The sequence below is a fragment of the Amphiura filiformis genome, chromosome 3, assembly GCF_039555335.1.
Source record: "Amphiura filiformis chromosome 3, Afil_fr2py, whole genome shotgun sequence".
NCBI lineage: Eukaryota > Metazoa > Echinodermata > Ophiuroidea > Amphilepidida > Amphiuridae > Amphiura > Amphiura filiformis.
In genome coordinates this window covers 55,610,134-56,099,580 of record NC_092630.1, presented here as the reverse complement: position 1 = coordinate 56,099,580, position 489,447 = coordinate 55,610,134, and the positions used below count along the sequence as shown (strand labels likewise).

Sequence of the window (489,447 nt, the reverse complement as noted above, 5' to 3'; positions counted from 1 at the left end):
CTGTGGTGGGTGTAATTAGTGGCGTCGATTTGTGGATGAAGAGGAATGGGTTTTTGGCATTGAAGAAAATAAGGGGGGAGTTGGCATTTTTTTTAATAGGGCATTACGTAATTATTTATTGTTACATTATCCAGAGATGGAACCGAACCGAGACTGGGGGCCAGTCTAAATAGAATGGGGTTGTAAATGATGGCAAGAACCTGCCATGTGTCCCCCAAATTTGTTAATCCTGTGGTAGTCCATGCATTAGTCCTCCCAATTTTATGCAAGGGAATGGGAATTCCCGGCTTGTTGGTTGAAAAATGACTCATTTTGGATGATATCAGCCTTTTACGTCACAATTATAGCTGAAAATATTTTTCCCAGAGACTCTGTACAATCCTGTTTCTACTTCAAGCCAGCTTACTTTTACAGGTTGGAAAGCTGACATTCTCAACATGTTGTACACATGAGCAGTGTTTTAAATTTTGGTACATTTTTTAATTCTTCTGAGTGTGTGCTGTGTGTTGAGCAAATAGGAGTGGGAACACAGAAGTGAAAACGATCATACTGATCAACGGTCAGGACAACAAGACGGACGAACCATTGGTCATCAGCACATAGAACTTGGGTGCATCGAGACCTCGCCTCTATGTGATTTCTGTGTGATTGATGATCACCACCGTGTACCCAGACCACAGAAGAATTTAAAAATTTACATTTTAATACTTGCCTCTATCTACCCAGATGTAGATGGGCTGAATTATAAACACCAAGCTTTAATACAGACTGCTGTATCAAAATTATTTTCAGTAATTATAGACGAGACTGCCAGATCCAAATGCAACATAAGATCCAAATTGGGCTATTCCAGTTGAAATCCATACACCCTCAATTAAATACATGACCTTAATCTTCCACACAGGGAGTGGGAATTTCAAATAGGGTTACCTGAATGGGTGACTTTATTTGAAATCTACACCCCCTGTGTGGGAGATCAAGGTAATGTCTTCCATAGGGGTGTATGGATTTCAACTGGAATAGTCCATTTGTAGATTAATGTTATAAAAGGTCATAAAACTACAATTCTGGTCATATGAAGAGGATCCAATTTTGCATTTGGAAGAATCATGCTTTTCAATTAACATCAAAACTGATAGATATTAATAATTTTGAAACGGTCTTTACTAAAGTGCTCTAAAAGGTCATTTAAAACCTACCTTAAAGAGGAAGCCCCACCAGAGCAGTTCTTCTGGGGTGAATCAAGCCTCCAGGGAGTGAAATGTCTTTGATCATGTTAAGAAAATGTTGCCAAACAAATGACCCTGGTATAGTATAAACATACGCATTAGCTAAGGCACTTGTAAATTGTCACTGATTAATTTGATAACCAGGCAGGTTTGGTTTATCCCAGAAAAACTGATCTGACTGGGCTTCCTCTTTAATATCCACAGTTTCCCCATGAGTGATTTAAGAAGATGTACAGTAATTAATTTTAACTTATTCCAACTCAAGTCGATCATCATCATAGATTTTAATCTTTGTGTTGGTGATATATGTTAATGTGAATTAAATCATGTCACTATTTTTTTAATTTCTTTTATAGCACTAAAGTTTTGTGTAGTTTAAAGATGAGGTCACAAAAAGATGTCAATATCAATAATCCATTTCTGACTATAAGCTTGTTGTGTTGACAACCAATTTTTTCAGGAATGCAAAGTTGTGATCAATATGTGACACAATGTGGTTCATGGAGGCCAAAGGCAGCAAATTTGAAATTGAGATATAGGCAAAAATATGGAGTGAAAAAACAAGAAAATGCATAAGAAAATACACATCACAAAACTTTAGAACCAATTATCAGTATAATTATGATAGCCTAATTTTTGTATTTGGTAAAAATTATAGTAACTCAATTTTTTTTAAAATGCCTCCTTTGGCCTCGATGGACCAGATTGTGTCACATTATATAGTATATATTTTAAAATAAAGCTCAAACAATGCAAATTAAATTGGGAGGTGTTCTCTGGCGCCCAGTAATTATTTATGATAGTCAAGATTGTGGTTCAACAGTCAGGCTAGAATTGGACTATTTCAGTTTAAATCCACATACCCCTATGGAAGACATGAAAAATATCCCACAGGGAGTGTGAATTTCAAATAGGGTTACCTGAATGAGCAATTCAATTTGAAATCTACACCCCTGTGTGAGAGAATATGATCATGTTTTCCATAAGGGGTGTATGCATTTCATCAGGAATACCCCATTTCAGTGATAATCGGTCAAAATGATGTTAGCAAATCCACACAACTCTCATCTCTCAGGTACACAGCTCTTGATTCCTGATTTGAAAAATATATTCCCCAAGGCTTCTATATATACCTTGAAAGTCCTAGAATTTCAAAATGCATTTTCCAGGCTTGAAAATTCCTGGAAATTTACAAATGGTCATTGAAAGCCCTTAAAACGTGTTAACACTCTAATATCTTATTTTGGGTAAATTGTAGATTAATGTATTTCATGGTGAACATGAACATAAAAATGATAGGGCCTAAAACCTGATTTACGTAATTAGAATAATTGTCTGGTTGCCCCACACAGGCAAACTGGCATTACTGATGAGGGTGATGAAACTGTTCTGGGGGTAGTAAATTAGATTTGTTTGATCAAGTTGTGACTACAATCTTGATGATTCTATTCCCAAAAGAAATCTGTGAATGCATTCATGCACAGATTCTTATAGTCAGCAGGCCTCAAAATACTTTTTTGATTATGAGGGCTATTTTTCATTCAAAGAAAAATAGTCATCATGTGTGTATTTTGCCATTGACAATTTTTTTTTCCATGGGGACTACTTTTGGAAAATTGGGGGCGGATTGCCCTTAGCCCTGTGTATTTTGAACCCTAGTAGTCAGATTGTTACATATTTATGCAATGTAACTCTTGACTGTTTATTTATTTATGTAATTTTGTTGTTGTTGGGTGTGGAATTTTTGTTTGTTCTTTGTTTTGTTTTTTGATCTGTGAATGAAGAATTACAAACCTGATAAACAGATTCAATGTTTAGGTTTTTTGTAAATAAATATAAGTAAATGCATGTGGTATGATTTCATCTTTCTTATCGTATAAACTAAAGCTATGTCAACAGCATTTCTTGAAATGGGGAAAATGATGTGTTAATCATGTTTTTAGAGAGAAGTTTTGGAAACTTCATTTAATAAGATGTAATCACTGGCTGCTGTGACAATCTATTTTAATCTGAGACCATCAATCCCCGAAAAATGTCCTTGAAACGCTTTAGGCATCTTGAATGAAATCAAAAGTGTATTTTTAATGTGGATAAAAATGTTCAATATTTGGAATTAGAAGAAAGCTGGGCCATCAATTAACACTTTTTCCTTCCCCACCCCCCATCATTCAATGTTGCGACACTTTGGAGACACGCTGAACACATTTGCACGTTTCAACATTGCACGGGGAGTGGGGGACTTAGTTTCCCTAAAGACGCTTTTAATGTTTCAAGACATATTTCGGGATTGTATGAGGCAATCGCTAAAATTAACATCTGATTTTAAACTTTTGGCTGTAACTTTAAAACTACTTGATATAATTACTCCAAATTTTCAATGAATATTAGTTAATGCATCAGCTATGATGTGGATATAAAATAAAACAACTTATTGTATCAATTTTGACTATATCGCCCTGCACTACAAGCAGGTTGCACCCATCACCTGTGTATGTCTACAATCATAGATTGAATACAATAGCGCTCTTTTCAAACATTACTAATCTTACAGATGCGAGTGATCAGCATGATATAGTTCAGTGGATATGTATCGCGTGAACGCTGCAGTGCAGGGCAATATAGTCAAAAACGACCTTTTTCACCTTTTTCAGATCAACGCCCTCCCCCAAAGCCAAAAAAAACAAAACAAAACGAACCAATAAAAAAATCGCATTAGTACGCTCATGAAGTAGGCCTACTCATGCAGAAATATCTTTAAAATTGATCATTTTATTTGCGTGAAATGGTAAAGTGCGATTGTAAATCGTCCCATTGAATCACATAGTGATTTGACGGTTTACCATAGTCTAATACTGAATATTAATACAAGGAGTTTCTTTAATTTAGAAATGGTAAACCGTTGACAAAATTCATAATTTAGGCCGATTTGGTGTCAACTTTTATTTGGAAAGTGTTTTGTTTGAAAACTTGTTCAAACTACATCTAATTTTACTATTTTACGTTTTGTTAGCTCTAACATTATTTACATTTTACTGATTTTAGCAAATGTAAATCGCCTGTCGAGATTTACCATTTTCATAATCACGAGAATGCAATGCGCACCCATATATCACAGAATCCCGTAATTATTTCAACATGACAGCGTGGTGTAACGGACAGTGCTTCAGACGGTGGAACGAAAGGCTAGTGGTTCGAGCCCCAACAGTTTCACTTTTTTTTTCTTTTTTTTTGTGTGTGACTTATTCAAACCAGTAAACTTTTCTTCTATATTCATGACAATTGACATTGTGAAACACGAAAATAATTTTAAAACCCTAATTTATCTATGGCATGATAATTGATTGTTTTTTTTAATTGTAATAAAGACACACATAGATCCGGACATCTTTAAATGTCATGAATATGGGCAATATAGCAATTGTCAGATAATATAGGAGTTCGTGATCACAGTCTTTATTTAACACGCCACGCCGGTAGATGTCGTTGTTAAGCAGTGTTTGAGTTGTTGGTGGTGGTGGGAGAGGGGGTAATAGACAGTCGATAACCGACAATCAATGATCAATTAATTGTCAATATTCAATTAAATTCTAAAACCTAACACGGAAATGATGATCACAGACTGTCATGTTCAATCGCAGTCGCTAAGGATGATTAGGGGGGGTATATTTGTGTGGTTGAGGGTGGTGGAGGAAAATCGATAATCGATTATCGTGTAACCCCCCTCCCCCCACACACCCTCACGTTCAAGTTTCATACGTTTTCATAAGTATTTACTTATAGAGTGCTTGCACATAAGGTCATTAGTTCAAATCATCTCCTCTATAGGCACGCTCCAGAAGATATGCAAATGGATGCAGTACAAAAGAATTATTTGACCACTATCTAAATAAAAGATTAGTTGTTTTATTTTGTGCCCACATCATGGCCTATCTATTAATAAATAGTCATGGAAATTTTTTCACGCGGTACCTATGCATTGAACTATATCATGCTGATCACTCACATCTGTAAGATTAGTATGTATGAAAAGAGCGCTATTGTATTCAATCTATGATTGTAGACATACACAGGTGATGGGTGCAACCTGCTTGTAGTGCAGGGCGATATAGTCAAAATTGATACAATTAGTTGTTTTATTTTATATCCACATCATAGCTTATGCACTAACTAATATTCATTGAAAATTTGGAGTGATTCTTTCAAGTAGTTTTAAAGTTATAGCCAAAAGATTAAAATCAGATGTTAATTTTAGCGATTGCCTCAGACAATCCCCGAAAAATGTCCTTGAAACGCTTTAGGCATCTTGAATGAAATCAAAAGTGTATTTTTAATGTGGATAAAAATGTTCAATATTTGGAATTAGAAGAAAGCTGGGCCATCAATTAACACTTTTCCCTTCCCCACCCCCCATCATTCAATGTTGCGACACTTTGGAGACACGCTGAACACATTTGCACGTTTCAACATTGCACGGGGAGTGGGGGACTTAGTTTCCCCTAAAGACGCTTTAATGTTTCAAGACATATTTCGGGGATTGTATGAGGCAATCGCTAAAATTAACATCTGATTTTAAACTTTTGGCTGTAACTTTAAAACTACTTGATATAATTACTCCAAATTTTCAATGAATATTAGTTAATGCATCAGCTATGATGTGGATATAAAATAAAACAACTTATTGTATCAATTTTGACTATATCGCCCTGCACTACAAGCAGGTTGCACCCATCACCTGTGTATGTCTACAATCATAGATTGAATACAATAGCGCTCTTTTCAAACATTACTAATCTTACAGATGCGAGTGATCAGCATGATATAGTTCAGTGGATATGTATCGCGTGAACGCTGCAGTGCAGGGCAATATAGTCAAAAACGACCTTTTTCACCTTTTTCAGATCAACGCCCTCCCCCAAAGCCAAAAAAACAAAACAAAACGAACCAATAAAAAAATCGCATTAGTACGCTCATGAAGTAGGCCTACTCATGCAGAAATATCTTTAAAATTGATCATTTTATTTGCGTGAAATGGTAAAGTGCGATTGTAAATCGTCCCATTGAATCACATAGTGATTTGACGGTTTACCATAGTCTAATACTGAATATTAATACAAGGAGTTTCTTTAATTTAGAAATGGTAAACCGTTGACAAAATTCATAATTTAGGCCGATTTGGTGTCAACTTTTATTTGGAAAGTGTTTTGTTTGAAAACTTGTTCAAACTACATCTAATTTTACTATTTTACGTTTTGTTAGCTCTAACATTATTTACATTTTACTGATTTTAGCAAATGTAAATCGTCTGTCGAGATTTACCATTTTCATAATCACGAGAATGCAATGCGCACCCATATATCACAGAATCCCGTAATTATTTCAACATGACAGCGTGGTGTAACGGACAGTGCTTCAGACGGTGGAACGAAAGGCTAGTGGTTCGAGCCCCAACAGTTTCACTTTTTTTTTCTTTTTTTTGTGTGTGACTTATTCAAACCAGTAAACTTTTCTTCTATATTCATGACAATTGACATTGTGAAACACGAAAATAATTTTAAAACCCTAATTTATCTATGGCATGATAATTGATTGTTTTTTTTAATTGTAATAAAGACACACATAGATCCGGACATCTTTAAATGTCATGAATATGGGCAATATAGCAATTGTCAGATAATATAGGAGTTCGTGATCACAGTCTTTATTTAACACGCCACGCCGGTAGATGTCGTTGTTAAGCAGTGTTTGAGTTGTTGGTGGTGGTGGGAGAGGGGGGGGCAATAGACGGTCGATAACCGACAATCAATGATCAATTAATTGTCAATATTCAATTAAATTCTAAAACCTAACACGGAAATGATGATCACAGACTGTCATGTTCAATCGCAGTCGCTAAGGATGATTAGGGGGGTATATTTGTGTGGTTGAGGGTGGTGGAGGAAAATCGATAATCGATTATCGTGTAACCCTCCCCCACACACCCTCACGTTCAAGTTTCATACGTTTTCATAAGTATTTACTTATAGAGTGCTTGCACATAAGGTCATTAGTTCAAATCATCTCCTATATAGGCACGCTCAAGAAGATAATGCAAATGGATGAATTACAAAACAATTAGTCGACCACTATCTAAATAAAAGATTAGTTGTTTTATTTTGTGCCCACATCATGGCCTATCTATTAATAAATAGTCATGGAAATTTTTTCACGCTGGTACCTATGCATTGAACTATATCATGCTGATCACTCACATCTGTAAGATTAGTATGTATGAAAAGAGCGCTATTGTATTCAATCTATGATTGTAGACATACACAGGTGATGGGTGCAACCTGCTTGTAGTGCAGGGCGATATAGTCAAAATTGATACAATTAGTTGTTTTATTTTATATCCACATCATAGCTTATGCACTAACTAATATTCATTGAAAATTTGGAGTGATTCTTTCAAGTAGTTTTAAAGTTATAGCCAAAAGATTAAAATCAGATGTTAATTTTAGCGATTGCCTCAGACAATCCCCGAAAAATGTCCTTGAAACGCTTTAGGCATCTTGAATGAAATCAAAAGTGTATTTTTAATGTGGACAAAATGTTCAATATTTGGAATTAGAAGAAAGCTGGGCCATCAATTAACATTTTTCCTTCCCCACCCCCCATCATTCAATGTTGCGACACTTTGGAGACACGCTGAACACATTTGCACGCTTCAACATTGCACGGGGAGTGGGGGACTTAGTTTCCCTAAAGACGCTTTAATGTTTCAAGACATATTTCGGGGATTGATGGTCTCAGACTTTGATATACTTAAAAATATTGCTCAACGTCAATTCTTTTCAAAGTTTTAAAAGATTATACATTTTTGAAATTTAGTTTTACCTCATGATTGTGTTAATGATAGCTATGTTATAAATTATGACAAATTAAAAATACAAGTTAAATTATTTTAAGAGTAATTAAACAATGTACATGTAGATCCTAGAGGAGAGAACATTACGCACACTGGGTGATCATCACTGGGCCATTTAAAATCTACACTCCTCCTGTGGAAGATTTTGGAATTCAGGGGGAATTTCAAATGGAACTAGACTTAGCTGTGGTCTAAGACCACGAACACAGCCGTGTTGTGACCCCTTAATGACCTTTGACCCTAAAGTATATGAAAACCCCATAGATATTGGCTAATGTCAATGTATGTGTGCACGTGGCATCACTTTGCCATGTTATTTGTGGCAGAAGGGCATTTTGAAGGTTTTGTCTCAGACCGAAGTGACACCTTAATGACCTTTTACCCCCAAATAAAAAAATACCACGTATACACTGAGTAACATCAATTCATGTGTGAATGTACCGTTTCTGTGCTATATTTTTCTTGGCTGATAAAGTTTTTTGAAGTTATTTCGTTTTATACCGGAAGTGACCCCTTAATGACCTTGGACCCCAAATCTGTGTACACCCCATTGACACTGGGTAATAACAATGCATGTGTGCAAGTGGCATCACTGTCCTACGTAATTTGTGGGAGAAGATGTATTTTAAATGTATTTCGTTTTATACCGAAATTACCCCTTAATGACCTTTGACCCCAAATAAAAAATACCATATATACATTGGGTAGACATAATTCATGTGTGAACATACCATCACTCTCCTATATTTTTCTTAGCTAATGGAAATTTTTTCAGGTATTTCGTTTTATACCGGAAGTGACCCCTTAATGACCTTTGACCCCAAATATGTGTACACCCCATAGACACTGGGTAATAACAATGCATGTGTGCAAGTGGCGTCTCTGTCCTACATAATTTGTGGAAGAAGATGCATTTTAAAGGTATTTCTTTTTATACCGGAAGTGACCCCTTAATGAGCTTTGACCCCAAATAAAAAAAAATACCACATATACATTGGGTGACTGCAGATCATATGTGAACATACCGTTACTGTCCCATGTTTTACTGAGCTAATAACATTTTTTGAAGGTTTTTCGTTTTATACCGGAAGTGACCCCTTAATGACCTTTGACCCCAAATCTGTGTACACCTTATAGACATTGGGTAATTACAATGCATGTGTGCAAGTGGCGTCTCTGTCCTACGTAATTTGTAGGAGAAGGTGCATTTTGAGCTGAAATCACGTTTTTGACCCTGTGACCCTGCGTGACCTTTGACCCAACAAGTTTCATGTGACATGTAGGGCACGGTCAATGATCATTGTGACCAAGTTAGGTCAAAATCGATGTAAGCATGTGAGTGCTAGAGCAAATGTAATGGTTGACAGAAGAAAGAAAGAAGAAAGAAAGAAAGAAAGAACTAGACTTAGCTGTGGTCTAAGACCACGAACACAGCCGTGTTGTTACCCCTTAATGACCTTTGACCCCAAAATATATGAAAGCCCCATAGACATTGGCTAATGTCAATGCACATTTACACGTGGCATCACTTTGCCATGTTATTTCTGGCAGAAGGAGCATTGTGAAGGTTTTTCGTCTCAGACCGGAAGTGACCCCTTAAAGACCTTTGACCCAAAATTAAAAAAAATACCACATATACACTGGGTAACCACAATTCATATATGAACATACCGTTACTGTCCTTTGTTTTTCTTAGCTAATAAAAATTTTTGAAGGTATTTCGTTTTATACCGGAAGTGACCCCTTAATGACCTTTGACCCCAAATCTGTGTACACCCCATACACACTGGATAACACCAATGCATGTGTGCAAGTGGCGTCACTGTCCTACGTAATTTGTGGAAGAAGATGCATTTTATAAGTATTTCATTTTATACCGGAAGTGACCCCTTAATGACCTTTGACCCCAAATTAAAGAATACCACATATACACTGGGCAACCACATTATGTGTGCATATACCGCTACTGTCCTACGTTTTTCTTAGCTAATAAAATTTTTTGAAGATATTTCGTTTTATACCGGAAGTGACCCTTAATGACCTTTTGACCCCAAATCTGTGTACACCCCATAGACACTGGGTAATAACAATGCATGTGTGCAAGTGGCGTCTCTGTCCCACATAATTTGTGGAAGAAGATGTATTTTAAAGGTATTTCTTTTTATACCGGAAGTGACCCCTTAATGAGCTTTGACCCCAAATAAAAAAAATACCACATATACATTGGGTGACTGCAGATCATATGTGAACATATCGTTACTGTGCTATGTTTTACTTAGCTAATACAATTTTTTGATATTTTTCATCTTATACCGGAAGTGACCCCTTAATGACCTTTGACCACAAATCTGTGTACACCACATAGACACTGGGTAATAACAATGCATGTGTGCAAGTGACGCCGCTGTCCCACGTAAGTTGTAGGAGAAGATGCATTTTTAGTTGAAATCACGTTTTTGACCCCTGTGACCCCTGTGTAACCTGTGGCCTCGCGAGTTTCATGTGACATGTAGGGGCATGGTCAATGATAATTGTGACCAAGTTAGGTTAAAATCGATGTAAGCATGTGAGTGCTAGAGCAAATGTAATGGTTGACAGAAAGAAGAAGAAGAAGAAACTAGACTTAGCTGTGGTCTAAGACCACGAACACAGCCATGTTGTAACCCCCCAATGACCTTTGACCCCAAAATATATGAAAATGCCCATAGACGTTGGCTAATGTCAATGCATGGGTGCACGTGGCATCACTTTGCTATGTTATTTGTGGCAGAAGGGGCATTTTGAAGGTTTTTCGTCTCAGGCCGGAAGTGACCCCTTAATGACCTTTGACCCGAAATAAAAAAAATACCACATATGAATTGGGTAACCACAATTCATGTGTGAACATACCGTTACTCTCCTGTTTTTCTTAGCAAATAAAATTTTTTGAAAGTTTTTCGTTTTATACCGGAATTGACCCCTTAATGACCTTTGACCCCAAATCTGTGTACACCCCATAGACACTGGGTAATAACAATGCATGTGTACAAGTGGCGCCACTGTCCTACAGAATCTGTGGAAGAAGATGCATTTTAAAGGTATTTCGTTTTATACCGGAAGTGACCCCTTAATGGGATTTGACCCCAAAAAAAAAAAAATACCACATATACATTGGGTGACTGCAGATCATGTGTGAACATACCGTTACTGTCACATGTTTTACTTAGCTAATACAATTTTTGAAAGTATTTCGTTTTATACCGAAGTGACACCTTAATGACATTTGACCCCAAATCTGTGTACACCCCATATACACTGGGTAATAACAATGCATGTGTGCAAGTGGCGTCTCTGTCCCACATAATTTGTGGAAGAAGATGCATTTTAAAGGTATTTCTTTTTATACCGGAAGTGACCCCTTAATGAACTTTGACCCCAAATAAAAAAAATACCACATATACATTGTGTGACTGCAGATCATATGTGAACATACCGTTACTGTGCTATGTTTTACTTAGCTAATAAAAAATTTTGAAGCTTTTTTCGTTTTACATCGAAGTGACCCCTTAATGACCTTTTGACCCCAAATCTGTGTACACCACATAGACACTGGGTAATTACAATGCATGTGTGCATGTTGCTTCACTTTCTTACGTAATTTGTAGGAGAAGATGCATTTTGAGTTGAAATCACGTTTTTGACCCCTGTGCCCCTGTGTGACCTTTGACCCCACGAGTTTCATGTGACATGTAGGGGCACGGTCAATGATCATTGTGACCAAGTTAGGTCAAAATCGATGTAAGCATGTGAGTGCTAGAGCAAATGTAATGGTTGACAGAAAGAAGAAAGAAAGAAGAAGAAGAACCTGTAAGAAAGGGAAGACACAGCCGTGACTAACGCCACGGCTGTGTAAAGAACCTGTAAGAAAAAAGACACAGCCGTGACTAACGTCACGGCTGTGTAATGAGCACATTTAGGCAGCTCCATTTGAATTTCATATACCCTCTGAGAAAGATTCAACTTGAGTCTTCAACTGGGGGAGGATGAGTTTCAAATAGAGCTGCCTAAAGGGTGCACACCGGTAAATAGCCCCCATTGACTTTCTGTACAAACAGGGTCCAGGAAAACATCATTTTCTTGACTCCAGAGCGACTCAGTTTTTCAAAACGTACCCTTTCTGCAAGTCGAAGGTCAGATGAAGTCATCTATTGCAGAAATTATATAAGGAGTCCAGCATTTTTTTCCAGAAAAGTGCCGACTAGATCACCCTATAGCCCATACAGCTTACACCACCTCACTTAATAGCTTGGTGTTTCTGAAATGTAACACATTTTGAAAGTTTAGCCAAATCGTTATAAAAAGTCAGACCCTGCTCATTTTTCACCGACAATCTATTTCCCAGGCCTAAATGAGGATTAAATATGAATCAGGGCCTAATAGTTGGGTATTAAGGGGGTACTACACCCATTGATTTTTTTTTTGCATTTTTTTGCATTTTGTGAAAAAAAAAAAAAAAAAAATTGGACAAAGTGGTATGCAAAATGAAGGGGCAAATCTTCTCGCTTTATTGGTGGCATCGGTATCAATGTAGCTTACATGCTTTTACAGATAGAAGCCAAAAGGAGGTACATCACTGATGATTTAAATTCACTTCATTTTGGAAAGCTTACTATCAACGGATTTCGTTAAAATTTTGGATATGTGTTGCTAACACATTAGGGAAATAAAGTTGATATGTAAAATGGGAATAAGTGGTTCCTGATTTCTTTTATGACTTCATGAACTTGGTGCTCCACAACTATCAAAAAAGGAACTGGTTAAAATGCTTCTATTTTCAATGTTGAGCTATATTTTGCATTTTTAACTTGCGACATTATTGCACTGAAACTTAATTAAGCCATAGGTAACAGGTTACAACAACCATACTACAGCAATGATGAAAAAAATTGTATTTCTTGTCACCTATACAACCATATTGGGTAGTTTTCCGTAAGCTTAAGTTTAGTGATTTTGGTAACTATTTTATATTTATTTGTGAAATCCGTCTCAACTAGGCATTCTAAATTGTACTCACCATTTACATCCCAAGGTATATTAGTATATCCACCATGCACTTCTCGATATATATCCAGTTAAAGACAGAATATCAAAATTATGCCTCATATGATATCACAGACTCTCACATGTGTATTCAAAATTGATGCTTAAATTTGACCTGAACCAATTGACCTATAACCTGACATACGGTGACCTAATAGCCTTTTCTTCTCCTAACAACTAATGACTATGCATCCATTGTATAAGTGTTTATTTAATTTATTCAGTGTTATATCATGGTAGGTATTTTGCATGCACCACTATAGATTTTCTATAGAGAGTATAACAAAGGATTTAATGTATTCTATTCATGTACCCTACTTGAACATTTTCAAAAGAATAAATTATGGTTTGTTATGAAACACAGATCTGAGTTACTAGGTTACAGTAAACAAAAAATATATAGGGCTAAAATGACTTACTAAAATTGTTGAAATTCACTTTATATGTAGATATATTTTATAAGTTCAGGACATGAGGTGATAAACATATATATGTACTTAATAAATTTGCAAGAAAAAAAAGAAGAGGGGTACTGATGAAAATCGGGGTATTATATCGCCTTAAGCCTTTTCTAATGTATTAAATTAAGTCGTATTGCATGTTTCCTCGTTTGTAACACTGATTTTTTTCTCCCAGGGTGTAGGAGACTTGTATTTACTGGTGTGCATTCTAAAGTGTTCATTCCATCTGACATCCATTCTCCCCTGTGGAAGATTTACAGGGGTTTGTGGATTTTAAATGGAACAGCCCAGTGCAATCATCACCCACTAGAGGCTGAAAATTGGCAAAGATATCGTCGATCGCAACACATAGTGGCGTAGAGTGATTTTCAAAATTTTCCGTTTCACATAGTGGCGTATAGGTTTAGAGCTAGGTATTATCATATACCGGTAATAGTTATTCCTTGTTAACTATTAGAGATACAGTTTAATAGTATCAACCTTAAACTTCAATTACAAATGGAATTGGGCCACTGAGAGAAAACAGTGGAGGAGTATCGACTCCTTTACTAGTAGTATATTCTTCAAAAACGTTTTGATTGGAAACATATTTTGTCCTTCACGTACGCCATTATGTGTTGCGACCGACGACATGTCCAATTCAGATGTATTATTTTTTTCATCTTAGGTTAAAATGTTAAAAAGTAAAATTTACAAAATGTTGACTTGTTTTAACTTTGCTCGATCAGGTCACAAATACAATGTGATATTATCTTTATTATAAGTGTAAATGTTTTTTGAACATGTTAAATAATGATATTTAATTTCTTATGTTCATAATATGTTGAATTTTCTATGTTCTATCCTGCATTTTCATTTAATGTCTTTGTATCTGTCATTTGACTTACACCTGCTTTGTATGGGTGATTGCCAGTCACATTCTGATTCTGAATCTATTGCTAAACAAGGAGCTACAAGGCTTGCTAGTACCAGTATGATGGGAAAATACCCACCATTTATGGTTTACAGAGTAAACTGAAATTGGTGCTATTGAATAATAATGTAAATCTTAACATCGATTAACAAAAGAGGTCAAATATTGATAACCGTATTTGGTATGATGTATTTCTGGAGCAGCGCTGTAGGCGAGGATAGATATATTTTAGTTATTTGCCCGGGTACACCCCGTCAGTCCGAAACCCCATCAGTCTGAACCACCGCTAGTCCGAATTGTAAGCTTACCTAACCCTAACCCTAAATCTAACCCTAAATCTAACCCTTAACCTAACCCTAAACTGAACCCTAAATCTAATCCTAACCCCAAAAATTTGGACTAGCGGTGGTTCGGACTGACAGTGTTTCAGACTGACGGGAGACCGCATTTACTCAGTTGAAAACAATACAAGCATAATTATTTAAGTTCAAATCTCGAGGAAGAAAAAAAAATAGTGGAACATTTCAATGTGAGATGTGTGATTCATTTTATGTGCAAAACAATATTTAAAAGTTTCTTATAGACAAATCCAACGAGCCGAGTAATGGTCAGAATTCATTCGGCCATTACTGGGTCCCCGGCGCACCAAACTGGTGTTGTGACTGGTGGGAATGTAGTTTAAAATTCCCACCAAGGATGCATCATTTCACATTTCTGGTGGGATAGACTCAGCGGGGGACCCAGCTATGGCTGTTATTGAGGTGTAGGAATGAGTGAAATTGGATTCATCTATATTGGTCATTGTAGATTTAGCATAGGCATTATAGGTCTATTAAATTTTACACATCATTAGATTATTTTGAGATTATTATTATTGTATATATTAGAATAACTCTGTGCATGTTTATCAATGTCAATATTGTTGTTGTAATTAATATCGTTTCCAAAAAACGGATTTGAACAGAAAAAAGGTTTTATCAAGGCCAGTATCATTGCACACATGTTGTTGAGAGTGTTTGTAAATGTTTTTCCAAAAGGGTTAAACATAAATAACTACTTTGACATGTACAATTCAAATTCTGGCGGAGAGTTTTGATGTGACAAATACTTGCGATAGGGTAGAATAATGATAAAAGTTACTGAAATACATCGTCAGCAGAGTGCTACACTATCGTAAGTGCAGTAGAATGTAATAGCTGCCATTTGCAACATTTCAATAAATGTACCTACTTTTAACCAATAGCACTAGAAAAACACCCAACTACATGTAAAGGTGATATTTTGGGTTAGCTTAGTGGCCATCAGGCAAGTAATACAGAACATCAACACTTTACAATGAGGGGATGTGCTGCAAATAATAGGTGTTTCACAAAAGGCAGCTATTACATTCTACTGCACTTACGATAGTGTAGCACTCTGCCGACGATATGCTAAAAACTCGTCAAACATAACACTGCAGTCAGCCACTGGATGTAGTAGCATCTTTTGTGCAGTCTGAATCTTATATTCTAAATGTGTAATAAATGTATTGCTGTTAAATATGTGAGAAATAGGGACAAAGATTTGCAGTGACGTGGGGCATATTCCTCGAATCTTGAGCTATGTTTCCCTAGTCCCACCATCAAAATCAAATTTGTGGGGGATGAATGTAAGTTGAAATGTACTGTACAAATTATGTATCATATTGATAAACAAAGTGTGAGAATTGCAGCACAAGGTTTACGGCATTGTGTCCATTGGCAAGCCCCTGGAAGCTCATGCAAAACTGGTGCTAAAATTCTACCTTGACTGAAATAAATTGTATATCAAAAAAGCGGTGTTTGCACTCTAATATTGAGACAAATAAAGCTGACACACAAGAGCAATGTATTGGTTCTGTAAAGGAGATCCCAAGGCTTGATTTATAAGGGGTGTCATTTCCGCCTTGTGTGCATGATTTTTCTCAAGAGAGGGGAAAAGCCCAAATCTTCTGTTTTGATGTATTTTTGGCCTTAACTCAAGAACCACAAGACCTATGGAAATATAAATGTAATTATTGGTTTTGTTGACTCATTTCCTAGAACTTGTGATATTAAAAGTAAATGCAGCTGTAATAGTGTCTTTTAAATATTAATGTATGTAAAGGCTATAGTAGGGAATGTGATACATTTCAACAAGGTGACCAAATCGTCGGGTGCATTACATAGTGACGGATCTGCACTTTACGGTAAAATCCATAGTGACAGATGTTGAGCTCTCAAAAAAATTGCACAAGACATAGTGACGGATAACGTTGGCAATCTATTACATTATGTGAGATGTACGATTGTACTACATTTTAATGTTTTCAAAATATCTTTCAAGGGTCTACCTTTAATAAACACATTAATTGCTGAACATTAATGGCAAGTTTGTAATCTATGCCCAATAAAATTTACCTCTCAACCTTTCCCGATGCCCAAATTTGGATAAATTTGCGATCAACATCCGTCACTATGTAATACACCCTGGGTTTGACATACGTCAGTATGTATTGCACCCGACGAAATGTGTGGATATTTGCCAAGTGTCAAAATACTTGGAATATGTGTATATTTTGTGAATGGTTTCTTTGGCAATGGTATTTCAAGATGCTGCTAAATCTCGTACACATATTTTTTAATGTGCAAAGAATTTTGTCATTTTGGTCACTGCATGGACAGCCAAAATGCAGTACCGTAAAACGGGGTGAATCGGGACAGTTTGGGCATGGCTTTAATTGTATTTTTTTCTTTGTAGCTTCAATTGCCACAGTCATTGGTGCATTTTATGTCCACACATGAGATCTACATACTGGTAATGTTAGATTGAGTGGATTTCAAGTGCTTTTACCTCTTTTTAAAAAAAGTGATTGTCCCGATTCACCCCGAGTTTGGGGTGAATCGGGACAGCAGAGTAAATAGTATTTGATGAAGGTTTGAATTAGTTTTGTACCCTTTATCCCCACAAATGAGGTGAATTGGGACATTAAACAAGTATTTAAATACTTCTCTAATAATTTAGAACAATTTAACAACAATTGATGTCATGTTTACTGCTTGGATGTTCTTTGGTACCCTCAACTGGACTGTACTTGTTACGGTAAAAAAGTAATAAAACTTTTGACCTTCACATTTCATGTTAAAACTTAAGTTTTCATTGTTCTTTTCTTATCACTACTTACATAAGGTAATACTACAGTGTTTCTTACCAAATAAATACTGCATTTCTCCCTAAACATTAAAAAAAAATACCGATAATCATGTGTCATTTTTAAAGGAAAAAATAACGAGCGAGCTGTGACTTTCAGTCAAAAATGGACAACTCGCACATATTGCAGACAACTGTTAAATGTTCTTGCTACTTGCATGTGATTTTCCATCAATAACAATTATCATGTACATACAGCCTAAAGCAAAACAACCTTTGGCCAAACACATTATGGGCAATTTAGCAATACCATATTGGTACCAACTTGCAACCAGTGCCATTAAAAACAACTCACGAATGATTTCTATCAGTCCAACAAATTGAACATTGGCAAACATTTTCCAACTCTAACAGCAATATTCAAAGCATAATTAACTCAATAATTACTGGAACTTCAGGATAAGACTAACAATATTATAGTTCAAATGGTTGTCCTCCAAAACTTTTTTGGGTTAAGGGTGGGTGGCTTTCAAATTTGCGTTTCTAATTTTCTAATTCTAAGTCAAATTATAGAGCTACCCAATGACCTGTGCCCAATGAAGGTGCAAATAGGTCTGTTTTACCAATACATATCTTAATACAAGTTATACCATTCAAGATACAAACAAATTAATAACAATATTTTAAAAACAAAGTACGTATTTATTTAAAACCTGAAAATCCTTTCAAAAAATTATTTCTGGAATTCTGAAAATTAGGTATGGTAAAATTTTGTACCGGGACAGTAAAAACTCACTTCCTGTTTTTAAAATTAGTGGTGGGTGGTACCAGGTAGAGGACAACTAACTATTACAGGCTTAAGGTGGTGCCACATAGAGAATAATCCAAACTTAATACCATTAATTTAAAGCTACAGTACATTGTGTCCCAATTCACCCCATTCTCAAAAGTTCAAATCTGAAAAGTACAAAAATCAACCAAATTTAAAATTTCTTTGGACTAACCAAATTTTCACTTTTACAGCACATGTATGACACTTTTTGTGAGGTCCCTGTGCATTTCCAGCTCATTTCCTCCCATGGTTCCGCTGGGAGGGATAAAGTTCTGACCACATCATTTTTTTGGAGCAGTTGGAGGAAATTTTCATGTTAGTGTCCTGGGCTCCATATTTCCTGTATCACATGTGCAAAGCCACCATTCTGATACTGACAGTCCATTTTTTAACATGGGAAGAGAAACACACAAAACAATCAATTAGGTTTGAACAATTTGGTGTCAAAAAACTTTTTTGTGTTTTGTCCCGATTCACCCCGGTGTCCCGATTCACCCCGTTTTACGGTAACCCTATCATATCTAAACACATCAAAAGAAATAAGTCCCTCTGAACATGTTGTCATAATATTGTAAGGTTTCGTTTTGTACCAATAAAACTAACTTTGAAATAATTATATGACTGTTTACTAAGTGCTGTGTGAAAATGAGAGATTTTCATGACTTCAGGGCTGAATGAGCCTAAATTGAAGGCAAAAACTGCCCTTTTCAAAAGTCGCAAAGTAGGCCTATGCTTGTCACAAAAGTGGATTCATGGCTTGTTAGTAATGGAAAACCCCATGTGTTTGAGTGCAGTTTAAAATCCTCACCAAGTGAACATTTACTGTAATGTGTATCGATTCTTGATCATTCAGTCATGCAAATCCCCTTGGTGCAGAGTTCAGCACAGTGAGTTGTAAGATGGCCAGTTCCATTCCTTGTCCCAATACGCCTTGCAGTTAACAAGCATAGGCCTACTTTGTGACTTTTGGAAAGGGCAGTTTTTGTCTTCAATTTGGGTTCATTCAGCCATGAAGTCATGGATATCTTTCATTTTCACAAAACACTTAGTAAACAATCACATAATTATTTCTAAGTAAGTTTTATTGGTACAAAGTTTTACTTTACGATGTTATGAAGACATTTTCAGAGGGGGACTTATTTCTTTTGATGTGTTTATACCAATTTAAGGCAAGTGGGTAGGTTGAGGGGATTGACACATTGTTCAAATCTTACATTTGTTGGCTTAAAGGCCTATTCAGTGATCCCAGCAAAGGTGTAAAAAAAATCAAAATTATCAATAAATTGCCTAAAAGTGAAGGATAAGTCATTGAAATTGTCAATAGGTTTTTCCAAAAAAATATTTGACAAATAGCAAGGAAAACAGCTGTATTATCAAAGTTCAAAGTTAAAGCCCCATTCAAATACATGTAGCTAATATCTCTACTTAAGGTACCAAAATCTGAATTTTGGTGATTTTTATGATCCTCCGGATGAGAAAATCACTGAATAGATCTTTAAGTTTATTAATATCTTTATGAAGAAAACAATGTTAACAAGATTCTGGTTTAGTGTATTTGAAATGTCTTAAAATTAAGTTCATAGTGTGCAATGTGTACTAGCTACATCATAAGTAAACGGTTTTTTCATCAAAGGGTTTGTGACTTAAAGTCAAAATTGCAGTTACAATCATAATGTTTAGCGCTCTTAATGCAAGTGGGTGAACAAATATGTAACCCATTTCTGGACCTTTTTAAATATTTTTTTAGATATTTATTGATTCTGGTCACTGACATTGGACTATTCCATTTAAAATCCACACTCCCCCTGTGGAAGATTTTTGAAAATATCTTCCACAAAAGGATTATGAATTTCAAATGGAATGAACACATTAGGCAGCTCCATTTGAATTTCAAACACCCTTTGAGAAAGATTCAACCTGAATCTTCCATAGAGGGAGAGTGAGTTTCAAATGGAGCTGTTCATTCCATTTGAAATTCATACTGCCCCCTGTGGAAAATATTTCCAAAATCTTCCACAGGGGTAGTGTGGATTTTAAATGGAATATCCTATTTTTGGACCTCTTCCAAAGCAAATGACAGCCCCTGAGTATGAACACGCAACCACATTGAAAATGTTGTAAGTCATGTTGCTACCATAACAACTATGTTTTAATTTAAAACATGCAATATAAGCTCTTGTACCATACTATTACTTATTGAAGAGCCAGGGAGTGATGAATCTCTGCAACATATTAATTCTCAGTGTTTTGTTATGATTGATTGATTGATTCGTCTCATGGGTAAACTTGATTGAATGTGAAGTAAAATAAAATAATGTGTGTCTCAACTCCTTTCCTATTGATGCTGTCACTCATCGTTTTATATTATAATTATTTTTTAAAGCCACAATGTACAATATTTTAAAATGAAATGAAATGGTTACAAATATCCTTACTTACAAATGGAAATCAGACAAATGTGTGGTGTTTGCAAGACAATTTGAAAATTGTAATTGTCAAATGTGAAAATTTTCATTATTTTTTTTTTAACTATGATTTTTGCAAAATTTGACAATTGAAAACAGGGCGATTTGAAAATGGCCAGAAACCCTTCCTGACAACTTACTAATAATCATTTTGGTAAAGAATAACAAAATTTTGAGCTCGTGGAAGTGGCATAGCCAGGGTCAGGGGCAGAGTGCCCCAGCCCCACGCTCCCACAAAAAGGTTCAGGGATCAAATGGGGATGGCAAAGAGTAAAATGGGATAAAAATTGACAAATGAGGACAAAAATTTGGCCTTTCCCCCTTAATGGGGAAAAATTGGCTTTGCCCCCTCACACCAAAACCCTGGCTATGCTACTGGCTCATTGGGATTTATTACCATTTTACCACTGGTGCTCAGGTGGTAAACACTGTTGGGCATCAGAAATATGAAAAAATAAGAAATAAAATAGTAAGACACCCACTTGCCAAGCCACTCCTGCTTTTTCTTTTCTTTTTTGAATGACCTTGAGAGTTAACCAGTGGACAGCCATTGGATATATCACAATTTGCATTTACTATGTTTTATACAGTCTTGGATTTTTTTTACCTGGAAGTGCACTTTTGCACTCCATTTGAAAGCTGTGGTGCAATTTAAACGGACACAAATCAATTTGAAGTGCAGTCTCAGACAATCAACACATAAAGTTAGTACAATGTGGTATCTAATGTTAATTCAATGCATTGAAATCGAATTGAATTGAAATGAATTTTGGGCGATTTTCATTTCAATGCATTGGAATTGAATTGGAATCGAAATGAGTGGGCTTGGGCATGAATTGAATTGGATTGGAATTGAAATCATCGTGAGCAATGAAGAATTGAATTGGATTGGAATTGAAATCATGTTGAGTGCTGAAGAATGAAGTGGAATTGAAATGAAATTCAGCTTTGATTTCAATTCAGCATTTCAATTCACAAGCAGATGTCTGTGATTCCAGATTATTCCACCTGTAAAAAGTGCTCTTCCCCCGCTCTGAATTCTGATACACTTCCAGGTCTATTCACACAAGAGACACACATTAAAAATTTAGCATCAATCAGGGGCGGATTTAGGGGGGGGGCACAGCCGGCGCGCGCCCCCTCTATTTTTTGACTAGCAAAGGGCGCCGGTAACTTAAAAATACAAAAATTGTAAGAAATTTAAAAAAGGGAACAAATTCGCCATGAACAGCAAACAATGGGCCAAAACCGTCAAGTTTTCGAGGGGTAACCCCTTTAATACATTTTTTCGTAAATCGACCAAAAGGCGCCCCTTTATCAAAAATTCCTGGATCCGACCCTGTCAATAGATGGTGCCATAAAATGACCATCCCTGTCTAGCACAACATGCAATTTCAGGGAAGATCTCAAGCTTTTGGCACTAATTATAAAGCCCCTATTTTTCTCAAGCTCCTAATTTTTATGCCCAAAAGTCATTGTACATTTGAACAAATTTTGAGAAAACCATTAATGAAAATGCTTATATCTTTGACAGCTTTTTTCACACTTTTTCAAAAGTACAAGGACTTTGGGTGTAAAGTAAAAAAAAAGTAGGGGCTATCTCATATCTATATCAAAACCTTGATTTTTGACATCTTTGAGGACAGTGTGGGGACAGGGTCCCATTATTGAATGTTACCGCACACCTTAAGTTTAGAAAATAATGTGCATGGTGGACAATAAGTTAAGACAAATATTAGGAAATCAGTCACCTAAGAACTACCGGTAAGAAGTTCCAAAGTTTTATAAAATAGGACCCAGAGGTCAAGGATCACTCGCATAATTGTTTGAATGTGAAAAGTGAGTTAACATAACAATAAAGTATCTTCTGTTGAAATGCTTTTGTGACAAGTAGTGTAGGCCTACTTGATTTTGACTTTGTGTTGCTGACTCTGAAGTGTTATAAAATTGGTAGTAAAATTTAAAACATGCAGTGCAAAAAATGTCTAGATATTAAATACCATTCTAGACACCATCTTGTCCTTGATTTGTAAACATGTCTAAATGCTAAACATGTTTTGTAATTTGATGCCTTGTGTTTAGATATTGAACACTTGATGTTTTGAAGTTTGACATTTGTGTTTAGATTTTACATGTGTTTACAAATCGAGGACAAAAAGTGTTCAATCTCTAGACACAGTTTTTGCAGTGTGCCTTTGGTCAATTAACACAAACTGCAACTGTATTGGAATTGGAATTGAATTGGAATTGAAATGAATGCTGAGAATTGAATTGAAATTGATTAGCTGTTAATTTCACTGCATTGGATTGGAATTGAAATGAAATGATTTTGAAATTGAAAAATTGAATTGGAATCGAATTGAATTAATTCTAAAGCAAGGTGGATTGAATTGGAATTGAATAGCAAGACTCCAGGTGTAGAAAGAATTGAATTTGAATAGAATTGAAATAAATTTTCTGGAGTGAAATAACAATAGTGGTATCGCAATTTTGCACCACGCTTTTAAAGTTGTATCGCACAGGCGAATTTTGGGGTGCAAATTGCACTGCGATAGGGCTCATTTCGAATGCTGGTCACTACCCTATATCATTGCTGTAGTGATGTGACCAACTGACCATACAAAATGTCATTAAAATTGATTCAGGGATATTACTTTCAGCAACATGATAAGAATCGTGTCTCAACTTTAATACGCACGTCTAATTTGGATGGCGTTATTACTTTAATATTATGACAGAATAGTGGGAAATTTATTTAATAAAAGTAAGCCTAAACAAATATTTTTTATTATGAAGTAGGAAATTAAGTTGTAATAAAAGTGTATTTTTTATTGTTGCAATATATGACATTCTGCACGACCACATCACAGTAATATATTTTTTAATCTACACAGTAATACTAGTAACATGTAGAGCTAGAGCTACATAATATAATTTGAATTTTTGAAGGAATTTGTACATGGGTACAAATTTAGGAACATATGCCTACTTTTTCTATACGGTCATCTTGATCTCAGGAACCACAAAACATGCAAAGTTCATGAAAGTTCACATGTTCATGAAAGTTCATATGTGTTGGTATAAATCATGATTTTGATTTAAACTTTTGATCCAAACACAAGGAAATAATTCCTACCTCGGAATTTTCAGATGCTGAACGTGTATTTTAATAGCTCTGGTTCTTTCATTTATTTAAGTATTGTGTTCCTTTGGATGCGCAGTAATTACTGTAGCATTACTAACAGCTGTATAATGCTTTTGATGAATGGAGCCTAATGATGTTGTCTTCATGAATTAATAACCAGGTTACTATGGTAATGCGACTATTATAACTACAGAATGTATAGATTTGCTTTTACTTTCTTCATACATTAGTCCGAGTAGGACCTTTTTTCTTAGTTTGTGATGTGCCCCGAGTAACTAAATTTGATTATTTATCTTTGTTTTTATAATTAAAATCTATTTCATAAGACATTTTTGGGAATCCCCTCTCATGCACCAAGTTGAGCAAAAACAAATTGAATCATATCTAATCTAAAACCCCTGGGCTGATATTCATAAAACCACGCTAGGCCTAGTTGACAGCTAAAATTGACTTTAGCAAGCTGCTAAGCCTAGCTGATTGCTAATTCTTATTCATAAAACCCAGTTAGAGTTAGCAACATTCTAAAATTTTGCCAAAACTTAGAGTTGATCTGGGGCAGCGCTAAGTCACTAGTTGACAACTAGTCAGTCTGCATTTGCATAATATTAATATTAATATTTTCTTAAAATAATTATAAATTAATATTAATATTAATAATATTAAGCATTTGCATATTAATGCAAATGCTAACAACTTAATAATTGATATTTTAATATAAACTGCATATTATTAATATTAACATAAATTAATATTAATATTAATTAATAATATTAAATAATATATAATATGCAGTAATAATATTAATATTATTAAATAATATTATTAATATTAATTATATTAATAATTAATATTAAATATTATATTAAAATTTAATATTAAATATTAATAAATAATATATAATAACATTAATATTAATTAATGTTAATGCTAACATTTGCATTATGACAAAGTTTAAATCAGTATCTTTTTCAAGTTTCAAAAAGTGAGCCGATTATAATTGATATTAATTTAATCGGCACATTAAAGATACATAACACTTTAAACTTGCTGCTTGCTTTGCACATGGAAGTAATACACATGGAAGCTGGTCAAATACTACATCAAAGTGAGTATCATACTTGCCGCGATACTGAACAAAAGCAGTACAGTTGAAAGTGGAACAATTGAGTCAACGCATGGTCAACGTGTACCATGTCTAAAATCAAAGTTCCCGCTTAAAAATCAATAGCAGTACCAGGTCGTGTACTAAGTCCTGACAATGGGCTGTGTTATATTACCGCAGTGCATGACTAGTTATATGAACACAAACAGATTTTATAAAAATCCCTACGTAATGGTCAGAATGCTATCAGTTTAATTTATACAATTTTATTAAAAGTATGTAATTATGTGAAAACCTACCGATTAAATGTTTATATATGCTAGACTTTCAGATAGCAGTTTTAAAACAGAAAATGAAATGAAATACAATTTATTTTACGCAAAATGTAAAGATAATACCAGACTCTGGAACATTCTGGTCAACAGCAATTTCGGGCAGCCCCGGGCAAATAAATAGATGAGGGATTCATTTTATAATGTAAAGCATGTGCCAAGTGCGCATATCAATTATTACCGCTAATTAGCGGTTTAGACGTAAATGCATGATTTCCAATATTTTGAAGTTTAAGAAAATCTGTAAGTATAGGGTAGAAATCCGTATTTTGATTGGATTTCTGTAATTATGGATTACAAATCTAACATCCCTGTCACTTTTTTCCGAATAAAAACAACATACTTGAAACATAATCAAGAAAAATACGAATTTTGCTCAAAATAATAAACCTATAAATAAACGAACTGGCAATAAAGGCGGCAAGTCTGATCCACATCAAATACACGCTGACTTCATTGTTATCACAATAGCTTGATACGTACCCTCTATAGAATGTTACGTAAATAATTCAATAGGTGTTGGATCGACCAGCTTCCATGTCTCTTACTTCCATGCTTTGCATCAATTATTGACTTAAATTCTTCATATTTATCGCTAAGAAATAGAGCTTCAACTTCCGAGAAGTTGTTCTTTCTCGGACGCTTATTTGAAGGCTTACTCATGGTGGACATTTTGTCATGATTTGCCGTAACAACCTTGTAAGTTGTAGGCCTATATAGCTTACAAAATACACATGTAATTTTATTAACGAAATCTCAATGAAGACCATCAGCAATGAGTCATTACATTTTGATCATTTTGACTGTGGTTCAGAGCTCAAGTATAATAGACATGTATTATATAAGCCTATTGTATTAGATGTTACACAACTGTTGAAGGCCATAGCACCCAAAACACCCAAATAAGTTATCAGCTAAATATTTCTAGTTGATAGCTAGTTAGCAAAGTGTTTAGCAAGGTTTTATGAATAAGAAATTAGTTGATTGCTACGTAGCTATCAACTAGTGGATTTAGCATCTTGCTAAGCACTAGTTAGTTGCTAATTTAGCAAGGCTTTATGAATATCGGCCCTGTTCTCTAGAATGTTCAGTGTATTGCTCCATTAGGGGAATCCCCGATATTGTAAAGTGAATATTGTTATGGTCACTAAAATGACCAAGGCCAAAATCTCCAGTTCACTCAACAGCAAACACACAAACATACTGTTTATTATATAGAACAATCTAATTATTATTTATTAATTAGTGCAGTATGGCTGTCAATCAAATAACAATACAAAATCATACAAAAATCAATCTTAATATTACTACAATAATTTCTTTTGCTATGTTTACTCAACTAAGCCTGGTGATCTTGATTGGTTGACTTTCTGATGAGATTCCTTTGATGGTCTCAGTTCTTTATCCAAGATCAGGCAATGTCCAAGATCCTGTTTACCCAAGGGAAACCTCTGGTTTACCACAGTCTCAGTCCAAAGTCCTGATGGCTATGTTTTCATTATCCTAGCTGCTATGCTAGGTCTTCTATGTTGACCATAAGCTCCTCTGTCGGAGATCGCTTGAGCAAGCTTTCTGCTCCACTTGACAGATAGATAATACGCTATATTAGTCCAGCAAAATACCACAGTTCGTTGATGGAGATATTTCAGTTCTTTGAGTTGACAATATCAAGAACTCTTGGCTCTACTACCGCCTTTGGCGTATTTTATTCTCTCCAACACACAAGAACCGCGAACCGAAGTTTGAAGACTACAATTATGGTAACTTTTGTACCTCCACAGGCTAACATAAGTTTCAAAGAGTTCCCTCTTATTACTATAAAATACTGCCAAGATCATTTAATCTCCAGGCCTTATATCTAATTTGTCCCCTTCTAGAACAATCTCCACCAATTACAGTACATTACAATTAGAGAATAAACGATAGAATTTTATTTTGCCTATCCTCTACCGTGTGATAGACGACAGGCAGGTCCAATATTTTGAGTAGTGGATGCCGGCGCAGCCGGTATCCACTACGATAAAAATATTGGACCTGCCTGTCGTCTATCATAGGTAGAGGATAGGCAAAATAAAAATTCTAGCGTTTATTCTCATTCTTAGTCAGTTAAATATTATTTTAATAACTGTAAACAATTTTTTAAAGCAAAACTAAGTTACCGTCATAAAAACTCCCTCATTATAAAATGAACGAAACTTGTTTACAACTTCACGTATTCTGTTGCGCGTACTGCTAGCGCGTCGCGTATTCCGCACTAGTCTACGCATTACAGCGCAATACATACGCGCACCTCTACAAGCGTGTAAGGCATTATCAAGACGCATGATGACGTGGGGTCGTCTACGGCCTGATAAACGGCACCCGAAATCTTGCGATTGTCCAATCAAAAATGTGTCTACGAACTAGACCACTCCCACTGACTAAGAATTCTAAATATAACACATTACCTCAACACAAACCAATCAGATTTCATTAGTGTGTATAGGTGGTTACTGTACTAGCGCCACCACTGAATGTTCTAGGAACTTCTGGGGGCAATTATGATCATTCTAGCAATATCCATTATGTTTCCAGAAATTTCTACATGTAACTAGATATGATGAATTTCTTGATCACTTTAATCATTAGCATCCAGAATAGTCCATGTACAAACAAATGGAGATAAATATCATAACTAGTGAAAGCCAATGTCTGATGACAAAATACATAACTTTTAATGAAAATTATGTAATATTTTGGGGCCACATAACAATATGACATCATTTTTGGGAATTCCCCAGGAAGTGAATGTGACAGAATGGTCTATTAATAGATTGTGGGTTTTTTATGAGTATGAAGGGAAAGCAATTTAGTTTGCTCTTTGCAGAATATGAAGAGAGTTTGTAAACTTTCAATGTGTTTGTCGTCGTTGTGCTTCAAAAAGAGGTACATTTGAACCAATAATGTGCTATTTTATCAAATACAGCAATGAAGGAGATTTTGAGTACACGAAGGTGCACCTCCTCTCCAAAGGATTAAAGACCTTCTGTCGAAATGCTAGAGTCTGGTTTATAAAACAACACATCTGTCAATAAAGTGGATCAATGCAGAAAGAAGCCTGTTTTCTGGAGAAAGAGAGTGTTTGGTGAAAGAAGTATCATTTTTGGAGATTGTCAAGGATTTGAGTGTTTGAGGAAAGCAGCACCATTTCTGTGCGAGGATTTTATACGCAAAGGATATATACATAGATTGCAAGTATACAGTGGACTTCGCTGAAGTAATTTTCGCAAGACATGTGAACAAGCATGTATAAACATCAGCTGTTCAGAACATTGCAACAGAACTCTATGATCACCAAGAAGAAGACTGCCGGTTAAGTAGTGATACTTAAGAAGTGTGATTATATCGTATGTGTAGTTATTTTTCATGTTTCAATCATATTTTACTTTTAATTAAAGACCAGATATTGTTAACTTAATCAAACAGTGTATTATTGTTGTGCATTCGTGTGAATTTGGGTAAAACTAAAAGGTGATTTTGGCCATGAGTCATTACGGCTCGTAACAAGTTACCAGACTATGCTCAGCTCGGACTATGATCACTATCTCCAGTAGCGGCGCCACGGGGGGGGGCAGGGCATTTTCCTCCCATTTTGAACCCTTGCCCCTGTTTGCCCCCCCCAAATGAAAAAGTTGAAGTAGGCCTACTTCTGAGAGTTATTAATTAACCTCATATCTGGTCATTTTAACCTTAAAAAACACCAATTTTTGGACACTTCGCGCGCATTTATTCCACTTTTTTACCATATGTCACCAGTTTAGCTTCAATATGCCAAAAATGTTCGCGCGCTTCGCGCGCATTTGTACCATACACTTCTTTTGTCGCCAAAAGGTGCTGGATTCCTGCCCCTCATTTATTATGTTTGCCCCCTTGCCCCCCCAAATGAAAATGTCTAGTTACGCCACTGGCCCTTTGCATGATAGGAGGCTTGGAAATCATTGGGTTAATATAATTTGATACAAATTTCCACCATCTTGCTTTTAGTGGAATCTCAGGGAGATATATTACCATTATGATGTCATTGTAATATTGATTTAAAAGCTTAGGGGCCTACCAGTACAATTCAACGAGTTTCTTGCTGGCGAGTTATTTAAGGGGGTAGGCCTACTACACCCCTGGCCAATTTTGTGCCTATTTTTGCATTTTTCTCAAAAATTATAGCGCATTGGTGGTAATTAAGATATGTATATTATAGGGTCAAGGACTACAACTACTGCACTGAAAATTCAGCAACTCAAGGCAAGTAGTTATTGATTTATTGATCAAATATTGGTTTTCCCTCATTTTTGACTGTAACTCCACAGTAGTGCTAGTCCTTGCCCCTATAATATACATATCTTACTTGTCACCAATGCGCTATAGTTTTTGAGAAAAATGCAAAAATAGGCACAAAATTGGGCAGGGGTGTAGTACCCCCTTAAGCCACTCAGGATATAGGTATCATCATGCCCGGCCTCAAATCACTTATTTATTGTCAAATCAGTGGTGCAGAGTTCTAATAAGGGCCGGCCGATTCTAATTTAATATTCCATATTCGAAGTTTTTTGGTAAAATGCTGATGAAAGTTATTTTTATATTTAACTAATTTTGTTGACAAAAAAGTCTTTGCTATCAAATATTCAGGAAAAATAGTATTCGCTACCAAATCTTCGATGGCAGTATTCGATTCGTCAATAAACATTAATTCGTTTGAAGATACAAATGAAGGAATAGATTAAATAAAAAATACTTGACTTATTGAAAGTATTATACATCGAAAAAGGCCGAATCAGCCTTTCATAACACGCTACCAATAGCAACAGTTAGCAACAGTCGATTTAGGTTCATGCTACATTTTAATTTAAAACTGCATTGATAAAGAACAATAAGCGATGATCAAATCAACACTGCAAAACGTGATGTTATATCTAAACAATGGGTCTGATGATTTAATTAAATTCCGATCTTAATCAACATGTGACAGAAAATACTGGTTTTTCGTTCTTTTATACTGAGGAATCAATTGAAGACTCTTTTTTACAAGATGATTTGCGGAAGCAACAAGTATAAAGTGGAATATTCTGCGAGCTCTATTGGGCGATGGTAAGAATACAGGAGTCATGTATAACTGATGTTCATTGTTCTACGTCATTCGCTAATAAAACGTGGAAAGATGGAACATTGATTATGAAAGCCTCAAGAACTGGTAATGTCATTTGTTCTTATTTATGAAGACTATGGACTAATGAATATTTTCGGTATTTTGTACATCTCATTATTAGATTGGATATAATTGCAATATCGGTTGGATCCAAAAGTGATTGCCCCTTTTGAAAACATGTCGAACATATTCTGGAAGTACAAGTTGGCATTGGTAGTTGTGTCTTTTCTTCATATTATTTCTCATGGTAAGTTGATGCGCATTCAATGGTCGTTTCAGTCAACATTTAGTAACTTCGTTTAAGATAATTTGCACATGAACAAATGCGGTATTAGGGTTATATAATTAAAATCCACTCAGAATATTCATTCTGGCTCATATAAATTAGTATAAAATAAACTGAAAAATAAACGCCCTATAAATCCCTATGCAGAGAGAGGTGGAGTATTCCATTCCTTAAGTTCTGTCTTGCAAATGCGTGTTGCTCGTCGCTAGATATTCATTTTGTTTGCGTTAGCCAATGGAAGCGTTTCCTTCATCTGTTGTGGATTAATCTAATTTTGAAATCGGTCATAATGTATAGTTTTTTTTTGGAGTTAGAGGGTGGTACAATTTTCTATACATCAATCTCATGACAGAATGCATGAAAATGGCGCAATGGGGATTATAAACATCTACCAAAAGGTAATGATCATTATTCCAAAACGGTGTGATCGTATGTCAAGAAAGAATAATTTATATTTCTGTGTATTATGACATCTTATTTGTTGCAATTGTCCAAGTATTGATGTCGTAGCGTAATTTAAATGGACTGAACCCAAGATTTGAAACTTCAGTATCCATTGAAGGAAATCTGTCCAGTTCTCATTGGATTATAATTTTTGTTTCAGGTTTCATACTCCTAGAGGGGATCAAAACATGTGATAATCAATAACATTTGTCATTATTCACATAAGTGATCATTATTCACGTACTGTCGAATGGTAACAGGAAGATTTTTCTGACCAACAAGGTCCTAAATGGCCTACGAATTCCAGCTGTCGGGCCAGTTGTCCTTTCAGTGGTAAAGTTAGATTCAAAATTTTCTGATAGGGAGGTGTTTACCAAATGATGTAACCATTGGTCTTTTACTTCTTGTGACTTTCTTGGTCCCCAAAACATTATCTTGTTTTATTATGGTATGTTTTATTGATTATCACATGTTTTGACAAATTCACGAAACAAGAAGAATAATCCAATGAGAGTTGAAAACATTTCCTTCCAAGCTCCCGGTCCAAGCTCTTCCATGGACACGAATGCAAGGTAGGATTTTGCTGCAACTTTCCAATCTTGGATTACTTTCATTTTAATGTGCGCTGCGACATCAATATTGGAACCATTAAATGAGGTATCATACATGTAAATGCGCAGAAATAAATTCTGCTTCGAATACATATCCCCAATTTGGGCAATCAACCGTTTTGGAATAATGGTCATTCATTAATGGGGGGAGGGGGGATACGGTAATTACCTTTTGGTAGATGTTTACCTTGGTACCTTAGTGGTTATCTACCAGGACGATAGTGATTATTGGTCCTTACCACGCCAAATGTCCAGGTGTAATTCAATCGAGATACCTCGACTACACTTGGTAATTACATGAATTGGAAATTTATGTAAATTAACTTTCGTATTACTTTTGGCCATTTTTGTAACACGAACTACGAAGGTGGGTTGCGCCTCTGTAATTCTCTTATTCTGTGGTCTCCTCTACGTACACACATTCTATGTACAAAAGTATTCAAATATAATGCAAAATTGAATTAGCGATTTTACTGTATAAACCCGTGGTGGGCGCATGGATGGGCCTCACCCCCCGGCCTCACCCCCAAATGGGATCCTCGAAGTGGTGAGTTAATAGACGAGGCCGGTATTGTTAGTCAACGCAGCCAAAAAAAAAAAAAAAAAAAAACAGAGTTATGTACGTTTTACAATAGTGTTGTTCTACACACTCGCTATAAAATCAGAAAATGAAATGATCAATGGAATTTTTGCCAAAGCTCACAACCATTCGCAAGATGCTGTGAACTGCCAAATCGCAACAGTTTAAAATAGTTGCTAACCTTAACATTGTTATTACTAAAATGAGTGTGAAGGGTGGATCTACGATTTAGCTTAAGTCATTTGGGGGTAGACACAATAATGCTTACGGTATGACGGGTGATACTCCTGTAGTATGACGAGGGTTATCGGTGGGGGTGCGATGTTGTGGGTGTGTGGTGGTGCAGTGCACATGATTTATTGATTTTTATTCCTGACGGTATTTGTTTTTCAGGTTTTGTCAACACATGCCCAGCATCATTTCAGCAACTATCAAGTGGATGCTATTACTTCTCCACTGTCACAAACACCTGGTCGCAAGCAGATTATATATGCCGCAATCAATATCAATCACATTTAGCTTTTATAGAAACTGTGACTGAGATGTCCAACTCTCAATCAGGAGACTCTTGGCTTGGATGTAATGACATAGATTACGAGGGTACATGGGTATGCCCTGGATCTCCAACGAACATGAGATGGGATGGACCCACAGGTGGCCCCTCCAGTATTGGTTACTGGAGTAAGTATTATTTGAATTTTATTGTTAATACTTCTGAATGTCTCTGAAATGAAAATCTTGGATGCTGCAACTTTTCTATCGGTGGCGTAGCGTGGCTCATCATATTGGGGGGCATCGACCATGATTGGGGGCACCGGGTCTAATGGGGGGGGGGGGGCACAAGCTGGTTTTTTCGGCAATTTTCCTATAGGATTTTTTACATTTTGCAATCGATTGGGGGACATGTGCCCCCGTGCCCCTATGACGCTACGCCACTGTTTTCTATCCAGAACAACAATAATTGTCGACACCCTCCAAGCCAACGTGTTGAAAAATAACAATAAAGAAAACCACGAAAACAGCAATTTTATTAAATGGGCTTTTTAACCTTTTTTAAATTGAATGTGTATCTTTTGAATAAAAAACAAATACGTTTTCCTTTTATAGTACCATTTATATAAATGATGTCATATTGATGAAAACCGATAAGAGGCTTTCTTTGTTGAACAGAAGGTATTAAATTCTATACAAACAAAACAACCCTCTAACAAACTTTTTTATTTTCCACTTGATTTGTCAAAAAATCTGTTAGTTTGTTACTTGAAAATATGAAAATGGGGTTGACCAGAGTGCCCTTTTTAATTTATTTTATTTTTAATTTTTTAATTTTTTTAAAGTTGAATTTATGAAATCTTCGTATTCATGTTAACGAAATTATTAAAATAATTCCGTTCATATTGACCCAAATTAACTATTTATAAAGACCTCTCACATCGACGAACGATGTTACTTTATAGATTGGATGCAGAACGAGCCCAGCACTAATGCAGGCCAGGACTGCCTGGTCAGAACCAACCAAGGCCAATTGAAAGCTCTCAGTTGCAGTACTAACATGCCATTCATATGCGAGTATGACAACACAGAAGGTGAGTCTATGGGGGGAAATTATTGAACTTAATAAATGTAATAAACGTCATAAACATGTTATAAATACATTTTGGTTTTGGTCAAAATGTTTGAACATTTAAATGTTGGGTCATATAAAGCTCAGAAAAACATTTTGAAACGTTTTATATGAAAAAAACACTACAACAAACTTTTTAAAATGTTGTCGAAATGTTATTATAAAATATTTTTGGCAAACATTTTAGCAAAATATTTTGTCAACTCTTAATGACATCATCATCATCATCTTAATCAACATCATCATCACCGCCATCACCATTATTATTTTCAGAAACAACAATGTTGCCATCGAGCACCCACGGGGTAACCACTGGTGTACATTCAACAGAATCATCGTCAACAAACACCGACTACGAAGGTTCTGGTACAACAATGTTCCTTTACAGCACAAATGAGGTAGCCATGGTTTCACATGCAGCAACAACACATTCAGCAACAACGCCACTACCACAGAATGAAAATAGTCATACTCAATTTCAGCCTACTTCAAATTCAGAAGAGACAACTTCAGTTTTACTTGGATCAGAAACTGCGCATTCAACAGAAGCAATGTCACACACTACCAACTACCCGCAAACATTGAACAGTAAGTACATCACATTGTAGCTCATTGTGATGATTGTTGTTCCTTGGTCCACTAACTTTCTTACTGCTTTTCCTATTGGTATTTTCATTTGAATACTAGTACACCAATCACAAGGAATAGGCAAGAAAACTTATTTCACTTTGAAACATTCAAACCAATGCATCATTTTGTTCCAAATGGTTTGTCATTTTCATTTCTTTTCTATTTATATAGACAGACATTATGTTCCTTTGATACCAATACACCATTTTACATCAACTGAAAATCAGAGCCTGTTATGTTAGTACTTTCCCACAAAATCTTATGGGACAATCACAATTTTGGGCCGTGTAGTCTTAGAGGGAACGCTGCTCTCTTAGAGGAAACGCTGCTCTCTTTTATACTGGTTTCATTTCATTATCAATTAAAGGAAAAGGAGAAAATGTTTCTTATAACTGAACTACTAAAGCCCAGAGGATGATTTAAGCACTTCCCACCACGCCACTGTGTTGACTTGCGGTTAGCACAGCTGTGTGAGTGAACATGACACGACTGCTCGCACACTGCATTGGCGGCCATGGTTAAATTTGAATTTGGACTGGTATATTTACAATAAAAACGCATTCACAATGCTGGTCGATTTCACATTTTATGTTACCTACAGATGGTGTGAATTATCCTTCATGCATACATCACTTTAGATCTGAAATCGACCAACTAATAATGACACACGCACAATTCTTAAACAACGTCTTTTGCACAGAATTCAATGGGATTTGAAAAGTAAAGTGGCAGTTGAAACTCTGGTGATAACACGTTTGCAGTGCATGATGGGGCTTCCTTAAATCATCCTCTGACTAAAGCCTATGCCTGTGGATATTGAAGTGGTAACTTTGAAACCAATTACCAGTTGAGCATGACATTATATTGTTCATTATAGATATTGAGAGTACTAATCGACGAACCTCAACGGTTGTCACGACAGCGCCTTTAGTTGATGACATTGACGCATCTCTACTGACTGCCTTTAAAAGCGAAGTAAGTAATTAAAAGCTGATATTGCATATCGAGGGTTGACAAACAGAAGGCCTTAACTCACAAAGGATTCCTTTGTGAGTTAAGGCCTTCTGTTTGTCAACCCTCGATATGTACTTCAATCGCTTGGGTTGCGCGAATTGGAAATGAATTCGTCAGTTTATTGGTCAAATACTGATCGCTGACCACTAGTGACTAGAGTATGAGTTTAGTCATAAGCCAGTTTTCTGAATTTGGTAGAAGCAAAGCAGAAGTAATTATCATTATTTGAACTGAGAGTTTGTTTCAATAATGTATATCACCCTTAATGTATTATTCACAAAGATCAATCACAGAAGTTTAATAAGCGTTTTAATATTTGCCTTCAGAACTCATATATATAAAACATTTCAAAATACTAGTACTATAAATCAATGTAATGGCAATGAGGTCCATAATGGATGGTGTTAATCTTATGAATGACCTTGAGGTTGGAAAAAATCAACCCCATCTTAGCTTACATTCAAATGCTTCTGCCCTTTTGTACTATCCATAATATATGTACAGTATATTTCTATAATGCCGCTCCATTTTAGTAGCAATAGATAACTATCATTGCATGGGTCTCCTCTATCCAGTGGTACCAAAATAAGTACCAACGTTCCCCGCCTAATGTGACTATGAAATCAAATTTATCCTGATTTGTTTTTAAAATATTTTCAATTCTTCACACTCTAGCCCATTTGATAAACTTTCACATGCTTTCAGTTTGCTAAATATTTAGTTAATCTCTAAAAATGTATTATCCAAAATATTTAAGCAAAACTCCAACAGTCCTTGGCCATTAAAACAGCACTTACTGTGGACGTTTCGGAATCTGTCAGATTCCTTTATCAACACTGATGTTGTTTTGACGACCTTCTGTGTACAACTCGTTGTTGCTTAGCAACTTGGTTGCCAGTTGGTTTCTTCAGGAGATCGTCAAATACGTGAGTTAGGTTGTATTGCCCCTCGTCTCTGTTCATGGTGGTGCCCTGTTGTCTGATTTTCACTGCCTCTTTGATCCATCGTTTGTATCTGTCTGCCTCTTTGCCTAAAATCTTAGCCTCCTCCCAGTCAATGATGTGGTCTTTCTCGAGAACATGATCTGTGATGGCCGATTTATTGGTAGCTGATTGAGATGCTTTTCTGTTTGCTCTCGTGCGAACATTAACACACGCCTTATCTGCCTCTGCCCTATGTTCTTCAAGTCGCTTGCCAAATTTCCTCCCCGTCTCACCGACATAAGTTTCATTGCAATTATTGCAAGGGATGGAATAAACAACCTCTGTGGTGTTGAGCGGGTCCCTTTTATCTTTAGGGTGCACAAGCATGTTTCTTAGGGTGCAATGAGGCTTCATGGCAGCAGAGATATTGTAAGTCTTTAATGTTCTCGTGATACGCTCCGACACGCCCTCTACGTAGGGGATGACGACAAGGCCTTTGGACTTGGTAGTTTCATCCTTCTTAATTGCCTTCTTCTTCTGCTTAGGAGGTGTATCCATCTGTTGTTTGACTTTCTCAAAACTCCAAGAAGGATAGCCGCAGTTACTAAGTGCATTTTTGATAGTGACTTCCTCTTCTTCCTTGTCTTTGTCTTCGGTTATGATCTTATTTTTTCTATCCAGGAGCGTACGAACAACACCCAATTTCTGGTGTAGCGGATGGTGGGAGCTGAAATTAAGGTACTGGTCGGTGTGGGTGGCTTTCCGATATACCAGTAACTTTATTGTGCCATTGTCGCGTCTAACTATCAAAGTGTCTAAGAACGGTATCTTTCCATCTTTTTCCTGCTCATAAGTGAATATGATGTAGTTGGTATCATTTGATTTAAGATGTTCTGTGAGCGGTGGTACTGCGTCCTTGTTAACAACCTCAAGAATGTCGCCGACGTAGCGTTTCCACATCTTGGGTTTACACGCGAGGTGGGCTGTACGTGGCAATAGCAGACTCTTCCAAAAATTCCATATAAATATTGGCCGCTAGCGGAGAGACAGGGCTGCCCATAGCCGCACCAAATCGCTGCCTATAAATCCTGTCTCTAAAGGTAAAATAAGTGGTCGATAATATAAAGTCCAGCACCATGAACAGAAACGAGGGGCAATACAACCTAACTCACGTATTTGACGATCTCCTGAAGAAACCAACTGGCAACCAAGTTGCTAAGCAACAACGAGTTGTACACAGAAGGTCGTCACAACAACATCAGTGTTGATAAAGGAATCTGACAGATTCCGAAACGTCCACAGTAAGTGCTGTTTTATTGGACTAGAACTATGAAATTCGTCTTTATTTTCAATAACAGTCCTGAAAAACATGTTCAGTAAAGTCCTTGGAAATTTTCTCAAATACCAAGCTTGCTCGACACACTCATGATTTCAGCTATTATTAAAAGTATCATTAGTAAATCTCACTGGTGCTGTTAATGTTTGACAAAGGTCATGTACTATACTAATGTATTTCCATTTAATTGTCTGAAGATAATGGATTTGCTTGGATCTGAATTATCATCGATATGGAGTAACGCCCTGGACACAGATGACTTACCAATATCTGATGGCATTACCCGCCTTGAATCCAATGAATATGGTAAGGTATAAGAAGATGATACGTATATTTGCCATTTGAATGTTTCTACACTGAAAAGACTAGTGCAATACAAGAGTTTAAATTCAATCAAATTAAATAATTTGATGACAAAGTTTATCAGAATAACTAAATAATAATGACACATGGGTAACATTATGCATTACATTAGTATTTTAAATGTATGTAGGGATCTTTCTATGATTTTACTGTTTTTATTCATGTACCGTTTCATACGGGAAAGTTCGTTTATAACAGGCTCACTTTGAAGAATTTTTTTTTCGCGGTTGTCAGAATAGTCAGTTTGACTACTTAATTTTGTTGTTGTTGTTGTTGTTGATGATGATGATGATGATGATGATGATGATGATGATGATGATGATGATGATGATGATGATGATAATAATAATAATACATCATGCGTAGATTGTGCTTCATCTATACACTGAAGGAATGGTTATTCTAAACGGCTCTTTTCGGAGCCACTATTTTCCGACCGCACAGTTAAATGCATTATCATTATTTTGTTCTACTTGTGACGAAAGGCTTATAAGTTTTGAATTTCTCCACCGCGAGACCTATGTTGAAATCCTGAGTATGATCAACATGGTTGTACTTTTCCAAACTTTTTGAACGTAACATAAAAAGATCGTTTTTGACATCTGTTTTACTGTGTTTATTTGATAAAGTATTGCTTGCCGCGTCAACCGCCGACATGATTGACGCTTATGAAATAGATTGCGCAGTTGAAGAAGCTACGCACCGAGTGATTTTCCCAGCTGAAACAGTGACTGTATTCAAAGGTATATAGTGTTTGAATTCTTATTTTTAAACTTTATAGTTCTGATTGAGTAAAGCAAATGTGTCACAAAGTCAAAATTAGAAAAGTAAGAAAGAATAAAGATTTTTTTACGTATTTGTGATTTATTTTTGCCATCGTATAAAAATAGAAAATCTATGAATTTCCGAAAGACATGCATTGCGTGTTGGATTAATCGTGGCTTATTGCACATCTTGTCCGTGACATCTTGATTATTCGTAACTTAAGAATTGAAACAATGGCTATTACAACATAATTTCTTGGATGATGTTGTAACATCAATTTTGACCTCTCATGACAAGAGCAATATATTTTCTTTCTCAAAAGACAATGCTAAAACCGAGTTCCGCAAGCTGATATTTAATTAGTATAATAGTCACCGATTTTTGTATTCTTTTTTTTGAGAGTCGGTATCTTTATATATTCAAAAACATGTATCAAGTTGTGTTTCTTGAAGAAGACTAAAGTAAAATATTGCAGTCCTATTGTAGTCTTATGTTAACTCTATAACGAAATCCTTACACTTATGGGCTATTTGTAAGATATAAACTGCTTACCTCAAGTTACCCACTTACTACTTTTAAATCAGTTTCATTCCTTTCTTTCTTCCCATAGCCTCTTGGGTGTCGGTCGGTATTCCAAAGTTTCTTAATGAGACATCATTGAGTAATGTGAAGCCGCCATATAGGCTTGGCAGTAGAATTATGTCAATCACTCTTTTTGACAAAAATGGAAATGTTATTCCATACGAAGGCGAAGAACCCGTACATATTACATTTGAGTTGACTGATACGGTTAGTAAATTTGATCTTCTTCAGTAAATGGAACTTAAGTTTAGCATACTCATTTGGGCAATTAACAATTTTTGTTCTGTATTTGTTCTTTTTGCACATCAAGATTACGTTTTAGTTGACCTTGATCAAAATCAAAGAAAAGATGGCTGTTATAATTCCTATAATTTTGATACATTTATCACTGCAGGACACGGAGCAACAACAGAAACCAATCTGCAAGTATTTCAATAATGTTAAAAGGTAGGATATTGATTTGCACTAATTAAGGGTCAGGTTATAATATAATAGTCGGACGTCTTGCGTGCATTTTACCTGAGACCATAATGGTCTCAGATTTTACCGTGCCGGCAGACGTAGCAGCTAATTTGTCGTAACGTCTGCTGCGGCATCTAAAATTTGCCGTAGCGTCTTCTGCTCCAGAAGACCTCCAAAAGTTAAACAATGCCCCAAACAAAGCTGTTCATTTAAAGGAGGATTTTGTGATCCTAGCATCCTCTTTTTATGACATTTTCAGTACATATCCACGAAAAAAGCCTATTCCCAAAATTTCAGTTGATTCCGATTTTGCGTTTGCGAGTTATGCATGATTATGTGTATTACACTGCTCCATAGACAATGCGTTGTAATTTCGTTCTGGTGCACCAGAACGAAATTCAAATTTCACGATATCTTTGCAAAACGAATTAATCTGCAAGAAATATTTTGTACATAAACATTATGTAGCCAGAGGTTTCCAGTGATATAAAAATCTCAACTTTTTTGAGAAAAGTGGGGGATGAGGCTGTGGATCACGAAATGCCCCTTTAAAGTACCGACGGTCGCAACTAACAACGGAAAGTCGCAGCGGAGAACGGGAAAACGTCACGCCTGGTGCAACTAATAAAAACGCCCGCAAAAAACGTCGGACTGTATTGTGGCCTTGAATGTATACTTCCTCAGCAGCTCATTTGAGCTAAACTGGAAGTCCTCTGGAACTATGAGGAAGTGATTATACAGATATCAGAACCGGCGATCGATGGCCCCCCCTTCTCTAGCGGCTAATTTGCCGTAGCGTCTGCCGCAGCAGCTAAAATTTGCCACAGTGTCTTCTGCTGCAGAAGACCTCCTAAAGTCAAGCAAGCGGATAGAACCGATGGTCACAATGAACAACAAGGAATTGTTGCGGAGAACGGGAAAACGCATCGTCTGGTGCAACTAATAAACCCGGGCTAATAAAACGGCCGCAGACACGTCGGGCTATATTGTGGGGCTATACGGTCATAATATAGCCGGACGTCCTGTGTGCGTTTTACCCTTGCGACAGACAGCGGCTAATTTACCGTATAGCGTCTGCCGCAGCAGCTAAAAGGTCTCCAAATATCAAACAAAACCCCGAACAAAACTGTTCGTTTGAGCGAAAAGAACCGAGGGTCGCAATAAATTCAAACGGAAAAACGCTGTGTCTGATGAACAAAAAACACCACGGCTGACGCAACGGAAAAAGTCCCGCACGCAAAAACGTCGGACATATTTTGACCTAGTGCTGCGATTTCGGTTGTGTAATTTCCTTCTACGATCAGTTTGGATCCGCACCGTAAAAATATTAACAATGAGAACATAATTATAATTCATACAGTTCTAAAAAAACTTTACTGCTGGAAATAATGACGCACATATTACGGTGATATTCAATTTATGTAATGGTTTGTTTGTTTTTTACATCATTGAAATTTAGGATATGGAGTGACAAAGGCTGCGCGTTACACCAGACAAACGAGACGCATGTGACATGCTACTGCTACCATCTTTCGAGTTTTGCCGTGTTGATGGCAATCAATGTGAGTTGAAATGCGCAACAGAACACAGTTACGCAAAATATCTTTATCATGCCAGCTTTCAATATAGCGTCATAAATTCTATTGAGATGAGTGGCTGTGCCATCTCTTCGATATACTATTACTACTGACCGCTTAATACATTAGTTTTATCTTAAGTTGTTGTTCTTTTCTGTAGACAATCTCCTACCTTGAACGAGTCTCTTTTCAGAGCCATCATTTCTTTGATTAGCAAAAGGTGATGACGCCCTCTTTGCATTATGTAGCGACAGCTCTTTTCAGAGCCATCATTAAGCACAGGTACCTGCTCCATCAAGGGCATACCATACAACACATCGTTTTTGTCATTTGCTTGAGTTTTATATACTGCGGACTCATATCAATTGGCAATCTATGATTCTATTCATATTTTCAGTCCGATTTGGAATTTGCAGCTATTCACTATAAAGTGTTCAAATATCTGGGTTATGTTGGGATGTCATTATCCATACTCTGCCTGACTCTCACGTTAATAATCTATGGGATTTGTAGGTAAGTTGTTTGATTTTAGGATACCTTCTATAAATTGGTCGTATTAAGACATCTTTGTCTAAGTTTGACTTATCTTATAATATAAACTTCAGCGTCGCGTCGTCAATATCCGTCAATATAAAAGACTGGATCCGCGCCTAATTGAGACATCAAAATGGTTATATCGGTGATCTTCGTGAACGCACAGCATTTGAAATTTATATAAACATGGTAAATAGCTTCAAAGTGAAGGACAAAGTCTATCATACTTTCAAATTTTCAGTATTTATTTTTATCATTTATGAAAAAAATACAGAAAGGAAGAAAACAACAGTTGATGCATGGCCTGGATGAAGTGGAATCACACCTTCCAGTCACCTTTAACTCCTTCCAGTCACCTTTATACTGTCTGGATTTCTAAAACATGTTTTAATTAATGTATTTTAATGTTACAGGCTTTATAAAAGACCTCGTATCATCATCCACGCAAACCTCGCCGCGAGTTTGCTCATTGCTGACCTTATATTTGTTACAGGAGTAGAAGCCAAATCTGAGGTAAAAATCATTTTTGTTGGACTGTTGTCTGTATAATTGTTCCGACAATCGTTCCGTACAGAAATACACTTTGGTCCTCACGGGCTCATCAGTGGCGTAGCTGGGATTTTTTCCGGGGGCAAGCCTGTATGGACGGGGCCCAAATCCACCAAACAAACAAATTTTCCGGTGGTTTGAAAAAGTGAAGAGCAAAAAAAAAAAAAAAAAAAAATTATACACGCTAGCGCCCTAAAAGCAACACATTTTTTCCTCTCTCTCCCCCCTTTTTTGCTCTTTTTCCTTTGAACGGGGGGGGGGGGCCCAAATAGCACTATGGGCGGGGGCCCAAACAGGCAATTTTGCCAGGGGGCAATTGCCCCCTCCCCCCGACAGCTACGCCACTGGTCCTCATGGTGCTGGTATCATAGGATCCTGTATAGGATCCGACTCAACTTCTTCAAGTATATTGCACGTCAGTTGGCATGTTAATATTTGTCCTTTCTTGCCATAAGAGAACAAAATATATGTCAATCGGACCAAAAAGAGACAAAAAATTTATACTCCAAGCTAATTGATTCGATAATAATTTTGATTACACGATACAAATGTTTGAGAACAATTGTATAATTGTAAATTGATTTTGAAGATAACCACATCTTGCTTTCATTATGATAGGTCTATACATAGATTTTATGGTCTATATCAGTCATGTATAAATACATGGCGTACACAAAATTAAGGAGGGCAGTCTTCAATCTGGGTAGAACCCGGCAAATTCAAAAGACTTTACCCACTACGTGCAGCGCCATCCTATTGTGTCCGCAATATCTCGAAAAGGCTAATATATTTTGAAAATGCTAATTGCCGTGCACGTTTTCCTTTTGCTACGAAGTTGTATATATATCGCCATTTCCTGAAAGAACATGAAGAATGAAATGCTGCAAGAAATGTTACTAAATAACGTACATCTTGCATTTTGACCTTTCTATAGTCGGCTTGTAAAGCAGTTGGCGTGTTGCTTCATTATTTCTTCTTGGTGGCATTCATGTGGATGTTATTTGAAGGCGTACATCTTTATCTTAAAATATCACCCACCGTGAAAATAACCATGAAATTGCATGTTTGTATGGTTATAGCATGGGGTAAGAGATCACAGTTTTTAAAACAATTCTAATTAGTTGAGCTAGCTAAATATAGCCTAAATATCAAAGAGGAAGAGATTGGTTTTAATATGGAAGAGTAAAACATGGGACACCAAAATGATCGATCGTCTGCCATCATCTATTCCCCTATAATCGTCCCTTTGTTGCAATCGAGTGGTGAAATGTACACTGATCATGATCACAGGGGTGCATGGGGTGGGGGTCCGGTTATAAACAATTGGCTACCATCGCATTCCTCCCGGCCCTCCCCTGGACACGGCCCTGAACAACATTGGTTTCAAGATATTTGCATTTTATATTATTAATCATTTCCCTTTGATAAATAACATAACGATTCTTTTGGAAATAATATTTTAATAGGAATGTATTTATTGTTCCATGTAGTAATAGGCTATCTGGTGTTTGAATTGAAAAGGAGACTGGAAAACTAAAAAGGGAATTCCAATTTGCTTAACAAATAATGATTACGTATAATATAATTGTCTTTCAGGAATACCAATGCTTATTGCCGTAATTACTGTAGCAATACGACACGAGCTCTATGCGGCAAACGGAAGGTAAATGAACGATGACGACGACGATGATGATGATGATGATGATGATGACGGTGATAATTGATGGTGATGATGATGATGATGATGATGATGATTGATGATGATTATGAAGATGATGATGATGATGATGATGGTGATGATGATGATGATGATGATGATGATGATGATGACGATGATGATTGATGATGATTATGATGATGATGATGATAATGATGATGATAATTGATGATGATGATTGATGATGATGATGATGATGATAATGATGATGAAAATTAGACATATAAGATTACAATAACTTTTTATGATTTAGTTTCAGATGCTTTTTACCACGCGAAAGGGGAGTACTTTATGCACTTTATGTACCAATTTGCTGTATATTTTTAGTAAGTTTTGTTTGTTTATTTCAGTCGTATATTACACGAATAACTTCCCATTAACAAAGAAACGTTATTTAAAACTGTAGTTAAAAGAGGTTTTCATAAAATAGTTCTATGGATAAAATGATCCAATCCATATGACGACACACACAAAATAATATGGTGACACCCCCCCCCCACCCCAACCGACTTATCAGTGCTAAATCACACACCCCTAGTTGGAGTGTCCCCAACGCATAGAAAGATGATGTATGCGAAAACTGCCTTTGAAATTAGGGTGTTCTTTTCGTTACCATTGCCGATATTGACAGGGAGTATGTGCATACGAATTTCCGTTATCTCTGGCGTTAATCCACTTTCCCCATGGTACCAAAATGCGGTCCAACTCTTAGGCATTCACGAAGAGCTTCCCAACAACATTAAAGACTTCTGTTAAAGAGGTGTTCATATATATGGATAAATAATGATCCAATCTATGGTGACACCTACGAAATATACGGTAACACACACCCAAAAAAAAACCAACCAATGCATGCAAAAACTGCCTTTGAAATTAAGGTACTCTTTCCGTTAGCCGAAATGCCGACGTGCAGTGGCTAGCAGAGAGTCTATCCATTAACCACTGGCGTACCAAACTTTCTAAACCCACTTTCCCAAATGCAATACAACCCCGGAGAGTTCCCAACAACATTTATTGAAGTTGAAGAGGTGTTCATAGATAGTTCTATGATAAAATGGTCCAATCCATGATGAACCCCACACCCCCACACAAAAACCCTCCAAACACACACCCCACACAAAAACCGATGTATGCCAAACCACACACCCTGACGCATAAAAACTGATGTATGCGAAAACTGCCTTTGAAATTAAGGTGCTCTTTCCGTTACCCGAATAGCCGACGTTGACAGCGGCACTATTATAATAGCAGTGAGTTTGTGCATACGAACAAGGTAGACCGAAGGGTACCCATTTTCTTCCTTCCCAATTCAAAACACCGAAACGAAGTACGATCCAAACCTGGGATAGTATGGGGAACTTCCGCAAACGTATATGGGTGATTCTCTGAAAAGAGTAACTTTTAAGTCCCGCGACTTTCGGCGCTCATAAAAGTTTTAAAAGCGGATTTTTTTTTTCTTTTTGGCTTAGTCATGGACTTTTGTATGTATAAAAATAGTTAAGAACATCCAAGTAGGGAAAAATTAATTTCTTGGTGTCAAAAATTCTTCAATATCTGACGACCCCCCTGAAAACCCCATGTCCCGATGTCACGCACCGAATTTTAGTGATTTTGTAGTATTTTTGTGAGCAAGTGTGGGAAGTGAAAATTACCACTGACTGGGGTAAATATCATGTCTAAGAAGGTTTAAATGCTTAAAACCACTTCTAAAGTCAATATTATGGAATAATTCAAAAATTTGTGTCAAAAATTGCTGTCCCTTGGTTTTGCATCATTGCCGTCACATTGGCTTCAAAACGACTGGAGGTGAAGACCAAATATCAGAGGTCAATAATTTGACCCTGTACGCTGCCTTTACAGACGACAAAAACATCAACCCGGAATAGGTGCACATTGGCACTCTTTTCCTGCCAATTTTGAGGGTATCTTCAAGTATACACGTGCGTACCTTTATTCAACATCATCTCCAAACGTTTCTGATCAATTTGATATAAGTCTTATTGTTGAAATTTTCCGGAAAATAATGATGGTTGAATATGTCCACAAGCTGTTGTGGTGATATGTAACACGTGGGTAAGCTTAACCCTGCTATTAATCGTAAGCAATGTCTGAACCATCATCTCCGCTACATCAGTTGGCGTCACAATTTGCCGTGGCGGAGATGATTCTCTATAGGAATTCGTGTAGAAATATCATCTCCGTCACATCACCATCATCTCCATCACATCACCGGATCTTGAGATACAGCGAAGTCCAGTTTAGTTTATATCAGAAAATGCTTACCAATTCTAGACCTTCTCATCTGTATGAATTTAATTTTCAAGTAGTGTGAAAACATTACTGAAATCAAATGTCTGTGACGGAGATGATTCTCTATAGGAATTTGTGTAGAAATATCATCTCCGTCACATCACTATCATCTCCATCACAGCATTGTCATCTCCATCACAATTGTTGTTGACCTTTATTTGACCTTTGACCCAGACAACATGGAATTTACTATTTGGAAATGTAATTGATATTGTATGTGTTTACTATGTCAATAGAAATTTATTTAGTTATTTCAAGCAAAATTATGAATATACTTAAGTTTGTATAAAAAAATACTAACAGACATGACATTTTCCGTACAGCCTGCCTCTCATTGTCCCAACTAAATGACGAAAGTACAAAATCATATTAAAAAAAAAAAAAAAAAGCAAACATGAATCAAGCAACTTACAAGTTATCCATAAAACTCATACTTAAGAGATTTAACACTTTTCTTGTCCTTTTTTCCTTTTTGGCCTAAATGTGACGAAGATGATGCTCACCTGGCACAACCTGCAGATTACGCCCTCTATAATATAGAGGGCGCCCTAAAGATCGCGCCAAATATTGTTTTCATGCACTAGAGACTTACATCCTTACAGATATGTAAAGGAAACATTTTTATAATCATTTTCAAATTCATATTTGCCTATCTTCAAATAGTACACCTTTTCAGAGAAATACCCATATAACTGAACAGCTTTTATTTTGACGGTCCTTGCAGGTGAATTTCTTCATCTTATTCAGCACGGTTCGAATTTTCTTGACTTTGAAAGCAAACAAAGACAAATCTGAGGTAGATCGGATAAGGTAAGATCATGATAAGAAAGGTTATGGTAAACTTATTTCAATCACTCTATCAACCAGTTAAACAACCGTCAAGCTATATTTTTTTATTCGAAGCAACAATTGAGTATGCCAATACTAATTGACCGCGTGTTTAGAAAAAAAAAAAAGGTTATGGGCCGAATGCAAAGCTGTAAAGAAATGTTAAAATGCATGACGAAGCTGGCCAAAATTTAAAACAGCACTTAGTATCAGGAACATGAAGGAAAAAAATATAAGAAACAAAAATGCAAAACATGGCAGGTACTAATAAAACAAAACAATGATGATTCAGTACGCAAAAAATACCTTTTGTCTTTTTTGATAAACCCGCCGCAATTGCTATCTTCAGTAGATAGTCAAAATAATAATCGTAAAAAAAATCATCAAACATAAAGAAAAGAAATATATATACGAAAAAAATATTTCTAACATATTCTGTTGGAGATGTTAATTATTTTCTTCGTAGGCCCTACATGCTATCTTCAGAAGATAACAACCGTCAAGCTATATTTTTTTATTCGAAGCAACAATTGAGTATGCCAATACTAATTGACCGCGCGTTTAGAAAAAAAAAAGGTTATGGACCGAATGCAAAGCTATAAAGAAATTTAAAACAGCATTTATATAGCAGAGAAGATCAGGAACATGAAGGGAAAACATAAGAAACAAAAATGCAAAACATGGCAGGTACTAATAAAACAAAGCAATGATGATTCAGTACGCAAAAAATACCTTTTGTCTTTTTTGATAAACCCGCCGTAATTGCTATCTTCAGTAGATGGTCAAAATAATACTAATAAAAAAACCATCAAACATAAAGAAAAGAAATATATATACGAAAAAATATTTCTAACATATTCTGTTAATTATTTTCTTCGTATGCCCTACATATGCTATCTTCAGAAGATAACAAGCAAAAACATGAAAAATAATGTTTCAAAAAAACATTGCCTAACACGTGATGATGATTCAGTGCGGCGCAAAACGGCAATACTAATTGACCTCGCGCTTAGAAAAAAAAAAATAGCCAATAGGCCGAATGCAAAGCTATAAAGAAATGTTTAAAATGACGAAGCTGACAACAATTTAAAACAACACTTATATAGCAGAGAAGATCAGGAACATGAAGGAAAAAAAGAAATAAAAATGAAAAACATGGCTGGTTCTAATAAAACAAAACAATGATGATTCAGTACGCAAGAAATTACCTTTTGTCTTTTTTGATAAACCCGCCGTTATTGCTATCTTCAGTAGATAGTCAAAATAATAATCATAAAAAAATATCATCAAACATAAAGAAAAGAAATATGTATACGAAAAAATATTTCTAACATATTCTGTTGGAGATATTAATTATTTTCTTTGTAGGCCCTACATGCTATCTTCAGAAGATAGCAAGCCAAAAACATGAAAAATAACAATATTTAAAAAAAAACATTGCCTAACACGTGATGATGATTCAGTACGGCGCAAAACGGCAATACTTGACCGTGCCCTTAGAAAAAAAAAATAGCCAATAGGCCGAATGCAAAGCTATAAAGAAATGTTTAAAATGACGAAGCTGACCAAAATTTAAAACGGCACTTATATAGCAGAGAAGATCAGGAACATGTAGGAAAAAAAGAAATAAAAATGAAAAACATGGCTGGTATTAAAAAACAAAAACAATGATGATTCAATACATAAGAAATTAACTTTTGTCTTACATAAACCCGCCGTAATTGCTATCTTCATAAGATAGTTAAAATAATAATCATTAAAAAATCATTAAACATTAAGAAAAAAATATATATGAAAATGTGTTTTTAACAGATTCCACTGGAGGTGTTAATTATTTGTTCGTAAGCCCTAAATGCCATCTTCAGAAGATACAAGCAAAAAACATACAAAATAATAATGCCTAACAAACGTTGTAGATGATGATTCAGTACGGCGCAAAACGGCCACACTAATTGACCGCGCGCGTAAGAAAAAATAGGTAATAGGTTGAATGCAAAGCTATAAGAAATGTTAAAATGACGAAGCTGACCAAAAGTTAAAACGGCACTTATATAGCAGAGATGATCAGAAACATGAAGGGAAAAAAATAAGAAAAGGGAAAAAATAATGCAAAACATGGCTGGTATTTATAAAAAATGATGATGCACCTTTGTCTTATGTAGGTGATGATTCAGTACGGCGCAAAACGGCAATACTATACCGCGCGCTTAGTAAAACAAGGCGGTTCTCGAACCACGAGTCTCGCCTGCTTTCGCGACCACCTGCTTTTGCGATTACTTTTGGTAGAGGTAAATGAATTTGGCGGTTATCGGCTGGGCACGTAGATGACCCTGGTGACCTCGAAATGACCTTCCAAAAATTTGGCTTTAAATGTTGACTGTACCCACCAAGATTCATGCCCGTACAACAGTTTTTACTAATTTGACCTCAGATGACCCCTGGTGACCTCGAAATGACCTTCCAAAAATTGGGCTTTAAATGTTGACTGTACCCACCAAGTTTCATGCCCGTACAACAGTTTGTACTAAATTTGACCTCAGATGACCCCTGGTGACCTTGAAATGACCTTCCAAAATTTGGCTTTGAAGGTTGACTGTACCCACCAAGTTTCATGCCCGTACAACAGTTTTTACTAAATTTGACCTCAGATGACCCCTGGTGACCTTGAAATGACCTTCCAAAAATTTGGCTTTAAATGTTGACTGTACCCACCAAGTTTCATGCCCGTACAACAGTTTTTACTAATTTGACCTCAGATGACCCCTGGTGACCTCGAAATGACCTTCCAAAAATTTGGCTTTAAATGTTGACTGTACCCACCAAGTTTCATGCCCATACAACAGTTTTTACTAATTTGACCTCAGATGACCCCTGGTGACCTTGAAATGACCTTCCAAAAATTTGGCTTTAAATGTTGACTGTACCAACCAAGTTTCATGCCCGTACAACAGTTTTTACTAATTTGACCTCAGATGACCCCTGGTGACCTCGAAATGACCTTCCAAAAATTTGGCTTTAAATGTTGACTGTACCCACCAAGTTTCATGCCCATACAACAGTTTTACTAATTTGACCTCAGATGACCCCTGGTGACCTTGAAATGACCTTCCAAAAATTTGGCTTTAAATGTTGACTGTACCAACCAAGTTTCATGCCCATACGACAGTTTTACTCATTTGACCTCAGATGACCCCTACATGACCTCAGTGACCTTGACCCACTAACCAATACAAACCGGTTCTGTCTTGGGTCAAGATGCACCCACCCACCAAGTTTGAGGAACGTGCGACTCCTAGTCTGCGAGAAAATAGGCGGAAAGCAAACTTTAACCAAAACTTTAACCAAATTTGTCACATACACACACACATACACCCCCCCACACATACATACGGAAAAGTGATTATATAGTCTCCTGCCTTATCAGGCGAGACAAAAAACCTTGGCAAGGCAATAGGCCGAATGCAAAAATATAAAGAAATGTTAAAATGACGAAGCTTGCGAAAATTTAAAACGGCATTTATATAGCAGAGATTATTAGGAACATGAAGGGAAAGAAACAAAAGTTTAAAACATGGCTGGTATTAAATTTATAAAACAAACAAGCAAAACAAAAACAATACCAATGATGATTCAATACGCAAGAAGTATTGCTATCTTCAGTATAGATAGTCAAAATAATAATCATAAAAAAATCATTAAACATACAGAAAAGAAAGATATATACGAAAAAACTGTTTTTAACAGATTCCGCTGGAGCTGTAAATAATTTTCTTCGTAGGCCCTAAATGCTATCACAGAAGTTTAAAAAAGCAAAAAAATATACAAATTAAAAAAACCATTGCCTAACACGCGTTGATGATTCAGTGCGGCGAAAAACGGCAATACGAATTGACCTTGACCGCGAGCTTAGAAAAAATTAGGCAATAGGCCGAATACAAAGCTGTAAAGAAATGTTAAAACGACGAACATGGCCAAATTTTAAAACGGCACTTACATAGCACTGATTATCAGGAACATGAAGGAAAAAATAAGAAACAAAAATACAAAAATGCAAAACATGCATGACTGGTATTTAAAAAACTGTTGATTTAGTACGCAAGAAATTACCATTTGTCTTATATAAACCCACAGTAATTGCAATCTTCAGTAGATAGTCAAAAAAATAATCCTTAAAAGATCATTAATAAAGAAAAAAATATAGGCCCCTATAGATGTTTTTCACAGATTCCGCTTATTTTCTCCGCATCTTCCAAAAAAACACATAGCCTAATACGCTTTGTAGATTATTCAGTACGGCGCAAAACGGCAATGCTAATTGACCGCGCGCTTAGAAAAAAATAGGCAATAGGCCGAATGCAAAGCTATAAAGAAACGTTGAAATGATGAAGCTGACAAAAATATAAAACGGTACATATATATAGCAGAGATTATCAGGAACATGAATGTAAAAAAATGAGAAACAAAAATGCAAAACATGGCTGGTATAAAAAAAAATGTTGATTTAGTACGCAAGAAATTACCTTTGTCTTACAAGTTACATAAACCCACCGTATAATTGCTATCTTCAGTAGATAGTCAAAATAATAATCCTTAAAAGATCATTAAACATAAAGGAATATATAATAGTCCAGTCAAAGTGGGTTTTGACTCGCCACTAATTGCAACAGAATTTTTTCACTGCTATGAATGTCAGAGATGTCCCCTGCACAGCATACAAAAAGTATACTAAAATATACTTGGTGGAAATGTAGTTTTTGGCAGGAAAAGGTCATACAGGGGTCAAATTTCAAAATCACTTCAATCATTTTAAAAACTAGGCCTATATCAAATTATTCCTCTAGTCATAAGGATTCAGAAAAAATATAGTTTACCATATCTGTGATGTATGGTTTTTGAGTTATAACCGAAAAGGTCAAAGGTCAAATGTTGGGGTCAACAGAGGTCAAAAAACTAAAAATTGTCTGATTTTACCAAAATGGTCTCAAATTGTTCGGCTTGCAAACAATTCATTTAAAGAATATTTGCACTGTTTAGGTTGTATTTACATGGTAACATCGAAAACTAGGTCGGGGTCAATAGAGTTCAATGGTCAATGACCTCATACTTTTTCTGAATCCTTATGACTAGAGGAATATTTTGCTATAGTTTTTAAAAAGATTAAAGCAATTTTGAAATTTGACCCCTGTATGACCTTTTCCCGCCAAAAACTACTTTTCCACCAAGTATATTTTTAGTTTATTTTTGGTATGATGTTCAGGGGACATCTCTAAAATGTATAAAAGTGAAAAAAAAAATCTGTTGCAATTAGTGGTGAGTGACACCAACGCACTGAATGGTCTATTGTTCTATTGTGTCCGATTTGAGCGCTGACATATTGGAAAATGTTGCCAATCAATATTCATGAGAGTGTACATTCAACGTCCAATTTTCGAAATTGGGTGACTTGTGCTTGGCAGGTGTAAAATACATCTGACTGGGCGTTTTAAATACGTAACGCATAAAGGCATTGGCATCATCGAATGGCTGCCTATAGTGCTGTTAGTGTTAGGCCTGTGTGTGTGTGTGTGTGGGCGGGGGGGGGGGCTGTGTTTAGTTTCTATAATAATTATTATATTTATTTGTCATTCATTTCTTTTCCTTTCTCTGTACTTGCTAAAGTATCACTCCCTCTTCTTATCTCCCTTCCCTTCTCCATCCCCTCTTACGTTTTGTCCCCTCTCATTCCTATCATTTTCCTTACCTTTTTATTTATTTACGTCTATTTATTTATTTCTCTTTATTTCTTCCTCTTTCTCTCTTCCTCCAGTCCCCTCTCATTCTTCATATCCCCTCCTTCAACCTCATCCCCTCCCAAGACCTCTCACAGAAGAGCTGCCCCCCCTTCAGTACGCCACTGATAATGACATTCTCCTTCTTAAAATAAAATAAAATAAAATCTCAATTTGTAAAACAACTTTTATATAGGCCTATACCGGTATACTTATTATATGTTACATGTATACGTAGCTCCCGGGACGTAGCTATTTAATACCATTATACACATGGCAGCCATGATGAGTAATCATTCAGCAGGCGCATTCAAGTGCACCTAATGTCAGTGGGGTGACAACGAACTATGCATTAGCGGCTAATGTGTGCCTTTTGTGCTTACGGCTACTCAATCACACCCTTGGGTTTATGTATAACAATAGGTACTTTTCATTCCGTTAAGCGCTTTCACGGGACTTGCATTTGATCACTTATTGACAGTAGCCTCCTAGGTAAAGCGTTAATACACTGTCGGGTCAGCTTACCGATTTAATGGTGGAAGCCCTTTGTCCCAAACAAAAGGTACCTTTCGATGAATAGCTTGTCAGATTTCAAATCGGCACAAGGTTTCAATGCGTTACGTAATCTATTTCCTCTCCATCTTATAATAGCTCCATGAGTGACACCACTATTTTGTTTAGATTGGCTGGACTATAAATAGGCCCTACGTTTTTAACAGATTCCGCTGGAGGTGTTAATTATTTTCTTCGATGCCCTAAATGATATCTTCAGAAGATAGCAAGCAAAAAACATGAAAAATAATAATCTTCCAGAAAAACACATAGCCTAACACGCTTTGAAGATGATTCAGTACGGCACAAAACGGCAATTGTCCCCGCGCAAAAGAAAAAAAAAAAATAGGCAATAGGCCGACCAATGCAAAGCTATAAAGAAATGTTGAAATGATGAAGCTGACAACAATTTAAAACGGCACTTATATAGCAGAGATTATAAGAAACATGAAAGGGGGGAAGAAACAAAAATGCAAAACATGACTGGTATAAAAAACACAAACAAAAAAAACACTCAATATTGATTTACTACGCAAGAAATTACCTTTGTCTTACACAAACCCACCGTTATTGCTATCTTCAGTTGATAGTCAAAATATTAATCCTTAAAAAAAATCACTAAACATAAAGAAAAATATAGACATTTTCACAGATACCGCTGGAGGCGTTAATTATTTTCTTCGTAGGCCCTACATGCTATCTTCAGAAGATAGCAAGCCAAAAACATGAAAAATAATAATGTTTCAAAAAAAAAACATTGCCTAACACGTGATGATGATTCAGTGCTTGCGTATAAAACGACAATACTAATTGACCTCGCTTAGAAAAAAAATAGCCAATAGGCGAATGCAAAGCTATAAAGAAATGTTTAAAATGACGAAGCTGACCAAAATTTAAAACAACACTTATATAGCAGAGAAGATCAGGAACATGAAGGAAAAAAAGGAAACAAAAATGAAAAACATGGCCGGTATTAAAAAACAAAAACAATGATGATTCAATTTAAGAAATTACCTTTTGTCTTACATAAATCCGCCGTAATTGCTATCTTCTTAAGATAGTTAAAATAATAATCATTAAAAAATCATTAAACATAAAGAAAAAATATATAGCCCTACGAAAATATGTTTTTAACAGATTCCGCTGGAGGTGTTAATTATTTTCTTCAGAGATCGTAAATGCTATCTTCAGAAGATAGCAAGCAAAAAAAAACATGAACAAGTCCAAAAACACGCGTTGCAGATGATGATTCAGTACGGCACAAAACGGCAATACTGCGTGCTTTAAAAAAAAAGGTCGAATGCAAAGCTATAAAATGTTAAAATGACGAAGCTGACCAAATTTTTTTTTATATTTCAATGTTTATAATTTTTATTGATTTCAGCAAACAAATTAAGACAATCAACAACAAATCACAAAAAGCAGCAAGAATTACAAATATTAGTAATTAAAACGGCACTTACATAGCAGGAACATGAAGGGAGAAATAAGAAACGAAAATGCAAAACATGGCTGGTATTAAAAAAAAAACACACACAAGAAATTACCCTTTGTCTTATATAAACCGTTCTTAGATAGTCAAAATAATAATCCTTAATAATTAATCATTAAACATAAAGAAAAAAATATAATTTTTATATTAAAAGATGTTTTTAACAGATTGTGCTGGAGGTATTAATCATTTTCTTCGTAGGCCCTAAATGTTATCTTCAGAAGATAGCAAGCAAAAAACATAAAAAAATTATGTTCCAAAAAACACATTGCCTAACACGCTTTGTATACTTTTGCAATCGAGGGAGCAGCCGGGGTAAAATCTGCCACCACTTGGCCAAATTGGGGTCAAAATAACCCGCACAAATGGTCAACTCATTCGGGGAGGGAAACTTTTTGGGAGAAAGAATTTTAATCTGGGGAGGGGGACTTCTTGCACATGCGCATGGTTTATACCACTGATTGAATCCCAGTAAATTTGATCTTATCATGAATGTTTGTTGTAGACGATAAAATAGAACTGAAACAGATTAATGAAGACTTGTTGCATCTTGCATAGAATATCCTACGTTGAATAAAAAGTGTGAATTATGCCTAAATTTGAAGTTTCTTCTTATTGTATTATACAGAGCTGGTTTGCGAGCCGTATTGATTTTGTCACCTGTTCTTGGCCTCACATTCATATTTGGATTTCTCATGAACATACCATCAGTAGGCCTAGCTCTTATTTCTTCAGTACTTATTCCAAATTTTTCATCCCTCGCAGGTAAGAATAATCTTGCATAGTGTTAACTTAGCATGTCCCACTTTGACCCCCACCTACCACCGCCATTTTAGACTTGCCATGAATTTGATGCCATACTTATGCCACTTTCTGGTCACAATTACTGGACCACCTTGGTGTGTGACCAGATCAACACCCTCATTCTTCCTCATAAAAATTACGATTTTGGTATCAGAACATACATTTTTTCTTATTACCCCAACACTCAAAATATATTTGCATTAATTGCATTTGACAGTGCGATCATAAACATGGTAAAAGAGTCAACTGCGACTTGAAGTATAATACTATCCTATGGGGCATTTTTATGTACACTTTTCATTCTCATACCAAAATTAAACTGAATTTCAAATAATTATGTAATTGTACAAGACATTTTTCAATGATATTCAAGCATTAAAACTTGTTATTTCAGGGCGTGTTTATTTTCATCACTCAGTGTCTAATGGATGACGAGGTAAAGTTTATAATTGTATGTTTCTGATATTGCAAAAAAAAAAAAAAAGTTGTTTGTTTGTCCTCCACCGCTCCTCATTTTTTTTTTCAAATTTTTTTTTTTAATAAATAAAAAAATTCATTTTTTTTTCAGATTTGGAGTATCTCTGGACCTAGCTAGAGCTAAATGCTAGGTTGAAAATAAAAATCCCAAAAAACATTTTGTGACATCAATATGCAAAGTTATAATTTGTGTTCATGTCATTGTCTATATGACTTCAAAATACATTGGATTTATATCCATTTTGAAATCATTAAAAGACTATGACATGAACACAAACTATAACTTTGCATATTAAAGAAACAAACTGGTTTTTTTAAGTCGCCATGAATGATTGTAGCTTTTAGTTCTAGCTTGGTCCAGGAATACGCCAAATCCCCAAAAAAAAATACAAAAAATAATAAAATCCTCCTGCCCGCACCTCCTCTTTCAAAGCTGTGGAGGACAAACAAACAAATATTTTTTTTGGCCTAAGAAGCCCACTCAGTAGATTGCTGAACTTAATAAATGCCATTTCAATTTGATGCCATCTCAAAGTTCTCCCTTTTGTCGGGAAATCACCCTGAAGTATTCAATTATCAATTTTAAAAACTCTTTTTGATTTTTGATTTAGGTAAAGAAGTATTTCAAACAAAAGCTTGGACGAGTAGCGAATGAAGACCAGAGCCAATCATCAAAGTCAACAAGTACATCGAATGTGTCTTGAAGATGTTGCTGTGGCAGGTGCCAACACTGTTTGTTATCACTGGGGCACGAGTGTCCTATCAGATTCGCACAACCATACATTTTATTGAAGCCCCCTCTTACATTAACTTTCAGTTTAGTTAGAAATGCTTTTTGTGTATGTACATGTAGTCATGCCAGAAAACAAGAAACCATACAACTTGTGTGTAAGTATTATGATTAAAGGCCCATTCAGTGATTTGCTCATTGGGAGGATCGTAAAATCACCAAAATTCAGGTTTTGGCACATTTGTTACTGTCAAAGGTGGGCTAACGTAACCTGCTAGTGGTTAAGCTGAAAGCCACATATTAAAGACAATAGAAGACATTTTACACGAATCTGTAATTTCTCTACTTAAAGAAATTAGCTACATGTTTTGAATGGGGCTTCTACTTTGTCAATACTGCTGTTTTTGGTTTTTTTTTGCCAAATTTTTCATTTCAAAAATACCAAATGACAATTTGAATGACATATCCTTCACTTTTAGGCAATTTATAAACAATTTTAATTTTTACACTTACGCTGGGATCACTGAATGGGCCTTTAAAACATGTTAGCACCATCAAACATGTTAGCACCACGGTCAGGCTGTTCATTTACACATAAGATGGAAGTTGAATGATCTCAATATATTTAGCTCAACACATAGACCTAGTAGCAGAAGTAGAAGTCTGCTTCCAAATACAACAAAAAACCTCAGAAATGACCAGTTAATGACTAACAGCACATTAATTTACAAATGCTATGAAATGTAAACCACCAGCATATATCATGTATACATGCCATAACCAATACAGTTGCTGTATCAAACCAACTGTATAAAAGGATCACCAGCTGAGAATCTTTGGGCACTTCTATGGTTTGTGATATGCATCCCACAGCACCATTATTAAGTCAATTATTGTGGCCATGCAGTTGCTAAATTGGAGACCAAAACATTAATTTCTTTACTAGTTTCAATAATATTCATACATACACACAAAAGGAATGCACTATCACAATATCCCTCTTATGGCTGAAGCCAGGGAGGATAAAAATGAAAATATATATTTTTTCCCTAGTTTTTGGTAACTATAGTCTTTTGGTTTATTTTGTTTTACATATTTTTTGCTATCTACTGAAGATAGCTTGAATTTTTAGGGTCTTGTTAATGGTGCTATCTACTGAAGATACCCACAAATGTAGCTCAAATCAAAATATGACATAGAAAGTGACTACATGTAGTCTACTGAGGTTTGGCATAATTTTAAAATTATGTCATGTGCACAAAATTTATTATGGGTCAAGTGCCCCCTACATTGTACCTGTGCCAGTTTTTTTACCAAAACCTCAGAAATTCACAACTATAATACTAGAAGGCGGCTTTTTAATTTCCATGTGCCTAAAATCAAAAGTTCAGCTGGCACTACTTTTTATTACATTGCAATATGGGATTGGAACATGCTTCCAAATGACATCAAAAATATCCCCAATCTTAATCATTTCAAGAGTGCAATAAGGAAACTTTTCAGCAATGGCTAATTTCCAGTGGGGTCTGTTGTCCATTGTGTGCTTTCTTTCTTCTTTTGTTTATACTCTTGCCTTTTTTGCCAAAATCTTTCTTTCAAGGACCCCATTGGAAATAAGCCTGAAACATTGGCTTTATGGGTTATCCCGTTTCTTAGTGTATTTTTATCTTCACATAGTACATCTTTTAATTTCTTATTTTGTCAAGTGTTAAATATATGTAATGTATTTTAATCTGTAATGTATTTTAATCCAAATAAAATCAATCAATCAATCTACATACTTGGGTCTTTTGGATTCTCTCTCAGCATGCACTCATCCTTCACATACACATTGTACAGTCACTCATCAGCGAGTCGATTGACTTTCAGTTGAGAGTGTTGCTTTTTACGCACTGAAGCGCTACAAATGTTTTATGAATAGACATCTTCAGGAGCATGTTTGTGACGTTTCTAAAAAGCACCAATCATAAAAAACCATCAAAACATATTCAACCACACAGTGGACACTGCATTCAATACACTGCGTTAGTAGAAGCATGAGTTACATGACATTTGAAAAAAAAAAAGCTGTGGTGCATATATACTGCGCCAATAAAGTATCCTTACACTTGGAAAAATAATCACAATTTCCAGACTGAACAATATTGGGGTAAATTTGTTTTTTAATAGATTCACTATCTAATCCTGCACATTATGACACCACATTGAATCCAATGTGACTTCAAGAAGCAAAGTTACAAGCATATGATTAGGACGACGGTCCAGTTTTAAAAGTGACAAACTGGCCTATTCAAAACTCCACAGACTAGACATCTGGTTTGAGAGTGGTGAATTGCTAATTTATGCGCTTGGCTTTTAATTTAAAACAAAAGGAACAAAAGAAACTGAAACAAAAGAACTGACAAAACAAAGGAAAGTTATGAAAAGTACAGAGAGAAGCAAAAACTGAAATAAAAACTGCTTTAAATAACGCTTCATGGAAGAAACTGTGTTGTCTCTTTGTTTCGCTTGTTGGAATCTTTTTGCGCCTTGTATAGGCCAGTTTGTCACTTTTAAAACTGTACCTTCTTCTATTCAATTGCTTGTAACTTTACTTCTTCAGGTCACATTGGATTCAATGTGGTGTCATAATGGGCAGGATTAGATAGTGCATTTATTAAAAAAACAAATTTACCCCAATATTGTTCAGTTTTGAAATTGTGATTAATTCTCCAAGTGTAAGGATACTTTATTGGCGCAGTATAGTTGAATCTCATGCAACAAATTAAATTATTAAATTATTAAATAATATTAGTAATAACTGCTGGGAAGAGTTTCTGTCCATTTTAAGCTGAAATAACAAGGTAAAGTGAAAGAAACTCCACTAGGTATTTTGGCCATTTAACATGGAGTTCTAAAGAGGACATAAATACATAATTATGACTTTATGTCATAATTGCCCTGTTGACCTACAGACACAACAAATTTGGCAGATTCCATTTAGGTGTAGGAAGATGGGACATGTGTATACATTACAAATATGTGACACGATCAAGGGAAATGAGTGGGATGTCGCTAATATTGATTTTGAGATATTGGCAAAGAAAGTATTGAAATTCTTTTGGTTTTATTTTTTTCAGCAATTGATCAATTGATGTAACTTCATAAAGAAAAATCGTATCAAGACAGGGTTTTCAGTTTCTGAAAGCTCTTAATGTCCTCTTTAGAAAAATATGTAAAACTCATTTTCGACCATGGTCGACATGTGACTCATTCCCCTTGATCATGTCACATATGCCAAAAAAAAACAGCTTTGAAAAAATAAAAAGCAATATTTATTATAATATCGTACCTGCATGTATATTGTGGCTTTAAGGTTGGTCTGAACCCTGGAATTATGAAAACTTTCGGGCCTCATAACTGCTAAATTATTAGTCTAAAGAATATAAAAGTATACATTTTTAGAATGGAAATGACTTGATGAATTCATCTGTGAGGCCCAATTTGGGCCAAAATGCTCATTTTGGAGAAAATCACAAAAAACAGGTTTTCTGGCCCAAATTTTTTCGAGCAACGTAACAAAAAAATTGTTTGGCCAAAAAATTTTTTTATTGATTTTAAAAACTAGATAAAAATATCTAGGGAGCGTTTTTTCATTTTTTTGAATTTTGACCAACTTCACCAAAAATATTTGAAATTTGAACGAAAATCAGGCTTTTTTATGATTTTTTTGAAAATTTTGCATTTTTTGACCATTTTGGTGCAAATTTCTCAAAGTTGGTCAAAATTCAAAAAATAAAAAACGCTCCCTAGATATTTTTATCTAGTTTTTAAAAATTAATAAAAATTTTTTTTTTTTTTAACTTTTTTTTTGTTACGTTGCACTAAAATTTGGGGCCAAAAACCTGCTTTTTGGGATTTTCTCAAAATGAGAATTTTGGCCCAAATTGACCTCACAGATGAATTCAGCAAGTCATTTCAGTCTAAAAATGTATACTTTTATATTCTTTAGACTAATAATTTAGCAGTTATGAAGCCCGAAAGTTTCCATAATTCCAGGGTTAAGACCACCCTTAAGCAGGCTAAAAAGGAGCTTATATGGGCAATGTGGCAGATTTTCTGCCCAATAGATTGAGTTGGCACTCCCCTGACAATATCACATCCATTACATTGATGTACATTTTTTTTAAAAGTATCACAAACTTATTGAAATCACCTAACATGATGGTGATCGGTGATCACAAACTTTATAACAATATACATACAATATAAATGAAAAACTTGGACACAAAAATGATTACAGATATGATTACCTTTATATAAATGTTCTTTCTTTTTTCACATGGTTCTCAAATTCATTATCTTATCTTACACTACAAATAGTTCTACAAAATTTCTTTTTGAATGAGATTTACAAGGAAGTCATTTTTTAGTTGATATCAGTGTGTACAGCTGTAAATTCACAGACCCCCCCGACACAGGCCTACCCAGGGCCGGGACCCAGGGTCTGTGATTTCACATACTTTTTCAATTATTTCAACTTTGGCAACTAATAAGAAATTTTGGAATTCATATGAGTACATTAGATAATTAATAAGCTTTTTGCTTCTTAATTCATCTGTGCAAATTAAAATTTAATACCGGTATGTGCAATTTTTTAATCCCAGTAAATTTTATTTTATCATTTGCACAGTATTTTTTTTGGGACCTGAGCGCGCATCAGACATAATTTGCCATTGCAAATTAAATAAAATCAAAATTATTTGATATCAGTATGACTTTCCTTGTATTCAAAATGAAATTTGATGTCTGATCCGTGAAAATATGTAAAAACGTTGCTATCCGAGCCCTTAAGCAGAACAAAAGCCTTGTTGAATGTTTTTAAAAAGACATCTTATGTTGTTGTAGCAATTAGGAAATGTTTAAACCAATATACATGTAAGCAACTGAATGTAAGCACCTTGATTCTAAACTATGGTCCAGTATGCCTTTCTTGATGCAGTAATTAAGATATTGTTTTTTATTGTATTGTAATGATGATAAGTATACTGCACCAATAAAGTATCCTTACACTTGGAAAAATAATCACAATTTCCAAACTGAACAATATTGGAGTAAATTTGTTTTTTTAATAGATGCACTATCTAATCCTGCACATTATGACACCATATTGAATCCAGACTATGCCATAGTCGAATTTTGAGACATTAGAAATAGGCCTATGTTATTAATCTCGATATTATAATGTAATAAATAGTCTCAATATCGTGTACCACATAGGCATTCTAAGTGATTTGTGTCCTGCCTTACTTTAAACAATAATTTGTGTTTTTAATATTTTTTTTTGAAAGAGGGCTCCTTCATGCCTACCAGTGATCAGGGCCAGTGATTATCCAGCAGTCTGTTTTATTTTGGAGAATTGCTCACGTTACTGACTGCTGTCCCCGAGCCTGAAAAATCCTATCAAGCTAACAGAGGGTGACTAAACAGATCAGGAAAATCTATCAATTGTGCACACAATCGGAGTTTTAAATGCAAAGGTAATAGGGGGTAATACTGAGTATGCACAATGGCAAGTGGACTCACGGAGAAGTCTACATTGAATCCAATGTGACTTCAAGAAGTAAAGTTACAAGCATTTGATTATACGAAGGTCCAGTTTCAAAAGTGACAAACTGGCCTATTCAAAACTCTACAGACCACAAATCTGGTTTGAGAGTGGTGAATGGCTAATTTATGCGCTTGGCTTTAATTTAAAACAAAAGGAACAAAAGAAAACTGAAACAAAAGAACTGACCAATAATGAAAGTTATGAAAAGTACAGAGAAGTAAAAACTGAAATAAAAACTGCTTTATATAACGCTTCATTGAAGAAACTGTGTTGTCTCTTTGTTGCGCTTGTTGGAATCTTTTTGCGCTTGGAAAAGGCTAGTTTGTCACTTTTAAAACTGGACCTTCATCTATTCAATTGCTTGTAACTTTACTTCTTCAGGTCACATTGGATTCAATGTGGTGTCATAATGTGCAGGATTAGATAGTGCATTTATTAAGAAAACAAATTTACCCCAATACTGTTCAGTTTTTAAATTGTGATTATTTTTCTAAGTGTAAGGATACTTTATTGGCGCAGTATATATATAAAATATATAATATATTTTCAGAGAGGAAATGATGCAAGGAAACCAAATGGCATTTACAGATACCTGCAAAAATGAGCAGTTTTTGAGAAAATCACAAAATTTTATTTCACTTTACTGCCGCCATGAAGGCATATAGCTGAATGCAGTGAGAGGATGTATGTGAATTCAGAGAAGTCTGTGACTACATAGCGCCCTCAAACTGATACTTAAAATCAATTAAATTAATCAAGGCAATATACTGAGGGCTTCAAACCAGAGCTGGCTGTGGCCAATATGAATGTTTTGAGTTTCAAAAGTTGGGTTCTTTCTGAACCATTAAAAATCCCAGCAAAATCAGTGATTCTCTAAAATTTTAAACATACAGGAAATATACCCAGTAAACACAAACATTAAACAGAAAACGTTTATATGCCAGGTTATGCAAAGGATATAAAATGTTAAATAACATTCAGAAAACATTTTCGAAAACTTTATCCAAAACATTCTAACATAATGTTATGCCCAAAAATTTTTGCAATAACAATTTGAAAACATTTTGACAATGTTAATGTAGCGTTTTTCATATAACGTTTTAAAAAACGTTTCCATGCTCTTTACATAAATAAACATTTAAATATTATTATTTTATGTTCTAACCATAACCAAGACATGTTTACAACACGTTTATACCATTTTAAAAACGTTTTTGTATTTGGTGGGTACACACCTTAGGCACAGAATCTTAAAATATGTGTGATTTTAACATTTTTGTTTTTACACCAAGTCTATGTTTACATTTAGATGCCTTTAAATCCAAAAATCTATATTTTTGCATGAATGAATAACCAGGGTTTGCAGGTTTACATACACTGTTGAAAAAAAAACCCATGGTTGTAACAACAGTTTTGTCCACTTGGCAAAAACCAAAAAGAGGTTTCATTTTTTTTTCATATCAAACAAATTATTAAGTAATAACTGTCAGGTTAGTTAAAACTGTACTTGGTTTAAAAAAAAAGAATATTGTAAACAAATTATTAAGTAATAAAAATAATATCTCGAGTGTAATAAGGCCAGATTTTGTAATTATCAGTAACATATGTGACCCGCTCTGACAAAACCAGGAACAAGTCGCATTTTTGACATTTCATGATTTGAATACAATTTATGTAAGCACTAGACATTACAATAAGCTTTAAAATGACTAGAGGTAATACCCGTATGCGTAAATGATTATTAAGCTCAATATGCCAATATGCATAACAGCAACATAGCCGGACTCACATGACCTTTGACCTGTTTGATGTCATTTGACCTCAGATGACAATTAATTAATTAATTTATTTATTTATTTAACTGACCATTTCTTTCTTCAGTTAAAGGGTTAATATAATACAATCACCAGCATAAAGTGGTAGGCCTATTATCTATTCCTGGGGACTTTTATTTACCATAGCCTGATTCCTCAGATTTATTTTACCAAGTTTAAGCCCAATCCAGCTGATAGGGTACTGTTTCATCCCGTTGACCCCTTATGACCTTTGACCCTGGATGACCTGCTGTTGGATGACCTTTGACCTCAGATGACATCACTTATTTACCGGTAATTAATTAAATCAATTAATTTATATTTATATTTTTATTGTTTTACTGACTACACTTTCTTTCTTCCTTCATGTAATGGGTTAATATAAAACCCACAGTGGAAGACATTGGCTTTGATAGCAAGAGTTGGTATATTGTGCAAGGCCTATACATGTATCAGCATGATCAGAGCATATCATCAGAGCTATTTATAGATTAACAGAGAGGGCATTCAGGGTGCAATACTATACTGTGGATTTTGGATAAAACAAACAAAAAAATCACATTTTGCCGATTTTGAGCCCAATTCTTTACCGATCTCAACCAAATGTAACCTCCGCATTCCCCTCACATCAAGGATTCCACCCACCGAGTTACAGCCCAATCGGACCAAGTTAAAAATTTGACCTTTGACCTCCGATTTCGACCGAAGGTAGCTTATGACACTCCCCGTATTTTTCTGCATCCCCCGTGCGAATTTGGCGAGGCTGGGATCAAAACTGACGGAGCCTTTTACACACATACACACACGCAACATAAGGCAAATTATAGTAAGATAACAAAATTATATTAATTTTGTAAATAATACTTTGATATTTTTGCCAAATTGCTATTCTTAGTAATGGGCCAATTAATTTCCTGCCTTACACAGGATTGAATAAGGATTATCATACATGTAGTTAAACTGTTAATTATTGATTTAATAAACTTCTTTCAAGGATTTGACAATCCACTTAGTCCCACAGTCAAATACAATGAAATAAAGAATTCCAAAATTTGATATTTTTTTATGGGAATGTCATCTTTCAAGGCCTATAACTCAAAAAACACGTCTGGCAACTTGATCCGGGTTTTGTTGGAGCTGGTTATATATTAAGAAATTGAATTATTGAAAGCATGGGTTTTCATTGCTTACTAGTGCTCTTAACTCAGTGAAATGTGTCATATCAAATTCAAAACGTTTTCATTTTAAGGACTTGATGAGACAAAAAATATGTTGAATGATTCATTAAAAGTCATGTGTTACTGTTTAAGCATTTACTGTTTTACTTTTTACATAGTTGTCAGACTCTATAATGAGTTTTTGCCAGCTCCTGTCATATTTAAACCAGGTAAAAACTGGCAAAAACAGGTTTTGCCATTTTGACGGCAAAACCAGATTTTTGAAAAATTATTTGAACAGTAAAAAAAGTTACAGCATTTAAACTTATACTTATAATTCATGTCTGAGACTTGACAGCCACATTAAAGTTGGCATAACCAGTTCCGGTGTTAAGCCCTCAACATAAAGGCTTTGCAATCTCACTCATGATTTTTAGTATGAGAATATTTCTATCAAATAAGTCGATCTTTACTTCTGAGCGGCCATATTTAAATTTAAACAATGGGAACTGATTCTGAACCACTGAATGAACACCTTTTTGTTTCAAACATTTATCATGTTAATTATATTGAATGTTTCTATTTGTGATTTTATCTGTGGCCTTTTGTAAAAATGTTTTATAATGAACATGCGAGTCTATGGAGATAGTTATTACCATTGTGGGTACTATAACCTCTGTTTCCAACCAGTTTACGTATGTGCTTTACCTCGATGTAAAGAACTTCAAATATTTGGTTCAAATGACAGGTGACAGGTTCCACTGCACCTCACCAATTATCCGTGTTTTTATGCGTGCCCCAGACCACCTGTGTTGGTGTTTCCTCTCTGTAATGCATTCTTTCATGTTTAATCAGTTCCTCTTTAGAAGGCAGGTAATTATACTTGCAATATTTGCATTTATGTTCCAACAAAACATGTTCAAAAACCAGTTTCTGAGATGTGAATTCCAGCTTACAGTGCGGACATGACACCTGATGATAACGCTTCAAGTGTATCTGCAGGAAATGCGGTCGAGTGAACACTAGTTTCCCCGAGCCCTGCTTTTCACAATACGTGCACGTGTGATCATCTCTCACATGCTCGGACAGCTTAGTTTCTGAATCGAAAAACAGCCGACACATTGAGCATTTGTGTTCAAGACTATGAAGATTTTCATGGTTTGACAATTGTTTTTGGTCTGAAAGGATTTGCTACACTCTGTACAATAATACATATTCACAGGCTTCTTTTTGCTTGGTGTAGAACGCGGGCTTGGGACCTTCTGTGTAGCTTCACCCCATACAGCGGGTTCCTCCCGTTGTTTACTCGATCGTTTGCTACACCTATAAGTTGCATGTGTTATCAACTGCTTATATGTTTGGCACACCAAATTACAAAGTTTGCATTTGTAAGTCTTCTTTGTAGAGTTGGAATCGACGAGAAATTTATCAAAACTAGGCTCTGAACAGACATGATGCCGCATCTGTTCGGACGAAGTAAACTTGACCCCACAAAACGAACACTTCTTGCTGAAAGACTTCTTTCCAGCGAATCTTTTGTGTATGGTTTCATGTTTAAGGAACTCGGACACTGTTGCCAAACATGTTTGACATACGGTGCAAAATAGTGGATACTCTGTATTGTGTGCAAGTAGTGTTTCCTTCGATTTATAACCTTTGGTGCAATGTTTACAGCAGAATAAATTGCCATTGTCAATTTGTTCTGAAATATCCATCTTAGACTCCATCATACTACCCGAAGCTTCCTTGGTCAATTTCATCACTGCTTTGGGGGTGCTCTTTGAAACTGATCTTGTTAATCTGTTACTATTTGTAACCGATCTCGTTTTTCCAATTATAGACTTTTTCCTCTTTGACTTGCCAAAACACAAGTGACTCAGATAATTTGTTGTCGTTTGAAAGCATGTGTTGCAGGTGTGACATTGGTATGGATGCAATTGATCATGTTGGCTCAAAGTTTGTGCATTAGGAAACACCTGTCCACAGTACATGCACATATAAAGACACTTCTTAAAGAGAGGCACAAGAGGTTGTTCAGTACAAGTTCCATATTTGGCAGAGTTGTACGACATCCAGTGTGGCGCATAATACATCTCATGCCTTCGGACGTGTCTCCGATACAAGTCGAAGTCATCTAAAGTTTTGTGGCAATATTTACAATCCAAGAAAGCTTTTAAATGACCACAACCAGACTTAGAAGAAGAAACTAACTCATGGGATAACTGAATGATGTTGTAATTATCTGCTTTGTCGAGTTCCTTCAAGAATTCCGCTGAGGGCTGGGAATGGGAGTGATTGGTGAGTAACCACGCCTGACCCGTTTCGTCATTGGTTGCAATTTTAGCGTGACACTTTGATTCATGCTCGTGGTAACAGGAGAGGTGATTGGTTGATTCTGTATCTCTGGTGTAGATATAACCTTGGAGACTGTAGAGTTGTACCTGTTGAATGGTAAAACCAATAGGCCATGGATCAGTATTGGCCATTGCGTTGAGAGTCAGTGTCCTGGCTGCTTTAACTGGTAGTCGACTGGTAAACGGCTCTGTAACAAGAATGGAAAATGTTTACTAAAAGACTAGTGTTTACTTATGTTTTACGGTGTATAAACTACATGTTGATTGCTCTGTGCCAGAAGTGGGCAAGTGCAATTATAGCTGCCATAATTATCATACATGTATGTACTATGTAGCTGCCATGTGTAGATGAGTACAATATAATGTGTGTTAATTACCAAATATTCACAGGGCAGCTATTGCACTTAAGGTGGTATTGGATGCATTTTCTAGAAATTAGGAAATGCTTTGAGCATGTTGTTAACAGATTAATTGAGTAGGGTAAAGTACACTGATCAATATGCCTTTTGTTTGAGCAAATCGGACATATGGTTTCCATAATACATCAATAATATTTTCTTTATATCCTATTGTTGTTGTCAATAATCAATACAGTTAATGAGCTAAAAGGACTGTAAAGGCTCATTAATATGTAATTTTTGCCAATATTTTGCTAAAAATCAATGCATAAATGAGCTAATTTGCATATATGCTAATTAATTATGCAAATTAGGGGCGGGTTCAGATATAATACATTAGAACATATTAGAAACACTTTGACCAAGTTTCAGGGTAAAAGAATGCAAAATAAAAGTACCCTGAACATTTATGCATGGATTTTGAGCAAAATATTGGCAAAAATTATATGTTAATGAGCTTCTCCAGTCATTTTAGCTCATTAACTGTATTGATTATTGATAAAAACAATAAGATACAAAGAAAATATAAATTGATATATTTTGAAAACCGTATGTCTAATTTGCATCAAACAAAAGGCATATTGATAAGTGTGCTTTGCTCTACTCAATTAATCTGTTTGTAAGCATGTTTAGAGCACTTTCATAATGACTCCATTACCACCTTAACCACTTCTGGCACTGAGCAGTTGATATGACTGGTGTTACCAGTACAATGTATCTTCAGTAGATAGCAATGAACACAGACTGCACAATGACACATCAATATGTTACATCCTTACTTACTCTTTCACCTATGACTAGTACCAGTTATCTTCAGTAGATAGCAATGATCACAGACTGCACAATGATACATCAATGCATGATGTCCTTATGTCTTTCACATATGACTGGTGCTACCAGTTATCTTCAGTAGATAGCAATGAACACAGACTGCACAATATATTCACAGGGCAGCTATTGCACTTAACCACTACTGGCACTGAGCAGTTGATATGACTGGTGCTACCAGTACAATGTATCTTCAGTAGATAGCAATGAACACAGACTGCACAATGACACATCAATATGTTACATCCTTACTTACTCTTTCACCTATGACTAGTACCAGTTATCTTCAGTAGATAGCAATGATCACAGACTGCACAATGATACATCAATGCATGATGTCCTTATGTCTTTCACATATGACTGGTGCTACCAGTTATCTTCAGTAGATAGCAATGAACACAGACTGCACAATATATTCACAGGGCAGCTATTGCACTTAACCACTACTGGCACTGAGCAGTTGATATGACTGGTGCTACCAGTACAATGTATCTTCAGTAGATAGCAATGAACACAGACTGCACAATGACACATCAATATGTGATGGCCTTACTTACTCTTTCACCTATGACTGGTGCTACCAGTTACATGTATCTTCAGTAAATAGCAATGAACACAGGCTGCACAATGATACATCAATGTGTGATGTCCTTGTTACACACTGGCATATATCAACGGCAAAGTGCCAGTAGTGGGCAAGTGCAATAGCAAATTTTAATGCTAAAAAATAATACTATAGTTTAAGTTTAGCCAACATGAATCACTTGCAAGTGTTTTTGTGCAACTTACTTTTAAGGGTACAGTTCTTGCACCTGAGTACCAATACATTTTACCTATTCATATAACTACCCCGGGTGTAGAAAAGCTCTTAAAAGAACTAAATGCTCAAAAAGCACCCGGACCTGATGGTTTAACCCTGAAGATTCTTAAGGAATGTGCTAGCAGTGTTGCTCCTATATTAACCATCATTTACCAGAAATCCATTTCAACAGGTGATCTCCCTGAATATTGGCTGAGCGCAAATGTCACCCTTTATTTTAAAAAGGAAATCGCTCTGAACCGGGATTTCCCCTTAACGTCAATTCCATGTAAACTTTTGGAGCATATCATTCATTCAAATGTAGTGCATCATCTGGAAGAAATTGGGTTTCTCAACAACCAGCAGCATGGTTTCCGAAAGGGGCGTTCCTGCGAGATGCAACTTGCTTTGACTGTTGATGACCTTGCAAAAATTCTTAACAACAAAGGCCAAGCTAATGTCATCATCATAAACTTCAGCAAATCATTTGATGCTGTCCCTCATGAGAGACTCCTTGCTAAGCTTAGTCATGCAGGAATACATGGTTCGCTCCATACCTGGATTAGGACATTTCTCACTCAAAGATCCCATGAAGTTATTTTGGAAGGCACAGTTTCAACCTCCATTCATGTAACCTCCGGTCAGTCCGGAGTGCCACAGGGCACTGTCCTAGGCCCGCTGTTATTTTTGATGTACCTGAAAGACATATCAGATGATCTTACGTCAGAAGTCCGTCTGCTAGAAGATGACTGCATCTTGTACGTAGCAAATTGAAAACATCCAAGACAGTTTGACCTTCAAAAAGATATTTATCGCTTGTGTAAATGGGAAAAGTGTTGGCAGAGGAAGTTTAACAAGTCCAAATGCTATGCTATGAACAACACCCATAAGAAAAATTTGATCCAGACAAGTAATAAGATGGGTGATACCATCTTAGAAACAGTGACAAATCACACCTACTTGGGAGTAGAAATAAACAATAAATTGAGCTGGGCAAACCATATTCAAAAAGTCACATCAAAAGGAAACCAAATCCTTGGCTTGCTGCGCAGAAACCTCTACAGCTGTTCAGCTGAAGTGAAATCCGTAGCATACTTTAGTTATGCCGCGGTTAGAGTACTGTGCATCAATCTGTGATCCATATCAGGACTACAAACTCCAGTTAGAAGGGGTTCAACGTCGAGCCGCCAGATTTGTTTTAAACAATAACAAGAGGAAGGAGAGTGTCACTAAAATGCTTTCTCAACTTGAATGGGAGCCTCTGGAACACCGTAGAGCAGCCCAGAGGCTAACACTTCTGTACAAGTCTGTCAACAAGTTAGTTTCCGTAGACACCAGTCATTACCAATCCAAAGTTCAAGGGGTCACCACAAGAAAACAAGCTTTCACTGAATTTGTCAAAATACCTGCGCTTAAGGGAAGGGGTATGAACGTTTGGACAGTATTTATTGTGGGACATTAGAGCACATCAGACATATCGAATTGCATTCTGAATACGAAGAATGTCCTTCTGATATCAAATAATTTTGATTTTTTGAAATTTGCAATGTAATACACATTTTATGGCAAATCATTAAAAATTGATATGTTTGATATTTAAGGGGGTACGACACCCCTCAATAAATTTTTGTCTATTTTTTGAAAAATAAAAAAAAACTAATAACACAGTGGTAACAAAAGTTATGTATATTATAGGGGCAAGGAATCCAATTACTACACTGGAATTTCAGTGACCCAAGACAAGCGGTTCGTTATTTATGATAAGAAATAAGGTACCGCTAGGATGTACCTCATTTCCTATCATATATACTGAACCGCTTGTCTTGCGTCACTGAAATTTCAGTGTGGTAATTGGATTCCTTGCCCCAATAATATACACAACTTTTGTTACCAGTGTGTTATTATTTTTTGAGAAAAATACAAAAATAGTCACAAATTTACCACAGGGGTGTAGTACCCCCTTAACAGTACTCGAAGTTAACTTTATAAATCTGATGATTTCAACCCAAAGTGTATGTAGGTGGGATAAAAAGCCGACGATCAAATTTTGACCTTTCGTATTGAAGATATGGATTTTTTTTCCCAAAACACCAATAAAAATTAGGTCTTTTTGGGAAAAAAATCCATATATCTTCAATATGAAAGGTCAAAATTTTCAATTGATTGTCGGCTTTTCCTCCCAGCTACATACACTTTAAGGCTATATCATTAAATTTATAAAATTTACTTCGAGGACTGTTATATCTCCAAAATGTGAAAAATATCAAATTTTAATAATTTGTCATAAAATTTGTATTATATCGTGAATTTCATAAAATGAAAATTATTTGATATCAGAAAGACATTCTTCGTATTCAGAATGCAATTCGATAGGTCTGATGTGCTCTCATGCAGTGTTCGAAATATGCCTCAAAAAGTTACAGGCCAGCCGGGCTTGACCTTAAAAAGTTACTGGCCAGCCGGGCCGGCAACTAGATGCCAGTCAGAAAAGTTACCGGCCAGGCCAAAAGTTTACAGGCCAATGGCGGCTGACCGCCCTATTTTAACGCTGCTCTCATATCCCACAAAAAATGCTGTCGAAACGCTCATTCCAGTTCCCTTAATAGATTATCACCCGATGTCCGGGAAGCACCATCTTTAAAAACTTTCAAGACAAAACTTCAACCAGGCAGTAAATATTGGGGACGTCATCAAGGAAGGGGGCACATTTCACAAACTAATCGTTGTCTGCTCAGTCGCGCCTGCATTATACATCCCACGATTGAGGAGATTTATATGCAGTATCCACCAGAAGCAGAAGCTAAGTCCCGGGGGACGGGGACTGCAAATGACAGGCGCATAATTAATACGGTCAGTGACGGTAGTCGGCTTTCGCAGCCTTTTCAAAACGTGGCGCATATATCGGTAATCGGGAATTTATGCAAATTTTACAGTACAACCAGTCATACCTAGAAAGGATAAAAATCGAATTGAGAAAAAATTCTAGGAATGAGTTGTACTAATAATTTAATAATAACAATGGATTTGCAATCGGTTTTTTAAATTTTAAGCTTACCACTTTTACAACATCATGTATTTTGATTGTTTTGTCCCTCCATGCATTGCCAATTTGTAAAAATCTGATCGTACATAAGATTTGACACAACAATAATAATTACCTATAAACATATGCAAACTTCATGAAGAACCAGAATAAATAGAAAAAGATATTAATTTTACAGCACTGCACTGCACTCGGAAGATATACTCGACCTTTCGTCCTTGACCCCCTCCTTGGTGACGGGCTGTGTTTAGCTGTATTTACAAACACAAAATTTGATTGTGCTGAACAGTGAAGCTGTTTGATTGAATTAAAATGAGTTTTCTACTACCAAAATTAGGTAGTAAAAAAGAAGTAGATGAAGCAATCAAGACAACGGAGGACTTGGTGCTTGTACTGCGATTTGGAAATGACACAGATTCTACATGTCTTCAGCTAGATGATATTGTAAGCTAATTAAAATCAGTCGGTGTTATAAAAAAATAAAACTTAAAAGTGTACGAATAAACATTAACATGTCATGGATGGTAAATGTCATGACATGAAGTTTAATTTAATAAGATTTCTTTTCTGTTTTGTTATAAATGCTTGCACTACACCTCGCCATTCCGGCGCAAAAAATATTGCGCCCTGTCCTATAGTACAGACTACAAGACACACGACGCCAAAAAGGCTAACAATTTTACTCCATTGTATTGCAGCCAACAAGAAGCAATCATTTTTGAATGAATGTCTATCCTCAATCCAGGCCACAGTGATAACCGACGATGGATATGAGGATAGAACGTGGAGCTATCCCAAAATGCGTCAGAATCACTGACGCATGACACCATGACATGTAAAGCAATCCTGGTACTCTGGTACAGTGTAATATGCTACTATAGTCGCATTTTACTAATCTCCTCTAGTGCGCACACCCAAACCCTTGCTTGTCTGACCCTCAATAGAGGGTGTTGGGCAGTACACAAGAAGAAGAAGGAGACCTATTTGTAAAGACCTTTCACTCTGCCTGATTTGGCATGATGTAAACATGATTGTGATTGGTTGTCTCATACATGTATCCCTGCTAATTGAATCACATCATCACCTCATTCGTCAATAGGTCTGCGTAGCATTGCATGATGCACTGCAGGTGTCACCTAGTTCGTTTTACGCGATTGGTCAGCCAGTGCGGAAGGTCTTTACAAAATAGTATACATCATTTTTTTAATTCTTCAAAATTATGTGCTGTGCATTGGGCAAGAATGCAGAAATAATAAACAAGCACTTGACTTGGCTTATCAACAGTCATGTTCTGTTGACTAATAAACAAGCATGTTGCTTGATAACAATTCTGTTGTTTGGCTGATCAAATAATAACAATTCTGTTGACCCATAATTAGTCACTGGTGAATAAGGGGTGGAGACTTCGCCTCTAAGCAATCAATCGCAAGCGCGCACCCGGAAATTGGAAAGAATTGAAAAAAAAAGAAATTCATTGTATTTACAAGCTTTTTTTTTACACTCATCATCAATTGTTGACTTTATCATGCGTGTGTATACCTTGGTACAGTGTAAACACAGAAGTGGGCTTCTTGATCCTGTTCCTTGTTCCTGGAGTAGGAAAAAACTATCAACCTCAAATTGTGCATGTTATGTATAAATGTTACATGGTCATACCACGACACAAACGCAAGGCTCGTGTACGGTAGATGGAAACACAAACTGGTGGTGGGGCTACCGGTACCCCAACCCATGGCCTCAATCCACCCATGGGTTGTACCCCAACCCATGGCCTCAATCCACCCATGGGTTGTACCCCAACAACCCATGGCCTCAATCCACCCATGGGTTGTACCCCAACCCATGGCCTCAATCCACCCATGGGTTGTACCCCAACCCATGGCCTCAATCCACCCATGGGTTGTACCCCAACCCATGTCCTCAATCCACCCATGGGTTGTACCCCAACCCATGGCCTCAATCCACCCATGGGTTGTACCCCTAACCCATGGCCTCAATCCACCCATGGGTTGTACCCCAACCCATGGCCTCAATCCACCCATGGGTTGTACCCCAACTCATGGCCTCAATCCACCCATGGGTTGTACCCCAACCCATAGCCTCAATCCACCCATGGGTTGTACCCCAACCCATGGCCTCAATCCACCCATGGGTTGTACCCCAACTCATGGCCTCAATCCACCCATGGGTTGCACCCAAACCCATGGCCTCAATCCACCCATGGGTTGTACCCCAACTCAACGCCTCAATCCACCCATGGGTTGTACCCCAACCCATGGCCTCCATCCACCCATGGGTTGTACCCCCAACTCATGGCCTCAATACACCCATGGGTGGTACCCCAACCCATGGCCTCAATCCACCCATGGGTTGTGTATTATTTTGAGTATGGCTACTACAATTATGTTTTGTTTCTTTCTTTCCAGCTTTCCAAAACATCACATGATCTTTCAAAGATGGCACACATTTACCTGGTTGATGTGGGTAATGTGCCCACCTACACACGCTATTTTGATATCTCATTAATTCCAGCAACCATATTTTTCTTCAATGGACAACATATGAAAGTAGACTATGGGTAAGAGAGAATCATCCCTTGAGTGGCCACAATGGTTTTTCATACATGTGTCCTGATCTGATCCACTCAGGCAAAAGTTGGAAATTTTGAAAATTGAGTTACTGCCATTACTAACTTGCTCAGTACCTATACTGAAGTTGAATCCTCAGGTTTCTGGAACACTTGGTTTCAAAGTTATGAACCTTTTATATGTCCATTTTCTATATCTCAAGTTTCACTATTATTACTGACTTTAGCCTGATTGGATCAGATTTGGTCACATAATAGACTGCTCTGCATCCCCTTTTTGATAAACAATTCACACCATTCCATGCATAAAACACAACACAATAAATATCCCCAGTGACTGCCCTGCCCAGTTTCCCATGAATAGCTAGCTGTTGGATCAGAACAGGTCATTGTTGATTTTCCATGATCAGAGGGATTAGAGGGATGATAAATTTAAATGGTCTACTGCAGTAGACTAGTCACATAATGGTACTTGTGGATTTTGAGTTAAGACCAAGTCTGCAATCTGTAAAATATGTTGGGACACTGCAATTCTGCTCCACTTGATCACAGTAGTGCTGTGTTAAACTGTCAATTAATTGCTGGAAGTAGGAAATGGTTGGGCTGTAAAATCTTAAAAAGGAAGCCCTGCCAAAGCAGTTCTTCTGGAGTGAACCAAACCTGCCTGGTTATCAAATTAATCAGTGACAAGGTTAGGTTACCTCTGAATTGGACATGTGCTAATTGATACAAAAACATCCAAACATCAATTAGCACCTGTCAAATTCAGAGATAACATTGTCACTGATTAATTTGAGAACCAGGCAGGTTTGGTTCACCCCAGAAGAACTGCTCTGACAGGGCTTCCTCTTAAACACTAACATTGAAAGAGAAAGTGGCATACAGTGTGCAGGCAAAATTATAAAGTTGTTTGCTTTTGTACATATTTTAGCAGGATATTGAAATCAATGTTAACATGTTCTTTTTTTTAATTTTTTTTTTTTTTTAATTATTATTCCTACAGAACACCAGATCATACCAAATTCATTGGCAGTTTTAAAACCAAACAAGATTTTGTTGATTTAGTGGAAGTGTTGTTTCGTGGAGCAATGAAAGGCAAACTGATGGTACAATGTCCAATTGACCCAAGGAACATTCCAAAATATGAGCTGCTTTATAAAAATATATGAGCCAAGTGCTAGCTAGCCAAGATACATGTTGTAGATGAAACTTGTGGTCCAGCAGCAACTGTGCGGCCTTCAGAATAAAAATGAGGTATTTCTGGAGTAGAAAATTACACCTTAATCTGAAGGAGAGATTCCACAGTCATTGCTGTCATGTGCTGCCCAGGATTATGTTGTATTTATCTCAAGATCCAGTGCATGGGAGCATACTTTAATCACAGACCTCTGGTAAAAGTGGACAGCTACTGATGAAGGATTTCATGTCAATGAAAAGGGTCAATGTATTAAATGCAGGTGCTATCTGTATTATTATTGTGACCACTATTATGTGGTCAGGCGGTAACAAGCACTGGATGATCCTGGATCTGAACGGAAGTTGAGAAAAACACATTCTTCATTGTACAAAAACATTTCCAATAAGTCATTTATTGGTTAGTATATTCCTAGGAGTGCATTTTCACCCATTTTACATTTGTCTGCATATAAGTTCATGCTTTTTCAGTTCAATCTTTCTTAAATCCAGCTTTCTGTGGTACACATCAAAATTTGTGGAGTAAGTACCCTATACTAATATATAAGGAGACTACTCTCAGAAAAGTGCTGCAACTTCTTTTAATTATTCATGCAGGATATATAAAACTATATTAATTGGAGAGGATATTAGTCAAGGAATAAAACACTTTAACTAAGGGACCGTTCACAAACACTTGTTAGGGGGGCCTGATGCAAAAAGGGGGGCCTGAAAATGTTTGACCCTCCTAAGGGGGGGCCTGAAAAAAATGACCACAAATTTTCCTGGGAAAATTGAGTTTATATGCTTTTCTATGGGGTTGACCCATAATTTTCATGTCAAAAAGGGGGGCCCTGAAATTTTCGAGGTCTGTAAAGGGGGGGGGGCGGCCCCCGGAAAATTTTCGCGATGAAATTTTTTTGCATAAGGCCCCCCCCCTTTACAAGTAAATATAAACACATTTTTGAGTAAAAATACCGACTTTGGAAAAAATAACAAAAAACATATTTTTGTCTCAAATTTTTGTAAACACACTATAGGAAAAGGAAAAAAAAAATTGGCCTTTGTAATCTGGACACTACATTGCAGGAATAGTTTTTCCCTTTTGGACATTGGATTTAGCTTTAGAATTATTGACCAAATATGTGACACGATCAAGGGGAATGAGTCGGATGTCGCTAATATTGATTTAGAGATATTGGCAAAGAAAGTGTTAAAATTCTTTTGTTTTATATTGTTTTCAGCGATTGATAAATTGATGTAACTTTGCAAAGAAAAGTCGTATCCACATGGAGCTTTCAGTTTCAGAAAGCTCTAAATGTCCTCTTTAGAAACATATGTAAAACTCATTTTCGACCAGGGCCGACATGTGACTCATTCCCCTTGATCATGTCACATATGGCCAAAATATGACTTTTTAGCTGAAGACATCATTTAATCCAAATTGGCCATGTTTGGTCAATAATTCAAAAAATAATGCCAATATCCAAAAAATTAAAACTGCTCCTAGAATGTAGTGTCTAAATTTTAAAAAAAACCACAAAATATACTGATTCCCATTCCAATAATAGCTAATAATATAGTACATAATACTTTTATTTATCTAGCATGAATAATTAAGAAGTTACAGCACTTGCAATTGATGCCTATAATACAGGGTGTATCAAAATGATGGTTACCCAATCCATCAATATGCACTGAGCATGACCAAGACTGCCACATCAAAATACAGTATAACACCCATCTTATTTGTTGATTTTTGTTATAAATGGTTATAAAACTATAAATTGTAATCATTTCAAGAGGTTTTGTTATTGAATTTGGAAAAAGTAGGTGTTTCAATAGACGGGATTAGACGGCAAAACTGATGGGTACCAATCATTTTGATACAGCCTGTATGCTATATGATAAGTCTAAATCAGGTACAGTACATGTATGACAAATTATTTACCCAATAAATTGGTTAGAATTTCATGCTTCTTACTAGATATGCATGTCTGACCAGGAAAGTTGAGACTGAGAAGATTCCTTCAGAATGGTATCCCAATATTTAGCCTTTGCTCTATAGCTCAACATTGGCCATATACTGACTTTTTTCTGAATGCACCCCAGAACATCTACAGAAGGTAGCATTTAGGGCCTACCAAGAAGATATTTCACACATTTAGCATTTAAAAGAACACTTACAAAAGTCTTTTGATATATTTTAATGTTTTATGCCCCCCCCATCTACTGAAGATAGCATGTAGGGCCTGTACAGAAAATAATCTACATTTTTATCATCCAATTATTATAATCTGCCCCATTTACATCCTTGATCTTCCTTGCCACTCTCTGATCAGTTCTAACTTCTTCCTGGTCACTGAGCAGTACAGAGCAGGTCTGTGTACATTGAAAAAGTTTGTACTTGTAGCAGGTTTTTACATATGACCCGTTACAGCAAACTGTACCTTTATTAAGTTGGTCAAATTTTAAACTGCATAAGTAAGTCATCAGATAGGAAAAGTAATGTCTGAGTGAACATTAAGTACATGTACAATGTAATAGTTTGTCACTATCAGTATCAAGATTAATGGCAGTAAAAATATAACAGTTTTTTTACCCACTTTGAATTTCATATTGAATGAATTGAAAAAGGACTCTGATATAACATAACATTTTTTTTAATGAATGTTTCTATACACAACGATGATTTGTTACCAAATATGTGAAGGTCAAAGTGAAATAAATAAAACTATAAAAAGCAGAATTTCTTTTTGTATTCTTCAGCTTGAGTTCAGTCCATTTTAAAATAGAAAATAATGTTTCTATTGATTTATCGTCCTTCATCACTAAGTTCTTCCTCATCACTGAAGTATGCACTTTGTTTGACCTTTGGCCTCTTCCATGATGCCCTTGTTGATGTTTCTCCATCATAGTTGCCTGTAATGACTCGTTCTCTGTACTCCTCCTCTTCCAGTTTTGCTCTCTGAAATAAGAGCAAGATCATATTATTAGGCATGTCCACTAAAAATTGAAGTACTTTTAAATTGATTCAGACCTAACTTATTGGCTGGGAATTGATGAAAGAAACATTTTGGCATTTTGAGAAAAATGCAAAATTAGTCACAAAATGTATCAGGGGGTGTAGTACCACCTTAAAGCCATGATAAGTGATTTGCTCCAGAGAGATGCCCTCAATTTTTCTAGAATTTCTACTTTTTGCATGATTGTAATGCCTGCCAGGAAAATCTTCATCTTTCCCTGATACGCCACTGTGACCTGACTTGGATGAAATACCAAAAATGCACATTTCCACTAAAGAAGTATAAATATTTACCTCAAAATTGATGGCAGCACTCAAAGTCTCTAAAGCAGGATCCTCTCCCTCATCACTCTCTGACTCCTCTTCCTCCCTAGAAACAAACCACAACATCAAATGGTTAACCTTCTCTCAGGGTGTAAATGCGCTATTCCAGTTGAAATCCATACATCCCATAACCAAGGGTGTAAATGCGCTATTCCAGTTGAAATCCATACATCCCATAACCAAGGGTGTAAATGCGCTATTCCAGTTGAAATCCATACATCCCATAACCAAGGGTGTAAATGCGCTATTCCAGTTGAAATCCATACATCCCATAACCAAGGGTGTAAATGCGCTATTCCAGTTGAAATCCATACATCCCATAACCAAGGGTGTAAATGCGCTATTCCAGTTGAAATCCATACATCCCATAACCAAGGGTGTAAATGCGCTATTCCAGTTGAAATCCATACATCCCATAACCAAGGGTGTAAATGCGCTATTCCAGTTGAAATCCATACATCCCATAACCAAGGGTGTAAATGCGCTATTCCAGTTGAAATCCATACATCCCATAACCAAGGGTGTAAATGTGCTATTCCAGTTGAAATCCATACATCCCATAACCAAGGGTGTAAATGCGCTATTCCAGTTGAAATCCATACATCCCATAACCAAGGGTGTAAATGCGCTATTCCAGTTGAAATCCATACATCCCATAACCAAGGGTGTAAATGCGCTATTCCAGTTGAAATCCATACATCCCATAACCAAGGGTGTAAATGCGCTATTCCAGTTGAAATCCATACATCCCATAACCAAGGGTGTAAATGCGCTATTCCAGTTGAAATCCATACATCCCATAACCAAGGGTGTAAATGCGCTATTCAGTTGAAATCCATACATCCCATAACCAAGGGTGTAAATGCGCTATTCCAGTTGAAATCCATACATCCCATAACCAAGGGTGTAAATGCGCTATTCCAGTTGAAATCCATACATCCCATAACCAAGGGTGTAAATGCGCTATTCAGTTGAAATCCATACATCCCATAACCAAGGGTGTAAATGCGCTATTCCAGTTGAAATCCATACATCCCATAACCAAGGGTGTAAATGCGCTATTCCAGTTGAAATCCATACATCCCATAACCAAGGGTGTAAATGCGCTATGCAAGTTCAAATCCATACATCCCATAACCAAGGGTGTAAATGCGCTATTCCAGTTGAAATCCATACATCCCATAACCAAGGGTGTAAATGCGCTATTCAGTTGAAATCCATACATCCCATAACCAAGGGTGTAAATGCGCTATTCCAGTTGAAATCCATACATCCCATAACCAAGGGTGTAAATGTGCTATTCCAGTTGAAATCCATACATCCCATAACCAAGGGTGTAAATGCGCTATTCCAGTTGAAATCCATACATCCCATAACCAAGGGTGTAAATGCGCTATTCCAGTTGAAATCCATACATCCCATAACTAAGGGTGTAAATGCGCTATTCCAGTTGAAATCCATACATCCCATAACCAAGGGTGTAAATGCGCTATTCCAGTTGAAATCCATACATCCCATAACCAAGGGTGTAAATGTGCTATTCCAGTTGAAATCCATACATCCCATAACCAAGGGTGTAAATGCGCTATTCCAGTTGAAATCCATACATCCCATAACCAAGGGTGTAAATGCGCTATTCCAGTTGAAATCCATACATCCCATAACCAAGGGTGTAAATGTGCTATTCAGTTGAAATCCATACATCCCATAACCAAGGGTGTAAATGCGCTATTCCAGTTGAAATCCATACATCCCATAACCAAGGGTGTAAATGCGCTATTCCAGTTGAAATCCATACATCCCATAACCAAGGGTGTAAATGCGCTATTCCAGTTGAAATCCATACATCCCATAACCAAGGGTGTAAATGCGCTATTCCAGTTGAAATCCATACATCCCATAACCAAGGGTGTAAATGCGCTATTCCGGTTGAAATCCATACATCCCATAACCAAGGGTGTAAATGCGCTATTCCAGTTGAAATCCATACATCCCATAACCAAGGGTGTAAATGCGCTATTCCAGTTGAAATCCATACATCCCATAACCAAGGGTGTAAATGCGCTATTCAGTTGAAATCCATACATCCCATAACCAAGGGTGTAAATGCGCTATTCCAGTTGAAATCCATACATCCCATAACCAAGGGTGTAAATGTGCTATTCCAGTTGAAATCCATACATCCCATAACCAAGGGTGTAAATGCGCTATTCCAGTTGAAATCCATACATCCCATAACCAAGGGTGTAAATGCGCTATTCAGTTGAAATCCATACATCCCATAACTAAGGGTGTAAATGCGCTATTCCAGTTGAAATCCATACATCCCATAACCAAGGGTGTAAATGCGCTATTCCAGTTGAAATCCATACATCCCATAACCAAGGGTGTAAATGCGCTATTCCAGTTGAAATCCATACATCCCATAACCAAGGGTGTAAATGCGCTATTCCAGTTGAAATCCATACATCCCATAACCAAGGGTGTAAATGCGCTATTCCAGTTGAAATCCATACATCCCATAACCAAGGGTGTAAATGCGCTATTCCAGTTGAAATCCATACATCCCATAACCAAGGGTGTAAATGCGCTATTCCAGTTCAAATCCATACATCCCATAACCAAGGGTGTCAATTTCAAATGGAGATACCCATTCAGTTGATCTCATTTGAAATTCTCACCCAAAAACCCAAACGTTAGTTTGTCCCATAGTTCCCTGCATTAAAAATTACTTTGTAATTTGCCAGTTAGGTATTATCCAATTATCATTACAACTGGATCACACTTTTGTGTCCTGAACCATGATCAAAATGAACACTACACAAAGTCTACCACATTTATATCATTTCAAAAGGTGTGTGTTCTAGTTGCCCGAAAGAGAAACTCATGGAATTTGAGAAAAACATCCAAAATCATGGAAAACTTCCCATGAGGGCATTATTTCTATCATTTTGGCATACACTTGTCTTACATACTGTACTTAATGTGATGCAGCACATCAAAATGGATGACTTTGCAGGTGAGGTCAATTTTAAGTTCAGTTTTTCTGTTTTGAAAGCATTTTGCAAGCTTTAAAATGACACCTCATTTGCTAAACTTGATCAAAGCATTCATATTTTGAAAAAGCATCCCAATCTCTTATTATTTTTCTTATATTTTTGTCTAATTTAATCTATATCTTGATTCTTGAAAGCACTTTGCCGCAAACTCCCCCCTTTTGATGTGCTGCATCATAAATGTAATACTATTCAGCTATAAATGGAGTTCATATTTCATACTTTTGGAAAAGAATTCTACCCTCTCCATCTCTAGGTAGTAATTTGAAACAGTCCACACTCTGATTGGTCAAGTGGAAATACTTTTCATGGAATTTTAGAAATTTGATAGGGAAATATCAGGAAAAATGCAGGTAATTTTGTTTTTACTGGGACCCCTGACTAATGAAATCAAATCCATGCAACTTACTCTTCTTCCCAAGGTCTTTTCTTTGGTTTTTGTTTCTCATCTTTCTCCTCAAAATCTTTCTTCTTTTTCTCTTTCTTTTCTGGTTGTTCTCTGTCACCTAGTGAATTCTGTGGACAGTTGTAGCTTAAATGGCCAAATTCCTGAAATAATAATAGAAAATGAATTTGCTGCTATAAATAACATGAAATATAGAGTGCTATAATATGCCATATAAAACATTGATTAGAAATATGGCAAAAAACAAAACGAGTTTGTTTCCAATATGCTGCATGCATTTTTTTAAAGAGCATTTGTACTAGTGCACTGTTAGGCATGATTTTATTCCACCTGATCCTGGCATTTTCCGAATGGTACCAATCCGACCCAACCTGAACGATTTGGACCCATTTACTTTTTGCACACTGGACTGGCCAATCTGAACTTGAGCTAGCCTCATCTTGATCTGTTCTAGCCAGTGGCGTAGCTAGGGAGCAAGGGGTGGGGGAACGTGTCAACGTGCCCTGGCCATCATCTTAAGGGGGTGCCGAATCGTTGCAAGTTAAAAAACGTTTTGGTTAACCAATTTAAAATTTTGTGTGTACTGATGTTATAATATGTTGCCAACATTTGCAATTTGCTTCTTCCCTTTTGTCTGTTTGCATGAAAATTAACCAAAATTTGGTCACATTGAAAGATAAATATTGTGCACATTGCAAATTGTTGACCCCCCCCCCTTTTTAGATTTTCGAAAGCCCTGGGCAAAAAAAAAAATGGAGTCAAAAATTAAAAATGTCAGTCTGCAAAAATATTTTTACAAATTTGGGGCGACATTCTGTATCCACAACCCCTAGCCTTTCCAGATCCAATCCATCAATGTCAACTTGAAGCATATTTTAGGATCAATCATGACCTAAAATATTCATTCCCCATCATGATTTCCATGCCACAAACTTTTTTCTTTACCTAACACCAAGATAATAAATCCAGGGCAAAATGCTAGAATAAGAATATCAAATTGCCCACCCTGTGACATCTTAGTGCCCCCGCCTATCCAAATTGCAACAGTATACTTACTCCACACTCATAACATCTTGTCTTGTCTGGATATGTTTTCTTCTTGATGAATTCTGTTGTTCTACCATTATCAGTCGCAATTGAACATTTCCACTTTCTTCCAAAAAGCTGAAATCATGAAAAAATTAATATCTGCTACATTAGTTCCAAATTGCACTTTATTACAATGTTGAGTATATAACTGTTTTTTAAAAATATTCTCATGGTTTTTTATGTTTGTTTTATTTTGATTTCTCCCTATTTACATAATATTTATTGTTCTCATAGGCTGGATATCATATGATGTTGAACTGAAGGTTTTGATACCAAACACACTCTATCTAGTTTCTATGCATCTCATACTCCTTTTTAATTTTCTATTACATAAAATACAGGTACTTTTGTAATAGTGTAGAGCATTTGAATTGTGAATGATTGAAATTAGTGAATTTGGCAACAACTTCATGCTCTACCGCCTTCAACTTCAAAGTTTGTTGGCTGTTGCGTTTAGGAGGTAGAGTCCAATGATGATTTCTTCCACACACAATGACACATGATCACCAACCATCCATCCGTTTGTGTCTAACTTTGTAGGGCAGAAAAATTAACACCATGTCTCTAGCTTAAGTTATGGAGAATGACGATATATGAAGAATGTGCCTATATTTATATATGAAATGGATTCAGCAAGAACAGATCATGTCATACAGGGTGTATCAAAATCATTGGTACCCATCAACTTTAGTGTCTGATGAAATGCCTGTTTCTTCCAAATTCAACATTAGATCAGCTTGAAACTACTACAATTGGTAGGTTTATAACCTTTTACCATATAAATCTGCAAACGAGGTGGATATTATGCTGTGTTTTGAAGTGTCAGCCTTGGCCATACTCACTGGATATTGATGGGTACCAATAATTTTGATACACCCTGTATACAAAATATGACAAAGCTTTGTTGCCTTCAAACTTTGGAGTGATTACAGAATAGGGTGCAACTCTACTAGTCTTATTATAAGACTGCCCTACCCTAACCCTAACCCCAAACTCCGTAAACGAGGACTGGACTCAAATCTAACACTCACCTCTCTATTGTTCAAACCCCTTACAGACTTGTGTGCATCATCTCTTTTCAAAAACAAAACAAATGCAACGCCTTTGCTTTTCCTGGTCTCCTTGTCCTTTAATACAGTAACCCTGCAACAAAATTTTAAAAAGGAAATGATTTAAACATTGTTGATGGTGCTCATGAGGTAAAGTGATAAAATGATTGGAATGGTAATTGAAATTTAAAACCAATAACATTTTGTATTTAAAATGCAAGAACTTTAAAAATTGAAGCAACTTACTTTGCTACCTGTCCATATTTTTCAAAAATCTGAAAGATATAAAAATGATATAGGTTATCTATCAAATAATTGAAAGAAGAACTGGTGTTATGGTATTAATAATTAAAAACACTTATGTTTTCTATTTATCATCATTGTCATTGATTTCAAAATTTTAAAGACAGATTTCAAAAAAGAAGGTAAAGGGCATTTCGTGATCCACAGCATCATCCCCCCACTTTTCTCCAAAAAAAGTGATGTCACAGGCGTATACGCGATGGTTAACGCTTAAAAGGAACCTTGCAACAGATAGTGCAGTATAAATAGTAATAAGTAAAAGACGAACGGCAGTCCTTTAAATGTCAAATGAGTGACATATGCGGAGCTTTGAAGGGCGCCGACGCACAATCTGCCAATCAGGTTATCGGTCTGTTGCTATGATTGTCAGACGATTGATTCAGCCAATCAGAACCTGTGTTTACGCTCTACATGCTCTCAAAATGTAAACAAGTGCCGTTCTCTGACAAAAACTGTAGCCTAGGCGTCTCACCATTCTCCACAAGGCAATCAACGGTCACCTATCCCTACCAGTTGGAACCCTCCTTCAGCCTACCCAACGATCCTCACGGCACTTCAACTCCAGATAATCATATACACCACTGTCAGCATCAAAGGACTGTTACAAGCATTCCTTCTTTCTCTAACTATAAAAGACTGGAACTCATTAATACCTGAAGCACTTGTCGCAATAACAGACCTCAACCAATTTAAAAACGCAGTTGAACAAAACCAAAGCAAAGCAACCAACCTGAAGAACAACTAAATCACCATCTGCATGCGCAACATTGATCGAGAAATCTATCTACTATCCACGACGACACGATGGTTAATGTGTGGATAGAAGATAGAGATTGCTGGTATACCACGGCCAGTCGGCGTAGCGTCTTCAGTTTTAAAACGCATGAAAACAATTTTTTAGTTTGTCCAATTTGGCTTCAATTTAGCTTGGCTAACATTTATGTATCTTAGCTGAAGTGTATGCTTACTTTTAACCGGAAACACAGGCGCTGAAGTATAAATTCCGACCATATAATGAATCCGTTTAATTCGGCAACCTTGCTTGATCATAGTTGTTTTGACAACTGCCAACTACGTCGGTGATTAAAGATTTGAGAAAATCCAGTGCTGGGCAAATCAATCCATCTCCCGATTTGCAAAGGTTGACTTGTCATTGCAAACTGATGGTGATACCCTTCCGGTTCTTGAACATGTGAGCCCAGCACTACATGTGTCGATCACCTATTTACAATGGGGACTGTGTGATGTCTGGCGATCACTCGAGAAAAATTGACACAAAATGGCGTTTTTTTCGTGAGTATCGTCAAGGTGAATTGATGAAGGAATATAGCACATGTGTCACTAATATTTCAATAACAATATCCTCATATTTTTGAGACAATAATTAACTTGAGGAAGAAGTTTTTATTCATATGCATGATATTGGGCCCTGGATGGCAACCGTGTACATGTGCCAAACAAGGTACGTTACATGAGCACGTATACTTCCACGTTCTAACTTTCGTATCACAAGCTATCGGTTGTTCATACGAAAGTTAGAAATTTTCGAACAAGCGCAACACCCTGACCGCTTGATTCCGCAAAGGGATGTTGGCCAGTATTTGACAAGAAGAAGAAGCCTACATGTACATGTAGGCTTTATTAAAACATGAAAATTAAATATAAACAACAACTTAGTTACACTACGAGAGAATACGTCCAAGGTACGTTACTTAATCTGGTTGAATAGATTAAATTTATTCTCTCATTGTTTGACATGATTCCCAGATGATTGAGAGTATTCACAATTTACACTACCTTGTGCAAATCATTGTTTGTGAGTGAGAATGGTATATTTGAAACATAAACAGTACTCTTGCTTGGTGCCAAACCTCCACTCATGACGATCGCTCCCAACAAGTTCCTATTTTTATCTTATTTTGCCTGTATTTGACTAATTTTCCAATACTTTTTCCATATTTTGTTTTACTTTTTAATTCGATACATGCAGCCCGTAGTACAATGCTGCCACCAACGTTGACCTTCTTAATTGATTGGTTTGTCCGTTGCCTAACTGGAAAACTTTATCCAAATTTAGTCTTTCTGAATAATTACGTAACATCGTTTTGTAACAAATTTACGTAAGTTTCAGTCAATAAAATAAATAATCAAGTTTTATTTTCAGAGCCTCGGATTTTAAAAAAATTAGTCACAACCGCTGTACTATAATACTAGTACATTGACAGATTGACTGCAGAACGTAGTAGCAGCCTTGGAGTATTTGTCTTGGAATTAAAACAAGTACCGGTAAGTAAGTTGGCCTACTTCCTATTAATCCCATTTTGCATGAATAATAAAAGCCCTTAATTGTTATTTTTAATAAAGTATTTTATTTATAATATGCATATTATTTCATGTACCTTGATGATTGATCATTGAACAGGGAATATCGAACTTGATAAACTTTATTATTTATTTACATTTTAGCATTTATGTGTCTATTTATTTATTTATTTAGTTAGTTATCTATTTATTTATTTATTTATTTATCTATTTATTTATATTTATCTATTTTTATCAACTTTATTTTTATCAATTTATTTATTAAATATAAATTTATGTAACAGCCAATTTTCAGGTAGACTAACTTTGCAATTAAGAGTGCTCAAACCATTACAGGAGAGCATACACACATATAATATATATATATTCATTCATGTCAATTTATATAAATTTATATAAATTTGTATATTTATTTTATTTATTTATTTATTTATTTATTTATTTATTTATTTATTTATTTATTTATTTATTTATTTATTTATTTATTTATTTATTTATTTATTTATTTATTTATTTATTTATATATAAATCTGAAGCAACCTGAAAGTTGTAATGGGTGCCTAAAATCAGTTGGTGTTGAGTATCTAAAAGGTTGGTGCAAAAAGTTATTTATTAATCATCAGAAAAAACATGAATAATAAAAAATGTCTCGTTTGCACAGCTCAGTGTTGATGGAAAATATGAATGTACATGTGTGTGTAGCTCAATCTATAGTTCAACCTAATGAAATTGTGAAACATTTGATCTGCAATCAATTTTTCGAAAGAATATCCAATACAGGTCCGGGTTCTTTTTTTATTTTTAATAACCAACTCCTTACGTTTAAAGACGGTAGGCCTATGTAATGTGTAACGATTTGAGCTTATACCATGGGTTGTTTTGAAATTCCAGTGTTGACCTGAAAAGCAAAATTTGGCATACAAATCCCGGTTACAAATGGGGGGTAAATAGCCCGAGGCTGAGACTGAGGGGAAAGCAAATGAGAGGGAGGGCTGGGAGAGAAATCATTTTTGTCAGGCAATTTTTACATTGCGCCCCCCCCCCCTATGGTGGGGGGGGCATGAGATGTTGCGCCAGTGAGCACAAATGCAGACCCTCCCTAAAATTATGTGAAAGGCTTTTTTTTTAATTCTATTATTTTATTTCTTAGAGTGTATGAGCTTCTATGATAACATATGCCTATTACCACAGATACATGTAGGGGCCATATTTATTGTGATATCAGTGCAGAGTAGTTGTAGGCCTAAGGTAATAATAAAAATTGAAAGTTTTTAGGAAAATATAGACTTGTATTGGATAGTTTATAAGCTGTTTATAATTTCATAAGGGGCTGTGCAGTAATTATGAACCGGGGGCAAGAATATAGTTTGGAATTCAGCTTGGAATTATTATTTTGTCTTGATCTTTCAAATAAAAACAGTGCTGAACACTTCCATATTTATAATGATATTAATAATGCCAATGCTGACAGGAAGAGAGGGATTTGAGTACTTCTGAAAAGAGAAAAGTGTTTATGTATTGGATGGCAACCCAATTAGTCATTCATAGGATTGCTGGTTTCTGGTAACTTTTCTTAAATTTTTACAACACAGAAATTTTCTGAAACACATGGAACCTTAACACAAAAGGGGAATCTCCCGAATTTTCTAGGAAAGAGACATTGATCATGTTCGTTGTATTTTGCACGGGTTAATGACACATCCGACTCCCATAATGACCTTTTATACAATGATAATGTTTTCTAGGAACTAGTAATTGACTCGAACACACGGTAAGTTTCGTTTTTTATTCCGTTTCGTTTTTAATTTCGTTTCGTATGCAGGATATGCGAGGAGTAGTACTAGTAGTAGGCCTTCAGTCTTCAGGCTAAAATATTGGCACGGTAAGCTTACTCAAGCATTATCTATGAAGCGTGCAACGGGGCATAGATATTGTATTTGTTCTGTTTAGTCTTCGGATTCTCCTTATCTATGCCCGTGGAACGAGGCAGAGATTTTGTATTCGATTGGCTGTTTCGGGCCCGGATACTGGCATTTGAAATACACACTCCTGTGTCGAATAGTAAGGTCAAGCATAATGCGCACATAGATCGAGTCATCAATAAGGGAGTAATAATTTGAATGGAAGAGCCGATTTATACCTTTCCGTTCTTACATCACTTAGTAGTAGGGCGATTAATACATTTCAGGGCCAGATCGAGAAGAAAGCGCACGTTGTAGTCGGCATTCTGGTCGATTACATCATAAATCTGCTTAGCTACTGAAAATCGCGTCGATTTTGGAAAAGTGAGAATAATTGGAAACATGTTAAGACCAAGGTCTTTGCGATCCTAGCGCTTAAGACCTAAATTAGCCGAGGGGCCCATACTTGGTATAATGATGCCCCGTGAGCCCCTACAAAATCCTAGGGTAGCCTTGACCACAGAGGTCAAAGATCCTGGGCCCCTGGGGCCCAAATGTAAACTGCAAAACAACAAAGGGCCGCTATACATTTCTCAGTATAGAGCAGCTATCACCTTCTACTGGCAACACCTTTACTTTTAGCTGGTTTTCATTCTTCATACCCACGCGACTGATCAAGAACTTGCGGGAACAATTGGTGCATGCTGATCAGCTGTTTTGTCAAAATAATATTTCTGCGTGCGTTCGCTGTAGCGATAGCGGAGATTAGATGCACACAGAAACGTAAGTAATAAACTTGCCATGTTGTATGTATGCCAGGTGAATTCAAATTTACCATCAAACTGCATCATTTTATATATCAAATTAAAGCCATTGCGTAAAGAAAGCCAAAACTGAAAACCTTTTTGTCATAGCACTTTCCGTAGCGAAGTTACATCTTGTCAAAGATTGACTTTCATCAAAAGATTCAACTAACAAAACAGCATATCGGTGGTGTTTGTAGATCTTAGTCTCATGATGATAGCAGCTTTTCTATGTGGAACTGCTATCAAAATCCTCTAAAATTCCATGCGAGTATCTCATCACCATAAAAAATCATATATTTGGGTCAAGTGAAGTATAGACAACATATTTATGTAGGTTTCCTTGACCTACCTGTTCTTTTAAATTTCTATGTAAATATGTGCTGTGTTTTAGGCGAATTTGGCTGAGTAGCAAATGTGTTAATTAAGGTTTGCCTGGCATACCTACAATGAATCTGTTTACCGTGTGTTACCGGCTAGCAAGATGCATTACGGCTGTGTTCATCGCATAGCGTGTATTTTCAGCACAAAAATGTAAGTAATAATCTTGCATGTTATTTGTATGTAGAAAACTATATATAAAAATGTAAAATACGAACAATATTTTAAGAAAGGCTGACAATACCGTGCGGTGGCTGACAGTAAAAATAGGCCTAGAGCTCTAATTTTCCTTGCACTGTATCTTCAAATCTGTAGGCCCTATTTTTCCATATTTGCCAGCATGCTATATCATCATGATTACTACGCTCTTTAGCCTGGCTTGAGCATTTTGTTTAAGCCCGGCATTGCTGGTCAATATCAGGACCCAAGCAAGCATCATGCCCGGCATCATGGAGCGAGCATGCAAATGTCTAGCTCTGCACGGCGCGACCGTTTTACCGGGCCGGCCGTTTACGAGGACCGTTTAAACAAACTTGCAGAATGATCCGAGAAAAATAGAATGGAGCGATGCTCTAAAAATGAATTTAAAAAACAGTTCCAGGTTTAAATTACCTAACCCTAGGTAGCCTACTCACATCGTCACACCTCCGTCACTACGATGACTGATTTCCTATGGTGAGGAACGACAAATGCTAGGCCTAGCTAGCATGCTAGGTCCCCTGTGCCATGATGTTTCGGCTACATGATATTTGTTAAAGTCTTAGTCAAGCCTCGGGGCCCATACTTGGTACAATGATGGCCCCTGACCCCTAGATACATCTTAGGGTACTCCCGACCCCAGAGGTCAAAGGTCATGGGCTACAGGGGGCAATATGTGTAAAATTTCAAACAGCTCTAGCTCAATAACTATAGCGCCCTCAGGGTTCATACTTGGTACAATGATGGCCTGTGACCCTAGAAGTATGCTATGCTAGCCGCAACCCCAGAGGTCAAAGTTCATATGCTTTAAAAAAGCAAAATAGAGTACGACCGGTTAACACAGTATATCGCAATAGGTAGCATTTTGGTAGCTACCTGTATTTGCAATGATGAAGGCTTCAAATATCGTCAAGGCGTACAATGTGGTTAAGAGGTTTTAGGGACACAATGTTTTGGGATTTAAGGGGTATTCTCCAGACTGGTAGTGTTTCAGAGAGAGTGAGGGTCTGATGGAGTATAAGAGAGAGAGATGGCTTGGTGGGGTATTAGAGAGAGTTTGGGCCAGCCTGGTGGTGTTTTAGAGCGAGTGAGTGTCTGGTGGATTATAAGAGAGTGAGGGTCTGGTGAGGTATTAGAGAGTGGCAGCCTGGAGGAGATTTAGAGCTAGTGAGTGTCTGGTGGAGTATAAGAGAGAGTGAGGGTCTGGTGGGGTATTAGAGAGAGTGTGGTCCAGTCTGGTGGTGTTTTAGAGCTAGTGAGTGTCTGGTGGAGTATAAGAGAGAGTGATGGCTGGGTGGGGTTTTAGAGAGAGTTTGGGTCAGCCTGGTGGTGTTTTAGAGCGAGTGAGTGTCTGGTGGAGAATAAGAGAGAGTGAAGGCTTGGTGGGGTATTAGAGAGAGTTTGGGTCAGCGTGTTGGTGTTTTAGAGCGAGTGGGTGTCTGGTGGAGTATAAGAGAGAGTGAGGGTCTGGTGGGGTATTAGAGAGAGTGTGGGTCAATCTGGTGGTGTTTTAGAGCGAGTGGGTGTCTGGTGGAGTATAAGAGAGAGTGAGGGTCTGGTGGGGTATTAGAGAGAGTGTGGGTCAGTCTGGTGGTGTTTTAGAGAGATTGATGGTCTGATGAGGTATAAGAGAGAGTGAAGGCTTGGTGGGGTATTAGAGAGAGTATGGGTCAGCCTGGTGGTGTTTTAGAGAGAGTGAGTGTATAGTGGAGTATAAGAGAGAGTGAAGGCTTCGTGGAGTATTAGAGAGAGTATGGGTCAGCCTGTTGGTGTTTTAGAGCGTGTGAGTGTCTGGTGGTGTATAAGAGAGAGTGAGGGTCTGGTGGGGCATTAGAGAGAGTATGGGTCAGCCTGGTGGTTTTTTAGAGCGAGTGAATGTCTGGTGGAGTATAAGAGAGAGTGAGGGTCTGGTGGGGTATTAGAGAGTGTGGTCCAGTCTGGTGGTGTTTAGAGCGATTGATGGTCTAGTGGGGGATAAGAGAGAGTGAAGGCTTGGGGGGGTATTAGAGAGAGTATGATCCAGTCTGGTGGTGTTTTAGAGAGTGATGGTCTGGTGGAGTATAAGAGAGTATGGGGGTTTCAGTGGGGTATTAGAGAGAGTGTGGTCCAGTCTGATGTTGTTTTAGAGAGAGAGTGATGGTCTGATGAGGTAAAAAAGAGAGTGAAGCAGTGTAGGGTATTAGAGAGAGTGTGGGCCAGTCTGGTGTTATGAGCATTACATGTGTATCAAATGAAAGCTTTAAACAAGGGCTTTCACATGGTGCTCACCAAGTTTTCGTTTGTGAATAGGGGAAGGGAGTTAGGTGTGGTCACGGGCATAGATATTCGTGTTTGGTCAAACACAGTTACTGTGCCATCTAGTTATCTATGCCCGTGTAACGGGGCATAGATATTGTATTTGTTCTGTTTAGTCTTCTCCTTCTTCTCCTTCTCCTTCTCCTTCTTAAGACCACTTCTTTGCACTCCTCTAGCTCAAGAACCAAAGAAGCCTCGGGGTCCATACTTGGTACAATGATGGCCCATGACCCCTAGATACATCCTAGGGTACCCCCGACCCCAAAGGTCAAAGGTCATGGGCTACAGGGGGCAATATGTGTAAAATTTCAAACAGCTCTAGCTCAAAAACTATAGCGCCCTCAGGGTTCATTCTTGGTACAATGATGGCCTATGACCCTAGAAGTATGCTATGCTAGCCACAACCCCAGAGGTCAAAGTTCATATGCTTTAAAAAGCAAAATAGGTGCGACCGGTTAACACAGTGTATCATAATAGGTAGAATTTTGGTAGCTACCTGTGTTTGCAATGATGAAGGCTTCAAATATACGTCACGACGTACAATGGGGTTAAGAGGTTAACTGCTTAAAGGGACAAAATGTTTTGGGATTAAAGGGGTATTCTCCAGTCTGGTGGTTTTTCAGACAGAATGAGGGTCTGATGGAGTATAAGAGAGAGTGATGGCTTGGTGGGGTTTTAGAGAGAGTATGGGGCCAGCCTGGTGGAGTTTTAGAGCGAGTGTCTAGTGGAGTATAAGAGAGAGTTGGGGTCTGCAGGGGTATAAGAGATGTTATAGAGAGAGTGAGTGTATAGTGGGGTATAAGAGAGAGTAAAGGCTTGGTGGGGTATTAGAGAGAGTGTGGGCCAGTCTGGTGGTGTTTTAGAGAGAGTGAGTGTATAGTGAGGTATAAGAGAGAGTGAAGGCTTGGTGGGGTATTAGAGAGAGTATGGGGCCAGCCTGGTGGAGTTTTAGAGCGAGTGTCTAGTGGAGTATAAGAGAGAGTGGGGGTCTGCTGGGGTATAAGAGATGTTTTAGAGAGTGAGTGTATAGTGGGGTATAAGAGAGAGTAAAGGCTTGGTGGGGTATTAGAGAGAATGTGGGCCAGTCTGGTGGTGTTTTAGAGAGAGTGAGTGTATATAGTGGGGTATAAGAGAGAGTGAAGGCTTGGTGGGGTATTAGAGAGAGTAAGGCCAGCCTGGTGGTGTTTTAGAGCGAGTGTCTGGTGGAGTATAAGAGAGAATGAGGGTCTGGTGGGGTAGTAGAGAGAGTATGGTCCAGTCTGGTGGTGTTTTAGAGCGATTGATGATCTGATGGGGTATAAGAGAGAGTGAAGGCATGGTGGGGTATTAGAGAGAGTAGGGCCAGCCTGGTGGTGGTTTAGAGCGAGTGAGTGTCTGGTGGAGTATCAGAGAGTGGTGGTCTGGTGGAGTGTTAGAAAGAGTGTGGGCCACGGGCATAGATATTTGTGTTTGGTCAAACACAACTGTGGTTTCTAGTTCTCCTTCTTCTCCTTCTCCTTCTCAAGATCAGTCCTTTGCCCTCCTCTAGCTCAAGAACTAAAGTAGCCTCGGGGCCCATACTTGGTACAATGATGGCCCATGACCCCTAGATACATCCTAGGGTACCACCGACCCCAAAGGTCAAAGGTCATGGGCTACAGGGGGCAATATGTGTAAAATTTCAAACAGCTCTAGCCCAACTACTATAGCGCCCTCAGGGTTCATACTTGGTACAATGATGGCCTATGACCCTAGAAGTATGCTATGCTAGCCGCAACCCCAGAGGTCAAAGTTCATATGCTTTAAAAAGCAAAATAGGTACGACCGGTTAACACAGTGTATCGCAATAGGTAGCATTTTGGTAGCTGCCTGTATTTGCAATGATGAAGGCTTCAAATATCGTCAAGGCGTACAATGGGGTTAACGCTAAAGGGAAACAATGTTTTGGGATTAAAGGGTATTCTCCAGTCTGGTGGTGTTTCAGAGAGAGTGAGGGTCTGATGGAGTATAAAGAGAGTGATGGCTTGGTGGGGTATTAGAGAGAGTTTGGGCCAGCCTGGTGGTGTTTTAGAGCGAGTGAGTGTCTGGTGGATTATAAGAGAGAGTGAGGGTCTGGTGAGGTATTAGAGAGTGTGCGCCAATCTGGGGGTGTTTTAGAGCTAGTGAGTGTCTGGTGGAGTATAAGAGAGAGTGATGGCTGGGTGGGGTATTAGAGAGAGTTTGGGTCAGCCTGGTGGTGTTTTAGAGCGAGTGAGTGGCTGGTGGAATATAAGAGAGAGAGTGAAGGCTTGGTGGGGTATTAGAGAGAGTATGGGTCAGCCTGTTGGTGTTTTAGAGCGAGTGAGTGTCTGGTGGAGTATAAGAGAGAGTGATGGCTGGATGGGGTACTAGAGAGAGTTTGGGTCAGCCTGGTGGTGTTTTAGAGCGAGTGAGTGTCTGGTGGCGTATAAGGGAGAGTGAGGGTCTGGTGGGGTATTAGAAAGAGTGTGTGCCAGTCTGGTGGTGTTTTAGAGCTAGTGAGTGTCTGGTTGAGTATAAGAGAGAGTGATGACTTGGTGGGGTATTAGAGAGAGTTTGGGTCAGCCTGGTGGTGTTTTAGAGCGAGTGAGTGTCTGGTGGAGTATAAGAGAGAGAGTGAGGGCCTGGTGGGGTATTAGAGAGAATGTGGTCCAGTCTGGTGGTGTTTTAGAGATTGATGGTCTGATGAGGTATAAGAGAGAGTGAAGGCTTGGTAGGATATTAGAGAGAGTATGGGTCAGCCTGGTGGTGTTTTAGAGCGTGTGAGTGTCTGGTGGAGTATAAGAGAGAGTGGGGGTCTGGTGGGGCATTAGAGAGAGTATGTGTCAGCCTGATGGTGTTTTAGAGCGAGTGAGTGTCTGGTGGAGTATAAGAGAGAGGGCGGGTCTGGTGGGGTATTAGAGAGAGTGTGGTCCAGTCTGGTGGTGTTTTAGAGCGAGTGAGTGTCTGGTGGAGTATAAGAGAGTGATGGTCTGGTGGGGTGTTAGAGAGAGTGTGGGCCACGGGCATAGATATTCGTGTTTGGTCAAACACAACTGTGGTTTCTAGTTTGATTTGTCATCATGTTTACACTGACTATATCATATCATCATCATGTAGTACAGTGTGAATATGCTGTTGTGATCGAGAGCATACAGTATGCATTATAATTATTCAAAATGTTAGTGATGGTCTTCAGTCTTCAGACAGTGCCAGTGGGTGGCTTCCTAGTTCACCACGTAAACTTGTATGGCTCAAAATTCGGACCGCTCGCCATTAAGTTTACTACTTTCTGTGTTTTGAAATTTGTTGACGTTTTAATGATCCCCGATTTCGATTCGATTATTTTAGCTGTGTCATGTCACGTGCATGGCGCTAGTGGGTACCAGCCAAACTTCAGAAAAAAATTCACGATCGCCGATAACGATGTGATATGGGACTTACATAGGATTACACAGAGATATTTCTTGCCAAAATTTGACCATTTCTAGGTAGCTTGGCCCTACTTTGTCTGCGTTGTATGAAAAAGGACAGTCTTAAGTAAATGTGCAACGCTTTTGATGTTTTGATGTTTTGGGAGACTGGGAGGGATCAGAACAAAAAAATGATGGAGCCTATTCTTGACTGTGTAATATTCCTTCAACCAGCGACCGTGCGGTAACAGTCTTAAACGATGGACAGATAGTATCAGTTTGTGAATGAGGACATCGTATAAGTTCCTTGTACTAGTGGCTTCCTATAACAGCTCGTTGAGCTAAACTGGAAATGGTACAAGTTAACCTTATCCAATTATTTGTTGCTCGAGATGCCTAGCCAAGAATTTGCTCACCGATACTCGATAGCTTCACATTCTAGGAATCTGACTAGATTTTGAATGCAATTGCTTTCAAAATCTAGTCGGATTCACTGAAGCATGACACCGTGTAAAGCAATTTATGAACACCCTCCTCGGCTGTGTTCATTCAATTGAAGTTCCCAGTATAGTGGTAAGTAGTATTAGTAGCTTTGCTTGAGATGTCTAGCCACTGGCACAAATTTGCTCACCGATAGCTTCACATTCAGGGTGCGCACTCACTGCGTTCTGCGCGATTTTGGGCATTTTTCGCGAAATTTTGCGCATGAAATTTGCCTTTTGATGAAGCAAAGGGGTTTTTGTGCGCGCAACTTTTATCAGGATTATTGTCACTTCGATCGCTAATTTTTTTTTTTCCATTTTTATACATGAGCTGGAGTAAAAATAAACTTTTGAAATAGGCTCCTTCTAATACATATGTACTTGTTATTCAGCATCCCTATTCACTTCCATTTTGTGTGATTTCTTCCGGGTTTCATACAAACTTATTCACAAATGGTCAACCTTCTGTACAAGTTTAAAATTTGGCAAAGCTTGTTTCACTTCCCATAAAACATGAAACATGAATGTTAAATGGTGCCCCATTTAATTAGGTTCCTTTCCTCCGATACTGCAATTCCTGTGCGCTAAAATTCTGCAATCATAACGTAACATGACCTAATGACCTTTTCTATATCATCATTCCTCTACGGCACAGAATGCCAATTACTCATGTCTCACGTGTAGTCATGTACGAAATACAACAATAACATGTGTATAGCTGTGAGTTGCGACTTTAGTTAGTAGGGCTCAACCGATATGGCATTTGTCTCCCGATCCAATATCCGATATCATTTTGATTTTGTATTATCGGTCGATATCTGATCTGATGCGATATCAGTAAAAAAAAATTATTTTTGGAAAAAAAAAAAATTGGCCACGTTTAAATGGAGAACCACTGGACCTATTCTGAAGTGCTAGGATCATTCTCAGTTAATTTGAAAAAAAATACAGATTGTTTATTAAAGCCATATTATAACATTTTCAAACAAAATAGATTAGCATTTCTTTGCCATAAAATGTTAGCTTTTACTGTCAGATATATCCCTTTTATTTTTGAGCGAACAACTACGGCAAAGCAAAAGAAAATTAGAATTTAGGCCTACTACCAGCGCACATGTCGCCAATACGTACCACTCCTTCGGTCATGTTGTGGTACGACCCTTTGTTGTGTATATCAACGTCCCGCACGCCGTGTACGTACTGTGTATTATGAACATTGTGTATGCGTTCGACTAATAATTCCATCGTAATAATAAAGCGCCGGTTCCGGCGTTTTATTCAAAATCTCGGATTTTGACAAAACTACAGCATGTACTGTACCTAGAGTCTTGATTTTTGCAGGGTATATTGGTTTAATAAAGTACAATTTAATCATGTAAAAAAAGGAATTTTAAAAATTCAGTGAGGGCGTCTTCCTCAGCAAATGTTATAATATGGCTTTAATGTGAAAACCATTAACTAATGTGTACCTTTCCATCTATCACATATGTAGATATGCATTGGTTTTCCATGCATTTATAATATGTGATAGATGAAGAGTAGGCCTATGAAGCTAAACACAAAAGTTAATGGCAGGTTTTGCATATATATATATATTAAAAGAGCATTTCGTGATCCACAGCCTCATCCCCCCACTTTTCTCCAAAACAATTAATTTCTGTTTATTTTTTAAAAACATTATGTTTATGTACCAAAAATTTCTTGCAGATTAATTCATTTAGCAAAAATAAATTGTCAAATTCGAATTTTGTTCTGGTATACCAGAACAAAATTCCAACAGTGGCCTATGGAACAGTGTAATACATAAATACATAAAAATCATGCATAACGCGTTACAAACGCAAATCGGAATCAACTGAAATTTTGGGAATAAGCTTTTTTCGTGGATATCTACTGAAAAATGTCACGAAATCCTCCTTTAAGGATAACAAAGTATAATTTTTTCGTAAATTTTTGGACATTTATTTCTATGAAAAAAGAAACATGGTTTCAAATAATCAAAAATGAGGAGCATTTTGTGATGTGGCACTGGGTAAATGCTGTAAATTGAATGCTGAGTGGTATTAATTACCAGGTGAACTTGGCAATCCTTTGAGGCTGAGTGAGCAAAGTTACTTGCATTTGTGCAGGTAACATAGAAAATCTACCTGCACAAAGTGAAAGTAACTTGCACACAGTTTAACCATATAAAATAAGAAGAAGTTTGTGCCATGAAACTAATCATCTTTTTCAGAGATGAAAAGTAAAAATTGGTGTCATTTTGTAAGGGATATTTATATTACCTAACTTTGATTTAGAGGCACATTGTATGTTTATGATTCCAACCAGTATTCACTCTCTCTGGAAATTGGGTGTGCCAAATAAAACAGTTTTCTTCCCAAATTGGCCCAATTTTGGCTCAGTAATTCCCCAAATTGACTTATTGTAATACAGCATTACAAATTTGTGTGCGCCAAAAATAATTTTCACTGGGCCAAAATTGAGACATACGGCCTCTGAGTAAACACTGATTCCAACTGTAATTTACGACTACAATTCTACATGTACTTGTGCAGGTACATTTGAAAAGTTACATGTACACACTCAAAGTCACCTGCCTTTGAGTGTTTCATCAAGATTATTTTTGAGACAGATTTGTTCACATTTTTTTTGTACAGGAGTTACAACCTAAGCAGTAAATCAAATTTTGGTAATAAGCTGCAGTGGCCTTACAATCCAGTGCAATCATGGATCCTGAGGACTTCCAAACAGACAGTGAAGCTGATGAATCCTACTTACCCGAAGGTCTTGGAAGCGATGTTGATCAACATGCAATATCATCTTCAGAAAGTGAAGGTGATGCAGGTGACGATGGCACACCCAAAATGAGTCCTGATCCTGAGTTTGATCCTACACTTTGGGATCTAGAGGCTCTTATAAGCGCAAGGAGGTAATATTGACTCCTCAGAAGCTGGGCCTTCCTTTTTAACATCATCTTTTCTGAGCATGCCGGAAAATCTGAGACAGGAGGATCTTCATGTCAAGAAACCTGCAGGAGTAAAAGAACCTAATGTAAAAGGAAAAGGAAAGAAAAGAACTAAGAGGAAGGCAAAGGGTGATGCTACAGGTGGTGAGAAGGATGAGGAGCCAAAGAAGAAGAAAAAGAAGAAATCCAAGAAGGAAGGCAAGAAAGGAGGACAGAAAAAGGGGAAAGATAAGAAGAAGCAAGATGCAGTTGATAGGAGCAAAAGACGCAATATCAAGTAAGTGACATACTCTGTCGATAAAAGTGTCTGTGTGTATCCATGTGTGTAGTAATGTCCTTCGGGTATTGAGCAGCTGGTTTTTGTACCCGGGTAGCACAATTTTCTAGCGGGACTTGATTTTCCGGGTATTACTAACAGGCTTAGTTTATTGGTACACCACACAGGATGTGTACTGTTCTACTCTATGGGCCCTGCGATGCACATTTTATACAAACTGGAATCCAATCAGCAGGGACATTTTGGGGTTGTTTTGTTTAGGCGGTATGAACTAAAAAAAGTAGTTTATTGGTACACCACACACAAAGTGTACTGTTCTACTTCTATGAGCTTCTGCGATACACATTTTTTACAAACTGGAATGCAAGTTACTGGAGCAAATTGTTCCAGCTCCTTGAATGTGTTGTTGGTTTGTTGCATTACTGATGAAGTCTTCCGATCGGAAGATGAAACGTCTAAAAATGTGAGTAAATTATTGGACTTGAAAAACATAATTCAAGGAGCTGGAGCAATTTATCTCAAACTTGAAATAATGAAGTTTGGCTGATGGACCTCAAAGTGAGGTTTAAAACTTCATGTACATGTATGTTACAATCGAACCACCCACAAGTTTTTAAAGTTGAAAAGCTTCTAGCGAATATTGGAAAATTTATTTCTTCATGTAAATGTATATTTCTTTCTGAACAGAACCTTTTGAGACAGGATGAATTAGAAGCTGAGGCGCTCAGAGCACAGCAAGAAGAGTTAGAGAGGCAGAAACGTTTGGAGGAACAGCGTGCTCTTAATGCTGACTTGGCAACCTTATCAGGTATGTAGTCACTCATAATGTTTGGGAAGGTTCATATTCCAATGGTCAATCTATTTTGGTGTCACCAATGTAACATTGTACATGTAAATGTGTTTGAAGTGATTACAATTATACAATTGTATGGCTTTGCGCAATATACCATTGTCGTATCTGGAGATATGGCAATGTAGAAACCTAGACACAATTTGTCATTCCAGGCAGTGAATGTCTAACATAACCAGACAACCTCTAGAACAGTCATACATTAATTGTACTGTGATCAAATGATGAGCCAAATTGGTCAAAGGCGTGGTCAACATTTATTTATTTTATTTTATATTTTGATTTCATCTCCATTTCAGAGCTTCTCAGTGATGACGTGCCTTCACAGCCTTCCCAATCCTTCCATCCTCCACCTCCGACTTCTTCCTCACAACCCCCACCAAGTGGTCTTTTCCCATCATTACAATCTAGTTCTCAGCCTCCACCATCCCGGTCCCCCAACCTTCCCTTCTCCAGACCCCCTCCCCCGCTATCCTCATTACACCGTATGCCACTGCCAGTGCCCGTACTCACCCATGAATTACAATCCCAGATGATGAAATCATTCCCCTCATCAAGCTTCAGGTCATTCTCTAACTTTCCACCATTTATGCCGGGCCTATCACAGATGCCTAGACCTAGTAAGCCCCCTCCTAGGACTGAGGATGGTTGTATAGTGCTGGATGATAGTAGCGGAGATGATGAAGAGTCAGCTCCGAAGAAAGCATCTGGCAAAGAAGGTAAGGAGTGGCAGTGAAGTAGTACAAATAAATGAATTGAGTCCACCTAACAATTGGGTGTCAATTGTGGAGATATACCTTGTGGAACAGAATGGTTTCTATTACAAAAACTATTGTTTTTGGATTCTATTTTACTATTGTTATAGTATATTGTATATGTGACGTGTCATGTCAAAAGGAGACACTTTTGGGCAGGGTATCAATTTTGAGGTTTTTACATATTTTAAATATAAAGATATTTTGCTCCACAACGCCGTTTCCCCAATGAAATCGGACATTTCTAAGCGAAGATATTGAGTTGCGTAAGTTATGGTATTATAAAATTGGAAATTGAGATATCGGCCTTTAAAAATATTATTGACAATGTTGAGAGTAGGAATAATCTTGAAAAATGTCTCAAAAAATACAAGATGCCAGTTATATTCGGTCTGAAACTATCGGGTAATATTTTTAACATTAATACCATCACAAATTCGCAACAAACCTAAATTGTGGTAAAAATCACCCCGGGCAGATTTTTGGCTATTACTCCATTTACAATCCTGCCCAAAAGTGTCTCCTTTTGACATGACACGACACGTCACATATATTATAGTAGGATGTGGTTTTACTTAGATTGTCTGTTTCACTTGTTTCGTTTCACTTTATTGCTTGTTGTTTTTTATATTTATTTATTATTTTATAAAAAATATAAGAACACAGTTACTAAAACTGATACAACTTGCTTACATAGTCAAGTGGGAAAGGTTTGATCTCAAAATGACCAAGGTCAAGTGGCAAAACTAGGAATACGCAATTTTGGAGGCCAAACAATGCACCTTTGATTTTCCAAAAATCACAAAAATATGTGATTTCCCGCTAAAAAAGCAAAATCTAAAAAAATAGGTGAATTGCGCCACAAATAACACAAAATTGCGTATTCCAAGCAGCTCTAGTTTAGTATGTTATTAGACCCAAACAGTGAAAAGATGAAAGTATATATTTGAGTAGGTTTATGGGAAACATTCATGATAATTTGGCTTGAATTCCAAGATGTTGATACAAACAGCTATTGTAATATCGCATTCATAACCTTGTGAATATACTCTCCCGACGAAATGTCTTTCTGCAGTAACAATTGTTGAATTTTTAGTAAATATTACTAACTTGAAACCTATCTTTACAAGGGGTCAATCTCAAAACAGCTTGGTTGTTCCAATATGGAAAACCTCTTCTGGAAAGAAAACTTTCCTTTACAGATCTTCAGTTGCTTGGAACAAGCTTCCTCCCAATCTTCGTATCAATTTTAATTCAATGAGTTTGGGTGAATTCAAAAATGCAATTGGTCTGTAATAAGTTAAATTGTATAATAATTTGAGCTCAACAATGCTGCATTTTGTTTTGTATCATGTTTGGTTCTTTCATTCTGTATAATATATATTTCTATCTTGTTATTATCATGTTCATGTATATAGAATTATAATCAGGTCTTCCAGGGAGACCAGTACATTTGTATTGATGGAATTTCCTGAATAAATAACGAATAAATGAAAAATGAAAATATTTATTTACTTCAATATCATCTATAATACCTTTAATCAGTTTTAATCAACTTTTCAACATTAAAACATTGCTGGAAAAGAAACGAAACAAACTTTCTTATGATCTCATGAAAACCTGTACAAAATCCCCATAGGAAAAGTGGCGGCGCTGTGCTTAATAAGCTAATTATGGCGTCAGTCCTTGACGCCCACCATAACAACAGATGATGCCCGGGGTATTTGAACTCTTTTTTAAAACATGTGATGCATAACAAATGATCAAGGTTATGAATTATGATACCAGAGGAATAAAGGTATCCCCCGATTACAACGGATTAGCAATTGTTATGCGATTATGTTATTTGCCATGATCCAAAAGAGATAACTTCCATTCAGTTAATATCATGCAGCCTCACTACAGGGATTTCCTATCTGGCAGCGCATTATAGTTTAATTTCCACCTCCAAAATTGTTCAGTTTTAACATCAGATCAGGCTCAAAATGCCAAAAATTACCGATCACCAGAAGGGAATGATAGAAGCATATCATAGTGAAGGAAAATCTAACCATGAAATTGCAAGATTATTGAATATTGACGAGGATCTGTTCGATATAATTTGAGAAAAAAAGGAGATTCATGGCTCAGTGGACAATCGCCCGAAATCTGGACGGAAAAAAAAAAAACACCAAACAAGATAATACTAACAACCGAACCCAAATAGCGTTTGTATCAAACATTGTTGATGATGACCAGCAGTGCAGTCGGGATAACTGCAAGTCGATCATGATAAATTTTTGATAGCAACAGGGTATTGACGTCATAATGAGCCTCATTAAACAGTGCCGCCACTTTTCTCAATGGAATTTTACTGTGTAATTTTTCTCAAAATAAGGATATTTTTTTCTTTCTTTATTTTTGTAATAAATGAGGGTTCCAGGTTCCTGCAATTAAGGCCAGAGTAATGGAAGACACATTCGTCTACGACCGAATTTGAGATTTTTTGATATTTATCAACACTAAGATGTATTCTTTAACTTGAAACTGATAAATTACAACTTGCTAATATTTATTAGTATTTTTGCTTGATTTATTTCACTCTTTTCAACTCTAAAAAGTCACATGGCTCAAGACAGCTTAGTAAATTGGCGGAAATAATGAGTCAGAAATGCGAATCGAAATATTGTGATTACTGGCATGCGATCGGCGTCAAGCGCGATGTGTGCCAGCGCAACTCTGCTGGCGTATGTCCAACATGATCAAAGGCGCATTCGGGTATGTTGTTCACGCCAGCAAATGTGGTGGAAACAAAACAAAAATTTGCAATCAAAATGCCACTTAGATTTTTTAATTATTTTGAATTTTGACGCACTGAAAGCAGACATTATAGATTCATTGGTGCAAAAAGATGCATATTTAGACCATGCACCAGATACAGCTTTTACAAGTGTGAAAGTCTTACCGTTTTAAAATTTAAGGGCGTTTTGTGCAGAATTTTGACATTTTTTTACTAAAGCGTCGATTTCTCAGAGTTCACTTTTGACAATATTGCGTGATTTTTGTGACAAGATAACTCGAAAAATATGCAAGCAAAGGGTAAACCTTTTGCACTATCCTTTAGAGTACATCAAAGTCTAGGGAAGGTTTTTCATTTTTCAAAATATTTGTTTTAAACAAAAATATACACCATTATGTGCAATTTTAGCTTAATAGAGTGACAAAATGGCTTTTTCACATGTTTTTTTCAATATTTGAAAAAGAGACAAATTTCAAAAAAATAAAAAACCTTCCCTAAGTTCATGTCTCTTCTTCATGAAAAGCTAACTGATTTTTTTTTACTCGAGCGGATTTTTTTCTAAGTTGTCACAAAAAATTGGGGTAAAAAGTGAATTTTGTGATTTTCTCAAAAACTTGAGATTTTTGAACAAATCTGACGTCACCATTGGATTCCTTGACTCATTTCCTTTCCAAAAATGTATAGTTTTATATACTTTGGACATACAATTCAGAAATAATGAAGCTCGAAAATGTCCATGTTCTCTCCCATTACTCTGCCCTTAAGACTATTATTGATTAAAGGGTTTATATTTTAGTGACAGTTAGGTTTGATAGGTTTTTCATTTGTGACACGATCTGGTCTATGGGGGCCAAAGGAGGCATTTTCAAAAATTGAGTTATTGTAATTATTACATTATACATACAATAAGCTATCATTTACTGAAAACACCAAAAGTCTAGCATACTTTGTTCTAAAGTTATGAAGATTTTTGATGCCTATTTTCTTATGTATTTGCTTGTTTTTTACTCAAGTTCTTTGCCGGTATCTCAGTTTCAAATTTGCGCCTTTGGCCCCATGGACCAGATCGTGTCACATTTGTAGTATCATTACAATTTAACATTTTCTGTGGTTATAGGGGGTGCGGAAAGACATTTTCTGTGGTTATAGGGGGTGCGGAAAGACATTTTCTGTGGTTATAGGGGGTGCGGAAAGACATTTTCTGTGGTTATAGGGGGTGCGGAAAGACATTTTCTGTGGTTATAGGGGGTGCGGAAAGACATTTTGTCAGGAGAGTACATCCTGCATTAAATCCAATTGTCGTTCATTGATTATAAATACAAGGATACAAATGCAGGTTATTTTTCTTTTAATTACCGTATTGTGTGATGTGGTCTAGAACTACGCACTATGTCGACTTCTGTGTGTGTGTATCATATGGTATGTACACACTACACAATTACTTTATTCGTACATATCCTTATTAAGTGCTGTTGAAATATCATTCGGGGATATGCCCTCAGGATATTCCTAAGTTTCAAAGCAAAATGTTCAGATTTTTAATAATACCCTTAGTCCCTTAAAAAAACTGCGGAGTCATTAACCTCTAAACTAATCACTCCTCATGTAGATGATGTCATCGATATATCAAGTGGTGATGAAGATATCACTGTGGTGAGTGATGGCTCCGGTAAAGAGGATATCCCCATGGAAGATGATTATGATGAGGAGGTAGGCGTCACGGAGAGCAGTGGAGTACACTCTAATGATGCCGTCAATGTACCTGATGCTTATGGACGCGTTCTCGTCAATGTAGCCCATCCGCCAGACGAACCTGATATTTTCTTACCGGATCACTTGAGCGGTGTAGTAAAACGTCATCAGGTATGTACCTGGCTTTTTCATAACCTTTCTAACATCAGCAGGTGGTAAGGTATGGCTTCAAACCAAACCACCGCTCCACACTGTCAGAACTGTCAGTTTAACAGTGTTCTATTGTTCCGAACAATAGAGACCAGGTCCAATGGCTGATTCTGCTGAGGCGCCAGCGGTCAGCCGTTGATTGGGTTCTGAAGCCATCTCTGACTGGTTTACTTGCAAGTGTAGTAATTGATACAAATTGCAAATCCTTGGTCATGACCAGAAGCAAGAGTTGCCTGAAGATTGCTTTATGTAGAGTAGTCTGAATTCAGCTACAACTGACTGAAGGTGATGGCTAAAGGATCCTTGGCTGGCTGCAAATTTGATGATAATCTCCTGAACTCAGTTTGCGAGAATCAAAATGAATTCTCCTTATATCAGTGCCTATTCCGCAAGCAGTAAGTTACTTGATTCTTGCAATATGAGTTTGTGAGAAGTAATTTTGATTCACACAAAGTTCAACAAAATTATACTCCTTAGTTCAATTAATGGATGTTATTTTAAAATTCTTAGCTGCCCTTCTTCAGTGTTATCTTGGTCTGTTCATGAAGTAAGTGATTAAAATAGATAGCATAAATCATATATGTATATTCCCCTCACTCAACCTCACTGAGATTTTTCCATCTATATTTTCAAACTATGCAAGGTACCAAGGCACCTATAATTCCTTTGACCTTGGGTTTGGTAGTGATGTCAGTACCTAAATGTGGTTACGCCGCAAGGATGCCAACATACTGCCCTTGTACGCATATGTATTAGGCTTGGTATCAACTGACCTACTGTTGCCAAAATTGTCGAGATAGAGTTTTTTTGAGATTTTTCCGACAGTCAATAAGAGACTCTCACTGTCGACAAAATAGAAATCAATAATAAATCATGTACGACTAGTAAGAAGCAGTAAAAAAAACCCTAGAGCTTCACAATTCCGACAAAATGACTCTACAAAGGAAAGCCAATTAATATATTTTACACTTGGACGGGTATAGGCCTACCATGTTTTCAGATAACGCATTAGGTGCTAAATTCAGAAGCTTTATAAAGACAATACTTTTCACTTGTTTGTCGACAAAGATTCAACATCGGGTTCTGAGTTTTGGCGACATGTCGCCAAAGAAAAATGAAACGGCAAAAAACACTAATGTGATACATACGATCTGGGTAATTAGGTTATTTTTTTTGGCATGAGCGAAATGAGCACATACGTCGCGTCGCTACCAAAGGTAAAACAAGGTATAGGTACCCAATGATGTTGCAGAAGTTCCTAGTGCCTATAGATATCTACCATATTTCGTCAAATAAACGCCCCCGGGCGTTTACATTTTCCCAAGAGGGGGGGCGTTTATTCAAGGTCAATTTTAAAATGATAATTCCCATTAAAATCATTAGGTAAACTTAAAAATCACCCTAAAATGACGAACTATGAACTAGAAACACTGACTTCTGGTTCACTTCCGGGTTTCTGATCCAGATTTTCACCAATTATTGACGCTATTATCGACGCTATTATTGACCATGTGGGTAACTTGGTAAGCTTACTATACAAGATAGCATGGAAATAATGGCATTTTTGAAACATCTTAGTTGAAAAAAAGTGGTGGGGGGGGCGTTTATTTGAGAGGGGCAACTATTTGACAAAATACGGTATATGTTTCAAATCATACAAATACAAAAAGCAGGTAAATAATTTGTCAAATTCTAAGTAACATTCTGGTAAATTTTTACAAGAAAATTTGACCATTCCATTTCTGAATTAAAAAAATGTTTGATTCTTAAGGTGGTACGAAAGGCAAAATCAAGTTGCTCTGATTGAGATTAAAATAGACTTGTTGCAGAGAGATATGCAAAATAATTTTAATTCTAAAATTTGAGCCAAATCGGACAAACGGTTTTTGAGATATTGCTGTTGAAAGATTCTTTGTATTCTATTGTTTTTGCCAATATATTGATGAAGTTAATGAAGAAAATTGGCAAAATGTGCTCATTAATATTAATTTTTGCCAATAAGTATCTATAGATATAGTAATACCTGTTTATTCTGTGAGCCAGTAAGTTTCTTTTTAATCAAATATTTGATCACCTTTCCTCTTTAGATTGGCGGTATACGCTTCCTGTACGACAACTTAGTTGAATCTGTGAACCGCTTCAAAGCCAGTGCTGGTTTTGGTTGCATCTTAGCGCACAGTATGGGGCTAGGCAAAACCCTTCAACTCATATCATTTACGGACATATTCATGAGATACACCGGGGCAAAGACTGTGCTCTGCATAGTGCCTATCAATACATTACAAAACTGGGTAGCCGAGTTTGACATGTGGCTCCCAGCAAGAACAAAAGAACAAGACTGTGATAGAGATCAATCATCTGAGAAAGATGGTGAAAGCTCACAGAACAGTGATGGCAGTAATGGACATAACAGTGGTAAAGCCCAAGGAGCACAGAAGGCTTTGAGGCAATTTAGGCTGTTTGTAGTTAATGATATGCATAAAACGACAGATGCAAGATTAAATGTAATAGGTAAGTGTTCACTAGGATCTACAACATGCTCATCTATTGGGGACACAGTTCTTTAACCCCAATACATTTGCACATTCATTGAATGACCTTTGAAAATTTGGGTACAAAAACTCATACTCTTGAGGTCAAATTTTGCACTATGATTGTTTAGTTAAGGTTATTGGACTATGCCATAGGGATGAGGCCATTGTGGTCCATAGTGGTTGTAGTGTTTAAGTGGTATAGTGATCTATGGCCTCACAATGGGCTTTTCCAGTTGAAATCCATATACATCTTATAGAAGACATGACCTTAATCTCCCACACAGGGGATGTAGATTTCAAATGGAGTCATCCATTCAGGTAACCCCATTTAAAATTCACACTAAAGGTGTGGTAGATTCAAGTCATGCCTTCCATAGAGGATGTATGGATTTCAACTATAACAGCCCAATAATCTCACATGCTAAAATCACTTTGAAATGAGATTTCAGGACTTACATGAGGAATGAATAAAAAGAGACCAAATACTAAGGATTTTCCTTATAAGTGATGTACAGTCAACCCTCCCAAATCCGGATCCCTTTTATAGGGATCTCTCTGTTAGCCAGCTGTGTAAACAGTGTGATCTTTATAGGAAAGTATGTTTTAATGCTTTTGCAGCCTTATTTTCATGATCTAAAACATTTTGAAGGATATTGATGTTGCATGCAATCTTATCAATGTTTTCAACGTCGTAAAGTAATCTTTTTGTTTGGACATCCAGTGCAGAGTTACACATAATTTGTCAATCCAGATTTTTCATGTATCCTGCCAGTGTTTGGTCCCATCATCTCTGGATAAAGTTGGCACTGTACTTTGTAGTGCTAATCATTGACAATAATCATACCTTCAATCATTGGTCAGATTTGGCCAGTGTTTGGTCCCATCATCTCTGGATAAAGTTGGCACTGTACTTTGTAGTGCTAACCATTGACAATAATCATACCTTCAATCATTGGTCAGATTTGGCCAGTGTTTGGTCCCATCATCTCTGGATAAAGTTGGCACTGTACTTTGTAGTGCCAACCATTGACAATAATCATACCTTCAATCATTGGTCAGATTTGGCCAGTGTTTGGTCCCATCATCTCTGGATAAAGTTGGCACTGTACTTTGTAGTGCTAACCATTGACAATAATCATGCCTTCAATCATTGGTCAGATTTGGCCAGTGTTTGGTCCCATCATCTCTGGATAAAGTTGGCACTGTACTTTGTAGTGCTAACTATTGACAATAATCATGCCTTCAATCATTGGTCAGATTTGGCCAGTGTTTGGTCCCATCATCTCTGGATAAAGTTGGCACTGTACTTTGTAGTGCTAACTATTGACAATAATCATGCCTTCAATCATTGGTCAGATTTGGCCAGTGTTTGGTCCCATCATCTCTGGATAAAGTTGGCACTGTACTTTGTAGTGCTAATCATTGACAATAATCATACCTTCAATCATTGGTCAGATTTGGCCAGTGTTTGGTCCCATCATCTCTGGATAAAGTTGGCACTGTACTTTGTAGTGCTAACCATTGACAATAATCATACCTTCAATCATTGGTCAGATTTGGCCAGTGTTTGGTCCCATCATCTCTGGATAAAGTTGGCACTGTACTTTGTAGTGCTAATCATTGACAATAATCATGCCTTCAATCATTGGTCAGATTTGGCCAGTGTTTGATCCCATCATCTCTGGATAAAGTTGGCACTGTACTTTGTAGTGCTAACCATTGACAATAATCATACCTTCAATCATTGGTCAGATTTGGCCAGTGTTTGGTCCCATCATCTCTGGATAAAGTTGGCACTGTACTTTGTAGTGCTAACTATTGACAATAATCATGCCTTCAATCATTGGTCAGATTTGGCCAGTGTTTGGTCCCATCATCTCTGGATAAAGTTGGCACTGTACTTTGTAGTGCTAACCATTGACAATTCTTAGTCAGTGGGAGTGGTCTATTAGTAGACACATAATCTGATTGGACAATCACATGATTTTGGGTGTCGTCTATCAGGCTGTAGACGACCCCACGTCATCATGAGCGTTGAAAACGCGTAATATGCTCATAGAGGTGCTTGGCGTATGTATCGCGTTGTATGCGTGAACTACGCACGCAGCTAGTACGCGCAACAAAAGATGTGAAGTTGTAAACAAGTTTCGTTCATTTTAGAAAAGGGGGAGTTTTTATTACTGTAACTTAATTTTTGCTTTAAAAAATAGTTTACAGTTATTAAAATAATATTTAGCTGACTAAGCATCAGAATAAATCATAGGAATTTTTATTTTGCCTATCCTCTACCTATGATGAGCGACAGGCAGGTCCAATATTTTTATCGTAGTGGATACCGGCTGCAGCGGCATCCACTACTCAAAATATTGGACCTGCCTGTCGTCTATCTGATAGAGGATAGGCAAAAATAAAAATTCTATCGTTATTCTCTAATAATCATACCTTCAATCATTGGTTAGATTTGGATCAGATCAGTATGGATTTATATTACTGTAAAGCATGAAATGTGTGTGTGCATACAATTATACAAAGTGCACAAACTTCATATGTTTGTGTGCATGACAATTGCACACATTTCATAGGTGCGGTCAATTGGCATTCAAATATTTTTTCATCGTAGGCCTTTCAGAAAATGTACAAATTCACAAAAATTTCATGTCCCAGAAACATGGGTTCTCTGCAAAACGCAACATAACTTTTAATGCCGCGAAATTATCATGCCTTACAATATATTGCAACCAAACGTCACCATGCAGATTTTGATATGAGGTGTACTTCACTCCTGGAAGATTGAAACAAAATTGATTGTGTTTTTGTTGTTTGTAGATGAATGGTACACTGAAGGAGGTGTGTTACTTATGGGTTATGAGATGTACAGACTACTGTGTAGTCGCAAAACAACAAGAGCTAGAAAGAAGCCAGCCACTTCTAAAAGGAAAACACAAGTAATTGATCTAGAAGAGGAAGACAGAAAAGAAGGCATGATAATGGGTAAGTTCATTTAATCCCATGAGAACTACCTGCCGATTGGCCAAAAAGAAGTTTCCATTATCAATTGGCCCAATCAGCAGCATTGTTAGAATAATTTCACCACACAAAAAAAATGGGGTGAATTATTTGCAAAGCTCCATTCTGATTGGTGATTAAAGTGAAGATATCATGTAATTGACCAATCAGAGGCAGTGTTTGATTGGCAGGTAGTGCTCAGGGGGTTAATAGTTTGTTTTCGATGGTGGTAATGAGAGTCAATTCCTTGAAATTTGATCTTTTAGATGTTGAAGATTGATGGAGCTATGCCTTAATTTAGAACATCATTTTCAGAATTATTAGAATGCTATTATAATTTTGTGACTGATCTCAGTTTTGTTTCATGCATAATATCATCATTTGCAATTAGGGCAATTCCCAAGGGTACATGTATTATACAAATATACCATGTTATATAGGGAAGTAGTTAGAACCATAATTTTTCTGTTTTGTAAAGTTCAAATTCCGTTTTCTAAAAACTGCACTTTCTGTACGTTTTAAAAAAAATTTAATGTTCACCTGGGTCTGAACATGTATTTTGTAGTTTATTTTGATAATATGGACTGATTGAAGCATAAAATATAATACTTATAGGCAAAAAAAGGAATTATTTTGATAAATGTGGCTTTACATTTATTTGAAAACTGAAAAGTAATTATATTTCTGTGGTCAATACAAAATGATGGCTCTAGAAGTAGTGGAAAGTACTAATAAGTGGAAAGTGGAAAATAACTGGTCCATTGGTGGCGTTCTGTAGAAAACCATGGATAGTGATACTTCCCCTAGCACTAAGTTTAATATGAAATAAAGATGTTTCTGACATGCTTGATCTGAGGCTATTGACAGACGTGTTGATACTTCGCTTTATTCCGTACAGTATGCCAATTGTTGTAGAGGGCCATACTACAGGCTGTATGCATTGTAATGTACAGAAAGTAGCCTGGGTTCAGAACAGTAACCTCAGATTGTGCATTGTCTATAAGTGTAGAATTCATTAAATTATTATTAACATTAATTATATGTTACTCTTTCTTCTTACAAAGATATAAGGAGAGCTTTGGTGAGACCAGGTCCAGATTTAGTTATCTGTGATGAGGGACATCGTATCAAGAACAGTTTGGCAGGGATATCACAAGCACTGAAGAATATCAAGACAAGGTGAGATTCATTGACTCGCAGAGATGGTAGAAATTTAATTCAAGAGCATGTAGTGACGTTTGGGATATACATGTAACTATGTGTAACTCGCAAACTCAATGTCAAATAAACTGAACATTTTGTCTGGGGATATCTATTAAACTATACCCTAAAAAGAAGATGCTAGAATCACAAAATGCACCTTTAAGATTGACTGAGATCAACACCCACTTGGGTATGGGGAATTCCCGGCGGTGGCGATTCAATTCCCGGTGGTGGCGATTCAATTCCCGGCGGTGGCGATTCAATTCCCGGCGGTGGCGATTTGCTGGGATATTGACTTAGAAAAAAAAAGTCTGAAATTAATTGGCAACTTCTGTAGATTAAATTCAGACTTCCGCTCTCCCCATGGTTCACTTAGAATTGGGCAAATGAATCATGAAAGAACCCGTCCTTCAGAGGGGATGTAAAGCCATTGGTACAGTGTGCAGAGAGCCACACCTGTACATGTAATTCGCAGCCAGTTTCGAAAAGAGTAGGGTGTTAACCCCTGACTGTTCCCAATCCATCCCGGTGTTCAAATGGACCCCAATGGAAATAAGCTTCAATAGAGGCTTTCTTGGGTTATCTAGGGTTGTCAAAACCCGAACAAATCAAATCAAATCAAAAATTGATCATGGGTTCAAATACCTGCAAGTATGTCAACAATTTCCATGTACTGATGCATGTTGTGTTTGAAGTAATCAAACTTGAATTTCCAGTTTGTGATGATGCGTTTCTTTTTCCAATCAGTGCTTCAACTTGCTTCACCTCTATCATGACTTGTCATATTTTTTCATACCAACCAACTGTCCCCATTTGTAAAGGGACTGTCCCTATTTTTGTAGTTTTCCAAAGTTAAAGTAAAGGGACTTTCCTTCTACTTGACAACATTTTGGCACAATGTCCCTTAAATTTTGTGTGTTCCTACTGGTCAGTTGTTGCTTTTTTAGTTTACTTTTTAGCTCATGATTAGATTTTTGTTGATAGGTATTTCATATGAATTATAAATTTACTCGAGTACTAACTGTGAACTGAGGTAGTGGTATAAGATATTGACTGGTAAATCAAATGACCAGGGTTCAATCCTCTCTGAGTCCTGATTTTTTCCTCTCTCAATTTAGTATACCAGTTTAACCAATCTTCATACTGGCATTTAAATCAAAATGTCTTGTGTTTGCATCATTTATTTCTGATCCTTACATATATTAAAAGTGTCTCGCTTTGTATTTTACTCTGCTAAGGTGAAGCATATAGGACTCCTCCCTTTTTCACTATTAAATGCAAATTTATGGATTTTCAAATCATGTATTGTACCTTACAGGAGAAGAGTAGTGCTAACAGGCTACCCATTGCAGAACAACTTACAAGAGTACTGGTGTATGGTGGATTTTGTACGACCAAATTTCCTGGGAACCAAACATGAATTTGCCAATTTGTTTGAGAGGCCTATCTCCAATGGTCAATGTATGGACAGTACACCCAATGTAAGATTGCTTTCTCACTTTGTTTTTTTGTTTATATTTTTGTTTGTCAGTTTGTTTGTTTTGTTAGACCACTAGCTACATACATACATACAACTAGGCTTTTATTATCCGCCATTTCATAAAGACCACAGCGGGTGTGATGATACAGCAAGAAACAGCATCCGTTAGGTGGTTGTTTTTATGCTTGATATTTCTTGAAAACTTCCTACGCACAGGCACAGCCCACATCTGGGGATTTCCTTCCAAGAACCAGCCATGGCATGAAAATGGTATTAAATTCTGCATGATGCAAGTTTTGGGAGCATGATCTTTTGAAATGATCATTTGAAATGATTATGGAGTCATTGTATTTTGTTATATCCAAGAAGGCCACCATTATTCTACATGCAACTGTCAATATTGCCACTTGCATTGGAAGTAGGATTTGGTGCAACTCGCAATGCGCGCATAGGACATTTTAAAGAAATTGAAAAAATAAAAAAAATTGATGCAGCAATTTAAAACATTTGGAATTTACATGATGACATAGTGATTATAAACTATAATCTAGTGGAAATTACTGTGTATGAATACTCCAAAGATTTTTTCAATCATTATTTATTTTGTAAAATGAATCCACTTGCATTTTGGTTTTAGCAAATCAGTTTTATCATTACATTGTAAGTTCAACTTTTTTTTAAATTATTTATTGATAATATACTTGAAAAAGGGAAAACAAACTTAGGGATTGTTTATTATTTTAACATTTCAGTTTGATTCGGTTTCAAGGGAATTGTAAAAGCATTATTTTGTCCTAGTAAACTCAGCAATATTTAGAACTGTCCACTAACCATTGGTGACAAGTCAGTTGTGTTTCCTGCTTATATCAGGTTTTCTCTGTTATTTCCTGTTATTATTTTTATTCCAAGAAATATTCTATAATTAATGTGGTCAATTGTGTGCTGGATATTTACCATCCTTACCGCACAAAATAACCTGCAGTATTAGATAGGCTACCATATGAAAGTTATACTATGTTGGAAATCCAAAGAAGACAGTTTAAAGTATACACACTTTTTGGAAATAATGAACATGCGGAAAGTTATAATATTGTTTAAATGAAAAAAAAGTTTTACAATACTCTTGAAAACAGAAGAATACCTTGGAAAAAGAAGACAAAATATGCAGTATGCAGTATGTTTTATATTAAAATTGGCCTGTTTTACATGTACTTTTCTTTTTTTCCAAAATGAGTTACAATTTTGGTTGCCATGAGTTCAAAGCAACAGCATGAAATTTATTTTTATGTAAATTTATTACCACATGGAAAAAGATGGTGATGTAATCTCATATTTATAATACTCTATGATCTGTATAGGAGTGAAGAAATATGTTATTGACTAAATAATATGCAAACTTCCATCCACAGGATGTACGACTAATGCAACATAGAGCTCATGTGTTGCATAAACTCTTAGAAGGATTTGTTCAAAGACGAGGCTTCAAGGTGCTGAAGACAGCGCTTCCCCCTAAAGATGAGCATGTGTTGATGGTGAGATTAACTACATTCCAGAGAGGACTCTATATACGATTCATGCAGAGGTTTACAGAGGCTGGAGCTGCCGGATGGTGTACTACAAACCCACTCAAAGCATTCTCTGTTGCATGCAAGGTGAGTGTGATATTGGTGATAGGATATATCTTGTGGCATCAAATTGGCTATAATTGTGGTGACAGGCTGTAAATACCGTTGATGCGTGCATTTTCACTTCTTCCTTGATACATCTCCTGCTTTAATACCAATTAAAGTTAATCCAACCAAAAGTGATACCATTCACTTGAATCCTGTATAATAGATTTTGATATTGAAGGAATGTTTATTTTTTTGTTGTGGTATCTGTGGTTCACAGAACATGTATCACATGTTTTTAGTTACCAGTACATAAAACTGATCTCTGAGATGGGCAGAGCCACATGAGTTACACAATTTTGGTCTTTCTCAAATTCAGGGTTGGCATGATTTAAATCATGATTTAAAACATGATTTAAATCAAATGAATTTTTTTAAATCACTGATTTAAATCAACTTTTTCAGTTTTTCCCATTTTTGATAAATTTAAGTTGATTTCTTTCTTAAATTGTCTGTTTTACTTCATTATTAATACTTCTACACCTTTTGGATACAATTAAAATACCCCTATGATGTCGTTTTATCTATTGCTAAAAATTTATCTTCAAGGTGCAGAATTCAGCAGGTTTTTTCCCATGATTTTGCCAAACTTTTTTTTTGAAATTTCCACATGTAAAAATATGTTTTGAATTTGTTGTTATTACCTGATAGGATTGCGCATATGTCTAGCATTCCATTGGTCTCTTTTGACTTAATCATGGGGTATAGCTGTTCTTGGAATCAAAAGAATTGATTGAAATAAAAAAAATTAAAAAATTAAAAAAAAAGATTAAAAAATCACAACCCTTCTCAAATTACACATACATAGGTATACCAAACAATTCTATTTAAGCACGTAACAACAGTCACCTTGTAATGAGCATGTACTTTACAGAGGGATTTAATTTTCTCAACAGATCTGGAACCATCCTGATGTTCTATGTGAAGTTTTACAGACAAGAGAGAGTCTAGATGCAGACAGTGACCTGGATTTACCAGATTTCAACCCTAAGTAAGTTGCAAACTATTTTAATAATTTGTGTTAAAACGCAATGGGCTATTCCAGTTGAAATCCACACTACCCCTGTGGAAGATTTTTGAAATATCGTCCACAGGGGCAGTATGTTTTTCAGATGTAATTGGTCAGGGTTAATCATTTTGAAACCCATACTCCCTCTGTATTGTGGCTTTGCTTATATCTTTCACAACTGGAGTGAGTATTTCCAACTGGCTATTCTAATCAAAACCCATACTCCCTCTGTGGAAGTCTTCAGCTAAATCTTCCACAGGGGTAGTGTGGTTTTCAAATGGAATGGCGCAATTAATCTGTACATTGTTATTATTCTTATTAACCCTAACGTTGCAAAGGTTTTTTGGTTTTGAAGAGAGAAAATGATCAAAGAAGTTCTTTGTTTTTCTCGAGACTCAAACCCCAGACCCCTCTGGTGTATCACTGACCAGGCCAACAAAACTGCGTATATATGACTTAGGGTGATTATGTCATTGCATCACATGGGATGTGTGTATGCGCAGTGGCTTTGGTTTGTAAAATTGTGTAAGATTTATAGGTGATAGGGTTAAAGGGCCATTGTTTATAGTTTGATCAGCTCGTAATAGGCGGGAAATGTTAGGGTTTTACCACTACGCCGAAAAGTAGACCCACATTAAGAGTGCTATTAGTTGACCTGTCTGGTATTATTTTGTGTGTAAAGAAAGTAGACAAAGTATAAGACTTGGAATAATAATTTGTGATGCTTCTGGCGTGATGTCACAAGACAATTTTCAAAATAAAATATTTTGATATTAATCCGCGATGTTATAAGGCCCGCCAGTTACGAGCTGATCAAAGTATAGGGTGAAAGTAGATAGATTTAAAAACCAAAATATATCAGAAAGGTGTGACAACAAAAGACTTGTAAGCGTTAAACAAATCAACAAATTTGAACATTCAGGATTGTATTTCTTGATGGCTTTGCGTATTATTCCAGTGAAACATAAAAAACCCAAATTAAGCTTGTTTTAATCTCTGCCCCACAAAAATAACAAAAAGAGTAATAAACTGTCTAATATAAATGATTACTTTTGCAGGTCAAAAAGTGGCAAAAAGAAGGGTGGCAGTAAAGACAAGGACAGTGCCAATGGTAGCTGTGAGAGTGGTAAATCTAGCCCCAGTATGGATCTATTAGCTGCTGCAGGCGCTGCTAGTAGTAAATCATCTGCTCCTATTGGTATGGAATCCTATCAGGATAAGGTCAATGAAATACTGTCTTTTGAATGGGTAAGTCAGTCAACGCAAAATGGGAAGAAGAAACTGTTTATTTAACTGCTTATTGTGATAGATCAATGTAGAGTGTTACACGCTAGGGCCGTATTGTATACCTGCGTAGATTTCACAATGACCTGTCTTAAATAATAATAATAATAAAGACAGATTTAATATAGCGCCTAATGCAAATGCCTCTAGGCGCTTTACACAACCAGAAACAGATTAAAATATCTTAAGCTACAAACAAAGAAAATTTAAGGGCCTAGCAAATACAATTTTTTTCCTTATAAATAATAAACAAAATTTTATACAGAACAATATAAACAAAATGAAAATGTCATAATCCACGCCGCTTCCCATGAGCCAAAAAAGCAAACGAGGAGGCACAATAAAAGGCACATATGAAGCGACGAGGAGAATGAGTTTAGAACATCATATTTCATAATATCAATAAGCACATAATAAGCAAATATAAATGTAAATATACACAGAGTTTAAAATGGAATTGCACTACAACCCAAAAAAATAGCATTTCGAGCACACCACCGCATAAAAACAATAAAAAAGCTGTGACCGGCACAGTCGAAATCCAATACATGGTAACTCAAATGCAGGTTATGATGGGTTCTGTTTTCACTATAGAGAATGCATGGAAAGTAATAGGGAGTTTTAACAGTGACCCGTAGCATTATTACAATTAATTGGAACCCTTACCACTCCCTCCGCTTGCTCCCCTGCTTTCCCCCCTGTGAGTTAATAATCATTCATACATGCTTCAAAGCCCCCATCCCCTTGGCAGATTTGCCCGTGGCTGGCCCGGCCCGACCCCTGATGATTAATTTAAGCAAAATATTTTCTCTGCACAAAATTTTACAATTTGAAAAGAAACATAAATTTTGCTGCATGTAATTTTCTCAAAATTGATACATTTCCTTAAAGGCCTACAGGAAAAAGATATTTCCAACCAGGAAATTTTTGTGAACTTGTGTCGCTCGCGGAATTTGCAACATTATTATTATGCTCACAAACGTTCCATGCTGAGCCTGATATATCAAGCTCTTTTGGTTGTGTAGATACATGTAGTTACCTAATACCATGACCTTGATGTGCTTTTGTATTCAATGTTTTATTTAGGCACGTGATCTCATGAAGAACTACCAGCAGAACAAGATCTCCAACAGCAGTAAGACGGTCCTTCTCTTCAAGATCCTAGACGACGCCATCAAAGTTGGAGATAAAGTCTTAGTATTCAGCCAGAGTCTCATGACCCTGACTGTCATAGAGAACTTCTTAGCCATGACACCTATACCTCAACCAGATGATCCACCAGCAGATATGCCCAAGCAGTGGGTCAGAAATTCCACTTATTTCCGTAAGTATTATGCTTGTACATCAACAGGCTTTGCATTTGGCATTGCATTTTGTTACTAATTTATTACAAAATGTTTTCTCTGTATTATATTAATTGTGTGTGTTGAGATGAAAATAAAACTGAACTGAACTGAACAGGCTCACAAGCATTATACGCTCTTGTATATTCAGCATCTACAATTGCTCTGTTAATTAAAAGCATTCAGTGATAATATATGTTAACTCCCTCCACATGGGTGTCGACTGCAGATGACAAGTTACATGACCATATTTGGAATCAGCACGTAAAATGCATTAAAATGAGTACAAACAAGCCTAGTATTGGTTCAGTAGTTCTTAAGATAGCTCTTGATATTTTGAGAAAATATCTGAAAACTTGGATCTAGCATGTAGAGCATTAAGCTTGTCATAAGATACCAGTTAGGCTATGGGAAAATTTACTGTAACACCATAGCAGGCACGATACGTAATGCTGATCAAACTTATAGTATTTACAGTATCGCTTATTGCAATATATGTGTGCACATTTGTTAGGTCTTGATGGCAGTACTCCAGTGTCCGAACGAGAGAAGATGATTAATGAATTCAACGCTCCAAATAATCAATTATGGCTTTTCCTGCTGTCTACAAGGTATGTGCTCATGAAATGGGCAAAATCTGAATGTTTGTGACGTCTGACGTCTGAAGATTAAATGGCTCTAAATGTTTCTCTTGAGTTCCTAGTTTCAATTAATTAAATCCATAACAACTTGTAACAAGAAGTATGATCTTGTTTTGATCCAAATATACCAGTCTTGATCAACTATTTTTTACAAAGTTATACAGGTTCTATTCCACAAAACACCATTTTAAAGAATATTTAACTTTCGTAAACAAATGCATCAGTAGATCAAGATCAAGGTTATGTTTGACAAATCCAAAAATTTTACTCACGACTTGAGCTTTCGCCATCCAGGCTGATAGCTTGGTCACAAGTGATCTGGTCCACTACATTTCGGACAATGTTTGGATGCAATCTCACTCCTCGGGATCAAAGTTGTTTTCCGCAGTGGGTCATATATTCTCTCTTAGTCACATATATGACCCACTGCCGAAAACACTGCCAATCCTGAGGAGTGAGAGTGCATCCAAACACCTCGGGAAAAGTATTGGACCAGATCATTGAACTAGTCATCAGCCTGGATGGTGAAAGCTCAAGTCGTGAGTAAAATCTTGGATTTTTCAAACAAAAACAAATAATCTGTGGATATGGAATTTTCTTGTAAACTCATGAACATTTTAAAGTGAGTGTTTTTCCTTTTTGGAATACTGTTTTATCAATCTTTGGGAAGTATTGCAACTTGGTAATTCTTTGCATAATTATACACAAGAAGTGGGAAGCACAGTAGCTTACTGATGTTGAAGTCCCCAAGTCTCTGGCAGACTTGATTGCAAAGTTAAAAACTTCTTATATGTCCATTTTCTTATGTTTTTTATTGCTTTTTGCTCCTTAAATTCTGTCTGTATGTCAGTTTTATTATTGCTAACTTTGGTCCGATTGGATGAGATTTTGTCACATTAAAATGATGTTGCTATAAGTGTATGACATTGCTCTTTCCTTATGATAATGCTTATATTTTCTTCTTTCTTGACTAAACCAGAGCTGGATCTCTAGGAATCAACCTTGTCGGAGCAAATAGAGTAGTGGTTCTAGACGCTTCATGGAACCCATGCCACGATGCCCAGGCGGTGTGTCGAGTCTATCGTTATGGACAGCAGAAAAAATGCCATGTGTACAGGATGGTAACTGATAACACACTGGAGAAAAAGATCTATGATAGACAGATATCCAAGAAAGGCATGTCAGGTAAGGAGTCATTGTAAGGTGTTTTTGTTTTTAAATCGATGGCATTGGCTGCAAAAATATCAATTCAAAAAAGGCCAAAGAGTTAAGTTTTCTCATAGATCATTGTGAAGAAAAGAACATTTTCTATACAAGGAATTTGATTTGATGTGAATGCAAGCTGTTGGGTATTATTATAAACAGACCACTCAATGGACTATTCCATATGAAGTCCATACAACCCTTAAGGAAGACATGCCCTTAATCTTCCACACAGGGAGTATGGATTTCAAATGGGGTTACCCAAATGGATGACTCCATTTGAAATTCACACTCCCTGTGTGGAAGGTTAATGTCATGTCTTCCATTGGGGGTGTATGGATTTCAGCTGGAATAGCCCAGTTACAACGCATTGTAAGTCTTTCAACCATCGTAAGTCTAAACCCATTATATACAACTATTACATAGGATTTCTATGTTAGAGTTATGACGGGTGTGCTTCAAATGTTTGCTTTGTTTGTTACAGACCGTGTTGTTGATGAGCTAAACCCAGAGATGAACCTGACCAAGAAAGAAGTAGAATCATTGTTAGAATTTGACGAGAACGACATGCCATATGAAGACTTTAGTCACCTGGCTGACAAGTACACAGACCCTACACTAAAGGAGATGTGTTTACAATACAGCAACGCACTTTCAAAGGTAAAATAAATAATGTGAAATATGATATCAAAGATATATACATACTAAATGATGGCAATAATTGTAGTAATATCCCTGTAAGTAGATTATCCCACTGCTGATTCAGTGGTAACTTGGATGTCACTGAAGCACTGACAAATATCTGAAACACAAAAGCCGTGAAATTTGAGTAACACATAGCAAGGAAATTTTCTAACAGTTCTTTATCATGAAATGAAAGGAATAACAGAAATTACTCATATTATTGGACTAAATTAAATTTAAAGTAAATGTAAATAGCACCCTCAATTTACACACAAATGTTAGAATAAAGATTATCACAAAAAGGCAGAAAAAGATAAAAATTTGATAAACAAAGGAAAATCTATGTTGGTATTGTCCAGGTCTAGAATTGAACATTATATATTTTGTTAGAAAAAATGAATAAGTGATCACGTCAAACAACAGCTGTAACCATAATGTTCTCCCTTTTCCACCAGGCTCCTTTCAGCACAGAATCTCTCCTGTGCGACCGACGAGACAGACGTCTCACAAGAGCTGAGAAGAGACAAGCGAAACCAATTACGAAGCCGAGAGGAAATTGAACCTTTCCTATTCAAGGCCGTCATATGCAGCATATTATAGCCAGGGAGGAATGCCCAAGCCTAGAGTGAACATCAATGCAAATGCTGCACATGCCAGTGCCCTGCCCAGCTCTTTCATGTAAGTTGATGTCATGATTATGTTGTACTGGTTGTAATACCTCAATTGTGACCCAGGGGTTAAGTGTTTGATAGACTTGAAGATTACGATTCGCTCAAAGAGATTAGACCCAAAGAGTACCTACTCTGCCCTGTTTATGTGTCATTCATGGAGGGCAAAATATTTTGCCATGTACCAGGTAAACTTTGACTTGAAGTTGGTGTTTGTTTGTGTACATGTGATAACTTATGTAATGCTCAAGTTCAATGATAAATTTACTAATTCATCCATACTATGTTCTGAAAAAGTAAATCAACTGTATCTTCCTGAAGTGACATTTCTGTTGTTTTTTCTTCATGGTAATCTGCATTTAGACAATTTTAAAACAAAATTGACAGGATTTTGGTCCAATTAAAATTGCCGTGGAAGTTTGATGCAATCATCATCAGTATAATTACGATGCTTTTTACCAAAATAGGGTGTGGGGTTTTATTTTTAAGTCGGTACAGTAGATGGGATTAATGGATAGCGAAATACGGTGAATATTTTGAAACAAGGACAGAAAGTTTTCTTCAGTGGACAACAGCAAGTTGATCTAACAAACTATGCTTGGTCTCTTCCATTTGTTATCTATCAGGAGTCGTTATACAGCTAACAGACCGGTAGCCAATGTACGACCCATACAATCTACACCTGTACCCAAGACCCCTATGAACAACATGCAGCAACGCTTATTAGAGTTAAGAAGTGCAGGAGTCACTGTGCAGAAGATAACAGCAACAACAGGTAAGCTAGAATACAAAATTACTTGTCTGTCATATAATAATAGATTAAACATTTGATAGGAATGATTCTTTGAACTAAGAATATCCTGCTGATCGTATTTTGGGAAGTAAATCTGAAGTGAAGCATAACCTTAAAGCTAAATTTATATAAAATCACTTGTCTGTGAACCACTATACAATAAACAAATCACAGGTTTATAATAATAGATGAAACATTTTATATGACTGAAACGTACTACGAGTATATGACATGCTGATAGTATTTTGGGAATTAATTCTGAAATGCAACATTTTTTGTGCTGAATTTATACTCGATCACTTTCGAAGAAAAGCGATTCTCACACATGCTCTGTGTTTACTTCCGTTTTTAGCCTGTCAAGCAATACCCATAACTTTAGCGAAAACGATGTTGCTTTTGGAGTTTGAAAAAAATCTCAACTCTCGAGCGATGTTGCTTGTCACATGAATGTATCAACCAATCATTTCCTACCAAATAGATCTATTATTTTGCTAATTAATTTATCTGATCATCAACTTTCAAAGATGAATTCATTCAAAACAATAACTATTGACAGCAGTGGATGTTCTAAAAATTCAATTTTTGGCCTTTTGAATATTTTAATTGTCGTCTGCAATCGCAGTGCAAAATTCGGCAATTGCAATTGCATCGCAATCACTCAGCGATCTAGTATAAATTCCACTTAAGTACTTTGAACATTTCATGAGCAATGCTAATGAAATGTTCAAAGAACTTAAGTTAATAGCATTCATTTCATGTGTATATAATAAGTGAATGTCAAAGCCCTGTGTGGGTGTATGTGTGTGTGGTATTTTTAGAGAATCTTTGCTATAAAAATGATAAATATATTTATTACTTCTTATAATTTGTTTAAAAAGTGTGAACTTTATATATTTGCAATCATTGTGTTTAATGCTGGTGTTAAATGTAAATTCATCATTGATTCGAGACATGGTATGATGAAAGAAGAAACAAATTTCCACTCTCAAAATAAAACGCCCACGTTAATATTGTATACCAGCACTAGCATGTAACACTGAAAATAAGATGCATGCAAACATAATACATGCACCAGTATATGTGTTGGCTCTCAAATGAGGACATCCCCAATGTGTGTGTCCTCATTTACGTAATTACAAATCTATTGTGTCTTCTCTTGACCGAGACATCACACACCCATGCACCTCTCCCCACACCCAATCACCTTCACACACCCCACAAACACACAATGTTTACATGCTTTTGCATCCTCTCTTCAATCGCATCGTAAGATGTATCAGTTACCTCAGTTTTCCGGTCGTCAGGTTCTGTCAAATATGAAAAGGTTCAAAAAAAGAAAAATAGTATATTGTAATTATTCTCTCAATACAAATCAAATCAATACTCCTCTTTGTTTGATCTGTCCAAAATAAAATGATGTAATCTATAGGAAATTGAGTTTGTTAGAAACTGATGAAAACTACACCTTTCTTTTTATACTACAACAATGTAATGTTTCTTCATTTGTCACTTGAGCTATTATTTGCTACAACACTTGACAGACAAGTTGATTATTTCCAGTTGGGTACAATATCAGAATATGCTCTAACGTGCCTTACTACTATGGAAGGAAGTAATTGTAAATGGCAAGCTGTCAGTTGCATAGATGGGAGTGGAAGTTCATTATTTGTAGTTATACATTATTATACTATACTATTGGTAAATTATGTTTTACAAGTCAATAATTTACTCACATTTTAGATGTTGCATCGTAATTGTACTGTGTTATATGACTGTCTCCATTAAAGGGGTTGACAGAAAATTAACATATGTGACATGATCAAGAGGAATGAGTCACATGTCGACCCTGGTCAAAAATGAGTTTTACATATGTTTCTAAAGAGGACACTTAGAGCTTTCAAGAACTGAAAACCCATGTTGATACAACTTTCCTTTGCGAAGTTATATCAATTTATCAATCGCTGAAAAACGAAAACAACACCTAAAAATAAATGTATCAAATATACATAATGTGGAGAAATACTTGTGTCCCCTTTCAGGTGCCATCCTCCAATCACACACAATCAACTTTGCCAATATCTCAAAATCAATATTAGTGATATCCGACTCATTTCCCTTGATCGTGTCACATAATGTATATCCATATCAAAACGATGCACTTGGCGGCTGCTGCACGTGTCTCATTTAACATAATAGCTAGGAATAAATACTTCTCAAGTGGAGGTCACTTCCAATCATCCCCAAGTCACATGGTTAAGGAATGTTCTCTGTATTCCTAAACCATTTGACTTGGGGTGATTTGAAGTGACTTCCACTGGAGATGAGTCTGGTATTTAATATTCCTAGCTTGTGTGTAAAATGAGACACATGTAGCAGCCGACAAGTCCATCCTTTTGATATGGATGTGGCTCATATAATATTTTTCTCAGTTATCAAACACAGAACATTGATTACTGAGGGCATCAGTCTAATTAACACCTACTCCAGCAATAGATTGAAATAGATGCTCTGTTTTTGCTCATAATATGCTGTTTTAATGAAGTTTTGCATGTTTTTATTTATTGTTTCAGATATCACCCTGCCTGGTACTAACACACCGACCAATTCCAACCCTCTCATCAGAGCTGGAGAGCAGGTGACATTCATCAAAACTCAAAAAGGTGTTTACCTGCGCACATCTGATGGTCGCATATTGGCCGTGCGTGGTGCCCAGCAGCAGGCCTCAAACTCATCAGCTTCTTCAACCACATCAGGTGGCCTTCCTCTTGGACCACCGACATTCTCCACATCTCAGTTTCCATCAAGCACTCTAACCACCCAGTCAGGAGATGGCGCATCATTATCATCCAGTGGAGGTGAATCACGTCATCAGCTAGCTGATTTGCTGTCAGAGAAAGTGCCAGTACATGGTTCTTTAGATCAGATTAGCTTGTCATCAGACTCGGATGTTGATAGTGATTTCTTTGATCCCTTCAAGAGCCCCCATAAGAGCCCTAGAAAGCCAGGTCAGGGACAGGGCTTTGGAAGGCCAGGTGGCAGTAGCTCATCAGGGTTTTCTAAACCAGCTACTTGTACTGTTAGTCCTGGCATACAAAGTGTGCCGTTAGCATCAACATTACCATTAGGACCTTTTGGGAGTCAGAGTCGACAATCAAATTCTCCACCCTCCGATGTTAATAATCCAGCTTCTTCTAGCCCAAGTACTACAAACTCAGAGTCATCGGTTGTTCCGGCTCCTGGTTTATCGAACCAAATGAGCCATATGCATCTGCCTGGCGTTACCGAATCCGATTCACAGGATTCAACACTGTCATCAATGTCAATAGCAGCATCTACAGCAACAACGACATCCACCAATCAAGCAGCATCGAATCCACCTACCACAAGTAACCCCGACATGTCAACAACTACAAACACTACAATGCAGCAACCCACCGCCGCATCATCTTACGGAATGCCATACTTTCCAGGAATGGTCCCAATGTCAACAGCAGGAAACTCTCAACAACAACAGCCACCCATAGTGATTAATTACCAGTTGCCAATGCCACCTGGGACAATGATGCAACCAGGTTTTATGCCATTTGGGTTCCCTCCCATGATGTTCAACCCCGGGGGTGCTCCTCCAAGTGGTACTGGTCAACAGATGCAAAATCAAGGGGGTCAGTATCAGGGAGGGATGTACCCAGGAATGGGTGGACAGATGCAGGGACAAGGACAAATGCCACAGGGACAATATCCAATGGGACACGGAGGACAAAATCAGGGTCAAAATGGACAAATGCAGGGCCAAGGACAATATAATCAATCTCAGCCTGCTGTTTCCAGTGCAGAGTTACTGAATCAAAAACAAGCTGAAGCTGATCAGGGCTCACAGGATAGTAGTACAACTAATGCTTGATTTGATGTATTATCATGAAGTAGATAGGGTGACAAAAAATATGCTGTTCTATGGGCGGACGGACAGACTTGCCAAGTAGGGTCAGTCAGTCAGGATTTTTGTAATTTACACAAACAAAAATAATAGAAGAGGCCAAATGACCCCAAACTGTCACCATAAGCTTGAAAAATTGAGGGAAAATCTGATTTGTTTTTACAAACATCTTTTGAAATGTTCTTAATTTTTAAAAAGAAACAAATATGTGGTCAAAATCCTATCCATTTCAGCCAAAAAAAAAGACTTTGTAATAGCTAAAGAAATGCCCAAAATGCAAATTCTGTGTCTGTCAGGCCCAAAGAATAGGGATTTTTTGTTTGTCACCTAATGGTGCATCCAACAAAAAAGGAACAAATAGTACAAAGGATCAAGCAATCATGAAAAAGGATAATGTATAACATAATATAGAAGGTGAAAGATTAAGAATGATGTTCCGATTTGATGAAAAGCATATAGAGAACAAAGAGAAATTGTGAAAACAAATAATCAAGCCGCAAAAAAAGCAAAGAAATCATAGCAAACCAAATGTAGGACAAAATCAGTAAACCAAATAAGTGTTGTCTCCAAAGTGCACAAAACATCTGCAAGTTTGGCTCTGTGCATGCTTATTCTAATGGCTACCATTAGCCATTTTTCTAAATGGCTAAAGAAAAGTGGCTAATACCTAACATTTATTATATTATTTTGTTGCGTGTCCCAGACCAAATTGCAAGTATTGCTCAAAATATAAATTACCTTCACTATGGACCACAATGGCCTCATCCCAATGACATAGTTCAATAACCTCAATTAAACAATCATAGTGCAAAATTTGACCTCAAGTTTCAGAGTATGAGTTTTTGTACCCAAATTTTCAAAGGTCATTCAATGAATGTGCAAATGTATTGGGGTTAAAGAACTGTATAGATGAGTATGTTGTGGATCCTAGTGCTTGTTTAATTTATTTCTAGCTTTACTGATTTTGTTTGTGGATCTGGTTTGCTGTGGATCAGGCTTAAGATATTTTTCATCCATTATTTTGCACACAAAAAGTTTTTGTAAAAGCTTACGTATAAAAAAATCATTATTGAAATCAATATTCAGAGATTATTGCAGCATAGGTTACCTTGCCATGATTCAAGGTAAGATACTCACATTTAACAAGATCAAACTGCAGGGGTTTAATGCAATATTACAATTTGTTTTATTAATTTTAGTCCTGTGCACCGTGGAAATAATATTTTGCTGCCTTCTACTGTTCTATGTAATAATGTACCTCAATGAATGTTAGAATGTGAAGTTGAACATAGTGTGTATGCGTGACCTCCCTGTTTGATTGAATATTTATTGATTTTTTGGTAAGCCTTCAACACAGAGATACAAAAAACACACCATCCATTGAAGAATATTGGTTAGGAGTTCTTAAAGATATTGGAAATATCTGGCAAAGAATGACGCCACAAACATTTGACATACTGTGGCTTGTGTTATGAAATACACAGAATAACACCCATTTAAGGACAGAGTTAAAAGGGATTTCCAGTCAGTTTGCCAGGAAAATAGATTTCTATTTTGACAGGATAACAAACCTTACAGCTTTACACACCAAACGTTTTACACATTCAATTCAAGAAGAAAGGTGATTAATAATATAAAAAAAAGAATTGTCTGTGTATGATGGCATCGCTATACAGAACACATGATGGAATAAATGGTGCATTTGAAGTGCTCTCTGAGTCAAATGCACTAGCATGGTCAAGTTTTTTATTCACAACTTGCATATATTCTTTCAAACATCATGAGTATTATGTATTGTCCATCGTGAAATGTTTAGCAAGTGTTGAGGTGATCACTTGTCCATGTTCCACAAGGTTACAATAAGCTATTCCAGCTACTGAAAACGTGACCTTAATCTCACACACAAGGGGTATAGATTTCAAATGGAATCGCTCATTCAGGTAACCCCATTTGAAATTCACACTCCCTGTGTGGAAAATTAAGGCCATGTCTTCCATTAGCCTTTTCGAGGCATGGCGTACACAATAGGAGGGCAGTATTCAATATGGGTAAAACCCGCCAAATTCAAAAGCATTTACCCATTTCGTGCAGCGCCATCCAATTGTTTCCGCCATACATGGCTAATAGGGGGTATATATGGATTTGAACTGTAATAGCTCAATATATTTCTTTGTTAACAGAGGAGGTTTTTATGACTGGACAAGTTTACACTAAAACCATTCAAACATTACAAAACATGTGGTGAATACAAAGTTATTCAATTTGTTGTGGTAGAAGAAGGTAATGGGTCAATGTAGAAATTATTTTAAAGCCCAGATTATATAGTAATACTAATGTTGAATTAAATATCAAAATACCTTTGGATTTATTTGGTATGTCAGTGAAATATATGAATCGGAATTGTCCGAGTAGATCCTGTTTTTGTCATTTAGATGTGTTTTGAACTGTCCATTAATCTCCTGTCAATTTTGTACTTACCAAAGGCTCGGAAACACAAGACGTATGGTGTAACCATTTCGAGAAAAAGGTGCTTTAAGATTTTGGTATACCATGTAACCACATGACAAAGTAAATATACTGCCTTAAAATGTTGATACTGTTATAGTGGTGAGTGTTGTGTTGCTGGAACGAGAATTTCCATCTGAAAATTTTGATACTAAAATCTTGTTTTCGAAGAAAAAATGGGAGATGGGGCCTTGTGTTTCTGAGCCCTTGTTACGATTCCGACGTTTTGATATTCATCTTGTTATCTATGTTTGTGTTTACAAGTTTAAGAATGAAATATTCCTATCAAGCAATAATCACCACCTTGTTATCTTATTTGGAGATAATATTGAAGAATATCAGATTAATGAAGTAAGAGTAACCATAATATTTAGAATCGAAGGTTGGAATTGACAGGAATAGTTACTGATTGGATTGTCAAAATGTGCGTAAGACAAAGCGCACAGAAATGGCATTGATGTGTCGCCCACACACTCTTGTGTATCGGTATCCAAAAAAAGTTGACAAGTTACTTGATTCATATCTTATTTTAGTTGACATTAATTTTGATAATTCACCATGTAATTCAGAGACAAACTTCTGAGATATAATTTATGAGCTGTTTTTCAGCCAACTGTTTTTAAAAAAAAGAAAGAAGAAACCCTTGTAATTTAAGGGAAGGCTGAAACAGCCGTCCTCTTTATAGTTGCTTGATTGTTATAGTACCTTGCTATACTTTGTTCATTTCATAATCAAGTGAGACTTTTTACATCATTGATTGATATAGAATGGGGTATAGGTAGTTGGGTGCAGATTTTTTTTTATAGATTGAGGCATGCTTTTGATTGACGCATGCTTTTGTGAATCCACAAGAGCACTAGTTGGAACATAAAGGAGGATTTTGTGATTCTAGCATCCTCTTTTTATGATATTTTTCAGTAGTATATCTACAAAAAAAGCTTATTCCCAAAATATCAGTTGATTCCGATTTTGCATTTGCGAGTTATGCATGATTATGTTATTACACTGCTCCATAGGCCACTGTTGTAATTTTGTTCTGGTGTACCAGAACGAAATTCAAATTTGACGATATTTTTACTAAACGAATTAATCTGCAAGAAATGTTTGGTACATAAACATAATGTAGCCAGAGGATTCCAGTGGTATAAAAATCTCAACTTTTTTTGGAAAAAAAGTGGGGGGATGATGCTGTGGATCATGAAATGCCTCTTTTAATTGGTATGCACTGTAACAAAATAGAAAATAAGTTACCACAATTGTGAACTTAACAAAGTATGCTAGTTAGTACCATGTGATATTATACTAAAATGCAGTAAACCTTTGACGAGCGCGTATTGTAAGGATACATCGGCGTATTTACTGCGTTACGCGACTTGTCTCTGATTGGCTGCTAAGGCGATATATTGTTGCTGAGTGGAAATTTATGAATGAACTGCGCCGTACGCGTTGTTAGCGCCGAATTTGCAACATCACGGTAGTCGCGCTCGTCAAAGGTTTGCTGCATTTGACTATAGTGTGTTAGACCTGTTTTCCTAAATGTTATTCAATGGTCAAGAGTTTGCATTGTATAGTGCAATAATGTGTGAGACTTATTTCATAGGAAAGGTTATTATCTGCAAAATTAATAAAAATTAATACCATTTTTTATGTGTGTTATGATTTGTTTCTTAACACTAAGAGTATCCACAGTATAAGTGCACTTGTGAGTGTGAACAATTTGTGACTCCATTATGAATATTATTATGCATGCATAGAATTTGTCAACATTTTATTTTTTCATGACTCTGTCATCCATGTAGTTTTTTATTTTTTATTTTTTGATCAGTCAATGAAACAAATATAAGTTTAACAGGCCATTTGTATTCAAAATCTTTGTAAATGTATAGATAGAAAAAATGTGTTGGTCCATTGGTTGGATCAATCAAGGCAGATAAAGATAGGCAAGAGCTTCTCATTAAGTATGCAATGAGCTTGCCACTTGCCCAATATCATTGGTTTTTGATGTTATACTTGGTATGAACAGAAACTATGAGAGTTATCTGTTAAAGCAGTGTACAGTAAAGCATTGTATATTTGCTACTTACATAACTTATGTTTTGCATTCCTTGATGGGGTGATTGTATATAATGATATTGTTGTTTTAATGTCATAGGATGAATGCTGTAATACATATTATGGCCTAATAAAATATGGACATATCAATAAAAAAAAGGAAAGAAAGAAGTCTTTGTTGTGATAAAGTAATTTTATTTGTAGTAGTGAGGATCAGCATGCATTAAAACAATTAGCATGTATACCAAAATACATGACTGATCACAAGGATTAAAATAATGTATAGTTTGTGCTATCTACGACCTATCGTTATGGAGTTATTGTACAAAAACCTCATTTCTTCAGAGTGATTGGTATCCTCTCTTGCGAATCCAAATTAATGCTCTGATGAAGCGAGTGCGCGCATCACACTCCTTCTGTAATACTTTTGTATCGGGCCAGTTGATTATATGGTTCTATACTCTCTTCATCAGAGAATCAATTTGGATTTGCAAGAGAGGTCATGCCGTCGTGAACAGAGACGAGGGGGCCTACCATTTAAGCCGCGTGTATGACCCTCTCCTCAAGACCACACCCCCTGGGGATGGAGCTGTGTTACCACCAGCAAAGTGGATGATGGGATACCAATCACTCTGAAGAAGTATCATTCAAGACATACAAAACTGTCAGGTTAGTGTTACCTGAGTTGGTGACTCCATAGAAATCTACACCCCGTGTGTGGGAGATTTTTAATGAAATGTCTTCCACAGGGGGTGTATTGACTTGCCAAATAGCTGTAATTCATTAGCGCCATCCACACTCAATTGATCAACTTCACAGAATATTGAAAATATGTAAAATAGCTGTAAATTCTCAACCAGTGAAATATGCACACATACTTTGCTGTGTAATATAAAATGACCTACACTACACAAAACCAACAAAAAACAAACAATGAAAGAGCAGGCAATAACAATCATTCTAATTTATTTTACTTGATGTTATTAAAGCACAGAGAAAGTTAATTGAACAATGCAGGTTGCATAGTATTTACAGCACTGACCTCTTGTTATTTCACTCCCGCATTCACTCGAAAATAATACTTGCAAATCGAAAGTTGGCCTATGCTATATTTTTCACTTTTCGGCTTCTTAAACAACTTTTGATTTCATCATCTCACTTTGCCTGGGTACAGGAATTGAATGACTCGCATATAGTTTGATCAGCTTGTAATTGACGGGCTTTACAACATCACGGATTAATATCAATATATTTCATTTCGAAAATTGTCTTGTGACATCTCGCCAGAAGCACCCCAAATTATTAATTGAAGTCCTATACTTTATCTACTTTCTTTAATACGCACAATGTTGACCAGACAGGTCAACTATATCACTCTTAGCATGGGTCTACTTTTTGGCATAGTGGTAAAAGCCGAACAATTTCCGCCGATTACCTGCTGATCAAAGTATAGGCACTCTGTGTTTTGGACTGTTGCCCTCATGGAATAAAGAGGTACAAAGTCCAAACAGTCAAAGTCCATGCAGCAACCGGAAAATGAGGGCCAATTATTTGACGAAATGCGACAGACAGAACTGCTACGCATGTACGGCGTATTTTTACGTAAACAAAATTCTCAAATTTAAATTTAAATTTATGTAATTATGCATACCTCATAAACACAAAATTGGAATAAACTAAAATTTTGGAAACAAGGTTTTGTCATCAATGCACAAAATGCACCTTGAATTCTATTCCTGATGAAATTAATTTGCTTTTAACTTGCTTTTAAATTGCTCATCACATAAAGAGGATGCAACCCCCATTGGGTTTTCACATTTGTGACACGATCAAGGGAAATGAGTCGGAAGTCGCTAATATTGATTTTGAGATATTGGCAAAGAATATGTTTAAATTCTGTTTTATATTGTTTTCTGCGATTGATAAATTTGCAAAGAAAAGTCGTATCAACATGGGGTTTCAGTTTCTGAAAGCTCTAAAACATATGTAAAACTCATTTTCGATCAGGGTCGACATGCGACTCATTCCCCATGATCATGTCATATGTGACCATCCAGCACAACTGAGCCCTGAAGTCGCCAATCATCATTTTTGAGATATTCAACCAAAATATTCTGCTTGAAATTAGCTTTAAAATGATGTATATCATGTCTATAGTACTTGACATTTAAGTAGTGAAAATCAATAAAACAATCAATAAATCCTTTGTTTCCTATTGTTTATTGCTAAGTTCAATGGAGCATATCTCAATAGTGGCACTGGCAACATCCGGGCTCAGTTGTGGTGGATGGTCACATATGCTCATTTCGAGGCTGCTGACCAGAAGTATTGAAACGATCTTGAAAGTGGGGAGGGGGGGCAGTCGGTAGCGGATGTAGAAAATGTAAGGAATGGCTGCTACGCTGCCATCACGTCACACTTGCACAATGCAGGGGGTGTCTGAGGGGGATGTCCCCCCTTCCTGAGAAGTGAGAAACCTTTGTAAAATGAAGGCCCCATTGAAACCATTTGGTGAACCATTTTGGTACTGTTATTGTGTACAATTGTAGTTTGAAAAATCCGAAAATGGGTTAATAAGGCCCAAATTGAAGCCATTCATGGACACGTTACTGTTATAGCATAAGTTATTGATTTAAACGTATTGTGTTGGGTGTCCATAGCAGAAGCAAAAAAGTGGGATTTGTTTATCCAATAAACAGGGGGGTTGGAAAATAGCATTGTAGGAATTTTAAGCCTTACTCTTAGTGTATACTGGGATTTCCCCATCTTGTGTGAGGGTTCACTCACATTATATGGGGAATGTTTGTACTTATTTGGGGAATCCCTTGATATAGACCCACATTATATGCACTGGTAACAAATGTGATGTGTCATGTCAAAAGCAGACACTTTTGGGCAGGTTATCAATTTTGAGGTTTTTACATATCTTAAATATAGAGATATTTTGCTCCACAACGCTGTTTTCCCCTATGAAATCGGACATTCCTAAGCGAAGATATTGAGTTCATAAGTTATGGTATTATAAGATTGGAAATTGAGATATCGGCCTTTAAAAATATTATTGCCAATGTTGAGAATAGGAATTTCCTTGAAAAATGGCTCAAAAAATACAAGATGGCAGTTATATTCCGGTCTGAAACTATCAGACAATATTTTAAACATTGATAACATCACAAATTCACAACAAACACAAATTGTGAAAAAATTGCCCCTGGGCAGATTTTTGGCTATTTCTCCATTTACGATCCTGCCCAAAAGTGTCTGCTTTTGACATGACACGTCACATATAACAGAAAAGGTAGTTATATATGACAAATTCAGAGAGGAAAGGTTGCAACAATCTCCCTTTGGTGAAGTTTAACTGTGTTATATAAAAAGCCTTGTTATGACAAGGGTTTCAGCTTGTAACATAAATGGCCTCGGTACGATAATCCATGAAAGAGAATGATGATTTTTCCTGTGGGACAGAATATTTAGAATATTTAAACACACATAATAAACAATAACTCAAAGTAGACATCAATTCTGTTGAAGACATTTTATTTACAATGTTACAAAATACATAAAATTTAGAAAATTTTCAAATAAATTTTGGTCCTGATGAGTTAGTGGACGGAATATTATAGCAAATTTACAGCAAATAAAATACAAATGTTCAGTCATCATCACTGCATCAAGTATTTTTTAACACCCTTCAAGTCATATCATAACATCAGTGTGAAAACTTGGTAACACACCAAATGGCCTGTAAGTTAATGCCAGTGATTTTATGCTTTATTCACAGGGATTCAATGCATTATATAATCAAGATCATTGAGGGATTCAAAATGCCAAAGTGACTGCCTTTAATGGATATATAAGCAGATTTCTTGAAGAGCACTACTCCTACATAAAAGCTCAAATGCTGCTTTATATCACTTCGTAATTTCCTTCTATTTCTTTATTTTTCAAAATTGTAACGGGCAAAAAATACCTTTTAATGGATGTACATGCAGATTTGCTGAAGTGCTAACCAACTCATACCTAAAATCTCAAAATCTAGAACTAAGTTGATTTGTTTATTTTTATCCTCTTTTATCTATTTTTGCAAAACAATTCTGCAAGCAAAACAACCTAAAAGGCTGACTTTTTTCTTTCCAAAAAAAAATAAAAATTAATGATTTTCCAATTTGTCATTGATTTTGCCTGTTTTTTCCCTCCGACTCAATGATCACAATACATTTATAGCCCAATCACTAGCACCTTACAGTCACATGTAATTACATACGAGAGGAAACACACTCAATTGCACATAGTGGATGGACGGAATAAAGAAATATTATATTGCATTACTCTATACCAATATTTGTTGTGTCCAAAAAAAGATAATGGCATTACCAGTGACAATACTTATGACAAGTTACAACTTGAAAATTAGAAAAGATTGTACCAGGGCTACTGAACGGCCATGAAATGTACTACTTATTTTTAAATTTCAGATCAAATTAAACAATATTTATTATACATGTTAACTTTGAATTTGATCAAAAAATCAAGAGCATGATTTAACTAAATAAATTTGGCTCCTAATAATCATTGATTGTGTACACAACCATTTTTGAAGAAGTGGGAGTGATCTTCCTCACTTTTTCATGCTGTGATGTTGTCTAACATTCAATTCCTATATGTGATATGATCAAGCAAATCAGTCGGAGGTCGGATATATTGATTTTCAGATAGACCCAAACAAAGACAACGATTTCTTTTCTTGCATATTGTTTTGGAAACACTTCAACTGTTCATATCTTTGGAACTAAATATTCAATTTCAATGGGGTTTTCTGCAAAATGTAGCTTTGCAAATGCTTTATACAATCATGTAAAAAATCGAAAATTTAATATGCTCGACTTTAGACTGATTTTGCTTGATCACACCACATATGACGAGTAGAGCCTCTCACAGATTATGTATGTATGTGCCAGTCAATGCTATTATTTCACATAAATAACATGATTAGACCTATATAGTGGATATTACGATTAAACCATGTCATGACCTTGACAATTTGATGAAATCTAGAATTCAATTAGCGTTCTGTCACTTAAATATGTTACAGTATAGCTGCATGACTCATCACAGTAATGTATGGCAAAAGTGCATTAATGTTATAATTAACATTAGAGTAACTTGCTACATTGGTTGTAGTTGACACATTTCGACTGCTCAGTGCAAGAAGTGGGTAAGTACAATAGCTGCCATGTGTAAATGAGTACAATATACTGTGTGTAAATTGCCAAATGTTCACAGGGCAGCTATTGCACTTACCTACTTCTGACACGGAGCAGTCGATTTTAAGTGACATGATTGAACTAAATGTGTCATTTGTCGCATTGTATCAATCAAAATTCATTTCTTTCATCAAATAAACTTGCCAATCAGCCTATAATTGACTGAAATTTCTACTGAATTAATCAAACCTATTGTTACTGAACTAGGAATATTGTACTGTACTTCTTTCAACCAAATTTCAACAACATACCACTCATCATCCCTAGTCGCATCACAAATAGACCATTATTTACTGACACTAGTACACACATTTTTCCCAATCTATTTTAGTCAACATTTTTTTACCTCAAGTGCAATCAAATTACGTATCTATAAATCTATGAAAATAGGCAGGTGCACAAACCTACAAATTATTGAATACAAATATATTTTATGGACGGAAATGATATTGGTTGGGTGATTTTGGTGCTCAGTAATGTATTTTAATTATTATTATCATTATCATTATTACTTCCTTCACCAACCACACAACATAACTTTCATACAATAAATACATTTCTGAAAATTTCAGGAACATGATATTTTACAGCCCACTTCCATTCCAGGGCTTCCATGTTTACCAAGACAAATAAATGTATTCCCACTCCACCATCTATCAATAGCATCATCTTCTTGCACATGTACTTGACAGGTTTCACATCTCTCTGATGAAACCATGCAATTTTGCTATCTACTAAAGATAGCATGAATGCAATACTCAGATCTAAAATAACACACATATACTGCCAATCTCAAGCCACTTCCGTGAGAACACACTGCTCTTTTAAGTACCTATATGCAACATGACTATTTTCTTGACATTTAACTCTCTTGCAGGGTTGCCAAATTATTTCAGCCCAAATCGTGGGGCAAATAATTGAAAAGGCACCGAATTTTTTATGAGACAGGATATGAGATAGGATACTACCTGAAGTTGTGAGAGCCAATATCGAAAAAGTTGCCCTTTTTTCTGAACCATTGGTTTCTATGGGACAGGAAATTGTCAAAAGGAATATCTTCAAAAGTTGACAAATTGGGCTACCGAATTGAAAGTTTGGCAACTCTGCTCTCTTGTTGCAACACTGGGTTTATATTAAAAGAATGCAAAAGATGGTCAATACAACAAGTATTGTGGAACCTATGTTACATTTCCGAGCATTCTCCCATAACCCATTAAACCTTGTTATGCTAATTCACTTTTACCTTATCACAAATTAAAGTTACAATATTCACATTGTACTCAAATAATTGATTAAAATGATTCATGATTAACAACATTCTGTTAAAAAATCCACCACAAATACCATATAGACCTGAGTAATAGTCTCATGTTTGTATAAAATCCATATTTTATCCCAAAGCTGTGAAAGATCTAATTATGATACCACCACTAAATTTGGGCCCAAACCTTAATATTTCGGTCCCAATTTTGTATTATTATATTTGTACAAGAAGTAATGATCAGTGGATGATGCCACCAAGAAGTGTTATTGTTGACCTTGTTAGGTACAAAAGATAAAAGAATTAATGAAATCAGTAGGTGCAAAGGTGATTTGTTAAAAAAATTCATCATTTAATATTAATTTTGAACACATCTGGCACTAACAGCTTTGCAATGGACTATTCCTGTTGAAATCCATACACCCCCTATGGAAGATATGACCTTAATATTTCACACAGGGGTTGTAGATTGTAAATGGAGTCGTGTATTCAGGTAACCCCATTTGAAATTCACACTTCCTGTGTAGAAGATTAAGGTCATGTCTTCCATAGGGGTGATGGATTTCAACTGGAATGGCCCAATCATCTCCCTAATACAGTTATTGCATGTATGTATATATATATTGTTTGATGTGATGTTGAAATAAAACATTTTAATTCATCACTTATGGGTTTCATGTTTATAAGGACAACCAACCAATCATGATCCCACCCAATCCTGTAACCTGCGGGGCTGGGGGAAGACCCCCAAATCGCTAATCCCAAAAAGTCCCCTCTATTGACCCAAAAAGTCCTATTTGGGAGCGTAGCGAGCAATAGGGGTTTTTTATGCCTTTTTGGTCAAAAAATGTCCAAATTTTGAACCTCAAAATTCCAATCATCTCAAAAACAGGTGACTATTACACATGGATCAGTACAGTACTCCTGTATACTTCCAACATAAATATCAAAACAGGTTACTATAATCATTCATCTTAAATATTCATGAGTACAATAGTAGTAGTGCGGGATTAATCATAAAATAGAAACAATGAGAATTGATTAAGTGCATTAACCCTTCTGCTGATTTATATATTACTATCTTTTGTAGTACTTTTGGTTTCAATTCCAAGATAAGAACTGGATAAATTTGGCTGATAATGTATAAAGAAAATTAAAATTCCTGAGGAATTCCGTATCCTCCACCTTATCTATGCAACTTTTGCATTCCAATCTAGAGTCCTCTATATGCTGATATATTTGTGAGACTTCTATTTTCGTGAATTACACCAGTGTGAAAACAACAACATGCAAAATAAAAATACATTTTTTATATCAGCGGTGTGATTCAAAGCTTTTGAAATATCCGGAAAATAGTTTTAAAAAATCCAGAAACATTGCGTAAATTTTGGCCACAAAACATCTGGAAAATCCAGACAAATCATACCCTTGTTATATAAAGTTATATCATACCTGACATAAAGTCCACAAAATAAGCAACTTAAGGCTCATATTGAAATTCCCTTACACAGGAAGGTGTGCGCCATCCTGCAGCTTTCCTGTGCTAGCCTTCTTTTGTTAAAATCCTGGGCAGGGTGTATCACTGATGCATATAATCCATCCGCTTTATGACCGAGCTTTCCTGAGGCGGTCGCTTAGCGAGGGGAATCCTGCCTTCTTTCTGTGTGAAAACGTGGTAGGGTATTTCAATATGAGCCCTTATACAATTTCCAGAAAAAATCAAAAAATTCTGGATGCAAAAAACCCAATTTGATTTGATTGAACTTCACTATCAAAGCATATTCTTTCCATTAATAGTGATTTTAAATTTATCTTATCACAAAGGTTTTGGTTTTCTTGCTACTAGGATCGCTTTAAGGTATTGAGATGCTAATGGATGCAAAACTAAGGGAGGATTCACAGTAATAAGTTAATTAACTCATATAGGGAAATCCCCTACTCATTGATATTACCATGATTACAGTCAAAGATGTCTAGTACAAAAGAAAACCTTGATGTAGGCAAGATTACTTCCAAATACAGTTTTACAGATTACAAATACAGTTTTTCTCAACACTTGATTTTGAAGAGAAATGTATCATTTAAAAGAAGAATGTTTTAAATTTGAGAAATGGCTGAATTTCCATATTTCCTCAACTACTGTATGAAAATACACTGAACGAAAAGAACACACCATCTTTCTGTACCTCTCAAACATCACTTCAGTAAATAATGGACTTATAATAAACATGATATATTCTTGTCTTCTCATATTGGAAATATAAAAAAAATCCTAACACATAGTGTGCAAAAATGACTACACATTTCTTATCAACAGAAGTACAACCACCATAATATAACAAAGTACAAAATCTTGTTCATACAAAAAAACAAAAAAACACTGCAAAAGACAAGACAACTAGACAAAAATAGACATTGCATAAACATATACAACATTCAATTGACTATTTTGAAAAGGAAGTACGTGTTTAACACAAAAATAGCCTCTTTACTTAAAGTACTTAATTTGATGCACAAAACATCTTTTGACAATAAAGCTAGGCACATAGCTGTAATATTCCCTGTAGTTTTCCCTAATGCAGTACCACTGGGCAATGGGCATGTGTGTACTAATATGAAACAAATGCTCATGTCAATTTCAAATACTGTCAAAAAAATTCAAATCTTGCAAGAATTTTGATGTCAATAGCTACAAAATAGATGCAATATTTCTACCATGAAGTCTGCATTCATTTTCAGTTCTTGCTACAAACAGTACAAACACTGCTATTCCACCCGAAATTTCCATACACACCCTAAGAAAGACACAACCTTAATCTCCCATACAGGGGGTGTAGATTTCAAATGGATTGTCACCCATTCAGGTAACCCCATTTGAAATACACACTCCCTGTGTGGAAGATAAAGGTTGTGTCTTCCACACGAGGTGTATGCATTTCAACTGGACTAGCCCATTCTAATTTGCAAAAGAAAGTAATTCCAAAGTGTTATCAGCATTGTATGGTTTCAAAATGAAATTGAAATTCTGACCTAATTTAACAGTATAACCAATTTTGAGTGTTGTCGGCATGAATTTTAATGAAGGAATTAAGTCTCACTTGGCATTTTCAAGTTAACTCGCTCCTAAATCTTGGGTAATCTGTACGTAATTAAAATCAAAATGAAACCTAATCCACTTCCATAATAAAATATCATCCTAAGTCTCCATCATTTCATTTATACACAAATTGCTGCTTTATAAATCTACACAGTATCAAAAATAGAAACATGTGCAGAAATCATTTGACTCTACTAATGGCAAAACCATCCTAACACATGAATCACCTGAACATTTGAAAATGTCCATGCAGAATGATCCGACACGCAAACTGCTGCTTCATAAATCGTCATAGTACCAAAAAATAAGAAATATTTATGTGCAAAATTCATCTAATGGCAAAACCACCTGAATATGAATCCCCTGAACATTACTATAGCTTGATTTTTATCAAATTACATTATCTTTCTTTACACATACAAAATTACATTAATCAAGTTTAGTTCACTATTAAATTACCAAACTAAATAAATTTCTAGATATTTGACATTTATCTATGAATAGCATGGAGCATACTGAAATGAGTCAAAGTCTTTCAAATGTCCATATTATATTATTCCATTCCACCTGGTATAGAACGCAGCACAGCAACGTTGCGAATACACTGTACGAGGTGTAATTTCAATAGAGTTTTATTTTCTTTAATTTTGCGAAGAGGTTGTCTTGTACGTTTAACACGACACAAATTGGATGTATAATAACATTGTAACGGTATGAATTTAGTGAAAATATGAACATGCACAAACGTGTGATGGCAACTCTAACAATTGTGTATGCGAAAATCATCTTTATCAACCAAAAGAGAAACATACAGGGGTGTGAGTGACCACAGATAAAAAAGTCTGAAACAGTCTGAAAAACACTGAAATTTGGAAATTATACTTTTGTACAGAGGAAGTGCAGAAAAGAGATAAAAATCAAGATTTTGAATTCAGATTTTAATCTAAACTCTCACACCCCTGAACATACAACCCCAAGATCAACTGAAATCAATACCAATCTCAGGCAAGGGAAAACACAATTACAAACAGCAAATACAAAAAACAATGAGAAAATACATCATGTTGGGAAGAAAACAGAGTCTTACAGAGTAGAGAAATGATGCATAAAGATCAAATTTTATGCCTGTACCTTCATCTTCATGTGTGACGATGCAAAGGAAGAACTATTTGACAGACGCACAAAAGACAAGGACAAACACACAAAGGACAAGGACAAATAAACATCACAGCTAACTTTTCTTTAATTAAACCCATAACAAACTCCTATCAACAGGAAATCAATGAATAGATGGAAGGGGCTATTCCGGTTGGAATCCATACACCCCCTATTGAAGACAAGTCTTTAATGCCCACTCAGGGGGTGCAGATTTCAAATGGAGTCACCCATTTCAGTTAACCCCATTTGAAATTCACACTCCTTGTGTGGGAGATTAAGGTTCTGTCTTCCACAGGGTGTAGGGATTTCACCTGGAATACCCCAATGTTTAGCTGAATACATAGTATCCCTATAAGTGTGATTAGATTTTCATGGCCATTGTATCAAAAGATGCTTGAGGAGCTCATATATTATGAAAAATCTTAAACGGCTTTGTGAGATTAAATTTTAATGAAACATGTGTTTCACATACTTCAAGGCGATACAACATTAAAAATAAAACATTGGTTTTGTAGAAATATGTGTCTAGTAGGTCTATAAAAATAAAATGTGGTATATGCATCACTGACAATGATATTGCATGTGTGTGAACCGTCCCTATTTTTAAGGACTAAATTAAAATTCTTAATACGATACTAAATCCTATATTTCCATGGTCGGTTTCATCTTCTTGATATGTTGACATTTCCATACCCAATAGTGACAGAGAGGATAATACTGGTGTCACTTTACATAATATTCAAATAATATGTGGTATTAAAAAAAATATAAAACTATATATTAATAGTGTAGACAGGTAAGATGCACATCATATTGAGCACTCCCATTTCTACCCTGGTTATTATCATCTTACCTAGTAGAAAAATAAATTACATTCTTTATTCAAATTATTCAAGGTGTTAGAGTAGAAGTGTGTTGAAATAATTTGTGATGTTGGTTTGCTACACCTAAAAACAGTTTTTAACCACACATCCTATATATGTTACAATACCCACTAACAGATGACTGCAAAATAAGAATTCAGAAAAATTCATTGCCTTGCCAAAGGGAGCCAATACACAGCCTGGACTTGCAAAAGCACAAGATAGTGTATAATTACACTGTATGGAGAAAATATGGGAACTAGTGGCAGAGCCGGCCCTTTGATTGATGATCAGGGCGTGAGGCCCTCTAGTAACTGATATTATACAGAGTGACAACCCATTAAGAAGGCACAATATTGGTTACAATCATGGAAATTGGACCTAAAACAGCAGGTGAAACTACAAAAATGGATAACTGCCTCTTCCACCCTTGTTGCAATGCCATTCCATGGTCTTGCAAAAATCATGGAGCCGGGTCATGCAACAGGGGCTGCCACTTACACCCTTTTAATAATGTCACTCCTGGGTTTTGCTGTAATTTCACTTATAATTTTTTTCAATGTGGTGGAAAATGTCCAGAGAGTGTGTATATCCTCTGGCATTTATCACTGTTTAGCAGAAGTTGAAGATGTTTTCGCTGCCAAAACCGGTTTCCACATGAATTCTTGGCCATGTGAGAAATCTCCCTCTCCAAACAGCACCGTGGCTGGTTTATAGTCATTCAATGCACCCATACTGAGAGGTTGCCATGGCGCACTCCCTGGTGCTTGCCTCTTATGGGATAATTTACCATCACCACGCCCACCATGTTGGATGGTAGCTGGTGCAGTATGCAATCTTCTCTGAGATGCTTTGGAATCTGTGTGGAAAAAAAATAAGATATTTGATCATAAAAGTATTATCAAATCGTCAATTTTATTTGGTAATACTTACTAAAATATACACATATTCTTGTGTTATGTCAAATTATATCAACGTTCTTTAGCCTAGGTGATCAAAAAAACCTCCCCCCATTCTGCAGGTGAAAAGACCCCAGATCGGTTGGTCAGGATTTTTTATATTTTTTGAAGAGGATAAATGACCTTAAAAATCCCCACAAGCTTGAAAAATTTGATAATCAAAATATGAGTCAATCAAAGTCCATAAAACATTTTTTTTCTTTGGCGTCTTATGGAACTGTTGTTACAAGTTTTTTTTTTCTGTAGCAACTTCCTGTGCCTATTATCTTGGATCTCAATAATAATTGTAACATTTATATGTTTTTGGAATAACTCATTGTTGTTTGACTTGATTAATTCTCACCAGTTTTCAAATTTGCACAACGTAATGACAACAATTCCTTATTATCACATACCAATCTGTATGAGATATGCATTATTGATATGTGTATCTAATTATCATGCAAAACCCACACACAACATTCAGCTCTTATAAAATTCATTTTTTAGAATAATTTGAATGAGATTTTCATTAAATATTTGCATCTTGATATTGTGTTAAACCCACACATATCTAGCGTTCAGCTCTTTACAAAATTCATTTTTTTATGAGCTGAATCTTAATTGATGGATAGGTAAATGTTGTTTAGTAGACATCTAAGTTGATCAAGTGTATGAAATCATTTAATCTCAGCAGTCTTGCATTCTAATCATTAACAATGATTCTTGCACAGATAGTGTAACGATTGCAGATCAACTCCATGATTAAACGGGAATGTTTCTACAGTCCATGATTAAAGGGACAATGAATTTGCAAGTTACGCATAATTACATGTATTACAAGGCTACTGTGTCAACAGCCCGAATATACAATTGGATGATATCTTTGTCAAACGACAGAATCTACAAGCAAGCTCATGCACATAATCATGATGTAGTCCTAGGTTTTTGATAGTATAAAATATCAACTTTTTTTTGGGAGGGGGGGTTGAGGCTGTGGATCACGTAGTGCCCCTCTAAATGGATATTTACTGGACCAGAACAACCTGAAATTCACCAAAATTCAGATTTGGTCAGTTTTGCAACAAGCATACTAATGTGCTCAAAACTGCAAATGATAAATGTGAAAGCAATCTGATGAAGGTATATTCTGTGCGTGAGTAACGAGGAAGTGAATCCAACCATGCCAACGCACTCATGATTGGTTAGTATTGTATTCATTATCCAAGGTTGTGCGTTCATGTTGTAGTTTGAAATAAGTGATATACAATCGCAGTTGGATCGAGCACAGCTGTTGAAAGCTGTGTTCATGCAGTTGAAATTCCTGCTATAGGAACAATGACTTCCGGTTCACTTCCGGATTTATGATCAGACTTTCGCCAACTACAAATGTCATTTCGTGATTGGTGTGCACCTTGGTAAGCTTACCACACAAGATAGCATGGAAATATCAGCATTTTTTAAACATCTTGGTTGAAAAAGAAATGGTTGTGGTAGGCGACTATTCAAGGATATCTAGGTAAGCTATGACGATCAAATTGAAATATGCTTTTTGATCAATTTCATGGAGCAGTTAGAACAAAATATTTTGACCAGGAAATCTCTGCTCATCCCTTTAAAATTAATTAATTTGCAAATTAACAAATAAAACAAAGTGATACCTCGCTTCTGCTTTGAAGAACCCGGCTTCCGCTTCTCATCTATAGGCAAACCAGCTGTTTTCATGACATCCGTCCCAGGCACATATGGTGGAGGCCCCTCTTTCTTCTCAAACTTCTTTCTGAACTGCCCCTCACACGTAGCATCTTCCTCAGTAAGGAAAGTCAGTTTCTTTGTTTTGTCCTTAAGCTTCTCCATAGGAACATCTGGCAGGGGCTCGCAGCTTTCTGAATCACTGCCACCCTCATCATTAATAACATCTGTTGCAGGGGGTGCTTGTAACCTTCGTTGTTTCTTCCATTTTTCTTTAAGTTCTGGAGGAGTTGATGGTAGCTCTTCAGGGGCATGTTGAGGCCACGGTGAGGGGACTTCCTTGAGCCATTTCTTGTATTCCGGTTCTTCTTCTTCTTCCTCATCCTCCTAAAGACACACAAATAAAGGCAAACAAGATGGATCAAATCACCTGTTTTATATTATGTTTTATATTGACTGAGGGCCTGCTTGGAAAGCAGTGCTAGTCACTGAAGTTGTTGCCCTCAACAAAGAAAGAATAAACTAAACTAAACCTGCAGAGTAAATCTATATGAATGTGCTTCTTTTATTCGACAGAATCTGCCTTTGGAATTAACATAAAAACACACAATTTACATCTTGAACTTTGATTTCAGAGTCTTACCAAATTCAGTCACCTATGTTTGATTGATCATAAAGTTCATTTCTGAAATGAAGATTGATGATCCATTGGCTATCTAAGTCTATCTGTGGTGTAGTTTACTTTGTGTTGGATGAAATGATAAGTTTCTAACCAGATGGTCTTATAATATCACCTCATTGTTTTTGTAGATCGTTACAGCAAAGTAAATATTTGAAAAGCACAGATACATGATGATTGGACACATACTTAATTAAAGTCCTACTTTATCAGACATAATTTATTAACGCTCTTATTTAATTCGATATATTACTGGATGAAGTGTTGCAACTAAGAAAAAATGGACCAAAAGTGGCTCAGCATGTTGAGATATTAGACCAGAATAATTGGAGTTACAAACAAATAAAAATATGTCTTTTAAAGTGTACAATTTATTTATTCAAATATGATGTACATCTTTATAATGCAAGAAAATTCATGTTTTATATTTCAATGTATTTTATATTTTATGATTGGATTGGAATATATAAATAAGAAATAGTGACTTCCAATTCTTCTGTGTGTCAATAATTTTCATAAACTAGCAAAATTTGTCCAATTTGACATCCTTGGTCTACATGTAGGCTGTGAGATGATAGATTTGCTGTGTATGGGCCATACAACCTTTTACGTTCCAAAAAGGACATTGACCTTTTGAAGAAGCATGACGTACACAAGAGGGCAGTATTCAACCCGAGTAAAACCTCAGGCTGGTTTAGACGTTGCCCACTTCATGCAACACCATCCTATTGTGTCCGTCCGACATACCGCTAAAAGGCTAATGGGAATTTTCTAAAGATAACAATTTTCTACAGCTACACAATAGAGCCATCAAACCTCCATATCCAAACGAGAGCACGTACAGCATTCTTCTAAATTCCTTTTTTTAAACATGCTGTACATTATTGGGTATAAGAGCACAAGCTATACCTAATTGGAGTATTTCCCCTTAAGGAGACACAATTCAAACATCCAGTCACATCTTAATTCATAGCTTTTTTTTCTGAACCACACTGTAAACACATTCCTGTATACAAGATCATAGTGTTTTTTTCTTTAAGATGAGCTCCAGAAAAACCTGCAGTCAGTATCATGTAACTAAAGTGCCTCTACTACAAATGATTAGTGCTAACACAAGCACCAATTACCCTCATCCAACAGTAACAGGAATAAGTGCTTAACTAGTTGAAAAAGCAATGAGGCCTCCTATGTCTGTGCCAGATCTACACGATAACTTAAGTAAACCACAGTCTATTTGTTTCATTATTATTGTTTGCGTTAACATTTGTGTGTAAACCTCTAGCATTGTATTTGTTATTTCTACATTTTGTAGCCAGTTGACATTGTGGACTAGAATTGAGTAGTTTAATAAATAAAACAAATGCAACACTATTATTTTACAGCATCAAGTAGCTATGAAAATATTATAACCAAACTCTGCCATATTTCTGTTGTAGTAAATTTACGTCTATTTTATTGGCCAAACTCCTAGAAAACTGTTTTCATATTGTTTTAAAAACTCGCTGATTTAAAGGCAGGCAATTTGAGTCATGTTGTTTGATGGCTATCAAGGTTTGAAATAATAAATCACAATTTTGCATAGAAATCCATCTCCATTGACTCCACAAATTTTCAATATTTTCACTTTCTAAAGTGACTTTCGGTCGCTTATAAATGGTTGATAAATCTGGAAAATATCTTAAACCATTTTCTTTTCTGAAAAATATTTTCGAAATATGAAGAAAACGGAAAGGTTAATCCCTGTTTTTGAGCTCACATCCCCTGCTGGATTTGCACCAAAATTCCTTACGCCCAGGCATAAAGATTTGTCTATCGTGACATGAAATGGGCTGTTCCCTTTAAAATCCACATTCTCCCAGTGGAAGATTTTGGAAATATATTCCACAGGGGGGGTATAATTTCAAATGGAAATAGCACATCAACCAATTCTATTTGAAACTCACCCTCCCTCTGTGGAAGAATCTTTCTCAAAGGGTGTATGGAATTAAAATGGAGCTGCCTAATGTGTTCATACTCCCCTGTGGGATATATTTCTAAAATCTTCCACAGGGGTAGTGTGGATTTTAAATGGAACAGCCCAATGCAGTGTCTAACTTATTCATTGTAAGGTTCGTTACTACACGTTTTGGGAATGGTGTAGTTTGGGATTGTTAGATCTATAAATGTCCCTTTAAGAAATGTTTTTACGACTTAAAGATTATAAAAGATTAAACCAGATTACTAATGCCGGCTTTTGTCTTCTTGTGCACGCTTTATTCGGCTGTGAAAACAAATCACACAAATCTCAATAGTACTACAGAAATTTACGATGCTTGTGTTTGACATGCATCTGTTATTTCACCCATACCTAATGTAGAGCTCAATTGTATTACACAGTAGATATGTTGTGTCTTTTAGTTTGCTGATGCATATAACTACTAACAACATTAGGCCATGCAAGTCATATCAATTCTGTGCTTCCCATCACATTTTCTCATAGAAGAATGAAGAAGGAGGCGGCCTATATGCTTCACCCTAGCAGGGGGTAAGACAATGCGAGACACAAATTAATATATGCGAGGATCGGAAATAAACAAAATTATGCTGCTGAGACACAATGAGAGAGTTATCATGGGGACTTGAGATGACATGAGGTAGTGCAGTGGTTAGACTCTGGACCGGTAATCCAGCGATCGGGGCTCAATCCCCGCTGAGTCATGATTTTTTTCTCTCGCATAATTTCATGTCAGTTTGCTTGAGCCCAAACACATTATTTAACTAGAATTACGCGGTTCGTAATTAAGGTGGCTCCCACAACAAAGGTTGGCAAATTTAAAGAATACTATCACAAGACCAAGTTTGATATAATATTGGATGGCTGAGCATGATACCATAACATATCGGATGAGTCATAAAAATATCGGACGAGATATTTGTATGACAAACCGATGTTATGGTATCATGCTAAATAAGCTCATCAATATTATCATTATTAGGTTTTCTTAACTCCTAATAACCCTGAAAACATAATAATGAAGTTGATCGGTGATTGCATTTAAGCTGCAGAGTGGATTAATGACAATGTAGGCCAAATATGCAATATTCCAAATATGAACTCATTAATATTCATAAATATGCAAATAACATGACACAAAAGTATACAGCACATGAGGCCACCATATACTATCACCATACCAAGTTTGAAGTTAATCTGTGATTGCGTTACATATATGTGGGGCCAAAAAATAAGAGGTAACTTTTCAGCCAAAATGCAGAATTAAACATAGTCTTTTATACCCCAAATTGAACAAAAAAAGGGAAATTTGGCTCCAGCAGGTTAAGTATGTGAAGCTAAATCCAAATTGTGTTCAGCGTAAAAAAAGTGCACTAACCCAGGCTTTTTACCACAAAAACAGACTTTTTAATTTTAATTTCAAAAAAATAATGAATGGGTGCGACTTTCAAACACAGGCAGGCAACAAGAAACTCAGAATTAACTTTGCTTGGCTTTAATACTAAACATTGTGTGGTTAATTTTTTTTTTTGATAATGAAAGTTATAAAAAAATAACTTCACATACCTGATCCACTAACCATGATGGCCAGTACCTCTTAGGGCCCTCTATGCCTTCTGAGTCACTGAAGTCTGGAATAGGGTTATTGAACATCAGAATAGCCGTCTTGTCCTCATTCGTCTGAGCTGATCTATACATTAGGGCCATGTGATGGCGCAATTCTTTCATCTTTTCCCGGTAACTTTTGTCTTGAATTCTCTCGTTTTCAGGAATCTGAAAAGGTATCAAGGACAAATTATTAGTTTATTCAGATCAGTTAAAATAAGAAATACAAATAAGAAATACAAATGAGGAATTCAAATGCCACACAGTTTGATCCAATAGACCAAAGCCTGCCATTTTACTGGCCCATCAGGTAAATTTACTATTTTTGAAATTCCCACATACCTATGGTTGGAAGGTTAAGAGCTTTTATAATATCTACTGTATTTACTCTATTAAATGCCCCCATCTAGTTTTTAAAGAAAGAGTGACCACAATGCAGACATTTCAATGCCATATCATGTAAGCATTTTAATGATGCATCGTAAATAAGCTTAAAACTAGCATGTCATGATAAATTGCATGAACGAATCCTATTCTAACTTGCATTTCCATCCAATCCATCGCAACATTATAAGAATGTTCATATGTACATAAATAAAGTGCGTTCTTGCAAAAAATGCAATTACAGATCTAATTTTATAGCATTTTCCGATAATATGTTGCCATATAGGCACCACCAATCCCACCATGTGTTTTTCAAACTGGAAGTCGTATTTCGTGAGGTTTTTCATTGAAAATTCACTTCTAATAAATGGCCCCCTTTTCAAAAATGAATGTGCTTTGCTCCTTTATTTTACCTGTATCTCAATTTTTTATTGACAACTCCAGTCTGATTGGGTAAAATTGTGATATAAAATTGGATCGAATGAGCCCATATTTATTGGTTGAGATATGAGGTTTTTTAAAGGACAAGACATAGTCAAGCCCAATATTTTTAAACTCCTAGCAAGACCAATAAATATTAGGCGTAAAGCATGCGATTTTATCATTATTATATTTTGGATCCAATATTTTCACACACTTGAATTCATCAAAACATAATAATGTCAGCAATGGTGCTAGAAGCCATATCATTTTTATGAGGAGTGTTGCAGGCACTGCCTCTGTTCCTCTTCACTGAGAATGAAGTGACAACATTTATCCCATGAGCCTTTGAATCTGCAACTCTAACCATGCTTGTAAAAAACAAATCACACTAGTTTCAAATATGATTACTAAAATGAGCAATTCTAATGTGCTTTTTAAATTATGAAAAACTAGAGTGAAATATTGCTTGTGTAAAAGTAGGTGAATATTGTGATTATATTCATATCGTTTGAATACTGTTTATCACACAACTTTCAAATATGTACAATTCTAACATTTTTGAAATTATGTAAACTTGTACACTGGGGAGAAATATTGTTTGCGCGTAAGAATATGTGAATATTGTGAGTGTATTCATATTATTTTTCAATGCTGTTTATCTGGAATATTTCATGGTCAATCATTTTTCCCGGGCTTTGCTTGTTTTCACATCAAGTAATTTTATATTAAATTTATCATGTATGGTTTAAAATCACACCATTTAAGCTTAGCACATTTACCCATTGATTCTACATTAGTAATCAAACTTATGGATAAACAAAACTGCATAAATCACACAAACAAATTCCCTTTAAGAATCATCTTGAATTTTGTTCAACTTCTTACAAAAGCTCCCTTGGGACACTCCCACATATTTCATGCATGTTTTATTATCCATTGATCTTTTAAAGGCTAATTTTTTCCTCCACAATACTTTAATCTTTTATGATGCATTAGATTAACTATTTTTTATTTTTTATCTTTAGAATGTAAACATATCTGCTTTTGCTGGAATAGTGGATGACTTACGATATATTTAAGAAGATGAGAAGAGTTCAGATACATTTGTCTTGATTTGAGATATGTGGTGTGATCAAGCCAAATCAGTCTGAAGTCGGACATGAAAAGTCAATTTTCAGTTTCTTATAGGATTGTAAACAGCATTTACAAAGCTACATTTTGCAGAAACCCCCATTGGATGTGGACAACCAGTTCTAAGACATGAGCAGTTAAAGAGTTTCCAAAACAATAGGAAACAAAAGGAAATATTTCCACTGTTCAGCTATATCTCAAAATCAATATTTCTGACTTCCGACTGATTTTGCTTGATCATATCACATATAAGCAAATATAACTCAAATATAAAGAACATCATAGTTTCAAAAATATAAATTGTTTTTTATAAATAGGGTACCAATTTAGCTAGCATTACAGGCCAGATGTTGGTGGTCTTACTGCTAAAAGTTGGTAGGTGACATTTCTTTTGTTCAAGTATCAACATTGTCTAATACAGGATTTACAGCCAGAAGCATTCAAGTTGAAAAATTGAATAAAATTAACAAGAAAAGAAACTAAAAAGTTACTTAGTCTGACTGAGACTAAATAAATGAGCATTCATCTTTTGCATTGATCTACTCATCTTGCTTCCAAAATGTCATGCACAAAAAGTGCATTTTGGTTTTGATGCTTTTCTAGCAATGCACCATAAGACTTTGAAAAGGGTATGTGGTAATTAAAGAATGCGTATGAACAAAGTTTGTTAGCGCACACAATAAACGCTTAGACGTAGAACCTCATTTTGAAATGACTGTGCGAAGGGTCAATAGAAGTAAAAACATACCCCTTCTTCACTGTAGAAGCTTCTTGCAGCCACTGTCTTATTATTGGTCAAACACTCTCTTACGAATGCACCGTATGCGTCCGTTAACTCCTGCGGTATGAGGGAATCTGCACGCTTCAACTTCACACTCGATTTGTCCCGTAAGGTTGACCATATCGTGTCTGCTCCTGCTCGCCCTGCATTGACAAGATATGATAAAAAATATGTAAATTATGAAAAACAATTATGAAAACAAATATATACGATAGGACATTAATGCAAATGTATGAAAAACAAGTTGAAGCAAGAACTCTTGAATGGTAATTTTTTAAGCATACATAAAGCCATATAAACAAACTTTAATTATAGGTTAATAAATGCATGCCCACTGAGATGTTGATGCATCAAATGCATGAGCACTGCAGGGGAGTGCATTGGGTGAATCAACATTCAACACAAGTGCATTATTGTGTCCAATTTGAGCAATTAAAGGAATCTGCATTCATACACAACAAAGAAATTCTGCCATTTCCGCTATTTTAGTAATTTAACCAATATCAATGAACCCACCTTCAAGAAAAATGAATCGTAGTACGCCAAAACTGTGGGGGAGTGCAATTACCAATATGCACTTTGCATATTTTTCTAACAACTTACTGACTGGCTATGTGGTTCTAAGGGCCCATACCTATTTACCAGTGTGAAGCCTTCCCCAGTCAAACTGCAGCTTACTGCAGCCACAATGCTGAAGCTCCCACTGAATGAAGGATTCCCCTAAGAGTATATGAACATTGAATAGTACAAGGTTGCATGCTAAACAATTGAGTGTTTGTGCTAATCAACTGCTGGAGACGTAACATATGAAACCCATGCTATCAGTAATACTCGATCATTTTATTGGAATCAGCAACCAGTCATCACAGATTCGACTTTCATGCTCAGAGTTTCCTTGATACTAAACCTGGTTTAAACAGTAGCCATTATGTAGTAGGCTCTTTTGTGTGTGACGTCGCTTTCAATTTTCGCATCTCAGGGAGTTGATAAGCACAACCTTCCGAACGAATTACTCACCTCCCTGTCTTCTAATAGATGGTGGAATTTTCATCTTTTCCATCTTTTTTGCCTCGATTCTTGGATACAAGAAATAGTCTGCATCTTTCTTGCCAAACATCTGATACAAACGGTCTTTATGCGGTGCTGGACCATCCTCCTCTTGAGGAGGCACAGGTGAATCTTCATCCTCACCATCTTCGTCAATGGTTGCAGAAAGCGCCCTCTGTTGTTCATATTCATCTCCTCGACTTTGAATTACACTAAGAGCCCGAGGGTCGGATATCATCGATGAAGTGGTGGGGGTTTCTTCCATTTCCATGGTGTTTTTAGCAGCAATTTCATCAGCCTGAGCTTCCTCGTTACTTTCCTTTGCAAGATTTTCTTTCTTGTCTCGTACTGTAATAAAAAGTTGAAACAAATTGATAAAAATGATAAATTGTGACTTTTGATATAAGCCAAAAAAAGAACTGAAAGAGTAGTAATAAGCTATTCCAGATGAAATCCATACACCCCTGTCATGGAAGACATGACCTAATCTTTCACACAGGGAGTGTGAATTTCAAATAGGGTTACCTGAACGGATGACTCCATTTGAAATCTACACCCCCTGTATGGGAGATTATTCAGATTAAGGTCAAGTCTTCCACAGGGGAGGATGGATTTCAACAGGAATAGCCAAATATTTCATTACAGCGCAAACATCGCCTTAAATTTTAAAAACTGAGCCATTAAAAATGTGACATACAATTGGTTAATAAAATCTGTGAAAGAATGAAATTCAGTATTGACTTTTTCAAAGCTTGCAGTTTAGTGTTTCACTGTGACAGTTTGAAATATTCAGAAAGGCAAACTTTTAAAGAGCCACAGGAAAAGTGCAAAAGGGGCACTTGCATACCTGCCGGTATACCTGGTACAAAAACAGTTGTTTAATGCATTCACTGTGAATTTCACAGCATTTCATTGCTGTGTACTCCAATTGCAATCACATAAAGGTCTTCTTTTTTTTCACCCTTGAGTACGTGACATCGGTGATAAAATTGTCCCGTAACAAGTTACAACCCTAGCCCAAGTACACATGCATACAAAATTACAACTGTTATCATATTTGATCTAATATTAAGCATGGGGGATGGGATGAAGCAAAAAAAATAAATAAATAAATAAAATTACAGGTTGGTGCATTTTTCAACTTACACCACAATTTTGCGAAACCATTTGCACATTTTGGGAGTTTTTTTAATTTTTGTGCTTTTTGAAGCTCATTTCATTACCATGAATTTAAAAGCCCACAAAAACATTTTGACCCACAGGCTTTAATGTGTTGAAACCCCAAATAAAAGAAACTGTGAACCTTTATAAGAACAGTTAAAAATCACAAAAAATTATTAGCAGGCCCATATGCAGAAATTTTTGGGGGGATGCGGATTTCAATTTGGAAAAAGTGGACATTTTTTCCAGAGAGGGGCCTATTTTGTGAAAAGTGGATCTTGCCAAAATTTGAACCTTTTTGACCAAAAAAGCATTTAAAAAAACTGATTTTATTTGCTAAGTGCTTGCATGCTCGCGAATTGGGATTTTTGAGACTTTTTTGAAACTTAAGGGCAGGGGGGGTGTAGCTGCACTCCCACACTCCTTGCGTACAGCCCTGATTAATTATAGGCCTACCACTATAATATCCGATTCTACAGTATTTTGCACATTTCTATATGAATTGTGAAAATTACATGCAAATGACATATCGCTCATTCTACAAAATCCGGTGCCAATCCACTAAAAAAATTGAAAAAATAAAAGTTGTTCAAAAAGACCTGCTTTTTGTGTTTTTAAAAGTAAATGTATCACTACTTTCAGATGTAAAAATTGCCAACACCACTTGCATATTTTTTCTTTCAGGAAGTCATGATGTTTTTAACACTAAAACTCAATGTAATGTGAGCTACGTTACCGACTATAAAATGGGCTGGTTTTACTCAATCCAAGGTCATAAAAAGCAAATTAAAGATCACTTGAGTGAAATGTAAAACAGATTTCACCATTTCATAGAAGTTTTGAAGATGCTTAAATGAGTGTGTAACGTAGCTCACAGTAACGTAGTTCACTGGCTGTTATTGTTTTTAATGTGATTCGCGAACGTTAGAACGTTATGTCGGTTAATTCTAATATAAATGGGGTTCGACCACTGGTAGCTTTCACATATTATTAGGAAGTACATGTAATACAAGTGCATACTATAGAATCCTGGTAACGTAGCTCACCTATCTTAACATGGTCGGTCGAAATTTCAATGTTTACAACATTTCTATGCCAAAAATGCTACAGCATCACGATTTTTAATGTGATTTTTAAAAACCTATGAGTGTTTCCATTCAAAAACCGCAAATTACATTGATACCTCTGTTTTACTTCTTTCCAATGACGTGTGTTAAAAAGGAGTAACGTAGCTCACAGCGTTTTGGTGGAAAGTGCAATTTATTTTAGAATTACACAAAGACATTTTAATCACTAAAAAATAATGTTGATAAACAATATGATGGTGCGTTATCTAATTAAAAAACAACAAATATGTAAAGAAATCGCATTTATTCAAAGAAAATATTCAGGGTTAGATGTGGCACTTGAGCTATGGAAACGCATTTTTAGCGATTTTTGAGCCTTTGCAAGGGTTAATCAGGCTGAAGAAAGCATTTAAAGTATGGAAAACTATATATGTCCGTGTAGATCTCGTTGAGTTCTACCAGAAAAACAACATATTTGATGCCCTAAATGCTCGACAAAGTTTTTGTGGACCAAAGAATGGAAAAAAGGCTATTGGCACCGGATTTTGTAGAATGAGCGATATCACAATATTCTCCCCAGAACTCGCCGACTTTTAATGTTTTCAAAAAATACCTACGAGAAAACACTTCAAAAGAGTATGCAATATGCCCCAAGAGAAGAACATGAATGCATTTAAACATTGATCTGCAATTAATTATAACAGTTTCTATAATGGTAACAAACAATGATTTTCCCCTTGTGTAAAATTTTAGAGAAACATTACCCAGCTTTCTTTCCATTTGATATGCAACATTTTGACGATTGCTTACATAATTTAAGACTACAACTGCCTAGAGGTATCATAACATATCCACGATTTTACTGCCTTCTTTTTTTTAAATTTGATGTTTTTATTAAAAAACTGTTCCAAAATGATCACCCATGTTCTTGAGAGATGCATACACACTACACACAAAACCCTGGGAATTGCTGGCGCTGATGTTTCAGTTCTCTTTGCTTTCAAAACAACTTTAACAGAAAGTGACATGGCACACTGTTAAAATTTAAGACTAAATTCAAGCTATATTTATTCACGTCGTACATACAAAGCAAACACATAAGAAAAACAAGATAGCATAGACGGAAATGTTTATTCAGAGTGTTGACTGTCGAATCAAACATACAAAAACAATGATAGAATTTGTGTAATTTAAAGTCACTGCATTGAGTTGTATTAGACCACACAATCCTGTACACAACATTGGTACATCATTTAGTCTCCGAGTATGCATATTATCATGAGTCGACAATTTTTCAAATGTACCAAGGGCTACCAAAACATAGGTATATAGATCCAATGTATAACATTTGAGCACTGCACATCCAACCATAGACCCTGGAAGAATGCCATTCAATGTGCACTCACTCAAATTCAGCTATTTTATTTACAATCCAGTCCACACTCCCCCTGTGGAAGATGTTAGAAATATCTTTTGCAGTGGGAGTATGAATTTCAAATGGAATGAACACATTTAGGCAGCTCCATTCGAATTTCATGAACCCTCTGAGAAAGATTCAACCTGAATCTTCCACAGAGGGAGGATGAGTTTCAAATAGAGTTGGTTAATGTACTAATTCCATTTGAAATTCATACTCCCCATTTGGAAGATAATCCCAAAATATTCTACAGAGGGAGTGTGAACTTTATATGGATTAGCACAATCTATTAATTTACATGAAAATCTTCCTTCATGTTGCAATCACTCCATTAATTACCCATAAAAATCAAGCATACGATAAAAGGTTCCCGATAAAATTTTCTGTATACAGTAAATCACAACTTGGCCAAATGATGAAGTAAGTATTTGCAATTAATCATCATTGCATTTCATAATGGCCCGTTTGCCATTTGTATGATTAGTTAATGTCGATTATTGTCAATCATGCATGGGCTATTAATAGTGTTGTGCGTGATTATAACATGAACAATTTAAGCTTGGAAGATGCTCCAAGTGTAATCATATTGCAGGTTGCTATTTTGAAATTAAACACCTCGCATGCAACATAAGCACTATAAAGCATGGCAAGATATGGGCTGAATTTCCGTTCTGAGAAGGTGTACACAGTTTATAATGTGTTGCACACATCTTATAAGTCAAGACGCTCTTCTCTTCTCCTCTCTCCTCCTCTCTTCTCTTCCTCTCCTCTCCCCTCTGCTCCCCCTCCCCTCCTCTCCTCCCCCATCACCTCCCTTCCTCTCCTCTCTTGTCTTCTCTTCTTCTCTTAACATTCATGAACAAGAGTTTTTAGGCTAGTACCGTTCAGATTTATAACTTTTTTACAAAAATCAGTGCAAATGTCAGTTTGCAAGATAATTGACATTGCTACAGGAAGTTCAAAAACAGAAAATCAACCTAAAAACACTCTCGAAAGCATTACCTCCAGAACCTAGCTGCTACGTACGGTACATTAAAAGCCAGGCAAAATACAAGTGATTGGCCTAAAATGATCTCAAATTATTTCTAAATTCCACAGGAGGATTCTCATGGTTTTGTTTGTTACCAATTCTTGTTCCAGTGGTCCTAAACGTGGGCTCTGAAACTGGCCATATAGCTGGACCCTTTTGTCACTGCAAATCTGTGAAAATATAACCCTAACACAGGAGTAACAGGCACCAATTTTTTGACCAATTCACATGTTGTAGCCTTTCATTAACACAAGCTTTGGCCTCACCATGAAGGATGAGTCTAGGGCTGGTCTGAACCAAGCACTCCCTGTGAGGGGAGGCAGCACTTGAATGTCACCCTGTATAGTAAACCTAACACCAGTAAGCTAAAACAAGAAATACCCTGCATTATAATGATAACACTTCTTGCAGGGCTTTCACCAATTTTACCAGGGTTTACTGTTATCCCAGGGTCCAGATATACACAGCAGAAACTTGGTGCCAACTCATCTATCAACCTCTTGAAACATTCTTTCCTTAAGGTCTATTCAGGCATGCAAGTTGCAACTTGATGCCAAATTTTAATATCATTTCTGAAATGTTAGCAAACATTTTTCATACTTTTATTTATAGTGTTGAAATCTAAGAAAATAACATACACATTGAAATGTAAAAATAATAAAATAAATGTCAGTGATGCATTCTGGTATACCAAACTAGAAAAGATTGTCAACACTCAGAAGACAATATACTGTACTGGGGATTGGTTATTCAAACAGTAGCTATAGCTGCACATCCATATGGAAATCTAGCATTCAGAATTGATATCAAACTTAATGTGGATTCAAAACAACACCATTGAGAGACGATATCTTAGTCATCACATAATGCCCTGTGTCAAACATTTTGTATAAAAAGATGTTTATGTTCAAAATTTGTCAACATCAAAACTGTATTTAGATTCTGTGATACTTTGTACCCTCTTCAGGAAAAATTACCAGTGGCGTAGCGTCATAGGGGCACGGGCATGTGCCCCATCCCCCATCAATCGGAAAATTTAGCAAATCCTATCTAGGAAAATTGCCGATAAACGGCTTGTGCCCCCAAATCACCCCCGGTGCGCCCCTATTCATGATTGGTGCCCCCCCCAATATAATGGCTCACGCTACGCCACTGAGGATTACCAACTTGAATATCACCCTATATAGTAAAGTTTGCATAATGATAACATATTTTATTTTGCAGGTCTTTCACCAATTTTACCAGGGTTTACCGTTATCCCAGGGTCCAGATATACACAGCAGAAACTTGGTGCCAACTCATCTATCAACCTCTTGAAACATTCTTTCCTTAAGGTCTGTTCAGGCATGCAAGTTGCAACTTGATGCTAAATTTTAATATCATTTATGAAATGTTAGCAAACAGTTTTTATACTTTTATTTATAGCGTTGAAATCTAAGAAAATAACAAACACATTGAAATGTAAAAGAATATTATGTGGTGCATTCTGGTATGCCAAAGTAAAAAAGATTGTCAACACTCAGAAGACAAGATGCCGTACTGGGGATTGGTTATTCAAACAGCAGATATAGCTTCACATCCATATGGAAATCTAGCATTCTAGCATTCAAACTCCTGCATGATTTGGGACGACAACACTGCCCCATATGTGACAGACGTACATAGATGGATAGTATCTGAAAAGCGGTATAAGTAATATGCCAAGGGTAAACACTTTAAAGGAAAATGCGCTTCACTTGTTCAGCGTATTTGATTGTTCATTGTCTGTCTGCATTATCAAACCATCATGCAATGCAGCCTCTAGAGGTCTCAAGGAACTCCCATTCATTTACCTGTGTGGATACAATACACACACTATGCCCATCCATGTGGATTCAAAGCAATAAGAAGACCGGTGAGCGGAGATATCTTAGTCATCAAATAATGCCCTGTGCCAAATATTTTAACAGGACTGTCAAGTTTCAGAAATGCATTAAGTTTAAGTACCATAACTTCATTATTGTTCATGCACAACATGCAAAAGCAAACATTTTTGGAAAGGAAAAGCAAAGGAATCTAAATACAAATTTGGTGTAAAACATACATTTTGAAGAAAACCACACACAAAAAAACTTGCTTTTTGGCCTTATGTTTTTGAGACAGTATAAAAAGATGTTCATGTTTAAAGTATTATTTGTCTTTGTGTGATTTTTAATATAAGACTCAATTATAGGGACAGTTTTTCTTCTTTATTTGTTTGATATCAGCCTTATTTTTTAATTTTTTTTAGTCCAAATAAAGCAAGGAATGACTTTTTTAAAATTTCCCTAAATTAAACAAACCTACAAAAACCACACTTTGGACATGCATTTTTTTTTTCAAAACTATGTCCCAAACAAGTTTCTCCAAAATGGTTGCTTCTAACGTGTTTATATTCAAATTACTTGACTTCCTTCCTTTTCACAAATGTATACTATTGTTGTGTGTGTGAGAATAATGAAATTAATGACACTCTTATATATTGTATTTCTGAGAATTGCCAGCTCCCTTATCAAACTGTAAGAAATGACTCGAGTGATTTTGGGAAAACACAATTGCTTGCCTTTGTTCTCCAATTAGGTTTTCAGAGAATGATATAATTCCATGTGAAACACAGTTCACTTACAGGAAAGGAAAGGGAATCATTCATTCATTGAAAAAATGCAAATGGTGCGTCAAAATTTGCAAATGACCAAAGCTGACCTACTTTGTTTGCTTCTAAAGTATAAAACGGTTGAAAAGAGATCAACATCGAGATATAAGAATGCAGCCACATTGTGCAGTTACAAAAGTTATGAATATGTTAATGTATGTTCTCTTGTGTAAACCATCTCATGCACTGTATTGGAAGATGAACTTGCTACATCAGCATCCAACCCTTTACTTCACTTGGAACCTTATTCGCTGTAGAAGTGATGATGTAAGAGGATTAACTACCATAGCAATAGATGAATACAATTTTGAATATATCGCCATGCGCTACAATGTTCATGCAGTACATGCATTGAACATAGATAATTCTATAAAATACTCATATCCTGCTGTTCACTCGCACCTATAAGATAAGTATCTATTAAAAGAGCGGTATTGTACATTCAATCTATGATTGCAGACATACACAGGTGATGAGTGCAACCTGCTGGTAGTGCAGGGCGATATATTCAAAAATATTCATCTATTGCTGTGGTAGTTAATTCTGTTACATCATTCTACAGCGAATAACTGATACATTTGGGGTTTTAGGCAGGATTAAAAAACCCATCCACAGACCCGATGGCTATTATGACCTGGAATTTAAACTGCCAGGGAGAGCGCCACCACACAGCAAATTACGACCAACAAATTTTCGCAATAAACACAAGGGTGACTGTTCATCATGACGCAACCATGATAAAGCTGATAATGCATCTGAAATTGCCTTCTTATAAACATTTAGGTTCTATGTGGTTGATTTTACAACCAAACTTTTTAAAGAAAAGTCTACTATAAATTTATCTCATCAGAATTTTTATCAGACAGGTTTAGGCATTTTTCAGACTCGCCAAGTTAGCGATTACCCATTCAAAATACATGTGGATGGGTCAATGGCTAATATAAGCCCTTGGATACATTGTACATACCTAACTCCTCTTTACAATGTTGCACTAATGCTGCTTCTCTCTCCAGCTTAGCTGCTTTCTGCTGTTCTCTTGCCTGCATGGACAAAATAAAGCAATAGAAAGGCAAGTTATTAGATGTTACTATGAATAGTAAAGCAATCTTTATAGTCAAAGTCATGATATTGACAACTTAGTGAGTTAACTTTAGGTCATAATGTTCAAGGTGGTGAAAATGAACAGTTTATTAAAGTTGCACTGACTGTCTAGCTTAAGAGCTATTATAGCTCTTGAGCTAGACAGTGCTATAATAGCTTCATACATTTAAACATCTGGAGATGGTGTCTAATGGCTTTAAGTCCTGTTATAATTTTTTGAACATCATTCCTGATCATCATTACTACATAAGTAAATTCTTTCATTTTCCGCTAGTGTTAATACAAGGATAAGTGGTTCGAGCTCAAGGGTCTTTTAATTTTAAGGATATGCAATGAGCTCAGCTAGTGAAACGTGTATAGTGATGTAAAACTGTCAAGTTGCAAATAATTTTTCAATTTTTAGATATTGTGATTTATTAATTCATTATCAATGAATGTTGAAGTATGTCACTGATATAAAACAATCATTCAAAACAGAGATAGCACAATCATAACAAGCGATAGTGCCCGATGTATGAAATTCAAGCCATTTTTATTACCTCTGCGATGCACTTAACTTATTAACTTGTTCTGACTTAACTTAATAAAAAAATTCAAATGTGTTCAACTTGGATGTGATACAGCATTGCTGTATGCTTCTGATTGGCTAATCAAGATCATGTGATTTTGAGATTGAGATTGATGAGAGCACAATTAAATTACCCTGTGCAATACTGTGAAGGAATAAAGCATCAAGGAACCTAAGATGCATAACAAAGCAATAGCGGAATTCAGAAATTCACTGGTACAAAATTATCCGATATCCATTTTTCAATATTGGATTAGTATAGTAATTTGAAAACACTCAAGCATATAAATCCAATGAATTGTTCTATCATTACTAAAAACCACAGCAAATGTGAGCTTGTCTCTTTTAAGAAAAGCCACCTAATTTCTGTAAGGGGATGAAAAAAAACTGACTTTTGTATTTTGAGGATTTTATTTTTAGCTGTATGAAATCAAACAAACCATTTTTTGGCTGAAGTAATTAATTTTGCTTGCTATTGTTTAAATAATTTTAAGGATCATTTGTGATGCGGTCGGAACTCGACAATCCTAATTTTGAGATATGAGCCAAATAATGTGTGTAGGGGTGGGAAAATCAAAGTTTTTTGCAAAAATAGAAGAGAAAAACATTCTTCTTTCACATGAAATTATTTTTTGATGAAATTCCAAAAGGAAAATATTAAAAAAGTGACCTTAACCTCAATAATTGTCAAAAATTATGAAATTATTCCAAAAGAAGCTTGGATTTAATGTTTTGTTATGCCATATCTTAAACCATATATAAGATATCGTTGCCAAGTTGACTATGTATTTGAGGTTTGCTAAAAATGACTCAATAAACTTTAAGATTGATCTTCTGTTTCTTTCTTTTTAAAAAACCAGTGTTCAAATTGTTGTAACTTTGTCAGCAAAGGTCGTATTGACATGGGGCATTCACTAATGTTGAGCTTTGAATATGCTGAAAATAAAAATGTAAGAATCCCAAAATTGACCTAGGCCTACTTCAGACTGATTTTCAGATGTGATCGCATCACCATTTAGCCTCTTCCAGAAAAAAATAAATTACAAATCCCAACAAGTCGCAAGTCTGTCCACCCATACATAGAACAGGGTGGTTTTTGTTGTTGCTTAAAATAATTTTTATTATAATTGGAAGAATATTTTTTGTAGTTGCTTAAAATAATTTGTATTATAATTGGAGGAATATAAAAGCATAACCTCCACAGTTAGGCAAAGTTGTGTTTTGTTACTCTGAATTCGATGCACAATATCTCTGATCATATCGCATTAAAAGCTAGCATACCATCTTATTAATATTTGATTCAAAATGGATTGTCGATCTACAAATCACGTCTCTTTAATGTTTTAGGCCTTTGCCCCGACACAGCGAGCTTACATATTAATGTACAGTTACAAAGCATGCACTCCGACATGAAAAAGTAATTACCCCTGTAAGATAAGCCTCACCAGAATTATCAACAAACATTTATGGTTAAATTTCTGTTCAAAGTTTAATTTCACCTTGCCAAAATGCATGTAAACTGATAGCATGAATGATGAACTGTGTATTGTGTGTTAGCTGCAATATGAAAAACTAATCAGCCTGCGGCATAGAACTATACCTTAATATTTGTGTTAGCTGCCAGGAGGTTATACGGTACAATTTCTTTCTAGTTTATTAATGTAATTCTACAGAATATATGTATACATATCACATCAGAAGGAACCCCTGTGTATGCTGTGTTTGGCTTAAAGTAAGGGGAAACTCAATTGCATAAATGCAAATGTTTTGATTGCATATCTTATTCCTTTAAAAAATGCATGCAATTTTAGGTTACACCTTACTATTTTCATTATTCAACAACATTTTGATAGCATCTTAAACATCTCAAAGTGCTGCTGTTTCCGATCCCTTAACCTCTCAACAAATGCAACCTTGGTGTAAAGCATGTCATACCTACAATATATACTCGTGAATATCTATACAGGAATATTAAAAACAGAGTGTCAGAGGTTATTACCATTGATGACATTTTGTAACATGTCTTACAAAAAGTTTGCAACCCCCATATTTGTATTTTCTTCACTAAACATCCTAATTAAATAACCCTTTATGTCAGCTGAACGCAGGACCTTCTCCTATGTTGCGCCTCGCACCTGGAATATACTGCTAATTGGTATCATGGAATCACAATCAGTGGGTGCTTTCAAGAAGGTCCTGAAGTTACATTTGCATTTAGGTGGAGGCGCCATATTTAAAGTAGCCTTGATCAAGGCTTCCTCCTTACTTTTTCTCTATTCATGCTCTTCATACATGTAGGACCCATGGTCAAAGTATCATATATACTGGACTCCCTCAAGATTTTTAGTCAGGTCAGAATTTTTGGCTACATGAGCTAGGGAGGAAGTATGATAAGAAAGTCCACTATCTAGCAATTCAAATGTATAAAGTTATAATGGTAAATAATTATTTTGAAAAAATAACTTTTGGAAAGAAATAGAAATTTTTGGAAGATGTGGCAAAGCTTCCATGAATTTTACCTTCACTAACTATGGATGCCAAAGGACTTGAAGCAAGTCTAAATTTAAAGTTAGCTTTGGACATTGAATTATTTAATGTATATAAATCAAAACTTTTGCATCATGATCATTCTTTTCTTCTATGCTATAAGAATCATGTGATAAACATGGGGTGCATATACAAACCGGGCATTACAGCCTATGATCGTTACAAAACCCCAGATCAAAACACCACCACTATATGGACTGCTCAGTGCCAGAAGTGAGAAAGTACAATAGCTGCCATATGTACAATATATTCTGTAAATTGCCTAATGTTCACAGGGCAGCTATTGAAATTACCCACTTCTGGCACTGAGTAGTCGATATCAGACATGATTCTTACAGGTGATTCAATCATCAATCTGACATGTAGCTAATACCTCCAACATGGCTGCCATTTGAAGTGTTACAACCGGTTGGTTTATTACATGGGATCTATACTCGGATTTGCAACATGCATGGAAGACTAATTAACAAAATCAATATCAATACCTCTTCGATAAGTACACCTCCAATTCCATGTTCACAACTGTGTGATGAACATCAATCTATAAAACCTTGACCATGGCAGAACATTGGGCTATTCCATCTAAAATCCAAACTCCCCCTGTGGAAGATTTTGAAAATGAATTTCAAATGGAATAATTAGCAGCTGCATTTGAAACTCACCCTCCCTCTGTGGAAGATTCAGGTTGAATCTTTCTTAGAGGGTGTATGAAATTCAAATTTAATGGAGCTGCATAATATGTTCATTCCATTAGAAATTCATACTCCCCTTGTGGAAGATATTTCCAAAATCTATCTTCAACAGGGGTAGTGTGGATTTTAAAAGGAATAGCCCTTAGCTCAAGCAGTCCTGCTGCATGTAGGATTATGAGTTTTCTTACATGTTAGGATCAATATCCGAGAGGCACAGGCGCCTCAGAAGTAGAACCTTGAGACGATTAACTATCCAATTTTGCACAATTGATTTTTCAAAGTACAAAAACGCTAAAAAAATATTTTCATGTAATTTTACCTCGCATCCCTGATTTTACTAATTTCACATTTTCTGGCCAAGTCTAGACACTGCATTGACTACTGTCTCACACACTACATCTTTATAATTCTTTGAAAAATAAAACGTGGAAAGGGCTCCGACTCCAACTCAATATCTTACTGCAGCCAGAAAATGGGGTCCATTTTTTGCTATTTTTCCAATAAAAAGATCCAAAAGTGGGAGAAAATTTGACTATTTGACCAAAGGTCCATTTTTCTCCACTTTTTACAAAAAAAGTCTCTTCAAATGCAATTTTCATTTGAAAAAGTCCACTTTTTGAATGTCTACTTTCCTTGTGAAATCGATTTGTATAATTTCATATCTATTTTAGTTATTAATAGGCTAGCATTTAAATCAGAACATGCCAACCTCATAAAGAACATGGTCCTTACGGATTTTTTTATGGGGGGTGGGGGGGAACATAGAAACAACATTGTTCTGTTCTTCTCTCAATATAGAGGCCCTGCATGCTTTTATCGATTGGCTGCAAACAGAGGATTTGAACCGGTGTCCTTCACCGTAATCATGGCGCAGTGTAGTCCATTCAATCAAATGTTGTCATCAACCTATTTGATCGTAGTGCATTTGTCATGTGTCTGAGATGAACTGTTGCGGTAGATTGCAATCATGCTTTGTTGAATGCATTTGAGAAGTCCGCAATATTTATGGGATGATACGTCATAATATGCACAACCACTATTTATTTGCGCCGGCGTATCCTTTTGAGCAGGCAGAAGTATTGGGTGGATTCCGTTCGATATGGGCTTGGTTTTGAATATACAAGCCAACACCATTTTGTTTTTCACTATGCCCGTTTGTTGTGTAAATGTGTGATGTTTTCTCCAGTTCTTTTTTCACAATGCTCGCTTGTTGTGTAAATGTGTAAATGTTTACTCCAGTGGTGTTTTAAATTATTTTTTGCGATTTTCTCCATTTTATTTACTTCTTTGTAAGTGAACAAAAATTTAATCCGCAAAATAAGTCGTTAAAAACAAAATGCGCGCTTATTTTTGTTTTGTTTTTTTGCCTAAATGGAACCAGTTTTAATGCTAGTTTTGGTGTTGAAATAGCAGCGTCGCTTTTGAACATTTTTTAATAACAAACTGAATCTATAAAGTTAACAAAAATTGGAAGCTTAAATGAAAATTCAGTCCTTTATTAATACAGGGATGATTGTCAAGCAGGGTAGAAAGCGCCGTGTAAAAATGTTTGATTTTTACGTGCTTTTCAATGTTAGAAGTTATTTTGTGGTCTACGCCCTGAAATCAAACTCATCTTCCACATCCAACCTTGAAAATTTACAAACATGCTTCAGAGAAAAATGCCAAGAGCTCATCTTTATTTGACAAACCTTGGTAATTCAAATATTTGGACATAGATCATAGGGGAATAAAGCAATACATGGTTGCAATGCTTCCTATAAATAAATATTCTCCCCAAGGATTAGCCTTGAGAAGATAGCTTCACTTCCCACAATGCATTTCTTCCACTTCAATTTTCTGTATTAATTTGCCGTAGTTGCTATCTAGTGCAACATTACATGGATCGAAAGTGACAAAAAGGGCTGCAATTCGCCTATTGCACGGTTCCGCCATGTGCAGGGAGCGCCTTGAACTGGCAATAGACATGAAAGGAAGTATTACGTAACTTTACTTTACATGACTGGTTCAATTCCCATCCATGCATGTTGCCAGATTGAGGCTCTCAACACATATGGCGGAATCGTGCAACGGTGAAATAACAGAGCACATCCAGATCTTACAAAATATGTTTATTTCTTGATTATCAACCCATGTTTAGCCAGATTTTTCTCAATATGAAAATAAAGGGAACCTGTACACAATAATAGTGATGTCATTTGATGAAGTAAGGTGATGCGCCATTTTGCTAAGGATTCTGGGAAGGGTAAGATACCTTCTCTGGGATAAGCTAATTCTACCACATATACTTCACTGAGAATTTTGTTCCATGACTGCTCTGATATTCTCAAAATCTGTGTAGCATATAAAATAAGCTTATGGGTTAATGTAAATTGTATACTCAAAAAGCAATATCAGAAATGGATTTATTTTTATATCATCAATAGTTTTATTTTTTATTTAATGGCTCGACCATAAACCATCAAGCCATAAAAATTATTTTTCATATGCATAAACATCAATTTTGATCAAATGTTTAGTTAATGGCAATTCGTTAGGCTATTCAAATTTTCTTTAGCTATAAATCAATGGGTTTTGTTAAAAAATTGAAAAGCATAAAAGCATATATATTAATTTTGGTGAAAGATTTTATTTAGGTGATTTTAAAGCAATTGAAATTTTCTTCAGGTGTGAGTTTGTAACAAAACATTTTAAAGGTTCTAAACCCGATCAACAGCCTCATCCCCCCTTTTTTCTTCATCAAAATTGAGATTTTAGTATCAAAAGAAATCCGATATGTTTCATTTATCGCACTGAAATTCAACACCTGGGATATTTTTCGTTTAAATTGTGTGAAAAAAAAAGAGTGATTTGTGGTAACAACACCAAAAGTGTATCACTGTATGTACTATCCTATGGGGCATTGCTATACACAGTGGAGGGGGGGCAAAAGGGGGGCAGAGCCTCCGACTGGGGAGGCATTTGCGAGAAAACAAGCTATGATAAAAATTCCAAGTGTCCCTAGGGGTCAACTTTATACAAGAGGGTTGAAATTTCAAAATTACTCAGATTTTGTCAAAAAGGATCACTCTTAAGATATCGCAAAATCCCCTATATTTCATGGGGAAAATTTGGGGACACACTTAGGGATTGGAATCCTTGAAACAAGCTCACATGGTTTTTGCTCGAGAACCACACTGCTTATGCAAAAATCCCTAGCTCAGTGTGGATGTGCCCACTGAAATATTACCCTTTAATTACACACAGATTGTATTCAGAGTTATTAACATCATATAATTATTTCATCCATAACATCATCCTCCCACCATTACTTCATCAATGAGTGACTGACAGTTAAATAGTCGCTAGGGATTTGTGACATTCATGCTGCATGTATATCATCTATTTAGGGAGCTTTTAAAGTCAGCCTCTAACAACATCCATCTTTGTCAATGTCTGATGTGCATACATGCATGGTGGTGGTGGGGTGTGTGTAAAGTGTGTAAACTCACAGATTGGCCGATTCAGACCACTACTAACTTCTCCTCTGCAATCAATTGAATGCTGTTATGATCATCTTTAATATGAAAGGAAACTTTAATGTGACTAATGAGTTTAGCTCAACGTGGGTCAAATTTACTTTATTTCATTTTTTAAATGTTATTTTACAAATTAATTTTTTATCATTTCTTACACTCAGTATTCAGTAGACAGCTTCTTCAATACTGATATCAGCAGTAGATAGCTTCTTCATCAGTACTCATGTCAGCAGTAGATAGCTTCATCAATACTGATATCAGCCATATGTAGCTTCTTCATCAGTACTGATATCAGCAGTAGATAGCTTCTTCATCAGTACTGATATCAATATATAGATTCTTCATCAGTACTCATGTCAGCAGTAGATAGCTTCATCAATACTGATATCAGCAGTAGATAGCTTCTTCATCAGTACTCATGTCAGCAGTAGATAGCTTCATCAATACTAATATCAGCCATATGTAGCTTCTTCATCAGTACTGATATCAGCAGTAGATAGCTTCTTCATCAATACTGATATACCGATATCAGCAGTAGATAGCTTCTTCATCAATACTGATATCAGTAAGAGATAAGCTTCTTCATCAATACTGATATCAGCAGTAGATAGCTTCTTCATCAATACTGATAACAGCAGTAGATAGCTTCTTCATCAGTACTGATATCAGCAAGTAGATAGCTTCTTCATCAGTACTGATATCAGTGTAGATAGCTTCTTCATCAGTACAGATATCAGCAGTAGATAGCTTCTTCATCAGTACTGATATCAGCAGCAGATAACTTCTTCATCAATACTGATATCAGCAGCAGATAGCTTCTTCATCAATACTGATATCAGCAGCAGACAGCTTCATCAATACTGATATCAGCAATAGATAGCTTCTTCATCGACACTAATATCAGCAGTAGATAGCTTCTTCATCAGTATTGATTCTTCATCGACACTAATATCAGCAGTAGATAGCTTCTTCATCAATACTGGTATCAGCAGTAGATAGCTTCTTCATCAGTACTGATATCAGCAGTAGATAGCTTCTTCATCAGTTCTAATATCAGCAGTAGATAGCTTCTTCATCAGTACTAATATCAGCAGTAGATAGCTTCTTTATCAGTACTGATATCAGCAGTAGATAGCTTCTTCATCAGTACTGATATCAGCAGTAGATAGATTCTTCATCAGTACTGATATTAGCAGTAGATAACTTCTTCATCAATACAGATATCAGCAATAGATAGCTTCTTCATCAGTACTGATATCAGCAGTAGATAAGTTTCGAATACTGATATCAGCAATAGATAGCTTCTTCATCAGTACTGATATCAGCAGTAGATAGATTCTTCATCAGTACTGATATTAGCAGTAGATAACTTCTTCATCAGTACTCATGTCAGAAGTAGTTAGCTTCTTCATCAGTACTGATATCAGCAGTAGATAGCTTCTTCATCAGTACTGATATCAGCAGTAGATAGCTTCTTCATCAGTACTGATATCAGCAGTAGATATCTACTGCTGATATCAGTACTGATGAAGAAGCTAAGTTTCGAATACTGATATCAGCAATAGATAGCTTCTTCATCAGTACTGATATCAGCAGCAGATAGCTTCATCAATACTGATATCAGCAGCAGATAGCTTCTTCATCAATACTGATATCAGCAGCAGATAGCTTCTTAGGGGAGAGCGTGGCGCAATGGTTAGAGTACTTGCCTTTAGTGCATGAGGTCCCGGGTTCAATTCCCGGCGGTGGCAATTTGCTGGGAAATTGACTTGGAAAAAAAAAGTCTGAAATTAATTGGCAACCTCTGTAGATTAAATTCAGACTTCCGCTCTAACCATGGTTCATTTAGAATTGGGTAAATGAATCATGAAAGTACTCCGTCCTTCGGAAGGGACGTTAAGCCGTCGGTCCCGTGTGCAGAGAGTCATACCTGTACATGTATCTCGCAGCCAGTTTCGAAAAGAGTAGGGTGTTAACCCCTGACTGTTCCCAACCCGTCCCGGTGTTCAAATGGACCCCAATGGAAATAAGCTTCAATAGAGGCTTTCTTGGGTTATCCAGGGTTGTCAAAACCCGAACAAATCAAATAAAAAATCAAATCAAATTCTTCATCAGTACTGATATCAACAGTAGATAGCTTCTTCATCAGTACTGATATCAGCAGTAGATAGTTTCATCAATACAGATATCAGCAATAGATAGCTTCTTCATCAGTACTGATATCAGCAGCAGATAGCTTCTTCATCAGTACTGATATCACCAATAGATAGCTTCTTCATCAGTACTGATATCACCAATAGATAGCTTCTTCATCAGTACTGATATCACCAATAGATAGCTTCTTCATCAGTACTGATATCACCAATAGATAGCTTCTTCATCAGTACTGATATCAGCAGTAGATAGCTTCTTCATCAGTTCTGATATCAGCAGTAGATGGCTTCTTCTTCAGTACTGATATCAGCAGTAGATAGCTTCTTCATCAGTACTGATATCAGCAGTAGATAGCTTCTTCATCAATACAGATATCAGCAATAGATAGCTTCTTCATCAGTATTGATATCAGCAGCAGATAGCTTCTTCATCAATACTGATATCAGCAGCAGATAGCTTCTTCATCAATACTGATGCAAACATATATTGAAAGGTTTCTGACGGTATAAAAACTGTTTGCAATGAGGCTGTCGATCATGAAGTGCCCCTTTAAGTTCTACAATATCCTAGATAATGCACTTGATAGTTCAAGAAACAGATAAAATCATAGCATTAGATAGTGTTATGTGTTAGTTATTAAGTGTGAAGGTGGAATAGACACCTGCTATCTACATGTAATAGACACACATTTATTTCTATGATCCTAAAGTGAGTTCACTCTGATGGATGTTACCGATACACTGAAGATCATAAATAAATAAATAAATAAATTTTGGATTTATCAAGTCACATAATCATGACACTGCTAATGCTCAAATCCATACAATGGCTCATACCTAGTCTTGATTGCCACAACATCTGTGCAAATGTTTAATTAAATGTTTTGGATCTTATCACAAATCTACAAAATAATGTTTCTGCTTTTTAAAGCGGTATTGTGAAATTTCACCCAAATTGCGCCCTCAATTTTCCAAAAATTGGGCCTTCAATTTTCGTCGAAGTCCACTTTTTAACATGTAAATAATGTTCGTCCATATACTAATCAAAATCTGAAATAGTTAAGATTAATTTAGCGTCTTTCGTATAAAAAAATCATGATTTTGTAATAAAGTTACAGATTCAGAATTTGATAATACACACCAACAGTTCAACAGCCGATATAAGCTTAACACAGCGCTCACAAAATTTTTTCATTTTCAATATCACTGATTTTTGTCTCTGAATAACTGCTCGGTAGATTCTTGAAGTATTCAATCCATCAAAATAAGCCAATTTTTTCACATTTGATTTTTTGGCAAATTCTTTCAGAGCCCTTTAACTAAAAAAGCCAATTTTGATAGCTGATAAAAATAACTTGTATGGATCAGCTCTAAATATGTACATCAATCACAACAAATCTGCTATTCTTTTAACTGTCATTAATTCAACATTTCCAATTAGTGTGCTATTATTAACACATCAAAGTCTACTCTAGAAATAGTGCACACATTCAATTACATTACTTCAAAACCACACATACAACACATTCAATTAATTCTTAATTTTGCAAAGTGTAATTTTTTTCTTTTGTGAATATTAAATTAATACAACAATTATGATGTGTGCAAGTGAATTATTACACTATGTAAGTAATGTTATGAATCAATCATTGAATCCCTGATTGAGTTATGTATCAATCAGCGAATGAGATCTATCAATCATACAATCATAAACTTACATCTTCAGTGTTTTCCTCTTCCATAGCTTTAAGCATAGCATGCAGGTAAAATGAAATAAATTTTTGTGATACATGTAGCACACAAGTTGCAAACTACAATAACATGCATAGCCTTGTTGCCTTTCTTTCGATCATTGAGGGAAGCATGGGTGTAGTACCGTAGCTGTTCCATTAACAGCGATTAAGCGCCCATGACCCAGTAAGCGTCCACCTAGAGGGTATTTACTGTTTTATTTGAAAAAATTCAGTATTATTAAGCGAGTTCACTACTGTGGGAACTGTGCCTTTCAATACAATCTTTAGTTTACAGAGGATGACTTGGTGTAATAATTTGTGTTAACTAATTATACATGTAAATGAGACATTGGTTACTATACAGGGTGTATCAAAATAAAGTAAACAGTTTGAAAAATGCCAGTAGAATAAAAAGTACGAGGTATTTGGTCAAAATAGTTGATAGCGGAATCAACATTGCCCTCCCACAACTGGAAAATCAGTGGCGTGTGACCAGACCATTAATAAGGACTTGGTGGCTATTTCTGTGAGCCAAATAAAAATGCAGTTGTGCAAAGTCAATTAAAATCAAAGCAACATGAAAATCACATGTTTCACCACTTTCTTTACATTAATTGACAGTCTTAGACTTCCACATGGCCACCCAGGCATGGTCACCATTCCTCCGTATGCAGATTTCAGCTCTCCTCAACATGGCATTCACACCACCATGTCTTATGCGAGGTCTGTCCTGCCCGAGGATATCAACTGTCTCAAGGTCTGCAGGAGGACTTGTGAAAACCTTTGATTTTAAATAGCCCCACAAGAAGAAATCCAGAGGTGTAAGATCAGGAAATCTTAGGGGTCATTCTACTTGGTGATTCAAAGCAATCACACGATTGCCAAACAATTCTGATAGGCGTTCTGTTAATTACTGTAAAGAAATTTGTTTGTTTGAATCCTCCCTATTTTCTGGATGTAAATGTTGCCTCTCTGGATTAACTACTCATGCATATACAAATTTTGCAAACATGTTCACTTCAAGGTTACTTTGGTGAATTTAATGAAATTTTAAAATAGATATTTTGAAAAGATTGAACACATAGTATCCATATATTTCGTAAGACTATTTTTAATGCACTGTATCATATGTTCTTTAGTATTTCACCTTACTCTCCCTCTCCTCTGTCAGCTCTAATGAATTCCATGTGTAAATTGACAGAAGTGACTGAATCACTAAGAGTGAGGATGAAAAGGTATATTGGAAAGACAAGCATTTCTAGATACAGTTAGGGCCTTTTCCATGTTTTTCCTGGTTTCTGACAAAACTATTGTAACAGATGTCTCCACTTACGTTCCTGCATGAGTTGGTTCTATTATATTTTTAGACCAATTTGAATGAAGTTTGCACATAGAATCTCAATATAGTTTAGTTTAGATCAGGGGTTCTCAAGTATCGTAGGAAACAGAGGGACAAACTCATTTCAAAGATCTGTGCTGGGGGGCCAAATAACCTTGTTTTGCTATGTTCTCTGCTGAAGGGCCAACTGCAATTGGTCAGCGGGCCGCATGTGGCCTGCGGGGCGCCCATTTTGAATCCCTGGGTTAGATCTTCCTGCTTGTTCCCTGGATTTAATTTGTAAATCTCATTTTCAAAAAGTAACGTCTTTCCATATGATACACCAGAAATTAAACAAGCAAATACAAACCATGATTACGTATGTTATTGTTATCCCATTATTCATGACAAGGCGCAATATAAATCTTAGTATGCATGTATAGGATTTGAAACTACTTGGTTTCTAGGTCGGTAAACATGAGTAGGATTTATCTTTCCCAAGAGAAGTCCATATACTAGGATCCAAAACATGCTCATCTATCAGCGCACAGTACTAACCCAAATACATTTGCACATTCATTGAATGACCTTTAAACATTTGGGTACAAAAACTCATACTCTGAAACTTGGTCAAATTTTGCACTATGATTATTTAATTGAGGTTATTGAACTATGCCATTGGGATGAGGCCATTGTGGTCCATAGTGATATCTATTCTGAACACACAAACCATGTTGGATAATACTAAAAAGAAAGAGTATAGTAGCAAATTCTGTATAATACAAACATACTAAAAACTAAGTGAATGAAGCTAGTGTGTATTAAACAGTGTATCTGTGACCCAATTTCACAATAACCTACACTCTGATACATTATCCAGTACCTGAAAAGCCATTTCATTGATGAATTAATACCCTAATGCAGTCCCATCTCATGTTCTAGACATTGTTTTTCCGTTGTTGACGGTGAGGATGATGTTGATGTGATGATATCACCTTGTCTTAAATACTGCTTTCTCATGGTGCTAGATAGGTATATACACTCAAGCACCAAAAGAAAACAGTGCCTAAGAAAGGTATCTCTGCTTCCTGAAGATGAGTTGTTCTGGTTTGCAAGTCGATGAGAAGACATCTCGGTGGTGATGGGTACAGTTGTCCTCTACACAACTACGCAGCTATCCCGATTACTTCCTAAGTGGATAATTTCAACAATTTATGTAATTAAGTGCAATTTAAACAATATTAGTAGTGGAAAGCTTCTTCATCAATACTGATAATGACCATTGATACCTACTTCATCAACACAGTATCAGATGTAGATAACTTGCTCATTACTACTTATATCAGCTGTAGATATCAACTTCATCTATACCAGTATGATCAGCAGTATATAACTACTTCATCTATACTGGTATTAGCAGTAGACAGCTACTTCATCAATACTGATATCATCAGTAGATAGGTACTTCAACCATTGAAGACATCAGCCATTTACTTCTGATATCAGTATTGATAAATTAGCTATCTACTGCTGATACCAATATAAATAAAGTAGCTATCTACTGCTGATAGCAGAATTGATACTTATCTACTGCTGATACCAATATAGATGAAGTAGCTATCTACTGCTGATAGCAGAATTGATGAAAAAATTATCTACTGCTGATACATGAAGTACTTATCTCCCGCTGATATCAGTATTGGCGAAGTAGCTATCTACTGCTGATACAAATATAGACAGAAGTAGCTGTCTACTGCTTCTTCATCAATACTGGTATCAGCAGTAGATAGTTATTAACCAATGCTAGCAGATAGCTTTTTCATAATATTGATATCAGCGGTAGATAGCTTTGTAACTAATACTGATATCAACAGTAGATGGGTACATTAAAGCCATAATGTACGATCATATAAAATGAAATTGATTTTTTTTAACCTGTTATTTGGCATAACTGTAATTATGTTTTATATCCCAACTGAACCCTAAATGCAATCAGCAAAATTTGCATTGTTTGTGGGTTAGAATAATTGTGTTGATATATATAATGTCATAATTAAATCCCCCATAAAAGTCCATGTTAAATGGCCAAAATAACCAGTGAAGCTTATTCCATTTTACCTCGTAAATTTCAGCTCAAAGTTGACAGAAACTCGTGACAATTAAATATCATACAAATAATATTTCATTTTTGGTAAAGAATAACGAAATAAGAATTTGATGGAAATCATACATTTATGACTATAATACATCTGTAGTACACAGTTTCTATATTATACAGTTGAAAAGCTGACCTTGGGCCATAAATTAATACATCTACATAGATAATCTAGCATTAAACACTGAAATGCTTACTAAAGTGCATAAAATTACTCATGCAAATCTGTTTGTTACAATTAATGGTACAGGGTGGTCAAGTTAAACAGGTGGTCAAAGATATTTTATTACAAATGAGTCAGTCAAATTTCGTTAGATCCAAAGTAAGCAAATAGTTGCTGGGGTGTGTGTGGGTGTTTGTTGGGGTGGATGTGTGTGTGATAAGGGTGGGTGGGGGTGTGTTTTGGGGCAAGGTGAAGAACGATCATTGAATCCCTTATTCTGTACAATGTGTTCCTTTAATATCTTACAACATTAAAATTTTACCAAAAGTTAAATTTTCACCAGGCAACAGTAACTGTGCTCAGATCAGCATATTTTGCTTAAAACATGTCACAAATTTCACCTAATAATTCACTACATAGCATGAGCCCCACAAGACATCACAGCTTGCATATATGCAGGAGAGGTTAATGCCCTCCCCTGTATCTTGTGCATTAATGGTTCAAATGTCTTCCAAGGTGGCTCATGATATATATGTGTATGCGTTAGGCAAATTAAGCTATTGATCAAAGTAAATGGGTGTCTCTTTCAAGCAAAAATAATATCTCCTTTCCTATATGTATGAATTACAGCCTTGCAAGGTTTCAATCATTTGTAATAAAAATATTAACTATGGATCCATGGGGAATATACAGTGAATGGGACGCTTTAAAAGCAGGACCACGTTTTGAAGGATATTATAAGCTTGTCATGAGTGTTTTTTTCAACTGAAGATAATGTGAATTTCTTTTCAGCAGACTGTGCAATGCTAGAAAAGGTAAAAAGAACACTGCCATGTAAATTTACACTTGCAACAAATGTACAGATATTTTCAATTGAGATTCATTGACATAACTGAATTGCTGTGTATTTTGAGACTAATGATAACTTGACAATACATAAGTACCAATAAGAGTTACAAACATAACAATTGCAACAAGTTATTACATTGGTTCTTTTTCTATAATACTCCATATTCTTAACTACTACATGTACAAAGTCTTAAGCTTTCCAACATACAAATTATTTTTACAGTAACCAAAATGATACGCTGCAAACCTCAATCTAAATTTTGAAAGAGAAAGTCCAATCACTCCAAGGATCACTTGTACGAGTCATATTTCTAACGCATTATACACCACACGGTAAAGGCAAGCACAGGAAATACCATGCTTCCCCAGCCTCCTGTTAACTTCTTTCTTACCTCACATCTTCACTGCAATTCAAACAAGATATGCATTCCATCGCCTGTATTCGCATGATGAGCCTTGAGCCACTTCTTAGAAACGACGATTTGAAGGAGAAGGGCCAGCCGGCCAATTCAATAAATGATATGAAGATTACCATAAACTGCCTTTTACGCGGTAGTGATATTTTACTCAACACGTAACTCTGGTATTTTGAAATTGACCTCTTATCAGTATCAGCATTAACGCACGGCACGAAAAACCGACGTCGCTGACAATCAACTTCAAAATCCAGTTTCAGGTATTGATAATATTTCTGCCAGTGTTGCACATCATAGAGCAATAATTCCATACCACTTCGAAGTGTCGGATATTCTGATCGTCAACTAATAAAAAGCTCACTTTTTATCTTGCTCGCTTGGAGTTCATTCTATATACTTCTCCTCTGTACAATTACAGAGATAGATTTATACCTGTATATCGATACTAGCACAAGGCCTCTTATGTCTCACACTGTGGCTCACTTCCTTGCATATAAATATTGAAGCTCTCGATGCAACTCGACCTTATATTTCAATAGCATAGCTATACTTGATTTGCATGAATTTAAATAAAGATCGCTATCTAACACCTTTTACTTCCTTTGAGTGCATGAAAAATTCATAACACTTTTTTAGTTTCTATTAGGCGAGTTATCTCTTCAAAAAAATGTTATTCAAATACAATATAAATCTAAATTTTGCTGAATTTAATCAAATATGCATACAATATAAACATACTACATTATTTAGAGAGCCCTTTAGTGACAACCGTAACATCGCTTCAAGTGACACTAGTCGCAAGAACTTTCCTCTTCTTTTCGATTCAAATTTTGTGAGGTACAAGCCATAGGGGTTTATGGTTAAAGTCTATGTCATTGAAGCTTGGAAATTAAGCAACTTGATTCCTTTTGAGGACACTTTGACATAGAAATGAAACTAAAACCTATTACAAAGAGGTTTTCTGGGCTATTACAATTTTCTTAATCTATTACAACAAGGTTTACTGATCTTTTATCAAGCCTATTAACAATTATTTCACAATTACTTTTTCATTATACCTATGTGTACAACTGGTAACCTTTCTTTCAAGGAGAAACTACAAACCTACAATGCACTCAACAAGAAAATACACAAAATGTATCAATGCATCTCCTTTATTCAAGAACCTACATACAATGACCCCCTTTCACCTCATTTTCTCTCTTGTTCATGTACGAAAGAAAAACTTGCTCAATTTGAATAAAACCTGCCCAATATCGCTCTGACCAATCATCAAATTAGCATACCATATGAAGCAGATCCCCAATTGCTGATGCCATCTTTCTCATCTGCATAAGGTCTGTTGATTTAACACTATCACATATGTGCACTTTGCAATTCCCTTGTACTGCTTCATTCAAGACAAAATTATTCAAATATTTGCCAATCTTGTGTTTTCCTCCTCCTCATACTCCTTTCCTCTAATGCCACATGTGGACAAGTGAAAATCAAGAGAGACAGAATGTCCAGGGAAAAAGATCTGCCTGATTTGACCAGATGAGGACAGGCCTTGCATATCGTATACTTATTTGCATCAAAGTCGCCTGCGGCAGGGGAACATCAAATTTGCATCCCAGTAAGTCTTGAAAGTTAAGATTTGTATACAGGGAGTAAGTGCAATCCCATTTTATATCTGAGTTGTGTGTTGCATACACTGGCACTGGGGCAAATGCATAACATTGACCCAAATGGGTAGGTGTTTAGGTACAGTATCCCAGTACTAATTTATTCTTTTCGGTCTTTCCTTTTTCTGTCCAATTTCAAATATATTTTACTCGATACTTGGTTAATTTGCCTGAACATATCAACTGACAAGTTTGTCATAGCAACCTTCTTCCAATAAGGGACCGTTCACAAACACAACGGGGGCTGATGCAAAAAGGGGACCTGGAATTTTTTATGCCTCTGAAGGAGGAGCCGTTATAAATAACAACCTAATTTTTCTCATAGAACATGAGTTAACTATTTTCTATTGGGTTGACGTTCATTTTTCATGGCCAAAAGGGGGCCTTGAAAATAATTTTTTTTTTTTTTTTGGAGGGGCCTGAAAAAATACATGAATTTTTCTTTTTTTTTTCAGGCCCCCCATTACAAGTGTTTGTGAATGGTCCCTAAGAGAGTAAAAGAGGAGGGGAGTATTGTAGTATTTTTACTCTCATTGAGTCGATAACATCAACACTTTGAGGCATCTTTTAATGTGTGCACGTGTATGCCTGCGCTTTGAGATAATGCTCCCTGATTTGGGTTGACTATTTATTAATATTAAAACATAAAACACTTGCAACTTGTTAAAAAACTTTTGTTGAAACATCTCAAGAAATATGTGTTATCATTTTACCTATGAATTATTGAACCAAGAGCATCAAATTACATTGCAGGTGTTTTTTAATACCATTGAATACAAAAGGCATTATGCAGTTGAAGATTAATAATTCAATTGTATGATTTCAATTGACACATCTTTGGTGATAAGATAGCAAAATCTAATTTAACAATGAGAAAATTGTGCATTCTTTTGACCTTGAATTTGATTTGATAAATCCAAGGAAATTAAAATATTTGTGCAATGAAAAGTTTGTTAAATAGCAATCTATGCCCTGCCTTTATTCTCAACTCAGATGATATGGTTCAACAGCATTTACATAACAGGTTGGTTGCATTCATTTGGGATATATCAATGGGCTATTCCATTTAAATTCAACACTCCCCCTGTGGAAGACTTTGGAAGTATCTTCCCCAGGGGGTGTATGAATTTTAAATGGAATGAGCCAATGAAGCAGCTCCATTTCAATTTCATGCACCCTCTGAGAAAGATTCAACCTAAATATTCAACAGAGGGAGGATGAGTTTCAAATGGAACGGCCTAAAGTGTTCATTCCATCTGAAATTCATTCTCCCCCAGAGGAAGATATTTCCAAAATCTTCCACAGGGGTAGTGTGGATTTTAAATGGAATATCTCAAAATTGTCAATGAGCAGATTGAAACTATCTCAATGAACAAACAAGTGCAGAGATTTACAAATTAAGAGTTTCCACAGCGTACATTGTTATGAAATGTTACTTAACAAATAATTTGAAAATGGTTTCAAATTATACTATACCTAGCATGCAAGTTCCTCTCATAATACCCCTGCTCCACTCACTTCTCTAATGCATATCTACACAGCAAATAATGTTATATATTCCTTAACACTAAAAACGGTTCCCCCTGATCTTTCTGTCTGTCACTGCTACGCAATTAATCATGGCATACTGTCCTGGCTTCGTTAAAATCACGCCAAACCATAAAGCCGCCTCCCGAATCTTCGCTGCAAACATCCACGCGCACATCTTTTATACATAATTCTTGTGTAAGCCTTGAACATCTGGGGCTAAACGAAAAATTCTCTCGAGATAGTTTGAGATGTGTCCTTGCTAATCCATAGCTGTGATCAATGCTTGGGATTTTGTATTAATATTGCAACACTATGTGGAAGTGATGAACGCACTTAGGGTAAGGTTTGAAAAAAAGACACCTGCATGCTCTGTTGCCTGCGGCAGATGCCACGATTCCTTTCAGTTGATGTGGGCACCGCTTAGAAAGCAAAGGTCCTATATCCCTTGCAATGTTCTTGTAACTTCTTGTATCAGACATGAGTATTCTTTTAACCAAAATTACACTCAAAATTGAAAGCAAATCGCACTCAAGTAATGGTGCAAATAGTTTCAAATTCATGCGACTCTAAACAAATGACTGCCTTTTTTTCCAAAAAAAATAACCCAATCATGGAATAATTGACCTTGGGCATTGTTAGTAGATGCATGCCATAATCAATTACCTGGCGTTCACACATCAGTGAATCGTACACATTTTATCCATTGCATTAAACGTTGTACAAGAGGCCTCAATCAACTTGATTTACAGAATACAAATTCGCTATGTTTCCCAAAAGAATTTACAGGTTAATACCACTCTATATACCATTTTTTACCGATGTAGCGGTGACATCAATTCGCATTTCATAAGGCGCAGCTTCAAGTAGCTAGCAGACGATCAATGCGTTGGCGTATGCACATACGCACTTAAAGATGCCACATAGATGTGCGCACGAAACAGCCTCAATGTGTTGACGTCACTGCCACATCAAGGTAAAAAATATTAGTATTTTTACTCAAGGCAAGTCAGTGACGTAAACGCGTTGAGGTATCCGTCCGTTTCGCATGCGTATCTATGCGGTGTCTTTTACGTCTGAATATGTACACCGCTACTTTGATCGAAATGCTCACAATTTGAAGCTGCGACCAATGAAATACGCACTGATGTCTACAAATCGCAGAAAGTACAAATAATCTCTTACTATCTTTGGCACACATAAGTATTGATATTGAATTATGCATTACATGACTCAGGGGAAGTACAACTCAATTTACAACAATTTCACAATTCAATTTACTTCCAATGAAAAGATGTATTGCACAATTTCTTTTGTGTGATAGATATTTATACATGTACAGCAATAATAATCTCCACAAAATGTATTCAGAAATTAATATCTGATTTATCGAGTTAAGAGCAATAAAAAGGTACAAAGGCAATACATTTAAACCAAATTATTTAAACAATGCTTTAAACAATAGCATCCATTGTCATTTCCTATGATTTTACTATTTACTTCTTTATAAAGACATGTAAAATTGATTACAAATTCTACCAATAGGCTACTTACGGTATATGCTAGTAGCTACATTTTTCTTAACCTAAAATTGTGTGAAACCCACCTTGTAACTTGATCATACTCCAATGCTATCACACCACTTGCTGTATTGTGTACGTTGTATCCAAAAAAAATTCCCAATGCTGTTGTGTCCTCCAGACTCCCATTCAATTGGCTTTTTTCACACGGACGAACTGTAACCTTTCAAGGGCTCTGATTTCAACTGGTGCTTAGATCTATGTAATAACACTATCCACCAGTTGGAACCAGGCCCTGAAAAGGTAGGTATTGAAATGACGACGATGTTCCTTTTCACAAACCGGTCAGCTTCTGCAACAACTCGCATCAAACTAAAAAGTACATCACCAGATGAGGTCCATGCAATCACTGATCAAATATAACACACTGGTGCTTGAATTCATCCAATTTAAGACACTATATATATTCCATTAAGAATCCATGGTTTGAGATGTCGATATAAAGAATGAGCTGCTGCTTCTTCGCATCACAAGTCGCATACAACCCTAATCACCCCATCCCTCTCACAATCTACCCCAGACTTCAAAGAACATCCACATCTGATATGCTTACTATTCCTATTCCAGTATTGTTCTTTCTCAGTCTCACAATCCACGTGTGTATGTTCCATGTTATTCCAGTTCACTTCACTAACCCACATCCGGCCCGTCACACCAGTACAGGTAGCAATATACGACTGACAATAGCCCGTGACCTTCATTTAGGTAATGACCGACCTCTTACTAACTGTCTATTCAGTGTCGATGCACTTCCATTCACCCACCCCATTACCCCAGAGGGGCCTCTGTTTTTGTTGGTGCTATTCTTAGTGCTGTGCCAAAAGACTACCTTCGCTTTGCTACAACTAAGCATACCAGGCAATACACATAATGAATTACGCATACCATTTCCCTTACACGCACAATTGATACAGCCTACTAAATACATGCCATACTGCATTATTCACTCTTTCCATTTTATCGTCTTTACTGCACAAACAGTGAAAAAGGGTTTTCCTGCTTCCCTGAACCGAATGAAACGAGCCAAAATATGCCAGTTTCTTTTCTGAAAGAATATTAATATTGTTTGCTCATTTGATTTTCATGGATGCATGCACACCTTTAACCAAACACTTACGAATGCACTGATGTATGTGACACTAAATAGTTTTACAGGTAACCGAGTCGCTGTAGCCTTTTAGCTACAGCATAAAGAATAGACCCACCTGCTAATCAGAAACAAGTCCAACAAACTTGATACCCATGTCAAATAAGGACCCATTAGTATTACCGTGTCACGATGACAAATCAATTTGCTTGCCTTTTCTATTGTCACAAATTTTCATGGAAAAGAATTGGTAGTTTTCTTTGTAATTATAAAATTGTACAATGTGGTCTTTTGGTGAAACCTACTTAAAAATTCTAATCTTGTCTGATGTTAAATTAATCAAAAATCTAAATACTGTTCTGTAGAGGGCACATGTACTATATAAATTTCTAGAGATAGGGGCTTTATAATCAATTTGTTAAGGGATCTGGAATGAGCGTTTTGACAGTATTTTTTGTGGGACATGAGAGCACATCAGACATATCGAATTGCATTCTGAATACTGAAGAATGTCTTTCTGATATCAAATAATTTTCATTTTTGAAATTCACGATATAATACAAATTTTATGACAAATTATTAAAATTTGATATTTTTCACATTTTTGATATAACAGTCCTCGAAGTAAACTTTATAAATCTAATGATATATTCTTAAAGTGTATGTAGCTGGGAGGAAAAGCCGACGGTCAATTGAAAATTTTGACCTTTCATATAGAAGATATGGATTTTTTCCCCAAAAAGACCTAATTTTTTGTTGGTGTTTTTGGAAACAAAATCCATATCTTCAATACGAAAGGTCAAAATTTTCAATTGATCGTCAGCTTTTCATCCCACCTACATACACTTTAAGTATAAATCAGATTTATAAAGTTTACTTAAAGTACTGTTAAATATCAAAAATATCAATTTTTAATCATTTGCCATAAAATGTGTATTACATTGCGAATTTCAAAAAATCAATTATTTGATATCAGAAGGACATTCTTCGTATTCAGAATGCAATTCGATATGTCTGATGTGCTCTAATGTCCCACAATAAATACTGTCCAAACGTTCATACCCCACCCCTTAACTGATCAAGTGATCCATCTATGGATTGATAAATAATCTAGTCGACTTAAAAAGACTTGGCAAATTTTACTTCAAAAATGCATTCTCCGATTTCACACAATGCCCAGTCAATTGAAACTGGCACATAACTTCTATCTCTACACGAACAACATTTATCCACTTCAAATAACATGACCGGAAAACTGTCCATCTCTCTCGAAAATCTAAGTTGCATGTAGCGAGTCTGCAAGTCTGAAACTCACTCTGCCAGCTACATCATCTGATATTTGTCTAATTGATCAGTCCCTTGTGCAGCACAATAATGTTCCTACCTCAAGCACTATTTAGTATGACATACAATATCACGCCAAAAGTTTTGACAACCCTGCCGTGACCCCTCTCGTCCGCCCGCTGTCTATCTACAGAGATTCCAAAAGCAAACCTCTCTTGCTAGCTACGGAGATGCTTGTATTATATTCTCATCAAAGCTTACTTTAGTGTTGGGTGTTTGGGTACAGTGTGTTCAAACTGATATGAACTCAACCCCATTCCCATAATATGCTATCAGCTGTCACTACAAGTAACTGAAACAGGCTAATTCACATGAAGGTCAATGAACTGAGTAAAATAGTATGAGGCTGTAATCATTTTGTTTCTTTATCAAAGATAACTTCATAGCTAGTAGTAAAAAAAACTGTTGAAATTATGTGTTTTGGTAAAACCAATGTACATGTACATCATCTTAGGGGACAACCAAAAAGATAATGACATCCTATAGACGTAACTACCGTGACGCGAGTATAGTCCCACCAACAAGTAAAGCCTCACATATTGAAGGCACTTTTTTAAACCAAGAATGATCCTAGCATTTAGCTCTAGGTCCAGGGACACTCTCATCCAAAAAAATAAATAAAATAAAATAAAATAAAATAAGTTTGAGCATAGTCCCATCTCCCAATTTTGGTAATTTTTTCACTTAAAGGTGAAATCAGAAGTGGGTCAAAATAATTTGTAATGACAAGTTTTTAACCCCCCTCTCTCTCGAAACTAGTTTCGTTAATAAGACATCACCTATCTTATGGGTCATTTTATTAGATTCAGAAAATTGATTCTTCCTAATAATCAAGCTAAAATCATTCCAACGTTTTTAACAGTACACCATACATATCAGCATTGTCAAGTTTGACATTACTCAATACCTGCTGCTTCACAACGAGTAACAACAACAACAACACGCTATTAAAAGGCATACCTTCACGGACACAAAACGGTACTAATTATAACATCAGACACCCACCTCTAACAACCTTTGCTCTTGTTGCAGTATCAACTGTAGATGTCTCTCATCTCTAGCTTTGATCAGCTCATGTTGTAGCGCCAGTTTCTTCCTCAGCTGGGCATGTCTCTCATCCTTTTGGTGTTCTTTGAAATTCTGCCACTTCTGATAGCTTGCTTCACGTTTCTGTACAGAAAAATAAAACAGAAATATGACATTATTAGTTTAAATTCTTACAAGTTAAGCAGTCCTGCAATAGAAGAATTTATTACGAATTGGCATGTCAAGTTATTATCATAGGTATGAGTGTGACTTTGCTTGAAAAAAGCTGAAGTAGAACAAAAAAAAGCTGAAAAACAGTGTGAAATTGGCAAAAAAAAGACCCAAAATTGGGTTGAAAATGCATAAATTTGAATAGTCAAAAAAGCTGAATTCAGCTGATCAGCTGAAAAATTATTGTTAGATTTCTAAGCCCAACCTTTGAAAATGTTCTTTTGTTCTCTAACCACACCACCACATACCCACTTCCAAACAAACCACAGTGATAAATGGAAGGAAGGGGCAAATGTATCTGGTCTTGTGAATGTAATCAGTAGGGTCATCTGAAGGTTACATACACAATAACTCTACACAAGATTGCAGGGCTCTCCAGTACACCTGTGTGATTCTCTTGAGGTAAATGCCTTACTCCATAGAATTTGAAGAGCACCACAGAAATTATACAGCCATTTCTTGATTTCCCATAATGAGTACCCTACTTATGTGTCATTTCTGCTTAACATTAGTGCGTAGAATGTAACTCATTAACTTCTCTCATTGTATTCATATGCTCATCTTTAATCTATAATCTTCCTCTCTACTTCAGAATTACAACAGTAAGCAATCTACACACTTTCCTTTAAAGTCTATCTTCATCTTCACAGCTGCATTTAGATTGCCACCACTGATACTACTCACAACAATAGGTTGAGTGACAACTCCCTGCTTTTCACTTACCCGATGCGAAAACTTTTCACAGAACTAGAAATATTAACTCACTTACGAATGTGCATCCAAAATCCCCTGTGCCCTTTTTGTCCTTTTTTGATTTGCGAAAAAGGGTGTTTAGAGTCAGCAAGCAAAAACATTGGTGTTCCATTATCCATTCCCATGAAATGTTTGTAATTATTTCAAACATAACTGAAAACCAAATTGTATGTTAGGGGAAATTCCCCTTCAAATCTAAGACTGTACTCCACATGCAACATCTATGCAGAGAGCAAAGCATATTACTGTAGCATTCATATGACAGAAACATAGTACCTGACCAACATGCTGCATGCCCGTAATCCTTCAATTACCATCCAAGAAAGCTAATCAAATTTGATCGTATCAAGAATTCACTTTAAATATATGTAATCCAATGTAAATGATATTGTGTTTAACCTCCCTTACTTTCAATCTTGTTCTGGTATATAAACTACCAGGCTTACCCTCAATCAAAAAAGACATAACGTAGAACTGCGATCAATTCAGGGAATACAAAGTTATCCTCGTCATCGATTGACAAACTCGCGCAAATTGAGGTCATTAACCACCACAGTGTGCAACAAACATTTCATGATAAAATAACACGTTCTTCATGTGAGGCATCCCTAAGCATTGATGAAGAACCATAGGGACGACTCCATATAATTGTTGTACTTCCTGTACATGCATGACTTGTTATAGTCATGTTCATTTACCTTGGCCGCTAATAAATAATCTTCCACAATAAAATGGTGGCTGACTGCAACAATGGTATCGTACAAACAGTGGTTCGAAATATTGGTAGAAGCAGCAGGCGTGATTCCAGAGTTCATGTGTGTATATGCACGCACCTTTAGCCATGTGTGTGCGTAGTAGCGTATGTCGGAATGCTAAATGGGCAAGAAAAAAAAAGCAGCAGCAGTCGCATCAAGCCAAAATGATTTGGCGTGTGCAGTGAAGTGCGCTCTCTTTCTCTTTCTGAGCCCCCGAGGGCAGAGTCCTCCATTTTGGATAGGGAATTATTAAAGGCCAAGGTTTCCGCATACAGTATTGTAAAGTCACTAGGGTTGGTAGTAACTATTATTATGATTGCAAATACATGGCCATTGATTCTTATTAAGTGTTGATATCATAATCACATATCCTATGTGATGTTGTCTTTTTTTTTGTGACTATTTTGTTAAATCACGAGAATTTATGAAATTGTGATTAATTAGAATCTAATAATAATTCACAGCTGCCTCATCAATTATTTCACTTTCAGAAACTAACCCAATTCATCAGCACAATACATGTGTCAAATCAAATTGTAAATATGACTGCATAATATTGTTATACATTTCATAATCATTATTGATAGAAATGGAGAGAAGAGGTGACAAATTGCGCAATTTACTAATAAAACATATTACACTTTTCTGAATAAAATACTTTAGCAAATTATACAATTTTCTTTTGTATACATTGCTCCAAACATATTTTAAAGTCTAGTTGGTCTACTGAAACAGACTGATGTACATTATCTAAGAATCTGATATTTTGATATTTTACGAGGTCCAAAATTTTTTTGTTTTGAAAAGTTTCGCAAGAAAGCAGTCCATCTTTCAATCCTTAACCACTTGAGTACTACCTGCTGATTGGTTACAGGAAGACTATTATGATATATTGAGCCAATCAGCAACATAGTAAGAATGAATGCCATAAAGATTCGCTCAGCCAACATGGGCTCCTTTGTCTTAGGGTAAATTTCACGTACAAATACATGTAGAGAGCTTCCTCTGAAAATCCCAACAAGAATTAAGGGTCCGTGCCCTTATTTGCTGGTGAGATTTTCACAGGAGGCCACTTTTAGTTTGTGCCTAAAATTCCAGTTATATCAAGAGAGCTCATATGCACAATTATGTGAATCTTTACGTTAGTAGCGGCGCCAGGATTTTTTCGGAGGGGGGGTAATGAATTTCAGGGGGGAAAAAATCAACAAATTTTGCACGATATTGCCGCAAAAAAGGGAAAATTTTCGTAATTTTGGGTTTCTTCTAGTGAGGCAACAGGGGGGGCCAGAGTTCTGACTGGTGGGCATTTGTCTCCCCCCCCCCCCATGCCGCCACTGCTTTACGGTTTATCGCATAACTAACCAATCAGAAATGATCTACAAGCCAAGTAGTGCTCATGTGGTTAAAAAGCTCTTGGCAAACCTGACTGACATTAAATGTTGTTTGTTCCAATGGCACAAATATTCTTGTCTACAACGTGTATGTATATAGCCCAAAAAAGCTAGCCATTTCGCAGACCCGTATAAAAGTCCAATGCAGTACTATAAAAATTTTCTCTTGTTTATTAAATCAATTTTCTGAGTCAGAGAAGAGAAAAGAATCCATTCCCCAGGGTCCGTTATCTGCTAGCATTAAATCACCGCATCCAACCACCGCACGCAAGCAAGCAGGCAGAGAAATGGAGAAAATGTATTAACGTTGAGCAATCCAAAACTGTCACTTAGCTTGTCAGAATTTGTAGTATTTAAATTGCACAAACTTCAAATTCAGCATGAAATTGCATCCTCCTTGCTAAACCACCGATGATACCAGGCCTTAATCTTGCCCATCCTCCTCGCTAAACCACCGATGATACCAGGCCTTAATCTTGCCCATCCTCCTCGCTAAACCACCGATGATACCAGGCCTTAATCTTGCCCATCCTCCTCGCTAAACCACCGATGATACCAGGCCTTAATCTTGCCCATCCTCCTCGCTAAACCACCGATGATACCAGGCCTTAATCTTGCCCATCCTCCTCGCTAAACCACCGATGATACCAGGCCTTAATCTTGCCCATCCTCCTCGCTAAACCACCGATGATACCAGGCCTTAATCTTGCCCATCCTCCTCGCTAAACCACCGATGATACCAGGCCTTAATCTTGCCCATCCTCCTCGCTAAACCACCGATGATACCAGGCCTTAATCTTGCCGTTCCAAAAAAGCATGATGCATGTGGGTGGATCAATCTTGAATCAAAATTATATGCTTTACAAAATAACTGCATCAAACAAGCAATTAATGATGTGTGGTTCTGCAGTTTAAGGTGAGTATATAATCCTGTAAAAACACGTCTCAACCTAAGATGACATTGAAGAATGTAAGTATAAATAGCTGAGGTGACATTGAATTGCTGTGTTTCCTGTGGTCACCTAATCTGCAAAATGAGCAAAATGCATACCATATCTGAAGGTAAAGAATCTTTACAACTAACTGTTAGGCAGTTCCTGGGCAAGCATTTAAAAACAATATCTACTGCATATACAATTCAATCTTATAGCCTACGATCAAGGTGCCATCCGTTTAACTTTCTGTACATGCTGCAAGCCAGCGTATAAAGTAGAGAAAAGCCCTTAGGGTAATACATTGGACTTCCCTGGAATGCTTCGAGTATAGCTTTCCAAAAATTATCACCTTAGCTTGATGATTTTTCTAATAAAAATGTAATACAGAATTTCAACTTGCAATTTGCATGCTACGTAAGGTCAAGTTTTATCAATCATACATCCACCCAAAGTGATCCACCTGATAAAAGGTTAATATATATTATATAAAAACATTGTGATGGTATTTTTCAGCTGTGTACTCAGTGACAATGACACCAACCTTGTAATGAATTGAAGCATAAAAGGAAGAAAAAAAATCAATTCAATATGAAATTGTGCAGTAACGAACAAAATCAAGAGCAATACAAAAGACTGAACTCCCAAGAAATTGATGATGAAAATGTTCATTGATTTGTTCCGGCAATTGATGAAGAAAGTGAACATTTGTGTGTGGGAATGGGCGAATATTATTGCTGTGTACGTGGTAATTTTAATCAGGGTTTTATTTTCGCGAATGGAGTCCAAACCACGAAATTACCACCTTTTGGCGAAAAATATGTTTTAACGTATCCATGTGAAATATAGTGCAGTATTGGACAATCACAAAAATGCCAAATCCATCGATGCTCTCTCACTCCTAATAGCGAAAATAACTGTACACGAAAAATTATCACTTAATACAGTAGCATGAGCCATGGATATTGGATGTATGTTGCGTTGGTAAAATATTGTGAGATTGATCATTATGTGAGAAATAGTAATGAGTAAAGCAGCACATTATTACATGCATCATGCTCTAAAATTGAACATTTTCATTTAAACATATCATCATTTTTCGTGGAATGATTCCACATTCTACAATAAAGGATAAAACCAGGACTAAAAAATACAAATGCTACTTTTATCAGATTTTACAGAAGTGGCCCTCATGTTCTTTTTGTCACAGACAAATATTTTCACTGGGGGTATTTTGTAAAATTGGGGGAGGGGGTGAATTGCTTTGGTCTCGGGTATTTTCAGTCCTTCAGACATTTTTAGCAACACCCCAGCCCCACCTCTCTCCTAAGACTAGTCTCATCTTCAATATAGTCATTATATTACAAAAAAGCATTTGTCGTTCATTTTCAAGGTCTTCGTTGCTGCCTCAGAACATCTGCATACCGCTCACACGTTTTACAGACTAGTAATAAGACACATAGTGGCTATTTACTTCATTCCTAATAGCAAAAATCAATACGGGCTGGCGAATGCAAGCAAGCCATGCAGCATAGCTAGGTAGCGAACATCAAATAGCCAGGAAATCAAAATGGCTTTCATCATATTTTGGTGTGGTTGTGTTGCTATAGAAACAAGGCCAGACTCAGACTAATTCTTTTTCACTACAAAAAGCTGAGAAACTCTTTACTTGTATTTTTCATTATTTTCTTCGTCCTAAAAGTTATCTATCAAAATAGCACTCTTTGACAGTCCCTACTCAAGGTCCAGTTTAGTAATGGATGTTTGCCATCGACAGAGAAGATATCTTACACTTCCCACAATGCATTTCTTCCATTTCAATTTGCTGTACTGAGTTGCTATCCGGCACAGTTGGGTCGATAGTGGCAAAAAGTACCAAAATAAACAGAGCACATCCAAATCTTGCAAAATATGTTTATTTCTTGACTATCGACCCATATTTAGCCAGTCTATTCTCAAAATGAAAGCTGTATAGAGTAATGGCAAGTGTCATTTGATGAAATGAGGTGGTGCATCAGTTTGCAAAGGATTTTGGAAAGTGTAAAATATCTTCTCTGGTTTGCCATTATACGTTTTAACACCTTCATCATCTTCTTACAAGACAATTTTCCCATTACCCACTGACCATAGCTATTCAACATGTACCTTTGTTTTTCATTTCATGATATCCCCCACCATAGTATCCACTTGGGAAGATGACATTAGATACCTTGTTTTTTAATATGCATTGATAGGTTCAAATAATTATTCTCATGTCATCACCACATGAAACCGTGCAATTATAATATACACGGCTTGAATACTTGAATCAATAGTGAGAAAACTGATCCACTACTTTTAGTGAGCTATTTTTGGTGTCAAAAAAACAAAGTGCTTGAATGACACTACTGGTGAAAGTAATATCTTAAAACATTTGTTGTAAACAAAAACAAAAATGCTATTGGGTAAATAAATGTATGAATGAGGAAAAATCTTTTCTTCCAAAAGAGAAAGCATCTTAATTTTCATACACAGCTTAAAATCAGGGAAATGAGTAACTCCAATTGAGAAAAACTGATTAACAAATTTATACGTATCCATTTCTGTACAGCATGTTCAGAAACCAACAAAATTTCCACCACCATCAAATTTGCTACAGCTATTGATATACATGTAGCTCGGTCACACTTACTAATTAAATTGTCATTAGTGAAGGAGACAAACAATGTGTATAACACACCATGGCACGTATTGTACACACTACCAATGTCAAACATCATTTACATCTTCTGTAATATAAATATCTGACGATGTACTCAAATACACATGGAGGAAGTAAGGTAACTAAAATTGATCAATATAACACAAATTATTGATCACTCAGAGTTAATTAACCCACTGCCGTGTATGCAAATTTTATTGATGCCTTGTGCTTGCCCGCTTGATTGATATTATGCTTTATTCAATTTTCCATGGTACTACCTTGCATATAAAATTAACCAAACTTGACCATGACCTACCTCAACCTATTATTGATTGGGAAATTAATTTACAACGTAAATTTGGATGCCTATCTATCTATGAGTACATCGCTATTTTGTAAAATTGCAGACTGCACTAGATTCAAGCTGTAAATAGAAATTGGAAGTTAATTACAGCACGTAGTACTGCATCTTTATCTTTAGCGGAAGGATATGTACCCTTTTTTTGCTTAAAATGATAATATGAAGCAATTTGCCACAGGCTTATATAATTTGAAAAAATGTTAAATATTGATCAGTCAATAATGCTGCCCTGTTTTCAACATTAGAAGATTGAATACTGTTCACTTTACACCATATTTTTAAGTGTCAGTATATCAAATTAATGCCAAAATGACCAAGCATGAGTCTACAAAATATCTAAGAAAAAAACCAGCACATTGCACATTATTACATGAATATCACAAAAGAAAAAGTAACTTGAACTAACAATTCCAATCTGTGTTTTGTTGCTTTAATGGTTCATTATATTCATCAATATATTTTTAAGTTTAGATTATTATACAAAGTGCAAATTTTGAGTTAAGTGTGGATGGTGTTCAATAACACTACAAACCTAGCATGCGATTTTAGCTGGCTGAGGGCAGGTGCAAATTGTCAGCACAATTCATAGTTGAAGAGCCTTCACATTTGAAATCACAAATGAGTATTTGATGGACAGTGAAAAAGAAATTAAGTGAGATGAATGCTGCAAGACTTGATCAATTCGGTATGCATTATCTGAGGCACAAACTTTCGCAGGATGGGGTACGGTAACAAAAACTGGTGAACTTTGAATTTGAAAAGGAACTGAATTGTAAAGCTATTTTTAGCTAAGCATATCATGCCGTAATCTGACAGACCATTTCCAGCTTTAAAAATGTATTAAGCGCTCTTATCTATCGTAAGATTTATATGATGACCATACCAATCAACATCCAGGGACACAGTAATTGAGATTGTGTGATGAATGTAAACTGGATAATGATGCGATAATCTCTGCCGAGTATTCTGTTCACGCACAAAATTGCTGCCACTTGACTAGTGTAGCAAACAGTGTGCCAGTATAGATAGTACCTAGCCACAAGCTAAGCGGTCATCTCAGCCAAGCTGCAGATGGACCCTGCCTGGACAGCAAAATCTTCAGACTAGGTCATTGTTTCTGCTTGAGGAGTAATGTGTTTAATGGGAGAGAAATAAGTTGATCTTCTTGACATATCAACACTAACCTCAAAACTTGCACATTATCAGTATTGATTTTCTTACTATCACAGGGGCTGTCCGGAATAAAAAATAAAATGGTTAAGTACTTGAACAAGTGGTCATTTGAAAAGGGTTTTATCCAACTATGTCAGATTCTGGCAAATCTTAGCAAGACAAAATTGGATGGAGAATATAGCATGAAGGGAGCCAGGTGCAATAGTGATCACAAGAATTAAAGTGTCCATCAGGAGCTGATGAACAGTTAAGAGATGTTTGCCTGAAGACAACATTGCTTAATGGCCAGTATAATAGCTTTGATGTTTTTTGGGGGATTTTTCCGCTGCAACTGTTCTCCGAAACATTTTTTAGTTCTTGGATGCAATTTCCGGTGATTAACATTGTTTGGGTTTGTTTTCTTAAAATTTTGTCACTGGTGTGGAAAATTTGCTGCTGCAACTGTCGCAATGCATAACGCGTCTATAAGACGTCCAATTATATCTTGCCCTGAACTCTAAATCAACATTCTTTTAAGCATGTAACAGCACTAGAACAGCTTCTGTATCTCCCGATAATGTACCTAAGGTGAAACAAGGAGTCATCCCAGCTTTCTAGTTAACCGCATCTCATACCGTACTTCAGGCACAAACTTCCAAGTCAAGACTTACAGTCTGTAGGGAAAATTTTTAACACCTGATTCAATAATATTACCTGCAGCAAAAAACGAAAAGAGATTCTTAATTTGAAGAAGTAGTTATTTATTTGTGACATTGGAGAATACACTGACCCTGTTTAATAAGTGGGTTTGTTACCTTACTTATTTCCCAACAGAATTTCTCTGCTGCTTCGAGTCATACGTAATTGTACTTACGGTTGGACGTGAATGATGATGAATTCTGGTAACGTTAGATTCAGCTAAACAGAAAATTAATTTTGGAATAAATAATTGTTTGATCATGCTGTTAATCAATCTGAAATTCTAAGGCAAAAACCAAATCAAATATCAGAACATTTGGATCTCAAACATGCCAATCTGTCAGTACAGTTATTTAACCCCCATAGACTTCTACAATAACCTAGAAGTGTTGTGTACAAAAACTCATACTCCACAACTTGAGGTTATCTTCTGAGCTCTGCTTGTTGACTTGAAGTCATTGAACTTCACCATCGGAGAGGAGATTATTTGGCTTATGGTGGAATCTTTCAAACCATGCATGACTTTTCACTTGTTCACCTAAAAGACACCTTGCTATGGATGATGAAGCTGTGTATGCACACGCATACATTCATATGGGTGGTCAGAGACCACACGGCACACTTGCTTACCTTAGTAAATACCAATAGCCATGAGTCGCTAGTGACAAACCGATAACGTGGGCCTGCAAGCAACTTACAACAGTTCATCTCAATTACTAGTACAGAACACCTATCTTGGGAGATTTTGTTGTGTTTTCTAACGTGACAGCAAAGCATTAGGCCTAAAGAAACAACCATACATAGTGTGGAAAAGGAGAGTCTGCTTAATTGCAGTTATTGAGCGCCACACAGATGAATTTGGCAAATTTTGACAATATGACAGAAATTCTTTATTAAGCGCGATGCACTCGATGTAATATACACCCTACATTCTAGCAAAAATATGGGTTGCATTGCATCCGTGCAGATGAGCACGTCAAAAGAATTTCCACATCGTGATATTTCTTGGATTATGGATTCATTTCACACCATTGTAAATGGCAACACTTAACAGAAACATAAATTGGGGTACCGATATGGGGAGAGTGGTTTGTGCATTTAGACTCAAATTTGTGACAATATTGAATATTGACAGAAAGAGTATATTTTATTTGCAGCTGATTTAGAGGATGAACAAGAGTTCATGTAGGGCGATTTGTTAGAATGCATCCACTGCCTGGTCATATATTGCAGTCAGTATCAAGAAGAGTAGGGTATTAACATTAACCGTCTCAATACACATACTGTTTGGGCCTTCACAATTCAAGTACCTAGAGGCGGACCTAGTAGTCTTTGAGAAAAGACAAAAAATTATACTTGTTGTAAACAGTAGTAGAGCACTATAGTATAAATTGTAGAAATAAATAATACCCACATAGTTGCCTGACTTCATCCCATCATAGTTACAAAACAAAGCCAAACAAACACAAAATGCAGTTATAAAAAATATAAATCTGTGTAATTTGAAAGAAAAGCAATTTAAAAACGAGACGAGTCCTCAAAAAGGACACAGTTCCGCTGATTGCCTACTGGTATTGATAATAAATAAACCTACTCTTTCTTGACTCAGATTGTGCAATTTCCAAAAACTATTTTGTTTCATGCCAGCCAAAATGCGTCCACTGGCTCACTTATATTATTACTATCATACTTGTGCGGTAGAGAGAAGAAGTATTATATTACTCAATGTAGGTTTTATTAAACAAAAATTCTTTTTAAACAATCCATACCTCCATTTTCAATGAACGATAAATTCACATTTCTTCCATTTCCATCTTTTCTTACAACTCAAATTTCGGTACCCTAAGGCATAAAAAATCTGTATTGCTGTAAAATTATAATGCATCCATAATGCCCTTCTTCCTATAAACAATTAGCACAACATATGTTACAAATCATATCTTATTCAGAATAAAACCAGGATTCATTCTATGCAGTTTAGGGTATTTAGCGCAATTTTGAACACCAAATGCTAAGAAGTGAATATTGGCTACAACATAAATTTCATATTCTAATCAGGATTCAATATTTCACCCTCAACGCAGCAGCTTGCAAGTTCACTGACCAACATGGGCCAATGTCCAGCCATGCTCATCACCAAGCAGAATATTTTGATACATTTTCATTTTTAGTGCTACTCCCACACTTCTAAAATTGCACAATATTTTATAACCACTGAAGCTGCTACTTTCTAATGTACCACCCTTGTGAAAACAGAATCATAGACCTAAGTAAATACAAACAAACAAGAAGTATAGCTTTAAATCTTTTAATCATGAAAATAGGTAGCACAAAATTTGATGCTTTCCAGTAATTTCATAGGGCTTATGGAGATGGATGCATCTGATTTGCCCCCATGAGGTGTTAAGAAGCATTATCAATACGGACACTTCTAAGATGAAGTCATGATTATTTGGCCATGTGTAAAATAAATGCCCCTTGATGCATAGTGCTTTATCAAGATGCCACTAAACCTATTAAATCACTCCACTGGACGATCTCTGATTTTATACAAAAATTACTTTCAGTAGAACTCAACCTGAGGTCCAGGACCTTCCAACTTCATGTCTGATGCTCTTAAACCCATGATAGTGATACTCTGATCAAACAAATGAAAACAGGCAAGTTGATATCACTTTTTTCTTGAAATATCATATCTCCCTCATCCTGCCCACAACTCTCCACAACGGTGCAAGATCAAAAGGTTAAGAAAAGGCAACATAAAGTGAAACAAAAGTCAGTATTGATGATCATAAACCACACAAGTTATCCATCTCAATTCGATGCGCAACCAAGGGTTCACACAAGACAAGATCACTTAATGTTCCCCTCCAATTTATACTACTAATTCCATATTCCACTCAGCAGCATCTCCTGTGCAACTTTATGCACAAGGTGTATCACTTTACAGAGTGCATTGACCGAATGTTCTCCCTATGCGCATGACACTATGAACCACAATCGCCTCATCCTAATGGCATAGTTCAATAACCTCAATAAACAATCATAGTGCAAAATTTGACATAAAGTTGCTGAGTATGTGTTTTTGTACCTAAATTATCACAAGTCCATTCAATCAATGTGTAAATGTATTGAGGTTGAAGAACTGTGCCTGATAGATGAGCATGTTGTGGATCCTAGCGTGACTCCTAAATTACCATGGAGATGCACATTCAAGATTACTAACTGCTGCAATTTAATCCAATCATTTATTAACATTATACTGAATACGTCATAGCAGCTAATTGCATCTACCCGTTCATTTACCGAGATGTATTTTGCAGTCCTGTGTTTGAGGCCTGATTTGGTGGAGGCTTGCGGTGATATGTGAAGGAATGTAAATTAACAGAGAAATTGGATTTTTGTTCAAGTTTACATTGAAGATGTCATATTTGTTGGTAGATATTCAAATTTGATCATATTATGATTTCCACAGCTCTTATCCAACCTTCCTCTTTTTGCTAATATTTTGATCATCAAAACAAGAAACCTTCCTTTTTCGGATGGTGCTCCTGTAAAAAGGAGGGATTTACGTTCATACTACTACCAATAGAAGGACACTGAAAACTTGGAAGAAACTGCACTCTACAATGAAATAATTGATACATTAATTAATCATTATTCTTCCAAGAAACTCAATTGCAAATTACACCATTGTTCATTTTAAAAATCCAATTAAAAGAGTCTACCATCCCTGCATCTCTCAAGTTTAAACCATTACCTATCCCTCATCTTAGCATGTCTAGGAGCTGCAACACTATACTTTGTACAGGATGCATTCCATTACAGCCATGCCAGTCACAGGTATTGGTAGCAGGATACCAGTAGCATCATCATCATCATCCCTATACGTTCATTCATTCAGCATGGGTATAGGAGACAGCAAGGCATGTCACACCATAAAATAACAACCAGCTGTGTTTAGGAAGTGTTATGACAGGGACAATTACACCAACCCAAATAAACCATAAGCCTGCATGATCAGGTGTGTCCTCATTCTCAGGTCATGGACACACACACTCTCACTCACTGTCTGTGCATCCACTGCTCAGTGCCATCCATAAGCGCTGAAGTGCAATAGCTGCCATGTGTAGATGCCGTGTGTAGGTGAGTACAATATCCGGATTGTAATTGCCAAATGTTCACAGGGCAGCTATTGCACATACCCACTTCTGGCACTGAGCAGTCAACATATTCATGTTCACTGCTCATTCATTTTAGCTATCTGTTGACAGTAGTCCAACCAATGATGTTCTAACGAAACAAAGAGCTACAAAGCAAGTGGACATGTGTATTGTGCATATTTTCTCAATGTACGCATTTTCAAATCTTTTCCCCTTTTCATGAGTGAAATAAGCTTCAATTTAAATGTTGGGGGATCTGGATGCTCAAATGGGAAATTCTTAAGACCAAATGTTCAAATGTACATGAGCCTCATGAGTATTTGGGTTGTATGATGTGTTTACAAAATGTCTATGTGCCCCTAACTTGGCTAAATTGCCAACAGCAGAATTTTCCCCCTCACCATGACCCTAATCTCAATGTTTTGGCTAGGTTCAAGACTTGTTGTAATGGGCATGCACAAGGGTCAAAAACTAAAAAAATCAGCCTAATTTTGTAAGTTGTGAACCATCGCACTGGCTCTTTCACACGAGTATGAGGACACCGTATACACATTTTAATAAACAAATCATACAAGTTTGATTTTCTATTATGCCAGTAAGTGTTTTGTTTATCAGTAAAATAATCATTTGCCCCAATAAACTGGTATGTTCTGATCATTTCATACATACCAATGCATCATAAATTGAATGTCACCTCAAAAATCCATGTAGCCATCAACATGGGCCAATCAATAAACCTACTTCTTTACATGAACATTAAAATCTAGACTAATTTAATTGCATGTTTGGAATACTACCAAGTGCAAGTCACGGTATCTTCACATTCACAGTGTACGCCTATGTGTGTAAATTTTTAAAAAAATCCTGTAATAATAAAGTTTAATAGGCCTATTTGAATAAACAATAACAAGTGCAACTTATTTTTTTACACTTTTACATACATTGTATGTCAGTACACATACTATGATAGTCAGTAGCGATATCAACTTGCCTTTAAAGGTCACAAAATCTTAGACCGAAGATTATCATAAAGACAGGTTTATAGATTCTGTGTCACCGAGTACCAACCCAAACAGCCGATCGCTATACCTGACTATCTGTCCAGCCATAACCATGATAACATGCCTTATTCTATCTGATGGCATCGATCAGCGCATTATTTGCCAACCGCCTGGATTAGACTCTCGAGTTTCTTCGCTGGCTCGATTGGGAATCTTTTTTTCCCAGGCTAGCAGATATTGATCGCTGCACGTGGTTGGATGTCATGGAGCATATTTACAGCTCTGTTTGACTTTGATTCTGTGGTTTACATGTTTCTACACACATTGTGTGCATACGCAGGCTTCGCTGGAAGAATTCTGTGTATACATGGGCTATTGATGAAAGTAGTTTAGAGGGTGACCTTTGTGATATATCGTATGAAAAGCCAATATGACATGTATACATGTGTATAGATATAGTCAGTAATATTTGTCACTCATCTCCAAAAAAGCAACACATGTTCAGTTGATACAGCCTAAGTAACTCATCCATCAATCATACACCACACAACTATCATGTAAGTATACACACAAACAAAATGCACATAATGCATGGTTTAGTAGTTCAATGAATCATGGATTGGACAGCTCTCCACAATGTCAGTGAACTTTTTAGACTACATGAACATGATAAGTATATTTTTTCATCTTCCTAAATTCCTGCGCACTTTTAATTGATGACAGCCTTGATGAAGGAGTAATGTAGCTTCAATTATTAAATCATTGATAAAGATAACAGTATATCCATTGACTCTATCCACACACATGCAAAATGGTTAATTATGCATCACTATAATACTAGTACAGAATCACCAATTAGTTCTCTCAGATCTACAACTCTCAAAATGCCATTAAAAATGCAACTGCTGAAATGATATTTCAACAAAGTATTCTACACAGCAACCAAATCAATTTGCAATCGCTACAATGTATGCATATTTATCAAATACTCACATGAGACGGTAGCCATAGTGGTCGCATTACATGTAACTTGGAACAGCAGCTGGGCACTAATGCTGCTACAAGTCCTAACATCCAAACTATAGCCAATGCTTCCTCATTTGAATATTACAAAACAATCCATACATTGCAGGGGATATTAATCAATAGACTATAGATTGCCAATGTATAGGTGATGCTAGACACATCATGCAATAGCCTCATCTACCAGAGTCATAGTTCAATATTTCATTGATACGGTATATGCAGGTTTGTTTCTGGACATCGTTAGACAGTCCCTAATTATTGATATGTAAAACAACAGAGCAAGTTAATATTGTTCTTACGGTTATCAGGTACGCGGAATAGTTCACACCTTTACTATAGCCAAACAGAAGGTGTGCACATATGCTGCACATCAATTTGAGCTAGTTTTCAATTGAAACCACTATAACAATGTTACAAAACTAACACTATAGACTTGATAATATAATTATAACATCCACTGACAAAATGATTGCAACAATAGAACCTTTCTATACTATGATACTTTTTCTGCAATCAAATTAAGTGTGAGAAAGCTGAAGGCTCTTTTATTAGATTTCTTGCTTATTTCAATCATAATCTAATCACTTCATTAGCGCATTCATTGGAAGTATCCAAGTGTCCATAGTTCAAAGGTAAAGTCTAAAGTACACCGGGATTTATCAATCATTTATCTATCTTTCATACACCACACCTACTTGAAGAAGAAATGCTACATGAAGTAACTACTTACTTAAGACAGCAAGACAGAATTTCATTTTATACCAGACAATCATTCTCTATTTCACCATTTGTTCATTCAATGGGAGAGGAGACGGCATTAATTATTCAATGCGTAGAAAGAGTGATCAATAGCCAATTATAATCAATTATTAGCTACTCACGGTACCTACCTGGTACAACCCTATGAATCGGTCAGCCTGCAATGTCCCTTGTCACATGAGAGAATATTGTATTGTATAATTACAATGTACAAGGGAAAAGATAACCAGTCAATGTCCGACCTACCTAGGCCCTGATCAAGCAAGCAGGTCAGTGTTGCCAACATTTTTTACCCAAACAAGGGCAATTTTTCCATTTTTTACAATTCTTAACCAAAAGTACCAATTTCTGACAAATCTAGCCAAAACAAGGCTGATTTTTGAATATTCAAAAAAGTTACAAGCCATCCAAAAGTCACAATTGTGTAGCGCTATATTGGGAGTCACAGAGGGGAGGTTCAAATAACCCAAATTGGGCTCCAAAATGGCGCACTTGGTAAAACTGATGATGGTTCACAAATTATCATTGCCTTCAAATGTACAATGTATCATCAGCTGGGACTGAGATGAATTCATGCAATTAAGGGTTAGTATGGGAACCCAAGGGAACCCAACGACCGCCACGTTGTCCACTTCTGCTCAATAAGCCAGAAATATTCTAAATTGAAGACGATCTTGTCTCTTTAATAGGTTCCAAGTGGAAGCCATTACTGCTAAATGACCATAATATGCTGAGTGCTGGCATCGGGCTAAATAAGGCAATTTAGTCAGATACCTATAACAAAAAAAAGATAAAACGGTTCACTGTGAAAATGCACATCTCTGCCTCTTATTCCATTGTACTCGTATTTTAACGACTTTCCTACCAGAACTAATTTTTTTGTTTCATTTCTCCTTTTAACTACGATGAGGTTTGTTCTTCAGTAGCAAGTGTTGTTTAATTCCACTCCAGTGTAAAAAACAAGCTCAATTTGACTACAACTGTGTTCACAATTAACAGCACAAGTGCATTTAGGCTAAAACGAAATTCAATTTTCTAAAAGCATTGGTAAATATGATTAAACCTTTTGTAGATGTTACCCTGCGGGTGTGTGTTGTAAGACATGCATACTACTGGAGCACATTACACTTGGTTCTGTGAGAAAGTGGCACAAATCACTTGTACATCATGTAACAGGCTGCATTTCGTACATTTTATTTATGCCTAAGTGGAGCCTCAAATGATAGAATCCAGTGGCGTGTCCGGGGGGAGCACTTTGTTTAAAATCATATAAAATCAGCCGTTTTTTTGGTGATTTTAGCCATTAAGCCCCCGCATAACTCTGAAAGCCCCTCTGAGCCCCCCGCAGGAATAGATCCTGGACACGCCCGTGGAATCAGTTACCATAATAATTTCCTCAGTCCATCGACGTATGCACAGATAATGTTATGTAACCAAATTTTAAGATTTTCCAGCATAAGTTTAAAATATTGAATACATACATGTATTTATATTAAAAAGGGTGTTGGTCATAAGCAGATACCACAAAGTGACCCTTTCGAATTGGCAGACAAAAAAATTAGGCGGTAATAGGACATGTAGTATGGGCAATGCAAAGGCAATGGTCAGTGCCTGTGCAGGTCACATAACCATCCCTGGTAATCGCGTTCTAGATAGATACCCTGACCACCAGCATCACAACATGATTAGGAACGTCTAAAATAACAAGCAAGCAATCATCGTATTAATCTTCTTACATGTAGCATCCTCGGCAGTCAAGATTCGCTTGAGTGATGGAGACCTTGTTAATGATCTATCTCTATACTAAGAAACTAATTCTTAGTCAATTGCATACCACTATGTACAACTGAACACTAATCCTGCTACCAGTCTTGAATACATTGTATTATCTTGTCCTTAAACACTCGGGTAATTGAATTGGAATTGCAAATTTTTGACTAAGCAATGTGATGGAGGACACGATGCACGAACATCACATAATATTGATGATAGGTACTAGCAAATTTCTAATGGGGAATTTTAAGTAAGCAGTAGATAGGTGTACTTATAGCGACTATTAAACTTGTTCAGGAATGCAGTTCCTGCATGTATCATCTGGTTTAACAAAATTGAGATGAAACTTGATAAACCTCGTTAACTTAAGAATTGAGAGCTAATTAATTAATTAAAAGAAACAGATAATGAAAACATCCTAAAATGGCGTCAAATTGGGCTATTCCAGTTGAAATACACACTACCCCGTGGAAGATTTTGGAAATATCTTCCACAGGGGGAGCATGTTTTTCAAATGTAATTGGTCAGAGTTGATCATTTTGAAACTCTCTCTCCCCTTGTATTATGCCTTCACCTATCTATAGTATATCTTCACAACTGGATGAGTATTTCAAATGGAAGTTACCCAATTATCTATTCTATTCAAAACTCACAATCCCTCTGTAAAAGTTGTTAGCTAAATCTTCCACAGGGGTAGTGTGGATTTTAAATTGAATAGGCCAATTCACTGATGGTTTTAAAAGTACCTCTGGGGTAAAACTCACAAAAATTTAGCTTCATCTTGCATGCACCCTATTTTCTTGACAGTGCATGAACAGTATTATTAAAGTGTACACCATTTGAAAACAGCATCAATATATATTTTTTTCAAACTCCATTCACAATGAATATTAGCAAGCTGTCACCAACTGGTGACGGTGTCCATCACATCAGCAATGCAATATGCCATTGTTAGAAATAATAATAATGATGACCATTTCAAGACCACTCACAGCAAGTTATCCAAATTAAAAAACGCCAAAGTATTGATGTACCTATGTAATGCAATGATATAATCAAATACAGTGATGACAAGGTGCCACTGTTTAGCACAAGTATTACTAGATGGTGATGGTATATTGCTGCATGCCATAAACCACTAATGATGTTCGATTTCACTAGCTGTATAGTTGAGTCGTGACAAATGAGCCTCGAGTTATTTTTATACGTCCATGTGACCCACTGGTGCAAATTCACACTCTTAACAAAGTCGCCATCATTTCTTAAAATAGTGACATTATATATTGAAGTGCCAACAACATTAATATTACCTTTGCTAGTAATGAACCTCCATCAGCCATTGTTGCAGTCAAGCAGCTCTTTCATTTTCCCTCGTCGATAAAAGAAAAGAAATATATGGCTAACTGGCAGGTGGTATTATGTTCATTGTAGTGCTGAATTAGTCTTTTTTTTCACTGCTGCATGAGAGAATTTTTGTACTTCCTGTTAAAAGACGATATATTTTCAGTTGTAATTTAGACACGGGTGACTAGTGAAGAATGACCACTTATTTGAATAATATACAATACCCATGTTGGTGTCGGCTGGTGGCAGGCAAATAGGTAGTTAGTTAGCATAGTGCATTAATGGGGTGTGTGTGTGTTTTCCTGTCCTTCCCTATGGTAACAGACCTCACAAGAGTGATCGTCCGTCCGCCGTCGCACTAGTTCATATCATGCTCATCAATGCAGCACTGCATATCCACATATACACTTGAAACACTTCTCAGCTTCAGGGTGAGTTTACTACCATGTACATCAACAAGGAAGCAAGGAGTGTTTTTAAAACGGAACCACAAGGAAAGAGAAATCATCAAATGCAGGCTAGCATGTGACCTGTAATGTAGTTAGAGCCGAGATGCCAAGCTAAGCAAACAGAAATCAGATTTAGTTTGGTCAGCCTTAAAAAGCTATGTCCACCACTTTACTGCCTAGCCTTTGCATAGCTGGATCTTTATAAGTACAGTACAGAGGGTGGTGATCCACTGTACAATTTGCCTTTGCCCTTCCTTACTGTTTGCATAACAGTTATATGCAAATGTTGCCTTGATACCAATGTTTACTTTGTAATTGTGAGAATTACTACATGTACCTGGTTTCTTTTTCCCTGCTACTGATCATACCTGTGGTAGCTTGTGTGCATGTACTTCAGCATTAAACCCCAGATTTCCTAATGCAGGCGTCACTCTGCAGCCTGGACCCACCCTCCTCAGGTCATCACCTTTCTTCACCTGAGCCAATTATTTGTAAGGTCAGGATTTCACCATCCCTTCACATACTTTACAAAAAGCAAAGGCAAAGCATCACTCTTATCAGCAAATGTGTTAGTCCAGGCTTCACCCTTTGAAATATTTCCATAGGTGAGGCTTCACTTTTGTGAACCAACTATCATTGGGGATTTATAGGAAGCATGGCGACAGGTAATGGATACGATGTCACATCACCAGAAAACACAAATTACTAGTCAAAGCTTCACACCTTTCATGATTTGTAATAGGTAAAGCTTCACCCAATGAAGAACAAAGAACGTCAGGACTTCACTACAACAACAAATAGGTCAGGGTCAGGCTTAGGCGTCTAATAGACGTCTATATTTGGTGACCTCTGAGGAGGGTGGGTCCAGGATGCAGAGTGATGCTTGCATAAATTGTATGTACTATACTAAATACACACAAGCACATACACAGTATAGACATATCAGCTAGTCATTTAACTATCATTACATAGTGAGCTTACCTGACGTCAGTCAATGCCTGATGGCAGGGACCGTGAGAATATATCACAGACAGAGCAGGATTCCCATACACGTACAGCCATCCTCCACCAATCCCACATAGCGCACTTTTCCGCTCTGCTTAATTGCCTGCTACTCAATGTACACCATTTCGTCTCCGATGACCCCATATTACAAAACGGAGTATTGTTTTTGTCATTACCTAACAGCATTTTGATAATTCTTTTCCCGTAGCTGTCTCCTGAACCACGACAAAGTAAATGAGTAGTGAGCAATAGATATGTACATTCCCTCACACAGCAGTGCGTATGTGTGTGCTGCTGTTGTAAAACTGCCGTGTGCGTAATACACAGCCACTCCTGCACACCACCTATATCATAATGACCAAAGTCGACTGCACACATGTTCGGCGGTTGCAGCAAGAGCTAGCACCTTGCTGGTGCAAAGAGACAATGGGTTAGTTCATTTGGAAAATTGGGTTTGTAAAGAAAACCTTGAACATAACAACCATCATCAGCTTGCAAATATTATTCTGCTATAGCACATCACAATTTCTGTAGCTACCAATGTATGCTTTGCAGTAAGAAAATAGATTGCTGCTACACGTGTGTTTCTGAATCATCTACTGGAGTACATCCCTGGGTAGCCCCAAAAGTTGCAATGAATTGAAAGAGTGGTATTGTAAAGAACTGTTCAACTGGGATACTTCAATTCAAAAGAGACCAGTTATTCTAATGCAAATTACACCTCAAAAGCTGCTGAAGAATGTACATGCATGTCTGCTACCTGGAAGGTGCATACATACACACAGACAAAAGAGTAAGGGCGGTGCATTACCTTGGTGTGGTGAATGGACAGGGCATTCCTATGCTATAGACTTATATAGAATCCAATAAAAGAATCAATGGAGTCTTAATAATCAAAGGATAGAACCCTTGTGAAAAGAATCAATGACAGTAACCTATGGGCAATGGTACAGCAGTTTCACATGATAGTATAATACCTCTTCCAAATTTGAAATTGATCCCAAATAGTGGTCTTTCTTACACCACTTTCTTTTTACTTTATACTGAACATATTTTTATGAGGGCCAATTGATGGACCTTTTGTTACATATATACCTCTTGTCATGTGACACTATTGGAAGGCCTGGAAAATATGTGTTTTTCCTGGTAAGAGATAAATTTCCCTCCAACTTAGCAGGATTTCCCACCATATCTTATGTATTTCTTTATCCAGAAAAGCAAAATTTCCTTCAAATTACCAAAAATTCCCGTCAAGGAGATTGCCAAATTGCCTATTTTTCCCAGGCCTGATTATTGGGGAAAAACACACTCTTTTCCAATTCTATATTTTTAATCAGTTTCATTTGAAAATAGATAAATAAAATCAGGATGAATTAAAACAAGATACTGCGACTAATTGAACCAGCCAGAAGAAGCATATTATGTGAAAATGTGAATCTGAACGTGCCAATCAATCTAAGAAGAAGCAATCACACACATGTCAAGACATTAATTTTCATGGGCTAATTACAGCTAATTTTCAAAGGGTTCTATAATTAAAGCACTCCATACTGAGCAAGTAGAACAATCATTGGACGACTGATGCGCAAACTTCATTAGATACTCGGTAGTGAATGAGAGAACCATCTTTATTGATCGGTTCGAGCCAGTGGCTTTTATTTAGCGGGTTTGTTACGAGAATGTAATGAGATGTCATAAGGAAATAGACCCAACGTGGCATTTTATAAAGTGAGACAGTAATCATGGTAATTGACTGACAATTCATGACAAGGATAAAATTACCCAACAATGTCATCAACCCAAAGTTGAATGTGAAATAATTGTATTGGAAATAATACACATTTTTTTTATTAAAATGTGTCATTTCTGGGGTTCATTTGATGATTAATCATATTTATTAAGGCAACATGACCGAATGAGACAGATGTTGGTAAATGAAAATTTGTGGAAAAAAAGTGCAGTGATATACGCTATGCAAATGCATAAACCCACAATGATGGGTGGGTTTTCAGTGGCGACCAAATGGGGGAACATTTGGCCAAAAGTGCCTTAAAAGCACCAAATTTGGGTGCTTATTGGGGAAATTGGTACACTGATGGGTTGCAAAAACAGCAAAAAGTAGGTATAGAGAAAGTCAGCATCTGAAAGTTTGCATGGAACATCCCTGAACAAAATTTTTCAAAGACCCCCCCTCCCCGGGTGTTTGTGCATGCTGCCACTCTTTCTACACAGGAAACCAATTTGGCAGAACACTATTTTCTCAGTCTCCCTCATTTATCTGATTTTGTATCCACTCAAAACCAACATATCATCTTCTGCAGCAATTCTGTATTGCTAATTTTTGCATCATGAAAACGTACACCTAATACTCCCCCACTGCGCCAAATTAAACTCATGCACAAAATTACATGGCTCTTTCACTAGTTCACCATCAGTTTGCTGCATGCTATACTTATTAGGAAGGCTCCTCACTTAAACAGTTGAGTACACACTTGCCTCACAACCTGCGTGAGAGAGAGAGAGAGATGGAGAGAGGTAGAGCGATTCATTACACCAAGGTTAACCTTGACTTGTACTTGAATTGCTAATGATGAATATCTAGCTTACGGTAATCAATATCGGTCGGTTGAGAGACTTGGTGGTAACATGATGGCACTGTGGTTTTCACATCATCTTGTTCATTGTGGAACGCATTTTGCCGTGTCCAATTTCTTGTCAAAATAGGATCTATTCGCTCAAGTCTACTTTTGAGTTGCGAGATGATGTCAAAAGCCTCGTTCCCCTCTCTTTAATGCATTCTAATACTTCACATTGCAAACTATTATTAGTACATGAGTAGTGAAGCCCACGTGTAGTACATGTATGCATGTAGTGGCCAGGCCACAAAGGGTACCTCCGTCTTAATGACCAACTTGTATATTTACGAAATATCACGTACCTTCAATTGTATTGGTACTGATATTGCAAGCTAGGTTTTGTATATTGACAGTACTTGACATGGGTTATGCTGACAGTAGACATAACTATTAGGCCAAATAAAAAAATAAACATGTTTCACGTCCCCTCCCGCTTCCTTTTTTGAGGTTTCCTCAAATATATTTTTATTTTTGAAATTCAGTTATAACTTTTCAAAAATATGTCTAGGAAGTTGGGATGTATTCTATAGCCTTGTTAAGATACAAGAAACACTTTAGGAAGGTTTTGTGATCATTAGAGGGGGTGTAACTCTCAGAACAACAAATATAAAAGGGCCTCCTCCTTTTTCCAGGCATTATTGTATACGCTAAAACAGCTCTAATTATGGGTATTTACACCAATTTTGCGATAAAAAATAGAAAATAATAAGCCCCCTCTTCCTCCTTTTTTTGAAAACCTGGACGTGAAACATGTTTTATTTTTTACTTGGCCTTATGATTATCGGACAAGGTTCAATAATGCTCTAGAGCATTTAAACTTGACACATTAACACATAATGCAACCTATACTTATTATACTTAAAGAAGCAATATTATTTAACTTGGAGCTGCTTCAGAACTGTTAGTTCATTTTCATTTTGTCCATTTGCCTCCCGGATTTGACTATCAGCTAGCAGTAGCAATACCTCGCTACACCCAATCCCATCCCAAATTTTACTTGGTCAAATTTTTTGTAGATGTAAATTCTAGCTCAAGGGAGGTTGATTGCAGCAAAAAAAATCACATCCACAAATATGTATCATGATTAGAGAGTTGTTCATTTTGCCCATCACAACTGCAGCAGCTAACCTAGCGATGCCTCCATCCAAATTTAACTTAAGTTCTTATTTGTAGATGTAAATTCAAGCTCAAGGTCGCTTGCAACAAAATTTCACATCCACAAATCTAAACGATCGTCTGAGTTGTTCATTTCGCCCATTTAGAACCACAGCTAACCCAGCAATGCCTCACTACATACTCCCTCAGTAATTCAATTTGTACTCAACGATGTACATGTATTAAGTTTGAAAGAGAAAAACAGCATGAAAATGAATGATGTACCGATGAACAAAAACCTGTCATGCCGCAGCATTTCCCCGAAAGAAACTTGTTGACCGAAGCATCCTCTTATAAACCAGATGCCTTTCCTGTCTGCAGGCACTGACAATGAAGATTGGTAAGACTGGGTTTACAGCACAGTACATCTTTTCAATCAGAGCTATACCTCGCAGGAGGCATAGAGCAATGCCAGAGGTAGTGCATTATGTGTGAACATACCCTGGGAATATATGCACACCTTGGAAGATAACTTGTAATTTCCTTGTCCTTAAGGGTATACTACCATCATCAGGGATAATAGTACACCATGCACTTGACCTCCATATAATCGGAGATAGTACATAATATTTAACATTTTCAATAATATTTTGTAGGTTTCCGTACAATGTAGACCCTCTTCGGTGTCATGTCAGTCATATGACTTGTAAGTCATAAAAAATTTCAGTCATATCAAGTATGCATGTTGTTCTCATGTCAAAGCTTATTTCATGTCTAGGTATCTAAAACCTATATGCAATATGCTCTTCATATGCAAATACTCAAATGAAGATTAGGAGTTTACATCACAGCACAGGCCTGAGGGGGTGTCACATCATCAATTTTTGGTGGGTATTTTTCCCCGCAATTCATCCGTGTTGGGTTTTTGGCAGCTAACACCAAACCGGTACAGGGGGTCTTTCGACCTGCAAGCGGTCAAAATCATAAGTCTTTGTTGGCTTTCTGGTTGACAATTGCCTGGAAAAAAATCAGAAATGTGAAGAATGAGCAAATTATAGGCCTTTTAGAGCTGCAATTATCAAAATCAAGGGTGCGGCGCCGTTTTGACAAAATTCAGGGCTTTCAGGCACACTTCATGAAGATTTCCAAGAAGTCTATGTCTGTACTATGAAATCACTTTTTGTATGAAGTTGTTGTTGCTACTGGTTGTTTTCGAGGAAAAACATATTGACATCAATACCTGTTAGTACCCTGTGTCTATTCTTGTCATCCACTTTAGAGTTTAAACTGAAATACAAATTATATAATGCTTTCGCTCAGGAAGGACATTTATGCATGGTTGTAACCTAATGTGCCTCATAGACATACATCAACAAACTAGCTCACATCCAGGTACGGATTTGAATGTCAACGATGTGACAGTAATTTGGTAGGCAGCGTTAAATGTTTGCATTACAATAAATGAGAAGTCTTCATAAAACAAATTGATTAATAAATAAACAATATACATCACAATATATATTAAGCTTTATGATTTCATCTGACACTTTGCTTAGAACTCTCTTACTGGATTCAATTTGCCCTGCCGTGTTTGAAACCCCTGATAACTACTGCTTTTCTTACAGCATTTCTGATTGGTTAAACTATGCGATATATTCATCAGAGTGGCCAATCAAAATACAGTTTCTAGAACTCAATCCTATATAGCCGCCTACCACCTTTCATACGATGCTGCTGATTGGCTTAATAAATCATAATTGTCTTCTTGCAACCAATCAGCAGGTAGTATTCACAGGGCTAATTATGCAGACTGAATAATTTAGATCCCATGAAACAAATTGGAGTCGTTTATAGTTGGCAATTGTCAAGTTTCTTTTCTTTTGCAGGATATTGCCCTTAAAAGGTGAAGTCTAATGAAACCTACATCAATTCAAATTGAAACATTGTGTTGTTTTCTACAGAAACCTCAACATCATCCCCAAGGAAGGCAGGTAAGGAGTGAAGTTGTTAGTCACATTAGTGGACACTTTTGACATCAAAAAGATCACCCACGACTAACTGTGTACAAGCTGCTTGTATATCCACTGCTCAGTGCCAGAAGTGGTTAAGTACAACAGCTGCCCTGTGAACATTTGGCAATTTACACACAGTATATTGTAGTCATCTACACATGGCAGCTATTGCACTTACCCACTTTTGGCTCTGAGCAGCCGAGTATAATACAACATTCAAAAAGTCACTATCAAATTAGGTGGAAAGATTTTACAGTCCATTTGCATTACACAAATTGGCAGACACTTTAAATTATTTTTTGTGAAGAAAATCACTATCTTTTAATTAAATTTCATCACTGATATTATCTTCATCAAACAAACCCGTGCCCCTCCCCAATGACATTGATCTGAAGAAATTAAGAGACTATAAGAATAGAAAGTTATCATCCCAGTCCCATCACTCTATGAACTATCGGATACACATGCATTTGGTAAAAAAACACCCCTTTATATCATAAAATTAAAACCTTTTTCGAGCCTATTACCTTTTTTGTGAGATCAATGATTTTTAATGTTCCTCTTTTTAAACAGAACAAACAGATGAAATCTGAAGTTTAGACATTGACTTGCCCTGCTTATACTCACAAAACCAATGATTCACAACAATTTCTCATGAACTGACCAGGACAAAAATACTTCTTTTTAGGATTTCAAAAAGACTATTTTAATGGAACAAAATACTCTTTTTCTGGAGTCAACATGGGAAAAAAATCACAAAATGAAGTTTTCCACCACCATGTGTACCCAATAGTTCGGAAAGTGACCAGGTCAGTGGCTATTTTCAATGCCATTCTCAAACAGTGTGATCTGCATGTAACATGCATTTAAATGAAACCACTAGCAAAGCTATAATAAACCACTTTGGTCTAACAAGTCTTCAAACAAGCCATGGAACATATTGGTTGTGACAGGTGATTTGTTCTCTCAAATTGGACAAGAATGAAGCTATCATGGTAGTAGTTCCACTGGTATAGGAGCTACCTGCTATACTAGTGCCCAAGGGGAATGGCCCAAGTGGACCGTAATTTAAACAGGAAAATGGTGAACAGATCCGTAATTGTTGAGTTGAGCCTAAGAAATGAAGGTGTCTATCAGGTTAAAAATAGACAATTGATGCTCTTCAAAACAAACATTTGGAAATGTGACTTTTCTTTTGTTTTACCTCCTTTGTTTAACTCAAAATTAAAAGGGTACATAATTGATAGAGACAACTAACATTTTGTGGGGTAAAATTTAAAAAAAAGCTTTTTTATATAAAATGTTACAATATTGTTTTGAATAAGTGCTGGTAATCATAAGCTATCATACATTCAATTTTTATATAGAGCTCTGTAAGTGACTAATTTATCAAAAGGCCAGTAACTATCTAAAAAAATTAAACAAATATTGTAATAATTCAAATGGTTGGGAAGTGTTGAAAATGCCATCTTCTTGCAGCGACATACTTCCATGCTTATTTTAAAAAATTCACACATTTCACAACATCATTTGTTTTCACATGGCTACTTTACATGGTTTCTTGTACGCACTACATCCTTCGCTCACATTCTTTGTTTTAACCGCTGTTGCACCCAAATATTTACCAAACCCTTGCTTGTTCGCACTCGCAACAACCACCTTATAACACCCCGGCCTAGCAGTACATGACATCACTATATAACTTTCCCATTTATCCAATCACTGAGGGAATAACGATCCAGGTGCGATTCCATTAGCCAATCAGAGGGGAATTTATTTCCAGTGCTATGAGGCTCCCGAGACATGAGTGATACCTGGTTTAACTTCTGAATTCAATGTGCTTACTGCTAGCACAATTTGGGTCAAACTGCAACAAAATTACTATTCAATGCTCTTATGTGAACATTAGGCTATTCCAGTTGAAATCCACACCCCCTGTGGAAGATATGACCTTACTCCCAGGACCTTACTCTTCTACATGCACAGGGGATGTAGATTTCACAATGGGGTTACCTAAATGGGTAACTCCATTTGAAATCTACACCCCCTGTTTGGGAGATTGAGGTCATGTCTTCAAAAGGGGGTGTATGGATTTCAACTAGAATAGCCCATCGGGTTTTTTAATTACGATAATGGTAGTTTCTGCTTTACTATCCTGTTTCTGAGAAGATACTTTATTTTCCTGTGAATTCTGTACAGAAGCCAAAGTCATGACCTTTAATAAAATCTTGGATTTGCTCAAAAGGTGCATTTCGAATAAACCTGAAACATATACATCTATGTGTTTCTCTATTCTTATTTCTCGCAACATAATACATTTGATTGCTTTTTTTCTTGCAACATTTGAAGCTTTCATCCAGTTTACTCCAATACAATATATGATACACATTGACACCAGAATTTTGAAAAAAAAATACTATAGTTTGATCAGCTCGTAATCGACGGGCCTTATAACATCGCAGATTGATATCAATCAATTTTATTTTGAGAATCGTCTTGTGACATCTCGGCAGAAGCATTACGAATTATGAAGTGGAGTTTTATACTTTGTCTACTTCCTTTAACATGCAAAATGTAGACCATAAAGTCAACTATATCACTTTTAACGTCGGTCTACTTTTCGGAGTAGTGGTAAAAGCCTAACAATTAGTGCGATTACGAGCTGATCAAACTATACGCCATTTCATCTTCAAGCTTAAAATATTACATGTGTTTGTTTGGGTAATTGATCGTTTATAAATGTTTGTTAATATTTTACAAAACATTCTAAACTAAGGCTTAATGCAAATGCATTTACACATAGATGTGGATTACCAAATCCAATATTAGTGACATTTGCACTACCTATTATCAGTTTGCTCTGGTCTTCATTTCAAACAAGTATATTGTTATATTGTCAAATGTTCACATACAATATTATACATACCTTTGTAGCAATGAAGTTAATGAGTCTTTGAATGTCAATACCACATGTCCATTCATTTAATACTCCACATTACAAGTTTAAGTACACAACACACCACCCACGTTTCCACGCCGATTTCTCCCCAAAAGTGGGTGATCTTTTTTGCAAAACAATATTTAACACAAATCGAAAGTACCACCACACCCAGTCTTTGTCAATGGCTACTGCAATACATATTAAAATTGGATCACAAAATAAATTTATCTTCCTACCTGTAATTACTAGTGATGGAGCAGTTAAAACATTAAATGTCATCAAGTTCAAGTTCAATGCCATTTTGCTTTCAGGATTTCACATGGTACAATAGCAATGGCTATAAAGATCATGTCATTCTCATAGACACATGGTATTATTCTGAAACCCCAAGGGAAATTACTCAGGCAGTCAATGTATGATTAAGAGGATTGCACAGACAAGATTTGATTGAGTCAATTTTGCTCATTTCAAATTGTCTTACAGTGCATTGAATGTAATACTTGCATATTAATAGTGCAGTGTATTGAATAAATTCTTCGAACAATATTAACCCTAAAGGCCTATAATATGCATCCCATGTGATGTCAGGACACAAAGTTACATGCACAGAATCGCTGGCCATGCCCCAGCGAAACCCTGTGGCTAAAGATTGGTGATTTTGGGCTTGGCACATGAAGGGTCTAAGGTTCGATTCCTGGGGATACCAAGTGACTTCTTTGTTCATCTACCCTCATCCACCCGGCCACCCCCGGCTTATGGCAAAAAAAATGGGGAAAATCAGCCTATTTGGCGCACATTTGAACCACTTAGTCGCCAATAACTACAAAACAAAATACTTATATTAAATAGAAACTCACTGCAAAATATATGAAATTATGAACGTCACATTAACTACCGCAAACTATAAAATCATTACTAAACCATCCAACCTCCTAGTTCAGTTTTTACTATGCTTACTCAAGCTTACAACATCCCTATGTACAACATCTGTATTCCTAAAACAAAAGTAAACACAAAAGATTAGCCACAACACTGGTGAGAAAATATCAATTCCATTTCTACATAGGTGTAAGAAATTATTGTTTTTCATTTGCAACATATGCACCTACCTAGCTATTGCTGTGTCTTGTCACCTAGCACAATACAAACTTCACACCTTCACTCTGTATGTGTGTATTCACTTGCATACCCTTGATCAGTACACTGGCATGGCCAGCAGCTGGTTGCTGGCATTGCTAGTCTATTCCACATGCCTCACTACAAGTAATAAATACGGACGTGCAGTCGGACAGACTGCGTAAGAGACCGATTCAATGAGCTGCAGATTCAGTTGCGAGAGTCACCTGTAATTGTTAGACTGTGCGTTGAACGATAATGATGGGAGCTAATGAAATGGTGGCCGTAGACAAGGGATTTACGGTCTAGTATTCAGATGAATATTTCCAAGTCCAAGGTTAGTCACCTGATCAGAGGTCCAGTCCTGTAACTTAAAATCTTGTAGGGATGATGCTAATAATAATACACAGGTTGGTAACCATAGAGCACCAGATGCAATTTCTAGTGATGTAGTAGGGAACCACATATCAAACCAGAGCATGGGCGTCAATCCCGGGGTGACAGGGGGACGTGTCCCTATCACCTTTTGACAAAATGATCCATTTTTTGTTCTTTTCAGCCACTTTTTAACAATTTTGGCCAGGTGTCCCTCCACATTTCAAGCCGCATTGCTGCTAATGAACCAGAGCCAATAAGAAAGTCACAATTCAACATTGGGAAAAAAACGGGGATCCGCTCAGAAATGACGTCGTACACATGAGTGACGACATTTTTTCCAAACGCCCCAAGATTCCCTCTGTAAGCAAAATGACCCATTCAAGCAAATTTTTTGTGTGTTTTTTCCCAAAATATTTGCCTCAACAAGTGTTTGCCTAAATTTTGTCCCCCTAATACATCAACCAATCTTTTTGGCTAACATTGGACACTTATCAATCCCTACAAATGGACAACTGTCAAAAACGAGAAACTATAATGTAGGAATTTAGAACCAAACATCAATTTGCTAAATAAGCAGACCAAAAAGGTACCCTACCATTTTTCATGAAAAGCAGCCTTTTTTGACCCATTAATACATCCTACGTAACCTGCCACCACTAAAAAACAACCCTTTTCAAATGTTTTTTTTAGTCATGCATGTCAATTGTCATGTGTCCATCATTAACTTGTGATGCCCCAAATCTACAACAAAAGTAGGGAAAAGGCACATTTAATACCACAGAGGCTTCAATAATGTGCAATTGTGCATATTTATAAGCTATGAAGATTAAAAGGTTTTGGAATGCACCAGACCTAATAATTTTGAGATGATCTGTATCAAGCAAAAAGCCAACTTCCTGTATCTTCACTGCTTATTCTTACAATCATGTGAGCTTACCTTTACCTTCTATGGTCCCTCTTTGATTGTGTTACCACATATCAGTACTGTTTTTAACAATCTATTGCTGCCAGCGCAGGATGGTATCTGACTGAACATGGATACTCGATGCTCATACTAAAGACCTTCATACATTGCCAATGCTTTCACAATAATATTTTGAACGCATCTAGCTTGTCTCCTCACCAAGCAGGTATAATACATCTTCAGTCTGAAACCTTATAATCAATGTAAACTGATCATGTTGTTAGGGGATCATCCTCATTAATATTCATGAGCAATATATTTGAAAGGACAGAAAGGGCAGAGGCACTCCAAACTGAGAGGTTCAAATTTCTCTTGATCTTTCCCATTATGTATTGTACTATGAAATATACATGTATATTGACTAAACATTTCATAGATTTTATTATCACCAAATATTGTAAATATTGACATGGTTTTATTACTAATTTAGGGCTTAGGCTTAAATATTAGTGCTAGTCACAAAAATATCAATGTGAACTTTCTTATAAATAATGCTTTCTTTATTAAACTTCCTGTGTTATTTAGTGATTGCCAATGATCTAAGTTACCATACAAAGCTTTGATGAAAAGAAATATCTTCTGTTATGTTATGTACCATTTTAGCGGCATTTTATTGCATCTTCGCCTTTTCTCAAAACCCTCTGCCTTTCAAAGTTAGGCCTAAAATAAGGAAGTTTGTATTGCTTTTAAAAGCCCAAAAAAGTTAGGGTCGGTCGGTCAGCATAATTTTAAATATATATTTTGCCACAAAATAATATGGTAAACAATGATTTGAAAGGTTTGTAAAGCTTGTTTCTTTAAGATATCAAAGTTGCATGGTTACAAACAGGCAAAACATTTTGCTAATTTTTTATGCCAAATACATGAAAATTCAAATATGGAAAAAAAGTGACCCTATTTTTTCAGATTTTATAGTCCGTCGGAATTGCTTCAATTAGCTATTGGTTAATTTTTTGAAATGTCATAATTCATTTTGATACATATCACATTCTGGAGTAAAATTCCATTCTGCAGTTCATGTACTGGAAGTATACATTTTATATTTGTTTAGTTTGTGCAATTGTTTGTCCATTTTTAATGTCTTAACTTTTTTCCCAAAGTGGGTGGAAACTATTAATTGGCACTGTCATATTTGTGTGGTGTGTATTTTGAGTTCAATAACATGCACCAAACATTGACAAGTCATTTTTTTAAATACAAACAATTTTGAAGTGATACATGTGACATGGTAAAATGCATACTGTAAGTGGTAATTTGTGTGTAATTTTTCGCACATTGCCAAATTTAAACAACTTGACTTGTTTTTGAAATCGCAAGATTTTAAGCTTTCTTAGATGGACCTTAGGTAAAAGCTGGCACTTAGAAAGCAAAAAGTGCAAAAAATAAATAAAGCATAAAAATTTCAACTTTTACATAGGTAAGTTTTTGGGGAAGAAAGCTACATCTAATGACAGGTAAGGCCAAAAAAAATAAAAGGTTCGTCTCAAAGCTTGCGCGCGCGTTTGTAAAATCCCACGATTTGACAAAAAGCAAATGCGGAAAATTTTTTATTTCTTAAAAAATCTTTTTTTATAGTTTTTCCAGAAAAATCGAGTGAAAATCAGACTTTTTCTCAAAATACCATGAAAAAAGTCAGGAATAAATTTTTTTTTTTTTAAATCGCATTTCGCATTTGTTTTTAAATTTCTCGTGAGCTTTGAGACAAACCTTTTTTTTTTTTTGGCCTAATAGAAACAAAAACTGCCATATAGTCCTCTGTTACAAAGACTTTGGACTTTAACATTTGCTTATTTGAATGGTTGGGAGAACTTTTATAGCACATAAGCACAAGTATTTTTAACAGTTATAATATTACAGTCTAAACATGTAAAGGTCAGAGACACCTTCCTAATTCCTATGGTTATTAAGAAGAGGAACAAATCTCAATATTTTCTTCTATTATAATACTGATAATTTACTTTAGAAGCTGTACATGTATGACAATATGCATTAAAAGGCCATTTTAAGTTTTTAACATTACTAAAGAATCTTTAGACAATGCCAAGTACTGCAATTGAATTCATAATTATTATTTACATGCTCAGGAAAAATTCGCATGACGTTGAATTTGATTCAGTATGACAGAGGATTTCCATCAATTAATTTTGAGTCAGTGGGCATTGTTTAATTAAATTGGACTGACTTTCTGCTGCAGAAAGTCGCACTTTGAATCTTCAATAGTGACAAAGTTGAATCCAATTTGATTTGATTATACTTCAAAGCATCATTTGATGGTGATTTTTGTACTTGAAGTGCAACTGTGCCCTTGTCACACTCGGTACTCGACTTGGCACTGAATTTGATAGCGAATAAAACAAAATTGAATCACGTTTTTTCTCGGGGTGTAAACAGGTTAAAGATTTGGGGATATATTCACTCTTATTCATTCCAAAAGAGTGAAAATGTCCGCTCTTTAAGGTATGATAAGGGACAACTCTTTGGAGTGGTCTTTTATATGACTCCTTAAAGAGTGAAAATTTCACTTTCAATTTTTAGTCTTTTGGAGTGCCGATTTTCACTCTTTATGGAGTGCATATATACTCAATCTTTTGGTTCACTCATTTACATTAACAGACTTCATGTTATTAAATATAACTTCAAGTTCTAAATCATCAGTCCATATGTAATTAAATCAAGCTATAGGCCTATGTACATGTGGTTTTTTTTCTTCAAATTCCTGCACATTTATTAAACAAAGCTCTATTGAATCAAAAGATTTATATTTTTCATGTCCGTACCATGAAATGTAACGAAAGTTTAAACCTCTCTTCATAACATCTCAAATTCATATTTTAGTGAGAAACACAACTCATAATCACTCTATTGCCTTACATGGCTTGTTGAGTTGTTCACACATCAGCTTCATGCTCTAGCAGTGGCAAATAACAGATATCATGAAAATAATGTGAACATCATCTCAACATGTTTCTAGGCCTATCCCATTCACATCTAATCATATCCTTACCTCCCGTCAATCCTGCTTCCATCCTCTTATCCGCACATTTTCTTCCTTATTTCCTCCTTGTTACTTCCTCCATGCTGTACAGAATCTATTCTTACTTCCATGATTCTACTCAACCCAATAATCGATAATCATCATACAAAAATTAGCCTTGCCATGGACAAACTGGACTGATTTGGTTAATCCACCACCTTGCAAATAATACAATTCACAAATATGTAAATTATGCATGTACAGTCCACATCTATATTTGCATCTATGATGAACACACAAAAGTTACATAAGATGAGATAATCAGAATAAGAACAGCTCATTTCATTTTACGCCAGCTTAAAAATTCACACAACTTTTTTCCTTGTTGAGCTCAATTTGATTTTATCTTTTAAAATCAAATAAAATATTGCAAAGTAGTAGAATTTATGTTAAATTTTCCTTGATTTAATACAATTATACAATCATCAGTTTAAGTTCCTACCTGCACATTCATCTTTGCATTTCTGATCAGAATTTGTGAATAATTTAATAATGAAATTGTTTGCCATTTATGTCGGTAGTTCCCGCCATGGCACAGGCATTTACCACCCTTTAGTCAATACCTTGAAGCCATTTACAATGTTTGTTTATAGAACTGGAAATAAAAGAAATCTTGCAAGTGTTACTATTTCTGAACATGATGGCGAAACATGAGCAGACCTTTCCAAGGTAATGCTCAACACTTTCAACATATATTTTCAACATATATAATTAAAAAGACAGAAATGTTAGAATTCCACATTTATAATTTTAATTTTTATAGAAAAGGTGATTGTATTGATTTGAAATGAATTGGTAAGCTTTGTTTTTACTTATTCACTGCATTGTAAAAACAAATATCTGCATTTGATTCATTTTAATTATTTGAAAATATAATCCTTCCTTTTTGCCTTAAAACACTGTTCACCGTGAAAAAAGGCAGTGACATCAGTGCGAATATCAATGGAGCAGCTTCAAATCATGAGTTTTAGCTCAAACCGCTGGTATACATACGAACATGTTTTAAGACATCACATGGATGCATACACAAAATAGCTGCCTCATTGCATTGTCATCACTGCCTCACCAAGATGAAAAATATAATTTAGAAGAGACTTCGAGTTACCTTTGATTAATATTTGGGAAAAAATATAATTTTCCCCAAATACAAATCAAAGACAACTAAAGTCTATTCTAAAAATCAAACTGCTATCTTGTTGGTTCAATTACTCCAACTATAAATAGCTGCTAAGGGCCATATTTTTATATGTGTACACTGTATAGAATGCAGAACTTGTCAAATTCAATAAGGCAGCTATTTAGGGCTTGATTTGCTGGTCAAATTCTGCTCAGATTTTCAGATCCGGTGGCATTAGTGTAACATTTCAATAATAATTATGCCTTCATTAAGTGTGCATTGATTAATTGGACATCACAAGCGTATTACTAAATAGGGGGACAAAAAGCAGAAGAAAAGACGTAAAAATTGACAACAAATTAAGAAAAATCTGATAACAATGGCATTGGCAAGATGGCCATGGCATCCTATTATTAGTGTGACCTTGGTGATGTTCATGGACATGCCGCCACATCACAGCTTGCTTGCGTTGCAACGGATGCCGCTTTTCCCATCGCTACTGGGAGGTGTGAAAACAGGACCCAATATTGGATTTTATTTGATAATATATATATTTTTTAATTTACATGCTTTTTTACACATAATATGAGCTTCAAACATTTGCTTGTAGAACGCACCAGTGGAATTTTAATGTTTGATCACTACCAGCAATAAACATAATTCAATGTCAATGAACGTGTAATGCTTTATTAAATAATTATTTCCTTTTAAGAGACTAATTTGCAACTAATTATGCATAATGTTGAATAATATCTACACTAATATTTTAGTGATATTTATAATTCCAAATTGGAAAACTGGCATGATCTTGGAGAGTCTATGGTATATTATTGAATAACGTTGTAACACAGCAAAAAAAGATGTTGCCTTTTGCTACACAAATAGATTTCAAATTAGTACAATTGTTTCCTATATACTTGAATGATAATTGATTAATTATGTGACATGTTCCAGCAAAATATACCTTAACTCAGCCGGGGACAGGTAAAACTATGTTGGAAAATATAAAGAAAAACATATATTTATTAGCAAAACTTTCAATTTTCAAAAGTAAGGTATAATAGGTATCAGTAAAAAGCTATTTTTTTGCCCCTTTCTCCAAATGACTAAATTTCACTTTAAAAAAAACCCTTTTAAAATGGTCTATTTTGCTGGTACAGGTAAATTGCATATTTTCAAAGTGTTGTTTCAACCATTTTATACTTATAGATGGACATACATAATCCACAGAAGGCTCATTGATCAGTATTGGGCATCACAAATGCCAGCCACAATTTTATTGCAAATATTGATTTTTATCAAAAGAGTAAAAAAATGGAAAAACTACAAGGACAATACAATCACAATGAGAAGAAAAATGCATTTTTATTTTTATATAAAGCCACCGAGCGCAAATTTGTTCATTTCATTGTATTGAGGCTACATCTAACACAAACTGCATTATAAATGAAATAATAAGTGACCATGAAATATGATGGACATTTATCAAATACATTAAAAGAGCAAATTCAATAGTTAGACAACTCAGGGTGGAGGGAAAATATTGAGTTAGTGTGTAGGTGTGAATGAACTGCGAACATTTACTGAAGAGGAAGATGGGGCAGCCATGATTGGTAGCCACATAGTCTCACCAGAGTATATAATATCAAGACATATTTCTGACAAATTTAGATTTTCTAATTTTTTAACAAAATGATAAAACAAGGTTATTTTTTTAATTTTGACCCAAACCAGTGACACAAAATGGAAGATAATAGCAGTTTCTTGCCAACACCTAGATCGTGATATATCAGTGAATCGGATTGACTAATTTTAACTTGTGATCTTAAAATTTAAAAATTTTAAGATCACAAGTTTTAAAAAATGCAGATTTTGTTAAAAATACAGAATCTTAAACCAAAAAAAAAAGAAGGTTCGTCTCAAAGCTTATGCGCGCGTTTGTAAAATCGAACGATTTGATAAAAAGAAATGCGGAAATTTTTTATTTCAAAAAAAAATTTTTTTGTTTTTTCCAGAAAAAAATCGTGAAAGTCAGACTTTTATCTCAAAATACCATGAAAAAAGTTGGGAATAAATTTTTTTTTTTAAATCGCATTTCGCATTTGTTTTTACATTTCTCGTGAGCTTTGAGACAAACCTTTTTTTGGCCTTATAGGCTTTGCTTTTGGCACTACCAGTTCAAAGGAAATGCAAACATAGATTTGTCAAATGTATAATTGCCCTTTCTGCATTAAACAAAATTTATCGGATAGCAACTCATCAGGCAAAACAGGATTTGATAGGAAATTCAAGATATAGCATTGTCAGAATAGATGGGAAATAAACCAAATGAATGATAAAGTCCAGGGGGTACTCAGTACAAATGACTATACGGGAACGTGTCGAAACCAAGAGTATCATTTTCGGCGTTTTGGTATATCAATAACCCCTTTAGCCAATTTTGGTATGTGGATGGGTCCTTTTTTCAAAATTGTCTCAATGTTTTTCGGAAAATAGCCCAATTTAGCCTCAAACTATAGCCAACATTTTTGAAATTTGGCCGAGAACTTTGACAATTTGAATTCAATTTGGCCGAAAATTTTGACTTTTGGTATTGATGGGTTGAAATTCTTAACAAATTGGTAGGCCTATTGATTTTTCCACTTTCAAATTCTCAGCGGCACACCCCTACCAAAACCCAACTTGAGTCCCTCGAAGGGAGGGAGATGGTTAAAAGGGAGATGGTTAAAAATGCTGATCACCTTTCTCCTACATGTCCTGTTTATAAAACATTGATGTTATGAACTTATTTCGACCCACTTCTGGTTTTGTTACAGACCCATAATTTGTCCATTTTGCATTCATAAAATTATGAATTGTGTGTTGATGCATGTGCTTAGAAAACTCCTGTTACTATGACAAATTATAAATTATTTTTAAACCTAGAAATGCAATCTATGATAATTTAATAGAGTACTTCGGTGCAAATAGCAAGGCAGCTTGTCTATTTGTGACTTTGATCGCTGTTATTTGCTTAAAGATAATCAACAATTGTGTTGTTTTAATTGCACTGAATGCATATTGATAAGGTTGCTGTGCTCACTGTAAAGCTGGAACCCATACCCGGGACCTTTACACAAAGTTCATTTCAACAGTATATAATACTTTTTGTTTTCAATATCTCAACCCGTGATAATTTCCGATGATAGCGAACATCAAAAATAGCATCCCGGTACAAAGGTTAGGTTAGGTGTTCAGCTAGCTACACAGAATTCAATACTTCCAAGTTCACAGTGTCCAACAAAATACAAAAGGGTCATTCTTGCAGAGATAATTTCATATTCGTAACTGCACCATGAAAGCATAATAACGAGGCGACAAGAGAAAATACTTCCCATTGGTCTGATGGGGCCTATCAATTGACTCCCTCTATGCATCGATCAAAAGAAAACCAGTCGATAGGTAATTAATTAAAATGCACAGTAATGAAATACAAATTAATCATTTAGCATTTCCAGTGCAAGGTGGATGGACCTTTTTGTGCTGGGTTGCATTGCCAACGGCAACCCAGCACTTATTGCTTGGGTTCTGTTTTCTGTTGTTTCTATAAGTAATTCATGAAGAAAACGGAAACTTGTAAAAATGTTGCAAAAAATTGATCAAAATGGTTATAAATGACAAACAGAAATACTAAAATTGGCCTGTGCAGATATCAGAAATATTGTGTTGATTTTGCATGTTAAGGTAAAATAGGTATATTTTTTAGGTAAATAATTTTTCTGAATCTTGACTAGGAAGTTTTGCTGGTTCTCTTCACTAGAACACGTACATGTATCTTGGCAAGCTATGGGATCATGTGGGCAGACACACCGGGTACCAATTACATGCTTTGTAGGAGTTCAGTATCTCAGTGTGTTGTATGGTATGTGATCCAATATCTCTGGTGAGAGCTACCTGCTGAGTTATGATGACATATATTTAATTTACACATCTTACTCTATTCATGTTCCTAGTGGTCTGTCTGTGGTGGTCTGTTATCTTAATATGTCTTGGATAATTTTTAACTACATGTAACATGTTTGACCATGCAACATGCAGTAAACATGGTAAAAGTTGAATCCCTCACATCGAAGGCCTGTGTTAATAAATAAGCAAGATCACTGAATATTGGAAATATGTACATTTCCTGGTAACACGATGATGACCAAAAGCTATTGATGCACACATCACCTTCAAATATTTGGGTCTATTTTTATGATGACAAATATGTCACAACTAGAATGAAGCTTTAGGGCATAGGTCCTAAGTAATGATTGAATTTTGTTACTAAGAATATTATCAGTAAACACTCAATTCTTGGCTTTAGATGTGCTATTTCGGGGTTCAGTATGTGTAGGCCTGTAATATGTACTGGTACCTTTCGAAAAATGATATTTCTCGAAATTTTGCTTGTTACTTTGTATGCTTTAAAAATTCTCAAAAAACAAAAAGAGCTATGAATGAATTAATCTATACTATAAGGTGCGAACGCCGGTGTGTTTTTTAGGCCACAAGACCATTTAGCAATCCATGAATGTGGGGTATATGTGTAGGGGTGTTTGTACCCTAACAGTGTCTGCTTCCTACTCATGCCATCCGAACCTGGTGATAATAATATTTGAGTAGGAGGACAATACGTGAGTGGAGATATTTGAGGTCAAAGGTCATCTAGGTGTCAAACGAGGTCATTGTTGATTTAGATTAAGCGATGGGGGACTTGCTCTCCTTTGTAAAAGTAAATTTCAATGTCAAACATTACCTAGTGATAATAATCTCTGCATAAGGGAGCATTAGGTGAGTGAAAATGTTTTGAGGTCATAGGTCATATAGGGGTCAAATTTTGGAATTGTTCGTATTGGGCTTTAAGTTGGCGAACGTAAACCTGAAGAGGAGTAACAACGTAAAAAGCATATGAATTGAAGTATAAGAATTGGAATGGAACTGATGTAATGAATCCAACTGAGTCATCAGTATCTGGGAAAAAGTGCCTGATTTTGGGGTTTGAACCAACCGAATCTTGCCACTTCAAATTATTTTGACTATTTTTACAAAAAGAAATATGAAGTTACTCATTGTGAACAACCATGTCCCAGCACATCCCTTTTTAAAGGGATTTTTATTAAGTATCATTAGGTTTGTTTTAAAAATTATTCCACTCAATGCTGGAAATTAGCATAATCAAAATTATGACAATAATGGTTGAAATTTATAATTATTAATTTTTAGTTTCAATTTCAGAATGTAAGATAATATTAATAATAATCTTCACATAATCTGCCAATTGACCTCTGGTTGCTCTGGAGATATATATTTTAATTTTAGTATCATGCATGGTTTCATTAGTTCTACAAATTAACATGAACATTCCACTTTCCATATAGAGAGAAATCATTCAATATTTCTTTTCAGCTTTATCAACCACAGAACTACCTTTAAAGGAAATAATTATTGACATTTTCATTCATGTTACAGGGAAGATCAATGGATGTTGTTTACAATATTGTACCTTTACACATTAAGTGTATGAGCACCCAAGCCCTTAGCCATGTTTTATTAATTGATTGGCTTTAGTCCTCTGCATTCAACTCACACAGAACCCATGGACCTGTTCCCGCCAAAACGCCTGTTACATCATCGCTGTTAGTACAAAGGTCAATATAATCAGTATGCTAACCAGGACTGTGGGATCTGGCTCGATGAAGCGTGGCCAGTGGTCCATCCAGTCCCATGAGAAACATAATGAACAAAGTTGAGGGGGTAGTTTGAGATTAAACAGGTTGAATTCATAGTTGCAAATTATTTTCGCCCCATTTCATGGATGCAACATTTGAAAAGCCACACAAATTGATCAAAATCCGCCTAAAATTTATCTTGCAAAATATCAATAATTTTTAAACCAGTTAATTTGAGTCCTCTCTTCCCTACGCTTTTACATCATGATTTCCGAAAATGTGAGCTTCAAAATTTGCGATTTTTTTCAAATTTTGAAGATACAAGTTTCCTTTCCAAAAATGTATACTTTCATTATTTTGTTTGTTACTTTGGTACCCAAAATATGTCTAGCGTGGCCTATGCATATTCTGTCTTTCTTGTTTATTTCAAATATATCAATCAGCATAACAATAAGCAAACTAAATTAATTGGATAAATAAAGGCAAACTTAGTCAAAACGTACTGAACATCAACAGAAATACATAATATTGTTCAATTTTACTAACTCTACTGAGTGACTGACCATCATGGACTGCATATTCTACAAACACTAAGTAATTTCCTCCTTTACTAGAGTCAAGGTCAAATTTAGTTAATTATGAAGGAAATTCATTAAAAATCTTTTGTTTTGCCAGAGCAGGTGACATCATACAAATTTCTTTCCTAATAATATCTCATAACCACTTTACCATTTCAGGATTTTTCCTCTCTTTTTTGTACCTTTAGAGATCTACATTATAAATCACTAATTCAAATTTCCAACAGCAGTTTTATCACAGCAGATCGGATCCCATAGGAAAGCCATTTACTCTTGAATGAAATGACCTGTGAATAAACCAGATAAACCAGTCTACAGTGACTAGATAGAAAGAATCAAACCATGGCAAAACCATAACCATGCAGGTGAACAAAAATATAAAATAAATAAATAAAAAATGCTTGCTAATACTACAAATGTTGTTGAGGTATTGGACAAAAACATCGGACATTCCTTGTGCTCAGTGAAACCATAATTTTACCAGGAAAAGCAATAGAGGTTATCCGTGTTCTATAAGCTGCATATCCTATCAGCGACTGCTATACCTTGTTCAGGACTTTCAAAAGAAGTACCTGCATGTGCAACCATGACTGTTTCAAAATAGCCCGCCAAAGTCATGCAGGTAACTCCGAGGTCGTGCATTGAATTAGTTTGAATGAGGAATACTACGGGAACCAGCGCCTTTTGTTAGAAGTCACACATGAGTAAAGTGGATAACCTCTATACTGTAAAATTGACATAATTCACAATAACCCAAGAGCAGTATTTCCACAGGCCTTCATTTTGCAAAATCAAAAAATTGCGATGTTACCTATAAACTGTTTAAAACAGGGGAGGGGGGATGATAAATTTATTTTCAGGTATTTTAATTTGCCAAAATGTGGATCCTGCAAAATCATGAAAAATATCTCGCTCATTGATGACATTTTCAGTAGCCAAGCAAACACAAAATTACTGGTGTATGTAAACGTATTATAAAAACTTGCTTTGGTTTTTTGTCGAAAGGTTTTTAAAACGTTTTATGTAAAAAAAACCTCTACAATAAATATAAGTTATTTTTGAATGTAATCAAAACGTTTTATACCCATTATATATACCTTTTATTCAAACCCAACATAACATTTTCTGTAAAATATTTTGTGTTTGCTGGGCATTGAGCAATTTTATTTATGTAAATGAAAGCTGTACAAGTCACTGATTTTTTAGCAATAACTAAAATATTTATGTGTCATGGACAACAATTTACAGTCAAGTGATTTTGCAGTAATAATCAAAATATTTATTCACAAGCCAGGTTGACCTACAGCATATTGCACAATCATAAATAATTATTCCTTCTAATTATATTACGCAATTTGCAGTTATTACTTCTTACACAGGAAGGAAACTACCAGCCATCTTTTGTTGAAGTGCAGCGCTGAAATGATATCAAAATTATATTGACCTGCCAGAAGTGAAATGAACAAAAAAATACCAATCTCAGCAATACTATTGGCAAAAGAGAAGAACTAAATGTATTTTTACAATACTTTGTCACGAATTGCTGGTGAACATCTGAAGTGACCCCGAGAACCAATATAAGTTCTACAATGTTTTGCAACAATTAAAAAGCACCATAAACAGGGAACAATCAAATTTAAGAATGCCAGTCAGTTACCAATTCCTCCATCATTTTTACATATCGTAGAATTCCATCTCTAAATGAGTAGCTTTATTACAGGCAGACACCCACCACAAAACATTACAATTATTGGTCTTACAATAATACATGATTACACAGCCACCTGTATCAGTAATAGAGGCAACAATTAAAAAGCACCATAAACAGGGAACAATCAAATTTAAGAATGCCAGTCAGTTACCAATTCCTCCATCATTTTTACATATCGTAGAATTCCATCTCTAAATGAGTAGCTTTATTACAGGCAGACACCCACCACAAAACATTACAATTATTGGTCTTACAATAATACATGATTACACAGCCACCTGTATCAGTAATAGAGGCAACAATTAAAAAGCACCATAAACAGGGAACAATCAAATTTAAGAATGCCAGTCAGTTACCAATTCCTCCATCATTTTTACATATCGTAGAATTCCATCTCTAAATGAGTAGCTTTATTACAGGCAGACACCCGCCACAAAACATTACAATTATTGGTTTTACAATAATACATGATTATACAGCCACCTGTATCAGTATTCAGTAATATAGGCAAGTTTAACTCCAAATAATGCTTCTTGTGGAGGGTGTCTGCATTTCGTCACTTTCATCAAAAACTTATTTTAGAACTCATTTAGAGGCATACATGATTGTGGATGGATAAATAGCATATAAATACACATGGTTCATGTGATTAGTGCATGCCCTGTACTATAATACCAGATACAAGCTCTGTATGATATAGGCCTAAATACTCTAGTTCTGATGTAATCAGTGTTATAAAGTGACACAAGGCAGCTCACAATTTTCTAAAAATGACTGCATTCATCTGAAAAGGCTGCTTTCTGTGTTCTGTAAAGTATCATCCATTGTCCATGCATCTTACAGAAGATGTAGCACTCATGAAGAGCAGTTTAATTATTGGGTCTTTTCGTTCTTAAAATATGGTCATCATGTACCAAACACAAACAAACCTGTGGTGTCTTACCATTAATTAAGACCTGGGCCTAGTTGTGTAAAGGCTCCATCACTCTAGCCACGCATAATGAATCAGAAATCTATCATGGCACTCTAACAATACTGTCAACATAAAATGAACCAAAATGACACAGCTATATACACTAGGCTTAATTAGTTGCAGAATGATCATCATTAAGTATCGCCATGTAAATTTAGGTAGTAGACAACTGTCCAGGTCTCCAGAGTGCAGTGGCGGTGCCGCTACGGGGAGACGGGGGATGGGAGTGGGGTAGCACTTTCCCCCAGTCAGAACTCTTGCCCACCCTGTTGCCCCCAGTAAAAACCCAAAATTACAAAAAATTTCCACTTTTTTGCGGTAATGAATGGGAACAACCCCCCCAAAAAAAAAAAAAAATTCAATTTGCCTCCCAATGCCCCAGTAACAAAAAATTCCTGGCGCCGCCACTGCCAGAGTGGAATATATTTACCTAAATATAACTATCTTTGTGATAAATGAAAACACAAATATACATAGTGCTACTCAATCTTACAACTTCATTTCATACTGTATTTTCCAGCTTCCATGGAACTCGCAACTGCAAGAAAAAATGTCTGCGAATTCATGATCTCTCTTTCAAGTTGTTCTACTTGAACCAGGATTATACTGGTCACCCGTAATGCAATGAAATGGTCTCTGCCAAAAGGTACACACGACACTTGAAGTACATGGTCATTTATGTTTAGAAAATATCATTTCGGGGATAGATGAAACATATTTAAGATTTGAATTTCAAATTATCCATAGCACACAAAAATTACCTAACAATAACCATGTTAACATTTCAAGCCAATTTTAGGTTATACCACCACATGACATCAAACCACTAGACCCCATCAGTGCATGACATTTTGCATATCATGAAATCCATCAGCCAGAAATGTTAACTCTGAATGTAGATGGTATTTTGATCGGCCTCTGCTCGTGTTGTATATTTTGAATGTTTGGACTTGATGGAAACATTACAATTTACAGTGGCTGCCATGAACTGCTATAACAGGAGTTCTAAATAGGAGGCACACAGGCCAAATGCGGCTCGCCAACCACTGATATTTGGCCCTTCAAGAACTATATGTGACGTGTCATGTCAAAAGGAGACACTTTTGGGCAGGTTCTCAATTTGAAGGTTTTACATATCTTAAATAAAGAGATATTTTGCTCCACCACGACGTTTTCCCCGATGAAATCGGACATTCCTAAGCGAAGATATTGAGTTTGTAAGTTATGGTATTATAAAATTGGAAATAGAGATATCGACCTTTAAAAATATCATTGACGATGTTGAGAGTAGGAAATGCCTTGAAAAATGTCTCAAAAAATACAAGATGCCAGTTATATTCCAGTCTGAAAATATCAGACAATATTTTTAACATTAATAACATCACAAATTCGCAACAAACCCAAATTGTGAAAAAATCACACCCGGGCAGATTTTTGGCTATTTTTGGCTATTTCTCCATTTACGATCCTGCCCAAAAGTGTCTCCTTTTGAAATGACACGTCACATATACTGTAAAGGAAAACATAACAAATGGGGTGTATTTGGCCCTCCAGCATGTATGTTTGAAATGTGTTTGGTTACCATGTGGCCAGCCCTTAATCAAATGAAGTTGAGAACCTCTGTGCTTTGACTTACAAACTGCCTTGCTACAAATTGTGTGTGTGGCTCATACTCCACTGTATAGCCTAGTATGTCTACTACGATATTCTGATACTACTATAAACGGCTTTAACCGATAGCAATGCAGTTCAAAATTTTCTGGTTTGCTCTATAATCTGACTAAATTTACAAATGGAATAAATGTTTGTGCAAAATCACTGTCATTCAACTCTCACATGACCACCATGTTTCGCACGTTAAAAAACTGAACAACATTAATGTATGTACACATAGTTTCTAAAGGTAAGCTTACCTCTCGTTCATATTTGGCCTCTTCCCGGTTAGCCCCCGACATCCTGGCCTTGCCTCTCCTTGGCGACTGTTTCCTGGATCCTTGTGTGTCTGAGTTGCAGCTGCTGTTGCCTTCATTGGTTTCCTTTCTTTGCGCTCCCCTAGTTTGTGTCGTTGACAGTGATGAGGCATCATGGGTCTTCGGTGGTCTTTTCTCTCTGTAGCAAAGAAAAACAAAGATAGTACATTGAATTAACTCTTTGGATGCAAAGCAAATAAAATATTCATACTTCAACTGATGAAAGATATTTGATTTCAATAAAATGGTTTTATTTATACACACAAACATTTTCATGTGGGTTTTTTTCTGAACCTACCATTGTGACACAAAAAAGGCATTAAAAAATAGGTTCTTCTCTATTAGCTATTTCACCCATCACTCTACATTTTGTATATAACTAAAGGACAGAAAAGGACAAATGGCTGAAACACTTCCTTTTGTTATATACCAGTCTTTGTCTTTGAATAATGATAGCGACACCGCCACAAGAAGATTAAACACATTGTAACATGCAAAGAACACATTAAAGTTCTGGATTTCCCATCAGTCATGGTCCAAAGACAACCTGCTCCACACACGGCCAAAATGCTATACACTGCATTTAGTTGACATGGTTGACACCAATATATTTACCTAAGAGCGTCAAATGTAGCTAGTTAGTGGAATAGTGGTGCATGGTGGATGCAGCAATAAAACAATATTATTTTAACAGAATTTAATATCGCCAAATTTGTTCGAATATTTTGATCTGACAAATTGTGTCACCACAAAATTTTATTAACCAATGCCTATTTGAGGAAGATTGTGAAAATTCCATGCCACAAAATAGCAGGTTTTTAAGTTAACACAAAAAATTTTACCATGAAATAAGACTGTTCACAGTACACTACATATATGCTTTAGGCAATTTTGATTGCCGCCGATACGAAAGAAAATCACGTAACCTGAACCAGGTAATGGACAACGACACCATCGATGTCATTGTATTGGCAAGGTGCGACAGGCACACTCTCCTGTCAGTGTTGCTGTGCTTACATGTTATTCCCCTCTACCATAACTTCAAATCCAATTTGATCTACCTGAGTACTGAGTACTTCAGAAATTCATCTGAAGTATATTTCTTGCCATAAATTTGGAATAATAGTTCCAAATTATCGCTATCTACTGCTGATAGTACAACTTGGGGCTCTCTACTGCTGATAGCACAAATTATGGCTATCTAAGCTAATAGCACAACTTATGGCTATCTACTGCTGATAGCACATAATTATTATGGCTATCTGATGTAGATAGAACAAATAATTACACTTATCTAATTTTGATAGCACAATTTAGAGCTATCTACTGCTGATAGCACAAATTACAGCTATCTACTGCTGATAGCACAATTTATGGCTATCTACTGCTGAGAGCACAATTTATGGCTATCTACTGCCGATAGCACAAATTATGGCTATTTACTGCTGAAAGCACAAATTATGTCTATCTACTGTTGATAGCACAAATTATGGCTAACTACTGCTGATACTGATGGCACAAATTATGGCTATCTCCTGCTGATAGCACAAATTATGGCTATCTACTGCTGATAGCACAAATCATGGCTATCTACTGCTGATAGCACACTTTATGTCTATCTACTGTTGATAGCACAAATTATGGCTAACTACTGCTGATACTGATAGCACAAATTATGGCTATCTACTGCTGATAGCACAAATTATGGCTATCTACTGCTGATAGCAGACTATGACCATGCGCTGTTGACAGCACAATTTACAGCAACCTTTTTGCTGATATCACATTTTATAATTGCTATCTACGGCTGATAGCACAAATTATAGCTATCTACTGCTGATAACACAACTTGAAGATCTTTACTGCTGATAGCACAAATTATGGTTATCTACTAGTACTAATGATAGCATACTACAATAGTTACAACGGTTGTCAACTGCTGATATTCCATTACTTGCTGCCTAAGTTTGTGATTGCTACTTAAGATTATAAACAGAGGTGTAAGTGAGGTAACGATCCACTCCCTGAAAAACATGCTCGCCAAATTTCCGGAAGTGCAAGGGGGCTTGTCCGGGGAATAGGCTGCAGGGTATCACCCCCTCATTTTACATTTCCGGAATTTTTTTTTTTTTTGGCCACAATTCCGGGAATTTCCGGAAGACTTACACCTCTGTATAAAAACTGTCTAAAATTCTGCATATTGATCATTAAGTAACAACATGAATGTGAAATAATGCTGACAAAAAATGGGACTTTCAACTGGAACTAGGAGTAACATGCATGAACTTTACTTTTGACGAAAGTCACGAAACATATAGAACCAACCGTAAATTGTTCTACTGAAAAGTGCCGCAAATGTACCAAGTCACCAGTGACCCAATATGCATGTTTCAATCACTGATTTATCCTTTAACTTAATATATTTCTCTCATTTTATCCACAGTTACAGGTTGACTGAGAACTGTTCATCTAAATTCCCAAATATATCCTACAACATAAATCCATATTCTCGCTCTGTGATCCACCCCATTTATCAAACAGAGGCTTTTAGATCGACTCTAAAATAGGTCGATGTACGTGGTACGACGACGTCCTCACTGTGCAGGACAGTGTAACAAGACTTGTTCAATATTGCATGAGCTATCACACTGTGACTACAGGGGCTATGTTGAGGCCTTCTTCTTTTTTTTAACTTTCCTGTGCCAGCCACTCCACACACTCAATAGTAAAATGAAGACTTCAGTAGCAACCATGAATTTTAAATGTATGTAGTGTGATAGATTGTCATAAGCCTGAGGGCAGTAATTCAAATGTTCTGAGCACACGTACGTACACCGCAATCGGTTCCGCTACTCGTGTGTCCAACTATTCCCTACATAAGCTATATTAAGAACTACTGACCCGATACAGGACCTATTTCTTGATGCTGGAATTTGCTATTTGTACTGATTTTATAAATCACCATTAACTTTGGAATTTCTGAAATTTTATAAATAATCCAATTCATTTGCCATTTGCATGCAAGAGATTAAGCCTGCTGTATGTGTCCATTTAGCTCATGATAAAATATCTCCTGTACATGAAAGCAATGTTGCTTGCAGCATTTACATCACTTAAAATGTCTTCACTATCTTACAATAACTAATAATAACATGTAAAGTTGTTTCATATATCACCTCATCAACATTTATTACACGTGTGACAGCCTTGATATATTAGACGTGAAAATTTGATCTAAATTTAAATTTGCCGTGTCAAAGGAAACAAACTATTGAGACTATGAGTAAATTAGAAATTGGAGACAAAACACACATTTTAAAGATTGCCATCATATTTTTATGCTTTTTGCTCTCCAGTCTGAGGCAATGACAGCTTCTTTTAAGTACTCAAATTAGGCAGTGGTGCAGGCTATGTTAATCCAATTGGCTTTTGACATTTCACACCTTTTCTATACAAGTCATGTGCTTTGTATATCCACATGGAATCAGATGAATTAGTGCTGTTCTTGTACATTTTAGTATCTTATATTTACACATTTCTGTAATTTCTTGAAGGGGTCTAGTCCGATTTTTTTTCATATTCTGTTTTTTATCTTACATCAAGGCCTACCAGTAAAACAATTTTTCCTAATTTTTGAGTTGCATAGCTCCAGTGGGTTTGATATGAGAATTAAAATGTGTATAACATTGCCCAACAATATAGTAGGCCTACATACTTCCACTTTGGTTACTATAATTCACCACATTTTTGTCCAAATGAAACATATTGAGGGTATATTACTGGGATAATGAAATACCAAACTCCATACTAAACTCTCAGTTTTATGAAGACAAATTGGGGATAAGGTTGTCGATTGGGTCCCCTCAAGTTTGGAAGTAACATACAAGTTCATATTTTGTTAAAATCATACATATATTGAAATGGAAATCTAGAAATCGTACTAATAAATTAAATACGACAAAATCGTACTAGTTGGCAGGTATGCAACTCCCCATACAAGGAAGTTTGCCTTTGTTTAAAAAAATTTTCAACCCTCCCATTCCCAATTGACAATTTTGCCCCCCCCCCCAATATTTATTAAAGACCACACTGTATATTTACCCATTGTATTTCTCACTAGAAATTCAACAAATTGGCCAAGTTCACCAAACTTTCTTTGAAATAAATGTATCTTCTCAAATATTGAATGCGGTCAAGTTTGCCCGGTAAGATTCAAGTTTGGCACTCCAGCATCTATTCGTTTTGAGCTGTAAATTTTTTGATGATAATGTTTTGCACAGAACAGGTGGTCTAGCTTGTAAATGTAATGCCTTTGTGCCTCCAGGAACACTTATGGATCTATTTCTAAATGTAAAGTGTATCACATTTTACTTCAATTTAACACATCAAAGCATTTTCTTTCAAAACATATTCAAAAGAATTGAGCACTGTGATAACAGTACACAATGGTTTCCAGCACAATTTACACCATATGTGTTTAGTTTAGTTGAACTTGAACCCTCTCTCTAAGATATTTCACATATCGGTTGCTCAGTGCATGAAGTGGGTAAGTGCAATAGCTGCCCTGTGAAAATTTGGCAATGTACACACAGCATATTGTACTCATCTACACATAGAAGCTGCACATGGCAGCTATTGCACTTACCCACTTCTAGCACTGACCAGTCGATATACTTTATAACATCATGTATACATGTTGAAGCATTTATTACACAAAAATTTTGCGAGGTAGGGCACCGTACCAGTAAGAGTTGGTTAACTTGATCCCTTGAAATGTGTAAGCATGTTTGTGCACATCATACTGAAATAAGACAGTGTAAGACAGTGTGATTCATGTGCCTCACATCTTGCTAGTATACTGAAAGGTCACATTTATCATGTTATTGAAATCGTTACTATTTAACAGAATCATTTGTTCATATATATTCCATGTTCACCTCAGATGTGCGTGTCAACCATTTATTCTATTCATGATCTATGCATCCTTACTGTAATCATCTTGACAGGTCATCACTGGCCACTCACTGGTCATGTCAGTATGACTAAATGAGGCCTTCCTCCATCCAAAGAGGTACCTCCATGCATGTAGCATCCCATCCAGCATCTTTCATAGATACAAACGAAAATGGATACAAATGATTGGGTAAATTTTACCCAAAATTTAGCAAACTATTTGAACGAACTCTTCAGTTGTTCACCTGTGAATCAACAGTTGGTTACATGTCAAGTTGGTCTCGTAGGTACACATTCAAACAGTTGGTTAAGAACTTTTGCCCAATATATTACCCAACTATTGGTTAGATTTGCTAAAAATTTGCCATTATTGGGTAAACATTCCTTAATGTCAGGTAAAAATTTTCCACAATCGTTTTTTAACCAACAAATTTTAAACTTAAGCATTCTGAGAGTGTTGACTTTAAACATTTTAAAAGATTGGAATACATTATGGGCACCATCTATGCAGAGTGTGCTTTGCTCATTTTTTGATGAATTTACGCAGATGCATGTTAGGAATTTATTGACAAACGCAGTAACAAAATCAAATAATTATCACCTATTGCGAGTTGAACAAAGTATAAGACTTAAAACCTGTTAAGTCTGTTCCTATCTGCCCACTTGTTTCCAGTCAGTATTTCTATAATAACACGCTGCTCATGCTTATTCCAGTTAGCTGAGTAAAGGAGCCTCTTTTGACATTCTAATTGCATCCATGTAAACCAGGTCAAGAGCGCTGTTTGCCAAGAGGCATCTCTTAGGAATCAAGTTACTAAATGTGACAAGAAACTTAAAAGATCATTTGAGTTACAGAAAAAAAGAGAGAAAAAAGGGAAAAACATGCAAAATGTGTTTTACATAATGGTTTCCACATTCACTAGTATTTCAAGCCAACTATTTTTGTCAACTAGTTATAAAGCATGTTTCTTTCTTTTCCAGCTTTTTGTGAAATTTTAGGTAATTTTTTTTGTTTTGTTGCCTTATGGGTAAACTTTCCCCAATGTTAGGTAAAATTTTACACAATCGTTTCTTCGTCTTCTTCTTTCCGACAAATTTTAAACTAGCATTCTTATGGTCACCATCTACGCAGAGTGTGCTTTGCTCATTTTTGTAATTTACGCAGATTTATTGACAAACGCAGTACCAAAACCAAATAATTATCACCTATTGCGAGTTGAACATAGTATATAAGACTTAAAACCTGTTAAGTCTGTGCCTATCTGCCCACTTGTTTCCAGTCAGTATTTCTATAATAACAAGCTGCTCATGCTTATTCCAGTTAGCTGAGTAAAGGAGCCTCTTTTGACATTCTAATTGCATCCATGTAAACCAGGTCAAGAGCGCTGTTTGCCAAGAGGCATCTCTTACGAATCAAGTTACTAAATGTGAGAAGAAACTTAAAAGATCATTTGAGTTACAGAAAAAAGAGAGAGAAAAAAGGGAAAAACATGCAAAATGTGTTTTACATAATGGTTTCCACATTCACTAGTATTTCAAGCCAACTATTTTTGTCAACTAGTTATAAAGCATGTTTCTTTCTTTTCCAGCTTTTTGTGAAATTTTAGGTAATTTTTTTTGTTTTGTTGCCTTATGGGTAAACTTGCCCCAATGTTAGGTAAAATTTTACACAATCGTTTCTTCGTCTTCTTCTTTCCGACAAATTTTAAACTAGCATTCTTATGGTCACCATCTACGCAGAGTGTGCTTTACTCATTTTTTAAATTTACACAGATGCAAGTTAGGAATTCATTGACAAAGTATAAGACTTAAAACAAAGTATAAGACTTAAAACCTGTTAAGTCTATGCCTATCTACCCACTTGTTTCCAGTCAGTATTTCTATAATAACAAGCTGCTCATGCTTATTCCAGTTAGCTGAGTAAAGGAGCCTCTTTTGACATTCTAATTGCATCCATGTAAACCAGGTCAAGAGCGCTGTTTGCCAAGAGGCATCTCTTAGGAATCAAGTTACTAAATGGGAGAAGAAACTTAAAAGATCATTTGAGTTATAAAAAAAGAGAGAGAAAAAAGGGGAAAACATGCAAAATGTGTTTTACATGCATGTAGTATAATTACAATTTGAGTACATAATGTGTTCCACATTCACTAGTATTTCAAATCAACTATTTTTGTCAACTAATTATACTAAAATTCACTAGTATTTCAAGCCAACTATTTTTGTCAACTAGTTATAAAGCGTGTTTCTATCTTTTCAAGATTTTTGTGAAATTTTAGGGTAATTTTTTTTTTCATTTTGTTGCGTTATGGGTAAACTTCCCCAATGTTAGGGACAATTTTGCATGTTCATTTCTTCTTATTTCCGACAAATTTTAAACTAGCATTCTTATGGGCACCATCTACGCAGAGTGTGCTTTGCTCATTTTTTTAATTTACGCAGATTTATTGACAAACGCAGTCTGTTCCTATCTGCCCACTTGTTTCCAGTCAGTATTTCTATAATAACAAGCTGCTCATGCTTATTCCAGTTAGCTGAGTAAAGGAGCCTCTTTTGACATTCTAATTGCATCCATGTAAACCAGGTCAAGAGCGCTGTTTGCCAAGAGGCATCTCTTAGGAATCAAGTTACTAAATGGGAGAAGAAACTTAAAAGATCATTTGAGTTACAGAAAAAGGAGAAAAAAAATGGAAAAACATGCAAAATGTGTTTTACATGTAGTACAATTACAATTACAATTTGAGTACATAATGTTTTCAACATTCACTAGTATTTCCAGCCAACTATTTTTGTCAACTAGTTATATAGCGTGTTTCTACTGAGCAAGCAGTTGCGGGTGAATTCGAGTTAATGCAGGATGATGCGAGGTATACGTGGTAACAGCTCCAGTAGAAACCGAACAGGTGGAGGTTGATGCGAGTGAACCTTATCATCTACTGTCAACTACCTTATGAGATGGTTAATAGTGGTGAATACGCTGTAACATAATCCCAGTAGAAACAGTTCGGGTGAAGATTTGGTGGGTGACACAGGAAGTTAGCCTACTACAATACAGCAGAAGCATTCGAATTTGACCTTGAAGGTCATGAAAAATATTTTCTGGTCTTCCACCTTCCCCACTAAATACATGAGTAGTGAATCGTTACCCTGCATTTACAGCCCAGTAGAAACGACCCAATGTAGATGACAGGATTAAAATGTGTGTGAAGGTGAATTCGCAGTAATGCGAGGTGCTCAGTATAAACAGGCTCTTAGACTGGAGTACATTTTTGCTGCCGGCAGGTTGATCCTTTGATCGTAATTTTGTGTAGGCCCTACCATATAAGCTGTAATTTTCACAGTGGTTTTAATTTTGATGGATTTTCTGCTTCTGCGCATATTAGTGCTATAGACTTATATTACACTTGCCAAGACCTCATGTAAAAAATGCAATTTCTGACCAATTCCTGAGACAAAAATAATGTCTTTGATAGTAACATTTACTGTAACTGTTGCAAGTTTACTATGAGAGTTTGCATGAATATTATATACTCCTTTACAATTTAGGTAGGCCTAAATTTGAAGCTGAGATAAAGGTAAAAATACAGAGTAAAAAACAATAAAATGCTATACCTTTGGTGTTTTCAGTAAATGATAGCCTATTGAATGTGTAATGTACTAATTACAGTAACTCAATTTTCAAAAATGCCTCCTTTGGCCCCCATGGACCAGATTCTCACATATGGAATAGTTCATCATCAGCAACTACACAGTAAAACTTCATTGGATAAAATATCTGAAATGTTAGCGAAGCAGCAACAGTGTTTTACAGTATCTGTTTCCGTTTCCCCATTCAGAAGCCACAGAATCCTATAAAACCGTAATAGCATACCTCAAGATCCCTTTGGTCCAGGATGAGATGCAGAATTATTTTAATACACCAACAAACTACACATAGTCTTGAAATTGCTCCCAATTTTAGAGTCAGTCAGTCATCATAATACATAGAGACGGTTTGCCATTTAATGCAACAGATACCAGATATGACAGCAGGTTGGCACTTCAAAAACTCACACATACATTTCAACATTCTGTTGAAACATTAATCATCCAATCTCTAACATACATGGCATGCATCTACGGTGAAGTCGGTGATGAACAATCTGGGCACAAGTTTACCCACCAAATGGTGCACATGTTTTGATCAAGCTGGGTCGTGATGGATTTTGTCCTGATCGCAAACTAATGCTCTGATGTTAGCTTATTTATTTACCTACTGCTTTTATAAACAGCTAAATTTCATTGTTTGAATATTTCTGAATACTGTGGTTTATTGGAAATATTTAGTGGTCTCCCAGATGAAGAATCTTGGCAGTTGGTATTCAATTCACATGACCACCAATGCATTTCCTGGAAGATGTCCAAACATCATGTTACTGTCACTCAATTATCTATGGACCCCCAGCCACACATGCATACCAACTATTTATTAGTGTAGTTGTTGACTACCTGAAAAATTCTTGTACGTTATTTTAATATTCATGGACCAGGATTTATACAGTGTCCAAATTTGACAAAGTTCTAATTGTGTAAAAAACAACTTATGTATTAGGCCTATATTATAAGTTCTAGTTTGCCCTATCTATGTCCTATAAATCCTATAAGCTTATAATGGTTCAATGTCATCCTGGGGTAAATGTTTCAGAATGCTCTGGTGACATACCAAAACAGAAAATGTTGATTGACACCACTTCAGCATGTTCTTTACTTGGATAGATTACCCATTCCCTATCTAGACCATGTGGACCCTGGTTATGTTCTGAAATGTTACTCTCAGTATGACTTTATAATTTTGCTATATTGTAGCTATAACTATAATCCTAGATTCTTGAGTAAAAAAAAAAGATTGTGCCCGAGGCAGCACTCTAATTTGATAGTAAAATTAGCCGGCACTCAACTTGGTCTAGCTACATCCCTGATCATGAGGCTGTGGATCCCAAAATGCCCTTTAAATTGAAATTACAAGTACCACAAACAGAGTAATAGAGGTTATCCGTGTTCAATAAGCTGCATATCCTACCAGCGACTGCTATACCTTGTTTAGGAATTTCAAAAGAAGTACCTGCATGTGCAACCATGACTGTGTCAAAATAGCCCGCCAAAGTCATGCAGGTAACTCGAGGTCATGCATTGAATTGGTTTGAATGAGGAATACTACGGGAACCAGCGCCTTTTGTTAGAAGTCACACATGAGTAAAGTGGATAAAGCAATGCATTACCACTTTACTGTTGTTAAAGGTACACTATAAAATACCTATTGAACCCATTGGTTGACCACTTAAAAAAAAAGGTCACTTAAAAATTAGCTTTAAGTTTGAGTCCAAAAAAAGCAAGGAACACATGAATAAATACCACTTACCCTAGTTTCAAAACCAACGTAGCCCTAAAATGTAAATCTTTGTTTGAGAATATATAAACTAGGGCTAAATTCACTACACACACATTAAAATCAATCAAGTCATAGAGAGAAATACATTTTTGTATTAAATCGACCTATATTCCGTGAGATATCTAAGCATGTGTAAAGCCGCAGAGTTCAAGGCCACAAAATGGACTTCCCATTCATACTCCAATGCTAGAGACCAGTGCTTTAAAAAATAAATGCCCGATAAATGTATATTTGATGATGTTTTTCAGGAGATAACATTTTTCACAGATCATTTTGCTTTTTTGAATAGACCTGAAAACACTAAAAATTAAGCAATTCCTATAACAAGCAAAAGTTTCCAAAAATGTAGAAATAGATGGCATAATTTTAAGAATATGAATTTGCAGTAGTGTGATTTTGAGTATACCGTTTCACAAAATAAAAATGCATCAAAAGTACTCTTTACACACTACGACTGCTCAGTGCCAGAAGTTGGTAAGTGCAATAGCTGCCATGTGTAGATGAGTATTTAATATACTGTGTGTAAATTGCCAATGACTATATATCTTTTTCGCAGCTTACAAAAATAAAAGTAAAGCTGTGATCTCAAATTGGTCATCCAAAGATAGATGGGTAGTCATGCCAACTATGTGCTATCTTCAGTAGATAGCAAATTAGTTTGCATATTTTAATTATATTAATGTTGCTATTCGTAAGTTGGCTTTGCTTGTGTTTTTAACACTGAAAAAGCAGTTATTTTTATTTTTCAAATGTTCCAAGCCAGTCACATATTCTGGTACCGTATATTAATGTTCAAGCTTAACATGAATTTAACTGCTGGCGTAGTGGTAGGCCATTGACACTCCTAAACAAGGCAAATAATGGAAAGCCTGTATCTGTTACACACAAGTTTTCTCATTACAGCGCTAACATCAAATTACCAAAACAGGTTTTATATTTTTTTCCCTCGCACAAATTAAATTTTACTAAATTTTTTATAAGACATTCAACCATAATGTCATTATCTATGCATGCATATTGCATTGCGATCCACAGATCCAGGTACCTCTACAATATGACATCACAGATTTACGTGAAGTGCTTCTTCAAACTTTGCTCTAAAGACAATCTGCTATCAATTATCACCAACAGTTTTAGTTTGTCTCAATTTAATCCATCTTTGAAACCATCACATCAGGCCTCAATTCAAAAATCAAATATATTTGCAAAGACAAAACAAAGATACCCCTATTGGCAAATTTGCATCAGATGAATTTCCTTGTATGTGTTTACAATCCTACAACTTAAGCAAAAACAAGAGAGCAAACCTGCAAAAACTGCCGCTTACTTATATTCACATAAAAATGCATCGCGATCAGTGAATTACCCCTTGAAGCAGAAATAATGTTCTTCTCAACAGTCATCTTCTTTGCAATACTTATAAAATGATGGTATTTAATATAATTTCTGGCTTGCAGGCAATCGTTGGTGAAATCCAACACGGGGCCCATGTGACTTGATTCGTCTTTAGTTTCTTGTCATCGACTACTGCCTGCCAAGTCTCAACTCAAGATATTCTTAGTGAACGTAAAATCACTTGCTCATGTGGCAACAGTGATTCAGTTTGATTCGTACTACCAAACTGCATCAGAATAGTAAAATATATTGGTTTCTAGGCCATCACATCTGAGTACATGATGGTCTAAAGGCACTGGACCAAACTTGAAGATTCTAGTTATTAAATAAGCTGCAAATGCTGCATGTATATTACATTATGTAGTGCCATATTATAAGCAAACAGGTAATGGAAATTTGGAATAAGTAATGCACTTCAATTTACCCACTCGCATATCAGCAATTACTCAAGTGTGTAAGTGCAATAGCTGCCATGTGCAGATGAGTATAAATATACTGTGTGTAAATTGCCAATGTTCACAGGGCAGCTATTGCACTTACCCACTTCTGGCACTGAGCAGTCGACTATATATCTTTTTCGCAGCTTACAAAAATAAAAGTAAAGCTGTGATCTCAAATTGGCCGTCCAAAGATAGATGGGTAGTCATGCCAACTATGTGCTATCTTCAGTAGATAGCAAATTAGTTTGCATTTAATTATATTAATGTTGCTATAGAGGCCGTCAGCCTTTCGCCATCTTGTGGGTACAATACAAATGATCTGTGTGTTCATGCGTCGGACACTACGCACAGGGCGCAGCTTGCCACGCAGCTGCTATCGTGCATCAACGCGGTGATTTTGCTGCTCCCGCATGGAGATCGAACGACCATCACAGCGTGTACCCACAAGATGGCGGCATATGACGTCACGCTGACGGCCTCTATTCGTAAGTTGGCTTTGCTTGTGTTTTTAACACTGAAAAGGCAGTTATTTTTATTTTTTAAATATTCCAAGCCAATCACATATTCTGGTACGGTATATTAATGTTCAAGCTTAACATGAATTTAACTGCTGGCGTAGTGGTAGGCCATTGACACTCCTAAACAAGGCAAATAATGGAAAGCATGTATCTGTTACACACAAGTTTTCTCATTACATCGCTAACATCAAATTACCAAAACAGGTTTTATATTTTTTTTCCCTCGCACAAATTAAATTTTACTAAAATTTTTATAAGACATTCAACCATAATGTCATTATCTATGCATGCATATTGCATTGCGATCCACAGAATCCAGGTACCTCTACGATATGACATCACAGATTTACGTGAAGTGCTTCTTCAAACTTTGCTCTAAAGACAATCTGCTATCAATTATCACCAACAGTTTTAGTTTGTCTCAATTTAATCCATCTTTGAAACCATCACATCAGGCCTCAATTCAAAAATCAAACATATTTGCAAAGACAAAACAAAGATACCCCTATTGGCAAATTTGCATCAGATGAATTTCCTTGTATGTGTTTACAATCCTACAACTTAAGCAAAAACAAGAGAGCAAACCTGCAAAAACTGCCGCTTACTTATATTCACATAAAAATGCATCGCGATCAGGGAATTACCCCTTGAAGCAGAAATAATGTTCTTCTCAACAGTCATCTTCTTTGCAATACTTATAAAATGATGGTATTTAATATAATTTCTGGCTTGCAGGCAATCGTTGGTGAAATCCAACACGGGGCCCATGTGACTTGACTCGCCTTTAGTTTCTTGTCATCGACTACTGCCTGCCAAGTCTCGACTCAAGATATTCTTAGATAACGTAAAATCACTTGCTCATGTGGCAACAGTGATTCAGTTTGATTCGTACTACGAAACTGCATCAGAATAGTAAAATATATTGGTTTCTAGGCCATCACATCTGAGTACATGATGGTCTAAAGGCACTGGACCAAATTGAAGATTCTAGTTATTAAATAAGCTGCAAATGCTGCATGTATATTACATTATGTAGTGCCATATTATAAGCAAACAGGTAATGGAAATTTGGAATAAGTAATGCACTTCAATTTACCCCTCGCATATCAGCAATTACTCAAGTGTGTAAGTATCCCCCTCCCCCACCCCACATACACCTCCCCCTCCCCCAATACAGCTCGCTTGGAATGGGAGTCATTTAAAAATTTAAATTGCAAAGTCTCTAATAGAAGCAAAAATATATTGGAAGTCCCACATTCAGCTAGACTATTTTACTGGTATTTCAATGTATTTCTGCTTGAAGGTATTGTATACATTTTCATTTGCTAGTTATTCCTCCTGGGTACCATCTGAAAACAAGGCTTATTTCCTATACACCATCAGACATTTCCGTTACCAACAGGAGTAAGGTAATCATAATGCTACAGTGATAAATGAATAGTCAATACACCTTGCTGCATGCCGTTTTCATAGTTATGTTGTTTTGTTTCTTTGAACAACGTACATGTATACTGACTGAATGTATATTTGTATTTAAATTCTTTAGCCAATTTCATTCCTTCATTTATTTGTAATTTATCCATTTGTCCTGATTGACTTTTTTTTCTACTTATTTATCCATTTATTTGAGATTTGCTTGATGAAAATAAGTAACAAATGTGATCAATTAAAAAAACGTTCGGTACCGTATTTGTCCTAATTAGCGCCCCTCTTCTAATATGTGCCCAATAAAATCAGTCATTTCAGTTTTCACATCTGAATTCTCTCTCTGTCTTTGTTAAATTGAGAAAAGAAAGAAACAAGGAAACAGTGAAAGAAAACAAATATGTATGAGGAGTTTGACACCAAAAAGTTAAATTTGTTATAGACTATTACAATTATGACCCTAAAAAACATATTAAACACAAATTCAATTCAAAAACCGAAATCAATGTTTAACAGGTGAATTACGCTTTTCTTTAAAACTAGAATATTCCCAGTCAAAGATGGATAGCCCCATTACTCCTGAGGGTAATACTGAAGTCTGCAATTATTATGATATTTTGCTTGTGGTCATCCTGTCTTTCTGTCGTGTTATTATAAAGAATACACTGCCCTTATAGTGGACATCGCTGACAGGTGAATCAAGAAAACTCTATGGTCTAAAAATGATAAGGAAACTAACCGAGTCTACAACAAGGGCCACAAGGGGGTCAAACACATAAACTAGTGGGATTTTTGGAAAATAGAGGTCTTCGATGCATTTTTTGTTAAAAGCGGTATCTATATCTTTTTAAGTCAATTTGATATATGACTTTCTTATTACTATATCCAATTGTTGGATTCAGCATACCAAACTTCTCTTGAAAATTGAATACAACTTGGCATTTTTCACACTGAGCAATAAACATTATTTTAATTATTTTGGCGGCCATTTTGTTTTTATGCAAATTAGAAGGTCGATACAAATTATTTTTGGTATGCATGATTTTTAGATTCAGCATACAACTTGACTTAAAAACCCATAGATACCACTTTTTTACAAAAAATGCACCTTGATGGCTTATCCAGGCCCCTTTTCCAGAAATCCTACTACACCAGTTTCTCATGTTTTCCTTTTACATTTTAGAGTTAGTAAATAAGGGCCAATCGGCCAAGTCAGTGTATCATGTTTATTCAAAGTTACTCAATGAACCAATTCAAATACATGGTGAACATCATGAATGATGTTTACCGTGCAATAAAATGAATGACCAAAAGTGATCACGACACTATGATGAAGTACTAACCATGTGAACGCTCTCATTGTTCATCGTGTCGTAATTGTAAAATTATGATACAATGAAAAAAACTTATATGGATAGTAAAACACAAGAATCAAAAATATGCATTTGGTCCAAAATTTTTGACAACCCTGTAAATTACAACTAAGAAATACCATCAAGCCAACTGGTTCTATTGTTGGCATACGCCTACATCCTGCTAAAACACTAATGGAAACACACACTCTGAGTTCATAAGTGGACATCAGAATCTATTATTATAAATAACACTCTGCCTTGAATGACTTATATTATTATAAATTATAATCGACCAGTAAGTCATAAATGTGACAAATCTAATAAAATCATTTAATTGTCACCAATTCATTTTAAGTTAAATAATTAAATTTTGTTGCTATTTTATTGTATTCATCAATAAATTAACACAAAGTTCTTGTATCTCAGGAACAGAGTTCATAATTTAGCACCTTCAATATATTGTATCCCGTACAGTGGGCCTGAACGTAAGGTTTCAAAAGAAAAATAGACTTCCTTGATATAATATTTATCTTGCTTCATCGTGTCACAAATGAAATAATACTTGTGTACTTTGTAGTAAGGGGATTTCCCTACAAAATGAGGTTCTCATAATGTCACGATTTATGTGAAAAATAACGGTGCTCACTGGTAATGATATTTTTACTTTCAATTGAATGATTTTAATTTATTTGTTTGATAAATTATTTTGTGTATTCATTTGCTTATATCTAGAATTTCAGGCAATTACTTAATCATGAATTAGACAACAACAAAACTGCAAGAGGCTTAATTACCCTAAAAATCACAGAAAGCTAGGCAAAACTGAAAACAAATGTGCTTTCATGCATATTTCCTTGCCGATTTTACTAGTCTACTGATTCAATGAGGGAAAATATATACATGAAGTATATTTTGACATATTTTAAAGACAGAAAAGAGGTTTCCCTTTAGCACTTTTTCTAGTTTACATACACATGTTAATGACCTATGACTGTTTAAATAACTTAAAATTGATAGGCAGTAAAGCCAGAACACAATATTATTATAAATTCCATTTCATATTTGTGTGTAAGAATAGTAATAGGGCCCAAAAATTTCCAAGTGAAGATCACTGACCTTCTTATCATCTCTCTCTGCCAGTTCCCTATTTCCATAACAACCCAATCTGAATGGTTGCCAAGTACTTTTTCAGGAAATTATAAGCCAGGGGAATATAAACAAAATATCAATTCATTTCTATACTTTATTTACCATAAATTAGGCAAAATTAATTACAATTTTCAGACAAGTAGTTTATGCGTACATATTCTAAACAAGTCTGTTAAATTAAAGGAAACAAAATGCATGCAGTATACACATGACTAGTTACAGGCTACAGCATCAAAATACAAACACCCTTTTTCCCCAATTGATTCTTGATTATTTCCTTGTAGACACATTATAGCATTACCATTCCTTCATGTAGCTATATTTTACCTAGAAAGTGCAACATAGGGTCACTGTCTCAAAATGAAATGCTATCAAGCAGTATAGTGATATTAACTATGTATAATGTTACTTTTTTTCATGGCTCTCTCAGCAAGGAGTAGATATGAAGAATAAACAGGTGATTAAGAAACAATGGAATGAATTTCAGTATGTAACCAGGAAATGAATGTTCAAATCCTAATGGAATATGTTTGCCTTTAAGATGCAAGCAAGGAACCGATCAATTGATACCGTATTGTCTGTAAGAATTTTTAGGCCCCAGGGAGTGAAATGTTTTGGAAGAGGGAGTTAATAATATTAGAAGCCAATTTTCAGTAAAACACTTGATAATTGGGCCGAAAATAGCAAAGTACCATTCCAGGGCCTAGATTTTGACAAGAATCACAGACTCGATTCTGGTAATGATTCTCCTAAGATTCGGTTGTAAGAATCAACTTTTCTCATTGTATCATACAATAAGTGCAGCGACTATGATGCACTTTCATTCTCGCATTAACCAAGATGAAATTGAGGTCCTGCATTCACTTCCGGTTTGTTTTCGGATTCAGATCCAATATGGGCTGATGGGGCACACATAACAGCATATTTTCACAGTATTTATTATAATTACATCTGAAGTGCATTTTAAGCAAGATGTGATTTATTTAGCAAAATTCTACAATATTTTGGCAATGAACTGGATGTTTAAGTTAGAATAGGTTTTGTCCACATCATTTACTGATTGTGACAGCCAACACTGAGCTTACATGATATGACATGGAAATTTTTGCATTTGTTCACTTTTTCATCGAAAATATTATGGGTCGTTTATTAGAAGGGGAGCATCTATCACAGACAATAAGATATGTTAACTTGAATAACAGTACATCTTGGAACTACTTTTTCAGACACTTATTATGCTAGCTTGTAGAGGTGTAAACACTAGACCTTCAACCTCTCATGTCAAGTATACAATCCCCTCCTGACTGGAAATACACCCTCTACAGTCGGGATCCGGCAAACAGGAAGTGATGATCAACCATCATCAGTCTGAAGATATCTATCGAACATGATAGACAAAATCATCAATCATGAGTAAATTCTGGTTTTGAGCAAAAGCAATTAGCTTTTCAGTCTTATATATTTTCTGTATGGAAAAATGACTGAAACAATTTGGCAATTTTTCTGGTGATTCAAACAGATGTGCTACGTTCTAAAGATAAATTTCAGCAGGTTCAAGTCAAAGTTATCCTAAATAATAACAATAAAAATTCTTATATGATATGCATGTTGTGTAACATAAGACAGGTATGCTAAACCTCTCCCTGTAGTGCAAGGCACATTAAATTTATATTGTTTTGGAATCGGGAGTATGTTCCCTAAATTTCATTATGAGTACTACACACGGAGACATGGATATGAAACTCACGATGAAAAACTATTGATTTGACCTGCTGAGCCAGTCTGCTTATGCTATGCTTAGTACGCCACTTGTACGCAGTCATGTAATTAGTTTTTGTAAAGTTACTATATCATAAAGTATTGACTTACGATTCTCGTGTTTGAATTGGGGAAACCATACTACTCAGTGCCAGAAGTTGGTAAGTGCAATAGCTGCCCTGTGAACATTTGGCAAGTTACACACATTACATTGTACTCATCTACACATGACAGCTACACATGGCAGCTATTGCACTTACCCACTTCTGGCACTGAGCAGTCGACTTTGGTATTATTCCATTTGAAATCGGTCTTACCCATGTGAAAGATTTAACAGCAGTCTTCCACAGAGGGAGTATGTTTTCCGAATGGCATTGGCTAGGGTTAATTATTCTGAAACCTAATATTCCCCTTGTATACTGGCTTTACCTACATCTTCCATAACTGGAAGGAGTATTTCATTGTCTGTACTATTTGAAACCCATACTCACTCCCTCTTTGGAAGACTTTTAGGATTTCAAATAGAAGAGCACTAATTATTGGTATCTTGACATAATTTATTTCTCTACAACTTGTTCCAATTGGGAAGACCTATGAGATGAAATGACTCTGCCCGGCTACTTGCCTGTTTCTTGTCACAAACAAAACCTGATATCAAAATATTCTTATTAAAGGGGCACTTCATGATCCATGACCTCATCCTCCAAACTTACTCCAACAAAGTCGAGATCACAAAATACCCCTTTAACTGCATAAATGAAATTGTAGATGATGTCAATATTTTAAACCATTAACAGAGTATGACTAAAACGATACGAAGAAATGAGAAGCACCCTGATTATGACAACATATCACAAGACACCTAAAGGGGCTCTCATACAAGATGGATGAAAGTCTAAATATAGCGGTAAACATGATTTACAAGCTTGTAATTGAATAAAACATATCTAGGATCCTTCAAATGCAAAGGCAGTGACATTTACTGCATCTACATGGTGTTTTCTCTTTCATATTTTGACACAGATGGCACAAGGGAAATTTAAAAATGGTTTCAACATTTTGTACCTGGACATACTAGTATAAAGCATCTATAAGACAAGGTAAATTGGCAAGGTGTGTTTTCATCATCATCATGGTTATTATGGGGCATAACATTAAATATGTATTTTACTTGCAAAATCATACTACTTGAGGTGGAAAAGTGATGTCAAAGCCTATTTGACATGGTGATATTTGATTTCATTCAACCAATTCTGACAGGAGAGTATTCCGGGCAAGAAGGTCTTATCTCCAAGTGGTAGACTGCAGTAGCTGCCAAATGTCATATTTTTAAATGTGTAAGTCTATAATCAGGGACTGTCTTTTGGAATTTGCAAGAGAGCATTTTAGCTCTTCTGGAGCCTTCAAGGAGAGCTGTTTAGAGCATTTATAATAAAATGTAAGGAGAAAATGATCAACTAAGGAGAGCTAAAAATTGCTCTCCTATATCAGATTTAAGGAGCAGTAGAGAGCAGTTTTATGCATTTATAATGGCGCATGCACATGTGAAATGGTTGATTTATGTAACATTAAAGTGCCCCATTGAAAACCGATGTTGTCATTGTCCATGTATTTAATGCATGTTTTCTTTCTCCCATCTAACACCACCAGTGTTAATTATTTGTCAGTCAGTTAATCAATTAATTTACCTCTAACTTGAACACTATAAATAAATCAATACCATGGATAGCTGTAATTTATTCATCAACCAATTATAATGGAAACAATTTCTTGTCTCTTGCTAAAAATAGCAAATTTGTCATCTAGCATTTGTTTTCCTTTATAGAACAATGGTATAAGGGGAAAAAATTCCTTCAAAAAAGAATGGGGCGCAAAATGGGAATTTGCGAGTGATATGTTAAAAAGCAGCCATTTGGATGTAATTTTCTTCCTTGAAAGATGAAAGAATTTAAACATTAGTAAACAATGAAAGATTATTGGAATTTTAGTGCAATACAATAGTAACCATTTATCACAAATGCATGTAAGATAAAATAACATGAAAATAAAATGTCCTGTGGGATTAGGTCATCATGGGTGATTTGAATTTGCCACTGCAAAATCCAACATGGCGTTACTCTCCACTTGAGACACACTATAGTACTGTAATGCTATGTAGTCATATGAGACCCATGAGATGTACAGTGTAATGTACCTATGATGTATTATAAACATTATTTATTTAAACAATTGGTGTATGTTTTGAAATTGAACTGTAGACTTGAAAGTAGCCTGTTTGCTTAAATTACTATGACCAAATTGGAAAGTGTGCTAAGGGCGTTTATCTATCATCTGATCCACTCAGGCCAAAGTCGGAAATTTCGAGAAAATTGAGTTACTAACTTGCTCAGTTCATACAATTACTGATGTTAAATCCTTGGGTCTCTTGAATACTTGGTTGTAAAGTTATGAACCTTTTATATGTTAATTTTCTTATGTTTTTTATTGTCTTTTCTCCTCACTTTTTGCCTATATCGCCGTTTCATTATTGCCGACATTAGCCTGATTGGACCAGATCTGATGTTGTTTGGTATATTTTGGGCTTGTGTTGTAAGAATCCTAGCCATATAACCTACCCAATCCAATACTGAAAGCCTGTTTTTCAAATATAAGCAACCACTATACGATGATCTTCAAAAACAGTAACTACTGCACTATATGATAAATCTTTAGTAACCTCTAATTATTTAATGAACTACAGTACACTAATAGGTGTTGAACCAGAACAACTGTGTGTCAAAATCGAGACTATAGAGACTTGAATCTGCATTCACAATGTAGGCTAATTTTCCATACTGCTGACATGTTTTCAAAGGAAATCAATCACCAATAAGCTACTATGCCCAGTGTCCGAAATAAGGACAAAATGAGGTTATCCTGCGGAAAAACGTAAACATAGATTGATATTCTGCTTGTTCTTAAATTATATAAATTGCCCCAAATATGTTTGATATTTTTGGGTGCAAACAAATCCATAGCAAAGAATTCAGAAACCTGCACTAGATTCCGAATTCATCATTCTGATCATGTGGTTCTTGTCAACTTCTTGATAACTGGCACCACTGGTTAACTCGGTAAAATGGTTAATAAAAAATATTCAGAACTGAACGCTGAGACCCCCTGTCAGTATAACAGCAAGAGCTGACTTCAAGAACTCCTCTCTTCCAACTCGGAGCTCATCCAGCCTCTACCATGTTATCTCGCCAGTGTGGTATGAGTAGGCAGAAGGAAGGGACACTTTCGTAGGGTGAACCTTCTCTAACCCAGCTATGGGTAAATAGCGAATACTAGCTATGGTTTAAATAGTCGTCAATGGTCAACAGCATTGATGTATGTGTTCGCCGGAGGAATCAACCGTATGGTCAACGACAAAACACAGTTACACAAAGCACACATCTGGCATCCAGGGAGATGGTTTGTGTCAAGAGGAGGCTAGTACTGTAAGAACTCAGGAATGGCCCTCTACTGTTGGTGCGGAAGGACCTGGCGACCCACCGTACTATTTGGCCTTGAATGTAAGCATGAGAGTACAAAGTCAAAAGAAAACGATGGTATCGGAAGGTGCGACCCGCAGGCCGGAAGCTACGTCACTGGCTACTGGGGAAGAGAGAGATGCTGCTCAGAGTACACCTGTTGGTGATGACAGATCAGGATTAAAGCCTGCTACAGGAAGTCCTGTTCTTGACGGTCCCAGGAAGGAAAGGAACAGCACCCCTTTAAGGAAGCCAATAAATATTGCTACATGGAATGTACGCAGTATGTCAGGAGGAAAGATTGAAGTTGTGGAGAAGGAGATGGTTGCAAACAATATTAAGATCCTAGGAGTAACAGAGTTGTGGTGGCTTGGACAAGGAGGTTCACTACAGATGATGGAAGTATGTTTATCTATTCTGGAAAAGATACTGGAAGGAAACGTGGAGGTGTGGGTTTCATAATAGAAAGAACCACAGCCAAGTGTGTTTTGGGATATAATCCAATAAATGAAAGAGTGATGACTGTAAGACTGCAAGGACATCCTTTAAATATATCTATCATACAAGTGTATGCACCAACATCAGATGCATCAGAGAGTGAGATGACAGACTTCTATGAGATGGTACAAGGAGTTATGGATAGTATACCTAGAAGAGACTTACTCATCGTACTGGGGGATTGGAATGCTAAGATTGGCAAAATGAAGGAGAAAACTGGGTGTATAGGCCAATATGGACTTGGGATCAGAAATGAGCGTGGAGACAGACTGGAGGAATTTTGTGAAGCTAATAACCTAGTCATTGGGAACACGTTATTTCAGCATCATCCACGGAGACTGTGGACTTGGATGAGCCCAGGAGATAGAACAAGAAACCAGATCGATTACATCATGGTCAGGAAGAGGTGGAGAACATCACTCCAAAATGTCAGGACACGACCAGGCGCTGACTGTGGTAGTGACCATCAGCTACTTGTAGCCAAAATAAAACTAAAACTAAGAGCTAAGAGAGACAATGCACCACCTACCAGGTATGATGTTGACAACATTCCCACTCAATATTCAGTAGATGTGAAGAACAGGTTTGATGAGTTACTGAAAGTTAATGAAGAGGAGCAGACCCCAAATGAATTGTGGGAAGACATGAAAGAAGCAGTCCAGAGCACAGCAAAGAAGTACATCCCTAGAAAGATGAAACGGAAACAGCCGTGGATCTCTCAGCAGACCTTAAACCTAGCTGATGACAGGAAGAGAGCAAAGGCAGATGGAGGAAAGGAAGAATGGGCACGCTTAAACAAAGAGGTCTCCAAAAGTGTTAAGGAGGACAAAAGAAACTACATCGAAAGGAAGTGTGTGGAAATGGAAAGATGTAAGGGTGACTCAAAAATAGCTTTTGGTATTGCCAAAGAACTTACCAAGAAGTGGCCCCCCAGGATGTATGTTATAAATTATGAGAAAGGTAACACTCTTACCGAAAGTGTAGACATCAAAAGGCGATGGGTTCAGTATAGTTCCCAGCTGTTTGAGGCACAAGATGACAAGGTGTATGTACAGTGTGAAACGCGTGAGGAAGAACCTCCACCATTGAGATCTGAAGTTGAGCTTGCCATGGAACAAATGAAAAATGCTAAGTCACCTGGCATTGATAATGTAGCTTCTGAGTTGTGGAAGGCAACTGGGAAAGAAGGGATAGACCTAATGTGGCGTCTATGTGGTATCATCTGGAAAAAGAAGAAATGGCCGAGAGACTGGTGCAGGGCAGTATTTATTCCACTGCCAAAGAAGGGAATTTGAAAGAGTGTGCCAATCACGGACCATCAGCCTGATTTGTCATGCAAGTAAAGTGCTTCTGAAGATCATCATCAAGAGAATGAAGAACAAAATGGAGCAGGAAATATCTGATGAGCAGGCAGGATTTCGTGAAGGAAGGGGTACTAGGGACCAAATTGTCAATATCAGGAATGTGATTGAGAAATGCAGAGAGCATAGACTTCCTCTTTACATGTGCTTCATAGATTACAGTAAAGCTTTTGACTGTGTTAGCCACCCTCAGATATGGGAAACTATGAAAAAAATGGGTTTTCCAAGTCATCTTGTGGATCTGATCAGCTGCTTATATGAAGACCAAGAATCGGCAGTCAGAACAAGTAGTGGAGACACAGATTGGTTCAAGATTGGAAGAGGCTTACGACAGGGCTGTGTGCTATCACCAAACCTATTTAACATCTACTCTGAAGACATAATGAGAACAGCTTTGGAGGGGTTTGAAGGTGGAGTGAAGTTTGGCGGTACAAGAATTACTAACCTGAGAAACGCCGATGATACCACTCTTATTTGTAGCAGCAGAGTAGAGCTGATTGATCTTTTGAAGCGCATCAAAGAGGCCAGTGAAGAAAAACACCTTCTCCTGAACACAAAGAAGACAAAAATAATGGTTGTAGACAGAGAGAGAAAAAGTGATGAGTTTGTGATAGATGGACAACAGATTGAGGAGGTGAAGCAATTTGAATATCTGGGTTCAATGATTAACAACAGTGGTGACAGCACAACTGAAATTAAGAGAAGACTGGCTATTGCAAGGACAACTGTGCAGGGCATGTCAAGCATATGGAAAAGCAGAGGCCTATCCATTGACCTCAAGGTACGCCTACTGCGTGCAACTGTGTTTTCCATTGCCACTTATGGATGCGAGTCTTGGGCTATGACCAAGAATGATAGGAAAAGAGTAGATGCTTTTGAGATGTGGTGTTACAGGAGGCTTCTACGAAAGTGACATGGAAAGACAGGAGAACAAATTCCTGGATCCTTGACAAGATTGGTACAAGTCTAACCATCAGAAGCGGCATAATGGAGAGAAAGCTGAAGTACTTTGGCCATATTGTCAGGAAACATGGAGGTGTAGAAAAACAGATTTTGCAAGGGGCTATGGAAGGAAGACGAGGAAGAGAACGACCACCAACATCTTGGACTAATGACGTGAAGCTGGTTTCTAACCAGGGAATGCAAGGTGCAACACACTTGGCATCGGATCGAGTGAGATGGCGTACTCTTGTGAAGACCACAGCAGCGCTACACAGCGCCACCTGACACAGAGAGAGAGAGAACAAGTGAAATTTAAGTGGTGATGGGGAAAAGATGATGAGAAATTGTAAATTTATTTATCATGATTTTGGAGCCAAAATATAGGTTTCCATCACTCATCATGGTTGAATGTCCGACATAAGTTTTGGCCCAGTGGATAAGATGTGACAAGTGGTTCTTCAGTGCACTACGCACACCTACTGATACTTGTTATAACCACACTTTATGTAGGCCCATACATCATAATTTTCTACTACAATGTAAATGTTTCATCAGTCAAATGCATCGTAGTGTTTTTCCTGCGATATTCTATCACAGCATAGTACCCAAGGATGTTCCTGTGTCTGTCACATGTAATTCTCCTTAAATACCCCAATCCAAACATGAGCAAATTAACCAAGTTGTCTGTTTTCTTCCACATTTCCTGTCTCTTACAAATACGCATATATTTCTTATGTATTTTCTTAAAGGGACATGGATATATTTTCAGTCATGTTTTGGCTGATGTTTGGGGAGTTTGTCCAGGAATAATAACAATAATAATTTGTTATTTATTTAGAGGACAGATTGTTATTCGAAAGGAAAGTTATTACGAAGGGTTGTTATTCTGAAGATTCTTATTACTCCGAAGGGTCATTACTCAGAATTTTCAACTAGGTTTGTTAATCCGAAGAGTCAATGCACCAAAGGCTTGTTACGAAGTTCGTAGTAATAACCTATTGGAGTAATGAACCTTGTTCTAAAATTCGGAGTACTGACCCTTCGGAATAACAAACCTTGTTGTAAATTTGGAGTTATAACCCTTTGGAGTAATAACAAACCTTTGGAATAGTGACCCTTTGGAATAATGGTCCTTCGGAATAATGATGCGACAATCGTCTGTACGTACACAAAAGTTACTTTACATGCAATTGAATGGAGTTTCATAATGCTCACACTGCCGTTTTCTTCAATTTTACCCATTTTTTAATATGAAATCGTTCACTTTTAATCTGTTCCTGCAAATGCTTTTTTTACACTTTTGCTGGGATTACAGATATAGTTTGAGCATTATGAATCTACAGGGATGAAAAACTATACAATCAAACATTTGCAAAGAAGCTGCAAGTGTGGAAAATGTGTGTGTCCACATCATAGCCTTGATTCAAGCCGTAGTGCATTTTAGGATAGTGGTAGGCCCTATTTATCTTCATTTGACTTCTACTATAATACCACTTGGTTAGAGATATCAAGCAAGTGTCAAATCCTGCTTCTTTCTAGTTTGCAAATTCGGACAACAGCAAGAACTCCCTGAAGGCATGTCACTATTAAACAGCCAACAGGGGGAGGGAGGACTTTTAAAATATCACACCAATTGGGATTAGATTAGTTAGTAAAGATTATTTTGACAAGGGACTAGACTATGGTATTATAAGCATGAGACAGGGAAGTGAGAGTTCTGTGAGTGGCTAGAATACTTAGTAGGCCTACTTTGGTATAGGCCTACATATTAGTATGCTAGAACTTTCTTTTAGCATGTTTAAGGGGAGGAGGACATGTTTAAGAACCGGGCTTGGTCATAGAGTGACAAGGGCTATAGCTGAAAAAAGAATAAGATATCATATCACAGAGTCATCAGGTCCGAAAGGGCTTGAGCAAGTCTACCACATCACTGCATGCAATGGGAAAAAATCTCTGGATGGCCCTTTAAAGCTCAAGCACAGTATTTCTTATACCACATGCCCAGAGCACTATGATGATGACACCTGTCAGATGTAATGGTAGTCAATTAAAACTATTCCATCTTAATACCTGGTGACACTCAAGTATAATATTACTTACAAGTCATTAATTCCATGGGTCAAAGTTATTATTTGGACTTGACTGACAGAAATGACTCCTAAATCCACTAAGACTTTTTTTTTTCAAATATGGGAGTGTAATAACAAAATGTGTGGAGATTCTCAGGCATAATTTCACAAATCTAATTTCAAGAATAACCGATTTGATATGGACTGCAGCTTAATTATGTTCTACATTAATTAGATTTTGCAGAATAAATGCCTGATGTTAATTACTTTATCCCATCAGAGGCATCAGGTCAGGAGTGACCAAAGGAGTGTTGCGACAAAAATATCTTTCTCAGATTATGAATAACATTGCATAAGGCCTGTCAGATTCACACTGTTGTCCTCAGGTCCAAAAGGTTGGTCACCCCTGCACTAGATTATCACAAACAGGCAAAATCAGGTCACGAAAAGAAAATACATATAGATTGTCTCTGGTCTCACAGGAAGTTGGAAATCTAATGCCCTGTGCGATTGTTTACTTGGTCTTTAAATGGAGTACTTCGGAACGTGCATTTTTGGACTTCTTGATGTTTTTGCTGGATACTTTTTTCAAGTTAAATATTTGAATGTATGAATGTGCAGTTGTGCAAGTATTTATAACAAACTATTTATTTTCTTCAGCTTTATCTATATTTGTCTATATTTTATTCTGAATATTCTCCTTGGTGTAATACCATCAATTTATGATCCAATCGTTCACTCTTTTGCATCATCAAGTTACTGAAACACACACACACAAAAACGATCCTGAAAGATTCTGACATAGATTGCGATACAAGCTTTTGTTTATTTCATCGTTTTATTTCTTCAATGCCAAAAATGCAGGTAAAAACACATTTTTCCATATATCAGGGAACAAATTGGTAAAATTATAATCAACGGTTGCCATGGAAACTCCTTATTCTCTTCAAATCTTACTTCTTATAGTTATGAGATACTGCAAAAAAACCTGTCCTGAAAGATTCTGACATAGATTGCAAGCTTTTATTAATTTTCTTGTTTCTACCATTTCAAATATGCACGGACAAACACATTTTTCTATGTAAATAATCAAACATTGCCATGGAAACTGCTTATTTTCTTCAAATTTTACTTCTTATAGTTAGAAGATCAAATGGATCTGTATTTCATTGAGATGAGATACGGTAACAAATATTGTGACAGCTAGCAATCGTTTGGCGGCCAATTGCCGCCAGGTGGCCCGCAGGCATTTTTTAGCTCTACCACATTAACTGACATATGGCTACATCCATGTTATCACAGTTATCATCATCAGATGAAAACACGATAATAAGGCCAGTGTTTTCAAGACTAAAAGACTGATCCAGTATCTGCTTTCTTAATGCTATACTGTCTTTCATTAGTTTTTTGGGGTTATAAAATGACATGGGAAAAGGGATGCAACTGGAATATAAATTACATCATCTTGCTCTCTTTCGAAATGGTGCAAAAGTTGTGAAACAGATACTTTTCGGCCAATACCTTTGAAACTTCTCTCATGCACTCTCATGTTTTGCATGGAGAGAAAATAAAGCGATTATTCAACTACATCTATACACTATTAAAAGCAAAAAGCCACTGTGCTGATTTTATTGAGTAACATGACACATGTAGATACAGTGTTTTAGCATTGCCAAGCCAGAATCAAAAGGTGATTTGTGCACAGCTTTATATTCATGATATGCGGGGAAGAAAAAGCTAGTTACCTGATGGGATACGTAATTATGCAGAGTAGAAATGTCACCAAGGTAATTGCACTCCTCAACCAGAATATATGGGGGACAAAATGGCAGCTTGAATATTTTGTTTTCTTTGATTTGTTGTTAATTTCTTCCTTTCTATTATTCAATTTTGCATTTTAAAAATGTAATGGTCTTTCAAATTTAATGCAAATTTTAAGTAATCGAAAAAACTCCCAGCAAATTCAGACATTTCCAGAAATAAATCATTACCAGTATCTCATTAATTTTCACAAAACTCAGAACCCTGTCCAATAATTGTCCCTTTCCATGTTTCCAGTGTCACTGTCCATACCAATGGCACAAGTGCACTGATTGCAAAAGTCCCCTTCTTCTAAGGGCTCAAAGGTTAATTGGGTGGGGGTGTGAGGGGTAACTTGTGAATATAGTTTTGACAAAGATGTATAGCTCAAGCTGCAAAACCCCAACCCATTTCTACGGTTAAGTTCGCAGTAAATAGGAACTCACATTTGAAGGATTTCAGCTAAGGTCCAAAGTTTACAGATTTTACTTCACATATCAAATTTTCACAAGCAGCATGCAAAAAAATATTTTAAAGTTTCAAAAGAAATCCACTACAGCGGCACATCCCCATATTATGCCACCCCACCCCAAATCAGGATTCTTTATTTAAAAGGGCATTTCGTGATCCACAGCCTTATACCCCCACTTTTCTCAAAAAAAGTTGAGATTTTTATACCACTGGAAACCTCTGGCTACATAATGTTTATGTACCAAAAATTTCTTGCAGATTAATTTGTTTAGCAAATATATCGTCAAATTTTAATTTCATTCTGGTATACCAGAACAAAATTACAACAGTGACTTATGGAGCTGTGTAATACACATGATCATGCATAATTTGCAAACGCAAAATCGGAATCAACTGAAATTTTGGGAATAAGTTTTTTTTGTGGATATTTACTGAACAATGTCATAAAAAGTGGATGCTAGAATCACTAAATAGGCCTACTCCTTTAATACGAGCTATAATAGTGTATGTGCATTGTCCAATATTGTGTTTTTGGCAGATATCCACAGGAAAACCTCATCCATAATTGAAGAACAATAGGCACAGGCTGCATGTTACAATGCTACAATACACCAGAAACCTCAACACCTAATAAATATAAAAACAAATCAAGTGCCACTGACATCTATTAATTGTTACATATCACCCGAAGATGGTTGCCAATGATCCGAGGTTTATTTGCAAATATCAAAATGATACAGAGAACAGTTCATCAACCCACACAACATACAAATCAGGATGACCAAAATAAACCCCTGTGTATACACATCATGCACATTGGCATACAATAGGGAGCATCTTCTTGAAACAATTATCATAAAGAGCTATTAAGACTGTTCAAGTACTGACCTTTTCGCTCCCCTGAAATCTGTAATTAAAATTAATAATCAAAGGTTTCATGGTGAAGAAACCTTATTGAAAAACAAATTAAAATAAGTTCAAATGAAATGATATGATTTGCAACTATGTGTGTCCAGGATCTGTGTTCAGGGTCAGAATATTGCACTTTCTTGGACCTGTCTGAAATTTTGTTCACATCATAGTCCTGCCCAAGTATTTCACTTACCTTTGCTCATGTAATAAATGTTGTTCCCAACAAGTACAGGCAAATAATTCCAATGTTACAAACTAGGCATGCAAATACCATGTTAATTTCCTCCAACATTGTAAAACACATTCAAGATGATAGGTGGTCTACAACAAGCACATGGTGACACACAAATGATATTAATCAGTTGCGCAATTTGTGAAAAACCAGGACTTGTTTAGTAAAACTCATGTGACTCTTCCAAGCCGATAGACAAAAGAGAAAGTGAAAATTCCAGCGGATCATGATAGGTCATGCTAGATGTTGGATATTGAGATACATTGGGCTGGAGCCAAGCAGTAGAACTGTGTTCAGTCATGCAAGCAATATAAGGAAGCCCCATGAGCCACTCAAGTATTGGGAAATCAAATCACGCTGGGAATTCCTGGTACATGTGTCAACTCACTGGCTTAGCTGGAAGCCCGCCTTAAATATGTTAAAGGAACTATCGGAGGAAACACCATACAAACTGTATTGTTTGGTTTGTTAATTCTAAACTATTCTAAACAATGACTGTTACATTAACAGTTTCATATAGTAATTACCATATAAAAATAGGAATTATGAAATTGTTATATTTAGTTGTCTGGGTTGATAGGAGGAAAAAAAAGAAAAAGAAGGCATCTGGATGGATTAGAACCAGCAACGTTTATAATATTAACACAACACAGAGGCACGGTGAAGACAGTTAGCAACCTGGACAACAGATTCTTTTGTTTAGCAAGGCTCACTCAGTCATTTAATGTGGCAATACAAACGATCGAATTTGGTGTTGAAACGAGCTAAATTTTGAGTTACACCTTTTCAATGTAAAATTAATTTTCTCGGCCAAATGAAATGCAATCATTTTTATTTTTTCAGTAAATGTCAGGTCAAATTGTAGTGCTTGATACTTATTTTTTCAAATCCTAGTGTTAAACTTAGGCGTGAAATTCAGTCATTTCGTGTAAGATTTTCGATTTTGATAGGCTTAAACTCTGCCCGTGAGCCTTTTCTTGGATCAACCTTTTAGCTTTTCAAAGTAATATAGTTCGCTAATGAAGGATTTTTCCCAACTTTCTAACGCACATCACCGTGAGCGATATATCATAGTTTTGTCAGAATTTACGTTTTGATTTCACCATTTTTTCACCGGCTGAATTTTTTTCAAAATCAACGCGTAAATATAAGGCTAATAATACTAGCATTGTGGATCGATATCCCTGGGTTTAATAGGAATACCGGCATGATACAGTGTTGCCAGAACTTCAATAGCAACGAAATTCCCAGGCCTAATTTGCGCTCCTATACTGATCATGTTTATAGCACGATGAGGATATTTCATCATCACGTGAGTGATTCGGACCAATGTGTTGAAATTTGCTTCTCCTCAAAACAACTTTGCCCGAAGGCTTACATGCAATTGGGCAATATTTTAAACAAAACTTTCTTTTACAAAACATTATATTACGCTGTATGTTTTATGATCAAGCAAACTGTTTGGAACACACTTCCAAAGAAATAACCTTCGTGCGCCCGGCGTAACGCCCCAGACTTTCGTTATTTAAACGCCAGAAATAGATTGTCCTTATAAGAACCATCAGAGATTGTGGCTTATAAGAACCGTTCATTATCATTGTTAACTTAAACAGGTTTTTGTTTTTAAACATCTTTATAAATTGATTGTTTTTATGTTTGTTTGTAAATTTAGGTGCTTTACGGCGCTTTGAGTTCCTCATCAGAGATTGTGCCTTATAAGAACCATTCATTTTCATTGTTAACTTAAACAGGTTTTTGTTTTTAAACAAAAACCTGTTCAAGCAATTATTTAAAATTGCTTGCCTAAAAACATAATAACTTGGATGTTAATACTTAACGTAGTGTTTCAATTGTCATGAAGGTGACTGGGTATGGTGCCTTTTGTTTGTGTTTGTTTGTTTGAAACTGCCTTTGGAAACCACCGAAAGTCATAGGCCCTAATGAAGCAGCCAAAACAATACCAGGTTAAACATGGAAGTTTATAAAAACTTATTAAATAACCTTAAGGAAAAAAAACACATTTGTGGCAACAATAAGCCTTGCATTGAAAGTCATGGTTAAAGTGTGTTGATTACCACACCAAAGTTTCCCTACATACACCCCCACTACCCAGTGCCCACCTCACACACCTCTGCACCCACCCCATCCTATAGGCCTACATGTACATGATATTACATAATAATATATAGCATAGCTATACATTTAGGTATAGCGCTTAATTATGACAAATATGGTTAGGCCTATATATAGGCCTACATGTCAAATTAAAAACAAACCCGAACACTGATGAATCTCTACAGAAACCCGAACACAAGTCTGAAGGGTGTAATGAAAATGGCAACCCAGCGATGGGGGGGGGCGGTGGGTAGGTCATACAAAATTCACATGGAGATAGGAGGGACAGAAGATTAAAATCCCCTATAATAACACGCTAATTTTTCTAGGTTTGGACCGTGGATTTTCATGAACCTCAAGCGTCGTCTCTTAATACGGACTAACCTAGGTAAACAAACACACAGACAGACAAAATGGTTTTCATAATCATGGAATCCATATAAATTGAAATTGCAGGCTATCACGGGAGCAAATTTTTGAAATTCACCTCATTTACCAGAAAACCCAATTGGGGATTTGGGCTACCAAATCGCTAGTCGGGCAATCTTCATGATCTTTGCTTTTCAATGGAAAATTGCCCTGGATGACAACAATGAAAATATCGACGATGTCTGCGGGTTGCGCACGAGATAAAGGCACGGAGTTTGACATTTTCAGAGCATGAAGGGAAAAAGGGTAAAATAAAAGCGGAAATTCTGACAAAACTATAATATATAGACCCACACGATGTGCTTTACAGAGGTGGGAAATATCTTTCTTTAGCAAACTATATTAGTTTGAGGCGCTAAAAAATCAATTCCGTAAAAAGCTCTTGAGGCTAACTCAAGGCCTATAAAAATCAAAAATATCACACTAAAAGATACAATTTGATGCTTAATTTTAACACCAGGATTTTAAAAAAATGTATATCCAAGCACCAAGTTTTTAACTGATATTACTGAAGAAAAAAAAATGTTGCTTTATATTTGACCGAGAAAATTAATTTCATAGCAAAAGGTGTATCTCTGAATTGTGCTGATTTTAACATGTATCGATCGACTTTTAGCGACTAAGCATTTCTAAAGAATCGGTTGTCCAGGTAGGTGACTGAAGAGAAGAGCTCAGAAGATTGGAATCAACCATATTATGTACAACTGATGTTTGACACATTCCTAGTGGAATTATTTATAATTAATACATAAAGTCACATATGAAATAGGAATGATGTTTATAAATAAACTACACAATTAGAAAGTGATTCATTTTGTGTAAGTTTTACTTTCCATCATTGTGTCATGGCATACATTTATGGGTAGCTGTCCAATATATATGAGTTCTTAATGCCGTTGCATATACATTGCAACTGTGTGTATGCCCTTATCCTCTCCATCCAGTGTGGTTTTTATACAGGAGTTTAACCAACACATAAGTGAAAAATTGTCTCCAAGCCTCTAAAATAAAATTCCACCCCCCAAAATACAAGGCCATTTGCCTTTGGATTTATTTCCTTTTAAGATTTTTGACACTTCCAATTAACAATTTCACCCCCCCCCCCCCAATGAAATTGATAAATCTTTATATTCGACCTAAATGTAATTACGGTTTAGGGCGACCTCCCCAAATACGCACCCCTATCAATGATTTCAAGTGACAACTGTTTAAGCGCCACTTTCCACATGTACAACTACAGTCCATCAAGTGTCTAAATAAAATTACCATCTAATACTTCCAGCTTATAATTATGATTTTGAATTCAGATACACTTTGTTTTTATTGTTTATAGTCCCAATTTTTAAGTATGATTCATTCATTCAAAAGTGACTGACTTAGACACCCAGGGCACTAATTAAAAAATACATTTTTTTTAATGTTAAATCACGGAAATATTGTAAAATCTTTAAGCTTTGCATACATAAAAAAATTATGCATGTGCATATTGATTCCAATTAGTCCCAAACAAAAATGTTTGGTAGACTCATAACCGGTGCGATCTTACCTTTCCGATGTTGATTAAGATACTTCTTGCATCGATCCCGAGATGCGGAAAAAACCAATAGTCATTTTGTCCCACATAAATGAATAAATAACAAAAAAACCCCGATCCCCCGAGTGGACTCACCCATCCGGTGACGTCACACACGATAATCATCCCTTATCCGACTTGGGCAGCCCCTACCGCCAAACTTGTAGAGGCGGCGGGGTCGAGATAATCAACATCGGAAAGGTAAGATCGCACGGTTATGAGTCTACCAAACATTTTGTTTGGGACTAGACTCAATACACCGGTCGATCTTACCGTTCCGATGTTGATTAAGATACTTCTTGCATCAACATCTGAAAGATCGATCTAGCAAGTAACCGACGGATGGAGGTACAAGATTGGCCAGCATCTGATAAGGATCGGGAGTGGGTAGCATGGTAATCGCGAGGTCAAACTATTTCCCCCCCCTCACGGCCGGGAAACCGCAAGACTACGTGAACAGACCAAAAACCCTGAACTGAAAGTGCAGTGGTTAAGAATAGAAACACTGGTTCTTACCATGTTGGAATTCTGATTGTCCATAAAACACCTGATACCCAACCACCATGTTATCTCCCAAGAACAGCCCTGGTGAACTTATCGCCTGGTCGTTGGTTTACGTTTTTGTAGTAAACCGTGGAAAAGGACGACGGGTTCTTCCAGGACACAGCCTGACAAATCTCTTCAATGGGGACCCCCTATGGTAGGCCCACGATGATGAGATAGATCTGGTTGAGTGGGCCTTGGGGGGCGGCGTCTTTTGCCGCCCCGAGTCCCCAACACCTGGACCAGCCACCGTGCCAGAGTCTGCTTAGCGGCTGGACCGTGCGGTTCTGCGGGGGTGATAAATAAGCGGTCATGAGCCCCTCTTAAGGTTTGTGTACGGCCAAGGTAGTGCTGTAGCGCCTCACGGGCACCACAACCTGTCTTCGGCTATTGACGAACCCTGCCCAATACTGGGTAGGAAGAGGGCGAGTGTCGGAATGTACTTCGCTCATTTTTGCAAGGAAATCCAGGCGAAGAAACAGCGTCGCTCCGTTGTTAGTAATCACGGAGGCTGACTTGAGACTGCGTGCAACCGAGCAGCGCCGTCCGAAGCCAACGCCAGAAGAAAGGCCGCCTTAAGAGTGGCGTATTTAAGGGTCGCTTTTGACAGGGGCTCAAAAGGGGACCCTTAATATACTCCAAGACTGTGTTGAGGTCCCATGGAGGGACCACCTTCCTTTCGGCGGGCGCTGTTGAACATACCGTCGAGAAGAAGACTTAGGGACCCATCTGAATTGATAGTCGACCCGTCTTCAAATCCCGATGAATCGAGAGAATGGCTGACTTGTAGTTGGCTATCGTTGCCTGCTGAAGTCCTGACCTGAACTTTTCTGTCAGAAAATCTGCCACTAGAGGCACAGGGGCTCTAGTGGGAGATGTATTTCTCTCATCGCACCATGCGTAGTAGGGAGCTAAGCGCTGACTATACGTGCGGAGGGTAGACTCTCGTCTACCCCGGCGATGAGAGAAGCAGCTTCTGATGAAAAGCCTCCCTCCGCCGCGACGTTCCCTGATAAGGGCCATGCAGCTAACTGCAGGTGCTCTAGTGGTAGACTTGGTACCTCTCCTCCGGGCATCCGGAGTAGATTTGGTAACCACAGGTGTTTCGGCCAGAACGGTGCTATCAGAATGACGTTGCAATCCTCCCTCCCGATCTTGGTCACTACCCTTGCGAGCAGTGAGATCGGGGGGAAAGCGTAAGCAGTCCTGTTCCTCCCCCAGTCTACGGACAGAGCGTCCACGGCGAATGCCTGTGGGTCTGCGACCCTCGAGCAGTACACCGGCAGCTGATGATTTCGATGAGATGCGAACAAATCGATCGAGGGGTGGGACATCACCTCGAAGATCGTCTGGGCGACCTGCGGAGCAAGGGACCATTCTGTAGGCCCCGACACCTTTCCTCGTGACAGATCGTCCGCGACCATGCTGGTGACTCCTGCAATGTGCAGCGCTCTCACCGTAATCTGCCTGGCCTTGCACCACCCTATCAGGCGTAGTGCGTGCAGGCACAACCGTGGTGACCTGGTGCCCCCTTGTCTGTTGAGGTAGGCCACCACGGTTGTGTTGTCTGTTTGGACAACGATATGAGATCCCACGATCACCTTCTCGAAATGCTGGAGAGTTCTCTCCACTGCCCAAAGTTCGAGAAGGTTGATATGGAACTCCGTCTCCGTGGCCGACCATAGGCCGAGACTGAGTCCCGTGGATGTGGCCCCCAGCCCAGCTTTGACGCGCCGGTCGTCACTACGTGGCCTTTGACCGCTGGTGCAGGAAACCTGACACCTTGAGTCAAATTGGGCTGATGGGTCCACCACCAGAGTTCCTCTCGCGATCTCCGACATCGGAACCGCGAGGGATATTGGGTGACGACTTGGCCTGTAAAAGGCTAGAAGGTGTAGTTGTATAGGCCTCATGTGAAAGCGGCAGTGCGGTGCGAGGTCTACCATACTGGCCATAAGGCCCAAAACCTTCATCCATGCCACAGCGGGTGCTCCCTCTGACTCGGCCAAGAGTCGGGCACACCTCGCCATGTTCGTCACCCTCTCGGGTGAGGGCGCCATGATCCCCTCCTTGAGGTTGATCTGGGCCCCTAAGAATAGTGGTGTCTCGCGCCGGGACCAAATTGGATTTCTTGGCGTTGATCAGAAATCCCAGGTCCCGCACCGCACGGACTACTAACTCCACGAGACACTGTGTCTCCAGCGGGGTGCGTCCGTAAATGAACCAATCGTCCAGGTAGCAACACATGTTGACTCCCCTGCGCTTCAGGTACGCTGCCACCGCCCTGACCAGGAGTGTAAACACTCTGGGGGAGGTGGACAAGCCGAATGGCAGGCATCGAAACTGGTAAGTTTGACCCTGTACCTTGAAGCGTAGAAATTTCTGATCTTGAGGTGCGATCGGAACATGCAGATATCGTCCGAGAGATCTAGCGATGCCGCCCACATACCCTTGATGGGGCAGGCTAGCACCGAAGCGAGAGTCTCCATTCTGAACCTCTTGGGCCTGATGAACTCGTTCAACGGCTTGAGGTTCAGAATGGGCCTCCAGTCGCCGGTCTTCTTTGGAGCCAGAAAAAAAGTGCTCCAAAACCCCTTGGTGAAAGGGGGGTAGACCGGGACAATCGCTTGCTTCGTGAGAAGCTGAGTGACCTCTGACAGTAGTGCCCGACGCTGGGGGCCGTCTGGCGGCACTACCGTGGACCTCTGAATCGTGCAGGCGCCACGAGGGTGGCTGGTAAATTCCAGCCTGTAACCCCACTGACCACTGACAATACCCAGGCGCCCGGTGAGATGGCATGCCATCTCTGGGCGTAATGCACAGCGGACGCCCACAGGGGAATCCCTGTGGAAGTCAAACCTGCCGGCATGGACTGTCGACCGCCGTGCCCTCAGGACCGATCTGGTTTGCCACCCTTAGAAGAACGGCTCTTCTTGGGGGGGCTTGCCATCTGATCCAGCACTACTCTTGCGCTTCCCAGTTTTTTGGGAGGTGCTGGAGTAGCCTCGGCTCGGGTGTAGTCTGTGGTGCGGCGTCCTGCTGAAGCGGAGCTGGCGCTGAAGAAGCGCTTAGAAGACTTTTTCTTCTTGTGCTTCTTCTTCGCCTTACCGCCCTTCCCCTTGGTCAGGGCAGCCTCTGACTTCTTCAGAGTGCTCTCATTGGTGGCCTTCTTTGCCCGGTCCTCTACCGTAGCGCAAAAGGCCTGTCCAAAAGTAGCCCTGTCCCACCGAGTCTGACTTCTTCATTGCTTCAGCAAAGTCGGAGCCATAAGTTGACTGGAGGGACAGACAGGCATTCTCCCGGCGGCGAGATGACATCCTATGGGCTAGGCCCATAGAACTCTCGTTGAGGTTAGCTGTTAGCACCGCTAACAGATTAACCTCGCGGAAGAGTTCGGACGTTGCCCGTGGTCGATTCGCTACCTTCCTACCGAGGTGCTCGGCAAGCGTGGTAGCGGCGCTAGAGACTCTGATAAGCGGCGAGCTCGCTTATCGATGAGCTTTAGCTCCTCCTCCCACTGGGGAGAACGACCCGCGCGCCTTGGCGCTAGCGGCAGGCGCTAAGCAACGCGTCTGGATCCATGTCAGGGACCCTGAGGTAGGTTTCAGTAGTCCTCCTGCGAAACACGCAGTGGAAGCGTGCAAGCACGCCGGCGTCGAAGCTCCAGCGAGCCTGACAGCCCACGAAACCTACCCTTGAGGTCCGCCGGGAATGCAAGTGCGGGCGACCCTTGTGTGGGACGCGCTAGCTGGGCATCCTACTGAAAAGATGCCCTGGTCCTCCTGAATGGACTCCTCCTGAGAGAAAGCCAGGCCCAAACCTTGGGCCACACGGCTCATCACCTCAGCGGTGTCCGCAGGCAGACCATTGCTAGCGAGTTCCTCACGGGGAAGCGGGGGAAGGATACCTGAAGCTACCTGCACAGCCTCATCAGACTGTGAGTCGCTACTGGTTTCATCTTCCGACTCCTTTCCTCGCCTTCAGACTCTGACTCACTCTCTGATGAGGAAGAGATCTGACGACGGGCATCTGAAGGTGGACAGGGAGGTGTCGCCACCGTGTGGCTAGCCAACTGAACACCAGCAGAAGAGGGAGTACTCCCGCCAGACCCCGAGATGCTAGCCATAGCACCCGGGCTCCGCACGCTCTCCCTGCTGTCGCCCTAGCCATAGCAGCGTGCGGCCTACCCTGAGCTGTATCAGGGTTAGCCACTCGCCGCCCAGCCTGGGTAACAGCTGGTGGTACTGCTTGCCCATCGCTGGCGGCACTTGCCACGGTGCTGAGACCGTGGAAGAAACCACCCTGCGGCGGATACCACGGGGCATACCCTGTCGGTAGCTGACCCTGAAAGGATCCGCCACCAGGGAAACCCCATGGAACGGCAGTACCAGCACCGCCTCCACCCCCCTGTTGCCACAGAGGCTGTGGCAACCAGGACGAGTACTGCGGTACCTGCGTGGTTGTAGCGTAGGTGCCCGGTAGGGCTCCCGGCTGCGTACCACTGTACCCATGCCTCACAGCGTTCCCCGCTAGAGGATCAAGCCGTGTGTATGAGTACCACGCTATACTGGCTGTCCCTTGGCTAGAAGGAGCTTGCCTAGTATCACGGGTAGCTGAGCGTGTATACCCCCGATCAATCACCTCGCTACCTGAATAGGCAGTATCAATCAATGGAGCCATGCTCCGCTGAATAGATAGTGATCGATCATAAGAGGGTAATCGACCCATTGACTGTAATGGATCACCCACGCTCTGCTGGCTCTCGAGGACATAAGTGGGTTGTTGATCAGCCAGGCTGTTCAAACTACCTACCCTAACCTCTTGAGCCTCGCCCAAAGGTCGCTGTGTGTGGCGGACCACTCACGGCAGCTATGGGCGCGTGCATAGTGGCTACCACTGAAGTCGAGCCGTAGCTCGTCTCGGTAGCTGCCACCGTTTACTTGGGTCGCTGTCCCGTGAGAGACTGCGAGCCCAACCCGGTATAGCCGCTAGCCAGTCCCGGAGGACAGCCGGCAGCCATTCCAAGGCCCAGGGCATCACTCGGCGGTCCCGCCATGGAACGCTGCCGTGTGACAACCCCAGTTGGTTCTGCTAAGACTACACCAAGCGTTAGCCCGGTATCGTCTCTGCTAAACCCATGCGTTTTCATTCGACCCTTGCGGGGAACGAAAAGCGTGCTGCGTGCCGCGGATCAACCCAGGCCAGCCCGGGGTTCCACTGGCACGCTGCGTGCTCCAGACCGGCCGAGGCAAGCCCGGAGGTCCGTTCGCACGCTGTATGCTAGATTCAACCCAGGCAAGCCGGGTACCCTTGGCATACTGTCCGTCGCCGGCTACTTCGCGGGTGCTAGACCCGCTCGTTCAGCCAGCAATAGACGGGTGTCCACCTGCAAGAAACTCGCTAGAGATCTCACTGGTAGACTGGTACTCGCCTGTTAGGGCAAGTACCGCCCTGCTGCCTGCTACTAGCTTAGACGTTATGTCAGTGCTTTCGCTGGCTGCTAGGCCTTCGGGCTCGCTAGCAGTCCCGGAGGGTCCGCCTGCTTGCCGGGACCGGAGCCCCAGAGGTTACCTTAGCGTGGCCCTTGCCGGCCGCGCTAGTACCTACCATATCAATCTTACCTGTAGGCTTCTGTTTCTTGGTCTTCGTTTTCTGTCTGTGTCGAAGACCCAAACGAGCGCTACTTTCTAAATCCTCGAAGTGAATGTCCGATAAGCCTATGCAAAAGAAGCACACTTATTTGATTTAGAGCAATCCCTGTGGGTGTAGCAGAGTGGATGCGGGTCCCACTCTGCCACAAGGGAAGGGCATGATTGACAAGGCCTGGACATTGTAGTAATCGGGAGCGATAGCACTACCCCCGAACACAAGCTCAAGCCCAATAAACAGACCCACACGCACAGTGGCTGTCGCTGATGTAGTGGTATGATATAAAAATATATGTACAAAGGGATGAAAAACTGAAAACCTTTTGCTATAGATTTGTCAGGCTGGTCCTTCGAAACCCACCGAACTCTTAGCAGTAACTCGTCATCAGACGCGTACTGAAAGATATAACGATAGAGCACACCATAAACATAGCGATAATCACTCACCATACATGTATACACAGTACTGTACAAACATCTATTGTAACTTACTAGTCTGCTATAGTTGTTTTACGTGAGAACAAAAAAATAAAATGGCGTCCTAAGGGCGGCCATTTTGAAAACGTGTGCCGTATCTGACGGAAACACTCATACAAGCTAAGTTTTTGGATCGTTTTTGTCACTTTTCTAGCCGAAAAATGTCGTCAAAACTATCTCCCTAGCGTACTATACTGGTTGGTTTTTACCTCAGGTGTAACAAACAAACTGTATATCTCGTCCTTTGGTTCAGTAATGATACTTAGCGTTGGTAAAGAAAAATCCACACGTCTATCTCATCTAGAAACCAAGGAGGATAAGGGATGATTATCGTGTGTGACGTCACCGGATGGGTGAGTCCACTCAGGGGATCGGGGTTTTTGTTATTTATTCATTTATGTGGGACAAAATGACTATTGGTTTTTCCGCATCTCGGGATCGATGCAAGAAGTATCTTAATCAACATCGGAAGCGGTAAGATCGACCGTGTACTGAGTCTATGCACTTCACATGAAACATATTGTATAGTGATTACAAATGGTCAATGACCTTTTTAACGCTTGAATCGTACAAGTATTTTACTGCATGTATGTCGGACTGTCGGTAGTCTTTTCAACTTGTTTTCATCATATCGCATTGGCGGAATGCAATTTGAGGAGAATATGATAAAATAATAAAAAGATAAGAAAAGGCATGTCAATGTGGATTGATTTGCTCGAGTGCCGCTTGCATGACACCATGATGCACTATCCCCATTGGACCGATAGTCAGGAATCAAATATTTAGTGCTTTCAAATGCAACCATGTGTATAGAACAAGTATTTAAAAGCAAGGAAACAATATAAGAAATTCTTATATAACCAATTGACATGTAAAAGAATACACATCATGAGATGCTATATTCATTCTTTGTTTTCACCTTTCCATTAACTTGAATCGTTATTTTTTAAACTAATATATGAGTCACTTCACTCTCGATGCTCATTGTTCACTTATGTATTCTATTATGCTGCACTTATCACAGCACCTTCAAACAGACAATATTGAAATTATGTTTAGGTTTCTATGTGGTTACTGATTTTTAAAATATTAAAATATTTTGTAACCATTTCTTTATTTAAGTTCTGCTGCTGTTTCTGTATATCATTTCCATACAGATATATTTCAACTTCTTGTAACCTTCCCACTCTTCCTGTAACCTTCCAACAATTATTTTAACCTTCCAACCATTCTTGTAACCTTCCTACCATTCTTGTAACATTCCAACCATTCTTGTAACATTCCAACCATTCTTGTAACCTCCCAACCGACCTTGTAACATCACAACCATTCTTGTAGCCTTCCAACGATTCTTGAAAACCTTCCAACGATTCTTGTAACCTTCCAACCATTCTTTAACCTTCCAACCATTCTTGTAACCTTCCAACCATTCTTGTAACCTTCCATCCATTTTTGTAACCTTCCAGCCATTATTGTAACCTGCCAACCATTCTTGTAACCATCCAACAATTCTTGTAACCTGCCAACCATTCTTGTAACCTTCCAACCATTCTTGTAACATTCCAACCATTCTTGTAACATTCCAACCATTCTTGTAACCTCCCAACCGACCTTGTAACATCACAACCATTCTTGTAGCCTTCCAACGATTCTTGAAAACCTTCCAACGATTCTTGTAACCTTCCAACCATTCTTTAACCTTCCAACCATTCTTGTAACCTTCCAACCATTCTTGTAACCTTCCAGCCATTTTTGTAACCTTCCAGCCATTATTGTAACCTGCCAACCATTCTTGTAACCATCCAACAATTCTTGTAACCTGCCAACCATTCTTGTAACCTTCCAACCATTCTTGTAACCTTCCAACCATTCTTATAACCTTCCAGCCATTTTTGTAACCTTCCAGCCATTTTTGTAACCTTCCACCCATTTTTGTAACCTTCCACCCATTTTTGTAACCTGCCAACCATTCTTGTAACCTGCCAATCATTCTTGTAACCTTCCAACCATTCTTGTAACCTTCCAACCATTCTTGTATCCTTCCAGCCATTCTTGTATCCTTCCAGCCATTCTTGCAACCTTCCAGCTATTCATGTATCCTTCCAGCCATTCTTGCAACCTTCTGATCATTCTTGTAAACCTTCCAATTATTCTTGCAACCTTCCAATCATTTTTGTAACCTTCTAACCACTAACCTTCCAACCATTCTTGCTACCTTTCAATCTTTCTTACAAACTTGCACCCATTCGTGCAACCTTACAGCCTCTGATTCAAGTACAAGTATTTTACTGCATGCATGTTGGTAGTCTTTTCAACTTGTTTTCATAATATCGGCATTGGCGGAATGCAATTTGAGGAGAATATGGTAAAATAATAAAAAGATAAGAAAAGGCATGTCAATGTGGATTGATTTGCTCGAGTGCCGCTTGCATGACACCATGATGCACTATCCCCATTGGACCGATAGTCAGGAATCAAATATTTAGTGCTTTCAAATGCAACCATGTGTATAGAACAAGTATTTAAAAGCAAGGAAACAATATAAGAAATTCTTATATAACCAATTGACATGTAAAAGAATACACATCATGAGATGCTATATTCATTCTTTGTTTTCACCTTTCCATGAACTTGAATCGTTATTTTTTAAACTAATACATGAGTCACTTCACTCTCTATGCTCATTACTCACTTATGTATTCTATTATGCTGCACTTATCACAGCACCTTCAAACAGACAATATTGAAATTATGTTTAGGTTTCTATGTGGTTACTGATTTAATATTTTGTAACCATTTCTTTATTTAAGTTCTGCTGCTGTTTCTGTATATCATTTCCATACAGATATATTTCAACTTCTTGTAACCTTTCCACTCTTCCTGTAACCTTCCAACAATTATTTTAACCTTCCAACCATTCTTGTAACCTTCCTACCATTCTTGTAACATTCCAACCATTCTTGTAACATTCCAACCATTCTTGTAACCTCCCAACCGACCTTGTAACATCACAACCATTCTTGTAGCCTTCCAACGATTCTTGAAAACCTTCCAGCGATTCTTGTAACCTTCCAACCATTCTTTAACCTTCCAACCATTCTTGTAACCTTCCAACCATTCTTGTAACCTTCCATCCATTTTTGTAACCTTCCAGCCATTATTGTAACCTGCCAACCATTCTTGTAACCATCCAACAATTCTTGTAACCTGCCAACCATTCTTGTAACCTTCCAACCATTCTTGTAACATTCCAACCATTCTTGTAACATTCCAACCATTCTTGTAACCTCCCAACCGACCTTGTAACATCACAACCATTCTTGTAGCCTTCCAACGATTCTTGAAAACCTTCCAACGATTCTTGTAACCTTCCAACCATTCTTTAACCTTCCAACCATTCTTGTAACCTTCCAACCATTCTTGTAACCTTCCATCCATTTTTGTAACCTTCCAGCCATTATTGTAACTTGCCAACCATTCTTGTAACCATCCAACAATTCTTGTAACCTGCCAACCAATCATTCTTGTAACCTTCCAACCATTCTTGTAACCTTCCAACCATTCTTATAACCTTCCAGCCATTTTTGTAACCTTCCACCCATATTTGTAACCTTCCACCCATTTTTGTAACCTTCCAGCCATTTTTGTAACCTGCCAATTCCAACCATTCTTGTAACCTGCCAACCATTCTTGTAACCTTCCAACCATTCTTGTAACCTTCCAACCATTCTTGTAACCTTCCAACCATTCTTGTAACCTTCCAACCATTCTTGTATCCGTCCAGCCATTCTTGTATCCTTCCAGCCATTCTTGCAACCTTCCAGCTATTCTTGTATCCTTCCAACCATTCTTGCAACCTTCTGATCATTTTTGTAAACCTTCCAATTATTCCCTTCCAGCCATTCTTGCAACCTTCCAGCTATTCTTGTATCCTTCCAACCATTCTTGCAACCTTCTGATCATTTTTGTAAACCTTCCAATTATTCTTGCAACCTTCCAATCATTTTTGTAACCTTCTAACCACTAACCTTCCAACCATTCTTGCTACCTTTCAATCTTTCTTACAAACTTGCACCCATTCGTGCAACCTTACAGCCTCTGATTCAAGTACAAGTATTTTACTGCATGCATGTTGGTAGTCTTTTCAACTTGTTTTCATCATATCGGCATTGGCAGAATGCAATTTGAGGAGAATATGATACTAGAAGGCTATATATTTGTACACAAATACGGCTATACCCGCATGTTATCGGTTTACACAAACTTACAGTCCTTATTTGCTGAGGACTTAGGTTGCTGTTGTCAGTCTCTCTAATTCACAGTGAAGCTATGCAATTTGATAGATTGAAATTCACAATGTGCAATTTGATTAGGGGAAAGCTATTCCAGAGAGAGTATGTAAATTAAATGGAACAGCCATTTCAGAGGGAGTATGTAAATTAAATGGAACAGCTTTTTTTGGGATCATTTCAGAGGGAGTGTGTAAATTAAATGGAACAGCCAAAGGTATGTAATTTGAATGGAACAGCCTTAACGCTTCACACATGGTATTTTCAATTATCATCATCTATAATTATTATAGGCCTAATACGCTATTGAAATTCACAATATGCAATTTGATTAGGGAAAGCTATTCTATTCTAGGGGAGTATGTAAATTAAATGGAACAGCCATTTCAGAGGGAGTATGTAAATTAAATAGAACAGCCAATGGGTATGTAATTTAACTGGAACAGCCTTAAAGTTTCTGTCATCTATATTATTATAATTACGCAATTGTCTGTGAATGGGATGGGGTGGGTGTTATTAACAATATAATTCGTGAGGTGCAATCTGTGTACAAACTCCGAGCCCTGAAGTTGCTTTATTTGATGATAAAAGGACAGCCCTTTTTAACATTTGGGGCCCTGGCCCAACATATTTGATTTATGAGGCTCATGTACACATGTTGAAGTATAATTCTCAAGTGCTATCAGTAGACTTAAGCTGGGCACTGTAGCTGCTTTATTTACTGAGTAACGGCTGGCCCTATGTTTTAGCGCTTGGGGCCCTGGGCCCATATTATGTGACATATGGGGCTCATATGTACATATAACAATATAATTCTCAGGTGCAGTCTGTGTACAAACTTTGAGCTCTGGTGAAAAATGGCCGGCCCTTTGCTTTAACATTTGGGGCCTGGGCCCATAATATTTGACTTATGGGGCTCATGTGCATATGTTGAAATATAATTCTCAAGTGCTATCAGCAGACTCAAGCTGGACATTGTAGCTGCTTTATTTACTGAGTAATGACCGGCCCTATGTTTTAGCGTTTGGGGCCCTGGGGCCCATATTATGTGACACATGGGGTTCATATATACATAAAACAATATAATGCTGAAGACCTATTAGTGTACCAAATCTAAACCCTGTAGCTACTTTATTTGCTGAGAAACGACCGGCCCTTTGTTTTAACATTTGGGCCTCTGAGGGCCCCTAGCCTTAAACATCTGGGGCCAAAATGGGCAGAAGACACATTACAACTTAGGGCCTATACATGTGCCACATATGAGCCCTAGTGCCCTTGTAGTTTTAGAGCTAGGCGTGTCAATCTGTTGTCCCCTTATTTTTAACATTTGGGGCCCTGGGGCCCATAATATATGACATATGGGACTCATGTATACTTGTATATATAGAGTACCCCTGGCTCTATCAGTGTACCAACTCAGGGCCTGAGGCTGCTTCATTTAATGAGAAACAACATGCTTTGTATTTTTACATTTGGGCCCCAGGGGCCCGTGACCTTTGACCTCTGGGGCCAAGATGTGCAAAGGATAAATCTACGGGGTAGGGCCCATAAGTGTACCACATATGGGCCCTGGGGCCCTTGTAGTTTTAGCGGTAGCTCTGTCAATCTATTACCCCCTATTTTAACATTTGGGGCCCTGGGGCCCATAATATATGACATATGGGGCTCATGTATACTTGTATATATAGAGTACCCCTGGGGCTATCAGTGTACCAACTCAGGGCCCTGAGGCTGCTTCATTTGATGAGAAAGCGGCATGCTTTGTATTTTTACATTTGGGCCCCTGGGGCCCGTGACCTTTGACCTCTGGGGCCAAGATGGGCAAAGGATAAATCTACGGGGTAGGGCCCATACGTGTACCACATATGGGCCCTGTGGCCCTTGTAGTTTTAGCGCTAGCCTTGACAGAATGTTGTGTTTGATGGAGGAAGAGAAGGAGAAGAAGGAGAAGAAACCATAGAATGGCAATATACCCGTTCATGCTTCGCATGCGGGTATAAAAATAATAAAAAGATAAGAAAAGGCATGTCAATGTGGATTGATTTGCTCGAGTGCCGCTTGCATGACACCATGATGCACTATCCCCATTGGACCGATAGTCAGGAATCAAATATTTAGTGCTTTCAAATGCAACCATGTGTATAGAACAAGTATTTAAAAGCAAGGAAACAATATAAGAAATTCTTAGATAAACGATTGACATGTAAAAGAATACACATCATGAGATGCTATATTCATTCTTTGTTTTCACCTTTCCATGAACTTGAATCGTTATTTTTTAAACTAATATATGAGTCACTGCACTCTCCATGCTCACTTATGTCATCTATTATATGCTGCACTTATCACAACACCTTCAAACAGACAATGTTGAAATTATGATTAGGTTTCTATGTGGTTACTGATTTAACTATTCTTGTAAGCCAACTATTCTTCAACCATTCTTGTAAACTTCCAACCATTCTTGTAAACTTCCAACCATTCTTGTAGCCTTCCAACCATTCTTGTAACCTTTCAACCATTCTTGTAACCTTTCAACCATTCTTGTAACATTCCAACCATTTTTGTAACCTTCTAACTATTCGTTTAACCTTCCAATGATCCTTGTTACCTCCCAATCATGCTTGTAACCTTCCAACCATTCTTGTAACCTTCCAACCATTCTTGTAACCTTCCAACCATTCTTGTAACCTTCCAACCATTCTTGCAACCTTCCAACCATTCTTGTAACCTTCCAAATATTCTTGTAAACCTTCCAACCATTCTTGTAACCTTTCAACTATTCTTGTAACCTTTCAACTATTCTTGTAGCCTTCCAACTATTCTTGCAAACCTTCCAACTATTCTTGCAAACCTTCCAACCATTCTTGTAACCTTCCAACCATTCTTATAACCTTCCAACCATTCTTGTAACCTTCCAACCATTCTTGTAACCTTCCAACTATTCTTGTAAACCTTCCAACCATTCTTGTAACCTTTCAACTATTCTTGTAACCTTTCCAACTATTCTTGTAGCCTTCCAACTATTCTTGCAAACCTTCCAACTATTCTTGCAAACCTTCCAACCATTCTTGTAACCTTCCAACCATTCTTATAACCTTCCAACCATTCTTGTAACCTTCCAACCATTCTTGTAACCTTCCAACTATTCTTGTAAACCTTCCAACCATTCTTGTAACCTTTCAACTATTCTTGTAACCTTTCCAACTATTCTTGTAGCCTTCCAACTATTCTTGCAAACCTTCCAACTATTCTTGTAAACCTTCCAACTATTCTTGCACACCTTCCAACCATTCTTGTAACTTTCCAACTATTCTTGTAAGCCTTCCCATTATTCTTGTAACCTGTCAACCATTTTTTAACCTGCCAAACATTCTTGTAACCTTCAAACCATTCTTGTAACATTCCAGCCATTCTTGTAGCCTTCCAACTATTCTTGTAACCTTCCAACCATTCTTGTAATCTTGTAACCATTCTTGTAATCTTCCAGCCATTTTTGTAACCTTCCAATCATTCTTGTAACTTTCTTGCCATTCTTTCACCCTAACATCCCAATGGAATGGATATTCTTGCAACCTTACAGCCTTAATTTCAACCTACAAACCATTCTTAAAATGTTCCAACCATTCCTGCCACGCTATTGGTATAACCTCTGTCATGAATTATCTGTCTGATCCGTTGTTACTTCGGTAATGGGATGCCTTTGGTATCAAATTATGAAAACATAGTGACACATCTTTGCTATGAATATCTGATTTCACCTGGTATCATGTAATGTTCATACGATCCTTTCAAAAGCCGAAAACGTCTTGTTATGAAAATGACAACAGCACATTTTGAATTGGAGATGTCAGTAGCCAAGGTAAGTTAAGTGATGTCATAATTCACTTGGCAACCTCCAAAACCATGTTACTGCATTTTTTGGCGAATTTTATTTCTACAGAAATATGACCAACCATGTAACCAGAGAAGATATTGTGTGCTTCACATAATGCATTTCTCCCATTTTAATTTTCTGTACTGATTTGCTATCAAGTGTAACATGGGTTGATAGTGACAAAAAGTACCTCAATGAATAGAAGAGCACATCCAGATCTTGCTAAATATGTTTATTTTTTGACCATCAACCCATGTTTAGCCAGTCTATTCTCAACACAAAAACAACAGGAACTTGTACAAATTAATAGGAGTGTCATTTGATGTAATGCATCATGTTGCAAAGTATTCTGGGAAGGGTAAGATATCTTCTCTATCATGTTAACAACAAATAAAGCAAAATTTATACTTTTCCTGTATTCAATTTTCATACTGTCCTAGTCATTCTCCTCCATTATTGCCATTCTAATCCATTCTGTTCGAACATGTAGGTAATGTAAACTACTCTTGAATAATTCACCCAACGACCCTGTATCTTTTACCTGCCATTACCTAATACACTTCATTTTATCCAAATCACAATATCACAGTACTTAGCTATCTAAACCTTTCTACTTCTTAACAAGAATACACTAATACCCTAATAGATATATTCCCAGGTCCATCCCGCTGGCTGACTATACACACAAGCTGGGGCCGTTTCTCTTGCTCACAATTACCAACACTATAGCCTTATATCTCCCTTTATATTATTTCCTATTTCCCTAGTGAGAAAATTCACCGAGAAAGCAAGCCACTGAATAGTCAAGGCAATTTCCAGCCAATTTGTATTTTCATCATCTCTGAAGGAATTTATGCATTCACGAAAAAGCTCAGCTTGCAATGAAGACTCGTTGAAGAAGCGATGGCGCAGTGATTGACGACGATGCAAAGGCACCTAGCTAATAATCAACAATCAGATCATTTTCATTTTTTTCCTCTCTGCACTCTTTTGGAGCATTACATAAAATAGCCTGTAAAATGAACCCGATTCATATTGAATTTCAATACCCGGGCCTACTTTCATTATAGTTCCTGTCCCGGTTCCTGTTTGATGGGATTTTTTGGTGTTAGCAGTAGCTAGCAGTGACTGAGAGCATTTAGCAATGACAAACACATGCTGCAATTTGCTTAAACTGTAAGCTCCATATGCTTATTTTTATCATCCATATCATGCATAATATGCAGCAAACTAGATGATGACAATGATGATAATGATTATCTCGCTCGTTCGCTAACTCCCTCAATCCGTCCCTGGAGCCTGCTACTTAGTTACTTGTATATATCTACTAATTAATGTTGTGAGAAAATAAAATACATACACTTTCATCACCAACAACCACACATACACAATTTGAGGTATACTTGATTCAATTGCTTTCAGTTTTCAATTATACCATATAGATGTACTTGGCGTACGCATGTACCATTCCCTACACCACCACCATCATCATCTTTAGTTACAATTCACTCTTCATTTTACCCGAGACGAATATATTCGTCTCAGATTTTACCAAGACATATTCTGAATCAACTCTTTGAATTACAAAAAAAAAGTACACTAAAATTTCATTCCCAAACAGGTACACAGGTTTTGAAACCTTACCGTACATGCATTTAGCGTCAATCCATCTTGAAATGTTGGGGGAGGGGGCAGTCAGCCTGAATTGTCAAAAAGTGGCTGAAAAGAACAAAACATGGGTCACTTCGCCGAAAGGTGGGGGGATATTCCCCCACCCCGATTGACGCCCATGCGTACATGACTCATAAGAATATCAATATCTGAAAGAGTTCATTCTTCCATTGTAATCAGCTGTAATAATTATAAATATTTCATCCAATCTTGTTACATGTAAGGATAGATGCAATGAAAGTCATGTGACTTTCACAAAAGGTCATGTAACCGTTTTATGCCAAGTTGGATCAAGTCACCGATTGCTGAATGCCGGCTACAAAAGATCTCAAATGACCGACAGTATCCTGTGTTGAGACATCCAAGACATAAATTACTGTGATGAATTTTATTCTTTCCTTTTTTTTCCGTTTGCAAAGAAAATGTTCAGCAGTTGGCAAGTGGCATCTTTGGAATTTTTATTCACCCTATACATAACACAATCCAAACAAAATGCTTTAAAAATCTGAACTATACCTATATGTACACATACCATAGCTGAAGTCGCTGTCCAAACACCACACATTTTTTGTTCTTACGGTTGATCGGCAATCCCGACACATGACACCACCGATAACGCACACGCTGATATTTAATCAACAATTAGCAACCAGAAACCCTACCTACCAACCAAACGACCAGCTCTTTGGTACATGACTGCATGACTATGCACTGACTGCAGGTTGCAGCATGTCCCACATTTTCACAAACCTGTGTTGTCGTCACCAGTCCTAAGAATAACATACACATTATTGTATGTATTATTTGCAGACTGTTCCTTCTAGTTTGAGAAGAAATTCAACTTCATTTTGGCAACCACCCACTATCCATTTTGTATGTCACATTGTAACCATTAACCTGAATTCAAATTTGTAAGATTTCACCCTTTTAATTGGGTGGATTTTGAAGAAAATATTTCCAAAATGTTAATAAAGTTAATACATTTCACCATTTGCAGCAACCTGTATTTTTGTACATCGTACAGGTTATTTTTTCAATCGCGGTGCTCATTAAAGCCATAATGTAACATTTGCTGAGGAGGATGCCCTCAATTTTATTCAAAATTCTGTTTTTTACATGATTGTAATGTACTTTATTAAACTAACATACCCTGCAAAAATCAAGACTTTCTGCGCTGTAGTTTTGTCAAAATCCCATACTTTGAAATATTGAAGGAAGTTTTGATTAATGATATTACACCTGGATTATACTTTTGCTAAAATCAAGTAATTGGATACAAAATACTTCCTGGCAGAGAACAGAAAAACACATTTATTATTTTCTTCAAGTGTTTGCAATATTCCTTCAAAATATTACATAACACAAAACCTGTAGGTAAAACATCCTTCATACGCTTACTTCTAAAGCGTAAATCACACCTTCAAAGCTTCATATGATGTGATTTTATTCTGGGATATAAATAACTTTTGAGAGTGAAAATTGTCTTCTTCAAAGCCCTTTTCCTGTGAAGTAATAAAACGTGTGTGCATCGTTCCTTCGTCATTTCTCATTCGTTCATCATATGTCATGAAGAAAAAAATATGACCTTGAATTTCAAGTTCAATGTTCATATGGGGAAACATGGTTGAATTGACAATGACAAATTATGACAAAATCAACTCAATTCCTTGTCAAGGTTACGTAGTACCAATTAGACGAACATGTTCATATCTTTTCTGGAAATAAAATATTCTGAACGTAGGATTTTGAACATCATAACAGCATTGTTGGGGTTTGCTATATTCAAGATAAAATCTGGACTTATATTATGTCAAGGCAAGTTGATGTTAGATATTCTGCCATTCAGCAGATGGTAAAGGGGCAAACTGCTTCTTAAATTTTTTTTTTAAATCAAAACAATCCCCTCATTGTAAAGAATACTTTAATTTATCCTACATTCTGGCGATTTATATTTTAGTTTAGTTAACTTCAGTTTTGCTTTCAAATGTCTAGAATCAATCAAACAATAAATAAGTTCTCAAGTAGTTAACATTCAATCATATTCAATCAAACATTCAATCGTATTCAGGTGTGAAAAGTCAAATACCATTGAAGCCTTCCGCGCATCTACAAGCTCTCCTGACAGTCCTTCAAACATGTCTGTAGATAGCTAGAGCATGCAGTAAATGCTCTTTTCTGAGGAGCATGTTAATTACCACTCCCATAATAAGACATGAGTTCATATTTCATGCATGTCTATATTCTCTTTCAAAACTCGGCAAACCATAAAAATAATCGACAGTTCTTTAAAAAAAAAAGTTGCATGCTAGAGATATAAACAGAGGCTGAGACAAGTCGGCGACGGCAGGAGGTTTCTATGACACGTCGTATGGGCCGCCTCGTTGCACAAAAGATTTACCAAATCATTGCCCTAATTGCACCATGGGATTCTGGGTAGTCCCGCAGTGTTTTCAGGAAACTACCGCTGGTTCTTGATGTTCGGATATCTACTCATTTTAACAGGCCAGATGTAACAAATTTCAATGTCAATTAGGCATTCTGATTCGTTTGACATTGATACCTTTATGGGGACTGTCTTTGAAAATCAAAGCTTGATGGTATGTGGATAATTTGATGTAATAAACCAATGGGACATTCTTCCACAATATTTACAAGAGCCACACTCTACATGAAAAAGCATCATTTCAAGAAATTATCATTCAATGTAAGGTGTACTGATCCACCTGTCACTTGCAATTAATTTCAGCACGTGTGAACCCACACTACTTCTATACATCCTCCAAATCAGGACAGATATACTCTTTTGACTAGATGCCAGTCCATTCATTGACTGGCGTAATTGACATCTCTATTGGAACATGATCGAACTGCGCATAACACCATGTGACAATATGACCTGTGTTGACCGACCATCTTATAGACGATGCACATCATCCTAAATTTTGCTGGTTACAATTGCTCTGCTTCTTTTTGAATGCTTTGGATACAAGAGGAACAGTTCTTCCAACTCACTCATTCCAAGTACCCTTTCTCAATCTAAATCTTCCCCGGGTCTTTGAAAAACTGCTGTTCCTGATATTGTTGTAGTACTTATTATTCTTTTACTATTCTTCTGAATCTTCTTTATGTGCTTTGTCTGATTTAAATTTCAAAGTGGCCTGAGCTTTCAATCCCAGTAGATTCTTTATCCCTTTGCCTATCTTCTCTGATTTGTTACCTTATAAAATGAATTACGTATTTGAGTTTTGAATGTTTTACACTTCCATCAGTCTGACAGATTTCGTGAATAGTTACTACACATTTTAATTTTGATCAGAATTCAGATTGATTTTTTTTTTTTTTTTTTTTTGACTGATTGAACTAGTTCAAAAATATAACAATACCTTCAGATCATTTCATTTGGTGAATACTGAATAAAACAAAATCACATGTATCCCACCTTTTTAGTGGAAAATGTATACAGAAAAGATTTGTGACAGTTATGTTAGCATTTAACATTCAATCCTTTCGTTTTCAAGGAATCAAGTCCCTCGATATGAACAATGCAGAAGCAAGAGAAAGTCTGCGCAACTTACATGAACAAATTTACAATGATTTTCAACTTATCTTGTTCCGTACGCCTACAACATATGTGGAGTGAAGAATAAATGATGAGACCTGGGAATTGAATGAATTCAGGAACTAACCTTGAGATGTATCTTCGAGGATGGTATTATCCATCCTCTTGTAAGATGCAGCGGGTAATGAGCAACAATACCGGCACTATGAGACAAAAACCATCTCATCACTGATGGCAAAGTTCAATAACCTCCACTCAAAGCATAGCTCAAAAGTTGACCTCAAGTTGTGAAAGTGTGAGTTTTTGTACCCAACATACTTAAAGGTCATGCTGTGTATATAGAAGCATATTAGGGTTAAAGAACTGGGTACCGACAGGCGATAATGTTTGAGAACCCAAGTGCAGGCTTGAATACCCCAAGCTTCCTGAATTAGTCAGGATTCATCGCAAGAAATTTGTATTGAGAATTCTAATAGAAAATAATTGAGATGTATCAAGATGAATGCTTACCTGTCCCCCTGGGTGTGCTCTCTTCTTCTCAGGAAGTCTAATCTGTAAAGAATAAGAATTAGAGTTGAGAACATTACTGATGCTGACAAACTGGCATACTGGTGACAATTAAAAGCCTCGCAATGTTTAATATAAAATAACAAGCGAGAGAAAATCAATGCTTTCAACTATCAAAATACAAAACAGCTGCTTATTCCTAAATATAATCATCGTATTAATGGTATACATTTGAGAGTTTACTACTTCATTTCAGCACATGGATTTTGAATTTCTAAATTATAACATTTCATCTCAAACACTCAGTCCTTGAATGTTTGCATTAAACCAAAATATGAGAGAAACATTAATTATTGGAAACATATTAACACCTGAAAAAATACATGTATGTTATCGTTATTCTGTCTTTAAGTTTTCATTATTTTTGTTATTTGAAGCTCAGTAAATCCCAAGATTCTTGGAATCATTTTTTAGCCATTGGCAATCACCTCCCAAATACATTATTTTAATTATATTTACTAGCGGTCACCCGTCTTTCGCGGTCAGGGTCTTTCACGGTTGGTAAATTTTGTACATTTTGTGTACATGTAAATGTTTTATTTAATGTGATTAATGGTATGAGAGGAGATGATCATTTAGAACTTAGAAGTATAATATTTAGTATCTTTTCCATATAAATCAATGGCTTGAAATTGCCGCGCTGGTCGCTCTGATATGTAAGATTTTTATGCATTTGTTTCTACAGCTAGTACTTTTTAGCCCATTTTGGACACATTTGTTGTACCTTTTAGCTCATTTTTTTATCATTTTCATCCAAGTTTGTCCCCCACCTTGAAATGTACCTTGCTGCCCCCGCCTCCTGCAAAAGTCCTGGCTACATCACTGAGCAGATGAACACAATTTTATTCACATCCCTCTTGGCCTGCTGTGGCCTGCTGCATAGCTGATCTGATAATTTAGATTTCTATGCATTTGTTGTACTTTTTATTTGTTAGCCCATTTTGGATAAATTTGTCATACTCTTTAGCCCATTTGTGACAATCCCCCATGAAATTTGCCTCGCCCCCCCCTCTCTCTCTCTGAAAAAGTCCTGACTACACCACTGTGCAGCTGAAACAATTTTATTCACATTTCCTTACACTCTATTTCATATAAGTTATGATCATACCTGATCATACATCATACATTATGCTGATAACATTAAACATAGCACTACCACAAAGCAGAGTAGGCCTATTCATGGTGTGGTTTGGCAACCCTGATTAATTTGTCCTTCAAAAGTTTGACTTTAACTATAGGTTCTCCATAAAAACACAGAATACATGCTAATGTTGATCAATTAGTTGAATAAACAATAGATGTTAATTGAGTTGCTTCTACTGTGTCATGTAATACTTGAGACTACAGGCATAATATCCTCACACCGATGACAGGATAGAAGGCCTAATGTCAACATTAGTGTATTGTGTTGGTGTTAGCATGCAGGTGCGCTGCCACTGCCTTTGCCCTGCCTTTGAAACTAATTAACATAATTTGACACCCTTAACGTAAACAAAAACAAAATTGGACGTTTTATTGGGGTGCGGACAACTTTACTCTATGAAACGCAAAAATCCGTTTTCCGAAATAATGTAAAATGTAGAAGTTTTTTTATTATAGATAATTCATATTGATATTGCATGAGTTTGAAAAGGCCAGTTTCCCTTTAAATCTTAGTGTGGGTGGTTGCATATTGCATCTTTTTAACGAAGAAAAAATATCTTCTTGCTTTCCTAGTGTGCCTATACATCACTTTGTGGCATGGTGTTCAATTTCTTACTGTCAATCTGCTATTGCATACAACATGTATAATTTGTAAGCATATGAATTTTGACACAAAGATAATGCAATAATGAATTGTTGTCGATATTGAGCTTGTTCGCACAAAAGCTACCTTTGGTGTTTGTTTGGGTGTTTGCTTCTGTTTTAATTATCAGAAGATGTTACAAAAAATGTTCTCAATATACACCCTGAACTGAACTGAAATGAACACCCCAACTCACACACAAGTACATAACACTCACATCTACATCCCACCCCCACCCACACACCCCCACACCTCTCCTTATATATATCATATACAATTACAAAAACACAACATACACACATATTATCCCTTTAGGTACGACTGTAAGATTTGTGACAAATTAAGATTTTTTTTCACAAAATAATGTAATATTAAAGGTATTCCATACCCGAATGTACCTCAAGTGAAAGAAAATATCTATTTCTGATAGATGTAATGAAGTTAAGTGCCATGTACACAAATATACGCAGAAAAAATGCACCTCCTTGTAAACATGGTTATAAATACTCATGACATATGATAATATAAATGATAACTTGTACTTTTCACAAATTAAAATACAATGAAAATGCTTTGTGTAGGAATGAGTGAGTGTGAAAGAAAAGACAATATGATCTGTTTGTTGAACCCACATATTGGTGTAATATTAGAACACTAGAATATCAAAATAACTTTTCTTGGAACAAAATCAGCAAGACTTCCTACCAACTATGACTGTAACCATTGAACCTCCACATCATATAAATTCAGAAAACCCCAAAATAATTGTTCAAGTTAGGATTTGTCAAACATGTACCACTGCTGGAAAGACAGGCCCTTAGCAAATTGTAGAGGAGTACTTGATGATGCAATGTCAGCTTAAAATCTTTCAAATAATGAAAACCCTGTGTAGCATATCCAGATGGAAGGCTATGTATGGCCATTGCTGTGGATCCAAAATTATGATTTCTAGTGTTGCAAACTTAACAGATTTTCTCCAATTTAATTTAATCTTTGGGGACAAAATAAACTGATTGAATCCAATCAAATCACAATTATGAAAATTGCCATGTAATCAAATAACATTGAAAGTGTATCCAAATTCAAGAACCCTTTTACAAGCTCACTCACCCCCTCCTTCAAATTATCTAAGCTTACTATGAATACACTTCTACAGGTTTTTCATCCGCCATTGGATTTTCCAGATGAAACCTCTGCCATTTCTCTTGACATGCTGTGTTGCCTTCCCTTTCTCAGATATCTATATCCATATCCAAGTACAGCTTATTCATGGATGAAAGAAAGTTAAAGTGCCGTGACAGTAATTATTTTAATCAGATGTCATAAAATCAGATACAGAAGTTTAAAGAGGGAATCAGAATAATTAAATCTTTAATTTATTTATTTTCTATTTGGCAAAATTGACAACAGTACAGAAAATAACAATTGATGATCTGTCAATCAATGTATGGGAAATAATCTTTTTCAGGAATATTCCCAACATCAAGGCTGAGGGCCAAGGATACAGATATTTAAACAGGGTATAGTAGCTCATAGCTGTGGCTCTTACTAGAGCTAGATAGTATCTTAGAAAAGAGCGGTATTGTATCCAATCTATGATTATTTATCTATTTATTTATTTATTTAGTTATTATTTAACCAATCAATGCACTGGCACTGTTGTCCCTTGATTGCCGACATATACATACGATGAGTGCAACCTATATGTAGTGCAGGGCAATATATTCAAACATTGTATTCATCTATTGCTATGGTAGTTAATCCTCTTATTATGTCACTTCTATGGCGAATTATCTCTTTTTTTGCTATACACAAAGAGTTAAATCTGCCCTGTTCCATAATTTGCATATCAAATTGGAATTAGTTATGCAAAATATCAACAGTCAACCTAATAATAGTATACCTGACTTCTGGGACACTTCTAACAATTGTCAAATAAAAGAAATTTTCATTTCAAATTGTTCCAAGCCCCTGAAGCACACAACACAAAAGCAAACATAAGTTAATCTAAAAAATTCCACTTTTTCATCCTCCATCCATGAGACACCCCGAACCGTAATTACCGAGGTCATCGACATCCATGCATTTGAATCTTCAAGGACCACATCTCCTTCCCTACATACTGAAGTGTAGTTAAAACATGGACTTATTTCTGTGCTGCCACAATCGGCAGCCAGTTATGCATGGACGCATACGATATGCATACGCGCATACAGTCTACACATACACTCGGGTACAACAGACGATAACATAGTACCATTGGGAAACAAATTCCTATACTTGGCAAGCAAATACATCTCAAATTACTTAAGAGTGAACAGAGATAGAGTAAGAAAAGGATGATGAAGTTTCATGCAATAACCTAGCCAAATTTGATCTTAGCTTTTCTATTATGAGATGGCAAAATTGCAATTACAGCAAAAGTGGTGAATGATAAAATTGATTTATTGAGGGTTAAACCTCAAAAGTTGGGGATTTCCCTGATGTGTTTTCTACAATCTATGAAAAACACTCCCCAATCATGTGTTTACGCCGATGTGAAGTTTCTCATTCAACCACAGCGAATTTTCTACTCATTGATTCGCAAAGGAGTACAACTGATGTGAACAATGTTGTATTTAGTCCTAATTATTAAATTCATAATAGAAGTACAAAGTTGCCTTGCATTAACTACTTTACGCTCCCAGTAATAAATATTGATTAGGTTTGCTGTAACATCACGCTGACAGCTCTTCATATCAATCCCCAAAACTGTCATCTATTTTCTTTCAATTTCTATGCAAATTAAGCTACTGCAATGGGATATTGTAATACAAACAATTTGTCAACTAAAACCGTCCATGTACCTTTAAAGGTGATCAAGAAAACATACAATCTTCCAATAGTTCAGATTGCATTTCACATAAATGAAATTACATCAAGAACTTATTAGGATAGTACTCATTTTTCAGCTCACACTTAACTTCTTTCTTCATCCCTTACAAATTTGACATTCACAGCAAAATACCCCATGATCCAATGCAATTGTCGTATTTTAGAATATTCTATTATATTTGTTTTTCATTTTACATAGCCCCTAAGGACATACCTGATCATCAAGCTTATACTAACAGTATGCTAGAATTTTGTGCCTGGATGTTACAATGTGTGTTATTCAGCAAGGGTCAGTTGCTAAAATATGTTACCTGTGCTGGAAAATACTGTTGGTTTGTGCTTAATCATAAAGATGATCCAACTGAGATACATCAGGGACTTCAGCAATGACCTAAGGACCTCTTTATCCAATTCAAACCACTTTCCTTTATATGCGAGTGACCGGATGAGGTGTAGGGACAGGCCTGAAAAAAGTAGGCAATTTGGCAATATCCTTGCCGGGAAATTAGGTCATTTGGAGGGAAACTTTGCTCTTCTGGATAAAGAAATACATAAAAAATGTGGGAAATCCTGCTAAGTTGGATGGAAATTTATCTCTCTTGCTGGGAAATAAACATATTTTCCAGGCCTGTGTAGGGAGACGAGTGCAAATTTCTAGTGGAGGAACAAATAATTATTGGATGATGGTTTTGAAAATATTCAATTTTTAAAAGCAATCAAATGCCCAAGCTTTCAAGACCCAACTCAATTGTCATATTATAGAAATTTTAAATATTTGTTTTTCCTTTCACATAGCCCCTTGGGACATACATGTATCTAGCAACAAGATTATACTAATACATGTAGTGCATTGGAATTGTGTGTGTGGACAAACTGGACATTACAAATGTGATATTCAGAAGGGTCAGCTACTTGAAGGGCAATAAGGTTGTTGAAAATATATACAGTTGGTTTGCACTTTACCATACTATTACATTAGCACACTTGGAGATGATCCAATTGAGATACATCCAGGGACTTCACCAATGACCTATGGACCTCTTCATCCAATCCAATTCAAAGCAATCCAATTCAAACCATCAAGTGAGTGACCATTGGATGAGGCATATGGAGACTAGGTGGATGTTTAATACAATTGTGTTTATAGGGCAACGTTTTGAAAATTTGGTTGATTTGCATTTTATAGCTCTTTGTCACATTCACAATCACACTTGAAGATGACCACATTGTCAATATATCCAGGGACTTTCTATGGGCCTCTCAATCCAATTCAATTTAAACTTCTGTCTTTAAAAAGTAAGTGACCAGATGAGGCAAATGGAAACAAGGTGGGTGTTTTATACTAATGTGTTTGTAGGGCAAGGTTTTGAAAATATGGCTGATTTGTACTTTATAGCTCATTATCACAATCACACTTGAAGATGACCACATTGTCAATATATCCGGGGACTGACCAGATGAGGCATATGGAGACAAGGTGGATCTTACAAATGTTTTATTCAGCAAGGGTCAGCTGATTGTAGGGCAAGGTTGTTGAATTACTGTTGGTTTGTACTTCATCATAAATACACTTGGAGATGATCCAATTGAGATACATCCAGGGACTCAAGCCATGACCCATCATGGACCTTTTCATCCAATCCAATTCAAACCAATGTCTTTATGTGAGTGACCGGATGAGGTATATGAATCAAGTGCAAATCTCTGTGGAAGAAGATGGTTGAAAATATTCAATTTTCAAAGCAATCAAATACCCTATGCTTTTAAGATCCAACTCAATTGTCATATTTTAGAATATATGCTATTATATTTGTTTTTCATTTTACATAGCCCAAGGGCATTTTATCAAGCAGCAAAATATAATGCTATATATAGTGTGCTGGAATTTTGAGTGTGGACATTACAAATGTGTTATTCAGCAAGGGTCAGCTACTTTAAGGGCAATAAGGTTGTTGAAAATACAGTTTGTTTGCACTTTATCATACTATTAGCACACTTGGAGATGATCCAATTGAGATACATCCAGGGACTTCACCAATGACCTATGGACCTCTTCATCCAATCCAATTCAAACCACTTTCTTAAAGTCACTGACCATTGGATGAGGGCAAGGTTGTTGAAAATACTGTTGGTTTGTACTTCATCATAAATACACTTGGAGATGATCCAATTGAGATATATCCAGGGACTCAAGCCATGACCTATCATGGACCTCTTCATCCAATTCAATTCAAACCAATGTCTTTATGTTGGTGACCGGATGAGGTGTATGAAACAAGTGCAAATCTCTAGTGGAGAAAGACATGTGAAGATGGTTGAAAATATTCAATTTTCAAAAGCAATCAAATACCCTATGCTTTTAAAGATCCAACTCAATTGTCATATTTTAGAATTCTATTTTATTTCATTTTTATTTGACATAGCCCTAGGGACATGTATGTTATCAAGCAGCAAGCTAATACTAATAGCAAAGTATGGCTAGAATACTTTGCTATTAGTGTGCTGGAATTGTGTGATTGGCAATGTGTGTTCTTCAGCAAGGGTCAGCTGCTTGTAGGGCAATATTGGTTGTTGAAAATACTGTTCTTTGTACTTCATAAATAGTACAGGGCACTATAGGTTTGGGATTTTCTTTTGTTACATTAGTGGAACCAATAGTTTTTGGCATCCTTAAACATGAAAGGATAAAAAGTTGGCCTCTGTACATTCATGAGATATTTGACATTTGACCTAATTTACTCTATAACTCCTGAACTAAGCACCCTGGTGTAATATGACAATTATTTTATTCCTAACAATGAATACGATAGGAATAATTTGAGGTATGGTACAACATGATAGAACAAATGTTACATTTTGGCCCCCATTATGACCTTCAACCCCTCGTGGGGAACTAGAAGGGGCATAGAAATAAATGGAACCAATTCTAATTTTATCATTTGAGGTGTAATGATGACAAAAATCACTGGTTCCATAAATGTAGCAAGACAAAATGCCAACTCAAATATCTCCACATGTAAAAGGCACTTACAGATGATCCTATTGAGATACCTGTATGCATCCAGGGACTTTGGCAATGACCTATTAAGCTTCTTTATCCAATTCAAACCACTGTCTTTAAGCAAGTCAATGCATCAAGATGAGCTGCATGGCAAGAAATATGAATGATAGTTGAAATATTCATCTACATGATATGATGAGATTGTGAGATGTAAATCATACAGAGATACCAGTCAGTGAGTGTTGCCAAAAAATCTTGAAATGGCAAAAATTTCCTGAAAAATGTACTTTGCCTAGATACATTTGTACAGATTCATCCGAGTAAAATTTCCCGAAGACTGGCAAAACTGATCATAGAGGCTATGATACAAATTTCTACAAGTACAAAGCTATCTAGGTTTCTTTTCTCATATCAGCCCAATTGAACCAATTTGGACACACAACACGGTACACGCTAAAGGCCAAGTAAAATACAATATTTCTCATCCCTGCTCTCGTTGTGTTTTTGCTTTTTTCATTCGTAACTTTGTTTCATAAATATTCTAATGGCAAGTGAATATGTGAATAAAGTGAACTGGATGGAACTGAACTGAAGTGATCAAAAGAATGTGTGGTTTTCACGGGGGTTTTCACTAGGAAGCGCATTTCATATCAGTTATCCTGTTAACCCAAAACACTCCCACATAACCAACAAAATACTACTGCGCCAAGTTCCTACGCATGCATTCTATCTGATGCGATGATGCAATCACCCCAAATCATACGCATGGTTTCATTGGGTGGCCAGCAAACACCTGTGACTACCAGTCACCAATCTACTGCTTGGGTTCGAATCCAGACCCAAAACAAACAACTTCTTTGTTCAATGTCTCTCTTTATTCCTTATTATGGTATAGGGCCTCCTCTTTTCACAAGATGACAGTAATCACTTAATGTATCTGCAATGGAAATTTGACCTTGAATATAAAAGTACAATTTTTGAAAATACCCCCCCCCCCCGGCCCTCCTCCTTTCAGAAAAACATGAACATGTACATGATCTAAGCCCTATATGTTTTTCATACTTGGTCTTTATTTTGATGGAACAAAATGTTTCATTTGACCATGCAGAATTATATCGTTACCAGATACAAGTTAAGTGGATATTGCAAAATGTAGAGGTTTCCTATTCATATTTACAGAGTAAACATACACCTATAACATTCACTTATTTTGTCTATTTTGACAAGAGTGTCACTACCAGTCATAAAAGCAATTATGAAACCTGTCATCTGTGCAATAACTCTCTGACATGGCAGTTAACTGCATAAAAACGTTGAATAAAGCATGGACAATCATACAAATTACAAGCTCCAACAAGAGCTGAATTTGACATTTTATTTCTATATACATATCCTTGTTAAATGTACGAATAATAGACCTTGTATATCGTCCGCATAGCAAGTAATTTAAGTAATGGCATAATCAGCAGTAAGCTTATTATATAGCCTATATAAATAGAAAAAAACTTCTTTCAAAAATACTTTCACTTCTATCTATTTCAAATATATGCAGGAATGTACTATGCCATATTGACTAATAGTGTTCAACTTCACACAGTGGAAATCTATGCAATGAATTCTTGGGCAATTTGTTCACCTACCCCCATGGACCACAGCAAGGACCTCCCCAGGGCAGTGACACTCTGGGCAAGCCTCTTCCTTGCATTTTTAAGTATCTTCTGTGGAGCCTGGGTATTCGTGCTGTGAATTTCAGGCACACATATATATAGCCTACTTGATGATGCTCTCTGATAATGTTGAGCCAGAGAAATAGATAAAGATTAATTATGATGCATTTAAACGAACCCGATTATAAAACCTTTTGATTACCTTAACAATAAATTGAATGTGTGCAACCCAAATCCCAATTGACAGTCTTGCCCCCACCCACTTTACACCATCAAAATTGTGATTGTAGCATCTGGAGTTGGCTCATATAATATTTTTCAAATACCACCAGTAAAATTTAAGGTCAGATATACATTTCCTTTGAATGCTAAAAATTAACCGTATCATTCCGCATGGTGCCGGCGGTGCACCACCGGTGCTTAGTTCTATGAACCATTGTGCCACACGTTTTTGTTTCTATGTGGAATATCCAAACAATTGGAGAAATTTAATTCAAAACTTTTGATTGCTTTGTAATAGGCCTCCATGTACGATAGAAAACACCATATAAAAAAATGGGCCACCCACTTTCTGTGTCAAAGAAATATTTTCACATTATAGGGTTACCAACTTTCAAAAATCAGAATTCCAAAACATTCTTTAAGCTTCCTAGATTTTTGGATCTTCTATGTCGGGCCTCATGATATGGCAGTTTATGCACATTAACATGGAGGTCTGCGTGTTCTCTCTACTGCTCTTTCAATTAAGGGGTGGTGCAATAATTATGTGTACCCCGGGGTGAATTATAGGGGGGCAAAGATTTTTGGCAGGCCAAAAGGGGGGCAAGCATTTTTGGCAGGTCGAAAGGGGGGGTCAAGCGATTTTTGGCAGGTCGAAGGGGGGGGGCAAGCAGTTTTGGCACAGATATTTTGGGCACCGTTTCTATATTATGCCCTAAAAGGCGTGAGGAAAGCGTTACGAACACGTTCAAATATGCAAAATTTCCTGCTCGCTGCGCTCGCATTATATGTTAAGACAATTTAAGGTTTTAAATTCGGGTTCCCCAAAATCTTGCATGTGTAAGGGGGGGGGCAAAGATTTTTGGCACGTCAAAGGGGGGCAAAGGTTTTTGGCACGTCGAAAGGGGGGCAAAGGTTTTTGGCACTGCCAAAGGGGGGAACAAGCGATTTTGGCAGACCATTTTGAGAATTCACCCCGGGGTACACATAATTATTGCACCACCCCTAAGAGGTCTAGTGGTTGACTCATTTACTACACATACTGCACTTTGAGGAGGAACAGGGAGAGGGCATGCTCTGATGAAATTCATTCTTGGCTTCATCCGCCAATGAAGCGTTTGAGAAACAAATAGGTGCCAAAGGCCAATCCTAGGCTTTTCACCAATTTTAATGTCTTTCTACCAATTTTAGAAATGAGCAGTTTCGTATGTATTACAATATTTCGCAGCTTCTACTTTGATGTAAATGTCAGGCTCACTATCTGTCATAAGTGCGATCACATTCTCAATCCCATTTACTAATTCTCTTTCCTCAATGATAATTCCCCTTTTTTATGCAATCCATAAAAACATTGTTCCTCTGAAGGGGATGAGATTCATAATCTATCCGAGTAAAAACATGAACTCCATCTGAGCGCTACTTAACATTATAACATCCAGATAACCAAGTCAATTTAATATCATCTTCAACTGATGAGTGCTGACATTTTAAAAGGTATTGAATCATCCACTCAAAACATGTGGGTGTGGGAGGCTGTTTAAAGTGACACTCACCAGTTTGGAAATATTTGATCTACAGTGAGTGAAGAACTCTTTAAAGTGATACAGTTCTTGGCCTTGCATGTCGCTCATCAGGTTTAACTGTCCATAACTTGCAGACAAAATTGTGATGATATAGATGCCTTTTTCCTTATATTTTGCTCACAATTTCTAACTACAAGGTATGAGCTGCAAGCCCTGTTTGTATCAATGCAAGAAGATGTAGAGATTTCAACCCAGTTAGGTCCCCGACCACTTGTCCCACTTGAGCAAGGGGCACCTAACAAAGCAATCAGATGAAAGTCAACCTTGGCATTTTTTCATGCAGCTATTGAGGTTACCTAGAAAGTTGGAGACAATGACAAAAATTGTTACAATAAGCTTAAACATAATAAAATAGTTATTTCTTAAATTCTTGCCATTTGATTCAGTTGTAACCATTTAAATGTCATTAGTACAAAAAGAGGTCCCCAGAATGATCTAAGTTAGAAATGTCTATACATGTAGACCAGATAAGGCATTACTTAAAACTGTAGAAAAGACATTCAGTATTTTTTCCAGCCAAACAGATTACAATTTTTACATCCTAAAATGAAAATGAACTCTTATTCAGCTTTTCCCCACAAAAAGTAGTACCCCCAGATCATTTCCAAGAAAAAGCTGTACAAATTTGTCTAAAATTATCAAGAACTGCCCCCCCCCCAAAAAAAAATATATGTGTAATACACGAAGGCAGCATAGGCTATATTATATGCACAATGGAACAAACATGCCATTTATTCAAGGCATTCTATTTCACTTAATAAAGAAATTCAAAAAATAGTTTTGAGGAGTTTTTAATAATCACAAATTGCATTCTTCTAAAACATTGGTTAATTTGGTTTTACATTTCCGGTGTAAATATTTTATAATCGCTTTAAGATACCTTCTAAATCACTGTAGCAATTTACGAAAGAATGAGAACAACTTGACAGTGTCACCTTAATCCACTCATGGTTTAAAACAGTTAAATCTATATATTAATTTAACATTCCATCTGTATGGGTAGAATCAAAGGCAAATGTTACTTCTCATCAAATCTTTTGATCGGATGATACTGTTCAATAGTTATGAGTATTCATACATATATTGATAGATTAAAAGAAATAACATTTGGAGCATAATAATGTTGGAATTCAACATGGAGTAATACTGCAAATAACTAAAATTTTGAATTTCACCAATTTTGCAAGAGCTGTTGATCTTTAAAATTAAATTACCAAAAGTTTTTCGGTAATTGGATTCTTTATCATGTATGTAAAATTAATTGATTTGCCTTTCAAATTTGTGAAAATAATTGCTGTGCAAAATTACCGACATGAGATGCAATCAGGCAAAATGAGTCTTAAATCAAGCAGATTAAATCATTGTTGTATGTCAGCGGATATGTTTTGCTTGGAAAGTCATTTAGAGCAAGCAAATGGACTATAATGGCAGTTTCTCAGAACAGGGGGCTTCATCATGTTGTTACATACTATATGTATTACTATCACTGTTTTTTACTTTTGAAAGTCGAAAATTTGTTACGCTCCATGCAAATAAGATTCCATGCACCACCCATATTTTTGTGCCACCCATATTTTGTGTTTTGTTCCACCCATTACTTTTGTTTGTGTCTTGTGCCACCTATTTCTATTTGTGTGTTTGTAGGATTTGCGAGGCTGCTTTTTGTGTGTCTTTTTGTTACTGTCTTACATTTATTTTAGTGGTATTTACTTTGTCTGATTTCAATGTATTCTCATTGTTTTTAATTATAGAAATAATGGATTCAGTTTAATAATACATCATGCACTTCATCAGTATTCCTTTACCATGCTGACCGGAGTGCTATCAAATTCAACACTGTCCATAAAGTAATGTAAACTAGTACAGCCTCAATGCAAAATGAAATATTCTTCATTATTCTTATTTAAAGGGGGGCTACCATTTTTACATACCGTATTTCCTCGAATAGTCGCTCCCCCTTCAATTAAACACCCACCACTTTTTTCAACCAAGATGTTTCGAAAATGCTGATATTTCCATGCTATCTTGTGTAGTAAGCTTACCAAGGTGCACACATGGTTGCTAATGGTATTGGTACAAATTGGGCGAAAATCTGGTCATAAACCCGAAAGTGAACTGGAAGTCATCGTTCCTAAGTCCATAGTTCGTCATTTCAGTGTGAATTTCAAGCGTACCTAATGATTTTAACAGGAATTATCATTCTAAAAATGACCTCTAATAAACGCCCCCTTTTGGAAAATGCAACACCCAGGGGCGACTACTCAAGGAAATACGGTAGTAATTAAGATCTGTTATGAAACTATTGTCATCCTTGCATGATCACTGCCACTGCACCTGAAAGAGCATTACTAATCACAAGCTAAGGGCTCAAAATACACAGGGGATAAGGGCATTAGCCCTCAAACTTCACAAAATAGTGAAATAGTAGAATGTAAACACACAGTTACTTTCATATATTCTGTTCAAAATACATCTCGCAATCAAAAATAGAATTTAAGCCCTGATAATATTGACAAGACTACAAGGAATTGATGCAGACACAATGCAGTCCTGACAAAATCTATCAGTGGCTCCTAACAGACTGCTGATGCAATAAATAGAAAGAGCACTGCACTGACTTGCTTGCAAGCATCATTTCTAACCAAGATGTCCGCATCGCAATTTCAATGGGGCTTGCTTGCTACTGACCAGAAAAAGTGTCCAAATTAGGGACAAAACCTAAGTATAGATTCTGCTTGTTCTTAAAATTTGTCCCTTTTAAGTTGTTCCAAAAATGTGTAATATTTTTGGTGCAAAAAAATGAATTTGTTTGATGTTTTACAAGTCTCTTGAAAATCTGTAACTAAGAATTTGCAAACCTGTGATACCTTCTAAATTTGTCATTCTGATCAAATTATGTGGATCTTGGTCACTAGCACCACTGGTTAATTTGGTGAAATGGTTAATGAAAAATATTCAGAACTAAACATGCAGCTACCAGTGATGTGGAAAATGTGATAACAAATTTTAAAAAAGAAAATTGGAGAGTCTGATTGTACAAAATATGATACTGAAACATTACATCAAGTTTGTTTGCTTGTTTGTTTGTTTGCTTGTTTATTATCGTGATTTCGGAGGTAAAATATAGTGGTTGTCCAATCGGGCAAGGTTGTCCAACGTTATTTTTGCGGACAAGTGGACAAGAGGACAAGTACTTCTTATTTCAGACTCTGATTTAAAAAGTATTTCTAGATTTACAATCTTCCTCTGAATTCTCACAATATCATTTGAGATACAGTCATAATAAACTTTTACTTCCTACAATAAGAATTTACTCTGCATTTTGCTTCACCTCCAAAGTAAATACAATGTACACTGTAACAGCCTCCTTGACTAGGCAAATGTAAATAAGCACTTCTCCGTAATATCTAGTCAGAGTGTTCCTATGAGAGAGAAACATCAAGTGTTACTACATGCTCCCCAAGAACATCCAACATTAATGCTCCATGTATACAAATGATTTAGGTACTCAAGACTGGATGAATTTATGTAAACATTCCTCTGGTGAACTAATGAGAACATGATGACAACAGGTTGAATTACTTAGTACATCTATTCAATACAAGACTATGGCTGCAATGGACATCTTCTCTATTCAATACAAGACTATGGCTGCAATGGACATCTTCAAAAACAATCTTCGCTTCAGTTTTTTGACACTTTTGTAAAAAATTGTACTGCTTCTTTAATTCAGTTTGTTTCTTTTGCAGATGGAATATTTTTAATATGGAATTTTGAAAACTGTTTTTGATGCCTTTTTGGTAAAAAAAAAAAAAGGTATTATATCAGGTATATTCAGCCTGATGTACTGTGAAGCTCCAAAATCTTTCATCTTTCTTTCTTTCCTCTTTAGTACATGAACAACCCCAGCAAGTATCTCTATGGTGATCAATTACATTCAGCCCACTCAGTGTCACAACTGAACTGCTGATGAGTTCATAAATTTTCTTCCAATCAATAGTAAGTTGTTCATTGTTCCATCCTTGCAACTTTCTTTCCATTCTAATAATGGGCTATTCCATTTAAAATCCACACTACCCATGTGGAAGATTTGGCCAAAGTCTTCCACAGAGGGAGTATAAGTTTCAAATAGAATAGTCAATTGGGTAACTTCCACATGAAATACTCACTCCAGTTGTAGAAGATATAGGTAAAGCCATAATACAGGGGGAGTATGAGTTTCAAAAAGATAAACTCTGCCCAATTACATTTGAAAAACATATGCCCACTGTGGAAGGTATTTTCAAAATCTTCCACAGGGGTAGTGTTGATTTCAATTGGAATAGCCCATTATTGAAACCTTGACTGGTTCATTATGTGGCAGTCACTTAATAAATACACTAGCAATTGTAAAACACTAAAATTATTTTGTACAAGGCGACGGAAACCATTACCAAATTATTTCTATACTGTCTTTCAATGCAATATTTTTTTGCTGATAAAGAAATTTGAAAAAATGACCTTGGCATAAAAGCCTCATGCTCAACTCGCCACTTCCTTCGTTATCTCAAGCTTAAATTTTCCCTTCTTTACTTTCATTTTCCTCTTCTTATTGACTTGTTCCGAGCGCACCTCTGAGCGCACGGTGAAAACACAAACTGCGCTTGTGGATGTGTGTAATTTCCTTAAAGGTTTCTCGTAAGCAATTGTTTGTGTGCTATTCTCGTCTCGCAAACAAAATGTGAATTGCATCAAATTAGCAGACCAACCATGGATGGCTGACTAGCTGGTGAACAAATTTCAAATTAAAATCTATATGTCTTTTGTATGGCAGCTCGCAAAATGGTCGCAACTCTAAATGTCAATCAATGAAATGATGTTTATATTTTACCTCATTAATTAATGGGTCGGTAAAAATGCAATATATTTTATGTAGCAACACACTTTTAACATTTACAAATATTAATAAACACTAATGTTTCAGAACATTTTTGCAACAAACATAATTAATTCACCACTTGAAAAAAAATCATGTAAAGATAGTTCAATGAACTTCATACCAAGAATAAAATAATACCTAAGCTCTAGGTTAATTAGAATGTACTAATGTCTTTTCTTTTCCTTGGCAGCTAGCAGCCATGTTTAATTTTAACAAATCTGTTCAGGAATATTCATGACATTCTGCAAGTCTTACAAGATTCTCTTAATGTAATTTCACAAAACATTCTGGTTTTTACACATTTTCAATTTACAGCTTGTTTTGTCATGTCACTTCAACACATATTTTTCAGTTCATAGCTTTGCTTTTTTTTCCAAAAAATTCAGACCAGGCATATATCAAAATTTGAAATTAAAAAAATACAGGACTGTTTTTTTGTTGCTACATTACTACTTTATACAAACTATACGCCTCAAGATCTCCTGAAATATAAACATGTTAATGCATTTTTTGAGGACTTGCATTAGTTAAGCACAGATTTTACGACAAATATATTTCCATGACTATTTATCTATGAGTAATCATAACAGTGGCCCATCAAAACTTTGTTTGTGGTAGAACAGTGGGGTTTTTTTTGTAAACTTTTTTGTAGTTCTTGAAAATATTTGTTTTTCACAAAAATAATTTGTAAATTTAAGTACATATTTCTATTTCACCCTTTCATGATGTCCCTTAAAAGTTTGATAAATCTGAAATACAACTGAAATACCCCTACGATGCCCCGAAATAGGGAACATGAAGTGCAATAAAGCCACCAGCAAGTGTGGAGTCCTATGACTTGCTGAAAGGGCTAGGGGCGGTCAGACCTGAATACCTTATCTTAGCTGGCACATTCAAACTGCAACTAGTTTGTACTTCCCTCATAACACAGCACCAGTGGTTGCGCCCCCAGTTTCCCTCCAGTAAAATCCCAAAATTACGATTGTTGATTTTGCACCCCCCTGAAATTCACTTTGCCCCCCCCCCCATAAAAATTTCCTGGCTCCGCCACTGCACAGCACAATATTTACTGAGAATATTTTTGCTTGTATCACAAAGCAAAGTGCTTCACATGTTTCCAACATTCTACACAATTTTAATACTGCATAATAGCACTTTTTTTTAATGTGCAGCATGTGCTCTCAATTTATGACATTATTGCCTGAATTATGAATTTTTGACACAATTTTGGTGTTCTAAATCAAACACAAATGTATATCTTCTTTCTCACGCTTCGATTCACCACCATTTTATAAGATTTATGCACATTTTCTTGAAGAAAAATGAGGATAACTTGCAAGCAATCTAAATCATGTCAATATTCTGACCCCGAGAATTAGTTTACACCACATCAAATGATAAAAAAGAACACACTTTCTGCATCAATTAGAAAGAGTGTAGTTAATCGATTCTTGTTCCTTAAAAGAACCCCAAATTTAATTGACTCCACTAGAAATCAACATATGGCAACAGCAATTAGAGGCCTACAGTTAAACTAATATTTAACTAAATAGGTTACAGCAAATTGTGCAACTGCCTCGCATATCGCCTCGAGTCAAATCAATCTTTTCTTCCTCATTTTGTTACTTCCAAATAAATTATTATACAAATATCATCTCATATGTGACCTACCTTTTTGTGCAAAATCACACAAGAAATATGGCAGGCACAATGACAAAAATATTCAGTTTATTTAAAAGGTTCCATCATTAAAGGCAGTATTCTTCTCTACCGACTACCAAAAAAAGTAAAAAAAAACCTCCCGGAAGCAGCCGGAGCATCAGTCTACATCAGAGTCATTCTCATTTTCTATGCCCTCAGCTATCCACCAACCAAATGGTAGTTGATTTCTTATTTCCTTTTGGTGACCCCTGGATCACCCAGGGTACCGGAATGACGACACAGAGGAGTCAACATTAAACAAGACGACACGATGGTGGAATACTTGAAACATGTTCCAAATGAGCTAAATGTGCCTGGTTCACTTCGCTTCCTTTGATGAACCTTATTTATTGAAAATTAAAAGAAACATGAGCAAAATACCTTCCCATCACCCATCCTCAGTGTTCCCCAATACAAGTTCTCGGGTTACATACGTAAGTGTACTTTTGTTGCTGATTGTGAGCACGGTAAGCAGTGGCCTCTTGGCAGCATAAAAGTCATCTTCATCCACCGGCATGATAAGAAACGAATGGATTTATTGCAACACAGGCAATTTTGAAATTGATACCGGTGGAATGTTCACTTTGATGCAATTTTGATTTCCTAACATGAAACAGATCACTCAAAAGTGACTTCTTGTTAAGGTAAAATATTGATATCTTCTCTTTTTTTTTGGGTAACTGAGTGAAAAACAAGTAATAAAAGTTGATTTAAATGTCTAGTTACGGGCACCTACATACAGTAGAGTTTACCAGGAATAATTCAAAGTGGAAAGAAATGTACATGTAGCACTATAGTTTGTCTCATCTCAAGGTGAGAGTGTAACAACATGTTGGATGTCGCAGTGGCAGTATACATTTACATGGTTGCATATGGACAAACCGGCCCGCAAACCGCACATCTGCGCATGTATATGGTCGAATCCAACGAAAAGTGTACACAGCATGTTCAGGGCCATAACTTAAAAGTATTAATCAATTGGGATTCGTTTTTGTATTGTGTTTATTTGCCTTGATCATACGCTTCGCGCCATATATAATAAGACCCCTTCTGTGAAAAACTTAGACACAGAGACCCCAAAACATGCTATTTTTACCCATTTTTTCAAAATATTTCTTAAAGTATTTTTAAAAACATCTAAATCAGTTCTAAAAGAAGTCATTGTATTGAATCTAAATTGATTTCCTGAAAGGTGTGTATTCAAAGATTGCCTGTTCAATTTTTCACATATTTGTACATAATTATGAATTTTTGTGATAATTTTTTGAGTGGTATTTTTTACATTACCTACTGAATACAATTTTTCATAGCACTAGATATATCTTTAAAAATGGAAATCACTAATAAATGCATAATTGATACAAGCTTTGATATGTCCAATACTGAAATGCATTGCATTCGGACATCTTTATTATTGTGTTTAGCTGCCAGAAATTCTAAATGGCACAAAGGTAGGTTTGGTAAAAAATATGCATTACCTCCGAATACATGTTAAAGGCTGTGCCATTTCCACAAAGTGAGAGAATAGTAAACAATAGTTAAGCAATAGGTGCAGGGTAATACACTCTTTATTTCTACCAAGTTTCAATAGCCTGCGTTTAAATATTTCTGAGATGTCAACAATAAAAGCAAGTATTCAGAGGTAAATTTCGGTAACCGAATGTTACCTACGAATACAATTTGACATCATGACAGTATTGTGAAACACGGCCATTCATGCCAATGCCCATATTGGTACATAACGAAGGCCTGTATGTTTGCTATCAAATCATATGTCAATGAAAGTTGCCAATTCACATACATGCCCACCATGCAAAACTGAATACGGCTTAATTGTTGAAAAATATGTACTGAAATAGACGACGGTCTGCTCATTTGAAAGAAAAATCAGATTCAAAGAAGATTAGAAGGGATAAATACTTGGATTTGTCAACTGTCATGTGTGTTTCATTTTAAATGTTTACCGACCTTCTGGTTTCTGAGTAATTGGTGTCCAAATTGATTTATTCGAAGGTAACTTTTGATGTTTTCGCTAAGGTTACCTACGAATACCATGGAAAAAACGACTGTTCTCATTGTCTCATGATATAGACAACACATTGATGGACCCTGGTATAAAGCTAATTGTAGTTGCCCTCAAGCTAAAGCATACAAGACGTAACTGACTCCAAGATGGACTTCACAAGTCTGCAATAACGGTTTTAAGCGATTTGTGTGCAATTAAGCAAATTAAAGTCACTTTAGTGCCTTTGTTTCTTACTTCAATCCTCTTTCAACCGCTGTGAACCGACATTATTAATACATGATAGGGTCTAAAGTATCAATAAACGCACATAAAGAAAATAATACTTTCAAAGTGCTTTATAAAATGAAGTTTTGATTGCGATATCCACCAAAAGTCTAATTCTTACCTACAAATACTGTAATGTTACTTACGAATACAGCATAATACATGACATGTCTAATGAAGTGTCCCTACCAATGGAAATTAATTGTCAAAAACTAAAAGCGGTACCCCAGGACACTATTATTACCCATATAATGGATTCATTCAACAATTATTTATTATGTAAAATTGCTGATTAACTACTTGTATATCAAAATGAAGTGGTCAAAATCTTGCTAAAAGCATCAACATTTTTGATCTAAGGTAATAGCATTTATTCATTTGGACGTACCATCTGAAAGTGATCTAAAAACTACCATTTTATTAATTCATTACCATAATAGCAAAATTTAAACCTCTAAACTCAATATAGATATTATTAAATCGCTCATGTTACCTACGAATACCCGGCTTTCTTCACCTTTTCATTGTATAAAGCGTTAGGTGTATGCGTATAATTCCTAATATTCTTGAAAACACATATCCTACTCGTTCTTATACAATGTGTAAATTGATTCATACTCATTTGATAAATAAAATACAGAAACTGACCTAAACTTCATTTTCAAAAATAGACTAGCATAAATTGACTAAGATCATATTGATCGCGTTATAAAAATAAAAACAAATATTTTCTGGTTCAGCTAGCATTTTCCTGACACCCTGTGGTCTACATTACACGAAAATAGCGTTAATGAGAATATTCCATTTGTTTTAGGTTGATTAGTATTGCGATAGTGAAAGCATCCTAGTGGTATTAGTAGGTAACATTGGGTTTTGATATCACATTTACTATCACACGTCCTGGATTTATTTTTCAAGATTAGTAATGGCACTTTTGGTTCCTGTAAGGCCAATATGTCATCAATCAATGGGCAAAAGGAAAAAATTGTGGAGACATTTTTATTTCGGACTTTTATTTTTGGCCCGTGGACACTTTTGGTTGGATTCGACCATATACGCTCCGCGGAATTGGGTTAACTCGCATGATTCAAAACTACCACTGCGACATACTCACAACTTGAGACAAGACACACTATAATAGTATATTTTACTCTTTTCTTGTTTACTGTATACAAATTTAAGTACCCTGAATGTGTAAGCCATTTCAAGGGGGTGGGCTTCTTAATTATTTAACAGTCAAACTTTCAAAATCATTGAAATTCTAGGGAAGATGATATATCATAAATAAAGCATGATACTTTAAAGGTATAACTGACTGATGTGGAAATTATTTGTTTTGATTTATAGGTGGTCAGCTTCTCAGTTAAGGGGTTACTTGTGACTTCACAAACATGAATGCTATCCATTGGTTGTAGCCCATGGTCCTCACTCACAAAAGATGAATACATTCCATAGGCTTAGGAACCTGGGGACCTGGGGGTCAATAATTTTGATGCGGGACTCGAATACCTTTCAGCCCCCTCCCCCAATAATTCCAGGTGACGTGAAAAAATGTCATCACAAACCAAGAAAAAATGGGTTTTTGACATATTTTTTGCAAAATTTTTGAACTCAGAAGGGGGAACTCCCCCCTCCCCGGGCACTCCCAGAATGGGTCATCAACAGCACCCCCATGTTGAAAATCTTCCTGCTATTCCCACCTTTTTCAACACCTACCATAAACCCCCATTGGAAACCCACATCGACAGTACATTCCTACCCATCAAGACAGGATATATTTTATTTATCAAAATTCAACAGCCAGGAGGGTCAAACCAGGGAGGACACAGACACAGGAATACATGCAATCTTTACATGTATAGCCTACAGCTTGTAGTACGGTAATTGTTTTGGCATAGTCAAAATATCTCAAATGTTTTCCTTATCCCATGTACCTCCTTGAACAAGGTTCCGCCTTTACATGCTTAATGCAAGTGGGATGGCTAGGAAGGCGCACTATTTTTCCAGTTTAATGTTTAGCCATTTAGCTAAAAACTAAAAAATTGCAGCGTACTGCTTAATATTACCCCATGAGAACTACCTGCCGATTGGTTGCTCCCCTGTTTCCTCCCAGTAAAAACCCAAAATTTGTTGATTTTGCTCCCCCCCCTGAAATTCACTTTGCCCCCACCCAATAAAAAATTCCTGGCGCCGCCACTGCACAGCACAATATTTACTGCTGAGCATATTTTTGCTTGCTTGTATCACAAAGCAAAATGCTTCACATGTTTCCAACATTCTACACAATTTTAATACTGCATAATAGCACTTTTTTTTTAGTGTGCAGCATGTGCTCTCAATTTATGACATTATTGCCTGAATTATGAATTTTTGACACAATTTTGGTGTTCTAAATCAAACACAAATGTATATCTTCTTTCTCACGTTTCGATTCACCACCATTTTATAAGATTTGCGGCACATTTTCTTGAAGAAAAATGAGGATAACTTGCAAGCAATCTAAATCATGTCAATATTCTGACCCCGAGAATTAGTTTACACCACATCAAATGATAAAAAAGAACACACTTTCTGCATCAATTAGAAACAGTGTAGTTAATCGATTCTTGTTCCTTAAAAGAACCCCAAATTTAATTGACTCCGCTAGAAATCAACATATGGCAACAGCAATTAGAGGCCTACAGTTAAACTAATATTTAACTAAATAGGTTACAGCAAATTGTGCAACTGCCTCGCATATCGCCTCGAGTCAAATCAATCTATTCTTCCTCATTTTGTTACTTCCAAATAAATTATTATACAAATATCATCTCATATGTGACCTACCTTTTTGCGCAAAATCACACAAGAAATGTGGCAGGCACAATGACAAAAATATTCAGTTTATTTAAAAGGTTCAATCATTAAAGGCAGTATTCTTCTCTACCGACTACCGCAAAGTAAAAAAAACCTCCCGGAAGCAGCCGGAGCATCAGTCTACATCAGAGTCATTCTCATTTTCTATGCCCCTCAGCTATCCACCAACCAAATGGTAGTTGATTTCTTATTTCCCTTTTGGTGACCCCTGGATCACCCAGGGTACCGGAATGACGACACAGAGGAGTCAACATTAAACAAGACGACACGATGGTGGAATACTTGAAACATGTTCCAAATGAGCTAAATGTGCCCGGTTCACTTCGCTTCCTTTGATGAACCTTATTTATTGAAAATTAAAAGAAACATGAGCAAAATACCTTCCCATCACCCATCCTCAGTGTTCCCCAATACAAGTTCTCGGGTTACATACGTAAGTGTACTTTTGTTGCTGATTGTGAGCACGGTAAGCAGTGGCCTCTTGGCAGCATAAAAGTCATCTTCATCCACCGGCATGATAAGAAACGAATGGATTTATTGCAACACAGGCAATTTTGAAATTGATACCGGTGGAATGTTCAATTTGATGCAATTTTGATTTACTAACATGAAACAGATCACTCAAAAGTGACTTCTTGTTAAGGTAAAATATTGATATCTTCTCTTTTTTTTGGGTAACTGAGTGAAAAACAAGTAATAAAAGTTGATTTAAATGTCTAGTTACGGGGCACCTACATACAGTAGAGTTTACCAGGAATAATTCAAAGTGGAAAGAAATGTACATGTAGCACTATAGTTTGTCTCATCTCAAGGTGAGAGAGTAACAACATGTTGGATGTCGCAGTGGCAGTATACATTTACATGTACATGGTTGCATATGGACAAACCGGCCCGCAAACCGCACATCTGCGCATGTATATACGCTCCGCGGAATTGGGTTAACTCGCATGATTCAAAACTACCACTGCGACATACTCACAACTTGAGACAAGACACACTATAATAGTATATTTTACTCTTTTCTTGTTTACTGTATACAAATTTAAGTACCCTGAATGTGTAAGCCATTTCAAGGGGGTGGGCTTCTTAATTATTTAACAGTCAAACTTTCAAAATCATTGAAATTCTAGGGAAGATGATATATCATAAATAAAGCATGATACTTTAAAGGTATAACTGACTGATGTGGAAATTATTTGTTTTGATTTATAGGTGGTCAGCTTCTCAGTTAAGGGGGTTACTTGTGACTTCGCAAACATGAATGCTATCCATTGGTTGTAGCCCATGGTCCTCACTCACAAAAGATGAATACATTCCATAGGCTTAGGAACCTGGGGACCTGGGGGGGGGCTCAGCCCCCTCAATAATTTTGATGCGGGACTCGAATACCTTTCAGCCCCCCTCCCCCCCCCAATAATTCCAGGTGATGTGAAAAAATGTCATCACAAACCAAGAAAAAATGGGTTTTTGACATATTTTTTGCAAAATTTTGAACTCAGAAGGGGAACTCCCCCTCCCGGCACTCCCAGAATGGGTCATCAACAGCACCCCATGTTGAAAATCTTCCTGCTATTCCCACCTTTTTCAACACCTACCATAAACCCCATTGGAAACCCACATCGACAGTACATTCCTACCCATCAAGACAGGATATATTTTATTTATCAAAATTCAACAGCCAGGAGGGTCAAACCAGGGAGGACACAGACACAGGAATACATGCAATCTTTACATGTATAGCCTACAGCTTGTAGTAATTGTTTTGGCATAGTCAAAATATCTCAAATGTTTTCCTTATCCCATGTACCTCCTTGAACAAGGTTCCGCCTTTACATGCTTAATGCAAGTGGGATGGCTAGGAAGGCGCACTATTTTTCCAGTTTAATGTTTAGCCATTTAGCTAAAAACTAAAAAATTGCAGCATACTTCTTAATATTACCCCATGAGAACTACCTGCCGATTGGCCAAAATGAATATTGTGTCCAATTTTGATCATTCAAGGTATTAATAAGATCATCTGCAAATGCAGGTTTGACCAGAAATAGTTTAAAGCCTAGTCATAATTGACAATTGAAATGAGCATTTCAAGTTATCAACCAATCAGAAATGCTGTTAGATGACCAGTAGTGTCCAGAGGGTTAATACATTTTATCTCATAGAAAATTAGTCAAGGAAGCCGATAATGCTTGAATTTTAAAGCCAAATAAATATTTCAAAAATGTTGGTCATTTTTCCCCTTCTGAGAAAAATCATGCACATGAGGCAGAAACAACACCTCTTCTATCAAGCTGTGGGATCTCCATTATGGAACCCATACCACTCCTCTTGTGTGTCAGCTTTATTTGTCTCAATATTTGAGTGCATACACTGCTACGTCATGCTCTCCTCACCCGCATGAACAGAAAAGAGCACATTATATGATAATTAGGCATCCTGAAGTAGTTGCACCAGAGATATCCTAACATAACATCAATACATTATACATTAGACACTTGTACAATGAATGCAAATAATTAATTGAAGTATGCAGGAGCAAGAGCTGTACCTCTCTAGGGAGTGGACAGTCAACCTCCCTAGAAATAAGGGGACATCAACTATTTTAACTTATCTAATCATTTTGATTGTTAAAAATAGTTTTTCAGCAGGTCTAAACCAAAGCCCTACAAGTCTTTTGCATTTTTAGGTGCTCTCTATACATTTCATATTAATATGTTATAACCACATTCAATAACCACTGCTTGGACTCCCGCGTAATTTTGCCACCCTGATAAAAACACCCTGGTACTGCCCCTTGAAGCATATCTACAAGTACGCTACTTAAAACTCAAGTGACAGGAACTGCCTAAGTGCCCAGGGTGCTAATTAGGTGGAATATGGTACTCAGGACAGCATTTTTACACACACATGGATCACCAACATCAATTCAATTAAAAATCCTTTACAAATGTTTTATCATTATAAATCAATCATTCATATTCATTGGAAAAATATTACAGATACAAACAGCCTTAAACATGTTTAGACGATTTTCTTACAAGAAACTAAGAATAAATTTTAGTCATGCATCCTCACTTAAAAACTTGAATACTTACATTCATGGAAATTTTGTTCACACATACGGGTGTTGCACTTGGCACCTTCCAATATTCAACCCACTGAGTAAAAATACACTTCTGGAATTCCTCCGTCTCTCTAGTACCTGTTGCAGTGTTTACAATGCTTCAAATCATCTACAACACACTTGATGCAAAGAAAACAACCTCGCCAATGTTTCCAGCATCAACATTCACAGTGGAGCGAGGCTAGCAGAGAGGGCAACTAGCGTTTCATCATTCCTCCTCTCATCACGACACCAACCACCATCCTCACCCTGATGAACTGAAATATATGGATAACATACACCGAGGGCTTAAGCTTACCTTGTTCAAATGCCAGCGAGATGAACTCCAGTGCCCCAAACCTGACTGTGGATCAGCCCTACTCTGTCCTCAACAAGCCAAGTGCTGATGCACAATCTGTACTGTACACACAGACTGGCTGATCAATGCTTGGCTTGCCTCAGTTTGAACCCTGGTTATCTTGATTCTAAAATAACTTGTCCGACTCCTATCCCTCTGTTTAAAGAGAGCACTTTTTCTACCAAATTCCAGAAACAAAAAATTATTTCATCACTGCATGACTTATATTCAAGACCTGTGATTACAAATACGCTATTCCAAATATATTGATTCAGATTGTTATTATTTCAGAATCTGAAACCTTATAAGTTGACACAGTAGCATAGAAACCGCATGTGAGCTATTAACATAAAAATTTATCCACTTGCAACTCATAAGCCGTCCTATCCCACCTACTCTTTTGGTTTCAGCTCATACTATATACATGAACTGCTCAATTTGTAAATTTCAGGTGTTTTTTTTAAATTTTGGTTTTAGTTGCAACAAACGAATCGTTTCCAAGTCTATGGTTAAATAAACACAAATTTATTTCTTGTCACTATTTTTTTATCAAAGGTATATTTTAAAACTGATCAACAACACTCACTGATTATTTAGAACCGAATATTTCAGAGAAACCATTCTCCGTCATCAGCGGTGTAATGCTGTTGGTAAGACTGACTGATGATTTGCCAGTGTTTCTATTTTTTGGATTTAATTTTGGTAAAAGCGCTATCGGTGCCCGGTTAGGTACTGATGACTTTTCTATCAAACCCTGGACAGGGTTCGAATTCGTTTAAAAATGTTGCGTAGCAGTTTTTAGCAAATTCATCATAATCAGGATACTTTTATATGTAAAGCACTATGAAAAGTGCTATACAAATGCAAAATTGGGTAGCAGTTACTTCAAAATGTGGAGCAAACTGCTATGCGATACAGCCGAATTCGAACCCTGACCCTGGACCCGGTGATATAAGGAATTGTATCAAGCATAATAAATAACATTTTGCATAGTGCTATGGTTTTTTCATTTTAAATGTTAGGGTATAATTTTAATCCATACTTTGTGCTTTATGAAAATGCAAAAATCTCAATTAACAAACTTGAAGACATGTGCCTCGTTTACTCATGCTGGGTCACATATGAGTGTTTAAATGATTACAATTGGATCACATGAGATACTTGCACCTGCAGTTGCTTTGTCTTTTAAATAGCCTTTTGCAGGTTTTGGTTGGGTTCAGCAAAAAAAATTTGTCTGCAAAAATTGACTGTTGTCGTCAAAGCCATGTGATTGACACCCCCGAATCATATTGGTATAGGGTTAAATAGGGCTAGTGTATGCCTCAATGAAGGGAAAGAAGGGGTTTGTTAACCCTAACTTAATTACTGGAGATGTTTTGAACCACGGCCTGTTGCGTGCGCAGCACACTACCAGGGTTAGCAAGCCATGTGTGTGTACCTTGACCAGCCATGGTTTTTGAGCCCATTTGTGTTGGGATGATTATGCAATCAGATCATGTGGGATACTTGCAGTCGCTTTGTGCCTTTGCAGCTTTTGGTTGGGCTAGGGTTTAGAGACAAATATCCTATACTATCACAATCAGAATGCAGGTATATTCTTGTTAATAGAATGTCCTGTCTGCAGTGGGAGTAGGTCACGGCCCTGCAAGGTGCTAACACTTCAAAGTGTTCATAGTTCTGGTCGCTAGGGTTCAAATCCCCGCACAGGCATGGAATCCTACGTAATATGTATCATGTTCGCTTCCATCTAGCGATCAATAACCTGAATAACCATTGTGTAATTCAATTCAATGCACAAGCTCATACACATGTGGTTCTTTGATGTCAATCGCATACAATATAACCTGTGATCAATAATGAACGTTGGTCAAAAGATGAGCTTACTGAAGTGAAAAATTATGTACATGCAGATTCATCATTTATGCATATATATTGCCTTGAAAATCATAAAAAGAGACTGCTTGATCAACCCAAATGATTTTATTAGCGTTACTTCTAAACCAAATTTCAAAACCACAAAGTGTTTTACCTGACGTTTGACCCAGAAATGTATGAATTTGATGAGAAATTGTGATGAAAAATAATGTTTTACAAGTCAGATTCAGAAAGAGAAAATCTCATTACACACGTTAATTACATCACAGTCCAAACACAGATGGTCAAGTTCATGGAGAATGTTACAAAATATGTTTTGCCATATTGTTTTTCTCTAGGGACTAATGCTTTATCGTTAAAATCGGACATGAAAACCTATCAAAAACACAACAAAAACATGCATCGCTATAACAAATTATAAGAATTGTACAGACTGAGTGACCTAACACTTATGAAGGCTGTATCTTGAGAAAGCAAATGGTCTGATGCTAGAATCTTGGCAAGGACACTCTGGTGAAATAAAGAAAAATATATGTGATTGATTTTGTATGACGTTTGAGCGTTGAATGTTTCAAAATTTAAAAATAAACAAAATGCAAGTAATTATGATGTCATCAACATGACAATAATATTCATGATAAATAATTATTGCTCCTAAAAAAGAAATGGTTAACAAATGGTTTGAATACATCGCACGACCTTATGGTAACTGTATATAGAAATTTGTGCAAGTTACTTGTCAATTTTCGCCAGAAACAAGCTTTTTCTACGGTTACTGACCAGCTCATTAGCGCGATATGGATATTCTTTACCTCGAGTTTACTGCCCTCTGTTGACGACAGGGCTTTGAACTTTTATCAAGGCAATCTAAGAAATGCAGGTAAGGTAAGTTGAAATGAACAGGCAATTTCCACTAAAGAACTAATAAATTGCAAAACGCACATTACCTCATGCATGATGCCACTCCCTATTGTAGCACAAGGATTTGTGTTAGCTTCTGGAGCCCACTTTTTTTTCTTACTTTTTTCATTTTTTTGCAAACAAATTATAGCTTACAGATTTAGATTTAGATAGGATTTAGAACTACCGGTACATGTAAACTTGTACTACTGCAGTTAACATAACAATTATTTTTTGGTCTGATACCAGCTGTTATCAAAATGATTGTTCCCCAACAGTTTCCAATTCCAGTGATTTTAGACAAGACTGCTTAATATAAATGCGACACAAATTTGTATTTGTGACCCATTTTAGTCCACTCGGGCTAATGTTGGTACAAAACTGTATATTATACTCAAAATAGGTATCAGGATTGATTTTTGAGCCAATTGAGATTTTGATCTGTGATGTAGCCAGGAATTTTATCTTTGCTATTTTTTAAAACTTTTGTTTTCATATCTAGCCTAATTCCAGGGATAAAAGTATTTTTCTTACATCAAAAGTTTTGTAAAAAGGTGCTGAAGATTTCAAACATATCATTTTGGTTGACTTTGAAGTAATAAAATCATTAAAATGCCTTCATACTGAATTAATCAAATATCTTCATATTGAGTGATATAGCCCCCGTAGTAGCAGCAAAATCACAGATACCTGGGAGGACACCCTCTATTGACCAACAAAGCTAGATTTAAAGCATGACCATGATGACATTATATGAGATGCAATCCCGAGGATGCATTATATACAAGCATGCATGCATATAATGCTTGAATGTAAAAAGCGAGCATTCCATCTATGGAAGAAAATTACCATTTAGCTTTGCACATGGGTGTGGTTATAACAAAATAGAAACTTATCCTGATAGTACCCACCCATCACAAGCTATCACAATCACACACAAAAACCCGCACAACCCGTACACAAAAAACTCAATATGACCAGTGTTTTATTAGTATTAATTCTAAGTCACCAAAGTGATGTTACTAAGTATATCTTTATTTGTTTCAAATCCTTAGCACCTTTTTACATAAATTTTGCAAGATAACATCTCAATAAAAGAATTTTGGTGTGTTATTTTGCAGATAAAATAGATTCTGTATTTTTTTTATAATTATTTCTTGCCACATTGTCTACGGTGTAATATGCTGATTTTCATAATGCAAAAACTTTGACAAAACAAATACATTATACATCTTAAAATTCATAAAATAAATATGAATTCATAAAGTTATGAATATTTACAGCATCTGTTTGTGCACCAGCCCGCAAACATATTTCAGGAGCATATTCCAAATAATTTTCTCTCAAAAACTAAGTTCATCTATCCTGATATAATGAAAAAATATATGTGTATGCAATCCATTAACAAAAAAAGGCTAAAAAATTTCAACTTCCATCAATTTGATCTCAATTTTTTTTCTTCAGCAGATAAAAAGACAGCTGGTAGCGTAAAAGATAAGTGTGTACACAGCATCTGATAGTGAATATCCCGTTGCCTTGGTAACATCATACAAATCTGCGTGGGCTGTGACACAGCCGCCATCTTATTACTACTAAGTAGCGGCAGGCATTAAAGCAGATTTACTCATCCCATAAAGACAAATTGTTTACACTGCCTACAAATTGATTCTAATTAATTGATGGTAATTGATGGTAAACACAAAATAGCAATTATTCTGATACTACAGTACACACTAGATACATACATGTCAAACAGGACTGAATATATTGTATCATACCTTGTTATTTTTGCAAGGGTTTTGTTTTTTGAAAATTTTGCACATGGTCATGGAAACAGCATAATTTATAAGACACACACACAAAAACATTCTATGTAAAAAGTAACAAATAAACATACATTCTGTGCTGTGTAACTGAAGGACAAACAGAAACACAGAAGTCCATGTTTCCCAGACTCTGACATTGATTGCAAATAGCATAAAAAACAAGATGGGTAATGTTCAAGCAGGGAAAAATGTTCATTTTGGCATAAGGCAGCCAGACAATTCTGCTAAGCCTTCTAGGGCACCAAGACAATCACGTGTTAAAGAATACACCCAAGTTACACATTTTGAGGGGCACCAAGGCAAAGGCATGGGGCACCCAAGGCAATTGCCTTCGGTGCCTCCAAGAGATCAAGTAGTCTGTGGTTTTGCAAAAATTATGGAAAATTACTGTCCACACATGCCACCAATATAACACTGGTACTTAAATTTAAACAAATAGTTGGTAGCGCCCATAAATGAAAACACTTACAGTTATAGATCCTCAAACTCCCTGTTAAACACTATGTGCATGAGCCGCAGAAACGACAGGGATCAAGTAGGAATCACCATGCATGCATTCAACAAAATTTCTACAACTATAATGATCACAATCATCAAAACTACCTTTAGGGGGAAAACCCTGTTCTACAAGTGGACAAGACTTTTCAAGTAGGGTCTGTTGGGCCGTAGAACAGGATTTTTCCATTCACCACCTTACCAAATCTCTACACTGGTCACAGATATAATTGTCAGGTTCCTGAACTTTGGATTTTAACCCCAGGGCATGATAGATAGTGAATATATTTAACTGTATGCAAATACTAAGCCCATAAATAATCAATCTCAACTGAACCGTTTGATTTCGTTCTGCTTCTGTCCGCTCCAATTTTGCAACTGATTATGACACAGATAAATTTATGCTTTATAATTTTGTAGCCTGCATCAAAGATCATGTAATTAGGATTTTTAAAAAAGTGCATGGTAACAATGCTGGCAAAATTGCCCTTTCAAACCAGTTTTAAATAAACAAACATGTTACAGAAAGTCAAAATAAATGCCTTTACTAAGTTCAACCAAACTTTTGAAATGTGTGTTTCACTTAGATGTCCTCAAATAGGTAACTATATGTAAATCACAGATCCATCCAACGATTATAGAGAGAAAAAAGGAGAACAAAAACTGGGGGTCCATACAAAAAAAGGTCCTGATACTCAATGTGAAACAGTAAACACAAGATTATTAAAATTGCCAACAAGGAACCCAAGACACCAGTAGCAGTATGCAGGATTTGTAGTTTTGTACTTTGTTTACAACCTGCATGCATGATCAGCAATTTCCATTCAAAGTTACTGAACCCTCAACATAATTTCAGCCACGCCCACAGAATACTAAAAACAGTAAACACTACAAAGTTCACACTCTTTTTGCAGTGCTCACCTCCATTCACACGTTTCCGTGGACAGCTTCGATTTTTTTATCAATTTTATTGGGAAAAATATCAATTTTTTGAATCAGCACCATCTGGAATAGAATGAGCATTGATATGAGGAACAAAATAAATTAATTGTGAAATTAAAATAAATTGTATTCAGAATGATACACACAGGAAAGAAATCACACATATTGTGCTGTAGTACTGGTACAAATTTACAGCTTTAAAAGATAGATTTTAAACAGATAAGATAGAACAGAGGGCATTAACCATTTTGTATTTTCTTCTTTTGAGTTTATCAATCATCTTCATCTCTTTCCTCCTCTTAAGTTACTTAACACTACACTCTATGATATTAGTGATTGATGTGGTTCAGTTTGCACTGCAGCGGGGATAGAGGGTGCTCTTTTGTTTTCAGATACGGAGCAGGTGGTATAGGACTCACACAATCTGCATTTACAGTGCAGTAGAAACAACCCCATAACGGTGAGAGGATTAAAAATGTGTGTGTGAAGGTGAAAGCGCGGTAATCCAAGGTGCTCAGTATAAACACGCTTTTTTGTAATTTGATTTGTATCTTCAACAAGAAGCTTCATGTGATTATATTAAAGAAGCTACAGGTGATGCCACTGGTTGGCAAAGGATCATACACCTTGGTTATTCCATCGTGCTGACCTAAGTGACTATTATAAGTATACTAACCATATTTTTTCCCCCAACAGTTTAGCCTATGGGTCGCCGGTTCAAATCCAGCCAGATGAGACTGGTGTTTTTTTTAATGTTTATGTGCGCTGGCTGCTCTGGGTTAAGATTCAAATTTGTTCATCCTGTCAAAGAGAACTAAATATAATTTTCAGTTTAGCCTAGATACTTCACTTACACAATTTGGAGTGGTTACATGCTACATGAAGAGGGGGCAGAATTGGCCGCTTCCATCTTTTGACAATTTACATATGCCACAGCTTTGCAGTCCATTTTGGTCCTCTTCTCCTTTAACACAACTTCCGGATTGTCCCTTGCACACAGCTAGCAACACTGTACCAAACTTCTACAATTTGCTGTACTCAGAGATTAGACATTATAGACTTCAAACTGCAACATGATTGAAGACACCTCAAACAACTTCATTCACTAAAAACAAAATCTTTTTCTGAAGATTCTATTTCCTTGATGTAATCTTGTGAATATCCTTGTAGATCTGTAGCAGCCTCTTTCTCTACATATAACCAGTGCAGTGCCAGCATTTCTTCCTCGATAAAGAAACTAAAACTTCCAAGTTAATAGCTAACTTACAGATATCATGGGTGTGCAAATATTGATAAAGAATGAATGTACTGACCTAGGAATTCAGTTGCATTTCTGCATCAATGAAATCCATGTACAAAAGTCAACCACCTCAAATTGAAGCTGAGCCCAAGTACAGAGTGCAATGGCCTGATGTACAGATCTAAATCTCTGAGTAGAAGTTTGCCAAGAAATGGTTCCTTTTCAAAATCAATCCATTTGTGCATCTGATCTACTTTTCCACCTGTTCTGCATTTCTGTTCTCACATCCCATCTTTTGGCTACTTTTTCTCGTGTCATTGCTTCTTGGAATTCTGTGGACTGTGAGACCTGTTGCTTATTCAGCACAAGCCTATCCCAGCCCTGGAATGTGCTAGTGGTCCCAAATATGTTATTTACAGGACTGTGAACACCAGTTTATGCAACCATGGTGAAACACAAAAGAGAAACTTGGTTAATTTAGACAGTATAAGTTAACAACAGTAGCCAGGGAAGGTAGCCCCAAACCTGGTGAGACAAATTGACCTTGTACTTGATATTCTTCTGTAATTTGTTACAAGGGTGACTGAATCGGGACACATTTTTATCCACCCATCAAAAAGGTTGCATTATCATGCCTTTGGTTCATAATCATGCCTTTTGTTTGGTTGCATAATCATGCCTTTTGTTCATAGATTATCTAAGATGCTCTATGGGTTTACCCAATTCATAAATTTACATTTAAAAAAAAAAAAAATTGGATGATTTGAAACAACATTCATAATTATAGGGTCTAGCAAAAAATCACCATTTGGGTTCCAAGTGCACTTTTGGACATTTGGGGAACTATTCAAATAACATTAACCCTGCAATGGTTTTGTACCCATTGAAGTGAACCCATTGAAGTGAACCCAGTACATGGGTTGTTCTCCATTTCTTAAGTGGTACACAATTGTCTCAAAGGCCTTGTTTAATGATTTTATTCACATGTGATTGTGACAGGTTCACATGTGCTGGTCAGTAGCACTTACTTCTGGAGATGTGCAGGACTTGTATACAATGAATTTGTTGGCTTAAACAGAAGTATACATTTTGGGTAGATTTATAACATTTTCACTCAACGCATTTCACTCGACCCTTACATGTGAATCTTATTTGTTTACCCTTTGGGCAAAAGATGTCCATAAAAAAGTGAACCTTTTGGATTCAGGGGTCGCACCCGACACCTCCACCCTGGGTTATGGGACTGGTTGTTCATATGTTTGTGTCTGTACCACCAAATCCTGATAACGAAGTGGATGTAGTGAAATATTAACTGTCTTTGCTTTTGGGCTCCAATAGTTTAGGCCTATGCACAAATGTCTCCAACAAGTACCCACAAAATTGACCCTAAATGAAAGTAGCACTTAAATTTTCTTTTCAATTTCATACCTAAGAATTTAACTTAATGTTATATAATAGATGAAAGTCAGACAAAATGATCTCAAAACAGTGGTGGGGGATGTCATAGAGCATGGGATTATGGTTGAAAAAAAAATTGTAATTGAAAATAACAAATATCATTTCAGGTGTAACGGATCAGTACTGATTCACCTGTAAGTTGTAGCTAACCCTTCTTGTCATTTACATGCACTCTCTGTGTGGGTGTGTATCAACATGGCTATTTATAATTCACTGCAATCTACTGAAGATAAGGGTACATGCACAGAATAAAGATAAGTTAAACTGTGTATTGTATTGTGTTGTAATGTGCACTGATTGTATGTATGTAGTTTTTATCATATATGCGGATGACCAAATCTGACACAAACATCAAGCATATTTTTGTGGTATGCACAAGTAGTGTGACATAACAAAATGATCATTTACTTTCTGCAAGTTCGGGGGTCCCTGCGGACTCAGGAGTGTTCTGATCTAGCGCTACCCCCGTTTCTACAAATTTTTATGTTCTATGTTCTAAACGTTTTCATGAAGTAATACTAGTAAATATATTATCCTATTTGATAGGAAGCTTTATTTCACCAGGGGGGCCCAAATCAACAAAGTTGTTCTTCCTTGGGGTCGTGGACAAAACACCACATACAAAGTACAAATAACTTAATGAATTATACCTGCAGCCCAGTTTTGGATCATTTGTAAACGTTTTGCTACAGAAATACCACAATTTCCCCAAACAACATTACAATATTCCAGATGAGGCAAAACAATTGAATTATAAACCATCATCAAAATATCTTCAATGAGAAAATTAGATCTACATTTTTTTAGCATGAATAATTCCTTTGAGAGCTTTTTTACGCACATCAATTTGTTGGTAATGGTTCCAAGACAAAGTATCATCAATCAATAATAACACCAAGGTGTTTGCTCTCATGCACCCTCTTAATATTAACACCATTTATGAACATGGACATCTGCATTATTAATATTTTCTTTTACTGTATGTAACCTTTGTCTTGAGCCTATCAACATAAATTCTGTTTTGTCAGTATTTAGACTAAGTTTATTACTTTGAAGCCATTTGTTGATGGCGTTAAGATCATTATTTATACAGTTAATAATATCATTAATTTCATTAGAAGAAGAATAATATATTACATTACCCGGTATAATTATATGTTTTCCATAATATATTTTGTCTAGATAATAGTAAAAAATGGCCATTTCCAGGCCAACTGAAAACGAGATCTGAACTTTCAAATTTCTTTTCTCACTTTGTTTGAAAAAGAGAACTACACGGGTTTATGGAGCTATGCAGCCCCCACCCCTCCCCCTTATAGCCCAGCTTCTTGTCAGCAGAGAGTCTAGCAATTCAGGGAAAATTTTGCAAAATGTAAACCTTTTCTTGATTTAATAGGCCTACTTGATGAAAATTCGCAATAAGAACGGCACTGTCGGCACACAATAATCAACATTTTGGGGCAAATTTGGAACCAAATATGAAGACGGGCACAGTTGTGTGTTTGATTTTAATCATTTGTAGTGTTGCTTTTACTAGACCAAATCTGGTACCGTAGCTACAAGTGTGCAATCAGCTGTGTGTGTGAATCTGAGTTAGTATTTGATCGGTTTTGCAGAAAGCAAATGACGTGTAAAGGACTGTAAATGCTCAGTGTGTAAAAACAAAGCCACTTTTGCACACTCTGAGCAGAGAGCATGTGTGTGATTTACTTACTTTAGAACTGAAAAAGTGAGCGAGAATAAATTCAGCTTAATTAATGTATTCTCTCTAATTAACTGGTAAGCATCGTTGATCTCAAATCATCGGCCGCTCAGTATCACTCAGGTTATGAATCTTTTGCATGCTCCAACTTGTTTATAAATAAGTTTGCGCACATTTGTGCTTGCTCAAATCTTTGCGGGTCCTACATGATTGATAGGAAAATCATGTGTCCTTGTCTACTTTTGTGGGTATTTGACTCGAGGACCCGCCTATTTCGAGACTTGAAGACATGAGTCAGCAAGTTATCTTTAGACCTTTTTTGCACATAAGCAGGGACACAAAATAATTGGTAACCGGAATCAACAAGCTCTGATTGGGATATTCTCATGATAGACCCACTGTTATGTTTATGCCTTGGTACAATATTCAATATTGTTAAACAAACATTAATTTTAATCATAAAAATTGACACACACAAATGATTGTTTTCAACATTTATTTCTCCTATCTTTAAATATTTTTTGTAACATCCATGCATCATACATACAAGACTGTCATTTTTCAGTCTTCGGACTTTAGGTTTTTAACACTCTTTCCAGTGGGCAGTGATACCAAACTTAAATAAATTTATTAAAATGATTAATATTATTTATTATTATTTTATTCAAAATTAAATAAAGTCTATGAAAAAATCAAATTTCCAGACCACCAGACTCCCTATCATCATTTACTCTAGCTTCAAATGTGCACACGATAAAGCATTTGATGCTATGTTACTATCGTTTTTCGGTCGCTTAGGGGCTGTGCAATAATTATGGGGGGGGTAAAATTTCCAAATGGCGCGCCAAAAATCGCTTGCCCCCCCCCCTTCTCAGTCGCCAAATATTCTTTGCCCCCCCCCCCTTGTGCATGGCAAATTTTTGGGATCCCAATTTACAAACTTTAAACGGTCTAGAAACATGTTGCGAGCGCAGCGAGCATGAAAATTTGCATATTATAAGCATTTTCGTTCTGTTTTCCTAAGCCTTTTTAGAGCATTTTATTTAAAAGGCGACCCATGAATGTGTGCCAAAAATCGCTTGGCCCCCCTCTTGGCTTGCCAAAATTGCTCGTCCCCCCCTCCTTTCGGCTCGCCAAAAATTTCTTGCCCTCCCCCCCCAATTTTACCCTCCCCCAGGGCTCATAATTATTGCACAGCCCCTTAGCGCTGACATTTTTGAAAATATTGAAATCTGGATGAAAGTTATTTTGATCATGAGTCAACTGCATCATATATATTGAGTAAAAATTGCCTATTTTGAACAGTTCAAAATGTTGTTGAAGTGCAATTTCAACATTTTTGATGCGATCACCCATCGTGATCGGTTGTGTTTACTTTTGAACTTCCATTCTTTACACAGTGTCATGCTTCAGCGAATCCCAAGTTCTAGATTTCGAATGCAACAGTCTCTAGCCTCGAATGTGAAGTTCATCGGTGAGCAACTTTTGGCAGACTTCTCAAGCAAATCTAAATGGTCGCTTATGCCCAAGGGGCCGCTTTTACGTTTACACGGTTAACCGACCGGATTGTCATGATTGTGGTCCGTTTAAACGGTTAGACAAATAACCATTAATTTACCCCCCTAGTACTACCGTGATGTTGCAAAGCCAGAGCTAACGAAGTTCATTTCGCATCAACAGCCAATCAGAGACATGTGCGTTTATATTTTCATGACTGAACGGTTGCTTAAATGCCCAAGGGGCAGCTTGCGGCCCGAGGGCATAAACAACCGTTTAGTCATGAAAATATATGAATGAACCCTGTTCATACATCATGTACATACCAGAACATTTTGTGATTTCTTATTTCATCAAAGACAAAATAATAAATAACAGCAAAAAATTATAAGTAACATTATTAAAAAACATGATTTTTCTTCATTTTCCCGACCCGACAATCTCGCATCCGGGACACCGGGCATAAACGCTGTTTATGCCCGGCTCTCGACCAATCACGCACGCTGTTACAATTACAAAGTGTGTATGTAGGTATGCTAGGTGAATTCAAATTTGCCATCAAACTGCATCATTTAACATATCAAATTAAAGCCCTTGAGTAAAGAAAGCCAAAACTGAAAACATTTTTGTCATAGCACTTTCCGTAACAAAGTTATCTTGTCAAAGATTGACTTTCATCAAAAAGATTCTGCTAGCAAAATTCCCCAAAACAGCATTTAGGGGTGTTTCTAGATCTTAGTCTCATGGCGATAGCAGCTTTTTTAAATGGAACTGCTATCAAAATCCCTCTAAAATTCCATGTGCGAGTGGCTTATCACCATAAACTAGAGCGGTTACCGCACCATAGCTGAACCATGGGGCTTTGGCAGTATATTGTGGTACATGTATATGGTCGCATGTCATAAGTTGGGTATGCAAAAAGGGTGGAGGGATTACACTTTTCTGAAAATTGCAATACAAATTTGATTGGCTTTCCGTAACCCGATATCCTACAGCAGTGGTTGATACCTCATTTTAAGCCTAATTTTATACTCTTTCAGTCTACTGAAGCATATAATTATACATTATTCAATAAAAAAAAATCACATCAGTTGAAATGAAAAATGCCAGGGTGGAGGAGCAGGCGGATGTGGAGCAGGCGGATGCGGGAGTGTGCAATAGGGCCTATGTGAAAATTCACATGTCAGCATGTCAAAACTACTGGTTACTTTTTCAAATCTAGTGAGGGTATGATGTATTGAAAGCTTTGAATGTTGAATTTGTACACCTAAAACAATTACTGACTATTTAAGGTGGTACTACACCCTGTGATTAATTTTGTGACTAATTTTGCATTTTTCTCAAATAAGTACATTGTAACTACACACTGGTAACAAAAGTTATATGTATATTACACACACCCGTTTATGGAATCCAATTACTTCACTGAAATTTCAGTGATTCAAGACAAGGGTTTCATTAAGAAATGAGGTACATTCTGGCGGTACCTCATTTCTTATCATAAATAACGTACCGCTTGTCTTGAGTCACTGACATTCCAGTGTAGTAACTGGATTCCTTACCCCTATAATATACATAAACTTTTGTTACCAGTGTGATATTATTTTTTGAGAAAAATGCAAAAATATTCACAAATTTATCAAGGGGTGTAGTACCACCTTAAAGGGTTATATGTTCCATTTGTTTTTCATTTTTAATGAAACCGTAGTTGAATTTCAATATTTTTAGCAATATGCTAATGTACAAATGTACATTTCTCTTCTTGATATTCATTTCCTCAACAATATAATAACCATCTCGCTAATTACTCGTAAAAAGGTCATTGACCTCCACAATGTAATTAACATACGTACAATTATTTTAAATAGTTCATTTCAAGCATTAATGTATTGAGAACATATCCTCCAAATCTGATGACATTCTTGCATAAAATAACAATTTTACAGTCATTTTTGTAATTGAGGTCCGATTTGAGAAAAATGCATTTGAAAATTGAGATAACATAGACGCCTGTGTATTAATTAATTAGTAATTAAAGGGGCATTTCGTGATCCACAGCCTCATCCAAGGTCTTAGCCAGCCATCGTCCACCCGTCTTTTAGGCGGCCTAATCTAATTTTAGGCGGGTGGATTTAATGGATTTTACAGATGTGATAGCTCTAAAACAGATGATTTTAAGGTTATGAACTTATGACTAATTCAGAGTGACATGTAAAGGCCAAATCAGGACATATTTGACCCTAGTGACCCTTCCATGGGTATAGACAAGTTATTTTATATTTGAGGGTCAAATTTTGGTGTCTGCTTGGACGGGTGGTTTCTGATTTCTGGCTAAGACTCTGGCCTCATCCCCCACTTTTCAAAAAAAAAAGTTGAGATTTTTACACCACTGGATACCTCTGGCTACATAATGTTTATGTACCAAATATTTCTTGCAGATTAATTAGTTTAGCAAAAAATATCGCAAATTTGAATTTCGTTCTGGTGCACCAGAACGAAATTACAACACATTGTCTATGGAGCAGTGTAATACACATAATCATGCATAACTCGCATAAGCATAAAATCGGAATCAACTGAAATTTTGGAAATAATCTTTTTTCGTGGATATCTACTGAAAAATGTCATAAAAAGAGGATGCTAGGATCACGAAATCCTCCTTTAAGCATTATCTCACAAATTAAGCATGTGCTAAGGTTAAAAGTGGTGTTAATTGTTAGAGGTTGTCAATATATACAACATATCAAACTTATGACATGCGACCATATAAACGCATCCCAAAAAGAAAGTATCCAGTTTGATTTTGGTCCATAAATCAAAGATGGGGTCTTAAATCAAGACCTACCATAAGTATGTTATTGATGAATTCATTCCACAGTTTGGTACCTCATTTGTCCAAATCGATGCAGAATTGATGACACAATGACTTTTTGAAGGCAGTCAACTCAATTTTAAAAGTTGCAGTAAATTCCTATTAATTTGGTCCTGCTACTCAATATGGGTAGCGATAGATCAAGAGCATGCGCCCATAGATGTCTGGCAGTCATTGATGCAGCAGGAGGACATACCAGATATTGACTGTGAAGTGTGAAGGGTAAAACATTGAGGAAGGAGTAAAAGAGTATCTGTATTGAATAAAACACGTGAAGTGAAGTCAAACAGTCTTAGACCGTCTCTGTTATTGTGTACCTTCATGAAGAAGCAGGAAAACCACATCAATAGGGATTGCAACTTTTAAAATTGGGGTGATTGCATTTAAAAAGATCACTGTGTCATCAATTCTGCATCGATTTGGACAAATGAGATATCAAACTGTGCGGAATAAATTCATCTGTAACATACGCTTGGTAGGTCTTGATTTCGACCCGTCTTTGATTTATGGACCAAAATCAAACTGGATACTTTCTTTTTGGGATGCGTTTATATCACCCACCCCTTTATGACCCCTTAATGACCTTAAATTAATATTAAATTATTTTAAACATGTTTAGAATGTCATAAGGATCATTGCATTTAAATATCAGCTCAATTGGAGCATTTTGAAAACTTGACCTTTGACCCCTTATGACCCCTTAACCACCTTAAAGGGGCATTTCGTGATCCACAGCCTCATCCCCCCACTTTTCCCAAAAAAAGTTGAGATTTTTACACCACTGGATACCTCTGGCTACATAATGTTTATGTACCAAATATTTCGTGCAGATTAATTCGTTTAGCAAAAATATCGCCAAATTTGAATTTCGTTCTGGTGCACCAGAAGCGAAATTACATGTACTAACACATTGTCTATGGAGCAGTGTAATACACATAATCATGCGTAACTCGGAAAGCATAAAATCGGAATCAACTGAAATTTTGGAAATAAGCTTTTTTCGTGGATATCTACTGAAAAATGTCATAAAAAGAGGATGCTAGGATCACGAAATCCTCCTTTAAATGAATATTAAATTATTTTAGACATGTTTAGAATGTCATAAGGATCATTGCATTTAAATTTCAGCTCAATTGAACCATTTTGAAAACTTGACCTTTGACCCCTTTATTGACCCCTTAATGACCTTAAATGAATTTTAAAATATTTTAAACATGTTTAGAATGTCTTAAAGATCATTGCATTTAAATATCAGCTCAATTGGAGCATTTTTGGAAACTTGACCTTTGACCGGGCCCTTTATGACCCCTTAATGACCTTAAATGAATATTAAAATATTTTAAACATGTTTAGAATGTCATAAGGATCATTGCATATATAAATTGCAGCTTAATTGGAGCATTTTTGGTTAAAATGACCTTTTTTGACCCCTGTGACCCCTTGGATGACCTCTGACGTTAGGAAATATTTTTATCATATTCTTTACTTCTTTCCCTTTCATTTGACACCATTTGGGGGTTCATACCTTCGTGGCATTTAAAGATATGTCCATTTCAGACCAAATGGTTGGTAAGTAAGTAAGTAAGTAAGCAAGCAAGTAAGTAAGCAAGTAAGTAAGTAACATACACTCATATAGGCTGAGACCATTTCATGGTTCAGCAAAAATCATATATTTGGGTCAAGTGAAGTATAGAAAACATATTTATGTAGGTTTCCTTCATCGACCTGTTCTCGAAAAAAATTCAAATTTCTATGTAAATATGCATTGTGTTTGGGCCCCGATCTAGGCGAATTTCGCTGACTATTGATTTGATTGATGTCCATTTTTGTTGTTCATACATATTTGTTATTAAGCGTCTTAATGCAGACCTGTCGAAGTCATCAAAGTTGTCGATAACTCGCTTCCTTTTTGGTCCTCGCTTTGAATGGTCTGGCGGTCCATATTTCCGAATTTTGTGAAGAGTTGTGCAGTAGTAGCATCTTTTTTTAGTCCAAACTCTGTTGCTCAGTTTCTTTGTGTTGCCAAAATATTGCCAAACATTATAAATTATTTCTTGTGCCTGTTTGCACAATGATACTCCTGTGCCAATTATTGGTGGCATTATGATAAATTATCCTCAAATAATTTAAGAAATTGATTTAAGACATTAGCTCAAAACCAAATCTCTGAGAGTAACCAATGTCAACATCATTTTTGGGGCATCATCATAGTAACCATTTTTTTTTTTTTTTATTTTGTTATAAAATGTTCTGGTCAATAGAAGAAAACACACAAGACAACATTATAAAACAAGTGTTACGTAAATTTTATTAAATTCAGAATATTAGATACAATAAACAATGTTTTGCTCATTTTATTTCCGGGTTTACGTCATTGATTTGGGCCCAAATTGGGGAAGCTTGGAGCAGACGACGAATATTCACCCCAGACCATTTACAATTTTTGCTGATGTCCGTTTTAGTCAGCCATCATAGAAAAGTGTATTGCCAATCGGAGCGTTGGAAATATGAGCACTCGGAGTCGGGTCATTGAACATGCACAGATTGAATGTTCATGCACCCGATCGAGATCGTAATTGTGCATCATTCTGCATGCACGACAGAAAGCTAACATGGACGCGTAGCCGTAGAGTGGCGCTGTACGCTCGCGGAGTAACAAGCGTAGTTGAATGTTCCACGATGTCCACGAATTTGATAATTTTTCTGTAGCAAATGTGTTAACTAAGGTTTGCCTGGGCTGGGATACCTAGAGTGTACATGTATGTATGAATAAAATATCAATCACATTGACATGATACATGTGCTGAAAATAAATGTTAGCTTGGCTTTGCAGGCTTGAAGTTTGACTGCAAAGGCGCTATAAACACGCTCTAGCATTTTAATATGTCATGACATAAGCATGGCAATCAGTTTAATACAGTACATGATGTTATAATGTACTTACGTTTCCGGGTTGTGGTTTTGCATGTGTTGAGTGTTTTGCCCAGCAACCACTGCATGGCGCACATTCGTGCCACCTTCCTTCATCATGGCAATGTTATCACCAGTCACCCCACGGCATGCGCAGTTACAGCGAATTTCATTCGATGATCACTGATTCCTCAGCGGTTTAAGAGTCATCTTTTTCACTCAAAAGTATCTCTGGGTGTATTATTTTGTTCTGACTATTTAGAACTGCGCAACTTTTTCTTCGCACAGCAGGCAAACAGTTTTCTATTTCTTGGCAAAAGGACTCCAAAATGCCTTCACACACCATGCATGGATGTTTTGGTGAGTGTTTCTAGAATTTAATTCAATCAATTAAGCTGAGTTCATACTCGGTCGCTTTTGCGATAAGGAAATTGTACACACGGCCCCGCACACGGCACGCTCAGAGTACAAAAACAAGTCAGTTTGGCACACTGAGCATGCGTACAATTCGCTTTTCTGCAAAAGCGATCGTGTATAAACTCAACTTCAGTCCGAAAATAAAATCGGGAAGATTTCCCAAAATTGCTCCGCCAGGATGAGGGCAGGCCTGCAGAGTGCCACCATTTCCTCCCAGTCCCTCAGCTTCGCTCTTCTCACTTGGTTGCAAGATCCTTTTTATGGGACGCGGGGAGGATCATAATGTGGCTTGGCCTAAGTTTCGTTTCTCAACCGACCCCCTCCCTCCCTGCCAGAAATGTAGGAGTCTCGTACCGTAGGAGCTCGTAGGCCTACATTGTGTCGTAGGCTTAGCCTAGGCCTAATATTAATGAAATGTTGAACATTTTGAATAATGAAACATTAGTCAGACCGATGTTTTTGTACAAACGTAATCGAGTATTTTTACCCCCTCCCCCCTAAATGAAACTAATTTCGTTTATAGGACGTCATCGATCTTTTGGTTTGTTCCCTAAAAAAGGTTTCTCCAAATATGCTTTGACTGCAAAGAACTTGATAGACTGGGAGCTCAGAAGATTTATTCAGCTCAGAAGACATGGCCTGGTTACATACTGAAGTTACTAGCTGTTACTGTCCGTTTTCCTATACACAATACACAGTGCTCTTGCCATTGACACGTAACCTCTACAAATAGCGTATGTTAGAAGTATGGGTAATTGCCTAGTTAACGTCGCTGTGTGAAAAATAACCGGCCAATATTAAAAGTACTCTTCTAAAATTCTAGAAAATATAGTTTTGTAACATGTCCTAAATTTTTAGCTAATTTAGGTGTTTGGAAATATTCGTACTTTGGTGTTTTAGGAAGGATATGTAAACGACAGATAACACCAAAAAATATGAAGAAATTATTTCAAAACCGTGTTAAGCCTGCAAACCACCATGCTTCTCATTTTCAAGAACGCTGGTTAACAATAAGCAGAGTATTGTCTCATTTCGTAAACAAAAGCCCACACAGAATTGTTCTCTAGCGTTCGCTTTATAATCGTTCACCCAACTGAAACTATAATACCAGCTCATTGCTCCATTGCACAGTAAAGCAGAAACATATGTGTGGATTTAACCAGAGAAGATATGATTTAATCAGTTGAGCTGTTTTCAATGAGTGTTATCTTGGTTTAATAGCTTTTAATGGGGTTTAAGTCCTGCAAAGGTCGTGGTGAATTCTACTGTAGACATGACTGCATCATGACCGGTATGTTAGCATATATAGGGCCAAGATTCAATATTCCATATTGCTGCCGGATCACAGCCTGTAGTGTAGGCCTACGTTCAGCCTGGGGGGTTACAAAAGCTTACAAAATAGGGGGCCAAAAAAAGAATTTATTCAACTCAAGAGACACATGGACAAAACTTGTTGGATATGGCCCAGACAGTAGCCCCAAAGGGGCGCGGGCCCGCCCATATGGTGTTATTCAACTGAAGAGACACATGGATGAATCTCTTTTGCATTGGAACTATTATTTAGACCACAGCACAGCACACATTCTGACCAAAGAGTGGCCCAACTCCCTGGACGTACAGAGGCAACAAACTGCGTTAGGGCCTATTACAGGAGCATTCGACTTTGTCTGGCATAATGGCCTTTGCTCGAAACTCATAGAGAAAGGAGTATCCAGCAAGCTGCTCAGCTGGATTAGGGGCTCCTGATAGATCGTTCCATCAAAGTTATCTTATCTGACCAGTCATCATGTACTTCCTCCATCAATGCATCAGTTCCCCAGGGGTTAATATTGGGCCCACTTTTGTTCTCTGTCTTCATTGATGACCATGGGTGATGAGTGTGAAAACCAACTCTACCTCTACGCAGATGATTCCACCTTGTTTTGTGAGATAACATCTAGAGACAACATAACATAACATAACATAACATAACATAACATAATAGGCATTTATTGAGCACCCCACAAAGAACGGAGCGTTTAATATAAGAGAATATACAGGTACATGAACTAGAGACATCAACTAATACAAACAATACAAAGCATAATATATGTCATGACAATTGGATAGAGCGTGAAAAAACTACTTGAACAGGTATGTTTTCAGATTTGCTTTGAAAAGCTGGAGTGTAGGCCTACCAGCTTCCCTGATGTCACAAGGTAGAGAATTCCATATCCGGGGTGCACATGATTCAAAATGAATGATCACCAGTACGTGTCTTGGTTTTTGGTTGAGATAGAAGTGTTTTGTCCTTTGACGAACGAGTGGCATAAACAGATGTTTTAACCGAAATCAGTACTTGAAGATATGATGGAGATTGTAGACCAGTAGTTTAAACTTGATCCCTGATACGTTCGCGAATTGGCAGCCAATGAAGGAGACGTAGTAAATGAGTACTGGGATGGTATCGGCCAACAAGCATAGTATTAGTAATCAATCTGGCGGCCCTGTCCTGAAGCGTTGCAAACACGTTAAGTCACCTTCATTGGCACCATAGAGCAAAGCATTGCCATAGTCAATATCCGGGAGAAAATGAGCGACTGAACAGCAAGTTTACAAGCATCTTGTATTAAGTAACGGCGGATGCGTGACAAATTCCGGAGATGATAGCTAACACATTTAATGATCGATGGAAGAAATTTGGACTTTCATACTCAACGGAGGATCGAATACGATGCCAAGGTTCCTTAGACTTAGTAGGTGTTATTGTTACATTACCAAGAGTCAGAGTGATATTATTAAGTCGGGCAGTAAACCCCGAAGAAACAGCAACGAAGAATTCGGTTTTAGCCTCGTTTAACTGCAATTTGTTTAAAGTCATCCACTGCTTGATTCCAGAAACGCAGGATTGTAGTTTCTCCAAAGCAAGTTGACACACTCCGGCAGTCTACTCTCGGATCAAAGCTTATGTAAATTTGCGTGTCGTCGGCGCGCGGAAATGTGAAAACAGACGCCATTTGCACGAAGAAATTTTCCAATCGGGTGAGTATTGTATCACAACCCTGAGGTCGTTACTGCTAATAAGCCTGAACAGAGACCTGGAAAAATTGAGGATCTGGGCAGAGAGATGGAAGGTAACCTTTGAGCCATCGAAATATAAGGCAATGACATTATTAATAAAGAGGAATCCAACCAACCTAAAGCTTCTGTTTGGTACCGCCAAACTGGCTGAGGAGGAGGAGCTGGAGATCCTGGGAGTCACAGTCGACAGCAAGCTGACCTGGACAAAGCAAATTTCTAACATCTCATCCAGAGCAGGACAGAAGCTGGGGCACTCTGAGGAGAGTGGCAAATAAACTTGGTGTCAGAGGCAGAGCAACTGTTTACAAGGCTCAAGTTTGCAGTGTGATGGAATACGCCTCACTGTCTTGGATGAGTGCCAGCGCCACCACTCTAGGATTACTAGACTCTATCCAGAGGAAGAATGAGCAATTTTATGGGCCTTTTAGAGCTGAAACTATTAAAATCAAGGGTCTTTCGGAGCTCTATTTTGGTCAAATGTAGGGGGTCTTTCGGAGCTGCGAAATCCAAAAAGGGGGGTCTTTCCGGGGGAGTATAGCCGTATGGTCATTTGTATTAAGTGCCCCCCGAGTATCTCCTTGGAAACCAACTGATATCAGATAGACAGTTTAAATAATTTATTTAGACCACAGCACAGCACACATTCTAACCCAAGAGTGGGCCAACTCCCTGGACAGAGGCAACAAACTGCGTTATTACAGGAGCATTCGACTATGTCTGGCATAATGGCCTTTGCTCGAAACTCATAGCGAAAGGAGTATCCAGCAAGCTGCTCACCTGGATTAGGGGCTACCTGATAGATCGTTCCATCAAAGTTATCTTATCTGACCAGTCAGTACTTCCTCCATCAATGCATCAGTTCCCCAGGGGTTAAGATATGATGGAGATTGTAGACCAGTAGTTTAAACTTGATACGTTCGCGAATTGGCAGCCAATGAAGGAGACGTAGTAAATGAGCACTGGGATGGTATCGGCCAACAAGCATAGTAATCAATCTGGCGGCCCTGTTCTGAAGGCGTTGCAAACACGTTAAGTCACCTTCATTGGCACCATAGAGCAAAGCATTGCCATAGTCAATATCCGGGAGAAAATGAGCGACTGAACAGCAAGTTTACAAGCATCTTGTACTAAGTAAAGGCGGATGCGTGACAAATTCAGGAGATGATAGCTAACACATTTAATGATCGATGGAAGAAATTTGGACTTTCATACTCAACGGAGGATCGAATACGATGCCAAGGTTCCTTAGACTTAGTAGGTGTTATTGTTACATTACCAAGAGTCAGAGTGATATTATTAAGTCGGGCAGTAAACCCCGAAGAAACAGCAACGAAGAATTCGGGTTTAGCCTCGTTTAACTGCAATTTGTTTAAAGTCATCCACTGCTTGATCTAAACGCAGGATTGTAGTTTCTCCAAAGCAAGTTGACACACTCCGGCAGTCTACTCTCGGATCAAAGCTTATGTAAATTTGCGTGTCGTCGGCGTAAATGTGAAAGCAGACACCATTTGCACGAAGAAATTTTCCAATCGGGTGAGTATTGTATCACAACCCTGAGGTCGTTACTGCTAATAAGCCTGAACAGAGACCTGGAAAAATTGAGGATCTGGGCAGAGAGATGGAAGGTAACCTTTGAGCCATCGAAATATAAGGCAATGACATTATTAATAAAGAGGAATCCAACCAACCTAAAGCTTCTGTTTGGTACCGCCAAACTGGCTGAGGAGGAGGAGCTGGAGATCCTGGGAGTCACAGTCGACAGCAAGCTGACCTGGACAAAGCAAATTTCTAACATCTCATCCAGAGCAGGACAGAAGCTGGGGCACTCTGAGGAGAGTGGCAAATAAACTTGGTGTCAGAGGCAGAGCAACTGTTTACAAGGCTCAAGTTTGCAGTGTGATGGAATACGCCTCACTGTCTTGGATGAGTGCCAGCGCCACCACTCTAGGATTACTAGACTCTATCCAGAGGAAGAATGAGCAATTTTATGGGCCTTTTAGAGCTGAAACTATTAAAATCAAGGGTCTTTCGGAGCTCTATTTTGGTCAAATGTAGGGGGTCTTTCGGAGCTGCGAAATCCAAAAAGGATGCATTTTCCCTTGTTGATTTACAGTACGGACATTATAAGTAGATATTACAAGAGGTTTGAAGGTAGACAGGCGACAATAATCAGGGCCAACAGTTCGTGATGGTGTGCCGAGTTCCCGCTGGTCCGTCATGAAGTCAACAGTAGACTGCCGCTCATCTACCCTCGGTATTTTCGAAGATTTGCTTGTAGTTTTCGTAATCATGAATTTTGCTGAGAATTATTTTGGTCCAGTCTCAGCAGCTTTACGGGTGATCAGCCCTGTTTCAGCTTATTTCTGGACACACAGCAGCCGAGATCTACCAATATGTAGTAGTTCGTCCCTGATCTGGAACATGTTGGCCAGTGTTGGAAGGTTTACCAATGATGACATGTTCAACACCAGCCTAATGACCGTTGAGAAGTAAATCTTCCTCTTCCGCTCTTTGGCCCATGATGAAGATTTAGAGTCATTGGGATAGGCTACTCCAATATGAAGAGAATCACTACCGTCCTTGACCCCTTAGAATACTCAAGAAAATGAAGATGATTTTTGATGTTCATGGCAAGGGATCTTGGAACTAAACTAGCCCTACCAGAAAAACAGCACCCGATCTTACCGCACTGTTCTCCAGCAGTTTAAGGACAAAGTCCGGCCGGAACATAACTCACAAGTGCTCTTGAAAGACTTGGTATTAAACCTAACCTAACAAATTCCATGAACACCATAATATGAGTAACTAGAAGGAGAAAGAACGGAGCAATATCTCCTCATGATTTTGTCGCTGGCTGTACTGTCTACATCGTTACAGTAGCAAAAACAAATGGCCAAGACATTTGAACATACTGGCCGTTGAACCTGATGGTTTCCTCCGCCCTAAAGCTGGCATGTTCAGCAACTGAGCTAGGGAGGCAGAGGGCGCTCATTCCCTCACTCTGGTAAAATACCAGCCCGCACCTGAGAGCACCCAATGGGAAATCCAACACCAGAAACAGCATGTTAAATACTGATTCTTTGCAACAGGGTTGCAGGTGTTGGCAAAGGTAATTTTCAGCTCCCCGACACTGCAGCAGTGTCTCCCTTTACTTTGGGCCTATTGTGTTGTAAACTTTAATCATTCTTTTGTCTACCTGTGTTTTCGCGGAAGGTGTAAAACGGGTGATGGAATGCAGTTTAAAATTTCCGCCAAGGTCGAATCATTTCACATTTTGGGTGCATTGTAGCTGACGGCTACCCAACTAAAGGCTGCTAATCAGGTGTAGGAATGCGTGGATTTGGATTCGTCTATATAGAACGCGTCTTAGGAAAGTAGGTTTGTTTTTCGCTATCTACTCAAGATAGTATTTATTTGCGGCGAGAAGTGTCTATACAATACAAAACATTTGAAAAAAGTTGAACTTTTTTGTTATTTATACACCAGTTCTAAAGGCATTGCTACCAAGCAGGACCTGCATCCACACTGCAGTTCATCAATGTTCATGTTTGGAATAGCCTACCAGATGGAGTAGTCGGAGACATATCTGAAAACGGCGCACCGTCCTTCAAGAGCAGAGTGCATAAGCATCTTATGCTTGTACACCTCCACTCTTGTTATTCCTAAGCTGTTGTGAACCACTGATTGGCTTTTCTTTTACAGTGCCGAAAGTTCTTGACCGGTGTCATAGGCTATTCTTCACTCTAGCATTTTATATTCAAAAAAAGAAAGAAAAAAGACCCGCGACCCCTTTTGGAAGAGGCCGCGACCCCATAAGGGCCGGTCGCGACCCACAGTTTGGGAACTGCTGCCAGGCGGTGATGGAAGCGATATCGCCAATTTTGAGGTCGCCATTGGATTAACACATAATCATGAAATCTTCACAAACAATTCTAAATTTGTTATGTGGTGTGAAAACAAAATTATCTTACTCTAAATCCGTCGGGGTTCTGCAAAGTACCCCACTGCAAGTATGTTAATTTTCCATTTGTAATTGCTAACCGTGTATTTTGAATGGGGCTGTCAGCCCTGTATCTTCGCCAGCCTCGTACGTCACGGTCGCGCTTCCTATGCCGCCTGACTGCTGCATTAAAACCTTATAACGCCACCTATAGTCGGGCTATTATAGTCACATTAAGGAAATCAGTGTTCTAGTATTTTGAGAAATAACTTGTCAGGGACAATAATATCACATTCCTCCGTTGCATATTGAGATGAATTGATTTTATTCCTAGTTATAATGATAAGAGACTACATGTGGTGATCTGATGATGTAGATTCTTTTGATATGATTATATTCTCAAATCCTTGAATATATCCCGTTATTTTTGGTATTTGTACAAAACTTTTGTAAGCCTTGCAGTTGAATATATGTATTGAAAGAATATTATACGCGTCACTATGCGTATTGAAAACCCAACCTGCGTCTTGAAAACATCTTTTTTTATCTACGCTTTCTGAATACTCAGATTCCTCTAAGCACGCCACGGGTCGATATGCTGCCAAGCCCCAAAGGGCAGCGCAAGTTGACCTCAATGCTGAGTGTGACAGACAACAGGCCCGGGCTGATCCCCTGCTCTTTACGAAAAGGCCTGCAACTTTTACATGTCCAGATCATTGCTCTTCTGGTACATGGGTCCACCATTTTACGTGACCGAACCACGGCACGCTATGCACCCACCATTGCCCACTGTGGTGTCTGCACGTTTAGGGCCACAATGAGTGGGATAGAGGATAAATGAGAAAGCTCATGATCTTACATAACCTTCCGACCGATAGCCTAGCACACCAATCTATATGACCACCCTCTACCTCTAGGCTAATACTGTAGCCTTCTACAGCAGTCAACATTAATGGGTATATTTTCACGGGAATTTTTTTGGACACGTGACCAATGCATATCAATGTGAGTGTGACCTCTACGTTAATGTGGGAGCACGTGTGGCAGAGTGGATAAGGCGCCCGACTCATAATCCATAGGTTGCGAGTTCGAGCCCCGCTCGTGCCAACGTGTTGTGTCCTTGGGCAAGGCACTTTATCCTCATTGCCTACTGGGGGATGGGGTTGGGTTGGATTTGATGTTTGTATAGTTGTTTGTTTCAATGCTGCAATATTGGCGCTGATTAAGCTGCTGCCTGCAAATTGCATTGTGTCTGTTTAGGTGTGTTTAATGTACAATTCTAGTAATTTGACCTGCAGGTCACCATTAGAGTTTGAAATAAACCTTCAAAAAAAAAAGAAACTCTAACCATAATATTATTAACTTGCGACATGTTACTTATTTTGCATCAAAGGAGGAATTCAAATACATTGGTAGACCACCCGCTGTGCTCGGGGTCACATTCCATAATGCTAATATGTGACCATCCATCTCAAACCGCTCGTAAAGTCGGCAAATTGTATTTCGAGTTAAAGTGCAAAATATGCATAGAGGTTGTATTCATAATTTATGTCCCTAATATTTGTCCGACATGTTTCTCATTTTAGTCCAGTCAAACACCAATCTTTAATCCTATTGTTGAAGAGGATAATAAGCTTATACTTATGTAAAGTCTTGGTTTACTTTGGCTAAATCCTGTTCAAGTGGTGGGTTAACCAACAATTAACAATGAGAGGACATTCCTGAACCTCGTTCAGTTGGGGATGATTTGAAGTGACCGCCAATTATGACCATTTGATATTTAATACCAGCAATGTGGAAAAAAAGAAATAATGTAGTGCCAAAATAATGTACCCTTTTACTGAAGGAGCAAAGTTTTACAAGTTATAACTCCGCTTCTGGATATCGTTTGAAGTCAAATGATATATCATTGTAAAGCTTATGATATATATTTTCTAAACACGGAAGAAAACAAATTTGACCAGGGGCCGACTTTACGAGCGTTTCGACCTGGACGGTCACATATGTGATGCGATCAAGCAAAATCAGTCGGAACTCGGCCATAATACATTTTCAGTTTCCTAAAGGATAGTAAAAAGCATTTACAAAGCTGGATTTTGCAGAAAACCCCATTGAAATTGAATAACCAGTTCCAAAGATATGAGCAATTTAAGAGTTTCCAAAACAAGAGGAAACAAAAGGAAAAACTTTCTTTGTTTGGCTATATCTCAAAATCAATATTTCCGAGTTCCGACTGATTTGGCTTGATCGCATCACATATGTCTGCACCCATGGGTGTCACGTGACCAGAAAATTTTCCCGTGAAAATTTACCTATTAATTCTGACTGTACAGGGTGGACTAAGGATGACCACCATTTCCCTCAATCTCCTCTGTTCATCCGCCAGTGGAATGCCGTTGACTTTGGAGGTCGTAACTCATCCGCCTTCACTACCGATGCTAAGGGAGCGATCGTTATTTATGGCAGGGGGGAATGGGTAAATTTAGGGGGAACACGAACTTTTTTGTGGTCTTGAGGGGGGGAACCTGAAATTTTAGTTGAACCAGGAGGGGGGATTGTTAAATTTTAAATGGAGAAAATTGGGAAAACAAGGGGAACACGAAAATTTTGAGCGGACGTGAGGGGGAACGCGAAATTTTTGTCGATATTTTTGCCAAAACACCCATTCCCCCCCCCCTGCCGTAAATAACGATCGGTCCCTAACTGCGACACTATGAAATCATCTGTGAGTGCATTTTAGCAAGAATGTTATTTGCTTAGTAAAATTCTTTCATAATTTAGCAATGAACTGGATGGAGTCAGGGTTTGTCCATGTAATTTAGTAACTTGGGCCCGACGGCCAGCATGCACTCAGTGCGGCTTGTTCATATGCAAATCTATTAGTGGCAATATTACTAATATTTACAGCCTATTGAAACCAGAAATTACTGTTAGTTTTACACAAACCCAAGAATTACAAGATCACCAGCAATTCGCTGTAGAAGTGACGCAATAAATCGGATTAACTGCCATAGCACGAGCAGGTTGCACTCATCACCTGTGTATGTCTGCAATCATAGATTGAATACAATACCGCTCTTTTCAAAGATACTAATCTTACAGGTGCGAGTGATCAGCATTATATGGTTCAACGCATATAGGTACCGCGTGAACATTGTAGTGCAGGGCGATATAGTCAAAAATTTTACTTATCTATTGCTATGGTAGTTAATCCGATTATTACGTCACTTCTACAGCGAATTCGCTGTCGTAGTGCACGTTAGTAACCATTGGTTACTGCTCCAAGTCTGGGCTCATACACTTGTGCCGAATTTTGATATGTCATAGGCTTTGTGTTGTGATCATTTCGATCAGTGGTTCGTAACAAAACGTGATCCAGTTGACCTAGCAACGGTCATATTCTAACGTGCGCGCGTGCACTACGACAGCGAATAGGAAGTGTTTTGAACTTTACTAGAATACTTCATAGAGCAATCTTGAGTCAAGTTTTTAGTTCTTCCTTGAAAGTAGGTATTTCAGGATTGGTGATGGTTGTGGGATATCAGCATAAGAACACCTCATCATATGTCTCAGTATGACTTTGAAATCTGGATGCTTCATAGCATATATAATGAAGTTAATAGCGCTGTTAAACCACGGAATAACCTTAACATAATAATACAAATGTTCAATAGCGGGGGTCCTTGGAATTGAGCGTAGGATGATGTACGGAAGAAAACACGCAAAGAACCCAACGACGACCACAAAGAGGTTTTTGGTGATCTCAATCTCTTGTTTGGATATCTGCATCCTTCTGCGAACTGCTATGACGTTGTTGGGATCATGGGGATCTTCTGGGATAGCAAGCTCGATGTCTGACGTGACAGAAAACTGTGACAAACGCTGTTTCTGTTGCTGCATGTGTTTCTTGACATGCATATAGATCCAAATGTAACTTCCAAATATTGCTAGGATCGGCAATGCACAAACTACATTTATAATAATGGTATATTCAACTATATCATGAATTGTATTATCGCCACATGATAAGCCAGGTCTGTAATACCCAAAAGTAACAAGTCCAGCTGCAAGACAGATAAGTAACCCAGCTGCCGGGACAACCCATGGTATCACCACAAGAATCGCAAGCTTCCAGGATGTAAAGATCTTCTGGTACCACATGGGTTTTGTGATGTGGATGAGTCGATTTATACCAATCATACCCAGTGTCCACATGCTGGTTCCCAGGAAGGCATATATATTGAAACCAGTCAACTGACAAATCCAATAGGCCCCTGGTATTGGCCATTCATTTTTGCCAAGATTACTGACAGTATACCAGATAAGTGTAAAGGATGTCAACAGATCAGCTACGCGCAAACTTGTTACTAATGCATTGGTTGAAGTTTGGAGTTTTTTGAGAAAGCCACTGCTGCAATTATCATGGAGTTCCCAATAAGTCCAGCAATAGCCGCCAATCCTAGGAGGACTGCAACAATAATTTGTTCCCAGTACAAGTACAAGACATTCAAGCTGGAAACTGACAAGGATGGGTCTGTTTCATTGGTCATGTTAGTAGCAGAATTGCTCGCATTCATAATTGTTGCTGAAGCTACTGTTTTACCGCTTTTATCCACTATGTATTAATCCTGAAAATAAAATAAATTGAAACTGACAACTGAAACTTATCCAATAAGTTGTAGTTTTGCAGAACGGACTGTTTTCTTAACAGATTTCTTGACCGAAGTGTGTCACGGATGACTGAGATTTATCATCTGCAATCTCCAGATCAAGATGGAGTTTAAAACTACTATTGCTGAATTAAACACATTCCAAATCCAAGAAGAAAAATATGCAGTAAATAGCGATTGAATAAAATGGAAAGTAGAAACCGGGAGTTGAAATGAAATTCACAAGATAAAACAGGGTGTTGTCACTATCCAGTTACCAACACTTCCTCCGCATAATAGACCTATCACAGATATTGTTCCAATATCTGATAATATCATGCTGATGTTTTGTTTCATAGCTTTTCATATATCAAGCAAAGCAAAACAGAGAAAAGAAATACAATATGATATGAGTTACTGATCCCAAAAGGTCAAAGATAATCACATCACAACTTTTCCACACTGTCATAAAACTTTAAAAACTTGTAAAATGATACAACATGGCATTAAATACATGGCATAAACAAATTATATTTCTATATTAAATGCTAGAGTGAACATGAGTAGTGACACAGGTCAAGAACTTATAATAGCACCTAGGCACTATAAAAGAAAACCACATGGGCCAACCAAGAGGTTCACAGCAGCTTAGGAACAACAGGTGCGAAGGGGTACTGTAAGGGACTGTAAAGCATCAGACACATGAAATAAGATGCTTATGCACTCTGCTCTTGAAGGATGGTGCGCCGTTGTCAGATGTCTCCAACTACTCCATCTGGTAGGCTATTCTAAACGTAAACTGCAGTGTGGATGAAGGTCCTGCCAGTAGATACGAGTCTACAAACTGGTACTGTGAGAGCATGTCAAGGCATGGACAAGCTGGAGCGGGTAGCTCTTCTGACTACAAATGGCTTTGGTAGCAGTGCCTTTAGATCTGGTGGGCACAAGCTGGTGTGCATTTTGTTGCAGCCACTTGACGTTTTTGATGGAGAGATGTGATGTTCAGCTATGAACTCGCTTCCTCTTTGCCTATGATTCGAAGGGCCTTACTCTGGATAGAGTCGTCTTAGAGTGGTGGCGCTGACACTCATCCAAGACAGTGAGGCGTATTCCATCACACTGCGAACTTGAGCCTTGTAAACGGTTGTTCTGCATCTGCTAGCATGCTCTGACATCAAGTTTATTTGCAACTCTCCAGGGCGCCCAACTTCTGTCCTGCCCTGGATGAGACGTTAGAAATATGCTTTGTCCAGGTCAGCTTGCTGTCGACTGTGACTCCCAGGATTTCCAACTCCTCCTTTCCAGTGGCATAACTAGACATTTTCATTGGGGGTGGGGGCAAGCGGGGGCAAACATAATAAATAAGGGGACAGACAAACCCAAGACATGCTGTTTGGGTTTGTAAGCGCGTCAACACCCTCGTCGCACTCGGCGACACGGGGGGTGGTGGTGTCTGAGGAGTCTTGGGATCTGCTTGGAATGTGTCCCCGGAACAGTGGCGTAGAGTGACATTGGGAGGATGGGGTTGGTAAAATTGTAGTATTATGAATCCAGCACCTTTTGGCGACAAAAGAAGTTTATGGTACATATGAGCGCGAATCGCGCGAAGAATTTTGGCATATTGAAGCTAAACTGGTGACATGTAGTACAAAAGTGGAATAAATGCGCGCAAAAATTGGGGGTTTTTTTTAGGCGAAAATGACTAAATATGAGGTAGGCCTACTTTATACCTTTTTCATTTGGGGGCAAGCAGGGGCAAGGGTTCAAATCGGGGGTCTCCTACCCCCGCTATTTACGCCACTGCTCCTTCCCTCCCATCCCAGCCAGTCTGGTGGTACCAAACAGAAGATCTAGCTTGGTTGGATTCCTCTTTCTTGATATTATCATTGCCTTACAGTTCGATGGCTCAAGGTCACCTTCCATCTATCTACTCAGATCTTCGGTATCTCCAGGTCTCTGTTCGGGTAGCAGTAATACATCAGGGTTATCCTCATTTTCTCCAGGTCTCTGTTTAGGCTAGCAATAACGACCACAGCTGGAATCATTTGTGTAGAGGTAGAGTTGGTTTTCACACTCATCATCAATGAAGACAGAGAACAAAAGTGGGCCCAATATTGACCACTTGGGAATAGATGCATTGATGGAAGAAGTACTTGATGATTGGCCAGATAAGACAACTTTGATGGAACGATCTATCATGTAGCTCCTAATCCAGGTGATCAGGTTGCCGGATACTCCTATTGCCATGAGTTTCCAGCAAAGGCCATTCAGACCTTTGTCAAATGCTCCTTTGATATCCAGGGCAATCAGACCTTCTTCGTTGCCTCTGTCCAGGGAGTTGGACCACTCTTGGGTCAGAATGGTAAGGATTTCAGCTGTTACCACTGCAAACGAGCAGCAACTAAGAAGCGCCGCTTATTCAGGAAGCTAAAATAGAGCAACACAAGGACAAGTTTACCAAAGGAGGAGCTATATAACAACAAGTTGAGGAAAGAACTCTCAACCAGATAAAGCTCCTGTTCCTGATCTTTTTCTTCTTCTGAGCGTGTCCACGGCAAAATATTAAATGTGTTTCAGCCAGTGCTGCACACATTTTTCAGCATTCGCATTGTAAACTGCTAAGTCAGCAGTTGTGCATAATCATTTGCTCCAGGGCAACACAGAAGGTGCTCCATTGTTTGTGGTTCTGTTCCACAATCGCAACAGACCATGAGACCAGGGATGTAGTGTACTCTCACATCCACGAACAGACCTTAACCTATTGAGGCATTTCCATTCAACCCAACTTGCATCTGCACCAGTGGTAGTTCTTCGCCAACACAAATATTCAAAATTGGTGGGCGATTGGTAGATCTCTCCTCCCATTTTGCCACTCTTTTACTGTTAGCTGATGTTTTAAGTGGAGTTACACTGTTGAGGAAGCTATCTCTAGGATTTCAGAAGACTTACAATGTAGGGACAGAGGATGTTTTACATCAGTGGCTTGGCGCTGGAGTTCATTCAAACCTGCTATATTTACGTCTTACATCTGGTGGCGCTATACTTTTATTTACTCATTTTTAACCTGGTCTAGATGTTTTTGACGGGATGATACTCTCTGGATGAAGTGTCTATACTTTTTTTCGAACATCATATTTGTAACGCATGTGGTAAAATCAGTTGATTTTTCAGAAAATCTTATTTTTTCATTGAGTTGCTTTATTCGATGAAGAACGGAGCATATCAATCTACATTGAATAAAAATTCCTTTAAAAAAGGAATGGGGCGCCCAATGTGAGCTTGAACGTGATATGGTGAATTCCATGGCATGGTGTTTAGATTTGATATTATAATGATTTTTTCTAGGGAAGAGTAGAAGATGATCAAATGCAAATGTGTTTGATTGGGGAAGGTGTATCACAGGGCCGTTTTGGATGAAATAAATTGAATTGGAATGAAGCTGTCGTGTCAATTTGCGATTATGTGGGGTGGGGAGTTCTGTTTTTGGGGCATATTGTAGTGATGATATTGCTTTGGATATTGAATATTGTTGAATTTCGTTATGCATGGGGGTATATGATGGATAGTATAGAAGACACAAGTAAGTAAGCTCCCCCTGGCAAAATATTGGGGGGGGTTATCCCCCACCCTGGATCTACGCCTATGTTGACCAAAAGAAGAGTTTTTATGAATGTATAACGTCGATACATATACATCATCTACTTGCTAATACACTGAAAATCTAATAGAGATGAAGGATAAAAAACAATTACAGAACATTCATTCTTCATAAAAGTAGCTATGGGTATACAATGTTTACAAGATATATAAGAACGTTAATGTTTTGTACATAAACGTAACGTCTTTAAATACATAGTTGTTAACACACTGAAAATCTGAATATAGAGATTTACAATTTGATGATATCCAAAAGAATACTTAGCATTGAAGAATTTAAAAGTTACAGAACTTTCATTTGTTAACATACACGTAGCAACAAATTGAAAATACAAACGTAACGTTTTGTTCATAAACGTAACATCCTCGACACATCTAGGATCCGCATAATTTATGGTCTGATCATTTTAAGGGGGACCCGATATTGCATTTGGAAGAACCAGGCTTTTCAATAACTATCAAAACTGCTGGGTACCACACTTGTTGATACGGCTTGTACATGTTGTATAGTAATTTCAATTACACCATGCAGATAGATAAGACCTTGGTAAGATAAGCATGTTAATTGTTATGTCACTATCACTATCTGGATCTTGATAAGATGCCTACTCATACACTGTACCCTGCTGCCTGCTTATTAAACAAGGACAACTATTCAACTTACATGTGTACATTCATTGAATGACTTTGAAACTTTGGGTACTAAAACTCATACTCTGCAAGTTAGGTAAACTTTTGCACTATGATTGTTTATTTGAGGTTATTGGACTATGCCATTGAGATTAGGCTATTGTGGTCCATATAGTGTTGGTCACCGTCTATCGGGTTCTAAGAGGCGGTAAACTGGTTTAAGCCCGTACAAAGGTCACGGGTTATTTGGTGTTTTTATAAGTCCATTAATTGTGTATTTTAAACAAAGAATACGCACAAGATTTTATCCCATGCATATCAGAAAACAATAATAAAATAAAATCCAAGCAAATTGTGGTTTTATTTTTGAGCTGGGCATAATTTTAGCAAAACAATTGCGAAGTAAATCTAGCAAGACCGAAATTAGAAGCTTTTTGCAAAGTCAAGCCTAATAATGGGGCCGCCGCCGTAGCGGGCGCCCCAAAAACGTGGTTTAGAACATCCAATCACAGATATTGGAACACACACAGATATTGGAACATCCATGGCTATTTTAGCTGTGTAAAATTATCGAAATATTCGACATTACAACAGGGGCGACTCAAGTGATATAAACAAAATCGATTCATGTCCATTCTATGATAAGACTTTTATTGAATTCATTTTTACTGAAAAAAAAGAGAAGCAAGAGTGAGTGAGTGTGTGTGAGGGGGGGTGGATAAGAGAGACAGATGGGAGAGAACATTGGAAGTGGAAAGGGAAGAGGGAGAGCTCCAGATAGAGGAGATATCGAATGTAGGGGGAGGCGAGGAGGAGCGGGGAAGAAGACATTTAGGGAAGAGGAGCCTAGGTGGGGAGAGGGGATCCTAGGTAAGAGGTATGAGTTGTACTTACCGGGGAAAATAAACTAATTCATAATCAAATCATCTCCATCACCATGCATCGTTTATGTTTCATACAAACAAACAAACAAAGCCCCCCCCCCCCCATATACGCGCATGATTTCTAGGCCTAGAACTCGGGGTGTAATTATACGGTGATATGAAAGTATGCCACCTACGACAGACTTATCTGAAGTAAGACTTAATTAGATTTCAAAGAGCATCAATTAACGCCCGCGGTGATAGATATCCGATAATAATTATGTTAGCACAATATAGGCCATTTTAAACTTATGGTTATATATACCCTATACTGTATCCTCCCAGTCGCCGCACAATAGTGTTATGATCGCAGATCAGATCTGCTTCACTTTTTAACCCCTTGAATTTGGTTTCTGAACAAAAAAGAAACCAAACTTATAATTTGAAATGAGGGATTGTGAAAAATAAACAAACCTGTATGTCTTTGACAACAAAATGGCAAATATCTATGAACTTTCATTTTGATTATTGTAGATATTATTATTATTACTGCATGGTTGACCCACATACTATATCAATGAACCCCACCACCGCTCACAGGAACGAAATTTGGAGGCCCAACCAAACTCATCTTGATGAAGGCATGTGCAAGTAATGGTTTACGTATCAACATTGGCGGCGGAAGCATTCAAATTTAAAGGGAGACGAGAATATGTTGTTCCGATTTTAATGGGGCATTTGCGCGCCAATTGCGCGAAAAAATTCAAATTAAAGACGATTTTAGCCCAAAACAAAGGTGAATTTTGCTATGCTTTATATACTACCCTATTTTGGCCCCAAACATGGTGTTTTTCTTCGTGTAACACGGGTGATGAAATGCAGTTTAAATTTCCCGCCAAGGCCGCATCATTTCACTTTTAAGGTGGCATGGAACCGCGACGGGACCCAGCGCATGGCTGCCATTGAGATGTATAGGAATGCATAAAATTGGATTCATCTATGCACAGGGCAATTTTTGGGCCCAATGGTAAATCAGGCCCAGAGTCCGCTCACATACCTGCAATATTTGGTGTGTATCCGGATATCTTATAATGTCCCTACGTTAGGTCTATTCAGTGAAAGATAGTGGGCACTATTGGGCCCCAGGTACCAATTATAAATATCGACATTGGAGGCGTGTCAAAATTAATATAATTGATGCACCAGTTCAGTTCTTAACTCCTTGCATTACTTAGAATCACACGGATATCGGTTTGGATATGTACAGTGTATATATGTTAGGATCCGATCCACATTGTATTCTGGTGCTGGTATCGTTGGGAACTTCAAACATATTATCACCTTCATGATCCTGCAAAGAACAAATCAATGTCAAGTTTTGATCAATACACTATAAGAAAAAAGGCACTGGCTGTGCTGTATATGGAACCATCCACAAAAAAAAAAGTTCATGACATTATTGAAAGAACCCCAAAATGGTTCTTCCTGACCTTTCAAGACGTTCTTCGTAGATCTATTTAATTATAGGCTACAGGACAGCCCAGGAACCCTTTTAGGCTCTACTTACAGACTTTTTTTGTAATAGTCTATGTCATGGCCAGGGAATGAATGAATTCATAGAGAAAGAAAGACTATTACATTATATTATTCAGGAGAGTAATCTATAGACAATCAATTGTTTGTTTTTACTATAACTTACACGTTCTGCTTACCGTAATCCAAAGTGTGCTATCTCTTCCACAATCTGATAGTTTACACCAGATAATAGGACCATCAAGATTCCTTCGCAGGTCAAGAAGTGGGTAGATTTTATGAGAAGTGGTCGCCTGCTCTGACAATTCGTCTTGAAAAAGAAATGTATACATAATTTCAACGAAAGTAACATAAGTTAAGCATGCACATTGGGTGATGATCAAAACCATCTAGAACATCAGTGGCGTGGCCAGGACTTTTTCACCCGGGGTGGGGAGAGGGGAGTGAATACTCTTGGATCCTACCTGGATTCTGGACGCCGGGGTACCATGCTCGAAATCTCGAGACTCCGTAGAGGGTAGAGGTATCAAATCCAAAGATGACTCTCTTTCGGGATATCATAGGCCTATTTCAAAAGGCTCTTTGGTCCCGCTAGGGATATCAAATTCAAAGGGTATCAAATTTTCTGATTCCAAAATCATCAACATCGGTATTATACAGATATACAACATAGGTATACCGATATACAACATCGGTATACCGATGTACAACATCTGTCTACGATGTTGTGATGTCAAAATCGGTATACCGATGATGGTATACCGATATACCGATGTACAACATCTGTATACCGATATATACCATCGGTAAACCAATATACAACATCGGTATACCGATGTAAAAATCGGTATACAAATGTACGAAGTCGGTATACCGATGAATAGAATCGGTATACCGATGTGTGACATCGGTATACCGATATACAACATCGGTATACCGATACAAAACATCTGTTTACCGATACATAAAATCGGTATATCGATATACAACATCGGTTTACCGATATACCATATCGGTATAGCAGTAGATATCAGTAGAAAGCTACTTCCATCAACACTGGCATCAGCATAAAGTTATAATCTTCGTCGGTAGTTATATCAGCAGTAGAAAGCTACTTCATCAACACCGATATCTACTTTATATGTGGGTATATCAGCAGATGAAAGCTACTTCAGCAGCACTGATATCAGCATAGGGTTATCTACTTTATCGGTAGGTATATCGGTAGGTAATATCAGCAGTAGAAAACTGTTTCATCAATACTAATATCAGTACGATTATCTACTTTATCAATAAGTATGTCAGCAGTAGAAAGTTACTTCATCAGCACTGACACGGTATCAGCATAGGGCATCTACGTCATCAGTAGTTATATAAGCAGTAGAAAGCTATTCATTAACACTGATATCAAAATACTAGGGTAATATGCTACATGGGTAATCAATCGCGATGTTAGTTAGCTATGCAAGCTACTTCATCAATACCAATATCAGCACATACTGCAGTTACTGTCCGTTTTCCTATACACAATACACAGTGCTCTCACCATTGACGCGTGACCTCTACAAATGATGTATGTTGGAAGAATGGGCACTTGCCTAGTTAACATCACTGTGTGAAAAATAACCAGCCAATATTTAACTTATTCTCCAAACTTCTAGCAAATATATTTCTCTAACATGACCTAAAATTACAGCTAGGTTAGATGTTCAGAAATAGTCGCACTTTTGTAAAATATGAGTGAGGGCAAGGCATAGACTGGCCCTCAGTCTCGGTTCGGTTCCATCTCTGGATAATGTAACAATAAATAATTACATAATGCCCTATGAAAAAAATGCCAACTCCCCCCCCCCCTTATTTTCTTCAATGCCAAAAACCCATTCCTCTTCATCCACAAATCGACGCCACTAATTACACCCACCACAGTCAACCATGCAGCAATATAGAAATATACTCGTATTATAAGTGAACGCGAAAGTCCATTGAGCGCTGATTGGTTGATTTTTAATGCTATGTAATCTACATTACCAGTCGTTCTCCACGGACCCGAGGGAGGGTCTAGGCAAGGCATAGCTAGCCAACTCACCGTGTTAATTGAATGGAGATTTGACCGAAAATATTGGTATCGGACCGCTCACTTCTGAAAAAAAAAAACAAAAAACGGTACAAGCTACATTTAAACTATTCTCTGGCAATCATCATGATGAGTTTCTTATATAGTATGCCGAAATTGGGTACTGTAGGTGATTGACAAAGGGTCGCACTTTTGTGTTTTAGGAAGGATATGTAAACGACAGATAACACCAAAAATATGAAGAAATTATTTCCAAACCGTGTTAAGTCAACAATCATTATGTTGCTCATTTTCAAGAATGCTGGTTAACAAAAAGCAGGCCATTGTCTCATTTCGTGAACAAAGGTCCACTACCATTGTTTCCTTGCGTTTCCTTTATAATCGGTTACCCAACTGAATCTGTATTATAGCAGCTCATTGCTATATCGCACATATAAAACAGACACATGTGCACAGCCAGAGAAGATCCGATTTAATCAGTTGACCTGTTTCAATGAGTGTTATCTTGGTTTAATAGCTTTTAATGGGGTTTAAGTCCTGCAAAGGTCGAGGTGAATTCTACTGTAGACATGACTGCATCATGAGTAGATAGCACTAATGATGTAGCCCATACAATATTATTCAGGGCCGGCATATCTTATATATAAAAACACCAACTGCGCTCACCGTTATCTGATGATTCAATTAGAAACGATTTGTCACAGTTCTTCGTGATTTCTCTTGCCTTTTCCGTTTCGCATTCCGATGAATCCATCTCGGAAGGCCTACTCAAACAAGGCGAGCTTGTTGTTCCTGATATAAGAAGGTCATTGATGAAATTGTTTTGCATGTCTTCATCGTCAAAGAGACGAAGATCCAACTTTGTATTGATGAAGTCGTCAAAGAAGTCATCCTCTTCATTAGCAAAAAGATCATCATCATCTTTTCGAGATACTGTGGCGGAACCTTTGCTGTGCGTGTGTAGAGGAGATGAAAGAGTCCCTTGATAAGTTGCTTTTACCTTCACGACATGCTTTTCGCGCAAGACGTCATTACCATCAAAACTAAAATTAAAAGGTAATGAGTTCATAGTTCCTGTCGCACCATCCGGCGACAAACTTTCCGGCAACATTTGCATAGTTGCACCAAATCCCACCGACAATTCCAGTTCACCATCTGATACGTCACTGTCGCATCCGATAAGAAAGGCCTCTTTGACTTCTGTGCAATTGGTAAATAATGGCGATAGCATTGAATCGCTGTCTTCGCCGCTGACCGTACTGCTATCACTGCATTGATCATCTGGAGAAGTCCTGATGACAGCAGAATCGTCGTAAGTTCGACACCTTTTTCTCGCATCATTCTGTTTTAGTAGAGTAAATTGGCCATTTTCAGTCTGCGATGAGCTCGAATCAGTTTCGGAGATATCTGACACAATGCATATCATGTCATTGGAGTAGCTTCTCTCCGGGCTTCTCTCAAACTCATCCTGTTGTTGAGATGAAGAAAGCTGCAGCTGGCTTTCTGTTATGTTTTCAGCACTGTCATTGGTTGAGATTGTAGCACATGTCTTGTTATATCTGGTTTTCGGTAACGGTATCATCTCTGAAGACGGGTTGAACTTCGGGTTATGCGGCAATGTCTTAATTTTCCTGTGAAAATAGTGAAAAGCTAAATAGCAGAAAAGTTAGTTAAAATGATGCGACACAATAATAATTATATTTCCACCTGACAAAAAATTCCACAACGATAAACTTTGACAATTCAGCTGAAATGAAGTTCATTTCCTTCGAAGAAAATCGCACCTAAAGTGCGTATCCTTCATCCATTAGCTAAAATTGCAAAAGCGCACACTGTACGCACGGACACGACGCGGAAAGTTGCGACGCAAATTAGGCGCAACCTGTACGCGAAATGCCGGGCGAGCTTCGTGTTCATCTTCATCTTCAATCTTATTCCTAATCTTAATCTTTATTTGCTTCTTCGTCATTATCTTCATCTTTCATCCTTCATCCTCCCATCATTATCTTCACCTTCATCTACATCTTCATCTTCATTTTCATCTTCATCTCCATGCATCTTCACCTTTTTAATCTAATTTTCATCTTCATCTTCATCTTCAAACATACATAATTACCTTAATTAGGAAAATGGAGGAAAACTAACTCTGATTTTTAAATCTCAGGTATAGTGTCCCTGAAAGAACTGTATCGTCAGGAACTGATTTGTTTGGGTACTTTAACGCATAAACCAAACGTATACCAACCTATATAAATAACTGATCATGCTGATTTTGTTGCGGAACATAATAGCTATCACATACATGAATTTTGACAATTAACCGCTCCGTTTTTAAAAGAATTTTACGAACTCCCTCATTTTCAAGCCTTTCCACGGAGTCAATATCTATCAATGACAACAGACACATCATGCGCTGAGTCTCAAAGCCCTTAGGTCTTTGGGGAAAAAAATCCATATCTTGAATATGAAAGGTCAACATTTTCAATTGATCGTCGGCTTTTCATCCTAGCTACATACACTTTAAGAATATAGCATTTGATTTATAAAATTTACTTCGAGGACTGTTATATATCAAAAATGTGAAAAATATAAAATTTTAATAATTTGTCATACAATTTGTATTATATCGTGAATTTCAAAAATGAAAATTATTTGATATCAGAAAGACATTCTTCGTATTCAGAATGCAATTCGATATGTCTGATGTGCTCTCATGTCCCACAAAAATACTGTCGAAACGCTCATTCCAGATCCCTTAAGAAGTTAAACAAAAAAAAAGCTCAGGGACGAAATTCAGGTCTGTAAAAATCAACAATCAATGTTTTTTTTCTGACATTACTGAAAAACAAATAAAATGATTGGGTTTTTTATTTGAAAATTAATTTCAAAACAAAAAGGTGTATCTCTGAATTGTGTTGAGTTCAACATGTATCTTGTAGCTTGTCAGGTTTCTCACCATCTCAGTGGGCTGGGCCATAAATTTTCTGGAATACTGCCCTCATGTTAAATTGGAGGGATATTTAAACTGGGTGTCAAGCGAGGGCGACAAAATTAGTTTGGAGTTAGCAATTATTTTGGGGATCAATATTTTCCACCTGTGTTTTTTCTGCCCCTTGTGTGCCTCAGTGAATGGCCTGCTTGGACAATTTGGTTTATCTTATCAGTCCAGGGTCTGACCGAGTATCTACCATTTCTCTATATCAGATATACCCGCTCTCTGGTTTGACAACCACACAGGTCTAGGGTTTGCAGCCATCAAGTGGTAAGAATTTTGTTTTTCTTTATGGACAAGATTTTGGCCATACAATGTATGGTAGTTTTGATGAACTTGTGATTTTTGTTGAGCTGTTGTTGTTCTGAGATTGCAGACGAAGCCGCAGCAGTTTTGAACAATAGCTGTCCTTTGTAGCTGAGAATGAGAAAATTATATTCTCAGTTTCATAATCTTTCTTATTCGTTTCTCCAGTGACTGAAATTACTCAAGGTTTTGAGTTGGCAAATTTGTTGGGGTGGTGGGGGGGGTTCAGCCTTGAAAAACAAAAATGGGCGTGGCAGGTGTAAATCTTGCAAAATATTTTTTCTGTATTTCTACCTTTGTTTTACGTAGATGATGCAACATAGGCCTATGATACGGTTGCAATTGCTTTTAATTTGAAGCAAAAGTACTTATTTTGGAATAAAATTGGAGTATAAATCTGTAATGCGAATGTAGGCCTTACTTACAAATATTTTACACACAATGACACTGTGAAACACATAATGCTATCTTCTGAAGATAGCTGTATACATGTCCAAAAAGGTTAATGCTGTTAAGAATGCAGTAGCTCATTATTTATTTATACTCACAAAAATAGTAAGGTACACGTATGTCTGGTCAAGCACCCTCACAGACCCGAATGTAGTAAGGTACACGCGATATTCAATTAGAACTTTAACAACAAAATTTCTGACACTCATTCACATATCTGACAAATGAATGTCGGTTAAGATAATCAGTTTCATGCAGTTTATAGCCCTAATTACGAAATGTGTGTGCCATTTAGCATGAGGGATGATTTGAGGACCATTTTTTAACCAAACTTGTTCTCATCAATTTCATTATGTTTCAAAAGCATATAATCTACTCCCAAATCGTGTATAATACATATTTGGAGCTCATACGACATTCGGTTTTTGAGTTATAAGAGACAAACTAAATTTGACACGGTATCATGCAATTTAAAGCCCTAATTACGAAATATTTGGCACAGGGGGCGTTTTCAGTGACCACTCCTTAAATTTCTTTATCAACAATTGTATTATGATTGAAAATATCTACTCCAAAATCGTATGCAATATGAACTTCATGCGGCATGACATATTATAATCATGTTCTACCATAAGGTAGCTATAGGCCTACTGTTCGTACTTTCAAATATTCTGAATTGAGCATTGGTTATTAATAAAGGGAATTTTCTGAAAGGGTTTTTTTTATATATGATGTCATGTACTAATTATACATTCTCAAGTCATTCTGATATCTGGGATTCCCCAAAATCAAATCTGACCCGACTCATGATGATGATGATGATGATGTCATAGTAAACATTGCATGATACAGAGCACATCACAGTTCCTAAATTTGATAGTGCTGCAGAATGGTGAAACCATTGTTAAATTTTTGTGAAAAGTGTGAAATTGGGCTCAGATGTAGTATTCAGTCTGAACAATTCTAGGGAGGGCCAAAAATATGTTGTCCAATATGGCCGCCATAGAGGTCATCGAACTTTATACAGGGAAGAAATTCAAAGTTGTTCAAATTGAGATATAAAAGCAAAAAGGTCAAATGTCAAGGTTTGACCTCTACAGGGGCCAAATTTGAAAACTTGCTCCGATTGTTGTCAAAATGGTCTCAAATTCTTCTTGTCATAATAATTCATAATAAGATAGGTTCACATATGTAGGAAGTTTGCTTCCCAAGGTTACACCAACAAATTGGTCAGTCAATAGGTCTATGTACCGTACCCGTTTGATATGGAGCTTTATGGTCTTGACCTATTTGCCTTTGCAACCTTGGGAAGCAAACTTCCTACATAAAACCTATCCTATTATGGACTAGTATGTTGAGAGGAACAAAGGTCCACTACCATTGTTTCCTTGCGTTTCCTTTATAATCGGTTACCCAACTGAATCTGTATTATAGCAGCTCATTGCTATATCGCACATATAAAACAGACACATGTGCACAGCCAGAGAAGATCCGATTTAATCAGTTGACCTGTTTCAATGAGTGTTATCTTGGTTTAATAGCTTTTAATGGGGTTTAAGTCCTGCAAAGGTCGAGGTGAATTCTACTGTAGACATGACTGCATCAAGGGTTTTTTTTATATATGATGTCATGTACTAATTATACATTCTCAAGTCATTCTGATATCTGGGATTCCCCAAAATCAAATCTGACCCGACTCATGATGATGATGATGATGATGTCATAGTAAACATTGCATGATACAGAGCACATCACAGTTCCTAAATTTGATAGTGCTGCAGAATGGTGAAACCATTGTTAAATTTTTGTGAAAAGTGTGAAATTGGGCTCAGATGTAGTATTCAGTCTGAACAATTCTAGGGGAGGGCCAAAAATATGTTGTCCAATATGGCCGCCATAGAGGTCATCGAACTTTATACAGGGAAGAAATTCAAAGTTGTTCAAATTGAGATATAAAAGCAAAAAGGTCAAATGTCAAGGTTTATGGTCTTGACCTATTTGCCTTTGCAACCTTGGGAAGCAAACTTCCTACATAAAACCTATCCTATTATGGACTAGTATGTTGAGAGGAACAATTCGAGACCATTTTGATAACAATCGGAGCAATTTTTCAAATTTGACCACTGTAGAGTTCAAACCTTGACCTTTGACCTTTTTGCTTATAACTTGAGAGCCGTACATCACAGATAGGTCAAACTATACTTTTTCTGAATCCTTGTGACCAGGGGACACTTTGGCATGGTTTATAACTCAATTTGAACAACTTTGAATTTTTTCCCTGTATAAATTCGATGACCTCTATGGCGGCCATATTGGACAAAATATTTTTGGCCATCCCCCTAGAATTGTTCACCAGACTGAATACTACATCTGAGCCAAATTTCACACTTTTCACAAAAAAAAAAAAAACATTTGCTATGATTCACCATTATGCAGCCCTATTAACTGAAATTTTGATTTAATCCCTACAGGAATCTGAAACGCAATCACGATGGCAGTATTTTCTTTCATTTGCATCACAGCCGTCTTTTACGTCGTCTTTCTTGGAGGAATCGTCTCGAGCCAAACGATTCATCATGAACCGGTAGAGAATCACTCGCCTTCCATGAATACATGCATCCAAAATGGAATTCCTGGGATTCCCGGACAACATGGCTTGCCGGGGCCAAAGGGTCACCCTGGGGACAAAGGTGATAAAGGGGATCCAGGTCATATCGCCGTGGGAGAGAAGGGCATGAAGGGTGAACCAGGAGTGAAATCAAGCCAAATGGGCACCCCTGGTCCAATGGGCCATGTGGGCCCTATTGGTCCTCAAGGCCCCCCAGGCGGACAAAAGGGTGAAAAAGGAGAAGCTGGCATTGTCTCGCTGAAAATTGCCTTTACAGCGGTTAACTCACAAAACAAAATAGTACACATGGGAAATTATATGGCAAACTGGGACCACATGGTCACCAATAAAGGAAACGACTTTGATCAGAAGTCTGGGATGTTTACCTGCCGTGTACCTGGGACATACGTCTTCATGTTTAGCTGCTTGAAGTTTTCAGGTGATGGCCCAGTGTGCCAGCTCAGAAAGAATAACGAAATAGTGACGAGTGCATATGTGGGCAGCAGCAGTAGCCAGTTTCATCAGACCACTAACGGAGCCACTCTGGCGCTCAGTGTTGGTGATCAGGTTGGCATCAGAATTGAATTTCGCTCAGGAACTCTGCATAGTAATGACAACAGATACATTTCATTTTCTGGGTACATTCTGTTTCAAGATTAGGGTTTATCGTGTGAAACAAGTTTTGAAAAAGATGACATTTGACCCCCATTTGTGATCGTACACCACGAATCAGCCGTATAGTCGGCCCCGGTCAATTTCGTTTTATTTCGTGTTTAGAAAATATCTAATCATATTCATATAAAGCTTTAAAATGGTATATCATTTGACTTCAAACGATATTCAGAAGCGGGGTTATGGTTTGTTGAACTCTGCTCCTTCAACAAAATGGTACTTTTTTTCGGTTCTACACGTCTCTTTTTCCACATTGCTGGTGATAAATATCAAACAGTCATAATTGGCGGTCATTTCAAATCATTCCCAAGTCAATGAGGTTCAGGAATGTCCTCACATTACAATGCTTTGTAACCCACCACTTGAACAGGATTTAGCCAAAGCAAACAAAGACTAGAGCTATTTAAAGATTCTATAGAAATAGGTAGAAGACTGTGACCCTCTTCAGCAATACGATTATTGATTAGTGTAAACGGTGTTTGACTCGCGCTATCAAATGAGAAACTTGTCGCATCAAATTGAGGTACCTATGAATACGCCCTTCACGCACATTTTACACTGTATCTCATACAATTTGCCGACTTTACGGTTCATCCGTCCGTCGAGAAGGACCCTCGAGCTGACTCAACAAGTCTGGTCTCAGACTGAGGTCCTTCTTGACGGACAAAGCCCTGATCTCCCGGTGTATACTGGACAAGTGGATGGGAGAGTGAGTCCTCTATAAGTATAATATCTGCAGTAGATTTGAATAAAAAGTCACGATGAAAGAAAGTTACCACTTTCATTCGCACGTATACAGGCTGTATCAAAATGATTGGTAAGCATTGCCATTGGTTTTGGTGTTTATTGAAAAACCTGCTCCTTCCAAATGCAAATTAGAACCCTCTTGGAATGGCCAGAATTTATTATAACCTTTTAACATTAATGTAACAATAATTGGTGGATCTTAATCATTTCGATGAGGCAGTCTTGACTATCTGCAGTGGAAGCTGATAGGTACCAATCATTTGATACAGCCTGTACAGGCGCGGATCCATGCAGGTTTTTGTAAGGGCAGTAGGCCAATGTCGATTTTGTTTAAACTTTGTCATGATTGTAGAAACTAAAAATGTCCTAAAATGTGGACCGTGTCAGTTTTCGTTGCAATGATACATGTTTAATTTTACGTATTATAATCTCATTGATTTAATATTGAATTATTTAGATGCGCGTTTTATGTTATAAATTAAAGTTTAAAGCACATTAATGAATCGGGTAGTAACGTTTGCAGTATTTTTTGTGGGACCTGAGAGCACATCAGACATATCAAATTGCATTGCATTCTGAATTCGAGGAATGTCCTTCTGATATCAAATAATAATTTTTTTTTTTTGGAATTCGCGAAATAATACAAGTTTTATGGTAAATCATTAAAAAAATAATATTTTGAATTTTTAATAATGTAACAGTCCTCGAAGTATACTTTAGAAATATAATGATATGTAGGCCTACTTAAAGTGTAGGCCTATGTCGCTGGGACGAAAAGCCGATGATTAATTAAAACTTTTCAGCTTTTATATTGAAGATATGCATTTTTCCCTAAAAGACATACATGTTGGTGTTTTTGGAAACAATTCTATATCTTCAATACAAAAGGTCAAAATTCACATATGATGGACGGCTTTTCATTCCAGCTACACTCTCAGAACAGTTTGCCCAACGTAAGGAGATTAGGCCTACAGCCCAAAGTTGGGTAATGTTTTGCCATGTTGGGTAATGTTTTGCCCAATGTTGTGTAAATTCCTTGGCCAAACCCGATATTAGGTAAAATATTACCCAACAGGGCAAAACATTACCCAACTTTGGGCTGTAATCTCCTTAACCAACGTTGGGCAAACATTTGCCATAAAATGTACATTATATCGCGAATTTGAAAGAAAAAAAACCAAAATATTTGATCATCAGGACATTCCTCGTATTCATAATGCAATTTGATATGTCATAATTATGTGCTCTCAGGTCCCACAAGAAATACGTGAAAACATCGCTATCCGAGCCCTTAATTATTTATTTCATTAAAAAACACCTGGAAAAACAATCAAATACATAAGAGAATCATATTAATGTATGTTATTGTTTTTTTCAAATGACGATTGAAAATAAGAGAATTTGATGTATATAGTTTATTTATTATGATTTTTAATATTGGCAGTGTTGTAATGCATGCAATTAAATATAAATTAAATAAAGACATACCTTAATGAACGTATATGTAGTATAGTGTTTCATAGTGTAGTGCATAGTTCATTTTCATCGAGAAATAGTTGAAAATGATGGATACACGAACAAAAATGTACGATAGATTTATTTGGAACCTTTTCCCCGGAATTTTTACAGTATTTTTGAAAATAACAAATTACCAAAAAAATTGGTGCGGTGTCAAAAATTGGTGCGGGTAGGGACGAGAAACCCGTATTTTTACTTGGCCTAAGTTCCAGTGGCGACACCAGGAATGTTTCTTGGGGTGGGGGCATTGGGGGAAAAAGTGAATTTCAGGGGGGAGGGGGAATCTACCAAATTTTGCGCAAAATTACCGCAAAAAGTGGAAATTTAAGGGGTTTTTTTTTGGGGTGGGGTGGGGTGAGGTGGTTGCCTCAAAAGTGGGGGAAGAAAAGTATTGGGGTCAAACTCTCTTGCCCCCCCCCCCCCGGTAGCGCCGCCACTGGGCCTAACTGATCAATCTTTAACTCATGCATGATGAGAAGACATCTAGTTCTGCAAAGAAGCTGCAGATGATCATAAAATTTAATGCTCCTGTATATCAGTGTTGCCAATAAAAGGGCCCATGAAATGCAATATATTCCCGGCGAATGTATTCTTTTTAAATCATTAATTGTGTATGACGAGCTGGTGTGAAACCCTTTGGTACATCGGCTTTGATAGTAATACGGGATATTTATTGAAAATAACCGATTCCACGTTATATCATTCGTGTCCCCCCATAGTTTGACCCCTGGTGGTGATGGGGTTGCTCAGACCGAGGTATATTTGCTGGACCATGAAGTCCCAAAATCAAAAAACATACCCGTAGTATGTCATTTGTGTAAAGTACCCCCGGTCCAGCCTATAGGAGTTTATCTCAAGGTTAGCAACTATTTTAAACTGTTGCGATTTGGTAGTTTCACAGCATCTTGCGAATGGTAGTGATAGTCCGGTGGCAGATTAAGGTTATTAATTATTTTAAACTGTTGTGATTTGGTAGTTCACAGCATCTTACGAATGGTAGTGAGCTTTGGCAAAAAATTGCATTGCTCAATTCATAGCGAGCGTATAGAAGAATTAAAATATCACAGATATACTTTTATAAATATTTTTTTGAGTTACGTTGTGAAGAGGGCTGAAACAACGACACTTTTGTAAAACGTACTAATTAACAACAATAGATTAAGCAAGTTTGCAGAGTATACGATTTGTAGAATGAACTTTTGCAAAACATCAAGGTGCTAATTTTCAATAATATATTGATCTAGATAATGAAAATCGATTTTTAGGTTGCTTCGACCAACAATGCCTCGTCTACCCTTAAGGTAGGTTGGTTTTGCCAGTTGGCGTTTTTCTTTCTATCCATGTATACATGTAGACCCTCAAGGGCGTAAATCGGGTGGGGACAGGGGGACACGTCCCCCTCACTTTTTAAAGTGGGGGGACACAATATCAAATGTCCCCCCACTTTTTGGTCCCCCCCCCTAAAAAAAAAAGAAAAAAGAACAGAAAGGGGCGAAAAAAAGAAGAGAAAGGTTAAATTGCATGTAATTGAGTATGCCAATCACTGCCCATGCCTACAAAAACCGCACAGTCGGTTATAGGCCTGTGGTTATTTTAGGCATTGCGTGAAGGCGGGTCCACGGCCCATAAGCGTGTGAAAATTCCTGCGGGCCCGTCCGATATGCAGGGCCTGTCACATTTTATCACCAAAAAAAAAGTCAGTATTAAGAAGGATTCAATGCTGATTTTAACATCAATCCATGCATGCTTTAGATTTCAAATCTCAAATAGGGAAAACTTTTCCACGAAAGGCTTCATGGACCGTCATTTCACAAATTTTTGGCTTTTTTAAACTAAAATTTTACACACTAATTAGACACCCTGCGTAGTGGGTAAACAAGTAGCCATTTTCACTTCTGCTTTCCACATTTGCCAATTTATGTAATTTATAGGCCTACAATAATAGGGAAAACTTTTCCACGAAAGGCTTCATGGACCATCATTTCAAAAAAATGTGGCTTTTTTAAACTAAAATTTTACACACTAATAGTGCCAAAATGGGCCATCAAATCGCTTCAATTAGGTAGGCCTATTCATTTTGCAAAAGTTTCTTACTTCGCGGCCATTTTTTACTGTATTTATTGATTTCCCCAACTGTCAGTGTGTCCCCCCACTTTCACAAACGGATTTACGCCCCTGTAGACCCTACAATGGTTTGGACGCCCGTGCACAAAGCAGTAATTACAGCTTAGTAAAAACTGATCCACGAATAGCTTCAAATGGGTCTTCATTTCATTTGAACTTTTTGCAACTAAAAAAGTACACAACAATAGTGTCAAAATTGTGCACCAAATGGTTTCAATTGTGCCTTCAGCCCTACATTTTGCAAGTTTCTAGCTTCTAAGGGGACTTCGTGTCAGTAAAGCCAATAACTTTAACATGAAAAATGGCCCACGGAATGGTTTTTTTTATTATACCATCTTTCACCATTTTTATAACTCATTCCAACTAAAATTTTACACAAAAATAGTGTCAATGGTGTAGGCCAACCAAATGTTTGATTTATTGTTTGATTGATTGAGTGAGGGTGGTTTAAAAATGATCAGAAAAAAACCCTGACAGTTGTTGCTAATATTGTGTAATACTTTTTGGTAAAGAATAACAAAATTAAAATGTTACCGAAATCATACTGGGATATTTATGACTTCATTAATTAATTATTTTCTTATCCTAATCCTAGCTGTACAGCAGGGCAGGGCACAGTCTGGCAAAGGGCAATATTATGCAGGGCCGTTCCACCTGGGCCGTTCTTGCAATTGAAATAGCGCCATCACTTTTCAGGCATTTCGACCTGAGTTGCCAAATTGATTAATCGTCTAGGTGCCTGGTTTAGGGATTATTTATTGTTGTAGAACTTGAGCACCTTTTTGAAGGATTGATGTCGGGAAATAACTTGAACATATTAAATACCGGTACTATAAATACCCCAAAGCAGTATGCAATAAACAATAGGCCCTATATAAATTGTGTATGTACGAATAATTAACTTCTAAAACCTTGAATGTTGAATTATCAAGTTTCCTTGGTCAGGGGAGGATAGGCCTAGGCACAAATAGGCCTACAATTAGATAAAACTTACATAAAATTTAAGAGCATCATTTAAAATCATGACAACATGATAATAATAATAATTTTTTTTAAAGTAGCCTAGGCCTACAGCGGCCATAGTGCCGAAAAACCCGGGCGAAAAGCTGATATGGAAGTGAATTTACCGTTTTTAGCCTAGGTAAGCTGATTACCAAGATTTAAAATTTTCAGGTGAAATCCAAACAGATAAAAATTAAAATTTTGGATCATTTCTTCAGGAAGAGATCATGGCCCCGTGCCCGGGGCCCCGTGCACCTAGGTCCATCTGCCCATTACTTTTTTTTACGAATTTTTTTAGGCTTTTTTGTGTGGAGGGAAAGGGGCAGTAAAGTAATGAGGGAATTGTAAATTTACCTAAAATCTGGCATTTTCTGTTTTTTCCCTAAAAATTGCGAAGTTCCAGTAATTTTTGTGTGGACCAAGGGCAGCCCGAAACTTCGTGGCCTTCTCTGTTGGGCTACTAGATCTTTTATAGGGCGAGGGGCCAAGCGGCCCAAGCCCACTTTTTTTCGGATATTAGATCCCTCGTAGGCTACTTGTGTGAGGATGAGGTGCAACGGAACACTATAACTGTCCCCTCCTTTGGGCAAGGTGATTGAATACATTGCATTGGCTTAGGAAGATTTTCGACATGATGGGGGAGGGGAGCTGAAAATTGAAAAAAAAATTGTGGGCCACCCTGGGTGTGACCGAGTGGGGTTTCTCCCTCGGAGGATAACCTCAAACCCCGGTCACAAACACTAATTTTCCCTCTATTTTAGTATTTTATCACAATTTTTTTAACTTCACCTAGGGGGGGCTGAAGGTATTCCAGCCCCCGAATCAAAATTATTGAGCCCCCGGTTCCTAAGCCTAAGCATTGGTTTAGGCTATAACCGCTTCGAACTATTAAAAAGAGGGGGTTTGATTTGATGCCTCAACTACCAATTTTGAAATGTTCAAAATTTAGCGGATATATAGTAGACGGCCGGCCAATCAATGGAACGGCAACACTGAATTACCTCAAAATATCAAAACATCAAAAACACCAGATGTGGACGATGTTGTGAGCTCACCGTGTGTCATGGTTTGGTGATGTATCTACACAAAAATGCTCCTAATCGAGGAATTGACAACGAATTTAGCATCTTATAGATATCTGTGGATGTTATAGTAGCTTCTGATCTCCAGCAGCAAGAACGGTAACGTTGATTTGTGCAAGTTTTAGTCACTTTTTGAAGTGACCCCAACAAAACACTGACGGAGCCAATACAGTCAAGTTTCTGCCCTGTTGTGGTTTTCATCACAACTTTTAACCGTATAAAAATGATGACCACAACGGTTTTTGCGTCAGATTTGGGGATCACAATAGATCATTTGGGAACATAACACTACTTGTTACTGAGAAAAGATCTTACAAAGTGAACATTTGTGTGTAATTTATTTATTCGGATCATATTTTGTACTTGTTGTTACACCAACCATGTCAGAAACGGATGTTACAAAGCTTGCTGCAGCTGCAGCAGCAGAGTCTGGGGATGTAGAGTCTTCTTCATCGCAATCGGATGTTCCAGCTCCAGCAGATGTAAGAAGTACTGCTTTGACACCCTCTGAACCAGTTGCTGGTAGCTCACTTATGGCTACATCACCAGATGAAAATGGTATCGATAAAACGCCGCAGGTAAGCCTCCGTTTGTCCGATGTTAAAATTATAAAAATGTCATCAACACTGCACTGTAACTTACATTTTATTATGCATTTGATTAAAACTAGTCAATTATTGCGGCTTAATAATAATATTTGTATGAGGTTTATTTTAATAAATTCATTTTGCTGTAAAAAAATGTGGTTCCAGCTGCCCCTGGCACTGCAGATTGGTTTGATGTTGGACATGAGCTCAGAGTATCTCAACAAGACAACATCACTGACTGAAACTCATCAAACATATAAATCTTCAGCAATAAAATTTGTTAGTCCTTACACTATAGACCAAGACAAATTGTGAAGAGTTTGTCTGTACAGGTATATTTTGATTGATTAATATTATTTTATTGCTAGGTCATGACCCTTAGGCCAAATTTATACAAAATAAAAATACATAATTGAATCAAATATTTAGCATTTACTACTGAGCCATATTTTGAAACACAGACTTCAAAGGGTTGTTGCAACCCCCACCCCCCCCCCCCCATTTTTGATTTTATTAGGTCAAAGCCTAGTAGAATGGAACAATCCATATTTCACCTCATGAAAATACATGTATTCTTACCATTGAACTCATACATTCAATATTTGTATATTATTTTAGATGGGAAGTTGCTAATTCGCCATTTCTTGTATATTTTGTATTCATTTCATTCACCATATGGATGAAATTAAGTTATTAAACATTACCATACTTAATAAGCCAGTTCGCAATTTCAGATTTCGGCATACTTGCAATGCATTATGGGGAAAAAATTGGAGATAAATACGAAGAGGCTACAGTACATTTCCAATGCGGTGAAATGTGCTGTTTGCATAAAAACATCTTGTACTGGAATTTTGCCAAATATTTTGTCTAAAGTTATTTCTTCATGATATCAATATATTTAATCAAATACAATGTATCATGAAGAAATAAAGACAAAATAATCGGCAAAATTCCAGTACAAGATGATTTTATGCAAACGGCACAGTTCACCGCATTGGAAATGTACAGTAGCCTCTCGTATTTATCTCCAATTTTATTTAGCGATTTTTGTTTCTGCACATGCGCAGTTGTAATTCTTGCGAAAGGGCTTATTACATTACATACCCTACCGTATATTTTTTGTTGGGAAAGAGTTCTAATGTAAAGTTAATTCTGCTCTATTTGAATTTTCATCAATTGGTTGATGGCCAGAGGTTTCTGACATAAAAGTACAAATCTGAAAAAGGTTATTCAGATTCTACCTTGCAGGGAGGCTTACATTTGTACGAGAACAAAAATTGCTTTTTGTCAATTATTGTGACATTTTCCTGGATACTATGGTTCCGGTACCATACACAAAATGTATAAGTAATATACCTGTAGACATGTTCATTACAAGTTTTGAACTTGATAATGATATTAAAACCCTTTCAATTATTGTTCTTAAGGTTAGTAACTATAGCATCCTGCGAATGGTAGTGAGCTCTGGCAAAAATTGCATTGATAATTTCATATAGAACATGTATGATGTAGAAGCATTCAAATATCACGGATATACTTTTGCAGGTCCTGTGGTTCTTCAGTTACATGTACAATGTATGTTGTAAAGAGGACTGAAACCACGTCACCTTTGTAAAACGTACATGTAATACTTAAAATAAAACAATAATAAATCAAGCAAGTTTTCAAAGTAAATGATTTGTAGACTGAACTTCTGCAAAATACCAAGGTGTTATTTTTCAATAATACATTGAATTTAGACAATGAAAATCCATCTTTGGCTGCTGCGACCAACAATACAACCCATACATTTCTTCTACTTCCATAAGAGAATGCTTCCATGTTATGTTGTAAGGGAAACCAATTGTCTTTTGTTCCCAGTATATTCCATATTTCCATCTCCCAGGTCGGTCTGCAATGCATCTCCCATGACACAATCTAATAAAAAAGTTCTTTGACAACAATATTGCGTGTTATTTTGATTTTCTTGTAAAAGGTCACAATGTCAAGAGGATGTGATATTCAGGCAATTTGGAGCTGATTGCTAGGGCACGTGTGGCTGACAGTTGATCCATGTCACATGACCTGAGGCTACGGAATATAAATGCCTTGCTCAGACAGTCGTCAACTTGTGCATGCCTACATCGGGATTTCAAGCATATTGCAGTCTCTCAGGGCACAAGTTCTGTATAACCCCAATGCTTTGCAAGCTCAGAACAGAGACCCTAGAATCTTCTAGGGTCACAGAGACCCTAGAATCATATGACCCTAGGGTCATATGCTCAGAACATGACCTTTGAATTTGATCATATTGGGCATATATTGGGCCACAGACCATAACTAGAGGCAGGGTTCGATTTACTCGGAAAAATTTGCAAAATTTGCGTAGCAATTTTTAGCGAAAACCTTATTTAGACGATGTTCTTATAATATTAGCATATGTTTACATTGTAAAATATTGCTATTTAGCTGAAATTTGTGTAGCAGGTTGTCCAAAATGGGGAGCATTTTGCTCCACGACACCAGTTAAATCGAACCCTGACAAGAGGTCATCTTTTTCACCTGTATTTAATGGCAGTTCTCACTTCTTCTTGAATATTGATCAGTGCCATCCAACAAGAGTTCGTGCAACAAGCAATACATTTGTATAAGATGATTTGAGATGTAGGCCTGGCCTTGTACTTGTCAAATATAAGGAACATCTATAAAATGTGAGCAGCTTTTGATCAGTTTCAAAAATATATTACATCAATTGGATTTATGAAAGTAGGGTGTCACTATAGTATTATGGCCGATATTGGAAAGCAAAAAGTTTGAAAATGGATATCGTGCTTTGCATCTGAACTCCTCATTTACAGTCAGCTGACTCAGCTCTAGCTTTATTTTATTTGATGTACCGGTACATTATTGGAACAAAATCACATGGAAAATATATTCTTCATAGTGCAAACATATGGGGCAAAGTGTCCATTTTCTAATGAGCACTAAGTAATAATCAAGTTACTGAAGCAAAAGGGGATTAGTATAGGAGCTGTGAAAACCATGTTGACCCCAAATTAGGCTGTTTGCAGAACTTCCTAGAAAGAAGACAAAAGATCAGGTTGGGATTTGATTTTAGCACAGACCCTGTATAATATCATGAGATTATTGCCATGATGTGTACTCACAAATAGCGTGTTTCTATTGAGTCCCCTGCATTTTACCGGTAAAACTGTTCGCCGTCAAATAGCGGCGAAAGGCGGATAACGGTCAGTTTCCATTGCACGCTGTTTACCGGTAAACACTCGATGAACAGCGTCAATTGACACACCTTTAAAGTTTGCCGGCGAAAGGTCGTGCACTGGGGTCAATCGCAAAGCATTGTGGATTTTAATATTGTAGTATTTTCTTAATTGTTTGGCTAAAAATGAGGTAGCAAACATGAGAAAAGAAGACTGAAGAATAATGTTTTTTTTATTAGCGTTTTATTCGTTCTCGTACATCAAATTACGCCATTGGGAAATCCCCCTCAGTGATATCGATGTGCGTACTCAGTATTGTTGCGCGCACAAAAAATAGGTCTTAGAATTTAATCTTTCACAGTTTAATTTCAGTTAATTCTTTTTAGCGAATAGTAATTTAACATCAACAACATAATAGGCTATTAAATTCATGAAATCTTTCTAATTTTCTGAAGCACACACCGCCGCGGATCCGAGTTGATTTCTATTTTTTTTCGCATGCACAGCTGGATTCATCCGCTGATGTTGTTGTTTTGTTTCATGGCTTTTACTAGGGTCATAAATCATAACTCAGGTTAAATATTTAGCATAATATGTATAATGCAGGGATAATGCATTATGAATATTTCTTCCATTTACTTTATTTATAGCAAGTGAGTCAAATATTTGTATGGGATTAGGCCTAAGTATTTTTAATACATAAACAAGCTAGCTCATTGATGATGCAGATGATGCAGAGGTCAATTTCGCGACTCAACTTCCGTTTTCTTCCCTGTATGCGCATTCAATCGGAACGGAGTGAGTTTCTATTGACGTTTACCGGTAAGCGTCCCACTATTTTCCTTCCTCAAGACGGAAAACGTTACCGGTAAAAACTCGCCCCTGTTTACCGGTAAATAGCGGGGAAGGTCAGTTTCTATTGAGCAGAAATAATCCCTTTACCGTCTTTTTACCGGTAAACGGTCCCAATAGAAACACGCCTAAAGTGACTTAATTATGTTAAAGGGTAGGCCTACTTCAGGATTAAATATTTATGTGATTAAATTATTGTAAGTACCAGTAGTATTGGAAATTTTGAGGTCATAAACTTATGCGTCAAAAGTTTAATGAACTTGCATGTACTGTACAACGTTTTAATGTTAAGGTTTGAATAAAATTATAATTCAAATTAGGCTCAAAAACGCATAGGCCTATTTGTTTCCTGTTAAAAAAATTGTACCGGTACCATAAATAATTTAGTCCAAGATAAACAAATCAAGATAATTACCGTATTGGTCCGAGTATAGTCCCACCAGTTTTTTATGTGAACATTTTTCACAATTGGGGGGTGGGATTATACTCGAATAAGTTTATTTTTTCCGGTTTGGAGTGTCCTGGACCTAGACCTAGATGCTAGGATCATTCATGGTTGACCTAAAAAAAAAAAAAAAAAAAAAAATTTCAAGATATTTTGTATTTTTAATATGAAAATTGATACTTTGTTTTCATGTCATACTCTATTAATGATTTCAAAATGCATTCAAATTCAATGCATTTTGAAATCATTAATAGAGTATGACATGAATACAAATTATCAATTTTCATATTAAAAATACAAAATATCTTGAATTTTTTTTTTTTTTTTAGGTCAACCATGAATGATCCTAGCATCTAGGTCTAGGTCCAGGACACTCAAAACCAAAAAAAAAACTTAAAAAAAAAAAAAAAAAAAAATTATTATTTTTTTTTTACAATTCTGAAATTTTTGAAAAATGGGGGTGGGATTATACTCGAGCGTGGGACTATACTCGGACGAATACGGTAAGTGAATTAGTTAATCAAAATAATCTGGCATGTCACATATATATCTGGTAAGAAAAGAAATTGTGTACCGGTACACAGTTCTGATTATGAAAGGAACTCATTTAGTAAATGATTCCTCTATTCATATTGATTACTTCCTGTATACAGGTAATGTATACAGTGCCATACTTAAAAGTACACATGAAAAATAAAAAAATTAAACCAGAGTAACATATTTTAATTTTTTAGCAAACACAAATTAAGTGATGTTTTTATGATATTAGCCATTATGTTTACATTGTAAAAAAAAAAAGATAGACAAGCTGATATTTGCGTAGCAGGTTGTTCAAAAATGCTAGTGCAAAGCCAGGTAAATTGAATGCTGCATGTGCTGAGGAACTCATGATTGTATTTGAAAAACTATATAATAGACCCAAGTATTTATTGATGTAAATGTAAAAGCAATTAATATTTTTTATAATTTTCCAACCTTGCAAAAACCAAATTGTTCATGCCTGTACAACCATGATAGATGTAGATTTGTAGACAGTAAAACTAAAGGTACAACTCACAACTGTGCATATCGTGGGAGGGTCCACATACACCTACATGCAGAATGTCATAGATTATGCATAAAATGCTCTACATGCTAAGCACAGTAAATGTTGCACTCAGCCACAAATACCGCCATATTGAAGGGTAGAAAAGTCTGCAATGATATTGAAAATATCATTTTCTTTCAGTATCATATTTTTCACCTACTGTAATTTCAACCTCATTTTGGACGTCAATTTTCCCATTAAAAATCAATTAATCAAAAATGATAACATTTCTTCAAGAATATACACTGTACTAAATTCCTATTCTTCATCCTCTTTCATGTACAATGATGCAAAATATGTGAAATGTAACTTGTCTGAAAAAGGTGGGTTATAAAAACTACCTGGATGTATGACCAGGAAGGTAATGAATGACCTACTTCCCTTTCACTGCAATTGAGAATCAATTTATGGGCCCTCAAAGCAAAAAAGATGAGAGATTATTGCATCCCTAAAATAACATCTTAAAACACTTCATGTGACATTTGCTACTTTGTGTATATATCGCTTTTGAAAATGAAAAGCAGTTAAATTTATTTACCTAGTTTTATGTGTTTTCTGAAAAATTTTACAGAAATCTAATTTAGACTAAAACCATGCAAAAAAAAATTAGCAGAATTTTAAATCTGAGGTAGATCCTTTGGAGTTGATATTTGCCTCAAAGGAAGTAAACGTTGTCGCCATAATGACCAGTACTACTTAACTGTGTTTATAGATTGAAGAACTGTTGATGAGGGGTGTAAAGATCTTGTATAGTAATCTTGCTTTAGCTTCAGGCGTGTAGTACGGAAAGGTCAAATTGGGATGGGATTGTGAAAAAGGAAACACTAGAAAACCTAACATTACTGAAGGCGTACCACTGTGACATCACCGCATCAAATGGTAGAAATAAATACTAATAAGAGCATTTCACAAATTAGCTTCATGCTTGGTTAGCTGGAAATGATGACCCGTCCCATAGACATGCTGAAAAATACTTAGATGATAAATAAATAAGATTATCTTGTTTACATCTTCTATGGTTCAAAGGAAATAACCTTAAAATTGTTTGTTGATTCACAGAAGCACTGAATAGTTATCCAGGACATTATTATAATGCCATTGAGGATGAAATCTTGCTTGTACAGCATTCCTTCATTGCACTAGTCACCAGCACCTCCCAACACCTGGATAGAGTGTGGCAAGCAAGAAAGTCATCTTGTTCAAACGTGCAACACATCGGTAGAGTCAAAGCCTTCGTCTCATGATGATGTTCTTATATGTTATAGTCCCTTGTAGACAATAATGCTTATGAGGAGAGCCTTAAATTGTGTTCTTAAATCTTCTCAATACAAACAAGCATAGATGTTCTCTAATTGAGCACTGCATATTTGCACACTTTTTTATGTTGTGCAGCTTAAATGTAGATAATGGTCATGTCGATTCCTGGCAAGGGTCTTGTTCAGACTTTCCAATAACAAGAGCATTCTCTGTATATTGTGAGTAGTAATTACTCAGCCCCTTTAAACAAAGGAATTAGCAGCAAGTGTTTAATCACATGTATGATTGTTGGTTCAAGTTCACAGGATGATGAGCTAGGAGACAGTGGAGTCATTAAGGGAATTACTAAGACAAATTGATGTTATGATTCATTCATGTGTACACACGTGTCAAACATGAACTGCTTGCTAATCACATTGGTTTAAAATTCTGGTAGTGGGATCTACATGGTTTAATCCGTGCATCATCCATGCATTCTTGATCAAAAAAAGATTGCTGACCGGCTTCCCCCAAAGACGATTCCATCGATTAGAGAGTGGATGACATGGAAATATTAGACCCCATTGGTCATGTACATGCATACAACATGTTCATTAGGCAAAAAAAATATTGTTGTGTTGCCCTCAAGTGGAAAAATGGGAAATTTGGGTAGGACGGTCAGATTATTTTTTTTTTTTTTTTTTTTTTTTTTTTTTTTTTTAAACCTTCAGTTTTTTAAAATCCCCTCAAATATTAAATAATGCTTAAGTTCAATTAGGGACATTTGTCAATTTTGACTTCTGGATACCTGTTAGACAACAATTAAAGACTAGTCTTACAATAAAATATTAATTTTAAGTGAAAAACATTGAGTTTTTGAACAAATCTGTAAAAATCATCATTCAAAAAAAAAAAAAAAAAAATTGCGACCCTGATTTTTCAGGATTTAGGGTAGGACGGTTGAGGACAACATACAGCCTTATACATGGGGTATTTTTTGTTGTCACATTTTATCCTTTAGAATAACCTACCGTTCTGTTTACTCTGCATGTCTACATGTAGAAACACACCATTCTAAAAAAGACCTGCATAACAATAAAAAAAAAAAAACAGCGGTTAGGTATTTTTAGGAATAGGTATTTTTAGGAATTCCAAAGTTTTTGGTCTTTTTCCTCAATATAATTTTAAATAGGATTTAAATGTTTCCCAGGATGTCAAAGTTTACAATGGGCTTAACTTCTAAAACAAACCAATAGGTGGCTCTACTCTAGTCCTATGCTACATGTAGGCTTATATTATAAGTAAAACCGATATCAAATTGAAGTATAAATAGGCTAGATAGGTGATGTACTCAAAATATAATCACCTAAATATAGAAATTTTGAAGGAAATACTTCACACATAATATCATTGCCTATTTCTGGTAAACGCCTCAAGTTACTACTTCTAATACTAGCTGCTGCTGTGTAAAATGTTGTATGAAAATAGGATTGAATTGAATTTGATGCCCTATCCTCCTAGAATATAGTTACTAGCTGTATTTTTCCTTTCTTTGGTTAATTAATTAACCCATCCTATATTTAGGAAGTATGTCATGTCACTGTTGGTTGGTCAGCTGTAATTTGTAAACCAAAACAGTTGCCATAGCAAAAATATAATAATTACTTTCAACTTCAATATCAGCTGATGAAACCAATATATTGAGATATTCGGCATTTGGTTAGCTGTTGTAGTTTGGTTCCCTTATGGGGGTTTACTGACCAGTATGCGGTCCCAGGAGGCACTACCATTAAACTCTATAGATGTTGACTTCATTAAGTTGTGTCATCTGTCAAACATGTGGGGGTCAATTAAGGTCAGCAACAAAAACAACAATATTGGTGTAGCAATAATCCTTGAATAAAACATGAATGAATGGCTGCAGTACAGCTGCTTTCACTAAAATTTGAATAGAGTTTTAAGTGATTGGTGTTAACCTTAAGGGTTGTAACCCTAGGCTAATTTTCGGATGGACTTTAAATATAGTATTACTTTAAGTGACCGTATAGGGAAATGTCTTACATATCTCTGTGTCTTTGTAAATTTGGAGTACCAGTACTTAATGACTGTAAATTGTCTTTATAATAAGGGTAAGACTATGAAAAAAACCAATCCTGTTAGGGTCAGTAGGGTCAGTTGGCCGAGACTTTTTTCTGGAGGCAAAATGGCCCTAATATTATCAGTACAAACTTGAAAAACCTGGCAAAAATTCAATGCTTTTTGCAAAGTTTTTGAAAAATGTTCTGAGGCAAAATGACCCTAAAAAAAAAGAAAAATATCAGCACAAACTTGAAAAATCTGGAAAAAATTTGATGCATTTTGCAAAAAAAATTTTGAAAAATGTTCTGAATTTTTTCAAATTATTCAGTCAAAATCAATTCTTCCAAAACACAAAATCTGGGTGATAAAGCAGGGTTTTTTTGTTGCCTAATGGATCAGGATTGTTTGGATTTTGGTCCCCAATGTGTACTTGTGTATGCAACAAAAGTCTTTACCAAAAATGTGCATGAATAACAATACTATGTACAATTCTTGCCCTTAATGATCATGGTGGCATGTGATATCAATTCAGGATGCTTCTGCATACATGTAGTCTTGTCTTTTATCTTCAGATCAATGGAGTTCAAATTCAGTACTACTTCTACCAGTGGTAAACTTAAGTGTATGATGCTTATCTTGACATTTCTATATCCTGTATACACCACAGTTTTAATACGTACTTAGATATGAAAATCGCTAATTGTGTTAAAATGGATTAATTTAGTGGTTAACTTTGTCAAGTTATGGGTGAATGAGCAAGGAAATTATTGAGTAGTGTAGATAATGACCTTTAATGAATACATTGTAGGGTAGTTTTTCAAGTCCTCTTAATATATTGTGTTGCATACATTTTCTCCATTATTTATATTCATATCAGGCGGTGTAGCCTTTTGGTTTTTCCTATGGTTCTTCATCAAACGCTCTTTTAAAATCTACCCAAGTACAAATGCTTGGAATGGGTTATCTTTGAATGAACTAATAACTGATTTAGTCAATCTGTAGATCAGGCAGATTTTAAAATTAAAATAAGTAAATAAATTTAAATACATTTTTAAGGCCCAAAAGATTTTCAATTTATCAAATTAAATGTATATTGCGTCAAAATGGGAGAATTTTGCATTCTGTTACAAATTTTGTCTTGTATTTAGGCAAAAAGAAGTGAAAGGAAGAAAAACAAATTTGGCAATCTAAAGTTTTATCAACATGATGGAATCTTAGATTTAATATTAAATGAATGTTTATTTTGTTTAAGAAATTTGGGCAATGGGTATCATCATAGTTTCAAAAAGAACAGCAGTCTACATGGTGTAGATGTATTGTAAAGTACAGTATACCTTGAAATCAACCTGGTTTTATTCCAGTCACACTCTTGACAAGGAAATACAAGCATGGGTGACAATGGCCCTCCAAAATGTTTACAGGTCTTAGTCATTAATTGAACAGGGGTCCTAATCAATCAGCTGGCCCATGATAGGAGTGTTTGCATTGTAGTAGATGCGTCACCAGGCAACCTGCGTTACATGGCATAAAATAGACACAATAGCATGAATCAGGAATGGTATGGAACCATGGTAGGAGTTATAGTCTACCCATGATGCTTTACAAGAAAATTGAACTTTATCACAGAGTGGCCTAAAAACGGTGTATCCTTCATGTAAGAGAGAGCCCCAAACAAATCCTAACTCTAATCCTAACCCTAACCTTTATCCTAACCCTAACCCTAACCCTTACCCTAACCCTAACCTTAAACCCTTACCCTAACCCTAATCCTAACTCTAATTCTATTAATATTTCATGCTCTCTTACACTAAGGATAAACCCTAAAAACTTGGTATATTCCAATTGTATCATCATCATCTTCATCTTCATCATCATCATCGTCATCGTCATCATCATCATCATCGTCATCATCATCATCATCTTCAAATACAACTTGAAACTACTACCTCTCTCTGGGCCTTGTCATCTTATGAAAATAATTGTCTTACTTTGGAAAAATGGCAGATTTTGTGATGGTTATTTTAAAGGCACTGACACAAGGCATCATGGGATTGGGACGAGATGATAATCTGCTGTAGGAAAGAACAGGTCTGTGCGAAAAAAGTGCGTCTGTATAATAATACTTGTTGTGTCAAGATGATGCATTAGAAAGAGTCATCTTCCATTCAGTGTCTCTCAGATCTAAATGACCTGGCCTAATTCAATTTGGCAACACTGCCATGCTGCAGGGTGACGAATTTGCTTGATGATTGTGGATGTCTGGTAAAAGATTTTTATTTTGAATGTTCTATATGGTGTTTGAAAGTGACAAATGGATCATCTAGATAATGATATCTTCATCAACATCATCATCACTAGCCACCATTGCATTAGGTGTTCTGTAAAAAAAAGATTTATTGTGGCAATTGAGGTACAGTACTTTAAATCACTAAATTGTTGACCTGAATACTTTTATAAATTAAAAAAAAAAGTTGTGGCAATTTGATTTTAGGAAATAAAGTCTCACACGGAATGTAATTGCTAGCCAAAATGAAGTCATTAAGCCAAAGGTTTCCCACAAAAATGTGATTATGGTTCATTTGTATTTAAGATTCTTTTGGATCAGCATCAAGAGATTGTCATGTAGCAGAAGTTCATGTAGTGAACATACTTCCTGACCACAAAACTTCCAGGCCTGCCAAGAACTGGTAGTATATTTTACAGTAAAAAAAGGCACGCTACCTAATTGCGACCTAGTTGAATGCAATTTTCTGGAAAAAAATAATGTGATGCTTATGTTTTCTTACATAGAACTCATCCTCCTTATCTATCCATGGTGTAGAGTGTCTCTGCAGATGAAAACTGATGTCCACCACTCTAAACCAGCCTTGTGTTGTAGTAAAAGCCGAGCAGTTCTAGTTACCTAAAAGTTATCTTCAATAGGTGATGATTATGGAAGTGTATGAATATCAGGCTGTTTTGTTGGCCATGTGCGCTGTAATATGAGTATGATGGAGCATTAAGGGGATTGTACCGTGCTGTCCCATGTTTTAATGCATTCAGACCAGGATGCGGAATATATGTGTTATCTTTTTGAAGATGATATAGAATTGGAGGAACCATTTAATTTATTTTTCGACTTCCGTATGTATTAGTTGTGAACTTTAATATCGGGAGGATAAAAAAAGAAGAAACAAAATGTTTGATGCAATTAATTTTGATTTGAGAGAGGGTAAGGGGGAGACTCTTATCAATTCTTATTTATTTTGTTTGAAAATAAGTAAACATCCAAATAATTATACAATTTGTTCTGCAAAATGAAGAATTGTTGAATATTTAAATACTAGAGATTAAAACTTTTGGCATTCAGTCTCATCTTGCACAGCATGCCTTCATGTGCATGACCAGTGACCACATTATCGCTGTGCTTGGCCATCGGCTACTACCCAGGGGCTTGGATCAACTATCTTCAGACAATTGATGAACCGAAAGACTAAGTGGTCTCCTGTTAGGCTAAACCCTATTAGAACTTATCAATACATTCAATCATATTAAAAAGAAGTGTTCATCAAGTAAAAAGGATTGAAGAAGGCGCCTCATCAAACTAAACCTGACGACCACTTGGCGATTGGAAAAAGATAGCCTTGCCAGTCCAAGGCAAACACCAGCGGATACGCACCCAATTTGATCCGATATTGACCAGTGTCAAGATTATTTGTATGGAAAAGGTCATCAAATATCGTACTCCTCGAGGCTACTTTAACTTTGAGGAGGATATCTGATCTTTTTTTCGGTCATTTTATACGGTGGTTGATAAGCTATGTCCATATCGCATCGGGCCGCTAGCAGTTTGTAGGTACATACCTATGTTGAAAGAGGAGGTGGGAAATATGTGTTGATTGAAGATAAAATTTCCCGTTGATTAGTTAACCCCAGAGGAGGAGACGGTATCCAGCGACGATAACGCCTACGGCAATTCAGTCCGGTTTTTTAAACCTGGAACCACCGTATCTTACACACGGCAAAAAGACGGCCCAGTTTTTCCCCCTCTCTGCGCTTCGTGAAGTGCAGCGGTTAGAGACTGATGGGTACTACATGAATTCCTATATCGTGCTGCAAATATCCATGGTGCTCAATATTTAAGCGCTCCTAAAATGTTTTTAATACAGCGATTTCAAATTTACTGAAACCGAATCTGAAGACAACGGGTATCAGCCAAGCTAATAAGGCAACTTTTAGAAAGCACGCGTCGCAAAAGTGCCTATTTCGGTCAAAAGGTCATGGACACTCGCATGTGCTGCTGTCCTCGAAGTAAACAAACATGACAAATGCAGCACTCTTCGCGATGTTTTTGAAGAAATCATCTTCACAAAATCGTCTTTCACGTTGCCTATTTTCTTCATTTGAACAACGATTATCGCCAGAATGGTAAGCTACATTATATTTTTACTCAAATAATGTACTTTATGCTTGACTTTTATACTTTTTGCATAAGAATATGGGGTCAGTTGCACTTGCAGTTCCGGACGTCCTGGTCATGTAGATTTATATTGCAGTGTACACGGTCACGGAACACACGTCGACACTCGACAATTTTAAGCTTTCTCTTTTCTTTGTTTTCAAATCTGATAATTTCTCTGCCGTAATCATGTAATTTTTCATTTGCGTCGGTAAATCATGTATGCTCTCGACTCGATCTCTAAGTTACAGAGACTCAGACATTGCAGAGTAGATGAGAAAATCTCATCTGACTTTTTACTCGAATACTTGTACTTTTTCTAGTATTTAATAGCAACTAACTCGAAAGCTGTAGCTTCAAATTAGCTCATTGATTAAAAAAGTGCAGTAGTGCATGAGTGGGGGCATTGCTGTAGGACTCGGGTCCTGGACTCGGACTCGAGTTTTTCAAGGACTCGGAAGCTAAGAACTCGGACTCAAACCTCAAGTACTCGAGGATTCATCTTTGAGTCCAGCCGAGTCCTCCTCGAGTCCTGTTTTTAAATCTCTGCTAGCTCGCATGCGTCAGTACATAAACTTTACAAAAGAAATCATAATTAAATGTTTTTAATTTATTCTCTTTTTCAGAGATTCAATATGAAGATGAGTTGTGATTCTGAGCATCTCGCTTTTGACAAACGGATGCATCTTGGGAAGATGGTACTACCGATGCTGTTGGAAGAGTTTCGCTACCTGAGAAGTGTACAACCTAATGGAAATGGAAAGGCGTCGTAATCTTGTCTTGAAACAATGTCATGTGACTAAAATTTTGTATTGAACATAGTGATGTTTGTGCTTTCACTCTGTTGCACCACAAGCGTTTAACCGACAAACCGCCATTGTATTTGTATGTGTGTGTGAGAGCTCTGCCATATAAGTATTTGGTTGGTGCATGGAGGTAGTATAGTACCTCCATGGTTGGTGTCTTGCGATTCAATACTACAGCCAGGGAAATATGCACCAGTGTGACTACCAATCACAAACTTGGGTGCCCATGATTGAGCAGAGGGTACTGAAAGTGACACTAAACAGGCTGAAGAAAAGATCCATTGCATACCCAATGATGATAAGGGACCGTTCAATATTTAATCCGGGGAGGTGGGAGTTTTAAGGGTGAAATCCAGATTTTTATGGGGATCTTGAGGGAATCTTAGTTATTTGAACCATGAGGGGTGGGAAATGAAGAAAAGGGGAAAATAAGGGGAATCAGAAACTTTTAAGCGGACGCGAGGGAAAAAGTTTTTTGTCAATTATTTTGTCATAACTCCCACCCACACACTGGCGTTAATATTGAAGCGGTCCCTGAAGTGTATCATTTTCTTACTCTTTATTGGGCTCTTAAATAAATTTTGAAATCCTAATTTGTTGCCCTTGTAGTTTTTTCGAAACACTAAACAGCAAAATTGGTACCATTTTTGGATTTGGGGGAAGTTGAGATTTTAATAACCAAGGAGTAGCTACTCCCTATTCCATAAAATACAGCACTAAGGCCTAAAAAAATTGTTTGATTGGCGTAAACCGACCGACCCTAAAAATAGGCCCGACCTTTAGACTTTTTTTTTCTTACTGTTTTGCAAAATAATTTAATACGGTAATATTAAAAACTAAAATTTAAAAAAAGAAAGAAAAAAGCAATTTACAGACCCAATTTTTTATGGTACACCAATCAAACAATTTTTAGGCCTCATTTTGTCGGATTAAAAAAATATCCTATTTGGCCAAAATGAAACAGCTAAATCTTATTCCTTTAGTTAGGGGCTATCATTTTTTCTTGGAAGGAGGAACCCAAATATCTGGGCGGGTCATTCATTTTCGGAAAGAGAAACAGGGGGGTCATACAATTTTGATGACCAAAATGTAGGGAGTCACAAGATGGCCACAGATAGTGTGTTTATTTATACAATTTTAACCTGTTTTGTTGCCGAAATAGGGGGGTGCAATTTTATTGACACCGAAAATTTGGGACCCCCTTCTGAAGAAAATGATAGCCCCCTTAGTTGTAACTGGCAATTAAAGTCAAATTTAAATTTTGGGAAATATGGGCCAAAAGCTTGCGTTTTTAAAATAAGTTCAAAGATTTGTGTTTGAGGGCCAAATAAGGCAGCGATTTTCGAGTGGGCTTGTGGGTACCCGCCCGAGATTACATTACCTGTGCAGACAATTACCTGCCCGGGACCGGAAATTCCAATTGTTTTTTTTAATTATTTGTTTTTTATTTTTTCTGTTTTGGAGCGTCCCTGGACCTAGAGCTAAAGTCAACCATGAATGATTTAGCATTTAGCTCTAGGTCCAGAGACACTCCAAAATAAATAAAAACTTATTTTTGCAATTTCGGTACCTGATTACCAGCACGAAAAACCAGTCGGGTACCAGGGCACAAAATTACTTGAAAATACCTGGCTTAAAATACATTATAATTTCAACCTTTTTACACAAAAGAAATCAAATCTAGTCTAATAACAACATTGTGCATAATTTGGTTTTAATATCAAATTCTTTAATTCAACAGTAAAAAAAATGGAAAAAAGAGGTTGTAACAGTATGCGTACAAAACATCACTGCTTAACAGTGCAGTCATCTATTACTAGTATTATACTCAACACATGCTGCCTAATTATGACCAGATATGAATTTTGTTGCAAACTTGTAAAATAAAGCTTGCCAAGATTTTTGCTACAAGAGTAAATTTGAATTGTGTTGTAGTCTTGTTGTCTGTCTTGTCGTTAAGTTTCATGTCCAGACAATATATAATTTCCAAGAATCATGTGATTCACGCAAAATTCCTGTATATCATTCCTGCAATTCCCACACTTGTCAATGAAGGAAATCGTACATTAAAGTCCGGTTCTTACTCCACATTGCAGCGCGAGGCGATGCTATAAAAACTGAAATCTGAGCCAGGTTTTTACGAGCTCGGTGGTAAAATTCTCATCGCGCGGTGGAAATTTCGGTCCACGATAGAGTTGGATTTTGTACAACTTTATAGCATCCCGCTGCGATATCGCAGCCATGCACGCTTGTGATTGGCTGCTGGAAAATCATGGTCGGCAGAATGACCATAAAAGGAAATGCAGACCCCACATGCTTTTAAAACATCACAGCATCGCGCGATGAAATTAAAATGTACATTTTAATTTCATCGCGCGATGCTGCAAGGTTTTAAAAGCATCACAGCATCGCAGCGCTGGCCGATGTGGAGTAAGAATGGGACTTAAGGCTTTAAGTTGATGCCAGTTTTATTGAAATTGGGAAAAATTGAGAGAGTGTGTCTGCAAAATAACTACATACAAGGGGAGCAGTTTTGACTTTTAAATATTCAGTAGGGGGTCGGAGTTGTCTTGGTCCCAGCGGTTTGTGTTCCTCCGTCACTAAACACACTTTAGTGACGAAGGAGCACAAACCGACTGGGACCGAGACTAGGGGTCGGGATGCATAACAGTTTTTAGGCTGAACAGTGCCCTTGCATCCAAAATTAGCTCTTAAACTCCCATCAAAAAATTTTGGGCTGACACTCTCTCACTTTTCAACCAATTTTTTGTATTAAAAAAAAAAAAGTGTCAAAATGCTCAGGAGGACTGTACCCTACGCTTTCTGAAATTAAGTGAATATCACCTTTTTTTCGCAAATTTGGCGGACACATTAGGGGTGGCGATGCGAAGTGGGTAAAGGAAGGCTTTTGAATTTGCGGGTTTTACCCAAATTGAATACTGATTACTGCCCTCCTATTGTGTACGCCATACTTCGAAAAGGCTTATGTAACAAGTTCAGTTCACACAAGGAAGGATGTTTTCAGAATCTTTATTCCTATACTTGTGCATGCACAGTTTAGTAGATCCAATTGTTTTCTGTTATATTGTGCACCAAATTTTGCCCCCCAAAAAAATTGTTTCTCAAAAATTCTATTGTTTGAATATTATTTTGAAATTTTGCCCTCCAAAAAACTCTTGGCCAAAAAAAAAAAAATTACCCTAAAATTCCAACAAAAAGAATTTTGAAACAAAAAATTTGCTAAAAAAAAAAAAAAAAAAAGGTTTACGAAAGGAAAAAAAAATCCCAACAATTAGAGGAGATCGAACCCGGACCGGACTCCTATCCGGTACCACCACATACAATAGTGCATTCAGCTATGAATCCCACATAGGTTCAAGTTCTTCTGCTTCCAGTTTGAGAGCATTTTTGTCCAGCGATACTGAATTGCTGATATGGACCAGTACACTGCTGGATATTAATTTTGACTCTTGCATGTAACATGTTCTGGTGGTACCGCTGCTCAAAAACGGAGCCAACAAGCTTCATCACCACTGGAATCAGACGCACACCTTCTCGCTGTCGCTTTCATTGTTGTCAGCTCCGTAGAATTGTTGTTGCCGCTTAGGCGATGAAAAAAGAAACCCTGTTCTACGGGTGGACGGACCTTTCAAGTAGGGTCGGTCGGGTTCTTTTTTAAATGACCCAAAAAATCACCAGTCTGTATCTGTAAATAATTTGCAATTTGAGAAAATACACACACAAAACTTGTACATGAACATTTTTTCCCCCAATTTGTTCAAAATCTGGGTCGGTTGGGCCCGTAGAACAGTGTTTTCTTTTTTTGTGGCCTTACATTGTCATTTGTCGCTCTCTTCATCATCAGGTTTAGCTGCACAGTGCATAGGCGTCGAACTAGACTTCAAAATACACACATGAGAATACCTTTCGTCTGGTTCGCATTCATCATCTCCACTGTATATGAAATGAAAAAATGAAAAAATAAATCAATAGGTTTCCTTTTAAATTTTGGAAAATCTGGCCGATTGAGTGGCCGATATATTGATTTTTAAAAATCCTGACATTGGTGGTCCTTAATTTGTGCAGTATAACAAAACAATGGCGAATGTCAATACATATTGCAACTTGCAGCCTTTTGCAAAATTGAATTCCTTCAGTTTTTATCCGACCTATTTTTGGCAGTTTACGGTGTAAACAATCAATAAAATGAAGTCGGGTTCTGATTGGCTAGCCTGAAATACGTCATCATCACCAGCTCATTCGCCGATCAACCTGCGTAGCATCGCGTGATGCGCAGCCTCACGCAGGCGTGATTTTTTTACGCGAACAGTCGGCCAGTTCTTGAATTGCAAAATACTGCACTGTACGCTTTCTGAATAAGGCAAATCTGCTTAACAGTATCAGTATAGTAGCAGGATGCTCAACCTTAAAAGTAGATTGATGCAATTGGTAAAATTATGAGCCCTGCCTAGTGAAAATTTTTAGGATCCAATTCCAAAATGTGGTCAATTTTATACATGCATGCGATCAGGAAAATGTGCATATCTCTTGGTGGTATGTATTCCTATTATATCAGAAAGACATTCATTCAATAAATTGTTTGTTGGAATGGAATATCCGAGCCGCGCCGGGTCCAAAAAAAATCATGAAAAGGCCGGAAATACGATTACGAACATGAAAGGTAGCAGAATTCTGCACCATAACACACTGAACCTGACATAACGAAAGCTCGAAACTCGGCGCTATTTCGAGTTTTGAATATATACCACAAAGAAATCAGAGTAACAAATGAAAAATATTAATGGATTATTTTATCAGAAAGACATTTAAATCGTTCACGAAAAGGAATCTTACCGTAGAAGACCTGAACCAAGTAGCTAGCTGCTTCCAATATGCATGCTAATGCATGCGTTCGCGTTGTATCGATGAACAACAAACATCCTCTTTATTTCTCCGCTGAGGTGAAATATGGGCTATTTAACCGCAACTAGCAAAAAGCACCGGAAAAATGTTGAAATAAAATTGAATCTTAAAAGTTTCCTGATAATTAAATAAATACAGGGTCTATGTTTTAGTTCTCGAAGCCCCAATGCTGCGCGTACTTACCAGCAGTGACCAGGCGTCCGCACTCGACCCTGGCATTTTGTGAACTGACGCGGTCACATGACGCTACCGATTGATAATATGCTTGCGTGATTACGTAATCTCAGCATGATGTCGTCTCCTCCTCTGAGTTAACCCATGGCTGGCTGGAAAAAGTCAGATGATGTTGGTTGATGATAATGTGCTGCTAATATTGACTTGGTTTGCTTTTATAGGATGTTAATTTTTGAGAAGAATTTTTTTTGATCTGATGAAAATACATGGAGCATTAATAATGTAGTATATGTGCATGTAGCATGCTTTATGAAAGGTTCATGAATTATTAGTTTTTTTACAGAACAAGGTGCCACTTGATCCATCCATTTGTGAAGAAATTTGCGCAGCTCATATCCGCTGAATTCGAGCTATCGAGTGTTGTCATTATGTGTACATTGTGGCGATGTAAATTTGTCCAATCTCTTCCACTTACTTCCAATATATCTTTCCACTATGATAATAGTTAGGATATACCGTATTGGTATATCTAGGGATGGATGTGAATCTGATGCAGAGAGTAATTAGTGAGCAAATCCATCCATCATATCCATGTTGTAGTTACAATGTAGGGACAATTTTTGTCCCAATGTTGAGCAATCTGATCAAGTTGCCAGCAACACTGCGAGGCTGTGAAAGATGATGAAATTCTACAAAGGTTCAGTTTTAGCCAAAGCTTGATGTCAGTTTTTGCTGAAGGGGTAAACAGATAGGTTGACCTTACAAGAACATTATGATCCTGGCTATGATTTAATATTCATAAATAGACTTTTTAGATAATCTGGACGTCATAGAAATGCACAAGCAATTCTGAAGTTTTTGTTGTTTGGTTGTGATTGGTCGAAGAATTTGCACAGACAATAACATAAAACACAAATTTTCTTAAAATATTCAAAAGTTTCAGAATTGTACAATCTAATGACCATATTTGGAATCAGCATGAAAAATGCATTAAATTTTAAATTAAATCTTTGAGAAAACAATTTTGAGAAAAAATTGGGACTTTTATGTTGAAGCCTATGGCTAGCACACAGAGCATTGAAACCAATGTTTCGCCTCAATATTATCATGATTATGTGCCAGCTCTGTAACCTCACAGTGGCCTCACACCAACATTGATGTCACACTAAGAGATGATATGATCTATTGACATCATACCGTATCAGAACGATTTCAAAATAACATCGCAGGATGGATTGATTATGTATGTATTGATGGGCAAAAGTCCTGACACATTGGAGGAAAAAAATCTTGTCACATTTGAAAAAAAATCCTGACTCCTCACCTAAAGGCATTTTTCTGTAGTCTTCTCAGTTGTTGCATGTCATTCTGATACCGGTTGATGGGTCAGTGCAAGAAAGCCTTATCTGCAATAGCTGCCATAAGTCATTTAACAGTTTATGCATACAGCATACTATATTGTACACATGACATAGGAAACCTGGCAGCTATCGCTGATGGTACATTCTTGTACTGCTTACTCCATGATGTATGTTGCTTTGAAAGGAAATTAAATAGTGGAGAAAATCTTGAGGCCGATGCATCCGTCTGACAAGAAAATTACATGTAGCTTTATGTCATCCTCATCTTTGATAGGTTTGGTTTGTGAAATATTAATGAAACTTGACGAGGGAGAATCGCTCATGGTAACGATGTGCGATTGACATCGGCGTGATTTGCTTTAAAGTATCGAGATCTACACTCTGACGTAAATGAGCGTAATGGTTAATTACCATTAACCTAATTCACATCTGTGACAGACTGAATAGCGGTAATTAATTTTGATGAAAAATTTTGTTTGACCTATGGCCTACTTTTGATCTTCCAATAGGTGCAATTGAAATCAATAATAGATCTGTATTATGAAATACTTTGAGATCATCTCATTTGACAAAGTGCACTGGATTTTTCAGCACCATGATACTACTACATTTTTTGTAGATGAGAGTAACTGCTTACTGTTTTTTTTTTTTACAAAAGTAATCAAGTATTTTTACCCCTCCCCCCTAAACGTAACTAGTTTCGTTTATAGGATTAGGACGTCATCAATCTTTTGGTTTGTTCCCTAATGGCTTTCTTTAATGGAAGTGGTTCTACTTTTTGTTGAATTCCAAGGGAACTTCAGGTGGAAACATTTTGTGCCTAGTCGGACTTTTAAATAGAAATGGAAATGTACCATCCAGTCTTAGTTGAAATCTTCTAGATCTATAAAATTATCAAGTACATACATGTACAAAATCCATCACAAAACATATATGCATATAGCGGTGCTATATTGTCATTGAAATGTTGTTTCTTCTTCAATGGTCCTTCTATACAACTTTTTTGAACAAAAGTGAAAGGGTCCTGCAAGTTGGACTTATAAATCTAAAAGGAGAAGAAGATGTTTATGGAATATATGTTGACCATTATGTACATAGTCTTTGCATTCATTTAACCTGTTTAATTAACCATAAGCTCAAATAAGCCTCATTACACATTTCCAAGAATTTGCAACAGTACAGTCATTAGATGCAACTGAAGTCTGCAGGCTATTTGTATACATGATGTACATTGTAATTAATAACATCTCAAGGATATGTAATGCAATCAAAGAAGCAAAAGATGAGTTGACTATCACTGAATTTTGACTTTTCAACATTATTTTACGATCATATTGTAATTTGTATGCTACGTGTTACTAAAACAGTTGCCATCAAAGAAGATACATTTTTTAAGCCACATTTATATAGTTAAGTGTTGCTTAAATAAAAATGGGGTTGGAGGATGAGCAAACATAGGTAGGGTAGGGGTAGGGTAGGGGTGTGTTTGTGCATATCTGTGTATCTTGTATCACACACATATCTCACCCCATCCCCTATTCACAGAGACACAATCTTAAGTCATTTTTGATAACACACCATTTTTATGAGGATGGACATTTCAAGTGTAGTGGTCTAAATTGGAAATGCAGTGATACCAAAAGGATGTGCATGTACAATTGTACACTGGCGGTGTGTATGCATTTGTGACGGGTGGTGTGTATGTGTAGGGGTGGGATGTACAGTAGTATAGCTAGCACTTTTTTAGAGGGTGGGCAAAGGGGGCAAGGCTACTTTCAAGGGGGTCAAACTTTGATGAAAATGGGATAAAAAGTACAAAAAAAGAAGTAGAATTAGGGTGACCAGCATCCCACAGGGGGGAAGAGCATCCCACAGGGGGAGGAGGGAGAAATACTTTTCACAGGGGGAAGCTCCCCCACCCTTGGCCATGCCACTGGAGTGTGTATGCATGATTGCATGTTGTGTGTGGTGGTGTGTTGTGTTGCCCTGTCTTTTAAATTTTGATGACATGATCCTTATGCTGATACTAGATGTAAGCTTAATCACAGATTCTGGAGGTTTAATGAACAATGTATTGAGTTACAGCAGAAAGTATTTTCCGCTTAATTTTCCATCAGTTTAAAGTAATTCAATGAAAGTGAAGACTGTAACATGATGATGATCAAGGTCATGATATAAGTGACTTTAAGTAATGGTGGGCATCTATTCCATCTTCTGTTTCTTCTTCCATCTTCATCCGGTATTAATAATTAAATATAAAAAGGGTTTTATATTTTTTCAAAGACCGGATGTGGTTTCCTGACTGAAAGGGATTTGTTCACTTTGCAGAGTACATAAATTGTAGTCCTACAAGATACCACTCTAGGGTTTAATTTTGTGAAGCTTTGGCTCCCTTTCCCAAATAATGGATCAAATATTAATAACATTTGATATGTTAGGTCAAAGTAAAATAATAGTGATTGAGCCATGCGTCCTTTGACAAATCAGATAATATTGTTTTCATCCAAACAATTCTAGTACTGTATTTTTCTGGCATTTCCTATGAAATACCTTTTGTAAAATTTTTGTTTAATGAAATGGTAAATTAAATCAATGATGTGCGGATGATGCTATTCCACGTCAGAATGTGCTAGAGGCTAAGATTTAATGGCCATTGTTTTTGTGATCAATCATTAGTTGATGATGATATCTACATCAGACTTTGCCAAAGGTTATGAAGCGAGAGCCGTGTTTTTGCTAGTTATTGTTGGTTCACCTGTAATCATGGTGTGTAATTTAAAAAATGAAGATGCACTCATTATGTAAGCGATATTTTGTTCTTAAAATCTGGTAACAATGTGTAGACATATTTTGTTGAAGTGCGTAAGATTCTAGTAAGGGTGTAAGGGTAAACATGATTCATGTTTTCAGGTACATGCAAATAGAGTTCATCAGCCTTTTGCCATCTAGTGGGTGAGTCAGTATGGTTGCATTCCCCTTGATTGTCATGGGTGCGAATCTAGGTAATCTTCTCTAGGTTATAATATAATTTTCTTCTACTTCTTTTACCCACAAATGGCTGAAAATGATACCACACCTCTATATATAGGTAAAATATTCCTGAATTGACATCGAAATGAATTACATCTCTCAGACATTGTGTCAAGTAATAAGGGGTATCAATATCATATGTAATTGCATCGGCCCCACAAAACAAAGTAAATCATAAATATTGGTAAGTAATATTATATATTCACAAAATATTTTTTCTTTCTTTCTCTCTTTCAGAAACCCTCCAAAGGGATTATGAACTTAAATAAATCAGATCTGGTGAGATTACTAGGCTTATTGGAAGCAGAGCTTCAAGCAAGAGATTTTGTCATCACTAGACTGAAGGTAAGTCACTCATACAGATCATAGATTGCGCTCTTCTATTTGAAATCCTTACACCCCCTTTGGAAGACATGACCTTAAACTCCCATACATGTGAATTTCAAATGGAGTCATCCATTGAGGTAACACGCTCCCTAGGTCCATGTGTGGAAATTTAAGGTCATGTGTTCAATAGGGGGTGTATGGATTTGAACTAGAATGGTCCATTATGATCACTTGTCATTGTGACAAGAAAGTACAAATGGAAAAATTGACAAGAAAGTACAAATGGGAAAAATGGCTGACTATACAACAAATCTGCACATGAGGCTAGAAAGGCAACTGTAAAGTGCAATATACTTGTAGTGTACATTTAAGCGGAGATAGAACATGCATTATGTTGTGCTTGATGAACATCAACATTGAGAGTGACTTAACATTTGTACAAGGAGAAAGAGGGGCATTATACTTTTTCTCTCTCTCTGTATCTCATCGTGCACTATTCAAAGGGTGATTCATGTCATGTCAGCATCTAGACTGATATCGTACAAAAGGTGTGATGAGTGTGCCATTTACCATTGTTTCATCATGGAGACGGTCATCATTTTATTGTTTAAAGACGAGAAAGCACTGTTTGATGTACATGCTCACAATGCATTCTGTACATAATTTAGAAACATAAATACGAGGGACAATTTTATATCATTGCATTTTCATTTTCATAAATTTTGAATCGTACAAGCAACTGAAAGTTTACTGTCCCCAACTATTTCTGGAGATAGTGGTAAAATAGAGCAACTTGTTGGATGTCATAAAAGTTGAGAAATCAGTGGAAGGCACTTGAGTATTTTTACTCTCAGTGAGTCAGTGACATCATCAGTGTGTATTCCATGGACATTCATGTGGCTCTTCAAATCCTGCTGGTGAGTTTGGCGTACATCATACACATTTAAAGACGTTGCATAGCAGCGTGCGCTAAACAACTGCCTCAACAACGCGTTTGACGTCACTGACTCGCTGCGAGTAAAAATGCCATAGTGGCTTTACTTACTGACCAACCTTATTCAGCTCTACTCACTGTTCCGAGCCTCTTCCATACCCACATGTTTTTTTCTGTCATCGAGTATACCTGGTCAAACTATGCTAATGCACTTTGAATTGAAGTAGATGTGGATGGAGCAAGCATAACAAGTGAGGAACAAAATTGTTTCTGCAGCTTGGCTTTGATAAACATAAGTTGTTCCTGTTCTCTTTCGCTGCAAGGACGGTCTTGATCGATAATAGCAACACAAGCGCAGATCTCATGTTTACATGTTGTCTGGATATGTTTATTGCACTATTGGCCGGTGGATGTTGTTAGGTTCAGGGGAATAGTAGACCCAGTTTCCTATCTATTCCTGACATGTTCTCCCTTGGCCATTACCAGTAAATAGATCATTGTTGTGATGTGGACATTGGATTCCAGACTAATATGAAATTAAATAAGTCTTTGAATCTCTGAGAAATGTATCTTGTCTCTTTTTAAATGTGTAGAAAGTAGCAGGAACTGTCTTTTGGAATTTGCAGGAGAGCATTAAATAGCTCTTCTGGAACCTTCAAGGAGAGCCTTTTAGAGCATTTACAATAGAATATAAGGAGGGAATGGTCAACTAAGGAGAGCTAACAATCACTCAGATTTAATCTCAATCAGATTTAAGGCGAGAAGAACAGAATGATTGCTCTCATTCTCTTAATCAGAGGCACTGAAGTTAATAATATTGCTTTGGGTGTCCCATGCCTTTGCCTTGCCCCCCCCCCACACAAAAAAATGTGTAACTTCTGACATATTCTTTAGCGTGGGGTTGCCTTGGTATATTGCAGGCTTTTTTCCAAATTGCCTGGTTGCCCTAAAAAAACCAAAAAAAACTTTTTACCTTGATTTCATAAAATACACACTGTGCATGGGATCTTTTTGTATATAGGCCTATTGCATTTTTCAGTAGTTAGAAGGAAACTTATTGGGTGTAATTACTTCCTGGCCCCAGTCTAGATATCCATCAGTAATGGATCAAAAATTCAAATTTGAAATTAGTTGCATCCTTTCCTTGTTGTCAAAATGAGTGTATGCTGGGGACATGCACTCTGATTGAGTGCACATAATAAATGAGTTTGGTCCAAAGTGACCCATCACATTTCATAGATCTGTATTTTTGGTGCTCATGGTATTTTTCAAACACTTTAATTGTCAAAGCAAATAACTGCAAACTGGAGTGGAAAGAGTTCACACCTCGCTCATTCTCTACATGACTAGTTACATTGCATGTCAGAAGTGTTCAGGAGTAAACACTATAGCTACATGTAATAGCTGTGCACTCCTCTGTCCCTGCTGTGATATTTTCCACACGCAGACAACGATAAACATAGACAAGCGTTAAGTTAGGAATGAAATTTGAATGTGATAAGCTAAATGCTGACCGTCTTACATTACCACCAGTGCATCTTCATGATCTGTCTATCCGTCTGTCGGTCGTATCGTCATGGCAGGCATGCTACATGCATAGGAAGAACCCTACCGGTGCATGCACTTCAGTTCATTTGATTCCTGCTCAGGAATTTAAATTGTAACCGGAATTGCGCACTGCATGCCTTATGAATGTAACGTGCCATTGATATTGTGAGAAGAATTACATAGCATCTTGTGTGAAACATACTGTTGTATGGACATGGTAGTTGTTTAAAGGTGTCATGATAGATTTAGTTGAAGAATTGTGATGAAAGTTACCTACCGGTACTCAAATTTTCTCAAGACTGAAAGAAGTTGATTTTATCGTTATTATACTGTGTTAGCTTACAAATGTAAAAAGTAAATGTTGCATTATCATTTAAAACCCTATAAAATTAAACAACAATGAATATAACAAAATTATATAATGGCAGGGGAGGGGGTGGGAGTGCAAGATTGTCATGCACTAAACCTTTGATATTAAATATGTACACAAATTGGCATCCTTGAAGAGAGAAGGGGGCATAGTATGATGTATGTCATTCCATGTATCATATGAATGTTATTGAAGTCGTCAGATTTCAGACACCAGGAGGTGACCTGAATGGTATGGATGTTCACATAAGAACTTACATAATGAATTGAAGTTTACTCGCATGACGTATGAACTTTGAAAAGGATTCAGTCATGTATACTAGTAATGATGCATTCATTTTCATGTGGCTTCACATGGACTGTCTTTTGGAATTTGCAGGAGACCATTAAATAGCTGTTCTGGAGCCTTCAAGTAGAGCTGTTGAGCATTTACAATTGATAGAATGTAAGGAGAAAATGGTCAACTACATGTAAGGAGAGCAATAAATCACTCGCCTTTATCATATTTAAGGAAAGCAATAGAGAGCAATAATGCTCTCACTCTCCTCAATTTCAATCCCTGGATTCACTAGACAGTGAATGTTTGGTGTCTAAGTTTGTATGTTCGCCATTTTGTTGCTGTGTCCAAACCATTAAAAACAAACAAACAAATATGAGATGCATTTGAAACATCATAATGAAACATGGAAATGCAGGGTGCAGTAAAACAGTATCAATGCACAGTTTAATGCTGTTAGTATTCAGCTGCTGTTCTTGAACACATTATGCTGCATTCAAAAGTCATTTTGACTTATTAAAATTCTAGAGCTTACCAGAAATTGCATTTGTATGTAACTTCCTTTTCAATGTGCAGATCATAAAAACCTCAAGGAAATGTCAAATATCAAATTTGCACAGGACTTGTTCAAATGTACTGCTGCTGGAATTGTAATGTCATTTAGCAAAATTCAAGTTACAGGGAAAATGTGAAGAATTAGTTATGGTTACCATGGCAACTTTGACATCATATATGAGCCAGACTGCTATTAAGAAATTGGCTTTTAAAAGGGTACTTTGGAATTGGATGAAAATTTTTTGTCAGAACATTATTAAATTTGTAGGTACCCTAGATATTTTTTTATAAACTACAAAAGTATTAAGAAAATGGAATAAGAAAATTCAGTAATTCTTGGGTTACATCAAATAAGTATCGGGATGTTTTGAAAGCCAATATATATTGTAATTCTAGCAGAAATTAACTTTCTTTTTCATAAATTTTGCAGTGTATTTTGATTCCCATGTGTCTCTTTGCACGAGAATGCATCACAAATAGCTCTGCTATTCATTCTTTATATTTTTACAGTCCAACTTCATTTTTTTGCGTGGAACTGGTTTGCCTATTTTTTAGGGAAAATTGATTTACCAGTACTTAATTTGTGGATGAGAGCATGAAATTGGTTTGATTGCTCAATGACTGCCATAGTATAAAAAAGTGGAAGTATATCTAATAAGAAAGTTTTTTTCCATAAATACAGGAAGTGAAAAAAAGGAAGACAAAATTGTTAAAACTATTCAGTTCATCATGTATGCACATACCAAGTGGCAGTAAGGGTCTTGTTCAAAGCCTATCATCATTCAACATAGAATTAATCAAGAATCAATTAGGGCATGCTTACAAGGTCTTACAATTGCTTGTTCTATTTCAATTAACCTCCTGGATTCATGGTCTTGCTGCTTGAGATGAAATGCATGGCAGGATGGTTTCATCAGAATCGGGCCTCTGCAAGGTTTTGTTCGAAATCGTAAACAGATAGGTTTGGTTAGGTTATTGTTTTCAGTGTAATTAGACACAACCAAGGCCTGCTAATGGTGGGATTGGTATGTAGTTGCTAGATGGATTTACTCTCATATATTTAATCTTAGGTAGTCTTTGTAGAAGACTCCATTTAGGTATGTCCGTGGAGATGAGGGAGTGCGTCAGCGCGAGAGGATGCGCTGCAGAAAATTAACCAACTTGGTCCCAAATCTATATGATCCCCAGTTGTTACTCTTCCGTATTGCTAATATAGTTTAAAAAGGGTCCAAAAGCTAGTAGAATACAAAGACTAATTTTAGGTAGCAAATTATGTGAAAGTGGGCTGTAAAAGTACCATGCCAGTTCGCAGAATAAAACAAATGTGACATGGGAAGATAGACCTGCATGTATATTTGAGCTACCCTGACCGGCACAGATATCACCTCCTGGGGACATAGGACTGTTGATTTTAGAACAGGTCTTGTTATTTGCAAATTATCTGCCTGATTGAAGCACAGGATTCCAAAGGGCATACCCTCAGAGAAATCAAATTATCATGCTTGGACACAAAATCAATTCACATTTACTTCTTGGTTTGCTCTTGTTTTTCCTAAACGGATGGACGGGACGGAGGAGGAGTGACCATAAGGGGATATAGATCTGTGCTGTAATTGATGACACAAACTTGACAAAGTGATGCTAGTGGAATGCACTTGTAAGTGATTATGCAAGACGTTTCAGAGAATTTTCTTTTTTTTTCAACCACAAAAATGTGCAACTGTACAGGATGGGCAAATCTGGTTACCTGTTTATTTGACTTAGGGGGAAAGGTTATTGGTTTTAAAATGTGCAATTACTGGTGCATTGTAATACAATTAGGGAACTTGCAACCACATTGGGATATGCTTTTCTAGGTAAAACACTCATCCAATTTGTAATATACTGTCACAACATATTAGAAATTTAAGCTTCACTTGTGTTCCATAAGGTATATTGCTGATAGCCATTGATAGGCAAAAGTGATGCATGCTGATGCTGGGAAGGAAAAGGGCTCGAATTTGCGATCTCGGGTGACGAATTCTATAGCTTTTGAGCCCTTTTCATTCCCTACATGCATCATGTTTGTCCATCGATCTCGATCAGCAATATACCTTATGAGAACCCGACCAAAATCATAGTGGGGTGGTGGAAGAGCACCACCGGCTTCAGTATGTGTCAGCCAAATTTAGTGTCTCTGCCCTCCTTGCTCAATTTCAAATCCTGAATACCCCTGAGAACATCCTCCAAGCTACCCCTGAGAACCTCCTCCAAGCCACCCCTGAGAACCTCCTCCATGCCACCCCTGAGAACCTCTTCCAAGCACCCCCCTACATCCTTTACTCCATTAGGTAATTTACATGTATGTAGCTCTTTTCTTTTCTTTTTGTACATTTTGTGTTTATGGGAAGCAAGTGAACATTGCATCCTAATAAATAAATGCAAAAACCTCATAAAAGTATGAAAATCCTATATTGGCCAATGCTATGTAGTTACAGAAAACACTTGAATTATTCAATTTCAGTTGTCCACCCAATTATCTGAGTCACTGACAATCAGACAGACATGTCACAAAGCGTACTACTTTTCAGATGGAATTGAAGCATTTAAAAGATGAATGAAGTCCAACTGTCATAGTGATGGAGCATCATTTTACTTGATCCAATTCAATTAATCTCAATGAATGGGTTACCTAATGGAGTGCTACCTACTTCACATTCACATCTCACTATCAACGGAATCATCTAAATGGCTACTCAATGCGCCAATTTGTATCGGGGAGTCGGCATTGATGGGGTAGGACTGCATGGGAAACATATTCATGGCAGTCTTTTATAGAGTTTGTTAATTTTGAACAGAAAGTTTGAGGAAATAGTGTTTACAGGTGGGTTATAAGTGCAATTGGCTACAATGTATTCCATTTACTCTTCCCATCCCCCCTGTAGAAGGTGACACTGCTACCTCAGTTCCAGTTGAACCTTAATGGGCAATCCAGGTGAAATTTCATGTTATAAAAATTAAAATTCAGCTAAAACAGGGAGTGGGGGATTTTGAAGTCCAGTTGGATTTTATGTAATTTGGCCCTTATTTAGGAAACTTGTTCTAAATCCCAAAATCGTCCAAAATGTTCACTGTTTATGGATGAAAATGTGAAAATGGTTGGATTTTGAATGGCTAAAACTGTTTTTGAATTTGATATGAAAAAATTTACAAACTCTTCATCATGGGGGGGGGGAGGCAGTGCTGTACGGTGCAAAAACTGATTGAGGAGCCAATGGCTCCTAACTTTATAAATTTAGGCGCCCAAATTTTGCTCCCAAGTAAAAAAACTGAGGCGCTAACACACCGTATTCCAACTTTTCTCAAAGTCATTCTGCCCGGGCATTCTGCCACAATGTTTATATCTACGTTCAATTTTAAGGGGGTTTCACTGTCACAGCCACATGTTGCGTTGAATGAATCATAGCTGCTGTACTCAATCTACATACTCCATACACAGCATGTAGAGTGTAGGCCTATTATAGATATGTTTTCCAGAAAGTCCCCATTGAGATGTCATTATATTCATAGCCGTTATTTACACGTTTTGCATTTGCTGGCGAATAAAAGCTTCAACAGTTGGTCGCCATTGGCGCCAAGGATTGAAGGTTTAGTCGCATCAGAAAAAATCTAGTCGCCAATGCGCCTAAATTGGTTGCACCGTACAGCACTGGGGGGAGGAGGAGTTCAATTGGAATCTAGCCCAATTTTGAACTAGAACGTGCTTTTGAATGTATGGTAACTGGGTACGGCATTGTATGTTCTGATTTTGTGAAGTTTCTCTCCAAACGTTGATAAGAACATAAATTTAATGGGTACTGTGCTGTACCTCTCTTACAGTTCTTATTTTAGTTTCATTTATGTAACCCAGTTAACTTGAACAGCTCCATGGAAGTCGGAACATTAATTTTTACTAGAAATAATCTTTTGTGTATCCTCCTGGATGTGGTTGCCATGGTAACAGAGTGGATATTGATGAGGATGTACGTGGTTTTGAATACTGATCCTCCGATACCAGAATTAGAGGAATAGCCATAATTTATGCATGTACTTTGTCATTTCCTTGGGTGTTACAGAAATTTTTTCCGAGCCTCAGGGATGCTTATTTTTCTCTTTAAGTTTCCAAAATGGTGGTAAGTCCTGTCCTGAGGATGTGATTATTATAATCTGTTGAAGCATTAATTCTTAACCAGGAGTTAAAGTTTTCATAAGCAGTGATTTTATGGAGCTCAAATTAAATCCTTGCTATGGGTTTTCATTTTTCTAATTTACGGATTTCAGAATCAATGTGGTAGGGTAGTTCACTAAACGAAGGCAACATATTATTTTCAAGCTTTTAGAATGATATTAATTGATGGTATATTTTCAAGCTTTTGGAATGATAAAAATTGCAGCACTTGTGGTGTAGCATTACTAGCATACATGTATCCGATATTCCTAATTTATGCATCTCTGTACACGGGACAAGTGAGCAGCACCCATACCGTACATATTGTATATACCTACTCAGTGGCTTAATATCGGTTACAAATGAACATGGATTCAGCCGGATTTAGGTTTCAAGTTATCACATGTTTTTCCATCAATTCTTCAAGGAATTTCCAAGCTGTCTATTAAAACACACCGGAGTGTCAAATCAGATTAACATTGAGGTTGAAGTGTATAGATTTAAATCTAGACATCAAAATCCTGCCAAACTGGCTGGGAAATAATCTGCAGGGGAACATGCGTGCACCCGTAAGTTATGCAAAGTACACATAATATCATTCATGTTGCATTCATGTGCATGCCATACTATGGAAATCTAATTATCTGAAAGCAACATGATATACATGCTGAGAGAGAGAGCAAGATCTCTACGTTGCAATAAAGTCTACAAATGATACGATGGAAAGTGACGTTTGTAATGGAACACACCATGTTTTCCTGAGATCACTTTGATAATTAGTAAGGTGGCTCCATAGACCTTCAGGGAATAGATCTAGAGACCGATGATGGCCTATATGAAACTAGTGTTGCTTGGGAAGGGGGATTTGGCAAAATTGAAAGGAAAATACATCAAAATACACAGCCTGACAATTGCAAAAGTAGACCAATGTTCACAGGTAGCGTCATGGGTTTTTGAGTAGCGGCAAGTAGCCCAATTGTGCGCCTAATGGTCGCATCGTTGGCATCGCTAAAAAAATTGAAAAACAAATTGCAACATCAATCAATCAATCAGTCTTTATTTCATTCAAAATACAACAATACAATAACAGCAAGACAACACATTTGAATGAGGAGATGCTCAGAAGGCCAAAAAGGCCTGAACAAGCACCCCTTAACCTTAGCCTAAGTTTCTTAATTTGTCTAATAAAATACAAATACATACATACAAACACCCCCCCCCACACCCTCTTTCATACATTCATGTAGAAACGAACTAAGCAGGAAAAAAATGATGAATAAAGAACATGCAGAATATAAGTGTAAGACAAATTAGGATTTCATAACATATGCTCACGTATATCGCAAAAGAAAGCTGAACATTTTGTGAATATAATATAAATGCTAAGAGATCAGTTAATTTTAATCGATTTTTTGTTTTAAAAGGAGAAAAATAAAAATAAGTAAATCAAAACTAAGAGATATTAAGTGTACATTTCCATAAGGTTTGTTTTAATTTGGGATCTAAAGAGTTTTACTGATGTAGCCGTTTTGGCGCATCTGTCAATCGAATGCCATTTTCTTGGCCCGGCGCACAGTGGGCCAGGTCAAAAGTCAAAGTGTGCCAAAACCCTACTTTAGTGACTTTCAATGTTCGAATTTTTTTTATGTGATTTGGAAAGATAATGAACCTAAGAATATTTTCTGAAAATATTTCCCCACTGGTTTGTTCTTAAAGGTGATATTTTTTATAATAAACACATGAAATCATACAATCTGCTTCTTATTAGAAAAATCATGATTTGGGGGTAAAATTCTATAATTTTGTTTTGACATTTCTGATTCATTTGTGCTTTCACAGCTATTTGAGAAACTATTTGTAGAATATAACAATAGGATATGAAGAATGTGAAAACCTACAGGGAATTAAATGTTTTAGCTGAAACGTCCTCGAAACTAAGGAAAAATTACATTTTAACAAATTTGATCTCGAAAGATTAGATTCCCGTCGATTCCCGCCTTAAAACTTATACAGGCACATTCAGAAAAGGTTCATCTTTGTGGTGGTACCGAATTCAGTTGCAGCTTTTTGCAGTCTTCTGCAGTGGAGTCAGTTTTATGAGGCCCTATGCCAGTAAAAGTGGGCACAAAATCGTAAATTCAGGTGAAAAGAGATGTACCGCGATGCAGCGTGTACAAACATCTGCACCGAGTTCTATTAATAGACTGATGGGAGACAAACACAACCGCCGAATAAAGATGAATAAAGTTTAACAAACTTTTAAATACACTAGTAGGCCTAGAATTTAATATTTAATTCGCAAATTTAACATTGAATTCGCAGATTTAATATTTAATTCACCGATTTAATATTTAATTCACCGATTTAGTATTTAATTCACCGATTTAATATTAAATCTGCGAATTAAATATCAAATCTGCGAATTAAATATCAAATCTGCGAATTTTAAATTTATAATTAATTAATTCACAGATTTAATATCAAATTGGCAGATTTAAAGTTTATTTTGCGAATGTTATATTTAATTCGAAATTTTCATATTTAATTCTTGAATTTATATAATATTTAATTTGCAGATTTAATATTTAATTCGCAGATTTAATATTTAATCTGCGATTTAATATTTGTATATTTTGATATCACATATGCATTTGAATTCGCAGATTTAATATTTAATTCGCAGATTTAATATTTAATTCGCAAATATTAAATTTGCAGATGTAATATCATAATTGGCAGATTTAATATCAAATCTGCGAATTTAATATTAAATTCAAGAATTAAATATAAAATTTGTAAATTAAATATCAAATCTCTGTAATTAAATATAAAATCCATGAATTTAATATAAATTTCGCTGAATTAAATATTATATCTGTGAATTTAATATTAAATAAATTAAATATTAAATCTACGAATTTAATATTAAATCTGCGAATTATATATTATATTAGATTTGTTAATTAAATATTAAATTCGTGAATTAAATTAATGAGTTGTAACATCTGGGGTGGGGGTCTTCCATTGCCATGGTATACGTATATGACTTGCCTTTTGGGGTGCTTTTCGCCCAATTTTGTAAAGCGTGGGTTTTCACCACAGTCGAAAGCGCCCAGTAGGCCTAGGCCTATATCATTGTGTATGTTTAGAAACATGTTGGTAAAAGTACCCAATTTGGGCAAAATTGGTTGCTTTTTCAAGGAAATTGGTATATAGGGATGGGTTGAAAATTAAGGCCAAAATTACGTTTAAGATAATGGCGACGTTTTGGAGTCCGACAGGAAGAATATTAACGTACAAATTTTGGGAGAGAAACCACCCCAATATCTAGCCTGGCTGGTTGTTTGTTTGCTTGTTTATATTAGACAATTAAAATGTCAGCATTTTATTGATGTCATACGTATTAGAAAATGCCGTCAGTGAATTTTGCAGTCCGTATAGCCTTGAATATGCTATTTGCTAATACTTTTCCAATCGGACATTTGAATTACTGTTGTAAGAGTAATTAGCCAATCATGGTACGGTATTTTAATGACGTCATATGCCTTGGAAAATGGCTCTATTGGATTCCGCAGTCCTTAAAACCCCCGATTTCAAAGTTTTTATAATAATTTTACACAGGCATTTGAATAACTGTGGGAGGAATAATTGGCCAATCACATATCAGCATATTAATGACGTCATACGCTTTCCAAAATGTCATCACTGTATTTCGCACCCCTTGGAACCCCTATTTTGATTTTTCAATTAAAATTTTAACATATGTCATTTGAATTACTGTTGTAAAAATAATCGACCAATCACCGTTCAACATTTTGATGACGTCATACATTTTTTTAAATGCCTCCATTGAATTCTGCAGCCTCAAAAACCCCTAATATAGTCATTTTACCGTGTTTTTATGCGTTTGATTGTCCGTTTATAATTTTGGCACACTTTAAGGCGATTCTGGCCCACTGTGCGGCGGTTCTTATTGTTTTGTTAGCAAACTCTGTTTTTGTAAGACAGATCTTGTAATCTTCAGCGTTTCTTGTGTGATACCTGAGGTGATTCCTCTGCTCAACGAAATAACTATTGAAGACATCAAAGCTACAATGTAGCCTCGGCAGGTATCTAGAGAGCATTAAGTCGTCCACTCAATTAAATAGTATTGATTTGCTCCATTTTTAAAAGACTCATTTCCGCATATTTGCAATAAGCCAATCTAATACGCCGGTATTAAAGTTTCTATGTTTGTGCAAAAGCAATCAATAGTGCAATTTGAGCACAATGAATTAATTAGAGCATCGATTCAGTAATGATACTTGTATATATTTTGTACAGTTTCATTTGGCAATATTTTCTCTTTACCGTTTACCCTAGATTTTGTTGCATAATTCTGGAGGCAAATTAAATATGTTTTTGCATTGCTTCCTCATTAAATTTTTTTATTATAAATAATATTTTGATAACGCTGATAAAATTACATCCCTCTGGAGATTGATTTTGTAATAGTTGCACATGATATATGTATGAATGTGCTGCTTGTAACTGAACAAGGAAAAATTATGTGAATTGTACAGAAAAAGTTTGGAAACCATCTTACCATCATGGTTGAAATGAAATTTTTAATAGGTAATAATATGCATATGAAGTAGGTAACGTAAACTCTCACCAGGAGGGTGTCGGCTGCAGACAACAAGTTTTTTTTTAATTTGAAAATTTCAGAATTGTTAATTTTCATGACTAAATTTGGAAACAGCAAAATTTTATGCAATATATATAACACACTAAAAATATAATTTGAAGTAATATCTTGCCGTCAACTTCCGTTCATTTCATTTTCAGAGGACAAAAGCACAGGGTCTAACCACAACCAGTTCACATTACATTTACAACAAAACAATAGAGTGATTATTGAGCTACATTTGACTCAAACAATACAAGCCAAGGGTATAAGACCTTTCTTTCATTCACTCTTCATTTTGGATGAATACACAGATATATAAATACATAGTGTATAATTATAATAGCTGCAAGCCACAGAATCCTACATGGTGCCATACATTTGCCCTTACAAGCCAGGTGCGGAACATGAAAGAAAGCCGGCAGACCAGCCGTGTGCCATCGTATTACTAGACTTGATACATGCACGCATACAGAGGTTTTAATTTTATTCAGGATTGTAATATTTTGAAGTTGAACTGGTGGTATAGGACCTACACAGATTGAAACATTTGGACATTGTTTGTTCTTAGAGACTCATCATTTGAAAAGTCCATTGGGGTGCTATTATTTGTTCTAAATCAAAAAGAACATGAAGCTTTTGAAATTGAAACTTCTGTAAATAATTAAGTTGTTTATTCTCCAGTTTTGGTGGCATACAATGTAAAGACGAGTGCCATTCTGATCATTTCATGTCCTTCAATTTGTATGTAAACCATTATAAGAATGGGACAATGTATATAGGATTTATGTTCTTGTAAAATGCTCAAAAGAATGTATTAAATTACTGGAAATAAAGAAATGCATATTTTTAAGAAACTTAAAAGCATTTAATGTTGTATCAAGGCTGAAATATTGTGCCCTTTGTCCACAAAAAGGTCTCAAGTGACTGAACATGCTATAAAGTAAAGTGCTCTAATGATCATGAAATGAATTGTATCAGGAGATTGTACAAAGGTAAAATAATTTCAGGCATTTAAAAAGATTTGAGTAATTTGTATGAAAATGTTATTTGTTTATGCAGCTCAAGAAAATAAGGCAAAAAAAGGGGTTAGGGTCTCGTCCCGAACATTTTCTAAGAAGAAAAGTCTGTAAAAAATGGCCTGCAGCACGCAGGGCCGGCTCTACACAAGAATTACTTTCACATATTTACGTGTGTGGATTTGAGAGACGAAACCTTTTATTTTTCTTGGCCTAAAGTATTGATAAACTGTATCCTAAGATATTTGAGCATCAGCAAGTCTTGAGATAAGTCTAGTAAGAAGAGACACAATTTAATTTATCAAATGTCTTTAACATTTTCGGCTTCTATTAGGTAATTCTATTTGATTAAAATAAGTACAGTTGTACTTATTTTTTATGAATATGAAGAATACAGCAGAGATTAATATAATAAAATTAAATTTACAAGATATAATAATAAATTGATCAGTTTTAATCAAGGATGTATAAACTATTTGAAGTAGGTCAGTGCAGCCCGGTAGAAGCAAACTGAGATTGGGAGGCGTACACACAAAATAGAGGTAAAGCATGTGCCTCTCAACGGTGTAGCGGAGGAGCATTTTAAAAGCATTGATTACCATTTTGAGCAATTTTAATCTTAAAAGGAGGAGAGAACATCAGGCCCAGATGTTGAGATTTGTATCGGGCAAAACGTTTCACTGATCTGATTACACCGTACCCCACCTTCATTCAACATGCAATGTTGACTATTGACTACATGTACCCTGGAGCTCAGTTCGATGGCCTAGATCTAAATAAATGAACTTGAGTAGCAACCTCCTGTACATTGGGTATAGTGAGGTAGAGACCCATGTAACCAATATATGTGAAGATGGCGGTCTTATGAATGTTTGTTGGGTAAAATAAGTTCATTGATTGAAAATTTAGGAATGAGGCAATATTCGCTGTAATTGTAATAACATTTTAAGCTTACCTGGTGGGCATTATAGCATCCACTATGATATGATACAAGACATCCTACATGAGATTAAATGTAATTAGGGTGATGCTGGTAGGTCTAAATTATTGGCTTACTATTAGTAATTTTGGTTATTAGGTAAATATTGTAAAAAGTAGCATGCATATCATGGCATCGTGATATTTAATGTTCACTTCTATAGCCATTTTGTATAGCAATCTTCATAAGGCCTAAAAAAATTGTTTGATTGGTGTAACTGACCCTAAAATTAGGCCCGGCCCAAGCCTTTTTTTTTGCCAAAAGAAAACCAACAGAATTTTAAACATGGGTCAGCATCACCTTAAAAGGTAACTTGAGGTGAAAGGGAAACAAGGGAAGCATCCATCAGTAATCTATTCCAGGACATGCATCAAGACCCTCAAAGTAGCCTTGTAGGGAAATGCTGATTGCAGCAAAGTGACCAGATGACCTTTGAGGTAATCTCTGAAGAAGAAAAGAACTTTTAATTAAGTAAATCAATGGATTGGTTTTCTTATTCATCCTTGCTGTGTGGATGTTAAGCACAGACAAATCTAGAGATACTATAGGTTATATAAATTTTTTTTTAAAAATCTTGTGGAGTACTGGGCAACATTTCCTGGGAGAAGGGGCAACATTACAATACAAGGTCATTTCACTGACCTGGTCATTCCGCTGACCTGTCTCGGAATGATTTTACTGGGACAAATGAGTGTGCAATTTTAATGCTAAATTGGTCGTAAAATTAAAGGTCAATTTAGAGATGAAACAGGGCAGAAAGATCTTTTAAGAATTTAAGAATTTTTGTCAATTTCATCCGGTGTTTGAAGCGGGGGGCAGCTGATATGCCACTTGTTCATTAGTGACAAGTTAATATTCATGGGGGGAATGTTACATTGTAAATTATCCCATTTACAAAAATAAATGATACAGAAAAATTGCAATATTTAATTGCAAATTTCATGTGGGCGGAATAAGAGTCGTTGAGAAAGCAAATCTTTGTGCCCTTCTTGAACTGCTGGACTTGGTAAGCAAAGAAACTGTTTCAATTTCAATTACATTACTGTAATTTCATGGATCATAAATTAGTCTCAAAAGTAAATTTCATACAGGTATGTGGTTACAGAGTGTTATTTCATGTTGCATGCAAGGAATGGTAATATTTCATAGAGTGTGAATGTGAAAAATAAAATTATTCACACTGGGTATGCAAGCATAATACCACCACACACTATGGTATGTTTTTATTGTGTTATGGTTGAACTTGAAAGTACTTTGCCCTACATGTTTCAAATCAAAGCAAAGAATGGCAGGATGTTTTTAGCAAGTTATGATGGATAAAATGCTTGAAATAATCCTGGTGGTATTACCCAGAGACCCTAGAAAGAATTACCATACCATGTGTAGCTGGTTAAACTTAATACCAAGAAGATTTGTATTAATTAATTAATTAAGGTATTTAATGATTATTGCTTTGATTTCATTAAAAAAATCAAATTAATTTGATTGAATTCAAATATTTTATCTTTTCGTATCAAAATCACCTGTCCGACAATTTTATTATTGTCAAATGTATTATTAGTGTGGACAAATTTGAAAATGATTGGTATTGCAACGTTCAATCAACCATGTTATTCACTTCCCAATGCAGTCCACATGTGGCTAATCAATCCATGTTATGATTCATAAACCAACTTGCAATTATGATCTAAGTGCACTTTTGTGCAGTCAATGAACAGATTTTCGGTTAAGTGTTGACATTGAAATGCACTTCGCTGGGATATGTGGAGTGTTTTTTACGCCAGAGTGTTACCTGCCAAAGGAGACAATTAGCATCAATTGTTGCACACACATCGGCATACAATCTTTGCATGTTATTTAGGCCTTAACAGCACACACAAAATATTTTATGATGGTTACATCCTTCCAAAATTTGAAAGAAATAGTAGTGTACCATCAGTCCTTCTACCAGCAATTATCTGGATGTGGGCATGCATGGTAGTAGGTGCATCTATTTTTGCCCCCAACCATGGACTTCTGAATGAATTTATGATCATAAATTGTGGACACACAAACATCACGGACACGCATGTGGTTCCAAGACCTAATCTAGACTTCAGAAGGTGGCAGTACTACACACCTTTAGAGAGAATTTAGAATGTACCTGTGCATGTGGGGTCCACAATTCGAGGTATAATGTCAGGTCCACAGGAATTATCAGATTTGTGTATAAAATCCACTGTTTCAGTAGTGTCAGAATTGTCATGTTCTTGGTTGCCTGTAGAAAAGCCATGGCTCGTACAGTAATGGGGAAATAGTATGGGGTGTAATTTGGGTTTGTAATGAGCTGTAAATGGGTACATGTAGGTAGGGGTGCGAGTGCAGTGGTTTACACGGTTTAGCTCTGAGATTGGTATACTAGTCTCAGGTTTAGCTAGGATTTCAAAGGTACTGCCTATAACATTTGATCTTGGCTTATAGGCAGAATGCCAGAAATGCATGTGGATGGGATACAGGGATACTGCTTTATCTGTCGTTGGCTGGTGTTACGTGATTGATGCACATGAAATTTCAGGAAGGAGTTGTTTTCAGGAAGGGGTTGTATGATAAGACAACCGAGCTTCATGACAAACAAGAATGGAAATATATCCAGGTTTGATATGAAATGCACCGATCAATCCTGTACCTAAATCATTGAGCATGATGACATTGGTAGCCTTTTCTGTTGCAGTTGTTTTGTAGGTTTTGTAGCTCTCCCAAAGTTTGATGCTTTTGTTTAGCCCATTGAACCATGAACTTAGCTCTATCCTATGTGTACATAAGAATTATTTTAGTAAATAGTCAACAATGAAGAGACAATGCTGCACCTGCTAAATAGAAATAAATATTATTTTATGACTGAATAAATACTATTTTGTGATATTCTTTGTCAATAATCCATAGCACTAGCAGTTTCTATGGCATTTGGAATGGCAACTTTGTGTTTTTTGAAATGGGTTGGAATTTGGTATTTTATAGTGAAAAATCCAAGCAGGTTTATTCTCTATTAACGAATATCAAAACAAAACAATACACTGAAAGTTATAAAAAAAAGCTGATTAGTGTCCCATCAGTCCCAATCTTGCTCTGACTCCCAAGAAACAATTAATTAATTCATGATCATGATGACGCATTATAGGAATAGACTTGGTAAGCGTGGCATTATACATGCCATCAGTACAGATGTTTTAAAGCAAAATTTTCCCTCACAGTTTTAATAAATTTCTAATCTGCTCAAAAATAATAAACGTGCCTCATGCAGAAAAAAATAAATATTTGAGCAGTCACATTAATTACTACTGGTGCATGTAATTTGGGCAGTTTTCTACACATGCGAGTATTTGCATTTTCAGCATAGTGAATAAAACAAATAATAGAGCAGCTGTCAACATGCTAAAGGTACTTAGGAGATGGGATTCTGTGTAGTATTAGCATGGTATATATTTGCAATTTAGCGTATAATGATTTTACTAGAATATGAACCATAATAAAAGTCATCAGTAATGAAGAAAAAATTTGACTCATGGAATATGCTTAGTTTAACATTGCAGGTGAATTTTGGTAATGACAATGCTTGGTAACTAGGAGAAAAATCTTCTTTTGTTGTATGTGCATCAGGGTTCCCGTTAAGGTTTTAAAAATGTGCGTCCGTAATGACGCAAGTTTGCTGACGAGGTTGCAAAAACTTGCGTCCAGACAGATTACAATGCGTCCATCTGAAATTCACGATTATGACGATACACGCGTTCCCGGTCTACACCTCATCAAATGTTGATTGTTAAAATAAATAAAAGTGCATTTTCGCCGTGATATTCCATCTGCATTCGCTATGGTAATTTTTCTCATTTCTGTGTCAGTTTTGGTCCGAAACGTGGTCAAAAACAGGTGCAAAAATATGAGCAAAGTCTGTCAATCTTGAACAAATTTTCGTTCAGTATTTTACTTCCGCATTTCTTTTTAAAATTAACGTGGTGTTGATGCTACAAAGCTAAAACTAGCGCGCTGCCACAAATAATACAAAAAAGGGTTATCATTTGGATTTTGTCTTTAAAATTGCTTTTATTCATCGTAACAATAATACTAATGAAGGAAACCTAGATTATTTATGAGAAAATAAACTTAAAATATTAAAAATTGAATATTGTCAGGTTGTGATAAATAATTAAATAAAACATTAACCGCACGTATTTTCGTAGAAGTTAGCGGCACGTGTTCAGTCAAGCAAGCTGGCTTGTAAACAAATCAATCAGGACTTCCCCAGGCCATCAAACATCGATCGTTCGGAAAGCATGCAAAAAGTGCACGATTTCCTGACGTTGCATTTACAAATATTGCAGAATTTACTTCAATTCTTAGCAGGCGGGTCAAAATTTTGGGGCTTTTATTATCTTAAAAATATAAAGGAATAAAAATTTCTTATTTTTATCATCAATTAATGATAAAATTTGAGAAGTTTTGTCTCGTCCACATGATGTGACATGGACGCAATATACTTGATTAGCCATGTGAACTTGCGTCCAAATTTGTAAAATACGCGTCTGGAAGCAATGACGCACACTAACGGGAAGCCTGATGTGCATACAGTAACACTATGAATGCCTTCTTTGGCAGAGCTTATTTTGGTCATGATCATACATTTTCCCAGCTGTTGGTGAAGAGCAAAACAAAGTAAAAGTAAAACAAACAAAACATAAAAGAAGGAAAATGCATAAAAGGTACGACTAGGTGTTTGGGGCAGGGATATGTCATCAGACAATTGCGTTTTTGGTTTCCTGATGAATCTGATTCCTTTGAACAAGTATATGTATTTTGTCACCTGCCTGTTTGAATCATTTTACAGTTTTTTTAGACAGTTCCATCTAGGTCCCTATGTGGTGCAAGGGCAAGTATAGATGTACGTACCTTTATCCCAGTGAAGACAAGTGAAGATGTGATATCTGCAGCCTACATGTATAGTTAGGAGTGGGGTAGAATGTATAATTCAGCAACCCTGGTTGCCTACCTGACTACCTGTCTGTCTGCCATATCTGTTCGTATTCATGCATCTTCCTAACTAATTCTAGTCACGGTTTCCAGGGTATTGTAAGTTACGCTACAACTTGGCACCAGAGAAAGAAATCTAAATACGTTGCTACATATATATGGAGCCTTTTCATTTACTGTGCTTGTAAAGCTTTCTAGAGCATTTCTTTTAAAACCTGTTACCATCATTATAGTAAAGTACAGAGCTTTTAAAATACTCTATCGTTAATTAGAAGCTGTGCTTTCAAATTTGATGATCCAGTGGGATGTGAATCCTACAGTGTGTCTTGGTAAACACTAGGATCCACAACATGCTCAACTATCAGGGCATTGTTCTCTAACCCCCATACATTTGTTCATTCATTGAATGACCTCTGAAAATGTGGGTACAAAAACTCATACACTGCAACTTGAGGTCCAATTTTGCACTATGAGTGTTTAATTGAGGCTATTGTACTATGCCATTGGGATGAGGTCATTGTGGTCCATAGTGAAAAAGTAACCTGTTTGTCAAATGTACAGAAACTTGGCTTTATTTCATTATCACTTTAAAATACTGTTTTGATGAACAAGTATTAAAATCTTCTGATGATTACATGTCAATGTAACAGCCGTTAGCCTAATTCGTTAAAAAAATAACAGTTAAATTAAACATATTTTTTTTCTGTGGCTGGTATGACAAGCAATCACAGTATGAAGTTTATATCAACGCTATTAACCCACTTTCCTATTATTAGTAATGTAATTTTGAAATTGTGATTGTTCTCTAGAATTCCAATTAGCATGTAGATAACCCATCTCACTTTATTATCTGAACATCTGTCAATAGAAGTCTATCTTAGAATCTAGGTCGCATATAATTGAGATCAGGACTTGTTGAAGTTAAACATGCGAATATCGGTAGACCGCGGAAATCTTACTTGTAACTTTGGGCTATTTTTATGAGGTGTAAGTGTCTGTTATTGTATATGAATTGGTAAGATAAATCCCTCTTAAAGCATCTTGAGTGAGTAGGATCGGATACTTGGGTTTTTATTTTAGAGATGAGTAAATCACTTGAAATAGAAGAAAATTGTTGGGTTGGTGCATCGCAGCATACTATTAAGTAAGTTATTAATTCTATTGAATTCCATATAAAAGTTAATTTGTATTAGTAATTGATGAATAGATGCAAGATTTAACTTGAAACGTACCGGATCCAGGCATGCGGTATGTGAATACATGTATATTTTAAGAATAATGAATAAATGAATGAATCAATCCAATGAATGAATAAGTGAACAAGCCAATGAAAAAACAAAGTGGAATTTTTTGTGACTACCCGTTCTTAATGGATGCCATCTATACCAATCTTCCATCCTTGCAATACTTGCAAAATCTGAGAAGGATAAAATTACAGAACAAAATGTCATCTGGGCAAAATAACTAAATGTGAAAAACCATCACCACCAAACTTGATAACGATAACTACAGTGCTTTCAAATCCAATTCACAGAGACTCGCCTTTTTATTTCTTAACCACATAATGCACTTTAAAAGGTAACAGCCAGATTTCTTAATCATAGAGCGGATGCAAGCATGCTACATTTGTTGCAATCTCCATTGAATGTGCCGTGTGTGCTGAACCTGAAAACGCCATTGGTCTTTTCAACCATTATAATGTAACTAGTAAAAAAACAGGAAGACGGAAGATGCATTTGTAGCATCTTATAAGTGGATTCTTGGTAGACCAATGCTTTTGTCAAATTATTTGCACTTACGTCAAAGCAGTATCATGAAAAGAAGCAGTTGCAATAGTAGGAAGTAAAACTGCTAAGGAACTTGATACACTTTCAGGTCACATCATCTTTTAATTTCAATTACTGGTCAAAATTTTATAGACCATTCTATATTTGGCACTTTCCTACCGTTGATGGTCTGAACATTGATGTCACATCATTATTATGTATTAAGATGTGATATCAATGGTGTGATATCAATGTTCACTTAATCAATGGAAAGAAAGTGCTAATTTTAGGAATGGTCCATTATCAGACCTATTGCAAATGTATGCAACCTGAGGTGTGAACACCATGGTATAAATAAATGAAAAAGTAAGTTTCCGGATGATGTGTATACATATCACAAAGGTCTAGATTTTCAATGGCTCATCATGTTTTGTTCAAAAAGTGCAAAACCTTTACAATTCAAAGTCCAGCCCACGACAGTCATTGTGAAGAACAAATATTTTGCAAAGGGTTAGTTTTCAAGAAATAGCATTTTGTCATTCCTATAGCATACCAGTATATTGTTGCATTGGGGTAACCAATATCTTTGACAGTGACACAGATTTACCAGCAATGATACTTGAAGATACTATGACATGTATGATGAGTGCTACCAGTAACTTCACAGAAAGTGACCTGATTTTGCAATATTAATATATGGTGCTTGCTTGTATTAGTTTCTCAGCCAGATTATTGTGTATTGAAAGGTAAAATGAGAGCCAAAAATAGAATATTGACAGTGTGGCAGATCTCCCACATAAATACGTATGTATACCATTTTCAATGTAGTGTTAATTCTGATGAAATAGTACATTTATACCACAGATCATGGACATCTCCAGGATCTGTGTTTACACAGACATGTTGGGATTTGAGAGCTCTGTACTTCATAGACGATGGGAGTGTAGGTCTTTCACAGAGGTCCTCTTACTTTCTATAGTGTTAGATACAAAACTTGAGCAGAATTATTGATCTTATTGAAAATGTGAATTGTCTGTAGTATATAGCTATCTACTGTAGATTCAGGTATTGATAAACTACCTGACGTATAACTTGAGCAGAACTGATCTCACTCTTGCAAAGTGAATTGTTGGTGGTATAGCTATCTACTGTAGATTCAGGTATTGATAAACTACCTACCATATTCTGAATTGTTGTAATTAGATACAAAACTTAAGCAGAACTGATCTCACTCGAAGAGAATTGTCTGTGGTATAGCTATCTACTGTAGATTCAGGTATTGATAAACTACCTGACATATTCTGAATTGTTGTCGTTAGATACAAAACTGGAGCAGAACTGATCTCACTCAAGTGAATTATCTATGGTATAGCTATCTACTGTAGATTCAGGTATTGATAACCTTCCTGGCATATGCTGAATTGTTGTCCAGAGGATAAATAATCACACTTGAACTTTAAGCATTATGCTAAACCATTAAAAATCAGGGGTGATCCCAGACAAGTGGAGTCCCATCCATTGTCCTTTTGATTCAATTCTTGACATGACTGTGTTCATCATCTTCACATAAGGTGAGAGGCAGGTCTGCTGGACAGGTTTCCTACCTATTGATATGCCAAGAATTGGTTCAAATGCAGACCTATGTCTACAGCCTGCAGGTACATTGATAACGGAATGGCTGGCTGGCTGGCTGCCTAGCCTGGCTGTGGCTGGTATGACCAGCACTGTAATTTACTCCAAGTGCTAACGTACATGAATCACATGCCCCATCATTTGACATTTAAAACATGTTTATAGAAAAAGTTCACCTCTTGCAAGGATATAAAATTAAGTGATCATATTATCATATTATTTATCAATTCATCATTGAATGTGATGTAGGGATGGATGTGGGTGTGTGCAAGGGTGTGTTTGGATAGTAGGTCCTACATGCCTACCCACACACCCCTACACCCCTGCACACACACCCCCACATACAATGTATTGAAGGGGTGTACATATGGGTTGTGTGTAGTGGTGAGCATGCGGTTTGTGATCACAAGGAACGAAGGATATAATGTGTAAATGTATAGCCAGCAACATTGTAATGTGAGATTAGAAATGAGACAAATGTGATTAGGCTTGCACTCTATACATAATACGGTCTGATGATTTGTTTTATCAGTTTCCATTTTGTAAAAGCCAGGATTTAGTATGACATCTATACCATTTCATACCAGGGTTTCATTCTGATTGGAATAGCACATGTTTCATAAACCAAGTCACATTTATTTTATCATGTTTGACTTACTGCACGTCATGAAAAATGATTTAAAGGGCACATCTCAGAATTTTCCAGAATATCTTCATTCGTGTTTGTGGGATTCCTAGCATGAGAATAGCAGTTATCTTCCTTATTTTGTTGTTGTTGGGGTCCTGGAAGAATGGGTTTTTTCTATTATCAGAATTTTGTGGTACATACTACTGGCCTGTATATTACATACCTACATCATATCCTAGTGAAGAGTATGTGCTGTCCATGTTTGCCATTGATCTTGAAACATTAACCAGTTCTAACAGCCTCCCTGAAACAGCTGCTTTCACTATATGAACACCCATTAACTGAGGTGATAATTAATTGTTTTAGGTGTTAATTGTCAGATATTTAACCTTCAATTAAACTTGACTTTAACTTGTATTTCTATGCATAGCCTGAGGGTAGGTGACCTCAAATGACCCTTACTAAGCTTCCCATGATGCATGAGTGTTTGTAGTAGGTCATCTGGGCAGCACCAACCTGCAGGTGTGACTGGTGTGTATTCCACCTGCAGTATCATCCCATTTAAATTCAAAATAAAGGCAGTGTTGTAGTAAATGTTATTTGAAATTGCAGCTGTGTGGCTTTTTACAGTCGATGCTTTCATGTTCCTATTTTTTTTTGCTGAACAACTGAAACATTACTACCATATTCATAATATGGGGAACAATTTATTGATTGCTAAAAAGGTGTAGCAGGTTTTTCCTTGTTTTACAGAACTTTACACACCTTTAACTACTAAATGAAATTAGTGTATTAATTGAAATTGAAAGTAAACTGGCTATTAATTTATGTGCAAAATACAGATTTGAAATTATCTGAAATGCCTCTCTTACTGAAGGCCACAGAAGTTTCCTTATCTACAATTTCTATCTATCCTCAGGGCCCCTACAGGACTGTATATCTTCTTCATATATCTTTCCATCTATACTGTGGTATTTCAAGTTCATGACAAGAAAAAGCAATTGTGTGTGTAATCAAAGGGAAATATGGACGAGATAATGAGCCATAACTTCATAAATCTTCTCTACCTTCATGCACTTGCATATTATTTTAATTGGATGGTTGCTGAAGTATAAGGAGTTTGCATCAATTTGATCATGGGCCAGTTTAAGGGGCGATAATATGGTCATACGATGGAGATAATTATCAAGAAATTTTGAAGCAAAATGGATTATAAGGTTCTGAGTCACTCATCATAAATCACCTTAGGGCGTGGGCCGTATTGCACTGCGTAAAAATGCAAATATTTATTGATATGAAATAACTTCGAGGAGTTTTAATAATTTGGAAATATTGTCAAATTTTCTCACGGGCATTAGGTATGTTACAGATTGGGTTGCATAACCAGTGTTCGATTTACCACCTGCATACCTGCACCAGTGCATGTAACATTCCCTCTGTGCATGCAGCTTTTCACTACCTGCCTGCACGCGTGCATGTACGATTTTAGCGCTAGCGATATGACAAGGCAATATACAAGTAAACAAGCAGTCAGTCCGATTTGGAAAAACCCAATCTATTAACAGCGCAATATCATGACTTCATTAGAAGGGCTGGCGCAATTGACAATTCCCGATACCCCTATCACGTGAGAACTGTCACTTTTTTCATTGACTTCCCTAGTCTCCTACACAGCCAGTTTGGCGCCGGTCTGATACTTTGTCGATCCTAACGAACATTCGAGATAGCCACATACAGTCTGGTCCGAGACTATGACTTCCCTTAGAGGGGCTAGCGTAATGTGACGTCATCCACCAACCCCGATACCCTCGCACATGTAGAAGCTGTCATTTTCATTTCATTGAAAAAAAAGAACCGAATTTAAACCGTGGGAAATATTTGTTTACGTCACGGAAAATAATCATAATAATGTCCAGCAAAAAGGAAATAGCTCAAAAACACTTGCATCATTCTGGAAATCGTGCACCTCGTCGGCAACTAGTTCTAGAACAGTAAATTGATATTGGATGCCACAGCATCCAGTGTTTTGGCTAAGAATTCGGCGAGTGATCGGCATAAAAATGACAATGACAGTGGAGCCGGGAATATTATTACAAGCTTAACTGACAATGATTGTGATTCAATGTGATTTTATGTTTGCTTTAATTTTGGTGCATGCACACTTTTTTTTGTGCATGTAGAAATTTTGGGCTACATGCACCAGTGCAGGTAGGAAAAAATTTGTAAATCGGACACTGTGCATAACCTAAACATTCTCGCGATATGAAGACGGAGATGTGTCGAGTATAACATGACAAGTGTATGAAATTCCCATAAGGGCAAATCAAAGATGGCTGGATAGGTAATGCACACCCACTTCATGCCTTCGATTATAGTCTGCAATCCATTTTATAATGCAAAATATTTCTCACTTTGTAGATAATTTCTCAACTAAGATTTGAGGAACCTCTAGATCAATACTAGGTTCTTATTCAGTTTTTTTTTTTTTCTTCATGCAAATGGATAAAAATGTTTTTGTAAAATTGTAGAGCCAGTCCTTTGCTGCAGCACTTGACATACATCTAGGGATAGTTAATATCAGAGAAGATATATTGCACTTCCCACAATGCATTTCTGTTCTAGGCTACACAGTTCAACACATGTGGGTCTTTAAAGTACATGTACCTCAATGAACAGAGTACATTCTAATCTTGAAAATTATAGTATTTTATTAACAAACAACCCATTTTAAGCCAGTTTATTCTCAACATGAAAACGTTTTACAGGGACAGGGAGCATGTGCAAAGAAATAGGAGCCATTTGATTTCATGAGGTGGTGTAACATGTTGCAAAGGATTCTGGGAAGGGTAAGATATATTCTCTGGGTTAATGTATTTCCATGAAATGTTGATACATTCTACCAGACAGATAATAAGACATGGCTAGAAATAATCTGCGCAGTGAGAAATGATGAGAGATGCTGGACCATAGCTAAAGGGGAGCTTTTGGTACTCAACAATCACTTATTGCTTATGGTTTGCTTATTGAATATTAACACCCAATACTAGGGGGATTTGTTATTTGGCTAGTTAGCATTTGGCTAGTTAAATTCAAAATCAATAGAGGGCGTCCTATTTTGGCTAGTTAAATGTTGGTCGCCCAGGCTAGTTAAAATTTTGTCCCTTAGGCTAGTTAAAATTTTGTCCCCTAGGCTAGTTAAAATTTTTCCCTTAGGCTAGTTAAAATTTTGTCCCCTAGGCTAGTTAAAAATTTTCCCTTAGGCTAGTTAAAATTTTGTCCCCTAGGCTAGTTAAAATTTTTTCGCTTAGGCTAGTTAAATTTTTTCCCTTAGGCTAGTTAAAATTTATTCCCTCAGGCTAGTTAAAATTTTGTCCCTCGGGCTAGTTAAATTTTAGTCTCTCAGGCTAGTTAAATCAGATGAACATTTATAAAATTGCTTTGTACCATCCATATAGAATTGAGTATGATAACACAAAAGCTCAGGTGAGCATGGTGAGGCCAGCGTGGTCTTGTCACCATGATGATGGGATTTGTGGACTAAAAAGGAGGGAGGACTTGGGGAGTTATTCATTGCTAGGAGTTACAGTGTTTGTCAAAATGATCTCATCTCCTGTGGCAAATTCATTAACCCCATTCATTAAATATAGCTAAAAGTTGACCTCAAGTTGAAGAGTATGGGATTTTTTACCCAACAGACTCAAAGGTCATTGTATGCTGTACAAGTATATTGGGGTTCAAGAACAGAGCATGTTTGACCATAGACCATTTAAAACTGGTTTGACATAGCTCATATGAATGTGATTTGTGTTATATATTTGTGGTATTAATTGTTTTAACAGCCCTGGCTGCTAAACCCTTGTCCCAAGGATGTCTGTGTTTATATTTATCATTTCAGCTTGTCATATTATGTCTCAAGACAGGAGATTTCTGATAGTGGAGGGGTATTGTGTTGAATGTTGGATCTGTATCATGGTAACGGTGAACAGAAAATTTTGGAGTATACCGATGTCAATTAGACATGAAATTGCAGAAGTTTAAATGATTAGTCTGATATATATATTTCTTTTACACAAAATGTTAGGGGCTGTGCAATAATTAAAGCCCCGGAGAGTTTAAAAGGGGGGGGGTGGCAAACTGATTTTCCTGGTTTTTTAAGTGTTTTTGTGTATTTGCCTGATTTTTGAAATGGTTTTTAGCGTATATCATTATCTGTTATGTTTCATAATAGGCTAACTCCAGCGTGACAGACGGGACAGTTAGATAGACCTTTTTTTTCAAATGCCTCAACAAAAAAATCTACAAGACATATCCCAAACTGTTATACTCCAAGTCAAAAAGAACATGTCATAATTTAATTTAAAGCACACAAGATGAATCCAAGTGATTCAATGGCTGTATGGTTGCAAATTGAAATACAGCGTGACAGACGGACGGAAAAAACATCTATTTTTTAGAAAAAGTACATGTACATTCTTGCAAAACTCTATCTGTTCTCAAGTGAGATTTATTGAAAAATGCTGTCCAAATTCAACATTGGTACATAAACTCTCAGTAAACATCATACTCAAAAAATACAAAGCTGAGATTTTTATACCTGGGCTCGCCAAAGTTGTGACAGACGTGACGTGACAGACCATTTTTGAACATTTTTTACGTGTTCTTTAGAGCAATGGCGAGTTGCTCAAATATACTTTGTGGGATTTATTGTCACACAAAATTACAAACAACATGATAAAATATTACCTTAAACATCATTTGAGGCCTCTCATGCAGGGGATTCAACTTCAAACTTCCAGTACCCATAAAAATGATCAAATTTTAGAGTTTACAATGGTTTGACTGCCAGATGGAATTTTAATTGTCTAAATGAACATTAAGTCATTTTTATTGGCCAAAATTTAGTGCAGAATATGAATCTGAAGTAAAAAACTAAAATTTCCGACTTGAAAATTTCCCCCATTTGATTGTACATGGTAAGAATGCTAAAATGTGACAGACATTTTGAGATGGAATATCTTCTATACTAAATGTCAGTGAACAATTTTACTTTGTTTTTTATATGAGGCCTACTTGATAGGAGATAGGAATTAAGTTTTGAACAAAAATATATTAAAATATAGAAAATAAACAAGTTTTTGATGTTTTTCTGTGACAGACGGGACATTTCAATACCCATATTTGAAGGCCGAGTATACATAATTTATGATGTTATTGATGGGTTTAAATTTTGTCCTGTTTGCAGTAAAGATATCAAAGCTGATATTAAACCACTAATACATATCTTTTGTGCATGTACACTAGGATCAGCAATATTTATAAGATCAGCAATTTCCTGCAAAATTAGGGATACACAAACCTGTTCAATTCCCCAAACTTCAAATTGTCATAAAAATTTATAACATTATGCGAGGCAAAAAACAAGATTGGTTTCTGAAAGCTTTGTTAGTCTACTTGACAGCAAACAATAACTTGGAAGCATTGAATGAACTTTTAAAATTCATGCAAATGTACCATTTCTGTGGAGTTAGCCAATAGTGTTTTACTTCTGTACATTATTTCTGTTTTCATTTTGGTATTTATTTTCCCGGTTTATTTTAGGATGGAAATCATTGCTTTGTACATGTATAATGTTTTTAACTATTTCTTTATTTATGCTAAATAATGCTATGTGTGTATTTTAAAGGTTTTGATTGTTTTTGTATTTCTTAAGGTTGATTTGTTTTGTACAGCGCTTCGTCTTTTAGTAAAGGCGCTTTATAAATGCCGTTAATAATAAATGGGGGAAGCAATTTTTGGCAAGCTGAAGGAGTAGAGAGGAAACAATTTTAGCACACTTTCATGGGACACCTTTTAAATAAAAATGCTCTAAACGGCTTATGAAAACAGTACAGACACGCTTGGGCTAAGAAAAATAAAAACATTTTTCTTGTCTGAGTTTTCAAAAAAAAATGGGAGTAGGAACTTTTCAGAGACCCCCTCCTCCGAATAGTAATAAACTGAAATGCATAATTTCATCAAATTTGCATTATATAATTTGGTAGGCCAATAACAATATCACTTAATATGCCTAATAAAAGTATTTAAGAGGTGGAGGAGGGAGATGATGAAGAAGAAACAGAGTAAGATTATGTTTTCTTTATATGTCCACTAAAACAAAAGAAATTGAAATATGGATTAGCTTTTCTGTGTCCATGATTTCAACTTTCCACTGCCAATACTTTAGTAATCCACAAAAAAACAATTTGAAACAACACAAATCCTGTGAGGTACTACTTCTAGCGAGGGTGATAAGACCTTGCAAAATTTCAAACATGCTCATCTATAGAACACATGTCTCTATTCATAATGTTTGTAAGTTCTTGTAGTGACCTTTTAATGTGTTTAGGTGTAAAAACTCATTACCTCAAAACTTGAGGTCAAATTGTGAGTTATGCTTGTTACATGCAGGTTATCAAACTATGCACTTACGACCATTTTGGGTTTATTTTTAGTGTTAGAGACTTTGAGCACTGAGTGTCCTTTGGTATACAGAAACTCATACTCCACAACTTGAGTTTGCATTTTAAGCAATTACTGTTGTATGAGGCTATTGAACTATGCCATTAAAAATGAGGCTGGTTTGCTTCCAAAGACTTGAAACAAGTCCAGCGCTTATCAAAGAAAACAAGTCTACACCATGGCATTGGAAGTATAGGCATAAAAATGCAGTGCAACTCCTCAATCTTGGGAGCTCTACATAATTTACTCATTTTAGCCTGAGAATCTTTGGCATTGATGGACACAAAATTAACTAGCCTGGGGGCCAAAATTTAACTAGCTTGAGAGACCAAAATTTAACTAGCTTGAGAGACCAAAATTTAACTAGCTTGAGAGACCAAAATTTAACTAGCTTGAAGGACAAAAATTTAACTAGCCTGAGCGACAAAATTTTAACTAGCCTAAGGGACAAAAATTTAACTAGCCTGAGGGACAAAATTTTAACTAGCCTCAGGGACAAATATTTAACTAGCCTAAGGGACAAAATTTTAACTAGCCTGGGTGACCAACATTTAACTAGCCAAAATAGGACGCCCTCTATTGATTTTGAATTTAACTAGCCAAATGCTAACTAGCCAAATAGTTATCCCCATACTAGGACAGGTGGATTGAAATGGATGAAAAAAAATCAACAGATTTGTGAAGTAGGTGTTTTTATGATTTGATTGGTTAAAATTTATATAAAAAGTACAATATTCATGGTGTTCAAGATAATTGAAATTCTTATTTAATTTGAGTCACAAAAACAAATATTTGCAGGGAGAGGTGTGCAAAATTTATGAATAAAGTGCAAGGAATGGAGTGAATGCACAAAGAAATGCATGAAATAATAAATAATCAATTTAGTTACAACCAATATAAAATAGAATATATGCGATTGACACCAAAAGACCTTTGCATGGGCGTGGCACAGTTATACTGTGTCTAGTTTAACCCCTATTTTTGATTAGGGAGTTTCCCCCATAACATTTGATTACTGTATGGCATTGATTTTATTGATGACACTTGTTAGACATGCTGCTGCTGGCTATGATGAAACTATAGTGACTGTCAGACAGCATAGATATGTGGGTGGATGCTCTCTCTGATCAGATTTTATTGTGCTAGGTTCATAATTTTAAAATCAGGGAAATTAAATGTTTTAAAACACTAACAAAAACATTGGTGATTTTATCATGATGTACTAATCAAACCTACGTCAATTTATATCCCCCTTCCCCACCTCGCCCAATAGACCGTTTGGGATGCATTATGACGCACACATAGTTTGGCAAGCTGTTGAGAATCTTCATCGTTGATTTTAAAGGTACAATGGCAGAACACAATTTATTGTTTATGATCAAAACATTAGAATGTTTAACTACTGTTTACCAGAGCACCATATTGAAGAATACTCCATAGTTATCAAATATTCATGTGCAATATGTTACTGAGTTTAGAGGGATTATACACACATTGGGTATGGCTGACCGTTTAAGCTGTTTTGCACTGTTTGGATGAGCTCAGTTTTCATGTGACATAGCTGATATTGAAACTGATGATTTTTATAGATACAAAGAAAGAGATTGACTGCTCAGTGCTAGAAGTGGGTAAGTGCAATAGCTGCCATGTGTAGATGAGTACAATACACTGTGTAAATTGCCCAATATTAACAAGGCAGCTATTGCACTTACCCACTTCTGGCACTGAGAAGTCATGATATAATGCCTCAGTAATATGTGGGTTCTGTGCATCTCTCAGTATTGCTACATAAAACTATTTCTCCCAAGATATTTTAGGGGATGACAATAGGTAGGTTTAAGTGTAATAGATTCCCAAAATAGATTTAATTATGTTGCATAAAAGATCATGAAGAAAAGGTAAGGATGATCTAAGATGTTGGAAAATCTCCCTTTCAATATTCAGCTTCAATGATAGGTCATATGATACTGATAGGTATAACCATAGATATTGGTATAACTAGTGAAATGTCCAGACAGATTAATTAGGGGACAAGACTGGCTTCAACGGCCATGGCAATGAGATGATGGAGATCCCATATGCTGAGCTTTGATGCATGGATCACAGTGAAGGAAATTATTAATGCTGGTAAACTGGGTTCATTTTGCTGGCAATTATATTTGTGTAAATTTTTTGAAAGGCATTCAACCGTGACATAGCTGCAAGAAATTTGATTTTCACAAATTGGGTTGTCTGACTGTGGAAGTAGCCTTGTCTTACAGTATTTGGCAATTTGTTTTATATTTTTTATAACATAATAACAAACAAAATAAAAAAATGCTTAGTTTAAAAGATCTAGAATTCTAGATGTCCTTGGAACTGAGAATATCTAAGGCGAGTAGAATAACATGTGTTAATTACAGCTAAACATAGGCCCTACTTTAACTTACATTGAACTACTTGAACAGTTGCATTGAATATTTATGGCAAAATGCCTTACCATACCGAATAATTAAGGTTAAAATAGAAAACAAAATAATTAAAACAACCTGTCAAGTTTCTTCATTTATTTTCTGGTTATTTGATAAAACAAGTGACCAACCAGTCTAGCATTTTGATCCGTCATCCATACCAATTAAAAGTCAGATTTCTGCAAACTGGTGCCCTTACAATGTTGATATATGTTGCATTGCACTTCAAAGCCATCAGAATTTCAAAGAAAGTCTGAAAATATTATAATTTGCATGTATGATGATACATGAATGTGAAATTGTTTGAAATCATTTAATTTGAAGTGTGAAAAAATTAATCAAGCTGAAACGATCAATTAAACAGTCACCTCGTCAGTAGCAGTCGGTCTCAGCTCCTGATGCATGATGCAGTAGATGCTATATTACCCATCTAGGTAGATATAATACTTAGATGATTCATCTCTGGTTGGTACTATATATTCAATGATGTCGTAAGGCCTATTAATAGAAACCTTGTCAGACATGAGGAGTCATCGCCAGAGTTGTTTTCCTCGTTCTCCATCATTCATCTGTTAAATTTGATGAGTTTGTTGAGAATTAATTTGGACGGATTTGTTAAGTGTAGATTTGGAATTAGGAGTATTTTGTTAGGATTTGCACTAGATGTCAAAGCCACTTTGGGTGTTAGATGCTTCATTTAGTGGAGACTTGTGAGATTGCAATAGCAGAAATTAGAACGTTTGTGATATTCATGAATTAGGTGCTGATGTGATTAAGTGAAAGATTGAAGGTCCCAGGTTCAAATCCTGGATGGTCAGTGAAATATTTTCACTGGCTGTCATTTATGTATGTGGAGACTTGTGTTAAAAACTTTTCTCATATTGAAGTATTTTGTTAGGATTTATACCATGTCAAACAAAGCGCTTTAGGTGTTAGATGCTTCATTGACTTGAAATTAGAATGTTTGGATTGTATAATTTGCGATATTCACAAAACATATTGATTTTACACGTAGCGGTCAATTGACCAAATGATTAACCAAAATGCGTAATTTGATTGGTTTTGATGCTGTGCAGTCAACTTGAATGTTATGGAAGGGATAACAAGTTATTTGCTAAAAGGTAATTCCAGGTGAACTGTGATGCAAATACCCAAAAATTACACCCACTTCTCACAATTGCATAAAATTATTAGAAGTCTTAAATTTTTCAGTTTGTAAGATGTGCTTAACTGCTTATTATGCAACCACTACTGTAAACAAAAATTGTGACATCAGAATATTAGAGAAAATATGAAGAAACAGATGTAATAGGAGTAACCAATACCATTGAATGGCCCTAAACTTGAACACCTTGAAAATGTTCAACATTCAGATTTTTGCATTATTTTAGAGCGAGCACAGTTGCTGGCATGCATATGTGCAAACAATCTGCAAATGGCAATCATGAAAGCAATCCGACAAAAACAAAATCTGACATTCAACATACAGGTAGGGAAAAAGTACAGTAAAACTATAGGTATTAGTATTACCACCTACGTGTGATGTGTTTCTTCAAATGGCTATAGTATTTCTAGGTGTGACAGAGCATCCTGATACAATAGTAAAATGCCGCATTAGTCAGAAATGGTACGAGGAAATTAAAGCTTATTTGTTTCATTTAAGTGTACCTGCGGGCCATTTGGTCGTGTTATGACCATTAACAAGCACCTGAAACTATGCGGCACGGTCAGCAGAATGATAGGAGATCAATTAATTGCAATTGTTCAGGTATTAAATGGAGTATCAGGTTTCTCCGTGACTAAAAAGTGTAATTAGTCTTTTTGTTTGAAGAGGGAAGTCTGTGCGATGATTCAAACCTGTTTGATAGTGTTGTGTAGGGTTTGTACCTCTTGGGATAATTATAACAATTGTAAATATTCTAAAAATTATCCAGTTGTATAAAAGCAGACTTCTGATATATGAGGCAATATAATTAAATGAGGTGAATTTGTGGTAGAGGTGCAGCAATTTATTGGAGTGCACTACGCACAGGTATATAAGCCCACAAGCCTCAGCACATTTTTACAGGAATTTATACTGTAAATGATAGTAATTGTTTTTCAAAACATTTTAACTTCTCTTTCACACCCTATGCTATTTTTTGAACAATATTGAGGAATAAATGGTGTGTTTCATGAATTTTGTATTTTATATTACTTCATTTTTTTGAATTAAAAATGTTAATGTAAATACCTTTCTTACGAGGTATGCAGCAAGTTGCAAATTGCCGAAAAAGAAAAAGCTAAAAAAAACCCGTCCCAATGTGATTTCTGGACATTGAAAAACACAAAATAGTTACACGAAATCTTGGAATGCTTGAGGAAAATGTGCAAATGTACTATAATAGTATAGTGTGCTAAAAGCCATACTTAGGCACCTATGAATGTGAAAAAAAATTGGAATAACAGGATTTGTGAGAATGGTGTGCCGTAGGGGCTTCAAAGAAGGCTTTTGGTGCTGCTATCATATTTCTCTGTGGTCAAATATTTGCTCATTGTTCAAAGTTTACTTACATTGTGCTCTTTATTTTGTAGTAAAATTGTGTTTTCTATTCAGAAAAATAGACAAAATACCCACAAGAAAGATAGCAGGGTTTGTAACTTCAATTAGGGACACACAGACTGTTACTCTGTTATTATTATGAAATTGATAATAATGAATTAAGTTTTATTAATAAAAATCATAGTAACCAATATTAAGTTAAAGTTAATTATTGTTTTGTGAGCTATATTTATACATTGTTGTTATTATTGTTGTTGTTGTTGCTACCGCCACTGTTGTTGTTATGGTTATTATTTTATTGACCAGTCATTAGTTGTCATATTGGTTGTTTATTCCATTAGACACAAGTTCGTACAAGTTTCGCTCATATCTGAAGTGAAAAAAATAATTAATAATATATTATTAATAGAGTCTTCTTCAAGAAACACCTGACCATCCACAGGCCCAGACAACAAGGCAAGCCTTTCTGACAATTGTTACCTTGGTTACGATCTAAATAGTTTGAACTATATCCACATTGAAAAAATTACTTTTAAAAAGCTCATTTAAAGGTAAAAATGTTAAGAAAATTAGATTCTTCTCAAGATTCTTTCTTATTCTGTTTTAGTTATGATCAGTAGTATGTTCTCTATTGACTCAAAATTCAAATTCCTGGGTTTACCAATTACTACACAGTGTATTCCAGAAGCCTTTTAACATTACAAATCTGATCAAAAAGCACCATTAATTCGCTCGACTTCATAATATGACGATACAGTGCGTTCGCAATTTGAACCTCAGTTCACTTTGCAAAATTGATGCCGAAACTGATTCCAAATCTTGTAAAGTGAGCAAATTTCTTTGGATCATTTATCACATTTTAGATTGTAACAGAAGAAAAAAAAGGCATCAAAATGTAACCAAATTAACCTATCAATCATCTAACATGTCATTTTGTTCATCATCAATAATTAACCACCTTATGGTAGTAGTTTCTCAGGAGTAATCGTGACTGTTTGGGGAGTCAAAACATTGAACTGCGTCCAATATTTTGAAGATGGGATGAGTCACTTGAAAAAAGCCGCTTTTCTTGTGGTGTTGGATCTCTGGAGAGAATAAGTCATCGTGGATGGGACTACAGAAGTTTGACTGTGAGTTAGGGAAAGTGATGAACTGGTTGCCATGCTTTCTGTCACCCTGGTCACTCAGTTTGGGCGTTGATTCGTTGAAGTTTATTTTGGCGTGTTAACAAGTCAATCCCCCTCTAGCAATGACACAATACATGTAGGGGCAACTTCCGAACAATAACAGTGGTGTTTGGGAATGTGTGTGAACTTCATGGCTACCTCTGCTTTTGCTGTTGGTACATGCAAAGAGGCAGTAGTGTATGTCCGGTATGATGTGGCTCATAACAATAGGGACAACCTATAGTGCTTGAAATAAGGCAGTTCCCTGACCTAAAGGCCCCAGAAAATCACAACAGGGTTCCAAAAAATATCATGTACCCAAGGGCCTCATGCAAATACTAAACCAATCATAAGCCTAAATTCTAATCATAAAGTAATAAAAGTATAAACTGCAAAGTACTTTTATTAGATCTCAGGTCTATGCTATTCAATAAAATTTAAAGAATCAGACTAATTTCTTAGATTTTTTCAAAAGCATCATTAATGGTGTAAACAAGATTTATGTGTCTTTTCATTCAGTAATGTCGAGGCAACAGAACACTTGAACCACCGAGCACTGAAGTCACGTTAGAGTAAAAGTAAAAAAAACACTCTTAGTCGGCACCATGAGAATAGACAAGAAAGAATAAAAATCAGAATTGTCAGATTCTGATCCTTTAAATATTTTTGAATAGTCAAAATCAAAAAGTGAAATAAGATACTAGTAGTGATAATGAGGCCCCTTAGAATTCCATAGAGTTGACTATTTTGGGCTATATTGATAAAAGAAAAAACAAGAAATCTGCATACACAGTTCTTCAATCTATAAATGAAGTGGTTGATAATTTGAAAGGAGATGTTTGATGATGGTTGTAATTAATGTTTGATGGTGATTGTAACAAACTACACCGTGTGACATCTCTACTAGACTCATTAGATGAATCAACCAAGCACAGAGTCCTCTTGTGTGAGCCTGACACGTAAAACCTGTACGGAGGATTTTTTTACGTTATGGACTAGCAGTTTATAAATGGCACAATCTTTGATAATAAACCCCTGCATAGCTCTATCAAGCATCTCGCTGTGTGACGTCATAAATTGTTCCCTCATCATCTATCCATCCTCATCAGTTCACAAGAGAGAAATTTGCCGCCAGATGTGCTGCTATGAATTTTTCACAACACATCTTGAGAATGAAGTGTGATATATCTTAACAGTCTGGGAGTGCTTGCTTGTTTTATCATGCACTAGCTTTAAAGACACTCTATTATAAAATATGATTTTAGTTTAAAACATGATGTTCGAGAAAGGAATGTACTTGTTTAATTATTTGTGGTAAACCATCATAGTAAAACCAGTCTCTCATATTCCTTGTATAACCAAATCAATCTTAGCGGCATCACTCTAAATGCGAGTTAGAAAACATGTTGGATCGAAACTGTGGGAACCATAATCCCTACAATCTGTGTAAATGTATGCTCGGACTTGCTAAGTATGTAGCTATCCCTTTAAGTTTTTAAGTTGAATTGAAGCTGAAGCAATTGAGACTGAGAAGCGTCATTATTGTAGAATAAACCCACAGCTTGGCAAGCTCATTGTACATGAGGTGAATGAAAGTTTGCCTTCTTGTTGTAGAAATCCCTGATGATACAAACTTGCCTGTAAATACATCAATGAGACTGTTTATATTGGCTGGTCAGCTCAGTTTCACCTCAAATCTGATCTGACCAATGTCCAGTGCTTTTCAGCAAATGTGTACCTGTTGAATATGTCTTTGCTGGTATACTTGCAATTATTGTATTCTAGATCTGTGAAAAAATAGCTCTTGTTTATAATTTTTATGGCATTTATTTAAAGATGAGTTTTCTCTGCATTAGGCCAAGTAAAAAATAAAACATGTTTCACGTCCGGTTTTCGAAAAAAAAGGAGGAAGAGGGGCTTTTTATTTTCTATTTTTATCGCAAAATTGGTGTAAATACCCATACTTAGAGCTGTTTTAGCGTATACAATAATGCCTGGAAAAAGGAGGAGGCCCTTTTTTATTTGTTGTTCTGAGAGTTACACCCCCTCCAATGATCACAAAACCTTCCTAAAATGTGTCTTGTATCTTAACAAGGCTATAGAAAGCATCCCAACTTCCTAGACATATTTTTTGAAAAGTTATAACTGAATTTCAAAAAATAAAAAGATATTTGAGGAAACCTCAAAAAAGGAAGCGGGAGGGGACGTGAAACATGTTTATTTTTTTATTTGGCCTTATGTGTGTGGATGTGGGATGGGACAAAGTGTTGTTTTTGATTTAAAATTCTCAACTGTGATGTTTACTTGCATCAATTTTAATTTTAATATCCCTGTAAATTTATTCATGAACAAATGTAACTAGCATGCAGAGTATACAGAGGTAGTCTTATGAATAAAATCCTCATCTGTGTTTTGAATTAGCTAAAACATGTTGTCCTACAAAGCATTCTTAAATTGTTATGATAAGGAAGCGATTCAATCTCTTTTTGAACGATTCCGAGAGTCACATATTTTTTGCAAGACTACATAATGCTTGAGTATATAATGAACAAACCAGTCATGATAAAAGAAATGCTCATTAGTTTCCTTGTTTCGTTCATTATTTTCCATGGTGTAAACGAAGCAAAGGAAAAAGCATTAGTCCAAATCTTACATGTAGCATCATTTTATAGTGGCATACACAGGTTTTCAAAAAGGGGGAGTGGCATACTGGCATGTGTCCCGATAATATCCCTCGACTGCTCAAAAAACATTGTGCCCCCCCGAACATGCCACTGACACGTAACTCGCGTAAACATGACATAAGTGGTAGAACATAGTCATGAACTTCACAGTGTTGCTACGTTGTTTACCAATAGACATTTGTGAAATTTGACTAGGTAGAGATCTTTATTACAGTGCAACACCTGAAGTAGATGTCTCATGCTTCAAAAATGCCTCGATAATTTGATGGCATGTAGCAAATAGATATTGAATGAACGGGTTCTATATAGTATGTGTAGCCATCAACTCTGATCCAGCTATCCAATTGCGTTTGTGAGCTATCTCGAATGACAACAACAACATTAGCAATAACAATAATACTATATTATATTGAATGAACGGATCCTATAGTATGTGTAGCTATAGACTCTGATGTAGCTATCCAATTGCGTTCATGAGCTATATCTGATGACAACAACAATGTCAGTGATAACAATAACACTAACATCATATTCATCAACAACACTGACTTGAGTGTTTTTGAAGTAGTAGTTTTGCGTAATTTGATATTTTAAATTTTACAGCTTCAGTGAATTCATAATGAAAATGCACTTTGTTAATTTGATAAATTGGTGTTGCATTAACCATGTTAACCAGTAACAAGCGAAACAGACACTCGGAAAAAATATTGAATGCACAATTTTCACTTTTTTGTTACTGGAAAATGAGCAGCGTAATAGAGAGTTAAATTTGAAATATGGCAGAAGGGAATCAGCTGTGAAAATGAAAGATTTTCGTCAATAAATATCTTGCTAATTAACTCTATCATGATAATTATGACAATGTTCATCAAGAATAGTGAATTTCTGAAGTACAAAATTGAAATATTTTGTGTAATTTGATATTTTACATGCTTTATTTCCTAATGCAAATGCACTTTCTTAATTTGATAATTTGATGTCATTTTACACTAGTCTAACAAGCTAAATTGGTGTATATTTTTCACAAGTGTACAATAATTATTTGGCTTTACATTGCTTGAAAATGGGCAGCATTCTAGGCACTAAATTTGAAATATGGAGTAGGAAATCAGCTGTGAAAATTAAAAATTGTTGTCAATTAAATGTTGCTAATAAATTTAGTATCTAGTAGCCTGGGATTGAAATACCATACCAGAGATAACCTTAAAGGTCATAATAATTAATAGATGGGAGATATGAAATATGACTTGGCCTGACAAACTTACCATCAATCAACACACTCTAAGCAGAATGATGCATAATATCTGGTATGCAAATCCTGCTCATCGTTTGTGATTATTATCTCTATTATCTCTGATAAAAAACCAGGAAGGGTCTGGTGGAATAATGACAGTGGATTCTTAGGCTTGTCAGACAGATAGTAAAGGAGTGTGTAGTAGAGTACCATCCCTTCCCAGCATGCCTTATTCCTATATTGACTGCTCAGTGCCAGAAGTGGGTAAGTACAATAGCTGCCCTGTGAACATTTGACAATTTACACATAGAATATTGTACTCATCTACACATGGCAGCTATTGCACTTACCCACTTCTGGCACTGAGCAGTTGATATTTGTGCTGTACCTCTATGTTGGGGTTTTGTGTATATTTAACTATTGAAAATAATGCATGATCCTGGACAGGCCCGTACGCAGGATTTTTTTTGGGGGGGGGTGCTGATTTTGAAAATGTGGACTTTTTTGCAAAGGGGGGGGGGGGCGATTTTGTGAAAAGTGGACTTTTCCCTCAAAATTTGGACCTTTTTTGACCAAAAAAACGTAAAAAACGCTCGCAAATTCTTAAATTTGGGGACTTTTTGTGTACTTTTGCAAATTTGGGGAGGTGCGGTCGCACCCCCCGCACCCCCCCCTGCGTACGGGCCTGATCCTGGAACCTAGGATTAGTGCAGGATATCAGAACCGGACATGGTTCCACTTCTCTTTTTGAATAGCTCTGACCCTGCTCTGACAAAGTAACATGCACAGGGATGACTCTTCCTTTACATGTGGACCACCAGGATGTGACTTCTGAACCACAAGATGTTGCACATACACTACCTGTATAAAACAGTGAATGGGGGCAAGAAGAAATTCTACAATTATATTCTTGCAAGTAACTGAACATAATTAATAGCATGATTTCCAACCTTTGTAGGAACATTTTGGGAGAAGAAGAGAATTCTTACCTCTGGCAAGCCCAACGATTCAACCTTACAGATCATATTCTCCTGGCTGATAGTGCAGTACCATAGAATACTCGGCCATCTCACCCTCAATCCAGTGTCTCCATAAACTAGCGCATAATACGTAATTATGAAAAATTAAAACAATTGCTGTAACTGAAGTACAGTCCGCTTTTTGCACAGTTTCAGCATTGCATCATGGGAAGACATGATTTTTGTGGTGTGGTAAATGAGTTTGCCTTGGGTCAGTTGATGAACTTGAGAGAGGAAGGAAAGGCATTAGATAAGATGATAAATAACTGCATGTAGCCTACTTATTTGCTTATAGATGGTCAGAAAAACAGATTTATTTGTTCAATCATAATCAATTCTGAAAATTTCTTCAGATTTAAGAGAATATTTAATAGAGGAAATGCATCAGACAGTGATGAAATTGGTGACAAGTTTATATAGCTTCTGTATTATATGTGCAAAGTGTTGTGTATAGTAGGACAAACTGGTGTGGAGAATGCTTGCAGTGCATGTATTCTGAAATAAAAATCAATTGCTGCTTATTTTTAATTTGTTTGTCATCATCACCAAGATCAGATGTTTTTTTGAAGTCTGGTTGTACCTACTTCATTATACATGGCCAAGAGTGCACAATTTAATTTCCTGTTTAAAAATGGTATATTTCAACTCCCATATTTATCAATGGCCAAGAGTGATGCAATTGAGCATGAAGTGTTGCTGCATAGATAATTCCTAATGAATAAGTGATCCTTTATGTGGAAGGTTTCAAATAATTAGCATTCACATAAAACAACAAAATAGCACTTGGGCTTCTGTGAGCACACCTAGACTTGAGTATTTATATCCTAAAATAGGCTGATTATGTGTGATTTTGCTGAAAATCTTCAGGGGCAGTGAAGGACGGCTGATTCCCCAAATGCAACCAATCTGTGTGTTCCGGTACTGATTCTGCCCGGTGCGGCTGATTTTACTGTTGGAGCTTGAAGTTTAATTTGGAATAGCTGGTGTTCCTTGAGTCTCTTGACCAGTATGGATATGGTCCCTCTGGATATGGTCCAATTGCACTATTTTAACCTTCTTCATATTTGGTGATATTGAAATCTGTTGTATGATATATAGGTCCTTCATCCTTTATCAATACACTGAATACAGTGCAATGACACAAATTCATATTGCAGATTTGCAGTCATACATGCATAGGCTAAAATTTCTCTACTAAGGCCAATTACAATTGATCCTTAGTTTCCTGTTTCCCTCGCGCGTCCAAAATCAAGAATGGAAAAATATTTAATTATTTTATTTTTATTTAGGTATTTTCATCTTTTAATTGACTTTTTAATTACTTTTATTTGCTAATATCTGTTTTTGATCATCTCAACTTTGATTATGAATATAAAACAAGAACATTGTAGGGTCCCTTACTAATGTTAATGTAAAAAATCAATTATAAAGGTAAAATAATTAAAGTCAAAATGACCAAATGGACTGTTGATAATAGTCACGACCACATTTTCAAAATAAAGAAAGTAATAGATAATTAATAATTAATAGATAATTAATAATTAATAATTAAAAGTCGCCTCGTCCTTTATTTTCAAACTTGAAACAGGAAACTAAGAATTAATTGTGAAGGGCCTAATATTGATTTATTTGTAGAGTTGCACTTTTGCATTCATTGACCTTGATAGATTTGGTCATCTGTCTGATATGTTATGAATGATGCAATTTACCCTTGATCATGAACTGCACAGTAATTTGATATGACATTGGGTATTGAAGGGCATTAGTTTTAGAATGAATGGATTATATTTTTCATTCAAGTTGAGAAAATGGCCAGGTGAACCTGACAGTGGAAAGCAATTTAGCTTCAGTGTACTCACAAACCCTGTAATTTTTCCAGGGTCTATGGTGTACTAATGAAAAGAGGGTTGGGGTTGTGGATTACATTTAATTGTCCCCAGTATATTTTTACACCTAACAGATTCCAACACATTGACCATGCATGATCTACAGATCAGGTGTACACACACAATTGCAGAAAGCAGACACAGAAACAAGCACACATTCAGCCACACCTTTACATAAAATTAATTAATTAGAATGTCTTTTTGATATTTAAATTTACCTACAAATAGGGGACAGAATTCAGGATTGAACTTTCCAGATACAGAGCCAACACCTATGCATATTCCTGTTTTGTTCATGATGTAATGATGACCATTCACAATAATTGAGGTTGAAAATAACAAGATTCCTGGGTCACTCTTGTCAATTAGTGATTGACTAGTTCACCTTTCTAATTATGGTTAATATCAAAGTGCATAACTTTCTTGTTAAATAATAATTAAGTAAAAAAAATTGACCCGCTGATTTGAACATGTTTATTTATACACCATAATTGTAAATGCATCAATATGTTTAACATGGCTCCTTAATCCAGTTTCAAGACCTACTAACCTGGTTTAATCACACCATGTGTGTATTGTAAATGTCAGAGTACACCGATGATGCTTGTCTCATAGATAATGATGATTACGAGAACGGTAAAACAATTAACCTACAGGCCATTCAATTAACCAGCTTAATTAGGCTTCTAAAGGCAGTAAAATTTTTATCCCAAGTAATTTGTATTTTGTTTTGTTCTTCTTGGGATGATAAATTTGCACTTTCTTGCTTGATTAGACTCGATAATGTAGTTGCTAAAATTGCTATATGATTTATTCATTATCACCTTGTAGTGTGATGCAGAGATTTGTAATTAACACAGTTACACATGAATGGATTATGTCATCAAATTTGGGAATTTAAGCTATAAAAGCTTAAAATATAATTTGGTTGGATTTTAGATGAGAAGAAAATATAGTTCAATTATTTAGAAAATAAACTGGTGAACTTTTTTTTTTGCCAAGATTATTCACCAAAAATATTTTCCAGATACTAAGGCCGAATAGAAAAAAATGCACGTTTAGCGTCCAGGTTTTTGAAAAATAATACACATGTCACTTGTATGACCCACCCTATGACCCCCGGGAGTGGTGAGTCACTTTACATAGGTGCGTCGGATTTAACTATACCATGACCCACATGTGCGTCTAAACAATGACTGACATTTGCCGACAATGACTGAGCCCCTGGTCAAAATTGTGGACCACATGTTAAGGATTATGACTGTCCTCATGACGCAAATTTGACTCACCATTAGGTATTTTGACTGACACTGATGCGCCTAACCATTGACGCACCTAGGTAAAGTGACTGACACTGACGCACCCTCGGGGTATGTTGTAGACGCTTTTATATTGAGTAAATGACCGCGTACCCTGCGTCACTAATTGGTTGGTAAATGACCCAACCATGACGCACATCCCCCGGGGGTCCTAGGGTGGGTCATACAAGTGACATGTGTATAAGGCGGGCTTTTTAAAAATAGAAAAATGGTGGAAAACCCCTATTTGGACCGCTTTTGCATACACAACCATACCTGGACAAAAAAGGAGGAGACCTGTTTTATTTAGTTATTTGGTAGGTTAGGCCACTTATACTGATCACAAAATTTTCCTGAAGTGCTTCTTATACATTTGTAAGGCTATAGAACTTCTCAAACATCTTCATTAAAAAGTTAAACTGAAATTTTAGAAAATAAAAAGAATCTTCAAAAAATGAAGCATGAGAGGACGCTAAACATGTTTGTTTTTTACTCTGCCTAATAGGAGTAAAATAATGGTGCCTTTCTCCATTTCTGTTTTTAAAGTTACACACTATGTGCAAAGAATAATCTTCCTTCCACATCTAGTTTGTGTGTTACTGATGGATATCACTGTCATCTACAAATTGGAAAAGAGCAATGTCAGGAAGTCAGCACTTGGCTCCCCCATTTCATTACCATGATTGATATACCCAATTTTTAACTCAAAATTGTATGAACTTGAAGAATTCATGGTCAACGACCCTAGTATTAACCACATTTTATGCAGCAAGATGAGCATATTTGACAAGGAAAATTGACTATTTGTGAACTGAAAGTAAACAGCAGACATATGAATCATAGTAGAAAGTGTCATAAATTTGAAACTTGCATTGATGCGCTCAATATAAGAGTGTGACAAGAGTTTCTGAACAGGGATGGAATTCTTAATTTGATATTGATATAACAAGTTGATCAATTAAAGTAATGAAATTGAAAGAAAGATTTTTGACAAAAAATTTTCAGGCGAAAGATGAAGTGGTTGGATCTCAGGATACATGGCTTATTATGTCCCTCCAGCACAAATATTTCTTGTGTGGAATCTCAAGCTTTCAACTTTTGAAGTATGGTACTCATGAAGTTGTTTGGATGATGTTCCTGTCCCTTTTAAAAGCCGACCTGTCATGTCTTAACCCCTAAAACTGTTACGTAAACAGGGTTGTCACTACGCCGGTCGGGGCCGTCCGGCACTGTCCGGGGCCGTCCGGCACTCACAAAATTTTAATTTTTTAATTTTTTTTTTTTTTTTTACATTTCCGGAAGTGGATGATGATATTTCATCATAAAAAGAGCAAGAAATTTTTTTTTTAGTGGGGTGGTACCCTCAAAGCCTATTCCCCAATCCCTAGCGTTCACTAAAAAGATATAAGATTTTAACCAGTACTTTTTTCAAGTTCTTTTTGTCCTGGTGACAACCCTGTACGTAAACAAATTCATCCTGCATTGACTACATGTACCATGTGTTGGCTACTGCGGCCTGATACATCTCAATTTACCTGAAAGCTACATTACTTTGAAGCATTTTTGATTAAATCCTTTGCAATAGAATATGTTCGCTATGAATTTCTCTGTGGAATGCAAGTGGATATTTTTTCTGGAGGCAGTGATTTCATGTGAGATTTCATATTTCCTAGCATTGTAAAGGTTGCAAGGAATGATTAATGCTAAGGTTGAAGTACATACTATGCAGAAGTTAAACTCTAAAGGTAAACTTTAAAGCTGAATATAAAAATTAACATCATCTCATTTATACTGTTTGCCAGGTTTGTAGGAAAACACTAAGCCCTTTTGATGACCCCATTTGTTATCAAGGCCAAGATCCAATTCTCTACGATTCAAGCCCGTCATGCCCATCATCAACGTTTATATCTAATCTCCCGAAAGATGAGAACCCCATGTGCTCAAGTAATTTACATTGCAAATAATAAATTTGTGGAGCCTTTGCAGATTAACCGACACCAAAAATATAAAACCAAAATATTACATGATCTTAAGCCATGTCATCATCACTCCGTACTTTGTCCCTTTAATATAAAATCCATGCATGTTATTTGTCCATGTCTGTGTGAGATCATGAGCACCATAGATGTAGATTACATATCCCATGACTGTCTACCAAACCAAGTTGCCCTGTAAAGGTTAGGATTTCTGCCATCGACTGCAAATTTCCTAATCACCTGTCGGTTTAATATTGAGAGTACTTGGAAGGGTAACTCTAGATGGTATAGAGGGGAATATTACACTAGGCAGGATCACTGTGCTCACTGTGAAGTGAATGCTAGTGTTACTGTAATGTGTTCGGAAGGATTGAGAGGTTAAGCTGGCTGGGATTTACTTTCTGGGAAAAATAATGTTCTGGCATCATATTTGAAATTTATTAAGTTATCAGATTTCAGTTTGGTTGGAGAATTTTGATATTTGAAGAGGTTGAAATTGACATGGTTTAACTGTAAATTGGTGTAAAATGACATGGAAAGCTTTCACAATTTGTGAAAAGTCAGACTGCTATCTTCAGTAGATAGCAAATCCCAAATGGGCACTTTAGCGTGAATTGGTGTGAGTCAGTCAGAAAGCTGTCAAGTGGCCATTCCTTGTAAAGGTAGTATGATGCTTCCATTTGGCTTTTGACAGCTAAGCATAAGTACAGTCTGGGCAATTTTTTGTAGCAACAGTTTTTGTTTTACCTTCAAACAAATTCTTGGCATTGCAGCTGCCATTTCTGAAAACAAAAATGAGATTTATTTCCTTCAGTATATAAGCTATAACTCATATTGATTCATGTGCCTTGTCTATATCTCACCTTTACTGCAAGACTGATGATGCTCTCAATTTATTTATATGTCTGTCTCTCACCTTGAAACTTAATTTATGAACATAGTTATCTGTTCATGTACAAATTGTACATATGAACTCTGTATTCAAAACAAAGTATAGTACACTTGAATATTTATAGGAATGCTATCAAAATCATTAATTTGTATCTCAAGTGTCCAACATATGGTTATTTGCATCATTCTCAAGCAAATCTCATTTTTCTGGTAACTTCATTCTGCATCAGTGTGCATTACTTGAGGTTACTTGATAGCAGCCTTGAGCAATGATCTGACAGGAAGGCACAGATTTGATGCTGTTGTGTAAAAGTCATCAACAATTTAAACCATTTCATGGTGCATTTCATTTTTGTGACAATGGTGATAGAAGGTATGGATTTGATGCTTTAGTGCAGAAGTCATCAACAATTAAAGCCATTTCATGGCGCATTTCATTTTTTGTGACAATGGTGACACAGATTTTGCTGCTGTAAGCAAGGCAGTGCAGAAGCCATCAACAATTTAAACCATTTATGGTGCTTTCTAGGGTCTATGGTGCATTTCAGTTTAGTGACAATGGCGATAGAAAGCATGGATTTGATGCCGTAGTGCAAAAGTCCGGAGCAGAAGTCATCAACAATTTAAAACATTTCATGGTGCATTTCATTTCTGTGATAGAAGTGATGATTTTCACCATGGTGAATCCATTTCATGAAGACAATGGAAGTGGTGATAACTTGAACAGTTTTACGGGACGTCTTAGTTTACAGGGTAATAAATGCATGTATGCAGATGTCATTCATAAGAGTCAATTCATACACACTTAAAGCACAAGTGTTGACTTAACCAAGGGGTGCCTTTGTAAAAGGCCCTGTGACTCAAGGTATACAGGCTAGAACAAATTTGCCTTTGCTTTCTCCATGAATAGTGGACGGGCTGGTAGAATGATTTGGATACAGGTTTGTTGATTGTGTATCCTATTTGGTGATTGAAACATTGTATGTGATAGCAAGTGAGATGATATCAGGTGATAGATGAGGTGGGATTTATTATAAGTTACTTTGAGTGTGTCAATGAATGTTACATGAATATCAAGTATCTCATGAAATACTGATTCTTATTTCACAGTAGACATGCATTTGTGAAATGATTTTTAGCATTATAAAAACCTCATATTATTCTGAGTGAATTGTCTACTAAATTCACAGTCAGCACTGAGAGGGTTTTCCTATATCACTACAAACATGACAAAGATGATAGATGGTTTTCACCTAAATATTTAGTGAAAGCAAACTATGAAGGCTATCATTTCCATGAAGTGTCTGATGAGATAGTACCATGTATGCACTATGAACCAAACTGGTCTCATTTAGTTCAGTAACCACCATTAGTACGCATAGTGTAAAATTTGACCTCAAGTTGTACGGGTATGAGTTTTTGTACTTAACACATCCAAAGGTCATTCTGATATGTATAAGTATATTGAGGGTATAGAACTGTGTACTGACAGATGAGAATGATCCTAGTGATGGGTAAAGATGTGGGTCAGCTTTGTGATGTTGTTTTTCCCTATAGATGAGAGTGAAACTGATCATCTGTGGTTCCATTATAAAGAACACAACCAATAAAGGTTAAAAAAATGGTCATCAATAATAGAAATGTATAATTTTAAAAAGCAAGCCATAATTAAATATTTATTGGTACTTGAAAAATAAACCCAACTTAGCTCAAATTTACATAGTGCATAAATCAATTTTAGAATATGCACTAATCTCAATATTGGCAGTCACTGGTATAGACTGGTGTTCATATATATGCAGTTTTATTCAAGCCTGATGAATTTTTAATATCAACCTCCCTAAGGTATACATGTAATAAGTGCAAACATCTCGAGCAGTGTTATGTTTCTATAACATCCAAGAAGCATCCTAGCGCTTCATCATTTCTAATACCGACGTTATTCTGTACATCTTGGAGTAGAGCCAGGTAAGCCCAGGAGATACACGTATAGTATGTAAGCTCTTATATTTCACCATCATTATCAGTATACCAAAAACCAGATACCATTGATATATCAATCTAACAAAATATGTTCCTGTTTGTTGTTATTTCTACAGGCGGAACGCAGCAAAGTCCTGCGGCCAGCACGCAACAACCAACGCTACACACTAGCCAATCCGTATGCAGCCTTGGGACGAGATGACGGAGACGACTGCGACAATGAGGGGAAAGATCCGGGGACAATCAATGCGAATAATGACCCGGTGGCATGCTTGCAGGCCCTGGTGGAACAACACAAAAAAGCAGAGCAGCAAATGAGAGCTCAAATGGATAGTCTAAGACTAAGCCATGATAGAGTAAGTCGGAATGAGATGGATTCAATCATACTTTATTCCACAGCAACTGAAGAAACTGGTACTATTTTAGGCAATAACTTTTTTCCCAGTATTGCTACTTTTTACAATCAATGAATGAGAGCATTTCCCATAAAAATTGATTCCAAAAGGCAGTTCATATTTCAGTGCCAAAATTCAACCGCTAAATCTGCCTTGAAATTCTATTTCAAGATAATTAGTCCATTAATGATCAAATTTCTTCTTCTGCTCATCAGCATTTATTTTGCCTAATATATCAAACGATGTGATGTGCATTTCTGATTGTCTTATTGTTTAATTCATACACCTCCATGTCAATACTGCATAGATTGTGAATCCACATGGCAGTTCAATCCCATGAGACCCATAGGTGATATCTAAGGTGTTACCATCGCTTGTCATTGTCTTTTCTCATAGCAGAACCTATCAATCTTTAGCAAAATTTATTTTTGGTAGTCTCAACTATGGGCCTACTCCTTTTGCCACCAGTGACTCATATTTTGCGCAGACTAGGTTACTAGGTTCTTGCGGTTTTGCTTCTCCTCGCAGTTGGCAATATTGCGGACAATTGAAAGTGCAAGAGTGAAGTGAACCTGGGATGATATTAAGTTCACTACTTATCAGTAGGATTCAATAACTCAATGAGTTTGTTTCCTACCTGAAGGTTACAAATTTTATGCTGGTATATTGCGTCATGATCTAATGAAATGCAAGCATTAGTTTCATAATAAAGTATAGCAGGTCTATATTCAGTGATATTTATATAATTCTGTCAACTTGTAAAAGATGGTTAATTTTTAACGACATAAATGTGGAATTGTAATCAGACGGTTGGCAGTGCCCTACTTGTCATCATTTGTCATGCTATAAATGCAACATGCATGGTATAGTTTGATTTGATTACAAAGAAAACATGCCAGTGATAAACACACCAACTTTGATGAGGCATGGCGCATATAATTATATCAAATAAAGTAGGCCTATATTGCATGGTATCTAGATTGTAGTCAAAGAATAATTACCATGTTCACAGCAAATAAAAGCCGAAATAAGCTAAAAGTGACCAAACCACATGATAAGCTCCGGGGTATCACCCTCTAAAACTTTGTTTTTTATAATGAAAAAATAATTTGTTAAAAAAAAAATTAAATTTTTTTTTTATGCCCGCCGGCCAGTGTCAGTCCAGGGCAGGGCCGCCCGGTGCCGCCCATGGTAGCTACAACCCTGCTTGTGTGTACGTGCATGGCTGTGAGTTTGTACATCTTTGTATGGCAATATCACCATCAGTATGCAGAACATGAGCCATAAGCTGGTAGGTAACAGATGGCATTTGGAATGACTTCATGATGACTGGCATGGCTCGACCCAGATCCACCAAGTTTACTTTACACCCCTATATTTATTTTCATATGAAACCCCTGTTATATCCTATGGTCATCTTTACAAAGATTATGAGAAATAATGAGATGGGTCACCTAGTGAGCTTCTTGTTTGAATAAAGATCTATCCCATTGGTTATCCTAAATGAAAGGTATGGAAAGTGATTGTGTATGTCATACGATCAGGTTACCTTTCCCAAGATCAAACTTTAATTTGAGTGTCTTTTAGAAATCTGTATTTCATTTGGTCTGACCAAAAGTATTATGCCCATCTGTTAAGTATCTGCATCTGTCTCTACACTTACAATCTCATCTCTGGTAGGGTAGAGTGCCAGTCATTGAAGGGGGCTTTATGTTGAGAGTTTTTATGTTGTTAGAATCCAAATTTGTCTGACATTTCTTGACATGGTACTTTGCTGTAAGGTTCCATTCAGGAAGGTAGTGTGAGTGATGGTAAAGTAATAGTCATTGTTTGTTGCGATGACATTGTATTTGAAAGTCCTGGTTGTTGGTTGCTTTGCAGTATTTGATAGACTGAAAATAACTCTTGATTACATAAGATAACATCTTCAAAAACTGTCAACAAGTATTTCCAAGTTTTTTTAAATGGTAAAGGGAAAGAGTGCTTACCAGGCCTGTGTAGGATTGACCATCTTTTAACTTTACCTGGAAGAAGATGTGTAATCTTTTATAACACTGGTGTACCTCTTCAGATTCAATAGTTTGTTTGTATGTTTCAAACAAGAGAGACATGAAGATTGTAAAGATCAATGTATTTTCTCCTTCCCCAGTTTCACAGGAAAGAGAAACATTTTAGGCATCAATTCAAACCTAATTTACACATTGTCTGGTTCATAGCAAAGAGACAGAGAGAAAGTTATCTATATGGGATGTTGCATGGAGCAACAACATTCCTCAGAGATCCAATTTGTTTGTTTATACAGGTTCACTTTCACTTCATTTCTTTTAGATACTGCACAGAACAGAAGCACCCCTTTTAGACTTGATTTGTGTATTTTACAGGTTCAAGGAAAGATACCTTTGCATCTCATACACTAGGATCCACAACATACTCATCTATCAAGGCACAGTTCTTTAATCCCAGTACATTTGTACATCCATTAAATGAACTTTGAAAATTTGGGTACAAAAACTCATACCCCGAAACTTGAGGTCAAATTTTGCATTATGGTTGTTTAATTGAGAATATTGAACTATGGCACTGGGATGAGGCCATTGTGGTCCATAGTGATAGTTTAGATTCCTCATGGAGCAAACCATTGCCAAATCTATTTGATCCCAATTTGTGTACTTTACAGTTCAATGAGAGGGACCTTTTCCATCTCATGATTTCACACTGATGACATGAATACAATGGGTGATGTCACATGCCACTGATAATGGATGTCATGGTTGTGAGGATACAAATACTTTACTGTGGCAAGGGTGAAAGGTTTAGAAGGTGTCAGGTTATAGCCGTGTTCAGACGGGCTTAGGGGTAAGTTTGTGTTAAGCTAACACAAAGCTACCTCTGAGGTAGCTTCGTGTTAGCGCCCGTCTGAACAAGTATCGTGTTAACTACCTCGAAGCTTAACACGGAAGATTTACCACAGAGAAATCTCTGTGGTAGCGCGCTAACACGAAGCGATCGTTCCGTGTCAGTGCCCGTATGAACAAGATGTGGGGTAAGCTTGACCTTATGGATACAACACTTACAATTTCGCAGTATTTTAAATTTCTTTAGCATAAATTCACAATAATTTATCTCCATTTCTCACCGAGAATGAACATGATGAAAGAAGCACCACAAAAACGGGAAAAAAAACTAACAAAACAAAACATTAAATGGCCAAAAGAAGAAATGGAAGAACTGATCTTGAAAGACGAAGAAATTGAGTGGAGAAGAAAATAACAGCTAAAGAACACGTGTATAGGACATAATTGCCCTGAAACTAAGAGACATCGGCTTCCACAGTGCAAACGGCCCTATAACTTCCAGGAAATTCCTATATTTACCACGAAGTAAAGACCGAGGGCCAGACCGAGCCGTGCAGCTAACACGGAGTGCTTAGAGTTAAAGACCACGAGGAAGGATCGTGTGGACAAGTATCCGTGTTAAGTCATGACCTTGCACTACCTCCGTATTACGGTAACACGGAGGTAAGCTCCCGTGTGATCATGCCTTATATAGGTTAACTGTGTGTGTAAACATTGAAATACAAGGTCATTAAAGGGGAATGCTCTGAATTCCAAATTCATTCACGATTTCTTTGATTACTCCAGGGACATGCAATAGCAAAGAACTCATGAATGAATTTGGAATTCAGAACATTCGGTAATTCAGAACATTCGGTCTGATAAAATTGAAATATTTAATCAAAATTTAATTTTATGGACAAGAAATTAACACATTCTTTGGAGAACACTTCAGAGTATAAGAATGTGATCTAGTATAGTAAATCTGTTTCAGAAGTACCGGTAATTGAAATTTGTGGAAAGCGTCTATTGAGCTATGCACTGAATGGAATATTATTCTATTTAAAGCAAATCATCAATTAATATTCACTATTCTCCCGTATTTGCAATTAATATTCACTATCCTCCGGTAATGAATTGGGTATGATGTCGCACGTAGAGAGCATGCTTGCTATCAAATGCATGTATGCAGATGCAATTTACCAATGTGATTGAGTTCCATACATAAACCTGCCAGCAGCACGGAATATTTATTTTCATAAAAAAGTAATCAATAATCATAGTGGAGCCTTATTTGTATGTTCAATGCCAGAGATCTTTCCTCTGTTGGTTCAGTATGACACATGACCTTAAAACAATGGAGAAAGGTTTTCAACTGATAATGAATGGAGAGGAGACTTTGGGAAATTATAATGTTACGAGATACCCCAGTAATGGTGTCATAAAAAGCGAAATTTACTGGATGTAGTTTGAATCATGTTTGTCTTACGGTGGTGTGAACAAACAAAGTTTGGTATCATATGGAAACATTGAAATAGTCAATATTCATTTTAATCCATGATTGAGTCTGATATGAAGGAATATGAATTATGATCTTGTTGTGATACAATTAAGTATTGACCAATACTACTTGTACAAAAGTGTTTAAATTCATAGCAGGGATCTTATTTATTCTGATCTGGTGTTTATGCATCCTCAGTCAGGGCCGTAGCAAGATTGAAAAATGTGGACGGCCATCACAAATGTGGGGCGGGCAAATTACAAATATATGCCCAAATTGAAATAGAGATATAAAAGAAAAACATAACAAAAAAACATCTCAAAAAGTGGGGCGGCCATGGCATCCTAGGCTGCCCAGCTTGCTACGGCCCTGTCCTGTGTAGTTGGTAAATATTGTAAGTCCCCTCATCCTTGTTCATGGTATTCTGTCCTCTGTAAATATCTTTCTGAACTTTGGATGGAATTTGCATAATAACAAGGAATGTAAATGAGCACAGATATGATTTGTGTTGGATAATAAATGCATTTGAGAAAAAAATCCCTATTTTTTTCTGCACCCATGTAATGGAATAACATAAAGTAAATCATATATGTTAGCTTAATGTAACTTTAATACTTCATGTTTCTTGACCTACTTTTTAGACCTTGAAGCAACTTGACATGGAGAAGAGGAAGCATGCCCAGGACACCGCCCAGGGAGACGACGTCACCTATCTGCTGGAGAAGGAAAGAGAACGCTTGGCTCAGCAGGTTGGTGTAGCGTCTTTGGGCTCCATGCAGGTATGAACATCTAGAGCATGTGCGTGAATCAATGGCCTCCTCCTCCTCTCCCCTTCAGTAGTAGCATGTTTAATTAAGTTTTGTTATGTCTGTATGGATTGTGCTAAAGGATCAGACAAGCTTTATGGACATAATGAAATTTAATTAACATGTACCATGAATGGCCCTCCTACCTTCTTAACAAAAATGTCGAAATATTCCAAAACTTATCCTTAACAACAATTTTGGCACCGTAGTATCCCTAACATACATAGATAAAAATGTGAAGAAAAAATAGAGTTCTGTGTAATGAAGGGTGATTTCATCTTATTTAGAGCGAATAGCATGAAAGGGTTAGAGAAGCAAAATTTGAAGAAAAGAGTTACCAATAAGTTTTCATCTTTCAGACCAAATAGCTTGAAAGGGTGACAATATACTTTTATCAGACCTTGATCTTGATTGCAATATCGGCAAGTTCAGTGCAATATATCCAGGGCCCACTTATTCCTAATAGTATGTCTCATATATGAGCTACTAGCCAGTCAAAGAGTCCTATCAAAGCTTTCTAGAATTAGGAAAGAACCCTTTCCTATTATGGGTCATTGTCAAGTTCCTACCGGAAGATCATTTCAAACAAACAAACAAACAGTACTTCCCATCCCTAGTTCAATAAGTAGAAACTTAGTTGCACAGTTAATGTGGTGAGTGTAGACACATCACTTCACGCACATGCTTTTTATGTTCAAACCTGTATAAAGACATTCATTATAAATATTTTTAGGTGTGAAAACTTGGTTGACAAAAGGTGAGGTGTATCATAATATTTCCTTGTACCCTATTGTTTGTAATAAACTCCCCCTCTTATAAACGCCCATGCGATTTTTCAGTGAAAAAGTGACCAAAATGCAATTCAATTTCAATGCCATATTCCTGTGAGTAAGCTTAAAACTGGCATCAGTGTTGGCTATTGTGATAGCTATTGCATGGACAAAACGTATTCTAATTTGAATTTCCATCCAGTTCATTGCCAAATTATGGAATAAATTTCACTAAGTACATCACATTCTTGCTTAAAATGCACTTACAGATGTAATTTTGTAGTATTTACAGCGATAATATCCTGTTTTGTGGGTACCGCCGCCATATTGGATTTGAACCGGAAGTGGATCATACTTTAGATTTTCTCCCCCTCCTTTTGAAGATTGCATGCCCCAGGCGTTTATTACAGACAATTATGGTGTTATGGAATTATTGAAGGTAATGAGTTAATCAAAATTTTAAAGCATAATCAAGAGAAAGACTTGACCATTGAATGGTGCATGTGCATGCAGTGATTAAAGGTATACAGTGCTAGTGCCAGAGGAGACGGAGATAAAATGCTTTCTATTTTGCCCTTAGACAAATTAATACTGAATGTATATTTGACGAGTCTCCCAAAAGTCTCTCAATATTATACAAGATCCTCACAGTATTGCACATTTCAATTTTTTGTGCCTCCATTTTGCTGAAACCACTTTATTGATTTGTTGAAGAACACAATGGCCTCATCCCCAGTGGCATAGTTCAGTAACCTCCATTAAAGAATCATAACACATAATTTGACCTCAAGCTGTGGAGTATGAGTTTTTGTGTCCGCTTCATCGAAAGGTCATTTTATTGTGAGTGTACAAGAGATATTGGCATTAAAAGGAACTGTGCTCTGATACAGGAGCATAGACATGATCCATGTAGAAGGTTGATCTGGATTATCCTTGGATTATATTTGTTGAGAATTCATACCAAAAAATCCATATTTTGATGACACAACTTAGTTACAGTTTCAAGCTGGTACTAAGTTCTTAATTAAAAGCTGCAATACCAGTCTGAAGAAGAACTGCAGAGTGAAAATGTAATGTGTCCTCAGAAATAGAAAATGGATTTACTAGTATTTAAGAAATATACTTGAAATACATGATTTTCTGGCACTAGCACTAAGCAGGAGTCTGGCGTATGGTAGGTAGTACTAACACATAGCACAGAGAACAAGTAAAGTAAGTATAGATGAGAGCTGAAGAAGTTCCTTTCAACTTGATTCTGCTGTTCAGAATCAAGATCTTATGGGGAAAGTAACAAACTTGGAATAATTGCAGGGCCTCAATTTTGTGCTACTTAGCGAGAATCAAAAAGCATCTGAGTCGCATTACTGCATGATTTAATGAAAGTTGATTCTAGCAATAAATGTTACGGGAATCATTACGAGAGTCTATTCTCTGATTCTTGTTGAATCTGAGGCCCTGAATTGCATGTATTGTTTATTCATATGAGCAGAAAATCATTTGAAGAAGTAGACATCTCCTTCCAGGATATCCTAAATTTGAAAAAAAAAATATGTGAATAAAGTCATTTAAACATGAAATTTTGGTAAAATAAGAGTAAATTGAGTAAATTGCTAATTTCCTCCTTTTTAATTTGATTAAGTAATATTGGGTTGTCAAGCATTTTGATTGTTTATTGCAAGAAGGTGCCATCAGCAATAGCTGCCAAGTGTCATATGTATACAATTTAGTATGAAGACATGGTCAAATGTCTATAGGCCAGCTATTGCAGATAGGGCCTTCTTTCTCAATTTAGTCTACACCAAATCCAGAAGCTGTGGCTTGCTTGTGAGTTTTCTTGTCTTATCTTGGATGTACTCTGATGCTTAGTTCATACTCCACTTCGTGCACTCAAATTTTTTTTCGCTGTGATAACCCTTGAGGCTGAATTTTATGATCTGTGCAATAAAAATGCGTCGCGCAACAAATTTGCTGGAGTTGGATTTTGTTCGCCTGATTGGCTGTTTGGCTGGCTAGGCCAAGGCAGGGCCTAGATTATGATGACAATCGCAGAAACGATTCTTCGCTGTGAAAAATTTGTGTGCGCGAAGTGGAGTATGAATAGGCCTTGAAACACATTTCTAGAACAGGGATAAAACAGGTAAAATTTCCTCCACCCTTTGAGACAAATTTCATGAACAGTAATAAGACAGTTTATGGATATTGAAGCTCCCTCCTGTCTTCCCATCATATTTTTGATAAAAATCTTGTCTAGTCAAAAAACCAGTGGAGTAAATTCTTACCATCACTGAAAATTCTTAATATGGAAGCAAATGATGTCACAATGTTGCTTGGTGAATTGTGATGTAGAGAGCACAATTATGGTGAACACAATTGTATTTTTAAATATTCAAATGCATCCTATTAAAAGTTAATAATATATATCAGAAAACAGTTTTGGAATGTGCTATACTCATAGAGTGATCTCATTGTATAATAGGTGCATCTTGAAGAACACTACAAATCCACAGAGATATAAATTATATATGCTCATATGAACCCAAAATCTCGTACTTTTTCAGGCAAAACAAATTTATAGTAAAAACAAATTAAAAATTTAATAAGCCAATTGAAAAAGACTGTTATAAAATAGATACAGATGTTAACAAATTACAATAAAAATAGGATAAGTCATGTTTTCATTTCAAGAGAAGCATTGTAGATCAATATAAAATAGCCTAAGTCAGTCATCTCCTTCATGTTAAATTGCTTGCCTGTCTAGCAACATTGATTACATTACTGAATTAAAAAAGTGCCAAGAGGTGTTGAATGCGCGAAAGGTATCAGACTCATCTCAAATTGCTAAATTACCGTGGTTAGATCGATTGGAAGGTGTGTTTTTTCTCCAAAATTATACGGTAAGAGGTTATACATTGTAATGGAAATACCAAATCCAGATATAAATTCTGAGTATTTGAGAAGCTCAATATCATTGCTGTTAAATTTAACACTGATATCGAGTTATGGACTCACTTTCATTTGGCACAATCTAATGAGACTATTGGTGTGCGACCGTCATTCATTCATCATACTGGGATTTGGGGGGCTTCTCAATTTACATAGGCAGATGGGAAGCAGTCCCAATAGGTGTGCAAAGTTAAAAGAAATGCCCTGGATCTGAGCTTGGTTTTGTAATCCAAGTCGTGACCAGTCATTTGCCTAAGGTGTCCAGAGAATTTATTGGTCAATCAATATTCATGCTTGTTATACCTTGGTATCGCCGCGAGGTAAATGTAACGAGGTTGCACTATTAGGACATTTTAGGTTGGACGGTTTTAGAGAATGCAGGTAAATTTGCCAAGTACAGTTGCAATCATTTTGTTAAGAAGATGCAAAATGTGTTTGTTTGAAAAAAAACGAAGCATAGGGTATGTAAAAGAAATGCTTTTTCTCTTTCGTAATACCCATGGGCTATACCAATTTTGGTAGCAACATTTTACCTTATGTCATACAAAATCATTGCAATATTACAAACTTAAACTATGTTGTACCTATTTTACTTTTATAGCCATGTGTAGCACCTGTTTGAAGTACATTGTATTTCTGCAAATTAGATTAACAAAGTTACATTTTCTAAGTATTCAAACTTTAAAATCAAGAAAAAACATTATATAATAGTATAATCAAACTGCATCATTCTAGTGATCACTCAGGGTACAAAGATTGTACACATTTGGGAAGAGGGAAAAAGGTCAACAAAATGCACAAAAATTCATTATTCTTTTTTGTAAGACAAGCTTTTATACTTCAGTTGGGAGGGGGAAGTTGATCCCTCCAGCGCGGCAAATTTATGGGCAAGAAAAGGTCAATGTTTTTTGTTTGCATTGTGAAGCGAACAATAAGTCATAGAAAACCCTTAAGGTGTCTTGTTAGTGTCGATATGTGCCCAACATCTAAATTTTAGTGGTTCCATTAATGGTAGAAATGGGATTCTATGAAATAAGCTGACAGGTTTAGAGCGAGATTTACAAGTCGTATATCATGTAATGGGTAATGAGAAGCGTGAGTCAGATGACACAATAGGTAAAGATGATGACTGGGTTGTAAATGTTTGCTGTATGAAAAATGACAGAATTTGAGAACACAGTTATAGGTGTTATGGGATATGGTGAGTAATTTGATGGCCCGTCTGCTGGTTTACCAAATGATGTCAAAGCAATTTGAACATGACAGGCTACCGTATGGCAAGCTTAGTCAAAGAAAAGCCATTTGTTGATATAAGGGCGGCATGGCAGAGTTACACATTTGCACATTTTTTGTATTTAATATTTATTTTATAGTTCAAAGGTAAGTTAAATATGACAATATCTTTGAAGCAGGGCTATTAAACATAACAATATCTTTGAAACAGGACTATTTTTGTTAAATATTCACAAGCAGGAGTTGAAACAAACTCAAGGTGTCCTTCTAGCATACGTTCAAATTTGATCGTTCAAAAATGATAACTGCATGGGCACTACCGGCCAAATTATCAGACTCTTTAAGAACTATTTTGATTGGTTATAAAGAGGGCTATATTATGTATTGAGCCAATCAGAGGTGTGGTAAGATGAGTCAGTAGGGCTGAAGGGTATTAAGCTTAACATTAAAGGAATCATTTTTAACAGGCCATAAAATTCTTCTGGGATGGATCTGTATATTTGGATTTAACAAAAAATGTATCCATTTGTCTTTTTATATCATTTCATCATTAGCACTTTGAGATAATTTCTTGTTCCTAAAATGTATCATATTTTTTTCTTTTTTTTCCAGTTGGATTTTGAAAAAGCTCAACAGAAGAAGATGGAGAAAGAGACGAAGAGAAACCAACAATCACTGGCACAGGAAAGAAAGCGCCATCTACAGTTCGCTAAAGCCATGATGGAGGAGCGAAAAATTTTACTACTTGAACTCAATGAAACAAAACAAAGAGCGGAGGAACTAGAGAAATTTGTGTTATCCGAAAGACTAAAATTGCGTCAAGCCTCCCAGGTGGCTATCCATGAGAGACGAAGAGCCGGAACAATGGAAGCAGAGATGGAGAGGCAATTATCAGAATTTGACATTGAAAGAGAACAACTAAGTGCAAAATTAAATAGGGAAGAAAACAGGACTAAAGAATTACGAGAAGAGTTAGGGATAGTAACTAAACGCATTGAGGAATTAGAGAAAGCCAGCGCAGCTTCTGCTGCTTCTGCTTCTTCTTCTTCAAAAGTTCAAAAGAATGGTCCCGCTAAGCAAGACACAAGTAGTCCTAGAGCTGTCAATGGTATACGAGAAGCAAGAGACAGACTAACAAAGACATCAAGGAACCCTATGCCATCAGTTAAACCAAGCAAAATTTACACAGTGAAAGGATTCCAATCTCCTAGAGCTGCAGCGGAAAAGGGAGAGAAATCGGAAGGCTCTTCATCCGGATCGGAAGAGCTTCCTAGCCCCTTGAGTCCAAACTCTGGTCAACACAAACCTGTAACGGCACCGAACAAACCAAAACCGACAGGTTCTAAACCAAATCTAACAAATTCAAAGAGTGTAGAACTTGACAGTCCTAGACATTCATTGAACAAAACTAATTCCCCACGATCAAGTCCAGCTCCTGGATCTGGATTAGTAAGAGCCAAAAGTGAAAGAAACAAATCATCTATGAGTCCAGCATCAAGTCTGGACAGACTGTCAAAACCCAGTTCTGGGAAATCCTCGCTAAGTCCTGCTTCCAGTCTAGATAGACTAACAAAGACAGGGAGTCGAAAATCAGCGCTAAGTCCAGCATCTAGTCTGGAGAAGCTTACAAAGGCAGACACTAATAAAAAATCAACTCTAAGTCAAGCTTCTAGCTATGAGAAATTAACTAAAACTGGTGGAAAAACCTCACTAAGTGCGGCATCTAGCTTGGAAAAATTGACTAAGTCGTCTAGTCTAGATAAACTAAGCAAATCATCTAGTCTAGATAAACTTAGCAAAATAGGTGTCGGTTCTCCACCGACACAGAAAAGTAGCAAGATTCCATCAAGTACTTCTCTGTCTTCCGCCTCTGGACAAAGAGGATCGCAAGGTTCTTCCAGTAATATATTCTCTCCGCAAAAGAAGGCGGGCTCCAGTGATAGTAAGAGCACATCGGAGCCTGGTAAACTGACTAGAGTTAACAGTCCGTCCACTTCTCTGAATTCATTGCCTCAAAAACCAAATCTAAATGGCTCTCCCGGACTGACGAGACCTACTGCTCTTTCCTCACCTGGTTCAAGGGGAGATTCAGCGAGGTCGAGTTTTAGGAAGATTCCAGCTCCTGGGTGGCCATTGTCTGGTGGTTCACCTAGTACATCACCTACGAAACCTTTTGAAGGGATAAGTTCAACTAAAGGGGGATCAAGTTGGCGAAAGACCCCTTCCAGTACTAATAATACATCGCCTACCCAACCAGGGACTACTAAAGCTGCTTCCAGTCCACCACAGCAAGGAAAGCCAAGTGTACCAGCAAGTGTATCTACAAGTGTACCAACCAGCAACGGCTTGCAACCACCAGGGAAAACCTCGCCTCCTGGACAGAGTTCACCACAACAGCCCAATGGTCAAATACCTAAGAAGCCTCCCTCTCCAAGAGGTACCCCACCACCTATTCCACCAAATAAACCCACTCTCATACCACAAAAGTCTAATGCCACAACCCCAGTTACTACATCGGTTACCACGGTAACCTCCCCAGAATCATCTCAACAACAAAAACCAGACTCCAACAAAAACACCACTTTTCCAATGCCCCCACCGGTCACCACTATGGGTCTCCGCAAGAGCGAATCCCTTGTTGAGGCGCGAAAGCAGTTTTACAACAACAAACTGGGTAGCAGCTCTACTAATAATATTAGCCCTCGTCCGCCCCTGGACAACTATCACCTTGTCTGTGCTAACACAAATGCCAACAACAGTAACGACGGCAACAAAACCATTTGCAATGCTAACGAGGAGCCGGCGTGCTGCGGCCCCATCGTCGATAACTCACCCGCCACTCGGCATAATGCCCCCTCACAGGTGGGTGAAAGTGTGATGGCCATTTTTCCGCATGCCGGGGATGAGGGCGCGCCCATTTTCCTCGGGCAAACACCAAACCAGTGTGACACCAGCTTGCATGGCTGTTTTTGCCAGTCGCTCAAGGTAAAAACTACCAAAAAAGTCAGGAACATAACCAAAACAACAAATTACATGAGAATCACTTTAGTTTCCTTTATTACTTTTTTGGTTAGATATAGGTCCTGGAATGCAAGCATGTCCACACTACCACTGTATTAACAAGTAGTGATTTCAATAACTTGCTTGCTGTTTTTCATCAACTAAAAACTACATCATGGATTTCTGGACAACACAAGCATGCAATAGAACTTACTTTAATATTTCAGATTTTTTTTAGTCAAAAACGACAAAGTCACTGGTGACGTTTTTATTTGTTCTCTAACCTTGTTTTATCCCGTGTTTTGCTTTGTTCCCAAATTATTGCTTTTTTTTTTATCTTTCCCTGTTTTTAGTTTTAATTCTGCTTTACCTTATATTTTTGCTATATTTTGCTTTCACCTTGCACTGCGGCTGTATCCAAATTTTACTCCCACACACCCACACCCTCTGCCACCACATCCCTACCTCTCTAACCCAGCTTGTTTATGTGCTTTCAGAGTCTGCTGGCCTGTTCTTAGAAGCGATCCTAGCGTTTAAACATCATTTCTGATGCCTTTCCCCTGGAAATTTTTCCCCAGTCAATTCCAAATTTCAGCATTATTTATGCAATGGGATTTTAGGGACCTAACATACATACAATTTGAAAGAGAAAAAAGCTGCTGTGGCATTTTACTTTTAGTTATCAATTTGATCATCACTGTTGTCATCTTTCATACTAACCTCTTGTATATATATGAACTAATTCATATTTGAATTGATTGATTGACTGGTTTGCTCAATAATCTGTAGCAAGGTTTTAGCAATCTGTGCACTTTCTTTTTGTGTGTGAGAACAATATATTTCTTGTATTTTATGATCTTGTAATGAATGAATATATAATTCTATATTTTTGTATATTTGCATATATCTTGTTTGTGAGTGTGCAAGTGTGTGGGGTGTGTTTGGAGTGTATGTAAAAGAGTGAATGTTAGTTAGTGTGAGATTTGCTGAGCACTGCAATTTTGGATAACCTCACAAAGTCACAAATTATATTCATACACTTTGATTTTGAGAAGAAACAATATTTAGTGTTTAAGTTGGCTGAGATCACACACAGCACTTGCAATACTATCATTATGTTATAATGTCCATTTTACCATAAACTATGGCCTGGGCAACAACAAAAACTGGATAATGAAAAGGAAAAGTGCCAGACAGTTGTATGATTTGATAAAACTCAGCAATCAGATGTCTCTTAAATGTTTTACATAATGACATTGAACAGTGTCAAGGATATATTCATTGAAAGACACAGGAACCAGTTTTGTTTGTGTTTTTCTGTCATCTCTTAACTGAACCCCACTATCAGTGTAAACATGGCTTTAAAAAGTTGTTACTGACATTTAATATTGTAGTGATTGAAATACATAACTAATAGGAGTTCAAAGTGTATGGCAAGTTGGTTTGTATTTTAGACAAATTTTACTTGTTTTTATAAAGAAAATGCAAAACTTGTTTGGATTAACCAAACACTGACCCATAAAGTAAATGCCATAGGAATTTTCTAATATAGTGAAAATTCTAACTCGGTAAGATGTTATGGATTAAAAATTCTATTTAGCAACTATTAGTCCTTTCATTTAAAAATATGTTCTGAATTTGAAGGAAATATATAGTTTCAGGAGAATTGGGGGAAAAGGAGAAAACACATTGAAAATTGAATTCAAAGAAGAAATATCAACATTGAGATGAAGGCATATTTCCACCCTCCCAATTAGTATCTCCTTACCTGTGGTCATTATGACCTATGACCTATAATTCTATCCCAAGACCAACCGACCCACATGTCATACCCACTCATCACGTCGTTTGTCATTTTTGGTTGCAAGTTTTTTGTTCATCTCATTTGCTTGGTTGTATTCTTTTATTGTTTTACCATATCCAACTACTCTACTCACTTTGTTTTATATAACCCCACTCTCATTCATTCAGTCACCACATAATCACACATTATTATTTTTCGACAGAAAAATTCAGATTGCGGGTTGGTTTCACACATTGTTCTGACTGGCATAATGATTAATTTATTAACAAGAGTTTTTCACATTTTTTTTTCTGAGAATAATTGTTTCGGTTTTTACAGACTGAACAAATTTATTTTTTTCGAAGTCAAGCTGGTGCATTTGGGTATCAAGTCTTTGCCTGGTCAGCAAGTGGGCAAGATCCTCATCTTTTCTTTAATGGTTGTTTATTGTGTGTTTAATGGTGTGTTGTTCTAGTAATGGGCTATTCCATTTAAAATCCACACTACCCCTGTGGAAGATATAGCTGAAGTCTTACACAGAGGGAGTATGAGTTTCAAATAAAGTAAATAGTTGGGTAACTTCATTTGAAATTCTCACTCCAGTTGTGGAAGATATAGCTAATGACATAAATACAGGGGGAGTTTGGGTTTCAAAATGATTTACCATGACCAATTACCTTTGCAAAACATACTCCCCCTGTGGAAAATATGTCCAAAATCTTCCACAGGGGTAGTGTGGATTTCAACGGGAATAGCCCAGTACTGTTGTGTTTGTGTTTGTATAAAAGTGAAGTGTAGTTTTGTTATATAATGGGTGATAAATTAGTGACATATTATCCTTTATTGACTTGATCACATTTATTTCCCAAATTTTACATGTGTTAGTATCTTCTGATATTGCTAATCATATCATGTATTGTTAAGCTTAATTAGAACTCTGCTGCTTCTGAATGCGATATATAATTTGAAATTTTGAAAGCAGTTTGGTAGGCTACATACTTTCGCTGTAAAACTGGGTATTTTCATTGTTTTTATTGCTACCTAGAGCAATGCAGATTACTCCCTAAAGTGTTTTAAAATGCAATTATGATCTCAAAGAAAATGCTGCTGAATATCAAGTAAGATTTAGAGAAATATCAGATTTGGTAATTACATCCAAGTTTATCCTTTTCATAATTATGCTCATAACTATTTAGCAAAGAAATCTAAAAGGAGAAAATTTGGAAGTTTTATACATAGGAGAATAGTAGGTGTGCATTATTTTAATTGAATTTGATAGATTGTTCAGTCTTGAAATAAATGTGATCATATAGATAGAGTCAGAGATAGAAATATACATTTGATTAGATTGATCCTAAAATAATTGTGCATTGTGAATGCACATCACTGTCCCGCATTCACTTGTGCATCAACCAATCACAGCGCACACTGTTGTTATTGACAAGCTTGTCAGACAAATGAGAAAAAAATACTAGTATTATTTCTGTCGCTGACTATATGTTTGCATGAATTAATCAAGTAATGGCCAGTGTGCCAAAAACAAAAGAGGCACATCTACTCAGCATGATTAGGTGACTTTGTAGTTGATTAATCAGCATGCGTTGATCATTGCACAGAAATTTACCATTTGGCCTCAATTGGAATGACGATTTTGACAAGTGCGTTTTGGGTCGTTGAACCAGGTGTTTGATAATTAAGAAAAATATAACAAATGTAGAAAGTAGATAGTTCATTGTTAATGGCTGTGGTAAATTATTAAAAGTATCTGTTTGTCTGTGTGAAATCTATGTCTGTGTTGTGTTTGTATCTGTTTGATGTTAAATTGTGTTAATACATTTCATGTTGATAAAAAGTAATTTTAAAAGTGCAATTTACAGGTGTTTTTATGTGTCAAACTGTTTAAGACTAGAAACAATTGCTTTATCATGTTTTATATTTTGCCCTTGCTGATGAAAAGCTTAGTTAAATGTCAATGCTGAAAATATGTGAAAGTTTGACAGATTTGGCTTAAAGTTTTGCTGTGGCACTTGTGAATTTCAATCTTACAAAAAACAAAGATGGTCTCAGAAAAGTGTAACTTTAATGTGTATATTGAACTTGAAAGGACATACTATTTTGACCTAAATAGTGCCCTGTCCCTAGTAATGTGTGGTCTTTGCAAGATACGCCTGTTTAAGTTTAGCATGAACATGGGCAAAGAGTGTTAATTGAAATTAACTCTAGCAAGAGTTACATTAATTCTTCATCCACTATTCTATGATCCTGAATTACAACTTAAATTTTGAATGACCAGTTTGACCACTTTATAACAGGGGAAATAAACAGTATCGTCATTGATGTAAGTTGGTCATCGAAATGAGTTCCTTGTCCATCATCCAGCCCACCCTGGACACTAATTAGGTCAAATTAAGCAATGGAGACACAAAATGATTTGTAACTCGCTGTGCAATGGTGGCATTTTGTGTCTCGGTCTTTATTTACCTCTTTGAAAATTGTCTGATTTTGACACAAAATTAAATGTTGCAAATCACCAATTTGAAAAACAAAGCAGTATGCAAAAAGTGATATTCGAAAAAAGTCATTGTCATTCCCATCAATTAATCTTCATATCAATATACATTCATGTGTTCTGCACATCTGACCCTTGACCTCACACGCTTTGCTGCTGTCTCTATTCCTGTTGGTCTGTTCCCGCCATTCGTTGTTTGTGCTGCCGCTACTGCTGCAGTTCATCCTGCGTCTTTCGTGCCCTCCTCACCCATGTAAGTAGTAAAACAGCGCCCTCAATCTTTAGTTGCACACGTATGTATACTTTGACTCTCTATAAACATGTTTGTCAACTAATCGTAGTAACTTAATTTTGGTACCAACAGCACTGTGCTATCCTGTGTTTCCTGTTGGTGCATATAGCTAGCTGTTTGTGCTTAGAATTGGTTATAACGTTAAATGTAAATCATGGCCTTGTATGTGTGTACGTATTTCTAGTTTTGTTTCATTGAATGATCTATGTATATTTATCATCATTTATAGTCATCTATGGTTAATGTTTTGTTCAGATGTATGCTATTTTTTCCTATTCTCAATCATGATTCATGATATATAAATGTTTGTATGTGGGGTGTTTGTGCGTGTGTGTAAAAATGAATTTGTTTATTTCCACATTGCTAATTTCATTGTCTTTCAATAAAACTCCCCCATCAACACTCATCATTTAGCATTTTTGGCACGGTCCTCGATGTAAATAATATATCAAGAGTGCTTTTGTGTTATGGATGAAGCAGTAAGCTTTTTTGATCCGAGGCTGAAGATACACGTAGAGAGTTGCAGAGTGCGTATGTCTGATGGTTTAAGTTTAAGTAGCTTATATGCCATTGATAGTGAGTAATGCCAAGAAGAAAGAAGACAGTAATGCCAAGAAAATAAATGTTGGTCTAATAATTTGAGTGGCTTCGTTTGATAACCTTTTGAATTTCCTTTCCATGATATTCATTCCATAAGGTTGTCTGTGTATTACAGGATACTGGCTAGTCTTGTCTCTAATGTTGATTATTTATTTTGGTCATAGGATGCTATCGCTTCAATGTGCTCTTTAGCTTAAAATATATGTATTACTTTGTCAGTACTGCCTGGGTAAAGTGAACTTTGATTAAAATAAAACCTGTGAGCATATGAAATAGAAGTGGAACCAATCACTTTCTGGTTGGTTTTGAGAATATACCTTTGCCAATGATGCACCCTTTTTGGTGAGATGGTAGTTTTTGAGTTGAATGTTATGGAGTACTTTTCTTTAAAGTCTTATAAAAAGATGCATCGCTGCTGTCATGTAACTTAAAAATAGAACAGACATGTTTCATATTTTGCGCAGCGCTCAACATTTTTTGGTCCATTGCAATATTGAGCATAGCAGCTGAGCAAACCAGTGTGCATAGCCTAATCAGTGTCAAATTAAATTCTTGTCAGCAGAAGCAAAGACGCAACCCCTTGAGGGGTTCAGCTGTGCTGTTTGCGTGCATAGCTACTAGCATGGTTGGCCTGATGATGCATCTGTAAACTGGCTGAATCACCTGGTGATGCCAGGGTTATCTCTGCATTGTGACCATATTGGGCTGTTTTCAATTCAAAAAGCATGTGCTGCAGCTGGCCTCTGTCCATCTTACGTTAGATCCTGGAGTGATGATGTCACCTGGTTGTTCTACAGGACAGTACTGCCATGCCCTTTACATCATTCAACTGATCTTTAATGTGGATCATATGATCTGCTATATTAGAGCCTGAAATGTTAATTGGCCATGTTACATTTTTATTCTTCTAAGAAAAAAAAATGGTAACTGTACAAAATCTAAACTATCTAAAACAAAAACATTTTGAGAAGAAAAGGTTAATTTATAATAGTGATAGACTTTTATTTAGTTTTACACACTTTATATCAGTAGGTTGTGAGTTTGATTTCAAATTTAAACTTTTGTAATCAGGAAAATTGTCAGTATTTTGCAGGCCTATGCCTGGACCCTGGTCTTATAGTTTGTAGTGTAACATACTGGACACAACAGGAGCCAAAACTGGGCAACCATGGGTAAAAAAGCCTGGGTGCCTGCTTAATATAAGCCTTGGTATTGTGAGAAGATGGTTTGTTTTGTCTGTGTAATGATTTGTCCATACTCCATTAGTTATCTGGGGCAAGTGACAATATAAAATGCATAAGATTTGCTTCAGCTGTGACTAGCTGATGACCTGCAATATAATGCTTGGGAAGTGATGCTTTGAAGATCATATCAGAGTGTTAGTGCCTGAACACTCTATCTGCAAATAGCTGCCACATAGACATTTGACACTCACTGCATACTATGTAGTACACATATGCCATATTGCAGCTATTGGATACCGGGCCTACTTTACTATCCCCTCAATATATGATTTAAAATAGTGATGTCATATAAATGTAAAGCATGGCTGGATTTGTGATAAGTAGGGCAGAAAATGTTACTCAATTGGTCCCTCTATGACTGTGACTACAAATTCTAAAATTTTGAAAAAAGTTTGGCTTGGAGTTTAATGAAAGTTCAGATTAAGATTCATGTCAACTCAAAAAGCTTCTATGTTCATTGTTACAAATTACTTATTATAATTTTAAACAAAAACAAAAGTTTTTGTCCCCTTAAACATTGCACAATTTGTTCGGATAATACCTCTCTCTGCATGCAAGCTTGTAATTTTAGGATAGCTACATGACAAAAGTTATCTCAAATACTATTTTCAGCCAATTTTTATTAAGAAAACTAGTTTTAACACAACAATTTGAGCAGAATTGCTACCCCAGATTGCTGTTTTATGGATTTCGGATCGAGATAAAACATTAAAACGTTGAGAAAACAAAGTATGCACGTTGAGAAAACATGCATAAACAAGGAATCAAGTGATCACTTTACACTGCAACTAGATCCTCTCTCACTCACCCTAGGTGTTTAGGTGTGCATTTATGCATGATAGAAAACATGCAACAGATGCTGATAGCAATGTATAACATGTTATAGTAGAAAGGTCAAAGGTGACTTGGATGGTGTAAGAGCAGACAATCTAAGATACCTTTAGATATGTTAACCAAATTATATACAGGTATTTTAGGATATTCCTAATTGGTAATAGATAGGGGTTTCTGTCGGGCTTATCACAATGATGATTTCTTTTGAAACAATGGGTTACCACGCTTGAGTAGTCCATCATAAATGGCCAAATTCTTCCCCCTCCTCTACCAATAAGTAACCATATTGGTCCATTTCCCTATCCCAATACAACATAAGAATTGTTCAACACACTGCTCATTTGGTTGTGAATCCTTATCATTTTAGCCATGTCACTCCTCTCAAATTTTGCAGTCATTGGCTTACAAGCAGTAATGGGAATAATCAGGTCGCACTTATTGGACTAGAAAATCAGAATGCTAAATCATGAGGCTTGAATTCAGTAGTCGTGTGTAATACAACACGGTATTACGCCTTTTGTTTTTTAGGCCAGCAGTGTATTGTTAATTAATGGTGAAAATGAACGAGTGTAGAGTTTTCAATAATGGTGTTGAATTTCCTTGTTGGTTTGAAAGCGTGAGTTAAGAATACCAGGGAGCTTGAACATACCGTGGAGATGGAGCTAAAAATACTGGTATAGTATGTAGACTGTAGGGTAGGGAGGACATGTGACAGTAATCATGGTAATAAGAATGGATGGAGCAGGCTAGCAATTGGCTATTCCAGTTAAAATCCATACACCCCATATGGAAAACATGACTTTAATCTTCCACACAGGGAGTGTGAATTTCAGATGGGTTTACCTGAATGGGTTACTTGGTTTGAAATCTACACTCCTTGTGTGGGAGATCAAGGTAATGTCTTCCATAGGGGGTGTCTGTATTTCAAATGGAAGAGCTCAGTATAGTTGATGGACTGAGTATGTTTATAAGTCACAATTTGGGAATGTATGCTCAAGTATGTTAAAGCCAACATAAATTTTGAAAGTTGGACAAGATGCTAATTATTGTGTCCATCCTGGTGCCCAACCAAATTTGGCTGCTTTTCTCTTTCCTTAACCCCATGAGAACTACCTGCCGATTGGTCAGAATGGATGTTGTTTCATTTATTGAACCAATCAGTGATCTTATAAGAATAATGCCATCATTTAAAATGAATGGGGTGGAATATTTTCAAAATTGTATTCTTATTGGCTATTCAACTGAATATCTCTTGTCATCAACCAATCAAAGTTGTTGTTAGAAACGCAGTATAGTGCTCAGGGGGTTAAAGGTGGAAGGTATGTTTTATTAATTAATTGGTTGTTATCATATGGCGATAATACAATAGCGTACGTCAAGAAAGGGATATCAATACATGATAGGGGTATATCCATTTTGCAACAGATGCTTTTGGCAATATTTTATGACGTAAAAGACAGTCACAACTAGCTTTCCCTAAAGGCCACGCCATCCAAACCCTCCTGACGGAACAGGCAATCTGTAAACATCCCTCATACCGTACTGTCTGTTCAATATCTGTGAAAACGACAAACACAGTTCTATTCTAGGTGTAAATGCGAACAATTTATGGCATAATGACGGGGAACAAAATTTGAGTCTGGCCTCTAGGCGGGCTTGATGCCAAAACTGTGAAAGATGAGCGTAATTAGAAAATGAACGGATTGGTGTGTGGGTGTATATGTTGCTGATGATAGAGGGATGGAGTATTCATTGGGTAGCAGTGAGCGTTTGAAATATGAGGCGTTCACATGATGCCAATGGAGTAGGTGTATTTGTTTACAAATATCATGAATGCTATGAATAGACTGCGCTGTTTATATCATGACGTTCATGTTCAATATTTAATTAATTGGTTTACTTTGGTAACTAGAGATGATGAACCGGAAAACAACTGCGTATGTGTTAGTGCTTTCCGTGTCTAGGGTGCTTTATTCATGGTAAAAGTTGTGCTTTATGGTAATTTACAGAAAACAAGTGATGATGTTATATCACAACTATTACTAGGTCTGCTATAAAAAGATCATATCACAAAGTTTGCATTCAATATGTAATTACTAGTATTTGATTTGAGTAACTTGAGATGATGACCCAGAAATTATTTTATCTGTGTCTGAGCTATCGTCAAGTATAAAGTTGTCCTTTATGACGATATGTAAGCAAGAAACAGATGTTTTATTTGTACAGTTTTAATTCTATTTTCAAAATTTGATGGACGTGTTATGTAAAATCATTGAAGGATGGTAAGGAGGTAATCAGTGATACATTATTGTAAAAGGTGTTTCTAGAGACTTACCTAACTACACCAATATGGGTATCCCTGAGTAAGATTTACTGTATTTAGATGAGTGAATTGTGTCATATTGCTAGTGTGTTTGAAAATGCTGTCTAGAGTATTTGTGAGAAATGTGGCACTGTGTTTGAAAAAGCTGAGAAATTGATGTCTAATATTCTGTATGTCTCTTGTGCTGTTATGTTGTGATATGATGCATGTTGATGTAAGAAATGATATTCTTTGTTTTTCTTTATTCTGTAAGTCCTTTGTGCTATTCTTTTCTGATTTGCATGTTAATGACATTCTTTGTTTTCTATATATTCTGTATGTCTTTTGTGATATTATGTTCTGATATGCATGTTGATGTTGGAAATGATCTTCCTTGTTTTCTTATAATCTTATAATATCATTGTGAATAAATATAATAGTAGATAGTTCATCTATAATTTCTTCTATAATATCTTATAATATCATTGTAAATAAATATAATAGTAGATAGTTCATCTATAATATCTTATAATATCATTGTAAATAAATACCTTAGTAGCTAGTTCATCTATAATTTCTTCATTTAACTTATTTTTTTATCATTATGAATTGATATGATGATATAACATGGCAAACTCTATACTAGAGTTGTAAGTGCATTGACGTTAATGTTCAATTTTTGAGAGAAACCAATTTGCATTAACTGTTTTCAAAACACATCTTTGTAATTGATAATGTGAATGGCAAACGTAACATAACTTGGCAAGTTGGCATTAAGGTATTCTTAAAAAGGTGTGGTAGCCCATAGGCCTTGCTTGAAGGCTATGTGTAGCCTTAGTAGAATTTGGATCCTATATTGAATAAATTCTATATAATATTGAATGTATGTGTCATGTTTCAAGAAACTTGTCATGAGTTTTGCTAGATATGTTGTCACAGTCAAATCAATGCTTTTTAAGAATCTTTTGACATACGACAGCTGACTTGCGACATATCTGATTCAGAAAGAGATATCCATGTGACACATTATGTAATCCTTACAAAAATAACAGCATTTTCTAGAAAAGAGAATGTGTGACTTAATTGGTCATTATGGAGAAGAAATTGAAAGATGTAGATTTGTTCAGTTATGTGAAATTTAGGTATTTAAAATCAAATCTGCAAAAATTAACTGTAAAGGCTGTGAATGGCACATGATATAGATATTCTTTCATGTAGAAAATATCTTCTAGCAAATAACATGGATAATGATCACCTTAATTAATCACATTCAATATTGAAATTAAATATTGGAATCAATTGTTAAACACTGCACAGATGTGATGTGGGTGTTAGATGATTTATTGCTGCTCACTTGTGTGTCCCCTGCATATTTTGATATCATTCACCAAGTTGCAATATCACAGTAAAAAGTCAATATGCATAATTACAGTCAGTTGACAACTTGTTACCTTTGCCATTCAAATTTTATGATATATGCAGATGATGATTTTATTTTTTAATGGTTATGTACAATGCACATTCATCAAATCAATTTATATCATTGATTTTCATTCATAAGTTTGTTATCTCACTTATTTGTGTGTGCTGTTTTGATTAAGTTAATTAAATTTCTGGCTAATAATAAATATGAAATGTAAAATTAGGTCTTGTTGATGCACAAACATGTTTTATAATAGCGGTGACATGAGTTCACTCGTACTGTCAGTTGAAGAGATTTGCTGTGCAATTTGAGTAGTTTGTGTTTTATAATGTCGATACGTTAGGTGTGTATTTAAATTACGTTTTTCACTCAAACATATTTGTGCATTAACTTAACAGTTTGTTAGCACTCAATGGGATAGCTTCAAATTAAATTTTATTTGTCTGTATAATCACTTTGATTGCAGACGACATTCAAAATTCTGTAAATTTAGAGGGAAAAGAAGAAACTGGTCAATTTTCACATCCATGATTATTTGAAATGCATTTTGAAATGAGTACGAACATGCATAGACTTGGGTCAAGTGGTTCTTGAGATAACTATCACCTTTTGCATGTTTTGGAAAAAAATTATAAATCCAGCTCTAGAACATGTAAACAATATCAATTATTTTGGAAACAAATATTGCAAAAGGAACCATAAGTTGCTAATTGAAGCTATTTCAGAACATATTGTTGTCTTCACAAGTTTCAAGATTCCATCCCATATGTTCTTATCGCAGGTGGCACCAGTAGTATAACAAAACTTCCGGCCCCCTCTGCCAACACGGCATCCTGTAACTCCCCCCTCCATCAGGCAGCTAGGCAGGGGGATACGGCCACCATATGTAGATTAATAGAAGAGCAACACAGCCCCAATTCACTTGAAGACGATGGCTCTACACCTGTACATGTGGCTGCTGAGACTGGTCAATTAGGTAAGCTGATTTTATTGTGGTCTAATTATAGTAGATATTGAGGCTTTGTTGTTTTTATTGAAAATAAATTGGAAATATATTAAGGCAAGGTATATCATAGAATCAATTAATTATCATATAATAGCCAATATGCATGGTGGTGGGTTCTATAGCATTTTGTATGAGGGCTTAAAGAGTTGTAAATGGCCTGAAAGGTCATGATATTGAAATCATTCTATTAGGCAAACTCTGCATCTTTTAAGGATTTGTGATAGTTTCAGTATATTCCGTAAAATGCAGAATTCTGTGAGTTACAGTACAGTCCAAACTCGCTTATCCAGACACGATGGATCAAACATGGACCAGAAAAGTGAAAAATCTGGATAAATGAATTATGTGCAATTTTGTGTTGAATGTCCAAAGTCCTTAAATAGAACAGTGTCATATGTTGGATAATAACACTTAAAAGGTGGTATTGGAGTATAACACAGTACTGTGGAAGGTTAAAATAATGTGTCGAGCATTGAAAAACGTGTTCCCTTTGTAGATCATTTGCATAACTGAGATAGCTGTAGAAAAGAGGTCAGGATACATGAGGTTGGAGTGTACTTTTCCTCTCAGTCATAGCACATTAGAAACATGCGGAATAACATATTATATCTCTGCTACCTAGGAAACGATGGGTAATAAAAATACAGAGAAGTGCATTGTACCGAGTCAAAAATACATTGTATTGTTTAGACAAGTGTGCATCTTTAATTTAACCACCCAAGCTACCAAGCTACCATCCAATATCCAACTTGCCAAACCTAATCAAGACTTGACCAAAGAAACTAATAGTAATGCACGCCTACCTGTGTGCAATCTACTGTTATACGCTTCACTATCATTACGGCTGACAAAATAACTGAAGGGGGTGTATATATAGCATAGTTTCTAAGGTGGTACTGAGACACCCCATAGATCTAGGGCATATCAAAGGGGTTGCTGTACTGGCATGGTAGTCATACTCAGGAGAGATAGCATGTGTGTGTGGAGATGGTAGAAATGATAAAAATGTGCTGGCAGGACATTTCTACCTGGTTTATTCAATTAATCAATCAAGTAACCTGCATACCCAGATAGTGACAGGTTCAAAAGTTGACCTTAAAAATTGTTCAGAAATATCATGAAAAATCTAAAAGTTTACGAAAAGAGCATTTGGCAAATGGTCACCAGTAGTGGGATATAAAATGTATTATTATTTTTTTTGGGAGGAGGGGTGTATTTTTGGTAAAGTTTCTAGGTGTTTACAAAACAATGAACCTCAATCAATATCTTGTCTATTGCTTATGCGTGAGATTGGATGGCAGAACAGTGGTAAGGGAAAACCTTCAAGCGCAGTCTAGTGGAAAATTTAGCAGCGTGTTATCCAACTCAAAAATAGGCTAATTACTGTCAGGAGCCAGTCAACTGCCAATGTAGATTTGAAGGAGGAGGATTTTGTGTGTGAGTCAAGAATTGTCATAGAAAAATGCTGCTGATAAGAGACTGATGGTTGTTTTCACTGATGGATTGTTAACAAAAGCTGAAGTACCGGTACTTTAACATTTCCACTCAAAAATAATCGTTGTTGTAAACATCTGGACTTTAAAAAAAACCAAGAGTTGCAAGATTTATTTCTAAAACAATTAGTGAAATTCTTTAATTACATTTTAAAGCTCTAAAAAGAATCTTCAAATTTTAATTCCTATATAATTTTTTTAGAAAAATCTGTGCCGAAAGGCTCTCAAAATGAATTTCATGTGATAGAGGTCTGTCTGATTTAGTACTGTTGTTGCTACAAGCTAGCAGCAAGGATGAATTTAAATGGTTTCGTTAGACACCATGTAGTCATGCAGTTAAGGTGGCACTGTGTGGGACATTGATGCTTCAGCAGTGCATTCCGTGAAAATCCAATTAAAAGTATGATGACATTTTCTTATTATAAATATTTTCAAAAGAAAAGGAAGAATTACATATTCAAGGTTTTTATTTTAGTGGTTTCATTTTGGTATTATAATCAAAAGCAAAACAAGTAGGTAGCCAGAAAATGAAGAATGTGAAGGCTTATGGTAGTATTTTGAAATGTTTCCAAGAAGGGGACAGCTATACAGGATGCATGCATTTCCATTTTGTGTCCTTGTTTGCTGACATGGCTGACAGCAATGTTTTCATTTATCTGATGTCATTCCGACCTTAAGAATTTGCAGAATTACAGGAGTGCAGTATTCTTTGGAACCAGTATTTTATGTGACAATGTTATTGTAGATAATGAGAAAATTATTCAATATTGGAAGCAGTATTTCATGATGGGATGATGTATGGTAGATTTTGAGAAAATGTACATGATTTGATCAAACCATGTACATTTTCTCAAAAATCTACAATACATCATCAAATGATCAAAATGTTTGAACAGTTAAACGATACCTTAATTTAATATTTTATATTCTCAACCTTGCCCGTCTTTCAAGTTATGGATTGTAGAAACGGTATGTTTATAAAGAAATGTTAATCTATAAAATGAAGCCTGTAGGAATTTCATGTCCATAATAATAAGCTCAGTAACAATATTTCTTGGCCAATATTTTTTCAGCCCAACTGAAACATATGCCCCCTAGAACACTTCCTCTTGGGCACATTCAATCACACCAATCACGATTTGAGATTTTATCCATGTATTTAAGGCCTGTTGTAATGATGAATCAATTTCATTAGTTACTGCATTATCTGGCTATCTTGTGGCTACTATTATAGTACTGTCTGGAAGGTAGTATTTAGCTCTGATGTTTACATAATATGCGTAAGGGCAAGGGTATTAGTAGAGTTTGAGGGAGTAACTCAAGTTTGGTTTGGGTAGGAAGATGCTGCTGAGAATTTGAAAGTGGACCCATTGCTATACCAATTTTCCATGAAATTTGGACCCACCGCTATACCAAAAATGCAAATTTTGTGCAACTTTTTTGGCTACACCAAATGGCTAAAAAATGTGACATGTTTGCAGTACATCCCTGTATGGTCATTTGCACCGAGTATCTCTCTGTACTGGACTTGACCTTAATGTCACTGATAATTTGTTGGTTTATTGTCATGTCAGTTACAATTATCATTTCTAGATCATTCCAGTAATTGGAAGTAATTTGGGTTAATTACAATAACTTTGAATAAATGAACATGTGTGTTGTAGAGCACGACTGTTTATGCTGGTCAAATAAATTCATGATGGTTCAAATAATTTATGATGGTATCGTGTGGCATATTTATTATATTGTATCTTTTCTAAAAAGGAAAGAAAAACAACAATTATTTTATTGTTTGACCTTCCTTTGAAAGATTCTCTTAATGTTCTTGCTAAATTTATTTATGTACACCTTATAAATGCTGTATACTAAAAGCACACTAGTTATTTTAATTGGTGTCAAATACACTGAATAGCACCGGTTTTGAAGCAATTGATTGTGTAATGAAATTCCCTTATTCAAGTTAAAAAGGGTAAAGTTAACACACTTCATCTTGTGTTTGTTTTCTTTCTTACAGATTGTTTAGATTTATTATTAGATTTAGGAGGAGACTTTAACGCTAAACGTACTGATGGATATACATGTGTTCAAGGAGCTGCTGCAGAAGGACAAGAGGGGTATGTTCAATTTAGATTCATTAGTGAGCTTAAAATTACTTGTAGTCATGACCAACCCCTACAGGGATATAGAGTCATATAATTTGAACACCAAAAATGTATGACCAACTTATTGATATTTTGATGCAATTTATAAGTTGTGACCAAAGCAACCTGACCCTGTTACTGAATTTAACTCAAAACTGTTTTCCTTATATTCTTAAGTAAAATAGAGCACTCTGTTGCAAAACAGTATGTGCCATTTGTTCCCTCGTGCATGTAGTATAAGACTGCAGTTATACACAGGTAATTCGTTTTTGTATATTCACCTTTCTCCTTATTTGAACCTGTGAAATATTTGTTATGAAAAACTATGAGCTTGGGTTTTCATACATTTCTGGCAAGATTAATATATATATTTACCTTTAAAGTCACATACCCAAAATTCTTATAATTAAAACAACACCTTCCCCACATGATAAAATGTTTGATAACATCTGTAACATTTGTTTATTTTATTTCTCGTATTCAGGTGTCTCAGCTCCTTATTAGACCGAGGAGCGAATCCTAACGTATCAGATGCAATGGGATGGACCCCTCTCCATCTAGCAGTGTCTTATGGTCATGCCGAATGTGTCCGAATATTACTCGATCATGGAGCTTTCAGGAACTGTTACAATAAAGTAAGTGCAGAATGAATAGGGTGAATTGGATACAAGTAGGTCAGGCTGTTGTCTTTGTAAATATAGTTATACAAAGTAAAAAGGGTAGTAAAATACATCAATTTGATGTAGCAGTATTGATTCAGACATAATCCAGACATAAAAAAATAACTGTTGTATGATGTAAACCAGACCTATATCTATCCATATGTGGAATAGCAGCACATTTCTTTGAGCTGTTTGCTGTCTAACCAAAACTTGACAAGCATATTTTAGGAGGATGGACAACCTGCTACAATGATGTTGAAAATGTAATGATTATTAGTCTAGAAACCCAATTTACCCTAACTGAAACAGGTCTCACTAAATCTCACTATTAAAACCACTGCTCGTGCATGCATTGCATGTGATGTAATGATGCAGTCAGCCTAAGTCATATATACCCAGGGAGTCGTTGGCCGGGCTACAGGTCTGTGATTTTCTTTGTGGCATGCGAGGGGTTTGAGGTTTGAATCCCGGGTACCAAGTGACTTCTTTGTTCATCTTCTCTCCTTTTTCGTTTCTTCTTTCCCTTCTGATAGCAAAAAAACCTTGTGTTCAGTTAGGATTTATAAAATGGATTAGAAAGATTAAAGCAGCAGAAATACAAATAACAACTTGAATATGAGATATAGCACCCCATTTTGCTTATGTCTGGTTTTGTAAATTTGGGATGGGTGACTCTCTTCAGATGGACAGGCAAGTCAGTATTCTTACAAACTCACCTTGTTGAAATCACACATGATACAAAGTAGGTTATGTCACATTGATAGATGAGACAGAACTAGGAAGTCTGAATTCTCAGCAAAGCTGTCACATCATTGATATTGTACATACAAGTAGGCTATGTCAGATTGAGAAATGGACTGCAACTGAAACGGTGTGCAGCAACCAAACAAACAAGTTGATAAATTGTAAACACTATTCAGTACCTCTTTTATGTAGACTAATAATGCTAGGTATTGATTCAGATGTCAGTTGTCAGTAAACCTATATGCTATTTGCAATGGGTCGCAAGCTCAAAATAGTCATTGGGAAAGGAGTTATCACAAAGCTGCCCCAAATATCCAGTTTTCCTGTTAAATGTGAATTGAATAAAAATAGCTTGGGGAGTTTGGTATAGTTATGGATAAAAGGGAAAGGTCAGGATTCAGTCTGTGGTAATAGGGTTTTGTAATTCTAAATCTATTGGGAAACACAAACGTTTTGTTGATTTCTACCTGGACAGGGTTGTGATCAGCGGCTTTGAGTTCAATATTGTGAAAGGTTATGTTGGCTCAAATCTATGTTAGCCGTCAATATAGAGTCTGACTAGGCTTTGGCTCATGCCTTTCAGTGTGGGCCACACAGTGCAGTGTCAAGTGTGGTGTTACATAAACCGCAATTTGCGATAAAAAATACTGGTATGTGGATCTCATTATAAGCAGCAGGTCTAGCATAAGGCAGCTATTTTTGTATGTTTGTGATGATGGAGGCAATACTTACTTTCATTTAATAAACATCAATCATGATCATGCCGCTATGAAATTAATAACCAAGCTTGTTTATTTCCCCGCAGACCGGCTGGAGTGCGCTACACTGTGCAGTACGACACAACCAAATCAAGTGCCTCAAAATTCTACTGGCGCACAAAGCAGCCGATGATGAAAGCAACCAACCACTCATCACCGATATTGACAACATTACTAACCAAACTGACAACCGAGTAGTGTCGGTTGAATTACTCAATGCACAAGACCAGGATGGATGGACTATAGCTCATGTGCTGGCATCTAAAGGACAAAAGGTGTGTTGAAATGGTGGTCTGACAAGCTCATGAGTTCTGCTACACAGAAAATACACATGTCACATGTGGGATTTTCTTACTGACGCATGTCATCATTGGTGACATGAATCATAAAGGAAGACCTTCAGGCTCTCTTTCCTAGATTTGAAACTTTTTATCAAAGTATCATATGCAAAACCATCTGTCCTCTTGACTAACTTTACCTTTGAAAGTTTGAGGGTTATCACACAGTACTCTTTCTGTTGTAAATGCCTTTATAAAGTCTGCAGACATCATAGATCAGATGACAGCAGCCTCATTTTCATAAATTAAACTTACTAAATTAGACAAGGAGGGAAAAATGTCCAAAGCATATTGAAAATAAATATTTGTATGTAAAATCTTGAGATACACAACATTTTCTTTACTGTTGAGCTAACTTACATTGTTCAGGAATTTAATAACTCTCAGAAAGTTAAAAAAAAAGAGTCACAATAGTCCTGTATCTGGTTTGTGACTGCTTTATCAGCGGTCATATCTACTTATACGATGAACAGAGATCCGTGCCATGAGAAATTGGACGCCCTCAAAGTTTGAACCATCTTCTTAGGTTTGTGACCATCTCTCAAATTTAGTGCTCTCAGGTAATCATGAAATCGAACTAACGTGTGTCGTGACTAATTTTCTTATCAGGATAACCTAGAATTCCTGTGCCGATATGGAGGCATGGATTTAGAGGTGCAGGATCGATGGCGACGCACACCCTATGATGTAGCCACTGATACTTGTAAAGAGTTTCTCAATGCTATAGGTATGTAAAGGAATTAATGTATAATGTGATAGAGCAAAATGAGTCAAAAGTATGTTTTAATGTAATATTGTTGGCCATTATGAAGGCTACAATAGGAGAAAATTTGGTTGAAATATAACTTGAAATTTTTCAGATATACTGATACAATTATTTGCATGTTGTAGAAAAATGAAAATACAAAAAAAACCCATTTCTTAGGTTATGTCGCAAAAATTAAGTGACATTCGACTCATTTTCTTTTTTTATCATGTCACATATGGTCATAATTGGAGGAATGAGATATTCTAGTTAAAATCCATACACCCCCCTATGGAAGACATGACCATGATCTTTTACACAGGGAATGTGAATTTCAAATGGGATTACCTGAATAGGTAACTCTATTTGAAATCTACATACCCTATTTGGGAGTTTAAGGTCTTATCTTCCATAGGGGTGTATGGATTTCAACTGGTTTAGTCCTATGTCCCTGAGACTGAGTGTCCATTTTCTTCCAATAATGTTTGATAGGGCTAGATGACACTGTGTCCTATTTTCTGCTGGCAGTTCACTACATCTGCATATCAAGCACACAAACTCTGAAGAATATGCATTATTTCATGTATGTCCTAAATAAGTTGTTCTAATGAAAAATGCAGCAAAAATTTTACCAAATTTTAAATTTTCATCTTACATCTTTTCTTAACAGAGGGTAAGAAAGTTCGCGTCATCATCGATGTCAGCGCCTCATCCAGCAATTACAATAAACCACCATCACCAGGGGGCAAAGAGGACCAACACCCTAAGCAATTTGTTGTGGGTCGTGTGGTCATCTCACCTGGTATGATGTGGCCAGACTTTGACAATGCTGTAGCCACAGTACTGACCAACCACTCAAGGGTAAGAATTTGAATTTTGATACATGTATGTGTTATATTCTTTAGCAAAGTTGCAGTCATGTGGTTTGATATAGGTAATTCTGGATTGGAAAAGTGGTTTTATTTGTGTATTCTTTAATTACGCTGAAAAGAAAGTCTTGTATTTTTAAAGTCTTGTTGAATCCATATAAGTTTGGCTACAGTATTCAGCAAGGTCCTTAATGGTATCCGACTGCCCTACCTGATTATCACGTAAAAAGAACTAGGTCACGTCTGAGTCACACAATACTATGTAGTTTGATCGGCGAATGATTTGCCGATGTGATGATGATGTGATTCAATCAGCCACACTTCCATGTTTACTCTCAAACAGCGCCAAATCGGTAGACAGCTAAAGATCCTTGCTCTATACTCTAGGAGTTATAAAGTTGTACAATGTAGATTATATTCATGGTGTTTTGTTTTCCACACAGGATCTTGAAGGCTGCCCTAAAGATGACAGTGACTCTGACAGTGACAGTAGATGTAGCTCTGATGAGGGTTCTGACGTAGCCCATGAACTGGGACTTGGAGCAAACAGTATTCATTGCTATGTGGCAGGTATGTAGATGAGAAATGCAGATTAAGGTGGAAATATTATGAGAAAGGAAACCAAGAAGGAAGGGAAAGAAGCTAAGAATAGTCATGTTGTAGATGACACTGGATAAGCACACAGTTGATGATAAACTTAATAAAATGATATGATGTGTAAGTTTCTGCACCATTGATACCATTTAAAGGGACATTTTGTGATCCATATCCTCATCCTTCAGTTTGCTCAGAAAAAAAATTGAGATTTTTGTATCACCTAAAACCCCTGGCTACGTAGATATTTGTGTGCAACATTTTTTTGCAGATTAATTCACTTAGCAAAAATATCATCAATTTTGTACTTATGTTTGGTTAACAGAACAAAATTACAGCACAGTGGCCTATATGGAACAGTGTAATGCGTAGCTCGCTCACAAAAATTAGAATCAACTGAAATTCTTGTGATAAACTTTTTTGTGGATATCCACTGAAGCATGCCATAAAATGAGGATGCAAGAATCACAAAATACTCCTTTAAGATTTTGTATCTTGTCTTGAAGTTATGATGTCAAAGAAACAATTCCAAGTTGATTTTGTCTAAAAGTTCACCGATGACCCACAGCATGCCAGATGCCCTAGTTTAAAGTATTATACCATACCATGCAACTAATCTGGAGATCTGTATAACTTCAAGCTGGCTACAAATCCCATGCCTCGTTAGCTAACTTTGTCTGGGTCTTGTCCTGATATATCTTGGCAGGTAATCTCCAATGGAATGTAGGGGAGACTCCCACGATGGCTCCAAGTGATTTATTCAACCTGACGTCAGAGATCATCGTCAGATTACGAGGGTTAGCAGAGTGCAGTCTAGACCAGCTGGCTTACGATAGTCTGATACCGACACAGACTCTACAAAACTATGTCAGATTGGTGCGTATTGTGTGATCAATGAGAGTAAATTGGGCTATTCCATTTAAAATCCACACTACCCCTGTGGACGATCTTGGAAATATCTTCCACAGGGGGAGTATGAATTTCAAATGGAATGAACATTAGCAGCTCCATTTGAAACTGACCCACCCTCTGTGGAAGATTCAGATTGAATCTTTCTCAAAGGGTGTATGAAATTCAAATGGAGCTGTTTAATGTGCTCATTCCATTTGGAATTCATACTCCCCCTATGGCAGATATTTACAAAATCTTCCACAGGGGTAGTGTGGATTTTAAATGGAGCAGCCCATTATAAGCTTAATGTCAAGCATTTAATAATACATTTAATGTTATGAAGCATTTTGTGTGACATGGCCTGTCTGGTAAAGTCAATTATCTATTTCATTCTTTTCCCATTCTTAGGCAAATTATGCCAGACTGTCTTGAAATTATGATTGGTGGCTTGTCATTGATAAATTTCTTAACCATACTGAACATATTAACATGGGACACTTTTAATGCTAATCAACTTTTGCTTTAGCTGTATTTTATCTAATCTATTCAGTGTGGTTGCTCATTACATGTGACCTTTTACTCATATCAAAAAGTTTTTGAGATGTTTAATTAATTAGGAAATTCTTCAAATCAAATTAAGAACTAAATTGTTAATAATTACTTATCACAGCCTATGTGTCAATAAACTTAATGACCTATCTTTCACTTCTTTGCAGCATTTAAGAAATCAAGTTTTGTTAAATGTAAGATAATAGATCAATACCGGGGCATCTAATACTGGAGATAATTGTTGGGCATAGAAAAATGAAAAGGAACATTACTATGATTTCACTTGAAAAGGCTTCTTGATTCTTTTATTAGATCACAGTTAATATATAAAATGTGAAACAAATCTCCAACAACCAATGTATTTTACTGTTTTATTTTGTATTACCTCCAGATTGAGCAATACAAAAGTGTGGTGTTATATGGTCCACCAGGCTCAGGAAAGACCCATGTAGCATTCAAGATAGCAGAATTCATCAGGGTGAGTAGTGAGTTTAAATGGTGTATACACGCTCATTTTCGCACACAGAATTTTCATAATTTTGGGATTTTAGGAAATTGTGCGATGTTTATTATACACAAAAACTATTTTTGCACCTGCATGTCCACTCATAAAATTAAAACCTCCCAAAAATTAAAACCCTCCAAAAAATAACATCGTATATGAAGTTTGGAATTAAATCAAAATACTGGACTTACTATTTTTAGCATATGCTACAACTGAATGACTGAAAACATTCATCAATTTGTTATTAGTCCCCCAATATTTTTAAATAAAAATACATTATGATACATACTGCTTGAGGTGAACAAGTGTGAGTTGAAATAAAACAAAGGGTATAGAGAAACAGCAGCAAAAGGAGGTTTGACACTCCAGTCCAATTTTTTTAAAGTTTGCATGAGAGCTTTATCAAAGCATCTCTATTGAAACAACAAATAGCATAATTATAAAAAGTAATATTGGCTTTAATTTGTATTTTCTTACAGATTAAGCTACAAGAATCTGGTTACCAAAGTAGCATCACTTATGTGACTCTCCATAATAAGTTTACCCAACAAGACCTGGCCAAACTACTCTGTAACAAAGGTATGTATATTGCTATAGGATTATTCCATAAAAGAGCTACTACATGTAGTTGTTCTACTTGAACAGCACTAAAAATGTGATAATTGTTGGGCTTCTGTTGCTGCAGTTCAATTATTGGCTGAAAAGAAAGTGAAGAAACCATCTCTTTCAGGCTATGCATTCCTCATTTTTAATTTCACAGGTGGAAAACTTATATGTGCTGAGTAATATTGGGTTGGTTTTGAAAGTATTTTTGTATAATTAGATTAATTCATTAGTGAAGTAGTATTAGGTTATTATGATGTGGCAGTGTCAGCCTCTCCGGTCAGCCACTTTAAAAAACAATGACAGATGGGCAAAGATGATATAGAACTCTTAATTAGTGCAGATGAAGATTAATATCTGTTTTAATATGTTATTGACTACTCAACTTTATCTTGTCTTGTCATTAGGTTTCTTCTTACCTGCTGTCGGTGAACTCGAAGACCAACAACCTATCAAATCTATCCCTATCCTAGTACTTGATGACATCAGCAAGGTTCCCACGGCAACAGTGCTTGGAGAATTGATGGACGGTTTGGAGCACAGAGGCCCACAACACACTACTCAATTACCATCACTACCAGGAAGTGGTAGCTTCTATCTCCATGGAGATTGTATCGTCATAGCAACCATGGATAAATCAAGGTATTAGGTTCAGATAAAATGTGTTTAATTTGGAGCATTGATGTCTCCTTTGAAAATATCGTAGAGATAATGAATATTGTTAATGAAAAAATTAAATGTGTATGTATTTCCAGACACTTCCTTTATGCTGTAATGCAACGTGTATGAACTTGGTGCAATGGAGAAAAATTGTTTAAAATACCTCAAAAATAAACAGAGAAATATATATTATCAATCTTGACAGGCAAAACGGGGGATAATTTTCTTTGCATGAAGCTTCATTAGTAATATTGCATCTTAACTTTGATAGGTTTAAGATATATTCATTGATAGATTCCATATTAAAACAGCTTGTGTGCATGTTTTCGGTATTAATTTTGTTACTTGTAGCTCTGGTATGGATCTCTCCGTCCAGCAACGTTTCCGCTGGATACGCCTCCACTGGGACCGAGAACCTGTACAAAGTATGCTCTCTCGTCATCTTGTCCGTCGCCTCATCAGCAAGCTTGATGGTCGTCTTCCTCCATCTGATGACCCTACGTATAGAGCTATTGAGTGGGTATCTAGTGTATGGTATAAGCTGAATGAATGCTTCCTGAGACTACCATTACCAGGGACTGTGCTGGGACCAAAACATTTCTTCACATGCCCTATCGATGCGGATGCACCCAAATCTATCATGAGGTAGGGGATATATATTCTACCGTAAAAACTTGATAGTTAGCATATGTGCTTACTATCGAGCACTTTTGAAAACATAAAAATCGTACCAAAGTCTGGCGCTTTACCAACTGAGCTAATGGGGTTGAGACACACATTTACATGTTTACTTGTTCGTATATGACTATGTGCATCGATGATTTGCTCAAAACCCTTTACAATTTTGTGGATGGGGCTCTTCATGTTTGCATGTTTTAAAAGTGCTCGATAGTAAGCACATATGCTAACAATCAAGTTTTTACAGTATAGATTACACAATTTAGATTCCTATTATAGTCTGTCTCGCTAAAGTTGAGATTAACACCCTGTTGCATTTCGCAGTTTCAGATTTGAATGACACACACTAACCTTATCTTGCAGGATGTAAACACACACATAGAAGGGCGACATATCCATACGTTGGGGACGCTACCATGGAAACTGCACTTATATATATCTGTCACTGCGAAATTCAATATGGCGTTTACTCTCAACTTGAGACAAGACACACTATAGATGAAATGAGATAGCTCACATGGAGACATTCAGTGTGCATTCCTTTATCTACTCTTCACTACCTTGAAGATGCTCTTATTATATACACAGTCCTGAGTATTTATGTGACGGCCCACTTGCTGTGTTCCCAAAAGTTTATTAGAATGCGTTGTTTTGCCTTGAGTTTGGTAGGAACCTCAAGTGTTTTTAGGCGGTTGCTACAAGCTTGCCGACAAACTGCCTTATATGTGTGTGTATACATATGTTATCTTTGAACTACATATTTTTTATTTCTTTATAGATGGCTGTGTTTGTTATGGAATCATGCCATAGCACCATCAGTTGAAGACACCCTGCGTAAGACGGCATCTAAATCTAAGACAGCAAATGAACAGAACACAGAAAAACTAGCCATTACTGCACTCTATGTACTTCTGCAAAGGGCTGTTTTCCCTGGATGTCCTTTGAGCAATGAAGGTAAATAATTAGTTTGAATATTAAATTTGATACCCGTGCTATTTGTATAAATTGATAAGTTAAAAATATTCCAGATCCAACCATTTTCATCCATAAAAAATGTGGTAAATGTGTGGAAGATTTTAGAATTCCAAACATCGTCTAATTTTAGGCTAAATTGAAAAAAAAACAGAACTAGCTTTTATAATTTCAACTGGAATTTGGCATAAAACTATGGCATTGTTTCAAACCCTGTCAGATAATCTTACCACTAGATATGTAAATCTTAATACTGTTTATTTTATTCCCTACAGAATCAGAAGAATACCTGTCAACTTTCCGAGGTTATACCGAACCAAATATAGAATTGACTCCTCAAAGGCTGAACAGCCTGAGACGATCACGACGTAGCAAGAGTTTGGATCGCAGCAAGACTAGCAATAAGGCCAAGGCTCTGATGGCTAAACAACAGGCAGCAGCACTAGACCTTATTAGCACATCCAATACCGATCAAGGTAGAAACATATTAGGCTCATTATGAAAGTTCACCAATTTTGGTGGGTGATTTTACAGATTTTTCAGGTTTTTTTGTATCAAATTTACAGTCACAATATGCTTAAAAACTTCTTTCAACAACAACCTGTCTGTTCATCTTTTAGCCAGAATATAAAATAATATGATGAATTATTTGGTAAAACTGATATTTGTATCTGAGACCAAGACTCCTGTGGAAGTTGGCATTGTTCCCATAAAAAGTATCACTATAAAAAGTTTTCATTAATACACCGGGTTAAAATTTTGTAGGAACATGTTGCAATTTTACCCCTGCTAGTGCTAAACCCGATGTCTAGGGTTCCTGTGCAAGCCTTCATAACCTGGGAAAGCAAATTTATTGTTTACAAAGTCCCGAGTCCCTTGCATGATATGAAGTTGCCATTAGTCCAAGATAAAGGCTTGTGTACCAAAACCGAAAATCAGTGTATTTGATCCCGTTATAATATACAGCATTAAATAAACCGATAAAATAAGTGGAAATTGTTGTATTTATGTCCTTTGCATGTAGAGCCCAGGAATCGATCTATGATACCAAGACGAGTAGCTGTGTCAAGCAGTACCACCGTCAAGACCAAGAGCCAGATTCCCAAGTTATCAACCAATAGGTAGGCATTGAGTTTTTCATTATGCTGGTGTCACACAGGACAAAACTGATTGAATAACTGTGAAATGTTTAGTTTTCCCCCGTTTATTGCATGCTGATTTAGGCCATTTGCATGATTCATTCAAACTAATGTTTAGTATATTGGTTAAGATATATGGGCTTTGCCAATTGGCCTCAAATTTTTTGGATTAACAAAATTATGATCAGAAATAAGAGAAAAAATACCAGTCCTAATCCCCAGGTGAAATGTATATTATATTACATTTTAAAGTTGTTGTTTTTAAGCTTTTGTCTCTGTAGTAGCGTAAATTGTAGATTTATGTTGATCAGCATAACGAGGTGTCGTCCGATGTGTTTTATGTTTTGTATTTGCTGTTGTTGTTGATGCACAAATCATCTGTATCAAAAAGTTTGATGAGTAAGAGTCACTTAAAGCTTAAATGATCGAACATCTATATCAAATAAGACGTGTAGAACTGAAAGTAATAGATTTATTTGCCAATCCATCAATTAAGTGAACAATGTGTTGCATTCCAAAAGCTCTCCGCTGAGAAAATTTTCCGCTTTTGAATAATAGTTAATTGGTTTCAAATAATGTGTATATGGATGCACTCACTGTAGAAGATGCCCACCTGATCTTATTCTTGCTCACACTACAGGTAATTGTGTTGCCAATGTAAGTACCACTAGTTCTTTTGCATCTGACCATGCAGCAGCTTGTGCTTACTCGATATTGCTAGCACTTATAAAAATGGAAAATAACATATAAAAACTTTGTGACTCCAATTTAGGTGCTTTTTATGCCTCTGCCTCCTCTGGAGGCATTATGTTTATTGGTTGGCTGTCCTTCCGTCCATCCTAGGTTGTGAGTGTAATTTATTAGAACTGGCAAGGCATATAATGATATGACTTGGTGGAGGGGTGGCAATTAGCGGTCTTAAAGTTCCAGTTGCAGGTTTTTGTTGCAAAATATGCCAATCTGGTAAGCAGCTCATTTGCATTAATTTCCTTCCGTCCGTCTGGGGTTGCAAAGTACAATTAGTAAGGTGTATAATGAGGTGGAGGGGTTTTCAAAATGCATCCTGGTATAATGAAGAACTTGGTGAAATGTAACAAAAATTGCCAAAGTTGGGTCAATCCTTCATGTAATTATTTTGTGTAAGCTAATCCTTATCCTAATCATAACCCTAATCATAATTCTAACCCTAATCGTAACCCTAACCCTAATCATAACCCTAACCCTAATTTCGAGATCTCAGAAGTCAATCAATTCTATCAAATGATCAAACAAGCTGAACTTAATTACCACAAGATGCAGTTTGAAAACTATAATTCAAAGCCACCTTTTCAACAAGTTGACAAATTGAGCAACCCAAAATCATCCAAAACCATCAGAAATACCTTAGAATATGTTGCTACACTGGGTTTCAGAGATTGACGCACACGCCTGTAAATGAGCAACATACGCAGAGCTTTGTGTTCCTTTCAAGGGTGCCAATCTGCGCCGAGCAACGTTTTGACGCACAATCGGCCAATCCGATTGTTGGTCTGTTGCTATGATTGTCAGACAATTGATTCAGCCAATCAGAACCCCACTTCCGTGTTTACGCTCTGCCACTCTCAAAATGTAAACAACTGTTGTTCTTCTTTGACAAAAACTGTAGTTAAACGATCCTCAAGCTTTTTTGCAGAAAAAATTCAGCCCATCAAAGCCAATCGGAAGGACTCCCCAACATGTTTATGCATTCAAACATACCATTATTGTACTTCAACACTTTCAGAGCTAACCTCAGTATCTGAGGAATCGGTAAGCAAAATCATGAAATCTTCATCATCATGCACTAGAACCAATACCAGCTTGGCCTCTTTTTAAGACATGTGTAAATGAACTGATTCCTATCAACACCAAAATTATTAACTAATCTTTTTCCGAGAGGACATTTCTAGAAGCTCGAAAATCTGCACGTATCACACCACTTATAGTCTGGTTCTGAAACTGAAAACCCCAAAGTCCGCACATTAGTTTTGGTGTTTTCTGTATCTCTGAAACCTATTTATTTAGAAACTGTGTGATGCCAATGTGGCACCCTTGAGCATTTTGAAACAAATAACTCCAAAATGACCCTACATAGTTTACAAGGGTAAAGTACATGTGTTACAATTTCACTTTTAAGTATAACAAATCATTCTTCTAGGCTCAAGGATCCCCAAAATGATTTTTTTTGTCAGTGCGGCCTATGGTTCAAAATTTGTGTCGCAACAGATAAGTGTCAATTACCAATTTGTACAGGGGTCAAAAATTTAAGTTGTGTTCACGGTCTTGCTCCTGTGTATCTTCGAGAACTTATTCCTACAGGGAGTGTCATTCCGCCACTCTGATTTCCCTAACCAGCTCATCACCATCAACTCAGTATGGTCACTGTTCATTATCCATTGCTGCTGCTGAACTGTGGAATAGTTTACCATCAGTGTGAAGAACTGTCAGACTGTTAATCATTTGAAAACATCACTTAAAACACATTTATTTTCTATTGCTCAGTAATATACTGATTTTGTTGTTGTTGTTGTTGTTGTTGTTGTTGTTGTTGTTGTTGTTGTTGTTGTTGTTGTTGTTGTTGTTGTTGTTAAATTTGTATGTCTAAATGTTTGTTCTTTGTAAAAGCGCTTCTAAGGGTGCTATATAACCATGGTTTGTTGTTGCTTGTTTTCATAATAATTGTGATGTGGTATATCGAAAGGAGACACTCTAGAGCAGGATCGTAAATGGAGAATAGCAAAAAATCTGCTCAGGGTGATTTTTTTCACAATTTGGGTTTGTTGGCAAATTTGTGATGTTAATAATGTATAAAATATTGTCTGGTAGTTTCAGACTGGAATATAACTAGCATCTTGTATTTTTCAGACATTTTTCAAGGTCATTCCTACTCTCAACATTGTCAATAATATTTTTAAAGGCCGATATCTCAATTTCCAATTTTAAAATATCATAACTTACGAACTCAATATCTTCCCTTAGGAATGTCCAATTTCATTGTGGAAAACGACATTGTGGAGCAAAATATCTCTTTATTTAAGATATGTAAAACACTCAAAATTGATAACCTGCCCAAAAGTGTCTCTTTTTGTATGTTGATGAAATTTAAATGTATAAACCTTAATTGACATTGCCTATCACTTTGATTTAATTACAGTCCTCGAAGTGATGCCAACAGTAACCACACCGATAGCATCTTAACATCTGAAGAGGAAGAAGATCTACTAGAATCTTTGTTATCCCTTCAAGGCAGCCAATCAGATTCAGAAATTGACAGACTCATACAGCTTCAAGACAGACTCTTTGGAGGCAGTCCTACAAAGAAGATGTTACAAAAGCGTGCAATCACCAACGGCAGTGGACCTAAAAGAAAACGAGAAGCTAACGAAACAGGCAAACCTGTAAAGAGATCAAATGGAGATGAGGATGGTGTTTGGGAAGTCTGGGAAGAGACTGTTTAAGTAATTACTAAATAAATTTAGCAATTTTGTCCTATTTATTAAAGATTGTACATTGTAAGTATTAGATTTACTGAAATACATGCAGCTGTTAAGATATGTAGGAACAAAAAGTACCTTTTCTTTGAAGCATGAACAAGGTTTGGGCCTTGTCAGACATTCCCATTTTCTTAGTTGAAAGTATTCAATTGTGTATCAAAAACTGCCTCACTCCTTTTTTCGAACATTCACTGTAAATGAAGATGAGTACTATTATACTTCTGAAAATGGTGGCTTAAATGAGGGAATTAAGAAGTATTATACTTTGAATATTGAACGTTGAATATTCATTTATTTTGTACCTAATGTACCAAGGTACCGCAACAAATTCTTTGTTGACAATTTAAAAACATAAAAACAAAAACATGTACTACTAACATAAATAGCTGGTGGTTTGTTGCTATGTCATATCCATGTCTACACAACTGGTAAGCCATTATGATGAAGTTTGGTCAAAGATAATAGTCAAAATTAGTGGTAACAGAACAACATGTGGTATCATCACAGTTGAGCACCGCATTGTGACACATGCTAACATGACCAACATATGGATAGAAACTACTGTCAGGTATGCATTAAGAATAAAATTTCTGGCCTTTGTCTTTGATCAAACTACTGTCATTTACTGTTAATAGCATGATTGCTGTGAAAAGTTGATGCAAATATTCCTTTGATTTTTAAAACTTTTTAAGAATATCGTTTAGTATAACGAAGTTCAACAGTCTCTACCTAGATGTTCTCATGACACGGTGTATTGTCATATGAAATCAGATATTACCTCATTCTCCAAAGTGGATTTTTCTATGCATGGTAAACAATTACTATATTATTAATTAAGTGTACTAAGGTGACTTTAAAGTATTAACTGTGACTAGAATAGCAACTCGATCCAGATCCTTCAGTCTGGGTTGGTGTCAAGGTTTATGCTACCCAGGGTGAATTAACTAATCATTACCCTTTCCATTTGATAAGAGTGGTAATGGAAGGCAGTGTCTTAGCTAGCTACCCGTCTGCCCGTCATTTAAGAAGAGGAGTTTGCTCCTGGGACAAGCAAAATTAATGCCTTTGACAGATGATATATTGTAATTGTAGGTGTTGAGAAAGGCTATTATTTACTAGACCAGATTTGCACAACAAGGCCATAGCAACACATATTTGTACTCTCTGAACCTCTAATGGGCTGTAGAAGTCTGGTAAATGTTCAAGGTAAGGTCAAATTAAGGTAGGCAATTTTATTCAAATGACGGTTAAACCTCAATTTCTAGCTAAGACCCTGATGGGAAGGTTGTAAGACTAAAATGAACATTATGTTCAGTCAATAATTGACAATACAGACTACATATTCAGCCAATTGTTGTCAATGTGTAAACTATAGCACATACTTGAAGCAATATACCAAATGTTGATTGAAATCAGGAATCATAGGACAACTTCTTGGCAAATAAGTTGTGACAAATTAGATGTGACAAAAGGACATCTCACATCTTTGTGCGTATAATTGACATATAGCTTAGCTGGAAATATTGCAGGATTTGGACAAGGAGTTTCATGATTAAAATTGATTTATTCTGTGTTAAATGAAAACAAGATTTGACTTCCTCAATATCATGAGTTCCTCAAATGATAAATTTATCATTAAGTTAACTGTTCCAGCACAAATCTATGTCAATACTCTTGGTTTTAGTACAAGATTATGTAAGACCAATTTAATTCCATCTAATGTATGAGTATATTTGAAGTTTAATAGTAGTCCTCTCCAACTATAATAGTATAATCACCTTTCAATCTGAGACATGAGATGTTGATATAGTCCTGGTTTGTGTTTCCTCTATTCTTAAGAACTCACGATGTCAAGAAATTAAACTTATCACGAAAAGACATAGGTACTGTAATTATTCTATGTGAGAATTAGAGATGTCCAAAGATATCTATCTTTACAAATATCAGTGTAAATGATCAAGAACTGCACTTGTTATGCAAGCAATACTTAGATCTTGGAAAATATAGGTCTTGGACAATACTGTTTCAATACTTCCATTTCTAAATTAAGTACCATTCAGTATGTTAGAGTTGAAGACATGTTCCTCATGTCAAACTGAATCACTATGTGTACTGAAAGTATATTTTAACCTGATCAATACTTGATGAACCTGTGTATAAAGATGCACAAAGCAAGCATGTTAGAAATGCAAAAAATTTACGAGCAATAAAAACAGAAAGCACAATGTTGTAGTTGCTCAAGAAAAGCAACGGAATGAACACATCCATTTCATGACTGCTAAAGTAAGGATGGAGTACGTAGCATGCTTCACTTATGATGAAGGGCAACATACTCAATATGTAGCCATCATGGTATTGTTTCTTCTAACTATAGTAATATTATATCGTTGAATTGGAGTTCCAGATGTGTTCAAGACGTCATGTACTGTAACAGATATGCAAGTGTCTATATAATATATTAACATGCATAAGAAGTGTTGAACATTTTACTGGAGTAACTTGATATAATTCTTGAAAGGTATGGTATAGAATTCATCACACCTCATCTGTATAAGTAAAGAATGCTGCATTAGTGCATACTTATATTGATTGAGAAACGGGGGACCATATAAGGCAACCTGAGGGGAACTTGCATTTCCATCGTTCAGTAACAGGTGGTGTTCCACATATGCTCGTCACTGAAAGGACATGTTCCCTATGTGACTTACAATGCTGATATTAAGAATACATACTTTTCATTCACGACATTCATGAAAATGTACTATTTGTGTTTGTTTATCATTAATGTTTTACCATTTTGCACATAGCTTTGCAGTGCACAGGAATTTGGAAGGGTTGGCTTAGACCTACACCTACCTAGCAAAGACCTGTGTAGGCATAGGGGGCAAAACCAAAGTGCAGCCATTGCTTGCTATATGCATCTTTGTGTTTGGACCGTCTGCTTAGATGGTCTCCTCTCATTGAGGCAATCCATTCAATTTATATAATATTGCAATATTACCAAGTATGATATTATCAAGTGTAATATTGCAAGTTATTTTGAAATATTACAGATACACTACTTGCATAAACACATGCATTATCATAGTGAAGTAAGTCATCAACCATGTAATAAGACTTGGACACGTTTAACGTCACAAGCTAAGTGTAAAAGAACCTACTGATAACAAATGAAACTTT

General features: G+C 36.6%; 7 protein-coding genes across 14 annotated transcripts; 4 read left to right on the top strand and 3 right to left on the bottom strand.

The window, feature by feature from the left end:
• Positions 1–34,171: 34,171 nt before the first annotated feature.
• On the top strand, positions 34,172–57,702 carry LOC140147343 (adhesion G protein-coupled receptor L4-like). The gene is made up of 17 exons (XM_072169121.1): positions 34,172–34,295; positions 34,607–34,921; positions 35,841–35,938; positions 38,434–38,542; positions 39,229–39,342; positions 39,975–40,153; positions 40,341–40,393; positions 41,868–41,970; positions 42,383–42,498; positions 42,933–43,032; positions 44,003–44,153; positions 44,665–44,731; positions 45,039–45,111; positions 47,820–47,905; positions 56,364–56,500; positions 56,934–56,975; positions 57,628–57,702. The coding sequence occupies exons 1-16, from the start codon at positions 34,172–34,174 to the stop codon at positions 56,969–56,971; spliced, it is 1,863 nt and encodes a 620-aa protein (XP_072025222.1). The 3' UTR covers positions 56,972–56,975; positions 57,628–57,702.
• Positions 57,703–73,961: 16,259 nt separating this feature from the next.
• LOC140148786 (thioredoxin-like protein 4B) lies at positions 73,962–78,621 on the top strand. Its single transcript, XM_072170860.1, has 3 exons — positions 73,962–74,173; positions 76,156–76,307; positions 77,320–78,621. Exons 1-3 carry the CDS (start codon positions 74,042–74,044, stop codon positions 77,483–77,485), a joined length of 450 nt encoding a protein of 149 aa, XP_072026961.1. The 5' UTR covers positions 73,962–74,041; the 3' UTR covers positions 77,486–78,621.
• A 1,144-nt stretch (positions 78,622–79,765) lies between these two features.
• Positions 79,766–101,386, bottom strand: LOC140148785 (zinc finger CCHC-type and RNA-binding motif-containing protein 1-like). 2 transcript variants are annotated; one of them, XM_072170859.1, is made up of 7 exons: positions 101,291–101,386; positions 86,685–86,713; positions 86,421–86,532; positions 85,357–85,464; positions 84,304–84,443; positions 80,809–80,884; positions 79,766–80,457 (listed from the first exon to the last, which is right to left on the bottom strand). In XM_072170859.1, the coding sequence occupies exons 1-7, from the start codon at positions 101,330–101,332 to the stop codon at positions 80,305–80,307; spliced, it is 660 nt and encodes a 219-aa protein (XP_072026960.1). In that variant the 5' UTR covers positions 101,333–101,386; the 3' UTR covers positions 79,766–80,304. The 2 variants fall into 2 exon arrangements, with proteins under 2 accessions (XP_072026960.1, XP_072026959.1); XM_072170858.1 differs by lacking the exon at positions 101,291–101,386 and adding an exon at positions 88,539–88,770.
• A 953-nt stretch (positions 101,387–102,339) lies between these two features.
• LOC140147342 (helicase ARIP4-like) lies at positions 102,340–132,518 on the top strand. The gene is given in 18 exon segments (XM_072169120.1): positions 102,340–102,562; positions 102,904–103,323; positions 107,748–108,001; positions 110,128–110,551; positions 113,401–113,565; positions 114,645–114,759; positions 116,102–116,264; positions 117,673–117,915; positions 118,830–118,924; positions 120,001–120,190; positions 121,313–121,550; positions 122,084–122,180; positions 123,190–123,395; positions 123,898–124,073; positions 124,553–124,628; positions 124,631–124,775; positions 125,392–125,540; positions 128,129–132,518. Coding segments are annotated over 18 exon segments (4,710 nt in total). The 3' UTR covers positions 129,460–132,518.
• A 12,043-nt stretch (positions 132,519–144,561) lies between these two features.
• On the bottom strand, positions 144,562–335,232 carry LOC140148784 (uncharacterized). 4 transcript variants are annotated; one of them, XM_072170852.1, is made up of 10 exons: positions 334,915–335,232; positions 290,754–290,795; positions 235,791–235,986; positions 189,135–189,299; positions 164,682–164,754; positions 156,339–156,716; positions 155,289–155,464; positions 152,564–152,770; positions 148,295–148,712; positions 144,562–146,554 (listed from the first exon to the last, which is right to left on the bottom strand). In XM_072170852.1, the coding sequence occupies exons 1-10, from the start codon at positions 334,998–335,000 to the stop codon at positions 146,301–146,303; spliced, it is 1,995 nt and encodes a 664-aa protein (XP_072026953.1). In that variant the 5' UTR covers positions 335,001–335,232; the 3' UTR covers positions 144,562–146,300. The 4 variants fall into 4 exon arrangements, with proteins under 4 accessions (XP_072026953.1, XP_072026955.1, XP_072026956.1 ...); XM_072170854.1 differs by lacking the exons at positions 290,754–290,795; positions 334,915–335,232 and adding an exon at positions 266,024–266,228; XM_072170855.1 differs by lacking the exons at positions 235,791–235,986; positions 290,754–290,795; positions 334,915–335,232 and adding an exon at positions 208,145–208,396.
• A 10,554-nt stretch (positions 335,233–345,786) lies between these two features.
• On the bottom strand, positions 345,787–346,512 carry LOC140147341 (beta-2 adrenergic receptor-like). Its single transcript, XM_072169119.1, has one exon. It carries the CDS (start codon positions 346,510–346,512, stop codon positions 345,787–345,789), a length of 726 nt encoding a protein of 241 aa, XP_072025220.1.
• A 22,628-nt stretch (positions 346,513–369,140) lies between these two features.
• LOC140148782 (uncharacterized) lies at positions 369,141–489,242 on the top strand. 4 transcript variants are annotated; one of them, XM_072170849.1, is made up of 22 exons: positions 369,141–369,782; positions 393,663–393,770; positions 443,056–443,295; positions 448,311–448,418; positions 454,034–456,283; positions 460,933–460,966; positions 468,190–468,384; positions 471,922–472,021; positions 472,533–472,683; positions 474,260–474,487; positions 475,160–475,277; positions 475,966–476,156; positions 476,608–476,734; positions 477,465–477,634; positions 478,590–478,676; positions 479,183–479,282; positions 479,714–479,948; positions 480,318–480,611; positions 481,423–481,598; positions 481,892–482,092; positions 482,641–482,737; positions 485,928–489,242. In XM_072170849.1, the coding sequence occupies exons 1-22, from the start codon at positions 369,585–369,587 to the stop codon at positions 486,229–486,231; spliced, it is 5,712 nt and encodes a 1,903-aa protein (XP_072026950.1). In that variant the 5' UTR covers positions 369,141–369,584; the 3' UTR covers positions 486,232–489,242. The 4 variants fall into 4 exon arrangements, with proteins under 4 accessions (XP_072026950.1, XP_072026949.1, XP_072026952.1 ...); XM_072170848.1 differs by having other exon boundaries at positions 448,311–448,448; XM_072170851.1 differs by lacking the exon at positions 460,933–460,966 and having other exon boundaries at positions 448,311–448,448; positions 454,034–455,858.
• The last annotated feature ends 205 nt before the right edge of the window (positions 489,243–489,447 follow it).

Coding starts and splice junctions, on each gene's coding strand:
- LOC140147343 (XM_072169121.1), top strand. CDS start 34,172: ATGCAGAACGAGCCCAGCACTAATGCAGGCCAGGACTGCCTGGTCAGA. Junction 40,154..40,340: donor CATTTGAGTTGACTGATACG/GTTAGTAAATTT, acceptor TTATCACTGCAG/GACACGGAGCAACAACAGAA. Junction 41,971..42,382: donor CCGTGTTGATGGCAATCAAT/GTGAGTTGAAAT, acceptor TCATATTTTCAG/TCCGATTTGGAATTTGCAGC.
- LOC140148785 (XM_072170858.1), bottom strand. CDS start 88,622: ATGAGTGGAGGTTTGGCACCAAGCAAGAGTACTGTTTATGTTTCAAAT. Junction 84,444..85,356: donor CAAGATGTTATGAGTGTGGA/GTAAGTATACTG, acceptor TTATTATTTCAG/GAATTTGGCCATTTAAGCTA. Junction 80,885..84,303: donor AAAAGACCTTGGGAAGAAGA/GTAAGTTGCATG, acceptor GTTTGTTTCTAG/GGAGGAAGAGGAGTCAGAGA.
- LOC140148786 (XM_072170860.1), top strand. CDS start 74,042: ATGAGTTTTCTACTACCAAAATTAGGTAGTAAAAAAGAAGTAGATGAA. Junction 74,174..76,155: donor GTCTTCAGCTAGATGATATT/GTAAGCTAATTA, acceptor CTTTCTTTCCAG/CTTTCCAAAACATCACATGA. Junction 76,308..77,319: donor CATATGAAAGTAGACTATGG/GTAAGAGAGAAT, acceptor TTATTCCTACAG/AACACCAGATCATACCAAAT.
- LOC140148782 (XM_072170848.1), top strand. CDS start 369,585: ATGTCAGAAACGGATGTTACAAAGCTTGCTGCAGCTGCAGCAGCAGAG. Junction 468,385..471,921: donor TGCTGAGACTGGTCAATTAG/GTAAGCTGATTT, acceptor TCTTTCTTACAG/ATTGTTTAGATTTATTATTA. Junction 475,278..475,965: donor AGAGTTTCTCAATGCTATAG/GTATGTAAAGGA, acceptor TTTTCTTAACAG/AGGGTAAGAAAGTTCGCGTC.
- LOC140147341 (XM_072169119.1), bottom strand. CDS start 346,512: ATGTGGACACTGGGTATGATTGGTATAAATCGACTCATCCACATCACA.
- LOC140148784 (XM_072170852.1), bottom strand. CDS start 335,000: ATGATGAAGGAAGGTGGCACGAATGTGCGCCATGCAGTGGTTGCTGGG. Junction 164,755..189,134: donor AAGAGCAAAGGTTGTTAGAG/GTGGGTGTCTGA, acceptor TTGTCCATGCAG/GCAAGAGAACAGCAGAAAGC. Junction 148,713..152,563: donor CATCATGGTTAGTGGATCAG/GTATGTGAAGTT, acceptor GTGTGTCTTTAG/GAGGATGAGGAAGAAGAAGA.